Source organism: Giraffa tippelskirchi, chromosome 12 (assembly GCF_054371585.1).
Source record: "Giraffa tippelskirchi isolate mGirTip1 chromosome 12, T2T-mGirTip1v1.2.pri, whole genome shotgun sequence".
Taxonomy (NCBI): Eukaryota; Metazoa; Chordata; class Mammalia; order Artiodactyla; family Giraffidae; genus Giraffa; species Giraffa tippelskirchi.
Genome location: NC_137286.1, coordinates 43,763,635 through 44,238,934, shown reverse-complemented (window position 1 = coordinate 44,238,934; position 475,300 = coordinate 43,763,635). Strand labels below are relative to the sequence as shown.

Here is a 475,300-nt window from a genome sequence, read left to right as displayed (position 1 = left end):
GCTTCCCTGGTGGCTCGGCTGGTAAAGAATCCGCCTGCATTGCGGGAGACCTGGGTTTGATCCCTGGGTTAGGAAGATCCCCTGGAGAAGGGAACGGCTACTCACTCCAGTATTCTGGCCTGGAGAATCCCATGGACTGTATAGTCCCTGGGGTCACAAGGAGTCGGACGTGACTGAGAGACGTTCACTTTCACTTTCACTCGGGATCAGAGCAGGGCGCTCCCAGACACGCCACACGGCGCGCTGACGGCCACGAACCGAAGCTACCTGAGAAACAGAGGGCAAGATGACATAAAAACACTCTGACCTCCCTGTCTCCCCCTGAAAGAGGGAAGAAAGTCTCCTCCCTATACCAGGAGGACAGAAAGCATCCTTATCACCGGAGTCAGGGAATTCAAGGCTAAGAAAGGTGTATAAACAAATTTTGCAACTTTAAGCACAAGCCCCTTCATTAAATTTTCACAAATAATTGTTTGTTTAAAATTGATATATAAAATATCCTGCTTTGGTCACTTTGGGAGTCTCATTTCTATGAGACCTCCATGTGTACAAAATAGTTTCTTTCCCTCTTGTTAATTTGTTTTGTGTCTATTTAATTATTATACCAGCCAAAAGAACTCAAGAGGGGTAGGGGGAAATGTCCTCCTTCCCAAAAGTAGCAAGGTTGCAGGATACAATTTCAATATACAAAAATCAAGTCTATCACTTCACTGTATGTACAGCAGAAACTAACACAACATTATAAAGCAATTATATTTCAATTAAAAAAATCATCTATGTCTACACACTATGAATGATTAAGAATGAAATTAAGGAAATATAAGTAATATAATAATATATAATGGAAAAGAATCAAATATATATATAATATATACTGTTGTGGTTGTTCAGTCGCTAAGTTGTGTCTGACTCTTTACAACCCCATGGACTGCAGCATGCCAGGCTTCCCTGTCCTTCACTATTTCTGGGAGTTTGCTCAAATGCATGTCCATTGAGTCAGTGATACCATCCAACCATCTCATCCTCTGTCACCCCCCTGCTCCTCCTGGTATATTATATATACCCTTTCAGTAGCCATATGTTCAAATCTCAACCCCAGTGCCTCAGAAGTGACTTTATTTGTAATAGAGTCATTTGTGGATGTAATTAGTTAAGACAAGGTCACACTGGAATAGGGTGGGCCCCTAAATCAATATGATTGGTGTCCTTATAAAAAGGTGCCCTGTCTGATGCACCTACAAGCCAATGACCACCACAGGTTGCTGGGAAACGACCAGAAGCTGGGAAGAGACAAGGATGGATCTACCTATAGGACTGAGGAGCATGGCCCTGAAGATACCTTGATTTCAGACTTCTAATCTCCAGAACTATGGGAAAGTTGATCCCTATTGTTTTAAGACACCCAGTTTGTGGTTGTTTACTATGGCAGCCCTAGGAAGCTAATACAATCCACAGATTGATCTATGGATTCAACACCATCCCTTTTAAAGGCCCAATTGCCTTGTTTTTTTTGGCAGGAATTGTCAAGCTGATCCTAAAAATTCATATGGAAATATTAAAGACCTGGATAGCCAAAACAATCTTGAAAGAGAACAACAAAGTTGGAAGACACACACTTCATGACTTTAAAACTTTCTACATGTGCTAAGTTGCTTCAGTCGTGTCCAACTCTTTGCGACCCTATGGACCGTAAGCCTACCAGGCTTCTGTCCATGGGGATTTTCCAGGCAAGAGTACTGGAGTGGGTTGCCATACCCTCCTCCAGGAATCTTTCTGATCCAGGGGTCGAATCTCTATCTCATGTCTCCTGCATTGGCAGGCAAGTTCTTTACCACCTGGGAAGCCCAAAACTTTCTATAAAGCTTCAGTAATGAAGACTGTGTAATACTGGCGTTAAGGATAGGTATATAGGTTAATGGGATAGAACTGATAGTCCAGAAATAAACCCTTACATTTATGATTAACTGATTTCCTACAAGGGTGCCAAGATCTTCCAATGGGGAAAAGAAGTCTTCTCAACAAATGGGGCTGAGATAGCTGGATATCTCCATGCAAAAGAATAAAGTTGGACCCCTACCTCACACCACATAAAAAAATTAACACAAAGCAGATAAAGGACCTAAACATGAGAGCTAGAATTACAAAACTTTTAGATGAAAAAGTTTCCCCGGTGGTTCTTATTTCCTGGGCTTCCCTGGTAGCTCAGCAAGGAATCTGCCTGCAACGCAGGAGACCTGGGTTCAATCCCTGGGTTGGGAAGATCCCCTGGAGAAGGGAATGGCAACCCACTCCAGTATTCTGGCCTGGAGAATTCCACGGACTGTATAGTATTTAGATGAAAACACAGGCATAAATAACAGTGACCTTGGGTTAGGCAATGATTTCTTAGATATGACACTTAAAGCACAAGCAACCAAAGGAAAAAGCAGATAAATCAGATTTCAACAAAACCTAGAACTCTGTGCTTCAAAGGACACTATTAGGAATGTGAAAAAAAAAATTCGTAGAATGAAAGTATTTGCAAATCATAAATCTGATAAGGTCCTAGTAAACAGAATATATAAAGAATTCTTATAACTCAACAATAAAAAGATAGATAATCCAGTTCTTAAATGAGCAAAGGATTTGAATAGACATTTCTTCAAAGAATATACACATATGGTCAATAAGCACATGAACAGATGCTCAACATCCTTAACAATCAGGGAAATGCAAGACAAAACTACAATAAGACACCATTTCACACACTCTAGTATGACATCACCAAAAAAGGGCAGTTAATAAGTTTTGCTGAGAATGTGGAGGAATTGGAAACCCCATATATTGCTTGTTGGAATGTAAAATGGTGCAGTTGCTTTGGAAAACAGTTTGGCAACTTTTCAAAAAAGTCGAACATCAAGTTACCTTGGGACCCAACAAGTGCACTCCTAGATACACACTCAAGTGAAATGAAAACTTATGTTCACACAAAAAATGTTATATGTTCATAGCAGCACTATTCACAATAACTAAGAAGTTGAAACAACTCAAATGTTCATAGACTGATAAATGTATCAACAAAATGTGGTATCATCCATACATTGGAATATCATCAGGCCATATAAAGGAGTGAAATACTGATATACTGCGACATGGTTGAATGCTGAAAACATGATGCTAAGCGAGGGAAGCCAGGTACAAAAGACCATAATATTATACAACTCTATTTATATGAAATTTCCAGGCAAATCCATAAAAATTAAAAGCAGGTTAGTGGGACGTCCCTGCTGGCTCAGTGGTTAAGAATCCACCTGCCAGTGCAGGGGACATGGGTTCCATCCCTGGCCGGAGAAGATTTCACATGCCTCAGAGCAACTAAGCCCACATACAACTACTGAAGCCTGTGTGCTCTAGGGCCCATGAGCTGCAACTACTGAGCCTGTGTGCCACAACTACTGAAGCCCACGCACCCTAGAGCCTGTGAGCCGCAAGTTCCAGGCCCATGTGCTGCAACTACTACAGCTTGTGAGCCCAGAGCCTGTGCTCTGCAATGAAGAACAGCCGCTGCTTGCCGCAACTAGAAAAAGCCCGAGCAAAGCAATGAAGATCCAGCAGCCCAAAACAAATGAATACTGTTTTATTTATTTATTTTTTAGGTAGATTAGTGGTTGCCAAGAGCTGGGGGTAGAGAAATGGGGAGTGAATTGGTACGAGGCTTCCTTTGGAGATGATGGGCATGTTCTGAAAATAGATAGTGGTCACGGTTGCACAATCTTATGACTGTACTAAAAACCACTATGTTTATACTTCAAAAGGGCAAATCTTATAATATGTGAATTATATCTCAATTAAAAAAAATAAGATGTTATCTAGGGTGCAGTCATCTGAAAGCTTCACTGGGGATGGAGGGTTGGTCCATGTCCAAGATGACTTTCTCCCATTGTGGTTGCTGGGTTCAGTTCCTCACCAGGTGGACCTCTCAAAAGGCTGCTAAAGTGTCTTTCCAACAAGGCAGCTGGCTTCACACAGAGCAATTAATCCAAGGAAGTCACAAAGGATTCTGATGACCTAGTCTTGGATGTTACAGACTGTCACTTCTGTCATGTTCTGTTAAGTGAGTCACTAAGTCCAGCCCAGAACCAAGGAGAGGGATGGAACCTACACCCCTTGAAGGGGAGGGGTCTTAACAAAGCGTGGACACACTTCATGGATCACTGCCTTGTCGTGGTGAAGGGCCCTGCATAACTCAATGAACCTATGAGCCATGCTGTGCAGGGCCACCCAAGACATCATAGTGGAGTTCTGACGAAATGTGGTCCACTGGAGAAGGGAATGGAGCAAACCACCTCGGTATACTTGCTGTGAGAACACCATGGACTGTACAAAAAGGTAAAAAGATATGACACCAAAAAATGAGCCTCCCAAGTTGGAAGGTGTCCAATATGCTACTGGAGAAGAGTGGAGAAATAGCTCCAGAAAGAAACAAGAGGCTGGGCGAAAACAGAAATGATGCCGAACTGAAGATGTGTCTAGTGATGAAAGTAAAATCTGATGCTGTAAAGAACAGTATTTCATAGGAACCTGGAATGTTAGGTCCATGAATCAAGGTAAATTGGAAGTGGTCAAGCAGGAGATGGCAAGAGTGAACACTGACATTTCAGGAATCAGTGAACTAAAATGGACCGGAATGGGCAAATTAAATTCAGATGACCATTATATCTACTACTGTGGGCAAGAATCCCGTAGAAGAAATGGAGTAGCCCTCATAGTCAACAAGAGTTCGAAATGCAGTACTTGTGTGCAGTCTCAAAAATGACAATGATCTTGGTTCATTTCCAAGGCAAAACATTCAACATCACAATAATCCAAGTCTATACTCCAACCACTGATGCTGAAGAAGCTGAAGCTGAACAGTTCTATGAAGACCTACAAGACCTCCTAGAACTAACACCAAAAAAAGATGTCCTATTCATCATAGGGGATTGAAATGCAAAAGTAGGAAGTCAAGAGATACCTGGAATAACAGGCAAGTTTGGCCTTGGAGTACAAAATGAAGCAGGGCAAAGTCTAACTGAATTCTGCCAAGAAAATGCACTGGTCATAGCAAACACCCTCTTCCAACAACACAAGAGATGACTCTACACATGGATATCATCAAGTGGTCAATACTGAAATCAGATTGATTATAGTCTTTGTAGCCGAAGATGGAGAAGCTCTATACAGTTAACAAAAACAAGACTGGGAGCTGAGGGTGGCTGAGATCATCAGCTCCTTATAGCAAAATTCAGGCTTAAACTAAGGAAAGCGGGGAAAACCACTAGGCCAGTCAGGTCTGACTTAAATCAAATCCCCTACGAATACACAGTGGAGGTGATGAATAGATTCAAGGGATTAGATCTAGTAAAGACAGCGCCTGAAGAACTATGGACAGAGGTTCATAATATTGTACAGGAGATAGTGAACAAAACCATCCCAAAGAAAAAGAAAAGTAAGAAGGCAAAGTGGTGGTCTGAGGAGGCTTTACAAATAGCTGAGGAAAGCAGAAAAGTGAAAAGCAATGATGAAACGGAAAGGTACACTCAACTAAATGCAGAGTTCCAGAGAATAGCAAGGAGAGACAAGAAGGCCTTCTTCAATGAACAGTGCAAAGAAAGAGAGGAAAACAACAGAAGAGGAAAGACTAGAGAGCTCTTCAAGAAAATTGGAAATATCAAAGGCACATTTCATCCAAAGATGGGCACAATAAAGAACAGAACACAATAAAGACCTAATAGAAGCAGAAGATATCAAGAAAGGATGGCAAGAATACACAGAAGAACTGTACAAAAAAGCTCTTAATGACCTGGATAGCCACAATGGTGCAGCCGCTCACTCAGAGCCAGACATCCTGGAGTGTGAAGGCAAGTGGGCCTGAGGAAGCACTGCTGCCAATAAAGTTAGTGGAGGGGATAGAATTCCAGCAGAGCTATTTCAAATCCTAAAAGATGATGCTATTAAAGTGCTACACTCAATATGTCAGCAAATTTGGAAAACCCAGCAGTGGCCACAGGACTGGAAAAGGTCAGTCTTCATCCCAATTTCCAAGAATGTACAAACTACTGGACAATTCTTCCATGCTAGTAAGGTTATCTTCAAAATCCTTCAAGCTAGGCTTCAGTATTACATGAACGCAGAACTTCCAGATGTTTAAGCTGCCTTTAGCAAGGCAAAGGAAACAGAGATCAAATTGCCAACATTTGCTGGGTCCAAGAGAAAGCAAGTGAGTTCCAGAAAAACATCTACCTCTGTGTTTCACTGACTACGCTCAAGTCTTTGTGTGGATCACAGCAAACTGTGGAAAACCCTTAAAGAGATGGGAATACCAGACCATCTTACCTGTCCAATTGAGAAAGGAGTAGGACAAGGCTGGTTATTGTCACCATGTTTGTTTAACTTATATGCAAAGCACATCATGCAAAATGTCGGGCTGGATGAATTTGCAAGCTGGAATCAAGATTGCCAGGAGAAATATCAACAAACTCAGGTATGCAGATGATACCACTCTAATGGCAGAAAGCAAAGAGGAACTAGAGAGAATCTTGATGAGGGTGAAAGAGCTGGCTTAAAATTCAATATTCAAAAAACTGAGACTATGGCCCCTGGCACCATCACTTCATAGCAAATAGAAGGCAGAAAGGTGGAAGAAGTATCAGATTTCCTCTTCTTGGGCTCTAAAATCACTGCAGATGGTGACTGCAGCCATGAAACCAGAAGACGACTGCTTCTTGGCAAGAAAGCTATGACAAACCTAGACGGTGTATAAAAAGCAAAGACATCCCTTTGCCAACAAAAGTACATATAGTCAAGGCTGTTGTCTTTCCAGTAGTCATGTATGGATGTGAGAGCTGGACCATAAAGAAGGCTGAGCAATGAAGAACTGAAGAATTTATGGTTTCGAACTGTGGTTCTGGAGAAGACTCTTGAGAGTCCCTTGGAAAGCAAGGAGATAAAACCAGTCAGTCTTAAAGGAAATCAAACCTGAATACTCATTGCAAGGATTGGTACCAAAGCTCCAATACTTTGGCCACCTGATGCGAAGAGCTGACTCAATGGAAAAGACCCTGATGCTGGGAAAGACTGAAGGCAGAAGGAGAAGAGGGAGACGGAGAATGAGATTGTTGGATGGCATCACAGATTCAATGGACATGAACTTGGGCAAACTCCAGGAGATGGTGAGGGACAGAGAAGCCTGGCGTGCTGCAGTCCATGGGGTCACAAAAAGTCAGACATGATTTGGCGACTAAACAACACTTTAAAACCTGCCACATATACGTGTAACATATCTAGGACATATTAGAAGCTGACAAAAGGGCTCCATGTGCAAAGCGGGAGCCAGCAGGCTGGAGGACATGAGCTGGATGGAAACTGCTCACTGTAAACTCATTTGTAACTTCTGAACTGTGAACCATGTACGTGCTGCCTGTTCAAATAATTTAAAAATTTTTTTAAATTAAAAATATTCATTTTCTTTTAAGAAGGAAAATAGTCTTAACCAGTAACTTGCTTTGCTAGCTGAATCTATTAAGTCCTAAATCAAATTGTACTTTTATAAATACAAATTTATTTTTATATATTTATATTTACCTCTCCATACATGGATACTTTCTCACGCCCTAGCTCCTAACAGCCAAGGTTTAACAAAAGAAAAGAACTAGAATCCTTCTTTGGGCTCTAAAATTGGATAATCTGGATGAAACTGACAAATTCCTCGAAATACACAAACTACCTAAATTGACTGAAGAAGTAGAAACTCTCACTAGACCTATAACAAGTAAAAACATTGATTTGGTAATCAGTAACTTCTGAACAAAGAAAAGCCTAGGACCACGTGGGTTCACTGGTGAATTCTACCAAAAGTTTAAAGAAAAACTGACAGCAGTTCTCAAACTCTTCAAAGAAATAAAGTAGGAGAGAACACTTTCCATCTCATTCTATGGGATCAGCATTTCCCTGATACCAAAGCCAAATTAAGATAATCACAAAAGAGAAAATTATAAATCAATACCGCTTATGAAAAGCAATGCAAAGATCCTCAACAAAATACTAGCAAATCAAACTGAGTGTGTTAAAAGGATTATACACCATGACAAAATGTAATTTATAATAGAAATGCAAGGATTCAACATAAGAAAAAAATGAATGTAATATATCACAGTAGTAGAAGGAAGGGAAATAATACTGTCACTTAGTTAATACAGAAAAGGCATTTACAAAAGCCAACACTCTTTCATGATAAAAACGCTCAGAAACTATGAATAGAGGGACGATTCCTCAACATGATAAAGGGCATTTACGAAAAAACCACAGCTAACATTATGCTCCACAAAGAAAAGATTGCAAACTTTACTTGTAACTTCATGAATGAGACAAGAATGCCTGCTTTTACCAATGCTATTTTAGAAATCCTAGCACAGCAATTAGACAAGAAATAAAAGGTATCCATATTGGAAATGAAGAAGTCAAGTTGTCTGTATTTGCAGGTGACATGATCCTATAGACAGAAAATCCCAAGGAATGTACCATAAAGTTATTAAAGCTAATCAACAAATTCTCAAAATTGCAAAAAATCAGTTGTTTCTATATACCAGTAACGAATAGTTAGAAATGAAAACTGAGAAATCAATTCCATTTACAGTAATATCTGTATGTGGGTTTTCCACAGCAAGCAATTCTCAGATTCTCTGTAGATAACAACTGGGTGTCCTACAATTTCATTCAGTTCTGACAATCACTACCCAGAGTTAGCACAGAATCCACCCCCTGGTTTAAAATCTCAATCTACCTACTTCAGTCATGTGGCCCCAGGTTATCCACACTTCTGTCTGACTTGGTTACAAATTGGGGGCTCCCTTGACGCCATCTGAGGTTCAGTAATTTGCTATAACAGCTCACAGAACTCAGAGGAAAACATTATTATTACAGGTTTATTATAGAGGACACAGGTGAACAGCCCAATGAGGAGTTACACATGGTGGGTTCTGGAAGGAGCCTGAGCACAGGATCTTCGGTCTCCAAGGAGTATGGAATGTACCCTCCCAGCACTCATTCACTAACCCCCATCACTTAAGAGTTTTTATGGAGGCTCCATTATATAGATGTGATGGATTAAATCATTGGCTACTGGTGATTAACTCAATTTCTAGACTCTCAGCCCTCTGCATGTATGGATGTGAGAGATGGACCATAAAGAAGGCTGAGCACCTAAGAACTGACAAGAATTCATGCTTTTGAACTGAGGTTCTGGAGAAGACTCTTGAGAGTCTGCAAGGAGATCAAACCTGTCAATCCTAAAGGAAATCAACCCTGAATATTCATTGGAAGGATTGCTGCTGAAACTGAAGCTCCAATACTTTGGCCACCTGATGCGAAGAGCTGACTCATTGGAAAAGACCCTGATGCTGGGAAAGATTCAAGGCAGGAGAAGAGGACGACAGAGGATGAGATGGTTGGATGGCATCACCAATTCAACGGACATGAGTTTGGGCAAACTCCGGGAGATGGTGAAGGACAGGCAAGCCTGGTGTGCTCAAGTCCTGGGGTCGCAAAGAGTCGGACATGACTTAGCGACTGAACTGAATAGTTATGTGGAGAAATAATCTCCCTCGTGAGTTATAGAGGAAATGCCATATAAACTTTTTTTCTACTGAATTAATTACAAAAGAAACTTGGGCAGTGGAAAATGAGAGAGGTGAGGGTGTGGGGAAGCAAGCAGCTCGGCACACCTGGACGATGGTTTCTCTGCCTCAGTGGATTCTCTGAGATGCCACCGTTTAAAAGAGCAGTTACAACCTTTCATCCTCTGATGCAACAATTGCAATCCTAGATCTCTTTAAGGAAACAGCCTCTCCCAGAACTTTATGGATACAAATGCATGTTGCAGCATCGTTGGCCAAAAACTGAAAACTGCGAAAGTATCAATGACTGTGTTACATAAATTAGGCTATGTTTATTGATGAACTATTATATCACCATCAAAATATTGTCTAGAAAGTGTTTATGATAGTCTGGAAAGTCTTAAACTGTTCATTGTTAAGGTGGATTCCCAAATTATAAAACTTTCCCCTCGCCATGATAAAGATTGCTACTTGCACTGTTTTTCTGGGACAGATTGAGAGCAAAAGGAGAAGGGGGTCGCAGAAGATGAGACAGTTGGATGGCATCACTGACTCCATGGACATGAGTTTGAGCAAACTCCAGGAGACAGTGAAATACAGGGAAACCTGGCGTGCTGCAATTCATAGGGTCACAAAGAGTTGTACATAACTGAGTGACTAAACAACTCCTCTCCACAGAAATCAGGGGTGGGGCTTAAAGTTCCAATCCTCTAATCACCTGGTTGGTTCCTTTAGCAACCAGCCCTCATCTGGAGGCTATCGATACCCTACCAAGAATCACTTCATTAGCATAAACTTAGGTATGGTTGAAAAGGGCTTATTATGAATAACAAAAAAGGGTCCCTGAAAAAAGAAAGAAAAAAAAAAAGGGTCCCTGGTGGCTAAGACAGCAAAGCATCTGCCCAAATGGAATGCAATGTAGGAGACCTGGGTTTGATCCCTGGGTCAGGAAGATCCCCTGGAGAAGAGAATGACTACCCACTCCAGTATTCTTGCCTGGAGAATTCCACGGGCAGAGGAGCCTGGTGGGCTATAGTCCATGGGGTGCAAAGAGTCGGACACAACTGAGGGATAGTTGTACTTTTCTTTACTTCATGAATAACAAATCATGGGCCTTCCATCTCTAACAGTCAGGAAATTCCAAGGGTTTTAGAAGATTTTGTGCCAGGAACTGGGGAGAAAGACCAAATATATATTTCTTATTATTGTACTTCTTATTATATCACAATGGGCTTCCCAGGTGGTGCTAGTGGCAAAGAACCTGCCTGCCAATGCAGGAGACAGGTTCCATTCCTGGGTGGGGAAGATTACCTGAACTAAGAAATGGCAACCCACTCCAGTATTCTTGCCTAGAGAATCCCATGGATAGAGGAGTCTGGCGGGCTGTGGTCCATAGGGTTACAAAGGGTTGGACACGACTGAAGTGACTTAGCATACATGCACTTATCACAATAGCACAATCGAAAGAATAAAATGCCTGGGAATAAATTTAAGCAAGGAGTACAAGAAACTGTTCCTTGAAAATTACAAAGTATTCCTCTAAGAAATTAAAGAAGATCTAAATAAGTGGAAAGACATCACATGCTCATGGATTAGAACACTTAATATTGTCAAGATGTCAACACTACTCAATGGAGAAGGCAATAGCACCCCACTCCAGTACTCTTGCCTGGAGAATCTCATGGATGGAGGAGCCTGGTAGGCTGCAGCCCATGGGATCGCGAAGAGTCGGACACGACTGAGCGACTTCACTTTCACTTTTCACTTTCATGCACTGGAGAAGGAAATGGCAACCTACTCCAGTGTTCTTGTCTGGAGAATCCCAGGGATGGCGGAGCCTGGTGGGCTGCCGTCTATGGGGTCGCACAGGGACACGACTGAAGCGACTTAGCAGTAGCAGCAACACTACTCAAAGCCATCTACAAAATTCAGAGCAACTCCTACTAAAATTCCAGTGAGTTTCTTTTTAAAAAACAGAAAAGCTGATCCTCAAATGCATGGAGTCCATGTAAGAGGCTGAAGTGTATTTATTCCCCAAAATTCACATGCAGGAGTCTTAAAACTCAATACCTCAGAATGTGACTACATCTGCAGATAGGGCCTTTAAAGAGGTAACTATGTCACAATGAGGCCCTTACAGTGGGCCCTCATCCACTCCTCCTGGTGTCCTTATAAGATGAGGAAATTTGGACCCACAGTAAGACCAAGGCTGTGCATGCAAAGAGAAGACCACGTGAGGCCACAGCAAAAAGGCAGCCAGCTACAAGGCAAGAAGAGAGAAATCAAAATTGGGAGAAATCAAAGCTGCTCACATCTCAATCTGGGGCTTCCAGCCTCCAGAATGGTAAGAAAATAAATCTGTTTAAGCCACCCAGTCTGTAGTATTTTGTTATGGCAGCTCTAGCAAACTTACACAGCCCAGGTAAACAAACAAAAAATCTTGAAAAAGAACAAAGGGGGAGGACTTATACTTCACAGCTCACTCAAAGCTACAGTAATCAAAACACTGTGGACTGACAGAGGGACAGACTTACAGACCAGTGGAACAGAATTGAGAGTTCAGAAACAAACCCATACATTCATGGCTAACTGATTTTTGATAAGGGTCTCAAGTCCAATCAATGGGAAAGGAACAGTCGCTTTAACAGATGATGCTGGGGACAACTGGACTTCCATATGCAATAAAAATGAAGTTGGACACCCTATGTCACTACATAAACAAAAATTAACACAAATGGATACATGAATGGCTGAGTCCCTTCGCTGTTCACCTGAAACTACCACAACATTGTTAATTGGCTATACCCCAATACAAAATAAAGTTTAGAGGTTAAAAAAAATACAATCTCCCCCCAAAATTAACACAAAATGTATCAAAGAATTAAATATAAGAGCTAAAACCATAAAATTCTTGAAAGAAAACATAGGGGTAATTCTTCATAAGAATTTGGGAAAGGATTCTTAGATATGACACCAAAAACATAGGCAATAAAAAAATAACTCATTGAACTACATCAAAATTTAAAACTTTTGTGCATCAAAGGACACTATCAACAGAGAAGGCAACCCACAGCATGGGAGAAAATACATGCAAATCATATCTGATAAAGAATTAATATCTAGAATATACAAAGAACTCCTACAACTCAATAACAATAAAACCCAGTTTAAAAATGGACAAACAACTTGAACAGATATTTCTCCAAAGAAGATATACAAATGGCCACTCAACACACTAAAAGATGCTCAACATCATTAATCATTAAGGAAATGCAAATCAAAACTCAATGAGATACCACTTCACACTCATGAGTATGGCTATTATTGTGTGTGTGTGTATGTGTGTGTATATATATATATATTTGTGTGTGTGTGTGTATATATATAAACCTACTAGGGGCATCCTTGGTGGCCCAGTGGTAAAGAATCTGCCTGACAATGCAGAAGACATAGGTTCCATTCCTGATCTGGGAAGATCCTACATGCTACAGAGTAACTAAGCCCATGTGCCATAACTACTGAGCCTGTGCTTTATAGCTGGGGTGCTGCAACTACTGAGCCCATGCGCCACCACTACTGAGCCCATGTGCCACCACTACTAAAGCCTGCACACCTAGAGCCACATGTTCCACAACAACAGAAGCCAAAACAATGAGGACACACCCCATAACAAACAGCAGCCCTACTTACTGCAACTAGAGAAAAGTCCACATAGCAAAAAAGACCCAGTACAGCCAAAAATAAATACTTAAAAAAAAAAAAAAACATTCAGAAAGTAAGGAGCTTTGGCAAGAATGTGGTGAAATTAGAACTCTTGTGCACTGCTAGTAGGAATGTAAAACAGTGCAGTTGCTGTGGAAAATAGTACATCATTTCCTCAAAAAAATTAATCATAGATTTACCATATGATCTAGCAACTCCACTTTTTGGTAGATACTCAAAACAACTGAAAGCAGGGGTTTGAGCTGCCATTTGTACACCCGTGTTCATAGCAGCTTTATTCACAAGAACCAAAAAGCAGAAGCAACCAAAATGCCCACCATAAAATGAATGGATAAACAAAATATGAAATGGGGGAATAAGGAGTTATTGTTTAATGAGTACAGAATTTTTGTTGGGAATGATGAAAAGCTTTAGATGTAGCAATTATGGTTACCATAACACTGTAAACATATTTAATGCCTCCAAACTGTACACTTATGAATGGTTAAAATAATAATAAGGAGTTATTGTTTAATGAGTACAGAATTTTTGTTGGGAATGATGAAAAGCTTTAGATGTAGCAATTATGGTTACCATAACACTGTAAACATATTTAATGCCTCCAAACTGTACACTTATGAATGGTTAAAATAAATAATGGTTAAAATAATAATATGTTTAAAAAAACTTTACCACAGTTAAATAACACTACCAAAATTCATGGAAGTGATGATGGTTAAGTCTATGAGAGTAAAATTCATTGTGAACAGTTACTGGTTCAGTAATTAACAGATTTATTTTCTATAGAATACATATTAATGAGCAATGCAATGAACAGCACAGGTTTTAAACACTTTACATTTCTGCAAGCTTTGAATTCTGTCTAAATAAGGTCCTTTCTGCTTTGCACATATTTCTACCAACATCACCTATAACATTAGCTCAGCTAATTCCCACTTCAGGTCCTATTGAATCAGTGATTTATCATCTTTAAAAATATTCTCACCAGTAGCTGTTCCATGCAGATTACTCTACAGACTAATTCTTCAGACTCTTCAAAGTTGGCACTGACTCTTGCATAACTGAGCAGTATTGGTAACATTCTTTGACTTATCAAGAGTCAAGGAAAACCATTCAGAATTATCTACTTTGTTTTAAATTGACTATTCATATAGCTCCCAATGTTTTCAGCTCTATAAACAACCAGCCTCACCCAAAGATTAACAGTTTTAAACAAGCTAATTTATCTGGAAGAAACACGTGCAGAGAAAACAAACTCAGCACTGATAACAGCTTCCCCTGCCCACCTACCGAATGAGCCATTCATACGTTAACAACATTGAAGGCCCAGTTTTCTCTTTTCTTCAATGTAAGTATGCACTAACAATTTGTAAAAAATGAAATGTGACGATATGGTGACCGGTATGGCCCTCAAAACACTATGGCATTATAAATGTGTAACTGCAATCTGTAAAGTGATCACAGTGCCTCATTACTGTCTCTGTGGCAACTATGTAATCCAGCCATTAAATCAGGAACACAGCTGTCAACAGTTTGTAAACAAAAGAACGTGCCTGCATACCAGTGAAATTCTGTATGTAGACACTGACTTCAATTTCACAGAATTTCCACAGCCCACAGGATTCTCCTCTTGCTGCTGCTGGGTTTTAAAGCAGTGGTCCCCAACCTTTCTGGCACCAGGGACCGGTTTCGTGGAAGACATTTTTCCATGCACCAGGGTTGGGGGGCAGGGTATGGTTTCAGGATGATTCCAGCACATTACATTTATTGTACACTTTATTTCTATTACTATTACATCAGCTTCACCTCAAAACATCAGGCATTAGATTCTGGAGATTGGGGATCCCTGTTTTAAAGCATTTAGAAATGTGAAAATCGTTTTTAGTTCACGGCTTATTCACAAACAGGCAGCTGGGCACAGTTTGCTGACCCCTGCAGTTGAAAAAGAGAAAAGAGCTTTTACTCACATTCCTCACAATTGAATCCGGCTGTTTGTTTTTTCCAGCGTCTAATGAGGAAAAGCGGCAACCTCAAGTAAAAAGAAAGTGAAAACTCCTGAAACTATCAATAAAATAGTCAAACACCTGACAAGTTTAATTTAGAAAGCAAATGTAACATTTAAAATGATTCACAGTAACAGGGAGTTTTCCTAAGTATGAGAGAAGAACTGCAATTACATACCAATAAAACTGAGAATCTTAATGACACAGGCAATACACAGAATATGAATTCATATATTCACGGAGATAGGATACACCTCTATGAATTTTGCCCTCAGATAGAAGCGAAACTTGTGCTTCAACTGTTAAACACAACGACCTGGGTTGTTTACACACACACACACACACACACACACCGCCGTGGGAATCTTTCTTTCTTTTCAGAATCTTTTGGCAATGGGATGCTTCTCCTTAGGGGCATATTAAAATCAACCTCTTCATACACAAAGGTAGAAGTGGAGCTGCTCTGTTCAAAGACCAGGTAAAGGACCCTGACCGTTGCTCTATCTCCCCCCGTCAGTCACAGAGACTATTTCACAGCGTTCTGGGAACCCATAAAAGGTCTGAGAACCTTTAGTATAAAGACCACTGGCTGGGAGACCCAGATCCTCAGTTAGAAATGGAGCTCAGGCCAAGGTGTCCCATGGTGGAAACCTGGAGGACCAGAAGGAGCTAGGAGCTTAGAGACCATCTCAACAGCAGTGAGTCAGCCAAGTGGGGGAAGGACGGTGGCAGAGCTCCCATGCTTTAGCCAGAGGAGCTCCTCTTACCACTGTTTTCTTTTTTTTTACTTAAACATTTTTTTGGTTTTTTATTTTTACAAATGTTGGTGTATAACACCACCCATCAGGCTATAATTATATATACATGCCCTCCCTCCCCAGCCTCCCTCCCATCCCCAACCTGGGTTTTGATTCAGATTCTAAAGAGAGCTTCTGCATCTTTCACTGCCTTAGAGCTATTTTACAACTCTCTAAGTTGTAGATGCCTGACAATGCAAATAATTCTTACCTATAGACAAATGTAAATAAATTCTGTTGGCTAGAGGTTTAGCTGACTTCCCTCTGGTGGAAGAAGTCAGTCTTGTGTCCATTTATAAATTCAACATTCCCTTCCTCCAAATTTGTCTCTGACTTCTCCTTTCAACTGACTGTAACATCGGTTTTTTAAAAATTAGGTTTTTAAAAAATACTTACCAAGTTCATTTTATATCTCTGTGACAGTCATTTCACTTTGTTGAAAATTGTACTTTAACAAAACTAAGGACAATATGGGCTCCCTGGAGGCTCTGCAGTAAAGAATCAGCTTGCAATTCAGGGGCCACAGGAGACGTGGGTTCAATCCCTGGGTGGGTAAGATCCCCTGAAGGAGGGCATGGCAACCCACTCCAGTATTCTTGCCTGGAGAATCCCCATGGACAGAGGAGCCTGGAGGGCTACAGTCACTGGGGTCGCAAAGAGTCGGACACGACTGAGCAACTTAGCACAGCACACAAGGACAATATAGGGAAAAAAAGAAGAAAATTACCTTCAAAACGTTCCTGGGACTCTTTGAAATCTTGAAGCAACAGTCGGTGACACAAAACGCAGAAGACTATCATATTTCATGCCATATGCCAATAGACATTATCAGACGCAAACAACACAGGAGAGATGCTAGTCCGGTGGCGTCCAGCCCAGCTGAGAAGGAACTGCCCGTGAGCACGCTTAGCACCGCGGGCGCCTCGAGGGGACACACCTGAGCCACGCCCCCCGCCCACCACGCCTGCAGCCGCGCAAATCTCCAGCTGGGGCCGCGCCTCACCACCTGCTTTTAACAAGTTCCACGGGAGGTTCTAATGAGCCCAGGGCCGATTTTACAGATGCAAGAACTAAGGCCTAGGAGAAGCTCCTCAACGCTGATGGAGAATGAAACCGCTTCTCTGTGCTGCCCCGGTCGGCTCCCTGCTCCTCCCCAGCCCTTCCCATCCCTCATCTCACTTACCTGGAGCACAGGGCCTTAGATGTGAACCAGCCGGGCAGGCGTGGATCAGCGATGGCACTGCCTCCTAGTGGGGAGCGCGGCAAACATCACAGCACACAGCCTTGTATTTTAATTTTCTTACCCACTGTTCATTTTAAACTAGCTCTAATTTCTCTCCCCTTCAGAAAGCCCAGTCTTTTCCTCATCACTGACAAGGAAAACCGAAAGAGGGAAGACTTCTTTACACAGAGCCGTATTTAAAAGGCAAGGATTCTTGCTGTGAATGCCTGACTCCACACCAAGAAATGGAAAGAAATGTTCTTGGTGAAGAGAAAACTCCTTCCCTACTGTACAATACTAATAAATATAAGGTAATCATGGAGGTAAAATAACAATAGATGCTAAAACCAGTGAGTGAAAAGTTGAAGAACAGGGTATTTAGCCACAAAATACAAAATACCTTCTTACAAACTTAACAGCGGAGAAACTTGAGAGATACACCTTAATCCAAGCGCTCGAAGTAAACATCACTAAAACTGTGACAGATATTCTGTGTCTCTCAGTATGATGCATTTGAGTACACAGTATCACTTCTGTGGTACAGATCTGCCTTGACTTAGGATGGGGTTATGTTGCAATAAACCCATAGTAAATTGAAAATAACCCTAAGTCAAAAATACATTTAATTCACAACCTACTGAACATCATAAATCTTCCTGCCCATGCGGGAGAAGCAGGAGATGCCCATTCAATCTCTGGGTAGGGAAGATCCCCTGGAGAAGGGAATAGAAACCCACTCCATTATTCTTGCCTGGAAAATCCCATAGACAGAGGAGCCTGGCAAGCTGTGGGGTTGCAGAGTCAGACATGGCTGAATATCACAGCTTACCCGAGGCTGTTTTTAACATCGTAACACATTAACCTACAGTTGAGCCAAACCAACTAAGACGAAGTCCACTTTATAATAAAGCACTGGGTATCTCTCATATGTGCAAGATCAAGCCAATCACTCCTGAAGGAAATCAACCATGAATATTCACTAGGACTGTTGCTGAAGCTCCAATGCTTTGACCACCCGATACAGAAAAGCCTACTCATTGGAAAAGACTCTGATGCTAGGAAAGACTGAAGGCAAAAGGAGAGGGGGCGTCAGAGGATGAGATGGTTAGGTAGCATAAGCGACTCAATAGACATGAATTTGAGCAAACTCTGGGAGGCAGTGGGGAACAGAGGAGCCTGGTGTGCTGCAGTTCATGGGGTCGCAGTCAGACTCGACTTTGTGACTGAACGTCTCATGTACTGAACACTGTACTGAAACAGAATGTATAACTACAGAATAGTTAAGTGTATTCATTGCTTTGAGATCACATAAGCTGACTGGGAGCTGCAGCTCACTGCCACTGCCCAGTTATATGAGTTAAACCACTATTCTAACCTGTAAAAAGATAAAAACTCAAGTTATCTGAAGTAGTTTCTACTGAATGCCTGTCACTTCCACACCATACTAGCCACAAAATCTTAAATCACCTGTATTTCTAAAATTAAAAAAAAAAAAATTTAAATCTAAGTGTAAGGCAACATCATACTGAAATTGAGGGACATTCTACAAGGAGTCAGCCAACACTTTTCAAAAATATCATGAAAGACATGGAAAGAAAAGGACATGAAAAGTAGATATAGTGATTCTGGGTTGGATCCTCAACCAGGAAAACTGGAAGAAATTACTGGGAAAACTGGCAAAACTTTACATTGGACTATGGGTTAGAGAGGAAAAGCTAAAGGCAAAGGAGAAAAGGAAAGATATACCCATTTGAGTGCCGAGTTCCAAAGAATAGCAAGGAGAGATAAGAAAGCTTTCCTCTGTGATCAGTGCAGAGAAATAGAGGAAGACGATAGAATGGGAAAGACTTGCAATCTCTTCAAGAAAATTAGAGATACCAAGGGAACATTTCATGCAAAGATAGTAGGCACAATAAAGGACAGAAACGGTATGGACCTAACAGAAGCAGAAGATATAAAGAAGAGGTGGCAAGAATACATGGAAGAACTATACGAAAAAGATCTTCATGATAGATAACCACAATACAATGGTGTGATCACTCACCTAGAGCCAGACATCCTGGAGTCTGAAGTCAAGTGGGTCTTAGGAAGCATCACTACAAACAAACTAGTGGAGGTGATGGAATTCCAGCTGAGTTATTTCAAGTCCTAAAAGATGATGCTGCACTCAATAGGCAATTTGATCTTTGGTTCCTCTGCTTTTTCTAAGTCCATCTTGAACATCTGGGAGTTCTCAGTTCACATACTGTTGAAGCCTCACTTGGCGAATTTTGAGCCTTACTTTGCTAGCATGTCAGATGAGTGCAGTTGAAGTGCTGCACTCAATATCCCAGCAAATTTGGAAAATGCAGCAGTGGCCACAGGACTGGAAAAGGTCAGTTTTCATTCCAATCCCAAAGAATGCTCCAACTACCACACAATTGCACTCATCTGGACATGGAACAACAGACTGTTTCAAAATTGGGAAAGGAGTACGTCAAGACTGTATATTGTCACCCTGCTTATTTAACTTGTATGTAGAGTACATCGTGAGAAAGCACAAGCTGGAATCAAGATTGCTGGGAGAAATATCAATAACCTCAGATATGCAGATACCACCACCCTTATGGCAGAAAGTGAAGAGGAACTGAGGAACCTCGTGATGAAAGTGAAAGAGGACAGTGAAAAAGCTGGCTTAAAACTCAACATTCAAAAAACTAAGATCATGGCATCCAGTCCCATCACTTCATGGCAAACAGATGGGGAAACAATGACATACTTTTATTTTCTTGGGCTCCAAAATCAGTGCAGATGGTGATTGCAGCCATGAAGATGCTTGCTCCTTGGAAGAAAAGCTATGGTCAACCTAGACAGCGTATTAAAAAGCAGAGACATTACTTTGCCGACAAAGGTCTAGTAAAAACTATAATTTTTCCAGTACGGAATGTACGGATGCAAGAGTTGGGACCATAAAGAAAGCTGAGCGCTTAAGAATTGCTTTTGAACTGTGGTGTTCAAGACTCTTCAGAGTCCCTTGGACTGCAAGATCAAACCAGTCCATCCTAAAGGAAATCAGTCCTGAATATTCATTGGAAGGACTGATGCTGAAGCTGAAGCTCCAATACTTTGGAACACACCCTGATGCTGGGCAAGATTGAAGGCAGAAGGGGATGACAGAGGATGAGATGGTTGGATGGCATCAGCGAGTCATTGGACATGAGTTTGAACAGGATCTGGGAGTTGGTGATGGAGAAGGAAGCCTGGCGTGCTGCAGTCCATGGGGTCAGACACAACTGAGCAATTTAACCGAACTGATGGTTTAGGTAGCAATATCATATCCATGTAGATTTCCTGATTACGATCACTGACCTATGGTTGTTAAAAGAATGTCCTTGTTCTTAGGAAACTGACAAGATATTTCAAACAAAACGGTGCATCTGAAACTTAATCCCAATGGATCAGAAAAAAAATGTGTAGAAACAATATATGTGAACTGAGAGGTCTGGAAAAGAAGTATTTAAAAGTTCTTATGCTATATTCTTGCAACTTTTCAAGTTAGAAATTATATTAGGTGTTATAACTTTGTGTATTTACAGTACACATTTTCAGGATGTTTCCCAGGATCAAAGTGCTCCAACAGCTACTTGTGAACAAGGACCAGCCCAGCCTAGCACTCTCCACCATTCAGTTGGACCCACTACCTCAGCAGGATCCCTAAGCTCAGAACCATTTCCCAGGATCCACCTAGCAAGCTCTGCCTCCCTTAACCTGACACATCCCACGGTCTCCCTGATCCTTCCACATACACATCCATTCACACTCAAGTCTCATGTGCTCCACACCCATTCTATCTACCATCCCCAGAAAACCCAACCCTCATACACGTGAGGAGCGTTACCCTTTCAAGACAAGGTTCACTAACCCAAACTGCATGTACCCAGGAGAGACTGAGCTCAAACACACAGGACACATGGGGTAAAGAGGAAACAGCATCTCCTGACTTTTGCCTGAAGCCAGAGTGAGCTCGCAGGACCTGCCAGGACCAGGCCTTCTCATACATCCACTGTCTGTATGGGCACTGCCCACAGGTGCTCTTCAGGACACTTCCCCCTTGAGAAAGAATTCCTGCCCTTAGTTCCACCAGGATCCAACCCCACAGATGACACAGGCAAGGTTGTTGTCCGAGGTTTATTGAAAATATTACAGCACAGCAGGAAGACTCAAACGGCTCCACGCGGTGTTTTGAAGTTCATCCCAACTGTAGGCTGAGTGACCTGCAGGTTGGACAGACTGCCAAAGTCCTGTAATGATAAAAATGGGCTTAGCATGGCTGTTATGGCAAGATCTGTGTCCAGAGTCCCAGCACCACCATTAGGCTATGCTTCATCAGCCTCCTCCAGCTCAGGTCAGACTGCAGGGACCCTGCAGAAAAGTGAGAGCCTTCTCCCCACCCCAGACCAGTAAACTCACAAGGGGATGGACTCCATCTGAAGGATCCTCCACCCCAACAGTCACAAGGGAGCTGTCCTGTGTGTTCTAAGACTTTTAACAGCATCCTCAGCCTCTACCCACAAATCTGCTTATACCCCCAGATATGACCAGGTATCACCAAACGTCCCCTGGGTGCAAAATCTGTCCCTTTGAGAATACTGCTCTAAGGCTAACGCAGTGCCACTTCACTTCCAGGAGCAGTCTCAGACAGGACGCATCACTCATGGAGTCAGCATTTGTGAAGGCCCAGGAGGAGGAGTGGTGGCACAAGGGCAGGGCCTGCCTGAGCTGGCTCAGTCTAAGTGCGGTGAACCCAAGGGCCCACCACATAACCGGAAATTAACTCCCCATTTCATGCTCAAAAACCAATTTTATAGTTGAAAATAAGAAGCTACATCCCAGGATAGTGGTTATTTCAGGAGAAAATAATCTGTAACAGGCTTTAGCTGTACTGATGTTTTTCTGAAGCTGGGTGGTAGGTATATAGGAGTTCATGCTATTATTTAAACGTTTCATCATCATAAAAAAGGGAAAAATAAAGTTGCTCTAAATCAACTGCCTCCTGGACTTTGAAGCTCATGCTTTCACCAAAATGCAGAAGTACTAAGAAAAATCACAGAAGAGACACTTGTCAGAGTGTGCTGAAGACAGGCTGAACCACTCAAGCAGTGCCCTGTCAGCACCAGAAATGAAACCAGAGCTCATGTGAGTGGTTAGCATATGGACACAGGAGAGCAAGAAGAGTGCAGGTCACTAGATCTGGAAGTTATCTTCATGTGGGCAGCAAACTCAACCTTCAGCAACCTTCCTCTAGAGGTAATCTAGCTTAGTGGTTAGAAGTGTGGATGGATTCCCACCTCTGCCACCCACTAACCTGAAATTACCACTCCAACATCTATAAAATGTAAACAACAGGCGGTGCCTTGTAGGATACAGTGAGGATAACAACATATAGAAAATGTGGAGGTTACCGGATGTATTTTAAAGATTCAACAAGTGTTACCCAGTGGTATTACAGCTAGTAGAGTTACTGATGCTAGGTGACCAGGAAAATCCTACTTCAGTAATTCAGCAAACACTTACCAAGAGCTTCAGCATTTCCTTAGTGTCAGGATCTACTTCAATGATTTCCTGATCCAGGGCTGAGACCTAGGAGAAACAAGGCAGGCCCCAAATAGTAATGAGTTAGAGAATCTCTCACCTTCCCTGCCTTTTCTCCAAGACTCTTAAATGAGAAAGAAAAATTGGGGGAGGGGGGAAGCATAGAGGGGATACAATAGGATCCCACAAATTCAGTATTTAAAAATCCTTAAGACTCGGTTTATATCAACACTCCAGGAATATTATGCCAAAGCCAAAAAAAAAAAACAAAAAAAATCAAGCCAGAGGACATGGTAAGTCACCAATCACGCAAGGTCCTCATGTCCAGAACTTACATGGTCCTAACAGGGCAGAACATAACATATAGGCAGGTATTAACAGATTATGGGCACCTACAGCTACTATAGGCTTCCCTGGTGGCTCAGATGGTAAAGAATGAGCCTCAATGCAGGAGACCTGGGTTCTACTCCTGGGTCGGGAAGATCCCCTGTAGAAGGTATGGCAACCCACTCCCCTATTGCCTGGAGAATCCCATGGATAGAGGAGCATGGCGGGCTACAGCCCAAGGAGTCGCAAAGAGCCGGACGCGACTGAGCCACTAAGCACAGCATAGCTGCTTAAGGGGTGGAGGTGGGGGTGGGGGTGGGAGCAGAAATCTACGGAAATGCAGCTGACGTCCCCCTGGGAACCAAGTACCTGAAACGGGACCTGCTTCTATCTTTCAGGATGAACCAAAGGTCCAGAGTAAGACCCAGAAAGTTTACCTCAGGCACGTAATTGTCTCTCCTCTCTCTCTCCTCCTCCTGCAGCTTGATGGAGATACCTCTCACCGGGCCTCTCTGAATCCGCTTCATCAGATGTGTGACGTAGCTACAAAGCGCCCAAGAACACACATTGGTCCCCACAGTACACAGCACGTCTGGATGTGCACGTAGGAGTTTCAGTTCTTTTCCCGCAGTGAGAAGGGCGAGTCATCATCATCTTGGGAGTCCTGACTCTAAAAGTCTACATAAACAGAATCTCTACACGCAGCTCCGCTTACCCAAGCATGCCTGTCCTCTGTATTCATGTTCGTTTGTAAAAACACCAAATACTGCAACAAACTTTCGCGATCCCTCCCAACCCTCATCTGCTTTCCTTCGAGTTCCAATTCACGCAATACAGCAGTAAATCAAGTAGATCTTTAAATATTTTCTTCCACAGACCGACTGGGGCTAACCGTTCAAGCGCCACTACCAGTCAAACAGCCAAGTATCAATGCAACGTGAACACAAGACAACTCAACCAAGAAACCCCGCAGACGCACAGCTCCCAGGACCCACCCGTGGGGCCACGGAGGCCCTGGAAGCCGAACGCAGACTCGACTCACCCTGCGATTTTATTGCGGAGCTTCTTGCTGGGAATAATGGCGATTTCCTCACACACTCGCTTGTTGGTGTGGAAGTCATTGCCCAGGCGCGTGTAGTACTTCTCAATGATGACCCGGGCCGCCTTCTTTACGGTTTTGGTGCGAACGCGGCCCTGAGGGTGGAGAAAATAGGGTCACTCCCGAGCCAGGACTACCCTGCTCCGGGAAGCAGCGCGGCGTCACACCCTGACCCGAGCTGGGTTCGTGGGCTGGGGCTGAACCCGGGAAAGTAAAGGCCCGACTGGGCACTGCCGGAGCGCGGAGTCAGCACGGAAACCAGCAGCCCACGGAGGCTTCAACCTCACAGGGCAGTGCGCTCCTCCTTGCGGCCTGGGAGCTGCGGGTAAAGGAGGATGGAGGACGATTCTGGCGGGCACCAACCCGGAGCCAAAACACCTACCATGTTGGCAGGTCCTCGGTAAAAGAGAAACAGGAAGCACAAGAGAGACCTATAAAGCGCAGGCCAGAAAGCCGCTTCCGCCTAGCCTGGGATGCACTGAGCCTACTCCAGCGCACCACAGCGACCCCTAGCGGGGCGGGGGCAAAATAGAACGGAAATGTGGATCCAGTGGGCGGGACGAGCTATTGACCCGCCCCCTCATGGGCAAGGCTCTTCCGCTCCCCTCCGCCTATGGTCATGTTAGGCTGGTGTCTGAGAGCCTTCTACAGTGGTTTCTACAGCTTCTGCATCGGTCCTGAATATTCATTGGAAGGACTGACGCTGAAGCTGAAACTCCAGTACTTTGTTGGCCACCTGATGCGAAGAACTGACTCATTGGGAAAGACCCTGATGCTGGGAAAGATTGAAGGCAGGAGGAGAAGGGGACTACGGAGGATGAGATGGTTGGATGGCATCACTGACTCGACGGACATGAGTTTGAGTAAGCTCCGGGAGTCGGTGATGGACAGGGAAGCCTGGCGTGCTGCAGTCCATGGTCGCAGAGTCGGACACGACTGAGCGACTGAACTCTACAGTGGCTGGATCGCCCAAGGGCTTGGAGTAGGAGGGGTGCATCTCTTCCACACATGCTGGGGCGGCGTGTGTGTGGGGGCGGGGGCAGCTTGTGGAAGAGCAGAAAAGTGAGGAGTTAGGGGATGCTGCTGCTTCTTCTAAGTCACTTCAGTCGTGTCTGACTCTTAGCGACCCCATGGACTGCAGCCTACCAGGCTCCTCCGTCCATGGGATTTTCCAGGCAAGAGTACTGGAGTGGGTTGCCATTGCCTTCTCCGGAGGTAAGGGATGGCCTGGCGCAATGGGTCCCCACCAAGTCCGTGGGTCAGAGCCTTGTAGCCTGGTGGAGACTCAAGTACAACTGGGAAACGATTATCTCACTTCCGAATCTTTGCTCAAATGTCACCTTATCAAAGGGGCTTTTCCTCCAATTTATATATTAAGTAGCACTGTTATCATTTTTTTTTTTAAGCACTGCTATCCTTTTAATGTTGCTTTAGCATTTCTTAGCACATGTCACAGCAACTTGTCTCAGCATTCTGAGCTAGGGATGAATTGTGACAGCAGTGTTTTGCATCGAACAGTGCCTAGCACAAAGTTCATTCTCAAATATTTACTGGAAGGGCCTAGTTCACCTGTAGTGCTTCCAACTGAGGCACCTTCCCCAACCACTGTCTTCAGACTGTTCCTGTCTTACCCATCCTCAAACCTAGTCCTTCTGAAGCCAATAGCACTGGCTACTACCCTAGCACCCCAGACAGCCTCAGGAGTACTGCTCCTTCTCTCCACCTCTGCTGAAGTGGGTTCTAGGCCCTCACCTGACTGAAGGAAGGGCTGGGCTGCCCAGGTTGGAAGAGGTCAGTGGCATCAGTCTGTGTGCCTCATCCCTCAATTCCTGGACAGTCCAGCCAGTCCCTCTATAAACTGACTGGGAATGGAAGGCTGAAGGAGAGGAAGCTGGTGCCCTGACAGCAGCATGTGGACCAGAAAGACACAAATGGGGAGAACAGATGACTCTGAACAGGACAGGACACCAAAAGGGCGGGTCAGAGCCCCTGCCCCAAGAAAGCTGCAAAGTTTACCAGCAAACTTCAAATTAGGCTGCAGCCAGCTGTACCTTGGCTGATGGGACTCCCCACCCACGATGACAGTGAGTTCTTGCATCTCTTCACGGAAGGGATGCTTCAGCACGCAGAGCTCCCTCCACCACTGACTAAAATGGAATCTTCCAGAAATTGCTCCAACAGCTGGGCCCAGGCACAACCTACCTGCAAAAATCATTGGTAGACCAAGATTAACAAATCCTGGAAGCTTGTGAGGTTAAGAGTCCAGGTGATAGTCCCGAAGAATAGCAAAGATTTACTCCTGTTCAGTAAAGAACTGGGTCAGCATAGATGACTCCAAGAGATAGAAAGCCTCCCAAGAAGCAGCAAGCTCTGAGGCGTACAGAAGATGAGAACAAGTGGCCTGTGCTGACCCCCAAGGAGCTAACCTCCAGTCCCTCCAAGGTGGGTCTAGGATTATGAGAAGAGGAGCCCCCTGACTGCTGCCTGTTAAGTCACTCAGTTGTGTCCGACTCTTCACAACCCCATGGACTGTAGCCCACCAGGCTCCCCTGTTCATGGGATTCTCCAGGAAAGAATGCTGGAGTGGGTTGCCATGCCTTCCTCCAGGGGATCTTCCCGATCCAGGGATCAAACACGTGTCTCTTCTGCCTCCTGCATTAGCAGGCAGATTCTTTACCACTACCAACCGCCACCTGAGAAGCCCAAGAGGAGCCCGAGAAAGTTTATTTGTGCAGGATTTTTACATACCTGGACCAGAGGTACCCACTTACCAGAAAGCCACCTTCAAGGTGCACGAAGTGAACAAGAATGACTTAAAGGGGCAGGTCCCCACATGGCCCCTCCATTAACCTGGTCAGGAATCCCGTCCATTACAGAAGATCCAAGGAAATGTGCGTTTTTACTCTCAAATCCTAAGCGTCTCACTGTCCCCATCCCCCACCTCAGACACAGAGACGGAACCGGAACTCTGCTGCAACGTGTTTATTATGTGCCAAAAAAACTACACCACAGCTTACTCCACACACCTGTAGGCGAGTGCAGTCTTGCCTGCATATACTACAATGAGGTAGAGACTTCACACACAGCTTCACAAAACCCACAGAGTAGCTGGGATATGCAACAATGCAACATCAGCTCAGCAGGAGGGAGGAGGGGCGTTATGACACTGGTTCTTTGGCACACAGCTTCCCAAAGAGGGGCAAGTAGTTTTGTTTTTTTTTTTTAAAAAAAAAAAAGGAAGGAAAGAAGAAAGAAAAAGTCAAGTTTTCAAATTCCAGTAGCATTTCAGTCGACCGCAACTGTTGCTTCATACGCTTCTCAAAAGAAGGAAATCAGGGTAGGGTACTTGTCCCCTCTGAGAGAAAGGGCTCCTGTGAGCCTTCATCTGCCCCCACCAGAAAGCAGCCCTTTTTAGCTCAGTTACAAAAGAAAAAAGTCCTGTGACTTTGTGATTAAAAACTTCTATCAACCCTCCCCCCCCACATAAGTGCAACTTAAGAAGGTGCAATAAACCATTTTAAAACTATATACAGCAGCCGCTCAAACATCATTCATCCAGTCCAGTTTCAAATCCAAAAAAAATTTTTTTCTTGGTTGCAAATGCCTTAATTTGCAACTGTGAGAAACAGTGACTAGCAGTCCCCCAGACACAAATTTGCTATAATGTTAAAAGCTGCCAGGAAAGAAAAAAAATCTCTTGTTCCAAACGACTTAAAAACTGTTTTAAGGAGTGTAAAAAGGAACCGGTAAAAACCCTCGAGCGTAAAATATGAAATATGATTTTGGTTTAAATGAAGAGCAAAGTCTCCTTGTTGTTTACAGTAAAAAACACCAGCTGAACACTCAGTTTATGCCGTTCAGGTGGGGGTTAAATAAATGGAAAGGCACTGTATGGCAACTGCAAGAATGAAACCAATGAGACCTGCACATCATCACCATCAGTATTGCAAGGAATGTAAAAAAGCGCTTTTAATAAATAAACCTAGATGTAGGCGTCGTGTCAATACCTTCTGGACACGTAGTTCTTTGTTGTTGTTTTTTTTTTTTTTTTTGCTTTTCATCGGCAAAATGAGGAACTAAAATCTGGGAAAACTACAGAGTCGCTTGGAGGGCAAGCCAGAGGGTCCTTACCCTGGCACACCCTCTGAAAACAAAACCCGACAAAACTCATTGTGCATTAATTAGTGCAGAAACAAAGACAGATTCAGCAAGTGCAAAGGTGACTACGATTTCCCTTGTCCTCGGGAAGCCAGCTCCCTGGTCGCCGGTGGCAGGTGGGCAGGCTGCGGAGGCGGCCGGCCCTGGGCGCACGGCCCCTCTAGCTGGAGTCGCGGTTCTTCTGGTTCCGCATCAGGGGGCTGTGGTGGCGCAGGCCCTCCATGCTGTGCCGCCAGTGCCAGCAGCTCCGGCAGAAGTACTTGAAGCACACCTGCGAGGGGAGAAAGGACAGGGGCCAGGCCTGCGTCAGACCAGCCGGAGGGGCGGCCGCGTGCGCGGCCTGCTCTGACCCCGAGGGCGTGGGCACTCCTGATGGCCCTGGGGACTCCCCTCGTCCCCAACACGAGGCGTGACCAGCTTCTACGGGTGCCTGGACTCAACTGCGCACGCTGGGCTCCTAGTGTGTAGAGGCCGCGCCAGCTCCCCTCCTCGGTTCTGAGCACCCAGGTGCTCTTCCAGTCCCTGCCCATCCTACCTCCTGTGAAGCACTTGTGTCACACGGCCACACACAATACGGGAGAGCGTTCACAGACAGTGACTCCAGGCCCTAAGGCCAGGCAGCGTGGCTTCGTCGTCACACTCAGTGAGGAGAGGTGACTGTGCATGTAGATCAACATCTCAGTCCCAGCCCCTCACTCCTGCTGGCTGTGTAACCTCAGGCAGGCCACTAACTTCCAGATATCTGAAAATGGGGACCATCTGTGAAACACACTGACACACACAAGCCTGTGAGAAGAGGCTGATCAGACTTACACGTGATCTCAAGCTCTCCCCAGCAACCCACACTTACTTCACATCCTCCTCTTGCAGCCTCAGTTTAACTACCATCTACTCAGAGACTCCAAACCCGAATGACAGCACCACTGCAAAAATAACTGCAAGCACAGACACAGTGCTAGTATCCAACCAGGTCCCTAACTTCTCCTGTCACCAGCAACACAGGCACCACTTGGAGACTTGTCACAAACAGGGAGTCTCAGGCCATGCTCCAAACCTGCTGAATCAGACTGTGCACTGACACAAGATCCTCAGGTGAGGAGTACACAGATACACTAGAGTACGAGAAGCTCCGTCCAGTACATCCCGGTCTGCGCTCCACCACCCAGAAACACACAACAAAGCTGCTGTGCTGCTTTCTGCCTGCTTCTGACAACTGGGTACAAACCAGGTAGCAGCACCAAAACAGCCCAGAGATGCAGAAGTCAATAAAGATGGATTCCTTGCCAGGAAGAATCAACCTAAAGGGCTTAGAGCTAGAACAGCAGGACCTGGCTGGCTCATAGGTAGTGCTGACCACACGTGCCCGGGTCCCTGTCATCCTCAAAACCACTACTATAAGCAGTAGTGCCACACTGCACAGCACACCCCCAGGACGGGGAGGCCACAGCACCAAGACTCAGCTCCACAGGCTTTCCCTGCAGTTCAGGGTCAGACATCACTGCTGCTTCTGCTGCGCTCTAAGACAACCATGAGGAACCTGAGACCTCCACGTTCCACGTGATGAACGTGACATGACGTTTAACTGAGGGCAAGGGTTCTGTAAACCTCTCAAGTGCCCAGGGGACTCACCTGATCCCGACAGAAGAAAGGGCCAGGCTGGGAGCTGCAGATATGACACACAGAGTCTTCCAGGTAAGGGTCGATCTGAACCTGCAGACAAAGGCAGAGCAGGGTCACTAAGGGGCTGCTTCTCATGGGGAGCCCCGAGGGGCCACAAGAGAAGGGTGGGGTATGGGTCACCTATATGAACACAAGGTGGTTCCTATTTTAAGGGGCCCAGAAAGAACTAGGGCAGAGGACCCAGAGATCCTCGAGAGAGACAAGATAACTGCAGCAGCTTCCAAGCTGGCTGTGCAGAGCGTGGCAACCCCACACGTTACTGCCTGGCCTTCTTGGCAAACCTGACCCGGAATGCTATCACCCAGCAACAAGCAAGCACTTGGAGGATGCAGGTCAGGATGAAGTCAGCTTAGCTTGCAATGCTGGTCAAGGACCACAGCGAGGGAAGGTGCCCCCCATGCTGAGGCTCCCATCCCCTCTCATTAACTGAGACCAGGCCCATCTCCAACCCTGACCCTCAGGTGCATCGGTGAAGCCTGGCTCACAGCCAGCATGTCACAGCTCTCATCTTGGACCGGCCCTGAGTGGTGGCCGCCCAGACCTCTCAGATGGCCCAGAGGAGGGTGCAGACCAGCCCACTCACCTTCTTGGTGAACTTGGTGGTCTTGATCTCCACAAAAGCAGCACTGACTGCTTTCAGGTAACTGCGCTGGTTGTTGAAAGTCACACGACCAGAGCCTATGGAAGATGGGAAACTCACCCTCGAGCCCAAGTCTCCCAAAGGCCACACATCAACACTCAGGAAAACCTGCTCCTAGATCAGCATGGTGCTGCCCAACAGAAATGTAAACGCGGGCTACTCGCGTAACTTTAACAATTTCCAGTAGCCACCTCTAAAGAATGTAGTGGAATGAATGAAAAGAATGTAGTGGAATTAATTTCAGTAATATTTTTTCTTTAACCCAACACATCATCATTTCAACAAGTGGCACTAGCACGTTTCAAGCCCTCGGAGTCGCGTTCAGCTGTGGCACCATGTCAGACTGCAACTGCAGACCATGGTGGCACAGCCCCTCAGGAGCGGCCCCTCGGGGGAGGAAAGAGACTCCTCTGTGTGGGCAGACCCACAGGCGTGGTTATACCAGTTCAGAGCGGAAAGCCAGACACAGGCAGAGCACAGCTGAAGGCAGGCCAGGCAGGGGAGTCAGAAGCAGCACCCCCTGCCCAGTGCCACCTCTGCCCCGTGGGCTCTGCAGTCCCCGCCCTCAATGCAGTTCCGCTGCGATGAGCACACAGCGCTCCTTCCTGCCCAGACGTGCTGTGGGTGGGCAGATGGTGCATGGGGGAGGGGGGAGCCAGTGCTGATCAGGAAGGCCAGGCTCTGTTCCACCTCCAAGACCCAGCACTGAGACAATTCTGTCACGACTGGGAACCTGACCTTTCTCAGTGGCCAGGCCCCCAGACTCCCCTGTGGTCACTCCCCTGTGACCACACTCTGCTGCCTGGGTCACCCCGAGTCCTGCCTCAGCCTGGCTTGGTCTCTGACCCTCGACAAGACCCCTTTTCAAGGCCTCTTAATAGAGGAAACCAGGCAAGTTCAGCAAAGTCCCAGCCTTTTAATAAAGTATTACCTGTTGTCTGTCTCAGAACGGTTTGGCTGTGAATGCTGACCTTCAAACCAATGTTCCTGTTCTGTTTTCACCTCTTATCACCTCTTATAGGGCTCCTATCAACTTTTTTCCCCTTCAAGGGAGGTGGGGGAAGAGGGGTGGGTACAGAGAGGTCAATAATGGTGGCATACCTAGAAAAAGATGCTATACTGCTGGTATATGCTGACAAGCAGGCCTGGGTCAGGCCTCGCCTCCACTCCCATGGGAGAGTGTCACAATCTTGGTCTACACCCTGGGGGCCGCCCAGCTGTCCCACACAGAAGTGGGACACTCACCAATGGGATACTTGTGCTTATCTGTGTCAATCCCAGCATACACCACACCACCAAATAGGTCGTTGAGAATGGCAGCCAGGGCCTCAGCGTTGAGCATCCCATGCAGAGCACCCACGAACACCGTCCTGCTGGGGTCGAGCCTCTGGGAGGGACTCTGGACAAAGTTGCTGTCGGCCAGGACCCAGGGGATCACCTGCACCTGAAAGTACCCACAGGTGTGTCAGTCCCGGCAGGGAGCCACAGGGGGGCTCCCGCAGGGGGAGGCGTGTGCTGCAGACGCAAGGCCGAGCCCCACACAGTCCCAGGCACCCTCAACCCCAGCACAGCTAGACCTGAATCTCATTGAGGCCCTGAGTCCAAAGTGGTGCAAAGACAACAAATGGTAGAACAGTAATCACTTATCCTGAAGAGTAAGAACTTCCCACACTATCACACCCAGGATCCTAGTACTCTGTCACAACCTTCAACAGTGGAGTTCCAACAAAGGGCCGTGGGCACTGATAAACACACAGCATGGTCCAGAGTCCCTGGACAGGAAGGGCTCACAGAGAAATGACAGGAAAGGAGCTTGAAGGACAGAGGGTGGAGACCCTTATGGTATCTGTGTGGAATGGTTACTGGCCCAACATGCATATCAGAGGGCTTGGACAGGAGCAGTGGGATAGCCGGAGAGACACAGGGTGAACGGTCACATCCAGGAGGGTCACTGCGGTTCCACAGAGCAGAGAGATGCCAGGGGAGGAGCAGACTGTGCCCTCTGCCTCCGAACCCCTTGAGCCTAGAACAGAATCTGGCAAAGCAGGCAAGAGGCTCCAGAATGAAGTGCGTTGACAGACGATCAGTAAGTGTTCTTGGAAGATTAATCTGTGAAGTTTTTTTTTTTTTTAAAAAAAGGTCTCAAAGCAGGAAGAGATCTGAGGCAGAAAACCAGCAAGGAGGCAAAACAGTAGTTCAGAGGACAGGTGATGAAGACCTGGAGAAGGCTGGGGGAGCTGGGCACAGAACAGGCCACAACCAAGAATATTCTTCTAGAGGAAAATCTGCAGAATGCAGACCACCTGGGCATGGCGGGAAAACGAGAAAAATCAGGACTGATGGGTTGCAGACCTAGGTAACCTTGGAATGAGAGCCTGGCAGAAGTTTATTACCACGGGGAGCCAATTTCACTGAAGATGCAGAAGCCCATCTTGTTTTTTCCATTCCCATGGGAAAGTATCACATCCCCGTTGCCACCAAGCTTTCCAAAGTGAAAAGTGAAAGTGAAGTCGCTCAGTCGTGTCTGACTCTTTGCGACCCCATGGATGGTAGCCTACCAGGCTCCTCCATCCATGGGATTTTCCAGGTAAGAATACTGGAGTGGGTTGCCATTTCCTTCTTCAGATCTTCCTGACCCAGGGATTGAACCCAGGTCTCCCACATTGTAGGCAGACGCTTTACTGTCTGAGTCACCAGGGAAGTCTCTTCCTTAAACGTCAGAGTACACTATCACAGGACATCCCAAAGAAAGGCCCCACAGGATGGTGGGGCTCAAGTAGGACATGAGCCTAGAGAGGTGAGTCTCGGTCAAAGGTAAGAGGAGGGGCCACAAAAGTGAGTAGTTTGTCTGATTGGGAAAGAAGAGGGGACATCAAATACCTACTACTATGGAGGGGAGATATAAGGAAGTAAGAGGGTCAGAGAGGGATGAGAACCAGGGCAGCCTACAGTCCATGCACCCAAGAGAGACACTACAGCACTGCCAGGTGATGAGATGGCATCAGGAGGCAGGAAGGTATCTGCAGGGGCACCAGAGAGGGGGAGGGTCTGTGGTAGCCTCTCACTGCGAAGGCAGTGATAGCTGTGTGAGCTCCATGCAGCAAGAAAGGAGAGAAGGCAGGGAAGCTGTGGGTCACTGTGGGCAGCCAGAGGACAAAATGCATACCAACACCAGAAAACATCTGTAAAACCAAGAGTCAGCTCTGTAATGTGGATCTCTTATTTTAATCCAATGTGACCATCTCAATGAAGCAGGCATCTTCCCCCTTACCCTACAGATTTCAACAGACTTCACTCTCTAGAGCAGCTTTAGGTTCACAACAGAACTGAGCTCAAAGTGTGGAGTTCCTGTATACCCACTGCCCCCACAGCCTCTCTGACTCTAATGCTCCGCACCGGAGCGGTACGTTTGTTCCAATCACGGAGCCTACACTGACATCCTTGTCCGAACTCCATGGTTTACATCAGGGTTCACACTTGGTGTTTGTTTTCCCACTGTAACTCTATGGGGTTTTTGGCAACTGTGTAATGGCATGTTGGACATGACTGGGTGACTCAACAATAACAAGTCTACCACTTTAATATTGTAAGACAGTACCTTCACCATCCTCAAAATCTTCTAGGCTTTGCTTGTTCATCCTCCAACCCTGTAAGCCCTGGCAACTGCAGATCTTTTTACTAATATAGGCATTTCAATTTTCCATTTTATAAATGAGGAAATGAAGTTTGAGAGATATTGACTATCTAGTTCAATATCACAAAATACACTCTAGAATCAAATTTTAAAAAGTAACACTTATTCCCGAGTTCAGAACTTTCTTTGACAAGTAGTTTTCAAACACCACCCACTATAGCACCACCTGGGGAACTTGGTTAAGGTGGAGATTCTCAAGCTCCAACCAAACTGACTTAGAAATCCTGAGACAGGGTCCAAGAACATGCAGTGAGGCCCCAGGTAGGATGACTCCTTGCTTGAGACTCATGATGCTAATCGCACACAAGGCTGACAGCAGAGATGCGAAGGGAGAGAGAATCAGATGGACAGAACCACATACTAAAAAAGCCCCGAACGGCAGTGCAGAAGTCACCGTGGGTGGGTGGAGCAGCTACAGAGGGATTTACCCACCGCAGGTTGGGAGGTCAGCAGGCACAGCTGGAGGGCAGGACTAGGAGGAACAACTGTAGATGTTAAGACCAAGCAGAGTCCATCTCATTTCTAAGAGAAGAGGTTTGGGAAGGAAGTGTTGGCTAGAGTAGGAAGGAGAGTGGGAGCTGGGACAGTCTGATTTCCATGAGCAGGAGCACACAGACCATTAATGCCCAGAGGTGGCAGCGGCAGCTTTAATACATTAGAGTGTTCGCTGCACTCACCGCGGGGCAAGAGGAGCAGCCCTCTCGCCTCAGCAGGAATTCGTGTCTGCACCTGCGTACCCACATCCCCATGAAGCCCGCCTCCTCACAGCCAGGCACCTGATCCAGCATGGGCTCTGCGCCAGCTCACCTCCTTGCAGCGCATTCTCCGGCTGGACATCTTGAAGTAGTACTCGCTCAGGCCGTCCGGGCTCAGTGGGTCATGAGAGCAAGCCTGAAGCAAGGCCCGGACAGACTTCTCCAGTTCGAAGACCAGATACACATACCCTGTTACCGGGGGAAGGAGAAACTGCATTAACATCCCTCTGGGGGGCTACTCCTCAGCCGGGGATTTATGGCCGAGTGTTGTTGCTGGTTTCTTCCCCCCCCCAAGAAAGACAGCATATGGGTAAGACACATTTGTGTCCTACTTCCAATGGGGGGAGGGATGCTCACCATTTCCCATCTAGTAAGGGAAGGGTGGGTGCGGCAGGACAGAGGGTCCCGTCGTCACCACACAGCTCTTCACATCACAGCACAAAGCATGCTCACATCAGCAAGCCTGGCTTTCCTGGGGGAAGGAGCAACACCAGGTCTGTGGCGAGGGGGCGAAGGTACTTCTTTAAAAGCCTAGTTCGACCACTGGGTTCAGTACATCAGTGAAGATGGGGCAGCGTGAAAATAGCACCTACTCCTTTCTACAGGGAGTGAATCTCATTTCAGGCCAGTGAGGACTCAGACACTTGGTCCTCATTCCTGCTAACTCCAGAGGGATCTCAGAATCAGGTCAGGCGACAGTGTCACTGGGCAGGAAAGGCAAGTACAGGAAAGCTTTTCAAACACCTCGCTTTGAGAGGACAAAACTGCTGGGGTTCAGGTTGGAGGGAGGTGTGCACGGGCTTTTCCAGGCAGTGTGACTCTGGATGGACAGGTGGAACGTTAGCTCAGAAGGAACACAGGGGCGTGCTGGGTGAGGAGAAGTGCCAAGAGCTCTGTGCTCTGGAACGCCCGAACCACATTACCAGCATGCACGTGCCATCCCAGCGTCCCTCAGTGCAATCAGGTACTGGGGAGGGAGAAAAAGCTCCTACCATGTCTGCATTACCTTTCGGCATATTACCTTTGGGAGGACACCGGGGGTGCTTGCCATCCTTACCAGGCCACTCCACACTCAAAGAGCCGAAAACACGGAAGGTGTTAATCAATCCAGCTGCAGAGAGATGGAAAAGAATGGCAGACACTTAGGCACCTTTCTGCCCAGGAAGGCACAAGCACAGGGCCACCAGTGTCGCTCGTTCTCCTGGACAAACAACTCTGAACTGGCCCTAGATCTCCGGTGACACATGTGGGCACCAGACCCAGCAGCACTGCAGGGTCTATGAAGGCACCTCTCCCCTCACAGCTGTTCCTGTCATACCCTGAGCCCGGGCAGAGGTTCAGTTCCTGGCCTGGCCTCAAGGCCAAGTTTCACGCTCTGGAAACACAGGGCCACGTTCAACACCGGAAGCAGAAGGCCTCAGAGCTCACCTTCCGTAATGTCCCAAGGGACGCCTCCTAGGAACACCTTGCAAGAGTAGATGGGGTTCTTGTAGTTCCGGGGAGGCAGCTGGCCGCTCCACGTGCAGGTGGCTTCGTTCACAGCTTTGGCGGAAGACAAAGAGAAACAGGAGTCAAAGAAGCCACAAAGGCACTGCCCTGCCCTTCTCTGCGGTGAACTTGCTCGGGAAGGAGAGACAGGCCACAGTCCCCTAGCCTGGCTGCTGGGAGAACATTCATGACTACTCTGAAAGGCAAGAAACCGGACACCTCCCCAAACCTGTCAGCCCAGTATGGTAACCCTGATTCACCAGTTCTGTTTCTCCACTAAAACTGGGAGGAATGGCAAACCACATGTGCAGGGTGAAAACCATCACAACCTGAGCAATTTTCAAACATAAAACTGATACACTAACCAGAAGGCAGTTTTATCTAGTCATTGCTTACAATAACAATTAATTTGAATTTAGAATTATAGGCATACCTCGGAGGCATTGCAGGGTTTTGTGCCAAATCACCACAATAAAATGAACATTGCAATAAAGCTGATCATACAAAGTTTCTGGTTTCCCAGTGCATATAAAGGTTGTATTTATGTTATCGTCTATTAAGTGTGTGACATTATGTCTAAAAAAATACTTTATTGGCTAAAAAATGCTAATCATCATCTGACAACACAGGTCACTATAAACTTTCAATTTGTTAGGGAAAAAAAAAGCAATGTCGATAGATTGGAAGTTTGGGATTGACATGTACACACTGCTCTATTTAAAATAGATAACTAGTAAGGACCTAATGTATGGCACAGGGAACTCTGCTCAATATTCTGTAATAACCTAAATGGGAAAAGAACTTGAAAAAGAATTGATACATACACCTTTATAACTGAATCACTTTGCATACAGTTGAAACTGTATGCAGCAGTGTTAATCAACTGTACTCCAAAAAAAAAATTTTTTTTTAAATTCAGTATTTGTGAAGTGCAATAAAGTGAAGTTCAATAAAACAAGGTATGCCTGTACTTGAAAGCAAACTGGACAACTTATCATACAATATCCTAAATGCTTCCTAGTCCAAATGGACCTTCTCTGCAAATGTTCAAGTAAGGAACGTCATTCCGTTCCTCTGTCTGCTCTGTGAGCTCATCACTCACAGAAGTCAGTACACTGACAGTAAGAACCACCAACAGCAGGACAAGAATGTGGTCACAACTGCTCCCAGTCAGAATCATTCTGCACCATCTCTAGACCCATCCTTACGGCACCGAAGGAGACACTGGGCCTTCTTGATGCCAGCACTGTACAGTAAGAGATTTTCTCCCAATCCCTCAGCTTCCTGTTTATACCAAACAGAACTCTGTCCAAACCTCTTATAAAGTTTCTCTGACTCAAACATCTCGTTAAGAAACCCTTGTTGCTGTATAGAGTTGAAACTATCTTCTGTTTGGCCTGCCCTAAACTTTCTAGAGTCCCTGCTGTTCTTGGTGACTGAGCAGTCCAGCATTCTATCACACCAGTCTTCAATCCTGTCCCCACTCAGTCTGTGCCCTTGCAGGTCAGAGATCGACCTCAGCGGGGACCAACTAGTCCTCGCCCATTTTACTCTCCTCCAGCAATGGACTGCACAGCCAGTGAAATGAACCATCATTTTCATTCAGGACAATGACACGGAAGGCCACTCTCTGAAAGGCACAGGTCCAATGTATTGCTACAGCAGGAAATTTAGGCATCATCAGCAATATTTTGTGAACAAAAACAGAAGTCGATATAATGGCCTCACCCAAAAGCATGGTAAAGTTACTTCCTAGGGGAGCAACGGTAACAGACATCCGTTACCTTGGAGATGGACAAATGGATAAAACAGAAAGTCCTGGGGAAGGAGGCTCCAGTGTGGGCTGTGCCTGACGTGTCTGGGGAGGGGTAGGGGGGAGGCAGACAAAATTCTAGGCACCCCTGCCAGGGTTTCTTTTGAAGCATCCACCCAAGAAAAGACTCAAAAGCAACAGCAGTGCATGATCTCATGGAAGAGAACAAGTCAGAAGTGGATCCAAACGCTTAGAGGCATGACCCTGTGGTCCTAGGTCATTTCGTTCCCTCTCTGCTCCGACTCAAAGACATTCCCGAGTTTGTCCCCATTAGCACTTACTCCTCAGAACAGACCATTCTGTGCAGATGCAGAGACTTCACCATGCAATCAAGTCTTCTTCTGGACAGTTCACCTGTCTGCCCCGACAATGAGGCCTCGGGCCCCACTGCAGGCGCAAGGCCACACTTACCTGCAGCTTGCCTGTGTAGCCTGGCCTCTCTCTCTATGCTGAAAGGGTCTTTGGGAGCTTCGAGGAGGTCCCAGGACGGCCACACAGAAGCTCCTGGCCATCTCTTTGATGCACTGGTTGGGGAGGGAGTGACTGCAGCCAGAGCAGCTTGCTCTTGGTCCATCCGGGACCCAACCCCCATCTTTAAAGGGTCTCTGGGGCCACCCCCTGTCAGAGACAGGAAGGGCAGGGGAGGGGAAATTCGGAGGCTTGACTAGGGAAGGAAAAAGGAAGATAGAGGTTTTTAAATGACAAGTGTTATAAAAGTAATAATTACACTATAGAAATTATGAAAAATACCATTATAGTATTTGATATATTTTCTTTTAGACTTTCTTCCTATGCATTTTTGAGAGCAGCTGCTCTTATATCATAATTTAAATAAATTTTCTCCCCAATTCAGTTTTTTACTTCATATTGCCAATCTTCATAACCATTTTTAGTTAGTTTATGATATTCTATTTAGGGAACAAGTTACACTTCACTGACCTATTCCACCTACTGCTCAACATTTAGATACTTTCCAGGTTTTCATGATTATAAATAAAAACTTTAAGGTGTAGCTGCTTCTTATTTTGTGTGTTCTCTGGTCACATTCCTAGACATAAGATGTCAAAATGCTTTCTGTGAGAGTTCTGTGTTCTGTCAAAAGTGTGTGAGAACACCAGTTTCACTATACACTTGTGTCAACGCTTTAAATTCTACTAATTTAAGTAGGTAAAAATATACCACATTATCAAGAAATAAACTGAAAGAATTACTCAATAAAGTATCTCCTGTAAGTTGAAATACTGCCTCTATTTCCTCTTTTGTGAGTTGTCTGTCCATATCCCTTCATCAATCAACCTTTGGGGCAGGGATCTGAGAAAATTCTTTAAACAAAAATCTCAAAGTATCAATATTAAAGCTGGTTACCAGGCAGATTCCTAAGACTGAGCCCCATCTAAAGTAACGAACAGAATTAGGAGCATCTCATTTAATTCCACTTTGTGAAGTGAAAGTCGCTCAGTCGTGTCCAACTCTTTGTGACCCCATGGACTATACAGTCCATGGAATTCTCCAGGCCTCAATACTGGAATGGGTAGCTGTTCCCTTCTCCAGGGGATCTCCCAACCCAGGGATCAAACCCAGGTCTCCCACATTGCAGGGGATTCTTTACCAGCTGAGCCACAAGGGAAGCCCAATCTTTATAGAGGAATAAACTGCAGCCTGAGAATCAAAGGGACCTGCTCATGGTCACCGTTTAGGGTCACTCTTAGGGAACAAGTTACACTTCAGAATCCTGCCAGGACTCCGCTATTTACTCTCGAAACTGTTTCCTAACAGCTCTTGGAGTAACTGGTGCAGAGGTCTCAGCTCAGGTTCCGAGTACGCTGCTCACTAGGAGGAGTGGGGACACAGGGCACCCTTCGTTCTGCCGAGGTTCATAAGTCCTGGTGCCTCCCATCGCCCCACCTCGCAGCCTGCACCCTACCTGCTCAAGCTCACCTGCTTTCCCCACCAATCCCCCAGTAAGCTACATACGATCAAATCTGAGAGGTGATCTGATCCCGAGCTGAAGCCACTGGTGTCCGAGTCAGAAGGGCTGCTAGAGCGAGAGTCCAGGATGGGCCGGGTGTCCAGGCGCGGTCCTCTAATGGAGGGTGCTGGAAATTTGTCCACCAAGTCAGATCCAAGCGGGTCCAGAGGCAGGAAGCTCAAGGGGGGCTTCCCCAGAACATTGCCCAGTGGGTTATGGAGCATGCTCAGTACTAGGAAGAGCGGAGAAAAAAAAATCTCATCACCTCTTAGTTTTCTTCCCAGACAAGAGCTTTCCCTTTACACTCAGAGCAAGACATACCAAGGCAGGACCACCAAAAGCCTGAGAGAACCACAGTGACGAGCATAACGAGCAGATGTACACGCAGGATATCTAATGAGAGGCAGGAAAAGGATGGCTTTCTTAAGACTCGAGTCCCTGGGTCAGTGCCAGCGTTTGGGACACTGTGCCACTGGGGGGTCCTTGTGACAGCCACTACCAATGTCTGGATACACATGCCCATGTCATCACAGGAGACACTGTCGGCACAGTTAGGAAGCCCAAACCATATTCCTTCCTTGCTGCCTAACAACGTGTCTATCAGAAGAACACACCTCACCTTTCTAACACTACATAGCTAAAACACAGAATTCCATGTCATGCCCCAGAAGTCCGGCAGAGCATGAGCATCTATCTCATCTGAGAGGCTCCTGTATGCAGAATTCCAGCCCATGCAGATTCTCTCCTACACAACCCTGGACTTCAAACGTTTAGGATGGAAGCAGTGACGTTGTAGTTAAGCTGTTCTGGCTGACAGTAATCCTGGCTGAGCCTGATACCACCTTCATACAGTTGCCTGCTATGGGAAGCTCTGAGTCTCCGTTTTCTCATGGCATCTTGGGTGGAATACCAACTGCTTCGTAACATGGTCAGGAGGAGTCAGTAATTAAGATAGCAGATGGAAAGCGCTCAGCACAGCAGAGCCCAGTGCACAATAAATATTTAAATATTAAACATCAAAAAAAGAGTGAATCTGAGGCCAGGAGAGATAAGGGAGGTAAAGTGGACAGCAGAAGACAGCAGCATTTTCCCACACTTGGCCCTGGGGAAACAGGAATCCAAAGCAAAGCAAAACACCCTTTTATCCACTAAAAGGGGGTGGGGGGGGAGAGGGCTTTGGCCACGGAGTTACGGTGGCACTGAGGTTAGAAAGAAGTCTCATTACTCTGGTTTTTTTATTTTCATCTGCAGAAAGGGGAAAACACTCCCCTCAAAAACGCTATGAAGTGAAACCAAAATAGCATGTTTACATGTGAAACTGTCTAGTACACGGTGGCTGTGAGTGGCTCCAGCTCACAATTAGTCACTAGTAGTTGAGTGAGACACAGGTCACCTGAGCTGGTTTCCTCTCAGGGTCCAAGTCAGTCTGGGTCTCTGGCTGGGGCTGTGGTGGGTCTCGGGAGGCATGAATAAACCTCTCAAAGCATGAAATCAAAGTGAAAGCATGCTTCCAGGGTACACCATTCACCACAGAGCATTTGCACAGGATCAGATCGGCCCGCTCCCCCCTCAGCCAACCAGAGAGGATCAAGAGAAGGCAGTGTTTCCTTAACTTTTTTTTTTTTTTAATGCAGGGAATGGTCTTGGATGTGTTTATTTTATTGTATTTATCCTTAATTTTTAAAGAAACTGTCCTACCGTTCTCCAAAGCAGATATACCAGTTCACCTTCCCACCAGCACGGGGGATAATCAGTCCCTCCACATGCTGGCCAACACTCAGGAGGGCTGGCAGCCAGTCTAGTATGTGTGTGTGTTGGGGAGTTTATTACTTAAAGACTTCATTTTTTAAGGAAACATTCTTTTAACTAGTTTCCTGAGCACAAGCACTAAACTGCATACTGAAACCAAGTGTCTCTCACGCTTGAATTCTGACACCCATCAGAAATTGTCTGTCAAGTTTCTCAAATATGCCTGACAAAGCCCTGTCTCAACGGCACACAAAGTCCAGGTCCCTGGAATTCATGCTGAGAGGGCGGTGTGAAGATTTACTCCAGGCTCTTCCTCGGAGCTGCAAGACGTGGCAAAAAACAAACAAACAAAAAACACTGTGTATATGTACCACAGCTTCCTTATCCATTCATCTGCTGATGGACATCTAGGTTGCTTCCATGTCCTGGCTATTGTAAACAGTGCTGCGATGAACATTGGGGTACACGCGTCTCTTTCAATTCTGGTTTCCTCGGTGTATATGCCCAGCAGTGGGATTGCTGGGTCATATGGCAGTTCTATTCCCAGTTTTTTAAGGAAGCTGTGGTACATATACACAATGGAATATTACTCAGCCATTAAAAAAAATACATTTGAATCGGTTCTACTGAGATGGATGAAACTGGAGCCCATTATACAGAGTGAAGTAAGCCAGAAAGAAAAACAACAATACAGTATACTAATGCATATATATGGAATTTGAAAGATGGTAACGATAACCCTATATGCGAGACAGAATAAGAGACACAGATGCATGGAACAATTTTATGGACTCTGAGGGAGAAGGTGAGGGTGGGACGTTCTGGGAGAATGGCATTGAGACATGTGTATTGTCATATGTGAAACAGAGCACCATTCCATGTTCGATGCATGTGACAAGGGCTCAGGGCCGGGGCAATGGGATGATCCAGAAGGATGGGATGGGGAGGGAGGTGGGTGGGGGGTCCGGGAAGGGGAACACATGTAAACCCATGGCTGATTCATGTCAATGTATGGCAAAAACTATTACAATATTGTAAAGTAATTAGCCCCCAACTAAAATAAATAAATTTATAAAAAAAAAAAACAAAAACACTGTGAAAACTGACAGTTCTCTGACAATACAGATCACATGTACTGGTCTTAAAAGTGGTCCCATTGCCCTGAAGGGCCTCATCTTTCTTCACATTTTACAGAAACAAGTTTATGGTGGTGAATGAAGAGGTAACAATCAAATCTTAGAGAGCTTTGAAAGTCAGGTCAGGGCATTTAGACTTTATCCTGAGGGAGGGTGGGAGACATGCGGCAGCTCCTGTGAGGACAGCCAAGGGGGCTACCAAGGGCCAAGGGAAGACGGGGCTGGCAGCCAGCACCCGGCTGAGGCTGAAGGTCAAGTCAGACATGGGCGGCTCGCACAGGCAGTGTCAGGAACCTGAGCAGACACGGGGCTGTGCGGTCTTTCCCAAGAGAACGTGAAGGAGGAAATGTGTCCATCGGTGGGCTGATGGACCAGCCACAGAGAGGATGGAAGACATGGTCATGTGTCACAGGTGAACGACACTGGAGGCAAATGGAGAACCAGCAGTGGCCACGTGCTGTCAGCTACCAGAGGAGTGAGGAGCAGATGGGAGAGACAAGGTAAGGGGACCGAGAAGACTGAGTCTCAAGGATGGTGCCATCAGCTTGTGTGATCACAGGTGGCTGAGGTGGGGTGTGTGGAGGCTACACTGCTGGACGGCATCCTTAAATGGACCCACAGTGACAAGCAAGCCTGGGGTTAAAACGTAACATGGATACTGAGCTCCTCAGAGAAGGTAAAGGACTGGGGAACTGGTAAGAAGAATAAAAAGAATGACTGTGAGGGAGACGAGGCTTGGGGGAGAAGCTTCCACCCAAGATAACATCATCCTGAAGGGAAAAACCATCCATCCATCCCCCAGGGACAAACAAGATAAAGGGCAGTTTGTTGATCCCAGAAAAGGGTGGCAGTGCAGACCGCTCCAAGAGTTGAGGGAAAAACAGCATGAACCAGGATGCAGAAAAATACTTAAGGAGATGCCAGGCCCAAATGACTTGTGTCTGGGGGCACCAAGGATGACAAATATGGACTACGGTGACTGTCTTCACCCAACATTTTAAAAAGGTGTTTCTGAAAGCAATGTGGGTGCCAGTGTAGGCCCCATTTCTCATTTATGTTAATCTGTGTTCACGACTGTACTGATGCATCTAATAGTCACAAACCCATCCACCTCAACTAGCTAACAATTTTTTTTTTGACATGCTCACAAACATATCTTGAGGCTTTGTCAAATTCCTGCGTCAAAGCTAGAGATTATGTCTGTAACACTCCAATTGAATAATGAGCCTGTCTAAGAAGAAAATGGCATGACAACCGACGGTGGCCACTAATGAACTCCACTTCCTTAAGGACTCCAAGTTCATGGTCAAATCATCTGTTCAACAATCTGGACCAGGTTCAAGGAAGCTCCGACCACTCACTAACAGCAGCTTCCACTCACTGTACATCTAAAATATTCCAGATACCAAGTCAGAACCACTTTAGATAAATACTCTTAAGCTGAATCCTAAGAACTGGGTATTATTATCCCATCTTAACAAAAGGAAACCAGGGCTCAAAGGTCAAGTGTTTATAGTGAGTTTGTCAGGTAGTGAGTGGCAGAGTGGGACCCAATCCTTTCTGATTTCTTGCTTTATCCTCTGCAACACATCATTCACTACTTTTTTTTTTCCAATACTCAGGACTTTACATCTTCTGGTCTTGACACTTCTCTTTTGTTCAAATTCCTTTAAGACCATCAACTACAGATAAGCTAACTCTGGGATTCCAGAGGTCAGTACCTTGGGATCTAAATCATCCAAGTCTTAAAACTTCCCTAGGACCTTGCTGCTGTAGGAACTCATTAAAAATGTATTCTGGGCCCCACTCCAGACCTACTGAATCAGAACCTGCATTTTAACAAGATCCCCAGGAGATTTGTGTGCACATTAAAGTCTGAGAAGCGTTAATCTAGACAAACCTGAGGCTTGCTACTTCAAGCTTCTAATCAGTTCCCCTTTACCACACCCTTAAACCTTTCCTAAGTAATTCTTTGCTTGACTTAAAAAAAACTGGATTATTCAAACACAGCTTTTACAGCACAACAGCAACTGGCACCCAGGAGTAAAAAAGAAACCAAGGTGGCTACATAAGACATGACCCAGGGAGCTTGATCTCTGAGACATCCCCTTGGCCTGCCACCCACGTTATGGGGGAGATGAAAGAGGAAGAGAGGTCTAACCAGGAACAAACAAAGAATTTTAAAAAGATTGGCATGAATTGTGATAATAGTTTCAGGAAATGTGACAGCCAGGAACAAGCTGAACATTGTGAGAAACATTCAAGACAAGAACTCTGTAAGCTCATACCCTCATACGGAGCAAATACAAAGAGAGCCTGGGCCTAATGTTTCAGGCAGACAACTGCTAAGAGACAAGGAAGAGAAAAATGCTGTGAGGACACTACTGGGTCTCTGGGCAAAACTGGAATGTGACCAATAAGAGCATGAGTTTAATGAGTACCATCAATTTTACGCTGACTGACATTCATAGCTTTTGTTGTATGTCAATGTGTGTTAGAACATCTCTAGTCCTATGGTACAGAAAGAAATCATATAAAGAGATATATAACGAGAGAGAATTGCAAATGATAAAGCAAATGAGGTAAATGTCAACAGGAGAATCTAAATAAAGGAATTTTGTATAATTTTTATACTTGTGATTTTCTGTAAATTTGAAATTTCCAAACAAAAAAAATTTTTAATGACAGGAAGGAAAACTAATCAGTTCTCATTTGACTTTCTTCATCTTTTTCAAGGCAACTGATCGGATCAGAAAAGGGAAATCAAGCACAACTAACTGGGACTAGAATCCCAAGGGGAAAAATGGCAACTGAGTACCTTTGGAGCCTCTGCCTATAAGAGAAATCTTCTTTTAAACTAGCTTTTAAAGGGTCAAAAACACTTGTATAGATATTTGCAGGCACACATGGGTACAGAGTTCTGCCTTCTCCACCAAGCACACCAAAGGACCATCTTTACCACTCATTCCAGTAGTAATCAGTCAACATCTAGCAGAAAGCAGGTGATCAATGCCTGCTGAACAGCACTGCAAGAAAGGCAGTATTGTATCCCCAGGAGCAGTGTGCTCACTGAGGCTATGCCCATTCCTATCAAGGTTACTCAATTTAAGGACACAGTGCTGCCTTAGGTACAATTCGGAGTTATAGGAAAAAACCTTACTTAGTTCATCCTGACCCTGCCCATCACCAAAACAGAGGTTGAGAGAAGAATAGTTACTTGACATATCATATTTGTGACAATATTCCTTCAACTAGTTTCAAATACTTTCTCGAAAGAGAATTAAACATATACAGATACAGGTTGAAGAGGGTCACTCTCCCCAGGATCCTCACAGCCACTGAAAAAACACTTCTACACTGAGAAACAAGAAGCACGGAAGAGCCCCCACTGAACATTATACTAGCCACAGAGGCAAACGGGAGGGGGCAGTGCCATCAGCCGAACATGTAAGATCACCGTGTACCAGAATTAACACACCTAGTCCTGTCAGCACCTCCACACGTCAGTTTCCTGCAAATACTACACTAAAGAGACCAAGAATAGAGGAGTTTGACTAGAAGATACAAGGAAGACAAGAAAACCTATTATCAAGAGGCAAGGATTTTCTAGGGGGGTTGATCTTTTCTTCCACCCACAGAAGGAGCCAAGTTTCCAGAAACCGTCACTCATGGTCCAATGCTCTACGGTGGCCTGTCTGTCTCTAGCCCAACCTCACGAAGGACCCGGCCAGACAGTTCTCTGAGCATCTACAGATCAAAGGGAGGAGAGCAGCAGAGACACTGGGCTCCTCGGGGAGGTGGCACCTCACTTCGGCCCATGAGACCACATCTCCCCTCTACAAGGATGCTCAGTGAGCAGCACTGGTTCCCACCAGCCAGGAATCGAGATGGAAAGAGCTGGCATGTCTTCCTAACTTGAAGTATAAAATGTACCCACTGGAAAGTCACTCTCTTCAAGCCATACAACCTAAAATCCAGTGGAAGTGACAGGTCCCTTATGCTATAGGCCAGTGACTGATCTCAACCTCCACTCCCCCTCACAGGGCAGAGCGCTTCATCAAGGTCAGATGTCGAATGTTAACCTAGATGGATTAAGGGTGGGGTAGGGGGCTGTCCTATAGTCACCTTACAGTGGTGGCCAAGGCCCTGACCTCTTCAACTCTGTTCCTATCCTTACCTCTACAACTCAGGGAACACGGAAGTCTTGAGGTTTACCAGGTGTCCCCAGCCCTGGGGGCCAAGTGGATGGTGGATCCTCATTTTGCAAATGTGACTAAGGAGAACCGTGTCCTCTGCTTCAGCAGAGGACCCACCCCACCTGCACACTAGCAGGAATCCACAGCGGCTACAGACGGCTCTCGGCGAAGTCACAGGGAGGAGAGGACCTGGCAGAGGGTTCCAGCTCATTAGTGCTACTTCAGAGGGTACAAGAGACCAAATCAGCAGTAGTATTTTTAGACTGTTAACTTTCTCCACTTTTACCCTTCTGTGCCACCTCCTGTGGGTTTTACAGCTGAGTCACGGCTCAAGTTTTCAGAAGCCTTCCCCGGGCACAAAGGCATCAGAGTCTGACTGCGGCGGCAGCCAGGCAACAAGGGTCCGCACTGTCAGACACCGAGCCTGAGCTCAGCTCAGGAGAGCCCATCACAGCTGCGTGCCCGCCTATCTGATGGGAGAAGTCATGAGAGACACCCAGACCAGGAGACATTATCTCTAGCCTGAAATGATGATGATGTTATTTAGTTGTTCAGTCCTGTCTGATTCTTTGTGACGCCGTGGACTATACCCTGCCAGGCTCCTCTGTCCATGGGATTTCCCAGGCAAGAATACTAGAGTGGGTTGCCATTTCCTCCTCCAGGGAATATTCCTGACCCAGGGATGCAATCTATGTCTGCTGCATTGGCAGGACGATTCTTTACCACTGAGCCACCTGGGAAGATCCCTAGTTTGAGATACAAGGCCACATACCTGGAACCTTCTTCCCTATACCAACCCTTGGTTCTAGGCTGCCTGCTCAAAATCTACCTGAAGGCACAGGAGGAAGGCGGAGAGAGCAGTACGCACTGCAGACATAATAGAAAGCTAACAAAATGCTCTTTTCCTGTGACCCCAACCCTGCAACTCCACATCACACCCCAGCTCAGGCAGTGCTCTTGTGAGTCTGAACTCCCTCCACCAACTCTGGATCCCACAGGTCCAAGGTGGTACCCAACACCGCCCTTCTCCCTAGTCTCAGTCACTGGACAAGTTTTATCACCTGAGGAAATGACCTGCTCAAGTCCCAGGTAAAGTCAGCACTACCTGGTCCCTGCACCCAACCTCCTCAAGTTCCTGTTCCGCAGGGAGGTATCCTGTTGTCCTAGTGCTTCTCAGGCCCCCCTCCTCTCTGCACTGAAAGTTACTCCTCAGTAAACTACCTGACTCCAAAGCAGAATTCATGGTCCAGAGTATGACAGAAACCTTCTGCAAGGGCACCATCACACCCTAAAAGCTATGGGGGCTCAGAGATACCGATCATTTGGGACCATCTGTCCGTCAGGATGATCACACAAGTAGGAGGCAGAAGAGAGACCTTGTCTGAACTCTGAAGTTCAAACTCACCCAGAATTAATTCGGCACTCACCATTCATTCAATAAATACCTGCTAAAACACGAGGACCAGGCACTGTGCTACACACTGGCAACAGAGCGGTGAAGAACTGGACAGCCAAGGCAGATGTGAGGATAACTTGGCTGGGCCCAGAAGGCCATGTTCCACAGGGAAGAACCCAACCCTGTTTTCAGTGTTGCCTCAGAAAGGTTATTTGGAAGCAGAGCAGCAGCAGGAACAAATTGCTGAAGACTCCCCTCTCACCCCAGGCTTAATCGGCCTGAAGACAGCGGGAAGCCTGCAAGTTCTCCAGCACAGGGAACATGCTATTCACTAGTGAGTAGCTGGGACAGAAACCATGGAGGGTGAACAGGTTAATCCCCAAGGACTTCTAAGGAGAGTGGGTGAGAACAGGATGTGTCCTTTGGCACCCTCAGACTGAGCATCTGGTCAGCCCACTGGGTTTCTGCAAAGGCACTCATTAGGAGCCCTTATTTCCAGGTCCCCTGAAGTAGGTTCTCAGTCACCCCACTTCCTGCTGAGTAATGCTGCGTGCAAAAGAGTCACTAGGGGAAGGCAGGGAGACAAACACATCAGGTGCACAGCTGACGGGCTGAGATACAGGGTGAAGAGGGTGTCAGAATTGTCTGCCTCGTGCCCTGGCCTTGGGGACCTCTGCAAAGGAGACCTCATGGCCAAGCAGCCCTGGAGTTGTATACAGAGACAACCCACTGTGAGCATTCTGCTCAAGAGTTTGGGCTCTGTCCACAGGAGCCAGATGGCAGAGAAAGCACAAGAGGCTCGGGATCAAAGAAACCTAGGTTCAAATTCTGGTAGCTGTGTCACTTTTGGCATTCTGCAAGCTCTGTGAGCGTTACTTCCTCATCTTTGATATGGGAACGGTAATAGTACCCATTTTACAGGACTGTGAAAGCATTAAAGCCACGTGACACACTTCACATAGGAAATAGTTGCTAAATGGTGATTAGTCACTCTCCCCCCATCCCAGGACATTAGGGATCAGGGCCTTCATGGCCCTCCTGTTCCATTACAGGACTTAAGACACTGCAAGTAGGAAACGTCACTGGGGTCACTTTTAACGTTCATCTTGCCCTCACGGGCAGGAAGGCTTCCTTCTCAGCATGAGTTGAGGCCTCAAGGGTAGGCACGGTCTGGAAGGGAGGTGCCTCACAGAGCACCACACCCCAACCAATGCTGGCCTTGCAGGAACAATGCTCAAAAACAGATTTCACCCTAGGGTCTTCCTGCAGGTCCCCCAGGCCAATGAAACCCACAAGGAAGAAGGACTCCAGCCCCTGGAGACAGGTCCCCATGGGAGAATCCAATGAAATGTTGCCCCAATGCCAAAAAATTCCTTAGGGGAGAAAATGGAGTCCCTGAGCAGAGCAGCTGTCATGTTGTATTCGGTATATAGTCCCATCTATTTCCCCACAATAGTCAAGGGCATTTTTAAGGGAAACAACTTTATCACTGGTGCACCTTCAGTGCCTAACACAGTGCCTGGCACTCAGCCAGTGCTCAGTGTGTGTTGAATGAATTTAGCCAAGATTTCTCCGGGAAGAGCCCTGCTGCCTCCAACCTCGCCCCCTACATGCTGCTCAGAACCTGAGAGCTGTAGAGAATGGTCCGATGAGAGCCAGCAGCCCCACGGGGCAATGTATCGCCCAGCAGAGCCCAAGAAGAAGCCTGCAACACGTGCTCCTCACAGAAGCAGCAAGGTACCCAGCTGTCTGTCTGCAAGGATGACTCCCCAACTGTCCAGAGCTGCTGAAATGCTTCCTCCCTCCCTGGAGAAACCGAGCTGGCTGCTCTTCAGATGGGAAGGCAGTGTAGGCACTGGAATGTGGGCTGCATGTTCCCGCATCGCTGGCAAGGGTGCAGCTGGCTGGTGGGAGGGCTGCGTCCCACTCCAGGAGGCAGTACCCTCCTGTGGGCTTTCCAAGAAGGCTCAGGGAAAGAAGAGAGATGGCCATCACCCCAGCTCCCAAGTCCAAGGATAACACGGGGATCAGGGAAGGGTGAGTGTGTCCTTAGCCCTAGGAAAGGAAGACATAACCCACACTAACCCTGCCCATGGCCATTTAAATCATACCACTGGGATGATCTTCTGGGTTCCCCATGGATGCTAGGGCCACAGAGTATAGGATCTCTCAGATGCAGAAAATCACATAATATTTGTAACTAAAGTGCTTGGGATGTGGGGAAGTAATCAATCTCCACTTTAGAGACAAAGAGCTACGAGCTCAGGCCTTTCAGGTGGGTTGCTGGGGAAGTTGAGAAAATTGTGGCTGGACTCAAGCCTTTTTTTTTTTTTTTTACATCCTGATTTCAGAATGACTTTCAGGCCAACCTCTCCAAGCCCCAAGTTGGCCTCTCCTGCATTTCTATGTGCTATAATGCATTCCAGAAGGGCCCCTGTAGCTAAGAGAAGCCAGAGCCAAGGAAGGGCCACACCCAACTTGAGACCAGAGAAGGACGGTGCCCTGGTCAGACACTGGTCACCTTCTGTGCAGTGGGCTCTCCGGTCTTCTGTTCAGAGTCAGCAGTGAGGGTGGGGACAAGGTCAGATTCACATGCCTGCCCCCACTCCCCGGCCAGCTTCAGGGTACCAATGTGAAACAAACTGCCAGGGCCTCAAAGCCGAGATGTCTAGGCACGGGACAGTAAACAGTGACACCACACTTCCCAGCCCAGGGAAAACCCTGAGTCAGCTAACAGCTAGTACTTCAAGAAATTCTACCTTAACCCAGAGGTAGTTACTTAAGGTAAAGCTCTTCCTCACCTGAGAGGAAAAAAAAAAAGCCCAGTCTCTACCCCCCTACCCCCTCAATCAAATGGGATTTACCAAAACAACTGGGCACTGAAATGCCAACAGACACAACAGTCCTAGGCTCTACAAAGCATTCTAAAAAAAGACCTGCGCCAAACAGGGTGGAGGCCAGAGGAACCTTGCTGCCAGGTTCTGGAGTGGGGGTGGTTGAGGGGGACAGCAGGCTCTGTGAACCCCACTGTCAGCACCAATGGCAAATGGCTGCCCCCACCCTCGCTTTCCATATTCTTAAAAGTATCTGCTGCCAAGATGCTCCTTATTAAGGTGTAACTCACATAAAGCAAAATACTTAAGATTTTTATGTATAGTTACAGTTATTTCTTAAGTTCACATTTCTTCCTGAATGCTTCAGGATTTGCATCTGGCCAACCCACCCCCTTGAACCATGAGAGGGAAATTAATGGGCAGTGGGAAGGTCTGAGCAGAAGCAGTTAGAGGGGTTGCCAAGAAGCCCCCTTCAATCTATCCCCATCGAATCCTTCCAGGACGACAAGGGACCCTAAGGGGAGTGGCTCTTCCTTCATCCACTTGGTCACCCTTAACACAAAGAAAAAAAGAAAGAAAAAAGGCCTCCATAGCTGAGTTACCCCACCCGGCTCACCCTGCCTACCCCCTTTTCCAGGATCAATGCTCTCAGCCTTACGTGAAGCCAACTCCAATACCCTAGGATTACCCAGCCTCACTTATGGCTAAAATTCTTCCCTCGCCATGATTCAGGGACCACCCATCCTTTACACAGAGCTCCCTAGTTTTAAAAGCCACTGGGAAATAGAATCTGGACATCCAGTCATCAGCCCTTAAAGTCCCCTCCCCCGCCTAAAAGTGTTTTGCTTCATCATCTCCAAGGCAGGCCTGGGCACTGGGGGTTCGGTGGATCTTTTCTGCATAAGGCTATCACCTTGGGGACCCTTCTCAGGGCCACTTCAGGTACAGACTAACAACTCCAGGGAATTTATCAGGTTAAGTGGGAAAGCGGTGCCTGCCTTTACGAGCCACCATCTGTCCTGCCACACTCACAGCCAGCATTTCCATCTTCTGCAAAACAGCTCCATGTTGTATGGGGGGGCGCGGAGGGGGATGCAAAGGGGAAGAGAACAACTGTTGCTGTGGATATCCTTGCTCCACACCCCAAGCACCCCCCCCCCCCCGCCGGCTCATCTTCCGGCACTCACCCGAGTGTGTGCTGCTCTGGGCTGAGGAGTCTGAGTCCTGGGTGCTCCAGGGTCGGTCCCAGCCTGTGAGGCTCAGGGACTGCAGGCCAAGGCACAAGTCATTTGCATCTGGGAGGCCACGGGAAGAGTCTTGCGCAGAGGTGGGGAAAAGCATCCTGCTTGTGACTGTTTCTTCTGAGTCCTGGAAGTCTGCTTTGGACAGGAAAACAGCAGAAGCCCAGAGTTAAGGGCTGTTTCCCCAGGATTATCAACAATAAATAATATTAAGAATAGTTTCCTCAGGCTTGAGGACCAGACAACCAAGCTGGCCGGATACTGCAGCCGCTGCCTCTGCACTTTTGGGGGTGTTAAAGCAGGAGCGGCTGCCATACAGCCCCCTCCCCACACACACACCCCTATCCCGTCTGCATTACAGACTGGGCCAGCATGTGATCAGGCTGCTGATGCTCCCCGCTGCCAGTGACATCAGCCGGCTGAGCCGTGCAATGGAGAGCGGCATCACCCCTCAGAGAGCGGGGAGGAGCAGGGGACGGCAGGGAGGGGACTTGCCTCCCAGGGAAGACAGCACAACAGCCGCTGGGAACAGTCCGGGTGCGGTGCTGGTAAGTCTGGCTGCGAGGCAGCGCCCTCCGGTCTCCAGCAATGGTGGCCAAGCGGCCCGAGGCACGACTGAAGTCCTCTCTGCTGACAGTGGAGCCAAAGCAGCAGGCTGCCTGCTCGGCCAGCTCTGCCCTCCTGCCCCTCCCTCCCCTCCCTCTGCTCTCCGCCCCCAAACCCAAAAACACTCTAGTCCTGGACCCTCTCCAGCTGCTTGCTCAAGCCCTGGTTTTGCAGCCCAATGCAAAGCTTCACAATTCTGCTAGCAAAAATCTGTGTGCTCCAAGTGGCCCCTGAGCCCTACCCTGACACAGCAGTGTTTACCGCCAGGGGTGGGACAGGCTTCAGAAAACACAGCTCACTCGGACCCTGGGGAACGACACCTGGTGCTCCAGGCTTGTCAGCAGCAGCTGATCACCAAGAAAGGGGTCAGTTTCAGCAGGGGGCGGGGGAGTCACTGGGCCACCCACACGCCAGAGTTAAGACCTGTCCTGACAAGGATGTGCTTAGTCGCTCAGTCATGTCCGACTCTTTGGGACCCCATGGACTGTAGCCTGACAGGCTCCTCTGTCCCTGGGGGATTCTCCAGGCAAGAATTCTGGAGTGGGTTGCCATGTCCTCCTCCAGGAGATCTTACCAACCCAGGGATTGAACCCAGGTCTCCCGCATTGCAGGCAAATTCTTTACCATCTGAGCCACCAGGGAAGCCCCCTGACTAGGACACTTACTCCCTGTTCCCAAGTTCCCTCACTCCAAAAGGGTGGGCATCAATCTCATAGCAGGACCAGCTCCCCCTCCTGCACCTGCAGGCGCAGACGAGGAAACACTCCCCTAACAGAGTCTGATCAGACCCAAACAGCAGAAGCGACCTCGGAGGGAGGTAGTTATGTGCCTGTCAGAGCCCCAGGTTTAGGAGCTCACAGCCCCTGACTGCTGCTCCAGGGGTACTCAGAGCACACCAGCCACAGGAGGGGTCCTGGTGCCTCTGGCTGCCCAGACCCTCTCTCCAGGCAGGGGAGCTGCTTGGGACCACAGCCCTATTCCCATGACCAGTCACAGCCCCAGCACCAAGTCCAGCTCTGCCCAGAGCCTCTGGGACCTCTGCCACTTCCCATCTGCCAACGTACTCTCCTACATCCGTCTCTTCCAACATGACCTCCAGTCACAAGGCCTCGTCCTTAGAAAGGAGGATACAGTGAGGGTCCCGGTCACATGGAAGGCAGGCTGCTCACACTGAGACCTGGGACCCTGTTCGCTCTGCCATGTTACAGCAAGAAGCAAACAGACACAGGAAGCATGCCCACTTGGGACCACCCCGGACAGGGTACAAGGTGGGCAGAGTGGGAGCTACTGCTGTTAGCCACAGGAACAGCTGGCCAGAGCCTCCAGAGCGTCCCCTTCTGTCCACAGGCGCTCAGGCACAGCAGAGAAGGGGAGAATGGCCAGTCCGTGGGAGGGACTCCACCCCTCGGAGAGTTTTTTTTTTTTTTTTTTTATAAAGAGCTTTGCTGCTGTGTCATCCATCCACGTTATTCCTGTCTGGCTGTAGATACTCTGCCTGCTCCAAGCCTGTGTCTGTCAAAGCCTCTTCACCACTGCACAGGCTGAGCAGGAACCCACCGTGCTGGTGCTGCTGCCACCCTGGACCACCCCCCCACCAGCTTCTCTGTCCACCCTTCCCCCAAGCTTACAATATACTTTAAAAATAATCCATATGTACGTTATAAAAACATAATGCTTCCTTTAAAAAAACCCATATATAAGTACTCATCCCCCCTTACAAACTCTCTGTATGGTCCCTTCCACCACACTGTGAGCACACCCACATCTAGAAGCAATCGTTTCTCCCCTCCCCAGCTAAAACCAGGGCCTTTGTGTTTACGGGGACCCCATCCGCAGGCAGAGAGAATCTAGCTATCAACTATGCTCTTGCTACCCAAAGTCTAGCGTGGCCAACCAACAAAATCAGTATCACCAGGACCTTGTTGTACAGCCCCTCAGCCCCCATCTAAAACTTATGGAATTGATCTACCTCTTAATAAGATTCCCTGTTGACGTTAATTCTGTAAAAGTTTGAGTAGCACTGGTCTATACAACTACCACAAACTTCCAAACCCAAGCAGAAAGACTTCAGTCCTGAGAAGCAGGTCCATTAAAGGTCAGTTCAGTTCAGTCACTCAGTCATGTCCAACTCTTTGCGACCCCATGGACTGCAGCATGCCAGGCCTCCCTGTCCATCACCAACTCCCAGAGTTTACCCAAACTCATGTCCATTGAGTCGGTGATGCCATCCAACCATCTCATCCTCTGTCATCCCCTTCTCCTCTCGCCTTCAATCTTTCCCAGCATCAGGGTCTTTTCAAACGAGTAACCATTAAAGGTCACTTAGGAACAAATGGCTGCAAGCCATCCAGGAGCCTGGAGGTCTAAGTACAGTATGCCTCTCCCTTTACTACCAGCACACCAACTGACACATCACCTCTACCTTTATCCCGACATTCTCCATCCCACTGTTTTGTTCAGATAAAGGTTTGCACTACCATTGTAGAATTCCTTCACTAGGTCCTCCAATTAACAGAAGACATACCTGTTAAACCTTTAGTGTGGTAGGCTAGGAAAAATTAAGTGGCTTTAAAAGTTTTATAGATCTTGCTTTACTCACAAGATCTGCCATTGTGTGATCTCAGTCAAGTTACTAAACCTTTCTGAGCATCTTTCACCTGTAAAGTGGCAACAGCAGCTATCTCTCAGGTGTTTTGTGAGGATTCCATACAGTGTTCGGTACAGTGTCTGGCACAAAGTACTGTATTGGTATTTTGCTTTCAGTAGGTGACCATATAATTTATCATCCAAACCAAGACACTTTTGAGAGAGAAAGGGGGCAAATATTAATAACCCTACCAATGCAACAAGTTCAAACAGACACTGTCCTAGGTGGACTGGCAGGCATGATTCAGTCTTATCTGTGGCCATTTGTGTTCAGAAACCTTTTACCCCAAAAGCTTCTTTTCTAATGATCCCAGCTCTCCAAATTTACCCATTCTGCTCTACCCCTTCGATCTGTATTGACAGAAAGTCTGAGAAGTAAATGGTCAACATGGGTGAATGTTCAGTAAGCTGAAAGGTCTGAAATTCAAAGGCTGATTTTACTGAGGAAAGCCTGTCTTTGCTTCTCAAACTCACATCTGATGCTGGGCAGGAACTTGACCCCTTTTATTGGAGGATATTCCTTATAATCTTTAGTCAAGCACACACCAGACACTCCGAAGATACTAAAAGCCTGGAACCAGCATGTGATGAGGTGAGACTACTTCTAAGGCAATCTGTTTGAACAAAGACTCTCAGCTTACACACTTTATCAACTCTAACCCTACAAGTTTCCATATCAATACCTACGTAACATTTCTGATTAAGTTTCTTGATTTGGTTCAGAATTTTAAAATGATCTCCCTTTGAAAATATGTTACCTTATTCATAATCACCCAAATTTCTTAGCAACCGAAAAACTCAAGTAAACTGACCCAAGTCCAAAGTCTGTCACAGTCTAGAACAGAATGACCGCTGAGAGGATCAAAATGCAGAGGTGACCCAAGGGCTCTGATTCTAGGGCTCAGAGTTGTATCCAACTCTCTGCGACCCCATGGACTGTAGCCTACCAGGCTCCTCTGTCCATGGAATTCTCCAGGCAAGAATGCTGGGGTGGGTTGCTATTTCCTCTTCCAGGGGATCTTCCCGACAGAGGGATCAAACCTGGGTCTCCTTGCAGGCAGGTTCTTTACCACTGAACCACCTGGGAAGCCCTCCAGAGGAGTACAGCCTCACCTCTAATCTTTTCCATCCTCAGTCTGAGAACCTGTCTGTCCTCTGATGACTCCTCTGTCAACAAGACTTGGCATGACATTGCTCATGGTCCTCTGCAACTATCATCCTTGAGCATCTGGCAACTAGGGAGGTGAAACAAGGAGAGAAGAGTGACTTCAGGCCACCACTTATGAAACCATTAGGCAGGTTCCATAGTATAAAGGTCCATGGTGCTTGCAAGAAGTCAGCTGAGGCCCCCAGGAAACACAAGCTGGCTTCACAGAGCAGATGCCTCATGAGCTGATCCTATGGGAAAGGGGATCTAGTTCAGAGGAGGTAACAAGAGAGAAGGTAAGCAAGGTTTGTTTGGGCCAACCAAGCCAGGAAGAACTGAGGCAGGAATATGAAACTGATGCTCAGGAGTGTAGTGAGCTGTCTCTTTACACTGTTAAACAAGAATTAATGTGGTCAAGGGCTCAGGATGAACCAGAGATCAGAGCTAGGGAAGTGGTCAAGGACATATGGGATGAAATGGAGGAGGAGGAAGGCAGAAAAGCAGATGGATAAGGAGGAAACAGAAGGAGTTGGGGGCAGGGAAATATGTTAAATGACTTAACAGACTACAAAGCTGTATCTACATCATAACTATGTGAAAATGTTGTTTGTTGATAGATGTTGGTAAGGGAACACAGAAAAACACAACTTAATGTGTGAGGGTAGCAGGCCGCTCATGGATTTATCTTCCTTTAGTCATTGCACAAACAGTATCACAAAAGTGGTGTTTCTCCTTTTGTTTTCTTCTTTAGACTTTCGACAAGCACACTGTTACAGTCTATACAGCAACCATACTTGAACTCTTTTACAAAACCTCAGCTTCACCTCCAAATCCAGTCCCTGGGAACAGGAGAGAAGAACGCTGCATCACTGGTCCCCATTAGATTTCCTCTAAATAACTGACTTTACAGTTATTTAAGTTGAGGCTACTTAAATCAATGCTTTATGTTCTAGAAAGTGTTTTTAAAGCTCATAAAGTGGCATTTCTAAGAATGTATTTCTAAAAAGACCATTTGAAAGACTATCCCCCAACCCTGCCCCTGCCAAATCAGGAAAACAAAACGATTCTGTAAATCCATTTTGGTAACCTGAAGCGAAAGAGCAACCATGCAAGAAGTCAGACACCTGTCAATATCATGTTAACCACTGTGTGTACTGGGGCCCCTGACCACTCACGCCAGGAAGACTGCATGTTCCCCTAAAGCAGTGCTTTTCAGACTTTCAAGGGCATAGGGATGACTCGGAATCAACAACACTGACTCTGCCTCAGTAGGTGTGGGTTGGGCCCTGGAATCTGTGTTCTTAACCTACTCCCAAGTGATGCCTACACTGCTCATGTGCTGACGACACTTCGAGCAGTCCGAGTTTAAAATGGTCTTCCTACCCCAGTCTCTCTCTTCCAGGTAATTCACCCCATTCTTACTCAACACCCCTCCTCACAGTGTTCGTTCTCCCTAACAAGTGCCCTGACCAGTTTCCTGTTACCTCTCAAATCAAAGCCGATCTTCAGGCTGCAGCTTACTTATTAACCTTTCCTCACACTGGTCATCAAACTTTAAAGGCTAAACTTGAGTCAGTCACAACTCTCTGGAAGTTCACACTCTAAAAGACAATGTACCGTTAACCTGAGTGTTAATTACAGTAGTTCAGAAGACAGAGAATGCATGATGCATAGATGCTCAAGGAAACCTTCCTTATAATTTCAGCTACACTCTAAGACATATTACAGATTAAGGTACGAGAGAACACCAGGTTTACTTTGTACTTCCGACCACAAAAGTATAATCACTGGCTTATTTTAGTCTTGACCACACTAATAATCTTCAAATGAATTCTGCAATTTATTCCAAAACGATTTCTATAATGTTTCTGGAAATAAATACTAACAATTTTAAACTTTAAAATGGCATACACCATGTTCACAAAGTGGAAAATCCAATACTATTAAAAAGCTAATTCCTACCAAATTGATTCACATATTCAATAAAACCCCAATAATATACACGCCTTCAGATTATTTGGGGGAAGGGCTTTTTAAACAAATGGTGCTTGAACAACCAAATATCACTGGGGGGTAGGGAATGAACCTTGACCTCCAACTCACACCATATGTGAACATTAGTATGAATCAGAGAGCCCTAAAAGTTTTAACTTTTTAAAACTTCTCTAAGAAAACGTAGACTATCTTTGTGAGCTTGGGTTAGGAGGATGCAGAGCAAGGTTTCTTACAGAGGACACAGAAAGCAATGATCATCAGAGAAAGTTTTGATACACAGGACTTACCAAAATTAAAAATGTCTGCTCATCAAGACACCATTAAGAAAATAATTATGCAAGCTACAAAATGGTAGAAAATATCTGCAATCATACCTAACAAATGGCTAGTATCTAGAGTATATAAGAAATCTTAACAACTCAAAAGAAAAAAATTTTTTTAAAAGCACACTTAAAAAAAGAGCACAGAATCCTCAAAAGGCCTTTCACACACAGATATACAACTGGACATTAAGCACTTGAAAAACTGCTCAACATTATTAGTCATCAAAGAAATGCAAATTTAACCACAATGAGATACTACTACATACCCACCAGATGGCTAAAATTAAAAAAGACTGCTCCATAGTTTGCCAACATTTGGGGATGCCGATCAGAACTTCCATACATTATTGTATGATGGTTCAATAGCTTTTAGAAAAGCTCTGCTGATTTTTTATACAATTAAACATATACAATTCTATGACCCAGCACTTCTACTCCAAGGTATTCAACCAAAAAGAATGAAAAAGTATGTCTACAAGGAGACCTGCACATGAATGGTGACCGAAACTTTATGCATGATCACCAAAACCTGGAAAGAGTTCAAGTGACCATTAACAGGAGAATAAAATATGGTGTATACACACATATGCTAGAATAGTTCTCAGCAATAAAAAGGAATAGACTATTGATGCTTGTAACAACAGGCTTCCCAGGTGGTTCAGTGGTAAAGAACCCGCCTGCCAATACAGGAGATGCGGGTTCGAATTCTGTGTTGGGAAGATGCCCTGAAGGAGGAGATGGAACCCACTCCAGTATTCTTGCCTGGAAAATCCCATGGACAGAGGAGCCTGGAGGGCTACAGTCAGTGGGGTTGCAAAGAGTCAGAAGAAACTGCAACTAAAACAAGATGCAGCCGCAGAGATCAATCTCACGACACTGAGTGAAATGAACTTTATGTAAAAGTACCTATATATATGATTCCACTTCTTTCAAGTTGTAGAAGAAGCAAAGCTAATAAACACTGAAACAAGGTGGTTGCCTCCAAGGGATACAGGTGGGAGCCAACTGGGAAATGGGATGAGGAAACTTTGAGGTGACGGCAAGGTACATTTTGTGGGGAGTTTCATCCATGCATTTGTCAGAATGCACCTAATGACATACATTCTTCTGCATTGCTTGTGCATTTCACTGTTTATTAATTTTACCTCCAAGAACCTCTAAACAAATACTGAACATTAGAGTCAATAGGCATACTCAAGTATTAGGAGTAAATTATACCCATGTCTCCAATTCACTTTGAAATGCATCATAAAAGGAGATGGACTGATAAATGGTTGTGTGAGTGCACATGTCACTCAGTCACGTCCGACTCTTTGTGACCCCATGAACTGTAGCCCACCAGGCTCCTCGTTCATGGGCTTCTCCAGGCAAGAATACTGGAGTAGGTTGCCATTTACTCCTCTAAGAGATCCTTCCAACCCAAGGATCAAATCAGTGTCTCTTATATTTCCTGCACTGGCAGACAAGCTCTTTACCACTAGTGCCACCTGGGCTACAATAAATGGTTAGGGGGATATATAAAGATACATAATAAATGATTGCTGCTGCTAAGTCGCTTCAGTCGTGTCCGACTCTGTGCGACCCCATAGACAGCAGCCCACCAGGCTCCGCCGTCCCTGGAATTCTCCAAGCAAGAGTACTGGAGTGGGTTGCCATTGCCTTCTCCAAATAAATGATTAGGGGCATATATAAACAGATATGTCATAAAGCAAATATGACAATGTCCATCGTAGGATCTAGGTGGTAGGTATCATGGGTGCTCACTTTACAATTTATTAATCTTTTCTGTATGCATGAAAATGTTCACAATAAAGTGGTGGTGGGGGGGATGAAGTTACTTTTTCTGACAAAAAGCGAATCTGAATGAAGTAATTGGTTTGATGATAAGAACCAACTTCATTAAATCAGATTTTATGGTTGACATTTTCCATAAGCAGAACAAGTTAAAATCTACAGACCCAAGGTTTTGACAAAACATAAAAACATAATTAAATCAAGTGAGAAGATAAAAAGCATCTTAAGGGAATTCCCTAGCAGTCCAATGGTTAGGACTCCATGCTTTCACTGCAGAGGGCCTGGGTTCAATCTCTGGTTGGAGAATGAAGATTCTGCAAGCTGCACACTGCAGTAAAAAAAAAAATTTTTTTGTTTTAAAATACTGTATTTGTAAAGGCGTATTTTAAATTTAACAATATTTTAATTTTCTCAATCCTTTAGTTAATCTGAGTTAAACAGGGTCTCTAAGTGAAAAAATAACAATAGTCATTTGAAATCTCCATTAAGCGTTTTTGGTATACTTTCCCCAAACTGAGAAATTCAATGACCGATGTCTCAAGTAACAAATCTTTTCACAAGTTAGATGGTTTCCAATTCCTTCTTTTCAATAAATATGAAGGAGTGAATGGAACTGTCAGCAAGTAAATGACTAAAAATAGATGACTGATTTTTTGCATATAAGTTAAGGAGGGAGTTCAAACAACTGAGTGATATTGCTCTAATGCCTTCATGTCCCATCTACTTATTTATGTGAACAAGTTTACTCAATAGGGCACAGATATATAAAAACAGAAAATAGGAATGTATTTGGTGTTGAAATTCTGAGTCATTCTGGCAATAAGTGAGTCATCCAAAATTACATGAGTTATAAAAATGCCTCATTTATCTCATTAAGAAGCGTTTCCAATAAATAATTACTAAATAAAGAAAATTTTTATCAAAAATTTTAACCTTTAGATTGTCTTAATCAATTGTCCTAGCAATCAATGGCCACAGCAATCCAAAACACTTATAAGCCTTTCAGTCACAGGAAATAATTTAAAATTTCAATTTATGTACTACTTTTGTTGCAGAGAAGTTTAACATGTGATCAACAGAAGACTGAAGTATAAAACATTTCATTAGTATAAAATTCCGTGGGAGAAGTAGACTAGAAATACAAGTAAAGGAGAAAAGCAATGAGAAATTCTCTACGATTAAAGAGCTAATTTACAGGTCTCTAAACAGATAATAAGTATAAAAATCTCTACAAATTTTGATTCCACTAGATACCTTTTCCAAATGAAAATATAGATACAAAGTTAAACACGCAAGGTGTACATTGTATGTTTAAAATTTTTATTTAAACATTTTAACCATTTTCAAGTGTATTATTTAGAGGCATTAAGTACATTCACATTTTTATGCACCTATTACCACTAACCATTGCCAGAACTTTTTCATATCAAAATAAAACTCTACCCATCAAACACTAACTCCCCACTAACCCTTCCCAAGTGCCTGGTAACCATCTTCTGTCTCTAAACTCAACTATTCCAGCTACCTCCAAGAAGTGGAGTCATGCAGTATTTGTTCTTTATGTCTGGTTTATTTCACTTAGCAAGAATATCATCAGAGTTTATCCATACTGCAGCATGTATCAAAATTTCCTTCCCTTTTAAGGAGGAATAATTTTCCATTGGATGTATATACCACATTTTGTTTATCCATTTGTCTGCCCATGGACATCTGGATTACTTCCTTCCACATTTGGCTGCTGTGAACAGTGCTGCTATGAATATCAGTGTACAAACAAACATGTATTTCCATCCTTGAGTTCCCTTCTTTTACATACGTATACTTAGAAGTGGAACCGCTGGATCATATGGTAATTCTATGTTTATTTATTTTTTAGGAACCACCATACTATTTACCACAACAGCTATACCATTTTGCATTGTGCAAAAGCACAAGTGTTTCAATTTCTCTGCACCCTTGCCAACACTTACTATTTTCTGGTTTGGCTTTTTTGGGGGGAGGGGAGTGGATAATGACCACCTGAGTGGGTGGTGAGAACTAGATCTCACTGAGGGATACATTGTTTTTTTTAAATTGGATATGTACAAGCAAGTGTTAAAAGACTGCTGCTGCCTAGTCCATGACTCCCCAAAGATCATGCTTTTAAAACTCTGCCACACCCCAGGCTTTTGTTGAACTGTTTTTCTTCCTATACCATCCAAGTGGTCCTAACAGCAAATTCCATCTTTCTTGCTGGTTTCTGCATCACTCATTACAGTCATGGTCCACAGGTGGGCATCTGAGCCAACCTGGGTTATAGTAACCCCTCCTTGTGACTACAGAGGCCACTCCTAGTATGGGCACAGCTCAAGACAACCTAACTGAGACTCCTTCCCTAAGGTTTTTCTAACTGGGTACTGGAGAGAGAGAAGCATTTCCTGACCTCAGGATGCCAAAGGATGTGAATGGAGCCCCTTCCTCAGGTAACAAAAAACTGTGCAGAGGGCGAAAATGAAAACTCACTCTGAGAGAGAGGCAGCCAAGAAACATAATCTTGACAAAACGTCTTCCTATTCTGTAAGCTTCATACCAACAGCCTCCCAACACATCCCACCTTCTGCTAAAGTTAATTCTAATTAGGTGTCCGATCATTTGCAAATTAAGACTGTTCTGTGTAATTCAAGCCCCTCAACAAGGACTGACCAAACAAGTTAATTGCTACAGGCAGGTTGAGAATCTCTGGACAAAAGTCCCTGCTGGCCTGTCAGCAGGAAAAGAGCTGGAAGACAACCCAGTTGAATCTTTTTTTTTTCTTTATTTTTTAACTAGTGAGCAAACAAGGCTCAGACAAGGCCAAAGTGCCAAAGCTGCTAAGTGGCAGAGGTGGGATCATAATGCAGGGACCAACCTACCTTCCTGCCTCATCCCTACTCTGGGCACTTTCTCAGACCCAGGTCTACACTCACACATGCCCCAGCTCAGACTTGCTTTATCGGTAAATTATTTATTTTCTGAAAACAAATAATTCTAAGCAACTTCAATAGAGTTGGTCTCTGCGAGCTGATTCAGACAAATATGCCAGCCATGGTGGAAACCTATGTTCTTCTTCTGTGTCATGCATTCTCTAGCCATCTTCCAAGACCTGGCACTCCTACCATCATTAAATTATTAATGGATTCTGTTCTCACCAGTTAGATCCCCATGGAGCTTTGTTCTAAACCCATCCCATCCTACCAGGAGTTCAACTCTTAATACTAGCTCCTCCCTATTCTTCTTATCCTTGCCCCAATCGCCTACTTATTCAGTAAAATGTCAATTTCACACTTTGGTGTTTCCAAGATTCCACTGCCATGTACATACACAGTTTTTGAAGTTGACAATTTAATTTCTTCCTGGTGGAAAACAAAAAGACTGATGACTGAAGTCTAGCTCCACCTACTTTATGGCTTCTGGTACAGAGTTTCTGAAGAAGAATGTTTTCAAGACTCCAGTCTAGAGTCCTAGAGTACAACATGCTGTCCAGCGGTATCCCCCATGCTAGTTTTAGGTTATGCTAAAAGTAGTATAACCTAATCAGGCTTCCCTGGTGGCTCAGATGGTAAAGAATTTGCCTGCAGTGGAGGAGACGCAGGAGCTGCAGGTTCAATCCCTGGGTCGGGAAGATTCCCTAGAGAAGGAAATGGCAACTCACTCCAGTATTCTTGCCTGGAGAATTCCATGGACAGAGGAGCCTGGTGGGCTGCAGTCCATGGGGATGCAGAGTTGGACACGACTGAGTGACTAACATCTAAACACAATGAAATGTTACTTTCCCTGATGCTACACTGGTTCAAATTTGGGGTTTGTAGAAGTTCCTTGAACATTACACCATACTGGAGACCTCTTAACAGGGCCAAAAAATAATGTTGCTGTTCAGTCGCTTGGTTGTGTCTGACTTTTTGAGACCCCATGGACTGCAGCACGCCACACTTCCCTGTCCTTCACTATCTCCTGGAGTTTGCTCAAACTCATATCCATTGAGTTGGTGATGCCATCCAACCATTTCATCCTGTCATCCCCTTCTCCTCCTGCCTTCAATCTTTCCCAGCATCAGGGTCTTTTACAAGTAAGTCAGTTCTTCGAATAAGGTGGCTAAAGTATTGGAGCTTCAGCTTCAGCCTCAGTCCTTCCAATGAATATTCAGGGTTGATTTCCTTTAGGATTGACTGATTTGATCTCCTCGCAGTCCAAGGGACTCTCAAGAGTGGCCAAAGCATGGGAGCATCAGCTTCCAGAGAATATAAAAGCTGGTGATTTAAAAAGGACTGTGTGGGACTTCCCTAGTGGTCCAGTGGTTAAGACTCCACACTTCCAACACAGGGAGCATGGGTTTGATTCCTGGTCAGAGAAGTAGATCTCACATGCCCTGTGCTGTGCTTAGTTGCTCAGTCATGTCTGACTCTTTGTGACCCCATAGACTGACTGCAGCCCACCAGACTCCTCTGTCCATGGGGATTCTCCAGGCAAGAATACTGGAGTGGGTTGCCATGCCCTCCTTCAGGGATCTTTCCAACCCAGGGATCGAACCCAGCTCTCCCGAATTGCAGGCAAATTCTTTACCATCTGCCAAAAAAAAGTAAAGTAAAAAGAATTGGGGGTTTCATATACTATAGTAATAAAGCAAACTGGTACATTTCTGAAGGGCGACCTAACAAGTGCACTTAAATGCTTTAAAAATAGTTATCTGATGAAAAAAATTTTGCTTTTAGAGATTTATCCTATGTCCAAATAATCACAGATACAGGCAAACGTACTTCTACTAGTCTTTAAAGTAGACACCAATCTAAGTAAACTATCTCTAACAATCTGAAATTCTTACCTTTTTGTACTATGAACCATTTGGCAATGTGCTGAAGTCTATGAACAGAAACCTTCTAAGTATGATGTAAAATATATAAAGTAGTGATAATTTCATACTGATGAATGTAAACACTTCAAGGTCTGTGAAGTGACTGTAAAGGAATCAGACAGGAAACATCTAATCATCCTACTGATGGTTATTATTGCCAAACAATTAGATTCTGCCAATATTATTGTGACTTTGTGCCCCCATTTAGGAGGAAATGCTACATTTCAGTTAAACATTGGTGACAATAAATATCTAAGTTTTTATCTGCCCAAGATATCTGACTCCCTGAATTCTATCCATGGACCCAGGTTACGAATCCCACAATGCATCAATCATACAAAATAAAATGCTATGTAACGTTGAAAAAGAAAGTTAATGACATAGAAAGATAAAAGGAAGAGAAAGAGGCAAATTACTATATAGTATGTTCAGTAAAGCCTTCTCTTTAATATGTTAGAAAAATATTAGAGAGAGATACTAAAATAGTAACAGTAGTTATAACTGGGTAGTGGGATTACATATGATTTTTTTCCTTCTAATGCATGTTTTCTTCAAAAGTTTTACAATGAACATACTATTATGGCCAGAAAAAAATATAAGTTATTAAGGGTAAGGTAATCCAGACTTAATATTCCCAAAATCAATTTGAAAATTTAAAATTTCTATATAGAAGTCTATATTGAGACTTTAAATCTAACATTAGAAGTTCAATGACAATGTAAATTAGGAAGATATAAAATAGATATAAAAATCCTATTCAACTCGAATAAACCACAGAATATTAAAAACAGAAGAGACTTTGGAGTCTGCTTAGTCTTAAGCCCCTTATTTCACGGTAGAAACATCCTATCTAGAACCGATTCCAGAATCCTCAATCCTTCACCTCTACACGCTTCCCTCTTCTCCTTAACTGTACTCATTTCTTCTTCAAACAGATGAAAAAACATCTACATTCAGAAACTGGAAAGCACACACTAAAATGAGATTAATTCTACCTGTGATCAAGACATAACCAAGCCTTAGGCTTTTCATGGCAAAGCCCTGATATTCCAGCAGGTGGGGATGGTATTACAAAGAACAAGCCTTTCAGAAATTAAACACTACATTCCCTACTTAATGAGAAAAAGAGCCGAGTCTGTGGAAAGGCTCTAGAACAATCACACAAGATGTATCTTTTCACAGCCTGAGTCTTAAGGTTGGCCCCCTGCCACTTTCCACTGCAGCACTTCCACCCTTGTCGTTCTCTCAAGTCCAAGTGCTATTCTGCCCATCCCCCCTTACAGGTGACTCACTGTACCTGGAAGTGGCTGAGAACATTAAAGGGCATCAGGTCAGCAGTGCTAACATAGTGAGGGTCATACCCAGAGACGCTGGCAGCGCCCAGTTCTGCTTGTTCTCCGCCCCTCTTGCCTTCCAGCAGGCCCTGAAGACAGCAGTGAGCCCAGGCCCGCCACCAGGTGCAACGCCAACCGCCCCCCCCAATGCTCTACCAGCACCCTCCAGAGGCCCGACTCCAGCAGCTGGAGGGGCCCAGCTTTCTGGAGCGCCCCGTGGGCCCCAACTGTCCACCTGCACCACGGCTCCAGGAAGTTGGCTGGTGAAACTACCCTGGTCTTTCAGGACCCCTGATCCTCTCTCCACTGTGTAACGAGAAGGTCCTATAACAAAGCCCTTAGTTCATAATACTCGTTGTGGTTCTGCCTTCTGACCGTCGGGACACTGAATGGTGCAATGGAAGTCATTCCCACAGGAAACATGGCAGCCGCTGATCTCTCTTAGAGACCCAAGGGCGGGAGCATGCCTGGGCTGCAGAGCCCCAAGGTGAAGAGGGGGAGGCTGCTCGCTGTCCTGCCAGCCTCATACACATTCCTCTGGAGCGGTCAGCGTCAACTCAGAAGCCAGAGTCCTTCAGAAGTAGCTGTGACAACTGGGAAATGAATTCTAAACTTTAATTCACTGAAATTTAAGTTAAAAACCTGGCAGTTCTAGTCTGTTACCAGAAAACTTTTCAGTATGATTCAGAACAACTTAAGGCGTGAATCTACATTTTCAACATTATGACACCTAAATACATACCAACTACTTCTGATGAAAATTTATAGTTCAAATCAAGATGAGCTGTGAGTATAACATATAGTGCATATCATCAGAATAAGCTGCATATCATTTCACAATAAACATGTGTCCAACACTATGCTGTACACCTAAAACTAATACAATGTTATATCAATTATCTCAATTTTTTAAATTTCTGCATTTTGAAGACAGTGTAAAAAATCAAAAAATCTCAATAATTTTCTATATAGAACACATTGATATTTTATGTTGAATAATATAATTGAATTATTATAATAATATAACAGATTCTATAATATATTATACAATATTTTAATATTATAATTTTTATATATTATATAATAATTGAATTATAATATTATAATTGAATTAATATAATAACGTTAGTTGAAGTATAGTTGATGTATAATCTTATATAAGTTACAGATGTGGCACATCAGTACATGCTCAGTCGCATCCAACTCTTGGTGACCCCACAGACTGTAGTCCACCAGGCTCCTCTGTCCATGGGATTCTCCAAGCAAGAATTACTGGAGTGGGCTGTCACTTCCTTCTCCACAGGGTCTTCCCGACCCAGGGATCAAGCTTGTGTCTCCTGCACTGGTAGGTGGATTCTTAATCACTATTAAAGGTGTACGACACAGTAATTCACAATTTTTAAAGGTTATGCTCCATTTATAATTGTTATAAAATATGGCTATATTCCCTGTGTTGTACAATATATCCTTGTAGTTTATTTTATACATTACAGTTTGTTATGTCTTAACTCCCTCTTATCTCCCCCCTCCAAACACACTGGTAACAACTAGTTTGTTCGTTTGTTCTCTGCATCTGTAAACATGTTTTTTTTTTTTAATTAGCAACCTAAATGTCCATCAACAGATGAATGGATAAAGATGTAGTGTGTGTATACACACACACACACAGGAATACTACTCAGCCATAAAAAAGAATAAAATTTTGCCATTTTCAACAACTTGGATGGACCTGGAGGATATTCTGTCAAGTGAAACAAGTCAGACAGAGAAAGACAAATACTGTATGATACCACTTACATGTGAAATCTAAAAAATAAAACCAACAATTATAATAAAATATATTATTAAAATTTTAAAAATACCATATGGAGAAGGCATTAAATCCATTTTACAGGTACTGATTCCAAGGCTCAAAAGAAGTGAAGCAATGAGCAAGGTGAAGCTAGCACTCAGTGTGGACATACACATTATGTTTTTTAAAAAGACAACACAAAAATAGAGTAAAAAGTAAAAGATCACTTTCACATTCCTGCAACACTTCTCCATCCTCAATTCTACAGTCTCTGAATTAACAGTTTACTCTATATTCCTCTCATAATATTGCCTATGCATTTTTGAACACCTCTTATCAACACTGATACTATCCAACTTTAAGTTCTGCCAAAATAACAGGTTAAAAAATGTATTTACCTATTAAAGGAGATTCTGTGTCATGCACTAGCTAGGCAACAGGAATATGGTAAATAAGGAAAAACAGCTATAGCTCCTGCCTGTATGGATTTACCACCAAGTGGTAAAGACAACCTACATAATCACAGAAGTGACAACCTATCATGTGAGCCAAGTGCAAGGAAGGAAGGAGACATGATGATATAAAAGTATTAACAGGGTCCCCGGCCTAACAGGAATGTTGGTTAAGATTTCCTTCACTACGCTTTTCAAATATCTTGCTAATCTAACTTACAACATCTCATATCAGACAGTTGAGGCATTCCCTACCCCCCCGCCCTCACCCCCGCCCCAAACTGAAGAAATAACAACAGACAGTAGCTATCAATGTCATTTCCTCTGCCCTCTTTTGAGAATGAGTTCTTACCCGGTGGCCTTTCTTCTACTTTAGCAAGCTAGCATTATTGTGTTCTGTAAGGTTAAAAAGAAAATTCTAAAAATATTTTGATTACATTTTTCAAAGCACTCTGGATGATTTAAAGCATTTTAAACTATAGCACTGGCTTAGAAGCCTCTAGTTTTAAATATTAATTCCCTTTTAAAAAGGGCACATTAAATAAATTTGATCTCTCCCTCTCTGGGTTTTGGTCAAAATGAAGTTACTTAAGTTACATTTTGTCTAGGATAGCCAGATAGACGGTAAAAACCAAAACTCAACTGATCTGCGTAAGAATAAACAGTACCATTTACAAGTTAGCTTGTACTTTTGTGTTTAAGGGGAAAGGAATTTAAGGATATAGTCAAAACTGATTTCACAGCTATTCTAAATTTGGGTTCTCACCTGTACACACACCTTTGTACACAGGGATATAGAACTATACAGGTATGGCTTTAAAATGATTACTATTCCCAGCCATCATTAACATTTCAGACTTTAAGCTGCCTTGAAGGAGTATCTCCAGTCTAAACCCACTTTAAAGCATTTTCTCCCTGAGATTTTATTCATTAGAAATATGATAACAATGAATTAAAAACCCACATATCTTGTTTTAACTTAATAAAGGAAGGAATCACAACTGTCTTTAAGTTAGTTTGATTTTTCAGTGCCCAGTGGAGTTTCCAGTCCAGTAGGAAAAAGAAAGGTCTGGGGACTTTCCAGGTGGCCCTGTGGTTAATACTCCACGCTTCCACCGCAGGAGGCATGGGTTGGATCCCTGCTTGGAGAATCCCCACAAGCTGTGAGGCTCAGCCAAAAGGAAAAAGGAAAAAAAAAGAAAGAACTTATAGTGTTGGTTTTTAAAAAAAATTGTATTCCACTTTAAAAGAAATGGAAGATAAGAATTCTAGTTCAGTTCAGTCGCTCAGTTGTGTCTGACTCTTTGCAACCCCATGAACCGCAGCACGCCAGGCCTCCCTGTCCATCACCAACTCCCCGAGTCCACCCAAACCCATGGCCATCGAGTCGATCATGCCATCCAACTATTTCATCCTCTCTGTCATCCCCTTCTCCTCCTGCCCTCAATCTTTCCCAGCATCAGGGTCTTTTCAAATGAGTCAGCTCTTCGCATCAGGTGGCCAAAGTATTGGAGTTTCAGCTTCAACATCAGTCCCTCCAATGAACACCCAGGACTGATCTCCTTTAGGATGGACTGGTTGGATCTCCTTGCACTTCAGTATTCTTGCCTTAAGAACCTCATGAACAGTATGAAAAGTCAAAAAGACAGGACATTGAAAGATGAACTCCCCAGGTCAGTAGGTGCCCAATATGCTACTGGAGATCAGTGGAGAAATAACTCCAGGAAGAATGAAGGGATGGAGCCAAAGCCAAAAAAACACCCAGTTGTGAATGGGACTGGTGATAGAAACAAGATTCGATGCTGTAAAGAGCAATATTGCATAGGAACCTGCAATGTTAGGTCCATGAATCAAGGCAAATTGGAAGTGGTCAAACAGGAGATGACAAGAGTGAACATCGCCATTCTAGGAATCAATGAACTAGCATGGACTGGAATGGGTGAATTTAACTCAGATGACCATTATATCTACTACTGTGGGCAGGAATCCCTTATAAGAAATGGAGTAGCCATCATAGTCAACAAGAGAGTCCGAACTGCAGTATTTGGATGCAATCTCAAAAACGACAGAATGATCTCTGTTTGTTTCCAAGGCAAACCATTCAATATCATGGTAATACAAGTCTATGCCCTGACCAGTAATGCTGAAGAAGCTGAAGTTGAACAGTTCTATGAAGACCTACAAGACCTTCTAGAACTAACACCCAAAAAAGATGTCCTTTTCATTATAAGGGACTGGAATGCAAAAGTAGGAAGTCAAGAAACACCTGGAGTAACAGGCAAATTTGGCCTTGGAGTACAGAATGAAGCAGGGCAAAGGCTAATAGAGTTCTGCCAAGAGAATGCACTGGTCACAGCAAACACCCTCTTCCAACAACATACGAGAAGAATTATAGTTACCAATCCAGAAAGCTAAAGGTATGATAGTCAATGGTGCTCATTTTGATAGTTTTTTTCTCTGCATATGTGGTGAGACAGGCATTCTCATCTGCTAGAGGGCTCATGAAAGAGCATATCCAAAAGACATCCAAAATGTTAAAAATATTAACTGTTCAACTTAATTCTATTGCTAAAAAAACTCTAATTAATTGTACTCATAAATGCAGAGAAACATCTACCTATAAAGATGTTTGTCACAAAGGCAGATGGTGAAAAATCAATTCCTTCATAATGGAGTAGGAACTTAATGTTAAAATTCATACCTCAGCAAATGATAAAATAAGAATGCAATAAGAGTTGGGAACGGAGAATAAACTATAGAAAGCACAATCATAACTGCATAAAAATATCCAGAAATACTTAGAAACAGACTACCAGTCATCTAAACAACTGAAACAGACTGTAGGGTATATTTGTACTTGAATTTTCCAAATTGTCTGCAGCAAAGGTAAATTACAAAATCAATTCAGAAAATGACTTTAAGAATTTAAAATCTGGGTGTGACTCTCTCACAAAGGAACTCACAATACAGTAAAGCAAAACCCAAAAAAACCCACAGAACATTTTAAATAAAAATGAACTATCTTCTTTTAAGAAAACAATTTTGTAAAACTTCTGGGATGCTCTTAAGTCTTTTTATGTTTATATTCAGAACAAATTGTTAGTAGTCTAGTACTTCTGGGATTCTATTAGAATGAAATACAAAGAGTTTCTTACAGGGAAGCTTTGCCACATGCAAAGTTATTAGTGGGACTTCCCTGGGGGTCCAGTACTTAAGAAACCGCCTTGCAATGCAGGGGAGACAGGTTCGATCCTTGGCTGGGGAACTAAGATCCCATCTGCACATCGCAACTACAGTCTACAAATCCAGAGTCTGGGAATCCGGAGCCCATGGGCCACAACTAGAGAGTTCCTGCACTGTAACAAAAGATCCTGTGTGCTGCATCTAACACCCAACACAGCCAAATAAACAAATTTTAAAAAAATTATTAGTGGGATTCCCTGGTGGTTAAGAATCTGCCTGTCAATGCAGGGGACACGGGTCCAATCCCTGGAACAGGAAGATCCCATATGCTGTGGAGCAACTAAGCCCGTGTGCTACAACTACTGAACCCCTGACTCCCTAGAGCCTGTGCTCCACAACAAGAGAAGCCACTTCAATGCAAAGCCTGTGCATTACTAGAGTAACCCCCACTCACTGCAGCTAGACAGCCTGGGCAGCAGCAGACTCCGCACAGCCAAAAATAAACAAAAAATTAAACCTTTTTTCAAAAGGTTATAAGAGACACAGATGCATAGAACAATCTTACGGACTCTGAGGGAGAAGGTGAGGGTGGGACATTCTGAGAGAATAGCATTGAAACATGCATATTATCATACGTGAAACAGAACACCATTCCAGGTTCGATGCATGAGACAAATGCTCAGGGCTGGGGCAATGGGATGACCCAGAGGGATGGGATGGGGAGGGAGGTGGGAGTGGGGTTCGGGATGGGGAACACATGTAAACCCATGGCTGATTCATGTCAATGTATGGCAAAAACCACTACAATATTGTAAAGTAATTAGCCCCTAACTAAAATAAATAAATTTATTAAAAAAAAAAACTTCAAAAAAAAAAAGGTTATTAGTAACAGTATGCACAACTTCATATTCTCCTTTCTCACCTAAAGTGAGAATAATCTCTTTCCTCAAATTCCCCAGCCCAGAGGTACCTTTCAAAGATTCTTTCATGCACACAAACATATAAATGAACATCTTTCTTATTAATGTACACAAAGCATCAAATAAATTATTTCAGTTTTTTTTCCAAATAATGTATTTTGGAGAGCTTCCCATATGTGCATATAGAGATTTTCTTTCTTCTTTTGGTGACTGGCAGTTCATTCTATGAATATTGACTATATATATATAATTATTTCTCTATTGGTAGACATTCAGGTTGGTCCTAGTAGCTGTTATTTCTTCTTCTATTAATAATAATAGGGCAATAAACATTCCTCCACATTTATTTTGATTTTCTCAGGCAAACATACTTGATAAGTACAGATACCTTATGATCCAATAGGTTTACATTTGATAAGGCACTGGCCAAAATTGCCCCAAAAGTCAAACCAGTCTAAATTTTCAACTACATGAGCACTATTTCTCCACGGCTTTGACAAACTTTACTTTTTATGAATCTGACAGGTAAAAAAATAAAATACCATTGTTCAAGTTTGCGATAAGATTCTAAGACTGAATGGCAAAGGTCTACCATACCTCCTTAATTTACTTTTATAAAATTCAGCATTCTTTCATTTATTTGTCCCCATTTTCCCCGTAATTTCTATCTGATGATTCTCACTCACAATCAGCAAGTTTTGTTAAACCTACTTCTGAAATCCACACTGAAGCTGTCCGCTTACCTTGTCTGCATTATCACCAAACCAGTCCAAGCCCACAAGCACTTCCTGTGGCAGCCTCCTGACCCTTCTCTGCTTCACAACCTCCCACACCCTCAAAGTCCTGCCACCCCTTAAATGCACCCGATTCAGGCCTATCCACCCACTCCAAGGCCTTGCTGTTCCCTCTGCTTGTACTGATTTTCTCCTGGTATTAATCCAGTTTCTTCTCTACATGGCTGGCTCATCACTCAGGTCTTTAGCTGAAATGTCACATCCTTAGAGACAGGCCTTCCCTCAGTAGTACACAGGGAAATAATTTATGCAACCACTAAGCCCCACCCCTAGTCATTTCTTACCATGTCCCCTTGTTTAGTTTCTTTCCTATTACTTAGCATAAACCAAAATATTATGTCTCTTACTCCCCACCATACTTCTGCAGTTATGTATAGTTCACACCTCTTTACAGAAGCACAGATGTTCACAACTGTATTCACAGCACCTAGCGCAGTTTATTATATACTGACTAAAGGAACCACCCCTTCACGTGTGTCTTAACCACTTTTCCAGGGCTGTCAGTCTCGTTAATTCATAGAAATCGCTAAGAAAGCTAAGCCCGTTAGGCAGTGCAAGTATCTTTCTCCTTGACCACATATTCGCCCATTAAAAGCATGCAGAGTCAAAGGTTTCTCATATTTCCACAGAGTTGCGCAATGATCACAATTTAGAACATTCTATCACCCCACAAGGAAAACCCTTCATCAGCCACTCCCTTTCCCTCCTACCTCTCCCAGCCCTGAGCAACTCATTCATCTCTTTCTGTATTAGCCTACACTGGGCATCTCATATAAGTGGAATGAGAGAACACGTAGTCTTCCTTAACTAGTTTTTTCACTTTAGCACACTATCTGTGGTTCATTCACGTTTTAGTACGAATCTGGTCTTCATTCCTTTTTACTGGCAAATATACCACCCTATGGATATACCACACTTTGTTACACCACTCATCAACTGACATCTGAATTGTTTCCACGTTTGGGGTATTGTGTGGATTCATGTTTTCACTACTCTCAGGAACAAACTTCTGGGTCATTCAGTAACTCTATGCTGACCTCCAGAGAAGGCAATGGCACCCCATTCCAGTATTCTTGCCTGGAAAATCCCATGGATGGAGGAGCCTGGTAGGCTACAGTCCATGGGGTCGTTAAGAGTCTGACACGACTGAGCTACTTCACTTTCGCTTTTCCCGTTCATGCATCGGAGAAGGAAATGGCAACCCACTCCAGTATTCTTGCCTGGAGAATCCCAGGGATGGCGGAGCCTGGTGGGCTGCCATCTGTGGGGTCACACCGAGTCAGACACGAATGAAGCGACTTAGCAGCAGCAGCATGCTAACCTCTGGAGTAACTGCCACACTGTTTTTCAAAGCAGTTGTAATATTTCACATTAGCAATGCATGACTCCAAAGAAAGACAACGTCAAAGAACATTCAAACTACCATACAATCAAGGGCAGGAGAAGAAGGTGGCGGCAGAGGATGAGATGGTTAGATGGCATCACCGACTCAATGAACATGAGTTTGAGCAAACTTGGAGAGATAGTGAAGAACAGGGAAGCCTGGCATGCAGCAGTTCATGGGGTTGCAAAGAGACACAACTTAGCAGCTGAACAACAATGTATGGGAGTTCTAGTTTAACAACTTACTACCTTTTTTTTTTCCCCTTTCTTATAGCCATCCTACTGGGTATGAAGAAGCTCAACTGTTCAAACACTAGACAATCTGAGCCAAAAAGGATGACTGCAATGGGTCAAGACACAAACACACTAAATCCATGAGTCCACAATGACACTGAAAAACAACTGACTGGTCAGCTTTGGTGAAATCTGGAAAACCAGCTCAATATTTTGAAAGAAAATAGAGAAAGATAATTAAGCATTTATCTGTCTTTTCTAAGGGTCATCTTTTCAGGTTAACCAAATAGTTGACGAAAGTAAGCTTACTTTTGTAAAAGCATGTGAGCTAATAAATGAATGAATGAGAATTAGAAAATTGCTATTTGGCAACCCCTAATAAATTAGTAATGATCAATAGCTGCCAAGACCACTTTACAGAAGTATGCAGTATCTATTATAGAATATTCTTCCCATTCAGAGAGCAGGCTGGTGTAAACTTATACAGTATCTGCAAACACACTTTCAGGCAATCTTTAATACAAAAGCCCATTTTAAAATACAAATTATTACAATGAGAACCTACTGTATAGCACAGGGAACTCTACTCAGTGCTCTGTGGTGACCTAAGTGGTAAGGAAATCCAAAAAAGAGGGGACATATGCATATGGATAGCTAATTTGGTCTGCTGTACAATAGAAAATAACACAACACTGTAAAGCAACTATACTCCAGAAAAAAATTTTTTTAAGTAAAAGTGGGAAAAAAAAAAATTACAAGCAGTATTGACCAAGTATTTTCAGAAAACCAACAGATTCAATGAAGTAGCAATCTTAACATAAAACCTACACTTGAGGAAATAAAGGATCACAAAGCCAAATACAAGATTTTAAAATAATTATTGGGCTTCCCTTGTGGCTCAGCTGGTCAAGAATCCACCTGCAATGCGTGAGACCTGGGTTCGATCCCTGGGTTGGGAAGATCCCCATGAGAAGGGAAAGGCTATTCACTCCAGTATTCTGGCCTGGAGACTGTCTAGTCCATGGGGTCACAAAGAAAGACATGTTTTTTTCCAGTAGTCATGTATGGATGTGAGAGTTGGACTATAAAGAAAGCTGAGCGCCAAAGAACTGATGCTTTTGAACTGTGTTGTTGGAGAAGACTCTTGAGAGTCCCTTGGACTCCCAGGAGATCCAACCAGTCAATCCTAAAGGAAATCAATCCTGAATATTCATTGGAAGGACTGATGATGAAGCTGAAGCTCCAATACTTCGGCCACCTGACGCTAAGAACTGACTCACTGGAAAAGACACTGATGCTGGAAAAGGTTGAAGGCAGGAGAATGAGACGACAGAGGATAAGATGGCTGGATGGCATCACTGACTCGATGGCCGTGAGTCTGAGCAACCTCCAGGAGTTGGTGATGGACAGGGAAGCCTAGCGTGCTGCACTCCATGGGGTCACAAAGAGTCGCACATGACTGAGCAACTGCACTGAATTGAAAGTCATTACTGTATTCCCAGAAAGATACTAGAAGATCCACTGGAGAAACTGAAAGGTAAAATTTGATTATTCAGTAAAGCCAGTATGTGGTCTGATTGGTAGGAAAGACAGAGCAAGAGAACTTAATAGTGAGGTGGAAAAACAAAGTAGTTTTCCCAGAATTATATTAAGCAGAAGGACACTGTAGGTTGAAAAGTGAAAGAACACTGCAAACACTGTTCACTACCACTCAGGTGGACACTTCCTAAGCTCTTTACTTGTACTATCTCACTTCTCTTTACAGCAACTGTTCACAATAAGTACTAGTACCAGAGGACAATTAAAATAAGGGTTAAAAAATTTTAAACCATTTGCAGTAATGACTGGCAAGGTTATTCAGACTTATCTTCATCCTAAAAATAGAAAATCCTTTAATTAGTAAAAAAAAAAAAAAAAAAAAAAATCATTGTAGATCTAGAATATAGTAGAAAACTACCAGTCTAATCCTAGAGAAAAAAAAAAAGCCAAAATCCAAAAGAGAAAGCAAATTACCAGAGCACCAAAATCACTGATCCTATGAAGGTATCTGCCCATTCAGCAAAGTTTGTTTTCGGTTCTGAGGCTTGAAGAGGCAAAGGGAGAGCAGTCAAGAACCAAAGCCTGTCCCAGCAGCAAGTCTAATAGGACATGGTATTTACTGAGCTGAGACCCGAGAGTACCTTAGGTAAAAATGAACCAGAAAGTAGTGAAGGCCCCAAACTTCTCCCAAGATACTGGAAATTTAAATCTCAAAGGTGGACTGTGGCAGCAAATGAGGCACAGTTCTGGAAGAGAAGTAAACTAGAGCATAGGACCAAAATATCAAAAATGAAAGGGAGAAACCAAAAAAAAGAAAAAAGGGGGGGTACCAAAGAGAGGATGAGAGAAGGACAGAATGAGAAGGTTGAATACATGTTTAATTAGAGCCACAGAAGAAGAAAACAGCAAAATGAAACAGGAAATACATGAAGACATAATGGTTATAAACTGAGTGCTGAAGGTACCAATCCATACATATAAGAAGCCCAAGAACTCATAAGCAAGAGAAACAAAGATATCATATGTAGACTCAAGAGTGAAATAAGCAGAAAAGACATAGGAAGAATTAAAACAAACTGAACAAGAGATGAAGATGAAAAGAGATTTCAAAAAGAAAAGAGTGATTTGTCAAGAAAATCCTGAAAACCTGAAGATAAAAATCTTATACAGACTGAAATGAAAAATGCCAAGCAAGAATTCTATAACCAGCAAAAACTGTATAAAAAGGAAGATGAAATAAAGACATTTTCAGGGAAAATAAAGAATTCATTACCAGTATATTCACACTAAAGAAAACACAAAAGATGTCCCTCAGCCAGGAGAATGAACCCACATGAAAGCACAGAAAACCAGAAAAATAAGCATGATGAAAAAACAACATATACGAGCAAGACTAAGTAAATAATGATTATGTAAAATAATTCATTCTAGAATTTAAAAATATATATACAATTAAAATGCCTAGTAGCAACAGCACAAAAGTTGTGGGGACAAGGTAACTTGAGTTCTAGAAGGTTCTCCCATTTTCCAGAGACAATGAAAGCACTAAATTTGTGAGATACTAATAAGTCAAAGATATGTGATGTAATCCCTAGGGTAGCCATAAAAAGAACAGTAAAACAATATTTAATCACAGAAAGGGTAAGTTTGAATAAAGAACACTTGATTAATGCAAAAGAAAGCCACATAGAATATGAAGTACAAAGAGAAGACCCAATAAAGGTGATATGTTTAAGCCTAAGTATATTAATAGTTCAGGCTTCCCTGGTGGCTCAGACAGTAAAGAATCTACCTGCAATGCAGGAGACCTGGGTTTGATCCCTGGGTTGGGAAGATCCCTTGGAAGAGGGCATAGCAACCCACTCCAGTATTCCTGCCTGGAGAATGCCCATGGACAGAGGAGTCTGCTGGGCTACAGTCCATGGGGTTGCAAAGAGCTGAGTGACTAAGCACAGCACATATAATAGTTCAACTACACGTTTAAAAAAAAAACCCAAACTGCAATTAAGACACCTTTTAGAAGAATAAGTTGAAAATAAAAATCTCAACTGTACTGCTGCTTACCAAAGTCACGTCTTAAAAATATACAAGGTTACTGACAAGTTGAAAAATGTGAGAAAAGATATGCCACGCCAGAACTAATCAAAGAAAGCTCATGCAACCGAACAAATATCAAACAAAATAATGTTAAGGCAAAACCATGAGAGATAAAAGAGGACCATTTCACAAGTATAAAGGGGACAATCCCAGAGGAACGATTCTAAAACTTAACAGTCTACAAAAATCTATAACGGAAAAAAAAAAAAAAAAATCAACAAACATAAAATAAGAAGACAGTCAAGACTACAATAAAAGCTAGAAATTTAAACACATTTCTTTTGGCAACTGACAGAATAAGATGACCAAAAATAAGAATCTGTAAGATTAAACATAGGAGAAGGCAATGGCACCCCACTCCAGTACTCTTGCCTGGAGAATCCCCTGGACGGAGGAGCCCGGTAGGCTGCAGTCCATGGGGTCGCTAAGAGTCGGACACGACTGAGCAACTTCACTTTCACTTTTCCCCTTTTCCCTTTCGTGCACTGGAGAAGGAAATGGCAACCCACTCCAGTGTTCTTGCCTGGAGAATCCCAGGGACGGGAGAGCCTGGTGGGCTGCCATCTGTGGGATCGCACAGAGTCGGACACGACTGAAGCGACTTAGCAGCAAGATTAAACATAAAATCAACAAATTTGGCCCAACATAAAACACAGAACCACATCAAATGTGGTAAACACACTTTTTCCACAACTGTACATACAGCCTCTAACAAAGGGCATAAAGGAAGTCTCAACAAATTCTGAAGACCAGAATCACATGGGAGACTTTCTATGAACATAGTAGAATTAAGGTAAAACCCCATCATAAAAAGACAACAGGAAGGGACTTCCTTGGTGATCCAGTGGCTAAGACTTTGCTCAGAAGGCCTGGGTTTGATTCTTGGTCAGAGAACTAGATACCGCTAGCTGTGACTAAGAGTTTGCATGCTGAAACTGAAGAACCCACATGCTGCAAAGACCGAAGATGCCACAGCCACAACTAAGACCCAGCACAGCTAAATAAATAAATATTTTTAAAATAATTTTAAAAATAAGCATACAACAAAGTTCCAAATATTCTGATGTTAAACCACACATTTCTTTAGGGGTTAACAAGATACTCATTAGAATTTAGAAAGTATTTTTACCTGAATGAGACTTAGAAGACATCACAAGTCATAGAACGCACCTAAACCCATGTTTAGAAGGAAATGTACAGCCTGTGGTGCTAGTATTTGAAGGATCAAAAATCAATGATCAGGATGATGTCAGTGAAATGGCAGAGCAAGGACCTCTTGAAAATTCTTTCCTCCATAAAAGCAGTGGCAATGTAGCAGGGAAGAACAAAACCTGACTCCATGTTGGATCTGTTTCTTCCACTTTAACCTTTGCTTCCTTTTGTTCCTGATACTCTCATCACTGAAAGGATGCTGTCTGTGGCTGTAAGCATACATAATGGCCTGCCTCAGGGAACCATGCCCTCTGCCTGATGTTAAACTAAAGTGCCTTTGTTCAGCTCACAGGGAGACACCTTGGCCTTGCCCAAATGTGAGTGCCTGCAGGAAGAAGAACACATCCCCTTTCTGAGGCTGGCTAAATTAGGAGATACTTTGCAAGACTCATGGCCTTTTTACTTTACTTCCTCCTTCCCTTCTCTGCTCCAAAAAAGAAACTGGCATCCAGACTCTTAAGACTTTAAGTCCAGTATCTTCTCAGACGCCCAGCTTTCCAAATACAGTCGCTATCCCTTGCCTCAACACCTCAACTCCCGATTCCTGGCCTGTTGTGTAGCAAGAAGACCAAGCTTGGACTTGGTGACAAGAATATCAGCAAAAGTTGTCAGATGAACTTTTTCAGAACTCTGAAAATTAAACAAAGGCTTGCAGGGATCGAAAATATGATTTAAATCACAAATACAAAAGATCTGAAGCTCAGTAAAAACAGCACACTTTGTGGCCTTTTAATTTGGACTATTCCCATCTCCTTCTCCCTAGCTCTCCAGCAAGCTTGAAAACCAAGAACTCACTGTCACAGGGAAGATTGTTAATAGCATGCTAGAAGCCACCAGCAGGGGCAGAACAGGATTGGAGCTCAAATCCCATTCCCAGAGGTTGTCATTACTTGATTTTTCCGGTAGTTCTGTGGAAGTTTCCATTTTTCTAGGCCGTCTTTGGAGCTCACTGAGAATGAGCAAGCTTTCTCTAAGTTTGTCAAACAATCAAAGGCAACTGTTAAACATCTGGTGCCTCAGGTAGTACATAACAGTTCAGGCAAAAAACAGACTACAAAAAATGCTTACTGGGAAAAGCGGGGGAATAAGATACCCCACAGGGGACTTGAGATAGCTCAACATGCTCCTGTGAAATCTGGAAGGCCCTAAGCTCTCACTTCGATTAACTTTGAGGCTCTGCACCAGCAGGGAAGTGAAGGCTACTGTAGAGTCAATAAGCTGTAAGGCTCAGTGAGGAAGGCACGCTGAGCCCCTTGGCAAAGACCAAGGGACTGATTAGTTCTAGGCATGTAAGGAGATTTCTGCCCAGTCATTAGCTGACCACTAAGATAACCAAAAAGATTTCAGTGGACACATGAAGAAAAAAATAAACTTCACCGATTTAGCTGAGAAAAAGTCACTGAGTAACAACAAAGAGAATGGCAAACTCTGAGGAGAACAAGTAATCTGATTTTCAGACTTGTCATTTAAATAATTTAGTGTCCCCCTTTCAATTCAAAATTTACAAAATATGCAAAGAAAATGTTTTTTCTCATTCACGGGGGAAAAAAAGATGAATTGACTTAGATTAGGCATTTCAAGTACTAGATCAAGACTTCAATCAGCTATAATATTTTAACTATGTTTTGAATTTGTTATAGTATTGCTTCTGTTTTACTTTTTTTTTTTTTTGGCCACAAGGCACGTGCTATCTTAGCTCCCCAATCGAGGACTGAACCTGCGCTCTGTGCGTTGGAAGGTGAAGGCCTAACCACCGGACACCAAGGAAGTCCCTGTCAACTGTGTTTGAAGAGCTAAAAGAGAAAACGGCAGAAACACTATACTGTGCGGACAATGTCTCACCTGTGAAAGGAAAACCAATATGGAGTTTGTACTGCTAAAGGAGCTCTCTACAACAGTGCCGGAGGCCACTGAGGAAGCGACTTACATATGCCTCAGCCTGAATGGAACCTGACCTTCTGACCATATTTTCTTAAACACAGGCATCCAGAACATTTGCCCATGTTTCAACTCTAGATACTTACTGAACCCTCTAGACAGCCTATCCCTTAGAAGCAAATGTTTCCTTTCTTGTGGGCCAATCACAACTTTTGCCAGACAATTCTGACAACTTTGTAGCCCTTATGGCTTTTGCCATTGTCATCCCCTGACTGCTTCTCTTCTTTGGAAGGCTCTTTCAGTTTTACCTAAATCTGTGTCTCCTAAATTGAAATTACTACGACTCCAAGTAAACTCTTATTTTTTCTTCTGTTTATCTTGGCAGGGTCTAAGGACTTAAACAGGCAGAGGAAAGAATCAGTGAATCTGGAGATAAGTCCACTGAGATTATCCAGTCTGAGGAAGATAAAGAAAAAGGAATGAAGCAAAATGAGCAGTCTCAGATACCTCTGGGATACAATCTAGAAGTCCCAAAAAGAGAGGACAGAGAAAAAGAGGGAAAAAGAATATGTGAAGAAAAATGACAGAAAATATCCAAATTTGATGAAAACCATCAATCCATACATCCAAGAAATTAAATGAACAAGTAGGATGAACTCACAGAGAATCTAACCCTAACCCTAGGACAAAGACAATCTTGAAATGTGCAAGAGAAAACCAACTTATCATATAGCCTCCATAAGATTAACAACTAATTTCTCATAAGAAATCATGGAGGCCAGGAGACAGTAAGACGACATACTCACGGTGTTAAAAGAACAAACTCAACCAAGAATTCTATGGCCAACAAAACAATCTTTTGAAAATAAAGATATTCCCAAATATAACCAGAAAGAGTTAGTTGCTAGCAAACTTGCTCCTACATAAATATTAAAGGCAGTCCTTCAGATTAAAATGAAAAGACAACTGAGATAGTTACTTTAACCCACATGAAGTAAAAAAGACATCACAAAGGCAACTACATAGGTAAATGCCAAAGACAGCATAAATGTATCTTTTGTTTAAAATTTTCTATTATAAGATAACTGAATAAAGCAATAATTTTAAATCTGTGTTGATGGGCATACAATGCATGTAATGTAACTTGTATGACATTATCAGCACAGAAGAGTGAGGGAATACAGCAATATTGGAAGAGTTTTTACATACAATGCAGGAGTTAACCTTCATATATCTTCTATTCAGCCCTCCTTCTGCACGATTCCTCCACACTGCCAGATTTCAATCAACTACAGTATGCATAATACTTTAGTATATTGAAAAGTATCTGCATATGAATGGACCCATGCAGTTTAAACCCATGTTCAGGGTCAACTGTTCTATTGAAATTAAATTACTATTAATCTGAACTAGACTGTCATGAATTCAAATGCTAGTTGTAACCTCCAAAGCAGCCATTAAGAAAATAACTCAGAAAATACCATAAAACGGTTTCCCTGGTGGTCCAGTGGTTAAGAATCTGCCTTGCAATGCCAGGGACACCAGTTCAATCCCTGGTCCAGGAAGATCCCAAAGCCACTGGGCAACGAGGCCCGTGCGCTACAACTACTGGGCCTGTGGCTCTGAAGTCCATCAGTTGCAACTACTGAAGCCCAGCCACCACGGAGCCCATGCTTAGCAGCGAGAGAGGCCACCACAGTAAGAAGCCTGCACACTGCAACTGCAGGGTGGCCTCTGCTCTCTACAACTAGAGAAAGCCTGCCTACAGCAGCAAAGTGCAGCCAAAACAAAAAAAAAATACTATAAAGGACAAGGAAATTAAAATGATACACTAGAAAGTATCTACTTAAAGCAGTTAATGAGGAATAGAGAAAGAAAAAACCATGATACCTGGAAAACAAACAGCAGAATGGTAAAACGTATACCCTGCTGTTGCTGTTTAGTCGCTAAGTTGTGTCTGACTCTTTCGTAACCCCATGGACTTAGCCTGCCAGGTTCCTCTGTCCATGGAATTTTCCAGGCAAGAATACTAAAGTGGGTTTCCATTTCCTTCTACAGGGGATGTTCCTGATTCAGGGAGCAAACCCATGTCTCCTGCTTGACAGGTGACTTCTTTACCACTGAACCACCAGGGAGGCCCTAGATGTATATTCTACTTTACCATTAATTACATTAAATGTAGGTAAACTAAACTGTCCAGTTAAAAGATTTTTTAAAATGGATTTTAGAAAACCATGATCCAAATATATGCTGTGCATAGGAGACACTTTAGGTTCAAAGAAACAGGTTAAAAGTAAAAAGATGGAAATACATACATACACACATATATATACATACACATACATATATATACATACATAAATATATATATATATACACATATATATCCTGCAACGAGTAACTAAAAGAAAACTGGAGTGGCTACACTAATATCAGAAAAAATAAACCGTGAGACAAAAATTGTTATTAGAGACAAATAAGAACATTTTATAATGATAAAAGGGTCAATCTATCAAAATATAGCAGTTATAAACACAGATGAACCTAAAAGCAGAACACTAAAATATATGAAGTAAAAACTGACAGAATTGATTGGATAAATAGGTATTTCACAGTAACAGTTGGAAACATCAATACCACAATTTCAATAGTGAAAAGAACAAGAAGACAGAAGATCAGCAGGAAAAAGAAGACGTGAACACTATGAACCAGCTAGAACCAAAAGCTATCTCTAACACACTCCATCCAATAACAGCAGAAATCACAGCATTCTTAAGTGGATACTGAACATTCTCCAAGACAGAACAAATGTAATTGCATAAAACAACAACAAATCATACAAAGAAGATTCTCTGAACACAACAGTCAGGAATCTGTAAAAGAAAAAAATAGAAAATTCATGAATATATGGAAATTAAACATAGGCAGTAGCTCAAAGAAGAAATCACATGGAAAAGATAAATGAATGAAGAAACAAAATATTAAAATTTAAGTCATACAGTGAAAGCAATACTTAGAAAGTTATAGTTGTAAGTGGATATACTAAAGAAGACTTTTAATGAATTACCTAACATTATGCCTTATGTAACTAGAAAAACAGCCAGGAAACAAAACCAAGAAGCAAGCAGAAGAAACAAAGTAACAAAGGTTAAAGCAGAAATAAAGACTAGAAAAACTATAGAGAAAAGTCAATAGTACCAAAAGTTAGTTCTTTGAAACACTTGCAAAATTGACAAACCTTAAGCTTGACTGATCATGGGAAAGAAAAAAAAAAAACAGGATCAAGGACTCAAATTACTGAAATCAGTAATGAAAGTGGCAACATTCCTACCAACCTTAAAAGAAAAAGGGATTACAGAAACTAAAAGAGGTCACGATCTCTTGTATAACTGTATGTCAAATTAGAAAACCTGTGTGAAATAAATTTTTACAAAGGCACAAACTACTGAAACTGATATAAAAAGAAATAGGCAATTTGAATCTATCTACAATAAGCAAACAGCCTGAACAATAATCAAAAAACTTCCCACACAGAGAAGTCCAGGGCCAAATAGCCTTATTGGTGAATTCTTCAAGGCTTAAAAAGAAATTACAATTCTTCATCTTCCCACTCAAAAAAAAGGGTAGAGGAGAGAATACTTAACAACTCAGTCATGAGGTCAGTATGCCCCGATAACCAAAAGTAGACAAAGACATCACAAGAAAATCAGACCTATAGCCCTTATGAATATAAACACATAAATCCTTCACAAAATGCTAGCTGTTCAACTGTGGTAGCATATGAAAGGATTACACATCATGACCCAATCAGACTTTCCCCAAAATGCAAGGCTGATTCAACACTTGATAATTGATCAGTGAAATATACCATACTAGGACAAAAAGTACTTAATCATCTCAACAGACCGATAACAAGTATTTGACAAAATAAAACACCCATTCCTGATTTAGAAAATTCCATAAACTATGGACAGAAAGGAACAACCTCAACCTGATAAAGGGCTTCTACAAAAACCCAATATCTAACCTTATACTTAATGGTCAAAGACGGAAAACTTTCCCCATATGACTGGAATAAGACAAGAATGCCTACTTCTTATAATTTTATTCAAAATTGCATTGAAGGTTCTAGTGAGAGCAACTGGGCAGGAAAAATGAAAGACATTTAGATTGGAAAGGAAAAAGTACAACTATTTGCAGAAGACATGATCTTAGATAAAGAAAGTCCTAAGGAATACACAAAAAAACAAGAGCGAACACTCAGTTTAGCAAAGTGGCAGATATTAATACAACATCAATACACAAAAATAGCTCTATTTCTATACACTAGCAATGAATAACCTGAAAATGAAATTAAGAAAAAATTTCATTTACAACAGCATTTAAAAAAAAACTTACAAATAAAGTACAGGGACATACATAGAAAACTATTAAGCACTGTTGAAAAGAAATCAAAGATTTCTCATGGTCATTGGTTGAAAGACTTACTATTAAAATAGCAATAGTCTCCAAATCAATCTACAGATCAAAGTCACAACTGCTTGTTCTGCAGAAATTAACAACCCGGTCTTAAAATTCATATGGAAATGTAAGTGACCGTGAATACCTCAGGCCACCTCAGCGTTGGAAGACATATTTCCCAATTTCAAAATATACTACCAAGCTACAGTCATCAAGACTGTGTGGTACTGGCTTTATCAATGGGATAGAACTACGAGTTCAGAAATAAATCCTGATATTTATGGTCAATTGATTTTCTACAAGAATGCCAAGATCATTCAGTGGAGAAAGAATATTCTTTGACAAATAGTTCTTGGACAATTGAGTATCTGCATGCAAAAGAATGAAGCTGGGATGCTCATCCTACAACACATTTAAAAATTAACAAAAAACGGACCATAAAGCTAAATGTGATAACTAAAGCTAGAAAACTTTTAGAAGACAACATAGGGATAAACCTTTGCAACACTGGATCAGCCAATGGTGTCTCAGATATGATACCAAAAATACTAGCAACCAAAAAAGGGCAAAAATAAATGAATCAGACTTCATCAAAATTAAACTTTAGTGCTAGAAGAGAAGACACTATCAAGAAAGTGAAGAGACAACCCACAGAACGGAGAAAATATCTGCAAATCATATATCTGATAAGAGTGTAACATCTAGGCTATATAAAGAACTCAAAGCTCAACAGTAAAAAAAATAAAATAAAATTAGCTAGGGATTTAAAGAGATATTTGTTCAAAGAAAATACAAAATAGCCAATAAGCTAAACATCATTAGAAAAATCAAAGTGACAATGACATAACACTTCACACCCACTAGAATGGCTATAATAAAAAAGATAATTAAAATCACTTATGAGGATATCGAAACCCTCATACATTGCTAGCTGGAAAGCAGAATGGGGCAGCTGCTTTGGAAAACAGTTTGGCAGTTTATCAAAGTTAAACAGTGAGATACTACATGATCCAAAAACTCAAAGTATGTACCTATGTATAAATGTTCTTAACAGTGTTATTCATAATAGCCAAAAGCAGAAACAACCCAAAATAGTCGTTTTGATGAATGGATAAAGAAAATGTGACATGTCCATATTATGGAATATTACTCAACCAAAACAAGGAACGATGTTCTGATTCATGGTACAACATGGATGGATGCTGAAAATACTATGCTAAGTGAAAGAAGCCCAACATAAAAGACCAAATATTCCATCATTCCATACATGAAATACCCAGGATAGGCAAATTCATGGAGATTAAAAGCAGATTCGTGGTACCAAGATATGGGAGAATGGTAGATAGGAGTGACATTTAATAGGTAGGGGGTCTTCTTTTTGATGTGATGAAAATGTTCTGGAACTAAGAAAGGAATGATATGGTTTCACAATTTTTTGAGTACACTAAAACCAATGAATTGTACGTACGGTATCTAAGATACCATACTCTAAGTATGTCCACTTCAAGAACCTAGAAAAACAACAATAAATAAAACCCAAAGAAAGCAATAGGAAGGAAAAAACTAACTGACGTACAAAAATACATCAGCGTGGGATACAAAATTCAAAGCCAAAAGTTCATCTTTAAAACAATAAACTATAAGGAAAAAAAAGTACAGATTATCATTGTCAAGATGTCAGTAAATATACCGGCAACAAAATGAAACAGTGTCTACTGAATGGAAGAAAGTATCTGCAAATCATATATCTGGTAAGAGGTTAATGTTCAAAATACATTGAAAATATATACAACTCAAAACCAAAAAAAAAAAAACACCAAAATTTAAAAGCAAAAAAATGGACAGAGGGACCCAAACAGACATTTTACAAAGAAGATACACAGATGGCCAAAAAGTATATGAAAAGATGGTTTACACACCACTAATCATCAGGGAAATGCAAGTCAAAACCACAATGAGTTATCACCTCACACTTGTTAAAAGGGTTATTATCAAAAAGATAAGAAATAACGAGTGTTGGTGAGGGTGCGGAGAAAAGGAACCCCTATGCGCTGTAGGTGGGAACTGGTATAGCCATTACAGGAAACAGTATGGAGGTTTAAAAATTAAAACTAACTATCATATGATCTTGAAATTCTATTTCTGGTTATTTATCTGGAGAAAATGAAAACACAACTTGAAAAGACACACACACCCCCATGCAGGCTCACGGTAGCATTAGTTACAAATGCCAAAATATGGACACAACCAAAGGGTCTATCAATAGATAAATGGATAAATACAATGTCAATAGAATATTCACCAGAATATTGCTGCTTAGTTGCACAGTCGTGTCCCACTCTTTGCGACCCATGGACTGTAGCCCACCACATTCCTCTACCCATGGAGATTTTCCAGGCAAGAATACTGGAGTGGGTTGCCATGCCCTCTTCCAGGGGATCTTCCCAACCCAGGGATCAAAACCAGATTTCCCACATTGCCGGCATATTCTTTACCATCTGAGCCACCAGGGAAGCCCGAATATTATTCAGCTGTAAAAAAAAAAAAAAAATGAAATCTTGCCATTTGTGACAACACGTATGGAGGGCATTATGCTAAGGGAAATAAGTCAGACAAGGACAAGTATTACATGATCTCACTACACATGGAATCTAAAGATGAAAAAAATACTGGCACCAAGTTCACAGACACAGATTGGAGACTGTCGGATGTGGGGTGGGAAGAAATGGGGAATGAGTGAAGAAAATCAAAAGATATCAACTTCCAATTACAAAGTAAGTCAAAGGGATATAATGTACAGCCTGGTAACTACAGTTGGCTCAGCAGTAAACAATCCGCCTGCCAAGGAGGAGACTTGGGTTAGATCCCTGGGTCAAGAAGATCCCCTGGAGGAGGAAATGGGAACCCACTCCAGTACTCTTGCCTGGGAAATCATATGGACAGAGGAGCCTGGCTGGCTACGGTTCACGGGGTTGCAAAGAGTCGGACATGATTTAGCATCTAAACAGAGGCAGCAGCACTGCATATTTTAAAACTGCTAAGAGAATAAATCTTAAAAGTTCTCATCACAAGAAAAAATTCTGTAACTATGTATGATGATATGTTACTTATGACTTACTGTGGTGATCACTTCACAATATATACAACTATCAAATATGTTATACACCTAAATTTAGCAACACTGTAAATGTCAATTATACCTGAATAAGTAAAAGGAAATAAAGAATACTGATAACTCTAAAACAAAGAATAGCTATTATATACATAAATTTATGCCAATGAACCTGAAATTTTAAATGCAATGGAGAAATTCCTAGAAAAATTCAACTTACCAAAACTTAAACAAAGAGTCTATAAATAATTCTTTATCTAGTTAAAAAAAAACTGAACCCATAATTTAAACCATTCCTTCAAAAAATAAAAAAAAAACAAAACACTCCAGGTACAGGTTGTTTCCCCAGTAAATAAAACCAAAATTTAAGGACAAGTACTGTAAATTGTACAAACTTTCTCCCAAAGAACAGGAAAAAAAGTAACTTTCTCTTTTGTTTCAAGAGGCCAGTATAACCCTGATACCAAGATATTTTAAGGAAAGAAAATTACAAGCTGATCTCATAAATGCATTAATACAAAAATCCTAAAGACAACATTTGCAAATCAATTCCAGCAATACACTAAATAAAATACTTAATCACCAAGTTGTGTTTATTCCAAGTGTGGTTTAATGCCAAGTTGGGTTTACTTGGGTACTCTTTTCTAAATGTTATCTGCACGTGTTTTTTTTTTTTTTTTTAATTGCTTAAAATTTTTTGGCTCCACTGGGTCTTCACTGCAGCATGCAGGCATCTCTTGTTGCGGGTTTAGTTACCCTGCAGCACATGGGATCTCAATTCCCCAACCAGGGATGGAACTGCATCCCCTGCACTGAAAGGCAGATTCTCAACCACTGGACCACCAGGAATGTCCCAAACCCACGTATGTTTTTTTAGAATGAGAAAAGTCTAATGAACAGATGCAGAAAAACCTGATATCATTTAACCCCCAATCATGACTTTCAAAAAGCCTTCTCAGCAAATTCTAAAAATAAATTCATTTCCTTAGCCAAGTAAAAGAGTATCTAAAAAACTTTAGCTAACACTTAATGGTGAAATGCTGAAGATGCCCATTCCTGTAACCCCTCCCACAAGACCAGAAACAAGACAAAAGATGCTTGTTATTGTCACTTCTATTCAACACTCTACTGCATAACCGAAGCCAGTGAAATAAGTAATGGGAAAAAAGTAGAAGGACTGGAAAGGAAGAACAAAACATTCATAATCTGCAGACAACGTATTTGTGTATGTAGAACCTTAAGAATCTGTAAGTAAACTCTTGATGGTGTTTAGCAAGTTTATCAAGTAAATTTACCAAGTTCACTGAAAGTAATATGCAAAAAGCTTTTTTTCTATGTACTAGAAAATAATTAGAAAACAAATTTTTAAATAATTCCATCTATAATATTATCCAGAGTCAACCAAGAAGGCTTTTCAAAAATTAACTCAAGAAACATCCTCATTTCCTCAAAAAAGAGGAAGATTTCTGAAGTATGGCATGAAAACGCTAACTGAAAATTTTAAAATATCAATTAATTGGAACTATCTTAAAATGAAGAACTTATCCTCATCAAAAGACACCATTAGGAGACTAAAAAGATAAGCCCCAAATGCGGGTAATGTTAGCAATGCATATATCCAACAAAGGTCTCTGCCAGAATAAATACTGCCTACAAATCTGACTCACCCAACTGAGAACAGCATCCACGACTCTGCATAACTACAGGGTAGAACAGTATCTGAAGTGGCCAACAACAGCATGAAAATGTTAAAACCTCAGTAGCTATTCGGAAGACACAAATTTTAAACCATAATGAGGTAACACTCCATCCACAAGAACAGCTACATGAAAAAGAGTTGATAATTTCAGTACTTGACGCTAGTATGAAGCAGCTGGCACTAACACACCCCGCTGGTGAGAAAGTACTGTAAAATAGTACAGCCTCTTTGGGGAAAGTTTGCAATTATCTATCAATTTGAAAGAATCTCAAACTTAGGGAGCTTGTGTGCCAGGCTTCATACACAATAAAATTCATTCCATCACTGTTTAACAGCCCCAAACTAGAAACAACCTAAATGCTGAACATCAAAACTGAAAAACTGTTAGGTATTTCATGATATTGTATACAGCCATCAATGTTAACAAATGTTACAGGTGCATGCAATATGAATGAGTTTCATAAAACCATATAATAAAGTTCAAATTTTAGATACTTTTTAGTTTTATACGCATGGGAATAACATACATCAAGGAAAACACGGAAAAATAATGGTTGCATCTGGAGAAAGGGAAATGTGATCTTTAGGGAAAACATGGGGGTCTTTAGGGGTACTGGTAATGTAAGTAGTACTTATGTGGGTACTATATAATTTTTTAGTGTGTACAATGGTTTTAGCAATTTCCTAGATAAGTATGCTACCCTTAATTTAGGAAAGTCAAGCAAACCAGTCCAAAAATGAATAAATGATAATCTAAGAAACTAGTGGAAGTTACTAAAATCTAAATACATGATGTATGCATATCACACATATCAAAACTGCAACTAAAATCCTAAGTGTTACGAGGGTTCTGGGAAGACGGAAGAGGAGGAAGCACCAGGAATCTGTCTCACCAGCTAGGTAACAACTGTAGTAGCTGAATCTATAAGGATGAAACTATTTCAGGACTCTGGAGTCTGTTGAAGGTTTGCAACTTCAAAGGGAAACCTCAGAAGGTAAATTGCTGTTAATTTCAGTCATTTCAGCTCTCCGCACGGTAAAAGCCATCTATGCCCACATGTTCCTGTAACAGTTAGGACATAGTTTGTGGGAGTCAGAGTACGCAAAAAGAACCATCTCCTGCAAATACTGCCATCTGTGCTCTGATCACAAAGGTCCAGACGCAGGTAGGCAGCCATTCTTGCACCTTGTAGTTGCACTATCCAATTGCTGCAAGACCCACCGCCTCCAGCTGAAGTGGCTTGCAGAAGATTAAATGGGTTGATGCCATTCCCCCAACCTTGCCTTCCACTTACATCTTTTATTTTCCACTTTTTCTCATGGGAACCAGATATTAAAGACTAGGGCATTCTAAAACAACTGCATGTATGGGGAAAATTAGAATGCAGCTACATATGCCCAGGGAAAAGCTCAATAAACACCTGAGAAGACACCTCAGGCTGATCCTTGCCAGAGGCAGGCTACAACGATCAAAACAAAGCAAAACCATAAAAAACAGCGAACTATGGGGAAGGAGGAGAATTAATTTTCCAGACTTATCATATTATTAGATTCAAACATACAGCATCCAATGGAAAAAACCACAAGGCATACAAAGAAATAGGATAGTACAGCCCATTCAAAGGAAAAAAAATCAGTAAAACTGTCCCTGAAAAAGACCTAATGGCAGATATGCCAAAAAATTTAAACAATGATTTTGAAAATACTCAAAGAACTAAAGGAGGATGTAAAGAAAGTCAAGAAAACAATATGTGAACTGAACAATGGAAATGTCAATAAAGAGAGAGAAAACCTAGGAACTTCCTGGCAGCCTGCTGGTTAGGACACTGAACTCTCATCGCCAAGGGCCCAAGTTCAATCCCTGGTCAGAGAACTCAGATCCCACAAGTTGCACAGCAAGGACAAAAAAAGAGAGAGACAGACACAAAGAAAACCTCAAAAAAAAAAAAAAATTCTGCAGCTGAAAAATGCACTAACTGAAATGAAAATTTCACTAGATAGTTTCAAAAGCATATTTGACTAAGCAGAAGAATCAGTGAACCTAAAAATAGCACAATGAAAACTGTCAAGACTTAAGAACAGAAAGAAAAAAGACTTAAGGGATTTCCCTCATGGTCCAGTGATTAAGAATTTACCTTGCAATGCAGGGGTATGTGTTCTATCCCTGGTCTGGGAACTAAGATCCTACATGCATGCATTCTGGAGCCTGTGCTCTGCAATCAAAGAAGCCACCGCAATGAGAACCCACGTACTGCAATTAGAGAGTAGCCTCGACTAGCCACAACTAGAGAAAGCCTGTACACCACAACGAAGGCCCACCACAGCCAAAAGTAAAAAATATTCTTAAATAAAGATTTAAGGTAAGTGAACAGAATATCAGGGGCATATGGGACACCATTAAGTAGACTAACAAATTCATCCTGAGAAGCCCAGGAGAAGGAGGGGATCTGGGGATGGAGGCAGAGAGAATATCTGAAGAGATAATAGTTGGGAACTTCTGAAATTTGATTAAAATGAATATAAACAATGAAGGTCGAAAAACTCCAAGTGAGGTGAACTCTAACAGACTCACACCAAGCCACATTATAATCAAATTTTTAAGAGACAGACACAGAGAACCTTAAACGGAGCAAAGAGAAGCATATCACCACATACAAGGATCCTCAATAAGATTAACAGATTTCTTATCAGAAGCCATGGAGGCCAGAAAACAGAGGGCTGAGTGTCAAATTGTTAAAAACAACTCTAAACTGAGTCCTGTATCCAGCAAAACTGTCCTTCAAAAGTGAGGGAGAAATCAAGATATGTCCAGATAAACAAAAGCTGAGGGAGCTTGTGACCAACCTGCCCTGCAAGAAATGCTCAAAGCAGCCCAGCAAGGGGAAATGAAAGGACCCTGGACAGTGACCTGAAACCACAGGGAGGAAACAAGGTCTCCATACAGGGGAGTATATAGGCAATCACAAAAGCGCAGCAATCTGTAGATTCAATGCAATCCCTATCCAGCTACCAACAGTATTTTTCACAGAACTAGAACAAATCATTTCACAATTTGTATGGAAATACAAAAAAACTCGAATAGCCAAAGCAATCTTGAGAAAGAAGAATGGAACTGGAGGAATCCACCTGCCTGACTTCAGGCTCTACTACAAAGCCACAGTCATCAAGACAGTATGGTACTGGCACAAAGATAGAAATATAGATCAATGGAACAAAATAGAAAGCCCAGAGGTAAGTCCACACACCTATGGACACCTTATCTTCGACAAAGGAGGCAAGAATATACAATGGAGAAAAGACAATCTCTTTAACAAGCGGTGCTGGGAAAACTGGTCAACCACTTGTAGAAGAATGAAACTAGAACACTTCCTAACACCGTACACAAAAATAAACTCAAAATGGATTAAAGATCTAAACGTAAGACCAAAAACTATAAAACTCCTAGAGGAAAACATAGGCAAAACACTCTCTGACATAAATCAGAGCAGGATCCTCCATGACCCACCTCCCAGAATATTGGAAATAAAAGCAAAAATAAATAAATGGGGCCTAATTAAAATTAAAAGCTTTTGCACAACAAAGGAAACTATAAGCAAGGTGAAAAGACAGCCTTCAGAATGGGAGAAAATAATAGCAAACGAAGCAACAGACAATTAATCTCAAAAATATACAAGCAACTCCTGCAGCTCAATTCCAGAAAAATAAACAACCCAATCAAAAAATGGGCCAAAGAACTAAACAGACATTTCTTCAAAGAAGACATACAGATGGCTAATAAACACATGAAAAGATGCTCAACATCACTCATTATTAGAGAAATGCAGATCAAAACCACAATGAGGTACCATTTCACACCAGTCAGAATGGCTGCTATCCAAAAGTCTACAAGCAATAAATGCTGGAGAGGGTGTGGAGAAAAGGGAACCCACTTACACTCTTGGTGGGAACGCAAACTAGTATAGCCACTATGGAGAACAGTGTGGAGATTCCTTAAAAAACTGGGAATAGAACTGCCATATGACCCAGCAATCCCACTGCTGGGCATACACACCGAGGAAACCAGAATTGAAAGAGACACATGTACCCCAATGTTCATCGCAGCACTGTTGACAATAGCCAGGACATGGAAGCAACCTAGATGTCCATCAGCAGATGAATGGATAAGGAAGCTGTGGTACATATACACAATGGAATATTACTCAGCCATTAAAAAAATACATTTGAATCAGTTCTGTTGAGATGGATGAAACTGGAGCCCGTTATACAGAGTGAAGTAAGCCAGAAAGAAAAACACCAATACAGTATACTAATGCATATATATGGAATTTGAAAGATGGTAACGATAACCCTATATGCGAGACAGAATAAGAGACACAGATGCATAGAACAGTCTTACGGACTCTGAGGGAGAAGGTGAGGGTGGGACGTTCTGGGACAATAGCATTGAAACATGTATATTATCATATGTGAAACAGAACACCATTCCAGGTTTGATGCATGAGACAAATGCCCAGGGCTGGGGCAATGGGATGACCCAGAGGGATGGGATGGGGAGGGAGGTGGGAGGGGGGTTCAGGATGGGGAACACATGTAAACCCATGGCTGATTCATGTCAATGTATGGCAAAAACCACTACAATATTGTAAAGTAATTGGCCCCCAACTAAAATAAATAATTAAAAAAAAAAAAAAGCAAGCATGACTGTTAACAACAGTTGCTGGCTGTGCCTTTTTTCTACATGATTTAAGAGACTGATACATTTAAGGAAAAAAAACAATGTAAAAGATAATACTACTGTAACTTTTGTTTATAACTCCCAATCATATTGTCTACATAATGTAGGGGACTAACGCATCTGAAAGAATTTTTAGTTTATCTTTTGAGGTACACACTAGTATAAAGACAATTTTATGACATCAAAAACGGAAAAGGGTGGGGACAGAGCTGCAAAAGAGCATAAGTTTTTCTATGTTATTGAAGTTAAGCTGCTGTAAACTCAAATTACAGTCTTATAACTTTGACATTAAATGTAATCCCCATGGCAACCACAAAAATAGCGACAGAATTTACACACCAAAAAATTAAGAAGGAGTTTAAACATTTCACTACAAAAACATCAACTAAACACAGAGAACAAGAATGCAGGAAATAAGAGACAAAAGGCTATAAGGCATATAGGAAAAAATGGTAAAAGTCAGTCTTCTCCTTTGTTGTTGTTTTTCAGTCGCTTAGTCACGTCCAACACTTTGCGACCCCATGGATTGCAGCACTCCAGGCTTCCCTGTCCTTCACCGTCTCCCAGAGCTTGCTCAAACTCATGTCCATTGAGTCAGTAATACCATCTAACCATCTTGTCCTCTGTTGTCCCCTTCTCCTCCTGCCTTCAATGTTTCCCAGCATCAGGGTCTTTTCAAATGAGTCAGCTCTTCACATCAGGTGGCCAAAATATTGGAGCTTCAGCTTCAGCATCAGTCCTTTCAGTGAATATTCAGGGTTGATTTCCTTTAGGATTGTCTGGTTTGATCTCCTTGCAGTCCAAGGGACTCTCATGAGTCTTCAACACCACAGTTCAAAAGCATCAATCCTTCCGCACTCAGCCTTCTTTATGGTCCAACTCTCACATTCACATATGACTACTGGAAAAACTACAGCTTTGACTATGTAGACCTGTGTTGGCAAATTAACGTCTCTCCTTTTTTAATATGCTAAGTTGGTCATAGTTTTTCTTCCAAGGAGCAAGTGTCTTTTAATTTAAAGGCTGCAGTCACCATCTGCATTGATTTTGGAGCCCAAGAAAATAAACTCTGTCACCGTTTCCATTGTTTCCCCATCTATTTGCCATGAAGTGATGGGACTGGATGCCATGAACTCGTTTTCTGAATGTTGACTTTTAAGCCAGCTTTTTCACTCTCCTCCTTTACCTTCATCAAGAGGCTTTTTAGTTCTTCTTCACTTTCTGCCATAAAGGTGATGTCATCTGCATCTCTAAGGTTATTGATATTTCTCCCTCTGATCCTGATTCCAGCTTGTGCTTCATCCAGCCTGGCATTTTGCATGATGTACTCTGCATATAAGTTAAATAAGCAGGGTGACAATATATAGCCTTGACGTACTCCTTTCCCAATTTGAAACCAATCCATTGTTCCATGTCTGGCTCTAACTATTGCTTCCTGACCTGCATACGGGTTTTGCAGGAGGCAGGTAAGGTGATCTGGTATTCCTATCTCTTTCAGAATTTTCCACAGTTTGTTGTGATCCACACAGTCAAAGGCTTTAACATGGTCAATGAAGCATATGTTTTTCTGGAATTCTCTTGCTTTTTCTATGATCCAAAGGATGTTGGCAATTTGGTCTCAGTCTTCTCCTTACCAGCAATTAAATGATGTAAATGGATTAAACTCTCCAATCAAAACACAGATATGCAGAATGGATAAAAACACTTGATCCCAGAGGTCTCATCTACAAGAGACTCACTTGAGATCCAAAAACAGAAACAGAAGGAAAGTGAAAGGACATAAAAAAATATTCCATAGGAACAGTAACCAGAAGAGAGCAGGGGTGGCCATACTAATGGCAGACAAAACAGACTAAAAAAAACATTAATACAGACAAGAAAAGACTTTATATGTTAATAAAACCCTCAATATAACTATACAATATATAATTATCATCAAAATATATGAAGCAAAACCTAAGAACTGAAGGGAGAGAAATAGGTTTACAGTAACAGTCGGAGACTTAAATATCCCACTCAGAATAGTGAATAAATGACAGAAAATATTTAAATAAGGAAGTACAGCAGCTGAGCAACAAAATTAAGCAATTAGATTTAACAGACGTATATGGAACATTCACTGTGTGTGTGTGTTCAGTTGTGTCAGACTCTTTGCAACCCCATGGACTGTAGTCTGCCAAGCTTCTCTTGTCCAGGGAATTTTTCAAAGAATACTGGAATGGGTTGCCATTTTCCTCATCCAGGGGATCTTCACCACCCAGGAATCGAAACTACTCATCTTGTGTCTCCTACACTGGCAGGTAGATTCTTCACCACTAGTGCCACTTGGGAAGCTCATGGAACATTCTACCCAACAACAAATACACATTACCAATTGCCTATGGGACATTTTCCATACTTCAGGCAACAAAGTCTCCATAGATTTTTAAAGATATCATACAAAGTATCTTCTCTGACAACAACTGGATGGAGTTAGAAATCAGTAACAAAACTGAAAAATTCACAGAACTGTGAAAACTGAGTAACACTTTTAAACAACCAAGGGATCAAGGAAGAACTGAGAATGGAAATGAGAAACATTCAGAGACAAAGGAGAACAAAAACACAACACACAAAGACTTAAGGTCCACAGCAAAGCAGTGCAATGAAGGAAATCTGTATCTATAAAAGATCACATTAAAAAACAAGAAAAATCTCAAAGCAACACCCTCACTGCAACTAAGACCTGATGCAAATAAGTAAATAAATGTTATTAAAAATTCAGCATCCTTTCCTGAACCCTCTTTTTTAACAGAAAAGGGACAGAATGAAATTACCTTCACATAAATGCCATATATGTAAAACCCACAGAAAACGTCCTATTCAATGGTGCAAGATTGAACACTTTTTCTCTTAAGGTCAGGAACAAGACAAAGATGTGTGCTTTCACCACTTTTATTCAACATATTATTGGAAGTTTCAGCCAGAGCAGTTAATTAAACAAGAAACATAAAAGGCATCCAAGTTGGAAAGGAAAAAGTAAAATTATCTGTTTGAGAAGAATACACTCTTATATGCAGGAAATCCTAGTCTCCACAAAAAATGCTGTTAGAGCTAATAAATGAATTCAGCAAAGCCAGCAGATACCAAGCTAATACACCAAAATCAGCTGCATTCATATACATAATGAACAATTTGAAATGGAAATTACAAAAACAATTCCATTTATAACATCAAAAAGAATAAAATACTTAGGAATTAACCAAGAAGGTAAAAGACTCATAAATGAAAACTACAAAACACTGCTGAAAAAAATTAAAGATAACATAAATAAATGTAAACACATCCCATGTTCATGAATTGGAATACTTCAAACTGTTACAATGTTAATGCTATTCAAAATGATTCAATGCAATCCCCATCAAAACCCTAATGACTTTTTGTAGAAACAGAAAAACCTGTCCTAAAATTCATATGGAATCTCAAGTGACCTGTACAGTCAAAACAATTTTGACAAAGATCAACAAAACAGGACTCAACATTTCCTGATTTGAAAACTTACTACAAAGGTATGGTAACTAAAACGGTGTGGTATTAGCAATAAAGACAGACATACAGACCGAATAGAAGGTCTGGAAATAAACCCTTGCAGACATGGTCAAATGACTTTTAATAAGAATGCCAAGACTACTGAATAGGGGAAAGAACAGTCTTCGATAAATGGTACTTGGAGAACTGGACATCCACTTGCGAAAGAATGAAGTTGAACTCTCATCCAATGCCATTTTACTCAAAGTGGATCAACAAACAAAATATAAAACCTGAAACAATGAAACTTAGTAGAAAACATAAGACAAAATTTTCACAACACTGGGTCTGGCAATGATTTCTTGAATATGACTTCACAGGCACAAGTAACAAAAGAAAATAGACAAGTAAGATTTCATGAAAATGTAAAAACTTTGTACATCAAAACACACTATTCTTCAGAGTAAAAAGTCAAGCCACAGAATGGGAGAAAATATTTGCAAATCAAGATCCAATAAGGAATTAACATCCAGAATACAGAGAGAACTCCTAAAACTCAAGAAACAAGAAACCAAACCACTCAATTTAAAAGTGGGAAAGGGCATGAACAGATACTTCTACAAAGAAGATACAGAAATGACCGATGAGCACATGAAAATATGCTAAACGTCACTAATCACAAGAGAATGCAAATCGAAATTACTATGAGACACCACCTCACACCCACTAGGATGGCTACTATCTAAAAAAAGAAAAGTGTTGGTGAAGGTGTGGAGAAATTGGAATCCTTGGGCTACTAGGAGATGATGAAAAACAGTATAGCCTCTGTGGAAAACAGTATGGCAATTAAAAAAACAAATTACTGTGTGATCCAGCAATTATACTTCTTGGTATATACCCCAAAAGAGTTGAAAGCAAGATCTCAAAGAAATACTTGTACACCTATGTTCATTCACAGCAGCATTACTCACAATAGGTAAAATGTGCAAGCAACCCAAGTACCCATCTGATGGACGAATGGATACGCAAAACGCGCTGCATGTGTACAACAGAATATATTATTCAGCCTGAAAAAGGAAGGAACCTGCTATATGCTACAACATGGATAGACCTTGAGAACATTATCCTAAGTGAAATAAGCAAGTCACAAAAAAGAAACACGTGTATGATTCCACATATTTGAGGGTAGTCAAAACCATAAAGACAAAGTATAATGGTGGCTGCCAACAACTAGGGGGAGGAAGCATGGGGAATTACTGCTGAACAGGTGTAGAGTTTCAGTTTTACAAGATGAAGAGTTAGGCCAATACACGGTGGTGACTTTTGCACAACTATGTGAATGTATCTAGTATCACTGAACTGTACACCCCAAAATACTTTAGATGGTAAATTTTATTTTTGCCACAATAAACAAAATTCTAGATGTTATCAACATTGAATGTGGGAACAGAATTTAATATAAAAAAAATTTCTTTTGGCCATGCTGCACAGCATGTGGGATCTTAGTTCCCTGACGAGTGATTGAAACTGCACCTCCTGCAGTGGGAATGGAGGGGCTTAACCACTGGACCACCAGGGAAGGCTCAGAAGTCCACCTTTTAAAAAGACATGACCCAGGTGAGTCTGGGGGAGAACAGATTTAAGTGTATGTATGGCTGAGTCCCTCTGCTGCCCACCTGCAACTATCACAGCACTGTTAATCAGCTATGTGTGTTCATACTAAGTCACTTCAGTTGTGTCTGACTCTGTGTGACCCTATGGATTGTAGCCTGCCAGGCTCCTCTGCTCATGGGATTCTCCAGGCAAGAATACTGGAGAGGGTTGTCATCCTCTCCTCCAGGCAGTCTTCCCAACCCAGAGATTGAACCCTGTCTCCTGCACTGACAGGTGGGTTCTTTTACAAAATAAAAAGTTTAAAAAAATGCACGAACACAGCAATGCTCTCATGACTGCATGCTATATATACACACACCATCATAATCATATACTACCAGCATTTAGTAAGTGCAGTTATAGGCATTATTCTGAGTATTCAATACACATATCTTATTCAAGCATCACAAAAATCCTATAAATGTGTACTATTACTACTCCTATGTCACAAAAACTTAACCTTTAAGGTTAGAGCAAGTCAGTAGCACCGCCAGGATTTGTTCTCATGGAACCTGCATCCAGAATCTGCACTTTACTTTGTGTAGGTTTATTACGAAATGGGTACACTGAATATGCTTTTCTTCAAAACTATAAACTCCTCACTTAGAGAATATACATGTTTATATTTATACCACCACATGGTGGGTCAGTGACAATCCGCAATAGCCAAGAATGATCCTCCTCCATCTAACAGAGCCAAACAAGACAACAGAACATGTGAGCAGCTTTTCAGAGATGAAAACCAAGTCGCTCTTAAATAAGGGTAGGATTTTTGAGGCAGAGAACATTCAATTAAGCACCAGAACAGCATTCCTGCCATGATTTCATCTAAGTCAGCAATTATACAACATACAGAAACACCAGACAGTATAAAGGAAAAGAACTCTGGGGCAAGGATCTGGAGACCTTTTCAGATTGATATCACAGCATACATGCTACATGTACTCTTTTAACTACACAAAGTATTTTTTAATATAAACAAAAACTTGCATCTCCACATAGTCATGGATTCACCTTGTCAAGTGTCATGTCGTTCCACCCCATTACTATGTAGAAATGCAAATGTCCAAGAGGAACCAAGGATCACGAAGGACAAAGAGCACTTTACAACCAAGTATCAAAATCGACTAGAAAGCTGTGGTGACTAAGACATGAGGATAGATAAACAATGGAAGAGAAAAGTCTCCAGAAACAGATGTGCACATGTAATACAGATGCTTGACTTATGAGAGAGGTGACAGTAGTACGGTGAAAAGTTTTTTTTTCCCAACGTGGTGCTGGGTCAACTGGCTATCTATGCAGAACAAAATGAACCTGGACCTTCCACCTTACATTGTGTACAATATGAAATCTAAGACGGGTTGCAAATGTTAAGACTGAAAGGTAAAATAGTAAGTTTTTTTAAATGAAACGCAGAATATCTTCATGACTCTGGAATAGAAAGACACTTCTCAAACAGGACACAACAAAGCATTAGCCATAAATGAAAAGTTGATAAACTGCATTCCATAAAATTCAAATTACGTTATTAAAAAAATACCAATTAAGAGTATAAAGACGAGCCACAGGTTTGGAGAAAAGATTTTTTATTGTAGAACATATAAAATAGTAAACAGAAAATAGCTTTAGCTAAACAGGAAAAAGGTATGTAATTCTAAAGAAATATTAGTGTGTAAGACTTGAAGAGGCACTTCAGGAAAGCGGATGTGCGAAGGTCAACAAACATCATGAAAAGATGCTCAAGTTCATAAGTCATCACGGAAACAAAACTTAAAACCACAATAGAGATGCCGCTACATAGGCACCAAAATAGTCACAGGGGGGAAAAAAGCAATACCAAATATTGGTGAGGATGTAGAACTAACCCAAACCATCTGACAGTGAGTATCACAAGTGTAAACTGGTGCAACTGCAGCATCCATTAATGCTGAAATCACAGAATCACAGATACTCTACCAGCCAACACTCTCCCAGGATACACTCAATAGAAGTAAGTTCACCAAAACACATGTTCAGAGTAGCACTATTCAGAATAGCCCTAAATGTCTATTAACAGTAGAATAAGCCGGAATATATTCACACAACAGAATACAGTACAGCAATGGGAACAAATGATCCACAACCACTGGCTGTGACACGGGTCAATCTCACAGCTGAGGAGCACACATTTATGGTTCTATGTATGTAAGTTCAGAAACAGGGAGAACTAACATATGCATTGAAAAGTCAGCACAGTGGTTTACCCTTTACTAGTCAAGAGACTGTAGGGCTGCCAGGGGGCTTCTGGTCTACTATCTCTACGTACAAATGGATATACAAGATTTGTTCAGTGCGTGAAAACTCACTAAATTTGCATATTTATCATAGTAAAAGCATCATACTTTTAGGTATATATCATACATACTTTTCTGTATATACTGTTATACTCAGGTTAAAAGTTAAAAATTTAACTGTTAAAGCCATATAATAAAGGTTCCAGGAAAAAAAAATTTATTTTATGGGAAGTAAGACCTCTCAAGAGTAATTTCAACTGTCTCCTGTTAGCTGGGACTGAACATATTAAAATTTATTTCAGAACAGCTTCTCAGATAATTTAGTGATGATACTCTCAGAATAAAAAAGGAAACCATCTCAGTCAGAAATTCAATATATCCAGGTACAATTATACACTTCTTTGGTCCCAAATTGAAAGTTGGCAGCTCATCTAGATCTGCATTGCTGGTTACCTGCCTGTGTTCAGCTGAAGACAGTGTGAGCTCTTCGCTTATGATGTGTACTTTTCTGTATGTGTATTACACTATAATAAAAAAATCTTAACCAGCGTTTCAGTCCCACACCTTACTTTCTGTGAACTACTTTAACTTATCTATTCCTCTTCTGAGCTTCCAAGCTATTTTAACTAGTCTCTGAGAGGTCTCATCTCAGTGAGTTAACATGAAACTTTTCCCTCCAGACACTGCCTCAGGCCTATCCCATAATTAAGATGTCCCTTAAAGTCATCTTAACAATTTTCACACTTGACAGACACTTAACAATACTCAGTTCATTTATGCTTCAATCACATGTCCATTTACAGCCCATTTCCTTCCTTCCTCAGAATTTTAAAGGACTAGGCAGAGAGTGGGGAAGGGCCCCTGAGGAAGCAGGCACCCTCTCTGAGGAGCTGCCTGGATGAGGAGTCCAGCTCTGGCCTAACCTCCTGGCCCCACCCCAACCCCACCCACAACAAGGGTCTTGGCACAATACCAGCCAGAAAGCTCCAGCCTCCCACAACGTCTCCTGAACCAGAGGAAGTCACCATTTCCCTGTGCGTCAACGGTGGGCATTCAGACAGCTCCAGTCGCCCTCCCACCCTCCCTGCCCCACATCATCCTCTCAAGTTCTCGCTCACCTCTACTCAGTCAAGGACAGACAGCGAGTCTGCTGACTTACAAGGGGCTCAACACCTTGTGTTCCTTCTTAGGAGCAACCTCCATCTACACAAATGCTCCTCTCTGGAGACACTCCCCTCACTTGGCTTGACAGTGGAAGCAGCTCCCGCCTTGCTGTGCTCCACCAAGAGCAGGGAGAGTCACCCTGCATGCTGCCCGTCCCAAGCAGTCTTCCTAGACAGCTCAGGGAAAGGCTGAGGTGAGGTCTGTGGTAGAGGGACAGCTCTGTGGCCTCTGTGGAAGCCCTCGGTGAGGTATCTGGCTCCCACTCTTGGGGACTGTCACTTTACCACAGGTCATCTAACACGCATTTGATCTCAGCTGTGGACCCCAATACCAATCCTGAATCAACAACAAACCTACTCAATATCCAGTTACACTGAAGTAACTTTCTCTTCTTCAAGGCTTATTTCAAACGCTGCTTCATCCAGAAAGTGTTTCTTCATTCCCCAACCAACACAGTCTCTCCCTCCTTGGACCTTGTCACAGCACTTTTCCAATAACACCTTACCAGCTGACTTGTAAAGTTCTGATAAGACTCTCACTGCATACTGCTAAGTCACTTCAGTCGTGTCCGACTCTGTGCAACCCCATAGATAGCAGCCCACCAGGCTCCCCCGTCCCTGGGATTCTCCAGGCAAGAATACTGGAGTGGGTTGCCATTTCCTTCTCCAATGCATGAAAATGAAAAGTGAAAGTGAAGTCGCTCAGTCATGTCCGACTCTAGCGACCCCATGGACTGCAGCCTACAAGGCTTCTCCGTCCATGGAATTTTCCAGGCAAGAGTACTGGAACAATGAAATTCTGTCACAGCTAACACAAGCCTTCTAAGTGACAAATCAAACATTTGCTCAAATAAAAAAACAAACAGCATATGACTATTGCAAAGTTAAGTGTACCTATATGAAGTAAGTTGCACAATTAAATGTACCTATGCAAAATCCAAATATCAAGGCTGAAACACTGTGTCAAGATATACTCTTTTCTAACAAGTTGTTCTTACTATAAAACATGTTTGTTACAGAAAAATCAGTGGGGAAAAGCACACAGAAAAAAAAATTTACCCATTACACCTTCACTGTTCCATTTACGTCTTGTCATTCCCAGTCTTTCTATGCATATATATATTCCTGAGACCACACTGTTTTGTACTTTGCTTTTTACTTCAGGTACTGTGACTATCTACACCATTAAGTAATCTACTACAAACATATTAATAACTGCTGGACATTTCACTGTACGGCTACTTTAGCCCCTAGTTATGACACTGTTATAACCAATCTTGTTCTTGGGTTTCTATAATGCTAATTATCTACTTAGGTAACAATATTACTTCTGACCAGAAGCTACAAATTCAGATTAAAGTGCTTCATGGAAAATACACACCCAGGTTTATTTGCGCATTAACCACAAGGTGGTTTTTTCCCTGCTGCGGAAGCCTGGGAATGCTGCTCTCTGCTCCAGGCCAGCAGCCCTGCCTCACCTCTCAAGATTCAGAGCCCACACCCGGAACCAGCATCTCAGGCGGGGACAATGAGAGAGCTGACCACACCGCGGGGGCTAGGTACGTCCAAAGGGCACAGAACACCAGCTACCTTGACCAGAACCTCTCCTACAATTCCGGGAGGTCCCTTCAAGCAGCACTGCTTCCTTACTGAGCACCCTTACTGAGCACCCTTACTGAGCACCCTTACTGAGCACCCTTACTGAGCACCTTACTGAGCACCTTGACCAGAACCTCTCCTACAATTCCAGGAGGTCCCTTCAAGCAGCACTGCTTCCTTACTGAGCACCCCCCACCAGCCCCCACCAAGGAGAGCGCTGTGAGGCATCTGGGGCAGGCACCATCCTGTCCCACAGCTGGAAAAAGCTCTCTACTTTGTCTAACTGCCCAAGGTCAACCTTACAACCCAGGTTTCCCTTATTTCTTCCAGGTACTCTTCCCACTGCACTTCTTGAACCTATGCCCTGAGAAGACCCCCCTGTAGAGCTCAAGAAGTCTACACCTTATAGTTTGGCCAGTCAGTGACCAGAGCCTGGGTCTTAACACTGAGGTCACTGGGTGCCCTGGCCAACTGTGAACACACACATCTCAAAGCTCCTGTCTAACTGACCAGGAGTCCTTCCCTTTACTCTGGTCAACAACCTAGCATCAGCTGAAAAACGCTCTGCTATAAACCATAAATGTTCCAGCGTGTCTGAAGCAACCCAGTGAGATTTAAGTCACTGTTGACTGTCATTCTTACTGGAATATAATTCATGCAACTTTCTGAAAAAAGAAAAACATACACATAGAACCAGGCAGGTTCTCTGAATCTTTCACTTGACATAAGCTAAACAAAAAATAAGAGCTAGCTCATGGCTTACCCCAATTAATAGGAAACATTACACGTATACTTTTTTGGAAGTCAGGAGAGACAAGACTTACCTGTGTCCCTCAGTTCCCATTTTCTTCTCTCACTTTTCTCCCAGCACAATTTAATAAATGAATTCTATGGGGCCATCTCCTTCCTAATAAACTTCCCCGTTAAACACTTACTTTATGTTCACATGCTTCTGCATTTTTGTGGGAATTATTTCCAAGACAAAGTTAAAGATAAATCAATGAATTTACAACTAAAGAAACAGCAATTACCTGTCCTTGTTCTGAGAATCCCTGTTTTACCAAATATTTTCATGGTCCATTTAAAAAATTAAAAACATGTTCGCTTTCATCTAAAATAAGTCAAACAAAGAATAGTCCAACAACATTCCTATAATATGTTGCAACTCCCACAAAAATATTATGAAACACTGTTGGGACATCCAAGCCTCCTTGAGAAGAACTGTCTTCAGGAGACACCTCCCTCTCCCTCCACTGCTCTGTGGAACACCCTAAATATCAGGAAAACCAAATGCTTGTTGACTTGCATGCATTTTAAAAGCAATTAAAATATCCAAGAGCTGCACCATCCAGTACAGTAGCCACTAGTCACATGTGACCACTGAGTCCTTGAAATGTAGCTAATTCAAACTGAGCTATACTGTAAATGTAAAATATACATTGGATTTTGAAATCATAACACTAACAAAAGAATCTCTCATTAACAGCTTTTATACGATTATACACTAACACACTATTTTGACTATGTTGGGTTACATCAAGTATTAATCACTTTTTAAAATGTTTCCAATGTAGCTATAACAAAATCTACCGCAACATGTAACTCATAATTGTATATATAAATAGTCTTGTCACCTCTGACCTACTTTTTTTCACATAATCGTCTCGTGAAAATATTATAATCAAAGGATGTCTTCAACCCACTGGGACCCAATCCACAAGGCAAACTACGAGAGGGGTGAAGTGCTACTGAGATTCAAGATCACTCAGAGACTTCACAAGGAAGCGGTCTAGAAACAGCAATGCGTTCATGTCTAGCACATCCAAGTTTTCAAATCTAAGTCACCTGGCAAATGATCATGAATTCCTCGATTTATGGGTGTAGTGCAGACTCTACTGAAATCCAGAGAATTATCCAATATGGCATTTATCCTTCGAAAGATATTGGCATTTCTACACGTGGAGAGTGCAGGTGCTTCCTGGTTGTCCCAGCAATCTTTTATCCTTCCCGTTTCTTCTTCCTAGACACAGAAAAAAGGTGTTTAGGTTTTCTACTCTCTCTGTTGATAGAGACTTCACACCTCCTTTCCTCTAGCCCAATACAAGTTAGATAAAGTAACAAAGACTTGAGTTTCTTGCCTGTATACCAACATACTTAAAACACTGACATGTAAGATATAAGAACCTTCTAACATAATGTGATTTGTATAGAAGTAGAAAGGCAGCAACATGAGCTTTAAGAACCAGACACACCTGGTTCAAATTCTGAGTTTACCTATACAGTAGATTATGTGGCAATAAAAGAATGAAGTACTGATACATACTACAATATGGGTAAACCTCAAAAATATGAGGTGAAAGAAGCCAGTCACGCAAGACCACATACTGTATGAGCCCAATTATATGAAATGCACAGAATAGGTAATCTAAAGTACATTAGCTGTCTTCAATTGGGGAGGTGGGGAGGTGGTTAGCCGGTTGTGTCTAAAGGGTACAAGGTTTCTTTTCTCAAATGATGAAAATATTCTAAAATTAGATCATGGTGAGGGTTGCAAAATTCCATAAATATACTAAAGATCAATGAATTGTACTTTGAAGAGTGAACCTTATGATTATGTAAATTACATATTAATACAGTTGTTTCAAAAGTTTAATTCTGCCATTTATTGGAAATTACTCATCTCTGTGTTACAGTCCCCATTTGTGAAATGGGAAAGAGTACCTACCAACCTTTTGATGGTATGTGTACAGTACTTAATGCCAAAGAATGCTCAAACTACCGCACAATTGCACTCATCTCACATGCTAGTAAAGTAAGGCTCAAAATTCTCCAAGCCAGGCTTCAGCAATACGTGAACCGTGAACTTCCAGATGTTCAAGCTGGTTTTAGAAAAGGCAGAGGAACCAGAGATCAAATTGCCAACATCTGCTGGATCATCGAAAAAGCAAGAGAGTTCCAGAAAAACATCTATTTCTGCTTTATTGACTATGACAAAGCCTTTGACTGTGTGGATCACAATAAACTGTGGAAAATTCTGAAAGAGATGGGAATACCAGACCATCTGACCTGTCTTGAGAAACCTGTATGCAGGTCAGGAAGCAACAGTTAGAACTGGACATGGAACCACAGACTGGTTCCAAATAGGAAAAGGAGTCCGTCAAGGCTGTATATTGTCACCCTGCTTATTTAACTTCTATGCAGAGTACATCATGAGAAACGCTGGGCTGGAAGAAGCACAAGCTGGAATCAAGACTGCTGGAAGAAATATCAATAACCTCAGACATGCAGATGACACCACCCTTATGGCAGAAAGTGAAGAACTAAAGAGCCTCTTGATGAAAGTGAAAGAGGAGAGGGAAAAAGCTGGCTTAAAGCTCAACGTTCAGAAAACTAAGATCATGGCATCTGGTCCCATCACTTCATGGGAAATAGATGGGCAAACAGTGGAAACAGTGTCAGACTTGATTTTTTGGGGCTCCAAAATCACTGCAGATGGTGATTGCAGCCATGAAATTAAAAGACGCTTACTCCTTGGAAGGAAGGTTATGACCAACCTAGATAGCACATTTAAAAGCAGAGACATTACTTTGCCAACAAAAGTACGTCTAGTCAAGGCTATGGCTTTTCCAGTGGTCACGTATGGATGTGAGAGTTGGACGGTGAAGAAAGCTGAGCGCTGAATTGATGCTTTTAAACTGTGGTGTTGGAGAAAACTCCAATACTTTGGCCACCTGATGCGAAGAGTTGACTCACTGGAAAAGATCCTAATGCTGGGAAGGATTGGGGGCAGGAGGAGAAGGGGAAGACCGAGGATGAGATGGTTGGATGGCATCATAGACTCGATGGATGTGGGTTTGGGTAAGCTTCGGGAGTTGGGTGATGGACACGGAGGCCGGGCGTGCTGCGATTCATGGGGTCTCAAAGAGTCAGACACGACTGAGCGACTGAACTGAACTGATACAGTACCTAGCATGGTGCTGACATATGGTAGCTGCTATTTTTACATTTTAAGATATATATACTTACAGGAAAAGACTTGGGCAGCATCAAGAGTGGTATAAAAACCACCCAAAGGGAATTGTTTAAATAACTGATACAATTTATGTGGTCATTAAAAGTGCACACAACTCATGTAAGACATTACTGAATGAAAAACAGACTCCCAGGTACATAAAAGTGAACTGAACCCCCCCCCCCCACAAGCGATTTTTGGGTGTTCTCTATCTCAGTCAATAAGACCACCGTCCTCCAGGTGCCTGAGACAGAAATCTAGGTACCAATTCTTCTCTGTTCAATCTCCCTCACTCACCACATCCAATATGTAAGCAAACAAATACTGGCTGACAGACAATCTTCTAAAGGGAGTCAGACTCATCACTTCTATCATTTCCAATTACCTTGGGGAATATACAAAAACAAAAAAACAACAAAAAAAAGTCCAAGTAACAAAACTAGTAGGGCTTCCCTGGTGGCTCAGTGGTAAGGAATCTGCTTGCAATGCAGAAGATGCGGGTTCTATTCCTGGGTCGGGAAGATCCTCTGGGGTAGGAAATGGCAACTCACTCCAGTATTCTTGCCTGGACAGAGGAGCCTGGTGGGCTACCGTCCACGGGGTCACAAGGTGTTGGACCCAACTTAGCAACTAACAAACAACAAAAGAAACTAGAACCTAAGACCCTGTAGCTGAACACATCAAAACAAAATCTTTAAAGCCTGGTGTTATTCTGTGTAACTTATTAAAATCCAGGTGTAAGCATGAGAATGACCAGAAATATTTAAGACTTTATAAACTCTGCAGTATGACCTTAAGGGTCAAACCTGAATTCCTCATCATTTTCAAGCTCTTGAAAGACTGGCTGGTATTCTTTGCATACTGTGAAAATAACCAGAACACAGTTGTGTTTCCCAAGCCCTCCAGGGAGGTGCTATTGAGAATGGTTAAATCCAGTGACACAGGCTGTTTTCACAACTGCAGATTTCTAAGGTTAATATTCAACTTCACTAAGGCAACTTCACAAAAGCTAAGATACAAGGATTTATAATCAATCTGCATACCTTAAGGCTATATGTTTCATTCATTCACTGTCTAACATACATTAACCAACTGCCTGCTATCCACAGTAGCATTCTAAGGATAGGCAGATTGCTGCTGCTGCTGCTAAGTCGCTTCAGTCGTGTCCGACTCTGTGCGACCCCATGGACTGTAGCCTACAAGGCTCCTCCGTCCATGGGATTTTCTAGGCAAGAGTACTGGAGAGGGGGTGCCATTGCCTTCTCCGAGGCAGATTAGACAGAGAGAAAAAAGATCAAATCCAGCAACATCCAATGGGGAATAGACATATCACTCTCCCCATGTGTACAACAGGGATAAAAGTAACAATACTATCTCAGAGGGCTTTTTGTGAATTAATACACATAAAGTGGTTCACACAGTACCTGGCACATAACTATGTGCTGAACAAATGAACGCTGGCTCAGTAGTGTTATTACTACACCAAGTGGTTAGAAGCCGCCACAAGGATCCTTGAAGAATCTACCTTCTCATTAAAAGGAGAAAGATGAACTAAAAACCTATGTCAACTATTTCTTTGAAGACCCCAGGCCCCTTCCATGCCTAATTTCTGTAATCATTTGATTTCAAAAGCTTAATTAGGAACCTCCTTGGTGGTCCAGTGATTAAGAATTTGCACTTCACTGAAGGGAGTGAGGGTTTGATCCCTGGTAAGGGAACTGAGATCCTGCATGCCACATGCATGGTGTAAATAAAAATTAAAAAACTTAATTAAAAAAGACTAAAGACATGATTAAAAAAAAAAAGATCAAACTGCCCAAAAGTTGAACCTACCACAGAATACAGTGATCCTTTTAAAATTCTCCAGTTACATAATTCTTAGTTTCTCATTTTTTTAAACAGAAACCTTTTTATCCATCCCTACACTTAACAGGCCCATTACTCTGCATATTCTATCTTAACTCTGATCAATTTATAGGTCTGAGTTCATATCCATGTTTTACCATAACCAAAAAGGGGTATTTTCCCTTATTTTCTACTACTGCCTGATAGATTTCACTGTTATTTGTGGCATTTTTGCCATGAAGTGAGATCACTTGCAGCTTTTTTGAGCTTTGTCTTTCACTATAGACAGGAAAGCAAGCTTTAAATACACATTACAGACTCAAAAGAGAACACAAACCTTAATACTACTGAGAATCATGGATCAATAGGAAGGATTACTTGGCAGGGCTAGAAAAGAAAAACAGTAATTCACTTATCTCCACACCTAAAACAACCAGAGAAAGAAAAACAAAACCCGAAGTCAGTAGAAGGAAAGAAAACATTTAAGATCAGAGTAGAAATAAATGAAATAGAGACAAAGAAAATAAATAGCAAGTGTCAATGAAACTAAAAGCTGGTTCTTTGAGAAGATAAAACATTGACAAACCTTTAGCCAGACTTGTCAAAAAAAGGGGGGGGGGGAGGATTCAAATCAGTAAAATTAGGAATGAAAAAGGGGAAGTTACAGCTAACACCACACATACACAAGGAATCATAATAGACTACTACAAGCAACTATATACCAATAAAATTGACAACCTGGAAACTGGACAAATTCTTAGAAAGGTATAACCTCCCAAGACTGAACCAGGAATAAACAAAATATGAACAGATCAATCACAAGTACTGAAATTGAAACAATTATTAAAAATCTTCCAACAAACAAAAGTTGAAGAACAGATGGCTTCAAAAACAAATTCTATCAAACGTTTAGAGAAAAGCTAACACCTGCCTTTCTGAAACTCTTCCAAAAAACTGCAGAGGAAGGAACACTCCCAAGCTCATTCACTATCACTCTAATACCAAACCAGATGAAGGTATCACAAAAAAGGAAAATTACAAAACAGTACCATTGATGAACAGAGGTGCAAAAAGCCTTGACAAAATACTAGCAAAACGAATACAACAACACATTAAAAGGATCATACAGCATGATCAAGTCAAATTTATCCCTGAGATATTAAGATTTTTCAATATCTGCAAATCACTGTGAAATACATCAACAAATTGAAGAATAAAAACCAGGTGATCATTTCAACAGATATAGAAAAAGCTATTGACAAAATTCAACATGCATTTATGATAAAAACTTTCCAGAAAGTGGGCTTAGAGGAAACCTACCTCAATTTAATAAAGGCCATATATAACTAACTCACAGCAAACATCATTCTCAATGATGAAAAACTGAAAGCATTTCCTCTATTCCTCTAAGATCAGGAACAAGACAAAGATATCCACTCTTGCCACTATTATTTAACAAAGTTTTATAAGTCCTAGCCATGGAAATCACAGAAGAAAAAGAAATAAAAACAATCCAAACTGGAAAAGAAGTAAAACTGTCCCTGTTTGCAGATGATATTATACTACACATAGAAAATCCTAAAGATGATACCAGAACACTACTAGAGCTCATCAATAAATCTGGTAAAGCTGCAGGATATAGAATTAATACACAGAAATCTACTGCATTCCCATACACTAACAGAAAAGACAGCAAGGAAACAATCCTATTTACCACTGCATCAAAAAGAATAAAATACCAAAGAACAGACCTGCCTAAGGAGACAAAAGATCTGTATTCTGAAAATGATAACATATGGATAGAAGAAATCAAAGATGACACAAACAGATGAGGAGATATCCCACACTCTTGGATTGGAAAAATATTGTCAAAATAACTATACTACCCAAAGCAATCTATAGACTCAATGCAACCTCCATCAAACTACCAATGGCATTTTTCACAGAATGAGAACAAAAAATTTTAAAATATGTATGGAAACACAAAAGATCCCAAAGAGCCAAACCAATCTTAAGAAAAATGGAGCTGGAAGAATTAGACTCCTTGACTACAAAGCTACAGTAATCAAGACAGTATGACATTGGCACAAGAACAGAAATATATTAAATGAAGCAGAATATAGACAAAAGCCCTGAGATAAACCCACACACCTATGGTCACCTAATCTATGACAAAGGAGGCAAGAATATACAATGGAGAAGAGACAGTCACTTCAATAATAAGTGGTGCTGGGAAAACTGGACAGCTATATGGAAAATAATGAAATTAAAACACTTAACACCATACACAAAGATAAACTCAAAATGGATTAAAGATCTAATTAAGGCCAGAAACCATAAAACTCAGAGGAAAACATAGGCAGGACGCTGACATAAGCTGCAGCAAGATTCTTCTTTGACCCATTTTCTAGAGAAATGGAAATAAAAACAAAAACAAATGGGACCAACTTAAAAGCTTTTACAGAGCAAAGAAAACTATAAACAAGATGAAAAGACAACCCTAAGAATGGGAGAAAATATTTGCAAACAAAGCATTAATTTCCAAAATATACAAACAGCTCATTCAACTCAATATCAAAACAACCCAATCAAAAAATGGAGGAAGTATCTAAATAGACATTTCTTTAAGAAGACATACAGATGGTTAAAAGGCACATGAAAAGATGCTCAGCATCAATTATTAGAGAAATACAAATCAAAACAATATACAATGAGGTATCACCCCACACCAGTCAGGATGGACAACAATCAAAAGATCTACAAATAATAAATGCTAGAGAGTGAGCGTGTGGAGAAAAGACAACCCTTCTACTCTGTTGGAGGGAATGTAAACTGCTACAACCACTATGAAGAATAGTATGGAGATTCCTTAAAAAACTAAAAATAGACCTACCATATGATTCCGCAATCCCTCTCTAGACACATATCCAGAGAAAATCTTAATTCGAAAAGACACGTGCACCCCAGTGTTCACTGCAGCACTACTCACAACAGCCAGGACATGGAAGCAGCCTGGATGTCCATCAGCAGAGGAACAGATAAAGAAGATGTGGAACACATACACAATGGAGTATTAACTCAGCCATAAGAAGAATGAAATACTACCATCTGCAGCAACATGGATGGACCCAGAGATTGTCATACTGAGACAAGAAAGACATACATCATGATATTGCTTATATGTGCAACGTTAAAAAAAGGAGGGGTACAAATGTTGTTAAAGAGAGACTGAGTTACAGATGTAGGAAATAAACTTATGGTTACCAGGAAGTGATTGTGGAAGGGATAAACTGAGAGACTGGGATTGTCATATACACACTACTATATATAAATAGGTAACTAATAAGGGCTTACTGTATGGCACAGGGAACGCAATACTCTAACGACCAATATGGGAAAAGAGTCTTAAAAACACACAACATTGCAAATCAACTATACTCTAAGAAAAAATGTTTAAAAACAGTAATTCTTACTGTTACTAGCTAAAAATGCCCTCAATATAAAACTACTGATAGTTATATTTACTTATATCGAGAAAAAAAATGGTTCACTAGGAATTTCTACTAATAGAAGGTATTTTACGGCAGGTCAGTTTTCTCTTCATCAGAAAAGGGCTGACACCCCCATCAAGAAACAGTGGTTTTCTCTAGCAATAATCCTCAACTGGAAGAGGGGATGGCAGAGCCTACAATCTGAAAAAAGTGTTTCCCTTTTCCACAAAGGAAGAATCCTCCCCCAAACTGTGAATCACTGTTTTGAAAGCAGAAAGAAAGCCCCTGGAACACAAACACTAAGTTTACCGCTTCAGTACCTTCTCTAGCTTCCATTGGCTCAGGTACAAAAGTGGAGTGCTACCTATTTGCAGATTTTGTGATAAAGACAAATATATAAAGTACCTGAAAATGCTCAATAACTTATTAGGGACAAATGTCCCCCACTGCATCATTGTTATTCAGAAGTATTCTTTCAATTTATCCTAGTCAAGTTCACCAAGAAGCCTACAGCACATAATTGGAGGTTTTTTGCCTTTGTGGCTTGAAACAACTACTCATAATACTTTAAAATCTGAACCCTCACCATGCATCTGTATGTTTGCCTGTTTAAGAAGAATAAGATCCCAAAATGTTATACCTATTTGTATGCTATTACAAATCTAGACTTGCCCAATTGGAAACCCCCGGCCTTGCTTTCACATACCATATAACCCACAATCAACATGGTGATGAAATGGCCACTATTTTAAGTCAAAATCCTGGTCTGGGAATATTTAATTGTCATAAATGAATGCCAACTTTACCATCCCTGGTTTATTTTTATTACTTTGTCTTTAATCAACAACAAAAATATCTGCACTGCAGACCACTTCAAGACTATTACTGTTAATCATCTGTTATGGATTCTTCAAAAGCCAGGTGAAAGATTTACAGAAAACTGAATGGCACACAATTTATCTCCTGATGGGAGTTCTAGCACGGGGTTCCATGGACAGGAATCCACCAAGGCCACTGGCAAAACTGTTCATCCTAACAATTTTGCTGAGAATAAAATTTTCTAATTAATCACATATTTTTTAGTTAAAAGCCCTGGTCTTTAAGTCTCTTTAACAAATGAGGTTGAGAAAACTGGACAGCCTCATGTAAAAAAATTAAACTAGATATCATCCTTTAACACCATACACAACAATAAGCTCAAAATGGATTATAGACCTAAATGTGAGACCAGACACTATAAAACGTCTACTAAAGGAAAACATAGGCAGAACACTCTCTGACACAAATCAAAACAGTATCTTTTTTTATTGTCTCCCAGAATAATGGAAACAAAAACAAAAATAAGCAAATGGGACCTATGAAAATCTTTTGCACAGCTAAGGAAACAATAAGCAAAACAAAAATAACCCACAGATTGGGAGAAAATATTTGCAAATGATGTGACTGACAAGAGATTAGTCTCCAAAATTTACAAACAGCTCAAGATGCTTAACATCATCAAAGCAAACAACCCAATCAAAAAATGGGCAGAAGACCTAACAGACATTTCTCCAAAGAAGACATACAGATGACCAAGAGGCACATGAAAATATGTTTAACATCATTCATTATTAGAGAAATGCAGATCAAAACTACAATGAGATAGCAGCTCAGATCAGTCAGAATGGCTGTCATCAAAAAATCCATAAACAGTAAGTGTTGGAGAGGGTGTGAAGAGAAGGGAACCCTCCTACACAGTTGGTGAGAATGTAAACTGATACAGTCACTATGGAACAGTATAATTTTTTAAGGTTTTCTAAGGTTCTTTAAAAAGCTAAAATTAGAGCAACCACATGACCCTGTAATCCCACTCTTGCACATATATCTGGAGAAAAACATGATCCAAAAGGATACATGCTCCCAATGTTCGTGGCAGCACCGTTTACAACAGCCAAGATACGGAAGCAACCTAAAGGTCCATTAACAGAGAAATGGATAAAGATGATGTGGTATAAGGACATCCCTGGTGGTCCAGTGGTTAAGAATCTGCCTTGCAATGAAGGGGACACCAGTTCAATCCCTGGTCCAGGAAGATCCCACACGCCGCAAAGCAACTAGGCCTGTGCTCCACCACTACTAAGCCTGAGTGCCGAGAGCCTGTGCTACATAACAAGAGAGAAGCCACCACACTGAGAAGTCCATGCCCTGAAACAAAGAGTAGCCCCACTTGCCACAACCAGAGAAGGCCACCATGCAGCAGTGAAGACCCACCACAGCCGAAAAGTAAAATGATTTAAGATGTGGTACATACATACAATGAAATATTACTCAACCATTAAAAAGAATGAAATAATGCCATTTGCAGCAGCATGGATGGATGTAGAGATTGTCAAACTGAGTGAAGCACATGAAAGGGAGAAATATATGACATCCCTTATATGTGGAATCTAAAAAAAAAATGATACAAATGAACTTACTTGCAAAACAGGAAGAGACTCAAGATTCAGAGAATGAACTTATATGGTTGTGGAGGATGGGACAGTTAAGTGTTTGGGATTGACATGTACACACTGCTATTTTTAAAATGGATAACCAACAAGGACCTATGGTATAGCACAGGGAACTCTGTTCAATGTTATGTTGCAGCCTAGATGGGAGGGGAGTTTGGGGGAGAATGGATACATGTATATGTATGGCCAAGTCCCTTTGCTGTTCACCTGATACTATCACAATACTGTTAACTGGCTATACCCCAATACAAAGTAAAAAGTTAAAAAAAAAAAAAAAAAGCACTTGTCTTCAACATTTTTTTTTAACTTACTATACAGCAGTAGAAAGTAATATACTTAGATAGCCCCAAAACACTGGTTCTGAGAAGTAGTTTGGCAATCTGATTTTAGTTTTTAGTAAGTAATGAAAAAGCTGAACAAAACCTCTTCAGCACTTACACTCAGTATTTTAAGGATGTTATCTACAACAATTTGAACAACACTTACATGACCACCCACTCAGAAAAGTGTCACTTAGACCAAGATCAAGAAATGCCAGTTTACTCTGAGGAACTGATATAGCTTCTTTACATTCATTCTTTATGGGAAAATGTAAATCTAGCCAAGTTCCCATGTTTGCTTTTGTCACTCGAAGCCAGTTTTGGTTGAATTTCAATATGACTAGACAATTGTTATGAAATGCTTCTCTTAACTTTCTCTTTGGTTCTTGTCCATTCTTAACTGAACTTTCACCTCAAGTCTTCTGTGCAAGAATGTAAGGAATTGTATTAGCTTGATCCATATGAAACTGTCAATATCCTCTCTTTTCTGACCAACAAAATAACAGCTTTGCATCATCCAATATTTCACAAATACTAAAAAACCTGCTCTATCAGATGTTGAAATTACTGAGATAAATAAAACATAATCTGGGCCCTGGGGAGAACTAGATAAGTGGGAGAAAAGAATAAAAGTCAGCTAGGTAAGTGAAAATGAAGACAAGTTTGTACAAAACACTGCAGAACAGAGGAGCATATTATGGTATCTGGAATTGTTTGACAACTTAGACTTTTAAATTGAAAAATAATGAAAACACAGAATTTCAATAAGCAAGTCTGAGAAAGAACATAACAGACAGGCAGAGAACAAGCACAGAGTGGATACAGAACACAGTAAATTCAAGGAAAGGAAAGAAAGGCGGGCCAGACTGGGCAGGAAGGCTTGCCAGAAATGAAGGAGAAATGGCAGCAGGTCCTTACCTGCAGAAAGAGAAACTGAATCCATCCAGAAAGAGGAAGTGAACCCATCACCAGACACAAGACTCAAGAGACCACCTCCTCTTCATTAATGATCTCACTTCCCTCTCTCTCCTCCCCTGGTTCCTTCCCATTAGTCTGTTAAGTATGCTCAAGGCTCTCTCATCTTAAAACAAACACAACAACAACAAAAAGCACATCTTTCTTGACTTAAACACTCTCTTAAACCACTGTTTTCTTCCTTTTGCTCTACCATCTAGAAAATACGTCTATTTCTTAAACTCTAGTTCATCCTTCCTCTTAACCCACAATACCCTGCCAGCATGTCCCTCTCTCCCTCCAAAAGACACCACACAACTGTGCTTAATCACTTGAGTTGCCAAACCCAGCCCAGACTTCAAATCTATTTTGCAGCTACTCTCTACTCATTTAATTCAAGAACCACTTTCTCCTTCCTGGTTCTCCCTTTACTTTTTCTGATTATCCTTCAGTTTCTACAGGATGTATTTAATGCCCAATATTCCTTCTGCTCTATACATTCAGTCTGAAAAAGGAAATACTACAATTTCAAGGACAGGCTTATGAGAACACTAAGGAAATATTTAATAGCAAAACTGCTCAATACACAGACTACACGGTCACTATAATTGTAGCTCCTGTCACATCTGTCAAGCTGTTTGCTGTATGCATTGTCAGCACTGTGTTTGATAAACTGTAGGATCTTTCAAGGCCTTTATCAAAGCAGAACCCAACAGAGTATCTTGCTAAATTTGCAGGCACTCAATATAGATACCACAGAAAAGGCAAACCCTTATCACACTCCTTTCATAGATATTTTTACTACCTCCATCACAACCTCTATAAGTTGTAATTTCTTTATTAAATAATAAGACAAGATCAAAATCGTTATCCACTCATCAATTCACTGTCAAAGCTCTTGGCCACTCATTTCAGGATTTGTGATTTTAAGCTTGGAGCAGAGACAATTCCACGTGAACAAAAAACAAGGAACCCATGAACAATATGACCTGATGCCTAGGGACCCAAAAATTACAATTACTGATTTCATTCTCATACACCAGGAGCCATTCTGGGGACAGAGAATAAATAAGACAATTCCAGCTCCCAAGAAATTAGTCTAGTGGGAACATAAGCACATAAACAAGTTATATGCTACATTGTAAGCCTGGGCTTCCCAGGTGGTGCTAGTCATAAAGAACCCGCCTGCCAATGCATGAGATACAAGAAACGTGAGTTCAATCCCTGGTTCAGGAAGATCCCTTGGAGGAGGGCACAGCAACCCACTCCAGTAGTCATGCCTGGAGAATCCCATGGACAGAGGAGCCTGGAGGGCTATGATCCATAGGGTTGCAAAGAATCAGACATGATTTAAGTGACTTAGCATGCACATAAACCTAATAATACATACATACAACAACTACAATAGTAGTAGATAAGTAGGTGAAAATTCACATTTAAATTGAAGAAAGTAGGGAAAATCACTAGACCATAAAGGTATGACCTAAACCAAATCCCTTATGATTATACTGTGGAAGTGACAAACAGATTCAAGGGATTAGCTCTGATAGAGTGCCTGAAGAACTATGGATGGAGGTTCGTAACACCATACAGGAGGTGGTGATCAAAACCATCCTCAAGAAGAAGACATGCAAAAAGGCAAAATGGTTGTCTGAGGAGATCTTACAAATGGCTGAGAAAAGAAGTGAAAGGCAAAGGAGAAAAGGAAAGATATACCCATCTGAATGCAGAGTTCCAAAGAACAGCAAGGAGAGATTAGAAAAAAAAAAAAGCATTCCTAAGTGATCAATGCAAAGAAAGAGAGGAAAACAATAAAATGAGAAAGGCTAGAGATCTCTTCAAGAAAATTAGAGCTAACAAGGGAACATTTCATGCAAAGATGGGCACAATAAAGGACAGAAATGGTATGGATCTAACAGAAGCAGAAGATATTAAGCAAAGGTGGCAAGAACACAAAGAAGAACTTACAAAAAAGGTCTTAGACCCAGATAATCACAATGGTGTGCTCCCTCACCTAGAGCCAGACATCCTGGAATGCCAAGTCAGGTGGGCTTTAGGAAACATCACTACGAACAAAGCTAGTGGAGGTGATGGAATTCCAGTGGAGCTATTTCAAATCCTAAAAGATAATGCTGTGAAAGTGCTACACTCAAAATGCCAGCAAATCTGGAGAACTCAGCAGTGGCCACAGGACTGGAAAAGTTTTCATTCCAATCCCAAAGAAAGGCAACATCAGCGAATGTTCAAACTACTGCACAACTGCACTTATCTTACATGCTAGCAAAGTAATGCTCAAAATCCTTCAAGCCAGACTTCAACAGCACATCAACCGTGAACTTCCAGATGTTCAAGCTAGATTTAGAAAAGGCCGAGGAACCAGAGATCAAATTGCCAACATCTGTTGGATCATAGAAAAAGCAAGAAAATGCCAGAAAAACATCTACTTCTGCTTCACTGACTATGCTAAAGCTTTTGACTGTGTGGATCAAAACAAAACTGTGGGAAATTCTTGAAGAGATGGGACTACCAGACCACCTTACCTGTCTCCTGAGAAATCGGTATGCAGGTCAAGAAGTAACAGTTAGAAACAGACATGGAACAACAGACTGCTTCCAAATAGGGAAAGGAATACGTCAAGGCTGTATTTTGTCACTCTGCTTATTTAACTTGTATGCAGAGTACATCATGTGAAATGCCAGGCTGGATGAAGCACAAGCTGGAATCAAGATTGCCGGGAGAAATAACAATAACTTCAGATACTCAGATGACACCACAATTATGGCAGAAAGCGAAGAACTAAAGAGCCTCTTGATGAAAGTGAAAGAGGAGAGTGAAAAAGTTGGCTTAAAGCTCAACATTCAGAAAACTAAGATCATGGCATCCGGTCCCATCACTTCATGGCAAATAGACAGGAAAACAATGGAAATAGTGACAGACTTTATTTTCTTGGACTCCAAAATCACTGCAGATGGTGACTGCGCCCATAAAATTAAAAGACGCTTGCTCCTTTAAAGAAAAGCTATGACCAACCTAGACAGCATATTAAAAAGCAGAGACATTCCTTTGCCAACAAAGGTCTGTCTAGTCAAAGCTTATGGTTTTTTCCAGTAGTCATTATGGATGTGACAGCTGGACCATAAAGAAAGCTGAGTGCCGAAGAATTGATGCCTTTGAACTGTGGTGTTGGAGAAGACTGTTCCGAGCCCCCTGGACTGCAAGGAGATCAAACCAGTCAATCTTAAAGGAAATCAATCCTGAATGTTCACTGGAAGGACTGGTGCTGAAGCTGAAGCTCCAATACTTTGGCCACCTGATGCAAAGAACTGACTCACTGGAAAAGAATCTGATGCTGAGAAAGATTGAAGGCAGGAGAAGGGGACGACAGAGGATGAGATGGTTGGATGGCATCCCCAACTCAATGGACTTGAGTCTGAGCAAGCTCCAGGAGATAGTGAAGGACAGGGAAGCCTGGTGTGCTGCAGTCCATGGGGTCACAAAGAATCGGACACGACTGAACTGAACTGAACTGAGGTAGAAGAAAAGATTTTGTCAAACAGGCATATGGAGGATGGGGAGGGCATTCGAGACAGAGTTTACATGTACAAAGGCCAGAACTACTCTTAGGTGACTGGAAGTACATGACTGCTAAAATTTTAAATTCAAGGGACACTATCCCCACCCCGGCAATAGCACACCGTCTCCTCTATGTGAGAGAAATGAATACATACTGATGATACAAGAGCACACACAAGAACAGTCACAACAGTTTTAGTCATTACACTTAAAAGCTGAAAAGAAACAAAAACTGATGCCTGTCGTGTTCTGGTCCCCAAGACCATCCCCAGGTTCAGTGACTTGGGAGGATGACTCACAGGACTCAGCATTTAGGTATACTCACCATGTATGAGGAAGGCTTACTACCACCAGAGAACAAAGAGCAAAACCAAAGGGAAGCAGCACGTGGCACAAAGCCTGGGATACCAGGTGCACATTTCCAAGGGCCTTCCTCCCCAAGGGCATCACATAGGACACACTTAATTCCCTGGCAACACACTGACAATACATTTCAATGTTGCCAACAAAAGAAGCACGACGCCCAGAGATTTTACTGAGGGCTGGTCACAGAGGCAACCTGTGTCTGTAATATATCAAAATTCCAGACTTCAGGAGGAAAGCAGGTATTCAACACAAACCATATTCCCTGTGCAGTTTAGGCACACTAAATCATTCTTACCAGTTCTTGAAACAGTGAGAACTCAAAATGTAAGTTCCCAGACACTAGTCAAATGACAGCCATGAAACCTGCCATGTTAACTCTTTCTTGCATATCCATAAGCTTAAGTACAGATAAGCCGTTCAACATCTGTAACGCGCATTAGATGGATCGTTACTCACATCTCTAGTGTAGTACTTACTATACAGGAAAAACAACTGCATTGCATCTTACACAAACCTCACAGATACTAAATTAAGTGGGGGGGGAAAAAGCCTAACTCAAGAGTACATGCTATTTGATTTCATTTATAAGAAGTTCAAAAACAGCCAAAATCAACTGATGACAACAGAAGTCAGAAAAGTATTTTAGTTGTGGGATGGGGCGGCGCTATAGAGTGGAAAGGGCACAAAGGAATCTTACGGAGTGTTAGAAATGTTCTGTGTCTTGACCTGTGTGATACATAAAAATAATACATAAACATGTAAAAGTTGATCAAACCACAGGCTAACAACTAATGCCTTTTACTGCAAGTATGTCATCACTCAACTTTTCTAAACATTTCTCTTTTTTAATAATTACTTGGCTGCACCAAGTTTTAGTTACAGCATGCAAACTCTTAGTTCCTTGACTAGGGATCAAACCTGGGCCTCTTGCATTGGGAATGTGGAGTCACAGCCACTGGACCACCAGGGAAGTCCCTCGCTCAATTTTCTAAAAGTTCAAGGAGTTGTAGACCAGGGCTCAAACTTGGACACTAAAGTGAAGTCACACCATCATGGACTCTGTATGCTAACTAAGGAACTTGACCTTATTCTGTGGCAGCAATTCTCAAAGGAAGGTCTATGGACCCACTCTTTCTGAAGTTCACCAAATCAGAAAACCTTTTTGTAATTCTAAGATATCAGCTTCTTTTTTCACTATGCTGACATTTGCAGTGACAGTACAAAAGCAACAGGAGTAGATAAAACCGGCACCTTAGCAGGAATCAAGGCAATGCCAACCAACTGTAGCAGCAGGTACTGTATTCTTTATGCTATGAATTCCCAGAAAAAGCCCGGTTTATTTACAAATTTCCTTGGGTAAACAGGAGAAGTTTTATTAAATCTCAACACTTGAATACATGTCCTAATATCTATGAGACAAATGGACAAGAGTATAAGGCCCCTGCTTGAAGTATAGTCATGGTCTCAAGAAAAAGTGTGATTGAGTTTCAAGAAGAATTAGCCTCAGGACTTCCCTGGTGGTGCAGTGGATAAAAATCTACCTGCCAATGCAAGAGACACAGGTTTGATCCCTGGTCTGGAACACTGCACATGCCATGGAGCAACTAAGCCTATGTGCCATAAATTCTGAGCCCACGAGCCACAACTATTGAGCTTGCATGCTGCAACTACTGAAGCCTGCATGCCTAGAGCCTGTGCTCTGCAACAAGAGAAGTCACCACAGTGAGAAGTCCACACACAGCAACAGAGCAGCCACAGCTCACTGCAACTAGTGAAAAGTCCATGCTCAGTGATGAAGACCCAGTGCAACCAAAAATAAATACATTTTTTTTAAAACAATGTTTTTCCCATGAAACATGTTTTGTACTTGAAAATACAACTGACACACTATGGTTGTCAACTTTGGGTATTTAGTAAACATTATATATCTTGAAAACAGAGTAAGCCTGTAGCCTCAAAAGATAAGTAACCGTCACTATCTGTTGCTAATGATAAAACTAGAGCCTTGGAGAAAAAGAATTCTAGAAACCCTGGATTTGCCACCACTTGAACTTGACACCTTACTCAGTACTTTAGAAGACTTTTCTGATGAGATCGGTTATGCTATTAACCAGTGCTCAACATAACCACATAACTCAGTGAACCCATATTTGTCAAATGATGTTACAAAATCAGGCATGAGTAGATGACACCCAAAGTGCAACACAGACCAATGCATTTTGATGTGACACAGCATGAACAGTACATCCATATGGCTTCAGATTTCATGTTGCAACTACAGTCAATCCTTTGTATACCTGAGTTCCTCATCTGCAGGTTCAACCAACCACAGAGTAAAAATATCGGGGGAAATATTCCAGAAAGTTCCAAAAGGTGAAAGCTGATTTTGCTGTGCAGGGGCAACTATTTAATTGGCATTTACATTACAATTATTTACACAGTTTTGGGTATTATAAGTAATCTAGAGATGATCTGGTGTTAACATTTACAGGACTGTGTATATTATAAGCAAATACTATGTCATTTTATGTAAGGAACTAGAGCATCTACATCTTGGTATCCACAGTGGTCCTGGAACCAATGTTCCTTGGACCCTGAAGGATGACTCTGACCTTTAAGAAGTTACCACTTGTTGGCACCAATAACTGTAATTATCTGAAAAGGCTATTAAACTATTTCTCTTCTTCCAAAAAAGACCCAGAGAACAATCCCAAAACAATTTGGAAAATGGTAGTAGAAACATACATGTCAACAATTACCTTGAATGTAAATGGATTAAATGCTCCAACAAAAAGATACAGACTGGCTGAATGGATACAAAAATAACACCTGTATATATGCTATCTACAAGAGACCTACTTCAGACCTAGGGACACATACAGACTTAAACCAAGGGGGTGGAAAAAGAGATATTCCATGCAAATGGAAATCCAAAGAAAGATGGAGCAGCAATATTCATATCAGATTAATAAACTTTAAAGACTGTGTCAAGACACAATGAAGGTCACTACATTAACAGCAAGAGATCAATCGAAGAAAATATAACAAATATTCATGCACTCAACATAGGAGCACCTCAATACATAAGGCAAATGCTAACAACCATAAAAGGGGAAATCAACAGTAACACAGTAATAGTAGGGGACTTTAATGCTCCACTTATATCAATGAGCAGATAATCCACACAGAAAATAAGGAAACACAAGCTTTAAATGACACAACAGACCAGATAGTATTAACTGATATTTATAAGACATTCCACCTGAGAGCAGCAGAACACACTTTTTTCTCAGTTGCACATGGAACATTCTCCAGGACAGACGACATCTTGGGTCACAAATCAAGTCTTGGGAAACTTAAGAAAACTAAAATCAGATCAAGCATTTTTCCAACCACAGCACTATGAGATCAGAAATCAACTACAGGGAAAAAAATTTAAAAATCACAAGCACATGGAGGCTAAACAATACACCACTAAAAAATCAAGAGATCACTGAAGAAATCATCGCCTCTCTTACATTCCTATACACTAACAAGGTCAGAAAGAGAAATTAAGCAAACAATCCCATTTACCACTACAACAAAAAGAATACAATATCTAAGAATAAACCTACATAAGGAGACAAAAGATCTCTCCTCAGAAAAGTAAAGTAGTAAAACACTACCTTTTTCTAGTATAAAAAACTTTTTTTTTTTACAACTACTTTTTAAACAAGTAGTTCAAAAAAAACTACTCAACGCAGAAAAGTAAAACACTGATGGAAGAAATCAAAGATGACAGAAACAGATGGAGAGATATCATGTTCTGGGATTGGAAGAATCAATATTGTCAAAATGACTATGCTAACCAAAGCAATACAGATTCAACGCAATCTCTATCAAACTACCAATGACATTTTTCCCTGAACTAGAACAAAATACTTTATAACTTGTTAAGAAACACAAAGACCTCAAACAGCCAAAGCAATCTTGAGAAAGAAAAACAGAGCTGGCAGAATCAGCCGCCCTGATGTCAGACTATACCGTATACCACAAAGCTACACTAATCAAGACAGTATGGTGTGGCACAAAAACAGAAACTCAGATGAGTGGTACAGGATAGAAAGCCCAGAGATAAATCCTCACACCTATGCTTACCTAATCTACAACAAACAGATAAAAATATACAATGAAGACAAGACAGTCTCTTCAGTAAGTGGTGCTTAGAAAACTGGACAGCTACATGTAAAAGAATGAAATTAGAACACTCCCCAACCATACAGAAATTAACTCAAAATGGATTAAAGACCTAAATGTAAGGCTGGACACTGTAAAATTCTTAGAGGCAAACATAGGAAAAACTCTCTTTGACACAAACCTCAGCGAGATCTTTTTTCACCCACCTCCTAGAGCAATGAAAATAAAAACAGAAAAAGTGGGACCTAATTAAACTTAAAAGCTTCCGCACAGAAAAGAAACCACAAACAACATGAAAAGACAACCCTCAGAATGGGAAAAAGACCCACTTTGCAAATATTTGAAAATATTTTCAAATATTTGCAAACAAAGCAACTGACAAAGATTTATCTCCAAAATACAAGCAGCTCATGCAGCTCAGTATTAAAACAACCAACCCAATCAAAAAGTGGGCGGAAGACCTAAACAGACATTTCTCCAGATAAGACATTCAGACAGCCAAAAGGCACATGGAAAGATACTCAACATCACTAATTTTTAGGGAAATGCAAATCCAAACTACAATGAGATATCACCTCACACAGGTCAGACTCAGCCACTTCAGTTCAGTCGCTCAGTCACGTCCGACTCTTTGCGACCCCATGAATCGCAGCACGCCAGGCCTCCCTGTCCATCACCAACTCCCGGAGTCTACCCAAACCCATGTCCATCGAGTCGGTGATGCCATCCAGCCATCTCATCTTCTGTCGTCCCCTTCTCCTCCTGCCCCCAATCCTTCCCAGCATCAGGGTCTTTTCAAATGAGTCAACTCTTCTCATCAGGGGGCCGAAGTATTGGAGTTTCAGCTTCAACATCAGTCCTACCAATGAACACCCAGGACTGATCTCCTTTAGGATGGACTGGTTGGATCTCCTTAGCCATCATCAAAAAATCTACAAATAACAAATGCTCAAGAAGATGTGAAGAAAAGGAACACTCCTACACCACTGGTAAATGTAAACTGATACACCCACTATGGAGAACAGTACTGAAGTTCCTTAAAAAAAAAAAAAAAAAAACTAAAAATATAACTACCATAGAAATAAGTGCTAAACTGTGTCCGATTCTTGCGATCCCACGAACTATAGCCTGCCAGGCTCCTCTGTCCATGGAATTCTCCAGGGAAGAATACTGGAGTGAGCTGCCATTTCCTTCTCCAGGGGAACTTCCCGACCCAGGAATTGAACCCAGGTCTCCCACATTGCTCTCCCTGGTGGCTCAGACGGTAAAGAGTCTGCCTGCAATATGGGAGACCCTGGTTTGATCCCTGGGTTGGGAAGATCCCCTGTAGAAGGAAATGGAAACCCACTCTTGTATTCTTGCCTGGAAAATTCCATGGACAGAGGAGCCCGGCAGGCTACAGTCATGGGGTCGCAAAGAGTCGGAAATGACTGAGCGACTTCACTTTCTTTCTCCCGCATTGCAGGCAGATGCTTTACTGACAAACCTAAGTGTGAAGCTTCAAAACCACCATATGACCAAGCAATCCCACTATTGGGCATACATCCTGAGAAAACCATAGCTCAAAAGACATGTGCACCCCAATGTTCATTGCAGCACTATTTACAACAGCCAGGACATAGAAGCAGCCTAGATGTCTGTGTGTGTGAGTCGCTAAGTTGTGTCCGACTCTTTGTGACCCCATAGACTGTACCCTGTCAGGCTCCTCTGCCCATGGGATTCTCCAGGCAAGAGTATTGGAGTAGATTGCCATTCCCTTCTCCAGGGAACCTAGATGTCTATTAACAGATAAATGAAGATGTGGTACATATTTACAATGGAATATTACTCAGGCATAAAAAGGAATGAAATTGGGTCATTTGTAGAGACAATGGATGGATCTAGAATCTGTCATACAAAGTGAAGTAGGTCAGAAAGAGAAAAACAAATATCGTATACTAACATATATATGTGAAATCTAGAACAATGGTACAGATGTACCTATTTGCTGAGCAGGAATAGAGATGCAGACGATGAGGACAGACATGCAGACACAGGCAGGGGAGAAGGGGAGGGTGGGACAAATTGAGAGAGTATCACTGATGCATATAAACTACCACACGTAAAACAGATAGCTAGTGCGAAGCTGCTGTATAGCAACAGGGAGCTCAGCTCAGTGCTCTGTGATGACCTACATGGGTGGCATGGGTGTGGGGTGGGAGGGAGGTCCAAGAGGGAGGGGATATATATATATAAATATATATGTCCAAGAGAGAGGAGATACATATAGCTGACTCACTTTGTTGTACAGCAGAAACACATTATAAAATAATTACATCCCAACAATAAGGACTTCCTTATAGCTCAAATGGTCAAGAAATCTGCCTGTGATGCAAGAGACCAGGGTTCAATCCTTGAGTTGGGAATTCCTCTGGAGAGGGGAATGGCAACCCCCTCCAGTGTTCTTGCCTGGAGAAATCCATGGACAGAGAAGCCTGGTGGGCTGTAGTCCAAGGGATCACAAAGACTCCCAACACGACTGAGCAACTGACCAACACACACACACTCCAATAAAATTTAAGTAACCCTGCAAAATTACTCCTCTTCCACCTACATATTTGTATGAGACCATAATTTCCCCATATATATCAACTAAAATGACACATGGCAACAGATTAAATACAGAGGCAGACAACAAAATTCAGCTATTACAACACATACTAAAGAGATTAACAAAAAATGTAGAATGCTCACTTTTCTCACTCTTTTGTTTTGGGAAATATAATTGTTAATACGTAATGGATTTGTTATTTTTTAATGACTAGTAGATAAATGTTTTCAATTTAAATTTCTAATGGGTAAGTATTAGCAGATACGATCCACACGCACAAAAGCTCGAGGCCCTCGAAATTTTAAGAAGTGGACAAGAATCCTGAGATGAAATGCTTGAGAACCACTGCCTTACGGAGTAGCTGATCAAATTTGCACTTTTCAAAGATCTTTTAAGAACATCTCGGAAGGAATGCAAACATCCTGAAAGGCTCAAGAAAACATCTGTAAGGCTCAATAGGGCACAATGAACTTGGTAAAACAAACAAAGTTCCAAAATAGAATGTTAGGAGAGAGGATCATAGGATGTCAGAGCTCAAGAATTTAAGAGAGGACTAAAGAGTGAAGTAGTCAGGATTGGAGGAGGAAGGTAACTCTGTAGGAAGCTAAGGAAAGCCAGTGAGGCTGGTTGCTGGAGGAGGCTGCTAAACTAGGAAGATATACTGCTCTTACATCTCTGAACGTAAGAGACATGACCATGTTTACAGACAGAGATGAACCATGTAGTAGGGACAACCGACCCAGAGGTCCCAAAGGTATCAGAGAAGATGCACACCAGGACACAAAACTGCCCTTTGAACACGGAGGAGGACACTCCTTCAATAGCCAGAGAAAAGGGACAGTAAAGGAAGCTCAGTTCAACTAGCGAGGGCAAGAATAGGGCCTCTAAGGGCAATTGCCCAGAGCCTTCCGTTTCTGCTGTTCATCACAAGAATGGAGCCTGTCTCAGTCTCATTACAAGACATGCTTAGCAAAACTGAAAATCTTTCCTTAAGCCAATGTTTAACAAGGTACTAGGACTCAAATCAGGATCCCACACTACGAATCTCCTCTTCCTTCTGCATCAAGGCAGCCTGAGAAACATGAGAGGAGGACGGGAAAAAGCAGGTCAGGGAAACGCTCTGTAACAACTCTGAAGCTGTGGGGGAGCCTTGTACAAGGGCAGGGAGAGACTGTTCTCGGCTTCGTCTGAAACATTCAGAAGCTTTGCCACTAAGAGAACCTCTGGAACTCAGGCAGGGCCCTGGGAACAGGAAAAGCAGCAGGACAGTGGAGCTGGCCTAAGTGCCTGAACGGCAGAGACAAATTCAGCCTCTTCAAGCCTAGAGATCCAAGGGAAGTTTGAATTTCATCTTAAAACTCCTGTATTTAATCAGTAACACCCCAGTAGTTACTCCGTGGAGGGGTGGGCAGGGGGTTAGAAAGGATACAGGAAAAGACCCTTTGATCCAGAGCTCACCATTCAGCTTGGGAGATACAACTACCCATTAAGACCCAAGGACCGAGGGTCTGAGGGATGTGTCTGGGGAACAATACGGCCATTGCTATGGCACAGGTCCACAAAGAGTGGCAACTGTGAATAACAATAATAACTAAGGAGGAAGGCAGGAAAAGCAGACTGAAAATATTCATCCAAGGGAAACCTGAACTAGTGGCAGCAATGAGAATTGGAGAACAGATGAAAGGATACATGGGCCAAGAGTTAGATCACATCAAGGCTTTACTGTTACAGGAGCTGGGGGCAGGTTTCTGAAGGAAAGCTATAAGTACTTATTTATCTAGCATCCATCTGTACTGGGGCCTTCAGAATTTAAAAAAAAAAAAATTAAAGGAAAAAAACCCCAAAACACCCAAACACAGTTCTTTCCCCCAAGAGGACACCAGCATCTAATCAGAAAAACAGACTTGTAATTGGGTGGAGGGGACAGAATTAGATTAGCCCCAGGAGAAGAAAGGGAAGAAGTTGGCTGTTTTGAGATCGTCTGCATTTAATATGCCTCACAAAAACATTCATTCAGTAGGCTTATCAGAACCATGGTTCTTGAGAACAATCAGGATTATAAAGAGTTCAACCTAAAACGCGAGAAGCAGTGCTACAGGAATACACAGGCCCCTGTGAAAGAGTACAGAAATGAATAGTAGAATGAGCCACAACGAATGTGGGCCTCCGGGGGGTGGGGGGCTGTTAAGTGCCAAGACAAGAAAAGATCAGACAGAAGAAGAGAAACTAGGAAAAGGAAGCCATTGAGTCTTAGGAACCAAGTGGAAATTTTAAGTAAGATGAGATAATCAGAGACCTACATAGCAAAGGACGAGGTACATGAATTCCAGAAACACTCGTCTGGAAATAGAGACACCTGGGTTCCAGTTTTGGCTCTATCATCGTCTCACTGTATAAATCCCCCCTTTTCATTCTCAGCTTAAATCTCGTTGTCCGTGAAAATAGTGAGACACTATCATCTAGACTTGGTATCAACTCAGAGTTATACCAGGGAGGCAGACAGGTCTCCAACACCTCCTGAGTTTCAAAACAATTCCAAAATTACAGCTTAAAAACAAAGTCTCAGGAGAAAGGGCAGACTCAGGAGACAGATGGTGTCAGACTCAGAAGCACAAAGCCAGAATGCAGAGAGCACAGGTGTTAAGTAGTAAGAGATTAAGTGTTCAGTCAAAGACACCAAAAAAACCCAACCTGCCCTTCAAGGTAACCTGCTTTGCTTCCACAAAAGGAAAGCTACTCCCATACCTCATCAAAGGAGACTTCAGGCGACTGTGCTAAACCTGTCAGGATGGGACCTTTGTCAGCATATTACACTGGCCAAAAATAAGGAAACCAGTAGCACTATTGAAGTCAAGTTATTCCCAGAATCAGCAGCTAGATGCAACCGTGACCCATTTTTAGCTCACAAAATCAATCTTCAGACCTGTCCTCTGGGAATTCTCAACTTACTTCAAGGAAAGTCATCACAAAACGCCTTAAAAATCACGAGTGTTAACTCACTGTAGTCGAAAACAGTACTCTAACCATACAGGAATACTGAAAACTAAAGCAGAATGCAGAGGCTATACATGCCTAACCATTCTTCTGCATCACTGAAAACAAAGCTCAACCGTACCTAGTCAGGAATATTCCCTCCACACCTGCGTCACTTAAAATTGCATTCTACTGGGCTGGCCAAGAAGATGTCACAAAAAAACCCAAACTTTTTGGCCACCCAATATATTAAGAAGACAAACTAATCCCTAACAAGAGCCTTTTTAAATCCCAATAACAAAACTGAAAACTATGCCAACAATGTAAAATTAACTCTCTCAAATTTGGAAATGGCTTTTTATGGAAAAGCATATACTTTTCCCATGAAAAATATGAAATGCTTATTTATTATATACACCTTCAAGTTCAATCGTTTCAGCCAGCTTACTGTAATTGAAAAATGTCTCATTTTGGCTGTCCTATCTTGAACATAAAAATTTCCAGGATTTGGAATCTGTGAGCTTACAGAGGATAACAAGCTCTCATGCAGGTATAACTAAAATCAGGCTGCAACACTGGCAAGAAAGAAAACAAAGAGCATTCCCAAAGCAGCAGGTGTGGGGGGCAAAGAAGATGCAACCAGCAGAATGCAAATACTGAAAGGGTGCAATCAGTGCCTCCTGGTTTAATTCAAACAGAGAGGAGCAAAAATTCTTTATGTGACTTCTTCCACTCCAACCTTTAAGCCCAACCCTCTTTCCTATCCCACATCCCCTACACCCCAGGGCTTTCTGGCAAGCTCTTCCCCGAGTCCATACAGCTTAGATACTGCCCAGGAAAAGCAGATTTGCAGAACAGGATGGGATTAGCACAACTCTTCCACAGCAGAGAAAGTACCTTGCTATTTGATCTCATGGTTCTCTTACTGTCTCCAACCGCTAGCTACTGAAGACAGCAGTCTACATGTGAATATCTGGGTTTGGTATGCATTTCTATCCCAAACTTTAAAGGCAGAAATGTTACCCACTAATTAATCTGCCCTTTAAACAAACACACAACAATTTTAGGGAACAGTCATTTTGCTGAAAACAATGAATGAGAAACTCTGCACAGCTATTATCTATCAAATAAACACTAAAATTTCAACGCAGACCTACTCCAGTCATTGCACCCTTCCCCTCCACCACCAGATTCACAAGTGTGAATTCATGGCTGAGTGGCCTGTAAAGCTAACTAAAACAGCAGGAGGAGACAGGCAAAACTTTAAAGTTTTCATCTTCCCCAAAACTTCCCAGACCACAGTCTAAAAAGAAGTTATCTGGTTTGTATTTGAGTCTGCATTCTCATGGAAAAAATTCCCTTTGGCAAGTCTCTGAACATGGTCTTTACTCCTTTACGTTTAAATCCTTTGGGAATAAGATACAGAAACAAAGGCACATATCTTTTTACATCTGCTAGTGTGGCTTACAGTCTGGTAGAAAGATTCTAAGTGTTGTCCAGAATGAAACCCCAGTCCCTCATTTCTGGTACAGAGCTCTTTTTATGTCCTAGGAGCTTATTCCAGATTTTACCACGCACTGCTAAAATCCTTATTAATTCTTCCCGGGAATCTAAGAGATAGGATCACGGGAATTTTAGCTAAGAGAGAAAAGCTAAGTTTAATAAGCCCCATTCTACTTTTATAGGTCTACAACAATCATATGATTTCACATACGCCTTTTCTCAGAAGGAAAATGTGGCTGAAATTTAACTGTCCTGAAAGAGGACAGTTTTTATGCAGAGGGCTAGGAGGGTCACCCCCACAGTGGGAGGAGCCTGACTTCTTCAGACCTCTGGCTCTCTCAGAACGGGCTAAACTGCTCTGACACACATCATAGAATGACAGACACAGCACATTCCTCCTGACATCAGCACCACTGCACTAATGCTCGGAAGACCCACACTGACTTCCACAGCAATCCAGGTTCCCTCCAACGCAGTTAAAGCTCACTCTTGCCTATGAGTGAGACCAGCCCATAGACCACTACCTTTTCTGTACAATATATACCACCAATAACCCTCTTGACCCCTCTAACATACTAGAATACACACTGTATCATATGCTGAGCTACAGCACCAGAAAGACCTAGGTTCACACAACCAGTTTTATCACTTGGTGGCCTTGTGACTTGATTACTAAGCCTGTTTCATCACCTGCAAAATAGGGAGGGGGAAATCTAAAAGAGACTTTTTAAGACAAAGATCCCAAACTAGCTTCAGAGCCTAGGGACCCTCCAAGGCTGAAGATTGAATACAACCTTCAGAGACTTTGATCCATACAATGTTTTCAATTTTTTAATTGCTACACTTATGAATTAAGAGACTGGCAGCTTAGCTAGGAAAAAACAAAAGATCCATGAACTCTGGCCCCACATTTCTGCATAGCCAACAACCAGCTACTGGCTCTCCTTTAAGCAATTTCTGTAGTTCAGGGGGCACTGCTCTTCTTTCGTTCCCTATACTCATTGATGTTACCTCAGGCCCCTGTAGGAATTTGGGTCTGTAGCCCATTTTAAGGATTAAAAACAAAATAGCTTGGGCGACCCCATGAAAATACTTACAAAGACAGCTATTATCATTAGCCTGGAGTCTTACTGCTGTGATCATCTTCCTCCACCTCCTGCCTCACAGACACTGGAGTGCACATCACAGCAAAGACCAAACCATAGAACCCTGCCTTCACCGAGTGCCTAAAGGCCCAATCCAAGCTGCTCTGGGTTTCCACGATCCCTCAGCACACGCACCAGCTCTCTAACCTCCTGCCTGCTGCACAGGCTGGCACAGCTCCCCTTCCCCAAAAGGGAGCCTGGTCAGGGAGCTGTTCCTAAGGCCACCCATGGGAGGAGGGAAGGCAAGTATTTCCACACCGTTAATACGAAGAGTGACTTACAGGGCAGTCAGCTTCACATTCTGCTTCTAACATACTGAGCATGTACTGCGGCCAGACCACTGCTCAAGCTTAGATTACATCACCGTGGCAAGAGCCAAACTCTAGAGCAAGGGGCTCTGGGAACACAGTGTCGCCCCAGGCAAGCTCGAAGAAGAGGGTTGGCCCTGAACTCGCCTGTCCCGGGGGTGGGGTGGAAGCCGACAGCCCAGAGCTCCACGGAGCTCCAGAAGCAGAATTGCCTTCCACTCCCCTTCCACCTACAAGCAAAACCAACCAACCAGCGAAACCACCGCCAGCCCGAAGTTTCCAAGGTTTCCTTCCGCTTGTTTGGATATATTTTTGTTTTTAGCCCAGCGTGGGTCCCTAGGCTCAAACACAATCTGAGCATAAGGGTGCACACCCTCCTCAAGAGACACTCGCGGCCAGCTAGCACATGTCAGCGCTGTCACCTGGGGGGCAGTCCCGAGGCGGGCGGTGCACCTGGGGCTTCCAGCTCCGACCGGCTCGCCCCTCACCAGCACACGACGCTGGCCAGCCGCGTACTCAGGTGCCAGCAAGAGAGCGAGGCGGCTGATCCGTAGCCAGGGAGACCAAGGGAGGCAGCTGCCAGGAAAACGCAGCGCTAAGCACAGCCCAGCCCGGCCTGCGGGGCTGCTGGGGGAGGGTGTCAGGCCTCCGCGTCCCCGCCCCCCACCCCCACCCCTACCCCCACCCCCACCCCGGGGCTCTGAGCGCGGCTGTCCCAAGTCCTCGTGCTTTCCACCCGCCTCCCGAGGGCAACACCGTGCAAAGGGGGGCAAGGCCTGCAGCGGGCTGAGTGCCACCAAAAACTAACCCGTGCACGCCAGGACCTGCTCCTGAGCCCCAGGGTCGGCTCGGACTTCCTAGGTCCCCGGGGTGGTGCTGAGCCACTTAGAAGGACCCTGTCCTGGACCCTTGGGGGATGACGCAAGAAAGTCAGGGTCGCCTTGACCGTAAACACCACCCACACGAGGAAAAAGCCAGAGAATGAGGCCACGTGGGACAACCCACGGGGAGCAACCTTTCCTGGGTCTGCGTCCCCATTCCCCCGGGGTTCCAGGCAGGCACAGGCCTTCCTAACCCTTGACTGGCCAGGCCAAGCAATCCGGCTGTCCCCTCAGGCAAATCCGGGACCAGAGCGGGAGCCAGCGCCAAGCCCCGACGTGAGTCTGGACACCTGGTCCGGTCCAGGTTTGAGGGAAGAATAACAAGGCCAAGGTCACCTGCACGCTTCTCCGCTACCTAGAGAGCCCAGGTTGGGGAAAACGAGGCTGGTGCCGCCTAGCTTGGCTCCACGCCTGGGGCGCCTCCATATCCTGCAAAACCCACGCCTATGCCTCCAGGATCCAGCTCACCTGCGCGGCTCCCCAGCTCCAAGCCGCGCTGCACGTGCGGGTCGACCCACCCACTGGTGCTGGACCCCACCTAGCCAACCCCATCTCAGTATTCCAGCTTCAGCCGAACGTGTGAAGCCACGTGACCTCCCGGGCCAGGGAGCGCGTGCAGAAGGCACGAGGGACGTAATCCCTCCGCCTTAAAGGAGCCGCGCCCACTGCCGTCGCGGCGGTCTCCCGTGACCCGAGGCCCAGCGCGAGGGCCTATGCCGCCAGCAGCCCTGCCCCGCCCTCCCCCACTGCCGACTGGGTACGAACGAGGCTAGCGTGGGACGTGGCGAGGCAAGTGAGCTCCCGGCGCAGGTGGCTTCGGCTCTCACGTGCGACGGCTGCGGGAGAAGGAAAAGTTCCGGCCAGGGAGGCGCCCTTCCGTCCGGTCAGCTCCCGTCTGGACATACACTCGAGGCCAACAGGAGTCTGCAGCGCAGCTCGGAGGCCTCACTGGCCGCCCCCAGAGGGCCGCGGCGCCTTTAAGCCCAAAGGCCCTGAGTCACGAGGAGGCTCCCTACACCCCTCCTTCGCCACACACCCCTCCACGAGGCCCCACGCCCGCAGGCACGTGACCCGCGCCCCGCCCGGGACTCGCGCGCACGGGTGAGGGCGGGGGAGGAAGGGACCGCGGTACCGGCCGAGGGTGCGCGCGGACCGTTAGCTACCGCGGCCCTGACCGCGGCCCCGCCCAGCCCCGCCCCGCCCCGGCGGGCGGCGGGCAGCTCTTACCAGTGGGAACGCCATGGGGCTGGCGTGGCCCTGCGGGACGGACGGACCGGCCGGCGGGCGGCTGACCGGCTCGGCGAGGGACGCGCAGACACGTGGGCACTATTTTTGCAGCGAACCGCTCACAGCGCCGCACTCGCGGCCGCTTATAAAGCCCCGCCGAGCCGCTCCCCCCACCCCCCCACGTCCGGATGCGAAGCACCTGTGTCGGCCCCGCCCGGGGCCCCGCCCCTTCCAGCCGGCCGGGCGGAGGGCTTAGCCGCCCACCCAGAGCCGGGCGCCCAGATGGGGGCGCGCTCGGCACCGCGCACCCTGCCCCCCGCCCCAGGAGTCCAGGGGTCCAAGCGGAGCATGCCACTCACCTAGTGACCCTGATCACGTCCCTTACCTCTTAGGGCGTCAGTTTATCCCTTACAGAGCGCCATTTACAAGTCCCTGCGACGGGGTGGTAACGCGCTTTGTCAATAAAGCCGTCTTTACGGTGTCCACGCTCCTTTTCTGCCAAAGAACCCCTCCTTGGAGAACGCCTGCGCGACGCGCCCCTGACCAGCCCCACTCTCGGGTTCCAGCAGGCGCGATCACCTAGACCGGCTGCTTCGTGTGCTGGGCCGGGGGTGGAGTGCGCGGGCGTCCGGGGATTCCGGAAAGTTCCAGGACATCAGGGATCCCCTTTTGGACTGTAGTTCCCCGGGAAGCCGCTTCCAACGCTCTTTCCAGGCTACGAAAGGAAAACTTTCTGGAGAGCGGAGGAGGGACCCGGCGGTGGGTCATACTGTGGTCAGGGAGGGCGTCTTTGGGGCAGGAGCAGACCCCGGCCTGAAACCCCGGGCAGATACGGAGACGGAGGTGGCGTTCCAGGCGGGAGGGCAGGCGAAGGTTGAGAAGGAGTGCATAACAGAGAGGCTCCTTCTGACCAGGGCAGAGGATAATGTGTGCTGATACCGCAGGAGGCAAGCCTGGGCCCAGTTCGTGAAGGGCCTTTATTTTGCAGACATCTGGAAACTATTAAAAATGGTGAACAGGAGAATGATAGTATCAGATCTCTTTTAAGATGTTACTGCAGACTTCGTAGAGGTTTGACAGTAAAAGGGGAGAAACAAGGGTCTGTGGTAGGGAGAAAAGGGATGGGCGTTTGTTGAGCCTAAGTGTTCCACGTGTATTACCTCAGCATCACCATCATACTATTTTATAAAGCACTTACTCTGTTTAAGGTTCCTCCTGGCAGTTGAGGAGACAGGTCAGCTGCCTTCCTGGCAGGCTGATGCTGGCCTGGATCTAATGGATGAGGGGTCCCAGGGAGTCAAGGTCTGGCTTTTGGTGGCAGGAGGATTAATGGGAGAAAGGGTAGGAACAGACGCTGGAGTAGTAAGTCCACAGGAGGACTCAGAGTGACAGTGAGAGCTGGCCAGTCTCTATCCGTAGAATGTCCCCGTGCAGGAGCTCCCATGGGTTGCTGAGGTTCTAGGCAGAGAGGTGATGGTGGCAGGGGAGGGCAAGAGGGGACCCTGGCACCCCGTAGCCATAAACTGCTCCACTCTCCCTTCTCCTTCAGAGGGGCTACTTGAGCGTTTCCCCCTCCCTCCTGAAGATGCCCCATTTCAGCTGCCCAGGAATTCCCCACCTCCTGGTTTAGTTTCCCTGGAACCCTCCAACACCAGCCCTATCTGGAGGTCTTCCTTCTCTAGGAGCAACCCACCCACAAGTCCCACCCTGGCCCACAAACAGCGTAGGACAACTCATCCGAGGTGATGTATCTTGCTTGTCCTCTCGGAGTGCCACACCCAGATACCTACAGCACAGGAGCCAACTGAGGGTGAATGGCAGCACCAGGAAGGCCCCAGTTACATCTAAAGAGGATTAGCTGTTGGATGCTGTGCAGGAATGACGTCTCAGCCCAGACAGATCTTTCAAGACAAGCTGGAAAAGCAGTTTTTGTGTTTTTTCGTGTTTTTTTAATGTGAACTCTTCCTAATTTTAAATTTGGTCATTAAATCAAAGAATCAAGCCCAGCCTGTCCAGGGGCATCATGCAGCTCATGCTTTCTCTTCCCTGACCCAAAGCTGAGCAAGAGAAGAACCGGAAACTGGAATAGTGCCCAAGGCAACAGTACCTGGGAGCTCTTTCATATTTTAAAACTCTCAGCTGTAAGAAAAGGAAGGCATCTTTCAGGTGTCTTAGAACAGAAATTTCTGCTACATAAAATCCCTCTTTTTAAAACTTTCTGTTGCAGTAATAATGAGAATATAGTTGACCTTCACTGAGTACTTGACCTGTGCTTGGCACAGTTCCAAGTGATTCACCTGCATTAACCCATTTAACCCATTTGCAGACAAGGAAACTGAAGCTTGGAGAAGTAACTAGCTCAAGGACTCCCAGCTAGAAGTAGAAGAGTGAGGACTCAAACCCAGGCAGTCTTCTGGCTTCAGAGCCTAAAGCTTTAACCATATAAGAACAAAATGTCCAGCACCCTTACCTGTGTACTACCTTCTGACTGACCCCAGAGCTCAATGTAGGCAATGAAGGAAGGGGTGGATGAATGCACATACAGTCATGCATTTGGTGAGTCCTGGCTCCCTGCCCTGACTTGGCCAGGCTTGCAGGATATACAGGAAGAACCGTACCCCTGACTAGATGCCTACAGTACACAGGGCCGGGTGCAGAAAGAGGCAGAGGTGGAGGTATTACATGACTTGGTCAAGTCCCTGCAGCTGGTCACTGAAGTAGCAGGAACAAACAGGCAGCATTATCTATTCTCGTAGTCAACAAATAGCCTTTGAGCCCAGCTATGCCTGGCACCATCTCTGCAGTCAAGCCCCAGATTTATAACACAGGTTTTGAGTGTAACTGTAATTGGCTGGACTAAGTTTTAAATGCATGCACCAGGAGGGACCCTGTATTCTTTTATATGCTCAGCTGTTAGGTGCCTCCACAGCAGGCAGAGAACTAAAAGAAAAGAGACTGCAGGGAGAAAATAACTTTCCTGGCTGGAAAAGATCAGAAGGGAGATTCCTTTAGGAATTTAAGACCACAAGGTAAAGTAAGCATATAGTGTCTACTCAGCTTTTGCCAAGCTCTGTGTAAAAGAAACCACGTTGTTTTTTTGAGTTTTTTTTCATGCCCTTTTAAGTGGAATACAAGAAACTAGATCAGCCCCACCTTTCATAATACACAAATGGAAATTTTAAGTGGGCTAAAAATGCAAATGTATACAGCATTACTTGGAAATTTTTTGTTGTTTGGTCACCAGTAAATTTTTTTTAGAAAACAATATTAGGAAAATATTTTTATTACACTAGAGTACAAAATTTGTGAATGTGGAACAAGCATAGGGTATAAAGGAAAATTGATAACTTTGACCACATTGGAATTAAAACCTTTGGGTTATCAAATGTAAAACTTGAAAAGTCATACACTGGAGAAAGGTATTCGCAATACATGATCTACAAAGGACTAGTTTCCAAAATATGTAGGAACTTCTTCAGTGAGGCAAATAGAAAAATAGACAAAAGATGGGAATGGGCCATTGACAGGAGTGGAAGCGCAAACGTCCAACAAACCTATCTCAAGATGCCTGCACTCACTCGCAACCAAGGAAATGCAAATGAACACAGAAGTATACCATTCCACACTCCCCAGACAGATGCAATGAAAAGGCTCACTCTCCCAGCGGCAAACTCACTGCCAGTCAGGGTGTAAACTGGTTCAGCCACTTTGGTTGTGGGTTTTATTTTCTACATTCTTCAAACTGAGGGCTAACCCACATACAGAGTGCATCGAGTACACAGTCTTTGGTATCCAGTTTGCTGCTTTTTTCCTACATATGCACCCAGGTAACCACTACCCACACCAAGGCATGGACTCCTTCCAGAACCCCATAGGGTTCCATCATGCCCCTTTCCACTTCATCCCCTTCTCCTTGAGATAACTAATCCTCTAGTCACTTTTCTCACAGATTCATTCTGCCTGTTTTAGGACTTCATCTAAACTTTTAGCTTCTTTAATTCAACAAGATTCATCCATGTTGGTGCAGGTAGCAGTAGTTAAGTCCCTTTTATTGCTAAGTGGTATTCCATTGTATTGATATACCATATTTGTTTCTCCATTCTCCTGGTGATTGGCAATGTGAATTGGACTATTATGAATGATGATACCATGAATATTCTTGATGTGAAGTACAGCTACCCTGGAGAGCAATTTGGCAATGTTAAGTTGCAGGTGTGTATGCGCTACCACCAGGAATCCCACTCCTGTTAGAGAATGTTAGAAAAACGTGTTAGGGTAACGTGTTAGAGAAACTTGCCCACATGTTAAAGAGGAAGGAGTTGGGGTTAAAAATTCTGATAGGTGTTATTCAAAATTGCAAAAATAAATTAGTACCTACCGACAGGAGAATGGATTGATAAATTGTGGTCTAGTCATACAAAATGGCAACCCACTCCAGTATTCTTGCTTGGGAAATTCCATGGACAGAGGAGCCTGGCGGGCTACACTCCATGGTGTTGCAAAGAATCAGACATCACTCAACAACTGAGCATGCACACACATACACAGTGGAATACTGTATGTAAGTAAGAGTAAATGAAATAAAGCTAATTGTATCAACACGGATGACTCATACACAACACTGAGTGAAAAAAAGCAGAATGTAGAAGAATACATACTCTACGATGCCGTTTATATAAAATTTCTAAATAGGCAGTACGTTACAGTCACAAAGTACAATATATTGTTTAGGAATACATCTGTATGTAGTAAAAGTACCCCAAAATGCATGGCCTTGATAAACATAACAACATTCAGAACAGTAATTTACTCCAGGTGGAGAGGGAAGTGCTTGTGAGATGAGGAATCCAGTGGGTATCTGCTGAATTGATGAATGCTTTAGTTCTTAAACTGGGTAAGCAGACACAGGTGGTTATTTTACTCTTTAAGCTTGAAATATAATTGTTTAAGGAGATATAAGGATGGGGACAGTTCAGGGCAGAGGTGTGCTGGTAAGTGTTGACAGTTGGCCACAGGGAGGGGAGTGACTTGCAGTAAGACCATGCGTGCGTGCTAAGTCGCTTCAGTCATGTCTGACTCTGCAACCGCCATGAACTGTAGCCTGCCAGGCTCCTCTCTCCAAGGGATTCTCCAGGCCAGAATACCGCAGTGGGTTGTCATACCCTTCTCTAGAGGATCTTCCCAACCCAGGGATCGAACCTGTGTCTCATTATGTCTCCTGCATTGGCAAGCGGGTTCTTTAACACTATCCCCACCTGGATAGTGGCTGATTTCAAACCGCCAGTGTGATACCAGCAGATGCTCCCAAGCCAGCTCCAGCACACCATTGACACTGAACGTGGAAGAAATTTGCTCCAAATGCCAGAGCTGGGAACCCAGGCTCGCTCTGAGGACATTTCCAAAACCCTACGACCTGGGTCGAGGGCTGGATTGTACTCATGTATGCTGTTAAGTTACCTGGAAGCGAGGCTGGTTAGAACAACAAATACTCATTCTCACACAATTTCTGAGAGTCAGGAATCCAGGACCGACTTATCTGGCTGTTTCTGGCTCAGGCTGTCTCCTGAGGTTGCAGTCAAGCTCTCAGCCAGAACTGCAGTTATTTGAAGCTTTGCCTGGAGCCAGATCTACCTCCCAACTCCACCCACCCCAGACTCACTCGGTTCCTCCTTACAGGGACTGCTCCAGGGGGCTGCTAAGATGGAGGTGAGGGGAGTGTCATAAGCTCATCTCCAAAATGGCAGACTCTTGCTTCTACTGTATTCTGTTGTTTACACACACCAACTGTGATGAGATGCAGGAGGGGATGACTCCAGGGGGCAAATGCCAGGAAGCAGAGATCACCAGAGGTTGGCTCACTCATTGGTCACAGTCGAAGGAGAGCATTGGTTGTCCTGAGATGCTTGTAAAGGGGTGAGGGGATGCCTAGGGTCTCAATGAAAGGAGAGACAGGGGAACCTGAGGGGCCCTCCCCTTCGTTTTATAGCTGAGGAGACTGAAGTTGAGGGGTTTCCTGGAGCTCAGGGTCTCTGTCTGGCCTTGGTCCAAGTGAGAAGGACCATGCCTCACCCTCTCCCTGCCTTCCCTCTGCAGGTACAAATACTGGGGTCCTGGCACATCAAGACCTCCATCAAGGTCACCTTGCCCAAGAGTTCCTTCTTCCTCAGAACTGTTTCCTCACATTTTCCCTCAGCCAAAACAAGACAACCTCCACTTATTTCCACACACTTCATCCCCTGCCACAGGGACCCCAGAGAGCGGCATACAGCACCATGTTGGCATTACCGGACACAAGTCTGTGCTGGCCTTCTGGGATCCCACTGCCATTTGCAGACTGGGGTAGAATCGTTTCAGAGCTCTGTGATTGATCTCTGACTGAAATATCAACGCTGCTATCTGTTTCTTGATCTGATACTAATTACACTAGTTATTCAGTCTATGAATAAAGTTGTTTTTTTATTTAAATAGTCCCAAAGACAGGTACACGTGTCTGGGAAGACCCCAGACAGAAGCATTTTGCTGAGCTGTTAGCAACCTTTATTCTCCAGGTACCACTGGGAAGCACCACTCAAGTGGACTCATAGGGAGATCTGAAAAGTAACTAAAGTTAGGGAGTCCTTGGCAGCAGATAAGAAGTGACATTCAGGGTGAAGGTGCCATTCAGGTAAGTAACCCCCAGCATTGCTCACCTTCGTCCACACCGTGCCGAGCCCCAGATACCCCCAAGCATCCTCGGTGGTCATGGGGCCATCAGGGTGGGGTTCCCAGTGGTCAGGATTAACAATGCAAGCCCCAAGTGCTCTTTCTTAGTAGACAGGTTAGTGGGATGTGGGGAGAGGGGAGACTATGGGATAGAAGAAAACAGGTTCAGGCTGGCACCATGAGGTAGAAGATCCAGGAAGGTGTACATTTCAAACCCCTGTCCTGAGCCCCACCCTTCCAGGCACTGGCTCACCATCCTTCTCTTGGCCCTGGGAGACAACAGTGACTGGGCCATCGAAGAAGGAAGACCAACTCATATCCTTGAGGATGCTGGTCCATGCACACCCTGCCCCAGCAGCTCTCCTGGGGCTCTGCCAGTCCGGCAGGCTCTGCAACCAGTTGCAGGCTGGTGGCATGAGACAGGACCTACTGGGCTGAGCAGTCCCTCCATGGTTCACACCCCAGTCCTGGGTGGTTATCAGCCCATAACCTCTTTGCCACCACAGGGCCTAGCACTTGCTGGCTGCTCAGATGCTTGATGAGGAAGGAGGGACCTGAGGGGGGCCTTTCCCCGCCCCCACCCTGCTTCATGTGTAGCCACAGTAGAAATGGGAGTGACTGAGAGGGACCTGAATGTGGCTGGGGAGGCAGGGAAGAAACTGATGGTGAGGGGGACTTCCCTGGTGGTCCAGTGGTAAAGAATCTGCCTTGCGATGCAGGGCACATGGGTTTGATCCCTGGTCTGGGAACCATCACTCCACATGCCACGGAGCAACTAAACCCCTGCATGCACCACAACTAGAGAAGCCAAGTGGCATCTAGTGAGCCTGCATGTGGCAACAGAAGATCCCACGTGCCACAACTAAGACCTGACACAGCCAAATAAATAAGTATTTTAAAAAAGAAACTGGTAGTGAGGATCCTGGCTATCCAGGAGCCAGGCCTTGGGGGTGGGAGGTGGGTCAGAAGTCTCCTTTGCCCAGTAAAGCCAGGGTAAATCCTGGCACAGTGAGTTACAGACTCAACACCCTTCCCTTTGATCTGAAGACTCTGCCAAAGAGATGACTCTCAAGATGCCCAGGAAAAGGTGCTGAACTAGCCCAGGGGCTGGGGTAGGGTAAGTTCAGACCTGGGCACAACTAGCATTCCCCGCCCACTCTAGGATCCTTGTTGCAGACACTTCCTTAGGGTCCCTAGATGGATCTGTCCCCCAGACATCGTGGCTAGCCAGCTACAGCTGCCTGGCCAGAAACCGCAGCCGTTCCTTGTACCCATTTGCCAGGGCACTGCTTTGAAGCCATTGTGAACTGGGTTCCTGTTCTCAACCCCTCATGGAGTTCATTGTCCTGTCAAGGCCTGTGGTCTGGTTCAGACCACTCTCAGACCTTCTGGTCCTCACTAATGTTCTACTCGACCCTTGCCAGGGGCACCTTCTGCCTCGGTGCCAATCCCTGGCCTTCTGTCCATTTCCGCCCCCACCCCAGTCCTCCCCGAGCTCCAGGAAGCCTGTGGCCACAATGGCAATGACTTGAATCAGTGACATGATACAGGATATGACAAGGGTTGGAAAGAAGAATGTTCTGGGGAGAAGGGAGCCCCTTCCAGGTCCTGCATGTCTGATCTGTGTCCACCAGGGAGACTCATCCCTGCCGACGCTCACTCAGGGATGCCCACGTGGCAGGGCATGGGAGGTTCAGCTGTGGACCTAGGGTCTTAGAAGACACAGGTTGGGCTGAGGGCGGGGCAGCCCAACCCCCTTCCCCTCTGACCAACATTTTCTCCCTGCAGACCATCCCCTAGAACGGAATGGGACCCTTTTGCTTTCCTTGAAGGGCTGAAGACTGCTTCTGCCCACTTCCTCAGTGCCAGCCTTCCCAGCTGGGCTCCTCCTCCCCCCCAGCTGCAGACCTGGACTCTCCCTGCTCATGCTCAGCTCTCCTGCCTCTCCCGTGAGACCGTCTCATGCATGAGAACCATCTTCTCAAGAAGAGTTGCTGTTGCTAACCCCACAGCCTGGGACTTGCTCCAGAGGAACCAGCACAGGGCTGTGACTAAGGTTCCTGGGCTCTGGGCTCTCACTTAGGGGCTGGAGACCCAGGTTCCCTTTCCACAACGTTCTGGGAACCTGAGCTGTGGGTTCCGTGGGGGATGGCAGAGGACACACCTTCTGTGCTTCTGGTTCCTACAGAACCCACTTGGGGGCCTGGGCTACAAAGTCCAGGTTGGTAAGGAATTCTCAGACGGTCCTTGTTCTGATTTCTTAGAAAATCACCCCCCATCTTCTTTCTCCTGTTGCGGGCAGTGCTGATTTAGAGACAGCAAGAACCAGTCCACCATTTGAGTGACCCCTGAATGGTGGATCAGTCCCCTCTCAGAACCTGCAGTGACAAAAACAGTGATCTCAGCGGGGCTCTGGGGCCCCAAGGCTCTCACACAGGTAGCAGCCCCAGCTGCCCTCTGGTGCCACAGAGCCTGGCAAGTCCCTGGAGCCGAGGGCGGGGCTGTCCCCTGACACTGCCTTTGTTCTCCTTCCCTGAGAAGAGGGCCACACCAGCTCCACCCTGTCTGTCCCTAAACAGACCTGCTCTTCCCTGACAGGGCTGCGGGGTGGGGTGGTCAAAGGACTGAAGTCTTGGTTATGGAGGATCAGGGCTGAGGTCCCACATCTCCAACTGTCACCGGACTGTGTTTCCTGTAACACAGTCCATCAAAGGGTCCTGGGACAAATGCATCCCGAGGTCAAGAGCAAATGGGAGTCACAACACACATTAGCATAGTAAAGGCTCTGAGAAGGCCTGTGGGAAATTACCTTACTATGCTTCAATCTGTGATTCCTAAACTTATTTGATTACAGGCTTTCTATTTGTTTTTGGCAGAACACATGCTTATGGAACCCCTTTTATCCAGTTAGGAACCACTGCCTGCTCAGACTCTTTCCTCACCAGGAAAGGGGCCTGACCCCCACAGCCACCCCTGGAAGGCTTGTCCCAGGGTGGAGGCTCTATATCTTATTTCTCTAGTGTGTGTGTGGAGCAGCAGCCTCGGTTGCTAGGATCTCGTTAGAAATGCAGACTCTCAGGCCCCACTCCAGACCCACAGATCTGAATCTGCACGTTAACAAGGCCCCAAGGTCATCTGATGAAGCACGGTTCTACATCTCCTGTTCTTCCCTCTCCAAGACGGCCCCTTGGCTCATCTCCCCAGCGAGGTGGGGACTCTAGACCCAGTATCAAGATGCAGTTGACATACTTTAAACCTTGCTCCTATTTGGGAATTCCCCACATTATGAGTTCTCCTTCTCCAGGGCCCATGAGGGGAACCAAAAGGGACAACCAGATGTTGAAGAGGAATCTTTGCCGAGGCTCGTAAAGAGGACCGAGGAGTTCCACCAGCTTGGCCTCCCTATTCTGATGAGGTGTCTCTTCCATAGAGATATGTGGAGACTTGAAGACGGTCACCTTGGGGCTCCAACCTAGAAGGCCAGTAGCGGTCATTCACAAGGGTCAAGCACTGTCAATCTTGGAAGCTTGCCCCCCAGTCCACCCCCTTAGGTAGAACCCAGAAGAAGGGAAGGTGAGCCAGCCTCTAGGGAGAAGATATTTTATTGAGCTTTTGCCACATAAATAGCTATACCAAGCTGGGAGGGCTGAATGGAATCCCTCTGCACAGGTCACTAAGGAACCCTTGGGGAGGAGGAGGGGGACCAGAAGGGAGCCTGGTAATGACCAGAGAGAGAGAGGACCCCCCTGGATGCTATATGGAATGAGGAGAGAGAGAGGCTAATAGCCTACATGTCACGAGGGAGGGACAAGCAGGGATCACGGAGGTCACAGCCCTTGGTATCACTGGATCAGGGCCTGTACCACGTCCTTCACCAGCATGGTGCCGATTACCATCTTCTCGCTGTTGACCGTCAGCTGGGCAGCTCCAGTGGGCCGGGCGTCCAGAGTCAGCAGGACCAGGCTCCCACTGGTTAGCGTCCTCCCTGCAAACCTGGGGTAAGGGGTAGAGGAATGGGCTCAAAACCGGGGCCCGGGACCCCTCCTTCCAATCAGGCCCAAGAGCCCATCTCGTCCCCCTTGCTGGCAGTCAGTACCTGTACTCATCAGATGTCCCGCAAGGGACACGACCCAGGTTGGCTATGGCTGTCACTTTTTGCACCACAATGTGGTCACTCCGACAGGTGTCTGGCAGTGTGAGCTTCTCTGTGATCTCGTTCATGCCGGTCAGCTTTGCTGGGGGCAGAGGTCACGGTGAGGGTGAAGGCCCCTGGGTCTGCCCACTGAGCACTCTCACCAGGCTCTACGCAGGTCTCCACCAGTCTTGGGGAGTGGCTACTTCCCTCTCGGGCGGTGTCCTTCCCCAGGGAGATTTTGTCAGCCTCCGCCAGCCCCACCCTGGGGTCTGTCCATACTGCCAACCAGAGACTGACTTGGTGCTTCCCCACTGTCAGACATCTGGGCTACCAGCCCCTTGGGAGTGGCTGGTGGTTTTGGAGGCCAGTCAGTTCTCAGAGGTTACCTCCGCCTGGCTCCCACATCTTTTGGTCTTTCCTGGTTGGCCCTCCAACCCAAGTTCAACTCTCCCCCAGCTCCTGGAGGCTGACTCCTCGCAGAGAGATCACTGGTAGCTGCTGCGGGTCCTCACCAGACAGGCCAGAGTCCAGGGGTCACAAGCAGCCCTCATGGGTGGACCCCTGATTCACACATGGCAACAGCTCCAAACATGGCCCAGGCTCATGACGTCCCCAGGCCTTCACAGCATCCCCAGAAACCCTCACTCTACAGGGCTGACATCTCCTCTCCACTCCTATGCTCTCCCCAGCCACATGAGCTCCTCCATCTGTCCTCCTGCCCACCTTCTCCCCAGCCTCTCTCTTCCCTCTGCTACTCCCTCCATTGTTCTCCTTTGGAGAACAGACACACCCTTCCGGTTTCTTTCATCCCCTCCATTCCTAACTAGTGACATTTTCTTGTCTTGTACTTTTAGTTTCTTCTTATCAAGTCTCCTTATTCCTAAGTCCTCCCTAGAAGTCAGACAGGCCATGATGCCAATACTGTTTCTCCTTCCCTGTTGACCTCCAAGGTCCTCCAAAGAGGACTCACTTCCTCAAGCTCTCTCTAAACCCACTGCAGCTGGCCTCGGTCTCCCCCTTGGCAATGACCCGCTCTCTCTGATGTTGGCAGCAGTTTCATATCTGCTGGACCTGAAGGTCTTTGGTCATCTTGTTCTGCAGACACATTTCTACCTCCTCATCCCTCCTCCTACCTACACTCTGTTCCTTCTCTTTCCCCTCCCTCCCTTTTTCTCCTGAAGGATGCAAGTTTTCCTCATGAAAGGCCTGTGGCCTCCTTATCTCCCCATTCATCTCTCCCTCAGGGTGATCTCACTTATAGTCACAGCTTCAGTTATCACCTCTATGCCCCTGACTCCAGCCTAGAAGTGTTTCCTGGGCACAGACCCACATTTTTTAGTTGTATATGAAACACCTCCTCCTGAATTTCCCATGTATATTTCAAAAAACAGCTCATCCAAAACTATCCAAGATCTTCCCCTCTCCCTTGCCTGATCCATCCTTCTTTCTTCTAGATTAGGGGTTTGACAAATTACAGCCTGAAGGCCAAATACAACATACCACCTGCACGGTCCACAATGTGGTTTTTGTTTTTTAAATATTTTTTAAGTGTTGGAGGAAAAAAAGCAAGGCTAGATATTTCATGACACATGAAGAGTATATGAAATTCAAATTTGTGTCCATAGATAGAGTTTTATTGGAATACAGCCACACTCATTCATGTATGTATTATCCATTGCAGTTCCTGGGTTACAAAGGCAAATTGCAGCAGAATTTCTGGGTCATTGCACATGACCCAGAAAGCCTAAAATGTTTGCTGGGACTTCCCTGGTGGTCCAGTGGCTAAGACTTCGCACTCCCAATGCAGGGGGCCCAGGTTCAATCCCTGGTCAGGGAACCAGATTCCACATGCCACAATCAAGAGTTCACATGCCGCAACTAAAAATCCTGCATGTTACAACTAAGACCCAGTGCAGCCAAATAAATAAATATTAAAATGTTTAACATAAAACATTTACTTTATGGCCCATTACAGAAAACGTTGGCCAACCCCTGGTCTAGGTGAACAGCATTGCCATTCTCCCTGCCCTCTAAGCCAGACAGTCTAGAGACGGCTTCCATGTCTCTGTCTCCTCTTTCATTTGGCAAATGCCCATGGAGTCCCTCTCCTCCACCTCAGCCTTTCATTCTTTTTGCTGTAGCTCTAATCCTGGTCCTCACCATCTCTTATCAAATCTACGTCAATAGCCTTATAACTAGTCACAGAATTTAGTCCAAGGTCACCAGGCAAGTGGCAGGTTCAGAACTCAAATCCAGGACTCACGAAGCCCCATGATTCCTTCCACTTATACTGTTCTGCCTCTTTTTCCTGCACATTCTCTCAATTCCAGCTCTAACTGTAAATGTTGCCAGATTTCGCTTTCTGAAGCAGAAGACTGAACCTGGCCCCTTCTTTGCTCAAAAAACTTCAATAATTCCTCTGCTGTTAGAAAAACGAAATCTGCACTCCTTACCCCTCTATTAATGGAGTTGGTACCAAATAACCTTTGTGACCCCTTCCAGCTCTGAAATTTTAGGACTGAAATCCTTTAGCACAGCATTCAAGGCTTCCAGAAACTAGACTGAACATATTTTCAGCTTTGTTTTCACTACTTCCCAGTGCTAAGGATGCCTAGGCCCCAAGGCAAACCATACCCCTGCTTTCTTCCTGTAAATTTTCACTAACGCCTACTCATAATGCTTCCCCCAGCTGGAATCCTGGCCTAGAATCTTCTGCCTAGCTGTGTCTCAACTCCCTCCAAAGCCTCACTGAAGTGTCTGAGGGTCTGGGAAGCCTTTGCTGGAGTCACAAGGGGGTGAGCCCTCCCTCTGTGTGCAGCAGCTGAGGCTCCTGCAGCACGCCTGTACGGTGGAGCTGAATAAGCCCCAGAGGAGGGTCCTGGAGCACCCATCCCACCCACCCCCAGGGAGCACTCACCCTGTTCCTTCTTGAACTCATTCTCACTCAGGAACACGGGGGCCATCAGCTCCCCAACAGGTGGCTGAATGGAGACATAGAACTGTCGGGTTTGGGTGCTGGGAAGGCAGGAGGAGACAGAGAGAGGGAGTCAGGCCGGCTTCTCTCCCCTCACCTCACACTGTGTCTGGAGGTAAGGCCTGAGGTCCTGGGATGCCTTCCAGATCATGATGCCTCCCCACCTAACACCACCTCCAGTCCCAGCTCATTTTGGCCCCTCCTCTCCCCAGCTGCCCTCCTGCTCCTCCACAAGCTGGACACATACCATAGCTGGAAGTTGGCCGCCTGGGTCGAGTCACAGAAATTAATGCCCATGACAGCAGTGGCAGACTCTCCAGGTGCCAGGGTCTCTGCAGCGGTGGGAGGCAGGAGCAGGGGGAGATGGAGACCCCATCACCTGATGGGTCTGAAACCCAGACTCCTTCTCCCCTCCACTGCCACAGCTGACTGCATTCTATGGAACCTGACTTTCTGGGCTGCTGGAGACTCTTCCTGTTTCTTCCTGAAATCTAGACACCCGCCCTCACCTGCCCTCACCCCACTGAAGTCAGTGCTGAATCAGCCAAGCCTCAAGCTCTTCCTATCCTGATATGGACTTGCTCGTTTCCTAGTTTGTCTTATCCACTGGGGTGTGGATTGTGGCAGATGTCATCTCCGTACCCCCAGAGCCTAGCCCCTGGCCAGGCACAGAGTGGAGTGTCAGCAGCCACAGGCAGACCCATGGACCGCCCCCCAACCCCTGGGGCTTCCTCCACCACTCTGCACAGGGCCCTTCCGCACCGATTTCAGGGAAGTCCTGGATGCTGATGCCAGCAGGCAGTTTGGGGGTGCCCATGTGCAGGCCCTTGATGGGGGTGTCTGAGCTGTTGGAGAAGTGGATGTGCACAGACACCATGTGGGGGTCTCCGGAGAAAGGCTGGCGGCTGAAGGTGTAGTCCACAGCCAGCCCCTCGCCAGCCACGCGGTGCAGCAGCTCCTGTTTCCCAGCTCCTGACACGGGGCTCAGCAGCTGGCGGGGATCAGGCGGGGGGGTGGGAAGGATGGAAATGACCCACCAGAAAAGGGCTGGCCCCAGCCTCGTCCCTGCTTGTGCTCACGGAAGCGGGGACTCAGAGCTACCTACTCCATTGTACCCCTTCACATAAACCACACCATAGGACACACCACAGAGATGTATTTCTGCCCAGCCCACTCACCGAGGGCACCAGGGGAGAGTCTGTGAGTGTCAGGCCCTCCAGGTCGGCAGCCAGGCTGGTGGACACGACTGTGGGTGGGGACACAGGCTGGACGCTGGGCGGTGTGACTGTGGGGCATAAGAGGAACATGATGATAAAGGAGAGGCAAAGTGGAATTGGCTTGGATAGGGCCATGGAGCCTAGGGCTCAGGGAGCAGATGGTTCAGCACCATGGACAGCGAGACGTGGGAGCTGGTGCCTCCAAAGAGATGCCCACCCTTGACTTCAACCCTGCACCTGGGGAGGTTGCCCTGCTGCCCTCTCAGACTCAAAGATGTATTCTGTCTGCTCCCATTGCCCTGAAGTCCCAGGGAACCTAGTCCAGAGCGCCATGGACCTTCCTACATCATCCTTCCCAGGCCTCCTTCCCCCTGACTTCTACCCAAACTCACAGTCCTCTAGGTCAAGCAGGGAGACCTCCTTGGCTGCAGGGGCACTTTTGCTACTGGGAGGCTGGAAGAGAAAAATGGGGTGTGAGTGTGGAAGGGGAGTACCCTGGCCTGTTCTGGGTTGTAAGGAGACGTCTGGGCCTGGCCCAGAGGGTGGAGGGGGCCCTGGGCCATGGGCCAACCCCCTCTCTGCCCCAAGGCTCTCACTGTTTTTTTCCTCCAGGAGGCAGGTTCCACCTGCTCCTCCTCGGTCTCTGATGTCATCTCAGACTCTGAGGAGCTGCTGCTGGAATCACTGCCCTCATCCGAGGACGAGCCACCTTCTTGCCCTCCTGGCACCTTCTTCCTCTTCTTCATTTTCTTCTTCTTACCTTCCTCCTCACTCTGTTCACTGGAAGAGAGGGGGAAAATGGGCTTGGGTCCAGCCTGAATGGCCCCTTCTTGCCTCACAGAAGAGCAGGGAAAGCCTTGAAAACTGGGAGTGAGCGTGGGGAGCCTGGACCACAGGACACCACACCTGGGCTGCAGTGAAAGGTTCAGACCAGCCTGCACCAGCTCAGGCCCTTTCCCCGATTGCTTCTCCAGGCTGCGGCCCTGGTGAAGAGACCTCCTGAGGCTCTCACATGAGCAGACCTGGGGGACTGAAGGCCTCAGCAGCTCAGGAGGAGGCTTGGGGGCTCTTAGGAGACTGACTAAGGCTGAGTGTTGGCCCTTCTTTCCCAAGGGAGACCCTGAAACCCCCCAGTCGTCTCACCTCTCACTGCTCCTCCCTTTCTCCTCATCCTCATCCTGGTCTTCGTTGTCAGACTCGCTGCTGGACTCCCCAGAGCCGCTTTCACTGCTGCTCTTACTTTCCGATTCACTCTCGGATTCGGGGTCTGTGGAGGGACAGTCTCAGGCTTCCCTCTTTTCTGAGCTGGCCTCCTGAGGAGCCCTGGGCGCTCAGCTTCAGACTCTGCATTGATGCAGCAAACTCACCTCTCCCCCTGCCCTGCCACTGCCCATGCCCTGAACTGCTCCCAGCCAGACACCAACCAGACCAGCTGGGACACAGATGGACCCATGTGGATGGAGACCTACACAAGCACACACGTGTCTGGGACATGCAGTCAGTCCCTCCGGTGCATAAACACACATACTGGTGCACGCTCCCTTGGATCCATGACCATGTAACACAAGAGCACACGCTTGCACCAGAGAGGTAGCTACAAGACGCACACACAGGCCCCAGCCCTGTCCATCTCCTCACCACTGTCTGCAGACTCTGTGGGGCCCGACTCTCCCTCTGAGTCTGAGTAGAAGGGTTTCTCCTTCTCCTTCCTCTTCTCCCTATTGGAGCACTTGGTCCATTCAGGTACCTAGAGATGAAGAAAGTTGTTAGTCGCTTCAGTCATGTCTATTTGAGACCCCATGGACTGTAGCCTCCCAGGCTCCTCTGTCCATGGGATTCTCCAGGCAAGAATGCTGGAGTGGGTTGCCATTTCCTTCTCCAGGGGACTTTCCTGACCCAAGAGTTGAATCTGGGTCTTCTGAGTTCAGTCGGACTCTTTACCATCTTGAGGCACCAGGAAAGCCCCTCTTATCCTTCACCCCAACTCTTTTAGGGGCCCCACCTGGCCCTGTCCCCGAGAGGAATAATGGGGGGTGGGCGGGGGCACTGTCCCTGGAGGGTGGGGGTGGTGCTCACGGAGTCTGGCTGCCAACAGGGAAGGAACAGAGTTCGGAGAAGGCACGGGGTGCAGCACACGGGGAGAGGGGGCAGCAGGGGCTGGGGGGAGCACTGCACACGGTGGGGCACACGGCACACGGGGTGGGGGACCTCAGTGTATTTGCCCAACAGGCCCATGTGGGTCTCAATAAGGGAGAGGTCTTCTTCCTGCATGTAGGGAGGGTGTCAGGAGGGCCTGGCATACCCCCAGGGCTTCCTGCTGTCCACCTCTCTCCGCACACCCCTGCCCACCCTACTCCTGCTGACCTCCACGTTGCGCACAGATGGGTCCGGGGCCTCCTCGGGCCAGTCTGGCAGCTCCTGGTAGCCCGTGGCCTTGGCGTTGAGCAGGTGGGACAGGGAGCCCAGTTGGAAGTGGTCCCGGTCTGGGGACAGGGTGAGAGGTCAAGCCAGGAGTGGCAATGAGGAAATACCCTGGGGGTTGTTTCCTGGGTGGGGCCGGGTGACGATTCTGGTGGGAAAGTCCTAGCTAGACAGAAGAGGGGGTAGACATGTCCCCTAAGGCTCTTCAGCCCTGACCGAATCTCCAGGCCCACAGGCTGGAAAGAAGGTTGTATGACCAACAAGAGCAGGGCTGAGGGGCGGGGGCAGGGGAAGATGGGACCTCAAGATGTAAGGGCACTGTGGGCCCAGAGCTGCTGCAGGCCTGTCTGCCCAGGTCTGCTTGCAGAGATGGGGATGAGGGGTGCAGGTGGGAAGTAGAAATGTGGGTGTGGCTTCTCCCAGGGCACTATGTGGGTGGGGTGAGGGCTATGTGGCCGCAGGGCCAGGCTCAGAAGGGAGGCCTGCTTGGGATGAGGGTATCAGCTCTGAGACTGGCCAACCTGGGACCAAGGGCAAAGAGCTGTGTCTGGTCAGGCTCTGGCCTCCGTGGGGAGAGCTGAGCCATCTGAATGGGAGTGGGACGGGGTCAGAGCCAGAGGAGGGCAGCACAGAGACCTGTGGGATGGTGTTGGGGAGGAGAAAAGCCCGCTTCCTTCCTGGGGGTTTTCCCATCTGCCCCACGGCTCTGAATCTCCTTACTCCAGGGATCCAGGGCAGAGACAAAGCAGAATAAGAAGATACGTAGGAGAACCGAGCTTTGTGAAGGAAGCTCCCTCCTGAGGAGATTCCTGGGTCCAGAGAGCCAGCTGGGCTCTCCATCCCCTCATCATCAGAGCCCTTGTCACGGGAGACCCGCCTGAGAGATAAGGCAGGGCTGAGGGCCTGGGATCTGGGCTGACCTTCAGTGACAGCCCAGCCAGTGCTGAAAACCATTTTCTCAGGACCCTTCCCAACACACACTCCTCCTTTGTATGCAGTTCTACTTCCTGCCTCCCTGGGCTTTTAGTAAGTTGAATCTTGATAGATATGCCTTCTCAGGGAGGTGGATGGAAAGGGGAGTCTGACAGCTGAGGAGCCAGGGGCCCATCCTGCCTGGGAGAGCAGGGACCAGGTGAGATGATGCTAGCAGTGGTGGTGAGCGGGTGAAGGAGCAAGCCTGGGGCGCTGCAGGATGAGCAAAGGGTCCAGCCAGGGGCACAGGAGTCCTGCCCACCAAGGCTGGTGCCTGGCCGAGACTGAGACCTCAGGGGGAAGAGCCAGGACTGGGGTGCTGGCCCGTTCTCCCCTTCCCCCAGGAAGACTCCTCTTGATTTCAGCTCCCACCTTTGAAGGATGACTCCAAGACTGGGGCTGGTTTGGGTGCCAGGAAGAGCTTCTTGGCGTGGCGGCTGAGGGCCCCGCCCTGCTCCGAAGGGACAATGAGCTGCCGGGTGAAGCGCGCTCGGTCACGGATATCGTAGTTCTGGTCATACTTGGCCAGGCTCAGCACGTACTGGGTCAGCAGCTTGGTCTGGGACACGAGAGGTGAATCAGCAGCCATCACAGAGGGTGGGGACACAGGAGGTCTCCAAACAGATTCTTTTTTTGGCCATGTCCTGTAACACACAGGATCTTAATTCCCTAGCCATGGATCAAACCCGTGCCCCCGGCAGTGGAAGCGCCGAGTCTTAACCAGTCTTAGCAGTCTCTTGGACTGCTAGCAAAGTCCCAGAACCAGATTCTTTAAGCCAACAGCTCCAAGCACTGCTGCCTCCACCCAACTTTCCCTCCAGCCCCACCATTGTGTCACTGTGTCAGGGCTTCCCTGGTGGCTCAGACGGTAAAGAATCCACCTGCAATGCAGGAGAACCGGGTTCGATCCCTGGGTTGGGAAGATCCCCTGGAGAAGTGAATGGCTACCATTCCAGTATTCTTGCCTGGAGAATTTCATGGACAGAGGAGCCTGGTGGGCTACAGTCCATGGGATCGCAAATGGTCAGACATGACTGAAGACTAACACTTTCACTCTCCTCCGTTGTGTCAGACCTACTTTTTCCCTCACCTCCCCAGCCCTGACCCCCGACCCCGACATTGACAACTGCCTTGGCCAGCACAAGATGGTGCCCTTTTGGAACCCTCCCTCTTAGCCCTGGGGAGGCCATTCCTCCTCAGGTTTGTTGTCCCCGCTGCCGTCGGCCCACTCCTAACTCACTAGTCCAGGCTGAGCCAACCTCTCCACTCTGAGGTCTGGAACAGGTTTCTAGACCTCACCGTTCCTAGACTCCATCACCCAGGGGAAACCAGACGACAAAAAGAGAAAGGGGGACACACAGGAATCCCCTTGGCAGGGGCTGCCCTCAGAGCCCATGGACCCACAGAGTAGAATCTGGGCAGCCCAGGGGTTTCAGAGGCCATAATCCCTCGCTGGAAGGTTCTAAAGAGATTGGAGCAAACTGCAGCCACTTTAGGGTCTGCTGAAGTAAACATGGGGCTCACAGTCTGCAGTCAAGGGAGCCAGAGCCCAGGACCCCAAATCTCAACTTCTGCCCTGCTCCTGACCTAGTGTCACCTATCTTCACAAAATGACAGTGGTAGCCACCATTTATGGAGTGCCTTCTAGTACCCAGTTCTGTGCTAGTGGGGTGTTTCACTGCCTCATGGAATCTCCACAGGCCTTCTGAGAGGTGGCGCTACTGCCACCATTTCTAGAGGAAAATGAGAATCACTAAGTGACATTTCCTGGGTTCCGGAGCCAGTTGGTGCAGTACCCAGGCCTGGACCTGCCCAAGCCGGCCCTCTATTTACCTGTCCTTCCCACCGCCTACCCTCTGTGGCTGACCTCATCCAGGTCTCCATCCCTATGGCAAAGACAATCAAAATCCACCAAGTACATACATCCCGTGTCACCATGGCCAGAGTATCTGGGGATATTCTGAGGGACAGGACCAGGGAACTGACTCTGGTCTTCCTGACATTCGGGTTACACGGTGTTACATCCAGCCTTGGACACGACTGAGCCAGGTAATCTGGCAGGGCCATCAGCAAGATGCTGGCCCAGAATCAGAGTAGCTGCTGTGACAAAACTCTAGAGAGCTGCTGCGACTCCACTCCTTCTACAATGGGGGCTTCGGTGGCCTCATGTTCAGCTCAGTCCCTTCCAGCCTGCGATACTGTTCCCATCACAAGTAAGTACTCCAAACCCCACACTCCCCTATGATGCCCGCATCAAAATGGACTTCATTGTAGACCTGCCTCTCCTTGGCCAGACACCACCCCGTGTGCCAAGGCTACCAGAAGTCCTCATCCACACTGTTATCAAGAAGCTGCTGATCCAACTCTGGATTTCCCAGCTGGCCAATCATACACCCTCCCTTCCTCCCCTCAAGTCCTTGCCTAATTCTGGAAAGAAGAGTTCAAGGTTTTGATCCATCTGTCCACAGCCTTAACTGCCCATCAACAACCAACCTAAGAAGGGGCTAGTCCCTCCACCTCAACACTACAGGCTTTGCCTATAGTTCATTACCCTGCTCCGTACTAAGGACCCATTCCCCAGGGGTTATCGCATCCAGTCTTCAGTCCCAGGACACCTGCCTTGCCTAGCCAGTATGCACAAGAATTATAGGCTGTTTAAGAAGACCTATGACACAAACTGCAGTGCACCAAGAACTGAACAAAGCTCCCAGTTGGACCCATGGGCTCCAGCTGCCAGGAAGGATTTTAAGTGGGGAACATCAAAGCCTTGTCAAGAACCTATGCCAGGACTTCCCCAGTGGCTCAGTGGTAAAGAATCCGCCTGCCAGTGCAGGAGACTTGGGTTAGATCCCTGGTCTGGGAAGATCCTACATGCCACAGAGTGACTAAGCTCATGCGCCACAACTACTGAGCCTGTGCTCTAGAGCCTGGGAGCCGCAGCTACTAAAGCCCGTGTGCCTAGAGCAGAGTCACAGCAAGGAGAAGACTGCGCACCGCAACTAGAGCACTCATCACAACTGGAGAAAAGTCTTCACAGCAACAAAGATCCAACACAGCCATAAATAAAGAAGCAAAATTATTTTTTTAAAAGAACCTATGCCAACATACCTGCTACCTTGCAAACACACCTGTTAAATCATGCTAGGGAAACTAGCTCTTGAAAAAAAAAAAAGGAATTAAAATACATTCATACCTGACATGCTACACCAAAATAAGCTCTAGATTGATGCAGAGGACAGATGCCCAGGTCCTTTCCCACAGTCCCACCTCCTGAAGTCCAGTCTTGCTCCTCTCTCGAGAGTGGGTGCGACCTAAAATGTGATTCTGACTAACAGAATATGGCAGAAGTGACCAGGGGCACCATATAACCCCATGACTGTTTCCTTACGTTCAATTCCAGTTTTGCTAGCAGACTGGCTCTAGACACTTTATACCTTGTGGCTCTGAAGAAGCAAGTAGCTATGCTGGGAGGCCATGTGGCAGAGAGCGGAGGATGGTCTCCAGATGACAACCAGTGAGAAGCTAGGGCCTCAGTCCTACCATCAGGCATGTAAAATTGGATATGAATGCTTGCCCAACGTTGCCCCAGATGAGAACCCCAACTTGACCAGTTCCTCAGCTATAACTATAGCCTTGCGTAAGACCCAATCCAGGTGGTGCTAGTGATAAAGAACCCATCTGTCAATGCAGGAGATGTAAGAGATGTGGGTTTGAACCCTGGGTTGAGAAGATCCCCTGGAGGAGGAAATGGCAACCCAGTCCAGTATTCTTGCCTGGAAAATCCCATGGACAGAGGAGCCTGGTGGACTACAGTTCATGGGGTTGCAAAAAGAGTCGGACACGACTGACTGTGTGCGCACGCACACACATACACAACAAGACCCAACTAGGCCATACCTGGATTCTTGACCCATGGAAATAGAAAGGAAACATGTTGTTTTGGCCTACTAAGTTTGTGATAATTTATTACACAGCACTAGAAAACCAATACAATGGATTAAAAATAGAAAAAAAAAGTCTGGAGGAAATTATGCATGAAAATTTTAATTGATATGTGAACTAGGAAACAACTTTCTAAATATAAGGCATTATGAGGAAACAGAAACGAAAAGATTAATGTATTGAACAAGGCACAAATGTACAATTTCTGGATGATTATATCTAGAAACCAAATTAAAAAAAAACAACCTAAGAAAATATAAAACCAATGCTGGTCTTTTCTAAGTGGCAGACCTATAGCTAATTTAAATATTTAACACATAATATTTCTCTGGATTTTCCAAATGTTTTATGATGAACATGTATTATTTTTATGATATCAAGGAAGTTATTAACTCAAAAAAAAAATAATGCAGAACTTGTCAGACTCTTCCACTCACTCTAGAACCAGATTTTAGCTCCCACCACGACCTAAGCAGACCCTCCTCCCAGGTATCTCATCAAGCAAACAAAAGCAAACCTACCTACCAAGAGCATTTAAGCAGGCAGTTGCCCAAAGTGGCTGTAATGGTCACCTTCACTATTCTTGCCACCCCAAGACCTCTGCCAGTGCGTCTTCTGTTAGACCCTCTGGTTATCTGCTCAGCCACAGAAGGGCAGAGCTCATTGGTCATCTCCTTGACTCAGCCTGGGCCAGAGTCTGGCATGCAGTGGGGGTCAGCACGTTGGGGAGGGCGCAGTGGCTGGCATTGCTGTGGCTTTGTGACAGGTTGAGCATGTCACCCTTGTACTGGGATGGGGGAAGCGTCCTTTCTCTTTTGCAAGGATGGTCATGGGCACATGCAAACACCTCCCTCCTAGTGTACAGAGAATTCCTCTTCTCCACCACTCTTAGCACAGGCTGAGAAGGAAGAACAGAGAAAGACAGGGAGGGTAGGAAGGAGGGAAGCTCTCTCTACTGAGTCAAAGAACCATTCTAAGGGGCCTGTGCCTTGAAGGACTGGCCTTAGAATGAAGGGTGTGTGGAGGTTCCACCTGTCTGAACAGCCTACTCAGGGTGGCCTGATGGGGACCAGGACCCTCGTGTCCTGCCTAGGAAAGCGGTTAAGCCATCTGTGCCCACGGCTCTCTGTGCCAACTCTGACTATACCCTTTATTGTTGTTGTTTAGTCACTAAGTCGTGTCCGACTCTTTGTGACCCCATGGACTGCAGCCCACCAGGCTCCTCTGTCCATGGGATTTCCCAGGGAAGAATACTGGAGTGGGTTGCCATTTCCTTCTCCAGGGCTTCTTCTTGACCCAGGGATCGAACTCGTGTCTCCTGCCTTGCCAAGCGGGCTCTTTACCGTCTGAGCCACCAGGGAAGCCTGACTACAGCCCTTACTGCTCTGCATTTTGTGCTGTTTCCTCTACTTGGCTGTGAGCACTTGAAGGCCAGTAAACATGTCTCACTCACTGTCATCACCCAAGGACATAGCTCAGTGCCAGGCACAGTAGGCACTCGGGAAATGTATGTTAATTATGGTCATGAATAAATGCACAAGAAGCTAACAGGGACAACTTAGGGAAGAGCCAAGTGGGCACACCCAGACTTATGCAAACATGCTGACATCACTATGCTGGGGCTAAGGGCTCTGGTGTGGTATTGAGCCTTTCAGACGCCCCCTCTACCCAGCAGCCACCCACCTAGCCTGTTTCATCTCTTCAGATCTTCCTCCCACCTGCTCTTTTCTCCTGTTTGCATAAAGGAGGTGCACAGATATTTGTTCCAAGGCTTCCCCGTGGTGCCTTTCCCTCTAACTTGTCTCCAATTTGCTTCTCCCACAATACTGACACCCACAGACCCAGCCTCTCGCAGCTTCCACATGACCACTATCCATCCCAGCTCCTGACAAGAGGCCCCACATGTGACAGCCCTGCCCCCAGCTGGAGGCCCTGGGGCCCACCCCGTCCACCATGGGTCACAGAAGCCAAAGAACATGCACAAACACCACCATCCAAAGACTCCATGGGATGGCAAAGAGGCCACCTTCAGGCCGGCGGAGATGCCACCGCCTCCAGGGGATGGCCCACATGCTTTGTTTGCTCTGAGGGTTGCCAAACCGTTTCTACAAAAGGCTGAGGACCTATTTTAGGCTTTGCAGGCCATATGGACTCTGTTGCAGCTACAACATCCAGAGACGATAAACAAATGAATGAACGTGGCTGTAGCCCAGTAAAAGTTTATTGACAACAACAGGCAGCAGGCCAGGTTTGGACTATGGGTGGTGGTTTGCCAACTCCTGCCTCGCCTGACTGAGCAGAGCAGTGAGCGTGGGAACTATCATGGCGCCTGGTGCCCTAGCACCTTGAAGAACGGTGGCACGTTACACTTGACTCTTAGCAACATCTCCTGGCACCATCTCAGAGGGTGCTGGACACTCAAGAGGCTGTTAATATCCTGATAGTCCAGCTTAGCTGGGCTGTGTTCTTGGCTACGGTGTCTCTCATAATATTTCACCATGAGAATGACAGTGACCACCAATACCACCCAGGCTTGTGCCCTCTTATCACTGGCATAGACTGGTGAAGCATCACCAAGCTTTGGGAGGAGGACAGACCACATCTCCTGGGACATGTGGTCTCCCATCAAGGCCTGTCACTGCAGGTCCCTCCCTCTGGCTCCAGCATCCTGAAGGTAGCAAGTAGGGACACTCCCACTGGCAGACTGGAAGTCACAGCCCCACAGAAGAGTCTCTTCAACATGGCCACCATCTTTATTAGGCCCTTGGGCCTCCAGAGTAGTCGTGGACTCTGGGGAACATTGGGTTACATGGGCAGACCAGCCACCTGTCCTGAACTCTCTCTTCAGAAAGAGGTGCTGATATATGTATAACTGAATCACTGTGCTGTACAGCAGAAATGAACACGACACAGTATATCAACTATACTCCAATAAACATTAATGAAAATACAAAATGAAAAAACTGACAAAAAGAAAGAAAGAGGTACTCAAGTTCATGTCTACCTGGTGAGGCCCCACAGAACACTACCTGGGCTGTTTCTGGGGCCCAGAGGGCTTTGAGGGGCATCTCTCCATCAGTACCTGCTTTGAGTTGGTCAGGTAGAGCTTGGCTGCCAGGTTGATGACCTGCAGCTTGACGATGTCCTCCTCAGCAGTGAAGGATTTGGCCATCTTTCTCAAGACGTCAGGTGCGATCCTGGGGACATGCTCACAGTACTCGCCGATGAGCCACAGGATGCTGGCTCGGGCCATGGGCACCTGTGTGGGTGGGAGAGGAGTCAGGACTGGGGTGGGCGTGGGAATGCGGGTGGGCATGTGGCCTGCCAGGGAGCCCCCACTCCGCCCATCTGCACTCGCTTCTCTAGAAATGGGAGTGGGAGGTGGTGGGAGAGAAAATACTAGGTGGGCATTTCTCAGGCAGCATCTCCCCTCTTCCCCAGGGTTTCGAGAGCATGCACAGAGCCTTGGAAGTTCAGTCACAGTTTGGTATACAAGACTGGCTTTCTGGATCCATTGTACCCTTGATGCTTTCTGGCCATGCTGTCCTTCCTGAATCTTCAGGAATGCCTTGTCTGAATGTTTCAACTTGGCAGTGCAACACAAAAACACATGCATGTTCGATGCATGAGACAAGGGCTCAGGGCCGGGGCAATGGGATGACCCAGAGGGATGGGATGGGGAGGGAGGTGGGTGGGGGGTCCAGGAAGGGGAACACATGTAAACCCATGGCTGATTCATGTCAATGTATGGCAAAAACTATTACAATATTGTAAAGTAATTAGCCCCCAACTAAAATAAATAAATAAATAAAAAGGGAAAAAACAAAAACAAAACACATGCATGTCAACCAGCCACCCTGAGCCAGAGCTTTAGAGAAAACATGAGTGTGGACCAGGCTGGAGCTCAGCAAGAGGTCCCCAAAGAGAAGGTAAACCAGGATCACATGGTCTCATCTTTCCCCTTCTCCCACCCAAAGACCTTCCAAGCCAGTAGGAATAGTTTGGAAGTTGATTTTTTATTTAAAAAGTGAAAGTGTTAATCACTCAGTCATGTCCGAACTCTTCGAGACCCCATGGTCTATAGCCTGCCAGGATCCTCTATCCATAGAATTCTCCAGGCAAGAATACCAGACTGGGTAGCCATTCTCTTCTCCAGGGGATCTTTTCCACCCAGGGATCAAATCTGGGTCGAACCCAGGTCACCTGCATTGCAGGTGGATTCTTTACTGTCTGAGCCACTGGGGAAGCCCCTGATTTTTTTCTTTTTCTTTTTGATTTTTATTAAGGCCAGTTTAATTAGAGGATCTTTTTTTAAAAAATTCATGTATTTGGCTGCACTGGGTCTTTAGTTGTGGCATGCAGGATCTTCGTTTGCATCATGCAGGATCTTTTGCTGCAGGGCACAGGCTCATTAGTTGTGGTGAACAGCGTTAGTTGCCCCTTGGCATGTGGGACCTTAGTTCCCTAACCAGGGATCAAGCCCGGGTCTCCTGCCTTGCAAGCTGGATTCTTAACCACTGGACCACCAGGGAAGTCCCTTGGGTCCCTAGGGTCTTAAAATCATGGGGAGGACCCTGGGTTGGGGAAGCCAATGGGGTCATCCCCTCACCTGGATGTTGTCTGTGAGCTTCGCCAAGTGTTTGATGATCTCTCCATGCTGGGCCGGCTGCATCTGAAGCAGCTTCTTGATGACCACCACTGACTCTGCGACCACGAGCTCTGTGGAACAGGAAATGAGCCCAGGACAGTCAAATGGCCACATACCATGGGCAGACACACCTGCAATGCCCCCAGGCCCTTGGCTCTGCTCCTCAACCTCCTATACTTCTCCAGTGGCCCTCAGAGACGCAGGGGTACAAGGATACAAACTGAGGCCAATGGACTGATCAACATGCATTGTCGCTGGCCAGACAGGAGAATACCTGCTAGCCATCAGTAAGACATGCAGGCAGCACCCACTAGTCATCAAAGCTGGACATGCAGACAGGCAAACACTGACCATCACGGTTGGACAGCAGCTGCACCAGGCCGTTGAGGCAGGTGTCGCGGACTCGGCCTATGTTAGTTGCGCAGCGCCCAATGGCCTGGATGGTGGCTGCCACAAAGTCCTTGTCCATGCTGCGAATGTAGGTCTGTGGGAAGCCACAACAGAGTGAGCCCCAGAAGGTGGTGATCCCTCACACTTGACTCGGCAGTGACTCTGCAGACTTGAGGGTGACCTTCCGGAAAGCTGCTACCCGTCATTCAGTGACGGATCATGCCAGAGACTAAACTCTGGGGAAAGGAATGACACCCTCATCCATCACCCGGTGACTCCCTGACCCAAAGCCAGCAGAAGGCATTGGGAAGGGACCTGAAATAACAGTTTCTCCACTTTGGGTTCTAAAGAGAAGATTTAACCCATCAAGATGATTCTCACTGAGCATAAGGAGTTATAGGGCAACTCTCACGGGCCTCTCAGGCTACATGCTGGTCCCTGGCCGGTACCTGGAATTCCCGGAGGACAGTAGGAATGTTGGTCTCATTGGCGAGGTTAGTCAACACTTCCAGCTGCAGGGAGGCAGAAAAGGGGCAGGGGGTGCCAGTGGGCTTTTTGTGCTTTCATTTGTTTTTAATATTTATTCATTTGGGTGCATGGTCTTAGTTGTGGCACAGCAGGCTTAGTTGCCCTGTGGCATGTGGGATCTTAGTTTCCTGACCAGGGTTCAAACCTGTATCCCCTGCATTGCAAGGCAGATTCTTAACCACTGGACCACCAGGGAAGTCCCTCTGTGCTTTCCTTAACCCTTCACTAAGGCCACAGGCATGACTGTCCATCACTCACCTTCAGGATCTTGATCTGGGTGGGGTCGGTGGACCTGATGTAGAAGCTCTTCAGGTATGGCTCAAACATGCCCTGGCACAAGAGAGGCAGCCCCAGAGAGCTCCACCACAGCCCTGCTTCTCCTCCAGAGCGCCCCCCTCCCCGCGTACCACACCCCCGCATCCCAGGGCCCAGCATCCTTCCTGCCCCTGCACCATCTTCCACTGTCAGTTCTTCCCACCCCCTCAGCTCCGACCCTATCTTCCTTCATCAGGGCTTCCTCCCTCAGCGGCCCTGGGGATCCAGATCCTGCACCTCCACCTGCATTTAGGGTCTCCCCCTCCCATGCTCCGCACAGCCAAGGCATCATCCCACCCTGCCTTCCCCAGCGCCCCTGCCCGGCAGAGCCACCTGTCGGACTGCGAGGGCAGGCCTGGGTCACATGCTCACCCGGCGCTTGATGGACATGGTGGCCACGTTCTGGAGCACCACGTACTGCACTTCACTGCGGAGAGGAGCAGCAGAGGAACCGGGTCCCTAGGCCAGGGCCAGGGCAGGAGGCGCGGGCGGGGGAGGGAGGAGAGGGCGGGTGTCGGGGAAGGCACCGGCGGGAGGAGGGCAGGCCTGGAGTCAGTGTAGAGGGGCCGGTGGGCTGGGGTGGAGGGCACCGAGCTCTAGGTAGGGGGAAGCGGGGAGGCGGGCCCTCCCAGGCGTGGCTGGGCTGTGGGCATGGCGTGGCTCGGGCGGAGGCGGGGCGGGCACGCACCTGTGGCTCCTCAGCAGGCGCACGAGGGCCTTGGCGATGACGCCCACCTCTGCCTTGGGCGCCAGGTGGAAGTAAAGCTGCGCCACGGCCATGACCACGGCAGCACTGCGGCTCTGCAGGAGTGGCTTCGTGTTGCGCAGCAACAGCCGGTGGTCGGGGTCCATGACGTAGGGCTTCCGGGCGGGCAGCGCCTTGGAGGCTGCCTCCTCAGACCCCGGGCCCTTGGCCTCGTCCTCCTCAGAGCCATAGAAGGCTTTCTCAGGGTTCTCCTCCAGCAGAGATTCCTGGGGGTGGGGTGGGTGGGGTGGGGAATAGGCGGGTGGGACAGGGGACACCTTCTCCTGGAGGCCCTCCTACCCACTCTGCTAGAGCGCGGGTCGCGATCGTGCCTGGGGGTCCGGGCCACTCACGTTCTGGGTGGGGCTGAGGAACTGCGTGCGGGCATAGCGGGTGAGCATACTGATGATGACCACCTGGCCCCACTCCTCCACATCGATGAGCAGGTTACAGAGCTTCCGGTAGTTCTTGTGGATCAGGTCAATGCGCTCAGGACACACCTCCTCGAAGGCCATCACCACGCTGCCCGCCACCAGCTGGGGAACCCGCAGAGACAGGAGCGCATGAACGGGAAGGACGGAAGGGGCTCTGCATGGCACCTTTCCACCACCCACCTCTGTGTGTCCATATACACACCGTGGTCTTGTCAGCCAAAAGCTTCTCGATGACCTCTATCAGCTGGTCCTTCTGGTCAGAATCCAAACTGAGGGAGAAACTGTTGTTTGCCCCTCCCTCCTCTCCAGCCTTCCCAATATCCGCTGGAACTGTGCTCCCCTTCCTCCCCCAACCCTATTCATCAAGAGGTGTGAGCCACTGCTCCCAATGTCCTCCTTCTCTGTCTGTTCCCCAAACTGCCTTAAACTACCTGAAGACTTAAAAACAACAAACAACAAAAGCAGCCTTCAAGATTGGGAGAGGCCAGGGATGGGCAGGGGCTTGGGGCATACCTGTAGAGCTTAGGGATGGCATGGGCAGCTGTTTTCCGCACATAGGGCGACATATCTGAGGCAGCTTCCTTGATGGCCAGCATCATGATGGGCACAATGATGGGCACACGGATGCTAGAGAGGACGCGTAGGGCACTGGCACGAATCAGCTGGTTGGGGTCCTAGGGCAGAGGTGGCAGAGGCAGAGCCATGGGAGGGCAGTGGGCGCCCTGATGGGAGGGGAACTCACTGTCCCTGGTTGCTGCCCGCTCTTGTTTCTCGGTCTCCTGTCTTGAGCCTAGATGATGAGGTGCTAGTCCTGGGTGCCTGGGGGGCCCTGCCTGAGGGCACTGACTCGGCTCTGCAGCAGAAATCTGACATCTGAAGAGATGTGGCATTGGGCTGCTTTACCTTCAGGGAGAGCAACAGACTTTCAGAGTGCTTAAAATTCTTGAAGCACCTCGTTTCTTAGGGGTGTGTGCAGACCAGGAGAGTGTCTGTGTTTATGGTGGAGGAGACTGCCAGCAAATGCAACCTGCTCTCCCTTCCCAAGAGTTCATCCTTTCAGGAACTTCCCTGATGGTCCAGAGGCGAAGACTGTTCTCAATGCAGGGGGCCCAGGTTTGATGCCTGTTTGGGGAACTAGATTCTGCATGCTGCAACTAAGACCCAGTACAGACAAATAAGTATTCTTTTTAAAGTTCACCCTTTCAGTCTTCTCTCCCGGTAAACTCTCAAAAGCTGCTCTTCTTCCCCTCCCTCCACGTGTTTAAAAAAGAATAAGTGTGTAAGCCCCTCCTCTTTGCACCTATTGCATCCTATAGACACCTGAAAGGAGTACGTCAAGGCAATATATTGTCACCCTGCTTATTTAACTTGTATGCAGAGTACCTCATGCAAAATGCCAGGCTGGATGAAGCACAAGCTGGAATCAAGAGTTGCCAGGAGAAATATCAATAACCTCACAGATACAGATGCCACCACCCTTATGGCAGAAAGCAAAGAGGAACCAGCCTCTTGATGAAGGTGAAAGAGGACAGTGAAAAAACTGGCTTAAAACTCAACATTCAAAAACCTAAGATCGTGGCATCTGGTCCTATCACTTCATGGCAAACAGTGGGGAAACAATGGAAACAGTGAGAAACTTTATTTTCTTCGGCTCCAAAATCATTGCAGATGGTGACTGAAGCATGAAATTAAAAGACACTTGCTCCTTGGAAGAAAAGCTATGACAAAGCTTTGACAAAAGCTATGTCAAACTTGGACATAAGTTTGACAAACTTATGACAAAGCTATGACAAACCTAGATAGCATATTAAAAAGCAGAGACATTACTTTACCAACAAAGGTCCATATAGTCAAAGCTATGGTTTTTCCAGTTGCCATGTATGGATGTGAGAGTTGGACCATAAAGAAGGCTGAGTGCCAAAGAATAGATGCTTTTGAATTGTAGTGTTGGAGAAGACTCTTGAGAGTCCTTTGCACTGCAAGGAGATCAAACCAGTCAATTCTAGAGGAAATCAATCCTGAATATTCATTGGAAGGACTGATGCTGAAGCTGAAGCGCCAATACTTTGGCCACCTGATGAGAAGAGCCAACTCACAGGAAAAGACCCTGATGCTCGGAAAGATTGAAAGCAGAAGGAAAAGGTGATGACAGAGGATGAGATGGTTGGATGGCATCTCCGACTCAATGGACATAAGTTTGAGCAAGCTCTGGGAGATGGTGAAGGACAGGGAAGCCTGGCATGCTACAGTCTATGGGGTAGCAAAGAGTCGGACACTACTGAGCAACTGAACAACAAGACACCTGAGAAGAGCCTTAGACACAGTGTAGTATAATCATGAGATTATGAGAGCAGCAGCAGATGTAAATTACTGTTCGTATTGAAGGACAGTGGACAAAGGAAGAGGTTCTAGAACACTAAAGAGTCGGTGCTACCATGAGTTTCTAAAATGGAGAAAGAGGAGAGCCACAGAATTACAGGTGAAAATGATGGTAATCCTTGATAAAATTCCAGAATTGATTTTTTAAAAGATGGTTTCAAAGCACTTAATTTATTTTTTAAAATATCTTATGAAGTCATGATTTTATTTTTTGTCTATTTGGTTGCACTGGATCTTAGCTGCTGCATGCAGGATCTACCCCAATTGGGACGGAACTCAGACCCCCTGTATTGGGAGTCCGGAGTCAAACAATGGACCCCCAGGGAAGTCCTTCAAAGCACTTATTTTAAAAGCAGGAGTCTGTATTTTCTTCAAGTCAAGTCATATCACATCCACTGCTAAAACCTATTTTCCTTTTTTTTTTTTTAACATTTGGAAATGATTATGGATTCAACAGGAAGTTCCCCCCAAAAAAGTCTCTTTCCTTTTTAGTAGGGTAATTAGGCTGGCATATATTAATACTATATATCTTGATTTCAGCAAAGCACTGTGGGAGTCTCTCGTAGCATTTCCTGGACTGCCATTTTTGATGTAGGCCTTTTGTTTCATTTACTATGTAAGCATTTTAAGAGCAGAATTCATGTCTGTTTTATCTCTAGATAACCAGAGCCCTTTGCACATAGAAGGTGTTAAGAAATTTTTTTTGCTGTTGAGATCCTTCCTAACAAGATGGGAAAATACCAGCTGACTGCAGTTAGGTGGATCCACAGTTTGGTAGAATGCAGTACTTGGGGAAGATTTACTAGCAAATCAGTGTCAACCTGGAAACACGATACATGGAATTTAGTCTGTTGCCCTGGTTGGAATAGCTTATCAACATCTTAGAGGAAGACATAGAACCAGGAGGACAAAACTAAGATTCAGATCCACCCTGGCTTGGATCTTGTGCTAAACCTATACAATGAAATACAGAAGGATCTCACAGGGGATTCAAGGAACCAACTGCATAAAGACAGGCTATAGGGAGACCTGGATTATCTGCTTGCCAACTGGAAGTTTGTCAGAATTGAGTCAACATTAGCCAGCTGCAAAGCAAACAGAGCCTCAGTCTGGGCTGACAGAAAAGGTTGGTGCTAATGTGCAGAAGAGCCCCCTAAACAGTAATAATAACAAAAAGAAAGTGAATTTTAGAGGAACATATATAAGGTGCTGTTTATAAAACAGTATTATACATTATTTAGGAACACATAAATAAGTAGTAAGAGAATAAATGCACACATATGAATAATATTCTTTATGCCTTTGGTGGATCTGATATAAATTTTTAAAAATTAAGGGGATAGAGGTTTCAACATAGTATAATGGTTTTTAAAAAGTCATAATCACTTCACTTCACATCTGTCAGAATGGCTGTCATCAGAAAGACAACAAATAACAAGTGTTGGTGAGGATGCGGCAAAAAGGGAACCCTTGTACGCAGTTGGTGGGAATGTAAACTGGCACAGCCACTGTGGAGAACAGTGTGGAGGTTCCTCAGAAAGCTAAAACAGAACTTTCATACGATCCAGCAGTATCACTCTTGGGTATATATTCTGGGTATGTTTTCATTAAATGAATGAGTATGACAGAACAGAAATGGCTCATTGGGAACAAACTATTTGTTATGAGTGTGGGGGAGGGGTGGTGAGGAGAAGCAAGATGGGGGTAGGGAATTAAAATGTACAAAGTATTAATACTATGTATAAAATAAAAAGCTAAAAGAATATATTGTACAGCACAGTGGATATAGCTAACATTTTGAAATAAACTTAAATGGAGTATAAGCCACAAAAATATTGAATCAATGTATTATACACCTGAAACTAATTTAACATTGTGAATCATCTATACTTCAATAAAAACAAAAATGAAAAACAGTGGTAGTTGTCTTAAGATGGAACTGCCTTATGAAGGAGTAGGTCTGTACCACTGGAGATGACCTGTCAGAGATGTTCTAGAGCAAAGGTTGGCATACTACAGTCCACAAGCCAAATGTGTCTTCTGCTTTTTTTAATAAATAAAAATGTATTCAGGGACTTCCCTGGTAGTCCAGTGGCTAACCAATGCAGGGGGCCTGGGTTCAATTCCTGGTCAGGGAACTAGATCCCACATGCCGCCACAAAGACCTGGTGCAGTCAAATATTTTTTAAAATATGAATTCAAACCCAGTCATGCACACTCATTCATCGCTGCTTTCTTACCATTAAAATACAAGGGCAAAGTTGAGTCGTTGCACGGTTGAGACTAGATGGTCTGCATAGCCTAAACTACTATCACCTGGCTGGATACAGAAGAAGCTTGCTGACCATTGTTCTAGAGAAATCACTGCATTGAGTTGAGCTCTAGTTTTCTAAAAAGGATAGAATGTGGAAACTTCAGGTCAATATAAAAATTTGTGCAAAATTTTCTGAATGGTTCTTATAAAATAATTTTAACCCCGATTAAACCAGTCTGAGAGAGACAGACATCATATGATTTTGACTTCTTAAAAAATAACCTTGCACAAAGACTCCCCTGGTGGTCCAGTAGTTAAGACTCCTTATTTCCACTGCAGGGGGCAAGGGTTCTATCCTTGATGGGGGAACTAAGATCCCCCATGTCTTGCAGTGCAGCCAAAAAATTTAAAACACACGAACAACGACAGAACCCCCTAATACAGTGTGTGGCATAGAGATACCCAAGTATTTGCTGAATGAAAGAATGGTAGATGCAAGTGCCCAGGCTTTCTGCCCCACCTCAGAGGAGTGAACTTTGCCATCACCTCCTGCTGACCAGAGCAGACTGAACCAGTGGTGAGCCCCCAGTTTGGGCAATCAAGTCTCAGTCTGCTCAGCTAACCTACAGAATCAGCTGAACAGGAAAAGATGAGCTAGACCTTTCAAAGTCCCTCTCATAGGAATTAGAACTAAACATGTGGAAAGGCTAGAGGAGTTAACGGTTGTAATCAGAGCTGGAGAGTCTGATTGGACAAAGAATAGAAAGACAGTGATGCTGACTTCTTTACCCTGGAGATATCTTATCCTAATCACAAAAGCACCAAGTGGAGATTATCATGCATGCATTTAACATACAAAAGATGAGAATATTCAGTTTAAATATGTGTGTGTGTTTGTGAGGGGTCAGCCTTCACTGCATTCAAAAGGACTTGAATCTTCCCACTGTCCTTTCCCTTAAGCGATTTCTACCTATTTCAAAGGGCATTTTATTGCCACAAAAGTGATCCAGGTCTCTTTAAAATATATATATATTTTTAAATTTTTAGGCCACACCATAGGGCATGCAGGATCTTAGTTTTCAGGCCAGGGATCGAACCCATGTCCCCTGCATTGGGAAGGCAGAGTCTTAACCACCAGCCCACCAGGGAAGTCCCATTCCAGGTCTTTAAAGGTGGATATTTTATATACACGGGGGCATCTAAAACAAGTCAATTATTTCTTCTGGTGCTAAACAGAATAATCAATTTGTTCCTACTTTCAAGGAATCATTGGCTGTACTAACCTTATTGAAAATGGAATGGTCTTGTCTTTATGTTCTCTCTGCTGACTGTTAAACCCAGTCTCCACGTCTGAGGCCACGCTCCAGCTTGGTGAGCTTTGTGGTTTTCCTCTCCATGGAGCTCATTTGTTTCCAATAAACCCTTTTGTCCTCCTTACCCAGTTCCAGGTGAAAAGGTTCCAGGTGAAAATGTTCCAAAGCCATTGTTCCTAGCAGATACTCAAAGCAGGTGAGCCGGCCAGTGCCAAGGCTCTGACACCCAGAAGTGAGGAATCCAGGTCAGCGGGCTCCCTGCACATTACTCTGTCTTAAGAAGGCTGACTTCTGCCTGGCTGTGGGCCTCAATCCCTTTACACCAGTAGGGTGAGGGCCAGTGTCAGGGGCTCAAGTGATTCGTAGTTGAGGCAGCCATTAGCACAGGCTCCTCTGACTCTTCTGACTTTAGGCAGTAGAAAAGGGCCTCCAGAGCCTGAACCCCCAACCCCTGCACTCAGACCTCTCCCTGGGCCCACTCCTCTGACAAATGGAATTTATTTCCTGCCCTATTGGTAAACAAAGGATGTCACAGTCATCAGCAATTGCAGCCACCACGGACAGTGAGCTGGTGATCCCTGAAGGAACTCGGGAAGGAAAGAACACCTGCCATCTAACAGCCATCAGACTGCAGCCACTTCCCATGGTGAGCCCCAGGGAAACTCAGGATATGAAACCACAAGATACTGGCACCAGATAGCTGGGGTACATATCATAGGAATGATTTCAGTGAGCCGACTCTTGCATCTTCCCATACACAGAAAAGCACCAAATTCCTTAATCTGGGTTATCTGTTTTTTTTTCATTAACAACCGTCTTTTGATGTTTAGACCACCTGCCCTTTGTTGCAAAACTTCTATATAACCTGACTCCTCTCCCCTCACCTCCTTGGAGCAGTTCTGTCAGGGTTACTTAGATGTTGCATCTTAGGCTTGAAGTCCTAAAAACTCCCACCTAATGAAACCTAACTCTCAACTTTTAGGTTGTGAATAAGTCCACACCTCCAATACAGCCCCATCAAGGCCCAGACCCCAGGGAGGCAAATGGAGACCTCTGACCTTCAGGCCACGCTGGAAGGTGGAGATAGACAGCAGGGCTAGGTCTTGCTGCTCCTCGGCGTAGCGCACCAGATACACGTAGACAAGCTTCTTCACCTGGGGAAGAAGGGGTTTCTCAGCAGGGACTGGTGCCCCTGCCCTGAGAGATGTCCTCACCCCAGGTGGCTGTGGTCCACAGGGAAAGCATCCAGGGTACCCTGGCCCTGTCATGCTGATCCACATCCAGTTCAGGGACATCTGTGAGGTGTCTTTTCCTGCACCAGGGACATTCTGAGCGGATTGGACCCGCAGGGACTGGGCTGTCCCCTTTCTCATCCCCAACTAGCTCCAGTTTACTACTGGAGGTGGGCATGGGAGACCCCCTCAGTAGCACTCACCTCTATGTTCTTACAGGCCACGTTCTTCACCACGGCAGGGAACAGGTCTGAGGCGTTCTTTCCCCGGGCAATCATCTGGGTGGTGGGGTTAGGATAGGGGGAGGAGAAGGGAGGATGCCAGCACTCATTGGGGGAAGGTCCACAAACGGCCAAGGAGGGCTCCTGGATCCCCAAGCTCCTCCCCCAAGGGATTCCCTCTAACCCTCCTCACCGCCACAATCCTCTTCATGGCCTCCAGCTTGAGGGAATCCTTGTTGGTGTCCAGCATCGCCTTCAGGTCATCGTGCCTGGTGGGGACACAAAAGGTCAGCTGAGGGCACAACGGTGGGGACGGGACTATCAGTCAGTAGGATCCAGACAGAAAGAAGGGACCTGGGCAGGGAAGGCAGGACTTGCCTGGAAGGGAAGGTGGTAAAATACAGATCAGCGGACTTGGGGTGGGGAGAAGCATGTGGGTCAGTCCATGTTACAGGGCTGAGCTGTGATCCCCTCAAAAAAGAATGTACCCAGAATGCAATCTTATTTGGAAATAGAATTGTTTCAGCTGTAATTAGGATGAAGTAATACTGGAGGAGGGTGGGTCCCTAACTCAACACGTCTGGCGTGCTTTAAGAAGATGGCCCTGTGAAGAGAAAGATGCAGGGAGAATACTGTGAATACAGAGAACTGGAGTGACTCACCTGCAAGCCAAGGAACATTTGCAATTTTGCTTCTCTCTTAAGGTTTGGTTTTTGGCTGAGAGGCAAGTAAAATCTTAGCTTCCCAATCAGGGATCAAACCCATACCCTCTGCATTGGCAGGCTAAGTCTTAACTACTGGACTGCCAGGGAAGTGCTGGGTAAATGATGATGTAAATAAATAACCCCTTGCACTTGGTGGAGGGGAATAATGTTAGTCCCCAAGCCAGTATCTAAATTTCATGCACTGGCCATTGAAATTTCAAGGGAGACCTTTTGTCAGACTTCCTGAAGTGACTGCAAATTTCTTCCAGAAACAAAAATCAATAGGTAAGAACTCCAGTGAATTTTGGGGCAAAGGAGGATGGAAACGAGAAAAATGGAAAAATGACAGACAATTCATCTAACCAGAATTCAAAACACAAAACAACATGACCATGATAAAAGCCATGTGGTGCCAGATTAAAAATTTCACAAATGGATCTAAATTGATACATCAGGAACAATTAACACTAATCTGAGAAAGAAACTTTTGCCTCCCCTTAAACAAATGCTGTTGGGACAACTGCTATGTAGCAAAGATTTTAACTTGTGCACATATTTCACACCAAAATAAATCCCACATTTGTTTAATAGTTAAATTATGTTGGGTTTCCCTGGTGGTCCAGTGGTTAAGAATCCACTTTGCAGTGCAAAGGACATGGGTTCGATCCCTGGTCTGGGAAGATCCCACATGCCTCAGAGTAGCTAAGCTCATGTGCCAGAACTACTGAGCCCGCACTCTAGAGCCCATAAGCTGCAACTACTGAAGCCTGCAAGTCTACAGCCTATGCTCCACAAGTGAAGCCACAATGAGAAGCCTGCACACGACAATGAAAAATAGCCCCCCACTCGCTGCAACCAGAGAAAGCTTGTGTGCTGCAACAAAGACCCCACCACAGACGAAAGTAAATGAATCATTTAAAAAAATTATTTTAATATATGGAAGAGGGGGAAATTTTAATTTTCAAAGTCATAAAGTTATCAGTAACAAGATGGCTAGGTTTTTTTTTTTTTCCAACTCTTGTATATAAACTAAATTTAAGAAAAAAACCAAGGCAAAACTGTTTTCACTAGGGCTGCTGTAACAGAACCACAGAATGACTGGGTGGCTTAACCAGCTCAACGTATTTTCTTGCAATTCCGGAGGCTAGAAATCTGAGATCAAGGTGTCAGCAGGGCTGGTTTCATCTGAGGCCTGTCTTTTTGACTTGCAGATGACTGTCTTCCCGTATCTTTACATGGTCTTCCCTTTGTGTTTCCTCTTCTTATAACAAGTGAATCATATTGGACCCACCCTAATGACCTCCTTTTCACTTAGTGCAGTTCAGTTCAGTCGCTCAGTCGTGTCCGACTCTTCCAAACACAGTCATATTCTGAGGTACTGAGGGTTAGGATTTCAAAATATGAGAACACAATTCGGCTATGAGAACACAATTCAGCCCACAATAGCAACAGAAAGGAAAATATTTGGGATATGGTGAATACAAGTTTAAGTAAAGTACTGATATAAGTTCAGTTCAGTTCAGTCGCTCAGTCGTGTCCGACTCTTTGCGACCCTATGAATTGTAGCACGCCAGGCCTCTCTGTCCACCACCAACTCCTGGAGTCTACCAAAACCCATGTCCATTGAGTTGGTGATGCCATCCAACCATCTCATCCTCTGTCGTCCCCTTCTCCTCCCGCCCCCAATCCTACCCAGCATTAGGGTCTTTTCCAATGAGTCAACTCTTCGCATGAGGTGGCCAAAGTATTGGAGTTTCAGCTTCAACATCAGTCCTTCCAATGAACACCCAGGATTGATCTCTTTTAGGATGGATTGATTGGATCTCCTTGCAGTCCAAGGGACTCTCAAGAGCCTTCTCCAATACCACAGTTCAAAAGCATCAATTTTGCGGCGCTCAGCTTTCTTCACGTCCAACTCGCACATCCATACATGACCACTGGAAAAACCATAGCCTTGACTAGACGGACTTTTGTTGGCAAAGTAATGTCTCTGCTTTTAAATATGCTATCTAGGTTGGCCATAACCTTCCTTCCAAGGAGTAAGCGTCTTTTAATTTCATGGCTGCAATCACCATCAGCAGTGATTTTGGAGCCCAAAAAAATAAAGTCTGACACTGTTTCCACTGTTTCCCCATCTATTTCCCATGAAGTGATGGGACCAGATGCCATGATCTTAGTTTTCTGAACGTTGAGCTTTAAGCCAACTTTTTCACTCTCCTCTTTTACTTTCATCAAGAGGCACTTTAGTTCTTCTTCACTTTCTGCCGTAAGGGTGGTGTCATCCGCATATCTGAGGTTATTGATATTTCTCCCGGCAATCTTGATTCCAGCTTGTGTTTCTTCCAGCCCAGCGTTTCTCATGATGTACTCTGCATGTAAGTTAAATAAGCAGGGTGACAATATACAGCCTTGACATACTCCTTTTTCTATTTGGAACCAGTCTGTTGGGGTCTATATCCAGGATTCATTGTCAGGGCTGCCCATCTGCCATCCCCTTGCGCCTCCAGGTAGACACAGCCCTGAGCTGCTGCTCCCCAGTCAGTGAGTGGAGCATGGTCTGGTATTCCGCAGCCATGTGCCCTTGAGCAGTGAACAATCTGCCCAACCATACTCAGAGGTCCAGCGGCTGGTGGTCAAAGAAGTAAGCAGAGAAACGTGAAATCACCTCATGGAAACATGTGTTTCTACACAGCTAACAGGGCTACAGGACCACAGATACTCTCATATTGTCCAGGCAATTCCAAAATGTGATGAGCAGCTGTGAATGGAGACCTATACGTTCTCTGATCTCCCAGATGATACTCAGATAACCCACAGCTTTGACCCAGGCATGACCTCTCCCTGCCAGGAGAGGTATTACAAACGGCAGGAATTAAAAAGCAGTGTGTGAATAAGAGACACAGATGCAGAGAACAGTCTTATGGACTCTGAGGGAGAAGGTGAGGGTGGGACGTTCTGGGAGAATAGCATTGAAACATGTATATTATCATATGTGAAACAGAACACCATTCCAGGTTCGATGCATGAGACAAATGCTCAGGGCTGGGGCAATGGGATGACCCAGAGGGATGGGATGGGGAGGGAGGTGGGAGGGAGGTCCAGGAAGGGGAACACATGTAAACCCATGGCTGATTCATGTCAATGTATGGCAAAAACTACTACAATATTGTAAAGTAATTAGACCCCAACTAAAATAAATAAATTTATTTAAAAAAAAAAGCAGTGTGTGCAAAGTTAGTCATAGAAGTTAAACACCTAGAAGCAATAGAAAATCAGAAAATAGACATAGCCATTTTAGGAGAGGGAAGAGCATGCTAACAGTCATAAAGAGGCAAGTGTGACTGGTGCTGATGCTGAGACATGAGTAAGTGATAAATGCTGAGAGGAAGGCAAGAACCTGATGTAACAGACACCTAGTCACAGGGCTGCGTTTTGCAGAAATGTGCAAGTGCCTAACAGATAAAATCAGAAAAGACAGGAGGAGTGCTAAGAAACTGATGTTCCCAGGATTTTAAAAGTGTCTCTCCATCAAAAGAGACACAGATAAATAGAACAGTATTATGGACTCTATGGGAGAGGGCGAGGGCGGGATCATATGGGAGAATGGCATTGAAGCATGTAAATTATCATATGTGAAACAAATCACCAGTCCAGGTTCGATGCATGATACAGGGTGCTCGGGGCTGTTGCACCAGGATGACCCAGAGGGATGGGATGGGGAGGGAGGTGGAAGGGGTGTTCTGGAAGGGGAAAATATGTACACCCATGGTGGATTCATGTCAATGTATGGCAAAACAAATACAATATTGTTAAAAAATAGATAAACTAATTTTTAAAAAAGAAAAAAATAAAAGTGTCTCTCGTGAAGACATTTTTGATGGGAAGCAAAGTAGAAAGATAATGACTCCAGAACACAGAAGACTTGCTAGCTGTCAGATGAGGGTTGGAGAAGATGTCCAGCCCCACTCATATTGATCTAGGACCCCTCCATTCAGGAATACCACTCAGCCATAAAAAAAAAGAAGGAAAGTGCCATTTGCAGTAACATGGATGAACCTAGAGGTTATCATATTAAGTAAAGTAAGTCAGAGAAATACCATGTGATATCATTTATATGTGGAATTTAAAATATGACACAGATGAACTCATCTATGAAACAGAAACAGACTCACAGACATAGAAAACAAATTTGCAGTTACCAATGGGAAAAGGGGGCAGAGGAAGGATAAATTAGGAGTTTGGGATTAGCAGATACAAACTACTATATATAAACAGATAAACAACAAGGTCCTACTGTATAACACAGGGAACTAGATTCAATATCCTGTAATCAACCATAATGGAAAAGAAAATGAAAAAAATATAATAAAATATATGTATGTGTGTTTGTGTGTGTATGTATCTCTAAATCATTTTGCTATACAGCAGAAACTAACACAACATTGTAAATCAACTATACTTCAATTAAAAAAAAAAAAGAACGAACATCTTCCATTCAGGAAGATGTCCCCCCAAACCAGAGGACATTTTCTACGGCCTATGGCCAAGTGAGGGTCCGAAGACAACCACCTCGTCCCTTTCCCAAACACAAACCAGGTGGGCAAGTCCTAGGCATGTTGAACTCAGGACAGATGGCTGTAGACAGAGGAACAGACCGTTCAGCTGGGCCTGGGCAGCACGGAGGGTGTGGGGAGAATGACAGAGCTGGGCACCACCTTCCCCAATACATAAACGCACATCACACACTCCCAGGATCCTCCATACATACCTCCACACAGTCAACTCACCCCCACAGATCCCTACATAACCCCAACACCCCATCAAACACTGGTACCACTGATATACTCTCACATCTGTTCCCACAGACCCACCTACACCCCAGAGACATACTCATATCCCCAAAGACACACTTATATCCCTCAGATATATACAGTTCTTACATAAACCCACACACACACTCAACAAAACCCCTGCAGACACACCAATAATCCCCACAGAAACATACAAAGACACATATACCACACATATACTTCCCACAAAAACACTCAGCACATAAACCCACACACCTGTGGACCCACACATCTCACCTGCAAACGCTTACAGACACCCACGGACACACACCCACCACAAGCCCTCTATACCTCCCCACACTCTGATCTAGACATGCACACCCACACATGACCCTCCACAGACACACACACACCACCCACATCACACACACATATAGCTTTTTCACAAAACTGCGTCACTCCAATCCCATTCGCCAAAATGGCCTGTGGACGCCTATTTGTGATTCCTAATGATAAATTTAGGCTTCTAAGATCAAATATATCCAGCCTCACAGATCCTCTGGTCTCCTTAGGGGTCAGACAGGCACCAGTTGGAGTTGACTCCAGGGCCCTTTAACTTCAGGAATTCTCTGCAGCAGGTTTCCTCACACCCAGGCATCCTCACCGCCCCTACAGATGCCACAAGCCCATGTCAAGTGCCCACACCCAGGGTGGTGCTGGGCACCCACACTGATCCTGCCCGCCCAGCCTAGTACCCACTTTCCAGGCTCCTGGGAGGGTCCAGGACCCTAGGAGAGGGGAATCAAGGGAAGAGAGGGACTGTATGACATAGCACAGGCAAGACTGTCAGCTGCCCACTAGCAGATAGGAGCCCCCACCTGAGGTCTGACCACCCTGGGTCCCTCACTTTCGCTCCCACCAGCCAATGTTCCCAAGATGGGGAAGAAGGGAGAGATATACAGAACGCTCCAAGGCCATGAAACATTCATCTCCTGGAGTCAGATCCCTTTACAAGGCTCTCACTGTGACCTGAGCCCTGGCCTGACCTGAGGGACTCTGTGGGTGACTGGAGCCAGCAGGTGGGGTGGGAGGAAGGTAAAACCTGGCATTTGAGGCCAGATATACTCACTTCATGTGATATACACCTTCTTCCCTCCTCTCACCGCCCAAGTTCCAACCCACTAGATGGGAGAGGGTGGTCAAACTCTTTATCCTGTTCTTATCCTGTCTCCAAACCTCATCTGGAACCCTCACCTAGCCAGGACCTGGGGGGAGGAAAAGGTCAGATGTTTTACCCTATCCTCAAATATTTTACTATCCTCCTCCCCTCAGAGCTACCAGGGAGTTAGGAGTTAGGCTCATCTCCCCCCTTAAACTCTCAGTCCCCCATAACATCCCCCACGCCCCCTCCCTCCTGGACACTAAATGCCAGTCCAGTCCTCCTGCTAAAGAGTTGGGACTTAAATGGTTCCTGCTGGAAGAGGCAGCTTCTCATCCCTGGCTTTCCTATCTGTCTGGGGGAGGGTGCCTGAGTGCTCCTCTGTACCGTAGTGGCTGTCTCTGGCTCTGGCCCTGGCCAGGCTCTGGGCAAGGTCCTTCCAGGGACTCTTCTGGGGTCATGTCTTCTTCTGGGGCTTGCAGCCACCGAAGCTCCTCCGGCTGCAGGGCCTGGTACCAGGGTGGGGGCCCACCTTCGGGGGCCAGCACAGGGCTGGCAGCCTCCTGATCAGCCTCTCTGCCCCCTGGCCTCACTGCCGCCCCCGGGAGCTGCAGGAATCGCTGCATCAGGGCACCAGATCCTGCTTCGAAATGAGACTGAGCTGACCGAGGAGCTGGGGATGCCTATTCCTGTCACCAGAGGGCCCACCCCGAAACTCAGAAACTGGACACTGGTGGGAGGGAGGCTCTAGTTTCCTCTTTGCTGCTCAGAGACAGGACTCACGTGGTGGAGGAGGGCAGGGACTGGGGACAGAGCCAAGCCCCAGTCTGCAGGCATGGGACCAGCAGGCAGGGGACCGGATCCAGACACAGGTGAGGCATCTCTCACTTCCCACTCATGCCACAACTGAACCTCTGCCCCCTCAAAACTCCTCCTCCTCAACAATCGTGTTCACCCCCTTCCCACTCTGACCCCCACTGTCTTGATCCTCACCTGTCTTTCCACGGCCAGGTCCTTGATTTTTTTCTTCCTATCGGCATTCTCTTATCTCTACTTTCTCCATGCCTAGCTCAGGCCCCTCAGGTGCATGCCTCCAACTGCTCTTCACTTACATCCTTGGCCTCCTTGGCCCCAAGACCCCTACCCTGCCAGGAGTGGTTGGTTTTATTTGCTGTATTTGGATGCTCCTCAGATTCCCACCATCCTTGCCCTTGCAGCTTCACTATTTGCCTCTCACAGAAAATGAAGGCTTTAGATCAAAATCCCCACAGCTCCCAAACATCTCCATCTCCTCTTTCCTCTCCTCTTCCCTCTGGGCAGAGCTGGTCCTCCTTGAGGCCAGGCCAGTTCTCCCACCCAGCTCTGGAAGCACCCCCTCCCATCAGTCAGGGATCGATGCCTCCTTCAGTTCCTTCCAGCCTCTCCCACACTACTGGCTCCTTCCCAAAGGCAGTTAAACTTGCTCTGGGCTCTCCTAGACTAATAATAGACAAACAAAAATAACAACAAAAATAAACAGATATTCTTGAACCGATGTTCTCCTCTGGCAACTCTTTCCCTTTCCCCTTTATTTAAAAAAAAACAAAAACAAAACTGTTCATTCATTTGGCTGATTTTAGTTGCAGTGCACAGGCTCTCTAGTTGTGATTCATGGGCTTAGTTACCTTGCAGTAAGTGGAATCTTAGTTCCCAGACCAGGGATCGAACCTGCATCCCCTGCATTACAAGGCAGATTCTTAATCACTGGACCACCCAGGAAGTCCCTACAGTCATACTTCTCGAAAGCGAAATTCCCACTCACCATGTTTTATTCGTTTACCTCCTCTTCACTCTCCTGTTCACTTTTAATCTGACTTAAGATGCTGATTAGAATTTAGGGCTCAGTGGCCATGATGTCTACAACTTAAATGGATCAGCCAAAAATATTTATAGATAGATGGTTAGATAAAGCAAATACCACAGAATGGCAACAACGACTGAATTGAATCTAGGTGGAGGGTATACGTATATTCATTGTATTATTCACTCAACTTTTCTGTATGTTTAAAATTGTTCATCAAAGAATGCTGGAGAAAATGAACCTAGCCCTTCCTCTTTTGACTTTGCCAGAACTAGTCTCTCAGGGCTGGAGGTGGGGAGTGGAGCAGGAAGTGGTAGACCTGCTCTTTGTCAAACCAGTGGGCACGATTTCTTTCCTTGTTTGAATTGACCTCAGAGGGCATTGACACTGCTGATGGCTTCCTTCTTGAAACAACATTTTATTTTTCCTCCGGCCTTTGGCTTACTTGTTCTCAGTTATTTTGAAACACTTTCCCCCTGCTCTCTGGTCACTCTTATTCTATATCTTCAGGGTTCTTACCTGTGCTTTGTCTGAATTCATTTTATAAATTCTCCTTAGGTTATCTGGCTATCTTCACTTCCTTCTGTGGCTTTGATGGATGGACATGCACATGTGTGTGTGTGTATATATATATATACTAATGATCTCTTGGAATCCAAATCCTAACATCCAGCTACCTACTAGACTGTACCTCAGAGTTTACAATCTCAGCATCTCAAAAGCCAGGCTCAGCATTATTTTCCACAAATTTGCTTGTGATATCTTTATTTCCAATTACCCTGTCTGGCACCACCATCTATCTAATACAAGAATTAGTAACCTGAGATTATCCTCATCTTCTCCCAGCCCCTTCCTATTACTTTCCCCCCAGGTAATCATCAAGTCTGTGGCTTCTACCATCTCAAGGGCCCCCCAAGTCCTGGGCATCACCCATAGCCTAGGCCACCATCATGCCCACCCATCCAACTTCAACACCCCTTCACCTATCTTTTGCTGAATCCAGCACACCTCTGATCTCTTCTCCACAATCGAGCCTGGGACCCTTCTAAAATGCAAATCTGCTATTGCCTGCTTAGAAACCTTCAGTGGCCCTGCACCCCCCTCCCTCCACCTTGGCATCTCTCTACCTTCAGTTTTGGCCATTCCAGTGGCTTGGACAGAAATTCTGGCCACACCGTATTAGCACCTACAAAACCTGTGATGTGGCTCTCCTTCACCTCCACACCTTGCCTAAAGCTCTTTGTTCTGCCTGAAACATCCGTGGCTCTCCTCCACCCCCTTCTCTCCAGGCCCAGGGGCCAGCTCCTCTCACCCCTCTGAGAGCCCCAGCACACTGCACTGTCACTCATAGCCTCTTCCCTGTGCTCCCCTCTAGAGGGGCTTGAGGATGAGACTGGCTCATGTTCACGGCGGCATCCACACTGACTAGAACGAGGCTCGACACAGCAGGCCCTTAATAATGCTTGTTTCAGAATTTACGAATAAACAAATGAACGATGGAATGAGCCAAAGATGGAAGGGAAGGGTAGGAAGTTAAGGTAGGGTTGAATCAACGTGGGGAGCAGGAGTGGGAGCTCCAGACGCGAGATGGGGATGAGGACAGGGGGACCAGAATGAGGGGAAATGGATTTGTAGGAGCGGCCAGGCCTGGGAGGTTCTGAGTCTCCGTGTTCCAGGACGGGCCTTCCTGGACAGGCCTCCAGGCTCAAGCTCGCAGATCTGACCCCTCCCCCGCGTTCTTTTGGAGTCAATTCGCCACAAGCGAAAAATGGTAGAGACCCTGAAATCCAAGCCCACTAACAGGAGAAACACCTGGGGCGGGAGGATTGGTCTTTCAGAAACAAAGCTGGCCGGCCCATCCCCCACCAGCCTCCGCCCCCACCCTCACAGGTCCCAGGCCGGTCCCTCGCGGGGCGGGGGGCGAAGGGGGGATAGGGGTCGCGAGGGTATGTGTCCACGGCGGGAGGGGGCCGTGCAGGATTCCAGTCCTGGCCACCGGGGCCGCCGCGGACGGGCCTGGGCGCTGTCCATGGTACCGCAGCGCGTGTTCCCGGGCCGGGCCGGGCCCAGCCTCCCTCTCGCCCGGCTTCCTCACCGCTTGTAGTCGGAGGAGAAAATGCCGCCGCTCGCCGGGTCGTGGCCATACTCGGGCTCTCCGGGGCCGGCAGAGCCGCCTTTGTCTTCGTTGTAGGCCGGGGCGGCCGACATAGGGCGTCAGGGCAGAGGGCTTGGCTGGGGAGAACGCGGCGCCGCCGGGATGCGGCAGGGACCGAGGAAGAGCCCGCAGGCCGGGCAGGCGAGGTCGGCTCCGCAGTCGGTCGGTCCGGGCTCCGCAGAGGCCGCAATCGGCGGCGGCGGAGGCAGCAGCACGCGGATTTATCAATCAGGGCAGAGCGCGTTGTAGTTCTTAAAGGCACCGGCTCCCGCGGAGCGGAGGGCGTGTCCGCGGAGGGAGCAGGAGGGGCGGTGCAGCAAAACCTGGCCCCGCCCCAATGCCTCGGAAATCCCTCCACCCCCTAGTACGGACGGTTCCAGCCCTTGAAAGTGATCATGCACCTCCAGGTCTGGGGGTGGGGAGGTGGGGTGCGGGGATGGGGTGGAGTTGCTGGACTGATGTTGGGACAGCCGTGTGGAGATGCAGAACGCCATTACTCACCCCTGACCACCCGGTCTCGGTGGGACGGTCTCTAGGAGGTTCACTCATCCCAGATACTACGCGGATTCTCACCCACGCTGTGGAAAGAAAGGCTGGGTCTTGGGAGAGGGGCGGGTAAAAGAAAGCTGTGCACGACAGCTTCCTAGAGATGATGGAATTTAAGGAAGGTTCGTCTAAGAGCGCCGAGGATGCAGATGTAGAGAGATGGGGACTGAATAGAGGGAATAGTGAACCTCGAATTTGGCTTCGGAAAATAGTTTAATGATCATTTCTGAAGCCCCTTGCCCACCAGGAGTGCCTGAGGTCACAGCTAGTCCACGGTCAAGTCCACATCCACGGAAACCTAGGAAAGAAGGGGAAGAGAGGAGTTTGGGTTAGGGTATGATGTGACTGCCAGGACTTTTGGATCCTCTGAGGCCTCCAGCTCCTCCCTCAAGGTCCAAGGTACCCCCAGGGAAGGCAGTCTGGATCTAGAAAGTAGTGATTGGGCTGGGGGAAGAGTGTGGGTTCCAGTTGAGTTAGGGCATCAGGTTGAGTGGGTGGGGTGAGGGTGGGGGGTTGGTCTTTTGCCTGGGCTTCCCTGGTGGCTCAGACGGTAAAGAATCTGCCTGCAGTGCGGAGACCTGGCTTCGATCCTTGGGTCAGGAAGATCCCCTGGAGAAGGGAATGGCAACCCACTCCAGTATTCTTGCCTGGAGACTCCCATGGACAGAGGAGCCTGGTGGGCTACAGTCCTTGGGGTCACAAAGAGTCCTGCAGAACTGAGAAATTAACACTTTCACTTTTCAGGAGGTGAGGACTGGATTCGGAATGTGGAAGGGGCCATAGGACTGAGTCTTGATCTATAGGATACCGGTGTCTCCAGAACCAGAATTGGAGGGTCTCAGTGGAAATGGTGGGCGGGAAAGGTAGGGCTTAGCTGCTTAGGTAGGTTCCATTGGAGAATGGGAATGGGGGTTGACCAGGACCACTGCAGCGCCTGGCTGAAGGAGGCTGAAGTAAACAGATGTGCCTGGTATCTGTGAGATGGGATCTTTCTGGGCCCAAAAGAGTTTCTTGAGTTTTCTTCAAGAGTAGAACCTTGATGAGTTGGCAGGCCTAGTTTGCTTGTGGGGGCTTTGGTTACGCCAGAGTAAAGTGGACCTCCAATTTGAGTAATGTGGCCTGGGTGGGGAGAGAGGGCCTAAACTGTCCAGAAGCTCATAGCTTAGCTACAGTTGTTAACCAGCTCTAGAGGCGACGTGGGGTCCTATGCGGGTACCAGCTGGGCCTTGCTCACCGAAGTTATCGGACTCCGGACAACTTGTTCGGGGTCCAGGTTGGGCCCTGGACTCAGCAGTTGCAGAGCAAAGTGCACGCAGTTGCTGCGCGTGGGGTGATAGGGAGGCAGGTCAGCGTCCATGGCTTCGCGTACTCTGCGCTCCAGCGCTACGCGGTCAATGCCACCGCGCCTACGCAGCACCCGCCAAAGCAAGCGGGAGCGCAGCATCGGGCACTGCCCTTGTTTGGATACAACGCCTTCGCAGGAGCCGAGAAACAGGTGCAGCCCCCGTGGCCACGAGGGTTCTTGCCTGCAAGGATCACGGGTCAAGTGCGATCAGAGCTGGGTTCGGTCCTGTGACTCCGGCCTCAAGCTCCCGCCCACACCCCCATCTCCCAGGATCCCGCGGCCCTGAGCTCCATGCCCTGGGTGCCCAGGCGACTTCCTTCAGAGACCTGCGCCATGAGCTGGGGGGTGGCAGTCTTCGTCCCTATGAGGCCCACCCACTAGTGGAGTGGGCTTGATGGGCATCTCTGTTCCAAGCCCAGGGCCTGTCCTCTCACCCTCAAAGTGGATGATCTCTCCGTGGCCACAGTACACACCAACGTGGGCCCCACACCAGCGTCCAGTGGGGGACATCAGCCTGAATAGGAAGAGGTCTCCTGGCTCAGGTTCACTGCCCTCCAACTCCACAGCCTCGAAGTGCTGACCCAGGAAAGCCTCAGAGAAGAAAAACCTAATTGTACTGACTGCCCCTGTCACGGCCTGGGAGGAAAAATGGACCAGACCATAGGGCGACTGTAGGCCAGGATGAAAGAGAAGTCGGTTCCTTCTATTGTTCATTGTGTCAGATGGGCCACCCAGGGCTCAGGGAGACCTGGCTTGGGGCTAAGCCCCGGGTGAATGTCTTCCCTACCCCACACCTGCCTCCCTGTGCTGAGGAATTTCAGAGGCCTGGGCATCGTGGGTAAGTTCTGCCCTGAGCCATCCTTCAATTTTCAGCCATTGAGACCTCCTAAACTGTTTTCATCTCATCTCAAATTCCAGCCTTGCCATTCCCCCCACCAACTCCCACCCCGTCAACAGGATCCCCTTTCCCACTCATCTCCTATATTTGCACTCCCTAGAGGCAACATAGGGAGCATGCCTACCTGAGATGAGCTGAAGTCCTAAAGAAACACAAACAGAAACCCGGGTGAGATCTGGACCCAAGACAGGCATCTCCTCCCAAGTCTGGGAGAGAAAGACCCCGCCAACAGCCTCAGCCATCAACATCTACTAAGCAGCTGCTCATTTGATGCTTAATACAGTCCCACAAGATGGGCACAGTATCTGCATTTTCAGGATTTAAAAAAAAAAAAGACAAAACACAAGTTCACATTCATCTGTTGGACATTTAGGTGGTTTCCATGTCCTAGCTATACTACCACGTGTAAAACAGAAAGCTAGTGGGAACCTGCTATAAAACACAGGAAGATCAGCTCAGTGCTCTGTGATGACTTAGAAGGGTGGGGTGGGGAGGGGGGAGGGGGCAGTGAAGCTCAAGAGGGAGGGGATATATGTATATTTATAGCTGATTCACTTCATTGTACAGCAGAGACACAACATTGTAAAGCAATTATATTCCAATTAAAAAAAAAAACAGGTTCACACGTTATATATTGCTGGAGTGCACACAGCTTAATGTAGGTCTGCTTCTTGTGCCCTTTGACCTAAAACATCAGTCACCTGGTACCTTCTTTTTCTCTATATGGAAGGGAGCAGTACATTTAGCGCAGGTTTCTCCTATCTTTACTGGGAACAAAGGGCTTTGGGGACTTGGGAGGATAGCCTGCTGCATTGAGCCTGGGCTTTTGTCTCAGAGAGAGCCTGGAAAAGGAGGTGAAAGTAGGGCCGGCCTCTCCCATCCCTGAGCTTCCCCTTTGCCCCTGGCCCCACTCCATAGTCTCTGTCTCCTCTATGTATTACAGAGCAAATCTCATTTTCCCGAGCTGGGAGCTGTGAAAGACTAAGGGGACCAACCCATCGCAGTTTGTGTGGGACTTTCCAGGTTCTAAAATCGAAAACCCAGCATCCCAAGAACCCAGGAAAACTTGGGATGACTGGTGACCTTGGGCTCCTCTCTCCCATCTCTCTTGACCTCAGGAGACCATAGGGAGGACCCAGTCATGTGAACAGCTCTTTGGTCACATTCTCCTGCAACCCACCAGCAGCCTCTCTTGCTTCCCACTCTCCCCATACCCATCAGGCCAAGCAGAGATCATAGCTGTGGGTGAGAGTGGACTGTCCTGGCCCCTGCTAGGGCAGCAGGAATCTGACCTGGAGAAAAGGTAAGACAGACAAGCTGAGGACTTCTGCTCCAGTCACCTGGGATGTGAAGCTCATCTAGGGAGGGGGGGAAAAAAACAAAAAACAGCTGTCACCCCCCGGCTCCTGAGGAATGAGGGTCCAAACCACCACCCCTCACAGCTCTCCCCACTCAGGTTGCGCCCTTTGCACGAGGGCCTGTCTGTGTGTCGATGCATGGCTGTGCATTTGCTGTGCCTGTGAGTCTGTTGCAGTACTGGATACAGGACTGGGAGACTGAGTCTGGGCAGTGCCACTTCTCTGTATAGGACATCAAACAAGCCACTTCCTCCCTCTGGGTCTCAACTTCCTCCCTCTGGGCCTCAACTTCCTCATCTGTGAACTGCGGATAATAAGCCTGGAAGACTGGGCATCACAGGACCATTGTGAGGCACTGAGAGCTCTTTGTGAGCAAGACAAGGCGAGACGGGCAGGGTTTGTTTATCTTCAGTCTTCGTCTGAGCATGCAGAGTTGGGCATCAAGGGAGGAGGGGTGGGGAGAAAGCGTCTTTCTCAGCTCAGCAGAGAAAAACAATGGGCCCTCAGAGTCGGGCTGCCTCCCTGTGACCCCTGCCCCAGAGTGCTCAGGAAGTCGCCCAGTTGGAAAGGCTCTGGAGAGCAGGGCCCTACCCCTGATTCCTCCTCTGAAAAGTTCCCCAGTGGTGACCTGGGTGATGAGGTGCTTTGGCCACCACCAGCTGGGCCCCTGGACTTGAGTCAGGGTCCAGATGAGGAGCTGCCCCTTCAGGTAGGGGATCTAGGTCCACACATGGGGCTTCATCCGTAATGATAATGTTTATTGCCAGAAACTTTGTGATAAAGTTTCTGTGCTAAAATGCCATTTAGCCCTAACAGTAATGTCATGAAACGGATACTGTTATCTAATTTAACAGAAAGAGAAACGGGCTTGGAGAGGTTGCCAAGGTTTCAAACTAGTAAGTGGAGGAATGAGGATTCAAGCCCAGGTGGGTCTGGTTCCATTGCCCAAGACCTTGACCACTGTACAGGGCTGCCTCTCTCACACTGCTGGCACACAAGCACCCCCTTCCCCAGACCCCACCACCAGGAATTACTGACCCTCTGTGTTCTTCCTGACCTCCCCCTCGGCTTTCATTGAGCCAAGCTGCCATTTTCTTTGTTAGAAAAGGAGTAAAGAGCAAGAGCCCAGGGGACAGACTGTCCTGCTCTCTGGGCACCTGGCCTGGCAATGCTGCCCACCACACTGGGGCTTCTCGCTGGGGACCTGGGCTCTTTCTCCCTTCACCCTGATGGAGAATTTCAGAGGACCAGTTGCGAGAGTGGCCCTGCAACTGGGCGTGTGGGTGACAGGTAGTCTCCTTGGGGCCCTGGGCCCTGCCCTTCCCCCAGAGATCCCTGAAGGACCTCAACTCAGTGGGGTACTACCACTGGGCACAGGGCTTGTGGTAGCCCTTGGTGGTGTAGCTGTGGTCTGGCCTGAATTTCTAGCCTCTCCTGTCCCCCATTGGTCTAGCCCTGGACAAAGGTCCCTCTGTGGGAAGCAAGGTTCTGGGGTCACTGCTCTCAGCCAGTCATCTCCAGCCAGAGGCTCCCCACTGGGGCAAAGCAGGCCCTTCCTTTAAGCCCCCAGAACACCCCGGGGCTGCCCCTTCCTTCCCTTAAAAGCCTTTGGTCATCCCCTCCCTCTTGCCCCAGTGATCCCACCTGAATCCTAGTCCCCAGCTCGAGCAGCTCACCTTGCAGCAGTCACCTCTGTTCCTTGCTAGGTGCTCTCCTTCTGTGGCCAGAGCAGGGAAAGCTAGCTGTCCGCCCCTGAGACAGATGAAGGAGCCAAGCAGGAAGCCCTGGGGCCCCATTCTCAGCATCACCATCTGCGCCAATCTGATGGCAGCCCTCCCCACTCCTGGCAGCTCTGGGAACAGGCAGCAGCCAGAAACTGAAAGGCTGGAGCCTGGAGTGGGTAACTGGTGCCCTCATCCACCTCTCTCCCTTCCTCCTGGTGTTCAGCCCCCACCCCGCACCCGCTTCTGCTGGCACCGCCATTTGTACCTGCTCTCTGGACCTACCCTTCTTCCCTTACTGGCCTCCAGGGTACCCAAATGCCCCGAGAACTCCATACAGATTTCAGTTCCTTTTAATTTGTTGATACTTGGTTTTATTGACTAACATATGTTCTACATTGGTGAATATACTACGTGCACTTGAAAATGTTCATTGTATATTTAGGGTATAGTATTCTGTAAATATTAGTTAGGTCAAGGTGATTGACAATGTTGCTCAGATAGTCTGTGTCTTTACTGACTTCTTGTGTAGATTTTCAATTAATTAATAGAGGGATAATAAACCTTTCAACCATGATTGTGAGACTGTCCATTTCTCCCTTCAATTCTGTCAAATTTTGCCTAGTGGATGTTAAAATTCTATTATTAGATATTTGATTATTGTTATGTCTTTCTGATGAATTGACCCTTCATGGTTATTCATGGGCTTCTCTTGTGGCTCAAACTGTAAAGAGTCTGCCTGCAATGTGGGAGACCCAGGTTTGATCCCTGAGTCAGGAAGATCCCCTGAAGGAGGAAATGGCAACCCATTCCAGTATTCTTACCTGGAGAATCCCATGGACGGAGGAGCCTGGCAGGCTACAGTCTATGGGGTCGCAAAGAGTCCGATACGACTGAAGGACTAATACACACGATCAGTTATGCATGTCGCTCCTTTCTCTGCTAATAAATTTTGCTTTGAGGTCTATTTTATCTGATGGGGTTTCCCTAGAAGCTCAGTTGGTAAAGAATCCACTTGCAATGCAGGAGACCCCGGTTCGATTCCTGGGTCAGGAAGATCCGCTGGAGAAGGGAAAGGCTACCCACTCCAGTATTCTCAGGCTTCCCTGGTGGCTCAGCTGGTAAAGAATCTGCCTGCAATGCAGGAGACCTGGGTTCGATCCAGGTTCGATCCTTGGGTTGGGAAGATCCCTTGGAGAAGGGAAAGGCTACCACTCCAGTATTCTGGCCTGGAGAATACCATGGACTATACAGCAAAGAGTCAGACATGACTGAGTGACTTTCACTTTCTCTGATATTATGCTCACAATTTGTAGTTGTATCTTTTATTATTCACTTTTGATCTATCTGTATCTTTTTTTAGAGTGCGTCTCTCCTAGACAGAACATAATTAAGTCTTGCTTTTTTATTCATTTTGGCAATCTCTGCCTTTAAAATCGAACCATTCGTTCCATAGATATTTAATGTAATAATTGACATGGTTGGATTTTGATATAGTATTTGTTTTTTTCCCTTCTGATATTTGTTCCTTTCTTCTCCCTTTCCTGACTTCTTTGGGCATATTCAACTTTTGTTTTTTTTAAGAATTTCATTTTATGTATTGACAGCTGTACCTCTCTGTATATATTAATATTTTAGTAGTTTCTCCAGTATTACAGTGTAACTATTTAAATTTTCAGTCTACTTAGTGATGATATTGTATGACTTTACATTAAATGTAGAAGCCTTGTAACCAAACAGGTCCATTTACTACAAACCTCTATTTGTTATATGCATCATATCTACACACATAAACTCCACAAGATAATGTCATAACTTTTGCTTTAAACTGTCCTGTATTTTAAAGGAAGCAGGAAGAAAAGTCTTTCATATTTACCCAGATATTTACCATTTCTGATCCTCTTCATTCATTCTTGAAAGTCTAAGATTTTCCCTGATATCATTTCCCTTTAGCCTGAAGAATTTCCTTCAGCATTTCTTGTGGTACACATCTGCTGGTGATGAATTCTCTTAGATGAATTCTTTTATCTGAGTGTAACTGTATTTCATCTTCATTCATACTATTGGATGTAGAATTCTGTATTAATCTTTGCTTTCAGCAGTTTGAAGATTTGCCCCCACTGTCATCTGACCTTGATAGTTTCTGGTGAGAAGTCAAAGACAACTATTATTAAGTTACTAAAGATAACTCCAGCATGACATGTACTGTTTATCTTTGCTATTCAGATTTCATATTCGTTTTCAGGAGCGTGACTGCGACTGTACCTAGGAACAGTTGTCTTTATATATAACTCATTGTGGTGCCTTGAGATTTTTGAATACACACATTTTTGTCTTTACCAAATTCAGGGATTTTTTGCCATTATTTCTTGACATTTTTCTGCCTTGTTTTCCCTCTCCTCTCATTTTTAACTCCAATTAATATCACCACCTTAATCTGTTTGATATGTCATTTTTTTTCAATCTTTATTCTCAATCTTTTGACTGAGATGTCTCTTGGTATTTCTTTAATTTCACTGACTCTTTCTTCTGACAACCTTGACTTGCTATTAATAAACTCACTCATTTAACTGTTTTCTTATTTTCAGTTTTAGAATTTTATTTTATTTTAAATATAATTTTCCTTTCTCTAAGATTCTCTATATATCTATTCATTTTTATTGTCTTTTGCTTAAAGTTTTTTGTAGATATTTAAAATAAACGCTTAAAGGTTTTTCTGCCCCCCACATTTGGGTGGTGTGGGTATACACTGTCATTGTCTAGTTTTCTAATGATGTTGAGATACATTTTTTTTTTTGCACGTCTAGGATTTTAAAGATGTGTATAATGGACACTGGAGATGATACATTGTACAGATTCTGTATTATTTTATCTTCCCCTGAAGAATATTGATTTTTATATTAGCAAGCTGTCAAATTAATAGCTAGGACTTGATTTCAAGCTTGTGGAGTTCTGGTTCAACTCTCTATTATGGTGAGTCTAAGTTTCACCATTTTTATTAGGGTATATTCCTTAGTCCTAGCCCATAGTCTAGTAAGGAATAGCTCCTATGAGATTTCAGTGGGCGGTTCAAAGGGATTCACCAAGCCCCTTTAAGTTTGTTGAAATCAAACTACAAATTCCATCTCCCTTGCAGTTGACAGCAGCTGAAATATCTCTCCTTCAGCTGTTGCTTTCCACTGGAATCCTTGGAGTCTCAACCAGTGGCTTGCAGTAAAGAGATATCCAAGGATTTGTAGGGACTTTATATGCAGATTTAGGGGATTCCCCTCTCTGTAGATACCTTCTTTCTGGGATACTCCCCCCTCAATTTCCAGCTGCTCCATTCTGAAATTTATCCACTGATGTCTTGAGCTAAGAAGTTCTGTGGCTTTTTGCATGAGGTTTAGCCATCCCATGCTGGATAGATGGGGGAGGGCCCTAAAGGGGAAGCTTGAAATTTTCAGCCTCACCTCCTATTCTTCAGGGAGGGGAGGGGGACTAGAAATGGACGTAATGATACATCATACCTACTGAGCCATGATGCAGCCTCCCTAAAATCTCCAAAAGTATTGCGTTCACAGAGCTTATAGGTTGGTGAATACATGGAGGTATTGAGAGAGTGGTGCCCAGAGAGGACATGGAAGCTCCCAGCCCTTTCCCATATACCTTGCCCTGCATCTCTTTCATCTGGATGTTCACCTGTATCCTTCATCATATTCTTTCCTTACAAACTGATACATCGTGATGACTTGAAACAAATAGACTTCCAGGTATTTCTCAGGCAAAGATGGGTTTATTTGGGATCAGCAGAGAACTGCAATCCAAGGTCTGCAACCCTGGTAGAGCCACATGCATGTCCCCAACAGGCAAGGGAAGGAGAATGCTTTTATTGGGAAGAAAAGGAAGTTCAGAGGGCTAGAGCAAGCCGAGTCCAGGGTTTTTCATTGGCTGAGTGCTTTCCAGGAAAGAAGAGCCTGCTGTCTTTCTATTAGGCTTAGATACCATTACAGGACCAGTCGGGTGTGCTGCAGTCCATGGGGTCGCAAAGAGTCAGATACAACTTAGCAACTGAACAACAACCTTTACAGGACATGAGAGCTCCCCCTTCTGGTCTCCCAACTCTACTTAGTTAAGGTTTCTGTTTTATGAACCGTTATAAAAATTAATTGAATCCAAGGTGGAGTCAGGGGAGGACATGGGAAGCTCCAATTTATAGCCAAGTCAGACAGAAATTGTAGGAAACCTGGGGACCTAGTACTTGAGATTGACAGCTGACATGGGGGGCAGTCTTGTGGGGCTGAGCTGTTAACCTGTGGGATCTGATGCTGTCTCCACTTAGACAGTGTCAGAATTGAGTCAAATGGTAGGACATACAGCTAGTTTCACACAATTGCTTGGTGCGGGCAAAACTCCACACAATCTGGTGTCAGAAGTTTTGTGAATGTGGTACTAGCGTGAGAGTAAAGGAGACTCATACAGGGGAAAAAGTGAATTCTTCCTATTCAAGAAGTAACTAGGAAGATAAGGGTTGGTTTAACAAAGTTTGCCTGTATAGATTTTTCCACCCCAGATTCCCCACCTTTGGTGGTGAGAATGTTTTCCTTCCTCCTGGTACAGGGAAAGAACTTTTCATGTGGCAATTTTAGCTCCAGCTTTCAGAAAGAAGAGGAGGGTCAGAGTGTCCTTCTTATACTTGCTATTTCCTCTTGCCTTTAATTCAACATCATCAATATACCAAAGTGGCATATTTTGAGGTGACATGGTCTGGTTTTCCTTCACTAGTACAGTGTGTGTGCATACTCAGTCATGTCTGACTCTTCTGCAACCCCATGGACCACAGCCTGCCAGGCTACTCTGTCCATGGGATTCTCCAGGCAAGAATACTAGAGTGGGTTGCCATGACCTCCTCCAGGGGATCCTCCTGACCCAGGGATGCTACCCATGTCTCATGCATTGCAAGGGGATTCTTTATCTGCTGAAACATCAGGGAACCCCCTAATACCGTAGGAGAAGAAAAACTAGAAGGCAAAACAAATAAAACATGTGGTCCCACCTCTCTTGGAGGTTACAGTCTGGGACTGTATCAGCACTTCATAGAGAAGGGGGAGGGAAACAAACATGTGTCTTGACTTCTGCCCCATCCACTAGGCTGCCTTCAAGAGCGTGATTTCTCTGGATTTGTAAGAATGATTTTTCTGCAGGTATTCTCTTTTAGATACTGAAACTGATGGTCCTCAGTCTAGGAAATGAATTTAAATTAATTTTTAGCCTACAGCTACTGTTGTTGTTTTTATTTCACTACACCAGATATACTGAATTCTACGTGTCAGACATTACAAAGTTAACACTTAAAACAACTCTGAAAAGTACATTGCAAGAGACCTTAAATACTGTGGAGAGGATCTGAGTGGAGATAAGTTTTAGAGAATAACTAGTGGCCAGGTTGAAGGATAATGGATAAGTAGGTTTTTGGGGTGGCTGGGTGAGAACACAAGAATAATTAAGAGATGACTGTGAACTGAGGCGGTGGCAGGCAGAATAAAAAGATGGGGACATAAAAGACAGGTTGAGGTAAAGATACATGAGAATCCTCTTAACTGGGTTGTCCTAATTAAATCGCCCTTCCCAAAAGAAACAAGTTGAGAGTTAAGGTTTCTTCCACCCTAGTTCTTTACTCATGTTCACTTTATACTCTTTCAAAATGCTGTACCATTAATGTATTCGATGCTCTCAATGCAAGGAAAGGTAAGCATTTTAGAGGGAATGATTTTAAGGGGTCTTTTTCAAGGTTCAAAAGGCACAATCAAGACCAGACCTCCAATGTTCTGACAGTTCACCCCATGAGTAAAAGAGGAACTGGTTTGCTTGGCTGATAGGCTACTGAGAGAACAGAACATCCATCTTTATGAGGTTTCACTTCTGTTTTAGTACACGTAAAGCTCGTTCTCTCATCTTTATTCAAGGTCATCCTGTGAGAATACATTTAGAGATCTTCAAATCAGGAAGATCACCACCAATGTTGTTCTTGTCTTTCATAATCATTCCTAACTTCCCCAGTGGCCAGGTGGGGCTTCTCTCATAGCATCCAGATAAGACGGTGGTGTTTCACCAACTGACCCTTCCCACAGCCTAGGAAAAGCACAGAGCACCTGTCTATCCCTTGCTCTGGATTATGTCACTCTCCCCGCCCCACGGCTGGTTCCTGCCTCCAGTGGAATGCTAAATGGTTGGTTGCCCAACCAATAAACAGGCTGTAACAAAAGAGAACCATCTTTCCTCTAAAATACTGTTTTATCATGGATCATTGTCATGTGATCTCCTCAAAAGATAGTGAGTTTTTATCTGTACGTAATCCTAAATGAAACATTCAATGTTTCAAACATACAATGAAGACACATACAGATGAGAAATGATCACACTGAAGTTTGGAAAGTAAGCAGTAAAGCTATATGTGAGGCTGAAATGGAGAACCCTATGAAAATCTCGAAAAAGATAATCGTGGGATCAATAAAGGAGCTCATAGTACACGTATACAATTTATTTGCTTCTAAGTGGTAGTTTAAGCAGAAAATTTTGCTTTTAATCCTGATACTTATACAATTCACAAATCACAAGTTCACCTTTATTTTTAAAATTTTTGGTGAACTAGTGTTCTAAATTTTGTATCTCAGAGTGAAGAGAGAATTTGTTCATTTCATAACCATAGAAACAAACGAAGTGAAACACTGAAGGCAAATTAAGAAAACAATTTGCCTCCTACTGCTTTGTACACTCCAAGTTAGTGAAGGAATGGATAATCACTAACAAACTGTTGGCTAAAGTCAGAGATGACTTTCCAGATGTTTTCTCTCAGTCAAGGAAGTTATACTACAGGAGGAAACAATCCATGTCTAATCCCAAGCAGAAGTTGGAAAAATATAGTATCTTAACTGTTTCAGCTCTGTGGTGTCATAAAAACAGACTAGCTCTTCCTAAGAACAGGTTGTTCTGCTTGAGAAAACATATACCCATCCATGTAGTTATCATTGCCGAGGTGCTTCATTTCTTTGTGTAGATCTAGGTTTCCATCTGGTGCTGTTTTCTCTCTGCCTGAATGGCTTCCTTTAATATTTCTTGCAGGGAGGGTCTGCTGCTGCTGAATTCTTTTAGCTTTAATAAGTCTAAAGAAGTCTTTATTTCACTTTTTGTTTTTGAAAGAAGGTACAGAATTGGTAAAGAATTCTAGCTTGACAGTTCTTCTTTGAATACTTATGGCGAGAAGTCTGAGATCAGGGTATCAGCACAGTGGAGGCCTGCTGAGGGCTCTTGTCCTGGCTTTTAGATGACTGTTTTCTTGTCATTGCTATTTCCTAACACTAAAGGGGTTGGGGGAGAACTCTTTGGTTTCTCTTCTTATGAGGGCACTAATCCCACCACAAGAGCCCCACTTTCAAGATCTCATCTAAACTTTATTATTTCCCAGTGGTCCCACCTCCAAATACTATCACACTGGGGGGTTATGGCTTCATATATAAATTTGGCAGGGGAACACAATTCAGGCCATAGCATTATAACAGTCACAATGATAACAATAATAAACATAACTTAAGAGCTTCCCTTGTGGTTCAGTGGTAAAGAATCTGCCTGCCAATGCAGGAGACATAGGTTCGATCTCTGGGTTGAGAAGATCCCCTGGAGAAGGAAACGGCAACCCATTCCAGTATTCTTGCCTGGAGAATCCCATGGACAGATGAGCCTGGAGGGCTACAGTCCATGGAGTCACAAAGAGTCAGACACAACTTAGCAACTAAACAACAACACAACAAGAGTTTGTTATGTACCAGCACTGTGTCACATGCTTTTACAGATAGTTTCACACATTCCTTATTACACAAATGAGGGGATGAGTTTAGTTCATTGATCACCTTAACAGATGGTTAAGTTGTTGTAGAGCTAGAATTAGAGCTTAGGCAATCTGACTTCAAGTCCCGAATTCCTAGTTCTTTCCCTATACTGCCTCAACCAGGGGGAAATCATTTTGAAATCTAATGAACCGAGTTCAGGATTTGTTTTAGTTGTCACATTTTTATGGACTCAGTAGAGAAGGGCTCCAAATATTAAAGTGGCCCTTTTGATAACTACTCATAAGAAAGTAGACCAGGGCTTCCATGGTGGCTCAGTGGCAAAGAATTCACCTGCCAATATAGGAGACACGGGTTTGATCTCTGGTCTGGGAAGATTCCACATGCTGTGGAGCAACTAAGCCCGTGCGGCACAACTACTGAGCCTGGGCTAGAGCTCGGGAACTGAAACTATCAAGCCCATGTGCTGCAGCTACTGAAACCCCCACACCTAGAACCCATGCTCTGCAACATGAGAAACCAAGGCAATGGGAACCCCGCACACTGCAACTAAAGAGTAGTCCCTGCTTGTGGCAACTAGAGAAAAATCCCAGGCACGATGAAGATTCAGCACAGCCAAAAATAAATAAATAAATAAAAGTATTTTTAAAAAAGAAAATAGATCAGACAGACCAAAAAAAAAAAAAAAATGTTGACATAAAAAGAGCTAAAAGCAAAGGAAAACTCCAGAAAGTGTACAAATATCAGTTTGTACCAAGGACCCATCATTCCTTGACTCCAGTATGGGTCTGCGAAAGCAGCACTGTCAAATACTGCTGCAAATATGTACTTGCATCCTCTCTGGAAAGGAAATTTGAAAAGATGGATTAAAAACTTCAAGGAATGTGTTCTTCTGAACAAATAATTTAAATATGGGTACCTAGCTTAAGTCAAGATGTACACAAAACTGTATGTACCCAGATAGTCATTATTTCAAAAATAGACTTATATATATTCTGCTTATTAAAAACATGCTATGGTTTTTCCAGTAGTCATGTAAGGATGTAGAAGTTGGACCATATGAAAGCTGAGCTCAGAAGAATTGATGCTTTTGAACTGTGGTGTTGGAGAAGACTCTTGCAAGTCCCTTGGACTGCAAGGAGATCAAACAAGTCAATCCTAAAGGAAATCAGTCCTGAATATTCATTGGAAGGACTGATGCTGAAGCTGAAGCTCCAATACTCTGGCCACCTGATTCAAAGAACTGACTCACTGGAAAAGACCCTGATGCTGGGAAAGATTGAAGGCAGGAGGAGAAGCGGATGACAGAGGATAAGACGGTTGGATGGCGTCACTGACTCAATGGACGTGAGTTTGAGCAAGCTCTGGGAGTTGGTGATGGACAGGGAAGCCTGGTATGCTGCAGTCCATGGGGTTGCAAAGAGTCAGACACGACTGAACAACTGAACTGAACTGAATTGTTCAAAAGTTCAGAAGATACAGAGATGTCTAAAGAAATTAAAAAAACAAATAACTTTGGCTATTACCTCTCAGATTTAACCGTTGTTATAACTGGGCTCCCCTCTCCCCTTATCACATGTACGTATCTAATTTACATTTCTATAACTCAGTGCTCTGTAACTTGCTTTTTTCCCATACTCATCTTGCCTAGTTATGATGCCAAAATGCAGTCACATCATTTTTAATGAATGCCTAGTATTTCTTGCATGAATAAACCAGTTAATTCATGATGGTCTTTTAGTTGTTTTTAATGGGAAGAATTATAAAGCAGTGATATAGAATTGTCTGGTTACATTTGGGAGACTGAAAACATTGATTTATCATCTCCTCTTAAGATCTTGTTAAAATAACACCTAAGAAATAAAAAGAGACATAAAGATCTAAACAGAAGAATGGGAAAAGAACCATCAGTGAGAAATCAAGAAAAAAAAATTCTGGGACATAGAAAGTTGATGCAGGAATGATACTTGATAAGGAAAAGTAGAAGGAACTGTAGAGGGTGAGAGACACAGCTAAGGAAGAAGTCAATTCACCCTACAGAACACTAGAAGGATGCAGAATTAGGAAGTACCAGGAACCACTGAGTTCAGGAGGATGATACAGGGCCAAGAATCCATATATGAAAACAGTGGTCCCTCCCTCCTACCAGCATGCCTTACAGTCAAGTACCTACTTCAAGAGTGAGGGTGTGACAGGAGGAACAACATGTAGAACTTCCCAAGATGTTTATACACATTAAACACTGAAATGTTATTCACTAAATAAATTCACTGACTCCATAGAAAATACCCTGCATCCTTCCATTCAGAATATCAGCATTCCTGTCCCATCATCTTGGCCCAGTGACATGTCTCACCCAGTACAGAGAGCTCACATCCACCTCATTCTTAAATATACACAGTCAAGATTTCCCCAGACAGTTGAAGAAGCTTTCAAGATGAAGCAAAGATTGAAACAACAGACCCTAAAGGAAACAGTTACTTCAGGGAACAGGAGAGAACATGCATCCATATGTGCACACACACACACATACACACAGAGTGAGAAAACTGCACACTTAAAATAATAACAGATGCTATGAAAGAGTAACAAAGAACAAAAACTCCTGAAAGTTAAAGCTAGTGCTAAAATTAAATCAACGGAATGGGAGAAGATATTTGCAAATAATATATCTCGTAGGGGGTTAATTACAAAGAACTCATATAGTTCACATCAAAAGAAAAACAACATGTTTAAAAAATGGGCAGAGGACCTGAATAGACATTTTTCCAAAGACGACATACAGATGGCCAACAGACACATGAAAAGATGCTTGACATTACTAATATCAGGGAAATGCAAATTAAGACCACAAAGAGATACCACTTCATGCCTGCTAGAATGGCTGCTATCCAAAAGACAAGATACAAGTACTGGGGAGGATGTGGAGAAAAGGGAACCCTCATGCACTCTTGGTGGGAATGTAAACTGGTGCAGGCACTATGGAAAACAGTATGGAGGGTCCTCAAAAAAGCTAAAAATAGAACTACCATATGAGCTAGCAATTCCACTTCCAGGTATTTACCTGAAGAAAAAGAAAACACTAATTAGAAAAGATATACATACTCCTATGTTTGTTGCACCATTATTACTGCCCAGGTGAGGTGAGGGAGGTGCAGGCACTTGCCAAGAATCCTACATCCCTGACTCTTAACATCACTGGCACACAAGACACCATTTAATGATTCACCCAAGAATGCTCTTCCAGAGTACTGGCAGCACCTGCTGTTAAAACGGGTCTCCTTTTTCTTGTCTTCCTGATGCCCTTACAAAGATGTTTTGAATTGACTGAAAATCCATTACACACGGAGCATCCCGGCGTTTTCTCCTGTATTCGTCATACAGGAAACCTGTTATCATCTTGTCTTCCCATCAAGATGTCGCCCTTGCTCTCAGAGGAAGCTTAGCACTGAGACCCAAAAACTGATGAAAATTTACAGATAACGAATGATGGGAGTTTCTACAAACCTCACGCAGGTAAGACAGTAGAGATAACACTCTGTTTTTCTAACCATCTGTAAAACAAGACCTTTGATCTTGATGCTAAGGTTTCTTTCACGACTCTGAAATTGTATGAGTTTCAGTGGAGGAAGAAACGGCGGTGTATCAGAGGTGCTCAAAACTTACCTCTTAAAGAGAAGGAGACAGGCATGTAAAGAAAGAAAAGCCCAGGGAGCAAGATAAGCATCGTTCGTACTAACCTGGAGCTCCTTCAGCAGGAAATTGAGGTAAGCCCCTAAGAGGACAAGGGCCGCCTGGCTGCGATCTGATTGGCTCTTGCACTTCCAGTCCTGAAAACTCTGTCTTCCAATTGGCTGTTGTTGAGAGGGCTGACCAGAGCTAACGTGGAGGGAAATAATTTGTTTCCTGTTCTCAAGCCTTATTGTGCTCACCCTAGGGCTTCCTCATTTCAAGGAATAGACCTCTTTTTCCCCTCCACTGCAAAAGAGCCTCTGACTCCATCCACTCCTGATAACTGAGAACTAGATGCGCAGCCTAAAGGTAGTGTGTGAAGAGGCCTGCATGATCTCTGGCAGGGAAAAAGGGAAAGCAAAGAGATAGTGGACCTGGGTTTTAGGAACCTACTGTCAATGAAAAAAAAATCAGTAGTCAAACCAAGAAAGAAATGGAAAATTTTATTCCAGCCAGCCTGAAGAGATATTCTTTCAGAAAACTCAATTATATAAGAAAGTACAATTATGTAAGTTTTTGAGACAAAGGGTTATACATCAAGTGATGTATCATTTATAGTTTACACAGTCCAAATGTACAATAAAGCAAGCAGTGGGTCATGGGTCATTGACCCCTTACAAGATTAAGAAGGAACACTCTCTCCTTAGGAGGTCTGGTTAATGTAGATGCACAACAAGTACTAAAGGGAAGAGAGAATGCCCAAGTGGGCAAAGAAACGTTTTATATTTAAATCACTCTCATCTGGCCATGAAACACGGATTTTATTTCATCGCTACAAAGTCCTTTCCCAGGATATCTGAAATATATAAAGAAGGAATATAATCTTTACCAATGGAAAGTCAAATCCATGACTCCACACAAATTGCCTTGTGACTCATTAGAATAAACTTCCAGCTATATGCTACACTGTTTTTGTCAAGTAAACTTTGAAATCATAAACAGGGTGTGAGGGGCTGGCTGCACATTTAGACCTTGCTGTCATTAGTCAGTATATGTAATCTTAACAAGGTTATGCGGGAGATGGAGATAAAAGACACATACTGAAGTTCAATGAACTTTGAAGGATATACTTTAGACATAGAAATACAGATGGAATGAGTGGCAGGGTGGAGATGTCAACTATGGGGCAAGATGGCACAATTAACTCATGTGGAAATGAAATCTCCCTTTTCAAACATACCAAAAGATTTGTTTGTTTTCAGTTATTTAGTCACGTCTGACTCTTTTGCAACCCCATGAACTGTAGCCCGCTAGGCTCCTCTATCCATGGTATTTCCCAGGCAAGACTACTGGAATGGGTTGCCATTTCCTTCTGCAACGGATGTTTCAGACCCAAGGATTGAACCTGAGTTTCCTGCATTGGCAGGCAGATTATTTACCACTGAGCCATCTGGGAAGTCCAAGATGCTAGATAAAAAAACTCAAAAAAAAACACAAAAAACTAAACATATATTTGAGCCTGAAAGCAGAAGGCTTTAAATATGTATATATAAAGCAGGTTTTCTCCCTCTCTATTCTGATTGCTTCTAATATATATATATATATATATATATATATATATACACACACATACACATATATATACATACACACATATATACACATAAATATCCTGCCTGCTTCTATTTTATATAAATAAATATATAAAAACACTTATGTATGTGTGTGTATATATACAATGTATATTTTACCAAACCAACTTTGGATATGCTTGCCTGCATGCTTAGTAAAGCCAGTCTATCACACCAGGTTATCATGAAGGAAAAATGCAGCATTTATCACAGAGAACCACGCAGTCTGTCCAGGTAGCTAATGCTCAAAAGACCCAAATTCCCTAATGGTGTTCAGGGAACCATTTTTGAAGACAGGGTCGGGAGGGGGCTTGCAGGGTACATGATCAGCTCGGACATTATTCTGATTGGTGGACAGAGAGCTAATTGGGAGTTAACATCATCCATCGTCTGGGCTGGGGTCTGTGTGCTTGGGGTCAATAGTCAGTTAACGCCTTCCACCTGGTGGGGGTTTCAGTGTTGGCAAAAGAGCTCAAAGGATTCGGCTCAGAATGTTACCTCGAGACCTCGAGAAGGAACTAAAGGTCCTTGACTCTGTTTAATGGCTAGACTATTATTATTTTGTCTTGCCGAAATGATTTCTTTTGTTTCTGCATTTTCTCACTTCTCTGATTTATTTTTTTTGAACTTGGGGAAAGCCTAGGAGGCTAGAGTTTTTCTAAAAACAAGAGGCAGGTGGAGTACATGGTGGGGAGTGGGTGTCTCTAGTCCTTATGGGGGAAGGCCCATAAGGCCTTGTAACAGTGGGGAAGCCGAAACTGAGGGAGGAGCCAGGAAAGGGTAGTCCCTTCCATGAACTAAAGCAATAAAAGCTCTAAAAAAGGGCAGTTTAGCAAATGAAAATACAGGACAGCCATTTCGATTTGAATTTCAGATAACAAATATTTAACACATACATATTAAATAATTATTCATTGTTTATCTGAAATTCAAATTTAACTGAGCATCCTGTATTGTATCTGATAACCCTACCCCAAAACGAAGTGAGGGAGCAAGTCACACATACATTTTAGGGGAGTGGTGGTTCCAGGCAGAGACAGTTGCAAGTACATAGGCACAGAGGTAGGAATACAGTTGGTATATTTGAGAAATAAGGAAGCCAGAGTGGCTGAAGTGGTGAGAGCAAGGGGGACAGTGGTAGAAGATGGGTTGGAGAGGCAGTCTGGGGTAGAGATCTCATAGGGCCTTGCAGCCTATGGTAAGGATATAGGATTTTATTTTAAAGTATGATGAAAAGTCATTGGGCAGTTTTGCACAGGGGAGTGGCTGGTGATTCAATAGGATTACTGTGGTTTCTGTGCAGTAGAGAGTGACAAGGGTAGAAACAGAGTCCAGTTAGGATGCTCAGCCAGCAATCCAGGCAAAGATGTTGGAGGCTAGGACTAGGTTAGTATTTACACTGGGGGCAAAAAGTGATCAGATTCAGTATATGTATTTTAAAGTAGAACTCATTTGCTGATAGGTTTAATGTAGAATGTGTTTGAAAGAAAGGCAACAAAGATGACTCCAAAGTTTCTGACCTGAGTGACTGGGTGAATGCTGGTATCATAAGATGAGGAATACTATGGAAGAGCAGTTTTGAGGGTGGCAGAAATCAAGAGTTTAATTTTAGACATGTTAAGCTTGAGATATGCTTTAAGTATCCATTGGAGAAGTGAGGTTAATGTCTGGATGTGTGAGTGCAGAGATCAGGGAAAAACTGCCAAGACTAAAGAGTTAATTTGAGGCACATCAAAATAGAGACGATTAAGGTCATCACGAGATTTCCCTAGTGGTCCAGTGGCTAAGACTTCACACTCCAATGCAGGGGGCCCGGGTTCAATCCTTGGTTAGGGAACTAGATCCCATATGCCACAACTAAAGATACTGCGTGCCACAACTAAGACCAGGCACAGTCAAATAAATAAAGTTATTACACTGGAGAAAACCAACTAGAATGTCAGGGTAGAAAGGAAAGAGGGCTGTAACCTAGGCTGAGGTATTCAGAGGTACATTTATGCCTTTAAGATGTCTTCATTAAAAACAAAAGACTAAAAATGAAGGCACTTAAAAAAAAATAAAGAATCGTAGGTTTGTGTTTAGGGACTTCCCTGGTAAGTTCAGTGGTTAAGAATCTGTCTTCTAGGGCTTCGCTGGTGGCTCAGTGGTATAAAGAATCCACCTGCCAATGCAGGAGACACACATTCAATCCCCGGTTTAGGAAGATCCCACATGCTGCGGAGCAACTGAGCCCGTGTGTCACAACTACTGAACCTGTGCTCTGCAGCCTAGGAGGTACAACTACTGAGTCCCTGTGACCTACGGCCTGTGCTCCACAGCAAGAGAAGCCACTGCAACTGCACAAAGCAGCTCTAGAACAGCAATAAAGACTCAGCACAGCCAAAAATCAATAAATAAATATAAAAAAAGAATCCTCCTTCCAATGCAAGGGATGGGGGTTTGATCCCTGGTGGGGGAACTAAAATCCCACATGCCTCAGGGCAACTAAGCCTGTGCTGCAACTAAGACCTGACATAGCCAAAATTAAATAAATAAATAAAAATAGAATCATATTAGAAGTTAGAAAAGAATAACAAACAAGCATAGGAAGAAGAACTATCACAAAAACTGAAGCTGAAAAATACTAGAGAAACAAACTCCAAAGCCAACTCCTTGAAGAGTTCAAGAAAATAAATCCCTTGTGAGCCTGATTTAGAAAAAAAGAAAGAAAAAATATGTAAGGTTAGGAATGAAAAAGGAAACAACCACATGTGCAGAAAAGATTTTTAAAATCATAAGAGGATTCTATGTCTAACATAATGACAACTAATTTAAAAAACGTTTTGGAAATGAATGACTTCTAAGCAAAGTATAAATTATAATTGACACCATAAAAAGTAGAAAAGATGAGTAATTCAATTATCACAGAAGAGAGTAGACACTTTATTTAAAATTCACATATAATAATGCTTCATATAACATAGTTTCACAACCAAGTTCTCTATTTAGTCTTAAAAGAGCAGATAATTCTAAAGTTACTTCAATTATTTCAGACCATAGAAAAATGAGAAATGCTCTCTATTTTAAGGGATCTCATATAATTTTAAATACCAACATGTGATTAATATAGTACCAAAAAATCCTACATGCCAATCTCACTAATAAGAAATATATTCTAAATAAAGTATCAATAAATTTCACATAAGTGAAGTGAGTGAAGTCGCTCAGTCGTGTCCTACTCTTTGCGGCCACATGGACTGTAACCTACCATGCTCCTCCATCCATGAGATTTTCCAGGCAAGAGTACTGGAGTGGGTTGTCACTGCCTTCTCCAGAGGATCTTCCCGACCCAGGAATCAAACCAGGGTCTCCCGCATTGTAGGCAGACGCTTTCCCATCTGAGCCACCAGGGAAGCCCACTGGAGTGTATCAAAAAATAATATACTTTGGCCAAATAAAGTTATTGGGACAGCCTATCAGTATTTTAATAGGGATAGTATCAAAAACTTTTGTCATAAAATTTTATCTTTAAAACACTGAATTTTTCCAATCCTGGAACATGAAAATTTTCATTTAGTTAAACCTTTCATGTCTTTCAGTAATATTCATATTACTGTACATCTTTTGTTCACTGTATTCTGATGGCTTCCTTTTTTCTATTTTATTACTGACATAACAAAATTTTAAGTTTTTATTTATTAAGTTAGCCACTTTGCTGAACTATTTAATTAGTTCTAAAAGTTTGTCTCTTTCATTACTGTGGAAAACCTGTCTCTTGAGAAACCTGTATGCAGGTCAGGAAGCAACAGTTAGAACCGGACATGGAACAACAGACTGGTTCCAAATAGGAAAAGGAGTACGTCAAGGCTGTATATTGTCACCCTGCTTATTTAACTTATATGCAGAGTATATCATGAGAAACGCTGGGCTGGAAGAAACACAAGCTGGAATCAAGATTACCGGGAGAAATATCAATAACCTCAGATATGCAGATGACACCATCCATATGGCAGAAAGTGAAGAAGAACTAAGGAGCCTCTTGATGCAAGGGAAAGAGGAGAGTGAAAAAGTTGGCTTAAAGCTCAACATTCAGAAAACTATGATCACGGCATCTGGTCCCATCACTTCATGGGAAATAGATGGGGAAACAGTGGAAACAGTGTCAGATTTTATTGTTTTGGGCTCCAAAATCACTGCTGATGGTGATTGAAGCCATGAAATTAAAAGACGCTTACTCCTTGGAAGGAAGGTTATGACCAACCTAGATGGCATATTTAAAAGCAGACACATTACTTTGCCAACAAAGGTCCATCTAATCAAGGCTATGGTTTTTCCTGTGGTCATGTATGGATGTGAGAGTTGGACAGTGAAGAAAGCTGAGCCCCGAAGAATTGATGCTTTTGAACTGTGGTATTGGAGAAGAATCTTGAGAGTCCCTTGGACTGCAAGAAGATCCAACCAGTCCATCCTAAAGGAGATCAGTCCTAGGTGTTCACTGGAAGGACTGATGTTGAAGCTGAAACTCCAATACTTTGGCCACCTCATGCAAAGAGTTGACTCACTGGAAAAGACCCTAATGGTGGGAAGGATTGGGGGCAGGAGGAGAAGGGGACGACAGAGGATGAGATGGTTGGATGGCATGGGTTTGGGTAAACTCCGGGAGTTGGTGATGGACAGGGAGGCCTGGCGTGCTGCGATTCATGAGGTCGCAAAGAGTCAGACATGACTGAGCGACTGAACTGAACTGAACAGTTTGTCATTTCATTCTCCTGCATTTTTTAGAAAGAAAATCACATCATCTGAAAATATTTTTGCTTCTTCCTTTCCCAATCTTGTCTTTTTTTTGTTTTGCTGCATTGGCTAGAAAATCTAACACCATGTTAAACACTAGCAGTGAAAGTGGCTATCTATTTTTTCCTGACTTCAATGTCTCTAATGTTTCATCAGTATGCACAATGTTTACTATAGATTTATGGTGACTTTTATCAACTTGCTATTTATCCATTCCCATTTTGCTGAAAGTGTTTTAAGTAGATATTGAATTATTTCAGAGAACACTTTATCAGTTGAGGTGATCATCTAGTTTTATAAAACCTCTAAACTAGATAAATGATTTGTAGCAACAGCTTTTCTAATATTAAATCATTTCATAAATGCTTTCTTGGAGTTTGGAATTAATTTGCAAATATTTTTCTTTAGAAGACTATATCTATATGAGTTTGGTCTCTAGTGTTTTTGTTGTTTGTTTTCTTGTGCTATCAGGGGGATACTAACAATATAAAATAAGGATGAACTACAATGAGGTATCACCTCACACAGATCAGAATGGCCGTCAACAAAAAGTATGCTGGAGAGAGTATGGAGAAAAGGGAACCCTCCTATACTATTGGTGGGAATGTAAATTTGGTGTAACCACTATGGAGAATAGTCTGGAGGTTCCTTAAAAAAACTTTAGAGTTACCATATGATCCAAAAATTCTACTCCTGGACATATACTCAGAAAAGACAAAAGCACCAATTCTAAAAGATACCTGCACCCCAATGTTCACAGCAGCACGGTTTATAACAGTCAAAACATGGAAGCAACCCAAATGCCTGTTGGCATATGATGGAGAAAAAAGATGTGGAGAAAGAAGATAATATTTCATATATGCAATGGAATATTACTCAGCCATAAAAAGAATGAAATAATGCCATTTGCAGTAACATGGATAGACCTAGAGATTAAGCGAAGTCAGTCAGACAGAGAAAGGCAAATAGCATAGGATATCCTTTATATGTGGAACCTAAAAAATTGATACAAAACACTTTTTATTTGCAAAACAAAAATAGACACAGACACAGAAAACATTACTTATTTACAAAATAAAAATAGACACAGACATGTAAAACAAACTTGTGGTTACCAAAGGGGAAGAGAGGGGATAAATTAGGAGTATGGAATTAATACATACACATTACCATATATAAAATAGGTAAACAACAAGGGAACACATAGGGAACTAAAGTACAGGGAACTATATTCAGTATCTTGTAATAACCTATAATGGAGAAGAATCTGAAAGAGAATATATACGAATCACTTTTCTGTACACCTGAAACACAACACTGTAAATCAACTATACTTCAATTAAAAAAAAATAGTAAGTTGAACAACTCTCCTGCCCACCTCATATCACAGCACAATTTCCACGACAAAAAAAAAAAAATATCAACAAGGGAAAATCACACAGCCTGAAAGCAGCATTCCAGAAATAAAGGACAGCATGAGCAGGGACACCAGGAAGAAAAAGCACAGGGTATCAGAGGATGGGATTAATACTCCTTAAATTGGAGTAAGTGACACAACAGACGTTTGGCTCAAGTTACTAATTAATCTTCAAAGCACAACCCCCACATCCTGAAACACTTCAATTTATTCTTTTAACATACAGAGCAGACTCCAAACTCTTCAGCCTGCATTCAAGATCCCTCCTGCTTTAACCTACCTTCTTTTTACATTTCAAGCGGTGCTTGTCAGTGCTGTCTGTTTGCCAAGCATGCTGTGATGGTCTACGAATGACACATCCAAATTCTACCCACCCCTCACAGTGTGTGTGTGTGTGTGTGTGTGTGTGTGTGTCTGTGTGTGTGTGTGTCTGTGTGTGTGTGTGTCTGTGTGTGTGTGTGTCTGTGTGTGTGTGTGTCTGTGTGTGTGTGTGTGTGTGTGTGTGTCTGTGTGTCTGTGTGTGGCGCACTAAGTCGTTTCATTCGTATCTGACTCTTTGTGACCTTATGGACTGTAGACTGCCAGGCTCCTTTGTCCATGAGGTTTTCCAGGCAAGAATACTGGAGTGGTTGTCTGTCATGTCCTCCTCCAGGCGATCTTCCCGACCCAGGGATGAAACCCTGTGTCCCTTACATCTCCTGCACTGGCAGGTGCATTTCTGACCATTAGCGCCACCTGGGAAGCCCAAATCTCCATGAAAACTTCTCAGATCCAACTAAAATATGTTTGAGTTCACTTGTACTACAGGTGTTGATTGTCAGCATTTGGCTTGCCTACTTCTTAGGGTCTCTGACAGCTATCCTGGGTTGGATAGTGTCAAATCCTCTCCCCCACTCCCATTCATGTCCTTCCTGGACCTTAGAATGCAACTTCATCAGGAATCAGTGCCATTGCAGATGTAATCAGTTAAACTCAGGTCATACTGGAGTAGGCTGGGCCCTCTATCCCATCTTTTAAGAGAAGAAACATAATGAGAACAGAGTTAGACTGGAGTAAGGAGTAGCTACAAGCATAGAACATCAAGGACTGTTGGACAGCACCAGAAACTGGAGAAGGGAATGCTAAACCACTTCAGTATTCTTGCCTTGAGAACCCCATGAATAGTATGAAAAGACAGAAAGATATGACACTGAAAGACGAACTCCCCAGGTTGGTAGGTGCCCAATATGCTACTGGAGAAGAGTGGAGAAATACATTCAGAAAGAATGAAGAGACGGAGCCAAAGCAAAAACAACGCCCTGTTGTGCATGTGACTGGTGATGGACGTCCGATGCTATAAAGAACAATATTGCATAGGAACCTGCAATGTTAGGTCCATGAATCAAGGTAAATTGGAAGTGCTCAAACAGGACATGGCAAGGATGAACATCGACATTTTAGGAATCAGTGAACTAAAATGGACCGGAATGGGTGAATTTAACTCAGATGACCATTATATATACTACTGTGGGCAAGAATCCCTTAGAAGAAATGGAGTAGCCTTCACAGTCAACAAAGGAGTTCAAAATGCATTACTTGGGTTCAATCTCAATAATGACAGAATGATCTCTGTTTGTTTCCAAGGCAAACCATTCAATATCACAGTAATCCAAGTCTATGCCCCGACCACTAATGCCAAAGAAGTTGAAGTTGAACAGTTTTATGAAGACCTACAAGACCTCCTAGAATTAACACCAAAAAAGATGTCCTTTTCATTATAGGGGACTGGAATGCAAAAGCAGGAAGTCAAGAGATACCTGGAGTAACAGGCAAGTTTGGCCTTGTAGTACAAAATGAAGCAAGGCAAAGGCTAACAGAGTTTTGCCAAGAGAATGTTTGCCAAACTCCCTCTTCCAACAACACAAGAGATGACTCTACACATGGACATGACCAAATGGTCAATACCGAAATCAGATTGATTATATTCTTTGCAGCCAAAGATGGAGAAGCTCTATACAGTAAGCAAAAACAAGACCGGGAACTGACTGTGGCTCTGATCATGAACTCCTTATTGCCAAATTCAGACTTAAATTGAAGAAAGTAGTGAAAACCACTAGACCATTCAGGTATGACCTAGATCAAATCCCTTACGATTATACAGTGGAAGTGACAAATAGATTCAAGGGATTAGATTTGATAGACAGAGTGCCTGAAGAACTATGGACAGAGGTTTGTGATATTGTACAGGAGGCAGTGATCAAAACCGTTCCCATGAAAAAGAAATGCAAAACGGAAAAATGGTTGTCTGAGGAGGCCTTCCAAATAGCTGAGAAAAGAAGAGAAGCAAAAGGCGAGGATAAAAGGAAAGATATATCCATTTGAATGCAGAGTTCCAAAGAATAGCAAGGAGAGATTAAAAAAAAGCCTTCATCAGTGATCAGTGCAAAGAAATAGAGGAAAACAACAGAATGGGAAAGACTAGAGATCTCTTCAAGAAAATTAGAGATAACAAGGGAATGTTTCATGCAAAGATGGGCACAATAAAGGACAGAAACGGTATGGACCTAACAGAAGCAGAAGATATTAAGAAGAGGTGGCAAGAATACACAGAAGAACTATAGAAAAAAGATCTTCATGACCCAGAGTGATGGTGTGATCACCCACCCAGAGCCAGATATCCTGGAATGTGAAGTCAAGTGGGCCTTAGGAAGCATCAGTACGAACAAAGCTAGCAGAGGTGATGGAATTCCAGCTGAGCTATTTCAAATCCTAAAAGATGCTGTGGCTAAAGTGCTGCACTCAGTATGGCAGCAAATTTGGAAAATGCAAAAGTGGCCACAGGACTGAAAAAGGTCAGTTTTCGTTCCAATCCCAAAGAAAGGCCATGCCAAAGAATGTTCAAACTACTGCACAATTGCACTCATCTCACACACCAGCAAAGTAATGCTCAAAATCCTCCAACCTATGCTTCAACAGTACATGAACCATGAACTTCCACATGTTCAAGCTGGATTTAGAAAAGGCAAAGGAACCAGAGATCAAATTGCCAACATCTTTTGGATCATAGAAAAAGCAAGAGAATTCCAAAAACAATCTACTTTGCTTTATTGACTATACCAAAGTCTTTGACTGTGTGGATCACAACAAACTGAAAAATTCTTCAAGAGATGAGATACCAGATCACCTTACCTGCCTCCTGAGAAATCTGTATGCAGGTCAAGAAGCAAGTTAGAACCGTACATGCAACAACGGACTGGTTCCAAATTGGGAAAGGAACATGACAAGGCTGTAAACTGTCACCCTGCTTATTTAACTTATATGCAGAGTACATCATGTGAAATGTTGGGGTGCATGAAGCACAAGCTGGAATCAAGACTGCCAGGAGAAATATCAATAACCTCAGATATGCAGATGACACCACCCTTATGGCAGAAAGTGAACAGGAACTAAAGAGCCTCTTGATTAAAGTGAAAAAGGAGAGGGAAAAAGCTCGCTTAAAACTCAACATTCAAAAAACTAAGATCATGGCATTCAGTCCATCACTTCATGGCAAATACATGGGGAAACAATGGAAACAGTGGCAGACTTTATTTTCTTGGGCTCCAAAATCAAAGAAGGAGACTGCAGCCATGAAATTAAAAGATGCTTGCTCCTTGGAAGAAAAGGTATGACCAACCTAGATGGTATATTAAAAAGCAGAGACATTACTTTGCCGACAAAAGTCCGTCTAGTCAAAGCTACGGTTCTTCCAGTAGTCACGTATGGACGTGGTAGTTGGACCATAAGAAAGCTGAGCCCCAAAGAATCGATGCTTTTGAACTGTGGTGTTGGAGAAGACTCTTGGGAGTCCCTTGGACTGCAATGAGATCAAACCAGTCAATCCTAAAGGAAATCAGTCTTTAATATTCATTGGAAGGACTGACGCTGAAGCTCCAATACTTTGGCCACCTGATGCAAAGAACTGACTCACTGGAAAAGACCCTGATGCTGGGAAAGATTGAAGGCGGGAGGAGAAGGGGACGACAGAAGAGGAGATGGTTGGATGGCATCACCGACTCAATGGACATGAGTTTGAGTAAGCTCTGGGAGTTGGTTATGGACAGGGAGGCCTGGCGTACTGCAGTTCATGGGGTCGCAAAGAGTCGGACACCACTGAGCGACTGAACTGAACTGAACCAGAAACTACCAAGGGGCAAGGGGGGACGGGGTTTACCCAGTGTCTCAGAGGAAACATGATCTTGTTGACATCTTTAGTCTTTCGGGCTTCCAGCCTCCAGAAATGTGAGAAAAGGAATATGTTGCTTTAAGGCACCCAATATGTGTTACTTCTTTATGACAGCCCTAGGAAACTAAGACAACAGTAACTTTAACTTCTAATTTACGTTCCCGGCCCCAAGAGTGCCATACCCACAGACCACTCCAGTACTACGTAGGCGCTCAATCCCGTCTCTGGTAAAGGAATGAGTTGAGCTTCAGCAGTCCTACTGGCCAAGAATTACCAGGCATTTATGAACTAACTGCTGCGAGATGCACAGCCAACGCTCAGCATTACTGAGGCAAGATATGGGACCACGCAGAAAAACGAAACACAGTGAGAAACTAAACACAGCACGGGGCAGGTGGAGCAAAGTGAAAAACCCAAGCAACTGAGGGAGTACGGGGGCCTCGATTTCACGCAGGACCCTTGTGGGAGAAGGAGGTTATTTTCTGACAAGATGGCGTTTCCAAGTCTCTCTCCCAAGCCCCACTGAATGGCTCCGAGGACTCTCCCCACGGTAGTGGACCCAGCAACAACAACCCACTGTCCAGCGTTCCTCTGGTCGGTACTACACAGGGGAGAGCATACCTCCTACAGTGTCACAGCCTTAATTCTGTCCGCGCCTGCGTACAGCGCCTGGACGCGACGCACCGCCTCACGCTGCCGCGTGGGGCGGGACTTCCTTCTGGCGCCCCGGGAACCGGAAGGAGCTCTTTTCTGCAGGAAGGAGAAGGGAGTTGCCACCGAGATCGGACACCGGAAAGCAGGCTCTTTCTGTTGCGTAAGGTAAGGCTGATCTCTGGCTACTCGGCGGGGCGGATGACTGCAGCGACCTTGTAGGCAGGCTGGCTGTAGCATCGGCCTTCAAGGGATGCGTCAGGGAACCGGAGTTAGAGGTGAGGGGTCGGTGTATCTGTCACCGGGTCAGGCCACCAGCGACCGAGATCTCATTACTAACTCTTTGTCCTCAGCTTTTTCGACCTCGTCTGAAAAACGAGCTTGATAGCTCACAGAAAAGTCGTGGGGATAGATGTGGAAGGGAGAAATCCACACCCAGAATGAAGTTTAAGAAAAAACTTAAAGTAGGTGTAATTTCACGGGGTCGAGATCTGTGTTGCGTAAGTTATGTAACGTGAAAGTCTATACGAACCCTGCCTTTCTGAGTCGATGATTCCTGCCTGGTAGCAGCGCCTGTTGCATTAATTTGAAAAAGTACACTCACAGATGGTCATTTTTAAGCTTCCCGAATTGGCCAGCAGCGTCATCATTTGGTATTAGAGGTGGAACAGAATCGTCTAGGTCATACCCCTCCTTTCATCGTAAAATGAAACAGTCTCTGAGAGGATACCGACTGAAAGTAACACAGGTTGTTAGTGAGACAAACCAGAAGTGAGGTTTCTTCATTTCCGACCCAGAATTCTTTCCTCCACACCGTGCTGTCTCTTTGGATTGCTAAACAAGTCTTTGGGGGAAGAAGTGAGCAGGAATGAAGAGGGTGGTGGTGTACATTTAGATGCAATATGTATCCATCCAAGGTATACTGGGACAGAAGAAAGGTTGAGAATCCTTCTCCCTGCTCCTGCCATTTCACAGAAATTTGAAATCCACTTTCTAATAAAGAGGCTTGTAATTTTGGAAGACAATTTGATGTCTCTCTCTCTCTTTTTTCCAGGTATATGAGCACTTTGAAAGCAGAACACCATTGTTTCCATGATTCTATCATTCAGAAATTGTGAAGGCACAGTTCTTGCCTTTGATTGACTTATAGTCAAGTGGAGTAGACACAGGTCATGGTGGCAGTATAGCCACTTAAATATTCTGAAGGAGGTGAGTGTGTGGCACTTAACTCAGCCTGAGAGAGGGAGAAATTAGGCAGTGCTTCTAAGAAGTGACTTTTATACAGGCATTACTTGGGTGGACAAGGAACGGGGAGGGTCATTCCAGGTTTCCAGGAATCTGTGGCTGAATTATAAATTGTACAGAAGACACTATCAGGTGTTTTTCCCAGAGCTTTAGCCTTATTTTTGGATCGTGCATCTCTTGTTTTCCTTCTTTCACTGCTCCCTCCCCCTTAACTGGATGGGTATTTTGGATATGAAAGGAAGTCGGAGGTTAGAAATCTTTCTGAGTGGCAGAATAATAGGATGGCTTTACCAAGAAGTAATGTATGTACTCAGTAAATCCATTGGTAAAAATTAAGTTCCTGCTTTGTTTAAATGCATAGCTGGGAAACCTCAATTTTGTTGGTTGGATTCTTTCCCAGTGAGTGGACTATATTCTTGTCTCCAGTCCAGTCTTTTTTAATATTAGGACATTTAAGGTGCTTTCAAAGAAGAGATCCCCACCTTTAAGCTTAGGAATGAGCACGGGGGAGACAGCAAGATTAGAATCCAAGTTCATACTACAGAAACATTTTTGTTGGCACTGTCTGGATGACTGCATGTTGTTTTAATCAGCTGCAAGCTGTTAAATTGAATTTGCATAGCTCACATAAATGACAGTTTAATTCCACCAGGATTTCAGTGAGGTGGAAATAGAGCAGAAAAACCTGAATCTGTCAAACTGGGGAAAATGAAGAAAAGGCAATCAATTAGTAAGTTGGGCTTCATGTTTTTTTCTGAGATTGGGAATTGCAGAAGAGAAGCTCTGTAGTAGTAAGACATGAACTATTCAGAATCTCTGAAGTAGTAAGACATGAACTGTTCAGTAGCATTTCTAAAATATTTGGGAGCATTTTACTGACTTGGGGCATAGTTGTGCCCTGCTCATGGTTAACGCTCCTTGCAGGAGACTTCCTAATTGACAGAAAAGATGCTGACTGGGTGGACTCTTTCCAAATCACAAAGTATTATCTTGCATTTAGGTTCATTAACCGTTGGTTGCTGTGAAGGAAGCATATGTACGAGTTCAAATCTCTTAAAGCTTTAACTTATAAAAGTAATAAATGACCATTCCCTCAGTATCTTGACACGCTAAAAGACAGTGTTGTAAACGCTGGACTTGTCATGTTCTTCTGGAGACTAACAAAATAGAGTCCTTGAAGTCAAGCTGACTCTGCTTTTAGCCTCCTAAATGAAAAGGTAGATAGAACAGGTCTTGTGTGCAAAATGAATTCAAGACCTACTTATCTACCAACAGCAATGATAACAGTTTGCATTGTTTTACTGTAGAAAATAGGAGTAGTAAATACAGAGATGAGTAAGGGTGAAGAAATACTTTGCGAACCCATGAGACTCTTACTCTTCATTGATAGGAAAGCGACTAGAAATTGGAGAGGTTGGTTAGGAAAGTGGAAGAGAGGACCTTTCCTGTAGTGCAGGCTTCAGAGCATCTAGGAAGTCTCCGGATGGCTAAACCTTCTTGGATGGAGACCAGCATAGTGTTGTTTACAGAATGCTGCATCATGGTGAATCATGCTGGGGGCAGCTGTCAGTGTGTGAGCCATGTAAGGTTTTCACATATTTTGGAAGATGCAAAGAGCAGACTGATGACCAAGCACAAGCTTCAGAAATATTTTATTGGATGTGTACAAGTGCTTGCAAACTGTTGTTTGAACCAACAGGAAGTCAGTTATTAAACATAACACTTCTCCAAAGAAAAGGTGATTCAGTTTTACTAGAAACCAGTGTCATTTTATATCCCAAGTCTCTAACCAACTTTGCAATCTCATCTAATAATGGTGCCTTAGGTTCTGAGTGTTCTAAATCTCTGAACCCCTGTTAGTTTACACCAGGCTTCTATGGTGGTTTTACGTATTTCCTTTCCCCTTTGTTAAGGTGGGGAAGCCAAAGCTTATGTTAACTCTTGCTCAAGAGTTATATGGTGATATAGGTAAAGCTAAGAAAAGAACAGATTTTGATACTTTTTGTCTTAATTGCCCATTAAGAGGGATTGTAGCTACAGTGGTCTGATTTTTTTTTTTAATCTTTTTCTGTTTTGTTTTTTAACAGATTTATCAGCAGGTTGCAGGTGAACATGGCCTTGAGGTAAATCCTGCCCCTTGTTGAAATGTAGTTTTAGTAGATAGTTCTTGGCATTTTAAGGAATTAGAATATTTTACAAAAAAACAAAAGTTTTGTTTTGGTTTTTTTCTAGACTTTTTTTTTCCTTGTAGAAGATGAGAAACATTTTAAAGGTTCTTTATGCTGAGTAATTGTGATGCTTGAAGTTGGTCATCTGCCTTGTTTAAATTAAGTGGATTTTAAATGTCAAAGCTAATTGTAGACCATTTTTTCTTGATCAAAATAAAAATCTTATTAAAACCTTATAGGTGCCTAGTTTTATCCAGTTTATCTTACATGTGAAATAAAGCCTATTAGAACCCTGCGTTCAAACTTACTTGATCTGTGAGGTCCAACTTCGTACTCAGTAGTTTTTTTAGTAGCTGAGAGCATTTTTTGAATACACACACACACACACACACATATTTTAATTGCAACTTGAGCTATCTCTGTGCTACTTCCTTATTTCAGGGTAGGGCAGAGGTAGGTGTGTGTGTGTGTGTGTGTAAGGAGCTTTAAGATTGTCAGGTTGAGTTGTGAGTTTAAGAATCTGAGTTCTTGTTTATACAAATAGGCAGGGTTTTGACACAGGAGATAAGAGGCATTCCTTGTGTCAGACTCAGCATGTACTGGGAAGCATGAAAGATTTTTCAGTTAACACAAAACCCTAAGTGATAGGATCAGGGCATATATGTTTAAAGAAGCACCCATAGGACATGATACTAAATTGTCTCCGAGAACTGGCACCCGGAAACTTGAACTCGAGAACCAAACCAGAAATGCAGCTGTGAGGGCTGGGCGTGGAGCTCACAGAACGCAGGAGAGCAGCGAGGCAGGAGGCCCAGAAGCTGCTGGCTGGAGACCACCTCCCCCCACAGCGCTCAGCTATGCACTTGGCGGGCTGATGTTTTCTCCTAAAAGACTGTTGTGCATCTGCTCTCTGTCATACATGGTTCTGCATTCTCATGTTTGTCATTAACTCTTTCCTATAAGACAAGGGGCTTCCCAGGTGGTCCTAGTGGTAGAGAACCCGCCTGCCGATGAAGGAGACATACAGGTTTGATCCTGGGTCAGGAGAATCCCCTGGAGGAGGACATGGCAACCCACTCCAGTGTTCTTGCCTGGAGAATCCCATGGACAGAGGAGCCTGGCGGGCTACAGTCCATGGGGTCGCACAGAGTCAGACATGAGTGAAGTGACTTAGCATGCATGCACGCACTTAGTGTTATTTTTCTCTTTGTTCAAAGGGAAACAAGCTCAGGGAGATAGTGTGACTTTTCTAGGGTCTAAAGCAAAGTGGCTAACAGCAATCAAACTCGGGTTTTCCAATTTCAGATATGGTTCTCTTTACCTTATAGGTCAATTCCTAGAATCAGTTGCAACTACTGGTGTCTATGTTGACCAGACCTACAAGGGCCCCCTGGCCCTACACCATGTCCCCATCATGCACACAGTGAAAGCAACACGTTTAGTATTTGTGTGTGACACCAGGAAGCACATGATGTTGCATCTTTACTGACCTGGCCACCAAGCCCCAGGTGCCCCTCTTCTGTCACACTGCCTCCCCTCCATCTCCTGGTTGTAGGTCTTTTGCTACAGCTTGAACGAGCCTTGCTGTCCCTCATGTGTAGAGGAGTGAGAGGCTGAAGAGTGGTGGGTGGATGAAAAAGATGCTCTTTTATTCAGTAGACACTCTGTACACGTGTCAGCCCTCAGAGACTGAGTGCTGAACAAGACAGACACTGTCTTGCCTTTGTGGAATCAGGCATTACAAAGGTCACTTCAAAATTAGAGGGCATAAATACCATGTAGGAGAGGAACAGGTTTTTAGAAAGTACTTGGGAGAAACCTCACCACCCAGACTGCCACTGACCACTGGGAAAACGAGAGGAGAAGGCCTCTGAGAAGAGCATACGGCTTCCCTGGTTCTCTTTGCGGATGGCCTCTTGCCTTCTCAAGCCAGTTCTTGGCCAACGAATGAGATGTCATAAGTGCTGGGGCAGCCAGAGCCACTAACATGAACGAATCTTCCCTCCTCTTCCCCCAAGCTCTGCAGGCCTTGGTGGACTCAGATACTTTGCGTATACACAAATAGACCAATGCAGTTTGACAACCTGAAAGACCTTTTAGTTTGAGCCTTCATTTTACAGCCAGGACTAGAACTGAGTAACCTAGCCTCACACAGGTGGCAGCGCACAGTATCCAAGTCAGGTGAAATGAATGCCAGCACACCAGTCTGCCAGATAACATGAGCCATAAGTAACACTGGATGCACGGTGCTTGAATGCCAAGTTCAGGCAGCCGAGGCGTGAGTGGCTGGGAGAGGGGTAGGTGCAGAAGAGAGACAAGCAGAGTGGGCTAATAGAAAGTGACATGCTTTGGCATCGAAATGCCGTTGTGTATCTTCAGGCAGCCAGGCTTTTCCAGGGAAAAACAGGGATGCACAAACTGGTGAAGCTGACAGCTGAATGTATACAGATGCTGAGAAATGTCCACATTAAAAAATGACAACTTTGCATTTTCATAGTCTAACAGAATACCAATCTTCTTTGGGGGAACCGTTATTCTTATGTCTGGAGTCATCTTGTTGTGTAGAAATTCATACTTATGCCTGAAGATTAAATGTTGATATAGCAAAGCTTCAGAAACTATGGATGGGCTATTTACAGAACATTTCAATTTAATACTCCTATGATTATATTATTTTGCTTCATTAAATGACTATCAAAGTAACAGGCCATTTCTAAAACTATACATCTCTTTGTCCTAAGAAACTTACGTTTCAAAACTTTGGTTTTTGAGCAGCCACTTAACCTAGAAAACTTAACACACAGTATCATAAACTCATACTGCATCAAAATTTGTGTAGAAATCATATGTTTAAAAATGTGGATTTCAAGGTTCAGATGTGTAAATCCCCTGAAATAAAGACATTTGAAACCAGGAACCTCATGATCTTTCATGCAGTAAATGGGGCCTTTAGGTATAATCTGCACGTTACTGTGAGGCATCCCATTCTTAAACTTTCAAGCCAAGTGGGGCACCTGGGGGCTGTCACCACTCAGTACTGTATGGCACTGGCACCCTCTCCTGCTGGGGGAGGGTTTCACCACGAAGGAAGGTTGCTTCTCCTCTGTGCTTTGGAAATGGCTGAAGCCAAAGCCCACCAAGGGAATTGCCTAACGCTGCCCCACTACAGACACGTGAAGAGCTGTGTGCCAGCATGTGGGTCCACACAGTTGGGGTGAACACTTAAGAACATGCTGGAGCAAACCAGCCCATTTCCATCCCAGTTCACCTTATTTTTTCTCAACTGAGCAGTCGCTCTCTACTTTCCCTCCCACCACCTATAGAGTCTAAGACTATGAGTCAAAAACTGCAAGTCCTCCACTGTGAACAAACACACACACCCCCCGACATCTTTCCAAGGTGGGACTACAAAAGCTCAAGTGCTCAGCTTTTTGCCCTTCCTGTCCCACTCTGTCTTGTGTTCCACCCTTCTTTTAGCCTTACCCCTCCCACTCCACACAGACGCCCACTCTCCCTTTATGCCCCTTGTTCTTAACTAGGGCGGAGACTGATTTTTAGTCTTACTTCAGGCAGAATATTCAAAAACGGTGTGGCTCAGTGCACGGTGTTACCTGCATTCTCCGAACTGGGTCTGAGGTCTAGCAGAGCGCATTTTAGAGCGCATTTTAGTCCTAATACCTTACAGGAGGAAGGTTGGTCTTCTCACCTTTGCTTGGGCATGGCAACATTTAACTAACCATGATCGAGGTTTCACTGTGTGAAACATTAATAGGTTTCAGCAAGTTGAGAGTCAGAGGCCCCATAGTACACACGACGCTGGGAAAGTGGGGTGGTAAAATTTTTTGCAGCTTTTGACATGGAGAGAGGTTGCATTCATGGCCTAAGTCTGAAGTGTCTACTGGCCTGGGCCTTGTGGATTTTCCTCCATTAGAGAACAGAATGCTTTTAGCAGCAGAAGCAAACCAGAATTAATCATAACCATTAAGCTTCTGCCTACATCTACCAAAAAAGTTGGATTTGGGGCTTCAAGTCAAACTTCATTTAGTAACACTGAAGTTGAACATAAATATAAAACCAATCACTTAGTGGTAAAGAATGCTGTCTTTGGAGCCAGACTGCCTGGGTTTGAATCCAAGCCCTGAATCCATGTTGGCCATGGCTCCGTGTAAAGAATCCACCTGCCAGTGCAGGAAACGCAGTTTACCTCTCTGGTCTGGGAAGGTCCCACATGCCATACAGTAACGAAACCCAAGTGCTACAACTATTACGCCTGCGCTCTAGAGCCCGGGAGCCACAACTACTGAGCCCACATGCTCTAGAACCTGCGCTCCGCAACAAGAGGAGCCACCGCAGTGAGAAGCCCACACACTGCAACTAGAGAGTAGCCCCTGCTCAGGGCAACTAGAGAAAAGTCGAGAAGCAACGAAGACCCAGTACAGCCAAAATAAGTAAATGGGATAATACAACTGTGAGAAGTAAATAAGACAGTATGTGTAAGGTTGTTGTTGAGCAATGCTTAACACAGAATAAGCGCTCCATAAATTTTAGCTATTTTATTAAAAGTACCCAGAACTGCTTTCTCTTTCTAATTGGACTTTAGGGAAAGGGGCTGGAAATGAGTCCTGAAACATCTTAGCATATTTTAGAAAACATAACGTGGGCCTTAGTTATTACCAGTGAAAACCTCTCGCTCTGTCCTTAGCAAAGTATGTTTTGATCTCGGGTACCCAGATTTCACCTTACCTTGATGACGCAAATACGTGCCTCATGCACCAGGAGAGGCGGTTTGCCCCCAGGTCCTCCTGTCTGGGGACATCTTCACAGGCCACACCCACCGTGTAGTCCAAACACTCGTCCACCTCCACCTCCCAGTAATGGCGCCCCCGGACTGGAATTAGGTTTCCCATGACAGCAGCACACCTGGTTTTAGAAAGCAGAAGTATGCGTCATTTGGGGTGACCCATGCCTGGCTGTGCCGGTGAGTGACACCAACTGCTGGGGTCAGTCAGTAAGTGGTCAGGAAGGGTGGAGGCAGGTGTTCGAACACCCCGTTTGTAAGGCAGCACAACCTTAGCTCTCAAAGCTCAGCTGCCCGATGCTGAAGATCAGAAGGTTAGTACACTGCTGGTCACAGGTGAGGAGGAGACAACCCTGCTCTGTGTGCTTTTTCAACAACAGGGCTTTTTACAGTAACAAAAAGGTTTGGTTCACTTGTTCCTTAAAAAAGAAAGAGATTGAGGACTTTCCTTGTGGTCCAGTGGTTAAGACTGTGCTCACAATACAGGGAGCCCAGGTTTGATTCCTGCCCTGGAACCAAGAGTCCACATACTGCAACTAAGGCTCAGTGCAGCTAAATAAATAAATACTAAAAACAAATGAATGAGACCACAGGCCCAAACTGGAGCTCTGTGTGCCAAGCTCCATGTTACCAATCAGGGACAACTTGGTTACAGTTTTACCTTTCCTCTAAATGGAATTTTAAGCCAGTCAATCAGAACACTAGTTAGAGAGACCCCTGACCTTTCCTAAAGGAAAGTAACCTTACCACAGCCAACCTGGTTTAAAAAAATTTTTTTTTTAAATTTTGTATTGGGGTATAGCCAATTAACAAACAATGTTGTGATAGTTTCAGGTGAACAGTGAAGGGACTCAGCCACACATACACCTGTATCCATTCTCCCCCAAACTCCCTTCCCATCCAGGTTGCTGCATAACAGTAGTTTCTTGTTGGTTATACATCTTAAATATAGCAGTGTGTACACATTCGTTCCAAACTCCCTGACTATCCCTTCCCCACATCCTTACCCCCTGACAACCATAAGTTCGTTCTCTAAGTCTGTGAGTCTCTGTTTTGTTAAGTTTGTTTGGGTCATTTCGTTTTAGATTCCACATAAAAGGGATGTCATATGATATTTCTCCTCCTCTGTCTGACTTACTTCACTCAGTAAGACAATCTCTAGGTCCATCCATGTTGTTGCAAATGGCATTATTCCATTCTTTCTAGTGGCTGAGTAATAGTCTATTGTATATATGTACCACATCTTCTTTATCCATTCCTCTGTCGATGGACATTTAACCAACTTCCTTTTTTTGCCTGGAAGTATAATTTCCTTGTTCCTGATCCCTTCCACCTGGAAAAGTCATTTTTTATAGCTCCTTGGACCTCCTTTCTACCTGCTAGATTAGGGGCTGCCCAACTCAAGAATTATTGAAAAAAAGTCAATAAGAACTTTAAGATTTGATCAGTTGCATTTTGTTTCTTAACGCGGGTAAGAACTTTATTGTTTCTTATCCCTCTCTGTGCCCCACCCCCCCAAGGCAGTGTTGAATGGGTGGAGGCAAAGAAGGATTGTTGTGTTCCATTGTACTCTGTGCTGCTCTGCTGAAAACAAGCTGGCACAGATGTGTGTTAGTCGCTCAGTTGTGTCCGACTCTATGTGACCTTGTGGACTGTAACCCGCTGGGCTTCTTTGTCCATGGGATTCTCCAAGCAAGAACATTGCAGTGAGTAGCCATTCCCTTCTCCAGGGAGGTCTTTCTGACCCAGGAATCAAGCCAGGGTCTCCTGCAGTCTTTACCGTCTGAGCCACCAGGGAACAGATAGTAGGTACATAACACGCATGCAGTAAGAAGGTCAGCAGGGAGTCAGCGTCAGAGGAGGAGACAGCTATGAGATAGTCCAGGACGCAGGCAGGGAGGCTAGATGCAGTTGTCCATCGGTAGCCCCTCTGGCCCCCCTAAGACTTTTCTTCCTTAGAAGATCCTCCTGATTCTGAAATCAGCCCACTGAGAATTCTTTCTGTCCTGATTATCAAGAAGCTGAGAGCTGTGTTTAATGTTTAATCTTAAAAACAGAAATTAGCCCTTGAAGTTAAGCCATGTTCTTTTTTTTTTCATCCACTGCTGTGATTTTTCTACTTCAGTAGGATACATTTGCCCCCTGTTTTTTTTTTCTATGTGGACAATTTTAAAAGTCTTTATTGAATTTGTTACAATATTGCCTCTTTTTTGGGGTGGGGGGAGCAGTGAGACATGTGGGATCTTAGCTTCCCCACTGGGATCAAACCCACATTCCCTGCACTGGAAGGCAAAGTCTTAACCACTGGACTGCCAGGGAAGTTCTTGGCCCCTATTTTAAGTTTTCTTTAAGTTTTTGGAAAGAAGTAAGGTATAAATGGGGGCTTCCCAGGTGGCACTAGTGGTAAAGAACCCACCTGCCAATACAGGAGACATGAGACACGGGTTTGATCCTGGGTCAGAAGATCCCCTGGAGGAAGGCATGGCAACCCACTCCAGTATATTTGCCTGGAAAATCCCCATGGACAGAGGAGCGTGGTGGGCTACAGTCCATAGGGTCACAAAGAGTCAGACATGACTGAAGCGACTTAGCACTGCATGCAAGGTATAAATACATCATTTCGACCTTAAGTACTACGTTCGGGAAATAGCATCAATCCAGACAGACAGGGCACATCTTTGACGGACACCTCTCCCTCAGGTCTTGCACCTGAGTGACCATCATTCCTTCCACCAGCTTTGGTTTTTCACCAGGAGTTTTGTTAGAAAGTATCACCCAGTGGGAGAGAGAGCTCTGGGCTCCGCACTAAGGGGCTGGGTCCTTGTTCTCCCACTGCTCCGGGAGCCCAGGACTCCACTCAGAGGCCACATCTCCTCTCCTGACATCGGCCAGACCCTTACTACCCCTCCCCAGCCTCCCGCCCCCCCTCCCCCTCCCTCATTTCTGGGAGTCAGAGCCTGAAGCCCCTTTCAAGGCTGCGTCTGTCAGAATCCACCTGTACCCGGATAACAGCACGTACCAAGGTGGTTCACGAACTGTTCGGGTGAGGGGCTGATAGAGTACCTGGTAAACTGGGTGTCGCTGGGGACGGGCTCCCTGGCGGGGCCTCTCCTCTCGCTTCGCACGACCGTGAGCCCATCTTCGGATACAGTCAGCCAAGGATGGCAGGTGTGCTCGTTCAGGGGGAAGTAGCTGCCTGCGAGGGGAGGAGGCACACGGAGACACCCCCGGCCAATCACTCCACTGCTTTCTCCACGTTGCACTCCACACAGGCCAGGGCTTCACCGCGCGTGGCTGGCGTTAGCACCCTGTACCACACTGGTGAGCCTGGATCTTGCCTGGTGATGCCCCTCGTGCTAATCATGATGGCAGTTTACATGGGTCGGGCGTTACTGGGTGTCTAGTACTGAGCTAAGCGGTTTGAGTCTTATCTCATTCACAGCTAACACGTATCCAGGTGTTAGTATTTCCATTTTGTAGAAGAGGAAACAGAGGGGCAGGGCGGTTCTATCATCAGCTGTAGATGATAGAACTCAAACCGGAACCCCAGGGTGTTCCCAGTGGCTAAGACTCCATGTTCCCAATGCAGGGGACCTGGGTTCCATCCCTGGTCAGGGAACTAGATCCCATGTGTTGCAACTGAGACCAAATAAATAAATACTTTAAAAAACAAAATAAATATAAGGAACAAAAATAAACATAAAAATAACAACAACAAAAAACCCAAACCCCAAGCCCATCTGATTCCAGTGGCTGCACTCTTCACTGGGAGGCTGTAAATACCTGCAGGTGAACAGGAATTTCTAACCTGCTTGCCAAGGGGAATAGGAATTGAGGGAATTATTAGTGATCAATTTGACAAAGGTTAGCAAAATCTAACTTTCAATGAGGGCAGTGAGGGAGAAGGGAGGAGATTGTACAACCATCTCTGAATTATGGTTAAAACAAAGCATGTCAAAAAAAAAATGTTACAGAATGGGGACTTCCCTGGCAGTCCATGGGTTAAGACGCTTCCGATGCAAGGGGTGTGGGTTCGATGCCTGATGCCCGGATGGGGAACCAAATTTCCACGATAGGTGGTGCGGCCGGGAAAAAAAGAAAAGTGGCCCCTTTCTGTAAAATGGGCCCCCAGGGCTTTGATTGCCCCCGAGCCCCTTCCCAGCCTGATTCACCATGTGTTCATATTAGTGAACATTCATAGATTTTTCCAATGAAGTCAGAGCAGCACTGGGTCTGCCATAAGGGAGTCACTTTGGGCCCAGTGAATGTGCGGCAGGGGCACAGACCTGTGGTGTGGACGGTAGCGGGCTCGCTCCTTGCGCTGGGGCCGCCCACGTTGAGGGCTCTCACACAGATGGTGTAGTTCTGTCGGGGCTGCAGCTGCACCAGGCACTCACAGGTCGGGATGCCCACAACAGACCTGGGCGAAGAGGCGTGCTGACATCACTGAGGGGCTGGGGCAGACAGACGCAAGCACCAGCCTCTCCCCGCTGACCCCCAGCAGCAGCACAGGCAGGAGTGAGGCTCTCCTCAATGCTCCCTCCCAATCGGGTCCCCTTTTCTCATTTTCTTGTATCCTTTCTGTCTGTGGCTCTTGCCCCTCCAAGCTCCCCACCCTGTGTCCCAGGCACCTAGCGCTGCACTCAGCCTGTGTCTAATGCTGCATCAGTGGGGTGTGCATGCAGTTGAATCCAGTGTGTGTATGCAGTTGAATCCAGTGAGTGTCAGCCTGTCTGGCAGGACCACAGCCTCTCTGAGGGCAGGGGCCAAGTACCACAACCTAAGCATAGCGCTGGGCTCACAGCAGGCTCTCAGTCTGTGTTTATGAACAAATGATCTGACTAGAGCTGATATAGAGGGGCCCTGGAGGAAACTGAATGTAGCCGCTGCCCTCATGGAGCTTCCAGTCTAGAAGAAAGGCATTTCTTAACCCATCACTGGAAGAAATGTAAGATGGTAACTTGACAAGCTGATGGTGTATTATGGAAAGTACACTAGCTGAGAGGTGACTTTTGAGCTGAACTCTGATGACTAGGAGGTTATTGGATAAGAAAGAGAATGAAGAGTCTCTTTCATAGAAGAAGCATGGTAAAGGCCCTGTTGCAGGAAGAAGCATAGAAAGTAGGAGGAACTATTAATAAAATATGACCCGTGTGGTTGAGGAAGGGTGAGCTGGACAGGCAGGAAGGGGCCAGAGCCAGTGAAGGAATTTTGTCTTTTCTTTGAGGATGCCATGATTAGATCTATACTAGGAGAGTAAGCACCACACAGGTCACCTCGGTCCCTGACCAGCCTTCTGATGACCGCCAGCATAAAGGGCTTAAAGTATCAGCACAAGTTGCAAAGGAAATCCGAACCATTTGGGGGGTCAGACCACTGAACTCCCTGCCCTTCTCCTGAGGATCCCTGGAAGTAGATAACCCAAGTTAGCAAGCCCTGACGTGGTTGTGGACAAATGAATTCTACCTGGGAAAAATGGGTTGGAGGGGGACAGATGGCCAGGTCCCAAGCCCTGAATTTAGTATAGAAGAATCTGTCTCCCTAACAGTTGACACCAACCCCTCTTCCTCCATTTCTCTAAAGTTTGGTAAGTGCACAGCAGGGCAGCCCCTGGACTTGGCTGCCTTCCACAAGCTTCTGGACTGCCCGGTTGTAATCCAGAGGCCTAGCCATAATTTCTCCACTGTACACAGCTGTAGACTCGTAGGATCTGCAGGCCTTTGTGGTTCCTGAGTCTAGCCCTCTTCTAGCGGTGAACTCCTCTGCATCTCTGCCAACCAGAGGGGAACATGAGCCTCCAGGCAGCTGACCACCAGGGACATGATGTTCTCTGTACGTTGAATTTAATTCTCTTTCATTTCTGCTTCTCTCAGTTCTCTTTCCTCCTCAAGTTCCAGCCAGATGGGTTTCTTGGTTCCTCCAGTGCAGGAAGCTCACTCCTGCCCAGGGGCCAGGCCTTGCCTGCATCCACTCTTCTCAGGCCTCCACCCTTCCCATCTATCTGGTCTCAGTTCAAATGTCCACTCTCTCCAAAGTAAGCCTCCACCTCCACTGCATTCTCTATTTCATTGCATTTCTTTTCCCTTCAGCCACTGTGTGTTTTAAGCATTTGTTTTCTTGGTTTTTGTCTATTTCCCCCAACTCAGACTGTCAGCTCTGTTAGGGTGGGGAATTTGTCTGTCTGGGTCACCAATTCCCAGGCACCACCTATACACTCAATACTTGTTGAATGAATGATGGTAAGCCCTGGCTGCGCTAAGAAAGCAAAACTGAGGTTTACCACTTATACGCTTCTTCACTCATTCATCATTCACCTTCAATCACAGAATTCCAGCTACTTCTCATGAAACCAAGCAATCTAAAATCAAGATTCTTGTGTTTGACTTTCTCTCCAGACTCCACACTTTTCCTAAGCTGTGTCACTGCATCGAGGCCTCTCGTGCCCTGCCAACGCCCCTTGTGACTCACTCGGTTACGCCCGAGGCCCCCGGCGTCTCTGCCGGGGTCAGCTCCACCGTGTATGAGTCCACAGGGTTCAGGTTTCCAGACTCCCAGGGGATGAGCGCAGCCTCCTCGCAGCTCCTTATCTCTTTGCTTTTTATAATGGGGGGACAAGGCGCTAAATGCAGGGGAAAGGGAGAGAGGAACAACCCTTCTGTTCACATCCAGCCTAGTGCTCCAGAACACAGCACACATCACAAGCCCTCTCTTCCTACAAGAGGTTCAGTGCAATAAAAGGCAAACCAGGTGTTTCAGACTAGACAATCATGTCCCCCTCCAAATTCATATGTTGAAACCTATTCCCCAATGTGATGACACCTGGAGTCTCCGAGAAGTGACTAGGTCCTGAGGGTTGAAGGGGTTTATTATATAAGGAAACCCAACAAACTCTCTTGCCCAGTTCCGTCATAGAAGGACATAGCAAAAAAAAGCCACTCTGAACCAGGAAGTCTTCCCTAGACATGAATCTGCTGGCACCTTGATCTTGGACTTCCCAGCCTCCAGAACCATGAGGAATAAATTTCTGTTGTTTATAAGCCATCCAATGTGCAGTATTCTAACAGCCCAAAGGAACACCAGGGAATCACTTGCAGATATCTCTGGAGTGGAGGATGGCTGCATGGTTCAAATGTGTCCGTGCAACTGTGTCCAAGGGCAGTACTTTATCTTCTTTTGAGACCAACTGTGAAAAAATGTCCCTGCCATATCAGGCATACAGATTTGCCGTACTAAATAAAAGGAAAGAAGTGCCAAGCTATTCCTGTCCTTCCAAGTGACATCAAAGCTCTGCCCCCATCAAGAAAGCCGAGACTTCTGGGTCCCCTTCAGTGAAGGTCCTACAAGTGGCCCCTTACCTGTCATGTACACTGCACGCTCACTGGTGGGGCTGAGGCCGGTCCTGTTCTGAGCTGTGACCCAAAATTCATACTGCGTGTTTGGTAATAGGTTTGTCACTGAGCAGTATGTTTCTTTGGCGGTCATTGTAAACTCTGGGGGAAAAAAATGATAGGAATTAAAGCCTAGAACTTCCCTGGTAGTCCAGTGGTTAGGAATCTACCTGAAAATGCAGGGGACACCAGTTTGATCCCTGGTCTGGGAGGATTCCATATGCTGCAGGGCAACTCAGCTCATGCGCCACAACTACTGAGCCTGTGCTCTAGAGCCCTTGAGCCACAACAAGAGAAGCCACCATAATGAGAAGCCTGTGTACTACAACTAGAGATTAGCCCTTACTCGCTGCAACTAGAGAAAAGCCCATGCACTGCAACAAAGACCTAGCACAAACATAAATAAATAAATGGAATTCAACCCTAAAATAGGTCAACTGGCTCCAAGTTCATTGCACTGTAATCTATTTTACCTGAGGTAGATATAGAACTGGCTACCAATCCCCTTTGACTGTGTATGCATGCCCATCTGCAATGAGACTCTGCTGATCCTTCCATTGAGAGGACTGGTCTCTCCCACTATCCATTGCAACTGGGCTTAACCACGTGACTTTCTTTGGCCAATGGGACCACTTCAAACATGGTTCAAGCAGAGGTTTGGGCAGTGCTGGAGCACGGGGGCCTTGTCCTCTTCCTGCCAGGAATGCTTCCACTTCCATGGAATGACCCTGGGCCAGCCTCCAGAAGAATGTGATCATGATGTGAACAGAGGCCCCCAGAATTGCAGCTGATGCCCTAGACACATCAGCAAGGCCATCCTAGCCTGTCCAGACCCACCCAAGCTGGCCCAGACTAGAACTATCTAGCCAATTCATAGAATTATAATAAATAATAAATGTAATTTTAAAAGTTGAAGTATCATTGATTTACAATATTAGTTTCAGGTGTACAACACAGTAATTCAATATTTCTATAGATCATATTCCAGTTAAAGTTATTATAAAATATTGTATATATTCCCTGTGCTGTACAATATTGCCTTGTAGTTTATTTATTTTATACATAGTAGTTTGTACCTCTTAATTACCTACTGCTATCCTGCCCCTCGAAACGAATGAACATAAAATTTGTCATTTTTAGCTTATATGTTGGCTATATGTGTGTGTGTGGCGGGGTATTGTTACACAGTAAAAGCTAACTGATATACCTCTAAACATGCCCAGACTCTTAAGGCAGTGACAGATCATTAATCCACCCTCTGATATCAGTTCCTTTCTAACAAAGTGCTTTGTTATAAAGATCTTTGAAGATCTTTATTGGGATGTCCCCAGCGGTCTGGTGGTTAAGACTTTGCCTTCCAATGCCGGGGGTGCAGGTTCCATCCCTGGTTGGGGAGTTAAGATCCCACATGCCTTGCAGCCAAAAATCCAAAACATGAAACAGAAACAGTATTGTAACAAATTCAATAAAGACTTTAAAAATTAAAAAAACATGATCAAAACATAAAAAAAAAAAGATCTTTATCAATCACCAGGACAAAGTCCCCTAACAATGGCATTTTCTGCAGAGCGTGCCAATAGGGCTGATTTGTGGCAAAAACTGCTATGAATCAGATTTGACTTTCTGGTCCTCAATCTCCCCTCCCATGTCCTCTTTAGTCCTTATTCTCTCCTTCATTGTGGATTAAACTTACTTTTCTCAAGGAAATAAACATACTTTTCTCAAGTATGAATTACTTTTCTCCCGTTCCTTCCTAACCCCTGGGCAGACAAATCATCCTCACCTTTGGCATTCAGAAACCTTCTGTCTGCATGAACTGGTACAAGGGGAAGAGCTCCAGGCAGGGAGCCTGCGGACTCAATTCTCATTCCAGTTCTGCCATAACTTATGGTGTCCCCGTGTGTCCGTTCATCTCTCTCTAGGTCATCCATAAGACGGAGATCTCTGAATCCCTTTGCCACAGTCTTGCTCTGACCCCATGCACACAGAACAGGCCTGATCAGGCTGGCCCTGATCCTTCAGATGCTCAGCTGGAGCTCCTCTGCTGTCTGACCCCCTTCTCAACAGGAGACTGGCTTATCTACAAAGAGGGGGCATCTCCCTCAGCCCTAACCCTGTGCCAGCCATCTCCACTGCCCTGGGAAGAGGATGGGCCCAGAGCTGCGTGCAGTGGAGGCCTGTGCCTTTCCACCTAGGAATGTGGGTGAGATTAGCAGCAGCCCTTCCAGGCTGAAGAGCCCTCCACAGCCCCCTGGGGGTCTGCAGACTAACCCCCCACCCCAGGTTCCCCCAACACAGGGTAACCTCAAGGAAAGCCCGGCCACCCTCACAAACCAGGACCTGCTAGAACCCAGCCAGTCCCACTGGGCCTTCTTGAGGAGGAGTGTCCCCACGCATCCTGGACATAGTGCAACCAGAGACCCATCAGCCCCAGGACAACCCCGACCTGGATACGCTCCACGTATCTGAGCCCCATGATTCTCCCCAGCCAGGCCCCAACTTGCCTTCCCAGCCCTTCTTGTCATGCTCACCTGCCTGCACGCCATTCTGCAAGGAGCTAGGTGTGCAGATTCACCCCATTGCCACTTTCCCAAGGCCCATGCTGGAGCTTGGTGCTGCTCCTGGCAGACCTCACCTGCTTGCTCCTTCCCAGGTGAGCCGTCCTGCACTGGCCGGTAGGATAGCCGATAGCTCTCCACGGTGTCATCGGAGTACAAGCTCCAGCACACTCGGACCGAGGAACCTGTGGCTGAGTTAGGGGCCTGTGGGTTTATCACTGGAGCAGAAGGAGCTGGAAGAGGAAAAGGAAGGAAAACAAAGACAAGTGAGGAGCCTTCAGTTAGAGGCACCGGATGTGAACGGCCGCTTTTATAGGACAATCGATCCCTCAAGGCATCCCATGGGCTTTGGAGATGGGAGAGGCAGCCTAGGTTGCCAGGGTGGGAGGCCAGACCTCCCAAGCAGGAGCTTCAGTAAGAACCGGTGTGTCTATCCTGCTCTGACCAACCCACACGAGCTAGGGGAGGCAGGGCTGCTGACAGTGGCTCAGGCTGGGGTGTTTGCAAGTCCTGCCCTAGGGAGGGTTGGGTCCTTGAACCCTGCCAGGCCATCCAAAGAGGCAGGAGGGCCAGGACCACAGCACCGCTGCCTGCAGTCCTACAGCGAACAGAGGAGGGAAAGAGCCTCCAACAACTGGCTCCTTCATTATGATTTCATTACAATGAGAAATTAGGTTTGGAAAAACTGCTTTTTGAGAACCGACTTTTTTTTTTTGGACTGCGCTGTCTTATTGTGGCATGGGGGCTTCTCTAGTTGTGGCGTGCAGGCTCCAGAACACACGGGCTCGGTAGTCCAGAAGTTGCAGTGCTTGGGCTTAGTGGCCCCGGAGCCACTTAGTTCCCCGACCAGGGATCAAACTTGTGTCCTCTGCATTGGAGGTGGATTTTTTACAATTTTAATTTGTTTATTTTTGGCTGTGTTGGGTCTTTGTTGTGTCATGGCTTTTCCCTAGCTGTGGTGAGTGCTTGGGCTATTCTCATTGCGGTGGCTTCTCTTATTGCGGAGAACAGGCTCTAGGGCACACTGGCTTCAGTAGTTGCAGCACATGGGCTCAGCAGTTATGTATTGTGGGCTCTAGAGCACAGGCTCAGTAGTTGTGGTGCATGGGTTTAGCTGCTCTGTGGCATGTGGAATCTTCTTGACCCAGGGATCAAACCCATGCTTCTTGCATCGGCAGGCAGATTCTTGACTGCTGAGTGACCAGAGAAGCCCTGGAAGGCAGATTCTTAACCACTGGCTCACTAGGGAAGTCCCCAGAACCAATTTCTTTCGAGTCCATGTACTGAGTTAATACTTTTCTTCTCTGTGGGTTAATAATTTTTCCTACCCCACCCCCACACACAACCAAGAAACATTCCTTGTTTGTCTTCCATAATTCTTCACCCATGGCAGCATCTCCTTCCATCCAGGGCTTTCAAGAACATCCTTATTTTCAAATTCTGAAATTGTTCAGACCAGGTAGGACTTCATGGAACGTACTCAGCTTTTTCTTGCTGGTTAGGGGGTGGAAGGCCCCTAACATGACAAAAGTGAGAAGAGAAAAAACCTGTATCCCCACATGATGTAGCTCAGGATGCCCAGCAGATACCCTGTTATACCCTCCAAAGAACAGTCCCCTCCAGGGAGGCAGTAAGAAGAGGGATGCCCCTGGATACAGGCTGGGGGCCGATGGTCTGCCTGGGACCCGGACACAGGAGGGTGAGAAGAAACCACCACCACGTGTCTCAAGCACTGACTTAGGCAACAGTGCCTTTCCTTCCAAATGCCTGGGTGTGAGTATTTGGGCAATACCATCCTCAGGCCATCTAAAGGACTTCACAGCTCAGCGAAATCTCCCCTCAATCCGGGGAGTCTAAGAATGGCCTCCAAGACTTATAATCCAGGATGTTTATTGTAGTATGGTTTAGAAGGGTGAAAAACCTAGAAGCATCTCGGCACCAACAGTTGAGGATTAAGGTATACAGCCATTAAAATGATGTCGCAGAAGAATTTATCAGTGAGAATTAAGCATACAGATTGAGGTATAGAGCCATTAAAATGATGTCATAGAAAAATTTATCAGTACAAAATAATATTCATCACAAATGTTTTGCTAGAAAAAAAAAGCAGATTATAAAACAGGATGATTCCATTTTTATTAAAAAAAAAAATACTTGTATAAAGGAAAAACCTAGGACTTCCCTGGTGGTTCAGTGGTTGTGAATCTGCTTGTCAGTTTAGGGGACACGGGTTTGATCCCTGGTCCGGGATGATTCCACACGCTGTAGGGCACCTAGGCCCATGTGCCACAACTACTAAGCCCAGGCTCTAAAGCCCATGAGTCCGTGCTCTACGAAAGAAGCCACTGCAACAAGAAGCCTGTGCACTGCAACTAGAGAGTAGCCCCTGCTTGCTGCCGCTACAGAAAGCCTGCACGCAGCAACGAAGACCCAGCGCAGCCAAAAATCAATTTTTAAAAAGATTGTAAAAAAGTCTTTTGAAGAAGGAAAACCCAAAATGATAATATAAAACATTTTTCATAATGTTGCTGGGTGTTGTTGGATGAGAAAGGAAAGATGATATTAAATTCTAGTATCAGTCTTAAAAAATGAGTCTTCACAATAAGATTTTTAAGAGCTACCTCACACCATGTGACATACATTACTTATTTATTTTTCACTATGTCCTCATGAGTCATTGTTATGTCCATTTTGCCAAGGAAACCAAGGCTCAGAGAGGTTAGGTAAGTTTTCCAGGGTCACACAGGTAGGAAGTAGCAGAGCTGGGATTCTCGCCAGCTCCACAGGATTCCAAAATCCATCTCTAAATCCTATGCTAAAAACAACCACTTGAGAGGGACATAAATACAACATTCAAGGAAATAATATTCGGGATATTTGTTTGGAGTAAGTTAAGCTGATGGGGGCCAGATGCTGGCACCCTGGAGAGTGAGGGAGGATATTTATCCTGGGAACGTCAACCTCTGTTTTCACCCTTACACACCATAAAGACAAAAACACGAAGCTCATGCAGCCGGTGGGGGAAAATGCCTGTTTCTAGATCTTTATGATTTTTTTTTTAGCCATCAAAGTTTTTAACTCAAAGCTCAGGGAAACCGGTGTCAAGTATGCACTCAGGTGAGACACGCACCTGGGATGGTGTTAATGGAGCCCATCAGCTCCTCCACATCAGAGAAATCCAAGGTCTGGTCTTCAAAGTCGGGCTGCGCGGAAATCTCCACGTCTGTTTTTGTTTTCAGGAATTTTCCGAGTCTATCGGTATAAAAAGACACACTAACAAGAATGGAGGAATACTCTTCCCCGGGGTCACTAGTGAGCAGCAATGAGGGCCTCTTCACTGGACTCTTTTTTAAAATAATTAGTTTGCTTTTGGCCACATCAGGTGGCACGTGGGATCTTAGTTCCCCAACCAGGAATTGAACGAACCTGCACCCCCTGCATTGGGAGTATGGAGTCTTAACCACTGGACCTGCCAGGGAAGTCCCCAGCTGAACTCTTATTTCCCTATTTTAAAATGCTGTGGGCTGCCTTCTGGCCTCTGCTTTGGTGACTGACCTATGAAGTCACTGGAGGGGACAGGTGTGGCTGGTTTACATCTTTCAGGAGGGAAGGGGTAGGGTCATGTCAGAGGGTGGGGGGCTGGGGGATGTGGGCCAAAAAGCCCCAGATCCACACCTTCTGGAAGATCCTTAGATGCTGACCTGGGAGCTCCCACCCCCACACCACCCCAGGACCCAGAGACACGCAGCCTCTCCACATGGTCAAGTACCCTCAAGTCGATGAGCATGAACTGGGGCTCTGGGTCTTCTACACCTGCTCCTGGCAGTCACAGGGTTTGTAAGGAGCAGAGGCAGAATTTGAAACCATGTCTGTCTTTTGCCAAAGGTTATGCTCTTAACCCTGACATTATTAAACTTCATTGTTTGTGTTGCTTTACAGACATTTTCTGATTTTATTCCCACAAAGGTATCCCTATTTTTTAGGAAGGAAGGTGAGGCCTAGACTGGTCGGACTTGACCAAGGTCATGGGGGTATCAGGGTTTAAATTCCTGTCTGACTCCATAATGTGCATGCTTTCTGCAGCACACAGTCTGGGTCCTGGCCCAGCAGGGGAACGCTGGGGACACTCTCTGACTTTTTTGGTTTTCAACCACGTGGCATGTGGGATCATAGTTCCCCAAACACGGCTTGACCCACGTCCCCTGCGGTAGAAGTGCGGAGTCTTAATCACTGGACCACCAGGGAAGTCCCACTCTTTGGATCTCTGTTCCTCCTGGTGAAAGGAGGGGCTTGGGGAGACCCCACCCTGGCTTGAAGGCTGAGTCTCACCATATGCTCCCTTCCAGCTCTGAGATTCTAAGATTTGGTACCAGAGAGTCCTTGTGTTCCCACACTGTCATTCCAAGCCAGTACTATTTACTCTCAGGGGCAGACACAAAAGCTGAACCTGGGAGCATATAACTAAGGGGAACTGATACCTAGTCAGGTATCTAGAGGTAAAAGGAACAGAAAAAGAAAATACATGTCAGAACAAAGTATTACCTGTCAGCCATAGCCACAGCATCCTAAAAAGGAGGAGAAAGAGAAAAAAATTTTAAACTGATTTTGGAAATAAATTTCTTTTTCAAACCATATAATAATATAAATGTATCTTAAAACTTGGAAGTTAGTAGAAGAGAAAAATCAGCCACGTCCACACCCTAAACAAAAACGACTCTTACGACGCCTGTGCAGTTTCTTCCCATTAACATGATGTGAGCACTTTCCAGGTGACAAATGGTCTTGGGGATCATCAATTTGAAAGACTGTGTCACGGTTCATAGAATGGGCACTCCATCATTTACTCTATTGTTGTACATTTTGGCTGTTTCTAATTTCTCACTACTATAAATGACAGAGACGGAGAAGGCAATGGCACCCCACTCCAGTCCTCTTGCCTGGAAAATCCCATGGATGGAGGAGCCTGGTGGCTACAGCCCATGGGGTCGCTAAGAGTCAGACATGACTGAGCGACTTCACTTTCACTTTTCCCTTCCATGCACTGGAGAAGGAAATGGCAACCCACTCCAGTGTTCTTGCCTGGAGAATCCCAGGGATGGCGGAGCCTGATGGGCTGCCATCTATGGGGTCGCACAGAGTCGGACATGACTGAAGCGACTTAGCAGCAGCAGCAGCATAAATGACAGAGAAGACATACTCACATATCTCACTTTCTCCACATTCTAGATTATGTCTGTGAGCTACAGTGATACTGTGGACAAATTGGTTCAAAAGGTCTGAGTGTTGAGGGCTCTGACAGTGGCTGCCAACCTGCTGTCCAGCTTCCATCACGTACCCCACCCTCACCACAGGTATGGCAGGAGGGAGGGGCTGTGGGGCTTGGAGGACCACTATGGGCATGGCCAATGGAAAGGGCATATTTGGCAGCTAGGAAGCTCTGGAGGCTAGGGGCCCCTCCCTCACATCCTGGATCCCACGTCTGCCCCATATTCCTGTGGGACCCTAAAGAAAGGAGACCCCAGCTCTGGCTGAGGTTGAAATTCCCAGTCTGGCTGCATGGAGACTTGGGGTCAGATTGAGGAGGATTTTAAGGAGTTTTTTGCATGTCTGAACTTATGAACTAAGATGTCTAATGGCAGCACTTGTAACTGAGAAGCAGGAGGTACCTTTCCAGCCTGGACATCTTTCTCCCCTGACCTCCAAGAGACCATCTGAGATGGCCAGAAAAGTCTCAGAGTCCTGTTTTTGCCCCACTCCGGGTGACAGCACCTATCTCTGGGTAACCAGGACAGAGGAACTCAGACTCTGGCGTTAGCTGAGCAGTGGTGGAGGGGAGGGTCAGCTGTGTACGAGCCTGCTCGGCTATCCACGGTGAAGATGTGCAGTGAGATGGGGGATGTGTTGTCATGGTTACACATTCAGTGGAATCAGATGGATGCTGACCATGAAAGTTGGTTCCAACCCCTCCAGGCAGAGAGGGGACAATCTAACCTACTCTGGCCATGACTGTCATTCCAGTTCATTATTTCATTTCACTTCATTACTGACCTTTATGAAATCAACCTTCTCTTCATGACACATCTCCTCTATTGTTTCCATCAGTTCTTTGCAGGTGTCAAGATTTTCTCCACAGTTGACCAGCTGTCCATACAAGGCTTCCAGCTTCTCTTTCTTTTTTTCCCCTAGAGCTTGTATTTTTTCTTCGTATTTTTGAGCAAGTGTTTCCAAGATCTCATTGTAATGGGACTCAAAGTTCTGTTCTTGTCTTCCAAAATTCTCCTGCAAGATATAGTTGATCTCAGCTGTCATTTCAGTGCATATATGTTGACTACAGAGTCATTTGGGGCATGAAAATGTATCTACTCAGAGATGTTTTGGTCCCTCCCTGTTAATCTTATTGTCTCTTGCCAGGCTGCTGAGGTGGACAAAGGTGGAATTAGAACCAGGAGTCTCCAGCTAGAACCCCAGGGATAATCTTCACAAGAAGTATTGCTTTCTTTGCTGGCGGCATTTTACAATCCTCTTCCTCTTACCCCACCCACCTCTGGTGTAGCCACCTCCCATCACCATGACAACCGACCCGGAAGATTATCAAGATTATCATTACTGTAATTAGTCAGCCTGCCACTGGAACTCTGGACCTTAACATGAAGGTATCTGCCCTGGAAGAGTCCTACCTAACTTGCTTTCCCTCTTGAGCTCTCAACATCTCATGATACTTACCTCCACTCCTTGATGGTTGAATTATACAAACATCAGGATCACACAGATCCTCATAACAACCAAGAAAAAGATGCAGGGGGAGGGGAATAACCCAGGTGGTGGTGCCTAATAGATCAGAAAAAGCAGGAAGACAGAGAGAGGGCTGTGCCAGTATTTAATCCTGGAATGCAATGGATGAGAAATATTAATTAAACTTTATTAACTCCCGGTCCCCCTTAGACTGGAAACCCAGGAGAGCTCTGCGGGTTCAGGGAGTATTTACTCTTATCAATCATTCAGGGAGTATTTACTGAGTATTGACTGCAAAGCTGGAGTCAAGATTGCTGGGAGAAATATCAATAACCTCAGATATGCAGATGACACCACCCTTAAGGCAGAAAGTGAAGAAGAACTAAAGAGTCTCTTGATGAAAGTGAAAGAGGAGAGTGAAAAAGTTGGCTTAAAGCTCAACATTCAGAAAACTAAGATCATGGCATCTGGTCCCATCACTTCATGGCAAATAGACGGGGAAACAGTGGAAACAGTGGCTGACTTTATTTTTCTGGACTCCAAAATCACTGCTGATGGTGATTTCAGCCATGAAATTAAAAGACGCTTACTCCTTGGAAGGAAAGTTATGACCAACCTAGACAGCATATTAAAAAGCAGAGACATTACTTTGTCAACAAAGGTCCATCTAGTCAAGGCTATTGTTTTTCCAGTGGTCATGTATGGATGTGAGAGTTGGACTATAAAGAAAGCTGAGCACCGAAGAATTGGTGCTTTCGAACTGTGGTGTTGGGGAAGACTCTTGAGAGTCCCTTGGACTGCAAGGAGATCCAACCAGTTCATCCTAAAGCAGATCAGTCCTGGGTGTTCATCGGAAGGACTGATGTTGAAGCTGAAACTCCAATACTTTGGCCACCTGATGCGAAGAGCTGACTCATTTGAAAAGACCCTGATGCTGGGAAAGATTGAGGGCAGGAGGAGAAGGGGACGACAGAGGATGAGATGGCTGGATGGCATCATCGACTCAATGGACATGGGTTTGGGTGGACTCTGGGAGTTGGTGATGGACAGGGAGGCCTGGCGTGCTGCGGTTCATGGGGTCGCAAAGAGTCGGACATGACTGAGTGACTGAACTGAACTGAACTGACTGCGTATGTAAGGCTTGCTCAGAATGCTTGAAGAGAGGGAGAAGCGGTAGATGACCCCCACCAGCGCTGAGTGTAAAGGAAGAGGTCAGAGTCCTCACAGAGGGAGGAGACACTGTGAACTGAGAGCAGCGGGCGGCACGGAGTGTAGGGCACTTTTTCCTGGCTGCTAGACACTTACCCTCCTATCACCCACCACCCAGTGCTTAGATGTGGAAGGGCTGGCCCCTTCCCTGTGTCTTCGATAGGAAATTAGTGCAACAGCTCCCCTCCCTTTTAAGACTGGGGGTGGGGAGGAAAGTGTAGCTTCATGGGGAAGGAACCCAGGGCTTAGTTCATTCACACAAGATGCTCCCATTGATGCAATCTGAGGCTGCATTAACAGAGGTAGAGCACCCACATGAAGGGAGGGGACATAGGAAGTCCTCTGGTCCCATTCCTGGGCTAGCTCATCTGGATGGATAGGTTGTGTGCTGGTGTCCAGCAGTAGATGACACACCTACTAGGCACACCCAGGGGACTGTGACATGTTTGGTGACAGGCACAGAAACGTATTGGCCGTGTGAGAAACAGGTAACATCTAAGGAAAAGAACACATCAGTGACAGGATGGATGTCTTGCAACGTCTGTTTGGCTGGCCCATGAAAGAGTCCTAACTTATAGTGTGAGTGGAGACATAAAGATACTGAAGACCCAGCCCATGAGAGCTAACAGTTCAGTAGGGAATGCTGCCAGGTAATCGGTTCCACAGGTTTATGCCCCTGTGCTATGGGAAGGCAGACAGAGGGATGAGGGAACAGGAGCTATATCAACACCATACATTCCAAGAAACAGGTTCCCTAATTCATACCAGACACAGCTGCTGACTCAATCACTCATGGCTGCATGTATCTGACGGAGTCACTGAACGTGCTCTTACCTCCACTGTGATGAAAACCTCTTCTAAGTGACTTGCAAAGTTTTCCATCTCAATAATTTGCTTTTCCAACTTGTACATGTTTTTGTGAATTTCATCCTGTCAAATAGAGGATCCCAAGAAGACATTAACACTATGTTTTCTCTCTTTCGTAGAATGCATTTTAGATTCACTCCCCGCCTACATACTTGAGATACAAATACAGTCTCAACAGAAAGAAGACCTAAGCAGGCCTACTTACCTTGGCACTCTCCAGGGCTTTACTGAGTGGGGTCACCTCATGCTGCTTGTGTTCATCCTGATCCTTCTCTGATGCTCTTATTGGAGTTTTGCAAGTGACACAGAAGATGTCAGCTGCTTCTTCCTCGTCCTCTTCCTCTGGGATGACGTAGCACTCGTACTCCTCGCTGGCACGGCCGTGGCTGTACCTATAGGCTTCCCGCAAGTCCTGGCACTGGCCTGCAGAGCCCCACCCCATGAAGCCCAGGTCCTCACCCTGAGCGGCCTCACCAGTAAGTCTCCAGTCTCTCTGCTCACTCCCCATCATCATATAAGAAGGATATTCTGAAACCTCTATTCTGGGCATGTTTTCCTCAGTATACTCATCCCCTAATTCGTGATCATCTTCAAGTCCATAGAGATGGACAAGTTCATCCACTTCCTCTCCAAGGTCTCTCTGAGCCTTCCCTTTCACGCCCCCTCTCACAGGCTCATGGGTCATTTCAGCTTGGACGCCTTCTCTTCTCATCCGAGTACTCTCTTCTGGGAAGATCTGCAGTCTGTCTTCAGAGTCATACAGATCCATGTGATAGAAGCGGAAATCCTTAGAAGCAGCAGACCTGCCCAGCCCTGGTGCCTCCCCAGCTCCCTCCTCCATCACAGCTCCAGGCAGCACCTCTGCACAACGGGGACTCTTCCTGGACAGTCCTTAGTGGATCTCCTGGGTCCTAGAACACAAAACCCCATTTCTGAGAAGGTCATTGCAGTAGATGGTTATTTCATTGGGCTCAACTCATTTGTATTAGAAAAAATAACCTCAACTGGGCAGCTCAGTTGTAGTTTCACTTTAAATGACCTGTAAGGAAAGGTTTGCTTTCTGCAGGAGGATGGACTTTCTGAAGCTCCAATACTTTGGTCACTTGATGCAAAGAGCCGACTCACTGGAAAAGACCCTGATGCTGGGAAAGACTGAGGGCAGGAGGAGAAGGGGGCGACAGAGGATGAGATGGTTGGATGGCATCACCGACTCAATGCACATGAGTTTGAGCAAACTCTGGGAGATAATGAAGGACAGGGAAGCCTGGTGCACTACAGTCCATGGGGTCGCAAAGAGTCAGACACAACTGAGCAACTAAGCAATGACGACAAAACTTAAAAGAGACAGGAGAAATTATGAACAAAAATATAAATTTAGGGCTTCCCTGGGTGGCTCAGTGGTAGAATGCTAATGCAGGAGACATGAGGTCGATAGCTGATCCTGGAAGATCCCACATGCTGTGGAGCAACTAAGCCCGTGCACCACAACTACTGAAGCCCGCGTGTGCTAGAGCCCATGATCCGCAACAAGAGAAGCCACCCCAATGAGAAGCCCGTGCATCACAACTAGAGAGTAGCCCCTACTTGCTGCAACTAGAGAAAGCCTGCACAGCAATGAAGAAATAGCACATCCAAAAATAAATAAACAAAATTATTAAAAAAAAAAACTATCTGAGCAGCTCAGCTGCAGTTTCACTTTAAACAATCTGTAAAGAAAGGTTTGCTTTCTACAGGACTATGGGCTTCCAAAGCTTAAAAGAGACAGGAGAAATTATGAAAAAAACAAATAAACCATAAATTGATTTGATTAACAAATGATCTCTATACATTTAAAAACCTAAAAATCCCAAAAGGCAAAATAATAGGAAGAGTCTCAGGCAATTATTATTAAATAAATTATGTAAATTAATTGAAAAGAAAAATCTCAGTAGTAAGGAGAATTCACAAAATAATTTGCTTTGCATATAATGTTACCTATACAAAACCATTTGGAAAATAGTTCATCCTTATGAGTAACAGGGCTTTCCCAATGACTCAGTGGGTAAAGAATCCACCTGCAATGCAGGAGACACAGGAGATGTGGGAGACTTGAGTTTGATCCTTGGGTCGGGAAGATCCCCTGGAGGAGGAAATGGCAACCCACTCCAGTATTCTTGCCTGGAAAATCCCATGGACAGAGGAGCCTGGTGGGCTGCAAAGCATCAGACATGACTGAGCACATAAACTTATGTATGAATAATAGAGAATAAACATGTAGATGCCATTTTGCCTTTCGAGCCCCAAGACTGGGGAGGGGTCCATGAAGTGAATACTCTTACATGTTGTTGGTTAGAATGTACACAGTCCCACCTTTCTGGAGAGTGAATGTGGCAACATGGATCAAGAGCCTTAGAGATGTTCCCACCACTCAGGGACTTCCCTGATGGTCCAGCGGTTAAGACTCTGTGCTTCTAGTGCAGGTGGTACAGGCTTGATCCTTGGTGGAGGAACTAAGATCCCACATGCTGCGCAGCCAAAAATAAAAAAAGTTCACACTTTTTAACCTAATAGACCTTTTCTAGGACCCTACAGAAAAAATCTCAAATATAGCAGGAAACATTATCTCTATATAAAAATGTCCACCACAAAAATTTTTTATAATAGCCGAAAAATAAAAACTGTAAAGCCCAAATGATTAGGAGAATCATAAAAAAACCAGAATATGTACACCCTATAAAATATAACATAGCCTTTGAAATGTTAGGGAGAGCAAATGATACCTTGGGGAAAGATTTATAATATGATACTAAGTAAAATAAACAGAGTACTCATTATATACAGACTATGAGGTCTACTATTTTAATGGAGGTGCATAAAATCTAGAAATAAATAATAATAACAGCAGCAAATACAATATTAGTAGTAGCTACTGCGGGGGCAGGAGGGCAAGGGAACGACGGAGGATGAGATGGCTGGATGGCATCACCGACTCGATGGACATGGGTTTGGGTAGACTCCGGGAGTTGGTGATGGACAGGGAGGCCTGGCGTGCTGTGATTCATGGGGTTGCAAAGAGTCGGACACGACTGAGCGACTGAACTGAACTGAACTACACTGCATGTTGAGCACTTACTGTGTATTTTCTCCTGTGCTAGGCAATTAATTAATTTTTTTTAGCCATAGGACGTGTGAGATCTTAGCTCACAGACTAGGGATCGAACGTGTGCTCCCTGCAGTGGAAGGGCAAAGTCTGAACCACTGGACCACCAGGGAAGTCCCTACGCTAAGAAATTTTACACACATTTTTCTGTGCGGTAGCCACTACTATTATCCCCATTTTACAGACTGGGAAACAATTGCCTCCCAGAGGGTACCTTGTGCAAGGAAGGTCACATGGCTAGTAAGTTGTTGAACTGGGATTTGAATCTGAATGTGTGTAGTGGCCATGAGACTGAGCCTCACAGACATCCAATTATAGGGGCCATAACCAGGAGTTTCAGCTACACTCTGAAAGTCACTGTCACATTTGCATGGAGGACACGCTTCCTATTGGCATCTCCCATCCGATGACAAAGTGTAGCAGGGATACTAAGGCAGATCCATTTCTGATTGACACAAAACTAACCTGGTGGCAAATCTTGGCTGCAGGACTTCTTGACAGCCATGCCAGACCTTTCCTAGAGTGTGTGGTGGGCTAGGATGATTCTCCAACCCTTCCTTCCTTCTATCCATATCTGACCCCAGCCTTTTCTATCTTTCTTCCCTTTATAATCTCACACAGGAATTTCCCCTAATAAAACAGTGTGTATCTAACTTCTAATTTGGTGCCTGCTTCTTGGAAGGCCTTGTTAACACAGTCTGTTGGACTATAAAGTCCCTGCTTGCTTCTTGGCACAGAACTGCCATTATATTACTTTTTGGTAATACTTTAGTGCTCGTTGCTCAGTCGTGTCCAACTCTTTGTGACTCCACGGACTGTAGCCCACCAGGCTCCTCTGTCCATGGGATTCTCAAGGCAAAAATACTAGAGTGGGTCGCCATTCCCTTCTCCAGGGGATCTTCCTCCAGGGGAATGAACCTGAGTCTCCTGCATTGCAGGCAGATTCTTCATCATCTGAGTTACCAGGGAAGCCCCTTGCTTTAACTGATACACAGTTTACATGGCCAGAGGAGCCTGGCAGGCTACAGTCCATGGGGTCACAAGAGTTGGACATGACTTAGTGACTAAACAACAACTCACCTGCCTAAAGGCTATACTGCAGTGGTTTTTACCATAGTCACAAAAATGAGCAATGATCTCCACAGTCAATTTTAGGCCATTTTCATTACCTCAAAAAGAAACTCTGGGGACATCTCTGGTGGTCCAGTGGCTAAGACTATGAGCTCCCAATGCAGCAGGTACAGGTTTGATCCCTGGTCAGGAAACTAGATCCCACATGCTGCAACTAAGGGTTTACACACTACAATGAAGATCAGCAATCTCGTGTGCTACAACTAAGACTCGGCACAGCAAAATAAATAAAATTAATATTAAGAAACTCTGCACTCATTAGCTATCATGACTCACATCCTCTCATTTCCACTAGCTCTAAGCAACCACAAATTTATTTTCTATCTCTACAGATTCTCCTATTTGGACATTTCATATAGATGGAATTGTATGGTATGTGGTCTTCGGTGACGAGCCTCTTTCTTAGCATAGTTTTCAAGGTTCATCCAGGTTGTAGCATATGTAAACACTTCATTTCTTATTAGAGCTGAATGACATCCTATTGTATGGATATATCATATTTTGTTTATCTAGTCATCCATTGATTCACACCACTCCCCATTTCATTTGGGTTGATTCCACCTTTTGGCCATACTAAATAATGATATTAAAATATGTACAAGTTTTTGTGTGCATATATGTTTCATCTCCCTTGGGTAGTTGCCAAGGAGTGGGATTTCTGGATCAAATGGTAACTCTCTGTTTAATTTTTGGAGGAATACTAGACGGTTTTCCAAAGTGGCTGTATTATTTTACATCTCTACCAGCATTGTATGAAGGCTCTGATTTCTCCACATTCCTGTCAACACTTGTTACTGTCAATTTTTTTTTTATCATAGCATGAAGGCAGAAGTGAGCCAGGTTGGCAGGCAGGTTAGCAAAGAAGAGTAGGAAGCACTGTACAGGCATAAAGTGCAGTACACTTCAGGATCTAATGCCTGATGATCTGAGGTGGAGCTGATGTAATAATAAAAGAAATAAAGTGCACAATAAATGCTATGCCCTTGAATCATCCTGAAACCATCCCCTGACCCCAGTTCATGGGAAAATTGTCTTCCATTAAACCACCCCTGGTGCCAAAAAGGTTGGGAACTGCTGTGGGAGGAATAACAGAGAGTGGTCACCAGGTCTCATGAGAGACCCTCAGCTAGAATCTTGCAGATGAGCTGCTTTCCGATTCCTGGCCTTCAGGAGCCATGCAAGACAATGAACATTTGTTTACTGTTTGAAGCTACTAAATTTTGACAAAAAATTATCATGCAGCAATAGACAACTACTACACTGTTCCAGCCTAAAATAACCTTTTTCCCTCTTGTTAAACTTCTCTCCCTCCTCTTTTTTTTTTTTTTTTTCCTTTCACATTTGGGCTTCTCTAAAGCGTTGCAGTTGTGTTTCCCAGGTGGCTCAGTGGTACAGAATCTGCCTGCCAATGCAGGAGACACAGGAGATGTGGGCCTGATCCCTGGGTCAGGAAGATCCCTGGAGAAGGAAATGGCAACCCACTCCAGTATTCTTGCCTGGAGAATCCCATGGACAGAGCAGCTTGGTGGGCTACAGTCTATGGGGTTTCTAAGAGTTGGATGCAATCAAGCTACTGAGTACCAAAGGGTAGCAGTTTAACTGTTGATTTGTAGACTACAGCATTTGTACGCTAAGACTTTCCAAGGGGGACACGGACATGGATAGTTTTAAGAGTACCAGTTTCCAGATGTCCAAAATAATATTTAATCTTTCCCAGAGCTGCTCAGCCTGGCAATGAGCCAGCAGTTGAGGCTTCCTGCAGGTTATCTTTTCACAATAGCCCTTCATCTTTTTATTAGAAACGTAGAACTATAACTCTCACTCATCCTGAATATTACATTCCACTGTAAGATTTCATTGCTTTGGACTTAAAAACCCCCAGTGGGCTAAATGAAAAGACAATTTGAAGTATTGGTATCAGTGTCAAAAGAGTGAATGACATTTATTGAACGGATAAGAAAATTTTTTGTAAGTTGAGTGGTTTCTAATTCTTTGCTTTCAACAAAATTGAAGGAAGATCTAATCAAGTGTCATCTCATACATGATCTAAAATGATTTTTCATGATATATTACTATGTAATTTTTGGCATACACTTCGGGAAGAGTTCAGAGAATTGAGTGACATTGCTATAATAAAACAGCTTCCTTTTCCATCTACTTCTGTAGGTGAACAAGTTTGCTTGGTGCTTACAACTACAAAATGAAAAATAGAAAGACAACTGACACTAATTTCTGTTGCATTCTAGAATATGTCATCTTCATCCACGGATGCACAAATTAACTTTAAAAAAAAGTACCATCCATTTTATTAAGAAATGCATTACCATTTTACTATTTTCTTTTGTTCAATGATTATTTGCCAAAATGTGCAATGCATTATGTCATACTGCTTGTGTCAATGTGCTCAGATGCTCAGTTGTGTCCAGTTATTTGTGACCCCATGAACTGTAGCCTGCCAGGCTCCTCTGTCCATGCGATTTCCCAGGCAAGAATACTGCACTGGGGTGCCATTTTCTTCTCCAGGGGATCTTCCCAGGGATCAAACCCCATCTCTTATGTATCCTGCACTGGCAGGCAGACTCTTTACCACTAGGGCCACCTGGGAAGCCCTGTGATTAAAAATTGTATTGATAAATTTAATCCAGAAGGAAAAATATTATTTTATTCTTGAATTTTTTTATTTTTATATTTTTTGGGGGGGGCCAGTCTTCGCCTATCCTCCTTGCCACCCTTAGCCTTTCCCCATGGCTCACAAGACAGAACTCAGAGTGCGTGGGGGCAGGCGGCAGGAGAAGCCTGGTGGGCTGTCTCGGGAGTGAGGATGGAGGTCTGGGCCAACTGGGCAAAGTGTTGTCTCTATGGCTGCATGGACAATTCTTTCTCCCAAGGGTGTGGGTAGAAGAGCTAAGTGATCCTTGGGCTCTGCAGGCAGAGACTGAGAAACGAGGATGAACCTGAAGGCCAATAGCAGGAATATCCAGGGAGGGGACTGGGACCTCGAGGATCACGTCCCATAGACACTAAGTCCAGAGAGCGAAGAGGCTGAATGAAGAGGCTGAAGAATGTGGGTTCTCTGGACAGCTGCTGAGCCAACTGGGCCTCCAGGTGTCTCCTAGCATGGTCTACAGAGATGGTTGCAGGTGTGTGGCTTGAGAGACAGGGTCAGTGTCCCACCACACATAAAACTAGAAAGAAGAGAAAAATGAGAGGTGACAACTTTGGCCACCTGATGCAAAGAGCCAACTCATTGGAAAAGACCCTGATGCTGGGAAAGAGTGAGGGCAGGAGGAGAAGGGGGCGACAGAGGATGAGATGGTTGGATGGCATCACCAACTAGATCGACATGAGTTTGAGCAAGCTCGGGAGATAGTGAAGGACAGGGGAGCCTGGCATGCTGCAGTCCACGGGGGTGTGAAGAGTTGGACACGACTTAGTGACTGAACAACATATGCGGGTGTCAAGTCTGGGGTGATGGGGGCTGTTCAGCAAGGCGGCTCCTCCTCTGGGCTCTGCCTGCCTTTGGGGAGAGGTAAGGGCCAGAGACAAAGATTTGGAGTCATTTTCAGACCAGGGGACATGGAAGCTGTGAGCGTGGCCAAGATCACCCACAGCACATGGAAAGTGAGCAGAAGAACCAGATGGAAGCCTGGGGACTGCCAACACATAAGGAGCAGCCGAGGGAGAAAGTCAGCAAAGATTCCAGCAGGCGGTGGCCTGAGGTGATCACAGCTGAGCCAGGGGAGAAGGAAGGGTGAGTAGGAGCAAATGACAGAGCAGTCAAGGGAGCACAGGGCAGTGTCCCTGGATTTCACAACTAGGCCATCAGAAAATGTGATATTTAAAAGGCAATCAGGACTTTCTTGGCATTAGTGGTTAGGACTCTGTGCTTCCACTGCACGGGGTGCAGTTTTGATCCATGGTCAGGGAACTAAGATCCCATGTGGCATGGCTCCAAAAAAGTAATAATAAAAAATAAAAAAATATTTTTTTCCTTCTGGATTAATTTATCAATACAATTTTTAATCACCGGGCTTCCCAGGTGGCCCTAGTGGTAAAGAATGTGCCTGCCAGTGTAGGAATCCGCAGATTTGATCCCTGGGTCAGGAAAATTGCTTGGAGAAGGAAATGGCACCCCACTCCAGTATTCTTGCCTGAGAAATCCCATGGACAGAGGAGCCTGACGGGCTACAGTCTGGGTGAGTGCTTAGTCATGTTGGACTCTTCACGACCCCATGGACTGTGTAGCTCTTCAGGCTCCTCTGTCCATGGGGTTCTCCAGGCAACAATACTGGAAGTAGGGTGCCATTTCCTCCTCCAGGGGATCTTCCTGACTCAGGGACTGAACCTACATCTCCTGAATTGGTAGGTGGATTCTTTACCACTGAGCCACCTGGGAAGCCTCTCTTTATCTGGGGTGTTGCACTAAATGTTGCTCTTCCAGTCATCATGGTTATGACTCTGCTGGGAAGCCCCTCACACACCCCTCCATGGTGTCACCCTGGATTTTGCCAACAGCAAGACAAAAATACAAGAACCAAGTGTCCCTCTCTAACCATGGTGGGGACAGTGGGGTTGTGACCACATGGATGCAGCCCTGCTGAGCTCCCATGGGTCTTGTCTCTTCCCTCCTACACTCTGATGTGCCCATAGGATGCTGTTCCTCCATCTCCTCCATCAGTACCACACAGAGAGGTCACTTTCAGCAGCTATTAGGGGACAAAGATGCTGCTATCCTAACCACCCCTATACCATGCAGGCAACTGGTTTCTAGCCTCTGGATCCCCATCAGGAAATTTTACTCCTGAAACTCCAGGACAGGGCTCATAGCACTTGGGGGCCAGAAAAGCTTCAGTCCCATCCTCTAGTGCTGCCAAACTCTTCATTAGGAAGAGAATGGTAAACATCGCTTCAGTCATGTCTGCTGAGGCTGAGTACAATGACTATGCAGGACTGATGCAAAAGATACTGGCTTCACAGTGTGCTGGACCATCACTAGGTCCAAGGACACCTGGCCACTTCCTGGGAGGAGGAAGGGATGAATGAAGGTCACTCCCAGAGGCAGCATCACCAAGCAAGAGGCTCTGGGACTAGTGCTTTGTCCCCAACCCCAACCCCAACCCCAGCATCCAGGGCTTACGGATGGCGAGAGCCTGGATGTTCTTTGGGGTTGCTGGTAAGTACCCTGCTCACTACTAGACCCTGGTTGGATGGTCCTGGAATGTCCTCATCAACACAGCCTGTTGTACGGATGCGTCAAGTGAAGCAGGACACATCTCATGGTAAGTCTGTATCCCAACAGAAACAAAAGCCAGGGACACACACACACACACACACACACACATATACAACAGACCCAAAGAATTGCTAATTCTTCCTGGGTAGCATGTTCATTGCCAGGGACTACTTCAGCCAGGGTCTCCCTTGAAATGTCCCCAAAGTCAAAGAGTGAGGGGCTTCCCTGGTAGCTCAACGGTAAAGAATCCACCTGCCAATGCAGGAGACAAGAGTTCGATCCTTGCGTCAGGAAGATCTCCTGGAGAAGGGAATGGCAACCAACTCCAGCATTCTTGCCTGGGAAATCCCATGGACAGAGGAGCCTAAAGTCCATGGGGTCGCAAACAATTGAACATGACTTAGCGACTAAACAACAAGGCCAATGGGGTCGTACAACTATGGAAGCACCACTTTACCTTCTCCCTGGATTATAATCCATCCTATGTCCCCACATTCATTATTTTGTCAACAAAGCAATCAGAGTCTGCCGTCCGAAGGGGCTCTAAGTACTGCCTCAACTCTCCTGTGTGTCTGTATAACTAAGCCGAATTACTCCATTGTGCGAAGGGATAGACTCTTCAATAAGTAGTGCTGGGGAAACTGGATAATCACATGTAAAAGAATGAAACTTGACCCCTATCTTATGCCACTCATCAAAATAATCTCAAAATGGATTTAAGACTTAAATGTAAGAACTAAAACCACAGAAGTCCTGGAAGAACACACAGGGGGAAATTTCCACATATACACCAAAACCACAAACAACAAAAGCAAAAATAAACAAGTGGAACGACATCAAACTAAAAAGCTTTTGCACAGCAAAAGAAACAATCAATAAAATGAAAAGGCAACCTATGCAATGGGAGAAAATATTTGGAAACTATGTATATGATAAGGAGTTAATTTCCAAAACATAGAAGGAACTCATTCAACCCAAGAGCAACCCCCCCCAATAATTTGATTTAAACTTGGGCAGAGGACTTAAATAGACTTTCATCTTACATTTGTTAGCATGACTATTGTAAAAAAGACAAGAGATAAGTGAGGCAGTGATCAAGACCATCCCCAAGAAAAAGAAATGCAAAAAGGCAAAATGGTTGTCTGAGGAGGCCTTCCAAATAGCTGGGAAAAGAAGAGAAGCTAGAGGCAAAGGAGAGAGGGAAAGATATACCCATCTGAATGCAGAGTTCCAAAGAATAGCAAGGAGAGATAAGAAAGCCTTCCTCAGGGATCAATGCAAAGAAATAGAGGAAAACAATAGAATGGGAAAGACTAGAGATCTCTTCAAGAAAATGAGAGATACCAAGGGAACATTTCATGCAAAGATGGGTGCAATAAAGTAAAAAAATGGTATGGACCTAACAGAAGCAGAAGGTATTAAGAAGAGGTGGTAAGAATACACAGAAGAACTATACAAAAAAAGATCTTCATGACCCAGATAACCATGATGGTATGATCTCATCTAGAGCCAGACATCCTGGAATGCAAAGTCAAGTGGACCATAGGCAGCATCACTATGAACAAAGCTAGTGGAGGTGATGGAATTCCAGTTGAGCTATTTGAAATCCTAAAAGATGATGATGTGAAAGTACTGCACTCAATATGCCAACAAATTTGAAAAACGCACAGTGGCCACAGGACTGGAAAAGATCAGTTTTCATTCCATTCCCAAAGAAAGGCAATGCCAAAGATGATCAAACTACCTCACAACTGCACCTATCACACACGCTAGCAAAGTAAAGCTAAAAATTCTCCAAACGAGGCGCCAACAGTACATGAACTGAGAACTTCCAGATGTTCAAGCTGGATTTAGAAAAGGCAGAGGAACCAGAGATCAAATTGCCAACGTCCACTGGATCATTGAAAAAGAAGAGTTCCAGAAAAACATCTACTTCTGCTTTATTGACTACACCAAAGCCTTTGACTGTGTGGATCACAACAAATTGTGGGAAATTCTGAAAGAGATGGGCATACCAGACCACCTGACCTGCCTCCTGAGAAATCTGTATGCAAGAAGCAACAGTTAGAAACAGACATGGAACAACAGACTGGTTCCAAATCAGAAAAAGAGTACATCAAGGCTGTGTATTGTCACCCTGCTTATTTAATTATATGCAGAGTACACCATGAGAAATGCCAGGCTGGATGAAGCACAAGCTGGAATCAAGACTGCCAGGAGAAATATCAGTAACCTCAGATAAGCAGATGACACCACCCTCAGGGCAGAAACTGAAGAACTAAAGAGCTTCTTGATGAAAGTGAAAGAGGAGAGTGAAAAAGTTGGCTTAAAGCTCAACATTCAGAAAACCAAGATCATGGCATCTGGTCCCATCACTTCATGGCAAATAGATAGGGAAACAGTGGAAACAGTGTCAGACTTTATTTTGGGGGGCTCCAGAATCACTGCAGATGGTGATTGCAGCCATGAAATTAAAAGACACTTGCTTCTTGGAAGAAAAACTATTACCAATATAGACAGTATATTAAAAAGCAGAGATGTTACTTTACCAACAAAGGTCCATCTAGTCAAAGCTATGGTTTTTCCAGTAGTGATGTATGGATGTGAGAGTTGGACCATAAAGAAAGTTGAGCGTTGAAGATTGATGCTTTTGAGCTGTGGTGCTGGAGAAGACTCTTGAGAGTCCCTTGGATTGCAAGGAGATCAAACCAGTCAATCCTAAGGAAATCAGTCCTGAATATTCATTGGAAGGACTGATGCTGAAGCTCCAATACTTTGGCCACCTGATGCGAAGAACTGACTCATTGGAAAAGACCCCGATGCTGGGAATGATTGAAGGCGGGAGGAGAAGGGGACAACAGAGGATGAGATGGTTGGACGACATCACCGACTTGATGGACATGAGTTTGAGTGAGCTTTGGGAGTTGGTGATGGACAGGGAAGCCTGGCATGCTGCAGCCCATAGGTCGGACATGACTGAGTGAGTGAAGTGAACTGAAGTGTGGATAAGGATGTGGAAAACAGGGAATTCTTGTCCACCCTTGATCTGAGTGTAGTGTAGCCACTATGAAAAACAGTATGGAGGCTCCTCAAAAAATTAAAAATAAAACTATCATACAATCCAGCAATCCCATTTCCAGGTATGGATCTGAAGGAAATGAAGCCATAATCTTGAAGAGATATCTGCACTCATGTTCATTGTAGCTTTATTCATAATAGTCAAGACATGTCCATCAGTGGATGAATGTGTAAAGAAACACACACACACGCACACACACACAATGGAAAATTACGCAGCCATTAAAGGAAAAGACAGAGAAGGCACTGGAAACCCACTCCAGTACTCTTGCCTGGAGAATCCCAGGGGCGGCGGAGCCTGTTGGGCTTCCGTCTGTGGGGTTGCACAGAGTCGGACACGACTGAAGCGACTTAGCAGCAGCAAAGGGAAAGAATTTCAGTCATTTGAACTGAGGTGGATGAACCTAGAGTCTGTTATACAGAGTGAAGTAGGTCAGAAAGAGAAAGACAAATACCATATATTAACACATATATATGTAATCTAGAAAATGGTACTGATGAAACTATTTGCAGGGCAGGAATAGAGATGAAGACATAGAGAATGGACTTGTGAACATGGAGGGAAGAAGAGCATGGGATGAATCTGGAGATTAGCATTGACATATATACACTACTGTGTGTAAAACAGATAACTAATGGGAAGCTGCTGTATAACATAAGGAGCTCAGCTTGGTGCTCTGTGAGGACCTAGAGGGGTGGGATGGGGATGGGTGGGAGGGAGGCTCAGGAGAAAAGGGATATATATGAATATACATATATGTATATATACATATATACAAAGCAATTATCCTCCAATGAAAAAAAATTTTTTTAAAGAACCAAATAAATAAATAAATAAAAGTACTATATGGTAAATATAGCAATGACTAAAAAAAAAACAAAGAAGGAGTTCTTCCACACCAGCTTTTGGCCTTTGAATGAACCAACACAAACTGGTTTGGGAGCTTGGCGGCAAAAGGAGAAATATTGTGACACACCTCACAGTTACACTAACTTTTCCCCTTAATATCCAGACTCTTTTCATTTCTTAACAAAATACTCAGAACTGGGGGAGAGAGGAATATTAACACTAAATTGTCATTTGATAAGTGTAAAACCAAGGCTCAGAGAAATACAGTGATAAATCATAATCTATAAAAAATATATTAGGGATTTCCGTGGTGGTCCAGTGGGTAAGACTCTGAACTCCCAATGCAGGGGACCCAGGTTAGATCCCTTGTCGGGGCACTAGATCCCACATGCCACAACTAAGACCTGGCACAGCCAAATAAATTAATTAATTAAATAAATGTTAAAAAAATATATTAGTTGGGTAGCTTCCACTCTATGCAATTGATCTGCAGTTTAAAAAAAGAGACTTTTGCCTAAGTCTTACATAGGAGGTGTGTTCCTGCACTTTAATTAGAAAAATTCCCAACAAAAACAAGTCTTTTAACCTTTTATGGGTCATGGCTGTCCCTGAGAATCCACTGAAAGCTGTGAGTTCTTTCCCCAAGAGTAGCCCATAAGGGCACAGATATAATTTTGTGTACAATTTGAGAAGCTCACCCATGTATCTTCTGGCAATTTCTGAGTCAAGGCCAAAGAAACCTGCTTTAAAGTGTTAGCTGTACAGTGTTTTTTTTTTCTGGCAGTGTGGCAGGTGGGATCTTAGTTCCCCAAGCAAGGATTCAACCTGTGTCCCCTGCACCCCTCCCTGCACTGAGAACACAGAGGCTTAACCACTGGACCACCAGGAAGTGCCCAGCGGTACAGTTTTGCAAGATGGTTCAAATCTGCACAGCCTACACCTGAAAACTTTCTAAGGGAGGAGGGGAATGCATAACTAGTAAAAAGTGATTATGATGATGTTTTTCAGTATTTGAATTGAAGCTTAAAATTATGGTTTGGCAGCATACACATGCAGATTAAAATAAAAGGTATTTATCAACCTGATACCATAGCCAAATGGTATCAACATTCAAGGTTCCAAACTGTTCTGACAAATGGACCCCTGCACTAAAAATACCCTAAGGACACACTGCAAGAACCTCTAGCTTCTCTCTATCTGCATCTGAGGCTTTCACGCCCTGTACTGAGGCCACATTCTCGAATCCTTGCTACAAGAAGGCACAGGAAACATTCACATTGTTTACTGCAATGTACACACATCTGCAATTTAAGATGACATCTCTTCCCACCTAAAGGAAGACATTGTGGCACTAAGTTACTGGGTTTCTAGTAAACATTTTGCATTAGAAGAATGACTACACAAAAACTTGCCTGCTAATTTAAGGATCCATAAAGTCTTCTTTTAACTTGGAGGCTGTGGGTAACTGCTAGAAACTGCATTCGTGTTCAGCAGGCTTTTCCTCCTGGTGACCTCTGCGTGCCCGGCAAGCTGCCCCTGCCCGTTTTAGCCACAGTTCTACAAGTGGTGAAGGTGATGGTAACACGAGCTGGCTCCGGCTGCAAATAGCAACAGGCCTGCCATGAGTGAAAGCCCAAATATAGACCTGCCCACTGCTGACCACTCAAGTGTCACCAGCAGAAGTTACATGCTGTCCCCTGAATTACTTCCATTACCGTAGGGACTGGAGTCTGGTGCCTTCATGGAGGGGACTAAGATGTCTAGTCATGTATAGAGGGTGGAAGGTTGTTACAGCCATGGCAGGAGGCTGGCTGCTGGCCACAAGAGGAGGAGGACTTCTGGGAGCCCCCAGGTATCCACCTGGCCTGAGGGGCTTTACCCAAAGTCTTGTCAACAAGCGCAACTCCAAAGGTAATCAAACACAACTTAATTTTTTCTCCCACAATTCCTTGAACGTTTACTCATGTATTCTCCTCTCAGGATAAAAGTCTAGCACACCGAGGACTTCCTGCTCCCTCTCAGATAACACAGAGTCCTAGGGTCATTTGAAGGCATAGTCTTCATTCAGTAACGGAAGGTACAGTCCAATATGTTAATTAAAAAGTCAAACTTAGTTTGGACTTTTCAGGTGGCACTAGTGGTAAAGAACCTGCCTGCCAATGCAGATGCAGGAGATGTAAGAGTCGTGAGTTCAGTCCCTCGGTTGGGAAGACCCCCTGGAGGAAGGAATGGCAACCCCCTGAAGTATTCTTGCCTGGAAAATCCCACAGAGGAGCCTGGTGGACTACAGTCCACAGGGGTGCAAAGAGTAGGACATGACTAAGGCGACTTAGCACCTAGCACAACACACAAAATTAGTTTGGCCAGCATCAAAATCTCCCCCACTCCCCAGCTGAGGCCTCTGAAGCTAGAAATCTGCCTTTTCTCCCTGCACTTCTTCCCAAAGCTGGTGGTTTGTTTGCCAGGGGCAGGAGGCAATAAGGTGATAAGGCAGCGCCTATCTGAGCTAATGCCACAGAGGGTGGGTGCTATCTTCTGCTTCCCTGGGGCAGGCACTCAGATCTCTCTGAGTTTTTCTACATCTCTGAGGTTCCCCATGATGCTCTCCCCTGGAGTTCCCAACACTAGGCTGAGAACCCCTCCATTTCAGGGGGTCCCTTGCACTCCTCCTCTAGGCTCTGGGGGGCCACCTCTAAGATTCCTCAAATGAGGTCTCCTCACCCATGCAGGTGGTTCTCTCAGGCAGGATCCAGGCACCTCCTTGCTGGCTCAGTGGTCCAGCTGGCCCACATCTGGGCCTTGAGATGCAGGCTCCATCCTTGGTCCTGGCAAACTCTGGGATGCAGACACTTCCAACGCAGCCACTCCCCCAGCTCAGCCACAAGAGCAGCCAGTCCTCTCTCCCCCGGCCAGTGTTGGCCCACCTGCAGGAAATACAGCAAACTCTCTGAAGGGTCTTATTTTTGAAGACCCTTCACGGGGCTTAGGGATAAGAGGGAAGGATTTCCAATACAGCCCCTGTCCCCGCCAGTCCAACCACAGCTCTTTCCAGAAAAATTGCTCCACTAGTCTCCCTCCAAGACACCCTCTCTTCTTCACCCTGATCCCTTTTTATTTTTTTCCACTGGCGTAGGGTTCTGGACCATTTCTTTTAAAAGTCTGCATGTGGTGATTTGATCTCAGAATTTGACATCTATTGCTTTTTGAAACCTTAATCAAAATTTTATTTTAAAAAACATTGTTACTGCCAAGTATCTATATGGCAAAAATATTGGAAGCAAATAAAATATCAAAAGCAAAAAATTTGAAAGAATAAATTATGCAAAGATGTATGTACAAGAAGGTTCACCACAGCATTATCTCTATTGGCAGAAAATTGAAGTTAATCTATTTCTACCAAAATAGAATCATTTAAATAAATCACAATAATGTCAACTCAGTATTGGCAAGTATTAAAAATAATGATGTAGATACCTATTTTTTAAATGTGGAAAATGCACATAGTATATTTGTAGAAAGAGTAGAAAGTAGAAAGACTATGCAAAATATTAGGGACAGGGGTGTACCTATGGTTGATTCTTGTTTATGTATGACACAAAACCACACAATTCTGTAAAGCAATTATCCTTCAATTAAAAAAATATATTAAAAAGAGTATGCAAAATATTATTACAGTATAAAACCACCTGATGCAAAGAACTGACTTATTGGAAAAGACCCTGATGCTGGGAAAGATTGAAGGCAGGAAGAGAAGGGGACCACAGAAGATGAGATGGTTAGACGGCATTACCGACTCAATGGCAAACTCCGGGATTTGGTGACGGACAGAAAAGCTAGGTGTGCTGCAGTCCATGGGTTTGCAAAGAGATGGACATGACTGAGTGACTGAACTGAAGTGAATAAATACACACACACACACACACACACACACACACACACACAAAGTGAAAGCAAGGTTTACATCTTTTGAGTTATATTACTTTTATCTTTTTATCTCTGATGTGTCCATTTTATAATAATTATGTTTACTTTGTGTTACTTTATAAAAGACTTTATTTTCTGTTTTAAATAGTATATAGTGTTTGACTTAGAAAAAAGCAAATACTACAAAAGAACCAAACCATAATGTGAATGTAAACCAGTCATACACCCTGGTAACAACAATTATTAGGTTTGGTGTATACTTATCCATATTTTTTCTAAGAATATATACATTTATTCCCCTCACATGAAATAAAAATTATAGAAAGCCTGCTAATTTCATTTTGAACAAGCAAATAATTTAGAAAGACTAATAGAAATGATAAAATAATATAAAAAATAGTTAAAAGACATTCTATAAAGAATATACAGGGCTTCCCTGGTGGCTCAGTGGCCAAGAATTTGCCTGACAATGCAGGAGACATAGGTTCGGTCCCTGATCCATGAAGATAGGACTTGCCACAGAGCCACTAAGCCCATGCACCAAAACTACTGAGTCTGTGCTCCAGAGCCTGGGAGCCGCAACTACTGAGCCCAGGTGATGCAATTACTGAAGCCCGCATGCCCTAGAGCCAGTCCTCTGCAACAAGAGAAGCCACCACAGTGAAAAACCCAGGTGCTGCAACTAGAGAATAGCCCCTGCTCATCGCAACTAGAGAAAAAGTCTGCTCAGCAATTAAGACTCTGCACTGCCAACAAGTAAATTAATTAAATTATTTTAAAAAAGAATGTACAAAAAGATATTAAAACAGACTAGTTCAGTTCAGTTCAGTCACTCAGTCATGTCCAACTCTTTGTGACCCCATGGACTGCAGCATACCATGCTTCCCATCCATCACCACTCCCGGAGCTTACTCAAACTCATGTCCATTGAATTGGTGATACCATTCAACCATCTCATCCTCTGTGGTCCCATTCTCCCGCCTTCAATCTTTTCCAGCATCAGGGTCTTTTCAAATGAGTCAGCTCTTCGCATCAGGGGGCCAAAGTATGAGAGTTTCAGCTTCAGCATCAGTCCTTCCAAAGAATATTTAGGACTGATTCCCTTTAGGATTGACTGGTTGGATTTCCTTGCTGTCCAAGGGACTCTCAAGAGTATTCTCCAACACCACCGTTCAAAAGTATCAATCTTCGGTGCTCAGCCTTCTTTATGATCCAACTCTCACAACCATACATGACTACTGGAAAAACCATAGCTTTGACTAGACGGACCTTTGTTGACAAAGTAATGTCTCTGCTTTTTAATATGCTGTCTAGGTGGATCACAGCTTTTCTTCCAAGGAGCAAGCACCTTTTAGTTTCATGGCTGCAATTACCATCTGCAGCGATTCTGGAGCCCCTCAAAATAAAGTCTGTCACTGTTTCCATTGTTTCCCCATCTATTTACCATGAAGTGATGGGACCGGATGCCATGATCTTAGTTTTCTGAATGCTGAGTTTTAAGCCAACTTTTTCACTCTTCTCTTTCACTTTCATCAAGAGGCTCTTTAGTTCTTCTTCGCTTTCTGCCATAAGGGTGGTGTCATCTGCATATCTGAGGTTATTGATATTTCTCCTGGTAGTCTTGATTCCAGCTTGTGCTTCATCCAGCCCAGCACCTCGCATGATGTACTCTGCATATAAGTTAAATAAGCAGGGTGACAATACACAGCCTTGACGTACTCCTTTGGCCACCTGGTGTGAAGAACTGACTCACTGGAAAAGACCCTGATGCTGGGAAACACTGAAGGAGAGAGGAGAAGGGGACGACAGAGGATGGGATGGTTGGATGGCATCACTGACTCAACGGACATGAGTTTGAGTAAACTTGGTAGTTGGTGATGGACAGGGAGGCCTGGCATGCTGCAGTCCAGGGGGTCGCAAAGGGTTGGACACAACTGAGCAACTGAACTGACTGACTGACTGACAGATGTTTTTCTGGAACTCTCTTGCTTTTTCTATGATCCAGTGGATGCTGGCAATTTGATCTCTGGTTCCTCTGCCTTTTCTAAATTCAGCTTGAACATCTGGAATTTCACGGTTCACGTACTGTTGAAGCCTGGCTTGGAGAATTTTTAGCTTTACTTTGCTAGCGTGTGTGATAGGTGTAGTTGTGTGGTAGTCTGAACACTCTTTGGCAATGCCTTTCTTTGGGATTGGAATGAAAATTGATCTTTTCCAGTCCTGTGGCCACTGCCGAGTTTTCCAGATTTGCTGGCATATTGAGTGCAGCACTTTCACAGCATCATCTTTTAGGATTTGAAATAGCTCAACTGGAATTCCATCACCTCCACTAGCTTTGTTCATAGTGATGCTTCCTAAGGCCCTCTTGACTTCGCATTCCAGGATGTTTGGCTCTAGGTGAGTGCTCACACCATTGTGGTTATCTGGGTCATGAAGATATTTTTTGTATAGTTCTTCTGTGTATTCTTACCACCTCTTCTTAATATCTTCTGCTTCTGTTAGGTCCATACCATTTCTGTCCTTTATTGTGCCCATCTTTGCATGAAATATTCCTTTGGTATCTCTCATTTTCTTGAAGAGATCTCTAGTCTTTCCCATTCTATTGTTTTCCTCTATTTCCTTGCATTGATCCCTGAGGAAGGCTTTCTTATCTCTCCTTGCTATTCTTTGGAACTCTGCATTCAGATGGGTATATCTTTCCCTCTCTCCTTTGCCTCTAGCTTCTCTTCTTTTCCCAGCTATTTGGAAGGCCTCCTCAGACAACCATTTTGCCTTTTTGCATTTCTTTTTCTTGGGGATGGTCTTGATCACTGCCTCTGGTACAATGTCACAAACCTCCGCTCATAGTCCTTCAGGCACAGATCTAATCCTTTGAATCTATTTGTCACTTCCACTGTATAATTGTAAGGGATTTGATTTAGGTCATACCTGGATGGTCTAGTGGTTTTCCCTACTTTCTTCAATTGAAGTCTGAATTTGGCAATAAGAAGTTCATGATAGGAGCTGCAGTCAGCTCCTGGTCTTGTTTTTGCTGACTGTATAGTGCTTCTCCACCTTTGGCTGCAAAGAATATAATCAATCTGATTTTGATATTGACCATATGGTGATGTCCATGTGTAGAGTCTTCTTTTGTGTTGTTGGAAGAGGGTGTTTGCTATGACCAGTGCGTTCTCTTTGCAAAACTCTGTAAGTCTTTGATCTGCTTTGTTTTGTACTCCAAGGCCAAATTGCCTGTTACTCCAGGTATCTCTTGACATTTGACTTTTGCATTCCAGTCCCTTATAATGAAAATGACATCTTTTTTCGATGTTAATTCTAGAAGGTCCTGTAGGTCTTCACAGAACTGTTCAAGTTCAGCTTCTTCAGTATTACTGGTCGGGGCATAGACTTGATTACTGTGATATCGAATGGTTTGCCTTGGAAATGAACAGAGATCATTCTGTCGCTCTTGAGATTGCATCCAAGTACTGCATTTTGGTGGAGAAGGAAATGGCAACCCACTCCAGTGTTCTTGCCTGGAGAATCCCAGGGATGGCGGAGCCTGGTGGGCTGCCATCTATAGGGTCGCACAGAGTCAGATATGACTGAAGAGACTTAGCAGCAGCAGCAGCAACTGCATTTTGGACTCTTCTGTTGACTATGATGGATACTCCATTTCTTCTAAGGGACTTTTGGTGGCGAGTTCTGACAAAACGTGGTCCACTAGAGAAGGGAATGGCAAACCACTTCAGTATTCTTGCCATGAGAACCCCATGAACAGTATGAAAAGGCAAAAAGATAGGATCCTGAAAGATGAACTCCCCAGGTCAGTAGGTGCCCAATACACGACTGGAAATCAATGGAGAAATAACTCCAGAAAGAATGAAGAGACAGAGCCAAAGCAAAACAATACCTAGCTGTGGATGTGACTGGTGATGGACGTAAAGTCCGATGTTGTAAAGAGCAATATTACATAGGAACCTGGAATCAAGGCAAATTGGAAGTGGTCAAACAGGAGATGGCAAGAGTGAACATTGACATTTTAGGAATCAGTGAACTAAAATGGACTGGAATGGGTGAATTTAACTCAGATAACCATTATATCTGCTACTGTGGTCAAGAACCCCTTAGAAGAAACAGACTAGAATTGTAAGTAAATCATATTAGCTAAAGTGATACATTAAAAAATACTTGGAGGGAAAATAAATCACTTCAGCTAAAAGGTTCTCTCTCCAAATGACAACCAGAGCAGCTGTTAGGAATCCAAGACCCAGAGTCCCACCTTTCTTTGGCATTAAAGGGAGGGACCTTCAGATAGAGGCTCCTAGTTGCCTTGGGGCTAGATCATCTGCCTTGGGATTGTAATCAGGCTGGGAGATGCCCTAACCACAGTTTCAGCCTGGCCCTGTTTTTCTTTGCTGGGGGGAAGGATCATTGTTGGAAATCTGATTCCACGCTTTCCTAGCTCAAAAACTTCAACAATCCCTTCACTGGTTCCTGATCAAACTTTTGCAAACCTTGTTTAGATGAAGGGCTTCTTCCCTGCTCCCGGAGCTTCTTGTTCCTCCCTCTCCGTCCTCCAACCCCACTACCATTCTAGCAGCTCTCTCAGGATGGGAGCTGATATGTACTGTATTTCTGTCCACACTGTACATTTCCTAGGTAGAGGCCAGTGCTGCCTTATTCCTTGCTGTGTGAACAGGTTCAGCTCCAACTCACACTCCATCCGCACCTGAAAGTACATCACCCCATCTCCTTAAACAGGTCTTCAGTAGCCAGGTGCTCTGAAATGTCTGAATTGCCTGTGTGTCTGGGTATCTTAAGAAAAGTTTCTTTTCTGGATCTCAGTTTCCTTACCTCTAAAACGACAAGTTAGAGCATGGATTGTATTTAAACATGATGGTTGGGAGCCGGAAGGCTTTGAAGATGGAGGTATCTTTTTTCTTTTTGGGGGGGCATGCCCCCTTCGCGCGCAGCCTCCCAAAACACTATACATTCCATAAAAGCTTGCTGAATTGATACCAACAAACTTGTGGCTTCTACCTACTGCCTGGCACTTACGCCCTCAACAAGTAACTATTAAGTTTAATGTTTTACCTCACCGTTCTAGAGCTCAGGAACCGTGTATTCACTAGGGCTCTGATGATAGAAGACCAAGTCAACTGGGTTTTCGTTCTCAAGAGGCTCACAGTTTAGTGTAGGAGGCTAAGACAACAACTAGTTCGTTTAACAAATATTTTTTCAACGTCAGTGTGTACATAGGCGGAAAAGGTAAAGCGAGCGTGGTAATCCCAGGATCCGGACGAGGTTGCGACATTGATTGATTCCGAGCGGCGCCCTCCTGACCATTTCATTGGTTGTTGCGAACCCTCCCATCTATCATCCAACCAATCGCGGAAGCGTTGTTGGAAGCCGCCCAGGCAGCAGACAGCCAATCAAAAGTGCCGAGGGTGGCGGTGGTGGGGGTGCTGACGCCAGCTCCAGTTCAGCGAAAAATGACGCCGTCCGGACAGTGCAGCGGCTGCTTGTGCGAGGAGACCAGGCTCCGGCAAGCCGAGCCCTCAGGGCGCTGACCGTCGGCGGCCATGGAGGACGAGCAGCCCGACAGCTTGGAGGGCTGGGTGCCGGTCCGCGAGGACCTCTTCGCCGAGCCCGAGCGGCACCAGCTGCGCTTCCTGGTGGCCTGGAATGATGTGGAGGGCAAGTTCGCTGTGACTTGTCACGACCGCACGGCGCAGCGGCGGCGGCTGCGGCGGCGCGAGGGGAGCCAGCCGGGGCCCGAACCCGCGCCTGCGCCCGAGGCCGCCGCGCCCCCGCCCAGTTGGGCGGGCCTGCTCTCGGCCTCCGGGCTCCGCGGCGCGCACCGGCAGCTGGCCGCGCTGTGGCCGCCGCTCGAGCGCTGCTTCCCGCAGTTGCCGCCGGAGCTAGACGCGGGCGGCGGCGGGGCCTGGGCCCTGGGGCTCGGGCTGTGGACGCTGGTGTGGCCGGCGCCCGTGGGCCCGGGCGAGGCGGCGCTGCAGGAGCTGTGCGGGCAGCTGGAACGCTACCTCGGCCAGGCGGCCGACGGCTGTGGCGGCGTGGCGGTGCGCGACGCGCTCTTCCCCGGCCAGGGCTGCGCGGCCGACTGCGAGAGCACGCGAGAGTTCCGGGAGCGGGCCCTGCGCGCGCGGCGAGACGAGGCGAGCGCGCGGCTGTGCCAGGTACGCGCCCGCCGGCCGCACGCAGGTCCTTTCCGTGTTCCTTTGCCCGGGGAGGGACGAGTGCGAGAGTGGGGTCTTCCCGTTATCTGCGTGATGCGAGGATGGGCCGCGCAGCCTCGCAGGTGCATCACCTGTCGGGGAGCAGCGAGGGGACTTCCCGCGGAACCTGCGCGGGGCCTGGCGAGAGGACTGAGTTCAAGTTTATTCGCAGTTCAGAGCCAGGGGTAGGCTCTTAAACCTTTCCCCTGGAGATATTGGCGGAGCAGGCTGTTGTGACCGGAAACGCCAGAGAATACTGAAGGAGAAACTAGAAACATCCCATGAGTGTAGGAGGTGATAACAAGGACTGAATGTAAACAAAAGCAGGTTCCGTGTATGAGGGGAAGCCCCATAAGGGAGACAAAATGTGTTAGAGGATGAAGGGGCTTCTAGGACCCAGGCTTTTGAGGTAAGAAAGACTTGGTGAGGGGATTTCCTTGGTGGTCCAAGGAAAGGACTCCCCGTTTTGCACTGCGAGGGGGCACTGGCTTCCAAGACCCCGTATGCGCAGTGTGGCCAACAAAACAAAATAGACTTGGTCCAGTGGAAAGCCGAAAGGATATGAGCTGTATTCATCAGTTTGGAACAGCAGCAATAGGAAAGCAGTTTTAAGCTTGAAAGAGGTTGTTAGAGCGACTGAACGATTCTTAGAACTGAAGGGGATTCACAAAAGGGTTTGAGGAAAACATGGCTCACATATCCACAACGAGTTGACTATCCTTAAGTCAAGACTGAGTTCTCTGTGCTACACCCCGACATGCCTCTTGCTTGCCCTTTCTCACTATTTGTTGTTGTTTTATTCGCTAAGTCGTGTCTGACCCCGTTGACTGTAGCCCACCGGGCTCCTCTGTCCATGGGATTTCCCAGGCAAGAATACTGGGGTGGCTTATTTCCTTCTCCAGGGGATCTTCCCCACCCAGGGCTCGAACCCGTGTCTCCTGCATTGCAGACGGATTCTTTACCACCGCACCACCAGGGAAGCCCTTTCTCACTTTAGGTCGTTCTTAATCAGAATGATTTTTCTGTGCATTCATTTGAGGCAGAGGAGGTGTAAGAACAATTTAGCCACATTCCAAAATCTTAATTATATTCTCTCAAGCTAAATAATGAGCTTTTTATACACTCACTTCTCATAGGTTTATTTCACTTGATAATATGAGGAAACCACAGGGCAGTTTCAGGCTAGTTAACCTTTGATCTTCAGCTTTACCATGTTGAATCACTTTTATTTTTCAGACACCTGATTTCTCACAGAGAGAAGTGGTTTTCCCCTAAACTAACATATGTAACTATTGTAAAAGTTATATACACTTTATCCAAGTTTGAGTTCATTCAGAGGTATTATGGCACTAGTATAGTTCATACTGTTAAGCTAGCTGTTGACACTGGTATAGTTCATCTGTTTACCTGGCACATGTGGGTGGGGTGAGGGCTTAAATATGAAATACACTGCATCCATGGAAGTGCATGTAATAATTTTAGTACTCAGCTCATATTTAGAACAGGAAAGCAGTTGATTCTAGAATTAGACCAACTACTAACATTGCTGAGTGCCGAAGAATTGATGCTTTTGAACTGTGGTGTTGGAGAAGACTCTTGAGAGTCCCTTGGACTGCAAGGAGATCCAATCAATCCATCCTAAAGGAGATCAATCCTGGGTGTTCATTGGAAGGACTGATGTTGAAGCTGAAACTCCAATACTTTGGCCACCTCATGCGAAGGGTTGACTCCTTGGAAAAGACCCTAATGCTGGGTAGGATTGAGGGCAGGAGGAGAAGGGGACGACAGAGGATGAGATGGTTGGATGGCATCACCGACTCGATGGACATGGGTTTGGGTGGACTCCGGGAGTTGGTGATGGACAGAGAGGCCTGGCGTGCTGCGATTCATGGGGTCGCAAAGAGTCGGACACGACTGAGCGACTGAACTGAACTGAACTAACATTGCTAGAATATAGAAAGTGAAACTGAATGTTTTGAAGTCTGAATGGCGGTTTAGCCGCTAAGTCGTGTCCGACTCTTGCGATTCCATGGACAGAGGAGCATGGCAGGCTACAGTCCATGGGATTCTCCAGGCAAGAATACTGGAGTGGGTTGCCATTTTCTTTTCTCCTGAAGCCTGAATAGTCTTAAGAAATAAGGCTGAAAAACATCAGTTGTCTTAAGTTTACTTTTTCACATGTTTTAATTTTCTTGAGGGAAACTTTTGCTTTTTTTTTTTTTGTAATCCTACTGTTATCACCTGGATAAAATGACTGCTGAACCTAGATCACTTTATCCTTAACTGCTGCTGCTAAGTCGCTTCAGTCGTGTCCGACTCTGTGCGACCCCACAGATGGCAGCCCACCAGGCTCCGCCGTCCCTGGGATTCTCCAGGCAAGAACACTGGAGTGGGTTGCCATTTCCTTCTCCATATCCTTAACTGGAGGGAAGGAAATAGAAGAATTTAAAGATGTACTGACTGAGGGGTGGGGGTGGGGAGTTTATACTATTACTTGATTTTATTTCTCTTCTCCTGGGCAGTAAATTAGTTTCTTACCAAATGAGTTTTTCTAGATTATAAGTGCTCAATTTATTTCTTGCCCTGCCTCAGAAGCATTCTTCAGAGGCTAGAGCCCCATTTGTGATGCTGTGAATGAGTGTATTCTGCTGGGGAATTGGTGGGAATACTAACGTAGGGGAATTAAGAGAGTCAACATGCTGGAGAAGTACTTGGAATCATCTCTATGTCCTTATGAGTTTGTTTTGATTGCATCGCATGGCATGTAGGTCTTAGTTCCCTGACCAGAGATTGAACCTATGCTGCCTGCAGTGGAAGTGCAGTCTTAACCACTGGACCACCAGGGAAGTCCCTTAGGGGTTTTAAAAAAGGAGTGCATTCTCACAATACCTTTATGGTCAAAAAAGTGATGGAAAAATATCCTCTTTCAGTTCCTTTTCTCTGAGTCCTTAGTACATGTACTACGTACTTAGGACATAAATTTTCAACTCTACATCCTCCTCTATCTCCCATTTATTATTATAAAAGTGCCCAGATTACTGAACTGGTCTTCAAAAGCACAGTGCTGAATGAATGATTACAGTAATAATATTTCTGCTATGGATGTACCATGATTTATTTAAGCATTCTTGCTGGGCATTTTGGTTGGAGGACGATAGCATTTTCTTATTTAATTAGTATTTTAAATTGATGTGTTAATGTTTAGAACATTCAGGTTTCTTTAGCTCTGTTGGTTTGGTATGATCTTATACTGTCCATACTTGAACTTTATTTACATTTTGCCTTCTAGTTGCTTCAAGGGCATGAAAAAGCCAATACCATGGTAGCATTAATGAATGTGTATCGAGAGGAAGATGAAGCATACCAGGAATTAGTTACTTCAACAACCATGTTCTTCCAGTATTTACTACAACCATTCAGGGACATGCGAGAACTTGCAACTTCATGTAAGCTTGCTATTTTGGTACGTTTTATGTTTTTACTTTATTATATTTACTGTTTATGATGTACTGTTTCTTTAGTTGCATTTATGATTCAATCTATGTTTCCACTTTGGGTTCACCCCGTGTTTTGATAATATTGTAGATACATTAAGTTTATTTTTTAAATTGATTTAAAGATGAAGACATTTTAAAAATGTATCTATTTATTTTTGGCTCTGCTGGGTCTTTGTTGCCATGCACGGACTTTATCTGGTTGAGGCCAGTAGGGGACTACTCTCCAGTTGTGGTCTGTGGGCTTCACTTGTGGCTTGTGGGCTCCAGAGCATGGGCTAGGTAGTTGTGATGCACGGGCTTAGTTGCCCCACAGCATGTGGGATCTTCTCAGACCAGGGATAAAACCAGTGTCCCTGGGATTGGCAGGTGAGCCACTGGACCACCAGGGAGGTCTCCAAACAATATGTATTATTATTAACAGAGAAACTCAGTTTGACAGTATTCCCTTCTAGAAAAAGTTATTCGAGTAGTACAAAGTAAAGTAGGGTATTTTTTCCTTTATGCTCCAGAGTATCCCTTTGTCTTCCAGAGGATGCTGCACTTAGAGCCTTATTTATACTCAGTAAGGAATTGATGAATAAATGAAATTTAATTGACTAAGTAGTAGTAATAAAAGTAGTTTAAATAATCCACATGACCAATTTCCTTTTGATTTTCTAATGGCTCTACATGACTCTTCTCTCTTACTGATACAACTTTCCCTTCTTTCTGTAGAAGTCCTTGGATGAGGATGATCTGGGTCCTAAAAGGATAGTTGCCCTGCAGAAGGAAGCCCAAGAATGGACCAGACGGGCTGAAGAAGCTATAGTCTCTATTCAAGATATTACAGTAAATTATTTTGAAAAAACGGTAGAAGCATTAGCAGGTAATAATTTTAAAATGCTATACTAAGATACATGTAATTTTCATTGTACTCAGAAAACACTTGAGTGCCTCTTAGGCACTAGATTCTGTATTTTCTAGGTACTGGGGATTCGCTCTAAGGATAAGTATAGACACTGTAAAATCAGATGAGGGAAAGGAAATCTTAATTATATTATATATTCATTCAAACACATGGAAAATGGCAGTGGTAACAAGCCATCTGAGGAAGAAACATGGGGTGCTGAGAGCCTAGGAGAGAGAAATGAGGCTCAATCAGAGTGGTCACAGGAGGCCTCTGAGAAGTGGTATTTGCCCTCCTATCTGAAGGGTAAATGGAAGTGGAGAGAGCAGAAGATTGGCGGGAGGGTGTTCCAGGCAGGAGTAGCATTTATAAAGACCCTCTGGTATGAGGGAACTTGACAAGTATGAGGAAGCCATGGGCTAGAGCACAGCAGGGACACAACTCATCTCATTGCTCATTTCATGGCGCTGTACCTTACCCCACTTCACAGATAGTATGATTTTTACAGATTGAAGGTTTGTGACAGTCCTACATTGAGCAAGTCTATTATAAAATAGCAAGTGCTGGGACCTCCCTGGTGCTCCAGTGGTTAAGATTCTGTGCTGCCACTGCAGAGGGGTGTGTAGGTTCGATTCCTGGTTGGGGAACTAAGATCTCACATGCCATGTGGTGCAGTCAAAAGATAAAAATAAATAAATTTTAAGAATAACAAGTACTGTTTTTCCAACAGCATTTGCCCCACTTTGTGTCTCTGTCAGTCACGTTTTGATAATTTTCCCAATATTTCAAAGTTTTACATTTTGTTATGGTGATCTGTGATGAGTGATATTTGATGTTACTATGCCAAAAAGATTACAACTCAAAGCTCAGATGATGGTTAGCACTTTTTAGTAATAAAGTATTTTTAAATTAAGTTATGTACTTTTTTTTAAAGACATAAGGCTCCTGCACACTTAATAGACCATAGTACAGTGTAAACATAACTTTTGTATGCGGTGGGAAACAAGAAAATCTGACTTGCTTTATTGTGGTATTCGCTTTACTGTGTTGGTCTGGAACTGAACCTGAACTACCTCTGTGGTCTGCCTGTACAGAGAACGTGGTGTGAGAGAACGCTGGCAAGACAGGAAGGGACGAGACTATATGGTCCTGTAGGCTGGGTGAAGTACTTTTTATTGTTTTTTTTTGGCCACATCACATGGCATGTGGGCTCTTAGTTCCCTGACCAGGGATTGAACTGGTGTCCCCTGAGGTGGAAATGCAGAGTCTTAACCACTGGACTGGTAGGGAAGTCCCTGGGTAAGGTACTTTTGTCTAATCTTCAGTGGTTGTTGATAGTAGCCGCAAATAGCAACAACTTATTATCAGTTTGTTAAATTATAGTACATTCATAAAGTGGAATACCATGTAGCTATTAAGCATGATTCTCTATAACAGTTTTTATGAATAGCAAGAATTCTGTGATACAGTAAGTGAAATAAACAAGATATAAAGCAGAATGATATCCTGGGTGGGGGGAGGGGGGATTGGTGGTTTGTTTTGGTCAAACTGTATCTTCCTGTTTATCTAGTTAGACACAGAAACAGTCTAGAAGTATTTGCACCAAGATGTAAGAAGCAATTGCTTTAAGTAAGTGAGATTCATGATTTTCTTTTTTTAAATCAAGTTATCTAGAATTTTATACTAATAACCATGTATTGTTTTTGTGACAATAAAAAGTCACTAAAATACAAGTTTTCTTTTAAAAGGGATGTTTTGCAGGTAACATGGAAGGCAATAAATGGAATTTGTTCAGGATGAATTTTTCCTTTTTTAAAAAGTTTGTTTTTTTATTATGAGTTGTACTTTTTATTTTATTAATTACAATCCAACAGGAATGAAGAAACAGATGGTGCAGGATGAGAAGAGATTCGGCCAGGCTGCCTGGGCCACAGCAAATCCCAGGTTGGAAAAACTCAAGCTGATGTTAGTCCGGGAGACTCTACAACTCATGAGAGCCAAAGAGCTGTGTTTAAATCACAGAAGAGCTGCAATTCGAGGCAAGGTAAGACGAACATAAGTGAAGCTTTGTTTTACAAATATACTTTTATTTTAGGTAGCATCCTTGCTCACTTGTTCCAACACCATCTTTTTTATCTTAAAAAATGTTTTTTTTATTTAAAAAATTTTTTGTAAGTTTCACCATTTTATTTATTTATTGGGTTGTACCAGGTCTTAGTTGTGGCTCATGGGATCTCTGATCTTCCTTTGCAGCATGGGAACTCTTAGCTGTGGCATGTGGGATCTAGTTCCCTGAGCAGGGATCAAATGCAGGCTCTTTGGACCACAAGGGAAGTCCCCAATACCATCTTCTGTTGTTGTTGTACAGTCACTAAGTCGTTCCAACTCTTTGCAACCCCACGGACTGCAGCACACCTGGCTTCCCTGTCCTTCATCATCTCCTGGAGTGTGCTCAAACTCATGTCCATTGAAGTTGGTGATGCCATCCAACCGTCTCATCCTCTGTCACCCCCTCCTCTTCCTGCCCTCAATCTTTCCCAGCATTAGGGTCTTTTCAGAATTTAGGGACTGGAAGTTTGGCCGTGAAGTTTCAGTTAAAATGTTTTTGAAATATTATATTGTCTCAGTCACTTGATGATCACATTGACCTCAGAACCAAAGTAGGTAATATACTTGAAAATCAGTCAAGCCATGTTTTCAGCACAATTTTAGAATAATCAAAGAGGTGCTTTGTCCTAGGAGCATAGTCAATTTTATTTCCTATAACATTATGACTTTAAAGTAGAAAACATCTGTGAATACTTCATTGCCATTTATTTTCTCAAAACCTAAATGTTTTCATGTGTTTCAGGGATGAGGTAAAGTATTTGTGACCAATGCTGAAGAAGGCATTTTTATCCCATTAAGTGAAATGGAAAAGTGTTTCTTCTCTATTTGCTTTTTTCGTATTTGACACTGACCAGAGAAGGAATGGCAACCTACTCCAGTATTCTTGTCTGGAGAATCCCAGGGACAAGGAGCCTCACAGGCTATAGTCCATGGGATCCCAAAGAGTCGAACACAATTGAGCAACTAACACTTTCACTTTCACGGACTAGAAAATAACTCAGATGCTTGTAAAGTTTGCTTTTAATGTCCTAATTATTTTAACTTGCTCTTATCTTTTTCATGAAAACAAGATGGAAGATCTTCCAGAACAAGAAAAAAAAATAAACATTGTAGATGAATTAGAAATACAATATTATGAAGTTCAATTAGAATTATACGAGGTTAAATTTGAGATATTAAAATATGAAGAAATACTGCTTGTTACACAGTTGGACTCCATTAAAAGACTTATAAAAGGTAAAATTTATATTTCAATCTATATCTTGGTATGTTTAAATTACACATTCAAGGAAATACAGACCATATTATCAATTATTTCTTGTATATTGTATACTGAAATTTTCTAATAAAGTTTCCCTTCAGTATTTTTGTTACTGAAATAATATGTTCATTGGTAAACACACAGCAAAACAAAGGGAAACTATTATTACTCCAGTTCCATCACCTAGAGATACTTTGAGACTCTAGTTTTGTAGCCTTCTTTGTATGCTGATGTTTAAAAGTATCTATCAGTTTCTTAAACCAAAATTGCATATTCTGTTCAGTAACCTCTTTTTCATTTAACATATAATTGTCATCTTTCCATTTCAAAAAGTTATAAAATCATCAAAAATTTTAATGGCTGCATAGTATTCCATTAAATATACTGGGATATTCTGTTTTTCACTGTTGTGGACAATGTAGTGAAGAACCTTCCTTTACATATGTCTTTGTGTATAGGACAGATTATTTCCTTGAAATAAGTTTCTAAAGATGGAATCAGGTCAAGGACAATGTACATTTTATATTTTGACACCTAATTGTTAAAACAACCTATAACAATCATTTGATGTACATCTTTCTGTACCACTGTTATTTTCTAACTTCTAAATTTCATTCTACTAAATGATGTTCCTATCAGCTGATGATGAAAGTATTTGTTTCCTTGTACTTATTCATTTAAATTCTTGCCTATGTGATGGGAAAAAAAATGGCATCTTCTAATTTTCATTTATTTCATTTACAAGTGATGTTGAACACAATTTTACATGTTTACCGATCATTTGTTTTTATTAACTGCCTATTCATGGTCTTTGCCCATTTTTCTTTGGAACGTTCCCTTTTTGTATTAGAGATGTTACTTTATTATCTGTCATATGTTGCAAATCATTGCTCTGTCATTTGCTTTTTTGGAATGTTTAATCTTTATGAAGTCACCTCTTTCAGTCTTTCTGCTTTGGTGTTGTAACTTCTTATCCCAAAATTACACCAGTATTTACTTATGTTTTTAGTATTTTTATGATTTTGCTTTTAAAAACATTTGGCTCTTTACTTTAATCCAGGTGAAATTTATTTTGATGTGGGGTAGCAATCTAAACTTCCCCCCCAAATTCTTAGCAGTCCCACTCACTGGTTTTAAAAACATTTCCCCTGTTGCTTTGACTTGTCACCTGTCCCATGTCCAGGATTATCATACTTGTTTTGATCTATTTATGAACTGTTACTTCCTTTCATTCATTTCTGAGTGGCTTCTGGTAGCCGGTGCCATGCTGCTCCTGTTATTATGTAAAGCAAGTCCTTCCTTCATTAATCTACTTTTCCAAAAATTTTCTGACTCCTTCTCACTCCTTTATTCTTCCAGATGAACTTTAGAATCATTTTGACAAGCTCAAAACAAAAAACAAAAAAACTCGGAATTTTTATTGGGATTGCAGTTAACATTAGAGATTAATTTGGGAAGAATTATCGTCTTTTCAATTTTCAATCTTCCCATCCAGGAACATGGTATGTCTCTCCATTTACTCAAGTCTGTTTTTTCCCTAAAGTTCCTCCAACTTTAGTTATTTTCGTCATATAGATCCTGAACATTTAATTTAATCTTAGGTATTCAAAAAACTTTAGCTTCAGGTTATAAGCACTTTACATATTTAGGAAAAATTTCTGTTAGAAGTTCTATTAGATGGATGCATGCCAAACTGTTCATATTTTCCTCTGGGAATAAAAGGACAAAGATTTGGTAAGGAAAGAGGAAAATTTTACTTTCTGTTTTTATGTACTTCTGTAGGACTTGAGTTTGTTATAATCAGCATGTAGTTTTAAAAAATCAATACGTAATTAAGACTAAATATCATTAAGGCACCTTAATGACATACTGCTGGTAGAACGTATGTTGCCTTTCTCAAGGAAGGTGATTTGACAATAGCGATCAGGAGCCTTAAATATTCATCTGCTAAGGAAGTAATAAAAAATGTACAGAAAGATTTATATTCAAAGATGTTCATCACAGTGAAAATGATAATAATGGAACATTGGGACATTCTAAGAACAGAGAGTGCTTAAATTCGAGAACACTGTGTTGCCATTAAAATTGTATTTCTATCACATGGAAAACTTTCTCTAAGAATTCTCTTTATTGATACATGTAACTATGTAAGTTGCATGTGTGTGTGTACACACAGACACATATATATATACCTGTTAATCATAAGAACCTTTAACTATCCTTACATTAAAACAAGTATGCATGGGCTTCACTGGTGGCTCAGTGGTAAAGAATCCACCTGCCAATGTAGGAGACACGGGTTCGATCCCTGATCTGAGAGGATGCCGCAGAGCAACTAAACCTGTGCAACACAACTGCTGAGCCCGAGTGCCCTAGAGCCTGTGCTCCGCAACAAGAGAAACCACTGCAATGAGAAGCCCATGCACTGTAACTAGAGAGTAGCCCCTACTCTCTGCAACTAGAAAAAGCCTGCGCAGAAATGAAGACCCAGTGCAGCCAAAAGAAAAAAAAGTATGCATTATTTTTAATAAAACATGTTTTTAAAAATCATTAATATGCTTCTAGATAAACAGGATGAAGTGATCTACTACGACCCTTGTGAAAGTCCAGAGGAACTTATGGTCATGGATGGTGTAATGGGGCTACAGGAAGGGAAGCAGCTGGAGGTGGGGATGCTCAGCCAGCAGTGCCAGCAGCTGGAGTCAAAGCGAGGCAGGATCTGTGCCCGGAGAGCCCATCTCAGGAACAGAAAGGTGGGAGTGCCCGGGCAGCCTTCTTGTCTCACGGCTTTGGGGGAGTTCTTCTTTTACAAAAGATAGGTTCGAAAATAAGGCTTTTATGAATGATTCATTTTATGTGTGTTTATGTAGGTATCAGTGGCTACAATTAAAATACACTACAGTTTGTTTTTTCTTAAAAAGATTGTTTTTTCTTTTGGATTTAACCATCTTTAGATTTTAATTAAGTCTTTCAATAACTATTGATTGTCAATGACATACGCAGCCATTTTTAGAAATCACAATAGGTAGAAACTTCTAAGAAGCTATAATAAATGATAAAATTAGTTTTATTTTAAATTGATTATAAAATGTCAGTCAGACAATATCCGGCTTATTTCAGTCCTTATAATTGGTGAGTGATTTTTTTCTTAATTTTTAAAAACTCTGATTACATAAAAAGGTAACATACTAAGAAGGGGTAAGCATACTTGAGATATAGTTTTTTTAAAAAGTTATTTATTTACTTATTTTTGGTTGCACTGAGTCTTCATTGCTGAGTGGGCTTTCCCTAGTTGTGGTGAATGGGGGCTTCTCATTATGGTGGCTTCTCTTGTTGTGGAGCACGACTCTAGAGTACAGGCACAGTAGCTGTGGTGTTCAGGCTTAGTTGCCCTCTGGCATGTGGGATCTTCCCGGACCAGGGATTGAACTTGTGTCCCTTGTGTTGGCAAGCAGACTCTTAACCACTGGACCACCAGGGAAGTCCTATATGATATAGTTTTTAATATAATTTTTCAGATATTGTAGATTGGATGTGTTACATAGGTATGTTTGGAAAGGAGATTGCAATGTGTTACATAAGTGTTTGGAAATATTTAGAATATTAGGGGGAAATGTGTTTATAACAATTGCACTGAAACAGATCCTTAGGACACTTCCCACTTAAGGATGTGGGGCTGCCTGTATGTCCTCTCATTTCTACTTGGTTGGAGGACTTGCTTTTTCATCTCTCAAAGCACTGCATCCCAGCCATGACCTTCCTGACCAGGAACAAGGGATTTCTGTAAGCAGCCAATTGGTCCATGTCACGTGACTTAGGAGGAGGCAGACATACTGAATTACACCATAACTCCTATTAATAAATGCCTTATACTGCAGCCCAAATGCAGTGCTTTTTTCTTTTAACCTTTTGTGCTACCCCATGGTAATATTAAAAGCCATGCAGTGTTCAATTTATAACCAGGTTAAAAAAACAGGTCAGTGAAATTATATTAATCCCCTAGGATCAATGCAAAGAAAATCATCGACTCAGATTGCAACAGGCTGAAGAAAGAATAAAATATTTTCATCAGCACCACAGTGTTCAAAGGGTGAGTGGTCGAAGAAAAATGTTTTATGTTTGCATAATATGACCCATGGGCTTCAGTTTGTGCAAAGTGGAGCCCCACTGCCCAGTCAGCCTGGATCCTGAGGGCATGGTGCAGTGTGGCCCTGCAGCCGGGGTGGGGGTGGTGGTACGGACATGGCACTGGGTGGGGGTGGGGGGGCAAGAATTTCAGGTTACAGTCTCTCAAGACTTTTGGGAAGCTTACAGATATGTGTTTGTCTAAATATAGAAAAGAGACAAGAAAAAAGAGGAGGAGCAAAAGAAAAGAGAATGGATAAACCAAGAACGCCAAAAAACCCTCCAACGATTAAGAGCATTTAAAGAGGTGAGTTCTATAAATTCTTGCTTCTCCTATGTTTTCTGGAAAAATAAATGAAGAACACCCGTCCTAGGAGAAAAATATAAAGTATTAGGGACAGATGATTTGGGACCTAAAATGTTCCCCAAATGCCATGATTTGTAGTCTGTAAATAAAAAACAGAAGTATTAGAAATATCAAGATGTTTTTGACCTTGCCACTCACTCTGCTGTTAACTGGCAAGGAAAACCAAAAATAGTTAAATTGCCCTCAGCTTTCGCTGGTTTTTTTCCCTCATTTATAATAAAGAAGGCTTTAAAATTTGGTCGAGGAAACATTGTGACAAAAGTATAGTTAAGTGACCTGTTAAAAGTGAACAGGTTTACGAGACATAGAGAACAAACATATGGATACCAAGGGGGTGTGGGAAGAACTGGGAGATTGGGACTGACATATATACACTATTGATACTATATATAAAATAGATAACTCTGGAGAAGGAAATGGCAACCCACTCCAGTATTCTTGCCTGGAAAATCCCATGGACAAAGGAGCCTGGTGGGCTACAGTCCATGGGGTCACAAAGAGTCAGACAGGACTGGGTGACTGAGTGTGGGTGCATGCGCGCGTGCACACACACACACACACACAACTTCTGGACATTAGCTGATCTGACCTCCAGGAGACTAAGAGCCTGAGGTTGAAACTTGCAAGGCAACCGCCCAAGTGAACTCTGAACTTCACTAGCTAGCTCCTCTGTAGGCAGAGTGTGGTGAAATAGACATTGTGAGAGAGAACTGTGCTGTTATTCTTATCTGAGGTCGTACTCCAAATCCTCTTTCATAAGAAAGACCCGATTTTGATGAACTTCTTAAATGTGATCGTGTTGAGTTCATTGATGTTAGCGTCCTCTTTGTTGTGATCAGTAGACTGATTAGAGAATCGTATCATCACTGTGTAATAAGACCGGACACCACTGCTTGCCATCTTTTCCTCTTGTCATCATGTGTGTGGGGGTTGGGGGAGAAGGAATCCATTCCAGCTTCATGAATAAATGATTATTAGAATTCTGCCCTGAAAAAAAAAAAAAAAGTAAAATAGATAACTCATGAGAAACTACCATATAGCACAGTGAACTCTTCTGAGTGCTCAACGGTGACCAAAATGGGAAGGAAATCCAAGAAAGATGGGATATATGTATATGTAAAGCCGATTCACTTTGCAGTATAGCAGAAAGTAACACAACATTGTAAAGCAGCTATACTCCAATAAAATTTTTTCCTCAAAAGTGAATAGGTTTTTTTGTTTTAAGTAAATAGATACTTAAAGTAACATTAAACTTGTTGAATATAAAGTGTAAACTTTTTCTTGTCATATACCCTCATAATGACCCAAAAGAGAAAACCACCCACTCCCAGACATAACTCTGGGATGAGGTATTGAAGATGCATGGTGCAATATCAACAAGAAAAACAGGGGCCACCAGAGTGAATACATCATATTTTACAACTTCATCTTGTCGTCTTTCTTTCTTGAAATTTTGACTGCACTGTGTCTTTGCTGTGGTGAGTCGACTTCTCTAGTTGCCATGTATGGGCTTAGTTGCCTCAGGCATGTGGGATCTTAGTTCCTAGACCAGGGATCAAATCCACATTCCCTGCATTGGAACGTGGATTCTTAACCACTGGACCACCAGGGAAGTCCCTGATATACTTTCTACTCTGATCCCTGCTGTATAGCAGGCACTGTGCTAGGCATTTACATTCATTCTCATTATCTTTTTTTTTAAAGCAGCTTTATTTATGTAGGTTGCACACTATACAGTTCTTCCATTTAAAGGTTTTACTATATTCACAGAGTTGTGCAACCATCACTACTATCAGTCTGGAACATGTTTACTGTTCCCAAAAGAAATCTCATATCCAGTAGCCATCATTCCCTGCTACCTCCCTGGGTCTGGGCAACTATTAATCTGCTTTCTATCTCTATGGATTTAGCTACAATGGACATTTCATATAAGTGGTCGTTTATGCTGAGTGGTCTCTCAACATAATGTTTTCAAAGCTCATCCATATTCCAGAGGGTACTGATTAGCACAGCAGAGTCACTGTGCAGGAGGGGATTCAAGGGATTCAAGTCCAGCTCCATGACCCTGAACTAGTCAGAGCCCTGATTTTCACATTTACACGGTATGAAGGTGAAAGAATCCATCAACAACCTGGAACGAGTTGACCTTAAATTGGTAAAAGTTACAGTTTTGGGGGTCCATGGAGGTGTATACCCCTCAAGATTAGTTTTTTGTAAGGTGAGGTTTTTCTTTAGCAAACTATACCTGTGAGACTACAACTTCTTTAATTAATATTTTTAAATTATAAAATTTACTGTAAGTCTAAACATTAGAGAAACATCTGTAATACCTGTTTTAACTATCAGTTGGAGGGCCACACTGCTGGTGTTTTTCATAGATCTGTTTTTTACATGGTTATACATTGCACACCATATCATCTGCATTTTTTTTTAAAGATGTTTCACAGACTTTGTACTATTTATGATTTTTCATGGCTGCCTGATACTTTAAACTCACCAATATGAAAGCATATAAATGCTTGTTCCTCCATATATAGATTTAGTAGCAAGGGTGGCTGTGCAAAGTGAGAAGCAGCCACTTCGTGAATTAGAATGATCCACACAAAGAAACTCTTTGCGTTTCCTTTATAGAAAGCTTTAGCATTTTGATGGTTTATGATCATAGCCAGTTTCTCACAATGGTTTTTCATTTTCAGAGATGTCCAGGCCAGCCTGTCCTAAAGAGCTCTTGCTCACAACCTGTGACTCCAGACCTGCCGAATGGACTACCCAAGCAGACACCCCCGCCGACTTCTCAGATGACAGCTGTGATCCATCCTTCCTCTAGGAAAACCAGAAGTGTTCCCTTGTCTGAAGTCAGTAGTGGGAAAACCCCTGAGCATGAAGACTGTGCTGGAGACAGCCCTGTCCCGACTTTTGTTCCAACTGGTGACCAAACACATTCCACGTCAAGTGAGGAACTGTCACTGCCGCCGCCACCTCCCCCTCCTCCTCCCCCGCCACCTCCTCCCCCACCACCTCCGCTGCTCCTCCCTACTCAGCCCTTTTCTTCTCAACCTGCAAATCATCGGAATTTACACTTCGAGACTTCAGTGAAAGATGATCAGCCACTTCCACTAGTGTGTAAATCACCCACTGAGAGCCCACGTGGTCCCACAGACTGTTTTAGTGGCCCAGGTAATCTTCCCAACTGTCCCCACTCACCAGGGGTGGTTAAGTGGTTAGAGGGTTCCAGCTTTAGCAGCTATTATCTTCAAATCAAAATCTTTTTCATAACGCTCTACAATCTTAAAATAATCTAGTATGTGTTACCTTGGTACTCTTTTATTGGAAAATTAGCAGAGCCTAAATCTGGCCTAAATCGAAGAAACATCTCTATACAATTAATAGTCACATGACTTGGGATCTCTGAGGCTGTTCAAGAATCAACCTACCTCAGGTTCTTTTTTTTAAAAAAATTATTTATTTGGCTGAGCCAGGACTGAGTTGCAGCATGTGGCATCTTTTTAGTTGCAGCATACAAACTCTCAGTTGTGCCATGTGGGATCTAGTTCCCTGACCAGGATTTGAACCTGGGTCCCCTGCATTGGGAGCCCAGAGTCGTAGCCACTGGACCACTAGGGAAGTCCCTGTCTCAGGTTCTTAAGACATCAGTGTTAGATTTCTGCCATATGTTTCAGTGTCGCTTTGAATTAAGCTCACTGTTGCATCTCTGAGTCCTTTATGGAATTAAATCGTTACATCTTAAGCAGAATACTGGTTTGGAATTATCTTGGAGGAATTTTAGACTATGGAGGGCTGTTCTTGTAGTCTGAGTGGTGGTCAGAGAAACCTTACTGTGGGGAAATCTTTCTAAAATGAAGTGGTCAAATACAAGGGGACTATGATAGATAATGGGAATTATATAACAGTTCCAACTGTGGTTCTGGTTAATGTGTATTCTGGTCATTCTGAATTTAAGGTTTCATTGTACCTAGAACCAGGTACAAATGTCCACACTACTAAGTGGAGACCAGATGGCCCATTTGCATGGGCTTTGCTGCAACACTGTGGTAAATGAAAGTGAGAGCTCACGGGCCTGGACAAGAAATAGGACATGGCAGGTCTTTGTGGGGGTGCCTTGTTCCCGACCGGGAATCTGTCTGCAATGCAGGAGACCCGGGTTCAATCCCTGGGTCAGGAAGATCCCCTGGAGGAGGAAATGGCAGCCCACTCCAGTATTCTTGCCTGGGAAGTTCTGTGGACTGCGGGCTGCAGTCCATAGAGTTGCAGAGTCAGATATGACTTACCTGCTGAGCACGTGTGCACACATTGTTTCCTGACCTGACTTGCAACATACACACTGCCTCACTGCACTGAAAGAATAAGAAAGTGTGAGTTAACACCATAAAATGCCCATGATGGTGCAAGTCTATCTTATTACTCCTAGAAGGGAAGTGGAATAACAAGTTATAGGTTAAGATCCAAGGTGTTTTGTTAGCCATGGCATAGCTTTTCAGTTCTGAACTAGAAATGACTATTCACCTTGAAGTCTCACATGGAAGATCCCTAAATTAGTGGCCACAGTCTCACCCTTCCAGCAGGTGGTAAAAGATTTTACCCACCACAGGGGATTCAAGGTGCCAAGAGTGAAAAATAGCTTCTCCTCACCAGGCTTTGAAACTCTGATCTAATTTGTGTTTTGACAGCATTTCACACCCTCGAAAGTAGAGAGCACATTAAGTTACCTCAGGATAATGTAGGTGGAATTAAAACACACTATATACAGAGATGTGCCAGAGCCACCTGCTCTGGGTTCACCGATTCAAGTTTTCCTTTAAGTCTTTTTGTGTGTGGAAACCTGCTCACTTCAGTGTCACAGAACAAGTAATCACTGACTAATATCCAAGACTGAAGTTGGTGAATTACGAGGGGGTACAGTCAAAAGATTTTTAAGTGGGAAAGGAAATGGAGGAGATAGAATGTCAGAGCTATCGATGCATACTGGGTCGGACTAAAACACCCCAGCTGTTCATAACTATCTTCAGAGTCACCTGAAAAGGTGATAACACCTGTGTCTTCAGAAACAGCCGTGCTAACCAGGAGGTATGGTGACTTTCAACTATGCCTGGGAGTTGCTATGGATTTGAAGAAGTAGTGGAAAATCAATGGTTAAGGTAAAATATTAGCGATGAGACTATCCTGGATTCAAACAGGGAGCCGATGGTCAACCTCCTAGCAGATACTCAGAGCATTTGTCTAATAGGGTGATGACTATTTGTTTAAATCATGGCTTAACTGATGGGTGATTTGACACCTTTAACAAGTACAAAATCGTCTTGGCACTTTGGGGAGAAAGAGTATGATTCCTTGACTCCTTGCTCTGTTTACTCGATTTCAGGGTCGATGGACGAAGTGCTGGCCTCCCTAAGGCACGGCAGGGCCCCTCCCCAGAAGGTGCAGGCACCCACTTTGCCCCCTCCCCGAGCCTCAGTCAACGAGCACATTCTGGCTGCCATAAGGCAGGGGGTCATACTGAAGAAGGTCCACCCTGCCCCTGGCCCGAGCCCCAGCAGTAAACCCACCAGCGACCTGGAGAAGAGCATCAAGGCAGCGCTGCAGAGAATCAAGAGGGTGTCTGCTGATTCAGAGGAGGAGGAGGAAAGTGATGAGCAGGGCCTCCGCGAGTGGGATCATTAGGCTCCTCTCCAAGGGCCAAAGGCCTGTTCTGATACAGCATGTGATGGGGTCCTGGTAGACAGGCCGCACAACACCCCGGAAGATCAGCTAGGGCGTGGTGTGTGATGCTGCAGCTTTATTTAACGCTGCGGCTCTTCAAGTCAGGGAAGGAAGGAGACACGTGGTGCCTCTCGTACATCTGAGAATCCATGGTGAGCACTGGTGGCATAAGAAGCAGTAATCACTGTTCACCATGGATAACCTAGAATCATTCCCTTATTCTGAAAGCGTTTACACTGCTACTGTAGTAGCAGTGCTTGACCGAGCGTGTGCAGTGGTTTGCTGGGATTGGAAGGTTTGAATGTGACATTATTTTAACAATAATCAGAGTAAATTGCTTATAAGCGAGACTTATTTTAAATATTTTAAATGAAATGTATTTCATGTATCAAGCACAATATAAACTCATAATAAAGAACTATTTATAATGCCTCCGTGTCACTCATGAAGAAGTCAAGTATCTTAACACAGCCGTTCCTGCCTTGGCTGGTTTTAGCTGAAATCTTATTAAAAACATTGACTGTTTTTTTAAGCAAATACTAAGGGTGGGGAATAGTGTCATTCTCCTCAGGCACTCACGCTGGAATCTTTTCTCCTTCTTGCTTTGTGTTAAAATTAGTAAAGGAGTGGAACTTCCCTGATGGTCTAGTGGCTAAGACTCGCTGCTCCCAATGCAGGTGACCCGGGATTCTATCCCTGGTCAGGGAACTAGATCCCACATGCCACAACTAAGAGTTTGCATGCTGTAACTAAAGATCCTGCATGCTGCAACTAAGACCCAGTGAAGCCAAATGAAAAGGGGAAGAGACCAATACAAGGCAGTCCACTCATTTCTCAACTTGTCCAGAGCATCTTCACTAACCTCATCGCATCACTCTTGCCATGGCAACCCCAGGTGTCCACAGAACAAGATGAATTGACCCTCCTTGGTTTCCACAGAGAAGTTCTTACAGACCCAAACCGTTCCAGGCAGCACAGCTGGGAGGGGCCTGGGTGTTTCTTGAGCAGCTGCAGCCTGGACCTTTGTGTGCAGCCACTGCCAGGGGTCCTACCTTCCTGACTTTTGAGTGATGCAGACCCAGATCCAGCTCCCGGGCATGAAGGTGCCTCACTCCTCTCCCTGGGCCCGGGCCCTGGTCCCTTGACACTGCACGGGTTCCCTTCCCTTCCTGTAGGTTCCCGGCAGGGTTTAGGAGTGTGTGTTGCACGGGGCCACACTCCTGTGTAGCATCTTGCTGGCTACTTGCTGGGCCTCCGTTGAAAACCTCAGAAGCTGGCCCAGTGGCTGTGTCCCTGGCCTCCTTCACCACCAGAGACAGGCCAACCTCAGCACAAAACTCCTCTAGAAAGAATTTGGTATTTTTAAAAATGGCCAAATCAGAGCTCTGTTGGACTTCACTTGTGCTTATTTTGCAATTCAGTATTTTTAATTATTGTAATTTCAGTATTTTGAGACACGAGTGAGCTTATTCAGACTTGGATAATTCTCAGAATTTGCTTTCTAAGGGCTGCCAAAAATGAGAAGCTTTCGAAAAAAAGAGATACTTTTCAGAGAGTTCTCCAAAGAAAATCCCTCACCCAACCATCTTTAGTGCATCAAAACTTCTCTGGAACCTTCTCTCCCTCATTTCTCTCCCTTTCCCCCACTTCTTCCAGCCAAGCTGGGAATTAAGTCCAGACTCTGGCCTCAACCCTGAATACTCATTGAAAGGACTGATGCTAAAGCTGAAGCTCCAATACTTTGGCCACCTGATGCAAAGAGCCAACTCATTGGCAAAGACCCTGATGCTGGGAAAGATTGAGGGCAGGAGGAGAAGGGGGTGGCAGAGGATGAGATGGCTGGATGGCATCACCAATTCAATGGACATGAACTTGGGCAAACTCCAGGAGATGGTGAGGGACAGGGAGGCCTGGCGTGCCACAGTCCATGGGGTTGCAAAGTCGGACACGACTTGGCAACTGAACACACACACTGGCCTCAGAGGATCCAGAGTCACATTGGGGGACAAGTATTCTCTCCTATTGTCTGGTTTCAAATCCTCCCTAGTCCACCCTCCAGAGTACTGTCAGTCAGTCTCCACCACTACCTGTGATGTCCTTCTCCACTCTCCTACCCACATGGGTAAAGGCTGCCCCTTGGTACGGTGTGCCAAGCCCTCAGGACCTGGCTGTTGCCCCCCACCGCCCCTTCCCCTACCACACATTTTACTCGAGCAACACCAAGCAGGTTGCCAGCAGCTCCCACACGGCTCTGCTCTCTTGAGCCTCAGTGCCTGGGATGTCCCAGGCCTCTGCCACCTGCTCCTGGCAAATCCACACCCACCTTTCAGTCTCAACTCCACAGCATCCTCCTCTCCGAAGTCTTCCCTGGCCCCTGTAGGACCACTGCACCCTGTACAGTACCCCAGTCACAATGCCTCCCCAGTCCATAGCCCCAGCCGCAAGGGCAGCCTGCTCTGGCCAGGGTTCATATCCCAAGATGGGCCCTCTGGCCAAAGCTGATTCTAGGACAGCCAATCCCTAACTGGAAGCATCCTGTGGATGGTCCCAGAGTGAAAGACCATGAGCTGGGCCAATCAGACTGACTTATTCATGTGTTATTTCATTCCCGTTCCTGCATCTGAACTGGGGAATCAAGCAGGTAGTAGTAGCAGGAGCCAGAATCAAGAGGTTTTCGATTAATGACCATCCATCATGTGAAGCCATGTAGTTGACTGAATTTACATAACAGAGTTTCTCAACTCTCAGATATGTAAACGCATGGGAAGAGTATATTGGTTTTCTATTGCTGCCAGAACTAACTACAGAAAATATACGGCATTAAAACAGCATAGATTTATTATCTTACCATTCCATGGGTCTGAAGTCCAGTGTGGGTCTCCTTGGGCTAGTATCCTGGTGTCAACAAGGCTGAATTCCTTTTTTGAAGCTCTAGGGGAGAAGCTAGAAGCTCTTCCAGTTTCCGGAGGCTGCCTACAGTTCTTGATTTGTGGCCTCTTCATTGATCTTCAAAGCCAGCAACACGGCATGTTTCTGATTCTTCTTTCATTACCATCTCTTTCTGACCACGGCCAGGAAAGGTGCTCTGCTTTTAAGAACTCATATGAGGACTTCCAAGGTGGTCCAATGGTTAAGGATCCACCTTTCAATGCAGGGTACGAGGGTTCGATCCCAGGTCAAGAAACTAAGTAAGATCCCACATGCCACAACTAAGGGTTCGCATGCTGAAATTTAAAAAAGATCCCACAGTCACAGGGCAACTAAGCCCATGTGCCACAGCTACTGAAGCTCATGCGCCTAGAGCCCAGGAGCCACAACAAGAGAAGCCACCTCAGTGAGAAGCCCATGCACTGCAACTAGAGAGTAGCACCCACTTTCTGCAACCAGAGAAAGCCTGTGCGCAAAGCCAGTGCAGCCGTAAGTGAATTAAATAAATATTTTTTAAAAAAAGAATTGGAAAGAAAAACTTCACTCATGGGAAGATTATTGCAAAATTGAGGTCAATTTTCCCAAACGTCCCAGAGAAGGGGCATTTGGTGTTTGGTACCCCAAACACAGGGCCTGGCTGGTGTAAGGAGGCCCCTCTGGGAGGTGGTTCACGTAGCACTTGAGGCCACTCACGAGTGAGCTGGGAGGGTCTGGAAAGCAAGTGGACATGGGTGGCCACAGAATCACTTCCACTCAGTAGTGTGCTCGCTCGTGCAAACATGCATTGGCTGATCTAGCTAGCAGCCTTCTAAGTTAAATCGGGGCTTCCCAGGTGCCTCAGCAGTAAAGAATCTACCTGCAACGCAAGAGCTGCAGGAGACAAGAGTTCAATCCTTGGGTCAGGAAGATCCCCTGGAGGAGGGCATGGCACCCCACTCCAGTATTCTTGCCTGGAGAATCCTATGGACAGGAGCCTGGCAGACATTGAAGCAACTTAGCATGCACACAGGAAAGTTAAATCACCATCCATTCAAACTTTGCTGTCAAACAGGGGATGGTGCATAGAGGATCTGGGGTCAGAGCCCAGGACAGCCTCATGGGGATTTCTGCAGGACAGGGACAGCTGGAGAATTGTGACAGAGGTGGTGGCGTGAGAGTACAGGGGCAGCAACAGGGGACATCTCAGCAGACATAGGCTCCCCACCACCATCCTGGGACTACGTAAGCCCTCAGCCTCTGAAAACTCACCTCTGGAGAAAAGGGTGTCCCAGGAGTGACTGAGATCAAATTGCATGAGGCTGGTAGATTGAGGCCCCAAACAGAAATTTTCTTGAATGAAGGGATGATGATAGAGAAGGTGGTATTTCTTTTACTCCTGAGCTGTGAGCTGAGATTCACACCTCCTCCACGTGTTTGGGAAAAGTTGGTTCTCTGCCGGGCACAGACTCTGCTGTGTGAATAATCTGCTGGAACAGCTCTGGAAAAATCTTTCCCAGTAGAATGAGTCTCTGAGATTAGCTTTTCCTGCAATAGCCAGGAACACAAGCATAACACTCTCTGTTGCCTTCTGCTCAGAAGGACAGCCCTGCAGCAGAGAAGTGCCTCTTGGGTTAAGAAAAGCCTTGGGGGACTTCCCTGGTGGTCCAGTGGTTAAAACTTCACCTTCCAATGCAAAGGGTGTGGGTTTGATCCCTGGTTGAACTAAGATCCCACATGCCTTGTGGCCAAAAAACCAAGATATAAAACAGAAGCAATGTTGTAACGAACTCAATAAAGACTTGAAAAATGGTCCACATCAAAAAAAATTGTAAAAAAAAGGAATGCTTCGGTATTGACTTCATGAAGGCAGAAGGTAACCAGCCAGAGGGCACGTGATCTCCGAGCATACCAAGCGTGGGGCTGCCCTGAAGCAGGAGCTGGAATTGATGGCAACTCCCCTAAACCCTCATTCTGTTGCAAAGGCTTAAATGCCTCAACGCACACTGTATTCCTTGCTTGGGCACAGGAAATCACCCTGGAGAATATCTACCTACCCTTGGGAAGAGCCAGAATTTCCAAAGTATCTTAAGGAACAGAGGGCTTCTCAAAGATTTTTGTTGGCTTAAAAACAGACACAAACATTTTACTGAACTATGTATTTCTACATAAACAACTCTGTTACAACAAAATCAGCTAAAATCCACAAAAGTATACAAGTCTTTGAAGGAAAATACCTTTTCCCTTTAAGTATAAAAAGATGTCAAATAACATTGTACTGAAACACATGAAGCAAAAACTGTTATAAACACAAGAGAAAGAGAAATACAACAGTAGTGGGAGACTAACATACTTTCCTTAGTCTTTAATGAATCAGGTAAGCAAAAATTAAAAGTCTGTAACATTATAATAAGGTCAAATCAATACATATAGATTGAATTTTGTTCCCTTCTGAGAATATACCTTCCTTTCCAGTTTCCTGGGAATATTTATTAAAATAAACACTTTATTAGGTCCCAAGAAAACATCAATAAACTCCTGAATGCAGAATTGTACAGGCCATACCCTCTTTGACAACAAGGCAGTAAAAGTAGAAATTTATAACAAGTGTTAAAAACAACAACAAAGAGTATCAAACTATCTGGAAATTAAAAAGTATAATTTCAAATAACTCTTAAGTAAAAAATTAAGTCAGATCTGAAATTACAAATTATTAGAACTTAGAACACCATATCTAAAAATGTAAGGGTTACAGATAAAGAAATATTCAGAAGAAAAGTCATATAGCCTTATGAATGCTAGTAACTATGTCTACTATTAAAAAGGAAAAAGTTAAAATGGCATTCAACTTGAGAAGGTGAAAAAACATCATAAGATACAGGAAGAAATTAATAAAAACAAAAAATAACCAAAACATCATAAAATGGTAAAACAGTAAATTAAGATTTAAGCCCTAAAATAAAAAGCACAGGCATAGAACATTATGAACGAGAAAAGAAAATATGATCGTGCCAGCCCAGCAAATTTGAAAGTCTTAACAGAATCATTATTTAGGAAGTTTAAGTTGCCAAAAACTTACAGAATAGGAAGAAAGTTTAAAGAGACTAATGAACGTGGAATAACACTGAATAAATTGTCAAAGAATTATTTCCTAAAAAGGCACTAGACTTGGACAGATTTATATATGTTATAAAGATTTCAAGGAGCAAAAAATTATCAACATTATTTAAACTGTTCCAGGGCATAGAAAAAAGGGAGAGAGCTTTCCAAGTCCTTTTTTAAAGAAGTTAACACAAAACCAACATCAATATCAGACAAAGACAGCAGGAAAAAAAAATTATACAAGTATCCACTTTAACATTTGAAAAATTCCAAAATAACGAGAGCAAACCAAATTCAGAGCATTTTCTTTATTTTAAAGCTCCTATTTTTATTATATAAGTCATAGTAGAGCCATGTAGAAAAATCAGAAAAGATAGATAAGAACACAAAATAAAAGTCTACCGTAAACCAGCCCATCATAAATAACCACTGTTAACACTGAGAGGAGATGTACATCAAAGAATAATATACCATGACTACATTAGATTTTTCTAGAAATGCAGAGACAGTCTGACATTAGCAAATCTCTTAAAATGATTCATATTAAGTCATGATAAAGAAAAACCATTTGATCATCTTGAAAGATGTGGGGAAAAAAAGGCATTTAATAAAATGCCAACATCCATTATGGATAAAACTTTCAGCAAACTTAGAAAGAGAAGGGCCTAACACTATATAAATTTAAATGTTAAGAATATCTCATACTAAGAGTCAAATCTGTACTTCTGGAGAAACACTGGAGGTATTCTCGCCAAGTAAAAAATATATATAAAGAAGAAAGTACAGTATTGCCGATTTATGTAGGTGTTATTTACCATTATTCTAAAAGTGCTGGTCAATGTGATAAGGTAGTGAAATAAGATTATTAAAAATATGGAGGTAAAGTTACCATCACTACTCAGAACTATTATCTTCATGAAAAAGGCAAGAGAATTAACAGTAACAACAACAAAATGATTAAAAGGAAATTCGGTAACTGGCTAGCTACAAAATAAATAACCAATTACCACGTTAGATAAACAAATAAACAACCACAGAACTCTCTATGAAGAGTTAAGAAAAATGAGGTAGATTGATATGTACAGACAGGAAAATGTTCAAGATCTATTGCCAAGGGAAAAATGCAAGTAGCGGAAGGGTCTATCATATGGTCAAACGGATAAAACATATTTCAGGAAAAAAAAGATTTGAGGACCAGGGATCCCTATTGACTGTTTTATCTTGGGGCAGAGGGATTTTTAATTATGGGGGACTTTCAGTTTCCATATTATGTTTTTTCATAATTTATACATTTACATAGATTTTATGTAATATTTTAAATTAAAAAAATCAATGGGTTTAATTGATTTAATCAGTGGTGTACCTTTATGTGAACAATAAGCCGTTGGAAAATATAATGGAGAAAGAGCTCATTTACCATAGTAACCACAACTACAAAAAAATGATCTATACCAGAAAAAATACACAGAGGAACACAATACTTTATAAATTTACTGAAATGAAAGGTTAAATATTATGAAGATGTTAATTCTCTCTATGTGTATAAGTTGCTCAGTCGTGTCTGACTCTTTGCAACTCCACAGACTACAGTCTACCAGGCTCCTCTGTCCATGGGGATTCTCCAGGCAAGAATATTGGAGTGAGTTGCCATGCCCTCCTCTGGGGATCTTCCCAACCCAGGGATTGAACCCAGGTCTCCCACATTGCGGGCGTATTCTTTACCATCTGAGCCGCCAGGGAAGCCCAATTCTCTCTATAGTAACCTATAAATTTTACACAATTCAATTTCCAGTTCTTCTATAGACATTACAAAATGATCCTGATGTTCTTTTGGAAATATCAACATACAAAAAGTACTAGGACATTTTTGAAGACATTTATTTAAATGGGGATATTTAAATTTGAGATGATCAAACTACGTGGTACCAGTGCCAAAATGTACACAATGGACCACAACAGAAAGTTCAGAAGGATGCTTATGATATATAAGGATTGTGTACACAGTGAAAAACGGGATTTTGTATCAGTAGAGAAAGGAAAGGTTTCCCCATAAGTGATGTTGGGGTAATTTGGAAAATAAATTCCAAATTTATTGGAATTTGGAAAATAAATTCCAAATGGATCACAGATTTAATTGCTTAAACAAAACAATAAAAGTACACAAATAAAAGACTGGTGAAAATTCATACAAACTTAAAATCAGAAATGCAAAGATCTTCAAAAGCAGGCCAGCAAAGGCAGCAGTCATGAAGGAAAAGATAGAGTTGATTAAAAATAAAAATATTTTTTAGTCCAAGTCATACATGGAACTTAAAAAAAATATTTTTTAAGGGAAAAATCAACTTCCCTAAAATCAATGAGTCAGTTAATCAGGGGGCAGTGAGGGTGGCCGGGGAAACAACTTCTTAGAAATCAATGAGACAGCTAAACACCTTGTGAGAAAATTGGCCAAAGATGAATAGGTAAATGAGAAAAGAATATAATTAATAAATATTTCAGCTAGGGAGGGTCACACTTTCAATTTAAAAAATGCATATCAAAACTAGCCCCGTGGTCCCCACAGTAACACCAGTGCAAAAGAGGGAGTCAGACATTCTCACACACTGCTGGCGGGAGTATAATTTGGTATCATCATTCTGGAAGGCAATTTGAGGTGAGATATTTACCAGCTGAGCCACCAGGGACGCCCCATATTAAAAGTCCCCAACATGTGCATATTGTATTTGTATTCTTAGTCAGGATATATTATGTGTGCTGCAGTAACAAAATAACCCTGACATGCCAGTAAGCATTTATTCTTTATTCATACTGTAGGTTCATGCAGGTGGGGCGGTGTCATAGTGGGAGAAGGGGAGCTATTCACACAGTCACTCAGGGACCCAGGCTGACAGAGGCTCCAGCCCTGGGATGTCACCAAGGCAACAGGGAGTCTGCAGACCTACCCAGGGGCATCTCAGAATCTCAGCTTGGATGTGTCACATGTCACTGCTGCTCATACTTCATTGGCCATAATTAGGAACAAGACCTGAATGACTCTAGGGGCTGGGAAGTGGTGTCTCCTGTGTGCCCAGAAGTTGGGGAGAAGGCAGGGCGTGCTTGTACCACCCTTCATACTTTGAGCCAGCAAGTCCAATTTTAGAAAGTTATCCTAAGGAAATATTCTGAGAAGTTCATGAAGATGTTAGAAGAAAGGATTTCATCATATCCTTGAGCACAACCATATAAAATTGGGAACAACCTAAGTACCGAAAGTACAACCTACATAGATGTTAAACATGATGCTGTTATATATTTACTGACATAGAAATATAGTCACAATATAGTGTTAAAAGGAAAAAAGCAAGTTAAAACAGTATAATATGTATAACATGGTTGTATCTCATGAAAAAAGTAATAAAACTTATATAGATGCATACAAAAATGTCTGAAAAGATATATGCCAAAACATTAACAGTGGTTATAATCAGATGGTCTAACAACAGGTGATTTTTTTCTTTTCACTCATCTGTAGTTTCTTCTTAAAAAAAAAGTATATATTATTTATGTACCCAAAAGGCATGAAAAAAACCCCAGTATTCTTGGGAGAGTCCACTTAACTACCTCATACTTATCATTAAATTCTTATATGTGATGCAAGAAATGCCTAATTGTCTGTCACACCATAAGACACTGCTATAACAGTTTGTTTAAAGTCAGGACTTTAAAAGTGGTACACAGGGTAAGAACAGTAACACACTCCCCACAGCTAGGTATCATCAGACCTGCCAATCATCCCACAGTCTGGACTCCCCTGTGGTTTCTCTGGGCTCCTGCCAGGTGCATCAGGGATCTGTGTGGCCTGGGGGTGGGGGTGGGGCCACTCTTCACAAAGCTCTGCATTCGTCAAAGAGAGTAGGGCACTGTACAATTGCGCTCAAAACAAAAGACCCACAAGCTCTTCTCAAAGATGGATATCAGAACATATAACATCACCACCAGGATTACTGAAGACTCCTCTTAGCTACACACATATTTTATAATTGAGAACGCTTTCTTGTTTCTCCCTCATTCCCCTGCTGCTTCCTCCCCCAACACATTCACCCCGCACCCCCCCCCAACACAGACACACTCCAAAGTTCACTAGACCATTTCATTCAGCTGCCAGATTCTTACCATAATCACCTTCTTCCTGGCTGGTGTTTAAAAAGGAACTGGGAAACCCATATTCTTGAGATAGATGTATGCAAAAGAGACGTAACATAACACACATTTCTATACAGGATCCCCCTCTCAATGCCGTCACACTCACCATTCCCAGAATATATATTTCTTTCGGGGAAAACCATGCAATCAGAAATCAGGGTCCTTTTCAACCATGCACGTCATTTAAAAATCTATACAGACGTTGATTTGCAGGCTTCTAGTTTATATTGTCAGTGCTTCAACACCCAGTGATGTTTCAAGTGAATAAAAGAATCATCATAGCTTTTAGAAGGACAAATGACCAAAACAGCCACTTTCAGTGGTGAGGAGAGCACAGTGGCTGGCTCTGTCTTAAAGGGCACCTTCTGACTTAGAGGGCAGCCTCCATCAAGTGCCTCTGCTAAGTCCCACCTCGACTGCCTGCCTGCCTGCCTTCTAAAGGTGCACCTGGCCACACCAGATGTCCTACAACAAAGTCCCTGGCACAGTCTGTGGTTGGCTCTGGCTTTCACCCAGAGCGGCCCCTGATTTTTATGGAAAAGCAGTCTTTCCTACAGAAAAGGAGTCTTTTCACAATTGGCAATAGTGACGCCTTTGGGCAGCACATTAACTGTATCCCCCACTTTGCTCGATGTTTTATGTCAGATGCAGTACCCACTGGTCAGGCATCAGCCAACCACCCTCCAGGCTGTGCCCGTGGGCTGCCAAGCCTAGGGATGTCCACAAGGAGCCTGCAGGATGGAGACAAACAGCCTGGACAGTGGACAGTCCTCCTGGGGGCTGATCAGGTCCCACTCAACCTGTTCTAACCACTGGCCCACCTGCTCCCTCCCTGGTGCTGGCTCCAGCCTGGGAAGGGGGTGGGCAGTGATGGGCAACCCCCCAAACCGCTCCCCTCCCCGCACCAGCATTCTGTTTACTGCTCTGCCATCTTGGGGCCTCCTGCTTATTTTGAACAAACAGCTCCGCCTTCCTGAAAGCCATCAATGAAGGACTCAAAGCGTTTGCATCTCATCACTCTGGCCTCTCAGAGCATCCACATCATTTTAACCAACGATCTCTTAAAAAGATCCCTTCAAAGCCAGAATCATTCAAAAGGGAACTCACTGCTATAATGAACACAAATGTAATTCTGATTTGCTCTTTTCTAAGTCGTCACTTGCTGTGGACACGTGTAGGAAGACACAGGACCAGGGTCTCCAGGAGACCCAGATGCCGCCCAAGCTGCTACTCACTCACTAGCTGGGTGACCCTGAGGGAGTCACTTGTCTCTGCTTCCTCTGCAAAACGGGGAAAGATCTGTGCCCTGTTCTCTCACTCAACCGTAATCCAGAGTGACAGCCTGCAAGGGAGTGTGGAACAGAGGCAGCACCCAAGTTCCAGGTCTCGGGTAGACACTCACCCTCTTTCCAGGCCTGACCATGCTGTCCTGGCCTCTCACTCGGGTGGTTTTCTGTTCCCTGGGGACTAGGAAGATTTCACCTCCCCTCCCCACCCACCACTGGACCACATATCCAGTGGGCCTTTACTTGAAACAATAATTATTTTTAAGGATCATTACGGCTGAAGGCTTCCAAATTTACTTTGCTTGTTTTAGTCCCAGGTTTTATAGATGCAGAAAGAAAAAAAGAAAGTGCAACAGGATTTAGGCAGCCAGTCTTAGAAATGTCAAATCAGGAGACACCACTCAGAACGAAGATGCAGCCCTGGCTCTAAACCCTCCAGCAGCACAATGTGGCCCAGGTGCCTGTGGGGGTGGGGGTGGCATTTATGCCCTGCCTGCATTTGGTTTAAGATTGAGACAACCGAAGGGTGTGAGTGCCAAGAGGGGAGCTGGACTTCCTAGTAAACAAGGGCCCGGTAAACTGGCTCATGGAAAACCTCGACAAATTCAGTGGGTCATTATCATGACATCCAGAGGCTGTTGGATAGGGCCAGACTCTCGATAGACTGCCGAGGTTGTCCTGGGCCTGTTTTTTTCTTTTAAAGAAAGTAAATGAAGAACCATTAAGATCTTTAGAGAAAAGCAGAAGGAACTGAGAGTCCATAGTTTCTGTTCCTGCTGAGCCCAAGTCAGCTTCCCTGTGAGGGGGGGCCCTCCTGGGCTGCATGGTGTAGAGCCAGCTGGGCCCGCCCCATGGGGGCTCTCAACTCCTCACCTAGACCTGCCAACGTTCACCCAACTCTTCAGCTGTCGGCAAACAGGGGTCAGGGGTCTCAACCACACAGGGACACAGCAGCCCACTGTGCTCACGGCCTTGCTGCTCCGGAACATGCCAGTGGCTCTGGCAATTTTATCCTCTAATGAATACGTCCCCTGGGTATATTCAGGACAGTCAGGACAGCTCCTTCTGGATGAATAAACCATCTCACAGACAGGGGTGGTGGGCATCAGATGACCCAAGCTGAGGTTTCGGAATCCTGGTGTCCGCTGCTCCTGGATAGCAAACTCACCCCACCTTCTGACAGGTGGACTCGCCTGACCTGAGAAGAACACCTTTTAGCCCGATGCTGGGCCACAGGGCTGACCCAGGGACAGTCTAGCTCTCCAGGTCACCACTGCCCTGAGAGCTGTCTGGAGCGCCAGGGAGGGGGCAGGGCCAGCAGCCCCACCGCCCATCAGGAGGGCTGCCTCCGGCCTCACCAGTGGGCCTCACCAAAGCCGCCCACTCTGCTTGTAGGTCTCCCTGGCATGCCCCAGTGCTCCAGATCACCAGCCTCCCATCTTTCCCCATCCCAGACCAGACCTCCTCGCTCTGGGAGATGTCTCAGCAACAGGAAGGAGAACAACAGGACGCAGACAGTCACATCCATGTGTCCCCTGCCCACCTCCTCAGGCTATTTTATTGCTTATCTACATTCAGCAGGGATAAACTCTAACATGTGAGAAAACCTTTCTAGACGGAGAAGTTCTCACAGCAGTTCTCAAAGCAGGTATGGGATAACCAAAGCCTCCCCCTCAGTCAAAGGCATTTAGAAATGCCTACAGCCAGGGAAATTCAGACAGTTGTGTCATGCACAGGGCAAATGAGACACCCACTTGCTTGCTCCACTAAGAAACTCAGTGAGAGAGGAGAGGCTTACGGCTTGGGTCCCTTCTTTCCCAGGAACAGAGGGATGCAGGAAGCAGACCTCAGCAGAACTCCTCTAAGGCCGAAGCTTGGTCAGTTCAAGCCCACTCTCCCTCGTGGGCCTGTGTGATCCTGTGATTCCTTTTTCAACTGTCTAAACCCAACAGAGGATCCTACCCTAAATTCCAAGCCCTGGGTAGCCCCTCTACCAGGACAAGTCAGCAGTCCTGGAATCCCCAGGCCTCAAGCTTGGAGAGGAAGGGTGGTTGCAGTGTCAGAGGCCCCCCGCCCCCACCCCGGGACAGAGAACCAGGATGGGCTCCTGGGGGGTGTGTGGGGGGCTTGGACCATTTCCTGCTGCTTCCACCGCCTTCTTCCCTCCCCAGGGCCACCTGAGCCAGTCCTTGAGTCTGCCCACAAAATCACATTCATGCCTGATAAAGAAGGACCCAGTGCACCAGGACGGGGGACTTTCCAACAGGGGCTTTGGCAGGAGGCGGGGGGCGTTGATTAAAACACTAAATTCTTTGTATACGTTTAATTGAACAAATATTTATTAAGCACCTACTTTGTGCTAGGCACCCTCACTGTGTGCTGTCCCCACAGCACAGTAACCTGTTCAGAAATTAAAACCAAGGAAAGGAACGTTGTTGCAACCTTATAAACTGGAGGGCCGGTGGAAGTGGGCTGAGTGGATGTAGGTGATTCCCCAGCCAGGAAACACCCCCAGGAGATACTTGTTTCCTCTCAGGACAAGTATCTACTAAGTCATTGTTTGAAATCATCTCTATATATGCTGAGAGGGAAGTTTCTATGGCCACGCCCCACACACTGGAGCCTGGTGGACATTCCAATAATCTGAACTCTACTCAAAAAAACAAAAAAACAAAAAAAAAAAAAGGAGGAGGAAAGGCTATTCCTATTTGGATTTGAAAATTCTATTTTTTTTTTTCCAGTTTATATGGTTGCAACAGCCCTTAAGGAAGATATAAACATCCTTGCCCTGACTGCGTAAACGTTTAAGGTAGACCTAGTTCTGGATTCCTGAGTCAGAATCGTCCAGTCATCCACGACCTCGCGAGGCCAGAGAAGAAGCGAGGGGGGATTTCTATTCCGGAGAGGAGAGGGTGGACGGCATCCCTGGTTTGGAAACACGACAGACCGCGCCTGCATTGACAGAAGCCACGCGAACGGAGGACGTCCTAGCACTACTGCGGGTCACACACACCCTAGGGACTCACGAGGGACCTAGTTGTCGGCACCCAGCTTGGAGAGGCCCCGGCGGAAGTCGTGGAGGTCGTCAATCTTGCCGTCCAGCACCTCCAAGAAGCTCTTCAGCTCCACCTTCAGGTGGCGCTGTCGGTACTTGCTCTCCTCGATGTCCGTCTTCAGGGACCGCACTTTGTCCTCCAGGTTCTGATTGTCTCTCTCTGCCGCCTGCAGCGGAAGGAGAGAGAGGACGGACTGCTGATACAGTGAAGGAGAGTCCTCCTGCCAATGCAGGGGACGCAGGTTCGATACTACGTCTGGGAAGATTCCACAGGCCTCAGAGCAACTGATCCCGTGCACCACAACTACTGAGCCTTTGCTCTAGAGCCCAGGAGCCGCAACTAGTGAAGCCCCCAGGCTCCGCAACAAGAGAAGCCACTGCAGTGAGGAGCCCATGCACAACAAAGTGTAGCCCCTGCTCGTGACAACTAGAGAAAGCCCCAGCACAAGAATGAAGACCCAGCGCGGCCAAAAACAAACAAATAAATAATTTTTTTTTTTTTAAAAGAGGAGACAGAAAGAAGGGTCTGGGAACAAAGCAGGAGGAGCCCACTGAGACCTGTGATATTCAGTCAGTCCCCGTGGGTGGGCCTGCCTCTCCGGAGGTGTCAAGTGACCCCCTCCCCCACCCTGGACATCAGGTGTGTGCCCCTCCTTCCTGCTGTTTGCCAGCAGAGATCTCATCTTAAAACGATGCCCACAGAGAACACAGAAGTCGGAGTTCTGCCCAAAGCAGCCTGGTGCCAAGCGATGCTTTCATAAAGCGCCTGGCAGAGGAAATCTGACATCCCAGCCCATGGGGTTTTCAGCCCCAGGCCCAGGGTTGTCGGCAGGGCCACCTTTGGGTTTCATTCTGGGGGAGAAATAGCATGAATGGTAGAGTGACTTGTCTCCAGTGAGAAGGCAAGGCCTCTTTGGCCCCAGGCCAGCCGCTGGCCGTCCATGAGGGAGGACTGGCCGTGCCAGACGCAGGGATGGTGGGTCTGTGCACCATCTGTCCTGTGGTGTTGCCATGGAGACATTCAAGCTTCCAATGGCGGGACTGCTGTGAGTCCTTACGTGAGCATTCTTCACAGCAAACAAGAGCTTCCATCTTGTGGGGATATAATGTGGCCTTCTAAATATGTGTTACAGGAACCAGTTACTAATACTGAGCCTGTGTACCTGAACAAAGTGCTCTGGAAGTGAGGAGACCCTCAGAGGTGAGGGAGGACCTGAAAACACTCCTTCTATGGATCAGAAATCTGAGGCCAGGAAGGGGTGTGCCTGCCCAAGGTCATATCCAAGGTCAATGGCTGGGGCAGTGGGACAGTCCCTGGTCTGAGGCTCTCCCTTAGCTCTCCCTCTGTCCCCTGTTACTTCCTGGCCCTTCTGTGGGTCTGCAGGGACTTCTACTGGCAGGAAACACCTTTGTGTAAGTGGAAAAACAAAAGGCAGACATGGCTGAGTCTTCCCCTGGGGGCAGAGCAGGCATTCGGCAAGTAGTTGGCAAGTAGTTACGCTGGCTGTTTAGGAATCTGAAGTCATTCTTCTTCACCAAGAGAGGCGAGAATGGGAGAGGCCTCAGAGAAACCAGTAACATGATGGATGCCTTCGCATCTGAGTCAAAGTGCACGTGCTCCCCGCTCTTACCTCTAACTTCTCAGAGACGTATTCACACTCTGACATGAGCTGAGGTATGATTTCACTTTGTTTTCGGAGGTCTATCAACTCCTACAGGGGACAGAAGTTTGAAGAAGAATGCGAGAGCAAGTCAGATAAAATGTATTCTTGAAAATCCCCAACTTTGTGTGTACAGTCATGGAAGCAGCTTTTGGAACCTGTGTTGTCTGTGTAAATAATGGTGATGATGTTATACCTAACACACATCAGGTAATTCTAAAGGCTGAGTATGTCCCGTGAATTAAAGCATGAAGCCTGCATATTACCATGAAAAGAGAACTATGATTCTTGTTTTTGTAGGGAAATTGAGGCTGAGAGAGGACTGGTAACTTGCCCACAGTCTCCAGCCTCTGTGGACAGTGAGTCCCCTCCATATGAACCTTTGAGCTGCGAACTTACAAAGATGAGAATATGCATTCGCATGTCCGGTTGCATAAATTAGTTCACGTGCCTAGTCTACATTGTCACATCCGTGCTTTTTGTCACGTGTACATTGTCACATGGCTGTGCTTTTGTGTACTTTACTACAAAGAACTGTACAGAGGACAGTAGTATAGTATTTTTATTTCAAGTCCAGGATGTCCAGAAGCAAGTGTAAAAGCAGTGGTGAGGTAGCTGATACTACTGTACTTTTCAAGGTACTAAACTGGAAGATTAAAAATGTTTTATTTTTTGGGTTTGCTTTTTATGTATTATTTGTGTGAAAAGTATGATAAACCTATTACAGCACAGTACTACGTAGCCGATTGTGTTAGTTGGGTACCTAGGCTAACTTTGTTGGACTTAGGAACAAAACTGGACTTACGAACATGCTCTCGGAATGGGACTCATTCGTACAGAGGGAAGTCACTGTACTTAGTTGTCCTGTCCCCCCAGGAGATAAATGACTGTGTGACTGGGGGTTCTTGCTGCATTAATTTGACAGCAGAACTCAACTTCTGATGAGGGACCATCTATGAAAGTTTCCAAGAGCGTTTGAAAATGTCCAGCTCCTCTTGGATCTGAGAGACTGACTATATATAATAAACACAAGGAGGCTGCACAGGGTAATGGTCAGGCCTTTGCTCTGGGCTCTTCGTGCCTTGGTAGAGCTCCTGGCTCTGTCTCTGTGCTGCTGTCCGGGCAGCTGCCAGGGCCGATCACATGTCCCACGGCTACCTGCCGTGTCCCTGGGTGGAGATCACCTGCCGAGGCCCAGGGGACATGAGCAGCATGGCTCAGAGCTCTGCCACTCACCGTCTCCTTTTCTCGGAGTTCTGATTCTAGCTCCTCAATCCTTCTCTTCAACTGGGTATTCTTCTCCTTCTCTCTGTTGATCTCGCTGCACTGCTCTTCCAGCTCATCAATCTTTAATAATAAATATCACATGTTAAAGCAGGGGTGCCAGTTTACTTTGGGCTTCTCTGGTGGCTCAGACAGTAAAGAATCCACCTGCAATGCAGGAGACCCAGGTTTGATCCCTGGGTTGGGAAGATCCCCTGGAGAAAGGAATGGCTACCAACTCCAGTATTCTTCCCTGGAGAATTCCATGGACCGAGAAGCCTGGGAGGCTGCAGTCCATGGGGTTTACTTTAATCATTAAACAAGAGATTGCCACAGCTCTTTTAAAATAAACCCTAAATTAACCCACTTACAAATGTTTCCTTGTGGCTACAAATGAACTCTATGGGGCTCCCCCAGGCTGTTTGCTCATACTGGCACAGGGTGCCTCACTTAATACCAGTGAAGCCATGGAAGTCACACAACCTGGCTTCAGGATGCTCCAGGATTCTGGTTTTCTCTTGCAGCCACAGGACAATAGTTTTAGATTTGCTTTTAAGGATCTGTCACAAGTAGGGGCCAGATGTCCCCTGAATCTGTCTGCTTCTCCCCAGAATGACATTCACATTATTTTAATCATGCCCTGAATGATTCTGTTGCATCTCTAGAGCTGAAGCCAGCAGGGTAGAGAATCAAGCAGCTCTGTGGGACTCAATGACATTTCCAACGCTTTTAAATCAAGATGACCTTTTCCCACTGATGCACGCAGAAAGGGCCTGGCCTGTGGGCCTCTTCCTGGAGAGATGACAGTTGCTGGCTGACCTGGCTCATCCCCAGAGTGCATCTTTCTCTCCTTCCCCAGCTTGACCCCCCGGAAGGGATGTACAGGATGTACAACTTTGGCACTGCTGTCTGATGCTGGGCAATTCCCAAGGGCCAGAGTGTGGGTACAGAGTGGACGGCAGGAGTAGAACCAAGTAACACAAGAGTGCCAGGTCAATGGGGTCCCCACTAGTGGACAGTGGCAGTCCTCGGGGTAAAGGGCACTGGGTGGTCACCATGAGGACAGTTCTCAGAGATGAATGCAGCAACCCTCAGGATATGCACCCCCAGCCTTGGGGGCTGTCGGAGGTCCCCCAACATCCACATCCCACCCTGGAAGTCAAGTTCCCAGGGCTTGCCACGCAGCGAGCAAGTTACATAGCAGGCGCTTCCTCCACACCCCCCTGCACGGACCTTTGGTTCTTACACTCAGACGTGAAGCAAGAAAACTCAGCTCTTGGCTTGGGAAAAGAGGGATCCCTCTGGCAGGCAGATGAGCCCAGCCCAGGAGGGAAGGTGCAGAGTCAGCACTTGGCCTGCGCCCCTCACCATTAGCACTTTGTGAAAAAGGGACACGAGGCAGTTTCATGTGCCATCTGCACAAAGTGAGACATGGAAGGCGAGTGGTCTCCAGGGGATCTGCTCAGAATAGGGTAGGGGGTTACAAACAGGGTTGAGGGGAGCCAGTCCCCATCTCAATGTGATGCAGACACTGAAATCTGCAAAGCAGACCATGGTCACCAACTGTGGGGTGAAAGTGCTGACCAGCAAAACAGCATGGCAACCCCGGGACCTCAACTGGGGGCCTCCAAACCTCCACATCAATTCGGCCCCAAATCAGAGTGTGAGGGACTGATTACAGAGAAGGGCATCGGTGAATTCTGAAAAAAGGTCGAGATGCTCAGATGTCAAGGTAGGAGGGTGGAGGGCACATGAGGGCGGTGGGCACCCTCTCCCCACCTCACACTTCCTGTCCTCACTTCCTAACTCACGTTTTCAGAAATAGTGGTCTGCATAGAAGCAGGGTTTCTGAGCAATCACACCTCACTGTTTCCCCAGTCTGTTTACTTCCTTCACCCTCTGGAAGGTCACTGAACCAAAAGAAAATACCAAAAGGAGGCTGCCCACGAAAGGCCAACACACAGTGCACATGGGAGGGTGCTCTTTGAGAGACAAAGCTGCCATCTCCCATTGATTCCTCTTCCCCTTGGCATCACAAACTATGAGATTTGGTTCAATAGAAGGACTAAGTCACTTCTGTGCGTGGCTACACTCCCCTTACTAAGGCAGGTGAGAGGTGGAGGGAGGGTGGGGAAGGAGTGGAAGGAAGGTTCCAGCTGCCCTGTTCCTTGTCAGCCCCCCACTCCCCACGGTTAGGGTCTCAGTCGAGCCCACCTTGTTGCGGAGCCGGTCATTCTCATCTCGGCACAGGGAGAACTGGCGCTTCCACTGCTCCACGCTGGCTGCCGACTCCTGCAGCGCTGAGGTCAACCGGGCGTTGCTCTCTCTCAGGGTCTGCAGCTCGATCTCCCACTTCTTCACGTTGGCGGCACTGTGGGGCGGGGGCCAGGTGGTGACCAGGGTGATGGGTGCCATCCACTCCACTGCCCTGGGGTGGGGGGACCCAGCCACCCCCTCAGCCCAGCCCTCAAGGTCACATCCTCTCCCATCGTGGCCTGGCCACGAGGACCACGGGTCCTGCAGGCCTGGCATCTCTCTTTAGTGGGAACATATTTGCCCCACTAAAGGGGCACTAATTTGCCCTGCTGGGTGATTTTTCTCAAGGCATCACTTTAGAAAGGACAGAATCCTCAGAGAAGGAAGATATGAAACTAAGAATGAACTGAGCCATAATAAAATGATGAAAAGAATGAAATAATACCATTGGCAGCAACATGGATGCAACTAGAGATTCTCGTGCTAAGTGAAGTAAGTCAGAAAAAGAAAGACAAATATCATATGACCTCACTTATATATGGAATCTAAACTATGACACAAATGAATCTATCTCCAAAACAGTAACAGACTCACAGATGTAGACAGCAGACTTGTGATTGCCAGGAGGGAGGGGGCTGGGGGAGAGGTGGATTGAGAGTTTGGGGTTAGTAAGATGCAAACTGTTACATACAGATAGACAACAAGGTCCTCCCATATAGCACAGGGAACTCTGGAGAGAAGGGAACCCTTCAACTATATTCAACATCCTGGGATAAACCATAATAGAAAAGAATATAAAAAAGAACTATAATACATATATGTATAACTGAGTCACTGTTGTATGACAGAAATTAACACAACATTGTAAATCAACTCTAATTCAATTAAAAAAAAAAACTATGAATGAAGCCACACACTGTGGTAGAGATCCCCCTGCCTGCTCCCTACTGACTCCTGGCCACAGGAGGGGTCCCTCTTGCCCCATGTCCAGCTCCTTCCTGAAATGAGCCTCAGGGATAAAGGTTTTGAAGTGCTGGGGTGGATCCTAGGCCCTCTGAGACTCTCATGAAAGCTGTGGATCTTTTCAACAAGCTCCTGATGCCCCACTCTCTGGAGCCCAATGACCCCAGGTTTAAACAGACAGCCTGGATCCAGATTCAACGGCTGAGGACTTGAGGACAGAGGAGACAGGGCCAGGAATCCCCTGAGGGAAGAACTGGGGTTCCAACCACAGTGTGTCTGAGGGAGTCCTGGCCAAACCCACGTCACCTCAGGTCTGAGGGACGCCTCCATATTATCACCAAACCGCATGATAATCTCTGATCCTCTGTGATGAGTGAAGTTTTGAAAAACAATCTGCAGTTAGGTTCCCCTCAAGCTGCTATTCTTATTCAACACTTCCCTTTGTTTCCTTGCTCTGGAGCCCAATGTTCACTACAGCACTATTTACAATAGTCAGGACACGGAAGTGACCTAAATGTCCACCAACAGAGGAATGGGTAAATATGACGTGATACATACACACAATGGAATACCACTCAGCCATAAAAAGGAACAAAATAGTGCCATTTTCAGGGATATGGAGGGACCTAGAGTCTGTCATACAGAGTGAAGTAAGTCAGAAAGAGAAAAACAAATATCTCATAATATCACTTATACATGGAATCCAAAAAGATGGTAGAGGTGAACTTATTTGCAGAGCAAAAACAAAGTCACAGATGCAGAGAGCAAACATATGGACACCAAGTGAGGAAGTTGGAGGTGGGGTGGATTGGGAGATTGGGATTGACATATACTCACTACCATGTATAAAATAGATAACTAATGAGGACCTACTGTATAGCTACTGTGACCTAAATGGGAAGGAAATCTAAAAAAAAGGGGTAGAACTGATTCACTTTGCTATAGAGTAGAAATTACCACAACATCGTAAAGCAATTATGTGCTTGGTCGCTCAGTTATGTCTTACTCTTTGTGACCCTATGGACTGTAGCGCCCCAGGCTCCTCTGTCCATGGGGGTTCTCCAGGCAAGAATACTGGAGTGAGTTGTCATGCCCTCCTCCAGGTGATCTTCTCAACCCAGGGATCGAATATGCCAATAAAAATTAATTAAAAAAAAACCCAACGCATCAGACTTAGCCACTAAGAAAAAAAAAGTTTCTGGCTTCTAATCTATACTGCCTGGCTGAGGAAAGTTCTGTCTCTAAAGTCTTCTTTAAAAAATTATTTTAAAAGAAAATACAACTATATTTTAATAATCTGCATCATCTTTCATCCACCTCAAGGTCCTAGGAATGTGACTAGAAAATATGTACTTTTGGTTTCAAACACCACAGATTGAAAACACAGAAAATATTATTATGTGATTAATCTCAGAGTTGACGAGTGAGAATCTGACCTGATTTAGGGAAATGACTTCACACTCATTCCTGTAATTTACTTGTCCATTAAACTGGAATTTAAAAAAACATTTATTTTTAGGGGTGAAACATTTTCAACCAGGCAGTCCACTGTGACTTAAACAACCAAAAACAGTCCTCACGATTGCCTGATGATTAAGAGAGACTGGTCACAGTTTTGTCCTCTGAAGCACCTGACAAAACCCACAGTCCAAAGCAGGTGCTGGATCTGTGGATCTCACGTTCCTTCTGGAATTCCTAGGTCAGATCATGGGAACTGAGTTCCAAGTACCGGTCAGGCCGCTGGGTGGCAGAAGCAGGTGCTAACCCATCGGCTCCAGCTGTGGAGCACGACTGGCTGCCCCTGGGAGGATTCCTGAAGGTTCCTGCCTTGACTACGGGCAGGCAGTGTGGGGTGGTGGAGAATCTACCAGCTGTGTGACTTTGGGCAAGGACTGGCTGTACCACTTGGGCCTCGGTTTCCTTATCTGTGTAAAACAGAGGGATTAATATGACAGAGCTCTTACACAGGGCAGCTCTGAAGAGTGCAGCCACAGGGAGGCTGGGGGAGCCGGCAGAGTTCCCTGCCAGGTGAACAGAATGACCCCAAAGACAGCGACCCTGAGGGTGCTCATGGGGCCAGCCCACACGATGAGGTCCAGCCTGGCTTTGGGAAAGGGGCCACATTCTTGAGATATGAAAACACAAGCATGGCTACTGTAGTCATAAAAATTAAAATCTTGCTGATATCATTATGGGGACTGTGTTAACTTTAGTTAACTTTATACATCAATTTAAGGGAAATTGATACTTTTTTAAAATATTAAGGCTTCCTACTCCTTTCCAACAGGTTTTTTTCTGTTTGTTAAATTATTCATGTATGGTCCTCAAAATTATTTGAGTTTTCTTCACAAAGATCCTGTACATTTTGTAAGCTTATTCCTATGTATTTTATGGTTCATATTATATTTAATAATTCATATTATAAAGGAAGGGCTTCCCAGGTGGCTCTAGTGGTAAAGAACCCCTCTGCCAATGCAGGAGACATAAGAGACTTGGGTTTGGTCCCTGGGTCAGGGAAGATCCCCTGGAGGAGGAAATGGCAACCATCTCAGTATTCTTGCCAGGAGAATCCCACAGACAGAGAAGCCTGGTGGACTACAGTCCATGAAGTCACAGTGTTGGACACGACTGAAGAGACTTAGCATACAGGCATTATAAAGGAAATCTCTTCTTCAAATATATAGTCTATGTGATGTTTGCATATAGAAAAGCTACTGATTTTTGTGAGACTTTATATTATTTTAAAAATAGTTTCTTAAGGATTTATGTTTCTCTTGGATGTTCAAGACAGTCTATCATATACAAACAAATGATAAATTTGGCTTCTCAAAAAATAAAGCAAAGTGAAACATAAGCACAGGGAATCCCCTGGCAGTCCAGTGGTTAGGACTCCACACTTCCATTGCAGAGGCCCCAGGTTCAACCCCTGCTTGGGGAACCAAGATCCCACATGCTACAGCTGAAATAAAAAAAAAAGCATAGGGTCACATCTCTCTCTCTCTCTCTCTCTCTCTCTCTCTCTCTCTCTCTCACACACACACACACACACACACACACACACACACACACATACTGATGCTGATGTGGACAGGGAACAGCCATGAAGGCAGCTGGTCTTCCTCTGGCCAGGAGACAAGACCGGCTGTTCTGAGCAGGACTCGGTCTCCTCCCCCAAGTTCCTGAAGCCCTGCCCAGAGGGACAGGCTGCAGGGGAGTGCTGACCCTGGAGACGACAGCGCCTGGATTTGCACATGCTCACCTCTGGGTCAGAGCGATCTTCAGCTTGTCATTCTCGGACTTGAGGTGTGTGTCGGCAGGACCCGCACAAGAGGCCTTCTCATCATCTGTCCCATTGACACTGGATGCCTGAGTGGAAGACGGGGTTACCTTCGCACCTTATCACTTGTCCTGGCAGCAGCAGGAGCTGTGTGTTTATGAGTGTGGGAGACCCAACGCCTCCAACCAGAACATACAACACAAAGACTAATAACGAGACTGGCCCTGGAGCATCCACGTGGAGTCTAGAAAGTCTGTGCGTTTTACTCACAAGACAGCATCTGGGGCCACTAGGCAGAAACTTTTAAAATCAGACTTTACAGATAAACCTACCAGTCAGGATACCTGGTCTCCTTAAATAACACAGGACAGAAGCCACCGATTAAAAAGGCAGTGGAGGTGGGGTGGTTATAATAAGAAACAGTGACTGAGTTTGGAGAAGGAATGGCAACCCACTCCAGTATTCTTGCCTGGCAAATCCCATGGACAGAGGAGCCTGGTGGGCTACGGCCCATGGGGTCACAAAGGAGTCAGACACGACTTAGTGACCAAGTGACAAGAAGAAGCTGAGATAACTTTTATCCTGAGGCTACAGAAAGATCATTAAAAAAAAAACCCCACCAGGAATCTGATATGGGTGTCTGCTGTCTGCATTACTATTAGCATTATTATGAATATTCTGTAATGCTTTCTGTAATAAGACATACCACATGGAGGTCAATCTCATTTGGTCTCAGATAAGATCTTAGAAAGACCTTACTCCCACAAGAAAGACCTTACTTCTCCAAGAAGCATAAAGGCAAAGGGAAGAACCATGAAGGGAATGAATTTCTGGCTAAATTTCTGCAGCACAAAAACTGCCATAAACTATATTAGAATGTAAACAACAATGTGGGGGAAATATTTGAAGTGGATATGAAAAGCAAAATGCCAATACTTATATTTAAAAGAAACTCTTAGAGTTCTCAGCTCTTAGAGCTACACTCTGAAATATTTGTGGATGAAATGATGTCTGGGATTGACTTTAAAACAAAGGTGGAGGGAGAGAGTGGGTGTAGACGAAATATGAAGTAAAGTGAAAGTCGCTCAGTCGTGTCCAACTCTTTGGGATCCCATGGACTATACATGGAATTCTCCAGGCCAGAATACTGGAGTGGGTAGCCTTTCCCTTCTCCAGGGGATCTTCCCAACCCAGGGATCAAACCCAGGTCTCCTGCATTGCAGGTGGATTCTTTACCAGCTGAGCCACAATGATTGGTCATAAATTCCTAATTGTTAAAACTGACCTATGGGCCCATGGGGCTCTGTTACACAATTTTGCTCAGTATTGTATAGGTTCAAAACTATCCATGCTAAAAAATAAAAGCTCTTGGAAATGAACATAAAAAAGGGAAAGGATATGCAATTGACATTTACAGTAGGAGACACATATAGACTCAATAAACAAAAAAAAATTAATCTTACTAGTAAAGAAATGTAAAATGAAAAAAAAACCAATAAAATACATTTTTATTCTGTCGAATCAACAAAGCTCTGTGGGTGAGGGTGTGGGAGGAAAAATTGCTCTCATTCACTCCTGGTGGGAGTCAGAATTGTACATTTCTGTAGGGATGTTTGCAGTATGTGTCAAACGCTCACAAAACCTCCTACCCTTAGTCCAATACTTCCATTTCAAGAATTTATCCTGCAGTATATGTATAACTGAATCACTTTATTGTAGACCTGAAATGAACACAACATTGTTGTCAACTATACTCTGATGCTGAAGCTGAAACTCCAATACTTTGGCCACCTGATGCAAAGAACCAACTCATTGGAAAAGACCCTGATGCTGGGAAAGATTGAAGGCGGGAGAAGGGGACAACAGAGGATGATATGGTTGGATGGCATCACCGATGTGATAGACATGAGTGTGAATAGGCTCTGGGAGATGGTGATGGACAGCGAAGTCTAGTGTGCTGCAGTCCATGGGGTTGCAGAGTCAGACACAACTGAATGACTGAACTGAACTGATATTCCAATATAAAATGAAAAGTTAAAAAAAAAATTTATCCTGCAGAAACTACCAAATGCACAAAAAGTACACAAGAATGGCTTATCACAATGTTACTTATATTAATGAAAAACTAGAAATAACATAGATGTCCCAAATTATAGGAGTTTATTGGAATAAGTTGTGATATAAACAAACACTGGAATACTATCTAGACATTAAAATAGTTTTGAAAAGTGATATTTGAAAACACGAGGAAATGACTATAACAAACATAAGTTTAAAAAAAGGATGAAAAAGAACAATACAAAAATATACTGGAAAACTATATTAGTAAGAAACAGTTTAAAACACTAACAAAACGTCTTCGGTAAGAATATAGGTAATTTTTATTCCCTCCTTTATAGTATGGCATATTTTAAATTTCTGCAATAAATATGTATTGCTTTTGCATTCAGAAAAAAACACATTAAAAGTTTTTGTAGTTAGGTTGTTTAAAATCTTCAAGTATTTAGAAAACTTGGCCAAAGTACTCATTCTCTAAGAAATTCAAAAAACCAAGAAACTGTGTGATTTCTAATAAAAAGAAAAATGGACAATGATCTCCATATCTGGGAAAATATCAGCAAGAGTAAATAAAAACTAAAGCTTAGAAAAGCCATTTATATGTAATTAGCATATATCTATATAATAACATCTTCTCTGTACACTTGACTTTTTAGGTTTAAAATACTTTAGGGGAAAAAATAAACATTAAAGCAAAAACATTATATAAAGAAATTCAGATATTAAAGATATTATTATAACATGACATTTAGAAAAAGATGGTATATTAGAAACTTTGTATCATAAGTTATCGCTTATATGTAGAACCTAAATTAATAGTGCAAATGAAGCTATTTACAAAACAGAAGTTGAGTCACAGAGGTGGAAAACACACTTGTGGTTACCAGGGGGAAAAGGGGTGGGGGTGGGGGGATAAATTAGGAGATTGGGACTGACATATACACACTAGTATATATAGAATAAATAGCTAGTAAGAACCTAATGCAGGAGACCGCAGTTTGATTCCTGGGTTGGTAAGATCCCCTGGAGAAGGGATAGGTTACCCACTCCAGTATTCTTGGGCTTCTCCTGTGGCTCCCGCCTGCAATGCGGGAGACCTGGGTTCAATCCCTGGGTTGGAAAGATCCCCTGGAGAAGGGAAAGGCTACCCACTCCAGTATTCTGGCCTGGAGAATTCCATGGACTTTATAGTCCATGGGGTTGAAAAGAGTCAGACATGATTGAGCTACTTTCACAAGAACCTACTGAATAGCACAGGGAACTATATTCAGTTCTTTGTAAAGAATCTAACTGTGTGTGTATGTATACACAACTAAATCACTTTGCTATACAGCAGAAAGTAACACAACATTGTAAATAAATTATATTCCAATAAAAAATTAATTAAAAGATAGATTTTCCTCTATCTAATGAAATAAACTTTAGCATTCTAAAAAAAAAGAAACTCCTTAGACTATGGACCACTTGAAGTACCCAATTTTAGAGATCCTCAGATATTACTCAGTACAGACATTAGTAAGCTAAATCAACAGTATCATTTAGATGATATTACAGATTGTTTATAAAGATTCAGGAAAGTTACTGCCCACTTGAAGTCTAACACACATTCATTTCCATAAATCCACAGGGACATCTTTTATATGATCCAGGTTCAGCTATGGCTGATGATCAAGCCTAGGGTGTTGACCTTGACCACTCAGGATGCCCGTGCCTCCTGGTTCTCTTCCAGGAGGCAGGTTCTCATCTCTGCCCCAGAATCCATACACAGCGATCCCGGCATGGCCATTCTCCACCCAACAGCCTCCTTGCCAATCTTCCCGCCCTCGGCTGCTCCCTGACTTCCTCACCACCCACATGCAACCATTGTGTCAATTCCTGATCAGTGGCCATAAAACACCTCCAGAGTCTTCTCACTATCCAATAATACAAAATTAGGTAAGAAGGGATCCAGTAATGAAGAATTTCGGGTCCTTCACAGTCCCTCCAAGTGCATCCCTGTTCCTCCCACCACAGTCTTCTCCCCCAGGCGGTAGACTCCTGGCTTTCACTTACATCATGTTTATTCCTAACCCCAGATTCTTGCTTCTCATGTCTCTCTTGCCCTGTCTCTCTACACATAACTCTGTCACGAGGTCAAGGCTTCTGCCTACTACTGCATACCCTACTCTAGAAATGAGGAAGGCAGGTATTTTTATTTCAGGTTAAGATAGGTCCCTTTTAGTTAGTGATCACACTTTTAAGTAGACAGATGACTCAGTTCCTGGCAAAGCCACATTTTCATTGACTAAACTAGAGCTGTTGAAATACCACCTCCCTCCCACCTGACTTTGTTATAATAGGGAAACAGACGGGGAGCCTCTGGCATCGACCAAGTTTTCTCTGTCATGGGCACAGGTACCTGCATTGGTCCATGAGCATGCTTCATGGAGACCTCCTCTCCCAACACAGAAAGAAAACACGTCCCCTTGGCATTGGTATTTTAACAGTGACCCGAGAGAATTCCACATGAGGGACATGCATTAACTCTCATCTCATCAAATGTTTTCCATGCAAAATGTATCACCACATCTTGAAAAATTCAAGTCTCATAAAAACATGTCAAATCTTTCTCACTGTGAACAGGCTAATAGTTGAAAAAGCCTTCAAAATGCCCTACTGTGAAAATTTGCTCTTTCCTGTCAAAAGTGACAAGGAACAAAGTCCCAATCACTGATCACACTCATGTATTTTACGGGCAAATTACTTACTTGGGAATGATTGCTCGAAGTCTCAACTTTCTCATGGGATTTGTCTCTGGCTAGTCTGGCAGCTTCTTTCACTTCCTGGAATTTCTCTGCAAACTGAACATGAAGAAGAATTATTAGAGGCTTCCTTAACCTTATACATGGCTGATATTCAGAACCCAACTTTATTATTTTGCATTCATTTGAAGTCAATAAATTCTATATAAATCCAGGAAAGAGATTTTATTTGAGATTTAAAAGAAGTGAATATAAGAAATGCGTTTTCCTGAACAACAACAACAACAAAAAACAACAAAAAAGCCAAGGTCAGATCTAAATGAATTTCTAAGATACTGAAGCAAGATTTGATGGCAAAATATTAAAAACACACACCTCTGGTTAAGAGTACCTAATACAAATGCAACAAAAGAAATTTAGCTGTAGCACAAAAGGAATCCCCCCAAAACTTCACAATCTTTCATGAAAGATCCAAGAACTCTTACAAGTCAATGGCATGAATAACAAAAACATCTAAAAAGCTGGGAGGAAGGAACGTTCTAGATTTTAAAAGCCTAAGATGCAAAATGTAACATGTTAGCCTAGGACTAAGTCCTCTTAAAAAAAAAAGTTTATTTATTTGGCTGAGCCAGGGCTTAGCAGCAGCATGTGGGATCTAGTTCCCTCACTAGGGATTAAACTCAGTCCCCCTTCACTGGTAGCTCAGAGCCTTTAGCCATTGGGCCACCAGGGGAGTCTGAGTCCTCTTTTAAACAGACCAATTATAAGATTTCTGGGCAACAACAAGGGATATGTGAACATGGACTGGATAATATGACACCAAGGAGTTACTGTTTTATTAGTTTTGTTAGAAGTGCTGCTGATGTTGTGGTTATTGGAAAATTTCCTTATTTAGAGATAAATACTGAAGGATTTGGGCTTCCCAGGTGGCACAGTAGTAAAGAATCCGCCTGTCAATGCGGGAGATGTGGGTTCGATCCCTGGGTTGGGAAGATTCCTTGGAGAAGGAAACGGCAATCCACTCCAGTATTCTTGCCTGGGAAATCCCATGGACAGAGGAGCCTGGCGGGCTACAGTCCATGGGGTTGCAAAGGGTTGGACACGACTGAGCGACTGAGCATGCACATACACTCTGAAGTATTTAGGCATGAAATGTCTTTATCTCTGTAATTTAAAGTACTTCAACAATAATAAAAACAGGTGAAAGTGAAAGTCACTGAGTTGTGTTTGACTCTTTGTGACTCCATGGACTATATAGTCCATGGAATTCTCTAGCCCAGAATATTGGAGTGGGTAGCCTTTCTCTTCTCCAGGGGATGTTCCAAACCCAGGTCTCCCACATTGCAGGCAGATTCTTTACCAGCTGAGCCACAAGGAAAGCCCAAGAATACTTGAGTGGGTAGCCTATCCCTTCTCCTGGGGACCTTCCCGGCTCAGGAATTGAACTGGGGTCTCCTGAATTGCAGGCAGATGCTTTACCAACTGAGCTACCAGCAAAGCCTGAAAACAGATGAAGAAATGTGGCAAAGCGTTCACTATTAAATTTATGTAATGCGTCTATGGGTGTTCATTCTACTATGCTCTCTGCTTAAAGGAATGTTTTAATATTTTCTTAAAATTAAAAAATTACTAAAATCCCAGAGCAATCATATCAATCACTGCCTTATTGTCACTGACAAAGCAACTGATTTTAATTAGCAAATACACTGTTTGAACAAAGAACTGCCTGTGATAGCTAATGCTGACATCACACAGCAAGAGAGAGCCCAACGTGGTTGCTGAGTAGCAAGTAAAAGCCAGCCAGTGCCAATGCCACTGACAATGCTGTGGCTTTCAACAAGAACTCAATTTCTGGGCATAAGCTGCCCCCTGAGTGTCTCACAAGGTCAACAACAGCAGTCTGCTTTGGGAAACCCTGCTGGATGACAGCTGCTGGTAAACCAAGCACCCGGAGGAAGCAGAAAAGTCAGCCTTGCAATGCTGGCTGGTGTTGCTCCTACAGGCCTGTAAATAAAGCCACAGACTCAGGGCTTCATTTAACCAACTCAGAGCTGCCAGAGAAAAATCACATTACCTGTTGCTTAAAAGGTCTGAGGTCCAGAGGGGATGGACGAAGCATCCCTCTTCCTTTTAGGGACCCCGTAAGTAAAAGCATCAAGTCATGAGCTCCTTGATGGCAGGGTCCATGCGTTTCCCCTTTGCACCTTCCCACGAGACCAGGTGGAAAGCAGGTGTAAGTAAATTTGTTAAGAGAATGAATGAGCTCTGGGTTTCAGATTTGCACATTTCTATCCTCTTGGGAAAAAAACCAAAACATGTCAAAGTACAGGCCAAACCTAAGGACCTGGGGAGGTACCATGGTACTGGAGGTACCGTGGTTAAGGGTCTGGGTGTATTCTGCCCCATCTTTCTGCTTCCTAAGAGGACCTGAACTAGAAACTAGACAGAGCATCGCTTGGAATGTGAATGTTACCCCAGAAGAGATTTTGTGCAGGCACCATAAAGGCTTTTCAGCCCTATTTAGACATGAAAAGATGCAACTTTTTTCTTTTCTTTTACAAAGATTTACCCTCTTAGCAGATTTTTGTATATATATATATATATATATTTATTTGACTGCACTGGGTTGTAGCTGTGGCACATGGGATCTTTAGCTTCAGCATGTGAACACTTAGTTATGGTATGTGGACTCTAGTTCCCTGATCAGAGATTGAAACCAGGCTCCCTGAATTGGGAGCACCGAGTCCTACCCAATGAATCATGAGAGAATTCCCAAAAGATGCAACTTTTAAAAGGTATTATCTTAATGTTTTGGTGCCCCAGATCCCCTGGAGAAGGAAATGTTTCTTGCTTGGGAAATCCCATGGACAGAGGAGCCTGGTGGGCTACAGTCCATAGGGTCGCAAAGAGTCAGATACGACTTAGCAACTAAACAATAACAACATCAAAAGTCAAACATGAGCTGGAGAAAACCATAATGCATGTGGTTCTCAACACCCCTGCAAATGGGGTCTGCCCCTGCTGGGCTGGGGAAAGTGAGGCTGGCTCTCTCCCCACAGGCATGGGAATACTTCACCAGGCTCCCAAACCAAAGGCATTATTTTTTTACAGACCCTTCTTGCACCTGTCAGGGTCTCTTTATCTCGGGGTCTTATTTGAAGTTGCTTATAAACTAGATTAGAAATGTCATCACCAGGCAACCATGGTCTGAGCACCATTTAGGACTTCAGCCAACAAATATGGGGCCGTGGCCTAAGCTAGGTGCTGGGGTATGAACATTGTAAGCATCAGAGAGAGGGCCAGACTTGGGTAGCAGGAGAGAGTGGCAAATAAGTCAGTAAATAAAGCCCTGCCAGGTTTTGATTAAACAAGCGGCCTCCAGACAGAGCTTGGGGCCTCCATTCTGTCTCTTCCCACCTGACCCTGACCATCGCGATGACCCTCAGCTCAACTCCTGGAGACTCAGTCCAGAAGGTCCAGTGGTCCCTTCTCTCTTGGTCCCCTGACACCCATCATGCTGGTCCCTCCAGGTGTCCCAAAGTTTTGCCTTGGGTGGGCATAACTATCATCCTCTTCCCCTAGACCCTCAGCAGAGCCACATCTACAAGGTAAGGAGTCTAATGGCTTCTTTTATTAAGTTTTATTTATTTTTTGGCCATGCCTTGCAGGATGCGGGATCTTGGTTCCCCAGCCAGGGATTGAACCTGTACCCCCTGCATTAGAAATACGGAATCTTAACCACTGGACTGCCAGGGAAGTCCCAGAAATTTAATGACTTTCAATACACATTCTCCTGTTTGTTACCCTCTGTTGGACAGGAATTCTTATTCATAGTTCCTGATAAGAAAATAGAGTGTTAGAGAGGTTAATATTTGCCCATGGTCACATGGCTAGTAAATAATAAACCTGAACTTGAGCCTAGATCTGATTTCTACATGATCATCTACACATCTGGTTACTTTCGTGTGCCTACACAAATGCCAGAGACTTGCACAACAGTTGTTAAACATTTATTGATTGGATTTTCCACTTGCAAAGAGAATTGTACTTAAAGTAGAATTGTACTCACTTCCTCTTTAAAAGAACATTATAAAAGCTTTAATTCCAAGGCAGGTCATGGGAACCTTTAAGGCAAAGACAAGGCCTGAGGATTAGAAAATCAGATGTTAATGGAGTGAGTGGCCCAGGCAACAGCTCTATCATTGCTAAAAAATTTGTGACTTGCTTTAACACAATATCTGCTTCATTGCAGTGGTCTGGAACCAAATCCACAGTATCTCCGAGGGATGCCTGTGAACAGTAACAGCCTAGAACATCTCAAGAGGATGTCACCTTGAGGTGACAGCGCTACTATCCCGGCACATCTCGCTTTATCGTGTTTCACGGATACCATGTTTCTTACAAATTGAAGCTGGAGGCAACCCTGCACTGAGCAAGTTTATCAGTACCATTTTTCCAAAAGCATTGACTCACTTTGTGTCTCTGTGTCACATTTTGGTAATTCCCACAGTACATCAAACTTTCATGGTGATCTGTGATAACTGATCTTTGTTGTTACTACAGTTCACTGAAGGCTCAGATGACGGTTGGCAATTTCTAGCCATATAGTACTTTTATTTAAGGTATGGTGGTGGTTTAGTCGCTAAGTCATGTCCGATTCTTGCGACCCCATGGACTGTAACCTGCCAGGCTTCTCTGTCTATGGGATCTCCCAGGCAAGAATACTGGAGTGGTTGCCATTTCCTCCTCCAGGGGATCTTTGCAACCCAGAGATGGAACCTGGGTCTCCTGCACTGCAGGAATACGAATACTCTTTACCAACTGAGCTACAAGGGAAGCCACTATGTATTTAAGGTATATACATTGTTTTTTGGACATAATCCTAGTGCACACTTAATGGACTACAATATAGTGCAAATAAAACTTTTATGTGCACTGGGAAGCTAAAAAATTTGTGACTTGCTTTAATGCAGTATCTGCTTCATTGCAGTAGTCTGGAACCAAACCTACAGTATCTCCGAAGGATGCCTGTGAACAGTAACAGCCTATAACATCTCAAAAAGGGCAAAACAGTACATGTATTCTCACAGTCAGGATACAGAGTCATACTATGTGAGTCACACTCACAGCCACTCTGAGGTCCTCTTACTACTGTCAATATACAAATGCAGCACAGATGGGTTTCGTAACTGGCCAAGGTCACACTGGGAATGAACACAGGCTGTCTGACGCCAGTGCTGGACACTCCAGTGTCCTGTGATTTACCTGCTTAACTGCTACCTTAGCTAAGATGCCCAGCTCTAACCCTTATCCTTCTTTCGAATGCAGGCAAATGAACCACTCTGAACTTTGCTTTCTTCATCTGTGAAATACGGGTAATAATAATGCAACCTCCATGGATCCCTGGAGGATGAGAGATGGGGCTTTGCGATGGGCATTCAACAAAGGGAAGCACAGCTTCTCATGGTCCTGATTTGACTTAAAACCACGAACTTAGGACTTCCCTGGTGGTCCAGTGGTTAAGACTCTGCTTCCAACGTAGGGGACGTGAGTTTGATTCCTGATTGGGGAACTAAGATCCCACATGCCATGTGGGAAAAAAAAAAGCCACAAATTTTAGTAATAGAGTTCCACAAAAGGGTAAATTCATTCATTCAAAAATATTAACTAGCTGTCTCTAGGTACACTGAAATACTTAAGAAGGACTTAGTTCCTGTCTTCAAAGGAATTCTGGGTCTGTAGAGGACTTTATATTCAAATGGGTGATAATCAAAAGAATTTTTATCAGAAAATAAGCTCAAAATGTCATGAAGTAGGATAAGCCCTATCAGATACATTTTAGGTAAATAAATAATCACTTATTTATTTTTATTATTATATACTTTTTAAGCTGTGCCATGTGGCATGTAGGATCTTAGCTTCCCCACCAGGGGTCAAACCTGTGCCCCTTACATTGGGAGAGCAGAGTCGTAACCACTGGACCACCAGGGAAGTCCCTAGGCCCTACCATTTATATAAAAATTACCTATGACAAAGGAGGAATCATAAATTAATGAGGAAAATTATTCAAAATATGATTGTGATAATTTTGGTAAACTGAGGGGAAATGGATTTAAATCCTTACACAAAACAGTAGCATGGTAAATTAACGATGAGTTAAAGGGGTAAGTTGTTTTGTATTTTTAAAATCTGGATGCAAACATAGTTGAACATTCATCAAACTTCTGCTTGAGGGGTGTGAGGGTAATTTTCTAAACCTGGAAGAAATAAAAGAAAAATCACAAAGTGACAGACTGCCTAACAATTTAAAGCTTTTGTATATAAAAGGAAAGAAAGTAACTCAGAAGGGAAACTACAGCCTGGGGAAGGTATCTATTGCTAGACTAGTACAACAGAAAACGGGCCATTATCTTTAGTATAGAAAGAGTTTGTACAAATTGAAAAGGAAAATATGAAAATCCCAATAGATAAACGGCAAAACTCACAAATAAAAAAATATAATAAGTAAGCAACTTAAAGAAAAGATCATTCAGTCTTGCTGGAAATGCAAAAGCAAAATAATGGGGCACCATTCTTGGCCTGCTAAATTAGCTAACGCTAAATACAATTATAATACCCTGTGCTGGAAAGGTATTCCTGGCAGCGTTGTGACTGTACAGCCCCTTGGAGAAGCAATTTGGAACTATTTATCATAAGTGAGAAAAAACATTTATACCCACTGACCTAGTGGTATCACTTTTGGGAAACTATCTTACAAAAATAATTGAGAGAATGAAAAAAAAAAGGTCTTCTATACAAAGATGTTAATGCTAGCATTATCTATCATGATGAAACACTGGAAGCAGGGGAGCCCTGGGAGAAGGATGGAAGGTTTCCACCCAGAGCCTCCAATGGTTTGGACACAAGTAGTCTCACTGTCCTTTGGTGAAAAACCTCCTCTCTTCAAGTCTTAAGCTTTCTAATATTTCCCCACTTATTATGAAAAAGCACATATGCTTGTACATTTAATAAGTATAGTTTAGGAAAAATATTTTTTAAAAATGTAGCGTCGCATCATCCAGAGATAAGCACTAACCATGTGAATTTTTTTACTTTTTTCTATCTGTACATATGCATCTACTACACCCATATTTAAAAAAACAGAATGATGTTGTATTGGGTTGGCCAAAAGGTTCGTTTGTGTTTTTCCATAACATCTTACAGAAATCCAAATGAACTTTTTGGCCAGCCCAACACATCTGCTTTTATAGCTACTTTTGATATCAATATGACAATATTTCCATGCAATTATCTTTTCTTACATTATTTGAATTGCTGTACAATATTACCCTGAAGGGTATACTGGAGTTTAACTAATTTCTATAGCTGGACATTTAGGCTGGTATATTATAAATGATGCCATGAGGAAAATTCTTGTAGCTAATTCTCTGTACGCAATTACAATTATTTCCTTAGAATAGATTTCTATAAATAAAACCCATGGATTAAAGGATATTCAAACTACAAAGATTTCTAAATAGATGCCAAATTCTCATGTCTTTACTCATTAGGATCATTTTCTGTAGTTGTTAAATGTGTGGCAGTAATTTTATAGTCAAAATCATCATATTATGATAGTGCAAGATTATTGTTTTATTTCATTTTTGGTTTTTTTTTTGGGGGGGCTGACCATTGAAGGCTCATGCAGACATTACCTATTTGCTTATTCAAAATCCATTTCTTCTTTTCCTTTAGCTTAAGAGAATCTTGATTTGTCTAGAACAGAAATTTCCTAGACGGTAGAGAATAAGATCTGATCTAAGCTGATCATGGTAACTCATTTCCCTGTCTCTTTTTTTCTCCCTGAAAGTGGGTATGGGAGGGTGGTCCAGGGACCCAAGACTGACATTGGGATCCCAAAAGAAATCTGCCAAAGGAGTTTACAGGGACGCTGTTGTGGTACCATCCTCCTGCCCCCTCCCTCTTGCCAGAAATGCAGATGTGATGGACAGTGCCTGAGAAGCCATTTTATCATCATAAGGAAAGAGGATAAGCAAAGAAACAAAACACACAAAGTCCTCCACCCAAAATCACGGAGCCACTGCACCAACGCTGGCAACTGCTTGCCTCAGGACTTCTTTTCCACATGAAAAGAATAAGCACCGTGATTAGTTCTTTGTTACTTGTAGCCACCAAACATTCTAACTAAAACCTATCAAAAGAATGATCAATATCCTCCACTGAAAGAAAAGTGAGCCTTTTAAATCAGAAAGGTAGGAGATCAGGAAATGTTCTTACAAGGACACTGAGTTAATGAAGTAAGCGTTAAGAATGCATATTTGAATTAGAGATAACTGAAGAGCAAATGTCACTTAGGGGGTCAGGGTTTAGCTGGACCAACTATAGAGAGTTAGCAACTCCATCCTGGATCACTGCCCTCTGTGGCAGAATGAGTTCCAGGCAGCTGACAGTAACCCTCAAACCATCCTGGGCTTCCTGTAAGAACTCTTGCTGGAGGAGACCGGGTGACCCAGGGAGACAGGCACTCCTCTTTAATGACAGGACATTTTTCTCCTACCTGGGAAAAAATTAGAAGCGGCCCTCCCCAGCACTTTGAGGTTTCCAGCCCTATCACTCTGGATATGAGACACTTGGCAGAGGAGGTATCGCTCCCAGCACCCGCCTTCTCCCACCAGACGCTTCTTCACAGAGAAAAGGCATGCAATCCCCACCTGTCACTTCAGACAGAAGTTCTGGTAATTATTCTTTCAACAAAGAATAATGGATCAATCACACCACGAGCAACTCCAACCTGATTACTCTCCTTTGTGGCAGGATGAGACGGAGCCAAAAGTATCAAGGTCAGATGCCAGGAACCGTCTAAACTTGGATGACTGGCTCATTCTTACACTTGGTTCTCCTTCCTCTGATCTCTTCAGAAGGCTTTCTAGTTGTCAGAACAGGCAATTCCTTTTTCAAGACTCTCCAGCAGGCTGAGGCATTACACCCTCTCCAGCAGGTGAACAGCGTTCCAGCTCACCCTTGGGAGTACGCAGCTCCTGTTATTTTGGAAAGCCTGTACAGAGAGTGGAAAGTGTCCCTGTAATACTTTCTGGATTTTGCTGTGAAGTGGTCCTTATAACGGGAGCCATAAAGATCAAGGTATATATTTTCCTTCTGGAGGAGTAAAAAGAGAAGTATGTATGAAGTGTTCTTAAATGCTAACATCCACAGTGGAGTTCCTTTTTCCAGGCTAGTTAGAGTGTTTGATTACCAATTTCCCTTTCAGGCCTGTGGTTGGCTGCTCCATGAAGTTGGGAATATTCAGCCACAGCTGTCCCCTCAGCAACATGCCTCGGGAACCCGTTGGGCCCAAGTTCCTCTGTGCTCGTTAATTGCCACTTGTCGAGACTGCCAGCCTCACTTCACAGTAATTTATCAGTGTGTGGTTAATCGTTCCCTTCAATTAGAAAGGGGAAAAGTTGATCTGCAATATTCTGCACAAAGAAGGCATCTCAGGGCTTATTTGATAAGTCTTTGTGACAATGGCAGATCACAGTCACAGAGCCGGACTCCAACGCCGCTGGAGGAGACCTGGTGACTCGGGGTGACAGGGCACTCCTCTTTAATGACAGGACATTTTCTTCCATCTGGGAAAAATTAGAAGTGGCCATGCCTGGATGCAGGCACAGCCTAAGGTCTCTTTAGTTCTCAAAGGACAAAGAATGGAACTTAAACCACTTCTTCTTATTCTTCTTCTGAGTTCTCCCTTCTTTCAATTCTTTTCTTTGAAACATTCCCCCTTTGTCCTTCCTAGCTACTCTGAGTCCTCCAAAGATTGAAGAAGTTATTCTAGGCAGCTGAGGGTAACCCTCAAAGCTTCCATGGAGAACTCCCGCCCTGGGTGGGATCAGGGGCTGGTGAGCCAAGGAGGCGGGCCCAGACAGGTCTCTGTCTCTGACAGAAGCCACCCCGTCTGACCCTCCCCAGCAGTGTGAGGTTTCCAGCCCTCTCAGTCTGGATATGAGACACTCGGCAGGGCAGGCATTGCTCCGCCACCCCACTTCTCTCCACCAGGCACTTTTTCAGAGGGAAAAGGCAGGCAATCCCCACCAGCCACTTCCGATAGACGTTCTGGTTAATGATTCTTTCAGCAAATCACCATCAGACTTGCTTCCACTTTATAAAAATTTTCTCAGATCCTCACAGCACCTGTTCCTCTGCCTCATTTCAGAAAATGGCATCGCATCGTCCATCCATCACCACCCCACAGACTCTGCCTCCCATATCCTCTCACCAAGTTCTGCCACTTTAGCTCCTCAATATTTCTTAAATCTCTCCAGCTCTTATGCAAGCCCTCCTTATCTCTGATCTGGACGAAAATAAGCTAATCTGTCTTGAAGTCAGAAAAAGAAAAATCTACCTAAAGTGCAAATCTGATCATTTTCTTTCCTGGCTTAAAGTCTTTCACAGGCCGTGAGATAAAGTCCAGAGACTCTGGCATGGCACAGAAGGCCCTTTCAAGAGCTGGCTTCTAATCAGCCTTGCCCACCCCCCAAACCTGGGTGCCCTGTCAACAGTGAACTGTTTGCAGCTTCCCTCACACAGCATTAGGATTTTGCTCATGTTCCTTCTGCTGTCTGGAGGATGGAGGGAAAGGGAAATGCTCCTTGTGGCATGATCTGAACATCTCATTGCCTGATGTGCATAGCAGAGGTGGCCTGGAGTTGGGATCTACACTGAGTCCCGGGGACAAGGTTGAGTGCCAAGTTGCATGGGAGGGATTGGGAAGAAATCAAGCTGAAGGGTTAGTGACAAAGAGATTTGGGAAATGACTACAACAGCAGGTCCAAGTGGAGCCAGAGGCTGGAGATATTCACCTTCCCCGTGAATGCCTGCAATGAATGGACTGAAAGTCCATGTTCTCCCTCAAAATCGTAGGTGGAAATCCTAACCGCCAGTGTGATGATTAGGAAGCGGGGCCTTTGAGAGGTGACTGGGGCACAGGATGGAGTCTCCATGAATGGGAAGAGTGCCCTTATAAAAGAGACCTCAGAGAGCGGTCTTGACCTCCTTCCAATGAGAAGCTGACAGTCTGCAACCTGGAAAAGGGCCTTCACCTCACCCTGACCATGCTGGCACCCTGATCGCAGACTCCAGCCTCTAAGACTGTGAGAGGCTGCTGTTTAAACACCCATCTATAATATTTTGTTATAACAGCTTGAACAGACTAAGACCATGCTTTTTTGAAGCCCTTGTCCTTCAGCAAAGAGAATCCTGAGAACTAGGGACAGGAAAGCTGCTCTGTGGATACCCAGTCATTGTCCTTCCCAGGCACTTGCTCAGAAGGTTATGGACACACTGGCCTTGGTGCCAGGGAGAGAACTGTGGCCTTGACAACACCTCCTCCTCCCCATGGCCACTCTGACTTCTGGCCTTGCCGAGTGTCAACTGCCAACAACAGTGACCCACCCTGAGGCCCGGATTCTGCATCACACTTCGAAGTGACCAGGAAGCTCCCTGGGGAAAGCTGGCTGCACCAGGCCCTTCTTCCAGAGCACATAGTGATTTACCCTCAGAAAACAGACATGCGCTGTGAACCATCAGGCCTCCTGGCCCCGCCACCCTTAGACTGACTTAATTCCTTCTGTACCACACAGCACCACCTCCAAACAACCAACCAGCTTCTCTGCAAATGAAATGAAGCAAGGTCTACACACCACAGGATTCTCAATCCTCCCACGAACCCTATCAGGAGAAGCAGCAGGCCTTCCAGAACTCTGCCGTGCTGCCTGCTAGACCACCGCATTGTGCAGGCCCGTGGGATGGGATGTGTCTCCTCAGGGCCATGGTCCAGAGACTGACGGACCAGAGATGGAGATGACACCTCCCACATTTACACCCCACGAGCTACCCTTTGGGTTTCTGCTTCCTGCCCCATGATGCTGAGCCCTGGAGATCTGGAGACTTTAGTACCCAGGAGAGAACACTTCTATGAAGGGCTGGAATAAGAGAATGTGCAGAATGCTACCAGGCCATCTGGGGCTTCTTGGGCTTCTAGGGGCAGCGTCCTCAGTAGCTGGGATGCAGAGGAACACAGTCTGTGGTGTGTCCTTCATCAGGGGGCTCATTTGTGGCTGGATGCAGGTGCTGGGTTTGGAGGCCTCCTTAGAATGTGCATGTGTATATATATGGTGTTCACACACACACACACGCACACACTGGACAAATGAAAGGTGCATTTAGCAAGTCCCTTCACGGTGGCTTCCTGACTCATCTCAGTCCCGCTCTGTGAAAGACAGGCTCGGTGTGCACAGGGAACCCAAGCAGCCCAGTCTGTACTAAACAGCTCTGTCAGTTCCCCAGGCATCTGGGACTCTAAGGCTCTTGGGGACAGGACCCCCGCTCTGTATCCTTGGGGCCCAGCTCGGTGTCAGCACAGCAGGAGCTCAATGAACACCTGCCCAGCAGCCAGTCAGATGGTCAAGGCAATGGGTGAGAAACAAGTTCTGGAGTCGAGCTGCCAAAAGCCAGCCTGGCTTCAGCTCTTCTCAGATTTTCAACTCTCTCTTGGATTCTCTGATATTCTTCCAGTAAATTCTTGTGTCACACAAACTAAGCAGTCTTGCTTTTTGTTTTGTTTTGTTGTTTTTTGGCCATTTTGCAGCATGTGGGATCTTGGTTCCCTGGTCAGGGATAGAACCCGTGTCCCTTGAACTGGAAGTGTGGAGTCCTAACGACTGGACCACCAGGGAAGTCCCTAGGCAGTCTTGCTTTTAACCAGTACATTCTCAACACCTACACAGGGCTCTCCACCATCCTACAGGAAAACCTGTTCTCCTAAAACAAGCTTCTGGCCCGTCAATCGGCTGGGGGAGGTCTCTCGGAGGTGGTCAGTTTGTTCCCTCAGTCCTCAGCATTCTGTTTGTGGTCAGTCATGCTCGACTCCTCAACACCTTTCTAACCATCCATAGTCAGTGTCCCAGACCCCTTGGGCCATCAAAGCAAAGCTATGAACCCTTTCCCTAGAAAAAACAGCAACACACACACAGAACATTGGGTGACATTTGAAGGGTTGTGGGGACTTCAGGTTAAGAACTTGTGACATTGTGACATATAAGAAATACACATATTGGTCTTCCTCCATGGTTCCTGACTCATAGCTCCTGGGCAGTGAGAGCATCTTTTGTCATAATATTTGGTCTCTTGTCCTCAGTTCTGAGTTTAGAGCCATAGGGGTGAAATGGTGTCTTGATTTAGAATAAGCCCCTTTCCATCAAAACCAGGTTTATGTCAATGAGGTGACTTCTGGAAAGGACCTAAGGATGGGGGTCATTTGCCAGGGGAACCAATCATGAATGGAGGTGGGGTGGGGGGGGACTTTTAGTCCCTCTGGGGAGGGGAGAGGGCTGGAAGCTGAACCAACCACCAAAGGTGGATGATGTAATCAATCACGACTAGTTAATAAAGCTTCCATAAAACCCCAAAAGGATGGGGTTTGGAGAGCTTCTGGGTGGGTGAACACGGAGAGATATGGGGAGAGTGGCACATTTCAGTGAGGGAAGCTCCGTTCTTCCCCTGCACCTTGCCCTGAACATCTCTTTTAACCAGCTGTTCCTGACATACATCCTTTTATAAACTGGTAACCTAGTAAGTAAAATGCTTCTCTGAGTTCTATAAGCAGCTCTGGTGCTGGTGCTGGTTTAGTCGCTAAGCCGTGTCTGACTCCTGCGACCCATGGACTGTAGCCCACCAGGCTCCTCTGTCCATTGGATTCTCCAGGCATGAATATTGGAGTGGGTTGCCATTTCCTTCTCCAGGGGATTTTACCCACCCAGGAATCGAACCTGAATCTCCCGCATTGCAGGCAGATTCTTTACTGACTGAGCTATGAGGGAATCCCTATAAGCAGCTCTAGCAAATTAATTAAACCTTAGGAGGGGGTCACCGGAAGCGCTGATCTATAGCTGGTCAGTCAGAAACACAGGTGACAGTTGGGAGTCTGAAGTGGGGGGGATCTCGTAGGACTGAGTCCTTAACCTGTGGGAGCAGACACTACTTCCAGGTAAATGGTGTCAGAATTGAGGTGCACTGCAAGACACCCCACAGGGGTCTGAGAACTATTTGGTGCTATAGGAAACACCCCTGCCACCTGCACTTGCATGTTGGAAATTGGGAGCAGAAACCTTTCAAAACTCTTACTGAGCATCACCTTGCTCCCTTTTTCCGAGGGCTCCAACCATAGAGTCACTGACATTGCTGGCTGTTAGACACACCCTGGTTGCAGGGAGCTGGGGTGGTAGCGGGTTGTAGACACCAGGCAAGGCTAGTCCTGAGGCTGGGATGCAGCATTTTTAGAGACGTTTTCCTTCTCCAAACTACATCTCCATTTTTAAGGAACCTGGTGATTTCTAAAAGGTCATCTGGTCTGGCAGCCCTGAGGTACCACAAGGGGAGAGGCTGAAGGCCACAGAGGAACCTGCTCACCAGCGGCAGTGCCGGATCCCTTGACAGGCAACTACACAGCGAGTTAAGAAGAGCGCATCGGACAGCGGCACTCATGGTGCTGCAGGGAGGACCACCTGATTACCTTTGTCAGCTGCTGCTCCGAGGAAAACCCCAAACCAAACACCGTGTTGGCTCTGCTGTCCGCCCACTGCCCGAACTTCTGTGACGTTTTGGTGAAAGTCATATTGGGCGTGATTGTGCTGTTGATGATCACCTGCAGTGAAATAGCCCAAAGAGTCGACGCTGAAATATCGAATTAGACACCCAAGGGAGTCCTTAAAAACACCCTCTGTTGGCAAAGCTCGTACGTAAAGCCTACCTCCCCCACTGTTACATGTGGTCCTGAGTTCTTCCTCTTCTGGCTCATCCCACACTGAGTCATACACACACCACCATGATAAGGGGCAATTTTAGAGACTTAAAAACAGGCAGTTGGCCTAAAATAAGATTTCACAAGTTATCAGTGGGAGAGAGTCTCTCCTAAAGAGAGAATAGTTTCCAGAACTGCTATTTATTATCCCAAAGCTGTTGTGCATCCGATTGTCCTTAACGGCTAGCCCTGTCACAATTCCTCTGAATAATTCAGCTCCTCACCTTTCTAAGTGCCTGGAGCCCCAGGGCCCACCTCAAACCGTTTAAAATCTTCACGAGCAGTGGGGGCTTACTGCTTTCCCACAGGCAAGTAAAGGTACACTCCCATTGGGATAATTGGTGGAGAGTTGATTGACAGATTAATTAGGCAGGTGTGAGCTGGGTGCATGGAGACTGTAAAGACAGTGCAGGGGCCTGGGGCTAGCTGTTGCCGCTGCCCCTTGGCTTTAAAGGATGAGGAGGTGTGGGAAGTTCCTGGTGGTCCGGTGGTGAAGACTCCATGCTTCCACTGTAGGAGGCGTGGGTTCCATCCCTGGTCAGGGAACCAATATCCCACATGCCTCACAGTGCACTCCCCAAATTAAAAATAAGTTAATTTAAAAAATAAAGGATGAGGGAATGAAGAGGCTGTGGGATGTGGAAGGAGACAGTCATGGAACACAGGCTGTGGTAACTAGAGAGCTGACCTTCTGCTGAGGGCAGCACCAGCACATGCTGAGCCCCCCAGGAGAGGAAGCCCACAGGACAAACGCCCTCAACTCTGCCATTCTGCTCTCCCACCACCCACCAGAGCCAACCAGAAGCCAGCGGCCCCGCAAGCCCTCCAATGTCATCAACAGGGCAGCCCCCCGGGGACCACAGCAGGGTGAAGCAGAGTAGAGGATGAATGTGGAGGTGAAAAGATGATCCAGCACACGGTGCTGTCACTCACTCAACAAGCGCTCACTGAACATTCACTGTGTGCCTGGGGATTCTGCTGGCCGAAGGTACAAAGAGGAAGGAGTCAAGAGTCCTGGCCTTGGGACTTCCCTGGTGGTCCAGTGGCTAAGGCTCTGCACTTTCACTGCAGGCAATCAGGGTTCAATCTCTGGTCAGGGAAACAAGATTCCACATGCCTTGCAGTGTGGCCAAAAAAGAAAAAAAAGAAAAAAAAAGATTAAAGCACAACCTTTAATGTGGACTCCCAACCCCTATGCCTACTCCCTTCTTTTTCTGTGAATTCTCTCTGAAACTTTCATGGAGGAAAAAAAGATTCCTTGGTAAAGACTCAATTTCTGCAGAGCCCTGAAATCAACTTTTCAGAAAATGCACAGAACACATGCCATTAAGAGGTATTTGGAAGAAGCAAAAAGCTAAGTGCCTCTAGTCTCCCATCTGGCTCCAGACTTCAGAGAAGGCTGCTTGTCGTAAAATGTGAGGCAGGTCCCCTGAATTCCTTTTCAAGGCAAGTTTTCCTCAATCCAAGGAGAAAGAAGCTGGAAAGACTTAGAAATTTTCCACAAGAGGCTGGGAGTGACTTATAGCAATTAAAAGACCTGGTGCCTGCTTCCAGAAAAGGTATTAATAGACTATCTTCAAAAACATTTTTTAAAAATATTTTGGCCATGGTGCATGGCATGTGGGATCTTAGTTCCCTGACCAGGGATTGAACCCGTGCCCCCTACATTAGAAGCATAGAGTCTTAATCACTGGACCACTAGGGAAATCCTATCAATAGATGCTTCTATTCTTTTTTTATTTTAAACCACAGTCAGGGAAGAAAAAGAAATCAACATTCACTGAAATCCTACTATGTGCTGAGAACCTTTCCTATGTTTGCTCCCTTAACAGAAAGTGGTCTATATTGATTCAAAAGAGAAAACTATAATGTGAGAGTTGGACCATAAAGGTTGAGCACCCAAGAATTGATGTTTTTGAATTGTGGTGCTGGAGAGGACTTGAGAGTCCTTTGGACTGCAAGGAGATCAAACAAGTCAATCCTATAGGAAATCAACTCTGAATATTCATTGGAAGGACTGATGCTGAAGTGCAGGCTTTAAAACTTTGGCCACCTGATGTGAAGAGCCAACTCATTGGAAAAGACCCTGATGCTGGGAAAGATTGAGGGCAAGAGGAAAAGGGGGTGACAGAGGATGAGATGGTTGGATGGCACCATTGACTCAATTGACATGAGCTTGAGCAAACTCTGGGAGATAGTGAAAGACAGGGGAGCCTAGCATGCTGTGGTTCATGAGGTTGCAAAGAGTCAGACATGACTTAGTGACTGAACAACGACAACAACAATCATAATAATGGGTGGAGAAGGGGACCCTGTCAGTGTTCTTGAAAGCAATTTCCATTCCTAGAAGAAAACACCAAACAAGTCAGGGTTTCAGGGCTTGTATCTTCTGAACCTTGGTGATCAGGCAGAACACAGCGGGTGCTGCTAAATATTTCTAGACTGGATGACCTCTATGGTCTCATCCGATACAGGCTTCTGAGATCCTATAAATAACTGAGAACCAAGGGCAGGAGAGCCATCCAGAGCCCCTGGGAGAAACACCTGCTCCAGGCAGATCCTGTCCACGGGTGCAGGCAATTTCTCATAAGGATGGCAATGATTAACGCTGTCTGCAAAGAGTGCCAACAGACAATGAAATCAACCACTGAGATGGCTCAATTAACAAATGCTCTGGGAACAGAATTCCTCTATAATGGAGTTGGCGGTTCTGCCCAGAAACTCACCATCACTCACACAGCTGTTGGTTGCTGCTGTGGGTGATATGATGGCTTGTATTAGGGCTCCGGGAAGCTGGGAGGTAGGAGGTAGCCTCACATAGCTCCCATCTGTCCATGCACAGGGCCGACCTGGGGTGATGTGCTGAGGTTTCCGTCCTGGCTCTGTCTTGGTGGTGACTCTCCTCTTGTCCTCCTGTGGACATGGCACATCTCCTGCAGGCCTGACCCCATCCCCCACCCACGTCTATGGTGTCACCCACTCTAGCTTGGTGCTGGGACGCCACAGGTGAGCCAGGCCCGCTTCTCCAAGAGCACAGTCTCCTGGCACCCCTCCCTCCCCAGAAATGGATCCACAGGGCCCCCAGGCAGCGCTGGAGCTATGTATTCCCACCCATATATGCCTTGAGGGGCAGCTGTGACTGAGGTGTGAAATACTCTCCCTGGAAGAAGCAAGCACCTCAGTGTTGCAGGAAGGAGGAGACACAGGTCTGAGCACAGGTTTCTCCTATGATAAGCAGTACCCACGGCTCTCAGGGGAAGAAGGGGGCCTCCTGGCAGCCTTCCCTAAGGAGAGCATGGTGAATGCTCGGACAGGGCAGAGGGGCCGCTGTGCCTGCTCCAAACAATAGCTGTGACAGTTGCTGTCGCACCTCCTCCCTTCACGGGGAGCCCTGCTCTGCGAGCTGCCCATGGTGGGCTCTGTGGCTGTGGCCTTTGCTCACCACAACCTCCGAGTCCTGTCCACACCAGCAGCCCATCCCTGAAGCATATGCACTCCTTCATCTGGGAGGGGCGAAGCAGACTTCCCCTCCAGTCCGCAGCAGCGGAGGGACAGCTGGCCCAGCAGCACCAAGCACAAGACATGATATGGCCAGGCCAGGGGAGAGAGGCAGGACAGGAGGCCCAAGGTCAGAGCTACAGCCCATGGGCCAAGACACAGCCCCTGAGGCTCAAAGCACCTGACCATCTGGCATCTCAGTTCAGATAACACTTGGAAGCAAAGGCCTAAAACAAAGCAGAGTTGTCCTGACATGGTGGGATACAGAAATGGGGATCCGGAAGCAGGGGTGGGATGCAGAGGAGCAGTGGACAAGAGTGGCATGACCCTGGCTCAGGTCAGCATACTGTGCCTGGCTCTAGTACAGGAAGAAAGGATATCCATCTGGATCACTGGAGCAGGGCGGAGGCTGGGGCTGTGGAGCTAAGGAATTCAGCCATGGGTGGGGAGGAGAAAGACACAGAAGACTGGGTGGTGGCCATCACCATGCTGGGGTCCTTCTCCATGTCTCACCTGATGTGTGGAGCAGCTGGAGGTACAGGAGCTGACCTAGAGCTGGCCTGGCAGCTCCAGGAAAGGTCTGGGAGGAATGAGGCAGCCTGGGGATCCCTGTCTGGTATCCTGTGCTCCAATTCTCAGGACAGGACACTCATCCCCTACCATCGGCCCCAAGTACCATTCACAGTCACTCAACAACTAAGGCCGGCCCCTCCCACTACCCAGGCTTTCTGCTCCATCACAGGACATTCCCTTTTGCAGAACAAGGCCCAGTCACAGGGCATGTGCCCTGTTGGTTAGGCAGAAACGCTAGGTGGGCCCCTGGAACTCCAGGTGGTCGGACACCATAGGAGGGGTGGCTGGAGATCCTTGGGCTCCAGTGCTGGATTTCAGGGGCACCCCACAGCCTGAGTTCCCCATTCCCCCTTTCTTCCTGGCTGCACTGGGTCTTAGTTGTGGCACTCGGGATCTTCGATCTTCATTGGGGCACATGAAGAGGGGATCTTCGTTACTTCCATGACCAGGGATCGAAACTAGGAGTGCTGAGTGCAGCATCTTAGCCACTGGACCATGAGGGAAGTGCCCCCTTTCCCACTTTTTAAGTGACTCCTAACTTGATGGAGGCCCCACGCTGAGCCTGAACTAGCTCTGTTCTGTAGTGGGGGCCCTCCATCCATCCAGTTGCTCAGAGCTGGCTCCTCTGGCTCTGACCCCACCACTGTCACAGCTTCAGGAGCTGCAGAGCTGTGCGCTGCAGTGGCTGACACACTGACACGTTACTCAGAGCCCAGCTAATAGGACTAAAATACTTTCTCTAGGAAAGTCATTTGATCTGTATTTAAGCCCACTCTATCCTTGGATAACTCAGCTGACAAAAGTGCAAACCCATCTCAAGAGATGGAGAATGAATTGACAGGATCTACAGATAAAAGAAAGCAAGACAGCTTGACTCACCACCCTGAGCAGAACATCCTGGCAAGAGTCTAGGGGATTCCAGTCCAAAAGCACAGAAAAGGAAAGCGGTAACACAATGGCATTATCACCATGTTTCCCGGAGGAAAAAAAAAAATAAAAGCACCTTCCAGATACTCAATCCTCAGGCACAAGGTGCCCACCTACTATGCGCCGGGCACTTGAACACTCCCTGAGTGCTCACCGGATCCCTGTCACACCGGATCACCCAGCTTGCAGGGGGAAGTGTGCCCTAACTAAGAGAGCTGGGAGCTGGCATCTGAGGACCTAGGCACAGGCAGCAGCCTGTCAAGCCTCACCAGCAGCGTGAACTCAGCCAGTCACTGCCTGTCTTTGACTTTAGCCATAAAATAGGAGTAAGGGTTGTGGCAACCTGAAGGAAGAGAGAGGATTTTGAGGTCAAGCTCCTCTACCTGCAACCTCAGCGGTGCTGAGAGTACAAAGGAGGCCTTTAGAGAACTTAAGCTGAAGGCAGAATTTGCCTGAAGACGGGGGAGCCTCATCAAAAGATCCAGGGCACCACAAGCTCTCACACCATTCCTGGGGGATCCTCAACAGAGGCTTCGTGCCTCCTGCTCTGTGGTTGTGGGGGTCATGGAGGGAGGAGCCCACAGCCAGGCCCCTTTCTACCAACCAGCCTGCACCCGAAACTCCCCTGCTTCCAACTGCCTAGGAGCACTGACCAGACACACTGTAGGCAGGAGGAGGCCAGTCAGAAGGCTACTGGAACAGTCTGAGCAAGACTGTACCAGGACAAGAGTTATGGCCTTGAAACCTAGAATGAGGCATAAACATGAGACCAACTTTCATTTGATCAACTAAAAGGGAACTGACCCTGTGCTTTTCCATTTGCTTTTTTTTAAAAAATATTTTCTGGCAACAAATGACTTGGAAATGAAAATGGAGAGGTGGTTTAGAGGATAAATAAGGGTATTCAGCTTCAGATACACTGAATTTCTGTGGCAGCAGATAATCCATGTGAATATGTCCATCAGGATGAACACAGATTAAAGACACAGAAGAAATTATGAAGCATCGAGTCTAGCGTTTTTCTTTTGTAAACTTGGTGATATGTCTGTTGATAACCCTTCTTTATTCTGCTCCCATAATAATGTTGCAAAATACTGAGGAAGGGATTTCCCTGGGGGCCCAGTGGCTAAGACTCTGAGCTCCCAACACACGAGACCTGGGCTCAATCACTGGTCAGGGAACTAGAACTCAAATGCAGCAACTAAGACCTGGTGCAGTCAAATAAATAAACAAATAAATAAATACCTTTTAAAATATTGAGGAAGACAGCAGAATAATGAAAACACCAGGAAACAAATATTTCAAGAAATACTCTAAAACCACTTAATAAAATTCAACTCCCATGGCTAATAATACTAAAACCAAACAAGATCTAATACCTAAGGCTGGCAAGGATGCAATAAACTGGCATTCTCATACATGCTGGAGGACAGAACTCTTTGGAAAGCCACTTGGCAATATCTATCAAGAGCCATAAGGCGTTAATATCTTGACCTATAACATTACTTCCAGGAATCTGTTCTAAGGAATTATCCAAAAGAAAGCAATAGGCATGGGACTTCCATGGTGGTCCAGTGGCTAAGACTCCATGCTCCCAATACAGGGGGCCTGGGTTTGATCCCTGGTCAGGGAACTAGATCCCACGGGCCGCAGTGAAGAGTTCACATGCAGAAACTAAGACCCGGAGCAGCCAAATTATTTATTTATTTAAAAAAGCAGTAAGCACGAAGAACAAACAAGGGTTATCTATTTCATGAAGATGCTCATTATCTATAATAGTGAAAAAACTGAAAGCCACTTCAGTATTTAACCATAATGGGAGAGATTAAGGACATTATAGGTCCTTGGTAGAATTATCAAAATGGCATTAAAATGGTACTTATGAAGACAATGTGCTAACAGGGAAATCTATTTTTTTAAATGTCATACAGAATGAAGTAAGTCAGAAAGAGAAAAACAAATGTCATATATTAATGCATATATGTGGAATCTAGAAAAATGGTACAGATGAACTTATCTGCAGGGCAGAAATAGAGACACAGGTAGAGAAAACAAATGTATGAATACCAAGAGGAGAAAAGCTGCGTGGCATGAATTGGGAGATTAGGATTGACACACATATATTACTATGTATAAAATACAGAACCTGCTGTAGAGCACAGAGGGAAAAAAAGAAGGTATAATCTGTTTGCAAGACATATTACTAGAGAAGGGAATGGCTACCCACTCTAGTATTCTTGCCTGGAGAATTTCATGGGCAGAGGAGCGTAGTGGCTACAGTCCATGGGGTCGCAAAGAGTTGGATATGTTTGTAGGATATACAGTAAGCAAACCTTAAAAATGTATCATATTGCTTTTAATGAAAAATAAGTGACTGGGAAGGTTCAAATGAGCCGGCGAAATGGTACCTTGGCTCCATCCACACTGATGATCCGATAGCTGTTTCTTGTGACATCGTAGAAGTAGGAGACGGTGACAGCCTGCTTGCTTGCAGGCACCCAGTTCTTCTTGGTGCTGGGGTCGATCTGGAAGACATGCGCTCGGGTGGTGAAGATGGGCTGTTCTCTGCAAAAGGAGAGATGGGCCGTGAGTTGATGGAACATGGCTTCATGTATAATTTATGATTTCTAAGCCACCTAACATTTTAATCATTTATGGGGAAAGATACATATGCATGAGAACAATGAAAACAAGAAAAGGGAAGAGAGGAGGAAAAAAACAGACACCTGAGGAGTGGTTACTGAAACCCAACACCCTGAGGCTGAGGGGCAATTGGCTTAATGAGCAATTTGCTTAAAAGGCAACTCCTGGTGCAGTGTTTTTGCATCTGGGTCAAGGATCCTGTTCTTTTCTGATATCCTCTTGGCAGTTTTTAGGGCTTTGTAACAAATGTATTGGCAGGTAGGGATTATGCAACAGTTTTAAGATTTTGCAAACCATTTGTGACTTCATACTATATTTCTATGGACTTCCCAGGTGGCTCAGTGGTAAGGAATCCATCTGCTAAGCAGGAGACGCAGGTTCAATCCCTGGGTTGGGAAGATCCCCTGGAGGGGCAAATGGCAGCCCACTCCAGTATTCTTGCCTGGGAAATCCCATGGATAGAGAAGCCTGGTGGGCTACAGTCCATGGAATTTTGTCCCCTACAGTCATGGGGACATGACTTAGCAACTAAGCAACAACTGTATTTCTACTAAATACTTCTCATATTTGCAGCATTTTATGAATGATGCATTCACTCATAACTGACTGAGCCTTAAAGTTTTATGTCTCCAACTTACAAATCTTTGGGTTTTCTGCAGTGTTCATCAAATCTCTTTTGCTATTCTTGTCTCTGGATTGTTGCTTTTTCACTCACACGCCTGTAAACTCTTAATGTGATTAGTAACCAAATTAGCACGGTGTCTATGTTTCTATTAAGTGAGGAATTAATTAGATCTTGACAATAGCATTAATAAGGCAGATGAATAAAAATTGTAGTGGATTTCACTGCATTTCCTATTTTAAGGTGTCTGCTTCACAAAGTAGCACAAAATAAATCACAGACTCATTATAAAATATAATTTTTTAAAATATAATTATTTTTGAAGAAAGGTAATTCAGGTTAACTGGCTGGAAAATCCTTTCCAAATAAGACAAAATGGGGGTGGGGGGAAGCCACCATACCAGGATGTAAAAATAATCCTCTCATTCATAAAGTGCTATCGATTTAGTAAGCATTTATGAGACAAAAAATTAAATCAAAATTAGAAAAATTAATTTTTTTTAATCCTCACAATTCAAAGAGATGACATAAAAGAAAGGGACACTCAAGTGGAAACAGAAAATAAAATCAAAAGGAAAAAGTGAATTTTAAGTGCTCTGGTCTCTGGAAGGAGTGGTTTTAGGTAAAGTCGTCTCTGAACCCATCCTGACTAAACAAGGCTCATTATTGGAAAGGAAACCCTTTCTTAAGAGAGAAACTGTATCCTAGAAAAGCAATTTACTAGGCATTTGCACCCCACGCAAGGGATACTGAGTAACACCACGAGTACCAGCATTAGCCATCAACTGTGACTGTAGATAATGCAGAAACTTCCTCATGACTATTTCTCTGAATGAATAAAAGCCAAGGGCACGCTCTTCCTGCTACTTCAATGCAGCTGTTTCTAGAGTCCAGCTTTCCAGAAGGGACAGAGCTCAGCACTCCTAGGTCCCCAAAACCTTCCCCCATAGGTCCCAGGAGCAGGTTGAGAGCCTCCGGGTGTGGATCATAAGGATGCTTGTCTTCCTGCAACGGTGACCAGGTTCACCCACCCACTCAGCCCCAAACTGACACGCTTCTGGCCACAGGATAACAGCTGTGGAAACAAAGGAATATTCTCACTGTAGTGTTCTGCTTCTGTTGTTGAGAAGGGGACCAGCCGCTGGGGAGGATGTGTGTGCCCATGAATACCAGCCCGCCTAATCAATCTACACGGGAAAGCCTTGCATCTGTACCCTCGGTGCCACATTTTGCTAACCATCCAAGTACAACACCAGAAAGGAAAACACTGCTCACCTGGAGTTCTTCTGTATGTTTAAGAGGAGGGAGCGACTGAAAGGGTAGGAATACAGAAAATCTTTTTAAAAGGATCAAATTATGCAAGGTATACAAATACCAAATCGTTGTTGTCTACTGAAACTAACAATGTTACATGTCAATTATACCTCAATTTTAAAAGAGAATTAAGCTAAAATCTCTGGTTCCTTCGCAAAGAGCACTAACAAGATGGGCAGGGACCCACCGTCAGGCAGGAGCCCTCCCAGGGGAGGGGGTCAGGCTTTCCCTTGTGTCTGCCACACTAGGGAAGATGGATTGGGTCTGGGTTTAGCACCCTTAGACTAGTGTTTCCTAAATCTCTGATAGGAATTAGTTGCGGCACTCAGTAAAAATTCAAGTTTCTGGGCCCCAACTTAGCCCCATAGGAACCTGGCTGTGCAGGGAAGGAGTCTTCATAGTTCTATCTTCTAAATTAATTAATTTTTGGTTGTGAGTCTTTGTTGCTGCACATGGGCTTTCTCGAGTTGCAGCGAGCAGGGGCTACTCTCTAGTTTCCATGCTTGGGCTTCTTATTGTGGTGGTTTCTCTTATTGTGGAGCACGGGCTCTAGAGTCAGGGATCAGTGGTTGTGGCAGAGCATGGGCTTAGTTGCCCCGTGGCATGTGGCATCTTCCAGGACCAGAGATTGAACCCATGTTCCCTGCATTGGAAGGCGGAATCTTAACCGCTGGATCACCAGGGAAGTCCCAGCTCTATTTTTTAACAAGAGCTCCAGGTGATTTTTATCCTCTAGGCAGCTCACATTAGGCACTATCAGATGATCTAGAAATAATGGAAGAAGTCGCCACTACAGCCAGCACCTCTCCTCCAGAATGACAAAAACAACTCCGAAACACCCTCCCACAGCTTGAAGAGGACAACAGAGGAGCCAAGAATAGGATCTTCGGTTGCAAAGGATGGGGGAGGGGCATGAAGAGGCAGAGGTGCTCTGGTCAGGACAGAAGGCAGCCTGTGGTGGTCAAGCTGTGACCTTCCGAGAGTGACTGAACAACAACAACAAACAACCAGAGGTGCAGGGATGTTGGGAGAGCACGGTGGGTGGGCTCAGCTGGCCACACCCTCGGTGGCTGCAGCCCTGGTCTCAGTGGTCAGGCCTCTGCCAGGAAAGTGGCTGTTCCGGTGTGGAAGGAGCACGGTGACACAGGAAGGGAGCTGCAGGGAGACCCACTGACCCCATTCTGAGGGTGGTCCCCACAGGAGTTGCCACGGGTCTTCAAAGACCTGCGATCTCCGGCCTGGGGGCCTGGGCTAGATAGGGCCAGTGTGGCACAGCTTTGAGCCCAGGAAACTACCCACAGTACTGGGATTTCTACATGAATAACCAAGTTCTTGGCTTCTGGGGGAGTTCTGTTTTATTTTTCTAAAATTAAAAAAACTAGTGGTATTTAGGGACTTCCCTGGTGGTCCAGTGGCTAAGACCCTGTGCTGCCAATGCAGGGGAACCAGGTTCCATCCCTGGTCAGGGAGCTAGATCCCATATACCTCAACTAAGACCTGGTACAGAGAAATAAATAAATAAATAATAGATATATTTTTTAAAAGTATTAATGGTATTTAAAGAAAAAGAAGAAAAAGACAGGATGGAAAGAAAAGTCAGTTAATAGTTAGCTGGTATATGTTGTATATGTTCTCATTCAACCCTCTGGACAGAGCGGTGAATGGGTAGCATTCTCTACATAGAAAAGTGAAGGTAGGTACTTCCCTGGAGGTCCAGTAGCTAAGACTCTGTGTTCCTACTGCAGGCAACCTGGGTTTTATCCCTGGTCACTGAACTAGATCCCACAGGCCATAACTAAGACCCAGTAAAGTCAAATAAATACTTAAAAGGAAAAAAATGAAATTTAGAGTTGCAGGATGATTTCAGGCAACGTGGACAGCAAACCTTTACATCTTCATGGGCAAAATCAGAGTACCAACCTCACCACAAAATCCAGAAAAGCAGACCACAACGCTGAAAGAGCACTGTGCCCTACTGGAGAAAGTAAGAGCTGGAACTAGGACACAGAAGTCAGTTCCTGTAAGTGTGCAAATCAGTATAAATAGAAAAACTCAAAAGAAACACAACTGTCCAAGCCAGGAGGCCACCTTTCCTTCCCAGCAGGGAAACGCCAAAGAGTGTATATCAGAGAACAGAAACTACCTTCATACCCAATTTTATTCTCTTTTCTTTGGTGTTTGATGCTTAGGGAGTATATTTGAAATATACTCCCATTCCTTCTTCAGTGCCTTAAATAGAAAGCAGATGTTTCCAGATGGCAAACCGTTCCTTTAGGCAGACAATATAACCTACTGTTCCCTTGCACAGTCTTTTTAGAGCTGAATAAACACCAATTGCTGCTCATTGAACACATTTGGGAACCTGACAGTAATTGTCCCCAAGAATAATTAGACACTGCAAAACATAAGTATGTTTGGAATATGAAAACCGCTCAGCAGAAAGGCCACTCCTGCAATAAATGATTTCTGGCTCCATGCGAAATGATTCTGCAAAGAACTGGCATGATTACTTTTTGCAGAAAAAAAAGTAAAATGATATTTTATTATAATCTCTCACTTGCAATGCTCACCAGGCTTTTCCTGATACGAACTTGTAAAACCTCATGATTCTTATTATTCTAACTTCTGTCTGATGTGAATGAAAACAAACCATTCAGTCATTATCTTACAGCCCTTTAAACATGTTCCAAAGTCTCCTAGGATGCCCTCATTAGTTATCTGCCTTGGGTCTTGGATCCTTGCGCACATCATTCACACAGCTCCATGAGAAGTGTTCAGCCCAAACCTTGATGGGTGTGGCACTGTCCACCCAGCTTCAAGGACCCTCTCTGGCTTTGTGCCCCACAGGACCAGCTCCAGGTGCATCAGAGTGATCCACGGGTGCTGAGAACCTAGCCATGCCCCCTCACCAGACAGGCTCTGTGCTTTTCTGCTAGCACCTCCAAACCAAAGCACCTGCATTTTCACAGGGCCATGCACGTGCCCTTCACTGGGGCTAAAACATCCTCCCCCTTGACTGGCCTTCCACTAGTACTTTGAGTCCTACTATAGCATCTCTTAAAAAAATTTTTTTTTTAACTTAAAAAAATATTTATTTATTTTTGGTTGTGCTGGGTATTCATTGCTGTTGCTGGCTTTCTCTAGTTGGGGCGAGCAGGGGCTACTCTTTGTGACAGTGTGTAGGCTTCTCACTGTTGTGACTTTTCTTGTTCGGGGACCAACGGGCTCTAGGTTGTGGGGGCTCAGCTTGGTGGTGCATGGGCTTTAGTTGCTCGGCAGCATGTGGGATCTTACAGGACCAGGGATCTGAATCTGTTTCCCCTGCCTTGGCAGGAGGATTCTTAACCACTGGATAACCAGGGAAGTCCCCACCACAACATCATGAGACACCTAACTTGTGCTTTGAGGATACAGGCCCTGGACTGAACACCTGGCATGTGGGAACAGAAGCACGGCTCCCCAACCTCTCCACCCTCACTCTACGTCTACGCCAACAGGCTCTTGCTGGCAGGGTCAAGTACCCAAGCCTAGGAAAAAGATCTGGTGGAAAAAGGAAATAATGGACAAAAGGTTCTAGCACATTCTTTCATAAAAAGAACCTACCAAACTGACGAGTATCTTATAGTTCTGCTTTCATACAAAATCACCATAATAAAGTTATCATTATTTGCAGATAACAGGATCACACATCTGGAACACCCAAAAAAATCAACTGAAAAAGTGACTATGAATAATAAAATCCAGTAAGGTGACTAAGTATAAAATTACCAAAGAAAAATAAAATCAATAGCCTTTCCAGATAGAAAATATTTATTTATATTTAGATTTTAAAAGATCCCATTTAGGACTTCCCTGGTGGTCCAGTAGTTAAGCATCCACCTTCTGATGCCAGGGGTGCAGGTTCCATCCCTGGTCAGGGAACTAGGATCCCACATGCTGAGTGGTATGGCCAAAAAATAAAATAAATAAGATTCTATTTATAGTACCAGTCAAAAAGATCCAGTTTCTAGGAATCTATTTAAGAAGTAAGCAAGATCTGTACTGAAAAAATAAAGATAACTTCTCAAGCATACAAAAGAAAACCTTAATAAGTAAGACATCCTGTTCTTACAAGGGAAAAGTCAATATGAAGATGTCAATTACCCCTAAATTATATATACATTTTAAAAATGTCAGTATCAACAGAATTATTTTTAGAACTAGACAGAGTTATTCATGTGGAAGACTTAATATGAGAGGATAGCCAAGAAAATTCTGAAGATGAAGAGCAATGAGGAGGTTTAGCCATAATTTAGCCAGATATTGACATATATTATTATACAGTTCCAGCAAATGAAATAAGAGGTATGAGCAAATAAATAGACAGACTAATGGAACAGAACAGAATCTAGAAACAGAAGTCCAGGGAATTAAGTATACGATGCAGGCAGTACTACCCATCAGTGGGGACATGGAAATCATTCCTAAACCCTCTTAGAACAACGGAGCGGCACCTCCCTGGAGAGAACTTGTACCTGACCAACCTTAGCCAGAATCTATCTCCTTGCCTGGTCTGAGACCCTTCAAGTGGGTCACAGAAGACCCATTCTGTTAAAAGGATTTCCACCTGCCCCCAAACTGCCCAGATTAACAAGCTTGATAAATGAGAGCTATCACATAAGTCACATTTGTCACAAAACTTCCTACTCCACTGACTGGGGATCCCCTTTTCGGGTCCCATTTACCTCAGGGAACAGAATGAGGCAAGCATCCTGATGAACGCTGACAGGCTTCCATGACGACACTAGCTTAATGGTACAGGGTTTGACAGTTTCTCAGGAGCTCTCAACCCACATCCTCCTGTGGGTCTCCTGTGATGTGGGCCCAACAGAGCTCTGGGGCTGGTTCACAGGCTGAGGGCTTCCCTGGAGGGCCCACAGGTCCACTACCATGTGCTCTGGGAAAGGCTCTGCACCATCCGAAAGGGGTGGTGGGTCCAGAGCAGTGGGAGAGGATCCCAATCGTTGGGATGGGGAGAGGCAGAATCTCAGAAAAGCAAATCTGTGATGGAAGGCGAATATCTGCATGGGGGTGGGCGGGTGGGGCTTCTCTGAAGGATGCTGGATAGGTAAACATATGATGGGAGGATGAGATCAAGGACAGGATCAAGGGAGAAAATGAAACAAAACTCACCAACAACACTGCAATACCAGGACTTCCCTGGTATTCCAGTGGTTAAGACTCCACCCTCCCCAGGAATAGAGACACAGAGTTAGAGGACGGTCTTGTGGACACAGTGGGGAAAGGAGAGGGTGAGATGAACTGAGAGAGTAGCACTGACATATATACACTACCATGTGTAAAACAGGTGGCTAGTGGGAAGCCGCTGTAAAGCACAGGGAGCTCAGCTCAGTGTTCTGTGATGATCTAAAGGGGTAGGATGGGACAGGGGTGGGAGGGAGGTGTAAGAGGAAGGGGACATATGTATACATATAGCTGATTCACAGTGTTATATAGCAGAAACTAACACAACATTGTAATTATCCTTGTTTTTTTTTTTAAAAGACCCAATTCTTAGTCTTATGGACTCTGAGAGAGAAGGTGAGGGTGGGACGTTCTGAGAGAATAGCATTGAAACATGTATATTATCATATGTGAAACAGAACACCATTCCAGGTTCGATGCATGAGACAAATGCTCAGGGCTGGGGCAATGGGATGACCCAGAGGGATGGGATAGGGAGGGAGGTGGGAGGGGGGTTCAGGATGGGGAACGCATGTAAACCCATGGCTGATTCATGTCAATGTATGGCAAAAACCACTACAATATTGTAAAGTAATTAGCCCCCAACTAAAATAAATAAATTTATCAAAAAAATAAAAAAAATTAAAAAATAAAAAAATTAAATAAATAAATAAATAAATAAAAATAAAATGTTATTTTTTTAAAGCAAAAAAAAAAAGACCCAATTCTCAAGATATTTTATATTTAAAATGTCAACTATGACAACACATTGTACAATAAATAAAGACTTTAGAATCACACACTCATACACACATACACACAAAAGACTGCCCTCCCAATGCAGGTGGCCCAGTTCAATCCCTGGTTGGGGAACTAGACCCCATATGCCACAACTAAGACCCAGCAAAGTCAAACAAATAAATACTTAAAACAAAAAACCCAGAAACACTGCAATCCCATCTTGTGTTCAAATGGCACCCTTCTACTCCTGCACAGAAACCCTTCTCCCTCCTCCAAACCCCACCTCTAACCCAGCACAGAACCCAGGAAATCATCGGGGTTTAGCATGTGAGGGGGAAATGACTCTGCAGATGTGACAGGTGTGCTAAGAGACTGGTAAGTGCCACTCAGGGACACAGGAAGGGGAGGCAAGAGACCAGGCCCTGAGGGTGGGCTGAAGCCAGGGGAACACTGAATGACCCACTAAGGAAACTGGTTTTTCTCTTAGGGGCCACCGTCTCCAACTGCGCTCCATGGCCAATTTATGTCAAAGCTATTTTCTATTCCAAATACATTCTAAGAAATATATATGTAGGAAAAATGTTAAATGCACTTGGATAGTTCTTCTCACAATTATGGGATATCATCATTTAGAGATTGTGTTCTCTATCCAAGGCTTCAGAGAAATCACCAACGCCTGTCTTTTGAGCCTCATACATGTGTGTGACCTACACTTACAAAGCAGCCACTGCACCAACAGGCACCTTCTATGCATGATATTTCATCTGTGGAAGGCATCTTATTTTTAGGATTTCAACATATATTTGTGATGTATTCTATATGTGGCATATTGAACAGTTACACTAAAGAACTCACTCCCCTGGAATCTATGGTGAAAGATGGGAGTTTTAAACCTCAAAGCAGAGTTTTATGATTCACGTGCTGTGAACCCCAAAAGCCAAGAATCAGAAAACATCCAAGGGATGATTTCTAAAAAGCCAGGTGGCGAGCCGCCAAGCCATAATGATTAATGATTCCTGGGACAGCTAATTCAAGAGAGTGCAAAACACTGCCCAAGAAGCAGTCGGCGTTGTTCCTTGTGCTGTAACATGTCTATGCATGGAGGTTTTCCAGTTACACTAGATGAAAACAAAATACAGAAGACTTCATGCCATGTCTGTTTTGAAGACATGACTCGTCAACATCGTTCCTAATATTAAGCAGATACGATTTTCTTACGGACTGGACAAATAATGTTCTCAATTTTAAGTGTTGAGGGCTTTTGTATTCATCTATAGTAAACATAAAATGGGGAGAATGGGGAGTGATTGATAATAATAAGTTCTGGGTTTTTTGGAGGAAGAAAAAATGTTCTAGAATGAAATGGTGTTGATGATTGTACAAGCTCTGCATATAGGGTAAAAAACAATGAATTTATGTTTTATATAAGTAAATTGTATGGTGCATGAGTTATAGCTCAGTAAAGCTGTTTTTGTTTGTTTGTTAGTAAGATCAAGTGTACAAAAGGATAAGAGAGAAAAAAGACCTATGTTTTCTGGCTTGGGCAGTTAAGAGGAAATGAGTCCTGAAGAGTGGACCTTGTTTATGAACCATCTAGAAGAGATGTTAGAAGGCAACTGGGACCCCTACTTGGAGTGACTGCAAGGTTGGGAGACTAGACTGGGAAACCCACTGCAGCAGCTGAATAAAAATCAGAGGTGGAGGACTTCCCTGGTGGTCCAGTGGCTAATACTCCGTGTTCCCAATGCAGGGGGCCCTGGGTTTGATCCCTGCTTGGGCAACTAGATCCCATATGCCACAACTAAAGATGCCACAAGGAAGACTGACGGTCCTGCATGTGTCACAACTAAAGACCTGGAACAGCCAAATATATGAATAAATTAAAAAAAATAATCACAGGTAAATAAAACCACTCAGGGAGAGTCCCCAGGGAGAGAGGAGAAAACGGACCACCCAGCTGACAGGCACCCAGGACAGGGGCAGGAAGAGAAGCCATCCTCAAAGATGAAGGACCAGGGCAGGAAAACAGCAGGGGAGCAGGGAAGAGCATTGGAGCAGGGTCCTTCAGACTGACTGAGCTTTGCAAAAATCCACTTGGTTCCATATCATCCTGAAAGCCCACCACATAACAGTCCAACATTTATCAGGAAAGGAAAACAGAGTGATGGACATCTGAAATATATACTGAAATGACAGTGCCCATTTTGTGTCAAGAACATAACAAGGTTTTTTTTTTTTACCATATGTTTTTAATTGGAGTATAATTGCTGTACAATTGGTTTCTGCTGTACAACAATGTGAATCAGCTCTATGTATACATATGATCCCTCCCTCTTGGACCGCCCTCCCACTCATCCCCCTGTCCTACACCTCTAGGTCCTCACAGAGCACTGGGCTGAGCTCCCTGTGTTATATAGCAATTTCCCACTAGCTATCTATTTTACACATGATAGGGTATGGAGAAGGAAATGGCAACCCACACTAATATTCTTGCCTGGAGAATCCTGTGGACAGAGGAGCCTGGAGGGCTGCTGTCCATAGGGTCGCACAGAGTCGGACACGACTGAAGCGACTTAGCATGCATGCATGCATTTGAGAAGGAAATGGCAACCCACTCCAGTATTCTTGCCTGGAGAATCGCAGGGACAGAGGAGCCTGATGGGCTGCCGTCTATGGGGTTGCACAGAATCAGACACGACTGAAGCAACTTAGCAGCAGCAGCAGCAGTGTATGTATATCAACGTTACTCTTTCAATTTGTCCCAACCTCTCCTTCCCCCCTGTGTCCACAAGACTATACCCTATGCCTGTGTCTCTATTCCTGCCCTGCAAATAAGTTCATCAGTACTATCCTTCTAGATTCTGTATGTATAATATATGATATTTGTTTTTCTCTTTCTGACTTACTTCACTCTGTATGATAGAATCTAGGTTCATCCACCTCACTACAACTGACTCAAATCCGTTCCTTTTTATGGGTTTGGTTTTAATTCTAGTTCCTTTCATGGCTCTGTCTACCTGTCAGAGACACAGTTGAAGAGGAGGAGGGCTGCTTCTCTTCATTAAGAATAAGTGGGAAATCGATTCAGGAACAACACATGCACACAAGGAGGACCTGGTCACCTGTGTGACCTTGGCCGAGTCACTTCCCTCGACCTTAACAGAAGCCCCGTCTGCTCTCAGATTAAATGTGATAATGTCTGCAAAGCACTTTTTTGTTAATAATAGCACCCTGTTAAAGGAATATTGTGATACGTTAATGACAGGCGTGAGACATCACTGTGGGGAAGATAATTTCCTTCTCCACCTTAGACAGCTCCACACCATCAAACAGAACTAGTGCTCTCTCCCTGTTACCATAAACAAATTAAACAGAAAAGAAACTTCAAAAAGAATACCTGTGCACTTTCATAATTAACAAAAATTTTTCATAGCTTAAAAAAATTTGTTTATAAGCCTTTGTTATTGTCATTTAGTCACTAGTCGTGTCTAACTCTTTGTGACCCCCTTGACTGCAGCACATCAGGCTCCCATGTCCTTCACTACCTCCGGGAGCTTGCTCAGATTCATGTCCATCGAAGTCCGTGATGTCATCTAACCATCTCATCCTCTGTCGCCCCCTTCTCCTCCTGCCCTTGATCTTTCCCAGCATCCAGGTCTTTTCCAGTGTTGGCTCTTCACATCAGGTGGCCAAAGTATTGGAGCTTCAGCATCCGTCCTTCCAATGAAGATTCAGGGTTCATTTCCTCCTGGGATGTTTTTTCTCTCCTGGCAAAGAGTACTATGGCAAACTGGTTTTGCAGTTCATTTTTTCTTTTGGGTTCCCCGCACAGCAGCCACAGGGATCCTGGTGCCAGCTCTAGAAGCTGTGAGTGTGTGCTAAGTCACTTTAGTCATGTCCAACTGTGTGACTCCATGGCCTGTAGCCCTCCAGACTCCTCCGTCCATGGGATTCTCCAGGCAAGAATAGTGGAGTGGGTTCCCATTTCCTTCTCCAGGGTTTCTTCCCAACCCAGGGGTCGAACCCAAGTCTCTTACATCTCCTGCACTGGCAGGCACGTTCTTTACCACTAGCACCATCTGGGAAGCCAATCCTGGTTAAATATACACCTCACCACTCTGAATTTGGGTTCGGGGGGAAAAGTTCTTTTTGTTTTCCTAGGAACCTCTTGTTTAAAATTAGAATCACACGGTGTGAACAGGCTGGTAACTTGCCAAGTTAACTGCAAAAGTGTAAAATACAAAACCAAAGGTGCAGACACACCTCAAAAGAGCATTTGTGTTGTATTCATTTACACTATCAGCCTGTCTCTCAGACTAGTAGATATTTCATGTGTGTACTACAATAAAACATTATCTACAAAAAGTAGGTGGCAAGGATAGAGTTGCCAGATCTGGCACACGCACACAAACACACAAACACAGAACTGGCAAAATTTTAACTTCATGGATATTTTCAAATTATTTTTATTGAGCTATAAATCAGATAACATAAAACTCATCCTGTACAGTTCAGGGACTTCCCTGGTTAAGACTCTGTGCTCCCAATGTAGGGGATCTGGGTTCAATCCCTGGTCAGGGAACTAGATTCTGCATGATGCAACTAAGACCTGGTGCAGCCAAATAAATTAATTATTTTTTTTTGAAGTGTACAGTTCTGTGGTTTGTGGTTTATTCAGAGAATTGTACAACCATCACCACTATTTAATTTCAGAGCATTTTCATCACCCCCCTAAACTCCATGCTCATTAGCAATCACTCCCATTCTTCCCTCCTTTAGCCCCAGGCAACCCCAATCCACCGTCCATCTCTATGGATTTGCCTGTTTTAGACATTGCATATACGTAGAATCACGGTTTGTGGCTTTCTGTGTGTCTGGCTTTTTTTCACTGAGCACAAGGTCTTCAAGGTTTATCCATGATGTAGCATGTATCAGTACTTCATTCCTTTCTATGGCTGAGCTATTAGTCCACTGTATGGATATACTACATTCTGTCTCTCCATTCATCAGCTGATGGACATTTGTACTGTATCCATCTTTTGGCTGTTATAAATAATGCTGCTACGACTATCTGTGTACTAGATTTATGTGGACATGTTTTCTTAGCTCTTGGGGTTTACACCTAGGCATGGAATAGTCATATGGTTATATGGTGACTCTATGTGTAACTTTTTGAGGAACTGCCAGGCTTATTTCCAAAGAGGCTGCACCATTCGGTCCCCTCACCAGTGCTGGATGAGTGTTCCAATGTGCTGCACCCTTGCCAGTATCTGTTACTGTCTTTTTTATTACAGCCCTCCCAGTGGGCATGCAATGGAGGGTAATGGATACTTAGCTTATCTCCAGGGGAACAGTTGTGCACCTGACTGAAGGTGACCTACTCCCCAGGCAGACAGAATGCGTGCCCACTCTGGGCCTCCATTGTCTTTCCTGGGTCACTGTTGTTCCAGGGAGGAACCCACCTCATGCTAGGCTGCCTATTTTACAGTCTCTTTTCTTTCTTTCTATCGATCGATCGATCACACCAAGCGGCCTGCAGGATCTTAGTTCCCCAACTGAGGGATTGAACCCATGGCCCCTGCAGTGGAAGCATAGAGTCTTAACCACTTGGACCACCAGGGAAGTCCCTCTCAGGGTCTTTTATTAACAGGAGGATTTTTTAATGCTTTCAGAAATACTGAAAACACAGAAAATGGGGATTTAGAAAGGGGCAAGAAAGGAGTTCAGTAAATACCAAAGCAAATGGTTTTTATAGAAGGCAACCTTGAGAAATAGAAGCTAAGCTGAAGATGGTGGGCAGGCCGTATGTCAAAGACTAGGAAGATGCTCTATGGGGCTCTGCCATGCTCCATGTGTGTGGGGTGGCCTGGGCAGAGCTCAGCACCCTTGTGGCTGGGGGAGAGGTGGTTACAGAAGTGCCTGGTGCCTCAGGAGCACGTCCACAGTTCTTACTTTGCTTCCAAGCCACCGTGACCATCTCATAGAGGCTTGAATTACAAGAAGAGAGCACTAGATCCTTCCAAAATTTCTCGCATGAAGCTGGAAGCCCCCTGGCCTCTCCTGGCCAATGGTGCCTGCTGGTAGAGATGGACAGCCTGACCTGGTACTGACAGCCCAAGGAACCCCACCTTCCTGCCCTCCTTGTCGTGGTCACTGTTCTTGCTTCTGTGGTTTCACCCCAACAGCAGCGCTCTCTCTGGCTACCTACCTTAAAGCTACAGAAGCCACTGCTTAGAAGAGTAAACTATTAACATGACAGGTGGACAGTGATCACACAGCTAAGCTGTGCACACCTTAGGAAATGGTTCTCATCGGACTCCTAGGTCCAGGCTCCCTGCACGGTAGAGTCCCTCAGCCTGCGGAGGCTTGAGTGCCACCTCTTTTGGTCGCTTATTCAGAAACTGTGCTGGGACTGTGGAAAGCAGTTTGGCAGTTACTCAAAAAGTTAAACACAATTACTGTATGATCTGGCTATTCCATTTTTAGGTATATACCCCCAAAGAACTGAAATTTGAGGCTCAAATAAATACTTATCCATTAATCTTCATAGCAGCATTATGCACAGGGGCCAAAAGACAGAAACAACTCAAATATCCACCAACAGGTGAATGGATCAACAGAATGTGTTACACACATATAATGGAATGTACTATTCAGACATTAAAAGGAATGGAATTTTGACATATATTACAAAACAGATGAACCCTGAAAATTATGATGCTAAGTGCAATAAGCCAGACACAAAAGGATAAATACTGTATGATTCCACATATAGGAATCAAACAGTCAAAGGCAGAGACTGAGAGTAGAATGGTGATTTCCAGGGGTTGAGGGCAGGAGAGAATGAGTGTTACTGCTTAATGAGTTCAGAGCCTCTGTTTGGGTGAATGAAAAAGTTCTGGAGATGGGCGGCAGTGACATGTACACAACACTGTGAATGGTCTACATGCTGAGGAATTGTGGAAACACTTAGAAGGGGTTCAAATGCTCAACTTACATTATGTATATTTTCCAACAACAGTAGCAGAGTGTGCTGTTGAAATGGGAGGGAAGAGGGCAGGGCACAATCTTTAAAAGAATGACATGGCCACAGGACATGACAAAGACTGGTGAGAACCAAGTGGATCCAAGATGGCAGAAAAGTCAACTTTTGGTGGACCCTGAGCCTCATCATGGTCACTGTAACACACCAGCATAAGCTAGGTGACACGCCCACCAGCCCCATGACAGCACTGAGGCCAGCCATCAAAGATCAAAAAGTGGGTGCTGGCCCAATCCCGAGAAATCCTCACCCCTTCCCCAAAATAACTGGAATAATCCTCCAACACATTAGCCTATGAAATGATCCAGCCCGTAAAAGCTAACTGCGCCATATTTCAAGGCCTCTTGCCTTCTGAGATGGCCCACACTCTGCCTGTGGAATGTGTTTCTCTCTAAATAAATCCAATTCTTACTATCACTTTGTCTCCAAATTATTTTCAGACGAGGCAAGAACCTTAAACTCACTGGGAGCAGCTCCTAAGGAGTATTGATGGAGAGAGCCTAAGGTGGATGGGGCAGGAAAGGGCAACCCTGAAGAACAGCTCAAAGGCATGGGAGAGAAAACTGCAAATGGTGGGCACTGAAAAGGCAGGTGGAGCAGAGGTGGGAAAGTTGGGCAAGTGGCAGGTGGGGCAGTGAAGCCAGCTAGTACTGAGGCTGGGGGTGTGGAGCTTCATGGAGGGAGCTGTCCAGAGCCTCAAGCAGCTCTAACCATGCAGAGGACTGCAGTGCAGAGACACCCAATGTCCACAACACTTGACCACAAGCTTCACCTTCTCAGTAAAAAAGGAACTGTGAGCTAAAACAGTGAGAAGCTTTCCAGTATCAAATTGCACAGACTAAAAAACAAAACAAAAAAAAACACTTGTCTGCTGAAAAAGTTCCAGAGATGGATGTGGTGATGGCTGCACAACAAAGTGAAAGCACTCAACTCTAGTGAAGTGCACATTTAAAAGTGGTCAAGATGGTACATCATATGTTGTGTACATTTTACTGCGATAACAAAAAAAGATTAAAAAAATATCCAGCCTGCTAGAGTGGAACACATCTGTCTCTTTTGTGCTACTAATGGGGTGTGACTTGAGAAAATGCTCTGGGAGGCAATTTATTATTGTGAATCAAAAGCCTTACAACTGCATTCTCCCGGGACTTCTAGTGGTCCAGGGATTAAGACTCTGTGCTTCCACTGTAGGCCACACAGGTTTGAATCCTGGTCAGGGAATTAAGATCCCACATGCAGCGTGGTGCAGCCAAAAAAAAACACGACTGCATTCTCTTAAAGCAGCAACTCCATGTCTAGGACTCTATTCAAGGGCAATAAATGAGGATGTGCAAAGTATACAGGCAAATGGACAGTCACTGACGAGCTGTTTATTACACACACACACATACCCCTTGTAAATAATCTAAATGTTCCAAAGTGAGGGATTGTCTAAATCAAGTATAATAGACCCATCAAGACATACCATTCATCCTTTAAAAACTGTAGTATTTAATAACATGGAAAGGTGTTCTTTTTTTCTTTATCCATTATGATGTACTCTCAACTTCATTAAATTATAGTTCAATGACTTACATCCAGAAGCTACTGAATAAGGAGGCCAACAGGTATGATCTGGCTGAGTATTGCTGAGTCCAGTCTGTGTCCTCTATCCTTCTGAACAGAACTAGCTAGATCCTGAAGGGCTCTGGTGTCACTTAAAATCTCTTAATTCAGAGAAAACAAAACAAAAAGAACTCAAATGTTCCAGAATTCTGACCAAAGCTAGCCAACACTAACACTATAGATGTTAATAAGAATATACAATATTAAAGTGAAAAGAGATTACAGGAAAGCATCATTCTATGATCCCATTCTTATAAATGCACACACTAGTATAAATATATATTAAGTTAGCAAATATCTATTCTGCACTTTCATAGGAACACCCCAGGAACAAGACCCCCATGGCCTTTGCCTCAGAACCCAGGGAGCTCTGGACCTACCTGAGTGCACAAGAAAGACCATGGAATGGTGACCACAACACCGGGGTTGTCTCCGGCAAGAGAGACACTAGGGTTACTGAATGCAAGCAAAGTAAAGACAGTAAGCCTTGCTACAACCCGAAATTGTGTCTGGGCAAGGGAGGCCAGTTGCTTGCTTTCCAACCTAGAGGTCAAGTGTAGAACTACCCGGACCAAATAAGACAAGTGTGACAGGACCCCAAACACCATGGTTGACAGAGGGAGAGGGATAGGTGCTCTTAGAACTTCATACAGGGACTTCCCTGGTGGTCAGACAAAAAAAAACCAAACTCTGACCAGCATGGTGCCAGCCATTAATACTATATTGTACACTTATGATTTTGCAAAAAGAGTAGATCTCCTGTTAAGTGTTCTTATCACAAATATGCAAATAATAACCAAGAAGGGCATGAAGAAGCTTTTGAAGGAATGGGTGTCTTTATGGCATAGGCTGTGGTGATGGTTTCACAGGGTGTTCTTATCTCCAAACTCACTAAGTTGTGTACATCAAGTATGTACAGACTTTGGTATGCCATCTCAGGTGGCTCAGTGGTAAAGAATCTGCCTGCCAATGCAGGAGATACAGGTTTGATCCCTGGGTCAGGAAGATCCCCTGGAGGAGAAAATGGCAACCCACTCCAGTATTCTTGCTTGGGAAATGCCATAGACAGAGGAGCCTGAAGGACTATAGTCCATAGGGTTGCAAGAGTTGGACATGACTGAGCAACTGAGCACTCAAGAGTATACCTCAATAAACTGTTTTTTCTTAAAAAGTTTAGATCACAAGGGAACAGGAATGACTGAAGCTGGATGGGGATTTGGCACCAACAGAACTGAGATCCCAAGGGGCCCTCTGAGCTTGGCTGGGTATTTCCAAACCACCAGCTGCCCCAGAAAGAGTCAGAACCCTCGGGTTTAGTGGTTGTTTGGGCTTGTTTCTAACTCACAGTTAATCCACTTCCAACCTAGTGAACCAAGAAGTAGTCACTTATTATTCATATCATCCCTGTGGACCCCATTTATGGAAAGATTTTAATTTTCCAGCCAGTATTTATGAAAGAGTAATTTGTTTTCTCACTTCTTTATGGACTGAAGTCACATATAACTGCCAAAGAGCTTTCTAATCAGCAGGATTTCACAAAGGTGCTCTCAAGAATTGTTAGGATTCCAGCCAAAAAGGAGAGTGCATTAGTTACCTGCCCAAGGAGCCTAAAGCAGAACAACTGCCCTTTGTCTTGGGGAAATAATGAAATAGCTGGGGCACAGTTCTTACACTCCCAGGCCCCTGGGTGGGAATTGCTGGACAGTCCTTTGCACCCAAGGACATTGCACATGACACCAAAGACACAAACAGGGAGGACCTACCCCCGTAGGGACAGCAACAAGTCCCAGCACCAAGTAAGGGAGAAGTGACATATTTAGCATAATATTATGAGGCTGAAACACTGTGTGTCTTAAGAGAAGGAAACCTAGTAAATAATAATAAATCCACTGTTCTTAAGCCACAGTGAGTTCACTCTGACATGCACAAGTAATGCACCTCTCTTCTACGTGCACAATTGTGGTGGTTGTTCAGTTTGCCAAGTCATATCCAACTCTTTGCGACCCCACGGACTGTAGCACTCCAGGCTTCTATGTCCTTCACTATCTCACAGAGTTTGTTCAGATTCATGTCCATTGAGTCATTGATGTTACCTAACCATCTCATCCTCTGCCTCCCTCTTCTCCTTTTGCCTTCAATCTTTCCCAGCATCAGAGTCTTTTCCAGTGAGTCAGCTCTTTGCATCAGGTAGCCAAAGTATTGGAGCTTCAGCTTCAGCATCAGTCCTTCCACTGAATATTCAGGGTTAAATTCCTTTAGGATTGACTGGTTTGATCTCCTTGCTGTCCAATGGACTCTCGAGAGTCTTCTCCAGCACCACAGTTTGAAAAGACCAATTCTTTGGTGCTCAGCCTCCTTTATGGTCCAACTCTCACATCCGCACATGACTACTGGAAAAAACCATAGCTTTGACTACAAGGACTTTTGTTGTCAAAGTGATGTCTCTGCTTTTTAATACGCTGTCTAGGTTTGTCAGAGCTTTCCTTCCAAGGAGAAAGCATCTTTTAATTTCATGGCTGCACTCACCATGAAACTGATTTGGATGCACAATGTAAGTCCAAAATATTTGCTAAACTAAATGATTTGGCTTTGATGCAATGAGGAAATCATATGAGATGTGCCCAACAAAGCAAAAGTTCCTTTCTAGTATTTCCCACAATGTCAAGGGCAAAACTGTAACCAGCTCATCCGGTTCAAGAGCTCAGATGTGGGGGCCCCAAAGCAGGCCTCCTTCAGTTCCGGAGAGTGTCCCTGGGACAGCTGCTGAGGCCAGAGCTCTACAGGACTGGACCCTACACTCCTTGGAGCCGCTCAGAGTTGGGGTTGTGGAGAACACCTGAGCAGTGGATTCCCAAGGCCACCTGGGGTGGAGAGCAGGCAGGATTGCCGGAGCCCTTCATCACCCAAGCACCCAAGTCCAGACCTCTATCTGCACTCTTAAAAGTCTTTCAAAAATCTAACGCTCTGGGGACTTCCCTGGTGGCCCAGTGGTTAAGAATCTGCTTTGTAATGCACGGGACATGGGTTCAATCCTTGGTCAGGGAACTAAGATCCCATATGCCGTAGGGCAACTAACACTGCACGCTGCAACTACTGAGCCTGCGTGCCTAGAGCCTGTGCTCTGAAACAAGAAAAGCCACTGCAATGAGATGCCCACACATGGCAACAAAGAGTAGTCCCCACCTACTGCAATTAAAGAAAGCCCAAGACCAGCAACAAAGACCTAGTGCAGCAAAAATTAAAAAAATAAAAATAAAAATAAATCACATAAAATTATTTTAAAAAATCTAACTCTTGGCCCTAGGGACAGACAGACAGATGAATGAAACACTGTCCCGGACAGCATACCCTGGCAGTGACACCAAGTGAGCACTGGTGGAGAACGCCAGCACCCGAGGGCTCAGGTACAGCAGCCGGAGGTCGCTGCCTGGGATCCCTGACCGGGTTGGGTCATTGCCCATGAGCCACGGGACAGGATATCACAGTGCTCAGATTCCCCTCCCACAGGAGGCTCGTTTCTATGTTCTACTTGAATATCAGGCCCTATCTTAGCAGAGGCGTGGGATGGACCACAGGACCTTATTTGCTTGTTCCTGAGTTCTTCTCTGTGGAGCTCTCACACACACTGACGTCCACATCTTCAAGGGCCATTGCTGTATGACAATGCCCAGATGTCTGCCCCCAGATGCTCCCCCAGGCATCTCTCCCGGGCTTGGTGCCCACATCTGACCTCCCTGCAACCTTATTTTAGGTGCTCCCACCTTCAGATCTGTCAGAACAGCAGAACCCCAGGAATCTCATGCCAGCAGATGGTAAGAACATCTCCGGCCTCCGTCTGCCCCCCAGTAGTTCAGGCCCTTAGCCTTCTTCCTAGCAGCGTCCTCAATTGGGCCACAGGTATGCTGAGCCACAGGTCCACACAGCACAGAACCTGGAGGGCATCTGTTCATCACCGTGCTCATAAAAGGTCAGCACACTGACTCTGTCTACTGCCTGGCAGAGCGGGTGTCAGGAAGCTGTCTTGAAAAAGAAGTGCCTTCCCTTCTCATTTGTACAAAGATGTCCCTGGTTGGGAGAAAGCGGCTTGTTGACAAGGAGATCTCCTCAACCCTTGAGGGGCAGAGCATAGCCTGGGGTGACTGGAGGGCCTGGATGGGTCACTTCTGACTGTGAACAGTCTTATGCATTTATCCGTGAGCTGTACAAATATTTTCTATGTGTGCATGACATCAAGAAGATTGGGCAAATCCGACCTTGCTGACAACAATAGCTCTCTTTGTTTCTGAAGCCTTTCTGTCGGCATATAAATAAGCTCAGGTTTCTCCCACAGGCACCAAACTTGTAAGGCCACGTACCTGCCCCCACTCCTGCCCACAGGCCGCTGTTCAGAAGCAGCCAGGCTGCTCGCCAGGACAGGATCCAGGAGGACCAAGGCCCAGTCATGGGGACAGTCTCGATGAGTCCAGTAACCGCCTCCCTCCGGAATCTCGCAGTCACCCTTACACCCGGGACACCTCCCCCTGTTGTATGTAATTACACATTACCTAACAATTCAGTTTTTCAACTCTCCCCACAAAGAGCCTTTACAGGTCAAACTGACCACAGACTCCAGCATTAGTTACCAAAAAAAGTAGTCAGAGGCAAGCAGGAATTAAATGGAATGTCCAGCACCAGGGAGAGTGCAGTCAACATATGAACACAATAGAGCACTACATCACCGTTTAAAAAGAGAGCATGACTGTGACTATATAAATACTGCTCCCCGCAGAGCCAAGAAATGCACTGGGATTCTATTTCCTTCTGTACAGTTCACAGTCAGGAGTCAAGCACTCCTCAGAGGGAAAAGTTCCCCGCATACAGGTCAAAGAGCAGCTTCTCGGCACTTCCCTGGTGGTCCAGGGACTAAGACTGTGTGCTCCCAACGCACAGGGCTCAGGTTCGATCCATGGTTGGGGAACTAAGATCCTGCCTGCCACAACTAAGAGTTTGTGCTTGCGTTCATTCGTTCATTCATCCTAAGTCGCTTCAGTCATGTCCGACTCTTTGTGACCCTACAGACTGTAGCCTGCCAAGCTCCTTTGTCCATGGGATTCTCCAAGCAAGAATACTGGAGTGGGTTGCCATTTCCTCCTCCAGGGGACCTGCCTGACCTAGGGATCAAATTTGTGTCTCCTGTGGCTCCTACAATGCAGGCAGACTCTTTGCTGCTGAGCTACTGAGGAAGCCCCTACTAAGAGTTCACATGCCACAACTAAAGATCCTAAAGCTAAGGCTGGGTACAGCCAAATAAATAAGTAAATTTATTTTTTAAAGAGAAGCTTTTCCTCGCCAGCATGCTCCCCAGTGTTCAAGGCAGGTGGTATCTCAGTGTGCTTCACATTTGGATCACAGCATTCTCGCAACTGTTTTTTATTTTTTGTGGAGTTTTTCTACAGCCTTCTTTTCCCTATTGAGAAAAGAAACAGCCCACCTTCCTATAACCCTTGTGTCTTCCAGCTTCTTGTTCTCTCTGAACATTTCCTGGAATCCATTCCAGTCTCTGTCCTGGAGATATTATTCTTGGAGCCAACGGCTTCCAGTTCTAATTTGGACTGGGTGCTTCTGAAGCCCACTCACAGCCGTCTGTCTGGAAGTTCTTTTCTTCAGGCTCCCAGAAGCCACCCATTCTCTTTCTGCCCCCAGCTGCCTCCTTACTAGGCTTCACCCTTGTATGGCTGGCACAGACCATCAGAATGAGTGGGAATAAACCTTAAGTCCTTGTATACTTATAATTGACTTCACTCTCCCCTGACACTGGATGAGACTGGCTCAGTGTATTCACTTCCTGGGCCTGCAAACTACAACTAACTGGGTGGCTCAAAAGTACAGGGTCTTGGGACTTCCCTGGTGGCACAATAGATAAGAATCCACCTGTCAATACAGGGGACATGGGTTTGATCCCTGGTCCAGGAAGAGTCCACATGCTGAGGAGCAACTAAACCTGTGCCACAGCTACTGAAGCCCACTTGCCCTAGAGCCCATGCTCCACAACAAGGGAAGCCACCGCAATGAGAAGCCCATACACTGCAACAAAGAGCAGCCCCCACCTGCCACAACTAGAGAAAGCCTGCACGCAGCAACGAAGACCAAGCACCACCAAAAATGAATAAAATAAATAAATATTAAAAAGAAAAAACTACAGGATTTTGGAACTTCTCTGGTGCTCCCAATGCAGGGGTCTAGGGGTTCGATCCTTGGTCAGGGCACTAGATTCCACTAGGTTGCCACAACTACGAGTTTGCATGCTGCAACTAAAGATCAAAGATCCTACATGATATAACTAAGACCCGGCTCAGCCAAATAAGTAAATAAATATTTCTTAAAAACTAAAGGATCTTATTATCTCCCAGCTTGGAGGTCGGAAGTCCAAAATCAGCTTCACTGCTAAAACCAAGGTGTGAGGAAGCTCTCTCCGCAGGCTCCAGGGGAGAATCCGACCACCTGGCCTTCTCTAGCTGCTAGGGCTGCTCCATGACCTGTCCCTCCACCTTCAGATCTCCTCGGCTGAGCTCACGTCCCCATCTCTCTTCTGTGTGCAGTAAAATCTCTTTCGGCCTCTCCCTCATAAGGACGCATGTGATTGCATCAGGCTCCCAGGGATAATCCACACTGAGCTCCTCATCTCAAGATCCTTCCCTTAATTGCCTCCAGAGACCCTTTTATCAGGGAACACTACAGGTTCCAGTGATTAGGGCCTGACATCTGCGGGAGACAGTTTTCAGTCTACCACACTGGATACAAAAATTTTTTTTCAATGGTTAAAAAATTATTCTCCCTCAGAGCCTTGAAGGCCCGGCTTTACTATCTATTGTCCTGTGTCCACGTTGTCTGATTAGACGTTTATTTTGCTGGCTCTTCCTCTTCCTGGGTCCTCAGTGTGAGACACTCCACGTTCCCTCCCTAGCTGACCTAACCAAGCAGGCACCAGGGCTTCAAACGCCATCCATTGACCCCAGATCCACACAGGACCAAGGAAGGCTTTATTCCTTTTTTTAAATTTAAATTGGAGGATAACTGCTTTACAGTGTCGTGTTGGTTTCTGCCGTACAACAACGTGAATCAGCCATAAGTTACACATACGTCCCCTCTCTCTGGAGCCTCCCTCCCAACCCTAACCATCCCACCCCTCCAGGTTCAAGGCTTTATTCTATTGATAGAATACCAGTACCCACACCCCAGCCTTGCCTCTGCCAACCAAGTCCACATGTCCTCATCTTCTCCTGAGACCGTCCATTAAAGTTCTAGCTTTCAGGACTTCCCTGGTGGTCCAGTGGTTAAGACTCTGTGCTTCCAATGCAGGAGGTGTAGGTTCGATCCTTCGTTGAGGAACTGAGTTCCCAAATGCCTTGAGGCCAAAAAAATCCAAAACATTAAAAAAAAAATGTAAAAGCGCAATATTGTAACAAATTCAATAAAGACGTTAAAAATGGTCTATATGAAAAAAAAATCAAAAGGAAAAAAAAAGAAAAACATCCCAGCTTTCAGCACCACATCTTGTTCCTGCCCTGGGATGGACTCACAGGCTTGGTCAGGAGGCTCTCTGGGGTTCTGCTGGGCAGATCGGCCCCTCCACTTGGGCCCACTGGGCTCTGGGTGTCTCTACAACATTTCTGACATGGCCATGTCTCTACTGTCTTCTATCAACCAGAAATTTGTTCCAGTCTCTCAGCTGCTGCTAATTCTCTCCCATTCACTTTGCTGTCATAGGATTATACTTTTAATAATCTCTTTATTATCATTTTAATGGGTTCTGGGGAGGAAAGGTAGAAAGAAGCACTGTGCTGAGTCCTCCATCTTGAACTCTATGTTAATCTCATTAAATTTTCAGTTATAACTTGCATATGCTTAAAAGATAACAGACGGTCTCTTCTAAGCCCCTTGTCTGCAGGCTCTTATGGGCGGAAAGTGGGGGTGGTGATGGCAGGGGTCAGGCTGGCGTCCAAGCTTGTCACCTCCCGCCCACCTGTGACACACACAGACCCTCCTTGTTGGAGCACCACTGCGCCTGACACAGATCTGCCAGGGAGAGTTACAGGACTAGTGACCTCCATGCAGGTTTCCTCTTTCCAGGATTTTTTTTTTTTAAAGCAAATTACTTCCGTGGCCTTCCCTGTAAGGCCCGCATACATGCACCAGGACACTAAATGAAGAGAAGGGACAACTTTAGATGGGGATCATCTTTTGCAGGTTCCATCAGCCCAAGGGGACCTTTTTTACTCAAAAGCATTGCTGGCATGATACATCCCTGCCTTACAAAGGCTCAAGTTTAAAAATAAACAAGGGCATTTGAAGGAGCACAGAAATAGTTTGTGTCCGTAGCTCCACAGACCCCCCAGCCCTAGGTGTCTTCTGGCCCAGGAGGAGCTGAGGCTATATTCAAAGTCAGCCCCGAGGACCTCAAACAAGTGATACGTGAGTCAAGAAAGCCTTTTTGTGCTGGATTCTCTTGTACTACATGGAGTCAGCTGCACTCCATTCAGACTAACCACAGGCGGCCACCCTGCCTGGCTCTTCACACAGGGGCTGTGAAGGCAGTGCGCTGTGCCCCACCAAAGCCCAAACCCAAGACCTCAGCTGGCCTCTGTCTCTTCCTCCCCATCAATCCCTGTACCAGCCTACAGGATTAACGAAACAGAAGCTTCTGCTCGTCCCTCCCTGTGCCTTCTCCTTGGGAGAAGGCACCTGGGTCCATTGCCAGCCCAGATTCCCTCCCTGGAGCCCAGCTTTGTGTGTCTCCCTTGTGGCCCTCACGTGGTTCTGCTTTGTCTCTGGTAGCTGAAGGTGTGCTGTACCCCCCACATTGGACTGTGGGCCCCCTTGACCAGGAATCAGGTTATTTCCAGAACCCCTGAAGACCCTGGTAGAGGAAGTACCTCAAGGTGTGGCCCAAGTTTTCAGTGACTCCATGTCACAGAGGGCCCGCAGTGTCTGGCCGCTGGCTGGCAAGCATGACCCTATGAAATTCCACAGGGCAGAGAAGCAGATCTCTGCTGGACAGCAGTGAGACCCTCTCCCCACAGGAGAACTTCTAGGGACTGTCTTCCAGCACACACACACACAAGTGCACATATACACAGTGCGTGCACACACACACACACACACACACACACACATACACATACACACAGAGGTATGCAGCGAGGTATTGGCCCTCTCAGCTCCAGGCTGCACCAGGTCAGCAGAAGGCCCAGCCTGTGGCTCTCACCAGCAACTCTGTCCTTTATCCCAGGTGCTGTGCAGATGACCTTTCCCAGGGCGCCCTGACTAGCCGGAAAGCACAGCTCTACTAGGGTAAGCGCAAGGGCCAGAACTACATCTGATGTGCTGTGTCAGAGTCAGAGCCTGGCACCCAGAAAACATGCCTTAACTCATTACTGACCAGGGGAAACTAAGGCCTATGGCTGGTGATTTTTATTTTGGCCAGCCAAAAAATTAATTCTGTTATTTCACCAACACTTTGCAGGTTATTACATTCAATAGTTAAACCTGAGACACCTGTAAAGTCTAATTTTTGTGAAATGTTGTCTTCAATTGTAGAGGCAAAGGAGCCTTCTCCAGCACTGTTTCATGTTCACTGTCCATATCAGAATCAATCGCTAAGGTAATTTTTGTCTTTTTGTTGGTCTAATATTCACATCATCTGAATAACTGTATTCTGAAGAACTATCATCTTCTGAGGCACTAGTATATACATCACTTGGACAATCAGAGAAAATATCTGCATAAAATTCACTGAAAAATTTTCTTCACTCAAAATTTCATGACACGTCATTTTTGAAAATTTTATGGTAACAAATTCGCATTTTTATCTACATGAGGTTGGAATGAAAACCTGATGGAGCAAAATGAGGTTGGAACGAAAACCTGATGGAACAAAATATGAATGATAATGACAATCATGAGATGTGATCAGTTTTAAGCTCTAACAAGTTCACAGAGTGATGTTAATCGTATCACTCTCTAAAAACATATTAATACATCTCTGGTCAATAATGTTTGGGTAACAAAAGAAACATTAATATATCTCTTGTCAATAATGTGTTAACAAAGGGATGAGGGACTTCCCTGGTAGTCCACTGGTTAGGACTTAGCATTTTCACTGCCATAGCCCAGGTTCTATCCCTGGCCAGGGGACTACAATCCTGCAAGTCAAAAAACAAACAAACAAACAGAAAAGGCTGAGAGAGAAGGTACACAGAGACAGAGGACAGAAGTGTTAGAGCAAACAGCCAAGTTCCATTTATACTTCTTCAGGTTTGGAAGGGAACGTACAGAGCGTTGGTGGGTCTTCAGTAGACAGAAAGAAGTGACTATTAGGAGAACGACGTGTTTTCCTATCCTTCTGTGCTCTGCTGCTGCTGAATCAGACGGGCACTATTTATCAGACTGGATCTTCTACAGGTTCTTCCCCCTTTTGGAAAAGGTCTGATACTCGACTCCAGCAGAAACAGGCAGCCAGCAGGTGTCCAGACAGTTGGGGACTACGTGTGCCCGGAGTCTGGCCTGGAACAGCCTGTACTCCTTCCCATGTGTCAAGGACACACTGCCCATCCCCACTGAAGGCCCAGATGGCCTGTGTGTAGACCTCTCCTTGCTCCATTTTTACCCGCTTCAAGATTCCATCCTCTGATTTGCAGGCTTCCATGCACATTCATGGGCTTCCCAGGTGGTAAAGAACCTGTCTGCCAATGCAGGAGACACAAGAGTCATGGGTTCAATCCTTGGGTCAGGAAGATCTCCCGGAGGAGGGCATGGCAACCCACTCCAGTATTCTTGTCTGGGAAATCCCATGGACAGAGGAGCCTGGCGGTCTACAGTCCATGGGGTTGCAAAGAATCAGACACGACCGAAGTGACTTAGCACAGCACACAAACACATTCATATCTTCAGTGCAATTAGTGTTCCTCTCCTAAAGGATCTGGCTTTTAAATAGGAGATGCCTTTCTGTGTCCTACAGTAATGCTGAGATCCATACCACCAGTAGTATCGGCAGTACCTTGGAAGAGGTATTTCCCAGAGGTTCTGGTGTATGTTGATCATCTGTGGTTGTCTGGCACCATTCTGGGCACTGACAAACACAGCTCACCTCATTTTCCCAACAACTTTGACAGTCAGTGTCTGTGTTTTCATTTTAACAGAGGAAAACAGGGGGAAAAGATGAAGTAACTTACTCAAGAGCACATACAGCTATCAGCTGGGAGTCAGCTGGAACACCTAAGCCCAACACACACCTCTGGATCCCTTCCCGAGTGTTCTGCTGTGCGTGCCCAGTGAGGCCCTGCACCTGTGTTTCCTGACCCTCCTCCCCAGGCCACCATGTTCAGGCAGAAGCCTTCTTGAGGACCTTGATGGGTCTCTGGGCAAATACATTCATCCTTATACATCTCTCTTTAAAAAAAATATTTATGTATGTATGTATTGCTCCTTGGAAGAAAAGCTATGACAAAACTAGACAGCATATTAAAAAGCAGAGATATCACTTTTCTAACAAAGGTCCCTATTAGTCAAAGCTATGATTTTTCCAGTAGTCATGTATGGATATTAGAGTTGGACCATAAAGAAGGCTGAGCACTGAAGAATTGGTGCTTTCGAACTGTGGTGCTAGAGAAGACTCTTGAGAGTCCGTTGGACAGCAAGGAGATCAAACCAGTTAATCCTAAAGGAACTCAATCCTGAACATTCACTGGAAGGACTGATGCTGCAGCTGAAGCTCCAATACTTTGACCACCTGATGTGAACAGCCAACTCATTGGAAAAGACCCTGATGCTGGGAAAGACTGAGGGCAGGAGGAAAAGAGAGCGTCAGAGGACGAGATGGTTGGAAGGCATCACCGACTCAATAGACATGAGTTTGAGCAGACTCTGGGAGTTGGTGAAGGACAGGGAAGCGTAGGGTGCTGCAGTCCATGGGGTTGCAAAGAGTCAGACACGACAGAGCAATTGAATGACGACAATCACGTAGTTGGGTCCCCATACTTAGGTGCTTTCTAAAAGTCACCTCTCAACCTAACAAGACACTTTTAGAGCTCTCTTCACAGGAAATTCCAAGGGTTTCAGGAGCTCAGGAACAGGACAAAGACCAATTATCTACTTCTTATTATAAATCACAATATCACAGGAGCCTTGCTGTGCCTCTCTCTTCCTGGCCAGACACCCCTATGATTCACCCTCAGGGGACCCTGCACCTCTCCTGCAGGCATTTTTCACAGCTGATCACCAACCTCCTTGCTGCCTACTCCAGGTGATTCTCTTCCCTCTTCCCTCCAACTCTCCAGTGTTCAATCTCTTGTCATCAGGCCCTGTCATCCTCTACCCCTCACTGCTGCTGTCAAGCACCAACCTCCGCGTCACTCCCCCTCATTTCTTGATGATTTTAGCTCCTGGATAATGGGCCATCTCTCCTACACAACTCCCATCCTGATTCTCAGTCACTTTAATACACACACACACACACACACACACACACACACACACACATTTTAGCTTCTGGATCACAGGCCCTCTCTCTTACATGACTGCCATACTGATTCTCAGTCACTTCAATACACACACACATACACATGATCCCTCCAACTGGCCTGACAGTTGCTTGCACTGCCTCCAGCCCCTCCAACTTCTTGTCAAGACCTGACAGTTATCACTAACTCCAAACCCATCTATAATCTTTATTTCATGCACCCTACTCTCTGCAACTGGCACCCACTCACCCACCCCACCCAGTTACTACTCCCAGTCATCTTTACCTGCTTTATTGCTCACAGGATTTATCACCTCTAATATGCCATATAATTTACTTGCTTTCATTTGATTTATCATGCGTCTCATTTGAATGTAAGGGCCAGTAAGGCAGAGACTTTTGTCTTTCTGGTTCCTGCCTGTGGCACCACGAGTAGCACCTGGTACACCAGAAACTCAACAGACTTATTGAATGAATGAATTTTAATCATTTGTGTAATTATTCAATATCCATTTCCTCTGCTTTACTGTAAGCTTTACAAGGACAGAGGCCAAAATCCATCTTAGTCACCCCTGGAAGCACTCAGTAAATATTACTTGAGAGAATGGAGGAGCAAAGTTCAGATTTAAGAAATGCATTGCTGGGCTAAATTGGCTGCTTGCAAGGGTCACCTCCTCCCAGACTGCGTGGATCTGGCTCTGTCCCCACTCACTGGCACCTGAATACAGGTGACCTAAATAAAGCTGTTGATTCTGATAAGCCCAAGCATGAAGCATCAGAAGCCCTCAGACATGGAGATCTGAACACATACAGCGCTTTCTGATGCCACTGTGCAAATATTTGATCCCATGGATGGGGGGAGGGAACTAACTTTACCTGTCACCAAGAATAGTTTCAGTGGCTACCTGAAAAAATTCATTCTAAAAGCATGACGGAGAGGACCTTCAATCATGAACTTCCTCTCAGGAAAAAACACTTAACAAGATCCTAACTGGGTTTTTTAAAAAGTATTTTTATTTATTTTGGCTGCCCTGCATCTTACCTGCGGCATGCAGGATATTTTAGTTGCAGCATGCAAACTCTTAATGCAGACTTTTAGTTGCAGCATATGGGATCTAGTTCCATGACCAGGGATCAAATCTGGGTCCCCTGCATTGGGAGCACAGAGTCTTAGCCTCTGGACCACCAGAGAAGTGTCCTATCTGGGTGTCAGATTATAACAGTTTGTGACTTCCTCTTCAAGTTGTACTCATGGCTCACTAGGTTAGTTTCGCCATTTATGGGTAAGAGATTTGCTCCAGGAAAAAAGACACATAAATAAACCAAACACTTTTTGTAAGGGGCACAAAGAGAACCAAATTTCACTACTTCAGACTTAGTCTGACCTCTCACCCAGAATGGAGGAGCTTGAAAATCCCCCTCTTCTACAGAGATAAAGTGCTGCTGGGGAAAACAGTCCTGAAAATCGCATCATTCAAGTACTTTGCTTCTCAGGTTCCTGACAGGCGGGTCCTTCTATTCCAGCCAGGAGAACCCCAGCCGCAACAAAGCAGCCACAATACTTGGGGAAACAAAAGTTCTTGTGTACCTCTGAGACAAGCAATGCAGGCAATCAACTAAAACTTGAACCCCTGGCAAGTATGAGAAAGATCCTGATTCACAGCCAAAAAGCAGGTGAGAACAGTGTGGGCTTTGGTGATCTTACCACCCTGCCCTGTGTCAAGATTAATATCGAAGTAAGTCATCAGATACAGACCCAGCCTAACAGGTTTACTTATTGGGGAACTGGACTCCTATTACGTGATTTGAACAACGTCTTAATAGATGTTGATTGCAACATACAACTCAACAAAGATGAAGAATTAAGTCATTCTGAGAACCTCTACTGAGATCTGAGGAAAAGGGCCAAGAGAAACTGGAAGAGAGAAGGATGAGAAAAGGAAGACCAAGGAATGGCTCAGTAGATTCAGGGCAAAAGAAATCTGTAGAAAACTTGGCTGTGTTCCAGTAGTGGTGACTTCCCCACCAGAACATGCCTCTCACAAACAATCCCCTCCACCCCTCTCCAGAAGAGAAGAGGACACACAAGAAGAAGCGCCTGGTGTGGAGCCCCAGTTCCCATCTCACGGATGTGAAATGCCCAGGATACTACAACCATCTCTAGCCAGGCACAAACTTAGCTTTGTGTGTTGGCTGCTCTACTGTCATCTGCCAGCCTACAGGAGGAAAAGCCAGGCTTGCAGACGGGTGCTCTTTCAGATGGAAGCAGCATGAAAAGCACCCTGAATCCAGATGAACGGGAAACCATCACAATAAACACATTTTGGATTTAAAAAAGAAAGAAAGAGGGACTTTCCTGGTGGCCCAGTGGTTAAGAATCCACCAATACAGGGGACACAGGTTTGATTCCTGGTCCAGGGAGAGTCTACATGCTGCAAAGCAACTAAGCCCATGCACCACAACTACTGAGCCTGAGTGCCTAGACCCTGTGCTCTGCAAGCAGAGAAGCCACCGCAATGAGAAGCCTGTACACAGCAACTAGAGAGTAGTCCCCTACTTGCCTCAACTAGAGAAAAGCCCACACACAGCAATGAAGACCCAGTGCAGCTATAAATAAATAAATAATTTTTTTTTTAAAAGAAAGAAAACTCAGCTGTGTGAATGGCTATGTGCTCACACCAGACTAAAGATACCTGCTTTTAACCCCTGCCGTTTAGAAGGTGTGCTAACAGAGCTTCCTGAAACACATCTCTTCTTTTAGACCTCAAGTTGTACTTTTGAAACAAAGAGTTTTTTTCTTTTCTCCCGGAACTGTACAAGTCTCAGAGTCAGACAACATACATAACCACCAGCTCACTCAATGTGCTGGCTGCGACATTAGCCAAGTAACTTAACCTCTCTGAAGTCATTTCCTTACCCATAAAACATGAAGCGTAAATGAAATAATACCTATAGATAATCAACAAATATTCCTTCCTTTCCTCCCAGCAAAACTCAGTCTTCCACAGAATTCAAGTAAGACACCACAGTGACCATCTGGTATGACCTCTGTCTGTCCAGCACACCATTCCGTGGCCTCACAGATAAAGAGCCTGTGTAATTATGGAACAGGAAGATAGCCGGGAAATAATTGGCCAGTTCTGAGATGCCACCATAGCTCCCGAGGAGAGGGTCATCTGCCAGAAGATAAAATAGTCTTCTCTTGCCCTCACAGAGGCTCCAGAAATTTCCAACAAGTACACAGAGAAACCAATGCCAATACTACAGTGGCTGGGAGATCGGGGATACGGCCCAAGGCCATGGACACCTTACGTGGGCAGTCATGTGGCAGTGAAGGGACAAGAAAGACCAACTAAGACCTCACAGGGCTGCTGCAAATAGCTGACGGATGGTGGTATCTCAGAGGAAAACGTGCGCCATATCACATGACACCTTCATCGGCTTCCGTGACACTGCCAGGGTTGTGCCAACCTCACCCACTGCTTGAAAGACGGCTGTTTGCAGCTGCATCCATCTCTCTGTGAGGAGGACCTCCTTGGGCTCCTGCCTGAGCTCCCCACTTGAGAAGGAGGCTCCCAGAGGAACGGTGTGCCTGGGCCGATGCCGTCCTGCCATCCCCAGTGTGCTCTACTTAATTATTCAAGGGATGAGGCATTGTTGTCTTTGTGGGCAAAGCTTTCAGAATATTTAAAATTCATGGGAGAAGCCAAGGAGTGGCTTTTTAAAGCTTCCTCCCTTGAAGCAAGTGATAGGGCTTTCAATCAGGTGGTGGGATTCCAATTTTCCAGAATTTTCCATCCTTGGTGAAACATGCCCGCTTTTTAAAAAAACAAAAGAAAGAAAAAAACTGAGAGGAGAAAAAAAAAAAAGAGGAAGCTCTGACAAAAGTCAAACTTGATTAATCATCAGTTTTGTCCCAAGGGAGTCACTTTCAGATTTAGCAGATCAGATGCTGTAGGTGCCAAAGTCAGGTGGGAGGCCAGGAACCTCTTGGGAGCACGCTGGGTATGGGGAGGGATGGGGCCCCTGCGCGAGTACACTCTGCTCCACCCCAGGCCTGATTCAGAGATCGTCTCACTCAATTTCACATTCTGGAAGAGATGCCACAGGCCACCAAGATGGGCACCTGAGGGCTCACGAAGGTGGGCTCACAGCCCTGGCTGAGATGTGGGCAAGGGCTAGGCACCCCTCAAGTCTGTACCCAGGGAACACTCACCACACCACATCACAGAAGGGTCCACTGAGACCCCAGGATGGGTGAGGGGCCCACACCCTGAGAGGACACTGTCTGAGGAGAGGCAGGCAGGCTTCTGGGGGCCTCAGCATTCACTGAGCTACACCCTTGAGCCACTGCAGGGGCTTCATGTCTCCCAGGGAAGCTCAGCCCACAACACCATGTCCTCACCCTATAGGAAAGCCTGGCAGAGCCCAGAGCTTTTTGCTTCTCAGAACGAGAAGGTCTGGACAACAGTTTCACAGCCATCACAGGCCACCTCTTTCTGTCCCCGCCCTGTGTACACCCCACCTGTGTACACCCAAGTGTGCTCAGGCCCCCTCAGCCACCCATAGAGCCAAACCCTCTGCCTGTGCCTCCCTCCCGCTGGTCCCAGTTCCTCCAGATGTGTCCACAGGAGCAAACCGCCTCCTCCAAACAGCAGTGGTCCTCTACATGGAAGCAGCTCTCTCCTGCCCCTGCCTCTTGGCCCAAGTTTTCTCTTCTCTCAGCTGAACATGCCCAAATCCTTTCAACAGGCAATTCTCATCTCTTTAGGGTCAAGGACCGCTTTGAAAATCTGATAAAAAACTACAGCCATCCTCCCTAGAAAAGAACATACACATATACAGTGCTCCATACAGTTTGTGGGGAGGGGTGTTCACAGACCCCTGAATTACATACAGGGACTTCATTTTTTAGAATTGTGTAATTATTTATTTCTGGGTGTGCTGGGTCTTTATTGCTGTGCACAAGCTTTCTCTACTTGCAGCAAGTAGGGGCTGCTCTCTAGTTGTAGTACGTGGGTTTTCCCATTGCGGTGGGTTCTCTTGTTACAGAGAACACCCTCTAGACATGCAGGCTTCAGTAGTTGCGGCTCATGGGTTTAGTTGCCCCATGGAATCTTCCCTGACCAGGCATCAAACCCATGTCCCCTGCATTGGCAGGCAGATTCCTATCCACTGGACCACCAGAGAAGGCCCTAGAAACTTCATTTTAAGAAACCGTCCTTCAGGGAACTGCCCTGGTGGTCCAGTGGTTAAGACTCCACACTCTCAATGCAGGGGGCCTGGGTCTGATCCCTGGTCGGGTCACTAGATCCTGCATGTCGCAACAAAGATCCCACGTGCTGCAAATAAGACAAATAGATAAAGAAAAAGAAACCTTTCTCTGTGTCATCCTTAGGAAACATGTGGCCAGACCCCTCCAGCTCTGCTCTTCTTCCTAAATCAGATGAACTAAACACAACATTCTAGATGTCACGTGCGGCAGACCCTTCACCTCCACCTATTTCATACTTCGGCTAAGAGCTTCAAAGTTTTAGCTGGCCTTCGAGACGACCACATTACTGGGGCTGGCTCACAGGGAACTCACCACCAACTCAAATCCCCAAGTCTTTCACATGCTCGGAAAGATTCGTCTCACTTCTCATCCCTCTACCTGGTGGACAGCCAGCAGACTATACCCTCCCAGTCACCCAGCATCATCCAGGCTCTTGGTCCTCCCTGCTAAATTGGAGCCAGTACTTCCCTCCTCCCTACACTCTCAAATCTCCTGAAGTCCTTGAAACCTGCACGACCAGCTGTCCAGCCAGAATACTCCCTTCACCTTCACACTGTAACTGACACAAAGCTAGTCTGTGAGGACAGCATTGCCCCACCACACACAGCCGGTCCGCTCCTCTCACCCTCCACAAAAGCAAAACACAAGCAGAGATGGGTGGTTGGTGTCCTCGTGGCCCCCAAAATGTGGCTCTCTCTGTGCCCGTGGAGGTGAGGCCATTCCAGTCACCTGCCCCCTGCCACACCTGCGCCAGTCTCCAAGTGTTTCCTGCCACTGATGGGGGCGGCAAATCTGAGCACGCCTCACCCTCCATCCATCTCCTGTCACCACCCTGGGGCATCCACAGGACAAATCCCTCGCCCTGGACTCAGCTCCTCTCATCCGTGCCCCTCAGTGAGTTCATTTTCTTCCCTGAATGGCCCATGCCCTTCCTACAGATCATCACTGTTTCCCACCCTGTGGGAATGCCTTGCCTCCCAACCTGATGTACCCTGCCATCTGCCTCCTCCACGCCCACACCCAAGCAACTGGGTGGACAAAACTGGGTGGACGTGTTTCACTTTAAATGCATGTTCTCTGACCTCAAACTGTTGCTCTGCAATGGCCCACAAAGCCTAGGTTTCTCTGGGAGGCTGGCCACCCGGTCCCAGACAATTTTACTCTGTTATCTTCTCCTCAGATTCCCATCCCCAGTCCTCCAGCCTTGCTCTGAGCTAATGAGCCTGCCTCATACATCCTGGAGAGAAACAAGAGCCCTGGACTAGAACTCAAGCACCTTCCACCACACCCAGACCTGCCTCCATCTGCTCCCACTGTGGCCTACTTCCCTCCTTCCCTCTCTCTGCTCCAAGGGAAAATCTTCCCCTCATGTCCTGAACCCCACTCCTGTCACCATAAGGCCTGGGCTCCTGAGTCACCCTGCTTCTCTTGGGCAGCATTCCCACCAGCATCCACACATGCTGGAGTTCTCCTATCTTAAATACCTTCTCCCTTTACCCACAGTCTCTCATGTGATTGTCTCATTACTCCATTCCCTCAACAGTCAACTCCATTCATTCGTTCATTCGTTTGGCTGCACTGGGTTTTAGTTGCGGCATGTAGGATCTTTTAGTTGCAGCATGTGAACTCTTAGGGACTTCCCTGGTGGCTCAGATGTAGAGTCTGCCTGCCATGTGGGAGACCCGAGTTCAGTCCCTGGGTAGGGAAGATGACCTGGAGGAGGGCATGGGAACCCACTGCAGTATTCTTGCCTGGAGAATCCCATGGACAGAGGAGCCTGGCGAGCTATGGTCCACGGATTGCACAGAGTCAGACACGATTGAGTGACTAACACACACATGCAAACTCTTAGTTGAAGCATGTAGGACCTAGTTCCCTGACCAGTGATCAAAACTGGGTCCCCTGCGTTGGGAGTATGGAGTCTGAGCCACTGGACCAGCAGGGAAGTTCCAGTCAACTTCTTGAGAAAGTGGTCCATGCATCCTCCCCCACACAACCCCCATCCCAACCTCCCATTCGTCTTCCGGCCCACCTGGGGCCTGGCCCCACCTGCCTCGCCACCGTTTGGGTTCAGGTCAGGGCCACCACCAGCCACCATGCCACTCAGTCCTACGTCACTTGCGCAGCACTCAACACTGACACCCTACCCCTCACTGAGACACAGCCCCAGTCCTTCCTCCCTCCCTGGGCTCTCCTCCTCTATCTTTCTTGCTGGCTCCTCCTGCTCTACCGTCACCTCAAAAATGGACATTTCTGAGCCCTCTCCCCCTCTGCCTTCCCTCTCAATCCATCAAGAAGTCACCCAGTCTCTTCCAGTCTGACCTCTGCTGAGCCCAAGCTACATTAACTCCCTGCCTTCTGCCCAGCTCCACACACCTCCTCAAGCTTAACATGATGTGGCCATTTGACCTTGAGTCTCCCACTCCACCCCTCACCTTCTGCTCCTCCAGGCTTCTCTACACCTTATTGTTGTTCAGTCACTTAGTCATGTCCAACTCTTTGCAACCTCATGGACTGCAGCACACCAGGCTTCCCTGTCCATCACCAACTCCCAGAGCTTGCTCAAACTCATGTCCGTTGAGTCGGTGATGCCATCCAACTATCTCATCCTCTGTTGTCCCCTTCTCCAGCCCTCAATCTTTCCCAGCATCAGGGTCTTTTCCAATGAGTCGGCTCTTTGCATCAAGTGGCCACCACTTGCTTAAACCCCAAACCAAAGGGGTCCTCCTCATTCCTTCCCTTCCCCTTATTCCTACCTTATAACCAATCTCTCTGAAAGCTCTAACAAATCTGCCCCCAAACCATCTGCAGTCTGCTTACTTCTCTCCTTCCCTCTGTGACTTTCTCAGGCTCAGCCAGCATCATCTTTGAACTAGAACACTGGAACCCTGTCACTTCTTCTTGCTTCAGGTCTTATCCCCTTTCATCCATTCTGCATAGAGCACCAGAGAAGTCTTCTTAAAAAGTAGGAAGGGCTGTGTCACAGGCCTATTGAAACCTTTCTGTCTTTTTTTGTTTTTGTTTGTTTGTTTTTGGCAGCATCCCTTGGCATGTGGGATCTTGGTTCCCTGACCAGGGATCAAACCCACATCCACTACACTGGAAGTACACAATCTTAACCACCCACAGGTCTGTCCTAACCCTTCAGTCTTATCTACTCTCATAGCATTTCAAATATAAGCCATCGTCCATGCCACAGCCAATGAGATCTGGTCTACCCTCATGCCTACCTACTCTCCAACTCCAGCCTGGGCGCCCCTCCCTCCCTGGCTGCCAGCCAGTCCCTCAGGTCTGATTTCAGTTTCTGAAACATTCTAGGCAGCCCCTTCCCACACTGGGTCTTTACCCCCACCCCTCCCTCCACCTAGAATGATCTGCTCCTGCTCTTCACGTGATATAGCAGCTTAAATGTCACCTCTTCGGAGGCAGCCCATAAACATACGGCCTAAAGTTGGGCTCAGCCCCTGCTTCCTTCCCTCATGGCACTGAGCACAACTTGCAGCTATTTTATTTGTGGATGCTTGTGGGGAGAAGAGAGGGCTGGGAGTGGGCAGAGACAGGTGGAATCTGTCTCCCTCACTAGAATGAGAATTCTGTGGAAATAAGAGGGGCTATGTCTGACTTAAATTGTTAAATGTTAAAAATAATAATATTTTTTGATATATTTGGTTAAAATGTTAGAATTAACAAATGTAGTATATTAATGCATATAGGTGGAACCTAGAAAAATGATACAGATTAACCTATTTGCAGGTCAGGAATAGAGATGCAGATGTAGAAGATGGACTTGTGGACATGGAGGGTGGGGAAGGGGAGAGTGGGACAATTGGGAGATTAGGATTGACAAGATATACATTACTGGGGCTTCCCAGGTGGCTCAGTGGTAAAGAATCCACCTGCCAATGCAGGGGAAACAGGAGACACAGGTTCAATCCCTGGGTCACAAAGATCCCCTGGAGAAGGAAATGGCAACCTCCTCCAGTATTCTTACCTGGGAAATCCCATGGACAGAGCAAGCGGGTGGGCTGCAGTCCATGGGGGTCACAAAAGAGTCAGACATGACTTACTGATTAAATAACAACATATACACACCACCATGTGTAAAATAGTAAGCTAGTGGGTACCTGCTGTAGAGCACAGGGAGCTCAGCTCAGCACTCTGTGATGACCTAGATGGGTAGGATGGGGTGGGAGGGAAGTCCAAGAGGGAGGGGATATACGTATACATATAGCTGATTCACTCTGTTGTACAGCAGAAACTAACAAAACATTGTGAAGCAATTATACTCCAATAAATAAATAAATAAAATACATTAAAATTCATTTCACTTGTTTCTTTTGCTTTTTTTAATGGACACTAGAACACGTAAAATTACATATGTGACTTTATATTTCCATGGGACTGTGCTGGTCTAGTTAACAAGGGTGGGAGGAAGCAGATTATGACATTATGTTGATATTACACTGTATTATAATCAACTGTTTTATGTGATAAACAATATAGAGAGGCACAGGCCAAGCATTCAGGTACACAGAAGGCAGGTAGGTCAGACAAGGTTAGAACAGACTTGAAACACCAAACTAATGAGGATGAAGTCATGGATCACTGCTACTTAGCTGAAAGCCCTGCAAGTAGCTTACTCTAACTATCCAATACATGTGCAGATTTGAAGGCTGCCACTGGAACAACAGAGGATATGTTTCAACATGGCCATATAGCACATGTCCTAAAGCCCTTCCCGACTCCAGTGGGGTCCTGGGCCTCTATGAACAGACCTACTGTCTAGATATTCTTGTCTGCATACAACTCAATGCTCTCATGCCCAACTTCCCCCTCGTCATACTTAGAGAACTAGACTCATCAAAAGAAACAAGGGGACTTCCCTGGTGGTTCAGTGGTTAAGAATCTGCTTTCCAATGCAGGGGATGCAGGTTCGATATCTGGTTGGGAAACCAGGATCTCACATGCTGCAGGGCAACTGAGACCCAGCGCCACAACTAGAGAAGCCCACACCCCACAAGGAAGACCCAGCACAGCAAAACATGGAAGAAAGGAAGGAAAGAAATGAGGTTTTGCTATGTTGGTTGCTCTGTCTCAAATTCGGGCCACTGCAAGACTCAGAGTGGGACCAATGGAGAGGGCTATGCAGAAGCACCCAGCCCACCTTCCATGGGGCACATGCCATGTCAGCTGACGCGGGCGAGGGCACAAGATGAGCCATCTCCACAGAAAAGCCTGTGCCCTCAGGTGTCGAGCTGACCCTCTGGGTCACCACATTAATGTTCATTCCCTCCAAGAGATTATCTGCTCCCATGGAGCAAGAAAATCTACTTCTCACAGAGGTTAATAAACTTACAGATCTCATTACTCAAAGAGGTTGTGCTGGCAAAAATTTTAATGCATTTTTTAGAAAAGGTCTGGAAGATTATTAACAACAGAACAATGGCTGGCTATTCAGAGAAGCGAGGGCAGAGAGGTGACTGATAGAGATGAAGCATGCTCTCCCCTCCTCCACACAGCATCCCCCAGGGCTGCGGGAGGTAAAGCACTTGGAGTCTAACCGGGCTGGCCATCTCTGACTGCCCACCCTCTGGGTCTGGGGCTGCTTGCCTCTGCTCCTGCCCCCAGGTCACCTCGCTTGTTGGCAACTAGCACATTTACCAACACATTCCTCAGTCTCCAATGGGCACTGCAAGGCTGCTCACAAATCTGTATTTGCCCCAGCTAACTCTCTACCACAATGCCCACAGTCAGCTGTATCAAACCATTTAATCTCTTTCTAATCTATCCCCTGGTTCTCAGATCAATTCCTTAGCTCACACTTAGAAGGAAAAGCCAGGCGATCCAGCTCCCTCATTCCCCTTTCCACCTCAGCCTCAAAATGCCACCATACCTGCACCTTGCCTGGTCTCTAAGGGTGATCCTCCCAATATAAAGCTCTTGTTCTAGTTCCTTCCTGCCATCCACTTCCCTGTGCCAACCACACTGCCTGTCATCTTTCTCTAATATCTTCAATCTCCGTTCCTGTTTCCCCCTCAGCCTCCCAACATGCTCAACTGATGAAATGAAAATCAGCTTTCCTTCTACCCTGACTCATCCTTAAGCTCAGCCTGACTTCTTTATTCCCCTGCCGTACACTCACTCCTTAAACCACTGCAGATGGATTTGTGCCTTCACACTTGGCTGAAGCTGCTCTTAAAATCCATCAGTGCCCTAACTCTCCCACCCCTACTGCGGGATTTAACAGCACACACCTTGGGTCCCCACCCAGCTTCTCGAGGCCTTCACCCATGTTGAGTACACCTCCCTTTTCAGCCTCCTCTCTCCTAGCTTTCACAACACCTCTCTCCTCCAGCCTGCCTCCAATATCATCACCTCTAAGTCTCACCCACTGGCTTCTTTTCCTTCTCTTCAACTGGTGTCCTTTCCCAGAGTTCCATCTTCATCTTTTTAAAGTATTTTTTTAAAATATTTTATTATTCTTATTGTTATTTTATTTATTTTTATTTTTTGGCTGTGCTGTGCAGCACGTGGGATCTTAGCTCCCCACATCCCCTGCACTGGAAGTGCAGAGTCTTAACCCCTAGATGGCCAGGGAAGCCTCCCATCTTTAGCTTCTTGATCCACTCTCTCCTCGGGTGATCAAGTCCATCTCAGAGGTGATGGCTCTCAAATCTATACCTCTGATTCTACCCCAATTGCTGAGTGCTAGAGCTGAATTTCTATTGATAGAGGCCACTCCACATGACCCACTACAAGTGGAAATTCACCATATTCACCCAGACTAAACTCTCATCAACTCTCCCCCCTAAACGGCATCTCCTCTTGTGTTCTTAATCTCAATCAATGCCACCACCATCCACTCCAACAGTCTAGAAATACCTGAATTGCTGGCAGCTCCGCCTCTCCCTTTCTCTCATTACAACAATCAAGAGCTGTGGGTCCACCTCCCACGTGACTCTCAGGGTGCCTCTGCCCTCCAGAAAATGCATCTTAAGAACATGAATTCTGCTCTCAAATAGGCATGAACTTGGTTTCCTGGCTGTGAGCTTGAACAGATTACTGAATCTCTCAAGCCCAGTTTCTCCAACTATGAAAGTGAGGGTTGTGAGAATTAAATGAGATATTGTATAGACATACTCTGGATACTAACTCAAACCCACTAAGTTCTCATTAAGTAATAGTTTAATTTGTGTCCTGATTTAGCAACTCTATAGGAAAGATTCAAGCTTTCACCCTCTCATCTCTGGCAAGGTGCCTTACATATATTTTTCTGCTTTACTATATTATATATATATTCCTAGAAGCTGCCACAGAGCCAGTACAGAACAGGGCATGGTTTACATTATATAAATCTGTGCCATATATGCTCTGTGCTCTCAACACTTCTTGCCTGGACTGTGGCTAGTTCCTATGAGGTCTCTTTCCTCCAATCTCTCAACTTTCTGCACTACCCTTCATTATCATCTCTGGAATAATTTTCCTAACACAAGTAATGTTCTTCTCTTCAAAATTGAGTATTCCTTCATTACCTAGACTGAAGTCAAAATTCCATAGGATGTAGCATGTTTCTGCCTCCTAACCCAAGTTACCTCATCCTCTCTGAGCCCACTGCCTGCCACTGCTTGGGACTCAGGCCTCATTCTCAGATACCAAGAAGAACTGTTCCTACCACCTCCAGCCTCACCCATGGCTGGCTCCCCCGCCACCTATGGGATAAAATCCCAAACACGTAGCACAAAGGCCTTTCCTTCATGTCTGTACCTTCTTGACCCCATTCTCCATGCTCACCATGCACTTCACATTCTTTCTCACCTCCCTGCTCACTACTAACAGCTAATGCACATCACAGTGTGTGCTTCATTTAATCCTCACAACCACACTATGATGGTGGTACTATCATCAGTCCCATTTCGCATAAAAGGAAACTGAAGCTCACAAAGGTCAGTATCTTGCTCCAAGCCATATAGCCCGCGAATGGCCAGCCCAAGCTTGAGTCCGAAATCTCTGTTCTTGACCTGAACACTCCACTGCCTCCTGTGGGCAGCTCACTCCATCTCAATGCTTCCCTTTGCCCTGCAGTTCTGTCTGACTCAGAAACTCCTCCTTACCCTTCAAGACTCAGTTCCAAAGTCACCTTCTTCAAGAAGCCTTCTGCAACTTCTCAAAGAGTTAGGAATTTTATCCTTAGTCATATTTCAATAAAAGGCTATTTCATTGTCCTAATTAGCTACCCACCATCCATCTCCCTTGGGAGGGCAGGAACCCTGTCCCAACAGCATCTGTCATCCTGTCGCCTGGCTCAGAGAAGGTGCTCAAGAACTAGGGGATGGCCAAGAAAGTTACAGGAGGGACTTCCCTGGTGGTCCACTTGTTTAGACTCTGCGCTTTCAATGCAGGGAACATGAGTTCAACCCCTGGCTGGGGAACTAAGGACCCACATGTCCTGTGGTATAGCCAAGAAGTTTGAAAATAAATAAATAACTTAAAAAAAAAAAGTTACCAGAGCTGATGAACAGATGAAGGGTGATCAGAGAGGAGTTCAGATCCATATAAGTGGGTGGGAATCAGAGATATGAGACCCTGAAACCAATTACTGTCTAGTCCACATAGGCCCTGGTCCCGTATCGATATCCCCCATGTTAGTCCATTAGGTAATGTTTGTTTGATGTCTACCTCCTCTACTAGGCTGAAAGTATCATGGGGCCATCACTGTGATTGTTCACAGAACATAAGGTAGATGGCCATGATTTGTTGGGTGAATAAGTGAATGAATATACAATGAAGGGCTCCCTAACCAGCAGCACAAATCACTAGTCTGATGCCCACAATGGGGAGACACCGATTTTTGTTTTTTGTTTTGGTTCTTTTGTTTTTGGTGCTCTTGCACCTCCCAATGAAAGCAACTGGCTGGTAGACTGGTTTTCTTGTGAAGACAGGTGGATCAGCTTCCTGACCTTTCTTGTCCACTAGCCAGTAACATTTCTCTACCCACATGAACTGAGAGGCTTAGTGATATGAGCGGAAGCTTCAGAAGGCAAACTGCATATCCTCTGGGTCTCATGATGACAAAGAACCAACTCTGACAATACTCAGGACTGGGAGAGAGCAGCTGAGGACTTGAGGAGGGCCCAAGAATGGACTGTGTCCAACCATTTACCCCTGAAAGGTACATCGGGAGCCACCTGCAGACCTTCTACCCAAGGCAGAAATGATCATGATGATCTTAGTGAACTTGGCCACCACTGATGAAATATTTATGTCAGTGAAGTATACGTGTGTGCTCAGTCATGTCCAACTCTTTGTGACCCCATGGACAGTAGCCCACCAGGCTTCTCTGTCCATGGGATTTCCCAGGCAAGAATACTGGAGTGAGTTGCCATTTCCTTCTCCAGGGGGTCATCTCGACCCAGGGATCAAATTCTCATCTCTTGCATCTCCTGTATTGGCAGATGAATTCTTTACCACTAGTGCCACCTGGGAAGCCATTTATGTGTCAAAGCAGTGTTCTAAATGTTACCTACACATTTTACTCATCAGTTGTCTCAGTCCTTTGATAGATGCAGACGGTGAAGCTAGAGAGATAAAATGACTTGTCCAAGTTCACACAGCCAGCCAGGAGGGCTGGGATCTGTACTCAATGTCCTCTCCTGTCCCCAGACAGGTGGACTTCCATGACAACAGACTCATCTTGCTGAGATAGCCAGTTCTAGTTTCAGTCTGCCTGGAGGGGTTAGAGAGCTCATCCTCAGACCAACTGAGCTGAAATCAGCCAAATCAGCAGGAACTCCTTCTCCTGCCCTTAAGAGCCTCCCAGCATAGGCTCTGTTCCTCATCCCCAGGAGGACCTTCTCCATCACCCCTCTCCCGCAGGACAACAGACACCAAAGCAACCCTCCCATTCTCCATTTATCTGAACAACTCCAATTAAAAGCTTTCCCAATTAAAAATCCCAAAAGGGATCCAATGCCAGGGCAGCAGGGTCTGCAATATGCCTCACTAATTGGATCCCTGTGGACAACCCCTACCCTGTAACCCACAGACAGGATATCCCCCAGTGCACAAGGGGAGGAAGGAGGACAAAGGCTGGTTGGATGATCCTGCCCATCACCCGAGAGCTGGACCAAGACCTCCCAGAACAAGGCAACCAAAAAGGACTGGTCAGAGCCCTGCCGGCAGCTGGGATGCAGCCTCCACTTGGCTGGGAGGTACCTGGGTATTTAGCACCCTTTAGGCGGTCTGTTAGGCTTCCCAGGTGGCTTTGTGGTGAAGAATCTGCCTACCAGGGCAGGAGACCAGGTTGGAGCATTGGGTTGGGAAGATCCCCTGGAGAAGGGCATTGCAACCCACTCCAGTATTCTTGCCTGGAGAATCCCATGGACAGAGGAGCCTGGTGAGCTATAGTCCATGTGGTTGCAAAACAGTCAGATACGACTTAGCCACTAAACAGCAACAACTACCAGGGTCTCTTAATGTACAGCTCTTAAGCTAACTGCTTTGGCTGGTGGCAATGCTTTATCCTAAGCTTTTCTGCACAGGGTGGGGGATGCCATGGTCCCCAATTCCTCAGAAGACGAAGACAACTATCAACCAGGCTTGTGAACAAAAATGTTAAAAAAAAAAAAGAGAAAACTCTCCAGTCGTTGACAAATGTCTAAATGTGTTCCCCACATGCATATTTTTATTCTAACAAGCTAATTTGAAATATAATTTAAATAAATTCTACCAGAATGATACCATATGACTAACAGCCCCCGGCGGCAGAACTACTGGAGGGAGGCTTCATCGTACATTCAGCAGAGGTTCCCAACCTGACACTCTTCCCACACAACGCACACCCAGCTAGGAACCTGGCTCCGGCTGCCAACACGAACCTCCAAGCCTGTAAGTATGACTGGGGGGTGGGGGGCACGCCACGTACACAATACCTAGAAGTGCAGGTGAGAACATATGGGGCTTGGGGACCCAAGGATCCAAACCCATGCAAATCAGCAGCTCTTGGCCCCAACTCCTCTCGAGGCTCCTTTGTGCTTAATTTATTTTCATGTTAGAAAAAAAAAAAAGTCTAACTCTCAAGATCCATAAGGTCAGGACCAAGTACACCTGAGAGTTCTAATATTCTGAAGAATGCTTTTTCTCTATTGTAACTCTGTTTGGGGGTGCTATTCACTTTTGACAAAGGTGCAGGGAGTTTTTCTTTTCAAAGGAAAAGGAGCTTCCATCCCCACTCCATATACCAAAAGAAGTCTTTTCCCAAAGGTCTTAGGTGCCAATGCTGGCAGAGGTAATCTGTCACAGGATTTATCCAGATTTTTTAAGTTGCCTGACAACTGAAGCAGGGACTGTACTGACCTCCCTGACTGTACGTTCCTGTCAATCCCCTCGCCAAGGGAAGCCTATCTGCAGGAGGGGCCTGACGCCCAGCAGACACAGGGCTTTGCAGAGGACGATGTCTAAGTGGTGGGCATGGGTGATTTTGGCTTGTAGGCAGCCTTCTCTTCTAGGTCTTACAGCAGAATTACTCTGCCCTAATATTTCCAAACAAGCAGAGACAGTTTGAGCAGCTGGGTCCTCGTCCACCAGCTACCCTTAGCAACCACGACAGATCCTCGGTGTTCTTACCAGGATTCACTAAGGAGCGGTGACTCATCCGAAATTACACAGACTCCGCAAATTACCCAATGTTAATTGTGATCTTGGTCTCCTCTACCATTTCTTTCCTTCAGTAATTCATTTAAAAGATTATCAAAATGTCGCTTTTATTTTTTAATTTATACCCTGCCTTGCTCTAGAAAAGGATTTCAGCAGGTTTGCAGAGATGTATAAAATTCAGCAAAATGATAGAAGTAGGTTTGGAGTTGAATGATAGTGTATATTTATAGTAATTGGCAGGGACAGATGTCCATTCAAGGTAGTTTAAGTTGAAAAACTTAGGCTACAAAAGAGATGTGTGACATGATTCTATTTTGATAAAAATATCCAATTTTTTGATATTGCTTGCTCTACGTAAACGTCTATCTAGACACTGAGACTTGTATATACGGAAAAAAGTCTGCGAAGATGGACATCTGATTGCTGATGGAGGTTATCCTTGCAATGTGGGATGACAAGTAATTTTCACTTCCTTCTTTACACTGTTATTTTTTAGTATGAAATGTAATACTTTTAAAATTAGAAAAAAGCAAAGCTATTTCCATTTTTTTTTTAAGTAGTGAAAAAGTGAAGGCAAAACAAGGACAGGGTCAAAAAACTGAGTGAGGAATAGAGGTAAAGGAGGAGATCTTATCAATGTGATAAGATCACCACACATCTGTCTCCTAAGTTCCCCAGAAGCCACTGCAGAAAGGAAACCTAATAATTTACACAAACCACTGAGCCCATCCGACAAAAACAAACCCGCTTTCTGTTCTATGTCCCCCTTCAGGGAACTTTGCACAAGCAGCAAACGTGCCCTCAAGTCCATCCTAAAACCAAGTGGAGAGTTTCAGGACTGTTTCCATAAGCATGACGGCATTTTCCCAAAGTGAAAGTCAACCCAAAATGAGTCATTCATTCATTCGGCACGTATCTACTTGTCATCTACCCCACGCCAAGCACTGTGTATTTTTCCAACTCTGACACTAAGGGTGACACTAAGGACTGTCTAAACAATGAGGATGATCCTATACATTAAGGGTCTCCCTAAGCATTTCTGCCTAGTATACTGGGGAATCTTTCTTATGTTCCCTCGATAGTTTCTCTGACACCCTATGGATTACAGCATTTTGTTTAAACTTACACATACAGTTGGCACTTGTGTATGTGGCTTATGTTTTCCTTCTAAAATATAAACTCCACAAGGGCAGGAACTAACTGGTAGGTCTGCTCATCCTGGATCCTCAATAGATTCTCCAATTGCCTTACAGAGGATGAGCTTGAGACCTCAGTAAGTCAAGTTTAAAAGACCCACAACAAGGCATTCCTGGTGGTCCAGTTGTTGAGAATCTGCCCGCCAAAGCAGACGACACAGGTTTGATCCCTGGTCTGGGAAGATCTCAAATGCCGTGAGGCAGCTAAGCCTGTGTGCCCCAACTACTGAAGCCTGTGCACCATAGAGCCCGTGCTTCACAATCAGAGAAGCCACTACAATGAAAAGCCCATGCCTGGCAACTAGAGAGTAGCCCCTGCTGGCCACAACTAGAGAGAGCCCTAGAGCAGCAACAAAGTTACTAGCCAAAGATAAATTTAAAGTATTAAAACAAAAACAAAAAAACCCACAACAGAGGAATTCCCTGGCAGTCCAGTGGTTAGGATTCTGCACTTGCACTGCCACGGGCCAGGGTTCAATCCCTAGTCGGGGAAGTAAGATCCTGCAAGCTGTGGTGTATGGCCAACACACACACACACACACACACACACACACACACCCCATAACAGAACCAAGAGAAGACAAGTTTCCTCAATATATTCGAGAGCCTGCTATTTATTTCAGTCAACACTAACCTCCCCTCCCCTCCCCTGCAAAAGTCTCTAACTTGCCAGAACTATGAAATTAGGTGTGATCCAGGAGTGGAAAATTAAAGGAGAAGGAATGATCAACAGAAGAAAGCAAACCAGTATAAGATTACCAAGCGAAGGCCCCCGGTGTTAGATAACCAAGTGCAACGTAATCTTGGCTGAACAAAACAAATGAGTGTAAACTGAAGCCAAACAGAAATACAGTAGATGTTGTTTGTAAACACTGACAAAAATCATCCCAAAGTCACAACAGCACACAAGCTGGCTTTTCTCTTAGCCGTCTGCTGGCGGGTAGAAAGACAATTTATAACCCCAATGCTCGGGTGACAGCCGACAGCCTGAAAATTAACCCAAGTCACAATAAAAGCTAAATAGCGTGCTTCAGCATTAAAAGAAAACTGCCTCCAAATGTGATTTCCTTCTCTTTTGGCCCTTGCAACTCTCAATTAAGCATGCTATACAAAAGATAATCCAAAAATTATCACGACTTCCAGGCTGGCGTCCAGGCAAGGCTGCCCACCACTTCAAGTATTGACTCAATCAAAAAATTTATTGGAAGCCTATTAGGTGCAAGACATGGTGCTAGGTATTGGGATTCACTGGTGAAGAGCGTAATACTTTATCCTCTTGGGATGCTATTGGGGAAGGCAGATGATAAACAAGCACAAAGAACCCAAACAACGGCAGGTGTGGTGAACAATGGTGGGAACAAAGTGTGGCCACCTCAGCAGGTGACAGGGGTGGTTAGAAAAGACCCTGAGCAGGTGATCTCGATGTCCAAATGCCAAGGATGAGAAGGAGGAAGGTTTTTGCAGAGCTGGGGCAAAAGCATTCCAGGTGGAGGGAAGAATGAATTCAAAGACTTCCCAGGCAGGACAAGAAAAGAAAGGAGGCCAAGGTCACCAGAAGGCAGGGAGGGAGGCCAGAGGGGCTGGGAGGACGGGGCACAGGACAACCCCTTGTCGGCTGGTGGGGGTTTAAGGCAAAGAGTGGTGTGACCTGATTGAAAAGTGGTGTGACCAATCACCTGGGCTCCCGTGTGGAGAGTGGACCGGAGACACCCCAGAGTGGATGCTGCGGGTGCCAGTTAGGAAGTTAGTCCAGAATGGAGGCAAATAGCCAGGAGTAGGGTAGGAGCTGTGATTCTAGGGATAGGTGAATGCACCCCCAGATAATATCCCAGGAGCAGGACCCTGGGGACCCAGTGACAGCCTGTATATCAGGGGTGAGAAAGAGAAGAATCAAGGATGACTCTTACAAGTGGGTGGACGGTGGGGCCAAGGACTGGGGATGGAGGAGACAGAGGGAAGGAGAGGTTTAGGGACTTCTGTGCATGAACCAGAGCAGGAAGCCCTGGGAAACGGCTCTGGTATAAACACAGTGGACTGGACTGCACTTCCCTGGTGGTCCAGTGGTTAAGACTCTTAGCTCCCAATGCACGGGGCCTGGGTTCAACCCCTAGTCAGGAAACTAGATCCCTGATCTAGTGCCGCAACTAAAAATCCTACATGCTGCAACGAAGATGGAGGATCACAAGAGCTGTAACTAAGACCTGGCACAGCCAAATAAATAAAATAAACATTAAAAAAAAGAAAGAAATATAAATATGGGAGTTGCCAGCATACAGATAGTACTTAAAGCCATGGAGGGATGGGATAATATCACCAAGGAAGAGAGTGTTGACAGCAAAAAGGAACCAGGACCAGTCCCTAAGCAACCCCATCACTCTGAGGTCAGACAGAGGAGCGACCAGCAGGGAGATTGAAGAGGAGCCATCAGGAAGGGAAGAGGAAACCCAGGAGAGTATGGACGGGAGGAGGAGGGAGTGGCCACAGGGGAGGAACACTGCTGAGGAGGGGAGGAAGACAAGGACAGAGGTCTGACAACATGCAGGTCATCAGTGACCCGGAAGTTCTGGTGACGAGGTGGGGACAGAAGCCAGACTGTTGGCTATGAAGGGCTGACAAATGACAGGCAGAGGAGATGAATGGAGATGGTGGTTTCCAGCTTCTCTTTTGAGATGTTCTCAGGTAAAGGGGAGCAAAGAAGTGGAACAGAAGAAGGACAGGGATGTATTGGGTTGGCCAAGAATTTCGTTCAAGTTTTTCCATGAGATGGTATAGAAAAACCCAAATGAACTTTTTGGCCAACTCAATAAAATGAGAGACGCTAAAGCTGTGCTGTCTAATATGGCGGCTCCACTAGCCATTTGTGGCTATTCAAACTTAAAAAATTTGGAACTCAGTCACTCTAGCCACATTTCAAGTGCTCAACAGCCACAGGTAGCTGGGGCCCACTGTACTGGACCACACAGATAAGAACGTTTCCATTAGTGTGGAAGGTTCCATGGGACAGCACTGAACCAAGGCATGTTTGTACACTGATGGGAAAGACCCTAGAGACAGACAGAGAGGAGAAAACAAGAAATGTTCCCTGACAAGGTGAAAGGGAATGTGATGGCTGGTCCTCCAGGAGGAGCGAGCCTCTGGCAGGACAACAGGTAGGAAGGAAAACATGGGGGTGGCCACACACACAGGACTGTAGGCGTGGGGGTGGTGGTGAGGCACTTCCTTGGACTGTGGCTGTCTTTTGTCAATGAAAAGAGAGGCAAGATGTGTGTGGGGGGAGAAGAGGGAGACCCGAGGAAGGAAGAAAATAGGAAACAACTTCCTTGGGGAGTGAAAACACAACTTTACTGGAGAAATCAGACACACAATGTACAATACTTCTCAGAAGAGAAGCGGGAAATAGCAGTGAACTTCTGAATGAGGAAAAGCATCTTAAGTGGGGAGAGAGAAACTCAGGCTTGATTTTTTTTTTCCCTTTTAAATTTTGGTCATGTCTACACAGTAGAGCTGTGACAAAACTGTAGGATCTCAGCAAGCTTTTCTACTGGCTGCCCTTTCTTAGTTCATCCCCCTCCATTCCTACTCAACTCTTGGAAAGGATGACATTGGTTCTATTTTCGGTGAAAACGGCTCCCTCCTCTGTGTGAACAGCTTACCCAGCCCTTAGCTCCATCTCAATTTACAGCCATGGTTTGTATGTTCACATAAATTATAGAAGAGGTGGATATATTAAAAATGGCAGAAGTAGGTAGGAGTTACCAACCAACCCTTACCTACGAGAAGTGAGTAACAGACATTTATCAGATGATGTTAAAATTACATGAAAGACATATTCAGTGTTTAAACAAAATCCCCAAGCTACTCCTCCCTGCTTCTCTACAAACAAAAATTATTTTCTGACATTTTCTTTAAGCTTTTATGAGTAAACATTTTCATTTCCACAGAACCATTTGATCTCAACCACGGAGCTCCAATATTTGTTTTTGATCCCGCCAGTGTGTTGGGTTGGTTTTGTGTTGGCTAGGGGGGCGGGGTGTACAGAGAGAGTTAAAATAACCAGGTTCCTTTTATCTTCCATCTTGAGACCTACATTTGCCAACTCCTTCTTTCTATACATTTTTTAAAAAAAAGTATGAAATCTGAGAACCTCAAAGGTTCCTACTGCACAAAGAGCAACCGTTTCATAGCCAACAAAGAGGTCACTGGAAATGTTACAGGAAAACAGCTTCCCCGCCAGGGTGCCTCTGGTAAAAACCACTCACAGCTTCGTCCGTGTGAAATCTGGATCAGCACCAATGTCTTCAGCAAATCTCCAGGCTCCTCTCTGTCCCCCCAGACCTGCTCACGTCAGTCTGGAGTTCTCACACTTCCCTTCTCAAAATTCATTTCAGCCTCCCTCTGGTTCCTCCAAACACTTTACAGACCCCAGAGATAAAAATTCACTGGATAAAATGACTCCACAAACTGGTAAGGACTAAGGCACAACGAAGCCACCATGGGAGCCTGGTCAGACCACCAGGAGGACCCTTCCCCTTTCCACTGCTCACCAGTCCTGCCCAGGAAAGCAAGCTCTCTAGACCTACCACCCCGCAGAAGTGTTTGGGTCTTGAGGAACGTGTGAAGGGCGCTCAGCTCAGCAGTAGGGGACACAGAGATTCAGGAACTCCTCTTCCAGTACCCACCACCAACCCACCCCAAGCCCACTGTCAGGCTGCGCGGCGGCTCTGCCCCTGCGCTCAGGGGTCATTCTACAAACACTCATCAGCTGCCTGCTCAACCTGGGAGAATTCACCCAACCATTTCAGGCCTCTGCTGCCTTATCTGTAAAATGGGAATAATAACCACTCCCAGAACCTGCACAGCACATCATCAATACGTGCTCACATCGGGTGAGCAGATGCACGGAGTTAATTGTGTTATTAGCGCAGCGGCTCCCTGACTCACAGCGCCTACTGTTCAGAGAGACGCCAAGGAGAAATCAATCCTGCTTTTAAAATTACTTTATATACTCAGATGCATTAGTCACTTCGACAGAGTGCTTCAACTTCTCTTCTGAGCATCTACTCAGTTGTTTCAAAGATTGAAGCCTTACCTACACATCCTCAGTCATCTCAAAGCATAAAGTCCACTATTCCTATGCGGGGGGTTATTATTATCTGGTGTGTTCCCTTTCCAGGAAAACTTCGATTTCCCTTTTGTATGTAATAAATCCAACCGTGGAGACAAACTGCTTCTTAGACTCCCAAACACAGGCCCTGGAGTTGATCGCGCCTGGAGCGAAGGGACCGCGGCGGAATGGCCGAAGCAGGGAGGCCGGCCAATGTGCTTGTCCCCGCCCGGTGCCCCCGCGCCCGGGCTGCCTTAGAGGGCGAAGGCCACGCGCGCTGCGCTGAAAGTCCGCGCCCAGGCCGGGGTGCCCTGCCGGTTGTCCGCGCTCCGGGGCGAAGAGCGCGGGGTCGGGCGGCCCCAGGCTCTCCGGAGCCGGCTGCGCGCTGGCTCCAGGCACCCGGTGCTGGGCGTAGAGGCCGGTTCGCTCAGGGGGGCTTCGAGCCTAGGGACGCGAGCCGGGGCACCGCAGCCCCTCGGGGTGCCGCGCAGGGCGCGGACTCACTCACCCCATCTCCGGCGCTGCTCCGGCGGCCGCTCCGACGGGGCCTCTTGCGTTCGCTCTCCGCCGGCTCTGCAGCCGCTCCCCGCGCGGCACATGCGGCGGCCCCTGCGCGCCCGGCTCAGCCCCGGCGCAGCTCCATTCCGCGGGGCTGCGCGGCTGCCACTACCGCCGCCGCCACCAGGCGCGGGCGGGCGGGGGCTGGGCCGCCGGGGGCTGGGCGGTCGCTCTCGGGCGGCGCCCGCCCCGCCCCGCTCCCCCCGCCCGGCTCCTTACGTAACCTTGTGGCCCCCGGGACTCGGCGCCCAGCCAAAGGGTAGGGGGCGCGGCGGGGTGTGCGGCGTCCCCGGGCGCCGCCCCGCGGTCGCCACCCGCCTCCCGGGCCCCTCCTCTCTTTCCCTTGGAGACCCGGCACTGGCACTCCCCCGCCCCGTGCCCACCGCGGGGCTTGGCGCAGTGCCAGAGCAAGCATTCAGCCTGTGGGACTGAGGGGACTTGGGCGACCCTTCGTTTGCAGTTGCAGGAACGAGGCCCCAGGAGAGGAAGTGACTTGCCCAAGGACATACATTCAGCTTTGAGCCCAAAGTCTTCAGAATCTGCGATGGGCACGGCCGTATGCCGCCCTGAAGCTCCCTTTCATCTTGCGGGTCCACTCCAGGGGGTTAGCTCAGGGTACCCCCACCATGAAATTCTGGATCTACACCCGCCGCAGGTGTTCTGGGCTCTTCTGTGGGCAAAGATGGGTTGGGGTCTCCCGATTAGAGCAATAATCGCTTTTCAGGAGGCTTAATCAACTTGGCTTAGAGCAAAGGAAATTGAGATGGTAACGGTGAAGCTTCAAGAAAAGCGATCGCGGAGTAATCTGTCTACGCATCAGGTCCCGATCCCCTACTAAAGGCCGGCAGGGGACTAACCTAACCTTCAGCTCCACTCTGGGCCCTTCACAGGATCATTTTCTCCTGAGAACATGCTGCCCACCTGAGCCTGGGCAGTATTTCTTTGCTCAGGACAGTAAACAAAAGTCGAGGGACAAGCATATGAAGCAGGGCCACCACCCCAAGCCCACCCTCATGTTTCCTGGGACCACAGCTTTACCTGGGAACCCTCAAGGTCTCCTCCTGGGACTGGTGACCCATTATGAGTAATTGTCTCAGTTACAGACCTGATCCTATCTCCTTCCCACTATCCTTAGGATGAAGATACTGAATGTGCTCACAAGGCCTGGCCTCATGGTGCCTCCACCTCCCTCTCCAGCCTCTCCTTGCATTCTCTCCCCTTGCTTCCTGTGCAGCAGCCAACTGGCCATCCTCCCTTAAGCCCCTGCTGTCCTCAGTCTGGGAAGATACTTTCCTCTCTTGGTCTCTGACACCCCAACCCATTTGCCTCATCAATTCCTACTCATTTTCAGATCTCAGTTAAACTGTCCCTTCCTTGTGGAATCTTTATCTAATGCCCCAGACAAGACTGTGAACTCCTGTACTTTTTCTTCATTGCACTGTGTGTAATGTCTGTGAAATTAATAATTTAACCATCTCCCAGGCACATCTGCACACTCTATGAAGCCATTATAAATTTTGCTCATCACTGCATCTCCAGTACCTAGAACAGCGCCTGAAAGTCCTCCATAAAACATTTGTTGAATGAATGAATGAGCGAATAGGCTAGGCCACAGATAAACAGAATTGGCCAGGGTCTGTAAGCACAAGTAAGTCTGTTCCCAGGTGGCGCTAGTAGTAAAGAACCCGCTACCAATGCAGGAGACATAAGAGACCCAGGTTCGATTCCTGGGTCAGGAAGATCCCCTGGAGGTGGGCATGGCAACCCACGCCAGTATTCTTCTTGGAGAATCCTATGGACAGAGGAGCCTGGTGGGCTACAGTCCACAGTGTCACAAAGAGTCGGACATGACTGAAGCAACTTAGCAAACAACACACAGAGCCAGGATGGATAAGCATTTGATCCTGGAGGAAACTCATCACCAGCTGAATTCCAAAGGTCAGGTGAAACTGGTAGGGGTGGGGGTGGGGGTTCCCAGCAGTATCAAAGGGAGGAGTCAGGAAAGAGGACTAGAAGAAGCCAGCTCAGCTGGAGTAGGAGGATTGGAGAACAGACGCATGGTGCACTTGGACCAAGCAGTGTCCCCAGCCCTGAGTGGGAGTTTCCTTTGGCTTCACTGGTGGAAAGGGCAACACCCAAGTTACCTTGGGAAGAGGTACTGAGGCCACACAGGTGGGGCTGCTGAATCACCTGGGCTGCTTCACACAGTCAGCAAAAAGCAGGGTGGTGCGGGAGGTATAAGCCCGGTAAGGTTAAATACGCTGGGATTAAAGTGACCATGACCAAAGCTTCCCTACAGGAAAGGGTGGATCAGACAAGAGTGGGAAATGGATGTCCCTCCTTTCCCCCGGTTTCAGACTGCTGTCCCTGGGGGTAGGGGTAACCTTCACTCGTCTCCTTCACCTCCAACTCCAGGCCCAGGTTGGGTGCTGCCTCTCAGGAGCTTTCTGAGATGCTCAGAGCCTTGTCTAAGCTTCCAGTTCTTGCCAGCAGTATTTCATCATCTCGGAATTTTCCCTAGAAAGAGGCCACTTAATTTCCCTATTAGTGCCTCCTCCCTCCATTGAAGCCAACACAGTAACCCTTTTTCTGTGAAATATCGCCCATCAACATGGTCTTCGTGGCCCCAGTTGCTAAGGGAAATGATGGGTGAAGTCCTTCCTGTTCAAGAGTCTCACAGTTGAGACTTGCCTGGTGGTCCAGTGACTAAGATTGAATTCCCCATGCATGGGGCTCAGGTTCCATCCCTGATCAGGGAACTAGATCCCACATGCCTCAAGAATTCACAACAAAGATCTGGTGCAGCCAAATAAATAAATGAATATTTTTTTTTAAAAAGTCCCATAGTCAAAGGGAGAGATTCCATGCTGACTGGACGTTGAGGTGAGGCCAAGGAGAGTCTTTTTAGGCCAAGAGACTTCAGGATCCTGTTAGGTTGAGCAAGAGAGTCAGTGATGTGGGACAAGACTGAAGATGTGAAAAGGAAGGGACAGTCCTGGGGAAAGCAGGAGAGGATGGGGTCCAGGCCAGGCAGAGGCGCTGGCCTTAGAGAGGGGTGAAGGGTCTAGAGGGGAAGGTGAGAGAGGTGGAGGGAACCCTTGCCTGGTGGGCTCCTTTTTCCTTTTTTTAGATTTTTTTTTTAATGTGGACCACTTTTAAAGTCTTTATTGAATTTGTTACAATATTGCTTCTGTTTTATGTTTTCTTTCTTTGGCCCCGAGGCCGTGGGGTCTTAGCTCCCCCTGCAAGGATGAAACCTGTGCAGCCTGCACTGTGAGGTGGAGTCTTACTCACTGGGCCTCCAGGGAAGTCTGGCCACGGGCTCTTGTTTCTAAGGAAAGAAACGACAGGTACTGAATGTGCACAAGAGGGAGGAGGTGGGGTAGAAGCCAAACCTGACAGCCTCGGCAAAATAAAAACTAGCGTTTGAACAGACCCAGAGCTGGAAATGAGCAGGGCAGAGATGTCCCAGAAGTCTGAGAGGCCATGTCTTGACCAGCACAACCTCAGGGACCTGGAATTCCTGCCATTCTGTGTGGGAAGCAGAGGCTCTGGTATCTGATAGGTGGCATGGGAAGGACACTCTGGGCTCCAACAGGGACAAATTGGATAACTGTGGGTGGCTCACCAGAGAGCTACATGAACCTGCGAAATTAAGGAAAACAGGGTGGCTCCACGTGTGCCCTTCCTCTGTACTGCAAGTGAATTCTCCCAGGCATCCTGAGCAGAAGAGAACTGTGCATCCCCTGTGCCTAAGAGGTTTGTGGTCCACATCTCTGGCTTCTTGTCTTCCAAAAGTTAGCTCCTGGAGAAATGGCTGATAGTAGTCTAAGGCAGGAAAAATGCAAACCAGCACAGAGCATCTTGTAGTTCCACAAAGTAAGGAGATACTAACAAAAAAAAAAACACAAGGGCTGGGTGTGTGCTGAAGGGATACAGCAGCTAACTGAAAGAGCTTCCAATGGCCAAAGCTGGAACAATTTGGGCAATACGATAAATAACACTGTACAGGATTATAACGCAAAATGTAACATAAGTACACACAAATCCATACTGATGTAAATTATTAAATAAGTGGGAATAAACAAATCTTCTCTACAGAAGAATCTCAAATAATACGTGTAGGTACTCTCCCCTCCAGAAGGTAGTGTCTAACACCCCCCTCCTCCACCTCCTAGAGGGTAAGCTGGTCTTAGCATCTTAGTGCTTTGTTTCTAAAGAAGAGAGAATGGGAAGGGAAAAACTAACTTTACAGTGGAGAAACCGGATAGACACTACCTTGACCAGGTGATCCAGGTTAACCTCACCAGTGATAAGCCATGTTGGAATCACACACCCTCTGATGGGATGTGAAGAGAAGTAGACTTCACCTGTATGTTATTTTTCCCTAAGCCCATAACCTAATCGTGAAAGGGGCACTTCTCTGGTGGCTCAGTGGTAAAGAATTCACCTGCCAATGCAAGACATTCAGGTTCAGTCACTGGGTCGGGAAGATCCCCTGGAGAAGGGAATGGCAACCCATTCCAGTATTCTTGTCTGGGAAATCCCATGGATGGAGGAGCCTGGCAGGCTGCAGGGGTCTCGAAAGAATAGGACACAACTTAGCAATTGAACAACAACAATCATGATAAACACACCAGACAAACCCACACTGAGGGACATTCTACAAAATTCCTCATCAGTACTCTGTCAAACTGTCAAGGTCATGATAAGCAAGAAAAGACTGAGAAACTGTCAGAGACCAGAGGAAACTAAGGTGACGTGAGTTATTATTTGGCTGCTGAGTGTTAGTCACTCAGTTGTGTCCGACTCTTTGCAACCCCATGGGGGTCATACCCCGCCAGGCTCCTCTGTCCATGGGATTTCCCAGGCAGGAATACTGGAGTGGGTTGCCAGTCCCTTCTCCAGGGGATCTTCCAGTCTTCCTGACCGAGGGATTGAACCTGGGTCTCCTGCATTGCAGGCAGATTCTTTACCATCTGAGCTACCAGGTAAGCCCCAAGGTGATGACATGATGATTTACTAAAGACTGTATTTAGATCCTGGAAGAGAAGGAAGAAAAAATTTTGAAATCCAAATAAAATCTGGAATTTAGTTAATAGTAATGTACCAGTGTTGGTTTCTTCCTTATGCCACACATTCCATGGTAATGTAAGATGTTAACAATACGGACGGACATCCCTGGTGGTTCAGTGGTTAAGACTTCACCCTTCCAATGCAGGGGGTGTGGGTTTGATCTTTGGTCGGGAAACTAAGATCCCATATGCTGTGCAGTGCAGCAAAAAAAATTTTTTTTTAAATTTTCAATGGGGGAAAACTGGGTGGGGGTACACAGGAACTCCATGTACTGTCTTTGCAACCTTTCTGTAAATCTAAAATTGGTCCCAAATAAAAGAAAGTAGCCTTGGGAGTTTCCTGTATACTAGAATCCTCCAAGTAGTCCAATCACTGGTCATCTCAGAAAGGTGAATATGTGGAACACTGAACAAGAACCTCACCAGGGAATGTCTGGGACTTGAAATTGTCTGCATAACGCCAAAAGCAATGCATCAAAATCTTGCTTTTCCATTTTTTAAAAAAATCGCAACCTACAGTAAGAAACAGATTTTACACTGTGGCCAGGTATGTACTTCCACTTTATCTACAGTTATACCTAGACAAAATGGAAACAAAAATTATATATATAAGTGAAAGTTACACAAAGCAATTCTCACCTGAAAAGCATTCAGACATTTTCCATTCTGTTCTATTTTTAAAAGCAATGCTGTTCACAACCCACTAAACTGATTTCAAAACCTGTAATGCATGTATGTTTCTTCTTTCAACAGCAAAATTAGGCTCACTGTGTATATGTATAATATTATTAGTGTGTTCAGATTTCTGGTATTGCTAATCCAGGGACTTCAACTTTTTTGTCTTCTAACGCTTCTCTCTACTACATATGAAACAAGTGTCTTACTAAAGTCATTAATTAAACAGGTAATGATCAGGTATATTTTGCAGCTATTAAGATTATATCTGTGGTATAATTTGTACTATATTTCTCGATAGTAACATAGAAAAATATTCTTTCAAGAAATATTAATCATCTCCTATGTGCCTGGTACTGTGCTGAGTTTTAGGGATAAAGTACTCAGCAAAAGAGACAAAGTGCTTCTATAATATCATGCAATTATAAGAGTGGGTGGAAATATTAAAAAATCAGAAACATACAAACTGTTATCTGTGTGAATAAAATGGTCCTAATGTAGGTTGAGAGGGATTGTCAGGAATGGCCTCTTTGAAGAGGTCTATAAGAAGAGGCCTGGGAATTTACCTGGGGGTCCAGTGGTTAAGACTTAGCCTTCCAGAGCAGGGAGTATGGGTTCTGATCTCTGGTTGGGGAGCTAAGATCCAATATGCCTTTTTTTGCCTATGGGCCAAAAAAACAAAACATAGAACACAGAAGCAATACTGTAACAAATTCAACAAAGACTTAAAAAAATGGTCCACATCAAAAAAAAAAAAAAAAGGCCTGAAGAACAAAGGGCAGGATATGGTGGAGGGAATAGGTCCTAAACAGAGGAGCACAGAGGTGGCGAAGGCTGGGAAGTTCTGAGGAACTTCAGGGTCAGTGTAGTTAGAGCGCATGGAGTTGAGCAAGGCAGGTGATGAGATGGGAGCAGTCCCCAGGGCCCTGATGCAGGGTTAAGGGGATTTATCCAACCACACTGACAGGTTGGAGAATGGTCTGGTTTACACTTTTTGAAGCTCACTCTGGCTACTGGGAGGAGAAGAGATAAGAAGGAGACAAGAGTGAAAGTAGGGAGACCAGTTAAGAGGCTCTAGCAGAAACCCAGACAGAAGACAAGGGTTGAGAGGAAGCGAAGTGGATTATAGATCAGAGGTGTATTTTGGAGGGAGAGTTGACAGGACTTGCTGATGGACTGGGTGTGTATTATGATATAAAGTTAAATTCAGAAAATCATCCATGTTATATTCACTGTGCTATAGCTATAATTAGGCAAAAGCTACTAGTCTGCATGGACAAGGCTTGGAAGTACAGAAAATCAAAAGTTTGATTTGTTGGGACAGCAGAAGGAACACAGGGTAAGAGTACAAACACTGGAGTTAGACAGACTTGGCCTGTGTCTCAGCCCTGCCACTGACTATCTCTGTGATGCTTAGCAAGCTTTTAAACCTCTCTGAGCCTCAGTTCTCTCACCTATAAGATGGGGATACCTCACTGGACTGTGAGGAAGATGAAATGAAAAAACATGTAAAGTGCTTAGCTGAGTTCCTTGGTATTTGTTATTGTTATTCAGTCACTATGTCATGTCTGACTCTTTACAACCCCACGGATGGCAGCATGCCAGGCTCCTCTGTCCTTCACTATTTCCCAGAGTTTGTTCAAATTCATGTCCATTGAATGTACAGTACATTATGAATACATTTCAAGTATTATTATTATTACTGGCTATCATGGTGGGACCAGGGCAAACTTTTCATTCTTTATTGTGACTGAATTAATACTGTTATAATGGTATTTATAGAGTTGGTAATTTAAAGTTTCATAGAGTTGGTTTGAGGATTCTGAAAGTGTATGGAAACAGCTCATGCATTTCCTGCCCAGTAACTTGTTACCAACCTGTGTCCAAAGCTCTTCATAGCTTCAGGATGTACCTGCAGGGCACCCGAGGGTCAGAGAAGACTATGGGCCATCTCTTTAAGCTCCAGCACCTGCTTCTGATCTAGCCAAGGACCTGCTCTTGGAGAGACGAGCTCTGAATGGTTTCCAACATTGCTACTTGTTCTCTCCTCTTCCTATCTGGGGAAGTCTATCTGTTCTAGATGCCTCTGAGGATTCTGACAGCATTCATTCATTCATTCATTTAATCTTAGCACCTATTCTGACATAGATCAGACAATCTGACAATATATGTTCTCAAACAATCTAATAAGTAAAATATAATGTAACCAAGATATGAATAAAATCCCATGAGATACTGGCTTTATTTGGGGAAGGCTTTGAAAAGGGAACACCTGAACTGGATCTTAAAGGCTGTATGGGAGAGAAGGTCAATTCCTGCAAGTAGACCAGCACTTGCTAAGTCACAGGGACATTAAAGAGTATGACTCATACAGGGAATGTCCACGTGTTTAGCTCAATAGTGTGTGGTAAGAAATGGCTTCCCAGATGGCTCAGTGGTAAAGAATCTGCCTGCCAATACAGGAGATGTGGGTTAGTCCTTTTGTTGGAAAGATGCCCCGGAGAAGGAAATGGCAACCCACTCCAGTATACTTGCCTGGGAAATCCCATGGACAGAGGAGCCCAGTGGGCTACAGTCCATAGGGTCACAAAGAGTTTAACTAACTAACTAAGTCAGACTAACGACTGACTTAACGACTAAACAGTAACAACTTAACGACTAAACAGTAACAACAAGAAGGACGTGGCCAGGCAGGAGAGGTGAATTGGTACCTCCTTGTGAAAGACCTCAGGGGAACGTTAAGGAATTTGGACCTGATTCTGAGAGCCACAGGGAGCATGTGAGAGTTTTGAAACAGGCTGGTGTGATCAGATTAGCATCTTACATTATCTGGGAGCAGTAGGGAGCATGGTCCAGAGAGGCAGAGACTGGAAGCAAGAAGAGTCTGTTAGGAGAATCTAGGCAAGGTTTCAGCCAAGGCCAGAAAAGGAGAGGAAGGGTCTCTATTAGCCTCCAGTAAGGGATGGGAGCCTGAATGAGGCGGGAGGACCAGGGATCTCCTGCGATGCAGGGCCCTGGTAAGCTCAGCTGCTGGGCAGAGAGAGCAATCATCCAACAATCCAGCCTCCAGGAGAGGCTGGACCTCACTGGCTGCCTCCATGAAGAATTTAACTACAGGAGGCACAAACTGAAAATGAGTGGAAGGGGAGATTGGGACGGAGATGTACACACTACTGTAAAAAACAGATAGCTAATGAGAACCTGCTGTACAGCACAGGGAGCTCTACTCAGTGCTCTTCGGTCACCTGAATGGGGAGGAAATCCCAAAAAGAGGGGATATATGTGTACATATGGCTGATTCACTTTGCTATACAGCAGAAACTAACACAACATTGTACAGCAAATTTACTCCAATAAAAATTAACGAAAAAATAGACACACTGCTGTATATAAGACATATCCAACAAGGACCTACTGTATATATAGCACAGGGAACTCTACTCAATACTCTGTAATAACCTATATGGAAAAAGAATCTGAAAAAGAATGGATAGACATATGGTGGTGGTGCTGGTTTAGTTGCTAAGTCGGTGTCCGACTTTTGCGATCCCATGGACTGTAGCCTGCCAGTCTCCTCTGTCCATGGGATTCTCCAGGAAAGGATACTGGAGTGGGTTGCCATTTCCTCTTCTAGGGGATTTTTCCCACCCAGAGATTGAACCTGGGTCTTCTGCATTGCAGGCAGATTCTTTACTGGCTGAGCTACGAGGGAATCCCGGGATGGATACATGTGTACAACTAAACCACTTTCCTGTACACCTGAAACCAACACAAGATTGTAAATCAACTACACACTAATATAAAATAAACATTCAGTTCAGTTCAGCTGCTCAGTCATGTCCGAGTATTTGTGACCCCATGAGCTGCAGCATGCCAGGCCTCCCTGTCCAACACCAACTCCTGGAGCCTACTCAAACCCATGTCCATTGAGTCAGTGATGACATCCAACCATCTCATCCTCTGTCGGCCCCTTCTCCTCCTGCTCCCAATCTTACCCAGCATCAGGGTCTTTTCAAATGAGTCAGCTCTTCACATCAGGTGGCCAAAATATTGGAGTTTCAGCTTCAACATCAGTCCTTCAGGACTGATCTCCTTTAGAATGGACTGGTTGGATCTCCTTGCAGTCCAAGGGACTCTCGAGAGTCTTCTCCAACACCACAGTTCAAAAGCATCAATTCCTCGGTGCTCAGCTTTCTTTATAGTCCAACTCTCACATCCATACGTGACTACTGGAAAAACCATAGCTTTGACTAGATGGACCTTTATCAGCAAAGTAATGTCTCTGCTTTTTAACATGCTGTCTAGGTTGGTCATAACTTTCCTTCCAAGGAGTAAGCGTCTTTTAATTTCATGGCTGCAATCACCATCTACAGTGATTTTGGAGCCCAGAAAAATAAAGTCAGCCAGTTTCCCCATCTATTTGTCATGAAGTGATGGGACCAGATGCCATAATCTTAGTTTTCTGAATGTTGAGCTTTAAGCCAACTTTTTCACTCTCCTCTCTCACTTTCATCAAGAGGCTCTTTAGTTCTTCTTCACTTTCTGCCATAAGGGTGGTGTCATCTGCACATCTGAGGTTATTGATATTTCTCCTGGCAATCTTGATTCCAGCTTGTGTTTCTTCCAGCCCAGTGTTTCTCATGATGTACTCTGCATATAAGTTAAATAAGCAGGGTGACGATATACAGCCTTGACGTACTTCTTTTCCTATTTGGAACCAGTCTGTTGTTCCATGTCCAGTTCTAACTGTTGCTTCCTGACCTGCATACAGGTTTTTCAAGAGGCAGGTCAGGTGGTCTGGTATGCCCATCTCTTGAAGAATTTTCCACAGTTTATTGTGATTCACACAGTCAAAGGCTTTGGCATAGTCAATAAAGCAGAAATACATTAAATATTACAAAATGGGAATGACCATATGAACAGCTCAGCCACTACCAGCACCCCCCAGGGACATTCAAGTCCTGCTGCTCCACCTCCCTGAGCTAGCTCCCTGACTTCCCCTTCACTGCTCCTTTGGGACTTGTCAACAGGTGAGGCCCTGCCACTAGACAGTGACCTTCAAGGGCAAGGTCCTTCCCTGGGTCTTCCTTGCTGTCCAGGTTCATCCTCAGACAAGCTCTCTTCTTGGCTCTAGTCACACATTTATGTGCAGCAGGAAATGAGAAAATTCCCAACCAGTTCAAACCAAAGTCCCTGTATTGAGTTGCACTGCGTCTGACTGGCCTGCCTTGGGGCGTGGGCCCATCCTTGAGCCAGTCACTGTGGCCAGAAGGATGAAATGCCCTTAATGCCTTAGTCTGGGTCACATGCAGCCCTGGGGTGAGCTGCTCACAGGAGGGCATGAACTGGGAGTAGGACCGGAGCAGATGCTCCAAGGAAACGCAAGAGTTGGGAAAATCAAAGTCAATGGATACAGGATGGTGCCCCCAAATAATAGATGCCCACTCTGAATATATAGTTATATTTGTTTCCCAGTGCCAGGTACAGAGGAGATGGGTGAACTGTTGGATGAATAATAATCAAGGACATAGAAGAGTCATTCCAAGTTCCTGGAGAAGAATTTGAAAGGGCCAGGCTGGAGAGCTGGAGAATGGGCGTAATTCTGAGACCCCAGGACAGAGAAAGTGGAAATAGATGCTTTAAATCAGTCATTCGAAACCTTGGCTGAGGATTAAAATCACCCAGAGAGCCATGACAAAATGCCAGTGCCGAGGTCCCACCTCCAGAGAGAATGATTTAATTGGTTTGGTTGGTGCCCAGACATCAGTAACCCTCCCCAGGTAGTTCCAATGTACTGCTGTAAGCCTCCTGGTGCCCAACAGAAGTGGATGTGAGACCCAGCCCTAGGAGCTTTGGAACTGGTAGGAACAAAAAGGAACACACTCAATGGCTAGGCTTTCTTGAGACTTAGGACTCCAGAGGAGAACCAAAAACCCAAGAAATTTGTTGCACTAAGGAGGAGCTGTACCTCCTCTGAGCTGCTGCTGCTGCTGCTAAGTTGCTTCAGTTGTGTCCGACTCTGTGCAACCCCATAGACGGCAGCCCACCAGGCTCTGCCATCCCTGGGATTCTCTAGGCAAGAATACTGGAGTGGGTTGCCATTTCCTTCTCCAGTGCATGAAAGGGAAAAGGGAAAGTGAAGTCGCTCAGTCATGTCTGACTCTTAGCGACCCCATGGACTGTAGCCTACCAGGCTCCTCTGTCCATGATTTTCCAGGCAAGAGTACTGGAGTGGGGTGCCATTGCCTTCTCTGTCCTCTGAGCACAGGGCAGAAAGAATTCTAAAGCCTGCTAGAGCTCTCTGAGAGGGGTGGGAGCTGTGTGGAGGAATTGCCTCTGAATGGCAGCAGCTGTAGAACAGGGAGCTACCTGTTTGTACCTGGAATAGATGGGATGGGGCAGGCTCAGAGAGGTGAGGCGAGATTCCAGAGTCACGTCTGGGGTAGACATGAGACTGAGGATGAGTTAAGAAGATGGTGGAGTCATGTGTGGCACTGAGGTGTCCAACTTGAGATGTTGTTCACACAAAGACACATCTCAAGGGTATGTGGACTCCTAGAGGGGAGCACAGCAGTGAGTTCAGCAGAGAGGTGATGAGTGCAGTTTTGTTTTTTGGCTGCATCATGTGGCATGTGGAACTTCCCTGACAAGGGATCAAACCTGTGCCTCCTACAGTGGAGATGCAGAGTCTTAACCACTGGGTCACCAGGGAAGTCTGATGAGTGCAGCTTTGGACATGCTGAGATGCAGATACTGAGGAATAAACAAGAGATGTCCAGTAGGCAGTTAGACATGGCAGGCATGGAGCTGGAAGCTTGGGAGCCATTAGAAAGACAATATCTGAACACAGGAAGAGCCTGTCCTAGGAGCAGAGGTGGGGTACAGGAAGGGATAGGGGAGGAAAGGGAGCCTGTGAGGATGAAAGAGTGGCCGTTAGCAGCGCCCAGGAGGCCACTCTGTTCTAGATGTGGATCCACCCCCTTTTAGCCTGATTTAGCTGAATCAAGTATCTTCTCTTTACAAAAATGTAGTAACTCTTCACTAGAAAACTAAGCGCAAAACAAAAACAAACACACAAAAAGCAAATAATACAGAACAGAAACAAGTGGGTTTTCAATTCATTTCAATGTAGCAAATATTTACTGAACGCCTACTATGCGCCAGCCCTGCCCCAGATGGCTCGGCTGGCATGCGGAGCTTATCAGACACAGCCCCTCTCCCACTCTCTTCCCAGCCCCATCTGGAGGCCACCGTGGCTTGGATTCCTAGCATCTCCACCTCCCATCAAGCTCAGCTCATCTGCCAGTTGTTCTAAGTGAGGTCCCCCTACAAATTTGGGGTCCTCCTCATAAACAACACCTTTTCTTAAAGCCACCTGTTTCATAACAGCTGCCCAGCAGGTTTGTGGCTCTGTCTGTTCCACAAATCCCTTGACTGTGCTGGGCTCCCCGCTAAGAGTTGGGTTCTGCTCAGAAGCCCACCTCCAGCCCCTTCCTGGCTCCTGCACATGGCAGAGATGCACGATTGGGTAGTGGGTCCAGAACTGAGTACAACTCTTCTGGCCATTTCTAACCATCTCTCCAACATTTCCTTTTGGTAACTTCACAGTAATACTACCAGAATACTTAGCAGAAAATCACCCTGAATCAAGACAGTATGTCTTGGGACTTCCCTAGTGGTCCAGTGGCTAAAACTCTATGCTCCCAATGCAGGGGGTCCGGTTTGATCCCTGGTCAGGGAACTAAATCCCACATGCTCCAACTAAGGATACCGCATACTGCAATGACGATCAAAGATCCTATGTGCTGCAACTAACACCCGGCAATCCAAGTAAATTAACTCACTCAAAGTACAGTCACCAGCTCCCTGCAGAGATTTCTTTCACTGCTTTCTCTGCGATTTCTCATTACCTCATCCCCCCAGAGGACATTTCCCATGCCCAGGGTGGTCAGTAGTGTGAGGGCTGCCTCTTTGACAGACCCTTCCCTTTAGACACTTGCTTTCTACTAGATCTGATCTATTGTTCTCCTTGCACACGCCACGTCTTTCACTGTTATAAGCCTCCAATCTACCAATCTTTTCCTTCTTCAAAACTAGCACAAAAGCTGTTTCAGTGTTTGGTCTACTTCAGGCCAGTATCCCTTTAAATCACATGCTCCTTCACATTTACTGGCTTATCACTTTGTAAATGTCTTCCTCAGTTGGTTTTAGCATGTACTGTTGTCTGAACAAGATTATTTTTCCCAATTGTGGTAAAATATACACAACATAAAATTTACCATTTTCATAATTTTTTATTGAAGTATAGTTGATTTATAATATTCTGTTTATTTCAGGCATACAGCAAAGTGATTCAGTGATACATGTTTATATATGTATATACACATATATATATTCTTTTTTCTTTTCCATTATAGGTTATTACAACATATTGAATATAGTTCCCTGTGCTATACAGTAAATCCTTGTTACTTATCTATTTTATATATGGTAATGTATATGTTAATCCCATGCTCCTAATTTATCCCCACTCTTCCCCTTTGGTAACCGTAAGTTTGTTTTCTATGTCTGAGTCTGTTTTGTAAATAAGTTTACCTGTACAATTTTTTATATTCCACATATAAGTGACATCATGTAATATTTGTCTTTCTCTGACTTAGTATGATAATCTCTAGATTCATCCATTCTGCTACAAATGGCATTATTTAACCCTTTATGGCTGAGTAATATTCCATTGTGTGTGTGTGTGTGTGTGTGTATATATATATATATATATATATATATACATACACATCTATATATACATACACACATATATACACACATATACCACATCCTATTTATCTGTTCATCTGTTTATGGACATTTAGGTTCTATGTTTTGGCTATTACAAATAGTGCTGCTATGAACATTGAGTGTCTGTATCTTTTCATATTAGAGTTTTCGTCTTCTCCAGATATATGCCCAGAGTGGGACTGCTGGGTCACATGGCAACCCTATTTTTAGTTTTTTAAGAAATGTCCATACTGTTTTCCATAGTGGCTATACCCATTTACATTCCCACCAGCAGTACAAGAGGGTTCCTTTTCCTCCACACTCTCTCCAGCATTTGTTATTTGGAGACTTTATGGTGATGGCCATTCTGACTGGTGTGAGGGGATGCCTCATTGTAGCATTTTCATAATTTTTAAGTGTACAGTTCAGTGGAATTATGTACATTCACACTGCTGTGCAACCATCACCACCATCCATTTCCAGCATTTTTTTCTTTATCCCAAATCCAAACATGTCCCAGAAAGTAGAGACATTTTGAATTCATTTATTCCTAGTTCTGCACATAGTATGTGTCCCCAAAATCCTCTTGGCTAATCAGAGATAATATAAAAGAACAGGTTTAATATAAAAGGCACCAAAAGGGCACCAATAGTCCACCCAACCACCTCTTCTAAAATGATTATTTAAACAAGCGGCGGAACAATAACCCAAGAAAAGGGAGAAAACGTAAACTTATTCTAGCTGGAGGCTGAGCCACAGGCCTCATTCAGAGGGGCTAGAAGTCTAAAGCCCCTAAAGAAGATGAGGATGAAGAGGGTAAGCTCCTCTCCATCTCTTCTGAGAGAACACAAGACCCTTGTGGGATCCCAAAACAGAACAAACAATGAATTGACAGTATAGGGACAGAAAGCTTTTCCCTTCTTCCCCTCTAGGTTCCTCGGCTGGTCTAATGTTTGTTGTTGTTCAGTCGCTCAGTCATGTCCGACTCTTTGCGACCCCATGGACTGCAGCATGCCAGGCTTCCCTGTCCTTCACCGTCTCCCAGAGCTTGCTCAAACTCAAGTCCATTGAGTTGGTGATGTCATCCAACCGTCTCGTCCTCTATTGCCCCCTTCTCTTCCTGCCTTCAATACTTCCCAGCATCAGGGTCTTTTCTAATGAGCTGGCTCTTCGAATCAGGTGGCCAAAGTATTGGAGCTTCAGCTTCAGCAATAGTCCTTCCAATGAATATTCAGGGTTGATTTCCTTTAGGGTTGACTGGTTTGATCTCCTTGCTGTCCAAGGGGCTCTCAAGAGTCTTCTCCAGCACCACAATTTGAAAGCATCAATTTTTCAGTGCTCAGCCTTCTTTATGGTTCAAGTCTCATATACATACACACTACTGGAAAAACTATGGCTTTGACTACATGGATCTTTCTCGACAAAGTGAGGTCTCTGCTTTTTAATATGTTGTCTAGGTTTGTCTTCCTGGTACATGCCCTCTATTTAAATTCTTTTAGTCAGGTAAGGGAAGGTAAAAAGCTCTTTGTGAGTCTGTTGGGTCCTGACTGTCCTCAGCTCAAAATAATCCACATGCCAAAGTGGAACACTTTGGGGTGGCATCTTCTGTTCCTCCTTAACAGGAAACAAAAGTACTTGGAGGAATGGACTGAGCCTGGAATAACTAGGGCAGTGTTTCCCAAACTCATCATATAGATCACTCAGGGTATTTATTAAATGGACCAATTTAGTATTTCGGGGGTGGGGTGTGGAAAGCTCCATGTTTAGTGCCTGGAGTAATGAAAGGCAAATTTGGGAAGAAAGGGTTGTGGTGGGGGGAGGAGGAAACTCCTGCCTGCGACTGTGTAGGTGAAGGCTTTCAGCCAGACTGACTTCCTGTTTCTAGAAGCTACTCAGACTACTTTCCCAAACTCTTGCAAGTCCAGTGGGCCCCAGGACTCCCATAGGCCTTCTGTACACGAGGCCCACATGCTGCCTCTTACTTCTGTTCTACTACCAAAGACCTCGGATGATCCCAACTTTCTGGCAGCTCTGGCCCTGTCCCCTGGCTTGGTTCCCCACAGTTGAGGGATAACAGTGAGATGCAGTCCCAATTAAGAACAAAGAGTCAGGTAGTCATTGTCCAGGTATTAATTAGGGAGTGACTACAGATAGCTGGTGACATCATAGCCTATCTTTAGAGCCAGCTGGGTCATTGTATGGAAATAAGTTGGGAAGTTTATATCTACCAAACCCAAGGTCAGGGTTTACAGAGGGAGACACTGGATACTAACTACACTGTGTGAGCTGAAATTTCACCTTGAGGCCTTTGTGATACAAGCCTGGGAGACTCATTCACATTCGGGTGGCTCCAGTGGGCCCCTGCCTACATAATATGGCTCCCCCCCATCCCCAACAACTACCCCATGGCACAAGGAATCATTACAAAGGTTGGTATTGTCAAAGCTATGGTTTTTCCAGTAGTCATGTACGGATGTGGGAGTTGGACTATAAAGGAGGCTGAGTGCCAAAGAATTGATGCTTTCGAATTGTGGTGCTGAAGAAGACTCTTGAGAGTCCCATGGACTGCAAGGAGATCCAACCAGTCGATCCTAAAGGAAATCAATCCTGAATATTCACTGGAAGGACTGATGCTGAAGCTGAAACTCCAATACTTTGGCCACATGATGTGAAGAGCTGACTCACTGGAAAAAGACCCTGAGGCTGGGAAAGATTGAGGGCAGGAGGAGAAAGCAGTAACAGATGAGATGGTTGGATGTTATCACCAACCGAATGGACAGGAGTTTGAGCAAACTCTGGGAGATAGTGAAGGACAGGGAAGCCTGGCATGCCGACTCCAGCTCATGGGGTCACAAAGAGTTGGACACGACTTCAGAGGCTGAACAACAACAAAAATGAGCCAGAGAGGTTTTGATAAAAAAACAGGCTAGAAACTCAGAAGTGTCATTCTCTTAACGAAGCCAGTGAAACTTTAATGAAAACACAGTTTCTGAGACAGCTCCTTGTTATCATCCCTTCAGATGATACATATAGCAGTGTTTCCATGGAATATCAACAGGTGTTAAGCATCAGAGAAAGGTTCCATATTCCATAGGTTTGGGAAATACTGGGCTAAATAAACTGAAATAGGTTTCTTCACTGGTGCTTTTTAAAACATTTATTTGGCTGCACTGGGTCTTAGTCATGGCATGTAGGATCTAGTTCCCTGACCAGGGATTGAACCCAGGCCCCCTGCATTGGGAGTGCAGAATCTTAGCCACTGGACCACCAGGGATATCCCTGGAGCTTTCTTTTTTTTTTTTTTAGAGAACTTTTAATATGTCAATGTAGGCTCAGGAAACTCTAATAAGTGAATACAGTGCACTGTACTTCCTAAATTAAAGGAACTTAACAATGAAACTTTAAGTAGTTTTCCAAAGGACACATTTTGGGGAAATGTTAAAATAAAGTATCATGTCAGAATACACAGAAAACAAACTTATGGTTACTAAAGGGGAAAAGGGGTGGAAAGGAATAAACTAGGAGTTTGGGACTTACATACACACACTACTATACATAAAATAGATAGCCAACAAGAAACTACTGTATAGCACAGGGAACTCTACTCAATATTTTGTAATAACCTATCACAAATAATCTGAAAAATATGCCTCATTTGGGAGGCAACATAGAGGAACAGGTTGGGGTGATGTGCCCGGGATGAAGGGGAGGGTCCACTGAAATGTAGGGGAAAGGAAAATTAAAAAGTCAAATCACTTGTCTTCAAAACAGAAATAGAGTCACAGATGTAGAAAACAAATTTATGGTTACCAGGAGGTAAGGAGGGGGAGAGAGAAATTGGGAGACTGAGACTGACATATACATGCTACTATATATAAAATAGATAACTAATGAAGATCTACTGTATAGCACAGGGAACTCTGCTCAGTGATCTGTGATGACCAATATGGAAAAGAATCTTTAAAAGAGTGGCTATATGTATATGTATAAATGATTCACTTTGCTGTACACCTGAAACTAACACAACATTGTAAATAGACTATATGCCCATAAAAATTATTTAAAAAATCAAATAAACCTTCAAACAGGTTATATAGAAATATGTACTTCTGTGGGTTAATCAATGCATTATAAACACACACAAAAAGAGAAGACAGTGGAGGAGGAGAAAGAAAAGTCAAACCTCAGTTTCCTTTAAGACAGTACTGGCTGTAACCTGTGATCCCCTAGGGTAGGTACCTCATCACCACTTGCCCCTCTAATACTAGTTTGGACAACGTGGAAAACTAAAGGAGTCTCCAGAGCGAGAAGGAAGGTCACCCAGAATTCTATTAAATAAAGATAGGAATGGGCTTCCCTGATAGCTCAATTGGTAAAGAATCTGCCTGCAATGCAGGAGACCCTGGTTCAATTCCTGGATCGGAACCATCTGCTGGAGAAGGGATAGGCTACCCACTCCAGTATTCTTGGGCTTCCCTTGTGGCTCAGCCTTTCCCTCCTTCAGGGGATCTTCCCACTCAGGGATTGAACCCAGGTCTTGCACAGATTCCTTAGCCGGCAGATTGCAGGCAGATTCTTTACCAGCTGAGCCACAAGGGAAACCCAAGAACACTTGAGCGGGTAGCCTAGCCCCTCTCCAGTGAATCTTCCTGACCCAGGAATCGAACCAGGGTCTCCGGCATTGCAGGTGGATTCTTTACCAACTGAGCTATCAGGGAAGCCCACGATATCAGGTCATGGTGGAGAGTTCTGACAAAACATGGTCCACTGGGGAAGGGAATGACAAACCACTTCAGTATTCTTGCCTCGAGAACCCCATGAACAGTATGAAAAGGCAGAGATATGATACTGAAAAATGAACTCCCCAGGTCAGTAGGTGCCCCATATGCTACTGGAGAAGAGTGGAAAAATAGGTCCAGAAAGAATGAAGAGGCTGAGCCAAAACGAAAACAATACCCAGTTGTGGATGTGACCGGTGATGGAAGTCAAGTCCGATACTGTAAAGGACAAGATTGCATAGGAACCTGGAACGTTATGTCCATGAATCAAGGTAAATTGGAAGTGATCAAATAGGAGATGGCAAGAGGGAGCATTGACATTTTAGGAATCAGTGAACTAAAATGGACTGGAATGAGCGAATTTAATTCATATGACAATTATATCTACTACTGTGGGCAAGAATCCCTTAGAAGAAATGGAGTAGCCCTCAGAGTCAACAAGAGTCCAGAATGTAGTACTTGGGTGCAATATCAAAAGTGACAGAATGATCTCTGTTTGTTTCCAAGGCAAACCATTCAATATAACAGTAATCCAAGTCTATGCCCCAACCACTAATGCCAAAGAAGCTGAAGTTAGTTGAACAGTTCTATGATGACCTACAAGACCTTCTAGGACTAACACCAAAGAAAGATGTCCCTTTCATCATAAGATACTGGAATGCAAAAGTAGGAAGTCAAGAGATACCTCAAGTAACAGGCAAATTTGGCTTCGGGGTACAAAATGAAGCAGGAGAAAGGCTAACAGAGTTTTGCAAGAGAACGCACTGATCATAACAAACACCCTCTTCCAACAACACAAGAGATGACTTTATACATGGACATCACCAGATGGTCAACACCGAAATCAGACTGATTATATTCTTTGCAGCCAAAGATGGAGAAGCTCTATACAGTCAGCAAAAACAAGACCTGGAGCTGACTGCAGCTCTGATCATGAACTCCTTATTGCCAAATTCAGACTTAAATTGAAGAAAGTAGTGAAAACCACTAGACCATTTGGGTATGACCTAAATCAAATCCCTTACAACTATACAGTGGAAGTGACAAATAGATTCAAGGGATTAGATCTGATAGAGTGCCTGAAGAACTATGGACAGAGGTTCGTGACACTGTCCAGGAGACAGTGATCAAGACCATCCCCAAGAAAAACAAATGCAAAAAGGCAAAATGGTTGTCTGACGAGGCCTTACAAATAGCAGAGAAAAGGAGGGAAGCGAAAGGCGAAGGAGAAAAGGAAAGATACACCCATCTGAAAGCAGAGTTCCAAAGAATAGCAAGGAGAGATAAGAAAGCCTTCCTCAGTGCTCAATGAAAAGAAATAGGGGAAAACAATAGAATGGGAAACACTAGAGATCTCTTCAAGAAAATTAGAGATACCAAGGGAATATTCATGCGAAGATGGACACAATAAAGGACAGAAATGGTATGGACCTAACAGAAGCAGAAGATATTAAGAAGAAGTGGCAAAGATACCCAGAAGAACTGTACAGAAAAGATCTTCATGACCCTGATAATCACAATGGTGTGATCACTCACCTAGAGCCAGACATCCTGGAGTCTGAAGTCAAGTGGGCCTTAGGAAGCATCACAATGAACAAAGCTAGTGGAGGAGATGGAATTCCAACTGAGCTATTTCAAATCCTAAAAGATGATGCTGTGAAAGTGCTGCACTCAATATGCCAGCAAATCTGGAAAACTCAGCAGTGGCCACAGGACTGGAAAAGGTCAGTTTTTATTCCAATCCCAAAGAAAGGCAAAGTCAGAGAACGTTCAAACTACCACACAATTGTACTCATCTCCCACACTAGCAAAGTAATGCTCAAAATTCTCCAAGTGAAGCGTCAACAGTATGTGAACTTAGAACTTCCAGATGTTCAAGCTGGATTTAGAAAAGGCAGAAGACCCTGAGATCAAATTGCCAATATCCACTGAATCATAGAAAGCAGGAGAGTTCCAGAAAAACATCTACTTCTGCTTTATTGACTATGCCAAAGCCTTTAACTGTGTACATCACAACAAAATGTGAAAAATTCTTCAAGAGATGGGAATACCAGACCACCTGTCCTGTCTCCTGAGAAACCTGTATGCAGGTCAAGAAGCAACAGTTAAAACTGGACATGGAACAACAGATTGGTTCCAAATTGGGAAAGGAGTATGTCAAGGCTGTAAATTGTCACCCTGCTTATTTAATTTCTATGCAGAGTACATCATGAGAAACGCTGGGCTGGAAGAAACACAAGCTGGAATCAAGATTGCCGGGAGAAATATCAATAACCTCAGATATGCGGATGACACCACCCTTATGGCAGAAAGCGAAGAGGAACTGAGGAGCCTCCTGATGAAAGTGAAAGAGGAGAGTGAAAAAGCTGGCTTAAAACTCAGCATTCAAAAAATGAAGATCATGGCATCCGGTCCCAGACTTCCTGGCAAAATAGATGGGGAAACAATGGAAACAGTGACAGACTTTATTTTCTTGGGCTCTAAAATCACTGCAGATGGTGACTGCAGCCATGAAATTAAAAGACATTTGCTCCTTAGAAGAAAAGCTATGACCAACCTAGACTGAATATTAAAAAGCAGACATTACATTGCCGACAAAGGTCCATCTAGTCAAAGCTATAGTTTTTCCAGTAGTCCCGTATGGATGTGAGAATTGGACGATAAAGAAAGCTGAGTGCTGAAGAATTGATGGTTTTGAAGTGTGGTGTTGGAGAAGACTCTTGAGAGTTCCTTGGACTGCAAGGAGATCAAGCCAGTCAATTCTAAAGGAAATCAGTCCTGAATATTCATTGGAAGGACTGATGCTGAACTTGAAACTCCAATACTTTGGCCACCTGATGCGAAGAACTGACTCACTAGAAAAGACCCGGATGCTGGGAAAGATTGAAGGCAGGAGAAGGGGAAGACAGAGGATGAGTTGGTTGGATGGCATCACCAACTTGATGGACATGAGTTTGAGCAAGCTCTGGGAGTTGGTGATGGACAGGGAAGCTTGGCGTGCTGCAGTCCATGGGGTCGCAGAGTCGGACATGACTGAGTCACTGAACTGAACTGTGGCTCAGCTGGTAAAGAATCCGCCTGCAATGCAGGAGACCTGGGTTTGATCCCTGGTTTGGGAAGATTCCCTGGAGAAGGGAATGGCTACCCATTTAGTATTCTGGCCTGGAGAATTCCATGGTCTGTATAGTCCATGTGGTCGCAAAGTGTCAGACACAACTGAGCAAGTTTCACTTGCACTTTCAGGAATGGTTAAGTTACTAATCAAGAGGGAGAAGAAAGAGGTTCTTGCTGGTGAGTTCCAGTGCCCAACTGGCGCCTCTCAAATTAGGATTTCAATCATTACATTGGCATTTCATGACTGACATCTGCTGCCATACAGCACTGTGGGCCCTAGCAGGCAAAAGAGTTCATCAGAAATTTTTTAGAAAATGTTTGTGTAGAAATAGAACTTTAATAGCATCTTGTCCAACTTCAAGATGTTCAGATAAGAAATTTTAAATTCCTCCAGATCTCATTATGGCTAAGAATGAACTGATCCAGTCAGTTTTGGGAAAAGGAGATTGGTCACTTTAAAACCACAAAGCAACAAGTCAGTCCTAAGGAGGATGTTTGTGAGGCAATCGAGGAAACAGAAATACTGCTCTTTGATGACATCAGGAAATAACTTCATTTTTTTAGCTTGATAATGCACTGTAAGCTTTTTTTTTTTAAGAGTCAATAGCTTTTATGAGATGTTTACTGAAATATGTACAATTTGCTTCAAAATAATCCAGTAGGTATGAAGGACAAGTGTTCAGGTATAAATGGAGTCAGATTTTCCATGAATTGCTAACTATTGAAGCTGAGGGCTAGGTAAGTGGGGTCCCTGAAACTGTTCTACTTTTGTATATATTTGGAATTTTCCACCGAAAACTTCACAGAGCAGAGATACCTCATCACACAGATATCTCATTGATATCTAATACAAATCTGTAAATAGGCATTTTATTCATTCATTCACTCATTAAGACTATATATACACACACACATATATATGGGCTGAAGCCACTTAAGTGATTTAGCATATACATAAAATTATGGTAAAATTCCTATAACAAAATTCACCACTTTAACCACTTTAAAGTGTACAATGCATTTTGTACATTCATAATGTTGTGTGACTATGACCACTATTTAGTTGCAGAGTAATTTTATTATTCTGAAAGGAAAGCCCAGACCCAACTAAGCCATCCCTCTCCATTCCCTCTTCCTCCTAGCCCCTGGCTGCTTTCTCTCTGCATATCTGCCTATTCTGGATACTTCAAATACATTCAACATATTTTTTAAAAATTAAATTTTACTTATTTTTTATCATGAAAAAATTCAACAGAGTTAGATTTCAAAAGGTACAAAATGGTTTGCAGTGAAAAGTTTCCCTCCCACCATTCTTCCTCCAGTGCACAGTCCCCTTTTTGGAGGCATTCCGGTTCTCATACATTCTTTCAAAGACTGAAAGTTCCTTTTCCCCATCTTTACTTAAATGGAGTACTCTATACTCACTGATTTGCAGTCCGCCTTTTTTTCATCCTATAACAGAACAGAAAGACCTTCCTCCTTCTTTCTACAACTGCATGCTCTTCTACTATCTGGGGTTACAGAAGTGAATGGTTCTTTTCTCAGCAGCTCACAGTCTTAAAAGTACTCTGTTTGGAGAAGGGGAGAAAGGCAAATTAAAGGTTCAACTTCAAGGCAGCTCTCATCACAGCCGTGCACTTGGAAGGGAGAGGAGAGAACGAAACTGAAGGGTTCTGAGAAATCTTTGGGGATTCACTAGGTGTGGCTGCAAAGTGACAAACTGCTGTCTCTCTTCCACCTTCCCCTAAGACACAACTGATCATCTCACTCCCTTACTTCTTTCCTGATTAGAAAACAAAGGGATTCTCCTTGAGGGAGTTAAGAAAGTGAATAGAGAAGCAGTAATTATCCACAGTTGTTTGTAAGCATTTTAAATAGAGGCGAAAAGCTGCACTGCATTGACACACATTGCAACTTACTAAATTATCTCCCCATTCACTTCTGTATTTTAGAGATTCAGAAACCAAAGCCACAGCAGATGTTTATTTTAAGGACACAAAGGGACATCTAAGTGCATACATAAAATGAGACAGGTAAGATAGCTGGAATCAGATATGGATATTTGAAAATTATCTCTATGAAATTGTACTAACGAATAATCTTAGGGAGGATGCAGGGAGAGAAAGAGAACAGTAGCTGATAGTTGAGACTTCAGGGGTTACTACAATGACTGGATAGTTAAAATAAAGAACCCTGCAAATTAATTAGAGGAATATTCACTTAAATAGAATGCAACCTCGGTATCCTCAACAACTACAGAAGACCTCTGCCAAACATACGCAGTAAATGTTGAACTGAACTCAACAGGCAGCCTGATGAAAAGGGATATGGGATATCCAATGAGGGATGGAAGAGGATTTGTGCACAGAATATACTGATGTCTAAACACAGTTAGAACCATAGACCATAACCGAGGGTCAAGGGTACCAGCAATACAAGTGGGAGTGGAAGCCACAGGAATAAATACAATTCACATGAAGAGCATGCATGGAGAATGAGAAGAGGTCAAGGGCTGAGTTTTGGACACACTGCCCTCAGAGAGAGGTCATGGCACCCAAGAGTTTTGAGCAAAACCTCCTAAACTTCAGATCAGAAACTCTACCTGCTGGAGGAAAGGGGAGGACAGGGCTGTCACATGGGTATGGAAACCTTTAGGAGTATTTATTAATATATCAGGGGCTTCCCTGCTGGCTCAGATGGTATATAATCTGCCTGTAATGCAGGAGACCCGGATTCAATCCCTCAGTCAGGAAGATCCCCTGGAAAAGGAAGTGGCAACTCACTCCAGTATTCTTGCCTAGAGAATTCCATAGACAGAGGAGCTTGGCGGGCTATAGTTCATAGGGTCTATAGAACCACGACAAGGGAAAGCCTGTTTGGGGGTCTGAGAAGAGGTCTCTATCCCCAGGGACCGTAGTGACAAGGCTTGACAAATGGACAGGACTCCTTTCCAACAATATAATTTTCCCTGAAAATGTATCTAATAATGTGCCTTGTGCTTCCATCAAGACTAAATTGGACTCCACTGACTCATAAGTCTTTTTGTGTCTTCGGCTCCGATCCTTGCTTCCCGTAGCACTCACTAAATGACAGCGCTGTTGTTCTTTCCACCCGAGAATCTATTTCAGGGACACAGTGGACAGTCTATAGTTGCCTGTGCTATTATTACCTGGGGCACAGTGGGATCCTTTATTGCATTCATTTTGGATGTAAAGGAAAAGAGGAAACACAAAATGAAGTAGAATGATATCTTGCTAGGTAAATCCCCTGAGATGAATGCTCTTTATGATGAAGTCAGCTGTGTGGGAAAAAAAAAAAAATTAAAAATGGCTACTTCATAAATCTTGCCTTGCAGTGTTCGCAAGGATCTTTGTGGCTTGGAAACAGCATTTGACTAAACTAATATGTGGGGTAAAAATATCTCTAGGTTCTGTTTGACTAAAAATGGCTGAAGATACACACATTTTATCCCTGGGAAAATTCAATTCAGTCTGGCAAATATTTATGGAGCACCAACTATGTTCCAGGGATGCAGAGGTGCAAGGCCAGAGTCCATGGCCCATGGTGCCCAGATACTGAGTCACTGATGGAAAGGAAGGTGTATTTCTCATTGTGAATTAACAAGTTGGTATCTGATCTAACGAGAAACCAGTATAGTGGTTTGGTTAAATAAGCTTGGTTAACAGAGCCAATCCTTGGTAATAAGCAACTCTGATTTCTGGATATTTTGGCTGAGGCCTGGGCTCAGGATCACACTGCAGGTGCAGGTAATTAAAATCATTCTGGGAGGGGAGAGGGAGCTCGAGTGCTTCCTCCTGCTGTGCCAGCTTCCTAAAGGGCACCAGGGCACGGTTCCTGTTTCTAATGCTGGGGACTCCTGTCCTTCCTCTCTTAAGAATTCTGAACTAGGTGAGGGAAGAAGTGGTGGTCAGAGGCAGGAGGGACAAGGGAGGGGGGTGGAGGAGAGAAAGTGGGAGACAGAGAGACAAACAGCCACACATACACATACAGAGAGAAAGAGAGGGGGAGGGGATGGGTAGAGGCTGTTGGGAAGGCAAAACCACTAAAGGTATCATTTTTTTTTTTTCACTTTGACACCATTTTTAAATAAATGTCAGTAATTCCGGCACCGAGAACCCTGAGCCTGGGTGGCTAGCCAGCCTACACCTGACAGTTTAAATGCAACAACTTGCTGTGGGGAATTTATTTTAAAATTCAAGTAGACTGTAAAGCGTTCCTGGAATCAAAAACTGATGGGTCTTGCTGTTAAACTCTGACTCTGTCAGTGCAGGTCTGAACCAGTGCCTGAAAACCTACTCTCTTCTGCGGAAGAGGAGGACTGATACAATGGCGACAGAGAACCCGCTGTTTCTGCACAGCCATTATTCATGTCAGGATTGTCACCTTTCCCGGGGGTATGTCAAGCAGGCAGATTACCCAGTTAAGTGTCTGGACACAGAGATTTTAATTATTCACTCCTACTCTTCACATTTTCTAGGCCAAAATCTTCTCTTCTGTGCTCCATGGCCAGTTACCCCAGGTCTTCACAGAAGTGCTAGCCATATATTCAAGCAGGTTCAAAGCTGCTTTCATCATTTCTCTTCCTCCCACCTCATCCCCCCCACGTAACTGACATATCACAAGAGTCACTTTTTGTAAGAGTACGATTCATGACTGTTAGCAATGATTCATGACTTTTAGCAACTTTTGGTGCCACTGAACATCTGCATTCTACTCTCTCTTCACAGAGTGTCACATAGCTACTTCTCAAAAAAAAAAAAACTCCAGCTCAAATATGTTGTTCTTCAGGTTCTCTGGTGTCCCTTCTATGGAAATAGGAGAGTTGAGGTCAAACCTCACTTCTTGTTTGCTTGTGTAGCCTTGGACAAATTACCTGTCATCTCTAAGCCTTGCTTTTTTTTAAAAAAAAAAGAAGATAGGGACTTCTCTAGTGGTCCACTGGTTAACACACTGTGCTTCCACTGCAGGGAGCACAGGTTCAATTCCTGGTAGGGGAACTAAGATTTCACAAACTACACAGCAAAAAAATAAATATGTAATAAAAATTTAAAAAAAAGATATATCTACCTTGGTATGTTATTGTGAGGATAAAATGAGGTAACATAAAAGTGTCGCCCAGCTGGTTGGCCTGTAGTAAATGCTCAATAAATAGTAGCAGTAGAGGTGTCCACATTTTGACAGGGTTGTTTTCACAGGACTATTGTGAAATGTTTGCATCAGAACCTCTTCCTACTATTCAAATCAGCCAAGTCAGAGTGTTCTCCTTTGGTCTGGAAAAGTGATGAAAAAATGACATTTGTTCATTCTTACATTGTAGGTGGTAGAAATGATTATCATAATTACATTTTAGAAATGAGGAAACTGAACTTCTCTCTTGGCTAAAGTCACTCAGGTTGCTCTGCATCTAAAGTCAACACCCTCCCTACCTGCAGATACTGACGACTTCTGTGGAGATGCCCCACCCACCTGTGGGTGGGGGCCGACTCCTGCTTGCCCTGGGGAAAACGGAGTCAGTCCTTGACAATGTCTAACCAGAATATGCAAAATTCTGAAGGGAGACGTGCACCTTCCCAAGTGAGCCAGGATCACAACTTATACCCCAAATATGACAGTGGGTCATGGGTCCCCTGAGGGGACTTGGGAGAGAGTAGTATGAGGTGGCCTAAAGGGGGAGATGGAGCAGTCTCAGAGTCTTTCTGTGAAGAGCATTCGACAGAAGGATGGCCAGTTTCCATCCTCTCTCAAATCCAAATTACACACAGGTGCTACTGCTGGCAATCTATATACTCTGTGTGTTTATGTGCTTATTGGAGATTCACCACCTTCAGTAAATTTATCCTGGTTGATTTCCCTTTGAGCTGATATTGTCTCCACTCTGAGGCCTCTCGTACTTGGATATCCAGTTGGAATTACCTTTTCCTGCACTCCATCAGGTTACCATGCACTTTTTTACATTATGAATATCTACATCCTAACTATCCCCTGCTTGATTCTTCAATTAGATTTTAAGGTTTGTATTTTACATTTTATATATATGTAATATATATATACATTATAATATGCATGATAATATACATGTTTACATTTAATATACATTTAAAAAAATCTTTTCACTCCCCCAACATTGAGCCTAGAAATATATACTGGGTGTTAATAAATGCTTGTGGAGTGAAAAAATAAGTCACAAATCTTAAGAGTGTTTAGATTAGGGATTTAACAGAAACAAATATTAACTAAATGACTAAAGTTTGTGTTTAGTTTACAAAAATGAGCAAATTAAAATGCTGAAGAAAAAAATTAATTTTTGTTCCAGAGAAATAACACACTTTCAGCTCATTTCTAGCCAGTGGGGGTTTAGTCATCAGTAGGTTGTCACCCCCCCTCCTGAGAAGCTCTCAAGGCATATGTGTCACACGCCTTGAGAGGAACATATGGAACCCACCATTAGATGCAAAGAGGGTGCTTATGACTACATGGAGACACTGTTTTGCCAATGTTCTCACTCCTTTTGGAGGATTCACCTTCATTCTGACTCACTTTCTTAAATGTTTACCTTGGTATTTGCCAACTGTTTGAATTGGTGTTTCGACTGTTCTGACCATCTGCTGGGAGAAAACTTTGAGATTATGTCAGTTTTTGTGTCAAACCGTATAGGTTTGGAGTTGGAGGAGAACTTGAAGCTCAGCAAGACTAACTCCTTCATTCATATAGTCGCAACGCTTCTTCACTGCCTCGTGTGTGTCAGACCCGGGGCTAGGTGTTGGCAAGGCAGAGACTCCCGGCACTGATATTCACAGCGAAGACGGACATGAAAACAGACTCAATGAGGTGATGCAGGTACCGTGATAAGTGGGTGTCTGAGGAACATGTGCTATGCTCAGGAGGTGAGCTGAGTCTTTACCTAGGTAGAGTGTATACTAAGAGGGAAGGAAGTAGGGAAAGATTAGTCTAACATACAATGGAGAAGAAGGTAGGGGCAAGATCAATAAACATTTATTGAACATTATTCATATAATGTTCATATATGGGCTGCCAGACTCTGTGTTAATTGCTAAAGGCATGAAAGATACAGCCTTCCTCTCAAGGAGTTTATCATTTAAGTGCACATAAACAAATTACAATATATTGTGATAAATGCACTGACTATATATGGGGACCAGTTAAAGGCCATCACCTGGTCTGCATGAGAAGGGATGAGGGTCAGAACTAAGAAAATGATGGAAGAAAAGAAGAGTGAATAAATAGAAGAGATGGTCAGGAGCTGAAGTCCACAGGACTTGGGGAGGGCCTGGGTGGGTAGGATGGGAAAGGAGAAGGAGTCCTGGGTGACTTCCAGGTTTCTGATGTGGGTAACTGGAATCATTCTCTGAAAACAGAGAAAGAGGCAGATGAATAGGTTCAGGAAGAAAGATGAATTCACATTAAGATATGTGCTGGAGATGTCTGCTGGACATCCAGATAGAAATTTCTAGCATGCAATACTTTCAAGTCTAGAGCTCAGATATGATGGATGTCTGGGGATATCCACTGTTGAGTCATCAGCACAGAGTTGGAAGCTGAAGTCATAGAAGAGTCTGAGTCTCCAAGGGCAACACCAGGAGAGCAGAGTCAGGGCCGTGGGCAGGGGAATGAGGGGTCAGCCAAGGAGAAAGAAACAGCAATCCAGGGCAGAGAAGAATCATGAGAAATCTGAAAACAGAGTGAGAAGAAGGTTTAAGGGAGGGAGGAGATAAAAGTGTCAAATGCTTCCCAGATATTAAATAAACTGAAGATTTTAAACCAACAGCAGCTGAACTTGGCCCTAGGTCAACTTTGTCTGGGGAACTTTGCCAGAGCGGTTTCAGTGGCGTGTCTGTGGGCAGAAACCTGATTGCAGTGAACAGAAAAGAGGGGAGGGTAGAATGCTGAGGCTGTGGGCACTCTTTGTAAGATGCTCCCCATGAGGGGGAAAGGAGATCCGAGATCTTTATAGGAGGACACAGGATTGAGGCAGCGTATCAGTTTTGTTTTGAGACTGGAGAAACAAGCAGGTTTACACAGTGTGGTGGAGGTGGGAGAAGCCATTACAGAAGGAGAATTGAAAACAGAGGAGTAACTACAGGAGTGATGTTCAGCAGAGCTGAGGGGACACTGATCAAAGACAGAGCAGCAAGAAACTGGAAGATGAAAGATGAAAGGGGGAAAAAGAGGTCACCCTGCAGCAGAGGTCTTTCCCTGTGAGGTTGGGAAATCAAGGGAATTGATACTGAAGCTTCAATATTATCTGAAAAATAAGAAAATGAGAAAACCAAGGCCCAAAGAGGTGGTGATCTGCATGATAATACACAGACAGTAATAGTTTGATTTAGTCAAGTTTCTTGACTCCTTGCCTGGTCCTCTTTCTACTCCCTACAATATACTCATTTGTTTTGAAGACATTTGCATTGCCTGAACATCTGTTTGAAAATGGGGCTTTTTTGTACCTTTCTTTTGAAAGATGACCAGGCAAGGCTGGATTCACAAAATGGAAGATTATGCCACCTGTCACCAAGGACAGTGAGCCTGCCAAAACCCAGGAATGGGACCTAGAAGATTTGCCCTCTTAAAATGAGTAAGGAACTTTCCTGGTGGTCCCGTGGCTAGGACTCCACACTCCTGATGCAGGGGGCCTGGGTTCAATCCCTGGTCAGGGAGCTAGATCCCATATGCTGCAATTAAAGAGTCTGTATGCCACAACTAAAGATCCCATGTACTGCAATGAAGACCCGGCACAGCCAAATAAATAAATTTTTTTAAATGGGTAAGATAGCAGCAGTTCACCCTTGGACAGAGATCCTGACTTACTCATGCCACTTTTCAGTGCTTGGAAAATGCACTGAACACCCAAACTGTGAGTATCACTTCACTGGAACACATTCTAGAAAAGTATCTGGAGGGAGAGTATGGTGTTACGGGGGAAGGAGTGGCTAAGAGTAAACTGTGGACAAGTCTTTTGGCCTCTCCACACACTTCCAAGGTCCTTTCTAAGGGTAACACACACATCTGAGGGAGAGGTGGACAGGACCAAGCACTGATGACTAGAGCTAGGCAGTGGAGCACACAGAGAAAACAGTCAACAAAAATACAAAGGAAGGATAATGAAGATTAGAGCCATCATTTAGCCCTGGATGGGGCTGTCAAAGAATGCTCAAACTACCGCACAATTGCACTCATCTCACATGCTAGTAAAGTAATGCTCAAAATTCTCCAAGCCAGGCTTCAGCAATACGTGAACCGTGAACTTCCAGATGTTCAAGCTGGTTTTAGAAAAGGCAGAGGAACCAGAGATCAAATTGCCAATATCCACTGGATCATCGAAAAAGCAAGAGAGTTCCAGAAAAACATCTATTTCTGCTTTATTGACTATGCCAAAGCCTTTGACTGTGTGGATCACAATAAACTGTGGAAAATTCTGGAAGAGATGGGAATACCAGACCATCTGACCTGTCTCTTGAGAAACCTGTATGCAGGTCAGGAAGCAACGGTTAGAACTGGACATGGAACAACAGACTGGTTCCAAATAGGAAAAGGAGTACGTCAAGGCTGTATATTGTCACCCTGCTTATTTAACTTCTATGCAGAGTACATCATGAGAAACGCTGGGCTGGAAGAAACACAAGCTGGAATCAAGATTGCCGGGAGAAATATCAATAACCTCAGATATGTGGATGACACCACCCTTACGGCAGAAAGTGAAGAAGAACTAAAGAGCCTCTTGATGAAGGTAAAGGAGGAGAGTGAAAAAGTTGGCTTAAAGCTCAACGTTCAGAAAACTAAGATCATGGCATCTGGTCCCATCACTCCATGGGAAATAGATGGGGAAACAGTGGAAACAGTGTCAGACTTTACTTTTTTGGGCTCCAGAATCACTGCTGATGGTGATTACAGCCATGAAATTAAAAGACGCTTACTACTTGGAAGGAAGGTTATGGCCAACCTAGATAGCATGTTTAAAAGCAGAGACGTTACTTTGCCAACAAAAGTCCGTCTAGTCAAGGCTATGGTTTTTCCAGTGGTCATGTATGGATGTGAGAGTTGGACGGTGAAGAAAGCTGAGCGCCACAGAATTGATGCTTTTGAACTGTGGTGTTGGAGAAGACTCTTGAGAGTCCCTTGGACTGCAAGGAGATCCAATCAATCCATCCTAAAAGAGATCAATCCTGGGTGTTCATTGGAAGGTCTGATGTTGAAGCTGAAGCTCCAATACTTTGGCCACCTCATGCGAAGGGTTGACTCATTGGAAAAGACCCTAATGCTGGGTAGGATTGGGGGCGGGAGGAGAAGGGGACGACAGAGGATGAGATGGTTGGATGGCATCACCGACTCGATGAACATGGGTTTGGGTAGACTCCGGGAGTTGGTGATGGACAGAGAGGCCTGGCGTGCTGCAATTCATGGGGTCGCAGAGAGTCGGACACGACTGAGCGACTGAACTGAACTGAACTGGGGCTGTCAAATGGAATAGAAATAGGCAGATACTATGCAACTTATCCAAATTATGTCTACTTGGAAAACATAGGTTGTGTCCTTAACTCATATAACATTAGGGAAAAGGAGAAAAAACACCTTCATATCACAATCACACACTTTAGAATTGGAAAAGACTTAAGTCCCAACCTATTAAGACCAATTCATAGTTCTGTCATCCCCAAGATTGCTTATCTCTCCTTCTTCTGTGATTTCTTTAACAATATCAACTGGCTTCTAGGGTAAATAGAAATACTCAGATAGCAAACAAACTTGCAACAAGCACTGGCTTGCTTTCTGCAGTGTCCTGAATAAAGGCCCCTAGACAAAGGATTCTGGACGTGGGAGGCTGACCCTGAGATGGAGAACTGGATTAAGATCCTGTAATCTCTCATCAAAACCATTCCATGTAATTAAAGCCACAGGAGTACAAATGTAGATCTAAACCAATGCCTCCTATAACTTGAAATGTTTCCCTCTTGGAGATTAAATCTTTATGTAACATATAATAACTTGATCATTATAATTTACATAGCATCTTTCTTCACTGGAGCCTAAAGTGCTTTATATATGCAATGATTAATTCTTACAATAATCTTAGAAAACAGACAATCAGCAAGGATTATTATTCCCATTTTGCAGAAGATAAAATCAAAGCAGGGAAACATGATGAGATTTTTTGCAGGTCAGTGGAAGATTATCATTTTTAAATTCTCTTTTAGGAACTTATTTATTGAGTTCAACCCTTGCGCTCTGGTGTGTTTGTGATGCAGTAGAGTGGGTGGGGTGGAAAGGGGGAAATGGTTCGAATATCACAATAGAAAGATGAAAGAACATTTAGGAGCTTGTAATTCCAACTCAAGCTATAGAAACAGAAGTTAAATTGTGCCACTGGGCACAGTCTATGAAACTACAAACTCAGCAAATCTGCCTCGTCCCAGAAATGAGAGAGATATTCTTTTACTCCCTTGTGAATGGTATGGATGTAAAAAATACATAAAGTACTCAATTTTTAAATTCATGATAGGAGAAAAGAGGGACTCCACCATATACGGAAACAGGCTGAGATGAAAACTATCATGCACACATCCCTGACCAGGCTAACCAAAGTGGCAGCCTGTTATCCTCTGTACTCTTACTCTGCTTAACTCCTCTTCATAGCACATACATTTTCATTTTTTTAATTGTCTGTCTCCCCCACTAGAATAGAAACTCCATGAGGGCAGGGCTTTTATCTTTATTCACTGATGTTTTCAGGGCCTAGAACAGTATCTGGCATCTAACACTCAAAAAGATGTCAAACTAATGAAGAATGCCTGAAGGTTATAGGTCTAGTTCTGTCATTGATCAATTCTGTGACCTTGGAGAAGTTGTTTAATCTCTTGGGGGAGTTTATTAAGAGGAAAAAAAAACACTCAACCAGATGATCCTTTCACCACTTCAATATTGTGATTTTATATATATAGTAAACCATAATACAAAGCAAAGTGTGATTAAGCTAAAGTGGATAACTGTCACATTTCTGGGCTGCCCAGCATCTTTTGAATATCTTTCTGTTCAGACAGTTTACTACCTGATGAGCACTATCTCTCCAAGGATGATACTAGAAGTTCACTGGCCCAATCTTCCTTTAAGCCAAGGACAAGCAATTTGACTTGGGTTCTGCTTATGAAATACAACTTCAAGAGGTTTTTTTGTTTGTTTGTTTAAGGTAAGCAATGTGAGGAAACAGGTACCATGTGGAGTTCCCTTTTTGGTGGCGAGTTCCTGTTTTCTGGAGCTCCACATCAACTGTGGAGAGGAAGAGTCTGGGTTGTGTTGCAGCAGCAAAGTTGTTTAATGTGGCTCAAGACTTGTACAGTAGAGAATGAAAAGAAGAAAACAGTGTTTCACTGAGGAAAAAGCAAGGCCTTCTTAAGTATCACAGACTTGATCCAAATCCTGTTTTGTCACTTATTGGCTGTTCCTTTGAATAAATTATATAGCCTCTTCAGCCCCAGTTTAATCATTTTAAAAATGATTATTGTCTTAAATTCACTCACAGCCTCAGAAAACTCTTTGCTGCTGTGATTCTCCCTGGGACTTCTGCTAGAGTGTTTGCCTCTAGATCTCTGGGTTAAAGTGAGGCTTCAAATTAGGTCAATCTATAAAGCTATGAGAAGATAAAACACTGAGCTACAACGCTAATAACAGAAACAGCAGAGGCAACTAATAAAAGGTAATTTTTTCCATATGTATTAACAAGCCCCAAACACATTGCTACCCAGCAGAATATAATTGTTATTACTGTTGTTATTTAGTTGTTAAGTCGTGTCTGACTCTTTGTGACCCCATGGACTGTAGTCAGGCTCCTCTGACCACTGGGATTTTCTAGACAAGTATAGTAGAGTGGGTTGTTATTTCCTTCTACATAGGATCTTGCATGACTCAGGGATTGAACTCTTACCTCTTGCATTGGCAGGTGGATTCTTTACCACTGAGCCACTGGGCAAGCGGCTGATGCTGTAACAATTATCCTTAGTTGCCAAGCGAAGATTAAATTATAGCCCACTTACTCTGGTTACAGTATAGAAGTAAGTATGATATTTTATGTACACTTCTAGAAAAGTGGTTTCAGTGAACAAGTTTTGGTGCTTAAAGGCTGTCAGTTATCTGGAAAATTCCCTTTCATGGAATAGATTATTTCTCAGTGATGCCAGAAAGTGAAATATAGTAACTGACAAGATATCAGAATATGAGAAAATATTACATGCATAAATAGTTTCATTTGAAAATTGGCTGGCATCCCCAGTTTTGCACAGAAACTCTCTGAAGCCTAGAGGCTCCTAAGTGCAGTTTTGGAATTTAAAGAAAAGAAATATACTCTTCTCTATGTAAGTTTTCATTACCTAGAAATAACACTATAATAAAGTCACAAGGAAATCAGAAAGCTGGACTCAAAAACTGATTTCCCAAATATCATCTCTGACTGCTGATACCAACCAGGCAAGCATTTGCCTGAGTTTTTCAACTGTTACATTGCTGCTGCTGCAGCTAAGTTGCTTCAGTCATGTCTGACTCTGTGTGACTCCATAGATGACAGCCCACCAGGCTCCCCTGTTTCAGGGATTCTCCAAGCAAGAACACTCCCATCTTTATTCCAATTTCCTCTTCAAGTTTATTGTTTCCTATTCCCCCTTCCTAAATATGGGTTGTTTCCTGAGCTGTAGGTTTTGGCCTTCTGCTTTTCTCTATAAATACTTTCTCCTTCAGAAAGATCATATACACTGATGTTTCAACTGTTGTTTCTTCACAGATGACTCACACATTTACCTATTTATGTACAGCCTCTCTTTCATCAGCTTTAGTCCTGTATTTCTAAACACCCCCCCCAAGATTTTTCTTCTGAATATTTCACTACTATCTCAAATTCCACAAATCTTTTTTGAGCTCTGAGCTCATTTTTGTTTTAAAACCAACACATGCTATGCACATTCCTTCTCAGTTACAATTTCCAAGACTTAAAGAACTGGAGTCTTTTCTGATTCCTGCTGATCCTTTTCTCCCACTATCCACTTGGCTACTGTACCACTCAATTATTGTAATCTTGGTCTTTCTGCGCTCACCTTTATTACCCAACACCAAGACTATCCTATCTCCACATCCATACTATCTTTCACACTTGAGCTAGGAGAGTGTCTCTAAAACGTGGATTGGAACATTCACAGTTCATCATTCATCCCACAAACACTTACTGAGTGCTTATTTTATATAAAGCACTACGTTACACACTCAGGATGCAGAAATGAATGATTATGGTCTAGTAGGGAGAAAAGACTTATACATAAATAATTTTAGTTCCAACTGAGAAACTGGTACTGAATAAACAGATTAAGAATGCTTCCCAAAGCATAATGAACATTCAGTAGGAGGAAAACTTATTTCTAGATGGAGCTACTATTTCATTCAGCTTTAATTGAAGGATACAATTTCAACATCCCAAGATAGTGACATGAGCCTTTACAGAGCCTCCCCTGAATTTCTTATCTCTAGTCAATCTCTATTGATCGAGAAAGGCCAAGAACGCTGGTCAGTATCAATGGGGAAAACAGAAATGGCATCAAATAGAAACATTGATGTTTTCAAGCTGGAAACTCATTAAAGTATTAACGAAATGCTGGGGCCACTCTGGAAAGCAATTCGGGAGGAAAGTAGCCAAAAGACACTGCGGAATAGTCAGCGTTTATACACCTACGAATATTCCAGAAGAAACGGACAAGACTCCTGAAGGGAGCTGGGTACCGACAACTTAAGCTGGAGCAGAGCGGGGCCGTGTTTCGGCAAAAACAGGTACAAAACGGACTAGAGAAATCTTACTACTGAGGTTCGCCCGAGCAGGAGTGAAAGGTGTAGCATCGTGGAAGTGATCCCCTCGCGCCTACTCTTTGCGGCCGGCAATCGGCTCAAGTTCCTCACGCAGACTCGGCGCAGGCGGCCGAAAGCAGCTTTTCCCGCCCTTCTCAGCTGAGAAGTTCCAGAACTTTCGTCCCTAACCGTCGCCGGCTCCAAATCAAGGGGGCTCAAAATAGAGCGATGCGTCTCTTCCTGCCAGTCACCAGGCCGGTTGGAAGCGCACGGAAAGGATCAACACTTTGAGCCCGACCTAACTACTCTCGCAGAGCCCCGCCCGAACCAGCAGCATTGAGAAAACTGGAAAAAACGCACACGGAGAGCCGGAGATCCCGCGAGACTTCACAGGCCTTCCTCGGCCCCAGCGCGCCGGAAGCGGAAGTCAGGAGGCGGTCGGATTCTGGCCGAAGTGGGTCTGTTACCTGGGAAAGCTGGAGTGTACGCAGAGGTTCTGTGCTAGCACCCTGTACCGGAGGTAGGTTTCTCTGCGCATCCGGAACCCTGAGCGGGATAGACACAGTCCTGGGCGGAGGAGTCGTCCGTTCGGGCCGCAGGGAGGAGGGAGTCGGGCGGGGAGGCCGAACTGAGTGGCCGGCGAGGTGTCCTCGGGCTCTGCAGTTCTGGGACCGGACTTTTTGGCGAAACAGAAGTCGCTTCCCCCTCACGGCCTCTAATTTCCCTCGCGCCTGGGGCCGAGGTGCTTTAGAAGGAGCCCAACAGTCAAAGCTGCGAGAGAGAACTGAGAAACGCAGCGGTTCTCAGTCGGTGTCTTCGTCGGTTAATTCTCTGGGTTCATCTCTCAGGGCAAGACTACCCATTCTGGGTAGTCCTTTCCGAGATTAGTGACCCACAGCGAAAGTTCCGTGTGGTTTTATTTAGGGCCTAGAAACTAGCCGTCCTCGAGTACACATCTGAACCTTGTTTGTTGTTGTTGTGGTTGTTTTTAACAGAAAAGAACATACTTTGTCAAGTTATTATTCACGCTCGAATTGATTTTGAAGGCCCAGAGGACAAGTGTTGTAGCATCTTATAGCTCTTCGGTAGGACTTTCAGCTCCAATTCCCTCTTTCAAATTAGCGTCGGAAGTCTTTTAATCCTACCACTTCATTAATTTAAGACCCTTACGGTTCCCGTCCCCGCGGCACACACCTTTTGAGGGTTTCTTTCAAGGGAGTCAAGTTTTTTGTTTTTCTTCCCACAGATCTACACAATCTAACATTAAACAGAACAGCCGCCTCAAATCCCTGAGGTGAGTAAAGCATGGATCAATGAAAATTCTATTTAAGTTTCATCGTCACCAGTAATGATAAAGGTGATAAACATTTGCTTATTTGTGGGAGGGGAATCCTGGGAGAACATAAAAATACAGTAGCACATTTGCCTTGCCTCATGATTTTTATCACCCCTCTGGTTAGGTATGGGTCATCTTTCTGGTGATTCCTATAGAAATTGAGGCACGGTTTTAATTTTCTGAATCTATTTTAAACTATACCTTGGATTTGAGAATTTGACAGCTGTTTGTCAATCTCACACACACTGGTATTTAATGCCTAGAAGTTAAAACATCTAGATACTGTTTCTTTAATCCAAATAATCTTTGTTTAATTTCGTTAGGACAACAGTAGTATTATAAATATTCGGATGAGTTCTGAGGGATTTGGAGGAAAGACAAACTAATGAAAAAGCTGTTTTCTAATATCACATCTCTTTGACAAAAGCTTTTTATTATAAACTGAATTGATACAGGAAGAGAAATAATTCTAGGATGTCAGATAAGAGAGATTTGGTTTTAAAGTTTTAACATGATGTCACTATGCCCTGCATCATAAAACAAGTCTTGAGGCAAACAATAGAAAGATAGGGTTTAGGTTAGGAAAGGTAGGGGATGAGACTGCATCAAGGAAGGACTGGGCATTGGGTGAAGTGAAAGTTGCTCGGTGTACCTGACTCTTTGCAACCCCATGGACTATATATACAGTCCATGGAATTCTCCAGGCTAGAATATTAGAGTGGGTAGTCTTTCCCTTCTCCAAGGGATCTTCCTGACCCAGGAATTGAAGCAGGGTCTCCTGCATTGCAGGTGGACTCTTTACCAGCTGAGCTATCAGGGAGGCCCCAGGGCATTGGGGGCTACCTCCAAAATACTTCCAGGGCTGGCTTCCAGGTCTTGGGTGAAGATAAAAAGAAGTGAACTCTTTCTTCCCTGGTTCCTCAAGGATTAGGCCTTCTGCAGCCTAAGTCAAATCTTTTCTCAGAGGTAGGGGGCTTTCTGAAAATTTGGGTAAATACTGCTTCAAATGTGAATCCATAATTGCCCTGGAAAACTCAGCTGAAAAAAATTTCCGTTTTCATAGCCATAAGATAATATTTATAGTACTTCTTTCCATGTATCAGATCACCTAGAATAAGAATGTATTAGAGAAAAAAAGAACGAATATATTAGATACCATTCTATAGTAATTACCCTTGACTTTATTTATTTATTTTTTGAGCTCAGATCAAGTGTAGAAATCTTCATAGTTATAAAGGCCTGTAGTAAAACCTTTTCATCATTGCTCAGAACTGATCAGCCTTTCCTACACACACACTCCCAGCCAGCTGTCACCCACCCATCAGTTAAGTCCTCAGTTATCGACTGTCACCTTCACAAACACGCACACAGACATACACACACCTTATTTTAAATTATTCTTTGCTTCTCAGAACTGTAGAAATCATGCATCAGGTAGACTAAGGGGTCTTTTCTGATGCTCAGATTAGGCTATTTTCATCATTAATCCACTTCAGGAAGAGCAGATCTCAGAGAAATACCCTTGACTTTAATAGCTGTGTGTTTAAAGGCCTTTTTGTCTTTCCATTTTCACATCTTTACTGTATTTTCAGTCTTTCTCTTTGTTGGCTCTTCTTTTATTTTCCTATCACCAACCCTCAGGTGTTTTAGTCTGGGGAAAAAAAGAGATAATCTTCCAGTAACCCCTTAGCTACTGCCCTTTGTGTTTTCTCCCGTCTTCAGCCAGGCCTCTTGAAAGCTTAGTATAGACTAATCGGTGTAGATTTCTATTTCCTTACCTTCCAATTACTTCTTAATTAATTGTAGTCCTGCTTTAATCCCTGCTACTCTAATCAGCTCCTAATGGCTAAATTGAATTAATATTCTCTTCTTGGTTCTTTCCAGTTACTATTCAACACTGATGACTTTTCACTCTTTAATCTCTTGCCTTCTATGATAACCTTGGTTCTCCTCTTATCCCTTCTTTATCTTTATATGCTGATGTTCTCTAGGATTCTGTTTTTTGATACTCTTTCTTTTTCCATAGCCTTCCTGAGGAGTCTCATTCTTCCTCACAGCATTATCCACCAGCAAAATTGATGTCTCCCATCGTATTCGTGGTCCACCCAGTTCTCCGTCCCAGATAGTTAAACTGTGAACTGACTCTTCATGTGGATATACATAACTAACTTACCTCAGTGTGGATCTTCGCCCACCTTCACTCTCTAGTTCCTGTGATACCATAACCTGACCAATTATTTGGTCAGAAACCTAGGAGTTACCCTTTATCGCCTCCTCTCTTCACAACATCTACTCAGTGACTGATTCCTCTTGGAATTCTTTTAAAACTATTTTCACAGTCCGCGCCTCAGATTAAACCCTCAGCATGTCACCTATGTTATTGCAGTAATCTGCCCTTAAACTCACTAATCTGTTCTCTACCGTGTTATTAATAGAAAAGTGATCCTTCTAAATGGTAAATTTACTCTTGAGACTTCCCTTCTTAAACCACCCCGTTGCCTCAGAAAAAGCAGAGTTGTTTACATTAAATACAAAGTATTTCACTATTTGACTCTTGCCCACTTTTACAACTTCATTTCTTGACGTTTGCTGCTCCTCCCTTTATACTTATACCACATCTGTCTATTCTACCAGACTGAGAGCTCTTCTGTGGGCAAGGTTCATGATATATTGTTCATCTTTGTATCCCAGGCTCCTAGTTAGCACAGTGCCTCTATTATAGTAATGAAGAAACATTGAATTGAATCTAGCCTGTCTTAGGTTTAAAGGTACACAAGGACTTCATGCGTATCTGCCTAAAAGTGTTTACTTCCTATTTTCTCACTATCTGGTAAACATGGTGTTACTTAAAAAAAAAATTCTAATAGAAACATATTAAAAACCTGTACAGAATTTCAGAATGACTGACACTTGTGAAGCTGTTCCAAATTTTGAAGAGATGTTTGCCAGTAGATTCACAGAAGATGACAAAGAATACCAAGAATACCTAAAACGCCCTCCTGAGTCTCCTCCGATTATTGAGGAATGGAATAGCAGAGCTGGTGGTAGCCTGAGAAATAGAGGCAATCGGTATGTATTACTTCAGAAGAGTAAATGCAGATGGCTGACCTGGGAGAGGACAGCTCGAATCATCTAGCCCCCAAGGCCCATGAAGGCAGGCATCAGTGTTTTTGTTCCATGTGCTATACTGAGTGCCTAGTAACTGCTTAAGTGCCTGATAAATATTTGCCTTAATATTTTGTCAGCACCATATTTTTTTTCCCCTTGCTATGCAGTTGTGTGTGTGTATTTTAATGTTTTTTTTTTTTTAATATTCTTTCTCTGGACTAATATTTTCTTTGCAAATATGCTTTAAATTACTAGGGTCTTCTACAAAACATTTACATTAAATTCCATAGAGAAGGTATTGTTTTGGTTTCCATTTAGAAAGAAGTTTATACAATGGAAATTACTTCCATTTAATACCTCAAAATAGATAAAAGGAATATTACCATACTGCTTTTGAACAACTGAATAGGTTTAGTTTGCTTCAGAGCCATCCTATTGTTTTGAGTTTGGTGCTATAGTTTACCTCTTCTCTGCAAAGTCTATCTAGTATAATAATGGATCTGAATTTTAGGAAAGTTTCGAATACCTGGTGCAATAACACTCTGTAAAGAAAACTAATTTTTACTCTTTTGTTTACTGAGTATTAGATTGAGAAATGAAATACACCAGGATAGATTTCTCATGTGTTTTTTTTTTTAAGGGAAGTATAAAAATCTTTCTGTTTTATTGTTGTAGGTTGCAAGATAACAGACAGTTTAGAGGTAGGGATAGCAGACGGGGGTGGCCAAGTGACAATCGATCCAATCAATGGCATGGACGATCCTGGGGTAACAATTACCCACAGCACAGACAAGAACCTTACTACCCCCATCAATATGGACACTATGGTTACAACCAACGGCCTCCCTATGGCTACTACTGATAGACATGTCAGCAACTTTTAGTAAAATTATTTACTCTCTCAACATGACAAAAGTACATTGTATCTTGTTGGTCCTAGTTTTACATCTGATTGTAGAAAATGGATTATTAATTTTTTGGAACTTGGGACTTTTGAAAAATTAGATCTTATTGGAGAGACATGATGGTTGCTGGAAATAAATACTCCCTTAAAAAGGTTGTGGGTTATATTGCTTGACTTCTACCTCAGATTCGTCTTTGTTTCATGACTTAATAGAGCTTTGAATGTTGTATATTCTTTTCCTTGTTAGATCTTCAGGAGTTGTCTTTGTTTTACACAGAAATAAAAATTTTATGTAGAAAATGCTTGCTTTTAATTTGTAAGATAAGGAAGTATCCCTACATTCGGATATGCTCATTCCTAAAATTTTACACAGGAAGTACCATCAGCTCCTAAATACACCACTATGCCTACTTATGATGTATTGTACACAGTAGTAATTGAAAGGTAAAACAATTGTAGTATATTTCATTTGGCTTTTGTTGTTATGTGAATGTGGAACTTTGTAATTACTCTATAGGTATGAGTCATCTTCACAATCATTTTGGTGTCTCTTTAGAGGGATATCAAGAATAAAGCTGTAAAATCAGGAAGGAATCAGTCTCAGTTTCCGTGTCTTATTTAATCTAGTGGTGGGTGAGATTAAGGCACACAGGCATTTTACACAAACTCTAAGGCTTTTGGTAATATAAACCTTACACATTATGCGAAAGTTTAACTGTAATGTTCCCCTTCTTCTCAGTTATATGTAAATAATGCTGTATTTTGACTCTATTTACTTTTATGGTATTTAATGTAGGTTGAGTTTACAATGTTACTTCACCTCCAGATGTGCATTTTTGCTGCCTCCTCATCTGTAAATCCAGTGATGCTGAAACTTCCTTTCAGAATGAGCACCATGTTTCCCATCATTTTAATGACCATTATAATGGTTTTATTCAAATAAAATACTTGTAAGTATTCTCCCTCAAATTTTGGTAGTTAGTCCATTCATTAATATGGTGAGATGAGCTTTATTTCTCTGTCCTCATCTTTTGAAAAAAGTTCATTTGGTTTAAGAGTAATATTAAGAGCACAAGTTTCATGATAGGTCAAAGATACTAAAAGGCAACTTCCTGAATCTGCCTTCTGCTGCCTTCTCTCTTAGTACTCTGCTCTAGGCTCTATTGACATCTCCAGATACTTCTTCTCCTACATGCTCTGGATCTAACTCTCTCCTCCACACCACCTTCCTGCAAAGCCATTCTTACAGGTAACTTTTATTAGAAGGGATTAGATAAACCAAGTACTCACACTCAGCGTAAATAAAATGTTAACAATAAGATAAGGGTTTTACCTCTACTCCTCTTAATTATATCAATAGGAAACAAGCCAGTGCTGGTATACTAAGATAGGTCTTTATACTACAGAGTACTTAGCCCAGAGAGTTAAGAATGGCTTGGCTATATCCCAAGATCCTTTCTGAAAGCAGGTATGAAAGTACTGTGAAAGTGTTAGTCACTCAGTTGTGTCCAACTCTTTGTGACCCCATGGGTCACAATACGCCAGCCGCCTCCGTCCATGGAATTCTCCAGGCAAGAATCCTGGAGTGGGTAGCCATTCTCTTCTCCAGGGGATCTTCTTGACCCAGGGATCAAACCTGGGTCTCACACATTGCAGGCAGATTCTTTACCATCTGAGCCACCAGGGAACCCCAAAAGCAGATGGGTTATTAAAAATACCTGTTAACTGATAAAACAGCCACTGACCTGTTGGGCCACACCGCTGGAGCAGGGTCCTGGAGCTCTCTGCTGTGCCAGCTGTTGACACTAGTTAGATCTCTGGATCCAAGGAGCCATGGAGGATGTCTCTCAGAAAACTCAGAAGAAAAGTGTTTTCCAACAGTACTTAAAATATTTTCACACTGATACAATAGGGCATATATGGCCTGAGTATCAACTCTACTTGGAAATATGATGAGTCCTCCTTTTAACATGGGTTATTTCTGCATTCAGCATGGGTAATTTATGTGGTGGTGGTGGTTTTTTTTTTTTTTTTAAATAGCGGTTACATCAGACTGCTCCCTGTGTACTTAAAATCAGGAAGAAATAAAAGACATGGTTTCTGCTTCATGTGGGACAGACAGAAAAGAACATCAAAGCAACTTAAGGATCATTGAAAAGTGGAGAAGAAAAAATTTAAGTGTCAAGTGAAATTCATCTCCGGTAGTCTCTTGTAATAGCATATAGATGAAGCATAAGGAATCTTGGCTCCAAGTTTGTCTTACAAGGTATCTGATCTTGAGAAAAGTAAGCACTTAAACTTTAAGCTTATTTGTTCACCTGCAAAAATGGGGATAACAAGGTGATACCCTTGTCACTCTCATAGGGTTATCATAAAAACAAGTGACCAGACATATAAGAGCTTGAGAATAGAAATGAAAGCCTGTGACCATTAAAACTTCAGTTGTATATAATTGGTGGTGCATAAATATTTGTTTAATCAGTGAGAGGGAAGGATTTGATAAATTGTAAAGCATAGTGTTGATATAAAGGATGTGGTAGTGGTTTAGTCGCTAAGTCTTTTCTGCCTCGTGGCAACTCCATGGACTGTAGCCCACCAGGCTTCTGTGTTCATAGGATTCTCCAGGCAAGAATACTGGAGTATGTTGCCATTTCCTTCTCCAGGGGTTCTTTCCCACCCAGGAATTGAACCCAGGTCTCCTGCATTGCAGGCAGATTCTTTACTGACTAGGAGGGAATCCCAAATGAGGTAGGCAGATTGAGAACTAAAGATGTGATTGTTTCCTTAGTTGTATTATTATACAGATTAGCAAAAGAACAAAACATTGTATCCTTCAGAAAATAACAAACACTTCAAATGTGGAAGACAGGAATTCCCTGGCAGTCCAGTGGTTAGGACTAGGTAAAGGGCCTGGGTGCAGTCCCCTGTTGGGGAACTGAGATCCCGTGGTGTGGCCAAAAAGAAGAAAGAAAGTTTATATCAAAGTTGAACCAAAATCACTGGCATTTGCTGTTTGGAAATTGACACTGGCTTTACAATGTTGATTGTGGAACATACCAAATTAATATCCTTTTGAGATCAGCTTACTAGAGATTTAAGACAGGAAAAAAAAAATTTTTTTTTCTTGAGTGCTAAAAGGATTTGCCCTGGAGGAGGAAATGGCAACCCATCCCAGTATTGTTGCCTAGGAAATCCCATGGACAGAGAAGCCTGGCAGGCTACAGTCCATGGGGTCGCAAAGAGTCAGACACGACTTAGCAACTAAGCACAGCACCGAGTATAATAACCTTGGGTTACTGCTCTAAGAATAGTTTTTAGGTTCTCGAAACCATATAGGAAAAAGCCAGTAAGATTCCCAGCATAGTTTTGGTTTCCAAAGCTGCATTCCTTACAATGCTCAACAGACAAGGAACCCACTCCAGTGTTCTTGCCTGGAGAATCCCAGGGATGGGGCAGCCTGGTGGGCTACCGTCTATGGGGTCGCACAGAGTCGGACACCACTGAAACGACTTAGCGGCAGCAGCAACAGACAAGGATGTAATGTTCCCTTTATATTTTATTCTCCTAAAGGAAATATAAAACTTTATGACAGTTAAGGGTAATGAGATGTCAGTTTTAAGTTTAGAATCCCAAAAAGGAAGGAAATGATCTTTTACCCTGAAGATTACTGATATCACTAATTTTGAACTCTATTGAAAGCACTATACTTTGTTTCTAAATAGTTTTTAACACCTTAAAAACTTCCCTAGATTTGTATTCCATTTGATTCAGTCAACTGAAACACAGATTTCGCTGTGTATGGAAATCTATGCTCTGGACCTCTGACTTCTTTTAATTAGCACTACCGTTTGTAGTGAAAGGGAATTTTTGTTCTTGTTAGGAAATAAATACTTCACTTAGCTGGAAATGCTATGTGTGAAAGCACTGACTCTGGTAATGTTAGATAAATTGACGCATTATACACACACACACACATATAAATTCGCTGAAAAGTTTGTTTGGGCTTTTTCTTTCACTATCCTGTTTTAACCAAAGAAGCTTATTTGATATCAGTTCAGTCGCTCAGTCGTGTCTGACTCTGTAACCCCATGGACTGCTGCACGCCAGGCTTCCCTGTCTATCACCCACTCCCGGAGCTTGCTCAAACTCATGTCCATCAAGTTGGTGATGCCATCCAACCATCTCATCCTCTATTGTCCCCTTCTCCTCCTGCCTTTAATCTTTCCCAGCATCAGGGTCTTTTCTAAGGAGTCAGTTCTTTGCATCAGGTGGCCAAAGTATTGGGGCTTCAGCATCAGTCCTTCCAATGAATATTCAGGACTGATTTTCTTTAGGATTGACTGGTTTGATCTCCTTGCAGTCCAAGGGACTGTCAAGAGTCTTCTCCAGCACACTAGTTCAAAAGCATCAATTCTTCAGCACTCAGCTTTCTTTATGGTCCAACTCTCACATCCATACATGACTACCGGAAAAAACCAGAGCTTTGACAAGATGGACCTTTGTCTGCAAAGTAATGTCTCTGCTTTTTAATATGCTCTCTAGGTTTGTCATAGCTTTTCTCCCAAGGAGCAAGCATCTTTTAATTTCATGGCTGCAGTCACCATCTGCAGTGATTTTGGAGCCCAATAAAATACATATCAAGTACACATTATATTTGATAAATAATATATATAAATGGGAACTTTGAAATACATTAGGCTTTGGTTAATTCTGTGTGAAAAATCTAATTATATAGGTCACTCAGAGAATGTTTCCTCTGTTTAGATTCATAAACTTAGATATGCTTTTAAAATTTTCCAGTTTTGAACTTAGAATGAATTAAGACCAACAGCAGTAAATATTCTTGACATCTGTATGAATTAATAATATTAATTTTTAGATCAATACTAAGAATTCAGACCTATTCGGTTTGACATGCTGTAATAGCTAAACATATTTTCCTGGATCTTGCTACATCAAATTATTTTGGGGCCTGTTCTTGCCTGGAGAATCCCAGGGATGGGGGAGCCTGGTGGGCTGCTGTCTATGGGGTTGCAGAGTCGGACGCGACTGGAGTGACTTAGCAGCAGCAGCAGCAGAGATCCCATGAGCTGTGGAGATGGCGGGGGAGGGCCATGTTGGCTGCATGGGTCTCAGTCAGTTGGACTGCTGTAGAGGATATGCCAGGGTTGAAGAGGAAGTGACCCCAGCAGCTGGTAACACTGCTGAGGCCTGCATGTGCCAGAGACACATGCTTATCTAAGTAGTTCGTTATCAGTGCTGTCAGACTGGAAAATGGGATGAGCTGTAGATAACACCCCTCAGATTTTAAGATTTATGGGATGGCATGGGAGGCGGTTAATGAGGACAAGTTCTTCCTCATCAAAATTGCTAATAAGTGATTTGACCACCCCCTTGAAGGAATAAGTGAAAGCATTTGTGCAAAGTAAACATCGATGGGTGGGGCACAGACTCAGTGCCCAGTCAGCATCAGGTTTGTGCCTCCAGAAGTAGAGGGGGTACCTCTGGACTGACGTTGAGTACAAAAAGTGCAGCTCACAGATCTCCAGTGTCTGTGTCCTCATGGGCTAATTCAGTTGTTTTCACTCCTGGCCCCAGGGGTATGGAGAGCCCCATGTGTTAATTACCAGTTAGGTTTTCTCTGGGTTTCAGTGACTTCTCCTGAGATACCTTCAGGGGACGATGTGATGATGATCTCATGGTTTTTTTATACTGCCAGTGCTTTTAACTCATTAAAGGATCTCCAGCCTCTCTGTCTGAAAGAGGTAAATAAAAGTGCTCTAACTGCTAAGTCCAGAGCTTTTTTCATATTTGTGTGTGTGTTTCTCATTTTAAAGTTTCCTTCACTAATATGTTTTGTGTATATACAAAATAATACTGTGAAAAGTAAAACTAGACAAATGAATAATCTGCACCTAACCAGTGATTCTGCCCTGTTGTGAATGCTTCTGTCACTTTCACCAGGCCCACACAAATATTTATAAATTTGGTATATGTGTTTTTCCTGTATTAAACTGAGGTTATGTCTATATATATATTAACTCACACATGTGTGTATTATTCTTTGTTCCTACAACAGATTGTAACAGTCATCACTTCAGGTAAGTAGCCATAGATTGAAAATTAATGACTTAATTTTAATAATATGACATGGCACGATATGGATATACCATTGATTATATGATCATTCTCCTATAGGTAGCCACTTAGGTTTCCTTTTTTGCCTCTACTAACAATGCCATGTTGCTTTTGTCCATATATCCTCTGATGCTTTTGTGTGTTCTGTTGGCATGGTCTCAAAAGTAGAACTGTTGGGTTAAAAAACCTGTATTATTTTAATAAATGCCACATTTCCTAAAGAAATGTAGAAATTTACACTCCCATCAGCAACATGTGAGTTTGCAGGTATGTTTTCTGTCTTCCTCCCTGTGACTTCAACTTTTTATCTAGATGGCCACAAGCTTTTGTACCTTCAGAGAACTTTACTAGGTTGTGTTTCATTGCTGATCACTGTCAGTATTTCACTTGGGACACCTTCGTTCTGTAAAATTATCTTATTTCTCCAATATTTTGATTACATCTTCAAATCTTTGTTCCATTTCTTTGGTTCTCTTCTCCTGCTATGTGTTGATTTTCCTGTGTCTGACTTCTGGATCTGTCATTTTCCTTTCTTTGCTCACTTTTATCCTGTCCTCTAAACTCCACGTTATATTTTCAGCCTCTTCTCTGTTGTGTTGTTTTCAATAGGACCTTTATTTCTGTGATGCTTTTTAGATTTGATTAGCCACATTTCAGGTGCTCAGGACCCACATGTGACCAGCAGCAACTGTCCTGGCATCACAGTTCTAGAACTGGACTAAAGGCTTGGGGTTCTGTGGACTGGATTTGTTCCCTTATTCTCCACGGAGCTCCAATCTCTCAGCTATGTCTGGGTAAACCTAAGGCTCTGAAGAGATTTCCCAGAGGGACAGAAGGTACTCACTAGAAGATCCCACTACAGTCTATTTGGCAGGTATGTTCTTCACTCCAGTTAATAAGCTGGCATCCTTGTCAGTTGTCCAGCCCAATTCTGTTTTCAAAGGCAGTGACTAGATGGGATATCTGAAAGCTGCAAAGTTAAGGGAGGCACTTGGGACCTTGCTGGCTCCACCCAAGTGCTGACCCATGACTCTCGAGAACTCAGCCGGCCCTGGTTAATGCCACACTCTGGTCTGTGCTAAACCCAGAATGTGAGGGGACTAAGTCTAAGGAACGCCTCTGAGGAGACCAGACAAGAAGGACCAGAGATTCTGATATTGATAGTCGGGCACAACAGAAAGGGATTCCTAAGAGTACTCATTTCAGAAGGAATTGAGAGTCCATTCCCTTCTTTAAACTGTGTGGGTTTCTGCTGTTGCGTTATGGCGCCACCTCTTGGATGTAAGCTGAAAATCTAGCCTAATAAACTGTCTAGTCACAGGCATTAAGAAAGTCTGAAGTGGGGGCCCGTGATGGGTTCTAATATTTCTATTCTACCTTATGGTTAAGGAACTACCTAACTGAATGTCCAGAATCTGTAAGAGGGGGATGCTGGTGGCCTGAAGCCCAGAAAAGTACTGCCTCCTAAAGTGAGTCTTTAGCTGTTTGGAACTTTGTAAGCACTGTAAAGGTGCCACCCACATGCTCTGGTTCTCTCCATCCCCCAGCTGGCAAACTAGTGAGGAGGAGCTCACGGCTATCGGGAGTTGAAGCTCCCTGTTTCTGCCTCCAATTTGGTCAATGTAGTATAGACAAAGCACCTAGCAGTGTCTGGCCAGCAGCAGGCACCCAAGTTATTAATTTACTATTCTTAATTAAATCATTTTTGCAAGAGTAATTATCATGTATTAAAATGGGGATGATAGGTTACAGATGCACTGCTAGACCACCACCATGATATTATTCACCAGAGTTGGATAAGTATCTTTCAGACCTTGTTCATGGGCTGCCTGAAAGGCTGGACCCTCAGGACAACAGACAGGACAAGAAACACAGCAGTCACTTAAATTTAATGGGGGGAAGGCAGAGCTATAATCATGTCATCTGACACATATTATAGGGGTTGGGGGTTTTGTATCCTTGTCCTAGGTCACTGGGCCTGTCTTAATGTTCTTGGAGGAAGAACAGGGCCCAGCTGAAGAAAGCTGCATTAACTACACTTTCACATCAGGTCAAGGTGCCCAGGCCTTAGCTGTGATTGTTATTAATGGGGAACAGCCCTCTGCAGGTCAGGAGAGCACAGACTGCTAAAGGCAACCTTGTTCGCTGAGGAACAAAGGGAAATCATGTCCCAAAACACACCTCCTGAACCAGTTCTTACCTCTGGCAACCGCTTTCGATACTGGATGTTCTTTTTTCAAGATACTGTGCATTTCTCAAAAAAAAGTGATTACGCAAAAACGTCCCTATGTTCAGTTCAGTTCAGTCGCTCAGTCGTGTCTGACTCTCTGCGACCCCATGAATTGCAGCACGCCAGGCCTCTCTGTCCATCACCAACTCCCGGAGTCTACCCAAACCCATGTTCATCGAGTCGGTGATGCCATCCAACCATCTCATCCTCTGTCGTCCCCTTCTCCTCCCGCCCCCAATCCTACCCAGCATTAGGGTCTTTTCCAATGAGTCAACCCTTCGCATGAGGTGGCCAAAGTATTGGAGCTTCAGCTTCAACATCAGACCTTCCAATGAACACCCAGGATTGATCTCTTTTAGGATGGATTGATTGGATCTCCTTGCAGTCCAAGGGACTCTCAAGAGTCTTCTCCAACACCACAGTTCAAAAGCATCAATTCTGTGGCGCTCAGCTTTCTTCACCGTCCAACTCTCACATCCATACATGACCACTGGAAAAACCATAGCCTTGACTAGACGGACTTTTGTTGGCAAAGTAACGTCTCTGCTTTTAAACATGCTATCTAGGTTGGCCATAACCTTCCTTCCAAGTAGTAAGCGTCTTTTAATTTCATGGCTGTAATCACCATCAGCAGTGATTCTGGAGCCCAAAAAAGTAAAGTCTGACACTGTTTCCACTGTTTCCTCATCTATTTCCCATGGAGTGATGGGACCAGATGCCATGATCTTAGTTTTCTGAACGTTGAGCTTTAAGCCAACTTTTTCACTCTCCTCCTTTACCTTCATCAAGAGGCTCTTTAGTTCTTCTTCACTTTCTGCCATAAGGGTGGTGTCATCCACATATCTGAGGTTATTGATATTTCTCCCGGCAATCTTGATTCCAGCTTGTGTTTCTTCCAGCCCAGCGTTTCTCATGATGTACTCTGCATAGAAGTTAAATAAGCAGGGTGACAATATACAGCCTTGATGGACTCCTTTTCCTATTTGGAACCAGTCTGTTGTTCCATGTCCAGTTCTAACTGTTGCTTCCTGACCTGCATACAGGTTTCTCAAGAGACAGGTCAGATGGTCTGGTATTCCCATCTCTTTCAGAATTTTCCACAGTTTATTGTGATCCACACAGTCAAAGGCTTTGGCATAGTCAATAAAGCAGAAATAGATGTTTTTCTGGAACTCTCTTGCTTTTTCGATGATCCAGCGGATATTGGCAATTTGATCTCTGGTTCCTCTGCCTTTTCTAAAACCAGCTTGAACAGTCCCTATGTTAAAATATGGCTATTTAAATAGATGATTGTGGTGGATATCTGTTACTATCCAGACTCCTATTTCTGTAACTTTTCCTAATTTGTATTCAAGTACTTCCCCCTCTCTGCTCTCTGCTCTGTTTCTGTTTAGGCTGAGCCCATCTCCAGCTCTAGGATGGACCTTGATTAGTGTAAAACAGTGAGAGTAACTCTCCTCGCTATTCACTGGTTTAGGCACCTTGTGTTACAACCTGGCATTCCCTGACAATAGGGGCTGGTTTAGAAACTTTGTGTGACCTGATTTGGGCTGAGATACAAGGAGAAGCTGATGGAGTGCTTTTGGAAAAGAAATACCAAAGCTCTTGTGAGAGGCCCTTTTTCCTACTGGAGGGTGATAGGTGGATAAGAAGTCCGAAACTGCTGCCTTTTTGCCTCCAAGAAGGAAGTGGGCCTGAGGGTAAAGCTGGCACTGCTGAAGTGAGGCAGGAAGGAAAGTAGGTGGGTACTTTATGACATCACTGAGCTGCTGATGAGTCAAACCAACCCCTAAGTAAACCCTGCCTCTGAGACTTTTCAGGTATGTGAGCTAATAAATCCCTTCACTGCTTAAGCCAGATGAGTTAGGTTTCTGTTACTTATCAGGGAAAGCATCGTAACAAACAGGGATTCATGTAAAGACCACAAGTAAAAAAAATGCCTGTAGCACACACACCAGAATAGTGTTGAAAAAGAACAGAAAGGATTCTGAAGCCAAGACCACGTAAAGCAGAGCACATTTGGGGGCAGATGGCATAAGAGAAGGCAGCTGAGTGCAACCCGTGTTCTGCCTTTTACTCTGATTTCAGATGAGCCACCTCACTGATTGTCCTTGGTTCCTCTCAACAAAATAAGTTGTACTGGACGAGTGGCTCCCAGTTCTTTTACCATCCATCGTTTTTATTATTGGTCCTTTTAGTGGATTTTATATTATTTGAAGATTTTTGTCTATCAGATTTTTCTCATGTATTTATTAGACAAAGCAGACAACTGCAAATCAACTCTTCCATCAGCAAAGGAAGTAATTATTTAATTACCTTAAATAATTACTATAGTTTGTATTGAACATTTAAAAACAAGATATTTATTATTAGTTTTTGAAGCCTCAATATAGATAGGACTTCTGACAGGCTTTCACAAGTACTGAAAACAGTTTCCAGATCTTCTGTCTTCTTTTGAAGATCTTAGGAGATTCATAAGAACTACCAGATTTGATGACTGGAGTTACCATCCAAGGAGGAAAATTAACATGAAATTACAAATCTTTGTTTTTTTGCTTGGTAGTGTTCCCCTCATGAGATCCGAGTTTCCTGACCAGGGATTGAGCCTGGGCCGTGGCAGTGAAAGTGCTGAGTCCTAACCACTGGACTGCCAGAGAACTCTCTAAATTGCAAGTCTTGATTGTTCTTACTTTTTAACAAAATGCTCAATAGAATTTTCAAAAGACAAAAAAATGTTGCATTTACATAAAAGTGAAGTCGCTCAATTGTGTTTGACTCTTTGTGACCCCAAGGACTACACAATCCATGGAATTCTCTAGGCCAGAATACTGGAGTGGGTAGCTGTTGCCTTCTCAGGGTATCTTCCCAACCCAGGGATCAAACCCAGGTCTCCCGCATTACAAGCAGATTCTTTACCAGCTGAGCCACCAGGGAATCCCAAGAATACTGGAGTGGGTAGCCTATCCCTTCTCCGGTGGATTTTCCTGACCCAGGAATTGAACCAAGGTCTGCTGCATTGTAGGTGGATTCTCTACCAGCTGAGATACCAGGGAAGCCATTTACATAAGCATATTAAAATATAAAGTGACACTATGAAGCAGTGTGACAGCTTTCCTCTGTCACATTTAAATTGGATTAGAAGGTAGTCCCCAGAATTCCAGAAATTGCTGTGGAAATATTAGCATTTTAATTTACAACCAGGATAAACTGCATTCAGCTAGAAGCCAAAGGATCTAAGTTCTGGTTGCCATCTTGCACCAAGTGATCCTGAATACTCTCAACTTCTGAAGTCAGAAGCCTCATCACAAAATGAATGGGGCTGAATCAGGTCATCCTAAATATCCTTTCCAACTCTGTACTGTGTAATTCTGTGAAAACAGAGTAACATGTCCCGAGCTGTTTGGGATAAGGGATTTGAGAACCTAAGTTCCATGTCCAGTACTTTTAATCTTCATACTTCTTTTTTGAGTCCTGTTCTTATTAAATGTATTTCCACATTCTGTGTATTTAAGTGTGTTTTAACAGTCCATCATTAGCAATAAAAAAAGTTGCTCAAGGACGTACTTTTCGTTTCTTGCTTTTATTTCTTTTCAACTTGCTTTTTCAATTTCTCCAAGATCTCTTCCGGACGTGTGGATGCCAAAAGCTTCACCACTTTTTCACGAGATTTCCCACCCTGGACCAAAAGGAAAAACTGGTGTCACGACAACACACTAAACTTTCTAATGCTATTAGTGACAGCAGACTTCAGTTGCTGAGGATACACCACTGTGTCCTTGTGGGGCTGTCACAGGTGGACTAGTTTTCCTGGTAGCTTAGTGCCGTTTTCTCCTAGCCGTTTCTAGTCTATCCAAAGACAGATTCTGGCTCAGTACTTTTTTTCTTTACAATTCCCCAGAGGTTTTACCTTCATACATCAATTTCTGTAGTAATAAAAATTAGGCATTTTTAAAATGAGTATGGAATCTGGATGTACAATATTCTGGTTTCAAGTAATACTTTTGTTTAAATTATTTTTTAAATTACAAAACAAATATTGCAATTTAATATAAACTTTGATTAAAAATAATTCTAAATATAGAACTGCTATTCTCTATACTGTTACACATTTCTGAAAAATTCCAAACAAAAAGTGACCACATATCCAAGTGCTATGATCCCACAACCAATTAAGACAACCATAAGAAGGATTTGTTTAGAAACATCCTTTAAAGAAAGTAAATTCTGAGCAGGTATTTATCTAGATGGGTAGAAGCTGCACAGGTGGAAGCGTGGGGAGGGCTTTTAGGCAGATGTCAGAGCATGCACGCTGGTAGAAAATCAGAAACGACCTGCTGTGGAGGAGATGCGGAGGGGCATGGCCTGATCATATGGATGCTTAGGGGCAGCCTACTAATCAATGACTCAGTGCCCACTGGATCCAGGATGGGAGCTACAGAATATACCACTTGAAAACAAGTAGAGCTGTAAGAAACATAAGTTTGGGTGAGTCTTACTCCTGCAGATTCTGTTTGAGTAAGTCTGGGGTAATGCCCAGGAACCTATGTTTTAGAAATCATTCCTAGGTGATTTTGATCACCTCTAGTGCAATGGCACCCCACTCCAGTACTCTTGCCTGGAAAATCCCATGGACAGAGGAGCCTGGTAGGCTACAGTCCATGGGGTCGCTAAGAGTCGGACACGACTGAGCGACTTCACTTTCACTTTCCCTTTCATGCACTGGAGAGGGAAATGGCAACCCACTCCAGTATTCTTGCCTGGAGAATCCCAGGGATGGCGGAGCCTGGTGGGCTGCCGTCTATGGGGTCGCACAGGGTCGGACACGACTGAAGTGACTTAGCAGTAGCAGCAGTGCAGACCCATGGTATCAGTGACTTAGTATGAGCCATCTCTTTAATGAGCGTCTCCCATTGAGCGAGAACATGCTGGACCAGATGTGCTTGATGGACTCATTAATGGAGATTACAAACAACAGGAACCATTTTAGACGTTTCTACTAAGGTGATGAGTTGAGGGAAGAGACAAGCAAGTTTAATCTGACAGAGCAGGTACAGGCATGAACTCAGAAGGACTAAGGCATTTGGGAGGAAGGGGACTAGGAAGAATTATAGATTTTTGGTGATTAAATGCACACGAGAGTTAAAAACAACTGGTTTTTCAATTATTTTGAAAAGAAAAAAATTGGTGTTTTAAAAGTAATAACTGATGTGGTACTCAAAGATGTTGAGAGAGAGAAAGAGAGGCCTACCTTATCCAAAACCACATCACTCTTCCTGAGTTCTAAGACTTTGGAAAGATAGCGACACAGCTCCGCATTAGCCTCTCCCTCTGTTGGAGGCGCTGCGATGGCTACACTCACAGCCTCGGTTGTCACATCTGGAATGAGAACAGATCCTCTTAGAGTTCCTTTTCTTCATGAAGTGGGGATATTTTGTAAAAGCATTTGCATTTGTCTGGCATACAGAAGGTATTCAGTGAATAACTGATGAATGAAGAATGGTGAAGCTCATCACAGTTAAGAGAACATAAACATGCCACTACCATTACAGAAACCCAGAGAAGAAAATTGGTTTTCACCTGCTGACCAAGGTGGGCCCACAGAGTCCTGGGCAATAATCTGGAATTAGAAGCTGGAAAATACGCCTGGTCTGATAGGAAGAACCCCAGGCAAGGAGTAAGGGGAGCTGGGCTTTTAGCCCAGCAGTCACTGAGGAAGTGAGTGAATGAGGTAGCTCACAGACTGTACAGGGCTGTTCAGAGTTTCCTCATCAGGGAAGTGGCAGCACTGCATTAGATTCACCTCAGTGAAATGCCTCTCTAATGTTTTTAAAATGTATTTATTTAGTTAACAGCTACATAGCACTTACACCAAGTTTAAGGGCACACAAACATATTTTAAGGGCTTTACAAATAATAGCTTGTTTATTCCTATAGTTTATCATCTCCATTTTACACATGAGGAAACTGGAGCCGAAAAGTAATGTGTTCAGGGTCACATGGCTAGAAAGTGATGTTGTGATTCAAAAATAAATTTGAATTCATGCTTTGAAATCCAGGGACAATGAACACTGCTTTCTGAAGTGGTTCAGGCTTCCTCATGAATACAGCCTTCATAAAGAGCAACCTGCCTGCAGTCCTCCATGTCATTTCTGAGAGGAGTATATATTCAAAGCAGTTTGCAATGAGCTTGAGCTGGTCATACATTTGGGGTTACCTGGGCATTTCCACACTCATACATCTAGCCTGTGTAAACATGGCCACAGAGTCCACAAGAATGAGATGATAGAACAACCCTTCTCCTATCCTGTCGCTGATTTTATGATGCAGTTTTTTACATTTTAGTATCTTTGAAATCCAGGTGTATCTTATGACAGATGGGAAAGAAAATGTTTAGTTGATGTGGATTTTGTTTATCTTACTTGTACATAAAGTACCTGTGTACCTTACAGTTGATGGCCAATTATATCTGATGAAACATGGTATCCAACAGTAAGTAGAGACACTGTCCACAGCGACTACTTAGAAAATGCTGGCCAAGGAGGGTACAGCCAACACACAGCTCTGCTAACATAGCCATCAGCACAAACCAGGCCCAGCACCCCAATTCTGAGGTCTTGTTTTCAAAATATTTTAAAAATTGGAATGCAGAGCTTTAGTGGGTGACAAAGACCCTCAAGAATACTCAGATCAATGCTTTTCAAACTTTTTACCCCATTCAGAATCCCCCACCTCCACCAAATTTCCCCTAAAATTCTAACATTTAAAGCAAACGTCAACAGTTCCTCAGGAGTCCTCCCTGCTTACCTCCCCTGTGCCCACCACAGAGATCCATGAGGCAACTTTTGGGGTCCAGGGAATAGCTTAAAAGCTTCTAACAGGCCAACTATCTCATCTGACAGATGAAAGAACTGGGCTCAGAAATATTTTGTATAGCTTTGACTGAAAACAAGTTCACACAAGTGTTGATCATCAGGTTCTCTCCCTCTTTGGACCAATGGTCATTAAAGATAACTGAAACATCTTTCTCTGAACATTTCTACTTTCGGAATAGGACAAACTAAGAATCATCTAGGCTACATACGTTTCTGTATAAGTTCTTTCTAAAATACCTTTTTAAAAACTGAGGTATGATTGACATAGAACAGGTATACAACATAATGATTCAATATTTGTATTTTGAACTGATCACCACAATATTGGTTAATAAAATATTAAAAAGGACAGTGTTCAGTGGTTTTTCATCTAACTTGGTATGCTTTAAATATGGTATACGTATTCAGCTTTAGGCACTAGATTATACCTTTAAATTAGAATTCAGAATTTAAAAAATGGAGAAGCCTCTAACTGCAGACATGAAAAATACACTTGACTATATGGGATAAATTTTCAGCAAACTAAGGCAAAAGAAGGATGGAGCAGGGGACAACTGATTCATACAAGATCCCTACCCCAGGGTCCAAGTATACCTGTCACAGCATTTTGTTTGGAACCAGGTTTGGCATGGATGGCTATGGTGACACCGCCTTTAGGATCAACTGCCACAGGACCTAAGGAAGGAAGTGGTCTCTCTGGTTCCTTGCTCTGGCTTTTACCCTAAAACGACAAGAACAACCACACTACAGCTTCACAGTTTACAAAATACCTTCCCACGCATTTGATCCTTCCAGGATTCCTTTTCACCCTTAACCAACGCAAATTAGGCTGATTAGTCATGTCCAGGGATTTCTGGTCATCTAGAATGGTCTTCCGACATCTTTCATGGCTCAAATCAATGCTTCCACAAAGCCTCCCCACCAACCCCACTGTTTTTTTCCTGCCTTGGTAAACCTTAGAGCCGGTTCCTTTGCATTTCCCATTCCTTGGGGGTAGCAACTATTCATTATTTATCTTTGTATTTCAAACAGCACAAGTTAGAGGTTTGTGAACATCATGGAATGTGAAGTCAAATGGGCCTTAGGAAGCATCACTATGAGCAAAGCTAGTGGAGGTGATGGAATTCCAGTTGAGCTATTTGAAATCCTGAAAGATGATGCTGTGAAAGTGCTGCAGTCAATATGCCAGCAAATTTGGAAAACTCAGCAGTGGCCACAGGACTGGAAAAGGTCAGTTTTCATTTCAATCCCAAGGAAAGGCAATGCCAAAGAATGCTCAAACTACCGCACAATTGCACTCATCTCACACGCTAGTAAAGTAATGCTTAAAATTCTCCAAGCCAGGCTTCAGCAATACGTGAACCATGAACTTCCAGATGTTCAAGCTGGTTTTAGAAAAGGCAGAGGAACCAGAGATCAAATTGCCAACATCTGATAGAAAAAGCAAGAGAGTTCCAGAAAAACATCTATTTCTGCTTTATTGACTATGCCAAAGCCTTTGACTGTGTGGATCACAATAAACTGTGGAAAATCCTGAAAGAGATGGGAATACCAGACCACCTGACCTGCCTCTTGAGAAACCTGTATGCAGGTCAGGAAGCAACAGTTAGAACTGTTGCAGCAACACAGAACAACAGACTGATACCAAATAGGAAAAGGAGTCCATCAAGGCTGTATATTGTCACCCTGCTTATTTAACTTATATGCAGAGTACGTCATGAGAAATGCTGGGCTGGAGGAAGCAAAAGCTAGGATCAAGATTGCTGGGAGAAACATCAATAACCTCAGATATGCAGATGACACCACCCTTATGGCAGAAAGTGAAGAAGAACTAAAGAGCCTCTTGAGGAAAGTGAAAGAGGAGAGTGAAAAAGTTGGCTTAAAGCTTAACATTCAGAAAACTAAGATCACAGCATCCAGTCCCATCACTTCATGGCCAATAGATGGGGAAACAGTGGCTGACTTTATTTTTCTGGGCTCCAAAATCACTGCAGATGGTGACTGCAGCCATGAAATTAAAAGACGCTTATTGCTTGGAAGGAAAGTTATGACCAACCAAGACAGCATATTAAAAAGCAGAGACATTACTTTGCCGGCAAAGGTCCATCTAGTCAAGGCTATGGTTTTTCCAGTGGTCATGTATAGATGTGAGAGTTGGACTATAAAGAAAGCTGAGCGCCAAAGAATTGATGCTTTTGAACTGTGGTGTTGGAGAAGACTCTTGAGAGTCCCTTGGACTGCAAGGAGATCCAACCAGTCTATCCTAAAGGCAATCAGTCCTGAATATTCACTGGAAGGACTGATGCTGAACCTGAAACTCCAATACTTTGGCTACCTGATGTGAAGAGCTGACTCACTGGAAAAGACCCTGATGCTGGGAAAGATTGAGGACAGGAGGAGAAGGGGACGACAGAAGATGAGATGGTTGGATGGCATCACTGATTCAATGGACATGGGTTTGGGTGTACTCCGGGAGTTAGTGATGGACAGGGAGGCCTGGCGTGCTGCGGTTCATAGGGTCACAAAGAGTCGGACACCACTGAGCGACTGAACTGAACAACCTTGCTGGAAGTGTTTATGTGTGTGGGGGTGGGAGGGCGGGGCGGTGGGGAAAAAAGGAACAACAGTGGGATTTAAAGGACTTATTGTTATTTAGCCGTTAAGTCGTGTCTGACTTTTTCCGACCCCATGAGCCCACCAGGCTCCTCTGTTCATAGGATTTCCCAGGCAAGAATACTGGAGTGGGTTGCCACTTCCTCCTCCAAGGGGGATCTTCCCGACCCAGGGATCGGATCTCTGTCTCCTGCACTGGCAGGCGGACTCGTTGCCGCTGAGCCACCCCGGAAGCTGATTTAAAGAACTACTATGTGCCAGAAGCTGAACTAGGAACTTTCCACTCAACAAACATAAACTGCGCACCAGGGGGGTGTGGAGGCAAAGGATGCGCAAAGATGAATAAGGACACATGGCCCTTGCCCTCAAGGAGCTCGGACTGCGGACTGGTACACTGTGCTAGGAGCACCGACCTCACATCCACGGGGCATCACCGCGTAGCGAAGGAGGAGGCAGTTCGGACTCGGGACGCCAGGAAAGCTCCCAGCAGGAAGCAAATTTAGAGCCGAGTCTTAGAAACCAACCGGAGTCGGCCCTGTAGTGACGGTGGAAAGGAAATGGGAGTGGTGCGTTCCCGACGGAGGGGTGGGAAGACAGTCGAGGAAGGGAAGGGGACTGAACGCTGGCGAGAGCCTCCCAGGGAAGTACAGGCCACACCGCGCTGCCGGAACACGAAGCGCGAGCCTGCGAGTGCGGGAGCGAGGCCGGAGGGACGGCTGTCACCGCTCGGGGAGAGGAACGCGCGACGCCGGCCCAGGTGCTCGACCTCCCCGGCTGGCGGGCGGCGCAGCCGAGTTGGGTGGGGAGAAGGAGACCTGGGACTCGGAGACAACAAGCGGTTAGCGGAGCTTCTACCCACCCGCGGGTCCCGCTTCTCTCCCGCGCTCCTCAACCAGCATTCCTGCGGCCCACCCTCCCGCGGCCACGGGAATTGCCACTGGCCTTGTTCGTCGCACCAGCTTTCTTAGGCATGTCGGCGCCCAAAGGGAGCCGGGTGACAGCCCGAGAAGCAGATCCAGCTTCGAGCAGCCTCAACCCGCAGGCTAACAGCTGCATGCCGGCCACGGAAGCGCCGCGGAGAGCGGCCTGGCGTCGGAAGAGCCCTCTGCGCCTGCGCACGCAGCAGCGGGGAGCGGTCCCGTTGGCCTGAGCCTCCGCTCGGGCACGAGGGCGACGCCTTCCGGCTGGCGGGAGCAAGGCTCCTTCCTGGAAAGAGCTGAAGAACTAGTGCATGCATGCTCAGTCGTTAAGTCGTGTCCGACTCTTCCGAGACCCCACGGACTGTAGCCCGCCAGGCTCCACAGTACACGCAGTTTTCTAGGCAAGAATGGAGTGGGTTACCATTTCATCTTCCAGGGGATCTTCCCCACCCAGGACTCTTGGATCTCCTGTATTGGCAGGCAGATTATTTACCACTGTACCTCCTGGGAAGCCATGAAGAGATACTGCGAACGGTTAAAATAATTTTTAAAAAAGTGGGGGTGGTCTATGATCCAAATGGATGAAAACCCATTATAAATGTTTATACTGGTTCCTATTTTCTCTTTAATTTCTTTCAGGTTTTAGTAAAGTTGAATTTAAAAACTCAATGTTGTCTTAGCTTTTGCCAACGGAGAAGATGGAAAATGGATTTTTCAAGTGTACAAACTAGGCAAGAGTAATAAGCCGTGTAGCTTTTGGAGCCGGGATACTATAGCACCATGCTGTCTTAGGAATGATGCGTTGTCTAGTTCAAGGGACGGTTTTCAGGTTTTGAATCTCGATGACTGGAACAGGGAAGCAAAAAGGAGATGGTTTGGAGCAGATAGGACGTGAAAGGGAAAAGATTTGTCTAAAACATACTGCATTTGAATATCTGGCTCTTTAATATCCTATAAGGTTGTCTATGTCCAAATAAAGTTTTTTCTTGCAAATTAAAAGTACTACTTACATGGGCCTAAAAGAAGGAACATTTGATAACTCAAATTATAAAAATTTGTTGGATAGATACTGGAGTAATTACACTTTTAAAAAAATAGAAAATTCTCATATTTTGCAGTAAATACAGACTGGCCAAGTATCTTTCAGGGTCTTATTGTGAAGTTTGAAAATGGTGACATGTTATTTTGGGACCCAGCAAAATATTTTCCCAACTTTATGGCTTGAGAGATAGACCTGGGTTTAAATTCCGCTTCCCACCACTTACTTCTCATCACTTTTAAAACATGAATTTCTTGGCCTGTGAAATGGGTCTTATAATAGTACTTTGCTCATATGATGTCGTGAGAGGCAAATGAGAATGTGTGTCAAGCGTTCAGTGCAGAGCCTGGTGCGTGGGAGTCACTCAGGCAGCTCTTTTAATAGGAAATGATAGCGTGACGTTCCTTACACTCTATCAGAGAAAATAACAAGAGTAGTTCTCTTTCTCTCACCTGCTGAGAGCAAACAGGGGAGAAAAGCCCAAGACTGCAAAAAAACTGGTGAAGCGGCAGATGGCAGCACTTGTTTTCACTGTAGATGTTTAAGTAAGTTGAATTGCATCATGTCCATAAACAAAAAGAGCTTCCCAAGTGGCACTAGTGATAAAGAATCCGCCTGCCAATGCAGGAGAGACGGGAGAAGTGGGTTCGATCCTTGGGTCAGGAATATCCCACGGACAGAGGAGTCTGGCAGGCTACAATCCATGGGGTCACAAAGAGTCGGAGACGACTGAGCGACTAACACACCTAAATAAAAATAAAGCTACTAGAAGATCTTGCAGAACCACTCCAAGGAATATTTGAGAAGAAAACATTTTGAAATACATGTGCAACCAAGCATGCACTGGACTACACTTTACAATAGCCAAAAAATGGAAATAAACATATTGTTTATGGGGAGATAAATGGATAAGGAAAAAGAGACCTGTGTACACAATGGAGCATGACTCTGCCAGAAGAAAATGACATAATGTGATTTTCAGGAACATTGATAAAGCTAAGGATGATGAAACAACGTGAAGAAAATCAAAATTAGAAAAAGATATATAGCTTTAGATATCATTTATAGCTGGAATTGATAAACATACACTAACTTATTCACTGAGAAACATGAAGACTCAGAGACCTAGAAAACAATCTTCTGATTATTAAGGAGAAAGCAAGTGGAAATGGATAAAATAGAAGGTTAGAGAAAGCAAATATAATCATTCCATGTAAAAAAGGTAATCATCAAAGACCTAGGTATAACAAAGGATTTCTGTGAACACACTGTAATGAACTCCATGGGGAAAAATGCAAATATGAATACATATATATATATATATATGTAAAACTCAAAACACATTCAGTTCACCTGCCACTCAAAACACGTTGTATATCACTGTTACTACAATATAGAATAAAGATTAATTTAAAAAAGAAAGCTAGGGAAGAACACACAAGCTTTTGGATATTTGTTCAGGTACATTTCACATTAAATTACAGTCCTGAATGAAAACGCTCATAAAGCTTTCATTTCCAGGGTAACCACAGTTGGGCATTAGAAAATCCAGCAGCCTTGTGGCTATTCCCAGCTACAGTGACCTTAAAAGTTTTGCTTATGAGTACCATGTTGTTCAGTTGCTAAGATGTGTTCAACTCTTTGCAACTCCGTGAACTGTAGCATGCCAGGCATCTCTGTCCTTCACTATCTCCCAAAGTTTGCTCAGATTCACGTCCACTGAGTCGGTGATGCTATCTAGCCATCTCTTCCACTGACGTCTCCTTCTCCTTTTCCCTTCAGTTTTTCCCAGCATCAAGGTCTTTTCTATGAGTCAGCTCTTTAGGATGGATTGGTTGGATCACCTTGCAGTCAAGGAACTCTCAAGAGTCTTCTCCAGCACTACAGTTTGAAAGCATCAATTCCTCAGCACTCAGCCTTACTGGCAGCATTGTTTCCTAAGGCCCACTTGACTTCACACTCCAGGATGCCTGACTCTGAGTGAGAGACTACACCATTGTGGTTATCCAGATCATTAAGATCTTTTTTTGTACAGTTCTTCAGTGTATTCTTTCCATCTCTTCTTGATCTCTTCTGCTTCTATTAGGTCATTACCAGTTCTGTCCTTTATTGTGCCCATCTTTGAATGAAATGTTTCTTTGATATTTCCAATTTTCTGTGGCTACCGACTTAAAAAAAATTACCTATCTATGCACCCACTAGATTAGGCACCAAGTTCGCCATAAAACATCTTGTTCATAATCCTGCACTAGCTCCCAAAATAAGGAAATTTTGCACATGCACTGTTGAAGAAGAACAAAATTCTGAGGTAAAGACTCCTTATCCTTAAACAGTTTGCTCTAAAAAACTCTCCATAACATCCTTAGGAAGCCCTGGTCCCAGACACGTGGCCATGCAGCTGTCAGGTGTCCTCTGTGCCTCCATCCTGCACCCCCTTCCACACAGCAGACACACTGTGCTCAATCACCCCATTTCAGAACAGGAATAATTTGTTTCTATGAATATGATTTTAATAATATTCCATAAGTGTTCAGTAATCAAAGTTTTCTCCAAATCAGGGAAAAATCCAAAGTAATCAGCAAATATTTTGTGTGTATATATATGTATATATATATACACACAAAATTTTAAAAATCCCTTTCCGTAATTTAGTTCTGACTTCTAAGTGACAGAGCAGTGAAGGACTCAGTGTCAAAGCACACTGTGATAAGGCTTTTTCAGGGCAATCAGTTTCTTGTGAATTATTCATCAGGCTTGCTCCAATTCCACAAGGACTCCACCACAGTCACTAGGATGGAGAAAGATCACTGGTTTTCTATGTGCTCCTATTTTGGCCTCTTCACTTAGAATACAAATCTTTTCTTTCAAATCCATCACAGCTACATTAATATTATCCACCCTGAGAAAAGGAAATAAACAAGAACACATCTGAGATCATAAAAACACCAAATTATAGTATCGTAAGACTTAGAAGAAACTTTGCGAACTCATGTGTCTAACTCCTCTGCCTTTGGGCAGAACCATTCTTTAACCATCACAAAAATAAACTTAGTACTTCCAGCGACCAAAAAGGAGGTTGCTAAATTTTCCTAGGTGAGGAACCACATGCTTAAGATTTTTCTCCATTAGTGAACATTTCTCCTTAGGGCCTAAATGATGTCTTCTCCACTTCACAGAATGTTCTTGTGGCAACACTATTGATGATTCTTCACAAATTATTTTTCCTAAGAGCCTTGGGTTCCTCATTTATAAGAGGGAGATGAGGCCTGCCATATAAATGGCCAAGAGATCAAAATGAGATAACAGATAAGCAGCTCTTAGCACAGTTTATAGAAGGTACTTAAGAAATACGAGTGCTTCCCTGATCTCCAAACCGCCCATCTGCCAAACTGTCTGGTTATTACTTTTATTTTGGCCGTGCAGTGTGGCATGTGGGATCTTAGTTCCCGACCAGGGAACTGTGAGCATTTCCAGGGAGTTACTGAGCATGAGGGTGGGTTTGTGCTGTTCTGTGCTTAGTCACTCAGTAGTATCCAACTCATTGTGACCCCATGGACTGTAACATGCCAGACTTCCCTGTCCTTCACTGTCTCCCAGAGTTTGCTCAAACTCATGTCCATTGAGTCAATGATGCCATCCAACCATCTTATCCTTTGTTGTCCCTACTCCTCCTGCCTTCAATCTTTACCAGCATCAGGATCTTTTTCAGCAAGTCAGCTCTTGACATTGGGTGGCCAAAGTGTTGGAACTTCAGCTTCAGCATCAGTCATTCCAGTGAATATTCAGGGTTGATTTCCTTTAAGATTGACTGGTTTGATCTCCTTTTAGTCCAATGGACTCTCAAGAGTCTTCTCCAGCACCACAATTTGAAAACATCAATTCTCCGGCGATGGCTGGCTCTAAACGTTGCAGTCTGACTAATAGGCATATCAATTAAAGTTTATATATGCATATATATATGCATGCTAAGTCACTTCACACGTGTCCAACTCTTTGTGACCCTATGGACTGTAGCCTGGAAGGCTCCTCAGTCCATGGGATTCTCCAGGCAAGAGTACTAGAGTGGGTTGCCATGCCCTCCTCCACATATGTGTATATACACATACACATACATTGTGTGTGTGTATAGGTGCACATGATGTCGACTGTATGCATTACTTGTATTTGCTTTTTTATTTAAGATGTCTTAGCAGTTTTCCCATGTCAGTACATAGAGGTCAACAACTTTTAACCTCCTACATAGTATCCTAAATAATTATTTTACAGAAATACAAAAGGTGACCTAACCCTTCCCGTAGTAATAAACATTTGGACTCTAAGAAGAGAAGTGGTTGATTCACAGAAAAACACCAATACAGTATACTAATGTATATATATGGAATTTGAAAGATGGTAATGATAACCCTATATGCGAGACAGAATAAGAGACACAGATGCATAGAACAGTCTTATGGACTCTGAGGGAGAAGGTGAGGGTGGGACGTTCTGGGAGAATAGCACTGAAACATGTATATTATCATATGTGAAACAGAACACCATTCCATGTTCCATGCATGAGACAAATGCTCAGGGCCGGGACAATGGGATGACCCAGAGGGATGGGATGGGGAGGGAGGTGGGTGGGGGGTCCAGGAAGGGGAACACATGTAAACCTATGGCTGATTCATGTCAGTGTATGGCAAAAACTACTACAATATTGTAAAGTAATTAGCCCCCAACTAAAATAAATAAATTTATTTAAAAAAAAAAAAAAGAAGGGAAGTGGGCTCTTCTCAATGGTTTGGTGATAAACCATGCTTCCCTGGTGTTTCTGTTGAACAAAAGAGTTTGGTGCAAGTTTGTGGACACCGTTCCACTGGCATCTGAGGCCACATGGACACAGCAGGGACTGGCAGAGACAGATATAATTATTCTAGAGTGAAACTAAGAGATATGGAGGACAGCTTCAGACATTCTAACAAATCTGAGCTAAAGAAAAAGAGACCAGCTGGAGTAAGAGTAGAAATATTTGAAGGGATATCTGATAATTCTACCTAATTGAAGGAGAGATGAGTTCTCAAATCAAAAGTGTACTTGAGAATGAAGCAGGATAAAGATAAACCAGTACCAACACACGTAATAGAGAAACCTAGTAACATCAATGATACAAAGAATATTTTAAGACCTTTTCAAGGCAGGAACAGAGGCCCAGATGTAGAGAACGGGCTTGTGGACACAGTTGGGGGAGGGGAGAGTGGGACAAATTGAGAGAGTAGCATTGACATATATACACTATCGTGTAAAATAAATAGCTAGTGCGAAGCTGCTGTATAAAAGGAGCTCAGTTTGGTGCTCTGTGATGATCTAGAGGGGTGGGATGGGTGTGGAAGGTGAGAGTGAGGCTCAAGAGGGAGGGCATATACATATGCATACAGCTGATTCGCATTGTTGTACAGCAGAGATTAACACAGCATTGTAAAGCAATTACATTCCAATTAAAAAAAGAAAAAAACCTGTATTTAAAGCAAACATTTTTCCAAATGCTGATGACAAAATATAACATGAGCTTGTTGTTCAGTTGCTCATTCGTGTCCGACTCTTTGCAACACCATGGACTGCAGCATGCCAGGCTTCTCTGTACTTCACTATCTCCTGGAGTTTGCTCAAACTCATGTCCATTGAGTCAGTGATGCCATCCAACCATCTCATCCTCTGTCTCCCCCTTCTCCTCCTGCCTTCAATCTTTCCCAGCATCAGGGTCTTTTCCAATGTCAGCTCTTTGCATCAGGTGGACAAAGTATTGGAGCTTCAGCTTCAGTCTCAGTCTTTCCAATGAATATTCAACGTTGATTTCTTTTAGGATTGATAGGTTTGATCTCCTTGCTGTCCAAGGAACTCTCAAGAGTCTTCTCCAGCACCACACTCTGAAAGCATAGTGATCACCTTTGGTGCTCAGCCTTCCTTCTGGTCCATTTCTCATATCTGTACATGACTACTGGATAGCTTGAGCTGGCCCAACCAAATCTTTGTGTATCACTTCATGTTGTTCATATGTATACCTGACCTCAAGCACATCTTCAATATGTTTACTTGTATGCTCTGTGTAACAGTAAAATGCCTTTAAAACTTTATTTTTAAAAATATTTAAATAATGTCATTAATCTTATGGGGATACAATAAATGATTACTAATTGGATTGATGTCTAATTATTCTCATTTTAAAGATGTAGAGTCTGATGCACAGAGTGACTAATTTTCTTGAGGTTATATGGAATCCATGAGTATAATTTGTGAGATATTTTGAATTTCCCAGATAAATAATATCATGAAAAAAAAGACCCCTGCTTACACCACCCCCTCCCCACACACAACTAAATGACAACAAAAAGGCTCAAAGGAGATATAACAAGCAAAGTCAGTATGTGCCTATTACTGACATTTTCATTCAAAGAAAGACCCTATAAAAACTACAGAAGAATATATTTGAATAAAGGATTACCATTAACTTTGTCTTAGGAGCCATTATGATTTTGTACAAATATGTAAAAAATACAATAAACACACACATACAACTGAACAATTTATGGATTAAATTACATAAGGTCTAGAAATGTCTTTATAGTAACATAGGAAGAGGGAAATGCAGAAACTAACACAACATTGTAAAGCAATTATACTCCAATTAAAAAAAAAATGAAAGCCGTTCATTATCAGCCGTTCATTATCACTTTCCATAGGATTAGTCAAATAGAAGTTGCTTCACATGCATCTTCTTTCTATATACATGTAAGTTTTTTTTTGAAAGACAACTTTTCAAAAGTGTTTATTAGAATGCACACTTATTTTGCTATAAGTAAAAGAAAATACAGTTATGCTTAAATCTATTAGCCTCATTAGCATGCACTTCTTCTCCAAGACTGTCAAACTTTCAAATAATTATTTGTAAAATGGCTATTTACAGTGGATTGCCAATCATACCAAGGCCCTGGGTCTTTCAGAGAAGTGTCACCAGATTCAACCGCCCCTGTGAAATGTACTTGGATCGCTGCCCCTCACCGCTGGGCTGCCCCAACCACTGGCTGCAGCTGTCTGCACTTCCCGGCAGTACCAGATCCCTGTGACTGACCAAAACCACCCGGGGAGGGGCGACAGTCTCAGGGACCACCCCCACACAAGCAGATCCAGAGCAATCAGGTGAAGGACCCAAGCTCTGCTGAGGTGCTGGGTGTCTGCTGGGAGCCCTGGCTGCCAATCAGCCTCAACAAGATTTCCTCGGAATTTACTACAGCATCTGATGGGTGAACAAGGAGTGGCCGGGACGTCCACGCATAACTGAATGTGTGGAGAGCTGCATTGCGTTCTGACTTGGGGGCTGCGCAGATGCCTTGGCTCTCGGCCCCTCACTCTGCTTCCCCAGGGCCAGCCAGAATGCTACCTCTTCTTGGGGCCACTTGGGCCTCTCCATCGAGGTCCTGGTCTTGGTCTTGAAGCTCCTCTGGGTGTCAGCGGGACGCTTGGCCTCAGGAGGGAGGTTCAGCGACTTGGGCCTGCCCTTGTGTTTGGGCCTGCCCTCGTGTCTGCTGGGGCCACGACCAGCTGCAGCAGGCAGGCAGACCTCCGGGGAGTCCCTGGCACTGGCTCCGTCCACTCCTCCACCGCCTCCTGGCACTCGTCCATCTCCAGGTGGCACGCATCATGGGCTAGGTAGCCCTGCCCCTTGCAGTCCATGCCCTGCAGGTAGCTGTCATCCTTGGGACAGTAGCGGATGTAGTAGGTGATGCCCTCCTCCTCTTCAGGCAGACCTGCATCGTAGTCCTTCTCCTCCGAGGCATTGTTCAGGTAGTCAGAGCTGGAGTCCCTGTCGGAGCTTTGGTTGGGGCTGCCATGCTCAGTGGGCGCAGGCTCTTGGACCACAGAGCCGCCAGCTCCAGGCCGGTGGGCACGTACTGCTCCAGGGCCAGCTCCTCATCCTTGCTCTTGGGATCTGGGCCCTGTCTTGCCCTGTGGTCCAGCAGGTTGCTCGCAGCACTCTGATGCTTCTGGTGGGCCATGGTGGGGCTCAAGCAGCCATTGTCACCAGGAGGCAGCCACTGCGGCCAGGAAGGGGGACAGGAGAGTCAGAACCCGGCCCCGAACAGCCAACCTGAGGAGTATACCCAGATGTAACTGGTGTCTATTCAAATGACAGGACATCCCGCCTCAGCTGACTCCAGTGTCAGCACCAGCACATGCCCTGCCAAAGAGACAGGAGGGCACTAGGGCTGGAGGAGGAAAAGGGGACCCTGGCAACTTCCCAGCACACCTGCTACTTCCCCCCAACTCCCTGCTCATTCATGAATTCTCTCTTTGATTTGATTGGCATATAGTTAACTTACGATGCAGTGTTAGTTTCTGGTGTATAGCAAAGTGCTTCAGTTATATACATCTATGTGTGTGTATGTGTATATATATATGTATATATATATATACATATTCTTTTTCAGATCCTTTTTGAATATAGTTCCCTGTGTTGTACTGCAGGTCTTTGTTGACTGTCTAATTTATATATAGTAGTGTGTATCTGTTAATACCAAACTCCGTATTTATTCCTCTCCCCAGCCTATCCCCTTTGGTAACCATGGTTTGTTTTCTATGTCTGTAAATCTGTTTCTGTTTTGTAAATAAGTTCATTTATATCTTTTTTAGATATGATGATACTATATGATATTGGTTTTTGATTTATTTACTTCACTTAATGTTGGGGTCCTTTAATGGACTGGAACCTGGTGGTATGGAGTCCGTGATAAGAAAGGAAAGGAAAGAGGCTGATGTTCCCTGGTTTACGCAGAAAGCCAATAAAAATCCTAGACAAAGGATTTGCGCCGTTTACGTAGGCTCAGGGCGCCCTCTTGAGGAGGTCTTGAAAGCCCAGGCAGGTAAGTAAACACAGCGAGCCTCTGTGCGCCTGGAAATTCGCCTGAAGGAGAGAAATAGAGTAAAAGAGAGAGAGAGAAATGAAGAAAGACACGGGGACCCATGTTCTGATGGAACAAGGGCGTTTATTTAACATATCGTGGGCATATATATACTGTCTTACAAGATAGCTTTTTCAGCAGAGATAGGTATCAAAATTCTTACAAATCACCAAGGAAACATAAGGCTCAAAAAGAGGATTGTAAATAATCACTTTCCATATCAGAAAGGAAGAGGGTCATAAATAGTTACTTTTCACTGTATGGAAAAGCAAATGTATACATTCCTTGTTCCCGGGAGTGGCTTGCCATCTCCTCTTAACCCTTGAATATTCAAGTATTAATAAGGAACAAAGGATTTATGCAAGACGGAAAACAGCACACAGGAAGCCTCCTGTTAAATGCTCCTAACAACTTAATATGATCATCTCTAGGTCCATCCATATTGCTGCAAACGGCATTCTTCCATTTTTTGTGACAGAGTAATATTCCATAGTATATATGTACCGCATCATCTTTCTTCATTCATCTGTGGCTAGACATTGAGGTTGTTTTTATGTTTTGGCTATTGTAAATACTGCTGCACTGAACATTGGGGTGCATGTATCTTTTTTTGGATATATGCCCAGGAATGGGGTTGCTGGATCATATAGTAGCTCTATTTGTAGTATTTTAAGGAACCTTCATACTGTTCTCCATAGTGGTGGCACCAATTGACATTCTCAGCATCATTGTAGTAGGGTTCCCTTTTTACCACACCCTCTCCAGCATTTATTATTTGTAGACTGTCTAACAATGGCCTCTCTGGCCAATGTGAGATGGTACCCCACTGTAGTTCTGATTTGCATATCCCTCATAATCAGTGATGCTGAGCATCTTTTCATGTGCCTGCTGACCATCATACTCATGACTTTGTGAAGATGGTTCCTGGGTTGAGGAGCCCAGGTGACTGAGACAACAGGTCGTAAAATTAGGTTATTTGTTCTCAAAAAGAAAAAAGAGAAGCTTTCATTCCAAGGATATTATGAAGCCAAAGAGGAGGTGCCCTACCCCTTCCAAATCTAATCTGCTGTCCCTGAAGCCCATCTCCAGTCTTCCCACCGCTTGCCTCCAACTTCCAGCACACACAAGCTTCTGCTTCCTCCTCACTCCAAACAAAACCACTGACTGGATTTGCCAGGAACCGTCCAGGCTGAATGCCACACAGAATCACTGGACATGAGCCCCAGCCTCACAGGCTTGATGGGGCGGGGCCTCAGGACGGTGAGGGGGGCACCAGAGGGAGGACGGCCATCAGGAGAAGGGGGCACCCAGGAGGGTGCAAGGGATGTAGCTGCCATTTCAGGGGTACAGGTCATGATACCAAAGGGCACTGCAAAGATCCCATGGGCCCAAACCGGGGAGGTCCTGAACCCCACCATCCAGAACCCTATGTTTTATCCCACAAAACATGCAGAGTCCCTGGGCAATTCTCAACAGGCATGTTGATTCACAGAATTTCTCTTTCAGCCTCTTGGGGAGACAGTGGGGAAGGGAGGTAAGTGGAAACCTCCTTCCTGTCCTCTAGGGGATCTGAATGGCTCACGTGTGGCCATGTCTCCGCAGCATCACTAGATGCTGGCAGATCCACAGCGCTTCCCCAGAGCAGCCCACACACCACATACAGTCCCACAGCAGGAAAACTGTCACTGAGATGGACCCTGCAGGGTCTGAGCATCCTTCTGTGTCACCCCATCCCCAAACCTGAAACTGATGGGCCCATTTCAGAGACCTGCTCCCAGAGAGAGGCAAGGTGACCAGTGTTTCCTAGAACACGGGTGACCACAGAGGATGCACCAAGAGCACCAAGCATCATTTTACAGCAGACTTCCCATGTTCACTTTGCTGTACAGCAGAAACTAACACATCATAAAGCAATTATAGTCCAATAAAAAGATGACAGAGGAGAAAAATAAAAGTGGCAATAATTTTAATTTTTAAAAAGCATAACCTTTCTGGAAACTAATTTGCAACTGGGAATCAAAAACCTTTCAAAAGACTGGCCTGGCAATTCCAAACCTAGGAATGTACACTAGATAAACAATGGTATATATGTACAAAATGAAAGTGAAAGTCTCTCAGTCATGTCTGACTCTTTGTGACCCCATGGACTATATAGTCCATGGAATTCTCCAGGCCAAAATACTGGAGTGGGTAGCTGTTCCCTTCTCCAGAGGATCTTCCCAACCCAGGGATCCAACCCAGGTCTCCCACATTGGAGGCAGATGCTTTACCAGCTGAGCCACCAGGGAGGCCCATATGTACAAAGGTATAGCCTAAAAAGGCTGTCCATATCACCATTACATTGTTTGAAATAAAGAAATTTTATTTGGTAATGTACAAACTGCATATTATTTAAATGTCCAATAATATGCAATTTGTACATTAGGATAAAATAGTTTGATGAGTATTGCAGTCATTAAAAGTGATATTATTATAACCATTTCATGGACGATACAATATGTTAAGTAAAATACACAGGTTATAAAATATTATACTCACTTATGAAAATATATATTTATATTAAATAAATGCATTTGTGTAAAAAAACAAAACAAATCAAGGTTACGGATGGTAGCCAGACCTGCCCACTTCAAGGGGAGATGTCCAGTCCCTCTCATGGGGTGTTTGCATTCCTGGCAGCTGGGGTAGGGGTGCAGCTCACAGGCTGAGGAAGTGAACACATTTCCTGTCCCCCAGGTGGCATGCACATTGTCCCCTGAAACAAACAGATGTGGCCAAGGACAGCCCACTTCTATCCACAGTTTAAAAATAGAGGCTCCTTCCTTCTCTTGCCTCAACAAAGAAATCCAGGTGGCCAAGCCCCTGCAGTCAGTCTGCTGAAAAATCATCTCGTGCCCTACTTCATACTGTCCAACAGTGATGGCATTTTACGTACACGACATCAGGTCTTTTCTCTCAAGATATGTTTCCCCATTTATTCGAGCCTTAAATGTCAACAGCACTGTGGGTTTATTCATAGCTGTAGACACAGGAAGCTTATTCTAAGATGTTTTAGTTTTTGTAGTCATGGGGAATAGATTTTTTTCTATCTTATATACCTGTTGTTGGTACATAAAAAAAAAATCTCTACTGATCTTGTAAAAGCCTTTTTATTTTGTTTGTTTATTTTTGGCTATGCTGTGTCTTACTGCTCGAGCTTTTCTCTAATCAGGATGAGTAGGGGCTGCTCTCTAGTTGTGGTGCATGGGCTTCTCACTGCAGTGGCTTCCCTTGTTGGGGAGCACGGGCTCTAGTAATTGAGGCATGTGGGCTCATTAGTTTTGGCTTCTGGGCTCTAGAGCACAGGCTCAATAGCTGAAGCACAAAGGCTTAGTTGCCCTGCGGCATGTGAGATCATCCTGGATCAGGGATCGAACACATGTCTCCTGCGTTAGCAGGCAGATTCTTTACTGCTGGGCCACCAGGGAAACCCGAAAAGCCCATTTTGAAATTTCAATAGTTTTAGTTGATCATTCGATTCTTTTTTCCAGCATTCTGTCTGGCTGCTCTGCCCTTCCATTTACATGACGGAGGTACTGGGGCATCCCTGACTTATTCCCAATTGTAATGAAAATGCCTTTACTTTTTTAAAATTAATTTTTATTGGAGTCTAGTTGCTTTACAGTGTTGTTAGTATCTGCTGTACAGCAAAGTGAGTCAGCTGTATGTATACATATATCCCCTCTTTTTTGGACTTCCTTCCCATTTAGGTCACCACAGAGCATGGGACTGTCATACAGGCTTCCCGGGTGGTGCTAGTGGTAAAGAACCCACCTCTCAATGCAGGAGACATAAGAGATGTGGGTTTGATCCCTGGGTCAGGAAGATTCCTGGACGAAGGCATAGCAACCTACTCCAGTATTCTTGCCTGCAAAATCAACAGATATAATGTCATCCATGTATGTTTTAGTATGTATCTCTAAAAGATCCCCTTTAAAAAATAACCATCAGCAGTTTCATCCCCAACAATAATAATCTCTAATCTCATCAAATACCTAGTTTCTTTTCAAAAGTCCAATTAGTTCGTATATGTAATAAATGACTTTATTTTCTTACAGTTTGTTTGGAGCAAGATATAAAGAAATTCAAACCATTATAATTAGACAATGTCTTTTAAGTGTTTATAATAGACTTTGCCCCCTGAAATTTATGTATTTAAAAATCTAGATCATTTGTCTTCGTTCTGAGTGTTATCACGAAATACCATAGACTGGATAGCTTAAACAGTGAACACTTTTGGAGTCTGGGAGGTCCACGTCAAGATTCAGCATAAATCTACCATTTACTAGTTGTGTGCTGTCTGTCAACCCTTTGAAACTCTTCTGAGCATCGTGTACGTGTAATATGAAAGGGCTTTGATAGCACCTTCTGGAGATGGGCACTGTTGCCACTGTCAGGATGCTGGCCGCCCTGCTCATACCCACTCAGCTGTGTTACCGTGATCTTCAGGGAGACCCTCTGTCAGTATCTTCCAGGGCTGTTGATTTTTTCCCCATCACCAATATAGGAAGTCAAATAGTATGTAGAAGCAGTACAATACACATATAGATACATGTTAGTTTAGGGGCAGAGTGCTGATATTTCATTTGTTTAGAGTCTAGAAAAAAAGATATAGACCCACAACTTGCCTTTTGTCCCAACTTGATTACAGGTTCATTTCTGAAATAGGTCAGGCACATAATGATTAATTTTGAAAATGGATGGACCAGGGATAGTTACCAGCATATGGAGGACTTTTATCCGCTGCTAACATCTGTATTCAAAAACTCTTAACATGAAACCTTAAGAGAACTCCTGTTGGTGCCTGAGGAGTTGAGTCCTCTTGGTAATAGTAACTGCCTGAAAGAAATCAGCCTTTGGATGGAGAAAGAATACACCATATTGGAAAGTAATTATAGCTTTAATACTTGTATGTATGTGTGTGTGTTTGCTTTCACAGCTTTTTGGAGACTGCAGCCTATTTCTTCATGAGACCAAAAATTGGAGAGAAGGAAGAGTCCCCAAACGTTTTCTTTGGTATCTGGCATGAATTCAGCTCTGACTTCAAAGACTTTTGGAAGAAAGAGAACAAACTTATTCTACAAGAAAGGTAGGTGTTTTTCATTTACACAGTGGCATTTTAAAACTGGTGTTTTCTCAGGTGTGACCTGTTAGGTGTTGCCAACTTTCACAGCCTGAATGAAAAACTAGGTCCTCACCCTGGGGTTTCCAGTCTAAGAGGGTGCTGAGGTTGGGAAGTACTTGGAGTTCAAGTAAGAAAAGTCAGCACAGTGGCTGTGATGCTTCAAAGGGCAGCTGGGGTGATGGTTTGCCAGGACCACTGTCTGGTAGACCAGATATGCGGTGAGGAAGCCACACAGAAGCAGACAGGCAAGAAGAGGAGGGAAAGAATCCTGCTGAGATGACAGACCACTCATTTCCAAAAAACCTTAATAAGGTAAGATGTATCAGTTTGGTTTGACTTTTGCTCAATTCATGGGATATTGTCAAACATTTCACCATTCATATCAAAATTTCTCCCAGGTGTCACCAAGAAAAAGATGATCAATATTTTTAAGAGATATTTTCAAGACTCTTATCAGATTGTATCACATTTCCTTAGTATATCTTCAGAAATGAAGGGAAATTTCCTTCTTAAGTACATGGAATAGAGTCTCTGTCCCTTGATTATGAAGCTTACATGTGCATTGTTACCAAGTTGGGAAGCATGTCCCCAAATTGTGGGGTCTGAAGGGAGAATGAAAGGGAGACCAAACCCTAATCCTGAGACTATTAGTGCGCTTCCCACATCCTGACCCTAACAAGGACTTTGCTTTAGAAAACATACCTCTTAAGGGACTTTATTCATCATAGCACAAAGTTTCACAATTTTTTTTCTTATTGTCTTCATTTTGGTCTTGCTTATGTACGAAACCATGCTGGCTCATCTAGTTTTCACTTGTAAGTAGATTTCGATTGGTCTTTAAATCAGGTGAGATTAATTGCTGACACTTGCTGAGCAAGTGGACTGTTGTTACTAATAGAATTACCTACCTAGAGCCCGCAGCCCCATCAGAGCAGGAAGTCTGCCTCGGTGACCCGTGGATGGAGAAGAGAGCAGTCTGAACGGAAGGGAAACACTGTAAACATCTACTTGTTGATAGTGAACTTGTTCTACCTCAAGATGCGTCACCCAGGTTAATGTAAAGGACATTTGCCAGGAGTCCAGGTTGGTGAGGCAGGAGAGAGAACTGAGTGAACATGGGCCTATCTGGACCACTGTTCATACGTGGATGTTTCCAGCTTTTCACCGAGCAAGGCTTGCTCGGTTTGGAAAATGGTGAGGAGGACACTGTTTTTAACTTTGGCATGTCACAGACATCCTCCCTTCCTGATGCTGACTGCTTCCATACATGCCTCCTTTCAGCTCTGACCTAAGCCTGGGAAGGGCCTGCGGCTCAGTCACACTGGGAAACAATATAGAAAGATCAGTGTTTCACTTTGCACAGGAGCTGGGATGATACTGATCTCAGAGGGAGAGATCCTAGTTCCCTGCCCAGGAATTAAACCTGGGGAACCTGGATGAAAACCAAGAGTCCTAGCCAGGGACTAGAGGCGAGAAGCAAAAGTGGCCCAGGCTCTTGCCCCTGTTTGTAAGCAAGACTGTTTCAAGGAGGCAAAAACTATAAAAACAGGTCCAACATTTATGATTAGATACACAGCACAACGTTTGGAAGAGCACACAGGAAGACAGTTTGTTCATCCAGCTCAGAAGGAGGGCAGAGATACACACCCGGAGAGGAGTGCGGAGTGAGTGAGAAGGAACACAGTCTGGACATGTTTAAATCACTTATATAGGACAGCTCTTCTAGGTCTTTGTTTACCTTTGGACAATTATCCTGTTTCTTTCTTCACGCCTGACTGGTTCACGCACCTTCCCAAAGATGTGTGTGCAACTTTCTTCTAAGGTGTATCCCTCCATAGAGGCCTATGGGTACATGTCCACACTTATTATGGGGTGGGGTCCCTTCCCTTTTCAACCCCAAAGAAGGCTTCCTGAACATGTGCAGACAGGGAAGTCTTTCTTGACCTCAAGAGTGGGCACCTTTCCTCTTTGCTTTAGCAGAACTCAGCTTTTACCACTAGCTTTGTCCTTGGAGTGTCTGGGTGAGAACAAAGCTTGAATTTTACTCCACTTGACAAATACCAGGTGTCTGGCCCAGAGGCCCGCTGTCTCCTACCTCAATACTAACAGAGTGGAAATGGCGAGGGGTAGGCACAGACAGAGCAGGAGTGGAGAGGGCCTGAGGGCACATAAGTGAGCAAGGGATTCTCAGCTAAGGTCCTGGCATGAGATGAGGGGGTCTCTCATCCAAGCTCTCTTCACCATGTGTCCTGTCCAGAAGTGCTGAGCGGCTCCCATGGAGATGATGTTGGCCTGGAGCAAGTCATTCACTGTCAGGAATGGCGAAGGGCTTGTCCCTGAGATAGAGCTGGGTTTCCAGGTAACACTGTTGACAACAGTCCACTATTTATGAGATTTTAGGCATTGGACATGCTCGCTGAATAGCTCATACAATCAACCCGATCCTTTTTTTTTTATACTTCCTCCTATGCTTAAAATAATACAGTGGGCTTTTTGACTCACTGGAGGTGATTCATTTCATCTCGGTAGTGATGTTAACAGGCAGGTGACAGGTGCTGTCCAGTGCACACTGCTCGTTTGCTTTTAACAGAGGACTGAGGAGGAGCACGTGGCAGGTGAGAGAGCTCCTTTGCCCTCTGAAGGACAGGATGGAAGGTGTCTGTGGATGCCTCACTGCAGAAATGCCAACCGCAGCCTGGGGTTGGGAGGGGGCCTTGGTCACATGTGTCTGTACCTGCCACCCTCCACCTGTCTTTTCAGTGTCCTCTCCTCCTCCTGTCCTCCCTCTTCTCCTCTCTTTCTCTCTCTCATCTGCCCTCTCACCTTCTCTCGCCTTTCAACTCCCTCCCTCCAACTCGCTCTCTTTAGCACAATTTCCAGGCCAGGCTATTTCTTTAAGGGTGGACCCCTGGCCATCAGTCCAGCTGTGGCTCACATTCTCCCAACCCAGGAGGAGAGGGCATTCTTGAACTTATAGAAAAACCCCAGAGAGGAATTCCAGATGAGTCATGTTCATCTTTGGATCAGCCGCAGTGGCCAGAGGTTGGTTCTGTGGGGACTGTGATTGGTTCAGCAGTCCTGCAGCCAGAGAGGATTGCTGTGAGTGACAACCCCCTTCTTGGCACTGTCACTGGAGTTGGAGAGGAGCAAGTAAATGATAATCTACTAGCCCTAATTTATTAAGCCTTTACAAATAACCTGTGTAATTACCAGAATGTCTTAGCATGTCTTAAACTCAAAAGATGCTTTAATGGTGTGGTTGAAATTTTCCTTTCTGATCAAGTTTTCCTTGCTCTAATTTGTAATGTATACATTTAATAATATTTTAAGGTTGTAAATACTCTATAAAAATCATTACTAACTGTTATTTGAGTATGGAGTGGTAGTAATATATTTTTGGCTTTTTCTGATGACATATATGATTTAATATATTTCTTGAAATGGTGAGTTTCTAGTCTATGGGGAAAAGGTCTGCTGTGTTTCTAATCAATGAGGTGTGGAAAACACAAGCATTTCCAGACCAGAGTTTTTATCAGCTTCCCAGGTAAGTGCTAGTGGTAAAGAATCCACCTCCAAGGCAGGAGATGTAAAAGACTCGGGTTTGATCCCTGGGTCAGCTAGATCCCATGGAAAAGGGCATGGGAACCCACTCCAGTATTCTTGCCTGGAGAATCCCTTGGACAGGAGCCTGGTGGGCTACAGTCTACGGAGTCTTAAAGAGTTGGACATGACTAAAGTGACTTAGCATGCACACACGCTTGCTGGCTTGAGCCCTAGACAGGCATGGCTTCGGAGTTAGCAAAGTAGAGACACTGATAGCTGTCCTGCAGAGAGACTATAACTAAACAAGGTGCTATATTAGAGTATGTAGGGCAGTATTTCCATGCTCAATATTCAGTGGCTGTTGTCCATCATTTAATATAAATGACCTCCTGATTATGATGACCCACAAGGTCATGTGACATTCTGCCAAGGCATGTTAAGAATATATCTGTAAATACAAGGCATTATTGTGATTCAGTTGACTTCTTGGTTGGTAAAATGTCTTGATTCTGAGTCCAAGGATGAACTTTTGTTTGAAGATGCTGAAGTGACCTGTCCTTTCTTGGTTTTAAATCATGCTCTACTCCTCTTTTGATGCTTTAGACAGCTGACTCATTGGTTTTGTCTTGAGTCAGAAAAAAAATTTTCATGTATGTGGAACTAGGCTTGTACACTTATTAATTAGAGGTCCGTCTCCAGAGAAATCTGGACTCATTTTTATTGAGCAACACAAAATATGAAAAATAATTTTTTAAAATGTCAGCTTGACTCTATCCAGAGGATGGGGACAAACTGACATGAATGCTACCCAAGCACATTGTCCATGTGTGAGGACCCAGGGGACCAATCTCTTATCTCCAGGAGGCCGTCAGCATCACCGACCACTTGGGAGGCCCAGGGAGCTCAGGTGATAGGAGCTAAGTGACTTAGTACAGGGTGATGGAGGCACTGGTGCTTTTCTTTCCTTTTTTTTTTTTTTGCATTTAAAAAAATTTATATTGGAGTATAGTTACTGTGCAATGTTGTGTTAGTTTCTGCTATACAGCAAAGTGAATCAGCTATCCGTGTGTGTGTGTATACATACATAATATATCCCCTCTTTTGACACATGCTTTTCCACAGTGATGGAGGGACCATGGTCCTGGGGGAGACAGTTGTGCCCAAGACAGTTTCATTGCCGGCAAATGCTCTGATATAGCCGGACTCGATTTTTAGGTAGAGTCCAGTCATGTGACATGTGGTCATCGTCTCATTCCATGTTGAGTTTCCAGGCCCAGGAGACCCTCAGTCATTTGATGGAGACCCTGTCTCTCTGGAGCTGACAGCCTAGTCCTGGTACAGTGTGACGGGCAGGGGAAGCAACAAGGGGGGATCAGTTCCTCCAGAACTCCGATGATGACACAGATCTGATTAGGAGTGTAGCAGGTGGTCCTGGGTGTAAGAGTGTCCTAGATGAGAAGACCAATCTCTAGGAGCAAGGCCTTAAGCCCCATCATGCAGTGAGGCCTGTCACCATTTCATTTGTACTCAGCTTAAGACATTTTAATTTAATAAATCAGTGATGGCATTAGTAAGGGTTGTGCTTAAAGTGCTGTCTAACTTAATTTGCTGGTTTAATTTACTCTGAGGAACCAGGAGAAAGGGCAGCTACTCCTCCCACTGTGCAGGCGAGGGACAGTCTGATGTGGTCTCAACTCCACTGGTCTGTGGTTGGAGGAAAAGTGTCTGTATTCCCTGCCTTAGGATATTGCACATTAAACTGAAGGTGCCTCATACACTGTTAATGTTCCTTTTTCCATCATTTGTTTGCATATGAGCTGTGTGTTCAGATTGAAATGGGATGTCATCAGAGTAGAAGGAAGCAACCATTTTCAAAGCAATGAAAAATAAACTTGAGCTAAAGAGACAGACTTATTGTTCTGTAATCATATGTTCGTTGGACACCTAAGTGGAGCTGCCTCTTGCACCTCCACTCAGCACTGTCATATAGAGCAGTACATGAAATTGGCCAACCACTTACCCCTTTAATTCAGGCATAAGTTTCTAGAGAAGCGACCCATAAAGAAACCTTCTTCCTAGTTCTGATCCCTGTAGCAGACGCCTTGGCTGGAAAATGACAAGACAGAACAATGGCCAGTGGAGCCTGGGAATGTGTAAGGAATATGACATACACTCATTAAAGGAGTAATTCATATGCATTAAGATATAATAGGCAATTAAATTCATGAATTTATTAGTTCAGCAAATATTTACATCCTACTGTTACTGTATGCTTGGCAAATTTTCTGGCCATGTATATCTTACCCTCTAGTGAGAGAGGCAGACAATAAAAAAGTGAACACACACATTTTTAAATTATAGGTTGAAATTAGCACTGTGAGGAAAGTAAAGAGTGAACCAATTTTGCAGAATGAAAAGCAGAAGAGTTTCATTTAGAAAGTGTGGTCAGAGGAGGCCTTTCTGAAGAGGCAACATTGATGTTGACACCTAAAGAACTTGAGGCTGATAAGGGGCAGAATGGTGAGCCTGGCTGGCAGAGGTGTGGGAAGGTCACAGAACCTGACAGAAAAGACTGACTGCTCTCCAGGTCATAAGATGAATCTGAGGGAACAGGCAGTGTCCTGACCATTCAGGTCAGTGCAGTCATGCAAAGAGACTGACTTTTATCGTGGGTACAGTAAAAGTTCTCGCAGGGCTTTTGAAAGGGAATGACCTGATGCGATTCATGCACAGAAGAGAGAGTTGGGCCAAGTGGGTAGGAGATAGGGGACCATGATATTGAGAAACGAGTTGGGAGTAACTGAGGTGGCCCAGGTGAAAGATGTGATGCTCTGGACCAGGAGAAGCAGCAAGAAGTGACAGGAAGTGGACCTTCTGCACACACGTTATCTTGAATTCCTGACTGGAGCAGCTTTGGAGATCAGAAAAGTCTAAGTCTCAGCTGCATCATGACAAGCTTATGTTAACCAGATTTTAGAGATCAGGAAAGCAAACTTCCCCCTTTCTTTCTCCTAAAATGATTTACAAAAAGCCATGGCTAAGAAAAGATCTGAAACTGTGGATATCAGAAAATTTATTTTCTAAAACTTAGTTCTCCAAAAATGATGTAAAACTCTAAGGCGAAGGTTAGATGGAAAAAAGTCATTGCACTTGCTTCTTTATCTTATCATGTTTCAAGAGATATTTTAAAATTTTGGGAAAATCCTTTCTCAAAGCTTCATGTTCAAAAATGGAAAAAACTCACCCTGAAAGGTTCTGGTTCGAGCTTCTAACAGACAGTCGGGGCCAAGAGTCAAGAAATAGCTCGTCCACAGACATTTTTTGCTTTGAAAAAGGATTTAAACATCTCTGGTGAGTTTGTAGAGACTTATGAAGGTATCTGAGCAATTATTAATTTCTCTTCAGCATTTGCTAAAAAGTTTGTTTGATGTATTCAGTTCAGTTCAGTTCAGTTCAGTCGCTCAGTCGTGTCCGACTCTTTGCGACCCCATGAATTGCAGCACGCCAGGCCTCCCTGTCCATCACCAACTCCCGGAGTCTACCCAAACCCATCAAGTCAGTGATGTCATCCAGCCATCTCATCCTCTGTCGTCCCCTTCTCCTCCTGCCCCCAATCCTTCCCAGCATTAGGGTCTTTTCCAATGAGTCACTCTTTGCATGAGGTGGCCAAAGTATTGGAGTTTCAACTTCAACATCAGTCCTTCCAATGAACACCCAGGATTGATCTCCTTTAGGATGGACCGGTTGGATCTTCTTGCAGTCCAAGGGACTCTCAAGAGTCTTCTCCAACACCACAGTTCAAAAGCATCAATTCTTCGGCGTCAGCTTTCTTCACCGTCCAACTCTCACATCCATACATGACTACTGGAAAAACTACAGCCTTGACTAGATGGACCTTTGTTGGCAAAATAATGTCTCTGCTTTTCAATATGCTATCTAGGTTGGTCATAACTTTCCTTCCAAGGAGTAAGCGTCTTTTAATTTCATGGCTGTAATCACCATCAGCAGTGATTTTGGAGCTCAAAAAATTAAAGTCTGACACTGTTTCCACTGTTTCCCCATCTATTTCCCATGAAGTGATGGGACCAGATGCCATAATCTTAGTTTTCTAAATGTTGAGCTTTAAGCCAACTTTTTCACTCTCCTCTTTCACTTTCATCAAGAGGCTTTTTAGTCCCTCTTCACTTTCTGCCATAAGGGTGGTGTCATCTGCATATCTGAGGTTATTGATATTTCTCCCGGCAATCTTCATTCCAGCTTGTGCTTCCTCCAGCCCAGCATTTCTCATGATGTACTCTGCATATAAGTTAAATAAGCAGGGTGACAATATACAGCCTTGACGTACTCCTTTTCCTATTTGGAACCAGTCTGTTGTTCCATGTCCAGTTCTAACTGTTGCTTCCTGACCTGCATATAGGTTTCTCAAGAGACAGGTCAGATGGTCTGGTATTCCCATCTCCTTAAGAATTTTCCACAGTTTATTGTGATCCACGCAGTCAAAGGCTTTGGCATAGTCAATAAAGCAGAAATAGTAAAACATATTTGGATCAAATTATGGTTCATGGAGTAAAGATATTTAAAATTACTTATTAGAAATAACATTATGCAGCTTATATGAGCTGAAAATGGGCTTACTTGGTTGCTCAGTGGTAAAGAACACCCTTGTCAATGCAGGAGACACAGTTTCAATCCCTGGGTTGGGAAGATACCCTGGAAGAGGACATGGCAACCCGATCCAGTATCAGTGTCTGGGAAATCGCATGGATAGAGGAGCCTGGCAGTCTACAGTCCATGGGGTCACAAAAGAATCGGACACGACTTAGTGACTAAACAACAGTGAACTTAAAATAATTCCTAAAGTAAGCTATTCCTTTACCAGCAAGCTATTATTTTGGGGGTCATTTTCAATTTCTTTAGGAGCCTCTCAATGTGATGGTTATAACCTGTGGGAAGAGGAGGGCCAGATTTTTCTAAAACTAAATTCTTAGGTTTGTGTGGACTTCACTGGAGCCTGGCTTTTTTTGGTAGTGAAAAATGTAAGAATTCAGGAGCCCTGCCAGTCACCCCCTTGTGACATCTTCCTGACTGGCTCTGAGCCCCCCAAGCAGAGGAGCCCACTGGCCAAACATCCTTCTTCCTGTCTGCTTGGCACTGCACACTCAGACACGGTGGAGCAGTGGGGAGCTGAGAGAAATGGAAAGCATTGAGAGAGTAGCATTGAAACATATGTATGTAAATCATATGTAAAATAGATAGCTAGTGGGAAGTTGCTATATAACACAAGAAGCTCAATCCAGTGCTCTGTGACAACCTAGCGAGGTGGGATGGAGTGGGGGGTGGGAGAGAAGTTCAAGAGGGAGGGGACATGTGTATGCTTATAGCTGATTGACATTGTTGTATGGCCGAAACCAACACAACATTGTAAAGCAACTATCCTCCAATTAAAAATAAATTTTAAAAAGTTTGGGATCATGGGGTCAGTAATGGGTATTCAGAAGCTAGTTGTGAGAGATGGGGGTGGGCAGGATCGTCTCCAAGACATAGGTGTTAGTCTCTACAACAGATTTGAAGCTGATGGCAGCATTAGGCCCAGCCATGCTGGGTCATTTTATTTGACAAAGAGCAGTTAACTCACTGGTTTTGCCTGCTGAAGTCTGATTAACACTTGAGAAGCAACTGTTATAAAACATCAAACTCAATTTTGAATGTCTGTGACTCTCACATGCTGGAAGGACACGGCCAAAATATTTTTTAAAAGGTCAGCCTAGAGTTGCCATG

The 475,300-nt window shown here is 44.5% G+C and overlaps 8 protein-coding genes, 3 long non-coding RNA genes, 5 other non-coding genes and 1 pseudogene across 87 annotated transcripts; 6 read left to right on the top strand and 11 right to left on the bottom strand.

Annotated features, from left to right (window-relative positions):
- Window positions 1-21,530: 21,530 nt before the first annotated feature.
- Window positions 21,531-24,783, bottom strand: RPS17 (ribosomal protein S17). The gene is made up of 5 exons (XM_081546908.1): window positions 24,757-24,783; window positions 24,318-24,469; window positions 23,713-23,818; window positions 22,931-22,996; window positions 21,531-21,657 (listed from the first exon to the last, which is right to left on the bottom strand). Exons 1-5 carry the CDS (start codon window positions 24,757-24,759, stop codon window positions 21,577-21,579), a joined length of 408 nt encoding a protein of 135 aa, XP_081403034.1. The 5' UTR covers window positions 24,760-24,783; the 3' UTR covers window positions 21,531-21,576.
- Window positions 24,784-27,341: 2,558 nt separating this feature from the next.
- Window positions 27,342-139,874, bottom strand: CPEB1 (cytoplasmic polyadenylation element binding protein 1). 50 transcript variants are annotated; one of them, XM_081546876.1, is made up of 13 exons: window positions 139,760-139,874; window positions 109,367-109,541; window positions 57,489-57,610; window positions 53,070-53,261; window positions 40,577-40,803; window positions 39,014-39,266; window positions 36,730-36,843; window positions 36,323-36,412; window positions 35,354-35,490; window positions 32,098-32,296; window positions 30,796-30,890; window positions 30,162-30,242; window positions 27,342-28,803 (listed from the first exon to the last, which is right to left on the bottom strand). In XM_081546876.1, exons 3-13 carry the CDS (start codon window positions 57,565-57,567, stop codon window positions 28,693-28,695), a joined length of 1,578 nt encoding a protein of 525 aa, XP_081403002.1. In that variant the 5' UTR covers window positions 57,568-57,610; window positions 109,367-109,541; window positions 139,760-139,874; the 3' UTR covers window positions 27,342-28,692. The 50 variants fall into 50 exon arrangements, with proteins under 50 accessions (XP_081403002.1, XP_081402997.1, XP_081403012.1 ...); XM_081546871.1 differs by having other exon boundaries at window positions 53,070-53,258; XM_081546886.1 differs by lacking the exon at window positions 139,760-139,874 and adding an exon at window positions 139,574-139,668 and having other exon boundaries at window positions 53,070-53,258.
- Window positions 139,875-149,322: 9,448 nt separating this feature from the next.
- Window positions 149,323-216,956, bottom strand: AP3B2 (adaptor related protein complex 3 subunit beta 2). Of its 6 annotated transcripts, XM_081546842.1 has the most exons (29): window positions 216,851-216,926; window positions 209,086-209,236; window positions 186,785-187,422; window positions 176,390-176,465; window positions 176,179-176,253; window positions 175,802-175,897; window positions 169,311-169,471; window positions 169,000-169,066; window positions 168,717-168,899; window positions 168,307-168,590; window positions 167,991-168,045; window positions 167,562-167,633; window positions 167,225-167,287; window positions 166,737-166,869; window positions 166,347-166,456; window positions 164,820-164,996; window positions 158,168-158,354; window positions 156,767-156,885; window positions 156,611-156,667; window positions 156,041-156,149; window positions 155,546-155,669; window positions 154,999-155,182; window positions 154,795-154,855; window positions 154,364-154,470; window positions 153,948-154,176; window positions 153,433-153,517; window positions 153,129-153,226; window positions 150,173-150,311; window positions 149,663-150,069 (listed from the first exon to the last, which is right to left on the bottom strand). In XM_081546842.1, exons 3-29 carry the CDS (start codon window positions 186,895-186,897, stop codon window positions 149,919-149,921), a joined length of 3,315 nt encoding a protein of 1,104 aa, XP_081402968.1. In that variant the 5' UTR covers window positions 186,898-187,422; window positions 209,086-209,236; window positions 216,851-216,926; the 3' UTR covers window positions 149,663-149,918. The 6 variants fall into 6 exon arrangements, 5 of the variants coding, with proteins under 5 accessions (XP_081402968.1, XP_081402969.1, XP_081402970.1 ...); XM_081546843.1 differs by lacking the exons at window positions 156,611-156,667; window positions 209,086-209,236 and adding an exon at window positions 187,579-187,688 and having other exon boundaries at window positions 216,851-216,956; XM_081546844.1 differs by lacking the exons at window positions 156,611-156,667; window positions 209,086-209,236 and adding an exon at window positions 187,635-187,688 and having other exon boundaries at window positions 216,851-216,952.
- On the top strand, window positions 151,976-152,048 carry TRNAG-CCC (transfer RNA glycine (anticodon CCC)). Its single transcript has one exon. It is a non-coding gene; the product is annotated as a tRNA-Gly (tRNA).
- Window position 216,957: 1 nt separating the features above from the next.
- On the top strand, window positions 216,958-220,529 carry LOC145528476 (uncharacterized). Its single transcript, XR_014070455.1, has 4 exons — window positions 216,958-217,048; window positions 217,935-218,089; window positions 220,213-220,248; window positions 220,358-220,529. It is a non-coding gene; the product is annotated as an uncharacterized LOC145528476 (long non-coding RNA).
- Window positions 219,276-219,402, top strand: LOC145530731 (small Cajal body-specific RNA 15). Its single transcript, XR_014072034.1, has one exon.
- A 1,392-nt stretch (window positions 220,530-221,921) lies between the features above and the next one.
- FSD2 (fibronectin type III and SPRY domain containing 2) lies at window positions 221,922-258,793 on the bottom strand. 3 transcript variants are annotated; one of them, XM_081546850.1, is made up of 13 exons: window positions 258,685-258,793; window positions 244,051-244,756; window positions 243,813-243,908; window positions 241,086-241,316; window positions 239,580-239,602; window positions 238,168-238,289; window positions 235,115-235,270; window positions 232,447-232,581; window positions 231,560-231,710; window positions 229,378-229,511; window positions 228,155-228,287; window positions 225,037-225,213; window positions 221,922-222,874 (listed from the first exon to the last, which is right to left on the bottom strand). In XM_081546850.1, the coding sequence occupies exons 2-13, from the start codon at window positions 244,684-244,686 to the stop codon at window positions 222,622-222,624; spliced, it is 2,247 nt and encodes a 748-aa protein (XP_081402976.1). In that variant the 5' UTR covers window positions 244,687-244,756; window positions 258,685-258,793; the 3' UTR covers window positions 221,922-222,621. The 3 variants fall into 3 exon arrangements, with proteins under 3 accessions (XP_081402976.1, XP_081402975.1, XP_081402977.1); XM_081546849.1 differs by having other exon boundaries at window positions 258,689-258,793; XM_081546851.1 differs by lacking the exon at window positions 258,685-258,793 and adding an exon at window positions 246,195-246,349.
- Window positions 258,794-266,661: 7,868 nt separating this feature from the next.
- On the top strand, window positions 266,662-285,813 carry WHAMM (WASP homolog associated with actin, golgi membranes and microtubules). The gene is made up of 10 exons (XM_081546848.1): window positions 266,662-267,379; window positions 270,708-270,881; window positions 271,630-271,780; window positions 273,676-273,845; window positions 274,981-275,146; window positions 277,737-277,924; window positions 279,175-279,261; window positions 279,508-279,603; window positions 282,360-282,840; window positions 285,044-285,813. The coding sequence occupies exons 1-10, from the start codon at window positions 266,765-266,767 to the stop codon at window positions 285,340-285,342; spliced, it is 2,427 nt and encodes an 808-aa protein (XP_081402974.1). The 5' UTR covers window positions 266,662-266,764; the 3' UTR covers window positions 285,343-285,813.
- A 13,359-nt stretch (window positions 285,814-299,172) lies between these two features.
- On the bottom strand, window positions 299,173-427,138 carry HOMER2 (homer scaffold protein 2). 11 transcript variants are annotated; one of them, XM_081546824.1, is made up of 13 exons: window positions 426,735-427,080; window positions 416,961-417,163; window positions 415,042-415,170; window positions 413,298-413,440; window positions 360,399-360,558; window positions 336,393-336,549; window positions 328,699-328,830; window positions 314,136-314,228; window positions 309,313-309,419; window positions 305,049-305,205; window positions 302,808-302,918; window positions 301,542-301,622; window positions 299,173-300,077 (listed from the first exon to the last, which is right to left on the bottom strand). In XM_081546824.1, exons 5-13 carry the CDS (start codon window positions 360,425-360,427, stop codon window positions 299,889-299,891), a joined length of 1,056 nt encoding a protein of 351 aa, XP_081402950.1. In that variant the 5' UTR covers window positions 360,428-360,558; window positions 413,298-413,440; window positions 415,042-415,170; window positions 416,961-417,163; window positions 426,735-427,080; the 3' UTR covers window positions 299,173-299,888. The 11 variants fall into 11 exon arrangements, with proteins under 11 accessions (XP_081402950.1, XP_081402951.1, XP_081402957.1 ...); XM_081546825.1 differs by lacking the exon at window positions 426,735-427,080 and adding an exon at window positions 418,447-419,398; XM_081546831.1 differs by lacking the exon at window positions 360,399-360,558.
- On the top strand, window positions 353,083-367,966 carry LOC145530068 (small ribosomal subunit protein eS27 pseudogene; annotated as a pseudogene). The gene is made up of 2 exons (XR_014071444.1): window positions 353,083-355,329; window positions 367,419-367,966. The product of XR_014071444.1 is annotated as a small ribosomal subunit protein eS27 pseudogene (transcript).
- Window positions 407,182-407,254, bottom strand: TRNAG-CCC (transfer RNA glycine (anticodon CCC)). The gene has a single exon. It is a non-coding gene; the product is annotated as a tRNA-Gly (tRNA).
- Window positions 407,267-410,978, bottom strand: LOC145528471 (uncharacterized). The gene is made up of 2 exons (XR_014070452.1): window positions 408,706-410,978; window positions 407,267-408,337 (listed from the first exon to the last, which is right to left on the bottom strand). It is a non-coding gene; the product is annotated as an uncharacterized LOC145528471 (long non-coding RNA).
- Window positions 427,139-427,144: 6 nt separating the features above from the next.
- On the top strand, window positions 427,145-432,664 carry RAMAC (RNA guanine-7 methyltransferase activating subunit). 4 transcript variants are annotated; one of them, XM_081546839.1, is made up of 5 exons: window positions 427,145-427,242; window positions 427,718-427,807; window positions 427,969-428,016; window positions 430,949-431,127; window positions 431,842-432,664. In XM_081546839.1, exons 4-5 carry the CDS (start codon window positions 430,958-430,960, stop codon window positions 432,026-432,028), a joined length of 357 nt encoding a protein of 118 aa, XP_081402965.1. In that variant the 5' UTR covers window positions 427,145-427,242; window positions 427,718-427,807; window positions 427,969-428,016; window positions 430,949-430,957; the 3' UTR covers window positions 432,029-432,664. The 4 variants fall into 4 exon arrangements, with proteins under 4 accessions (XP_081402965.1, XP_081402964.1, XP_081402966.1 ...); XM_081546838.1 differs by lacking the exon at window positions 427,718-427,807; XM_081546840.1 differs by lacking the exons at window positions 427,145-427,242; window positions 427,718-427,807; window positions 427,969-428,016 and adding an exon at window positions 428,627-429,024.
- LOC145530735 (small nucleolar RNA U2-30) lies at window positions 429,256-429,325 on the bottom strand. Its single transcript, XR_014072037.1, has one exon. It is a non-coding gene; the product is annotated as a small nucleolar RNA U2-30 (small nucleolar RNA).
- LOC145530736 (small nucleolar RNA U2-19) lies at window positions 429,465-429,546 on the bottom strand. Its single transcript, XR_014072038.1, has one exon. It is a non-coding gene; the product is annotated as a small nucleolar RNA U2-19 (small nucleolar RNA).
- A 4,261-nt stretch (window positions 432,665-436,925) lies between the features above and the next one.
- LOC145528472 (uncharacterized) lies at window positions 436,926-442,140 on the bottom strand. Its single transcript, XR_014070453.1, has 2 exons — window positions 440,409-442,140; window positions 436,926-439,178 (listed from the first exon to the last, which is right to left on the bottom strand). It is a non-coding gene; the product is annotated as an uncharacterized LOC145528472 (long non-coding RNA).
- Window positions 442,141-442,772: 632 nt separating this feature from the next.
- On the bottom strand, window positions 442,773-451,006 carry C12H15orf40 (chromosome 12 C15orf40 homolog). Of its 2 annotated transcripts, none has more exons than XM_081546836.1 (4): window positions 450,230-451,006; window positions 447,905-448,031; window positions 445,687-445,814; window positions 442,773-444,114 (listed from the first exon to the last, which is right to left on the bottom strand). In XM_081546836.1, the coding sequence occupies exons 1-4, from the start codon at window positions 450,275-450,277 to the stop codon at window positions 444,019-444,021; spliced, it is 399 nt and encodes a 132-aa protein (XP_081402962.1). In that variant the 5' UTR covers window positions 450,278-451,006; the 3' UTR covers window positions 442,773-444,018. The 2 variants fall into 2 exon arrangements, with proteins under 2 accessions (XP_081402962.1, XP_081402961.1); XM_081546835.1 differs by having other exon boundaries at window positions 450,866-451,006.
- Between the last annotated feature and the right edge of the window lie 24,294 nt (window positions 451,007-475,300).

Bases quoted from the DNA above. Each gene is read 5' to 3' on its own strand.
- C12H15orf40 (XM_081546835.1), bottom strand. From the start codon at position 450,979: ATGCAGCTGTTAGCCTGCGGGTTGAGGCTGCTCGAAGCTGGATCTGCT. The intron at 448,032-450,865 runs GCCAGTGGCAAT...TTGTCGTTTTAG, and splicing joins AAGCTGGTGCGACGAACAAG to GGTAAAAGCCAGAGCAAGGA. The intron at 445,815-447,904 runs GTATACTTGGAC...TTCTCATTCCAG, and splicing joins CAAACAAAATGCTGTGACAG to ATGTGACAACCGAGGCTGTG.
- RPS17 (XM_081546908.1), bottom strand. The intron at 22,997-23,712 runs GTAAACTTTCTG...TGTTTCTCCTAG, and splicing joins GAGACAATTACGTGCCTGAG to GTCTCAGCCCTGGATCAGGA. The intron at 21,658-22,930 runs GTAAGTGTTTGC...TTATCATTACAG, and splicing joins AGGAAATGCTGAAGCTCTTG to GACTTTGGCAGTCTGTCCAA.
- AP3B2 (XM_081546842.1), bottom strand. From the start codon at position 186,897: ATGTCGGCCGCCCCGGCCTACAACGAAGACAAAGGCGGCTCTGCCGGC. The intron at 156,150-156,610 runs GTCCCCCACCCC...CTTCATCTCTAG, and splicing joins TGTTGGGCAAATACACTGAG to GTACCTGAATGGACCAAGTG. The intron at 153,518-153,947 runs GTGCGGAAGGGC...CCACCGCTGCAG, and splicing joins CCAGGACTTCCCTGAAATCG to AGACCCTGGCACCTGGAGAG.
- CPEB1 (XM_081546852.1), bottom strand. From the start codon at position 139,050: ATGTCCAGACGGGAGCTGACCGGACGGAAGGGCGCCTCCCTGGCCGGA. The intron at 36,413-36,729 runs GTGAGCTCTGAG...ATCTCTCTGCAG, and splicing joins CCCTTGGGACATTACGGAAG to CTGGATTGATTAACACCTTC. The intron at 32,297-35,353 runs GTGAGCTGGCGC...GGGTACTTTCAG, and splicing joins GGAGAATGCGCTGCAAGGAG to GTGCAGGTGATCCCCTGGGT.
- HOMER2 (XM_081546823.1), bottom strand. From the start codon at position 389,496: ATGTGCCGCGCGGGGAGCGGCTGCAGAGCCGGCGGAGAGCGAACGCAA. The intron at 336,550-389,401 runs GTGAGTCCGCGC...CTCCTTTTGCAG, and splicing joins CAGCGCCGGAGATGGGGTGA to AGAACAGCCCATCTTCACCA. The intron at 302,919-305,048 runs GTGGGCTCGACT...TTATTATTAAAG, and splicing joins ATGACCGGCTCCGCAACAAG to ATTGATGAGCTGGAAGAGCA.
- RAMAC (XM_081546838.1), top strand. From the start codon at position 430,958: ATGACTGACACTTGTGAAGCTGTTCCAAATTTTGAAGAGATGTTTGCC. The intron at 431,128-431,841 runs GTATGTATTACT...TTATTGTTGTAG, and splicing joins CTGAGAAATAGAGGCAATCG to GTTGCAAGATAACAGACAGT.
- FSD2 (XM_081546850.1), bottom strand. From the start codon at position 244,686: ATGGAGGAGGGAGCTGGGGAGGCACCAGGGCTGGGCAGGTCTGCTGCT. The intron at 243,909-244,050 runs GTAAGTAGGCCT...TCTATTTGACAG, and splicing joins AAGCCCTGGAGAGTGCCAAG to GATGAAATTCACAAAAACAT. The intron at 228,288-229,377 runs GTCTGTGCCCCT...CTCCCCTCGCAG, and splicing joins CGCTACCGTCCACACCACAG to GCAGCTACTTCCCCCTGAAC.
- WHAMM (XM_081546848.1), top strand. From the start codon at position 266,765: ATGGAGGACGAGCAGCCCGACAGCTTGGAGGGCTGGGTGCCGGTCCGC. The intron at 267,380-270,707 runs GTACGCGCCCGC...TTTGCCTTCTAG, and splicing joins CGAGCGCGCGGCTGTGCCAG to TTGCTTCAAGGGCATGAAAA. The intron at 279,262-279,507 runs GTGAGTGGTCGA...GTCTAAATATAG, and splicing joins AGCACCACAGTGTTCAAAGG to AAAAGAGACAAGAAAAAAGA.